This window comes from Pleurodeles waltl, chromosome 8 (genome assembly GCF_031143425.1).
Source record: "Pleurodeles waltl isolate 20211129_DDA chromosome 8, aPleWal1.hap1.20221129, whole genome shotgun sequence".
Classification (NCBI taxonomy): Eukaryota; Metazoa; Chordata; class Amphibia; order Caudata; family Salamandridae; genus Pleurodeles; species Pleurodeles waltl.
Window position 1 is genome coordinate 539,640,183 of NC_090447.1, and position 472,396 is coordinate 540,112,578.

The 472,396-nt window shown below is 45.2% G+C and overlaps 1 protein-coding gene across 3 annotated transcripts; it reads right to left on the reverse strand.

Moving 5' to 3' along the window:
* Window positions 1–20,155: 20,155 nt before the first annotated feature.
* On the reverse strand, window positions 20,156–416,762 carry LANCL3 (LanC like family member 3). 3 transcript variants are annotated; one of them, XM_069204602.1, is made up of 6 exons: window positions 415,906–416,642; window positions 359,786–359,909; window positions 357,559–357,756; window positions 288,566–288,773; window positions 130,212–130,474; window positions 20,156–21,869 (listed from the first exon to the last, which is right to left on the reverse strand). In XM_069204602.1, the coding sequence occupies exons 1-6, from the start codon at window positions 416,440–416,442 to the stop codon at window positions 21,040–21,042; spliced, it is 2,160 nt and encodes a 719-aa protein (XP_069060703.1). In that variant the 5' UTR covers window positions 416,443–416,642; the 3' UTR covers window positions 20,156–21,039. The 3 variants fall into 3 exon arrangements, with proteins under 3 accessions (XP_069060703.1, XP_069060705.1, XP_069060706.1); XM_069204605.1 differs by lacking the exons at window positions 20,156–21,869; window positions 130,212–130,474 and adding an exon at window positions 246,234–248,333 and having other exon boundaries at window positions 415,906–416,762; XM_069204604.1 differs by lacking the exons at window positions 288,566–288,773; window positions 357,559–357,756; window positions 359,786–359,909; window positions 415,906–416,642 and adding an exon at window positions 169,847–170,450.
* Between the last annotated feature and the right edge of the window lie 55,634 nt (window positions 416,763–472,396).

Sequence of the window (472,396 nt, forward strand, 5' to 3'; positions counted from 1 at the left end):
ACTTCGCACTTGTATAGCGCACTACTCACCCGTTAGGGTCTCAAGGCGCTGTACACATACCACTGTGGAACCCCTTCTGGCTTTTCGCTGTGAGGTGCCCACAGGGTGAAGCCAGGCATCCAAGCACTGTGAGGGCCGTTGTGGAGATTAAGCAAGCTATTGCCCAGAGTTACAGAGTGGTACGCATTAATTAGATTAGGCACCGAGGTGAGAATTATCTGGTCCAAGGGAATTGAGCCCAAGACCCGCTGAGGTGGCAATTGAACCCTGGTCCCAAGCCAGATCTCTGCATCAGGGTCTGCCGCTCTAACCATTGTGCCACACTTCTCCATGTTCTCACACTTGTTGACTATGTCTTTGGTACTAAACTTCAATCTATAGCTTCTCTTTAAGGGCTTTGATTTCTCTAAATCCACATCATATCTCTCAGCTACTTCAGCTAATCTTTCATAAGCCTGTCCTGCTCATTGAGTCATATCTTTGCACATGAATTGTAGTTTGTCTCCTGTGTCTGTTTCCAATTTGACTGTGTTTAACATTCCTAATGTCATTTCATTCAATTGCAATTTTAGTCTTGACACATCCACTGATATGCCTCTCTCTGGGGACTCTTCTGTTCTAGCATTGCAGTTTGTTGTACCTGTTGCACCTTCAGGACTCAAATTGTTTAACCAATTATTCAGCTACTGTGCAGTGAAACCTCGCAAGCTTATATTACTATTCTGTGCTACTTCGGCACTTAAAGGACCTACAGTCTCTGACTCGGGTATTAAGATTTGACATGTTCTTTGGTGTGTTAAAGGGTACTCCTCCTTGTGGAGTGCTGCAATTAACGTTCAGGATCTGATCTGGTCTGGGCTCAAAATAAGGTGAGGCGCTCTTAGGAAACCTTGCATGTGGGGTACATCATGTCTGACCTGTCACTGGGTATGGATCTGCAATTCATGTAGGGGTTAATGGTCTCACAAGAGAATCTGTTCTCTCCATTCCTGAGTTGTTTGAATATACTGTTTACTGTATACCAATTGATGATATCCCAGCGGATGTAAGTAGTATATCAGGAACGGTCGGACATTTAATGATTGTGCATTGCTTCCAGACGTACCTGGAGCATACGCGGGAACAACGTGACCTATAGTCACAGTAACTGTTAATGCATCTAGATGATTTGTCTGATTCAGAGGAATTGTCATTCCTGCACTCTGTATGGTTAGGAAAGTACTGAAACTTTGTCTTGTCTGACTCAAGGTAACACTTGGCTTTGACGGACCTGGACTAAACAGTTGCACAGGGTCATACTGAATAATATTTTGCACAGGCTATTTCCCTATGAGGTGACTGCAATGTGTGGATCACATTAGAATTTGGCACAATCTGATTTACAATAAGACTTAGCACAAGCTGAACTGTGGTAAAACTCTGAACTTGTTGAATCACTTCAGGAATTTGGGTCACTGAATTTGCAGGTGTACCTTGCACTATCTTGTTCGGGGTTTGTGCAACTGAAGCATTTGGCAGACTCAGGGTTACATTTTGGGCAGCCTCATTTCCCGCTCCTACCTCAACTGAATGGTACAGAGGCGGGTGACTCAACAAGGTCTGATTTATAAACTCATCATCTGACTCACTCTCATAAGTCACTGTCTTTTTATCCTCCATATCTGTTGTCTGCTCTGCCTTTCCTGTATTTTTCTTAGTCTTGAGTTTAGTGCTTTCTCCATCTTCACTAGAAATAGCTGGAAACATTCTGACTCTCTCAATTATATCTTCCCTCCATGTTTTCTGTTCTGATCCCATATAGCCTCTGCAAGTGTCTTGTTTGCTTTCTGCTTTCTGTTCTTATATTTGGTTGTCATTTTCTGGTGTGCTATGAGTTCCCAAATACTAAAGACTTAAAATTGTGCAGGTCTACGAGGCGATTTCATCTCAGAAAGCACTTGCCTCAGATTGTCTAGAATTCTAAGATTAAAAGTTCCATAATGGAGAAATGCTAAAGCATCTTCTTTCTTAGCAATCTTGCACCATTGTTCAAGCCACAAACATGCATGAAATCTTTTTATGGATGATACATAATGACCTGGAGTACCTTCGAGTGGGGTCTATATACCTTCTCTAACTGGGATAAATACATCTCCGCTTAATGCACTTTTCAACGCTTTAAAGAATTTCATTTTAATCAAATTCAGTAATTCATAATAACATGTCATTTGAATCAGGAAGTAACTTCAATCCCACAATCCTTTTCTCTCAATGTTCTCAATCAATAGCAATGCGGCACTGTCCACCAATACTAGTGCAGCTTCATACCAACTGACCGACATACCACCGTGGCACACGATGACGTCACACTCTCTTCTTTGAGCAATGCAATCACTTCATAATTGCCTCTCACACAATCGCCCACACGCACCTAATGCAAAAAATATTGCGAGCTAAAACCAACAACCTGTTGGCACACTACAGGATAGGAACTCAAACACTTCAAAGTTGTACAGAGATATGTTTTCTGTCTGCAGCTTCACAATTACACAACAAGTGAAACTTGACCAGCAAACCTCACCCCAGTTGATACAGGTCCTCCATGGGCCCCTCAGGAATCACTTGATACCAACCAAAGCTCACACTGATTCAAGGAGAACTACTGGCACTGTCAATGACATCTCATGACAAGAACCTCACTGCAGACAATAAATTAACCAAGTGTCTCCTACACTTGTGAGTTATCCAGGGATCTTAGGCCACGATGGACTCGTCAACAACAGCCGTGGATATTTTTAGCGACGAGCGCCACAATCAAATGAGTACTATGACTCTGCAAAACACTTCACACTTTATTGCAATCTTCAAGCCAAAAGCAATGCAAGCACAAAACTCTATTAATACTCACACATCGTCTTTCGCAGGAACAACGCTGGAAATTTGTCAGTCTTTGGAACAAACCATGGGACAGAATTCGGGGTGGGCAGATTTAGACTGGGCAATCGCATGGGACCAATCCTATCTCCCTAGCACTAGCACTAGCACTGTACTGAATGGTTCTCCCTCCTTGTGGGACAAACCATTCCTCTGCTACCAGATCTACTGGAGCATTTTCATCCTTCACAGAAATCAGTGCTCAATGAGAGCAACGGCTCTTTGGACTCTGCATAGTATGTTTTAGAACCAAACAACAAACTTTCAATATAAACCAATTAAATTACGCAGTATGACCAATGTGGCCATACAAGGTTTACTCCAGTTCTAATAAACATTATGGATGATCAATTCATCAAGTTCAATTTAGCTGGGCAAGGGGAAACACTACAGTTTAGCCAATTAGAGAACAACATGTGCAGGGCGGGACACATGTGGGCAAAAAACAAACAGAGGAAAAAGGACAAAAGTATTTGGAACAAGGTAATCTGGGGCGACAGGTTACTAACTAAGATGGGCAAAAAGTAGGTAAAAGGAGAAATCATCAGCATATCAGAGGCTCAGTCAAGAGTCATCTTCTTTTGCTAGGGAGAAATCTCCAAGTCTCAGAAAGGCATTTCTAAGGGGCAAAGGCAGAGAGGAAGATATCTTTCCAATGGGCTCAGCATACAGAGAAGAATGGCAAGGAAAGTTTGGTTGCATCTGCTCCAGTGAATCTGGGCAAATGGCCAGCTGATCATCAATACTTTAAAGTTCAGAAGGCAAGCTGATTCGTCAATGCAAAAGTTGATTTGACATTGAAGGAGCAACATCCAATAGAAATCGATCATATGACTCCAAATGAAAACATCCACATACTTTCCCAGGTTTGTCATGAGAACGTAGCCCATCAGTATACTTCCATGTGAGATTGAAACAAATGTTTAAGTTACCAGCCCACAGTCCAGGATCCTCTACATCCAAGGACAGTTTCTCACTACTCTCTATCTGTAAAACAATAGACCTCTATTACCAAATTAATCTTCTCATGGGAACGAAATCTGAAAAAAAGTACACGTCAGCAAGATGACTTGACATTTTCTGCACAGCCACGAAATACAGGGCCTAACAGGCCTTACTTAGGTTAATCGGAGCGAATTAAACAGCACATTAATGCATTCATATAAAACACATTTTAATATGCAAACTATAAATTCTGCATTATTAATTGTTCATTAGCCTTCATGTTACAGGAAATTTAAATGAAATTACTAATACATTTCAGTCAATATGACGCAGAACTGCATGCCTCTATTTGTGCACACATATTTAAAACATTTATTATAAGAAATTCAATATACAGACTTTGTTTAGACAATAAACTATAAAATAATGATAGTTTAACTCTTCAAACATTTAATTTAATCTCAATACCACCTATGTTTCAATAAGTAATCTAAGACAAATGCAAACTAACATAGCTCTTCAAATTTCTAAATTCCTGATTCAGGCACGGAATCTTGAACAGAGGAACCTCCTACAAAATAACTGTTTAATAAGGGTTATACATGAAAGGTGCTTAGTGAAGCACTGATAACTGCAAATTCTAAAAAGCGCTAGATAACATATATATTCTGAGATAATGACTATGCAATGTTGGTGTGGACCCTTTCAGAACCACCTTTTAAACTCCTTGAAACTGGAATATAAATTCTATGAAATGTCCTGGTTTGTGCATGGAATTGGCATTTTTTTTTTTTTTTTTTAAATGGGGTGTAACGTAATACTCCTCTCATGGTTTCGCAAGTGTTGATTGCTTCAGAATAAACTAATGCTGTTGTACACATTTATGCATAATTATATGAACTTATGGAAAACTTTCTTAACCACTTCTGTGCCGCAGGCGTAATGGTTACGCCTTGCGGCACAGTGCTCCTATCTTGTCGCGGGCGCTAGGCCTACCCACACAAGTGAGGTACCATTTTTGTCGGGAGACTTGGGGGAACGCTGGATGGAAATGTGTGGCTCCTCTCAGATTCCAGACCTTTCTATCACCAAAATGTGAGGGAAAAAAGTGTTTTTTAGACAAATTTTAAGGTTTGCAAAGGATTCTGGGTAACAGAACCTGGTGAGAGCCCCATCTTGGATTCCCCTAGGTGTCTAGTTTTCAAAAATGCACAGGTTTGGTAGGTTTTCCTAGGTGCCGGCTGAGCTAGAGGCCAAAATCTACAGCTAGGCACTTTGCAAGAAACACATCAGATTTCAATGTAAAAATGTGATGTGTCCATGTTGCGTTTCCTGTCGCAAGCATTAGGCCTACCCACGCATGTGAGGTACCTTTTTTATCGGGAGACTTGGGGGAACACAGATTAGCAAAACAAGTGTTATTGCCCCTTGTCTTTCTCTACATTTTTTCCTTCCAAATGTAAGAGAGTGTGTAAAAAAGAAATCTATTTGAGAAATGCCCTGAAATTCACATGCTAGTATGGGCACCCTGGAATTCAGAGATGTGCAAATAACCACTGCTTCTCAACACCTTATCTTGTGCCCAGTTTTGGAAATACAAAGGTTTTCTTGATACCTATTTCTAAATTTTTATATTTCACCAAATTAATTGCTGTTTGCCCGGTATACAATGAAAACCCGTTGCAAGGTGCAACTCCTTTATTGGCTCTGGGTACCTAGAGTTCTTGATGAACCTACAAGCCCTATATATCCCCGCAACCAGAAGAGTCCAGCAGACATAACGGTATATTGCTTTTGATAATATGACATTGCGGGAAAAAGTTACAGAGTAAACGTGGAGAAAAACGGCTGTTTTTTTCACCTCAATTTTTATATTTTTTTATTTCAGCTGTTATTTTCTGTAGGAAACCCTTGTAGGATCTACATAAATGACCCCTTGCTGAATTCAGAATTAGCCAAAAAAAGGCTTGGCACAGGAGGGGAAAAGGCCTGGCAGCGAAGGGGTTAATGAAGTGTGGAATTCCGAAAGAGCATTACAAATGCTGAATAATAGTTTGAATTGGTATTAATACAGCTAAATATAGTCATCTCCCACTGCTGTATGAATCTTGAACATCTTATCTCATTTTCACTTGGTCCAAACGAATGAATATGGCAATAGATACCTGTCCTTTTTAGAAACCTCGGTTATTGCCTTCTCACATTTAAATGAATAATCTTCTATGAAGAAACACAGTGAGGCCGGTAGATTTTCACTAATGTACAAATCCATTCTCCATATTCTGAGTAACACGGTTCTCTGTCATTGTTTTCTGTTTCTGTAAGTGTGCATATTCAGATTCCTGGAATTATGATCGAGGATCCTATATTCATCTAACAGTCAATTAGCCAGTATGGATCTAAGGTGTTTCGTTCCCATTGGAAATATTGTCAGACTTTTCATATGGTTTCAGCGGAATACTCTCATTTAGTCCAGTTCAATGGTGACCGACTTCTCATATGGAGATGCCTAAAGAAGACCCTTGCTCTTGTTTAGTACTTAGCTCAAAGAATCAGGGTGTCTGGCAATATGGGAAAGATAACGTATTTGTAGGCACTTGCCAGTCACCATGTGAATCAAGGCCCGTGGGTCATGATATTGGTAAGACTGTTGTAAACATAGGAGTTTTGGCTTAAATGCACTGGGTAATCTCTGCATGATTTATTGTACGTGTTAGCATTATATGTACATTTTGTATCAAATTGGCCTCGATGTCAGGTCACATTCGTGAAGGAAGAATTTATATATGACCTCCAAATTCCGTGACATTGTTTCCTCTCAAGGTTCTTGATCTTGGAAGCTTATGGTTACTAGTATAATTTGCTTTTTTCCTAAATCTTACTGTTTGGGATTTCTGATTGCCCTGATTTGCACTATTACTTTATGTCATTAAAAGGTTTTATGTTCATGTTGTATTTCTAATATCTCGGGTTTATTCCTTTTGCCTTAATTCAAACAATATTCAGACAGTATTTGCGTCCAAGGACTTGGTTCAGCAGCTCAGAAAACACCGGGCATCTCACAGCGGTTAAGAAAATAAATATTGATGTTCATTTTACTTTCGGCCAATCTGATTTCAAAACTAGCTGTGTGAAGTGCGTTAAATAGGAAAGGAGAACCCCAGGCTTCTTTGGCAGCTATTTATCAATCCATAAGTAGCTGATTTATTAATAGCTCTTCAAGCAGTAAGTTATGTTTTAAAATCATTAAAGCTGTAGAGGAGAAGCCTTTCTTCAATTCACCTCAGAATGGCCAGTATCCTGCTGGCATGACGCAACATGGTGTGTATTAGGAAAGGAAGCGGACCTACTGAAGTAGTCAAGTCAGCACTTGATAAAAAAGATTTTGTGCGTTTGTGGGTCTCCATGGTAATGTTGGGAATCGTTAATGCTACTTTCAGACCTACGCTGGGGGTATTAACTTATGTACCCAAAGACAGAATCACAATGTGTGTTATTTGTGATATTATCAAGGAGCCCCAGTCCCACGAGGCTGGGGTCCACCAAACCCACATTTGCTATAGGTGCCGATCTGGCTTGCAAGCTGGTTATAAATGTGATTCATGTGTTTGTTAGGACTTTTAGTCCTGCACCTTAATATATAAGGCAGACTTTTCAGAATGTAAGGCTTCAACCTCTTCATTAAGTTCCTTGAATACATCTGGACTCTTAGCTAGTGAAATGCCTAAGCGCTCTATACCTACTGGGCGGAAGCTGTCAAATCAAATCGGTATAGTGTTCTGAGACATAATCAGTGCTGTCTCAGGCCCCTAGTCCCTACTATGAAGATGGCACAGATCCATCAGACATCCAGTGCTTAATTTGTGCCAGTCCGCAAGCACTAGTCCCTGGTACTCAGTTTTAGGGACCAGGACTGAAGGCCTGATTTAGAGTTTGGGGGAGAGGTTACTCTGTGACAAACGTGACAGATATCCTGTCCGCCATATTATGATCCCATTGTAACCTATGGAGATTGTAATACGGCCAACGGGAAATCCAGCACATTTGTGATGGAGTAACCTGTACACCAAACTCTAAGGCCCTCTTTATGAACTTGGCGGTTATCACCGCCAACCGCCATGCTGACAGTGAACACAAGACCGCCAGTGGCAGTGGACTGCACACCGCCGAATAATGATGCCAAAAAGATAAACCTCCAAAAATCCTGCAACCTCCACCCACCACCAGTGCCAACAACGGCGGAAAGGCAGTACACCCCACCCTGCCACCACCATGCAGACAAATCCCTCGCCCACCAAATAATGATGCACAAATCATCTTGGCGGACCGTGAATGCGGAAACAACCATTGGTGGTACAGACCGCCACGGCCAGCAATGGGACCCACAAACAACAAATGCACACATTGGCAAGTTTGAAACCCACACACCTGACACACATCCACAACACTATAAAATACACACATACACACCCCACAAACCTTTGCAACGCCAATATCATGACAGATATTGACAACACAACACGAATACACTGAACTCAACATCACACAAGTTACACACCCAACCACACAACAGCACCCTCACCAATACACATACAACACACCACCCACAACACACACCATGGCATCCCCCTAAGCACCCCGCTTCAAAGACAGGGAGCTAAGGACGATGGTGAACGAAATACTCAGGGTCGAGCCACAACTAATCGGGGCACAGGTGCAGCAGACACCCGTGGCCAGAAAGATGGAGCTATGCAGAGGATAGTCAACAAGGTCAACGCAGTGGGAGACCATCCACGCACAAGGGACAGAATCCGGAACAGATTGAACGACCTGCGCGGGAAGGTTTGGTTTGTGGCATCCAGGCACAACATCTCTGTAAAGAAGACTGGTGGTGGCCCCCAACCTCCTCCCCTCGAATACACGGACTGGGAGAAGAAGGTCCTGGCTATGATGCACCCTGAGAGCTTTACCTGACTCACTGGAGAACTGGACTTGGATAAGTCAACTACAGTATCTTCATATTCACCACACCTGTAATGCATGTATCACGCCATCCCCTCACTACCACCAGGACCCCATCCACTACCCAGTCCACAACACCCACATCCAAGTCCCCTGCATGCCCACAATCCCACAAACAAATCTCCACCCAGCACAATGTGCACAGTCACCTACCCCTGCATGGAATCCCAGTGGCACTACAGCACCCACAATTCACCTCCACACCCCACAAAAAATGCACCAAAATGTACAGGAAGGGACCTTGCATGCCACTTCAGGGGAATATAGGCATAAAAAAGTGCAGAGCAGTGCAGCAATTGTTGAGAAAGTACATGACACCCACATGTCTATTCTCCCACACACAGGCACCACCACCCATGCCACCCAGACGGAGATGTCAAGGAGTGCCAGCCTTCCACCTGAAGGCGGAGGCCCTACTCAGGATAGTGCAGAGGGATGTCTGGACACAGAGGAAATCCCTGGCCCATCCCACAGTCCAGGGTTGTCACTCTCCAGAAGCCCCACCCAGTACACCACTGACACCCCTACCACACAGCCACCATCATCAGCTCTGGCCAAACGACCCCACACAAGTGTCTCCCGGCCACGGACTGGCTGCCCACATGTACGGAGGCCAGAGTCTCCACCCACCAACAGGCAGGATGATGAAGGGCCCAATGCCAGTGGGACTGCCAGACCTGTGCAGGGGACACAGGCACAGGGGGCTAGAGCCAGTGGGAGGGCATCAGTGGCCCAGGGGGTAGCCAAACAATGGATGCTGTAGCCCAGGAGGTGATATCTGAGGTCCTGGGAGCATACCACCATACCAAGGATAGGATGGGCCAGATCCTGGCCACCCTGGAGCAGAATCAGAGGCTGCAAATAGCACACCACTAGGAGGCCATGGAGCAATGGAAACAGCTTAATGCCACCATGGCATCCATTGCAGGGGTGCTGCAGCACCAGTACCACAGCCAGCCTGAGTCCTCCACCCATCTGCAAGCCCCTACCACTAGCCAGGACACTGCCCCGCCATCTACATCTACAGCATCCACTGGACTGGTGGCACTGCCAGAGGACTCACAGGAAACCAGCACCCCTACCCCTGCAGCCCAGCTGCACCTTCGCAAACATGCCCTCAGACCCAGATATCCCACTGAAACACCAGCCAAGACCAATCCCAGTGCCAGGAAGTGACTCTGCCCTGAACTGTCTCCCTTGTGTGCTACTGAGCTACCTTGTTGACATGCCTCTGCCATCACACCATCTTCCAATGGCCACATGGACTACACCCTAGTGCAACCAACAGTTGAGCATATGTACCTGAGTATGTTTTCACCATGTGCCCACTCCCTTTCACTGTCCCAAAACCTATGTGTATATTGCCATTGAATACATACACCTATGCACTCAAATTGTATGTCATTCATCAATACGAGAGATCAATTGTGAATGTGAATGCATTAGCAAGTTACTATCATAATCACACTTTTATTGCAGGAGGGTATCCAACACACTGTAGTGTTTGAAGTATGTCACACTGTACCTAATATTGGGTGCCCTGGCACATTCCTCTTCAGTCATGATTTAGCATTGTCATTGACAAAAGTCACCACAGTACTTATTAAATGGGACAGACTGTAACTTTGCAGTGAAGACATCAGCATAATTGAACAGTACCTTAGAGGCACTGGAAGTATAGCCGGATTAGCTGGGTCCTGGAGTTGAGATCTTCCCCCTCTTCTTCCTTACCATCACTCTCATCCCCTCTCTGAGGTTGTGGGACTGGTTGGACAGCACCCTCCTCTTCCAGAAGTGGGATAGCTTTCCTCATAGCCAAGTTGTGCAGCATGCAGCAGACCACCACTATCTTACACACTTTGTCAGGGACATAGCACAGGGATTCCCCCAGAAAGATAGAGGCAACAAAATATTGCCTTCAGGAGTCCTATAGTGCGCTCTATCACCCTCCTAGTACAACCATGGGCCTCATAATTCCTCTCTGCATCTGTCCTGGGATTCCTCATAGCTGTCAGGAGCCATTGCATGTTGGGGTAGCTAGAATCACCTGCAAAAGTGGACGAAAGAGGACTTGAGACAAACTGCCTTTCTTGCATACAGCCTGGCTGTCAGCTATGTAACTGATCCAGTGTCATACACACTCACCTATGAGCCAAGCTCTCTCGCCTTGTAGTTGTCCCATCATCAGAGGCACACTGCTGTTTCTCAGGACAAAAGAATCATGGACTGATCCTGTGAACCTGGCATTGACATGTGATATGTGCTGATCAGCACTACACACCAATTGTACATTCATGGAGTGATAGTTCTTACGATTCCTATACACCTGTTCATTCACTCTTGGGGGTATGAGAACTATGTGGTTTCCATCAATGGCACCTATCTCATGGGGGATATTAGCGAAGGCACAGAATCCAGATTTGATGGGGGTGAGTTCAGCCTTTTGGGGAAACTGGACATAAGTTTGCAAGTGTTGAACAAAGGCATCCAGGAATTTGGACAGGATGAGGCTGAACATTGGCTGTGAGACTCCTGCAGCCATGCCCACTGTCACCTAAAATGAGCCGGTGGCCAAAAAATGGAGTACAGATAGCACTTGCACAGTTGTAGGGATGGCATGCTGATTCCGATTGGCCGGCTTCAGAATAGGATCCATTAATGCACAGAGATAATGGATTGTAGCTCTATTGAGTCGGTAGGTGATAATGATGTGACGTTCATCCATAGTGGCCAGATCTACCAGAGGTCTGTAAACAGATGGGGCCCTCTCTCGCCACATGGGTCTGTACCTATGGGGGAGAAAAGAACACATTCTGAGTGTCAACATACACTTGCATCACATGATGTCACTACTTTTCAAAATGCGTCACATAGGTAACGCACACAAACGGAAAGAATGAGGTACACCATCAGGCAAATGCGTGCTGAGGTTTCTCTGTCATAATGGCATCACAGTGTAGACCCACTTCCAACCATGGGTACATGCGGGGATCATAGAATCATGTCAGCAAGCGACGAAGGGGAGAGAGAATGGGGCCATGGCTGACGCCCCCGGCCAGACTATGGAGATGTGGTGGAAGCAAAATAGCAGCCTCCTGCCATCCAGGTATGGTAGATTAGAAGTGACTTCATTTTGCTGGCCTTAGTCATCATGGCGTAAGGGGTGTTCACCGCCGTGCACCTAACCATTGGATTACATGGTTGTCAATGGGGAACCGTGGCCTATCATGATCGCCGTCAGTGGTACGGTGCACGGCGCTGCGTTATCTACCACCATATTGTCAGACAATTGACTCCTGAACACATGAAGGGTAGTTCTCCACTGCGCGTGCTGCTGTGTCCTGACTCTGGTCCCTGAGATGGCGTGTGTCACAGGGGAACAGGCCCCGGCCTTCATCGAGGAGGAGCTTGAGAAGCTGGTGGATGGGGTCCGACCCCTGTATGCGAAGTCGTATGGGCGACCAGAAGAGCAGGTGAGTTGCCATCTGTCATCCTTAGATGTGTCTGATTGTGGCGGATGTCTGTATGCATGTGTGTTTGATGTGTGACTGCCCAGCCGTAGGTTGTCTGGCACGTTCTGCCTGTAATTTGTTCAAATGCATGTCAACATTGTCCGTTCAATATGGAATGGCATGGCATTTGTATACGGGGCACCAACACTGAAATCTGTTTCTTTGCTCTGTGTGTCCCATGCAGGTCAGTGCCCATCAAAAGAAAGGCCTGTGTCAAGCCATCACCAAGGAAGTGCGGACCCTGGGGGGTCTTCAACCGGCGGCATTTGGATGGGCACTTGAAGGCAGCAAAGCAGCCACAAGGGGGTGAGTAGCAACAATGTTGTGATACCACTGTGATGGTTGAATTTGGCTGCTTTGGGATGTATGCATTGTAGTGCCAGGCACTTAGATAGGTGTGTCCCTGCAGTCCTGCCCCCCAAGTCCTTGGGATGGTGTAATAGCTAGTTTTGGCAGACTCTATAGGCCTATGAGGGGTCCCCTTTTTGTCATGTGGTATTCATTGTGGCCTTATGGACTTGTAAGTGCATTGGCTGGGCATGGTCTCTCATGGGTGTACTTCACACAGTGTATCAGGGTCGTGTTTCATGAGGGTTATGTGGTGTATTCCGGGGTCATGCCCACTAGTCAGGGGCACATTCATAACGTATGTTGTTTCTGCTGAGAGTACATGCCTGACCTGGGTGGGCGTGTGTGTGACCCAAAATGTACATATATTCAGGATTTGACATACTTCTTTCTCGCTTTTGTTTCCCCACCCCTATGCTCTTGTGTCCTTGTGTACATTAGCATCATCTGTTGAGGGAGCTGAGGCACCGGCGAGTGGGGATGCAGCAGCCCACGGTTCCAAGGAGTCAGAGTCGACCAAGGCCAAGGGGAACAGTGGGTTGGAAGGCAAGGGGAGTACCACGGGGAGGCAACTACCACTTGAGGTAGTGACTCTGATACCTCGTCCAATGGGAGCTCCCTGGTGCTGATGGACCCTATTGGCCCACCCAGTATTTGTCATCTTCCACCACCGCCATACCATCACTGCCCTCCCGGTTGCTCCCCACTGAATTGCCCGTGCCCGCTCACCCAGGAGGGTGGACGTCTCCTTCGCCCCAGGCACCTCCTCCCCTGCCCCAGTCAGCCTCCTGCCCTCACGGAGGAGGCTATGGACCTCCTGAGAACCATCTCTGTAGGGCAGACAACCACTGTCAATGCCATCCAGGGGCTAGCATCCCAGATGCAGCAATGCAATGCATACCTGAAGGCATTCACTGTGCCATGTCTGGCCTAGAGAGATCTTTTCAAGCTCTGGCCTCCTCTTTGACCACAGCAAGTGCCCCTGGTCTTTCCGTCCCCGCTCCCACCACCTCTACCCATTCCAGCACCCCACCCCCTTCACCCTTCCCAAGCACACATACAGACACCCATGCACACAGATCAACACACAAGAAGCACACAAACACAAACACCACACTTCCCACCACAGGCAGGCACACACCCAACATACCAAAGCACACACAACAACATCCACTTCCCACCTCCCCCTCCACCCTGTCTGTTACCTCACCATGCACACTCACACGCACTGCACCCTCAGTCACCACTGCTGCCCCCATTCATGCAGTCATCACAACATCTGACATCCAGACATGCACACCTGACACCACACCTGCACTCACCACGACTACGTTGACAGACACTTGCAGCACATTCACCAGACCTGCAGACACCGAGACAAATTCCATCTACACTGGCAGCCTGTCTTCTCCCACTGTGTCCACCCACCTCCCAAAACACTCAAACATTCACACACATCCACACCACACACATTCACAACACATAAGCTTACCATACAGGCACCTGCATCAACATCCGGCACACCTACACCTGGTACGAGAACTCCCTCAACCTCCTCTCCCAGACCTGCCTCCAAATCCCCTCCAACTGCACCTAAGAAGCTTTTCCTATCCTGTGTTGGACTGTTTGAACCCAGTGGCCCACCCCGTCTTGTCCCTAAACGTTCCCATGTCCTTGCCCAGTCCACTCCTTCCTTGTCTAAGTCCGCCCCAATCCGCCCTTCCCATTCCTGTGCCCCTTCCCCAGGGAGGAAGAGGCCCCGTGTTGTCCCAGGTCCCTCTGCCACCCCCCGGTCCAGGCCCACTCCCCCTTCTTCCAAGGGCAAGCCCAAACCCCCTCCACCTCCCAAACCTAAGCCCAAGACCCCCCCTTCCAGACCTAAGACCCCACCCCCTGCCCCTGTTCCCTGAGGTGCCTGGCTGCTCCATTGATGCCCCTTTCCGGTGGAGTACCCTTTGCACATGTGGAAGTCAAGTTCAGGCTATATTGGCCCTTCAGGGACTTAACGATAGACTAGCCAATTACCTTATTTGGACATTAGTTTTGGTATGTCAAATAAATTTAAAGTGGCCAGCAGTGCTGTTGGCACAACATAGTGACGTTGTTCAGCGTTTCACTGTGGGTGTGTGGTGTGCACATGTGTGTACATTGGTGCAGGTATTTGGTGGCTTGGTCTAGTAAGTAGATTTTGTTATGGTATGTATGACTTGGGATGTGGGAGGGGTTGGGGGTGCATTGCGTTGCAGGGTGGGTAGGGTGGGGGTGTAACTATGCCCTTTCTTCTGATGTGTACTAGGCTGTGGTACTTACCGTCATCGTCTTCGTCATCGGTCACAGCCCGGAACTGATGGTGTTTCATTATTTGGTGGGTGGGTAGGGCCATTCCGCCGGCTTGTGGGCGTCCTCCTCCAACGTCTTCGGGAAAACAAAGATGGCGGAGTGTGGATGGACCACTACTTGTTTCTCAAGGGCTTCATTATTTGGTGGTCCGGACCACCAGCCTGTTGGCGGTAGTTACTGCCACCGCCGGTAGTGCGGTGTTTACCACCATGTTCATAATGATCACATAAATCTTTAAATCAGGCCCTTATTTTTCAGCATCAGACTGTGACCCACAGCAAAAGAGAGACATGCAGGCAAAGCAGAAAGACGTCGGTGGAGAAGGATAGGAAACTGGTGACAAAGGGATGAGGGGTGATGAAAAAATGGCAAAGAGTGAGATAAAAATGTAGGAAGTGTAGGTGGTGGACAAAAGGAATGAGGCAAAATCTAAACTAAGCAGCTTTGGTTCTCAGCAACTACAGAATTCAGCATTGTCATAGTTGGCTGTCAAGAAAAACTGTAGCCCCTGCACAACAGCAACTGAAAACCTTTTCCTTCTCCAGTGAAAGTTAATGACTCAGTAGGCTAGGCCACAATTTCTTGCAGCTCATTTGCAGTTTAAACATAGCAATGTACAATCATTTCTACATTTGGTGTACTACCAATACAATTGTGCGTAAAAGACAATGATGAGTCTGGCCTTGTTTAACTGGTTCTCATGTTAAGAGCTCCAATGACCTGGAGCAGACTTCGCACAATGTAAAACTGCAAAAATAAATAAAAGAAAGGAATCAAACGTATTCACGACTTGAGCTGTTCTGCACTGTCAGTGACAACTGACATACATGATTTCAGATTCTCATGCCACCCACTAACCAAGAGAATTGGAATAAGTAATAGTGTTAATCTGAGCTCAGGCTGCATATGTAGTTGCTGTTATTCCTTTTACTGTTATTACTTTTTGAAGGCATTCTATGCCTGTGGAGAACTGTAGACGATACCACGACATATTAGCCTCATATTAGCCCCCCCCACTCGTTACAGTAATGCACAACAGCATCTGACTCACATGCACAAATATACACATTTTTACAAAGGTTCAGAAGTAAGCACAACGTACATTATGGATCACACTGCAGGTAAATATAAAATATGGTAAACGTATTTTGGGGAATTTTACAGTTAGACGTGTCTGTTTAAAACATACGGATTTAAAAATAATTTTTACTATTTCCTCCTTTTAATATCTGAACATAGGGAATGGTGGTGAGAAGTTCTAAAAACTGATCGTTATTTTCACAATGATGTTGTATTATACAACATCGTGATTGCTTGATATATTTCGTTCTGTTCACTGAGAGTTCTGCTCCATGCTGATTTCAAGGCAATCTAGAACTTTCAGATCAGTCTGTTTTGATTATAATATTCAGGCTGAATATATAATCCCCCTATTGTGGAACATGTCGACCCGCATCTTCTAGCAGTCCTGCCTCACTTGTGCATTTTCACTGTCAATTTTAGTACAAAAATAATGATTTTCTGGTCCAACGATCTTTATTCATCAGTCGTTTGTCGAGTGATTCGTTTTACGTTCGGGAATTTGCCCTTAAATCAAGGTAACAATATAATTTGAAAGGAAATGCACAATAAACAGCCAGATTTACACATTCCTCTTAATTCCTCCTAATTTCAGTTTCATACCGTTTTATTGGGCTGCGCAGAGGTAAATTAATTTGCCATGTACATTGACTTGGTGACAATTGGGGGCATATTTATACTCTGTATGTGCCGAATGTGCGTGAAATATTTTGACGCACATTCGGCGCAAACCTTGCCCCATATTTAAATTATGATGCCCGACCCCGCAGAAGTAAAAAAACCTCTGTGTGCGTCATTTTTGGATGCGGGAAACCACCTTGCGTTAATGACATGCAAGGAAGGCGTTCTCGTCCAAAAATGACTTTAAGGCCTGTGCGTCTTATTTATACTCCTGCGTCATTTTGACGCACAGGAGGGGGTGGGCCTTAAAAAAACGGCGCCCAACCTGATGTGCGCCGTTTTTTAACGCCTGGGTGAGGGCAAGTGTTAAAGGACCAGTGGGCTCACTTCCATGGTCTCAGACCATGGAAGCAGTGCAGAGGTGCCCTTCCCTGCCCCCAGGGACACCCCCTGCCACCCACGCCCACCCCAGGAGGACACCCATGGATGGGGGGACCCATCCCAGGTAAGTACAGGTAAGTTGAAGTAAGTATTATTTTTTTTACATTTTAAGTGGTATAGGGGGGCCTAATTTGGGCCCCCCTACATGCCACTGTGACCAATGGCCATGCCCAGGGGACAGAAGTCCCCTGGACATGGCCATTGGGCAAGGGGGATTGACTCCTGTCTTTGCTAAGACAGGAATCATTTCAATGGGGGTTGTGTGTCAAAAAATGGCGCAAGTCCGGTTTGAGCCATGATTTTTGACTCAAACCTGACTTGCACCATTTTTTGACGCACAACCCCCATTTTCCCATACGCCGGCACTGCCTGGTTTGAGTCATTTTTTTTTACTCTGACCAGCCCGCAGCGCCGGCTAACGTCAATCGTTAAATAAGGTGCCCGCATGGCGCGTAGGAATGGCGGCGCTGGTTTGCGTCAAAAAGTATAAATATGGGCCCTAGGCCCATATTTATACTTTTTTAGTGCCGCATTTGCGTCATTTTTTGACGCAAAATCGGCGCGAATTTACAAAATACAATTGTATTTTGTAAGTTTGCGCCGCTTTTGAGTAAAAAAGCAGCGCAAATGAGGCACTAAAAAAGTATAAATATGAGCCTTAATTGCCAATGAAGTTCCAACCCTATAAGTAAGCCTTCCCCAACGTATGTCGTTTACATTATTTATATATATTTTTTACTACCAGTTTTTTTTCTCAAGTAACAGAAACAGGCGCTCAACCAATACATGTCAAAAGGTGGTTTTCAAAACAACCCTACCCTGAAAACACACAAGCCGAGACTTACCAAGGGTTCAGTTTATCGTTTATACTTTGCACATTATCTGCGTTTTATCCGCAGGCTTTTATAATAGTTTGCAAATCAGCCCAGTGCCTTGTTACATATGCGGGCTGCCCCACAAACGTCAAAATAGCCAAATGTTTAATTATTACAGTAAGAAGGGGTTGGTGTACTGTAGGATGGCTCCAAGGTGCTCCTCACTGAAGCAGAAAAGCGAAGTAGTATATGAGAAAAGGGTGGCTGAGAGACCAGCAATGCCTAATTCACGCAGAAGGTTGTGTTTGGTGGGAACCCGAATTAATTTTTGGAGATCAGGACTTATTTTTTACCATCAGACTTTGAACCGAAGCAAGAGAGAAAGACAGACAGAACGGCGAAAAAGGAGAATGATGAGGAAGGTAGGAATACAGTGACAAATGGACAAAGTTTGGCTGAGAAAGAGACTGCAAAAGTGAGCTGTGGAGACGGGAAAAGTAGGGTGGTGATAGAAAGAAGCACAAGGCGAAATCAAGACTAGGGTGCCTAACATCGGCTGCATTTGGCAGTGCTCAAGGGGCTACCAAGGACAAGTTTGACCCCCACACATGTTTATTTATTCTTTATTTTCTTTATATATTTTTTAACAATTTAGCACTGGCAGTTAGGCAAGCAAAGTGACACAAAACGTTCCCATTAGCCAACACAGGAAAAAAACGACCAAAAACAGGCAGAGTACAAAGGAATTATAGAAAAATAGAGACCAGACTCTTGTTGCAGAAAGAAAAGTAATTTAATTCAAGTTTTTATATCTTGCCATTTTTAGTACTGTAATCTTAACGATTACTACAAATTAGTTGAGATATGTCACATACTCTTTCCAAGTCCATCTACTAAATTAAAAACTTTGGGGCATATTTACAAGCCCCTTGCGCCACCCTAGTGTCATTTTTTAATGCTAAGAAGGTGTTAAAAAGGCCCCCACCATGCGCCATATTATCCAAGAGGGGATAGGCATTCTCACACAGGGAGGCCCCAAAAAATGGCACATTGAAATTTACAAGATTTCACTATGCCATTTTTTTGTGTCATTTTTAACGGCTGCTCAGGGCAGGCGTTAAAGTGACGTTCTCATAGTGACCTATGGGCCTCCCTGTGCTTTGCTGGACTAGCACCACAGCACTAATCCAGCAAAGCGAAACAATAGCGTCTTAAATGATGATGCTATTCCGCTAACGTGCACCACGGTGTGCTTTATAGTAAATACAGAGCTATCATGGTGGCGTTAGGGGGACGCAAGGCAACGCAAGAAAAGTGGCGCATCAGTGCTTTTGTAATTTGACCCTATGCCCACACAGACTGCTGTGTCTTCATTCTATGAAGAGGAAATTACTCAAAGTGGTGGCCCGGATGCAAGGACATGTAAACAGTCGGAGGTCTGATTACCTGAAGAACTCCCATGCTATCATACAGCACCTTGTGTCAACAGACCTGAGAGTGTGCTGCTTCACAGCATTAATACTGATAGGAGTCAAGGGGTTCCATTGTAGCTGCAGCATCGATTTTTTTACTTGGCCGATTGGCATTATAGAAGAAGCTCCCATCACAGTTGATAATGACAGCCACCATCCATTTATTCTGAGGACAGATTGTACGAGTTCTTAGAGATGAAAGGGTTTCGAGGATTTTGGAAAACATTTAAAGGGCTTTTGCGGGTCAAGTGCAATCAGAGTTTTTTCAGACAGGAAGCCCTTTGACCACGGTATTTTCAGACAGGATGTAATGTTTTTGAAGTTTGGAAAATTATTTGCAACAGTTGCACTAAGTTTGAAGAGTTTTATCCATATTGACCACAACCAGATAACTGCTCATATTCTGGTAATTATTAGTTAAAAAAGATGGCCTGATGATACTAGCTATGTAATACAGGTTGGTTAGTGTTGGAATTAATTGGTTCTCTTTCCAAAATCAAGGAGGCCAGCGCAGACTATACAGTTAAGCTCTTTGTCAAGCCTGGCTACTCACACTTTCATGAGAATCTAAGTATATGAAACAGTTTCAAGTTACAGGCCGAAATGCAGAACAGTGCGCAACAAAATGTTCCTCAACACGCAATACTCACAATCATTTATTTTAATAGGGTGCAGACAGTGCATAATACACAGCACTGAACAAGGCGTCTATGTTGGCCTCAATATTTACCAGCATTGTGTTGTAGTGCCAACAAACAAGGTTAGTTATGCCATTTCATGTAACCCATAAGCCCTCAAGCACTGTGGATCAACAATATTAACACAATATTTACAGAGTAATAGGATTTGCTTGTAGTAATACTTAGTACTCACTCTTCAAGCTGTAAAACGGGTGTCATGCCACCATGTCAAGGTCAATAATTTCAACCTGCACATTTATCAACTCCACACTATAAACTACCACTATAGTGTCATGGTAAACTCACAATGGAAAGGGTAGATTTACTATTGTAACTCGACCTCTCCTTACCTTTATAATATCTTGGTTGATACTGTAGAACCTATAAAAGTGTAGTTCGATATTAAAACTTCAGTGTTGTGAGTCCCCACCATTCAAGCACTGAGGTCAACTTACTTTCATCAGAAGGAGAATTTTCATTTTTGTTGCAACCTTCATTGCTATTACTAAGGCAAAATATGACAGTAATTGCACCTCTTGCCATAAAAAGGATAACTGGATTAAATGCCAGACCAGCACCCAGTTGAGTGTGGTAAACCTGTCCCAAAAATGCAAAACAGAAAACGTACTGGTACCTGCACTGGGGTCGGTCACCATCTTTGTATGATCTGTGTAAACATTACCGCAGTTTCTGCTTTGCTTTATATCTGGCAAAATGGCAGCCTCTATAAAGATGCTGTTGTCTGGGCAACAACAACACCCAGACAGTACAGAACACAGGTAACCTCTGTGTTTTAATTATTGATGGCTGCAATGCCATCTGCAATGTGAGAACATGCCTATTCCTCGCTTCAGGCATTCGCAGCAACTTCTTTGTGGACATTCTCATTCTGGGACACACTAGTTTTGCTACTGGCTGGGGCATTACATCCATCATTGTTTAAGGACTTTGTGCCCCCTTTTTCTATTGAGTCTGAAGTATTCAGAGGCTTACACATGAAGCAAAGGAACTTGAAGCACGCCAACAAGCCCTCTGAGATGCTGGAAGAAAAAAGTTTCTTGCAAGGATGGCAAAACTGGTAGAACACAAGCATGAACAAAACAGAAAAGCAGTAACCTATCAGTAGCTGCAGGACTAGCAAAGGGGCACACACATATGTGTAGACATCAGTTTTAAAGATGTACCACAATAGCAGGAGAAAGGCGTTCTCAATAAACCGTAACATGTAATACACAGCCATTCTGTACCAGTTCTGGGATTTGTTAATCAAGTCTGGATCATTTAGTTTCAACTGAACAGCCGACCAGCAGAACATGTTAATGCCTGCATACAAGAATGTCAAAAGACACAGAACGATTGTAGTGCCCAACCTCGACAGAGCCTTTTCTAAGTTCTCAGGGAAAGGGGATTTGCTCTGCCAGTAGAGGATCCAGGGGTAGAAGAAGAAAACAACGAAGTTCACCAGCACCACTGGGAGAATCCAGATTTGCAGGACGGAGCTGAATAGGACCAGGACAGTGACTCTAGTGGCGATCTCCAGGCTCCTCCAGAGGAATACGCACAGGTAAGCCACAGGTCTCACGCTAATCTCGTAATCGTCATATTTGATCTTAATTGCCAGGATGTTGCAGCGTAGGGCCCCATAGACAATGGAAAGCAGAGAGATGGTCATGCAGACCCCTGCAAAGGAAAAAAACATTGTCAGTGCAGATGAACTTTGAACGTGCTGAAGCCTTTCTCATGCACACAATGAATGATTCGTCAGAGATGTAAACTGTACAAGAGATCAAACTGATATAGTCAATGTGAAAGGATCCTCAGATATTTTAGAGTATGGGGCCATAACTCAATGTCGGAGCTATAGCTGAGATACAGGAGACACAAGGTTAAAGCTCTTGCCCACCAGAGGCTGTGTTCTATGGGGACGCTTCACAAGAAAAGGTGTACTTAGGAATTGTGCCTAATCTCTATTTGTAGACCCTATTGATTGTGACAGATAGAAAAATTAATTGAGGCCCAGGGAGATTAATTGTGTAAAGTGTAAATGTAAATGTGTGACTACTTTCTCTAAATCTAACAACCTGGGGCCTGATTTAGAGTTTGGTGGATGGATGCTCCGTCACAAGTGTGACGGACATCCCACATGCAGTATTACGAGTGCACTAGGAAATAATGCACTCGTAATAAATTTAACAAACTAGACTGCATCTTATTGTCTTGATTTTTCCATGTCTGAGGCTCAGGAATAGCAAAGTAGCTTGTCCTTATTTATAAGTTACACTTTTAATCCTTTGCTATTTTCTTTCAAACCTAGTTCGTCACACACAGCTAGCTGATAAGAACTTAACGTGTGAACTGCCGATCCTGCCTGGTGATAGAGCTTGCTCACAAACAGAATGGCAGCTGGAGGATTACTTAGGTTATTACACCATTTTATTAATCATTTTAGTAGACAAAAACTGCATTATGAAGCACTTTTGACACCTATTGGACTACAAGCACCAGAATCCAACTCTTTGTTTGAAGAAAGCATAGAGGTAGAAAACTAGTGCCCAAAGGACCTTTGCTAACTGACACGCGCTCCACAAACCTATAATAAACATAGTGTGGGTACATATTGCATGTTTTATGGAATGCACATTTGGTTCTTCCCATTTTCCAGGTCCAGAAAGACTACTGGTCTCATTAGCCAAACACTAAGATGCCACTGTTAGTCCAAAGCTAACTTTAAATATTGTGACACTACATGCTGTAGGAAAAAAATATTACAGGAAAACAAAATAAGAACAAATTTTTTTTATAAATAACTGGCAAAAATTACAATTGAAACATGATTTACTCGCTGAGTAGATGGTGCCATATCAGTTCAATGTCTCCTCTTCAGCACAGTTAAAAAAAAACATTGCTGAATTTGAATTTGACAACACAATGAAATTCACAATACAATTCAAACCCATGTTCTACAAAAGTTTTTCACTACTGCTAATCTAACAGTCATAATGTGTAATTTTACATAGTGGGGGCATAACACATTGGTGAAATGTTAAATTGGCTCGGGTAGCAAAATATAAATAGTTTTTGAAATAACATGGCTACTAATCATAAATTATTTAAAAGCAAAATTAGTTGACATCAAAATACAAATTTACAAACAAAAAAACATTGCAGTGAAGAGCAGAAAGTCTAACAATTTGGCAAATACAAGGGACAGGATCAACAGAAACACAAAATGTGTGTGCAGAGCGATAATCTCTGCCCTTAAGTATACATAATGTATGCACATCATTTTATATATATATATATATATATATATATATATATATATATATATATATAACATTAACAATGTCTATGCCATATAGCTATTATCTTTCAGACAAATCACTGTGTATAAGATATTTCAAAACTAAATCAGACTTCATTTGAAATTCAATGTGAGGTAGATACTTAAAAGCTAAGGTTACTATTCCCGTCTTTCTTCCAATTTTGTTTTTAAAAAGTTTTAAATTGCAGATAAGAATTCAATGTACAGAGCTTTTCTCCATTCCGCAGGAGAAGTCTAAGTACTGTACAATTAGAGACTTGCACTTACATGATGTAATGATGTGATGCTTTATATGTTTCATTACTTTTTTCACATAATTCCTAACCTGTTTACAGATGACAAAGCTGTTGTTAATAAAAAATGTAAATTATGTTAAGAATTCCTGAAGAAGGCTTTAACATTTCGTTTCTGAAGAACCAAAATGCAGTGTCAACAGGGAATAGTCAAATCGTGTAACTATTTTGGATCAATGTTCATCAAAAAACCTATGCATTAAATGTTAGCCAGTTAATGTACTGGTATGGTTTTAAAGGTAAGAAGTAGGATATAATTGTAATAAGCATACATTTGATGGTTTTAAACTGTGGTACCACTGGGGAAGGTGTTACATAAATTACATATTATGATTTTTTGAATTTTTGTATCTAATAACTTTTATACTATTCAAATTTGGAACACCTTTAAGGTTGAAAAGAAATGCAGTTATTACTTTGATAAACACAAAATGTATACAATGGAACAACTAAACGAACTAGGTAGGGTTTATAGCTAGAGAGTTGGAAGGATCACAGAAAGTTTTTGAGTATGGTCTTAAGTGAAAATGACTACTGAGCATCAAGCAAAGTATCTTGTTTTAAAAAAAATATAAAGGGCTTCGAAATGTAAATGTACAGTGCCCAAATGCCATTAGGGGTCAACTCTTTCTTTGCACCACCACAAAAGGGAAGCATGTGTGTCTCCCCCATCCCAAACTAGCAGCACAGTGCCACAAGTGTTTCTCTAGCCCATGTCAGTGCCAGGACTGCAAGCCACCAGATGCTCACAGCAGTTCTAGAAGACTCCACTGCTTCCGCACAGTCTCTTTGCACTTCACTGTTCATAACAAGTGAAAAACAAAATAAAGAACCTTTACCACGGGGGTGATGAGCAGCAAGGGGAGTGCTTTGAGCAGTGTCAGGATTGGCCGCAGGGCAGGCTGGGAGCCTGTGTCTGCCTTCTGGAGCGACGAGGAACAGAGGAACAGCGCACGGAGGAGGAGGTAAGTGTTTTTGTTTTTATAAAATTTTTATTTGCACCCCTGTGCATGTGCAGCCCACCCCCTTCTTGTTGTCGTGAACAGCGACTGGCCTCTAGTTGGCGGTATACACCCTTGTCCAAGTAGGGACCACAATCCTAGTCAGGGTAAGTCACACACAATCCAAATTATCCTGTGCCCACACTCTGGTAGCTTGGCACTGAGCATCAAGCTTAATTTAGAAGGCAATGAGTAAAGTATTTTGTGCAATAAATCATACAGTAACACAGTGAAAACACCACAAAAATACACCACACAGGTTTAGAAAAATATGATATTTATCTAGTTGAAATAAGGTAAAATGATAAAGATTCAATGAGCACATGTTGAGATATCACTTTTGAAAGATTAAAAAGAGTCTTAAGTCTTAGAAATCAACAGTTGTCTCTTGATTACCCAAAGTACCTGGTTTGCATCAAAAATAACACACACACAGACTGCAGAGGAGGAGATACATGGAAAAATATGGTGTGCATCAGAATTTCCAATGCGGCACAGATGATGTATTGTTTCTTTCCACGCTGCAAGGGACTTTTCGTCATTTCTTGGCACACCGTATTGGTTCCTCACTGCGATGCGGGGATCTTTTTGACACCTAGAGGTGATGCGGGAAAATCCTGGATGTGCTGGAAGAAGCCACAACATTGCGTTGATCCTGTAGGGCGATGCCTTGAATTTTCTGTCGCACAGAAGGCTCTGCATTGATTTTCCACTCAGGGAATCAGCTGTGTTGTTCCGGTTCGGCTGGGTGTCGATCCGATAGGGCTGTGCATCAAATTTTCTGTTGCAAGGCAGTCACTGCGTCGAATCTTCACTTGGGAAGTTGGGCTGCGTCGTTCTGGTTCGGCTGTCTAGGTCATAAAAGGGCTGTGCTTCATTTCCAGCAGGCTGTGTATCGATTTTCCGCACACAAGGAGTTTCCTGAAGAGATAAGGGCCTGATTTATACTTTTTTAGCACTGCATTTGCATAATTTTTTTACACAAAAGCAGCGCAAACTTACAAAATACAATTATATTTTGTAGGTTTGCGCCGCTTTTGCGTAAGAAAATTAAGCAAATGCGGCGCTAAAAAAGTATAAATCAGGACCTAAGTCCTTTTGGCCCTAAGACTTCAGAAAACAAGAGGCAAGCTCAATCCAAGTCCTTGGAGAGCACTTCTCAGCAAAGTCAGAAGGCTGCAGGGCAACAGCAGGGCAGCATTCCTTCTCAGCAAAGCAGTCCAGATGAGTCCTTTGGACAGCTAGGCAGTTTCTCTTGATAGGTTGCAGGTTCAGGTCCAGAGGTGACTGATTTGGGGGGGGGGTCATAAACCCCGTTTAATACCCAAAAATGCCTTTGAAGTGGGGAAGACTTCAGAGAGTGATTTTGAAGTACACAAGTTCCCCTTTCAGTACAGGTCTGTCTACCAGGGTCCCAGTAGGGGGCTTGGTAGTCCATTGTGTGAGGGCAGGACACTAGCCTTTGAGATGTAAGTGTCAGGCCCTCCACCCTTCCAGCCCAGGAAGACCCATTCAGCATGCAGATGAGCGCAGGTGTGACTGAGTGCCCTGTGTTTGTGGCTGTCTGGGTGAAATGCACAATTAAGCTGTCAGCCAGCCCAGCCCAGATGTTGATTGGAAACAGACTGTAAGACACAGGTGGATTTTAAGTGCAGAGAAATGCTCACTTTTGGCATTTCTAAAATACTAATATACAATCCAACCTCACCAATAAGCAGGATTTTCCATTACCATCCTGACCATACTAAATATGACCTGGTTCCCCTTTTCTGATCAGTTTATGAGGGTAGCCCTGATGCTAGCCTATGAAAGGAGCAGGTCTCACAGTAGTGGAAAACAAATGTAGGCGTTTTCCACTACCAGGGCATATAACACACACAGGTACATGTCCTGCCTTTTCCCTACATAGCACCCTGCCCTATGGGTTACCTAGGGCCTACCATAGGGGTGACATATATCTAGAAAAAGGGGAGTTTAAGGCTTGGCAAGTACTTTTAAATGCCAAGTCGAAATGGCAGTGAAAACTACACACACAGGCCTTGCAATGGCAGGCCTGAGACATGGTTAAGGGGCTACCTATGTGGGTGGCACAATCAGTGCTGCAGGCCCACTAGTAGCATTCAATTTACATGCCCTGCGCACATGTAGTACACTTTACTAGGGACTTACAAGTAAATCAAATATGACATTTGGGAATGAACAAGTGTTATCATATTTAAGAGAGAGGGCATATGCACTTTAGCACTGGTTAGCAGTGGTTAAGTGCGCAGAGTGCTAAAACCAGCCAAAACAGTGCCAGAAAAGTGGAGGGAGGCAGGCAAAAAGTTGGGGGATGACCACCCTAACGCTGTCAGGTCTAACACTTCTGCTATAATCCAAAGGAAGAGAGCCCACCGTCCTTTCTCTGCTTGTTGTTATAAAATACTTGTATGCAGTAGCGTATCAAGGATGTTATTGAGTCTGTTGCAGTCAAGGAAATGGCCCATTTGACTGCTACTAGGGTAGTAAAATACAGCAATTATGTTGGTTCTATGGGCCACTCGTACGAGTTGCAGTTCTGTTTGCTATTGTATTATTTTGCGTTCCACAGTAATGAGTTATGAGTATAAGTACATCTGCTTGCATATTTATAAAGTATGATTAATCAAATGTGATCTACCTTTGGCCATTAACTACTAAGGGTGCTTTGGGGTTGATTATACTGCATGTGCATACAGTTCAGTTTACTTACCACCAGTTTATCGATAAGCGAAAAGATGACACCAGCACAAACAAAAAATGCTCAATAAAACAGTGTTATATCCCACATGCTGTGTGACATGCCCATCAAACTCTTCACTCAGAAATGCAGGTGTGGTCAAACGTATAAGACGACGATCCCATTAAGGTAAATGGGAACATACACATAAAAGTGGGCGACATCCTTAAATTAAAGGCCATAGCATTTTTCTTGTCAGGTGGGTGAATTAAGAAGTTAAAAAAGGTTGAAACCGCGAAATGTAGAAAAGTTGACAGATTTGCTGTCAAGCGTTAATTGCCCTTTTTTCACTATGCTCCCTGGTCTTCACCAGGCGGTACAGTCCTCCTTTGAAGTCGAAGTCCTGAGCAGGCACAATCTTTTACTTCAGTACATATTGATTCAGAACAATACCCATGCCGTTTCCAAAAAACTTCAAAGCCCATTGAATACTCTAAAGAATGATACTATTTCAAATAATGTTCACTGTCTAAAAACTCTCCATCTTTATATATATATATATATATATCTGTATATATATATATATATATATATATATATATATATATATATATATATATATATCTTTATATATATATATATATATATATATGTTATGTAGGATCACATACCATATCAGCAAAAAAAAAAACTTTCTTCAGACTAATCCAGCCATTAAAGTTGCACAAAAAAGGAGTACATTAAATACAATTTCAAAACATAAAAGGTACCAGAAAGTAGGAGGCAAATAAAACAGTATTACAATGTAGTATCTATTAAGAATCTTCAGAGCACTTAAAATGAAGTTTAATATTGCAGAAACAATGTCTAAGTTTCCCAAATACTGTAAACAAATCAAATCCTGCTCCTGTGATCTAAACCCAGAAGCTTTCAGCACTGGTCATAGGAATTTCCATCTCTGTGGAACATAGAGTGCAGAACAAGACAAAATGCTTTGTACAATGATGCGTGGAGCCATCACAGAGCACGGTGAAAGTGAGAGGAACGAAGGCCCATATTTATACTATTTTTGAACCGCATTTGCGTCATTTATTGACGCAAATGTGGTGCAAACTTACAAAGTATAAAAGTATTTTCTAAGTTTTTTGATGATGATGATGCTAATGAGCATTAAAAAAGTATAAATTTGGGCCCAGGTGCCTTGCACTGTGAAAGCTGCCAGAAAGTGTATAGGTTGCGGAAGAAACCTAGTAAGCAGAAATTTGTATCTCATTTACGAGGTACTGCAAATACAATGGAGGCTGTACTGGGGACTTAACAATAGGAACAGCCTGCTCTCTATATCTATTACTAGAGCGAGCCTGATTGAAATGGTCGTAATAGCGATCTTTAATGGTGGCAGGTGATACTTTTCTGAGGGAATCTGGATTGGAGAAATATTGTGGGTAGCCCATATTGGTAAAGCTAAGTTCGATATACTGGATCCATGGTGTGTCCAGAGACTTATCCAAGGATCCACCCTAAGGCTGTCAGGTCTAACAGTTTGTGTCCTAGTCTTTTGGCAAATCTAAAAACAGTTCCTTGTTTAGACAATTTGGGACCACATTTCATTATATAGGATTTTGTATGGTTAGTCCTGAAGCCTAGACGGTCCATGAAGTTTTTAAAAGCATCTATAAGAGTTTGAAGGCCATTTGCAGTTCTTGTTATTAAAACTGCATCATCTGCGTAGAATAATATGGGGGCTTGACATGAGCCAATCTTGGGGGTGTCATTTCCCTTACTACAAAGGAAGTCCTCTAGCCCATTCATATAAATTAAGAAGAGTAAGGGTGCTAAGTCACATCCTTGCCTTACTCCTGTCGTGGAGGAGAAATCCTCAGTTAAATCCCCCTGCTTGCTATATCGTACCTTTGCAGTAGTATGGGCACGAAGTCTATGGAGCAGGATGATTATACCGGCATCAATCCCTTGCTGTGCCTTAGTTGGGGATGTCATGTCCAAAAAGGCAAGATGGGCACAAGTTTTCTTTGCCTTTGTGTACTTTTGGACAACCAGGGATAGATTTAGGGATTGTTCTGTCATGTCTAGACTGGGTTGAAACCGAATTGGACATCTGAGAGCCCTTTAGTCTCGACTGCCTAAGTTTCCAGTTCGGCCAGAACTACCCTTCCCAAAATTTTGGGAAGCAGGGAGATTGGATGATAGCAAGCCGGGAAGCAGGGAGATTGGACGATAGCAAGTTGGTTGGCTCTTGTCCCCCTTTTAAAAAGGTCAAGTTCCGACTAGAGGGCCAACAATGGCACATCTAATTACATTTGTTAAAAGGGGAGCCCGGAATTGAAAGTGGGCTTTACAGAGATCAAGGGGAATTCTATCAGGCTGAGGGCCTTGTTTGAATGGCTACTCAAAATGGCTAGAGCAACGTCTGAAACCTCAATTCACCTGCTAAGGGTTAGAGTAATACCCAACTCTTAAGTATTTATGCAGTGCAGAACCAAGGTATTCATTGGGGCGTCTGAGGAGAAGATTTTAGAGAAATCATCCACCTAGTCTTTCGCTGGTATTGTCGCCTTGGGCAGCCGATGCTCAAATTGGGGTACATTTTCAAGCACAATTCTATAAGGCGTGCATTCCTGTGGAATATGTGGACGGGAACTGGTTAGTTTATCTTGGCTTGGGCAATAAGAGGACTCTGAATCCCTCTTATGAAGCTCCTGGTTTCAGAAGGGTTGCTGGTGCCCTTGGGCACAGTGGGATGGCTGGCTTCTTTGCACGTTTGAGGTAGCCAAAGCTTGTCTGGCACAGGATGATGAATGCAGACTCATATTTCCTTCCCTTTGATGTGTTGGCGAGGTTAGACTTGGGAGGCTGGGTACTTGTATTTGAGCTAATTGACTGGTCAGGGAGCTCGTGACGTTTTTGCATTAACTGAAGCAGACTATCCATCATCAGACTTTTTCTGGGCAATTGAATAAGATCTAGTTTTCCTTCCATGGCAGTTAATTTCAACATAACTGAGGCACAGAGCTGCAAAATGTTTTTAAAACAATTATCAAGCTGGTCCAGCCTGGCAGAACAATTTGAAATGAATGTTCTCATATCAGGTTTAGTAGTAAAAGGCTTTTTAACCAAATTTTTCCCCACACTTTTTTCCCATTTACACCTGGTTTACCTAGGAGCACAGATGTAGACTTCACATTGTTAAGGTTTATGGATTCAGTCCTAACTGCCTCTTGTCTCCTTCTTTTTGAGGGGGCACTGTCTGAATTTGACAATAGGTCGATACCCTCAGCTCCTTGGGAGTCTTGGGTAACACATGGGTTTTGCAGACCCAATTCCTGCAAAGACATTTTGGGCAAAAAGGGTGATTGGGCACAATTTGAGCAGCCTGGCACAGTCTGGCTTGGAAGCACTGCCAGCGTGTGTTCAATGGGGTGCCGGCATGTGTTCAATGGGGTCAGCCGCCACAGACTTTATGCTTACAGAAGTGTCATCTTTAAGAGCAGGCAGGACAGGTTTTTTCAACTTAGAATCCATACTGTCCTCCACTCGATCACTCTCTGATTCAATTGCCCCCATGACAGATGTTAGGTAACTAGTGATAGATTAAGTGCTGGTTCCCCACTTATTAGCACAAGCAGAAGCATGGCTCCCTTTACTTTTCTCCATTTCTCACCTGTGTACCTGCTGACAATTTGTGGAGGCTGCCTACACGGGCAGAGTCAAATTGTTTTAGGTTTATTTTCGGTTTCATTCACCATCGAGTTTGAGAACCGCAGAGGTCCCCCTGTCCTCAACACACATTGGTATTCAGACTAGAGGGCACCCAGAGGGGTTATGCTTTATGAGACAGCGGATAAAGTCTGCCAGCCATAAACCCCAAGGATGAAGGGGGGTGGCCCAGCCCAGCCTTGATCGGCAGCAGATGGGCACAGACGGGCCGACTCTTGGCCCAGGCTTCACCCAGGCATGAGTCCGGGCATGTCCCACGCCACGGTACTTGGGCATCACTTAAGTACTGGTAAAATGCCCCCAGGTGTGAAGGGAAAACCAGCCGTATCCAAGTGCAGACTGGGAGACGAAGTCCCACCCCAGCTTTAGCACCAGCACAGTCACTCTGAAAACAGCTCATCCCGCACCGTGGGGATTGGGTGCCACTTATGTACTGGTGAAATGCCCCCAGGAGTGAAGGAGAAACAAGCGGGATCTAAGTGCAGGCTGGGGGACAAAGTCCCACCCCATCTTTAGCACCAGCACAGCACAGTCACTCTGAGCTGCTGGATTCCGGTAAGTGTCCCGGGTCCAATCCTCCTTTGCCATTCCACCCCTGCACTTCTTGAGCCTCTCCTGCAAACTCAGACGGGAGGCTGTTTGAGGCTTCTCTTTGATGACAAGTTGACCTTCAAATCTCCTTGCAACATGCAGGACTACAGAGAAATACTCTCAAAACGTTTGATGTTATCCAAAATCTTCAAAGCACTGGTATAGACATGATCCTGCATTCTCCGCTCACCTTTCCCCCAGCTAGCAGTCAATTAAAATAGGACATGTTGGGACTAGATATGGGTCTCAATAACACATATTATTTAAGCTTAAAGATGTAGTTCAGCTTATTGTTTTTATTTGTACTACATAAATGGCCGATATAAATATCAATAGTTTTCTTTCTCAATGGTTTGTCACGTTTAAAACAATATGAATTCTATGACTGACGTGCTGCAGTATATCACTATTCTGCTGTTCTCTAGATGCCACCATATTTAACTTTAGGTTATAGTGAAAGGTGTCACCTACCTTGACCATGACTGAAACACTTGGCACACATTTTCTGATGCCATTTTAGAGGATAGCTGGCGAGCTCCTTTCTCATTCATTCTCTGTTTAATTTAACCTATTTTGAAACCCTTTCGTTGCTAGGCCTTTTCTCCCTAAGTGCTGAGCCCTTTTTTGGCTATTTGGGGTAGTTTGGTCTTAGACCTTCATAACCTTTTATTCACATAAGCTATCTATGCCACATTTGTGTCCTTTATTTCAATATCATGGGGATTATGAAGGTGAGCAGGGTTTGTGGATTCCCCTGGAAGGGACTGAGAAAATAGTCAAACTATAGCAACATTTTGAGTTTTTTGAGAAAAATAGGGAAAATGTGCTCCAGATAAAAGCGTCTGTGGGTAGCAAAAGCCCTTGCTCAAGGGGCCACTTCCCCCTCCCTGGTGTCTAGTTGATGGATCTCTGCTTGGGGATAGCCCTCCTGAGGATTCAGTAGGGAGGGGTACTGTTGGAATGGGGAGATCCTCCCCTTTCCATTGACACCTCTCCTGTCTGTCCTGTCTGTCTCAGTGCTAGGGGCACTGAGATAGTCCCCTGAGTGCAGAGGAAGTAAAAGTGAAATGAGCCAATCAGCTCATTTCACTTTAGTTATTAGTGAAATGATGTCAGTGCACCAAGCGCGCTGATTGTCTTTTCACTGACAATGAAGAAAGAGCCTCCAAAGCTGGGGAAGCTCTCCTCCAGCTTCCGAGGCTGTTTCTTTGTGCAGGAAATCCCTCTGGTGCCCGCACCAGAGGGATTTCCAGTGCCATGTGCGTGGAGGGCTGGGAGCTGTTCGACTCACATGAGCACTGCGCCACCTGACTTCTCCCAGTCATCCGACACACTCAAAAAGTTAATGTAAGTTTTCACTTTTTAAAAACAAATAGGAGCGGTAAAAGTAAAACATATTCTTGTTTTTTTTCACCATTCAAGAATGTAATGTCATGTTTCCAAAAAAATATAATTCCAAGAGGCACATTAAAGAAACAACATACTATATTTATTACCACATTTGAACCAGACTGCCCCCCACATATTCCAACCATCAACCGGGTTACCAAGTTTCACTGTTGGGAACACAACTCTCCTACTATTAACAGGACATGACTGGCAATCACGCATATCACTGGTGGGCTGGAGGCCGGTTTTGAAAGCCTAGGGCTGCTACTGGTGCCTGTCACTTTCCCCAGCTCCCCAAATCTAATTACAGCAGGCACACTGAAGCTTCAGGACTGTTAGAAATGGGGAATGTAGATGGCAGTGGTTTGCACCCTGTCCAAGTAGGGACCCTCACTCTAGTCAGGGTAAGGAAGCCACACAACTAAGATAACCCCTGCTCTCTCCCTTGGTAGCTTGGCATGGGCAGTAAGGCTTATCTCAAAGGCAATGTGTAAAGTATTTGTACACTCTCATACACACAGTAATACAGAGACAACACACCAAAGTACTCCACACCAGTTCAGAAAGATAGCCAATATTTATCTGAGTTAAACAAGAATAAAACGACAAAAATCCAACATACACAAGCAAAGATATCACTTTTAAAAAGATGCAAAGAGTTGTAATCCAGAGGAATCAATGGTTGCCTTTTTTTAAAATACACTACTTGGGATGCATCAAAAACAAAGACGATGCGGGCCGCATAGGAGGTGAGGCACCACAAAACAAAGTGATGTGCCGGTTCTTTAATGTACAGGGGAGGTGATGCGCCAGTTCCTTACTGACATGGGAGGTGATTCATAAATTCTCTCCTCACAGGAGAGCTGGTGCATCGGTCTCTTACTAGCAGGGAATCTTATGTGTTGGTTCCTTACTGGCAGGGGAGGTAATGTGTTGGTTCTCTCCCTGTAGGAGAGATGATGCATGGCCTTCTGGTCGTGCAGCCTCAGTTCCTTGCTGTGGTGTGGGGTTGATGCGAAAATGACACCCAGGCATAGTGTGTGGGAAAATCCAGACGCACAGGATGATAGAGCCACAATGAAACAGGCGCTGCATCGGTCCTACAGGTGCTGTGTCGATCCTTCCACCGCAAGGCAGGCGCAGTGACGATTCTTCTGCTACACGCCCAACGATGCGTTGATATTCAGTCATGGTGGTCCGATGCATGGATTTTCTTCATCAGGTCACCAGTTTCCACTTCTAAGGGCCCAGGTACTGGATTTTGCACACTTGGTGAGTCAGGACTCTCAGCAGAAGACTCCAGGCACTGGCAGATGAAGTCTTTGATGTCCCTGAGACTTCTCAGCAGGAGGCAAGCTCATTTCAAGCCCTTGGAGAGCCTTGAAAAGCAGGATGTAGAAAGCAAAGTCCATTCCTTTCACCCCAGGACAGAAGCAGCAAGCAGCAGTCCAGCACAACAAAGCAACAGGCAGAGAGACAGTTCCTCCTACAGCATCCATCTTTTCTTTCGGGCTGAATGCCCTCAGTCCAGAAGTGTTATGAAATTGTGGTCTGAGAGACCCAATACTCAAACTAATTTCTGCCTTTGAAGTAGGCAAACTTCAAATGAAAGTTTTTGTATTGCACAAGACCCTGTCGCTCTCTGTCCGGGCCACAGAGACACTCCAGAGGGTTGGAGACTGATTTGTGTAAGGACAGACACAGCCCTATTCAAGTGCAAGGGTCAGCTCCCCACACCACTCTAGCCCAGGAAGACCCATCAGGATATACAAGACACACCTCAGCTCCTTCTGTGTGACTGGCTAGAGTGAATTCACAAACAGCCCAACTTTCATCCTAGGCCAGACATGTATTCCACAAGCAGGCAGAGACACAGAATGGTTAGGCAAGAAAATGCCCACTTTCTAAAAGTGCCATTTTCAAACGTACGATTTAAAAACCAACTTCACCAAAAGATTCATTTTTAAATTGTTATTAGACCCCAAGCTCCATATTGCTATCTGCTGACAATGGGAAATTACACCTAAAACATATTTCAAGGCAAACCCTATGTTAACCTATGGGAGAGCTAGGCCTTGCAATCGTGAAAAACACATTTAGCAATATTTCACTATCAGGACATGTAAAACAGACCAATACATGTCCTACCCTTTAAATAGACTGCACCCTGCCCATTGGGCTGCATTGGGCCTACCTCAGGGGTAACATACATGTAGTACGTCGCCGGTCATATGAACAGGTTAAGCAAAAACTTAGAGCGATGCAGCTTTCATACATGTTCCTCTTCCCGGCACGGCTTAAAGTCCTTATGGCAGGAAAGGCGTATTTCTTTGAATCCCCCGAGGAGGCGTGGGACTGGCTGACCGAGGGGGGCGCTGGGGCTCGGAGGGGACCCCTTGGACCGATGGGGAGATCTTCCAGAGGAGGGCCCCCCCCTGACGGGACCTGAGAGGAGCCGGAGACGTACAAGGTCTCGGCGAGGGAGGCGAGGGGGCTCTGACAACCCCTTAGACGGAGAGGCGGCTCAGGACCCCAGTTCTCAGATGAAAGAGGTCCCTGCTGGGACCCCGGAGGCCCGAGACACGACATGGGCCGCAGATGACGACCGTCTGAGTCAGTCCCCGGCGCTCGGCTGACATGAGACACTCGGCCCACATCGGGGTGCACGGAGATTGGCTGGCGCCGCCTGGTGTTCCTACCCGCGGACCCAGGGAGAAGCCTAATTCGCATCTTATCGTCTCTTTGTTGCTGGTCACATATGGCTTGATTTCCGATTGTTGATTGCAGATGATCCGATTGAATGGAGGGGTCCACCACTCCACTCCAACGACAGTCCTTCTGACTGTGTTGTTTTGGTTGGGTAATTGGATGATAGATGCCTCCTGGGTAGAAGTATGGGGTGGGGGGCGGTTGGGGGGTGTGAAGCTTGAAATGGGGTTTTATAGAAGTGTTTTAATAAGTTTCCTTTGTTGTTTTAGTATTTTATTGTTAAATTTGAAACGGTTGTCCCTACACCTCCTGACAGATGCTCGACAATCTATGATATCCACGCAGCCCACGCCTGTCCCTCACTGACACAGGTCATCTCCTGGAGCGTGAACGGTCTGTTAGATAAGATCAAGAGGTCCACAGTATTTAATATTCTCCGCAGGTACTCCCCCTTGGTGGTCCTACTACAAGAAACCCATCTCCTTGGGTCTAGGTGCCCATGTTAGCACAAGGGGGATTTGATAGAGTCTTTCACGCGGGCTTCTCCAGAGGCCCTAAAGGGGTTGCCATTCTACTCCACCGTTCACTACCCATGGCGATTACAGCCATGCACTCCGACCCGCAGGGCAGATTTGTAGCATTCACGGGGTCGCTCCACGGTTTACCGTTCAATCTTGTATGTGCATATGCTCCCCCAGCTAGACTTGATACCTTCCTACTTGCACTCTGTCAGGTGGTGGCGGGACTCCCTCAGGGTACCACGCTAATAGGAGGGGACTTTAACGCTGTTCTTGATCCCAAATTGGACGCTCCGGTAGCGTTACTGCTAGCAGATCTGGCCGTGTTTCGCTCCTCGGTGACTGGACTGAGAGCCTTGGCTTATGCGAGGTTTGGAGAACCTGGCACCCTAGGAAGCGTCAATACACACACACGTCAGCCGCCCACCAGACGCATGCCAGAATAGATATTGTGTTTATGCCCGGCCTAAACATCGTTTACGTCACTGGGGCGGACATACTGCCGCGTGGAGTCTAAGACCACGTGCCAGTGCGGATCCGGCTGGGTGGTGTGGACCCCACCAGTCGCCCGGTGTGGTGTCTGAATGCTTGGTATCTGCAGGATAACGGCTACACTCTTGAGGTTAGAGATCATCTTGTTCAATACTTTGAACAGAACCCGGGATCGGTTCAGTCTCCAGGCATAGCGTGGGCTGCATGCAAAGCTACTCTTAGAGGACGTGCTAAATATCTCCTTCGCTCGCGCGAGTGCACTCGTAATTTGCGAGTGTCAGAACTGGAAGCTAGAGCGTTATGCCTGGAGAGCCAGCAAATGACCTCCGCGTCAGCCTCTAGCTTGAGGCAGCTCACCATTTTCAGAGATGAAATCAAACACCTAGTGTTAAAATCAGCAAAGCACATTTGGAGAGCATCAGCAGCCCGAGTGTATGGCTGGGGGGATAAAAATGGGAAGCTTTTGCACTGGCTGGCCACCCGAAATCATGGAGGACTCGGGCGCTCTCTCTAGGACACCCAATGAAATTGCACAGAGCTTTGCCTCCTATTATGCATGTCTATACGCGGAGCACCCCCAGCCTCCTGTTGAAAGAGAATCCCCTCTTCTAAACGATATCACTCTCCCCAGAGTCTCCCAAACGACAAGGGATAGCCTGGACGAGGCTATCAGCCTTGCGGAAATCACTGAGGCAATTGCCAACTTGGCGTCGGGTAAGACCCCAGGGCCAGATGGATTCCCAGCAGAGTTATACAGTAGATGTGCCGATATATTGGGTCCCCACCTGCTCAGTATGTATGAGGAAGCGGAGAGACAGGGCTGTTTCCCCTCTGGAATCGACCAGGCAACAATTTGTAGTGATCTCTCAGACCCAACACCCAGCGCGACATTGTTCGGCGTATCGGCCCATTTTGCTTTTAAACACTGAGATAAAAGTGCTGTCCTCAATTCTTGCCTCCAGGCTGAGAGAAGTAATGCCCTTGTTAATACACCCTGACCAATGCGGCTTCATGCCCTCGCGTAGCACTAGACATTGCATTAGATGTCTACACCTGGCCTTGACGCATCGCAGGACCCTGTCTCATTCCCCCTTGGCTCTACTCTTGCTCGACTTTGAAAAAGCCTTTGATACAGTAGACTGGTCCTACCTCGACTGCGTCCTGCAAGGGAACGGACTTGGGCCTAGATTCCGACTGCCCGGGTCCAAGTGAACGGAGTGGTCTCCGACCCGTTCCCCATTGGTCCTGGCACCCGACAGGGATGCCCGTTATCCCCCCTACTCTTCGTGCTAACAATAGAACCCCTGGCTAAGTTGCTACGAGAGGATCCCCTGATCGAAGGTTGGTCCTGGCCCGCTGGCCCTGAGGACCGCGTGGCGCTGTATGCGGACGATGCCCTTCTGTATATCTCTAACCCGGCCAAAAGCGGCCCTCGCATCCTGCAAATCCTGAGCCTCTTCTCGGAGGCCTCAGGACTGATTCTAAATCCTAGTAAATCTCTGTTGGTCTCCCTGCACCACTCCAGAGACTATTTTGACTGGCAACAAAATATCCCAGTTCGAAGAAACAGTTTTAAATATCTGGGAGTACAAGTCTCACTGCTCCCTGAGCTAACATGGGAGCTTAACGTTACACCACTTACTAGAAGAATTAAGAACGACCTCCAGCGTTGGAGGACCCTTCCCCTCAACTGGCTTGGAAGAATAGCACTCTACAAAATGATGATCCTACCCAGACTCCTCTATTTAATGCAAAATTTGCAGCACCCTATCCCCATGAGATGGTTCAGGGAGATGGACACGACGGCACGCCAATTCTTATGGAGCGGCACCCGCCCCAGACTAGCACTCAAAACTTGCCAAAGAGACGTTTACGATGGGGGTTGGGTATGTCGGATATCTATTATTGCCACCTCGCGATGCACCTGCTTGTGGTCAACGACTGGATGGCCGGTGGATGGACGGACCCGGCATTCCTATTGGAACTCCAGACACTAAGCTATCCACGGATCTTTGACGCCCTGTACGGTGGTCCGATCTCCTGAGACATCCCAGATGTGACCAGAGTGATATTGCTGGGATGGCGAGCAGCCCAGAAAGCGTTGGGATGGTGGGGGCCCCTCACCCACCAAACCCCGCTATGGCACAGGAAACACTTGACAGAGGTTGCTGGCCTGGAGGGATTCCAGGGGTGGGACAGCATAGGTATCTCCACTCTGGGCGATGATTGGGGGGGGGTCACACATGCTGTCCTTTGAGGAACTCCAGACACTCTTCTCATTAAATAGGACGCAGTTTCACAAATATCTTCAGCTTCGCCACACCCTACTAGTACACGCCCGAGCAGGGGACAATATACCTGAGCATAGCCCTATGGAGGCAAAGGTCCTGATGGGGAACCTGGGCAGAGGTGGAGTTTCCCAGATTTACCGCGCCCTGATTGCCAACACTGCCGGTTCCCGGGAGGGACTTCGCCAGAGATGGGAGGAATGGGTGGATCCCATGGAGGAGGAGGACTGGACTGAGGCACTGATGGCCCCATGATCTCTAACAATGGCTACTCGATTCCGACTGATTCAGACCCTCTACCTTCACACTGCATATCTTACACCCACTAAATTGCACAGAGCGGGCCTTTGGTCCACAGCCGACTGCCCCCGATGTATGAATCCAGAGGCCGACTTCTTCCACATGATATGGACATGTCCAGTCATAGCGACCTACTGGAGAGCGGTTGTTCGGGAGGTCCCTGGGGTCTTACAGGAAGAGATAGAGAGGGCTCCGTTGCCACTCCTACTGGGGATCATGGGAGATGTTGGAATACGAAGATCAGACCGAACTCTCTTGGGGGTGGCTTGCCTAGTGGCTAAGAGAGATATAGTGGCTGACTGGAAGGCCGGGGTCGCGCCGGCATTGACCAAATGGAGGCGATGGGTGGACTGGTGTGCGCAGCGGGAAAAACAGGTATATGCGGCTAGAGGTTGCCGAATAAATATAATAAGGTGTGGGGGAAGTGGGAAGCTGCGTCATGTACTTAATCTACGTTGCTGAGCGGCGCCGAGGTGGGGAGGATCGATGGGAGGTTCCCCCCCCTCCCATCCTCATTTGGCCTGATGTACTGAACCCAGAATGTTAACTATAAGTGCTGTGTACTAACAACATTTTACAGTGTCTTGACTGGGTCTATGGGACTGACCGTCCTCAGGTGCTCGTTGGCACCAAGTTGTATACATGTATCATGTTTCACTTTTCTGCAAAATCAATAAAATTTCTTTATAAAACAAAACATACATGTAGTAAAAGGGAAGGTTTGGGCCTGGCAAATGGACGCACTTGGCAGGTCAAACTAGTGGTTAAAACTGCACACACAGACACTGCAGTGGCAGGTCTGAGAGAGACATGTTTACAGGCTACTTATGTGGGTGGCACAATCAGTGCTACAGGACCACTAGTAGCATTTGACTTACAGGTCCTGGGCATCTCTAGTGCACTTCACTAGGGACTTACTAGCAAATCAGATATGCCAATCATGGGGAAACCAACCACCAATCCAACTTAGACAGAGAGCACTTGCACTGAGCACTGGTCAGAAGTGGTAAAGTGCCCAGAGTCCTAAAGCCAGCACAACCAAAGTTCAGCACAGGATCAAAAAGAGGAGGTCAGAAGCCAAAAAGACAGGGTAAACCCTGCAGGAAGGGCCATTTTCAACAAGAACAAAGAGATGGATGGAGGTAAAGGGGAAGCGATCAGAGGGGGAGAAGAAGAGGGAGAGTGGATGGATGAAACGAAATAGAGAGATATAGCTCCTACACCTAAATTCAATCAGTGCTTTGTGAAAATGAGGCCTTGGAAGGCAGAGTTACCCTGTGATTCCCTTGTGTATTCATTTCACAAGTGTGTTCTACCATCTTCCAAAAAAGAAAAAACGAGTCCATATTGTGGATGAAAGTTCTTGGCTTAGTGTAAATTTACAAACATTCCTGTAAATTGTTATAGTATATATGTAGGGAATCTCGTCACTATAATAATTCCTGCATGCCAGTGTCTGCCAAATACTTTGGAAAGGATAAATTTGTTTGCTCGCTTTGGTTAAGGAGAGTGATTAATCATTATTTCACTGGCCAGTTTCTCTCTCAGATCACCAATAGCTTACACATTTGCATATATGCTAAGTTCTGGAAGTGTGTTTCTTGGTTGATTTAAATGGACCCTCCGGTCAAATATCTTGTGAAAGATCTGAAAACAACTCGGATATCTTCAAATAAAAAGACAGTCTGGAATCCTTGCTGTTGGTGATTTGTGGTTATTAATGAGCAGAGATATATGGATGTGTTTTTTTTGCACTGGGTAGCTCATTGGAGGGCAAAATTAGATTCTAAAATATTCAGATTCTGAGTTGACTGTTTTCCAAGAAGTAAGCTAATTTTTAAAGCCATTGACTGGAGGAGTTAATATTGTGTCCTGTTATTAGGAAACACTTGTGTTGGATTGCAGGAGTTCAGAAAAAAACTTGTCCTGTTCATTAGGACTTAGCGTTATGGGACTCATGGAGCAGTGTGCATGGTCACAGTAAGCGGCACAGAGGACTTCCAAGGCTAAAGTAGGAAATAGGCATCTGTTAATGACCCTGTTAGACTTGGCAGCCTTGGGTGGCCTTCCCCCAACTGTTTGCCTGCCTCCCTTCATTTTTCTGACCTTGGTTTTGCTGGATTTAGGACTCTGCACACTTTAACACTGCTGACCAGTTTTGAAGTGATTGTGATCTCTCCTCAAAACATGGTAACATTGTCTCCTACCCAATTGGCATATTTAATTTACCTATAATTCCCTAGTAAAGTGCACAATATGTGCCCAGGGCCTGTAAATTAAATGCTACTAGTGGGTCTGCAGCACCAATGGTGCCATTCACCTAGTAGCCCCTTAACTATGTCTCAGGCCTGCCATTGCAAGGCTTGTATGTGCAATTTTACTGCCACCTCATTGTAGCATTTAAAACTCTTTGCCAAGCCTTAAACTCTTTTTATTTCATATGTCACCCCTATGTGACCCACAAGATAGGGTGCAGGGTATCTAAAAGGCAGGACATATACTTGTAAGTTTTACATGTCCTGGTAGTGTAAAACTTCCAAAGTAGTTGTTCACTATTTTGAAGCCTGCTCCTCTCATAGGCCAACATTGGGAACTCCATTATATACTTTTAAGTGGTAATTTCTAATCTGAAAGGAGTGGCATTGTCATGTTTGGTATGTTTGGAGTGGTAGTGAGAAATCGTGCTTACTGTTAAAGTGGGATTTAACATTACTAATTTAGAAATGCCGCTTTTAGAAAGTAGGCATTTCTCTGCTTTTACTGCTATCTGTACCTCACAGCCTGTTTCCAACCCACATCTGATCTGTGCTGAGTGATAGCCCCCCTTGTGCATTCCATCCAGACAGCCATAAAATACGGGACCCTCAGCTGCATCTGCATTCATCTGCATACTGATGGGTCCTCCTGGGCAGGAAGGGTGGAGGGGCTCTCACTTACACTTAATAGGATTTATAACCCCCACACATATCTCCTGGTAGACAGGACTGGGCTGAAAGGGGAACTGGTGCACTTCAAAACCACTCTTTAAAGTCTTCCCACTTCAAAGGCACATTTGGGTATAAGTAGTGGTTCTGTGACCTAAATTCAGAGACTTCTGGACCTACAACTGGACTCTGTCAGAAGGACTGCTGTGCTGCTCAAAGGACTCACTGGACTGCTTTTCTGGATAGGACGGCTGTTCTGCTTGTTGACCTGCTGCCTGCTGCTCCCGACTCGGCTGGAAGGACTCTGCTGGAAGGACTCTGCCTTCCCACCACACAAGACCTCCAAGGGCTTGTTAACTTTCCTCCCATTCCAAGTCTCAAGGGCATCAAAGACTTGGGCCATCTGCACCTAGACTCTACAAGCTATGAGTTTGCCCTGCCTCGGAAGTGGGCCTAAGGTGCGCTATCTTCTGTGGTGTTCATTGGAACTGCTGCAAAGCAATGGGAAGCCTTGCAAAGCCTCACCACGCAGCTGCCAGCCTCACCGGACTCAACGCTAGGCAGCATGAAGCTCGCAAAGTCTTGCCACACAGATGACAGCCCATCGGAACCAATGCACAGCGACTCCAAGCCCTGCAAAGCCTCGCTGCACAGCTTCTCGGAACTGATGACAAGAAGCCTTGCAAAGCAACGCTGCTCAAACTGTGCACCAGGATTTAAGGTAATGTGTTCAGCTGGCCCAAGTGGGTACCTGAAGCCGGCCCACACTCTATTGCAGTCGGCCTGAATGTGTGACTGTCTCTCAGTTCAACGTGACCAAATAACCACAGTAGACGCTTTAACACATCTATTCGCTATTTTTTCCCTAAATCTTTAAAATCAGATATATCAAGATCTACGTATCAGATTTCTAATATTTTGGTCTTGTTTTATTTATAAAATCACAATCTATTGTTCTAACCTGTTGTAGAGCCTTTTTGTAGTGTTTCCACTGTGTTGCTATACAAGTTATTGCACAAATACTTTACACATTGCCTTCTATGTTAAGCCTGCCTCAGGGGTGTTACAAAGGCCCCGCACCCTCTGCAGTGCGGGGGGCCCTGAGCTCCACGGAGTTCCCTCAGCACAGCACCTGGCCTGAGTGACTCCGGAGGAGGACCCCCTCTCCATGTTCTGTGGAGAGGGGCCCCTTTAAGTTTCATTACACCACTGGCCTGCCAGCTCTATGCCAAGCTACCGGAGGATGAGCACAGGATAATTTAGGTTGTGTTATGAATTACACTGACTAGGATTGTGGTCCCTAATTGGACAGGGTGCATTTCTCTGCCAACTAGAGACCCAGTTTCTAACAGACCCCTTTTAATTGACTGGACATAGAGGTGGCTAATTTCTGGTGCGTAGTCAAAGAGGTTAATTTCAGCATAACACTGGCTGACGAAGATCCATTAAAGAAGCCATGAGGTGAATGCTGTGACAATATATCTCAAAACCCAAGTAGACATCAAGCAAAGCAACATTGTAGACTGCCTAACACCAAATGGAAAAAACAAAGACCTGAACTCCAGCATTACAAGTAAATCCCCAATAACTACATGGAGAGTATGATCAACATAATAGGGCCTTATCATGACTTGACCACAAGGTTGCCCAAAACTACTTAAGACATGAAGTATGAACTCAATTAAATTTTGAAACACATAAGCCCTGAAGAAGCGGAAATACCACAAGAAACCTATTGGCGTCTGATGGTTAAAATACTACAGAGACTGACATACGTTTCTCAACCGGAAACGTCAAGAAAATATAGAAAGCTCTTTAAAATACTGATTGTGAATAAAGTTATTGAATTCTTTCACTGGGGTGCCCCTGAGAATATGATTTCAGTTATTCTAGAATACCTACTGGTAATTTTTAGAAATAGAAGCCCAGTTAAAGACTATTGTTTTTTTTTTCTCTACTCTGGATGAGACCCTTTAAACAATTATAGGTGCCAATGTCATATGACTGGGAAATGATGAAGCGTGCTTTCATTCGTGCTTACACATTCTCTGCCTTAGAAAGATATATTGTGGCACATGCTGCATGCTAGGGCCCACTAAGACTTCTCTGTTTAGCCAGCAAAAAAAGAGGGGGAGCAGTAATACTGAGTTTACCCCTGCTTGTTTTGGGCATCAACAAATAGTTTCCAATTCATAATGATTAATCTTCCTGTCACATCGCACTCAATGGTAAAAAGGTCTAAATGTGGAGAGCCTGTCCAGCCTCCAATAAGACACATGCTATGGTCAACCTGTTCAAAGATGTGGTTTCTGTGCCTAGATCAGAATAAGCCGGACCAGTTTCCAGTTTTGAACAAAAGTACCATACTAAAGTAGATTTGCTACTTAGCCAAGGCTTAGTTTTTTTTTTATTTTAAATTGGAGAACCAACATTCTCATCTTGAAGAAACTGGAAGAAACTCTTCAGGATTTATAGATTAAATGCATAATTTACAGGGAAAGTTTTTCTCTTGCTAAATTTCAAGTATTTAGAATCCTAATGAACTACTGGAATTTCGTTCCTGGACTTAAACAAAAGAGCTGAAGATCTATGGAAAACATTTGGTCATGGAGAGTAAGCCATTTGAAAAAAAAAAGTATTCTACTATAGTGAACCTCGATACCGCAGGCTGAAAATCCAACTTGCAAAAAAAAAAAACTCTGCAAAACCCATCTCATGATACAATTCAGCTAGAGAAGAAATGTTCTCAGCAGGCTCCTCTCTTTGAAGAATCCATGTTTCTTAAGGGGCTGGTAATACCAGGAGAAGGATCCTTATTTATGAGGTTTAGAAAGGTGCTAACATAATCATCCCACATGACACCCCACATCACAAGGAAGTAGAGAAGCCATCCTCTGATTCTGATTTTGTACGACCACTATGAGGTTTTGTGAAAATAGGAGATCCTGCTATACTTTCTAAGCATGCTCCTGTTCTGTGTGACACCATGACATTGGCATTAACAAAAGATAAGCAATCACAAATATTTTTTGTCATGGCTGACTGTAAGTGTGTAATATGCATGCAGTAGTGGATCCATTATTGTAATTCACAGGAAACATGAGCGGGCGATAGTCAAAGAGAAATCTGAAAATGTTCATTCACAGAAATTAAATCTGGTCCTCTTGAGACACCACCATGTATGCGTTGATATTGACAAATTGCTTTAAAGAGTACGGCACTAGATTAAAGACCAAAATATCAGATGAAAAACATGGAATCTAGGCATCCATGGTTTCATCTTGTTTTTTTACAACTGAAGCAACTCCAATCTTTGTAATAACGCTGGAGAAGGATAGGTATGTTACACTGCTTTGAAAGGCGTTGGATGTTGGAAAACATTCTTGAGCGTCTTAGAGAAAATCTACCATAGCTCATGCTAATCAATATTGTGCATTAAATTTCCAGTCAACTCTGACCCTACACCAATGCTGCCTCCCAGTTCCAGATCTGAGACAACTGGACAAGTGAGTGCTTCCAGTCCAATGAATAGTTTGATCACTGAAAAATGTCAATGATTACCACACAGTAGATGTTGTAAACTGATTGAAGATTGCCCGGTTTAATAGAAAAGCAAAGACATACATCAGTTCCAATGAAGAATGTCTGGGACTAGGGTATACCGTAGGGCTCATCCCTTTTTCCACATTTGTCCAAGGAGCGTTTAACACCACTACACAGTAAGTTAACAGAGAAATGATTGGATATTTAAAAATATGCTGGTGATAAGTGGTGTTTCTTTGCCGAAAACATCCGTGCTCCACCCTACCCAAGGTTAACATTCTGTCTATTACTTTGCATTCATTTCTATTTGTGGGAGTGGGAGGAATGTCAGATATATACAGTTACAATGAATTACAATTACTGTATATGCACTGAAGGCGATCTACAACTCTAGGAAGACAATATAGCCACTCTAGTAACAACCATTTTTGCTCATGCATGGGCTGCAAAAATATTCTATTCATTGGACGAAGAAATTGGTGTAAAAATGATTTGAGGCGAAGTCAGAAACCTTTGCTCACGGCAAAGGAGAGAGAAGTGTTCCATATTCGCCCAACTCCGCTATGTGAATTTTAAAATTTTCTGCCGCCTCCATGTTGTCCTGCGATTGGGACATCATGGAACAAACAAATCATGTCTGCCTGCAATCCTCTCCACAATCAACAGGTAAGCAATGCCGGGGCACTGCACAGAGCATGGGTGAAATGGTGGGAGGCAGGACTGGGATGACCAATTTAGGGAACTCCATGGAGTAATGGGGACGCTCCATGCTGGGAAACATCACAGGGGGAGGTAGGAGGGAAAAGTTTCTGATATTTGTTGGGAGTGACTGCGCTCAGAGTAGAGCGTGTCTGACAAGCAGGGCCAGCTGACCCCCTGCCTCGAGAAGCCTCTTGTAGTGGTGAGAACATTTTTCTGTTGTTAACAGTCACTAAATCAACTCTTTTAAATCTTTGGGAGTTTTATACCTTGTGAAGTTCACAAAGTTCAAGAAATTAATTTCAAAGGTGTGAGTTGAACTTGTTTCAGGCATTGCCTTTAAAAAAGCAACCACAGTGTCACGTAGGCTCTCATTATTTTAATGAGACTACTGGTTTTGGGTGGCAGAATCACTTGCACTGTGGGGGACTGAGTCTAACCCAATACAGGTGACAGCTGTCGGCCTAATCCGGATTTTGCTCCGGCTAACTAGCAGTGCCTCATCTCTACCCAAGAGCAGGAATGATTGGGCAGCCGAGCGCATGACACAATTGACTCCTCAGGGAAATCGTGGTCACTCAGATCGCATCCATTTCTCTCATTTACATCAGTCTCACATATACAAGGACAATAAGAGGCAGTATATGTTTCAATAAGGTTTTAATGAAGCAACTGCATCTTGGATAATAAAGCATGTACTGCAATAACTAGGACGATAAAGCATGAAAGGATTAAAATTGTGACAAGGAGAGTGAAGCATAAAAATAACGCAACCATATTGTCACTAGAATCGTTAAAATAATTCCTACCTAGGCTATGTTAGAGCACAGCATGTTAAGCCCTAGTTCTGCCCTTCAGGTTCCCCTGGAAAGACATCATCCCTCATACGTGAGCAAGCGGCCTGTAGTCTACATAAGCAGCTGTGACGAAGCACTCAGCAATCAGCAATCAGCATACAGTTGTGGTCATCTGGCTGGACTCTCCCTCTAACGTGCATGGGCCAGAGAAGTGTTTTTATAATAAAACAGCTGATGTTCTGAGAAAATGTCCCTATGTAAGGATGTGTATATTTCTATGAACACTAGAGACAAAGCGTTACCACGTTTACTGGCAACCTATCTTACTGCAGCCTTGAGAAAAGCACAGTGAAAAAAATGTCTTGTTTCAGAACGCAGTGCTGACCTAGGCAAATAACAGCTAGATAGAGAGAAAAAAAACAAGACCACAAATGTGGCTACTGTTAAAATAATAAATGAAGCTGAATAAAATATATCTAGGTTAAAGAACACAGCGACAGGCCTAGTTCGCTAAAATAACATGTATGGAGCTGTAACTAGAATGGCTACACAACAACAGGAGGTGGAACCCTGAAAGTTCTAGGTACGTTATATGGAATACATTTCCAGAAGCTTTGAGGCTGAAGCCAAGTTTATTGAAATTGCAGGCAGGTGTAAACTATTTTTGTTTGAATTACCTTTTCGATTTTCTTTGATGGTCCTTGGTTAGCATTGTTTTGGGAGGACCACTGTATGGATTAAAATAAGATATAGGAGTTCCTTAATTTTTTGTTTCCTGAGAACCCATGTAAGGTGCTAGTTGATCTTCACAAAGCAGTTGCACTCTGATCCTTGACTTTTTACCAGATGAAAGTGAGGCTGATCTTCCTCAACTGTGTCCAGTTCTTCCCCTGCACTGACACCTAGACTCCTGGTGGACCATTACTGGACACCTAAGAACTAAAGATACTGTGCAGTTTACTTTTGACTAATTGGTAGCACCACAAATAGGTTTTCTTTTTTGGCTATGAGATTTCTAGGACTAATTGTTGCAGAACTTGCCCCCTGCAGACACACCCCCAAGCATATCATAACACAGACGTTATTGCAGCAACCGTATGTCTGAGCGATAACTGATATATCTAGAATGGAAGCAAAACTACCAAAGGACAGAATATTACATCATGGTAATATCACTTATTATGTGATTTCTAGCACTTGCATTCCATTTTCTAAGCACTAGAAACCTTTCTGGGTTCGTATTTAGTCTTCTGAAGGTGCTTCTGTTTTTTTCCTGCGTGACTAATCTTACATTTATATTCAAATTTCCTGCCTGTGAAGCTAAAGATCACTTATTCTAGTCCTAAGCGAACATTACATTTATTGTGTGTGGTTACTGAGTCACAGCATTAGTTCCAAGCCTACAGTTATCTCTTGGAATATGCCTTGACTGCTCGGCCAACCTACCCTTGAAAAGTTAGGAGTTGAAAGTACTTGATTATCCATCTGGAGTGCAATAGTGCCCGTGGCCCTGGCACACTAATGGTAACTGAAAGTACGCACGGACTGCCAAAGATTTAAAAAAGACCTCGCACATAGGTTTGGGAATGGATGAATGTTTCAGTGTACACAGATGAATGAATTTATTGACGTGGGAGGCTATTCAGATCGTATGCTTTTATTAACTCTTTCCTGTTTAGTGTAACACCCTCTTTTGAGAAAATACCTAATTTTAGGTAATGTACTTTTTAATTAATATTTCACGAGATGGTTGTATAACCTCTTTCACATTTCACGTAAGTGCTGCTTTGTGAACCAGTTCCCAGGGAAACTGCCAGTGAGGGAATGAATCAAGGCTGAAAATTAACGATTAACGGAAGGCACTGTCCTTACTAAAAAGCCTCATAAGCCTGCCATTGGCGCAGAATACTCCTATTTCCAAACACGAATTTAGAGCTACCTATTCTATTGAATAGTCAGAAAACCTTCAATTACTTTTCAAGTATCTTAAATATCTATGGGTTAGGGAGACACACAAACCGCAAGCGTTCCTCATCTTCATTTGCAGTGATAAATATGTGTGGTCTAACTGAACCACTGCTCACAGTTTTCAAGCACTTAGGGCCTGATTTATGAAAAATACAATTATATTTTGCAAATTTGCGCCACTTTTACATCAAAAAATGACGCTAAGGCGGGCCAAACCTTTCATAAATCAGGCCCTTAGAGAGAAACACACTTCCACTGTCATCCTAGAAATGGGATGATTGTTAGCCACAGAGGATTTTATGTGATGTTCTGAGGGCCACCCCTACTCCTCAGAGAATAGTACTTCCCAAGCACTAATGACTACTGCATATATAAAACGTAACAAACAATTTAATTTTCATAGCATAATATAAACGTTAGATTGCATCCTGAAAAAACGCAGTCATCATAGGGACACTCTAATCCCCTACTCAGTGTATTGGTGGGGTAGACGCGATAGTTCTAGTACCATTACACCACTTGAGCTATCTGTGCATTGTTCAGGTATCAGCCTTTGTCTGACTATAGAGCTTGGGCGCAGAGCTTCCAAGTCAGATCGTCAGGGGCATATTTATAATGCCCTAGCGCCACCTTGCAGCACATTAACATTATTATTTTTGACATTAATATGGCCCAACGAGGCCAAAATTCCCACGCTGTATTAACAGAGTGGCCAGTGCATGCATTGTGCCACTCTGTAACCCTGTGAGCTACATTATGCCTGCGCCAGGCATAATGTATGCAAAGGGGGCGTTCCCCCGTTAGGGGAGCCAGAAAAATGGCGTAAGGAAATCTATGACATTTCCTTGCACAATTTGTTAGGACACTTTTAACGCCTGCTCAAGAGCAGGCGTTAAAAGGGGACTTCCATCCTTTAAAATGGTGCCCTATATACTCTGCAGAAGTAGCGCCAATATTTTGACGCTTCTCCTGCAGAGTACATCAATAGCGTCATGAGAAATTACACTATTGTCCCCTACCCTGCCCCATGATGCACAGTATTTTAAATACGGCGCACACATGGTGGCAGTAGGGGGGTGCTAAGGGGAGCAGGGAAAGTGTCGCTGCAGTCAGTGCAGCAACACTTTCCATAAATCTGCCGCTCAGTCTTTCACATAAGAAAATAGATTTTGGCAACACAATGTAATGTAGTGTTGAGTAGAATGTTCTAACTTAAACAGATGTTTAATATAGCCTTAGAGCCCACCGTAGTGGGCTATACCGGCCATTAAAGGCCTGCTCATAACACATGACCAAAAATTTTTGTGCCTACAAGAAGGTCCAAAAAGTGTGAAAACCCAAGACGGAACCATATGTACAGAAAAATTTATGAAAAAGCGAACCTAATGTATACACATCGAGTAGCTAATCTGAGCAGAGGAACGCAAGTTCTCAAGTAAAGTATAATCTAGCGAAAGGATGTAAAACCTTAGGCCCATATTTATATACGCAGGTTTGCGTTAAAAAGTATAGCGCCGGCTAGCGCCATTCCTAGACGCCTCTAAGCAGTGTAGCACCATTTTCTGGCACACAACCCCCATGGATATGGCTTCTGTCCTAGTAAAGACAGGCACCATGCCCACCACCCCAATGGCCATGCCATATACACTCACCCGGACTTACCTGGGATGGGTCCCCAATCCTTAGGTGTCCTCCTGGGGCCAGGGAAAGGTGCCTGTGGGCAATTTCCATGGTCTCTGACCATGGAATTCTGTCTACAGGTTCCCTTATGCCTGCCCATACCCAGGCATTAAATAATGGCGTTAAGATTATTTAAGGCCCCCATCCCCCCATGCTGAATTTTAGCACGGTGGGATAAGTATAGCGCAAAGGCCATATCGCCCTTTTCCGGACGGGAACATCTCATTGACCCAAGGTAGGTTTTACCCTCCAGAAAATGTCGTAAACTCCATTACTTTGGTGCTAGACATATCTAGTGCCAAAGTATAAATATGTAGTGAGGTTTGCGCTGAATTAGCATACACTAATTCAGCGCAAACTGAGTATAAATATGGGAATTAGTGTATTGTTTTCTACTAGATAATCCAGAACGGTGAAAATTGCTCTTTATACCTGCCGTACATCGTCACTGTAAGCCCTAATTGAATGAGATTTAGTTTCAGGATTTTAGCTCCGATTCACAGAGCTTTTTTCAGTAAGTATGGCATGCTCCTGGTAATTTAGGTGAAAATAATATTCAGATTGTAGGTGTTAGAAATGGGCTCTTTGGTTGGCAGTCAGGTTAACCCCTGTCCAAGCAAGGACCCTCACTCTAGTCAAGGTAAAGGAGAATCACCCTCAGTTAACCCCTGCTCACCCCCTTGGTAGCTTGGCACAAGCAGACAGACTTAGCTTCAGAGTCTAGTTTTAAAGTATTTCTACCAACACACACAGTAACTCAGTGAAAATACTACAAAATGACACAACACAGGTTTAGAAAAATAGGAAATATTTATCTAAGCAACACCAGACCAAAATGACAAAAACCCACCATACACAAGTCAAGCTATGAATTAAAAAGCAAAAAGAGTCTTAAATCCTTCAGAAAACTGTAATAGCACTGTTAGTGTTCAAAAGTACCTCTGTAGCATCAAAATAACACCGCACGGGCGAGTGTGTGTCAAAAAAGGGCAGCGATGCATCAATTTCTCACCCGCAAGCGAGACCGTGCATCGTTCCTCCTCCAGTCGGGTCGGCGTGCATTGTTTCGTCTCTCCGCAAGAGAGCGATGCGTCAATCCAGATAAGTACCTCGGGTCTGGGCAGGTTTTGCGCTGTTTTTCCGCACTCAGTGAGGTTTCCGTCAAAAATCCTGCCATGCTGTATCAGCAAAACCGCGCTATGTGGGTTGTGATGTTATCAGCCTCCATCAGCAGGTGTTGCGCATCGTTTCTCCAGCCCGTGCATCGATCTTCCATCTGCGATGCAAGTGGTGCGTAGATTTCAGCCACGAAGCCGACGGCACGTCGTTTCCCAGCCGTGTCAACATTTTCCCTGCACGGCGATCTGTGCATAGATTTTCAATCTTGGTCTCCCAGCTTCACCTGTCAAGGCCCCAGGAACTGGATAGGGCACCACTTGGCAGGAGTCTCAGCAGAGAGTCCAGGTGCTGGCAGGGGAAGTCTTGGATGGCCCTGAGACTTCCACAACAGGAGGCAAGCTCAGGACAAGCCCTTGGAGATTTCTTCACAAGCAGGAATGCACATCAACGTCCAGTCTTTGTCCCCTTCCACAGGCAGAAGCAGCAACTGCAGGATAGCTCCACAAAGCACAGGCAGGGCAGCACTTCTCCTCAGCTCTTCAGCTCTTCTCCAGGCAGAGGTTCCTCTTGATGTCCAGTAGTGATCTAATTTTTCAGGGGTTTGGGTGCTATTCTTATACCCATTTTGGCCTTTGAAGTAGGCCTACTTCAGAGGAAAGTCTCTCTTGTTTCTGAAATACTGCCTTGCCCAGGCCAGGCCCCAGACATACCAGAGGATTGGAGACTGCATTGTTTGAGGGCAGACACAGCCCTTTCAGGTGTAAGTGACCACTCCTCCCCTCCCTCCTAGTACAGATGGCTCATCAGGATATGCAGGCTACTCCCCAGCTCCCTTTGTGTCACTGTCTAGAGAGAGGTGCAAATAGCCCAACTGTCAAACTGAGCCAGACAGGGAATCCACAAACAGGCAGAGTCACAGAATGGTTTAAGCAAGAAAATGCCTACTTTCTAAAAGTGGCATTTTCAAACACACAATCTCAAAACCAACTTTACAAAGAGATGTATTTTTAAATTGTGAGTTCGGAGACCACAACCTCCGCATGTCTATCCGCTCCCAAAGGGAATCTACGCTTTAATCATGTTTAAAGGCAGCCCCCATGTTAATCTATGAGAGAGGTAGGCCTTGCAACAGTGAAAACCGAATTTGGCAGTATTTCACTGTCAGGACAAATAAAACACATTAGTATATGTCCCACCTTAAACATACACTGCACCCTGCCCATAGGGCTACCTAGGGCCTACATGTCCTCCTTACATGTAAGAAAAGGGAAGGTTTAGACCTGGCAAGTGGGTACGCTTGCCAAGTTGAATATGCAGTTTAAAACTGCAAACACAGACACTGCAGTGGCAGGTCTGAGCCATGTTTACAGGGCTAATAATCTGGGTGGCACAAGCAGTGCTGCAGACCCACTAGTCGCATTTAATCTACAGGCCCTGGGCACCTCTAGTGTACTGCACTAGGAACTTACTAGTAAATCAAATATGCCAATCATTGAAATTCAATTACACATACATTTTACATAGGAGCACTTGCACTTTAGCACTGTATAGCAGTAGTAAATTGTCCAGAATAACAAAGACAGCAAAAACAGAGTCCAGCACACATCAACAACCTGGGAAACAGAAGCAAAAAGTTAGGGGAGACCATGCCAAAGATGCCAAGTCTAACAGTAAGTAATTCAAAATTACTCTAGGAAGACATTGAGTTAGTCAGGCCCTTAAGTTGCTGCAGGCTTACGTTTACAGATTTCTTAACACTACTTTTTTGATAATGAAAAATTCCTAGAAAGGCACATAAATATTCAGAAATTGTGTAGCCCTAATCCAAGTGAAAAAACTGTAAAAGCCGCTATGTTATGGTTAGGGTAAATCTTTCCAATGCACCACTCCTTTCTTCTTTCCTTCTCTACAGGGAAGGATATCCACCCCCATTCATGCCCTCAAAAAATGATGTTGCTCATGCCTGATGAGGCTAGAAATGGCTGGCTGAGGGAGTCTGGGGTATTCAAGTCCATGCATATGGCGTGAAGAACGTTGTAACTGGAGCTCTTAGGAGTCACCCTTGGGCTGTGTCAGGAGTCAGGCAGAAAGATGGGGTTAGGCGATGCGTCTGTCTCGTTCTGTGTTAGGGCTTGTGAGCAGTCCTTGGTGGCACCAGTGTGGCTTGCGGCACATGAAAGTGCACACAGTTGCACACTGCTCAGAACCAAGCCCTCCCACTTTTAGTTGCATTTTTCCATGCTGCCCTCAGCTCAGGGATGTCCACCCATTACCTTTGGGCTTTATATTATAAAGGACCATGCATGAGTTAGTGAAGAAGATGGCCGCCGCGACGGATGCTCCTCGAGGAGCTCCTGAGGGACGGGATCACTCTTTTGTGTAAATCCCGATTTTTCCCCTGACCGGCGTCCGTTTCTCAGCTTCATCGCTCCCGACGGAGATCCCGAGAGCAGCGCTCCCGTCGGTGAGCCTGGTCTCCCGCGACGAGGGAATCAGCGCGCCCGACGGTCGAGCCCGGTCCCCCGCGGCGAGGGGCGCAGCGCTCCCGACGGAGAGCCCGGTCTCCCGCGACGGGGGGAACAGCGCTCCCGACGGAGAGCCCGGTCTCCCGCGACGGGGGGAACAGCGCTCCCGACGGTGAGCCCGGTCCCCGCGACGAGGCGAACAGCGCTCCCGGCGGTGAGCCCGGTCCCCGCGGCGAAGGGAGCAGTGCTCCAGACAGAGAACCCGGTCTCCCGCGACGAGGGGAACAGCGCTCCCGACGGTGAGCCCGGTCCCCGCGACGAGGCGAACAGCGCTCCCGACGGTGAGCCCTGTCCCCGCGGCGAAGGGAGCAGTGCTCCAGACAGTGAGCCCGGTCTCCCGCGACGAGGGGAACAGCGCTCCCGACGGTGAGCCCGGTCCCCGTGGGGAACAGCGCTCCCGACAGAGAGCCCGGTCTCCTGTGACAAGGGGAGCAGCGCTCCCGACGGAGAGCCCGGTCTCCTGCAGCGAAGAGAGCAGCGCCCCCGACATTGAGCCTGGTCCTCGTGCGCCGTTCCGAAGTTTCGGATCGCATCAGAGGAAACGTGAGGAAGCGTCCTCTCCTGGAGCAGTCGGTCATCCGGGATTGTGCCGGGACCCGACATTCGCACGCAGCCTCCATCCATCTGGCCGAGGTAGGCACCAGACACAGTTGAACATCGGGGAGTGATTCAGGTTCAGGCCTTTGTCCCTGGTACGGCCAGAGGGAGGGCTGGGTTTTCTGGGAAAGCCTCTCCGGATCTCCAGTCCTTTCAGTCCTGGGGTGGCACCCCTTTGCTTGGGGCCGTAGGTCCCTGGATCCAGCAGGGCACTGAAGCTGTTGCTGGCCCTGAGTCCTAGTGGTGTGGAAGACCCGCCGCGGGTCTCCGTGAGCCGCCGTTCAGGGGAGGGCGGAGGACTGCTCTGCATCTTCTCCTGGCAGCCAGAGAGGAAGGCTGCTCCTTCGGGCTTGTAATCTCGATATCGCCCTGGCGCTGTTTCCCTTCAACTTCGAGCTGCCTCTCCTTCCGGCCCTCTGTCAGCCCCTTGCCCTTTGGGGTGCCCCCCCCTGGGTATATGATTTTCACTGCTGATCCTGGCAGCTTTAACAAGATGGCCGCCACGACGGACGCACCTCGAGAAGCTCTTGAGGGTTGGGATCATTCTTTTTTTTATGTAAGTCTTGATTCTCCTCCTTCCCTCTGGTGACCATTTCTCACCATCTTTGCTCCCACTGGATGAGACTGATGCTGGACCTGATCTCCGCTCTCCCAGAGCCTTGTCTCCCTCCGCAGTTGATCTGTCTTTGCTCTTTGGCAGCTGAGGGCATCCTTTTCAGTGTCTTTGGTCCCGCCGGGTGAGTCAGACTGGTCTAAGTCTCCGCTCTCGCCCCGTCCTCTGAGGAGCTGTTTTCGCCAGCTCATGCTCGTGGGATCCTACCCGACCGCCTTATGTACTGAGACGGCAATTGGGCATTCTTCTGCGTCCCTGATCCCACTGCCGGGCTACGGGCGTTCTGCCCGCCCTGAACAGCCTGGGTCTAAGGCAGGACCGGACTCCCACCTCCCGGAGTCTCATCTCTGGCTCCAACGGTTAAGGAATCTCCTCCCCCGACTCTGACCCGCGAAGAGCCGCCTGACTACACCGCCCCTAAAGGCCCCCACCCTGGGCTGGTCTACTAAAGCCCCTTCCCTGGCCCAGCCTTGGAGGTGCCCCCATCTCCGGTCTTCACCCATGAGGAGCTGCCCATCAACCATCTGTGCCGACGCTGAAGACCCCTAACCTGGGGTAGCCCTCCTGTTGTCCTCATCCTCCTGATGTCGCCCCCCACAGGATACAACTCCTCTTCCATTTCCCCCTTCCTCAAACCCCATGGGCCCAACTCCTTCTCCATTTCCCCCCCTAATCACCTCTCCCCCTCCGCACTGAAAAACTTCAAACGCAAACTTTCCAGGCAATATCCGGAGCTGCTTCTCGTGGACACCTATTTTACTGCTCATAAAGGCCCGAAAAAGACTGATCTCATCTTCTTCACTAGACGCCCGGCTAAATGGAACACCCTCCTCACTACTCACCTCCACCCCTTCAAGTCTACTAATATCCCTTACGGTTGCAAACTCTCTATCTCCAGCTCCCCGGCTTTCCAGGGAAATCTCATCATCTCCATCTTCAGAAATGGAACCATCATGATTCAAGCAAATGACTCCAACCTCTGTGCCTTTGAATCCTTATTCCCTGCCCTTAAGTCCACACTCCCTCCCCCCCAATCCACCCCCAGCCCTTTGACACCCCTCCCCACCCCCATTACTCCCCTTACCACCACCCCTTGCACCCCCCCGGCTCCCAGTGCCGTCAACCCCACCCTGTCTGTCCCATCCATCCCCACTTTCCCCTCTCACCTTAATCAAGCCTCTTACTCCCGCAACCTCAATACCCCCAGTTACTACGCCCTCCCTGTCTCCTCCTCCTCTACTCCCCTGATCCTCCCCCACATCACCTCTCCTCTCCCCGAACCCCCCTTCGACTCCCCCCCCTCTATCGCCCCTCATTCCCACCCTCTCCCCCGGATCTCCTCTAGACCCAACTTGTTGACCTGTAGTAACTTTCTTACCAAGCCTGCCTCCCCTTTCCCACCTTACCCTTACTCCGACTCTAACTCCTCCCACTCCTCAACAGCCTCCCTTAACCTTCTGCCCAATGATCCTATATCCCATCGTAATCAATCCCCCCAGCCCCTTCCTAAGAAGAATTTTTCCTCCCACTCCTTCACCCCTAATTTCTCTCCCTCCACCAACATTAATTCACGGATCTCCAACCTTGAATCCCAACTAAAACTCATCACTCAAGGCATTAACAAACTAGCGAGAAGCCTTGACTCACTGTTCCCCCCTGTGCCGACCCAGTCACTCTTGCTTCTATCGGCCAACAACTCTTCCCAGTACACCCACTGGCCCTCTATTCCCCTTCCTCGTAACACCCCGAGACCTAGAAGAACCAGCCCTCCTCTATCCCATAAGGAAGCCACCATTCTCGCTCTCTCCTATAACCCCCCCCTCCCCACACCGCCCCCCCCCTCCAACATTCCAGTCATCACCGGTCTCAGGAGACAGCATATACAACCTCCCTCTCCCAGACTCCCTGCCCAACTCGTCATTATCCCCCCTCTCCCTTCCAATCCCGAGCCTAAGATCCATCCTCGCACCAACTGCATGCTCATCAACTGTAGATCAGCAGTCAAGCACGCTACGGATCTTGCTGACGCTATCCTCAGCCATAACATTGACATTGCCTTCATCACAGAGACCTGGCTAACTGAACTCTCTCAACCAATCCTGGACACCCTTGTCCCTCCCGGCTACTCTATCTACAACAAAGAGAGAAAGAACCGACGGGGGGGGGGGTATTGCCATCATTCACAAAAATACCATAGAAATTGATTTCAAAGAAACTCTCATTTTCAATTCCTGTGAACACTTGAACGCCTCCTTGAAGACCAACGCCAACTCTAAGGTGTCCTTCCACCTTCTCTACCACCCCCCGGGTAATACCCAACCTTTTGCGGATCACCTAGCTGACCTAATAACTCACTGCTCCCTCTCTGACCCCAACTTTATCATCTTGGGCGATCTCAACCTTCGCTGGAATGATGAGAACAATGCACTCATTCAATCCCTACATGACCTCCTTCACAGCAACAACCTTTCTCAACACTGCAAGGGCCAAACCCACAGCAAAGGTGCTATACTAGATGCGATCATAGCACATAAAGATTCCCTCAAGGTAGTTGACATCCTTCCTGTCGACTGGTCAGATCATCACATCATCCTTTTCCATCTCAACTTTATCCCCCAACCCACTCCCCATCCCCAAAAATCCTTTAGTTGGAAAAGAAATGTCAGCCAAATCCCCTTATCTACCCTTGAAGAAAAAATCACCTCTCTTCTTCCCCCCCCCTCGTCCATCCTCTCCACGACGGACTTAACCACCCACTACAATTCAACTATAACTACCATATTGGATCAGCTTGCCCCTCTAAAACTGAAAAAACTGCGAAATATCCCATCTAGAGCTTGGTTCAACAATGATCTCAACTCTGAGAGAAGACAACTCAGAGCCACGGAAAGACTTTGGAGATCTGACCCCTCCTCCACCCACTTAGATCAGCTCAGATGTGCACGGAGAAGGTACAAAAAACACATATATAATGAAAAAAGATCCTTCTTCCAGAATACCCTTGACAGAGCCAAAAACCGTCCGAAAGAGCTCTTTAACATCATTAAACAACAAACGACCAAACCTACTCCCAACCCCTTACCCACCACTGAGACCACCTGCGTTAACTTTGCCAACTTCTTCAACGATAAAATCACTGAGATTGAACGTTCTTTAGCAAGGGACTCTCCCCCCAACATTGTGCCCCTCCTCCCATCCACTGTCAATCTTACCCCCACTCTATACCCCTCTGACAACTCTTCCCCCCTAACCGAGATCACTCTCCCCATCCGGTCGCATCGGCCGGCCCCTGCCAACTGGAGTTCTTTCCAACCCCTCCTGGTATCGGACATCTCCAAACTCATGTCCTCCTCCAAAACCTCCTCCCACCTAGCTGACCCCCTCCCTTCCTCCTTGGCAAAAAAACTCCACCAGTCCCTCTCCCCTACTTGGACAATGATCATCAATGGCTCCCTTCAGACTGGCGTGTTCCCTGACTGCCTAAAACTAGGCCAAATCACGCCAATTTTGAAGAAACCAGGAGCAGACCCGAACAACCTCCACAACTACAGACCTGTCTCCAACCTTCCCTTCCTGGCCAAAATTCTCGAAAAATGTGCTCTCCAACAATTAACCCAACATATAGACTCCAACAGCCTCCTAAACCCTCTTCAATCTGGCTTCAGGAAAGGCTGCAGCACTGAATCCGCCATCCTCAACATTGTAGATGACCTCCTCATCTCTCTTGACTCTGACAGACCCTGCCTACTCATTCTCCTTGATCTTACAGCAGCCTTTGACACTGTCGACCATAAACTCCTTCTCGACTCCCTCCAAAAGAGAGTTGGCATTGAAGGCACTGTCCTCCGCTGGTTTTCCTCCTTCCTACAAAACCGTACACAACTAGTAAAGCTTCTAAACTCGACCTCGCCCACCTCCCCCATTACCAGAGGGGTCCCCCAGGGTTCTGTCCTCTCTCCAACCCTCTTCAACATCTACATGGACCCTCTTACCACTATCCTCACCCGAGCTAATATCCCCTTCCACCTCTATGCGGATGACACGCAACTCTATATTGAACTATCTTCCTTAGATGACATCCACCACCTGAACAATACCCTTAAAGAAGCCCTTTGCTGGCTCTCTCATAACCACCTCAAACTCAATCATGAAAAGACGGAAATACTCCTCCTCTCGAAATCTAACCAGCTTCCTCAACTGCAAGAATGGCTAAAATCTATTGACGCCCTTAATTGCACTCTCTCCCCATCTACCACGGTCAAATCCCTGGGAATCTCTCTGGACTCTAACCTGACCTTGCAGGACCATATTAAGTCAAACGCTAATAATGCCTTCCGCAGCCTTAAACTTCTTCACAAAATCAAATCCTTCATACCCCACGATGACCTCAAACAGGCCACTCAAGCACTGGCACTCTCAAGACTAGACTATGGGATCTCTATCCTCACTGGCACGGCCAAATCCCGACTCGCCCCTATGAGGTCCACTCTTCATGCAGCAGCTAGACTAGTGACAGGAACTAACAAATTTGACCATATCTCCCCAGCCCTGAAGAACCTGAAATGGCTCTCGATTGAGGCCCGCTGCCTGTTCCGCACTGCCTGCCTGACACACAAAGCCCTTCACACTGGAAAACCTGAATACCTCGCTAACAAGCTAGTGAAAGCTGGTCAAACCAGATCTCTGAGAAGCACAAACTCTCTCCTCCTCCTCCTTCCGAAACCCAACAAGCAAAAAACTCGATCATGCTCATTCTCTAACAACGCTCCGAGAATATGGAACTCCTTACCCATCCACATCAGATCTAACACCTCCCACCTGTCCTTTAAGAAACTACTGAAAGAATTCCTCCTAAACCACCCCTCTCAGTAATAAGGATCCCTCCCTCTCCACCCCCCCTTCCCCGAACTGCCACCCTTCTATCCGTGAGAACCCACTTGTACCCCCATTGTACAAAATGACTCTTGTCTTGTTGTGTTTCTTATGTTTATTCTTATGTTTATCATGTTTATTCTTATGTTTACTTCCTGTCATGCTGTAAAGCGCTCTGTTACCCTCTCGGTCTTGCTAGCGCTATAGAAAACTCTTAAAAAAAAAATAAAAAATAAAAAAAAAAAAAAAAAAAAATCAAGATTACATAGTAAGCACAAAGGACCCACAGTTGCCTTGGCTCAGAGTGAGCAACAGTAGATTGCTTTCTGAAAGGAGCCAAGGTCCATTGAACGGGTGGAAGAGAAGTACGAGTATATACATGCATCCACAAGTGTAGTGGAGGACCGCTGGGTCTCTAATTTAAAGATTATATCATTGGTGCTACGACAGCTTTATACTAGCCCTCAGGGAAATTAGTGGTGCAAAGATTTTGTGAAAAACAAAATGTAATTCCCTATGGAACAAATCATGCCATATTGGTGTACTGAAGGGGCTTACCCCTATTACTCAGTATTTTGTGAAAATGGGGAGAGAGAACACCCTGCTTTCTGTTGCAGCTGCAATAGGAAATTATGACACCTCGCTTAAGGAGGTCATCAAAGAAGAATTAGGAGATGGTAATTCCCAGCTACCAGCATCAATATTGCATAAAGATAAGGATTATTCTATAATGTCCCTAATCACCTATACAGCAATTCCTGGCTGGCGAGCCCCTCAAATGGTCCAGCTGCATCAATTGTTTACGGATTATACTCTCCAGGATATCATCGTGGAGATGGGGGCCTCTGTGACCCTGGACATCAAGCTGCTTACTCACTTTTGCACCACATTGAGAAAGTCACCAAAGAAAACCATGAATAGGTTTAGTAGTACCCTGGGTTCAAAAGCATAGATGCTCCTTGATCACTCTACAATTCTGGAATTAGTCTGTTAAATTTCATGTAGCCTTCCAGGAGATTACATACAGTTTTCAGAGGGCCTGATTTTGAACTCGGCAGACTAGTTACTCTGTCACAACGGTGACGGATATCCTGTCCACTGAAATGTGAATCACATTCTATCCTACCGGATTTAGATTTCAAGGGATGGGATATCCTTCATTGTTGTGATGGAATAACCTTCCACAGAGTTCTAAATCAGGCCCAGAGTCTCTGCAGTGCTTTGAAAAAATCTTTTTTGTATTTTAGCACATTTAGAAAGTACAAGTAAATTAGATCATGTACTCGTTACCCTATTGTCGATTCCAAGGACTGATGCGCTGTCTGAGGGAGATTGTAAAGAAAGTAACACCCAAGATTTTGATATAGATGAAAAGAATTCCTGAGAGTTCAGTATTAGTTGGGCCACTAGTAGCTCTGTCTTTATTGATACAAATATGAAATTTAATACCGTAGTACCGTACATCAGTTGGATGATAGGAGAGGAGGGGACAAGAAGTGCAAGAAAGAGAGAGGTGAAATCAAAATGTTCTTGTTAAGATATTTACTTAAGGAGCCCGAAGTTGAAAACGCTTATAAGGAGCTGGATATAGCCTGTCCGTCTTTCCCATATTTCAAATGGGGAGACAAAATGCTCCCTCTTCAAATAAGCGCAATATGAATCCTGCAACTTTTCTAAAAAATATGAAGACATCTCTATGAAGAAAGAAAAAGAAAATACGCAGAAATAATGGAAAACAGCACGGAAAATTCATTTTGGTGCCTTATTAGAGAATGTAACAAACAATGCAACAGCTGGTACTGACACTTCTGTTTGTTCTGAAATTGCTACAACTGTATCTTCCCTGTCTTCCCTAGAGGGCTCTCTTGCAAATACTCCATTAAGCCAACTAGACAAGAAAGCAGACCTAACTAATGGTGGACTCACTACCAAAGAAGCAAATCAGCAAATGTTCATGTTTTGCTCAGTCCCATGGAAAGGTCTGGGAAGTCGGTATACATCAACAATAAGGGAAAGTAATTCCTCTAATGATTCTTCACTTTTAGATTTTAATATTTTATTTGATGATCAAGCTAGGCCCATAAATAAATTATTTATGCTTAATTGTCTTTCAGAAAACAATACACTAAAGTTGTTGAAGAGCAGTGACATGTGGACAGTAGTGGTCTTAAATTCTTATTATAAGTACTTGGGTTATTGGTTGAGAGGGGTGGAAACTCCACTAATGCAACAACCACAATCCTTGTCAGGATGAATCACAAAAGTCACTAAATTAACATGTGCTTAACCCTCTGGTAGCTTGGCACATAAGCAGTAAGGCTTGACTTAAAGGCAATGTGCAGAGTATTTATGCAGCACACAAACAACAATAAAGTGAAAACACAACACAAGAAAAAAAGAGAAAAAAGAGAACCTTTCAATAAATAAAATGCAAAAACAAATTATATCCAACCAGTAGGACCAAAGTTATGATTTTTTAAGTTTTGAGTGAAAATGTAGATTTTCCAAGTATTTTATGATGGAAAGTCTTAATTTTATTAAAGACACGGAGGCGAGTATTATGCTTTATTTTCCTGCTTTATTTTAATAGCAGCCAAGAGGAAAACACCAATCCCAGAGGTTTGCGCAACAAGCAACCAATGGGAGGTAAGAACAATAACATTAACCAATCAGTACACAGTATTAGATAACCTATACCAATCCTGACTGCAGGCAGCCCTCTTTTCGATTGCGAGACAGTCAAGAAACAGATTTGAATAAAGGCACTATACAACAAATTAAACATATTGCCAGGATTAGAGCAAAAAAGTCTTGAATTCTGTCCAAGTTAGGAGAATAGGACGGCTTGACGGAACGATGGATGCAGGAATCTGAGATCAATGGAAGTTGTGGCGAACGAGTCCTGCGAGGAGAATCGGCATCCAATGAATTAGGTTGAAGAGGATGCTGGAGCGTTGGTATTAACTAGAGAGGGTGGGAGAGAACAATGTTAGTACAATAAGCTGTGGGATAATACTCGCCTCCGTGTCTTTAATAAAATTAAGACTTTCCATCATAAAATACTTGGAAAATCTACATTTTATGACAAGACCGGAGGCTCCTATTATGCTTGTTTAAAGCATGTTCACTACAATAGAAGTTGCTGAACTAACAGGTTTACAATAAAAAGTGCGAAAAGTAGAATCATTTGACCAATCTGCCGATCTTAGAATATCTTCCAATCGTGAACCAGCCCAAAAGGCTTTTGACGCCATGGCACCTCTAGCAGAATGGGCGCCAAATTTTGAAGTATCAATGCCCGCTAGGGACATCACCCATTTGACCCAACGCGCCAAGGTAGGGGAAGATACAGGTTTATAGGGTTTCCAAAAGGAAATTAAGAGTTGGGAAGCAGAAGATGTTCTAAGATCGGCCGTTTTCTGTTCATAGACCTTTAAACAGTTTCCCACACAAAGTTTTGGCTGGTTTGGAAAAAAGGGATAGAACACAGAAGTAATATTGATTTTGGTACGACGAGACACATTGAACAGAATACCAGTAGGAGTGAAGTGACGAGCCGAGATATCTAGGGCTTTGACATCTGACAAACGTTTGATAGAGACAAGACAAAGTAACATTGTTAACTTGGCTGAAAGCATTTTCAAAGATAAGGAGTCATTATCCTGCCAAGAGACAAACATTTGGAGGACTAGGTTCACATCCCATAACGTGGAGTATTTGGGAATTGGGGGATTGGAGAATTTTATTCCTTTTAAAAGACGACAAATAATAGGATGTTCTCCTACGGGTTTCCCGTTTATAAACGGGTGATGTAGGGATATCGCTGATCTATATAGGTTGATGGTTCTGTAAGATTTGCCGGCGCTAGCTTGAGAGGCAAGAAAATTAGCTATCAAAGTTAGATCCGCTGAAAAGGGATCACATGCTTTTCCCAAACACCAGCTAGACCAGATGGACCAAGCTGATTTGTAAGCCTTGGAAGTGCCTGGATCCCAGGAATTGTTGATGTAGGTTGAAGCCTCGAGTGAAATTCCTGGATAAGATGAGGAAGACCTGATACTTTCCAGGCGGATAGGAGAAGGGTTTTGTTGAGAATGAGGTCGTGGGGAAGACCTTGCGGATTGAGAAGAAGGGAGGGGAAGGAGGGCAGAAGGACAGGGAAGTCGACAGCTAATTCTAGGAGAGTGGGATACCACACTTGTGCTTTCCACAACGGGACTACTAAAACTACTGTGGCTTCTTGACGTCGGAGATGGGAGAGGACTCTGTTTATCATGATGAACGGAGGAATGCATAATGCGTTGCGTGATGCCACTGTTGAAGAAACGCATCGGTCGCTAGAGCGTGAGGGTCTGGTCTCCAGCTGAAGAAACGAGGAAGCTGTGTGTTCAGACGGGATGCGAACAGGTCTGTATGGAAGGGACCCCATTTGCGATGTATAGAATTGAAGACTGAAGAGTGAAGCTTCCAGTCGCTGTAATCGGAAAGATGACGAGAAAACCAGTCTGCAATTGAGTTGAGAGAACCTGGCAAGTATTCTGCTTGAACTGAAATTTTTCGGTGAAGGCAAAATTCCCAAAAGCTCTTTGCTAGTTCTGCTAGCGGTTTGGATTTGGTACCGCCAAGGTGATTGATGTATTTTACTGCTGTGAGGTTGTCCATACGAAGAAGTACGGAACAAGAGACTCTGTTCTTGGTGAAAGTTTTTATTGCAAAGGAGCCTGCAAGCATCTCTAAATAATTGATGTGCAATGAAGACTCCTGTCGAGACCATGTGCCTCCAGTCGATATCTGCCCACATCTTGCGCCCCAGCCTGTTAGGCTTGCATCGGATTCTAATACAAGATCTGGGACTGAGGCAAAGATGGTCCTGCCATTCCAGGCTTCGAGATGGTCGAGCCACCATTGAAGTTCTGTACGGGATTCGAGGTCGAGGGGGATGAAATCTGAATAAGCAAGACCTTTGCGTAGATGACGAATTTTTAATCTCTGAAGAGCCCGATAGTGAAGAGGGCCTGGAAAAATTGCCTGGATCGATGAAGAAAGAAGACCTACAAACCTTGCAAGAGACCTGAGGGAGAGAGAAGTCTGCTGTAAAGATAGGGTTATCTCTGATTTGATATTTTTTATTTTTGAGATCGGGAGTTGAAGAAGACCTTGAGAGGAATTGATCAGGAATCCTAGGAATTCCATTGTCTGTGACGGGGTAAACATCGATTTCTCTTTGTTGACTAGAAAGCCTAGATCCGAAAGAAGAGAGATTGCGTAAGAGAGTTGGGATCGAAGGGTAGAAATGTCTTGATGCATTAGAAGAATATCGTCTAAATAGATTATCATTCTGAAGCCTTGAGATCGAAGAAGGGCTACGATAGGTTTCATTAGCTTGGTGAAGCACCAGGGGGCTGATGAAAGACCGAAGGGTAGACAGGTAAATTGATAGGTGCGGTGATTCCAATGAAATTGGAGAAACTTTCTGTGAGAGTAATGTATGGGAACAGTTAGGTAGGCGTCTTTGAGATCTAGACGGACCATCCAGTCGTTGAGAAGGAGCGAATCTCTTAGATGGAGAATCGTTTCCATCTTGAAATGTCGGTAGACAACAAATTGATTGAATTGTCTGAGGTTGATGACTGGTCTGATTTTCTTGTTTTTTCTTATCACTAAAAACAGTGGGCTTATGAATCCTGAGGGAAGGGGACACTCTGGTTGAATAGCATGTTTTCGAAGAAGCTCTTGTATTTCTGTAGAAATGAGATTTTACATTTCTTTTGAAAATTTGAGGGGAAGAAGGGGGGAGGGTTGAAAGGGAGTTTCGTAAAATTCTATTAAATAACCTTTGATTGTGTTGAGAACCCAGGGGTCTGAGGTAATCTCCATCCATTTGTGGAGAAAACCTCCTATAGAAAGATGGCCAAAAGGTTGGCTTACCTGAATTGTTATAGGACCTGCGTTGATTCCTCCCTCTGAATCCTCTGGAACGCTGGGGGTAGAACTGTGGTCGAAAGTCTTGTTGCTGTTGCTGTTGGTAACTATAGGAGCCTCTGAAGCCTTGGTTTCCGAAGGACCGGCCGGTGGAGCGGCTTCTTCCTCTACCGTCCCTGGCAAAAACCTGTGAGTTAAAAACTTTTTTAAGTGACTGCTGGGCTTTGTTGATAGAAGCAAAGGTGGTGACGTATTTGCTTAATTCTTTAATGAAGTTATCTCCAAATAGTAAGCCATCAGCTTTAGCTCCTGGATCCTTTAATGCCAGATTTGCAAGCTTAGGATCTAGCTTGAGCAAAAGTCCTTTACGACGTTCGTGAGTCATGGCTGAGTTCGCATTACCCAGTAAACAGAATGCTCTCTGAGTCCAGAGTGACAGTTCTTCAGGATCAATTGATTCGTCATTGGTTCTAGCGGATTCAGCTAGGTCAAAAATGCGGGATAAGGGACCGACCAAATCAAGGACTTTGTCTTGACACAGAGCCCAGGCTCTGTCTACCCCTTTACGGGGATCTTTACCAAAATTGGAGAAGAAGGTTAGGAGGGACGGAGCTATGGCAGGGGTAGCGGTGATATGTAATGGGAGTGAGGGTCTGGGACATTCAGAACGTAGTTTTGATCGTACCTGTTTATCTAGAGGAAGGCGTAGTTTTGCTAGGATATAGTTTGCGACATGGTCAGAAGGTAACCATTCGGTGGAATTGGGATGGTGGATTAAACCAGGGTCAAACATGGGATTGCCATCAGAATCTAAAAGGGGGGCATGGGTTTGGTTAGTTGATGTTGTTTTAGATTTTTTAGGGGGAGGGCCAATCCAAAAATTGGAGGAGTTATCGTCCTCAATGTCCGAGGAGGAAGAATTGGTATCACCATCATCATCGGTGTCCTTAATGTCCTCAATCACAATTTTTTGGGTCTTAGACAAATTTTTTGTTTTGTTTTTACTTTTAGTACCCACATTTTTATTCCCCTCCGTAGTAGGAGGCCTTTGAGGAGCTTCGTCCTCTACCATGAGTGAGTTTGACTCACCATCCATAAGCGCAGACGAGGCGTTAGCCTGGTTTAAAGAAGCCTCCGAGGCTTTGCGCTTTCTGCTTTCCCCCGCAGAATGGGCCACTTGTGATTGGGATAAACAGGACGATACGGTGGAATGAATTTGTTTAGAAATTTTTCCCATAGAAGCAGAAACTGCTTTTTTAACTGAGGATTGAATGAAATTATTTAAAGTATAAGAAAAATCATCTTCAGAATCATCATTCGATTTGAAACATTCTGAGAAATCCATAGCTATGGAGAAGAAGAGAAAGAACTGGTAAAAAAGGAGTTAATTTGGGAGAACAAGCTTTAAATTTTGATGGGCGTGAGACTCACCAAACAAATGATAAAATAAACGTCAGCAAGACGAAGGGCGGCTCGCTAAGTGTCTTGAAAGCTGAGCGCCGGTTTCCTGGAGAGGAGAAGCTAATTAAAAGCAATAAAAGCTTTTAAAATGCGAGCGTTAGACCGGAATGCGGTTAGGAATGCGCTCGGAACGCGAAGACCGGGCTAATGAAGGTCGTGTCAGCCGGCGTTCAGAATAGAACGTTCACGGCGGCGCAAATCCAAAGACGAGGTAGGATTTCCCTTCACGCGCAAATGAAAGAATTAAAGAGCGGTTGGGGCTGCAAAGGCACGCGAATATCAGGTAAACATAGGTAACACAAAACGTTAATAAAATATGAACATAGAATAGTAAAACACATTGAAATGAGAGTAAATGTATGGAGCAACGAAAGATATACTTATCTTGACTGCGAGCAGCAAGAAAAGAGGGCTGCCTGCAGTCAGGATTGGTATAGGTTATCTAATACTGTGTACTGATTGGTTAATGTTATTGTTCTTACCTCCCATTGGTTGCTTGTTGCGCAAACCTCTGGGATTGGTGTTTTCCTCTTGGCTGCTATTAAAATAAAGCAGGAAAAGAAAGCATAATAGGAGCCTCCGGTCTTGTCATAAAATTAGCAATTAACAGATCAAAGCACCAACTGCGGGTATCTGGTTGCGCAAGACCAGGGCAGAGTCAAAAGTTAAGGACAACTGCAGGGGGGCCTGGTCTTGGCTTACCTTGGGACTTAGAAGGTTGACTTCAGCGGGGCAAGAGAGAAAGCTGTTTTGGAGGAGGAGTCGTCATTGCTGGGGATCGCTGGATAAGGTCTTGGTGAAGCTGTTGATGATGGCATGAAAAAGCTCTGAGCGGAAGAAATCAGATCCCCAGGCTAAGGAGGTTGTTGTCGTTGATGGGAGTCTGTCTTTGTTCAGGCAGGTGAAGATTTTTACCCTCAGATGTAAACAACTTTTTGGAAGTCAAAAACCACTAGTGGGACGAAGCAGCAAGTTGTAGTCAAAGAACACTCCACAAGGCCCGATACTGTCAAAAGGGGGTCCCAATGAACATGATTTGCTGCTGCTGAGGGAGCTACCTCTAGTCAGGGCAAGCAACTGGCAGGTAGGTCCTGGTCTTCTGTTGGTTCTTTTGGAACTTTTTGATGAACATTTTTCTAAGTCCGAACTTTTAGGGTTAGGCAGGAGCAGCACTCTAACACTACGTCCAAGGATCCAGGAACTGGGGGCCATCACTGGATGATTAGAACTTAATACAGCAGAGGCCAGTTGCATGGCTCAATGTGTCTGAGCTTGTTATGTCCCTGTAGCTCAAATAGCCGGCCAGCCAATCTTTCCTTGGAGTCACTTGGAGAAGTGTGGCTCAATGGTGGAGAAGTGTGGCTCAATGGTTAGAGCGGCAGACCCTGATGCAGAAATCTGGCCCGGGACCAGGGTTCAATTCCCGCCTCGGCAGGTCTTGGGCTCAATTTCCTCGGACCTGATAATTCTCGCATCGGGGCCTAATCTAATTCATGGGTCCCACTCTGTAAATCTGGGCAATAGCTTACTTAATCTCCACAACGGCCCCAACAGCGCTGGGATGCCTGGCTTCACCTTGGAGGTTGCCCAGGAGTGGGCACCTTACAGGGAAAAGCCAGGAGGGGTTCCACAGCGGTATGCGTACAGCGCCTTGAGACCCTAACGGGTGAGTAGTGCGCTATACAAGTACGAAGTTTACAGTTTACTCTGGTAGTCCTGTGTTTAAGGAGTTGATCCCTCTCCTTCAAGCAGCAAGGCAGGCCTCAAACAGCAGAGTAGTCCTCTGAAGAACATGGCAGGCCGCAAGCAGCAATGTATTCATTTGGTAGCAGCATAGCAGTCGTCTGAGGTACAAGGCAGGCCTTGAGGAGCAGGACAGTCCTCTGGAGTACAAGACAGTCCTTCGGAATTCTTCCACAGGTCCAGGAGTGTACTGAAGAGGTGGTTCAAGAGGTCCAATATCTCTACCTCATGCCAACCTTTGAAGTGGGAGTGACATCCTGGCTGTACCCGCGTGTGGGCCTGGAAAGTTCTTCCCTTCCCCTGCCAAGCCTCAAAGAAGTCTGGGGTGACAAAAGATGGGAGTCAGGTTCCTTTATGTGTCCACTGGAGGCAGCAAAACAGCTCCACCCCACCCATCACCACCTAGTCCCTTTTGTCCCACTGTCTGGAAGGAATGCACAAAAGCCAACTGCCAAGCTATTCACAGGCAGCAGGCACTAAATGGCAAGGACAAGAAAATACCAATTTTCTAAAAGTGTCATTTTCAGAATTGTGACGTAAAATTCAACCTTACCAATAAAGAGTATTTTAAATTACAATGCATTGAGTCCAAACTTGACATCCACTTCTGCTCCCAATCAAAACTTGGCATGTATTAAATTAATAAGGTAACCTAATGTTAGCCAATGGGAGAGATAGGCTTTACAGTGGTGAAAAACAAATTTAGGAGTTTTTCAGTTTTTCACTACCAGGGCATATAAATTTTGAAAACACCTGACCTACTTTTGATATGAAATGCACCGTGCCCTATGGAATGTGTACAGCCTACTTTAGGGGTGGCTTTAAGGAGAGAGCACCAGCACTTTAGCAGTTAGAAGTCGTATAGTAGACAGAGTCCTAATACCAATAAAACAAAACTCAGAAAAGAGGAAGGGCGAAGGCAAAAGGTTTGGGAGAACACCATACCAAGGATTACAGGTCTAACACTTATCTTGGATTGCACAATAGGGTACCATTCCTTTCTAGGATAGTTGCAAACCTCATTCTTGAAAACTGTTCTTACTTCCTGAGTAGAAGCATAGGTGTTATTCTTTTCTATTTGCCCAGAATCAGGGGGACCCTGGTTTGAACCCCTTAGTGAAGATCCACACTACAGTGATCTTAATTCAAACCTAAATATGAATCAAGAAGGGTTTTTTAAATGTGGACACACCACTATAGTTACCTTTGGGTTATCTAGTGGGTCTGCTTCAATTAGTAAACAGGAAATCTCATTTCCCCTTCCTTCAGAAGTGGAAGTCCTCTCTGAATGTAATTGGTTGGCAGGATACCTTGAAATAAGGAACAGCCAACTGTTAATAGCAATAATTGACAATTATAACACAGGACAAAATATCCTCTCCTGGAACATGGCAAGTAACAGAGTGACACAGCAAATATTAGCCCACTTGACCATCCTGAAGGCAGACATCATTTGCATTCAGGAGACATGGAACTCTACTGGTTTTCATTTTGATAATTATGTTCCCTACATTTTTTCCTGCAAATGATATGTGTACCATTGTTGAAAATTCCATCTAAGAGGGGAAATGTGGACAGAACTTGCTTAAATTAAATTAATTGTGACCTGCCATTTGTATTTGCACATGAATGTTGCACATCCTTTAGTAGAGCTTAGGTACAAAAATGTGTTGTGAATCAGTCAGTAGGTATTATAAGCTCAGCCTTCCAACCATCTGAGGTCAGTAAATTAGCTACCATAAATTGGATAATATTAATGTGAGAAATTGGAGTATTATTTGAGTAAGGAGAGAACTCACCTCACGAATGATCACAATCATTACCACGGTGAACCAAAACACTCACTAAAAAACCTGTGCTGGTAGCTTGTCACAAAATCATTGAGGTTTAACTTAGAGGCAATAAAGTACTCAAACAGCAATGAAGTGAAAAAACAACACAAGAAAATCTCAAACCACTTTAGAAAAATTGAGTAAATTTTAGTAAATAGAATAACACCAAAATGACAAAAATCCAAAACGTAGAACTGGAGGCACAAATATTTAAAACTTGAATTTAATATAGCACAGAACTGCATAAAGGATCAGCTGCAGTTATCTGTTTGCACTAGATGTGGTCAAGGTCAAAAGTTATGGTAGACGGCGATAGAACTCCCTCAGAAAGTCATGTAGAGGAAAAATGGTTGTTGACAATACATTGGCAGGGCAAGATGCAAGTTGAATCCAACAAACGGGCTTGGCAATGGCAGGTTGCTGAAGAGCAGGGTCACAGTGCAGTTGTCCAGAAAGGCAGGAAAGAGCGGTTGAAGTCCAAAGTCTGTGCCAGGAAAGGCCTTGCTGTTGACAGGATGAAGCTTTCTACAATCGGATTTTGAAATGTTTCTGAAAGTCAGATCTCCTTTAGTGAGGCAAACTACCAAACTAAAGCCGACCAGCAAGTCAACTTCAATGGTCCTGGTCTCTGACTGTTCTCTGGGCAGAAATTTGGCAAAAAGCTTTGAAGTCCCACTTTGCGGACAGGAGGTGTAAACTCTAACATTAGCCAACAGTCCAGGAAGGGCCTGGGGCACCAATTGGGGGGTAAGACTCAATCAGAAACTAGTAGCTGGGTCTAGGGTAGGTGCAGTTGATACTGGTCAGCTGGACAGTTGCAGGTTAAAGGCCTCTCAAAGCTGGTTGTGCCACTGTATATCAAAAAGTAGGTTGCCGAATTGAGTTGTGTAGTCACTTGTGGACTCCTGGGTTCAAGGTAAGCAGGTCCAGTCTTCCTTCAGGCTTCAGCCAGCAGAGCAGCTCTTCTTCTGATCTTCACAGGTCAAGGATTGTTCAGAGGAGGGTACTGGAATGCCACTTGTATGTCCATTGCCAGCCTGTGGGTGGGGAAAACTCCTGGTCACTCCCTAACCAATGGGGTACAAGTTTCCCGGGATGACCTTACCCACTTTTGCAACACTTTCTTTGTGTTTATTGTAAACTATCCCACAGTACCCCTCTCTAAATAACTCCAACGTGGCAGAACCCTTCTTCCCCCTGGTCAGAGCAACTTGCGCCCACCCAGAGGTGAGGCTAGGATAATGGGCAAACTCTCCCTTGTGGTCACTCAAAACCAGTTCTGGGGCAGCTCCCAGTTCCCATTGGGTTGGGAGCCAACCTGACTAGAAAGACAAAGAGAGACAGGCCAGGTGTGAGCTACATCTGCCAGTGACTTGGTGAAGGTCAGGAAGAGAGTGAGTACAGCCCATCAGGCCATCCTGCTCAAAAAGGAAAAACCCCACTCCACACTCAAGCCTTTTGTACACTCTCTGGGAGCAATCCACATCTCACCAGGAGCAATTTACCAGTCAGGCAACACTGGCAGAAAGGCACATTTCCCTTAGTCAGGAAAATGACAACTTTCTAAAAGTGTATTTCTCAAAATAGTAATATAAAATCAGACTACTGAATTACTACTAAAATGTGTCATTGGATCATCTTCAAGCAGCTACCCAAACTGACATCAAGCACTATAAGTTGTGATAGTGTAACACTGTGTTTATCTATGGTAGGGCCAGGCTTGCAACACTGATACATAACATTGTAGTTTTCTCACTGCCAGGCCATGTAAAACTTTAAAAAAAGCAAGTCCTACTTTTTAAAAACTTTGCACCTTGCCCTAAGGGCATTCAGGGCATGGCCTATAAATACAAAATGGAAGGTGTATGCTTGGCAAAGGGGTTTATTTTGCCAGGTCAAACTGGTGGTTTAAAAATGCCCTGATAGGTTGCAGGGGCAGTGCTTCCGTTTATTACATTTTTGCATTGTATTTTAAATGTAGAACCAAATACGTTTATTATTTCCTGAAACTCCAAATATTGATTATTATGAGTGCAGTATCACCTACAAAGGGAATTTTGGCAGCTGAAGGATTGTGACGGCCTTTTAGAAAAATGCAACTGCTTTCTGTATTTCGAGGTATCATTGGGGACACAATCGGAGATTATTTATTCCAAATTTGACATGAAAAAGTGCCTAAAAAGCAGAAATCAAATTTGCTTTGAACGGATATGTTTAGCTTTACTTGAGCAGTACTGCGTTGAATGCATATTTGATAACATTACACCCTTCCTCATGAAATGACGTTCAAGCCTTTTTTCAGTTTTCCTCTGAACATACACGGCCTATAACTTGTTGAAACGATTTCGAGTCAGAGGGTGGTTGTTCTACCGTTCTATATAGTTCAATGAAGCGCCCGACTAAACGTTGCTCCCACGGAGGTCCCTGTGCTGTCCTCTGTCAGCCTTTAATAACTTTCGTTCAGCCTTGCTGCTCAGCGAAAGTAACCAGCAGCAAAACATCTTCATTGACAGCAGACAGTTCACAGGGTTTATTGTTCTCCAAAAGACGTTACTTGCCAGCCTGTCATTTTGGACTCAAGATGTAAATACAGTCTTAGCAGTTTAGTAGCCAGCTGGTCGTGTCTGACAACGTATAGCATCTTAATAGATGAAAAACGCAAAACTGCTACCTAGCAATGCTGTAAAAGCTCTAAGCTTTCCACATCCCCCAGTCTGTGTAATAAAGTGAGTCCACACCAGATGAAGATATGTGGTAGGAGGTATTTATTACAGCCTCAACCAACAGCCAGCATATCAACTGTCATGCAGAGAACCCTGCATGACAGAACCTCAGAACAAGCTGGTTCCATGCCCAGTGTTCTGGCATGGAGCCATGTTACATCATTACACTTCTTCCTGTTTACACTAGAACAGAAATAACATGAGAACAAAAAACACATTTGAACAGAAAGAAAAAGAGGGTAGAAAGAACTACACAAAATCACGCAAATGTAAAGGAAACCTGCGTGTTCTGACACTCCTACGAGTATTATCAGACCTTAAATCAATGTCAGAGGGAAAACGATAAGAAGTATCATCTCTCCTGTCGGCCACACCACACCCCCCAAAATGTGCTACACGACTATGATTCCAGATGCGACCATCATCCGTCTTGACAGCATTTTTAAACAGCTTAATGATAGTTTTTGGAGAGGTATATTTTGACCAATTTTGACACCCAACAGGAGCTTTGACCTTTACTTTATCTCCAACCTCAAAATTTGTAACTTTCGCATTATTCCTTTTATCAACATAAATCTTCCTTTTGCTTTGCAGAGACACTTCTTTGTCTCTCCATTCCCCAATACCATTGTTTTTCAAACCCTTCCCAGCAACCATCCAGCCAGACACAAACAAGTATTTGGAGACCTTCCCCTGAGCAGTTCAAAAGGAGTCTTCCCCGTTGATGCATGAGGAGTGTACCTGTAAGCTGTTATACGACCCTGCAGTTCTTTTCTCCAATCTAAACAGTTTACCTTTGCTAATTGTATACTCTCCTTTAAAGTCCTGTTAAATCTCTCCAAAGCACCATTCGCCTCTGGATGATATAACGCAATTTTTTTATGTACAATTCCACATTTTACAAAATACTCCTCCATCTGAGCAGAACAGAACTGCGGACCATTGTCAGAAAGAATAGAGTTAGGAAAACTCTCGCGTTTGAACACAGATTCTAAAAAACTGATCACAGATTGAGAAGTGATCTCTCTCACCAAACTCACCTCCACCCATCGTGAATACAAATCCAGCAACACCAACAGGTAAGGAGTCTGATGTTCTCCATGCAATGGCCCCACAATATCGATAGCTAATTCATCCCATGGACTTTTTGGTAAACTTCTACAAACCATAGGTGAACATCTTGGTTTGAGTACCTTATCACTAGCTTGACAAGGTGTACACTCCCTAACAGTACGTTCCACCATCAAATATAATCCAGGCCACCAGAAATCCTGACGGATGCGCTCTTTGGTTTTAGAAATGCCCATATGCCCTTCATGAGCCATGTTCACGATGACTTCTCTCAAACTCAATGGGGGAATCATTCTTGTGCCCCTCATCAGAACACCATCAACAACGGCTAACTCATTCGCAACTAACGACCAAGGTTTAACCAGACTTCGAGACTTATGCTGATCCAAAAGAGACATCACAGAACACAATTCACTATCCTTTTGCAACTCATCCCTCCATTCATCTTCCTTCACAGCCCCCAGCGTAACATCACAAACTCTTATGCCACACTCAGCATCACATTGATCATTTTCATCCTGAGATTTATCATTCTCTACCACCTCCACCAATCTCGACAGACAGTCTGCCGTTACATTTGTCTTTCCCGGAATGTATTCAAACATGAAGTTATACTCCTGTAAGGAAATGACCCATCTCCTGATCCTCGAGGAAATCGAGTCCAAACCCTTCTTCTCAAAAATTTCTTTCAGGGGTTTATGATCAGACCTGACTACGAAAGAAGATCCCCACACAAATTTTCTGAACTTGTTTATGGCCCAGAATATTGCCAACGCTTCCTTCTCTATAACAGAATAACATATCTCTGCCCCTTTCAAGCATCTTGAAGCACAAGCTATTAGCACCTCTTGGCCCTTCCTGATCTGAAAAAGAAGAGCACCCAGCCCCTTTATACTCGCATCAGTAACAATGAAAGTGGGATTCCCAGGTACAAAAGCTTGTAAGTTTGGTGCATTCCTGAGATCATTTTTTACTTGTTTAAATTCTGTACCACACTCTTCCGTCCAAACAAACTCTGCATTCTTACACATCAACTTCCTTAGATTTACTGTCTTATCTGCAAAATTTCATATAAATTTGTTATAAAATTCTGCCATACCTAAGAATGAAGAAACCTCATCTTTTGTACACGGTTCTTTTAACATTTCGATAGTGTCCACCAAGTCCTTTTTAGGACTCAACCCCTGCCGTGAAATATGATGACCCAAATAGTCCAGTTCAGTGACTCCAAATTTACATTTGCTTCGCCTAAGAGATAACCCAGCATCAAGCATCCTTTTAAGCACAGCATGCACCCTCTCATCATGTTCTCTCACGTTTCTCCCACATATTAATACATCATCCTGGTAGCACTTTACGCCTGAAATGCCTTTAAAAAGATCTTCCATAATCCTCTGGAATACTGAGGCCGCAGAAACCAGCCCAAACGGCATACGCAAAAACTTGAAGGCCCCCATTGGCGTAATAAAAGCCGTTAATTCTTGACACTCTTTACTCAACGGAACCTGATGGTATGCTGATGCCATATCCAGAGTGGTAAAATAGCAAGCACCATCCAACGATGATACTAATTACTCAATATTGGGAAGTGGGAACTTGTCAACCACCACTTCTTTATTTAAGGCACGAAGATCCACACATAGACGGATTTCATTATTTGGTTTACGTGCCACAACAATGGGAGCTAACCACTCCGTTGCCTCTACAGGCTGTATAACACCAGTGGACAACAATTTATCTATCTCTTTTTGTACAGCGTCTTGGACACAAATGGGAATGCGTCTAACTTTTGCCACAACTGGTACTGCGCCCTGTTTCAACTTAATATGGTGATTGTACCCCTTTAAACACCCCAAGGTGTCACTGAACAATTCACCAAAAGCTCTCACAAACTTGTTTTTGTCACCCTCAATAGATTGTACCTGAACAGATGGATGTGCATTAGGATTGAGAATGACACCCAAGCGCGCTTGATGACTCCAGCTCAACAAATTATCACCCCTCTCAGCAACATAAATCCTAGCATCTGTGAACCTACCATTGTACTCAATGCAGTCATCAAAATAACCTAATAACTTAATTGGCAACCCACCATAACCCGTAGGTTTAATATTAGGTTTGAACAGTTTCTTCCTTCCTTAAAGATTCTTCATAAAAAAATCCTTTGAGAGAAACGTGATGTGAGAGCACGAATCAAATTTCATTTTGACTCTAACATCCCCCACCAAAACCCACTCAGAGGGATGTTCCACCTCACTCTCACTAACTTGAAAACTGACTTCCTTTATTTCTGATCTAGAATCTCTCCTATTCCTCATCCTACAATTTTTTCCAAAATGTCCTCTTTTTCCGCAAACATTACAAGTAATCCTATTAGCAGGACACTCACTTGCATTAGCCATGTGTCCAAATCTTCCACATCTGTAGCAATTTCCTTGAAAAGGTGTTGCAAACCTCCTATTCCCCTGTGTCTTTCCTGCACTATTTTCTATTACAACACCTTTCTCACGAACACCCTCATACTTTTTTTCCTTCTCATCTTTTTGTATGACTTGACACTCCACTTCTTGTGCTTTTACACTGACCTTGTCTTCTTTATGTGCTTTACTTAGTTCTCCAACACACTTTAACATATGCTCTACCCTTTTTGCAATACTAACAACCTCATCCAACGGTGGCTCGTCCTTTAGCCAGAGTTCTTCCCTCACTTTATCACTGCAACACCTCAGCACAAACTGATCTCTAATCCTTTCTTCTACCAACGCCCCAAATTTACAACTTGAAGCCAACTTCCGTAACGCCGTAATATATTCTTCAACACTCTCCTCTTTCCCTTGCTCCCGCAAACCAAAATGGTACCTTTCCATAATAGTACTAATCTTTGGCAAGTAATGTAAATCTAGTTGTCTTGCACATATTTCATATTCATTCAACCCCCTCTGATCAGCTTGCGACAATGTAGGTAGATTTTCCAACACCTCCTGTCCTTCACCCCCTAAACAATGTAACAAAAGTGCCTGCTTCCTTTCACCACTCAAATTCGTACCACACACCCTGGCATAATTCTCAAAAATCTTTTTCCATTTCTTCCACTTAATAACCGGTTCTCCTGGATCTGACAAGAAAAACGGCGGCGCCGTAACATTCTGCATACTCACAAGAGGTGTAAAACACTTCTTCCCCACAATATATTCCAAACCCTACTAGTTGCTAAAAGTACTTAAAGTCCAAAAGGTGTGCCAGTCACTGTATGTCCCAGCACAATGCCGCTATATCAAACACGGGTCTTCAGGTGTGTTTGTCACCGCAGAGACGACCTTTTCGGTTTAATTCATTTTACAACGCCCAATACTTGTATTCCACAAGTGCAATAAAGTTTCCAAAGAAATGTATATTCCCGTGACCACAAACCAATATAGTGATCCTTATCCAGTCTCCGTCTAAGTTTCAACTTCCAATAGACCGTCGATGTTCTTCTTCGATGTCCTCCAACAATTGCGCTGTAAAAAAAAAAAAAAAAAAAAAAAAAAATTCCTTCTTCCTCATCTAAGATGGCCTCCACGAAACATTTGGTCCGTTTTCTTCAGGCAGTTGGGCTTGCTTTCTCTTTGAGCAATCTCGGATCGTTTTCCTCACTCAAAATGGCCGCAACCAAACATCCAGTCTATTTTCTTCAGTCAATCTGTCTTGTTTTTCTCCTTTCACCACACTCAAGATGGCCGCCAACAATTCCCACAGCTTTCAGTCCTTTTCCAATTGCTCACTGACCTTCTGACGTCGTGAAGCATACAGAGACCACTTTGATCCTCAGTAAACGCTCAAACAGCTTTCCACAAAGCCCCTACAACCACAATTTCACACTTTTCTCCGCTAGAACATGCTGCAAGACGCTCGATCCTCTCCCAGCACGTCTCTGTAAGTTATCTCCGTTTTTCTCTTAAATAATCCAAGCTCTTCCTTCTTTGTTGTTGTTGAGGCTGTCCCTTCCTCTGTGTTCCTTTCTCTGCCCAAGCGTCGCCAGTGTAATAAAGTGAGTCCACACCAGATGAAGATATGTGGTAGGAGGTATTTATTACAGCCTCAACCAACAGCCAGCATATCAACTGTCATGCAGAGAACCCTGCATGACAGAACCTCAGAACAAGCTGGTTCCATGCCCAGTGTTCTGGCATGGAGCCATGTTACATCATTACAGTCTGCATGAACAGATCCCGAATGTAGACACAGAAAATGGAATAGTCCTTACCCCACCACTACTAAAACTGTAGATGCCACATTTAGGGGCATATTTATACTCTGTCTGCGCCGAAAGTGCGTCAAAATCTTTGACGCACATTCAGCGCAAACCTTGCCCCATATTTAAACTTTGACGCCTGAGCCCACGGACGTCAAAACCGCCGTGTGCGTCATTTTCTGGATGCGGCAGCCCGCCTTGCGTTAATCATATGCAAGGTAGGCGTTCCCGTCCAAAAAATGACTTAAACGGCTGTGCGTCGTATTTATGCTTTCGGGCAAAAATGCCGCACGGCCGGGAGTTGGATCCAGAAAATGACACACAGCCCGATTTGCATCAAAAATTAACGCCTGTGTCAGGGCAGGCGTTACAATAGGGCAAACACACCTGTATTTAATCAGAACACACAGAAGCAATAGCAGAGCAGCAGAGCAGCAAAAGGGAGACATGGAGGGGCTTTTCATCCAGTGTGTACGCAGACGCAGAGCCCAGAAACAACAACAGCAGCTTCCACAACACCAGCAGGGACCCCAAAGGCAGCGCAGAAGGCAGGGGAGGATATTTCACACCAGAACAACCCTTCATGGCCTCAGGGAACATGACATCATCCAGAGGTACAGGTTGAATTGGCAGGCCATTCAGCAGCTGCTGCGAAACATAGAGCCACAGTTGGCACCCACCTTGCTGACACCCCGCACCATCCCAACAGAAACCAAGCTGCTAGCTGTACTTCACATGCTGGCAAGTGGCTCCTTTCAAACAACTGGTGCCCTGGTTGCCAGAATATCACAGCCATAATTTTCTGCCTTCTTGCCCAAAGTACTGGATGCCATCATTGGACTCACACCTCCACATCCGCTTCCCAAGCACACTGCAGAAGCAGCAGGAGACAAAACAGGGGTTTTATCTCATTAGTGGCTTCCCACACGTCCTTTGTGCCATCGATTGCACACATGTACGCCTTGTGCCACCTGCTGCAACTGAACACCTCTACCGCAACAGGAAGCACACACATTCCATCAATGTGCAGGCCATTGTCGATCACCAAGGATTGATCGCCAACATTGTGGCAAAATATCCTGGGAGTGTCCATGACTCATTCATCTTCCGACACTCTACCATCAATCAGCACTTCCCGGATGGATGGTATGGCAATGGACTACTTGTTGGTAAGTACAGAAACCTACTTAGATACACACTGCACAGCAACCCTCTAGGACACACAACACATACACCACAACAGCAACATGTGGACAGGAACACACTGAGGTCGTGACATTGCTAGCCATGTTTCATAGGTCTGCATTGAACCTGTCACACATCTGATATTAGTGTACAGTCTAATGTTAAGACGTCAATGATCACAACGTTTGGAGTGGTTTGCCTACTGGTCACCTTGCCAAATGTAAGCGTATCACTGATGTTCAAATTAATCCATTGCATAAGTCTAAAGGTATGGGATGTCCACGTGTTACCAACACTGTCAAAATTAATCTGTGTATGGAACTATCATCTCAACCCCAGTGAAGACACAGGGACACCTGTATTACAAGTCACAATGCTAGAGAGTGCACACTGTACTGCAAATCCCAACCGGTCAGCAGCCAAACACTCGTTCAGCCAAGGAAACAACACAATGCAGATGGTATATCCTACAAGCCTAAGAAGGAACACTATAATACAAAAGAGTCACAGACAACACAAGACAACTACTGCCATGCAAGGTGATTTCAATGGGGCAAGCTACATCAACATGATCCCATTCATTTTCTTTTTCAGCTGATCAGGGTTATGGGGTCCAGCCATGGATAATGACACCATTTGGCAACCCAAGCACTGCAGCAGAGTGTGCCTGCAATGACGCACATAGGAGGACACGCAGCATAGTCGAGAGGGCCTTCGGCATCCTCAAGTCGAGATTCAGGTGCCTCGACATCACTGGTGGTAGCCTCCTATATTTCCCTGAAATGGTCTGTAAGATCATACTAACATGTGCCATCCTGCCCAACATTTACATAAGAAGGAACATTCCCCTCTTGGAACCAGAGCCACACATGCCTGAAGAGGATAAAGAGGAGGATGGTGGCCACCAACATGAGGGGGAACAACAAAACACGGCTGTTGGATTGCGTAGGCGCCAACATATCGTGAACAATTTCTTTTAAAAATAATCACCATCACCACTGTATTAACTAATGTAAATAAACACCAATAATAATCCCCATATCATGGTCTGGGTATTCATTTTTGGTCACCTTTACCTCTAACTATCAGAATAAGAGTGTAGCCTCATGGAGCATTGGGGATATACCGATCAGGACACAGAAAATCCAAGAGCAATTGTGATGCGTATCATACAACAGTCACATACACACACTGTAAATGACATATATCCTGTACATTTCACCTTTGAAGGGCAATAGCAGAGGACCACACCTATTTCACACATACATGTTGGCAACATGGTTCATCGCAGCATATCGCACACAACTAAGACACCATCACTCAATAAGGGGAAAACAAGCCTCATACATGAGGCAGTTGATGTGCTATTGCATTGGTAACAGGAATGTATGATCAGAGCCTTGACAGCAGTAAGTCCAACTGCACCGATCTTTGCAAGGACTATCTGTGACTAGAGTTCCATATAAGCAGAACATAGACAGCACAAGTGCCACACCTATGACAAGCATTGCGAACATGACATTCCATGTACATCTCAGCCCATTTCCTAACTCATGACACACCCATGCTCCTGGTCTCACCCCACCTGTTTGAAGAGGTCCCTGGAATGGTAATATGTGTACCCATATATTCCCTCCTCTACACACACAGACAAACAATACTAATCCTGTGTGCTACACCCTTTCCTATGTTATGCCATTGTCATAGTACTGCATGGACGTCAGGTCAATTAATACACTGGCTTGTAGTTTCTAAGCCCTGGTATCACCTGTAGATTGCTTCCCGTGTGAATGGTACTGTTGGCCATTCGAATTCAAATTTCACATACAGGACTTGTGAGAAACTGATGTAGCACACACCTGTAATCACCTCCATGCACACCGCTATTGTCATAGTACTGCATGGACGTCAGGTCAATTAATACACTGGCTTGTAGTTTCTAAGCCCTGGTATCACCTGTAGATTGCTTCCTGTGTGAATGGTACTGTTGGCCATTCGAATTCAAATTTCACATACAGGACTTGTGAGAAACTGTATCAGCACACACCTGTAATCACCTCCATGCACACCACCCATTAGAACATGCACTGCCCCTGCTGATGCCTGGAACAGCATAGAAGTTTCCATTTTGTCAAATACACCGTTATGCATTGCTACTAATGAAGCCGTGTAACACAGCCCTTGGATTTATGTATCACCTTCAAAAACACAGGACATACACAGTTTTCCATGTCAACTGTCTTGTTCTCCCTCCGACCAGTCTTAGTCAGACCACTGATTATGTACCTTGTGAAATTGCTGGATCCAGATTGACCCTGCATCCTGTCAGCCTGACTAGCACCTGTCTGTGCGTTACCCTAAAGGTTCCTTGTGGCTACACATGTACCACACTTGCGTTAGCAAACCTCTCCTTCCTCAGAGGGTATTTTGTCATGTGCTTCATCAATGCATACCCAAATAGATTATATAGCATCATCTGCTTGTTAAGTGTACCATATTAGTAAAATTGTCTTTGAATACCAAAATCATGGCCCATCCCTTGTCTGGGTCTCATGTATGCATGAACGACAAAGTGTGACAGTGTACCAGGCCTGTATGCAGGGATTGGGTATGGTGCCTCCGAGAACCAGCTACCTCTGATAATGTGCATGAAAAGTCCACACATATTAGGACCCTGACAGTTCACACGCTGAATCACATTGCTCACAACATATTGATGGCCTGTGCATGCTGAATAGCTGCTACATTAATCAACACAGAGGCTATGATATTCCCAGATGCAGTGGGAACTTCACAGGCCAACCTGTGTACAAATGTTGTAATGACACCTGCCGGAACATGACACCTGAGACATTATCTCACTCAGCACACCAAGGTTGCCCTGTTGACAGTCTCATTACACGTCTTCAGTGACACAGTGGGACCATCCCCATGTAGGTTCTCATGTCCTCATCCACTTTACTCACTTTGATCTCCGAAGGTTACTCAGTAGATACAGGAATAGCTGCCACTGACTAATGATGAGACCTGGACGTAACTGTGACAACATACACCCCTAAAAATATACAGGATCAACATTGGACCACACACATGAACCAGACACCTCTGTGCAATTGATCACTGGAAATATGTGGACGCGTGCTGCCTCGTCTGCTGGTCCACCACTGCCACTGGATAGTTGTGGGTCAGTCATATGACTACAACTGTGGCGTCATATTACATTTGTGGCTCATCTTTGGCTGTCTGGGCCAATGACATGGTACCCACTTCGTCTATGCATGTGCCTGACTCACTGTGGGTTCACTATCATGTGCCTAGGAAGCAGCTACCAAAATTCTAGGACATGGGATGGCCAACTTGTGGACCATTGACATGAACAAGCGTCTGCCATCTATCCGATGCATGCTTTGCCATTTGTGGTGTCTACGTTACCCAAAATCTTGGAAGTGCACACAACAGATGTTGCTACATGTATGACTAACACATGTCCTCTCTCATTTCCACAATGACTTGCATCTAAGGTTTGGACACATTGACTTCACATTCATAAAAGCATATTTGCAATAATGCATCTTGTGATGCACACACACTGGGTCGACTAATACATTAGTAGCCACTGCACACACATTGAGCCACAGACATTGAGGTATTGTACTCATGTGCGTCACCTTGCTATCCCCTCCTGATGCCAAACATGCCCAAATTGTGCAGTACATATATGTAGGCCACACATATGGCCATCTAGTGCGTCAGCCAAGCGTGAAAATCCTGTTAAGGGGTTAGCGGGGCATGGTCCGCAACAGTATGATGTCTCACATGTGAACATACACCATCAACACCAAAGTGGGTGTAATCAGCCTATCTCAGTTGTGTCCCAAATGTAACATTACAATAAAATGGAAAAAATACCCAAAACCAGTTCATGCCCTGAAATTTTGACGCATACGCGTCAAAAAATGACGCTTATGCCCAAAAAACTATGCATAATGCCCAGAAAATTGGCTAAGTGTTAAGACTATTTACAAATATATGGATGCGGCCTAATTTTTACTCCTGGACGTCGAAAAAAATGACGCACATACTGTATGCGTGAAAAAATATGACGCATAGCGATAAAAACGGCGGCCATTTTATGCAGGAAGTGATGTAATCGGATATCCTGTTTACAGATTCTGTACAGTGGGTGTACTTTCACTTTCACTTTGCAGTCTGTGATTCTTCTAGACTGTGTGGCTGTGTTCTGAGTGTTGTCCAGTGAAATTGTGCTTTTGTCTCCTGTGTGTTCCATTACTTGTTAGTTTGTGAAATAAATATTGTTGTTGTATACTGTCTGAGTGTGTTTTGTGTACAATTGTCCAGTATTGTATTGTATTTGTTGTTTGTGGGAGTCTGTTGTGGGTAGCGCTAGTTTGGGGATAGTTGGGCTCTTTTAGGTGTTAAGTTTACTTTTTTGTACTTCTACTTTCCCCCTTTTCTCCTTTGTCCTTCTTTATCCTCTCTTCCCCTTTTCGGTGCTAAGATGTTGGGTAGGCCACGTCTTGGCAGGATGGGTGAGGAGGAGCTTGGGGGGTTTATATGGCTGGTGTGCCATTTCCTCCCACTGATGATCGAGGCAGGGTGATACAGGGGTATCACACCGAGGCGCAACGAATCCTGTGGGGAAAGGTCCTGCATCACTTGCAGCGCGTGTATGGGAGCCAGAGGAATGACCACCAGCTAAAGCACCACTGGGCTGACCTCATCACCAGGGAGCAAGATCTGATGGACCACCTGGAAATAGTGATTGGTGGCCCTGTTGGTGAGTACAAATCATGTAAATGTGCACAATTAAAAGCTCTGTAGTGACATCAGATGATTTGCACAATTTCTGCCGGCTAAGTTGCTGATTGTGTGGAATGCTTCGGAAACATACAGGGTCATTGATGGACTATGTGAAGGACCACAATTGCTAGCTGTCAGGAAGCACGTGCTCTGCAAACTTACTGAATACTTTTGCTTAATGTAATTTGGTGCCGCCTTTGTGTCAGACAGCAGCACGAATTAGGAGCAAATCATGTCTATATAGGTCACATTTGGCAGTGAAGTATAGATTTTCTAAAAAATTGGCAAACTTTGTTGACACAATAGGTAGACTGACTTTATAAACACTACATGATGCAGAAATTGAATGCTGACTTCACGTCAATTGATGATAGCAATGTGGCCCAGAAATATGTCTCATGTGTGTCTGGTGAGTGTGTAAGGAAAGCGTTTTTGGAAGTTCTATGAATGTTAGGGATTATTGTGGTCCTTCATCATTTTGGATACATGTCAGATCTGGATTTGGAAACATAGGGAAAAGCTGTAAGGTGCCCTCAGCTAACACTGGTATTTGGTGTTTGGTGTTCCACCTTTCGTTTAGGGATGACAGGCCAAAGGTATGCCCATGGGTTCATATCTCTATGGTTGGTGCAAATCACCATAGCTGGGCCACATCAAATGAAGAAACTGTAGCAACATGAGGGCTTACCAAAGTCACTGCCCCTCTGTACATTGTACCTATGTGTCATAAATGTGTCATGGCCACATAGGCTGTTTGACTGGTAATGTAATCCTCAAGTAACCAGGCTTTGGATGTCTCTTTTGGATGCACATGATGAGACGAATACACACCATTATTATGTCTGCTCACTAATGACGGGGCATGTTTGCCACCACATGATAGTTAGGGCCACTGCATGTGTGTAGATATGTATGTGTAATTGTCACAGGAGACCCATGCTATGTACATGTTAGCCGTGCTATATCGGATGCAGCATCATCATGTCTGAGTGGATTTACTTACTTATGTCATTTTACACATAGTTAATGTCTTTGGAATTGTCGGTCAGTGCATAGATTTTGAGCACATTTCTTCCTTCCATGCCTTACAGGTGGACCGGCACCCTACACTGTGGGCCGAGGTGGCTTCATTTCAGGACCCCGACAACTCCAGTAAGTGTTGACATGTCTGTTATGTGTTGTGTTTGCTGGTGATGTGTGATGGACTCCTGTGTGTTGAACACATAGCAAGGTATGATGCGCTGGCCCATCATTTGTCTTGTTCCATGAGTGGGATTTAATTTTCTAAGCATTTTGGAGTTTGCCAATGCTTATCCTATTGTCTTATCTAGGGATTCTAGGTCATTCCTGTAGGCCCCGTAATGTGAACTGGGGTGAATCATGTGGATAACACTTGTATCAACAAGAGTCACACTGGAACTAATCTCAGATTTAGTCTGCCTGTCAGACCCACATTCTCCCAGAATGGGGCTGCAGAATGCTTACCCACAGACTTTTGCTTCCCTATTCACCAAAGTACTTAGGAAACTGTAGGGTGAACTTCCTAGCAGCATGTAGCTCCACATGTAGGGCTACAAGTATGTGGCACTTGAGTGCAATGGCCTAGGTGTGCATGCAAATCATGACCATGGGTGTTCTTGCAACTCTGTGTCTGATGTAAGTCATGCCTTACTGGAAGTATATGATGTGGACAAAGGTCTGCATTTCCAGACATGTTTGGCGCTGGGATTGGTCAAGGGTTTGCTGTCTCCTATTTGTTGATAGACCTTACCTGTGGTGTGTGTGTAGAGCCAAACACATGTCCTGCTTTCTATAGCTTCCTGGGTGTCCATGTTGTTTGAAATTGTTAGTTATTTATCCTCCCCCCCACCCTCAAACACAGGCATGGGTTTGTGAATAGTGTACCCAGGACTGATGATACAAGTATGTTACACAGACATGTCAATCAGTGAATGTTTGGTCGGAACCTAGTATACACACTCAGGTATAGCACATGAGTACTATACTAGCAAGTCCATTTACAACTTGCAGATCATGTGGCCCTTGATTTCCATCCCGTACACTGACATTTGTAGCCCTGGCATTGGTGCAGGATGTGCTGCATAATTGTTAGCTGACAACTGTCAGAACTCTGATGCCAAATTAATGCCAGTTGTTACCCATCTTGTAGGGTTTCGATGTGCTATGTGTGATACGACCTTTGTAGGCTGGCATGCCATGTACTTCCTCAGGGACATTCAATGATCTGTATGATGATATGAGCTGTTACAAGTACAGTAGATGTACTGTCTGATTTACTTCTTGTGCCATTTCACACAATACAGTTCCTAATGTAAATTTTTTGACTTTGTCTTCACAGCTGCGAACATGACACCCATCCAGGTCCGTGAGTTCCAGAGGCGGGCAATGCGTTACCAGCATATCCTGCTGGTAGAGTAGGGGTTCAGACGGATGGCCCGAAGATACCGGAACGAACGGGCCTCCGGAGCATGGAGGGCTTTCCCACAGGGTGGCCCTACTTTGCCCACCACAGCCACCACCAGCACAACCACCACTTCCACCCAGGTGGCACCACCCACAGCTGGGACTGTTGTCCCAACAACGTCTGCAGTTGCTCCAGGCCCTAGCAGTGGAACACCTTCACGGCAGCCCACAGGCATAGACTCTACACGCCGACACACGTCCTCAGCTGGTACCCGACCGCCCAAGCTGCTACAGCTGACCCTGCAGCTTTTCAGGAAATGGAACGCAAAATGGACCGTGTCCTATGGAAAATTAGTCACCTGCAGCGGGATGTTCGCCATATGAACAGGCGTGTGCGGTCCATAAAGCGGACCCTCCGGAGGGCCAACCTCTAGACTTTTAAAATGGACATGATTTCCTCCCCTCCCTCCTCTTTCCTTGTTCTTATACTTAGTGGGCTTAGGGGGCTTAGTGTTAGGTTAGTATAGGCTGTTAGTTTAGTTAGTGTTAGTGGGTGGGGGGTCCTGATTATTTCTATTTTTTCTTTTTGAGGTGTGGGTGGGTGGGCCGGGGCTATGTTGGGGTTCTTGTGTGTTTACAAAAAAAATATATATATATATAAAAAAATACAAAAAAATATATATTTGTTTAGTATAGGATAGTATGTGTTTAGGTTAGTATCTGTTGTCCTTCATGTGTCCCGTCTCATAAGGGGGGTTGATGTTTAGAACGTTTCGTCACATGTGATAAGTAAGTTTAGCCTAGGTTAGTTAGGGACAGTTGTGGGTAATGAGTCGTTAGGGTAGATTAGGGTAGGTAAGACTTTTCCCCAAGTTTCCTCTTCTGTTATTACCGTTTAATAAATATATAGTGAACCCTTTACAGTTTGTGTTAAATGCTTGTTGATCAGGGCCTTGGCATACGTGTACATGAATTTTATTCTATTACATTTGTGTCCTTTGCTACGAACAAATCCCAAATGAGCTGTTAGATTGGCAGCTACCCCAGAGCTACTTTGCAAAGATTCCACCATTCATCGCAACCACCAATCACAGTAAATATGGATCCCAACGTGTTTTTTTCAATAAGTATGTTTTCAAAGTCACAAACAGTGCTTCCAGATTTAGTATTGGGGGAACTGTTTTAGGTCTGACTGCAGTGTGATGTTTAAGGAAACCCTTATAAGGTGAGTGGTCGTAAGCACTCTTGTAGTATCGTCTTCACGACTCACAGACATCATTTGTGACACTGTTCAGCATGATTACTTATTTCGATGGAAACTCAGACACCTTCATTTATGCATTTTTTGGAGTGTTTGCTTAGATTTGTGGGCACTGTTATATGTGTTAGTATTGCATGGTGACAACATTTAGCTGCCAATATTTTATGACTTAGATATCCCTTGAGGAAGCATTATTCTGTCCAACACAGCATGATAGTGTATGTTTTCTCTCTTCATCAGATATTACCCTTAGGAAGGGCAGAGTATGATGCAATCCAGGCCACTGTGCAAAGTTATCTGACTACATAATTTCAGGACAGTTGTATTGACAAGCTATGTAATTTGACAGGAGGCACATTTCAGTTATCTACTGCACAGTTGATGTGTCACATTACACAGAGACAAATTTGTTGTGTAAGTGCTATTTATTGAAAAGTGCTGTAGTGCTATATGCACATTGTCCATGATTGTGAGTCCATTGTAGTGACATTTTCCATTGTGATCCTACACAAGTGGTAAAGGAAAATGCTTTTGACATGCTGGGGTGATGTGTCAGACAGTGCAGAGGGACAGGATTTGCCAATGAGTAAGTGAGAGACAATCACTGGGCAGGCTAACAAGATTAACAGTGGTTTGCAGAACAGTCATTGAGTACAGTTGTTGTAAGACTGGCATGTTACAAAGCGCTGGACCTTGGTAATAGTTGGCCATGTGGCAGGGACTAGTGCTTCCGGGTACTTTTCCGTGTGAAGGTGATCTGTTCCATGTCTTCTTCTTCTGATGTGTGTGTTGCCTCCTCTGTTCTTAGTGGTGGTGGTTGTGAAGGGGCAACACACACCTCAGTGTTAGAAGATGTGGAGTCAGACATCCCGGTCGCTGCTACCTGTGAAGGTCTTAAGGGCAGTACTGCTGCAAGGAGGATCTGCTGATTCTTAAGAATAGCAGCCACATCACGATGGTAGGCAGCCAGGTCGGCCCTGAAGGGTTCAATGTTGCATTTGTGCACGCGTTGACAGGAGTGCTGTTGTAGGTGTTGAGTCAACTGTATTACAGCTGTACTGATTTCCTTCAGCCTTTTTTCTACTTACTGCAAGATAGTTGTTCGCCCTTGCATAGCTGCTGCCTGATCTGCAGATGACATCATGCACGAACGCACCTCCTCTAGGCTGGCTGCCATAGTTTGCATTCCCACCCGCACCTCATTGGCCAGCTCCCGCTGTACTCCGAATACAGTTCTCTCAAAGCTGGTGCCTGTGTCGTCTGAGTCCTCAGCTGCATTGGAGCTGGCAGGTCTTACAATTGGGGTGGTGGGTGGGTCCTCTGTGATGGCTGCTTGTTCTGAGCTCCTCCTTGTGACTGAAGGTGGGGTCTGGAGGGTTCCAAGGACATCTTGGATGGTCTGCTGGGTGATGTTTGTCAGCTCGTCATCCATGTCATCAGGGTATTCCTGGACAGGCATATTCGCAGGAGATCCATCATCCTCTGCAATGACATAGGGTACAATTAGTGTGTCTGTGTTGTGGCATTAGTGATGCGACATGCCTGTCTTGTGATGAATTCACATTGTGATCTTGTTTCCTGTTCATTGCTCCAGTCTTTCAGATGGGCATTCTCCCAGGCCTATGGCCCACCTGCATGTCACATGTATTGTATTAAGTTATTAGACTTGTCGGTATCATCTCCTCTAGTGTTGTTTTAGGCCAAATAGTGAATTGCCACCTTGTTGTCCTACTCAAGCCTCCGTCTACCTCCATTCTCATGGTGCGGCCTTTCACTGGCTGTGGGTGCTCTGATGGCACTAGCAGCACACTTAACAATCGGGACCTGCCCCAGTCTCTAATCTTTCACATCCACTTTAATGTAGTTGACATATAGCGTATTCTATGCATAGCATTGTTATGGCACAATATGGATGTTAGCATTGGTAATGTGTACAGCTGATGTTGGGGAATGTGTGGAGATTGGATTGCCCTGATAGTCGTAGCAGTGTCATATTTCCTCCTCTGACTGTGCAGGTGTATGCCAGTGACCAGTTACATGTGTCCTCCCCATCAATGCTGTTGTCTGAGCAGTATGACATTTGGGATGTTGCACTGTGACCCAGGCACAGGATGGACCTTGGCATATGCAGCATGGGTGTGTCCTTAGTGCTGTGTAGCTCCTAATGTTGATGACATTGCCTGATGTTTGCGGCACCTATGGGCATTCACATTTGACAGGACTGGAGCCTTTGTCTTGTTTCAGGGGATTGTTGAAGTTGTCATCCTCAACCCTCTAATTTAGGTGTGTATGATCCTTGGGGAAGTTACTGCCATTGACTACTTGAGCAGCACACAGAGCAGAGGTGGTAGTGGCAACTGTTGTCACTGTTACTTTCCAGTTGTCGGTATGGCTAGAGGGTGTTAATTGGGCCCTAGTTAATGTAGGGGGTATAGTGGCTGACGTGTGATGGGATGTCAGTTTGACGTTGTGCTCTTCTCTCCTGGCTTTACCTTTGCTCCATCGTTGGCATGGCAGCATGCCCCCATGGGACTGTTGTTGGTGTAGTGTAATGGTGTGTCCCAGCTTCTCTCTGTGCAGGCCATGCCCCCATGCCATACCCCTTTACCCATGCCACTCCATGTATATGATGACTTCCATGCATTTTGTGGTCCGTATCCCCCCGCTAACAGTTGTCATTAGTGCATTTTAATTCCCCATGCAACTTACCCTGCATGTGCGTTGCCTCCTGGTAGTCTGCACTGTCCTGTCCTTGAATCCCTGTGACGATCTCCTCAGGGATGACGGCTGCGACCATCTCCTCCATGTGATCCAGGGCCTCCTGGTGTGCTGGCCATCTTTTCCTTGGTCCTGCGCTTTGCAGTCATGCCAGCGTTTCTTGCACTCAGTGACTGTTCTGCGTACTTCTGCCACACTGTTAATCTTGTCAACAATTTGTTGCCATATTGCTTCTCTCCTACTGATTGGCAACTTTGAGGTGACAAACAGTTTGTGCTGGTGTTCCGTCACCTCTTTAACCAGAATGTCCTGCTCCTCAGCACTGAAGCGACACTTTCTTTTCTTCTTAAAACTGTCCTGGGTCTTGTGTGGGTTCTCCTGACTGGTTCCTGGTCTGTTGTCATCTTCCTGGGGTCTGTACGGGCACCTGGGATCCATTTTGGCTCTCCTCTGCTGAAATGGCTGTGTTTGCGGGATTTTTGACGCTATTGCGTCAAAAAATGCCGCATATCCGGTGTGCGGTGTCGTAAATCGACCCACTGTCATTTCCGCCACATTAACGTCGTTTTGCTTTACGACTTGACGCTGCGGTGTACGTAAAAAAAAAAAGACTTACAACTGTGGTTTGCGTCGCCTGGCGTCAAAGTATAAATTTTACACCTGCACGGCGCACAGAAATGGCATTAGCCGGCGGTAATATTTTTGACGCAAAACTGCGCTGGTGCAGTTTTGCGTCAAAAGTACAAATTTGGGCCTAAGGCCCATATTTATACTTTTTTTAGTGCCACATTTGTGTCATTTGTGGACGCAAAAGCGGCGCAAACTTAAAAAATGCAATTGTATTTTGTAAGTTTGCACAGTTTTTGCGTCAAAAAATGACACAAATGCAGCACTAAAAAAGTATAAATATGGGCCTTAGTCCCATATTGCGCCCCATTTGCTTCACTTTTTGATGTAAAAGAAGCGCAAACTTACAAAATATAATAAAATTTTGTACGTTTGTGCTGCTTTTGCATCATAAGATGACACAAATGCAGCGCTAAAAAAGTATAAATCATGCCCTAAATGCCCTGTAAACAGGAATGTGCCAAAAAGTACACATGATACTTTACTTCATCAACTAATTACAGGATGAAAGAGTCCAAAATTATATTCTAAACACAAGCAGATAGTATGACTAAAATATTAAACACATTGTAGCCTAACACATTGTAGCCCACGTTTGTTTAGCTTACCACTCTCCCATCTTTTTTTTCTTTTCATATTTGAGTTGTTTTGCTTTTGCATTTGGAGGATGGTTTGGGGTGAAATTATTTTTGAGGTCTGGGTTTTGGCAGTATGCCTTTCAACTGCATGAGGTACTCAGTGCTGGAAATGGAAAAACATTAGTCCAGGATCCCATAAACAGGGAGTCAAGTGGTGAACGCTGCAAGAGGATGGGAGTGCAATCTGACAGTCAGTTTACATACCTACTTCTGAAAACTCTGTCCCAGTGAAATTGTCAGCAAGGACAAATGTGATAGTAAATGTGGTCTGGCTTACTTAATTCCTCACAACTAAGCTGGCTTTTAAAATATCTTGTGGGTTAAGGTACCAGCTGCGGAGGTCTTTCAGAACCCACCAATGACCAGGGTATAAAAACAGTACGAAATCTCAGGTCGTTAATGCATCTGCTGGAGAAATCTGTGGGCAATTTACTTCACAGGTATGACTTGTCATTAAGAAGAATAGGTGAATGTGCCACCTATAACGCTGAAGGTGTAAAATGCAGTTCCCAGATTTATATTTTTGTAACCAACTAAGTAAGGTAATCCTTTAGCTGCAGAAATATCTGTGTGACCTGCAGCCCAGGTCACAAGTTAAAGTCTTTCTAACATAACATCAAAGAGCTATATGCAAACAGCAAGGTTCCTTTTGGTTGTAATAAAGACAGGAGGAAGTGCTGAATGAATAATTATTAGTGTAATTACTCATATAGGCAGAAATATCTGTTCTTCTTAGAATCCATGCATATTTCTATGATAGAGAGCTTGGAAAACATGCCGCCCAGCTATAGTGTAGCTCAATCACTTGTGAAGTGACAAGCTGAATGTCTTTGGTTCCTCGATGGCACTGGTATGAGGTGTTACGACCCAGCTATCCTCCAGCCAGGAGGAGACTCAAACAATGGGAGTGAATAGGTCCATTAATTAAGGCCTTTGTGGTAAGAGACTTCACGTACCTCCTACAGGTTGCAGATCTGAACAAAGAACCGAAAAAATGCGGGTGCCACTGACTTTGTCCCAGTATTGACAAATTGCATCGGGACAAAGTCAGTACTTTTCAATGAGGTCAGCGCCAGGGCTTTAAGGTGGGTGAAAAAAGTAGAGGATCTCTAAAAAGGCCGTGGTCCAACCAGGAATCATTTCCGAAAGGCGCAGCTTATGTCATGAAGGGCATGGCTTAAAACAGGTAAACTAAAATCTAGTGCTTCCCAAAGTTTGCCCCTTGTCAAGCTGTCAGTTATTTTATTCAGACATAGCACACGACAACGAACATATGCCTAACACAAGCTAGAACTATTGGCTTTGCCAATGCTTATTATCTGTATAATATAAATGAGTAACAATGAATTTGTTGTATGGGAATTATTTTTAAATTAATTCTGAAAATATGAGGCTGTGAAATAAACACTGCTTAGATTTGTGGAAGGGGTAGTTGTAGTCACAATGTCAGTCACTCCTTTAATTCCCTTAACAACACTTTCTCTGCAATTCCTCAACTAGACACATCTTTGTGAAATCCTCCATATGTGTATCAAACCACATCTATTTCCTCTTTAGCACCCTCTTTTTATTCTCTCATGCATGAATTTCCATGTATCTCCTTAACCTCACCATCCCCAATACATGCAACCATTCGCTTGTAAGCACTGCCTTTTCTTTATTTTCTGTACATTGGCCCTGTCAATATTTTAACAACTGTGTACCTTCCTCACACACTTTCACATAGAATCACAGTTCCAATTGGCCAAAGTGACTATTGCTCTCTGCACTCTGCAGAGAGGCCAGGAACTGGATGAGCATATATTCTGAATACTTTTATGATCCACTGACAGGAACTCTGAGAAACTCACACTGACATCATCCTCAGCTCTTAAACTTTCAATCGAGCCCTGTCATAAGCATCCATCTACAGCCTAAACTCACCCTGACAGCTATATGCAACTCAGTTCACAGTATGCATTGTACAAGAGTAATATGCAACAATGTTCCAGGGGGTGACTCATGAATATATCTCTCCTCAATACCAGAAATTAACTAGGGTAGAAGGACCCTCCTATAAATGTTTGTTGGTGCCTTTTAACCAGAAGTTTGTTCCATTATAATAGTGTGAAACTAACGAGGACAACGTCCACTCCCAGAATGGGTAATTGATATACCCTAAGTTAGGGTAAGAGGTATTGTTTTCATCTGCATGAGCCTGTGTTCATGTGATACGTGTGTTTGTTGTGTGGTGTGCAGTGCATCTTCACCAGTGCTACACATAAGACGTTTAGTCTCTGCATGAGCATTATTGGATTGATGCTTTCTAGCATGACATGATTATTATAATCTTATATCTTTGTGGGTACAGCTTAAATACAAGGTAGGATTTACCTTATTATTACTCACTTTATAATGGTGAATAAGCCAGTCCTTTAAGGATCCTTGGTCCTAATGAATGCCCGTGACCTGGATTTGGCAATAGATGTGATCAGAAACATGTTGGTATAATAGAGATGGATTGAGCCATTAAGCTCATTGTGCCAACTGTGTGTTAGTTTTTAGATGTACCAGAGGCTCCCGAAAATAAAGATGATATCTTGGACACCTCTAGATATTTTTAGATTTTATTTTGGTCATTCATTGTCCAGTAGCACTTTATCTAAGAATGCCCTTTGTTTCTGGAAGTCGAGTCCACCCTGCTGGTACTATCCTACCAGGGTGGGGAGAGATTGTCTATGATGAAGCATGCCACAAAATGTGGATGAGGCCTCATCTTCCAATAAGACTGGTTTCTAGTTAGGAAGTGCTAAAAAGCAGTACTTCCTAGGGATAATTTCCTTAGTGAGCCGCCACACCTTTTGTGTTGTACTCAAGAGTGATATGCAACACAAAAAAATTACAGAAACACAACATCCTGATAAAAACTTAGGGAACGCAAGAGTAAAAAAAATTGTGAAATGTAAACAGGAACTGCATTGCTGATATGGATTACCTTAACGTTTTTCACAGTCATTTTTCAGCAATCGATCAGAGTTTTTGGCTGTCAATTTAGTTTTCAATTTCAGCCAGATCTAGACCCAGAGGGACTCAGCCCACTTCAAGTCCTGGTCGGTTCTGATCCGGCAGAATTCGTAATCCGCGTTTCCAACGGTGGAGGTACTACTTTATCGCTGTGTTCCTCTGCGCCTCCTTGTTCCCTCCCGCATGCCTCTCTCTAATGTGCTAATGTTGCTGACGCTAGCACATTAAAGCGAGACCTGTCGGCTTTGACATTCCTTTTTTAATATTTACTTTATAATTTGGGTTTTAAAAATAAACTTGAAGAGGTGTACAACAGACCCGCATGTTTTCCCTGTGTACTTTCAGATGTGTTGCTGATTGTTAACGTTTCATTCCCCTCATTATCGATCCCAGTAACTTCTCTTAGATGACATTAACAGCACGTAAAATGAGCAATATCCATGGATATAGCACATGAACACGTTTGTGTTGGCAGTAACTGACTATGCCAGCGATGTTTGCCTTATGATAGTAAGAGATCAGCAGTGCTTAAATGTATCAGCAGCATTTGAATTTGCTATATTTTCATTTCTTTAGGCAAAATGTTACTTACAGCATTTCTGCTGCCAGGAAAGAAAATGAATGATATTGTCAGTAGAGTGCTAACATCCAGAACCGTGCGATTTACTGCTGCCAAATTGAAATACCACTGTCAGTTTTTACTGTAACCACATTCAAAGGCCACCCGCAGAAATATGTTTATGTGATGCATCTATCAAAGCCAACAAATTACAAGCACATCAACAATCACACCAACAAACAAGTGTTTGCGTGATACCTCTCCCAATCCTTTTCTTGACTTATAAAATATATTCCTTGGCTGCCAGCTCACTGTCCTACTGGAACACCAGAGGCTTGACACTGGCCCCAGCAGCCCTAGTGGCACGGGGGCATGGGGTGGGGTTAGTGTGTGTGTGTGTGGGTGGTGAGGGGTAGACTGTAACCTTTCATTGGGCCCCCTAACCCTTCAGAGGGCCCCTCTTCCACCGAAGGTCAATGAATAGTTGTAAGATATATGAGGCTAAGGGCCTCTTAGCGCATTCTGCAGGAGGGACCCATCATTTTGCGTTACGCCACAGTGTAGCACCCTCCTTTCTCAACACCCTCTGCCACTGACATTTTCAAGGCAGCTGTGCGAGGGGACACGAAACTCATCCCCACCACCGCAACGGCCCATCTCTTTTCATCATAAGCCCATCTGTCTGTTATGCTGTGCTGTTCGCTCCCCAGCCTTCACTTAGGAGTAATATGATCCATGAAAACCACTGAAAAGTAGAAAAATTTAATAGATTGACATGTTAGTTTATTTTCCTCTACTAGGCCCTTGTGTTTATGAGGAAAGAGAGCTGGAGCAGGGCTGCTTCGGAGAGCTGACAGTGTGGTATTGGCCTTGTTGCCCACACCTGAAGGGAATAACAACATTTAATTAGTCTCCCCTCTTAAAGTGCCCTCTCCTGCGGCTTGGGCCCATATTGGCAGGGAGGCTAATTATCTGCTGCTATTGCCCAGAGGTGCGGGCAATATCGCTTTGTTCGATGAAATCAAGCTATCCTACATCGAGATGTTACTCCTACCCCTTTCAGTCATCCATAAAAATAATCAGTAATTATTGAAATTATTTTAGCCTTCAGATGTGTAGCATATGATGTCAACATTTGGTCGTAAGGAAATTCCCGTAGATTTTAATATGTATTGATCGTTGAAGCCTGTAAACCACTGACTCCTAAGGAATGTTTTCTTAATTGTGCCTGTGAACATGAACGCAGATTTATTTTTTTAAACTGATTTCATATTATCTGTTTTCTTCTTTTTTCTGTGCATAGTTGATGTATGAAGTTCTGACTTTAAACTCTAAACCTGACTACAATCTCATATTTAGGAAGGCTCAGTTACAATGATTTTGAGAGCCGAAACATTGCCTAACTTGAGTTCACTTACAAAACACTTTAGCTAACACATTCGCATAGTCACAATGTGCTGTTTTGCATGAAGGCATACTTTCTTTGTTCATAGTGGAAATCTGCTTAAAAAATGTACTATTCGAATAAAAAGTGTGAGTGGCATTTTCTGTGAGGTTTAGACATTGTAGATGTTTCCCCACAGAAATGATTACTCATTGAAAGATTTTAATAATACGATTACCCCTCGGAGTCCCATTGTTTCCCTCAAATATAGATAACAAGCGCATTCTTGATGGCTTGCTTCTTTCAAGCACATTTCCGGCGCTTAAAAGAAGTTGAATTACCTTTCACTTGTAAATGTAAAATATATTGTGCAAAGCAGGAAAATCCTGCGTAGTTTAGTTAGCATAAGTGCACATTACCTTTTCGCGTACTTTTTTCTCTACATACAAACATTTGTTCATGTGATGTGAAGAAATGCCTCTCCTTATACCCAATAAAAGTGTGAGAGATCCATTCACACCCTAAGTGCTCTAAGTTATGCTTATCGTTTTTTTTAATTGCAACTTTATGTGTGAGGCAGGGTAGGAAATGTATTAAAATATTTATAATTACCCAGAAATTGTGATGCTGCCATGATGCGGTAAGCTGTGGTCAGAAGGTACTGCCATGCTTTGCACCAAATACCCCATTTTACAGAAGAGACAGGGCATAACTGTGTAAAGCATGCTCTGTGTGGAGGGTGTAGCTGACGGCAATATTCTGTGCCCACTTACCTTGCAGAAGTGCCCAAGGAGAAGGACCACTGCCACTGCCAATAGGCTCTGAATAAAGAGAGGGGCCTTTTTCACATCATCTGCCAGGCTGTCTTTACTCCAGATGGCACTGAACATGTCATTTGGCAGTGAGGAAAAAAATCTGGCCCACCAACATAGATAGTCTTCACCCATACTGTCCATCTTGTCCCACTGCCCCCAGAATTACTGAGGCTTTGGCCTCAACTTGTCTTGCCACTAGTGCCCCTGGTTCGGCCCTCATAACCTGCAGAGCATGTCATTTGCCTATGCCCAGTGGCCTATGAACACAGGCATGGCTAAATCCAGTCCTTCTGCTTCCGCCTAGCCACTCAACAGGCTCTAAATGCAAAACATGAGCTTTAACTATCTCCTGAAAAGAGTTCTCCTGCCCCTATATCACACGGTGTACCATCTTCAGCTGTGACCAGGAGGCACAGCACGCAGTGTAGGTCCTTTGCCCATTCCTATAGGCTTTGATCAGAGGGAGTGTCCTTCATCACAACCTGTACCAGGGAGTTGTGACTCCAGAGGCTGATGGGCATGTCATTTGGCAATAACCAGGGAGCTCTGACCACAACAGTGGATGTTCTTCTCCAATGCTGTGCATCCAGCCCATTTTCCCCAGAATTCCCGATACTCGGGCCTAAGTCCAAGGCCTTTGCATTGTCCTGTGACTGGTCCCCCTGGTTTGCCCCCATTTCCTGCAAAACATGTCCTTCTGGTATGCACAGTGGGCTCTGGGCACTGGCATGGCCATATCTAGTCTTATTTTCCCAGAGACACTCAACAGATTCTGGGTGCAAAACATGGCCTTTAACTACCTCCTGCAATGAGTTCGCAGGCCCTTAGATCCCATGGTGCACAATCGTCATCTATTACCAGGAGGCTCTATGTGAAAAATGTGACCATTGATCAAGCATTTTACCCAACTTCCCAACCCCAAAGATCCGAGGCACTGACTTTGAACATCACCAGCAGGCACTGTAGTCGGTGCCTGGATTTTCACCTATAACTTACTAAACGTTCCTCAACCCAATTACTGAACTCTGGCCACATGGTATGATCTTTGCGCACATCTTGTGTCTTCCATTACCCACTGTGAGCAGATTGCAAGTACTCCCAGAAGGCACTGTGGCTTGCCTCCTTGGATCTGGATCATCCAGGGCATGACATCTGCCCATGCCCAATGAATCTGGACCCAAAGTTTGGTTTGTTGAGGGTGCAGGGTGTGCCATTTGGCTACCCCACGAGCCAATTACCTCTTCTCAAATAGCGACAGGCACATCCTTTGGTCACTCTCAGTAGCCTTATATATAGATCATGATCTTGGGCAATGTCTTAGTTTCCCTGTCTCCAACATGCAACACTTGACTTTTGACCATGCCCAGCCATCTCTTGCTACAGGGTATTGCCCTTGGACATGCCCTGCACCCAGGATGCCTTCATGCAGCATCCACTGGGCGCAGGCTATGGCCATTCAAATCAAGCACCAGCTGCAGGAATGGCCTTCATCAATGATGGCTCTGCCCTGTCGCTCTGCACCAAAATCCTGTAGGGCACCCGGTGGGTTTTTTGCTATTCTCCTCACCCATTCTTCCTATCCCAGGGCCTTTAAGATATGACCTTTGTCTTGAATGGATTATGGGTGCTTGGAACCTTTTCAACACATTGGCTAATGTTTCCATTTAGATTCCACTGTGCTCAGCTTTCTCTTATGGCCACCAGGCTCTGGGCCTAAAGCATATGTAGACATGGATCCATGTAAAGATACATGCGTGAGATATTATACAGCACCAATCTAGCCCAAAGGCTGCATACAGGGTCAAACGGAAAGAAACACTCAACAAGGGATTAAAGGGGTTGCTGGGTTCTAAGAACAGAAGTGAAAAGTTACTGTACCATGATATAGTGTTCTTTAAAGAGTTGCACCTTCAGTTCTTATCTAAATTAGAGCACGGTTGGAGACAACCCAATGGATATGTGGGAGTCATTCCTGACCCAGGGCGCATAGACTGAAACAGTCTCTTGTCTTGTTTTTCCTTTTTTTTGCATTTTTTCTACAGTCTGGTGGTGTTTGAGATGTGAGTGTGCTGAGACCCACCAGAGGCGGTGTGTTAGTCAGCCAGATAGGCAGGGAAGCTGGTTGTAATGGCTTGGTAGATGATGCAGCTCGGTTTGAGGATAGTGCATTTCGGCAAGGGGAGCCAATGGAGTGCTATCAGGGTGAGTCTGATGTGGTTATATTTCTTCAGACTCTTTTTGAGGCATGTTGCAGCATGTAGGATGCACTGAAGGGGAGCTGTTAGACATGACATCCTTGAAGTAAGTCCTGACCCCTTAAGTGGTGGTGCCCCTTCAGTCCTGCGTACCCCCTCAATGTTGGAACTTTGAAAATGTTTCACAAAAAAGTAGCCAGACAACTTATAAAAAAAACAGGAACTCCCAACCTGCCGACCTGCAGGAACTACCGTAGACTGAGGCGACCAGCGATGTACCTCAGACAGATCAGCAGGCAAGTAGATCCCATCTTCTGTTGGTTCTCAGGCCACTTTTAGGGTTAGTCAGGAGCAACTCTTGACATTCCTATTTTCTCCCACTCAAACGTTAGCACTTACTAAATGTAAGAAGGTAACTCAATGTTATCATATTGGAGAGATAGGCCTTGCAGTAGAGAAAAACTAATTTAGGAGTTTTTCACTACTGGGGCATGTAAAATTTAAAACACTTGTCCTACTTTTCAAATGCAATGCACCCTGCCCTGTGAGCTGTTTAAGGCCTACCTAAGGGGTGACATATTGTAAAAGGGAAGGCTTGAGCCTAGCAAAACATCTATTTTAGTCAGGTTTTTGTCAGGTTGAACCGACCATTTATAACTGTACTACAAGCAGCTGCGGCAGGCTTGAGACATGTTTTAAAGTGCCACTTAAGTGTATGGCACATGAGTGCTGTAGGCCCAATAGTAGCATTTAATTTACATGACCTGGGTACATGTAGTACCATATACTTGGGACCTATACGTAGCTTAAATATGCCAATCAAGTGTAAGCCAATTGTAGCATGTTTTAAGGCGCAGCAAATCCTATTCAACAGCACTTCTAACTTATGGCATTCGGTCTCATGGAGCATTAGTAGGCTACAGTCTGCAGCTTTGTCTCACTGGAAAATTTTGACTTCCCAAAATGTAACAAATTTGCCACTTTTAGAAAGTGGACATTCCTCTGCACTTACTGCTATGTGTGCCTTCTAGCCCTGGCTCAAGACTACCAGTTGGGGGTAATCAACACCCTTTTTGTGGGGACAGGCACTTCCCTATTCAAGTGAGTCAGCTACCCCCTCCACCCTTCCTGCCCAGGAATGCCCACCATAATGCAGATGAATGCAGATGAGTGCTCAGACACACCTAACCTTCCTGTGTTTGTGGCTTTCTAGAGGGAATGCACAAAGTGTAGCTGTCCCCCACCCCAGACGTGTGTTGGAGACAGACTGCAAGGCACACAGAGCAGTAAGAGCAGAGAAATACCCACTTTCTAAAAGTAGCATTTCTAAAATGGTAATGTTAAATCCGACTTTACCAGTAAAGAGGATTTATCATTACTACTCCAGTGATATGAAACATGCTATGGCTACTCCTTTCTGATCAGGAATTACATCTTAAAAGTATATTATGTAATTTCCAATGCTGGCCTATGAGAGGAGTAGGCCTCACAGTAGTGAAAAACAACTTTGGGAATTTTTACTAACAGGTCATGTAAAATGTAAAAGTAAATGTCCTGCCTTTTACTTACATAGCACCCTGCCCTACGGGCTACCTAGAGCCTACCTCAGGGGTGACTTATATGTAATAAAAGGGGAGTTTAAGGTTTTGCAAGGGATTTTAAATGCCAAGTCGAAGTGGCAGTGAAAATGCACACACAGACTCTGCAGTGGCAGGCCTGAAACATGTTTAAAGGGATATGTAAGTGGGCAACACAATCAGTGCTGTAGGCCCACTAGCAGCATTTAATTTACAGGCCCCGGGTATATAGTATACCACTTTATAAGGGACTTATAGGTAAATTAAATATGCCAGTCGTTTATACACCAATGTTAACATGTTGATGGGAAAAACTCATGCACTTTGGCACTGGTTAGCAGTGTTACAGTGCTCAGAGTCCTAAGGTCAACAAAAAGATACAACACAAATGTGAGGCAAACATGCAAAACATTTGGGGGAAGACCACCCTACGGATGACAGGTCTAACGAGATGGAAATTAGCTTTGCTGTTAATGGACACTACAGTGATCCCCTGCTTGTACTAAGCCCCTTTCCAAGGAACAAGCCGGTCTCTTCTCCGAAAGCTGGGGACAGGATAGTGCATAGTGTCCCATCGTAAAGGAATATAAGGATAAATCCCTCTTTCTCCTTCTCTTCTCCAATGAGAGGTTTCTTTAGTCCTTAAATCTGCCTATAATTTTTGAGCGTTAGGCATACATTTGAGGTTTCTGTTACACTAGATATCCAAGGACGTTGAACATAACCTCTTTGTCCGGGCATCTATATGCACTGTTAAATCAATTAAGGCTATCGATGTAATGAGTCAGTTAACTATTAAAAACAAGGTTCCTTTTAATTTTTCTTGTAACCATTGATAAAATGTGGATGAAGCTTTCTCATCTATCCAAGCCACCGCTGAAGCCAGTTGTTGAAAATAACTGCTATATGTGACGGGTTGTTTAATTCCTTATTTCAGCATTAATAACCCTGAAAGTGCAGCCTGCTTAGTCTGGGTTTCCCAAATACCACACTGGACTGAGTAAGAACCTGGCCCCACTTAGCAAGCCAATGGCTCTCCTTCAAGGCAGTGGCCCAAATCATGGAATCTTTAGTCAAAAAGGAGGGTACAAAAGTCACATTGGTGAAATTCAAAACAAAGGATCGCGGCTGTGCTAAAACAATGTAGTTGGGGCTGTGGTAAAAAAAGGCTGGAATATGAATACTTCAGCCCAAACTTCTCAGGGTTGCTAAAATAAAGAAATACCAGGAAATGCATTCCCTATTACTTTTGTTCCCATCATCTTGCTGCTCTCTCGTGCAGTATCACTCCTAGTAGGGATGGTGTTGGAGGTTCTATTAGAGTTAGAACTGGTAGCTTACATAGCAATCATCTGATTCAAAAGACTTAAGAAACAAGCCTATTCCAAGCATGCTGTATCTAAATATTCTTGGATTTTATTTACTACATGTGCCATTGTCTGAAGCAGGTTGTTGGACTGGTCCATGGGCTGGCAAACTGTCAGGTAGTCAGACCTGCCAAGAACCTCTGATGTCTCTAAATCCTTGCATGTTTAGACCCATCTGAGGTGTCTGATAGATGATACGACCATTGGAAGAACTCGTGTGGGTAACAGAGGTCCTGGATCCTCATTAAGAGAAGATTAATCTCAATCAGTGGAGCCTTCTGAAGGCTTTTACCACCAAATATTTGGCACATCAAGGGATAATGGACCATCTACAACATGAATGGAATACAACAGTTAGGAATAAATTCCAGCAACTACATGACATGTTGTCAGACATCTGCTTTATCTTGAAAATGTCTTAAATGTTGACCCTCCCACTAAATCTACAGAGGTGCTCAGGATAACTAGAGGATGTCAAGTGAAATTGCGTTGTGTGGCCAGGTGCAACATGAGCCCAATCTCCACTGCCCTGTTCCATAGTTTCCAGGTCTTTCAAATCCTGTGAGTAATGTTTGAAATGTTCAGAAATCCTGAAATACGCTTAAATATTTTCAGTACAGGACGTATGATCAGAAAGGGAAGAGCATGGTAGGAGGATAATGGAAAATGTGGCCATCCACCATATTGGATAAATATGGTGGTGAAGAACTCTTAGATCAAGAGTGCCCCCCTCCTTCCTTCCCTTTTATTTCCTCCCTTTTCATCGTGGGGGATAACATTCTGCTTCCCCCAGTTCACTCTCTGTACTTGCCCAAAACAAATCCACTTTTCTCTTTCCCTTTTTTTCATCCCGTGACACATACTGCACATTTTTCTTTTTTTAAAAAAAATATACTTTCCTCTCAATTAGATTTCTCACCACCTTTCACTTCATCCCCAGACTTTAACCTACCTTTGTGGTCATTTCATTGTGTCCTTTTCATGCCCGCTGCACTGTTTCCTTTCCTCTTCCTCCTCTCCCCTGTTGTACTCTTGGTACCATCAATACAAAATATAAGGCAATTCCAACTTTTTTTTAACTTTCTCCTTACTCTTTTTCCCAACCTATTTTTTATGGTTTGATTCTTGCAATTCATAATATTTTTGGAATTTTTGTTTAGCCTGTGGGCCTCACCATGGATACTCCACAGGACTCCTCAATTTGTCTGTTTTTGATACCTAATTACATTCTTTCTATATTCTTTCACACATTCCACCAAAAAATAATGCTGCATATTAAACTTTAGAAATAGGAGTCACCGAGAAGAGTAGAGGGACTGTGAGCTTGTATACCCCATCTATCAGATCTCCAAGAAAAAAAAACACAATATACTTAACTCTGTTTGCATCAGAGGCATTTGGTTGATATAAACACCACATTTAGGCATTAGCCAGATCATTGCACCTCACCCTACATCCTCACTCTGCTTAATAATCTCCATATGCCTAGCCATCAAATGCAGCTCTGAACACCTTCAAATGAGAAAGGTAGAGACCCACGACCTATGCCACAAGCAGTACCAGTTCTCTCTGTTTCTCCTGCATATTTATTCTTCACACAGTTGTCAGGAAACAGCAGGAAACAACCATCAGCACTGCTCCACACATGCCCTCTTCATGTATCATAACCAGAATCATGCTTCTACTCATGCCACTGTTTTCTGAGGTTCTTATAGGCAGTCTGGTCCCTTAAATTAGCTTGGGGAAGTCCTCATCTGAGTCAGTAACCACTTACACTCAGAAAACTAACTTGAACAGCACAAGGTCCATGCTATAATCCATTACAGGACAAGCCAGTATCTTGAAATTTCAGAACCTCTACTTATTTTACACATGCTCAACCTGCTCCTATAAATGGATGATAGAAGTCAACATTCATCTGTGGATTTCTGTGGCCTTCGACGTCTCCCTCATTAGCTGTTGTATCACCATCTTGGAAGTTTATATCTTCCTCGTATTGATCTCACCAAGACTCAGGTGGTCATTCCGACTTCAGTGGTCTTTTCCTCAAACCACCGAAGCCGTGGGAGCCAGAAGTCCGCCAGTGCTGGCGGTCTTCCGACTGCCATATTACGAGTACTAAAGGATTTCCGCCACAATTTGGGCAAAAATCCTCCAGTAGTTATGCTGGCGGTCAGAGGCGCAGAGGCGATTCCACTGCCAGCCCTGCCCCGCCAAAACGCCTGGTGGTGTCCTGATGGTGGGGCGCTGCCAAAGGTGGGACCCGTCCCCTCAGGGAGGAGCACCTCATCGGACGAGGTAAGTGTCCTCCACAAGGGAAGGGGGGTGGGGTGTGTGAATGGATGTGTGTGAGTGTGTGTATGCTTGTCATGAATGGGGTGGGTGGGAGGGGAGTGTTTGTGCGTGCATGTATGTCTGTGTGGAAATGTGGTGATGGTGATGCATTTGTGGGTGAATGTGAATGCTGGGTCGGGGTGCGTGTGTGCATGCATCTAGACAGGGGTGGGGGTTGTGGGTGTATATATGTTGAGAAAAGGAGGGGGTGGGGGATGGAGTGTATGCATGTCAGTGGGGGTGAATGTAGTGAGTGCGTGTGTGAGTGGGGGTGTTGTGCATGTATGTGAGTATGTGTGTATGGATTTGGGGGGGTTGCCTGTGTGTGTGCGCGTGAGTGTAAGGGTGTTGTGAGTGGGAGTGAGTGTGTGTCAGGGTGTGCATGTCTGTGGATGCGTGTATGCGGGGGGTAAGTACAGGAATCGGGGTTGGGGGTAAGTACGGAGAGCGGGGGGTCACTACTGGGAGCGGGTGAGGTGGGGGGTCACCACTGGGAGTAGGTTTTTTTGGGGGGGTTGGGGGATGTGGGGGTGGGAATGTTGTAAGGGAAGGGGGTGGGGGGCTCTTGGGTAGACGGGGGGTGGGGGAGTCATCTACTGGTGACAGGAATGCAAATTCCTGTTGCCTGTAGCCTTTCCACCAGGGATTTCATGGCTGTGCTACCGCCACAAAATCCCTGGCGGAAAGGGGACTTGTGATACCGCCAGCGGTATTGGGTGGACCACCGGGTCAGAGATGCTCATCTCCAGCCCAGCGGGTCCAACCGCCCTGGCGGAAGGGACGGGTAAGTGGTGGTTTGGCACAGGCCAAACTGCCACACTCGTAATCTGACGGTCTTCACCACTGGCCCGTCGCGGTGAAGAACGCCACCGTGGTCCTGGCGGTCAAAGACCACCAGGGCCGGAATGACCACCTCAGTCTCTGTCACTCTTGTCTTCTAAAGGTACTTTTCTGATTCAAAAGCCATCGTTTGTCAACAATGTTCAGCTGGCATACATCTTTTTCATGAATTTCATCAGGATTTGTTCAGACATTATTGTTTTGTTTGCCCCGAGGGATTACTGGACTCAGACGCCATCGCGGAAGGACGCCGCTACGCTGACTCTCGCGCCCGGAGGCACTTATTACACAACAACACTTCCTACTGCACGGGACGCTCTTTTGTTTGCCCAGAGGGGGGGGGAACGCGCACTATTGAACCCAGAAGCCTTTATGGCAGGACGGCGCTACGCTGACCTTCGCGCCCGAGGTGCTTATTACACAGCAACACTTCCTGCTGCACAAGACGCGCCTTGGCATGTTCCCGGGCAAAGACCAGGCCAAGATGGGCCTGTCTTATCCCGTCAGAGACCGTCAAAGGCTGAGCTGTGCCCATGCTCTTTCAAAGTATTTTTCTGCACCTGGTAAGCTTTTGGCTATTTTGTTGTGGGCATCTTCTATCCTCCCCTTGGGAAGTTTGGACAATATGGGAAAAAGAAAAGTTATTACTGGCTCTACTTCAACTTTGCAAACTGATCCTCAGTCCTCTATTGATAATTTCTTAATACAGGCTGTGGATTTGGTATCAAACGAAATCAAGCTGGCGGAGCGTAGTCTTGCCTTAGTGGCGGAGGACATTGAATCCATACCCCTTATTAAGCCATCAAGTCCCCCTGTTATATGTGACTTTGGTTCTGCTGGAAGTATATCGCAAGTTATCTCTCCAACGGTCGCTGTTACTCCAACTCCCTGTTTGGAGTCAGGTGGAGCTGTTACAGGTGATTCAGTGGTAGAAGAAGGTCTGAATGCAATTGATGGTTCTGGTGTCTTAGATGGCTCTTTGGACTCTGGCCCATTAGTGAAAAAGCAAAGGAGGGCCTTAAAATCTAAGCCAACTCGACCCTTGCAGCTTCCGAATTACGAAAAACCAAATGTTGATTCCTGGGCATTGATAAAGACTTGGTTTATTGACTTGTTGGACTCCAAGTAGCACCATATACATAGCCGATTAGCCTCATTAGAATCTAGCTTGGGCAATTTAATATCTGTGGCAGGGAAGGGACCCACTCAATTACAGTCAGTAGCAACTCTCAATGGTGTCTGATTGGTCCTCTTCTATGTTAGTGGCTCCATGCCCTAGTTATCCATCTGATGTAGTTGTTCAGAGCCTCTCTTCCAGCTTACCGAATGGCGGTAGAGATGATGGCCTAGTTAATCACTTAGCAACAATTTCTGTTAACCCCCGCCCACAGAACCCAATCCTTCAAACTTATAATAAGATGTTACATCTTGTTAGCCAATGTAGGCAACAGTTGGTAGAGCACCCTCAGTCTCAGCTCCCGGTCATCGATTTGCCCACAGTTTCATGTGCCTGTGTGGTTATCCTAGATAATGTGGCTAGGCTTCAAAGGAACATCAATGAAACTACTTCAGCTCCTAAAGACAAAGTTATTTTTTGGTTAAATACAAATGTATACCGTAAGTGGGATCTTTTCAAAGAGATTTTGTTTGTACGACGGGTGGAAGGTATAAGACCATTAAGGAGGCCATCTCATGGCGACTATGTGATTGGCGACTATGCGATTGTCAATTTTCACGATCCTGGTGATGCTAGGGAAGCACCAGAGCTGGCATGGTGAGATTTAAGCAGATCCGAATATTACTGTTGTTTTTTTTTTTTTATAAACATCTAGCCTTTGTTGGTGCTGCCGATATTACTGTAAACCAAATTCCTTTAAAATGCTTTTGCACCAAGTATAGGGAACCGTCCTCTCCCTACTCCTTTCCCACTACGTAATAAATATTAAGCTTTGAATGAGCTGGAAGATGTTGATTGACAACCATTTACAACTTCTATTAATGTCCCTTGTGGAGATGCTGGTGGGGATGTGCAGGTGTTTGGTGGGGAGGATCACTGTTATGCCGACTGAGTCTGAGACTAGTTCCTCTGCAAATTCACTTGGAAAGGTGATAATTTTGTCATCTGGATGGCAACCTCTCACTAGTAAAATACCATATTTGAAATTTCTTAGCTGGAATGTAGCTGGCTTGGCATCAGAACTAGAGGTTGAGGAATGGGGGTTGTTTGTTTCAAATTTTGATATTGTTTTTATGCAGGAAACGTGGGCTGTATCGGAATTCGTTCTTGGTGGGTACACTAGCTGCAGCAATTTTGCCACTATGGAACCCTTAGGTCATGCTAAAGGGGGTATGGTGACTTGGATCAAGGTTAATATTTGGTGTAAAATTCTCCTGGTAGCAACAGATATGGGGGGGGGGTGTTCAGGTGTTTGAGGTTAGCTGGGGTGCCAAGCTAAACATTTTTATAGTGAATTATTATAATAACGATTTTATATCTAATAATAATTCTACTTGTCAAGACCTTTCTAAAGTCATTACCTCTCTGGCTGATAGAGGCCAGGCTGAAGATGGGTATTTAATTTACTACTGACACAAGATTTTAATGCCAAATTGGGAGCTGTGGGCCAGATGTATCATCAAACCACTTTGCGATTCTCTAATAGCGATTTTTAAGAAATCGCTATTTCAGAAATGCAAAATGGTATGTATCATTTTGCGATTCGGTAATGGCGATTTCTTAAAAATCGCAAATGCTATTACCAAATCGCAAATTGCGATTCCAACCCCATTCGCACCTATGGGCCTTTAGGCCCATATTTGCGAATTATTTGCATTTACCAAATTTGTGAATTCCTAACTGGACTTCGCAATTTGAGAAATGCAAACCCCAGGGTGCTGGGGGCCTAAGGTCCCCTCTGCTGCACCCTAAAAAATTATTTTAGGGCATGTAAGGCACACATATGCTAAAGGGGCATGTGTGCGTTACATGTCAATTTTAAAATTAAATTTGCACATGGTTACCACCCAATTGAATTTGGTGGTAATAGCGATTCCTTAATGCCCAATTGCATTAAGGAAAAGCTTGTTACATGTGCCTAAGAAATAGCAAAAAAGGATTCCTTATTTGCGATTTCTTATTTAGAGAATCGCAATTTGCGATTCTCTAAACGGGGTCGCAATTTTAAGGAATCGCAATTTTAGCGATTCCTTAATATTGCATAGCGAATGCCTTTCATACATACTGAAATAAGTTTTTGCATTCGCAAAAAGCTTTGATACATCTGGCCCTATATCCCTACAAGTGGACTCCTCTTTGAACCCTGTCATTTGTGTAGTGGACCATGCCGGTTTGAACCCCAAGGGGCACCATTTATATGCCTTCCTTTTGTTACAAGATTTGGCCAGACCTGCCATCAGCTCAAACGTCATGGTGGCTCCAACCTTTATTGGTCAGGGGTGTAGCTCAAGCATCGACTATGTGTTTGTTTCTCGTAACCTCTTAGCTTTGATTTATGGGACTGAAGTGATACGTCTGTCTATAGTGACCATAACACCCTGGATATATTTGTTAAAGCTCTCTTGCAGGCTGGAACGAGGGAGGTTAGTTCCAATTAAACATTAGGGACTAAGGACAATGGAAGGAGGGTGGTCTGGCGTTCTGCAAATCAAGCGCTTATCAGAGATCAGGTGCTAAATGACTGTTTCAATTTGATAACATTGTGTCAAGCAGATAGCGGCGATGCTGCTAACTCTTTATTCGGTTTTTCTGAGCTTCTGTCTTGTATTAGGGAATTGATGCTTACACCCAAAAAGAAAGGTCCCTTAGCTGGTTGCTCATGGTTTGACAAATCATGCAGGATAGTAAATGCCTCTCTGTGTCAGGCCCTCACACAAAAATTACTAGAGATCAGGTTGTTGTATCTGCCTGTAGAAATGCATATACCTGGGCCTTGAAGAAGCAGAGGGCCGAAGTCAAGGAAGAGCAGTGGGAAACTGTAGTGGTTGCCTGCCAGAAAAAGGATACCCAGGCCATTTGGCGGGTGGTTTGGGCAGGTTCTGCTAATAGTAATTCATTTTTCCAGTATCTATGTGTCAGAATAGGCAAGGGCCAATATCGATCAGGTGAATTTACCTTTGAATCTTAGTCCCTCTTTTTCAGAGACGGAGGTCTTAAAGGCCATACATGATAGCCATCCCAACAAGGCACCCGGACCGGATGGGATTCTAAAGGATCTATTTTTAAAATATCCAGAGTTTTGGTTCCCCCTTCTAACTAATATTTTTAACATGGTGTGTAGAGTAGGGCCTCCAATGTCTTTGCGAACATCTGTAGTGGTACCAATGTTTAATAAGAGCAACATCTCGGACCCCAGGTGTTATAGACCAATATCGCTGTTAGACTCCTCTTCAACATTAATAGGGCAGATTGTGTTGGAACGCCTGATTTTTTGGCTGCAAGAGTACAAAATTCTGTCTCAAGCCCAATATGGTTTTCAGAAAGGCTTGGGCACAATAGAACAGTGTCTTAACCTCCACCTTCTTGTGGCTAAGTATAAATATGTGAAGGGTGCTGTTGATTATTAAGGACTGCCTCGCTAGTGATCTTGCTTGTTCAGTCCCATGACTGAGATATATTAAAGCCTCTATGGCTGCTGTGGGCTGCCCACATTTATTCGAGAATCCGCATTTAATATCTAAAAAGGATAAATCATGGGTTCGAGATTGCTTCCTTGAGCACAGCGGGGCAGCCTGAGAGACTAACAAAGTAATGAAGCTGGCAGTCAGGGAGTATTGTATGGCCCAAATGTCCCCGGGACCGGCACCTTACCTGTTGTATGTTCATAATTTGTATGAGGGAATGTTACTAACCCGCTTTAGGTTGGGGTCTCTTCGTTGGATGCTGTCCTTTCCCCGAGGGCAGTTTTCCTCTGGTGATATTTGTATTTGCCCTTGTGATGAACAATCCCCACAAACACTGTTGCATTTTGTGTTTTTTGTAAATTTTATGAGCTTTTAAAAAAACTGTATCTGGTACCACTGCTACGACAAAATAATTTTACTAATGGTAGGGCAGCTTTGCCCTTCCTTCAACAGCTGAATGATCATGATGTATACAGTTCTGTTGGTCATTTCCTAAAAGGTGCTGTGGCTTGGCGTAAGATGTTGCTGTTTTAGCTTCTTGATATTAAGATGATGTGTTCTGTTTTTAGTGGGATTTTATGTAGGTTTTTTATGGAAGGTTTTTTTATCAGTATATACGATCTGTTTTCATATATTGTATTGTAATGTGTTTCTTTTATGATCTATCTTTACATGATTGAATAAAGAGTATTTATTCAGACATTATTAAGTCACATAGTCCATCATCATAAAAACAACTTCAAACTTGGGATGACTAGGGGGTGCCTTACAAAGAAATGTATGTCTGGAGAAGCATTTTCCATCTGCTTTTATGAGGGGTCATGGGGCCCACATATTGTTTCTGTATGCAGTTTGCCATTATGCACATACCTGTTTGTTTATATGCTTCTCTAAAATAGGAGTGGAGATGTCAAGGCTCTGCTGTGATGCAGCAAGCCCCACACAGTTCCACCACTGTGCTAGTCTGTCTTTGACAGACCTTGACCAGTTTTGGGGGGGCTGGCACAGATTTTTCCCTTGCCAGGAGTAGATGGCGTGTAACCACCTTTGGCTCGATGTCAAGGTTTAGATTGTTTCTGTGCACTGAGGTCCATGCTCTAAGATTGCTTTAATTGTCATGGCAATAGAACCATAGTAGCAGGAAGTATGTTCTCCCACAAGTGCGCATATAGACAGCCTGATCGAAGTTTGGGAAAAAAGTAGAAGACAGAACATTTCACAGATTGCAGGATAAAGTATCCACCCTGCTCCTCATGTGGCTCAGCCCCGCCACATACTCTTGTTTGTCAAGTACGTATTTACCAATTTAAATGTTATTATGATTGACATGGTGCCAGCCAAAAGGGAAGCACAAAAAAAATAGTCTGGTATTCAGAAATGATCACAAGGGGATATCCTTTACAAAACAAGAAAAAACTGAGGGCATCCTTGGAAGAGACAAAATCTAAACACCTCCTTTAACTGAAACTCAGGATTTTCCAACTACTACAGTTGGTGGAAGAGACTCTAGTTTGACTATGGTCAACTTCTTCATAAAAAAGGTTTGAGGCCCAAAATCCAAGCAACTGACTTAAGGACTCTTCCCTCTTCAAAGAAGTAAAACATTTAATTCCAAACTCTTTCCTCAACCTATTGATATGTTCTTGTACTCTGGGAACACTCTATGTGTGTGGCTATATATGTTGCAATCTTCTGCTTAAGAGTTGAAATAAACTTTGAACACGAGTTTCTAGATTGCTGTTTCCAATTCCAATGTTTATGCCCCTTATTCAGATCTTGTTGCTGTGTTTTTGGTTTTCACTATCATCAGTCTTCTTGAATTTGGGGTTCCCGATATTGCTCAGTTTGTGAACATGGCCATCAATCAATCAATCAATCAATCACATTTATAAAGCGCGCTACTCACCCATAAGGGTCTCAAGGCGCTGGGGGGGAGGGGGTCAGTGCTCGAAGAGCCAGGTCTTGAGCTGCCTTCTGAAGGGGAGGTGTTCGGGTATGGCGCGAAGGTGACTGGGCAGGGAGTTCCAGGTCTTCGCTGCCAGAAAAGAGAAGGATTTTCCTCCGGCGGTGGTTTTGCGGATGCGGGGAACGGCTGCCAAGGCCTGACCGGTGGAGCGCAGAGTGCGCGGAGGGGTGTAGAAGGAATCGCGGGAGTTGATGAGTTTGGGTCCGAGGTTGTAGAGGGCTTTGTGTGCGTGGGTGAGGAGTCTGAAGGTGATCCTCTTGTTGACCGGGAGCCAGTGGAGTTTTCTCAGGTGTCCGGAGATGTGGTGGTGGCGAGGTATGTCCAGGATGAGTCGTGCTGCGGCGTTCTGGATCCGTTGAAGTTTCCTCTGCAGCTTGGTGGTGATGCCGGCGTACAGAGTGTTCCCGTAGTCCAGGCGGCTGGTGACGAGGGCGTGGGTGACGGTCTTCCTGGTGTCGATGGGGATCCAGCGGAAGATCTTGCGGAGCATGCGGAGGGTGTTGAACCATGCTGAGGTCACCGAGTTGACCTGTCTGGTCATCGAGAGGGAGGAGTCCAGGATGAAGCCGAGGTTGCGTGCGTGGTTGGTCGGTTGGGGAGTGCTGCCTAGGGCGGGGGGCCACCAGGAGTCGTCCCATGCGGAGGGGGTAGGGCCGAGGATGAGGACCTCCGTTTTATCTGTGTTCAGTTTCAGTCGGCTGTCTGTCATCCAGGTCGCTACTTCCTTCATGCCGTCGTGCAGTCTGGTCCTTGCTGATGTGGGGTTGGTGGTGAGGGATAAGATGAGCTGGGTGTCGTCGGCGTAGGATATGATGTCGAGTCTGTGTTTGCGTGCGATGTTTGCCAGGGGGGTCATGTAGACGTTGAATAGGGTGGGGCTGAGGGAGGATCCTTGGGGTACGCCGCAGATGATCTCCGTGGCTGCGGATCTGAAGGGGGGGAGGCGGACTCTCTGGGTCCTTCCGGAGAGGAAGGAGATGACCCATTCCAGGGCCTTGCCTCTGATGCCGGCGCTGCAGAGGCGGTCTATCAGGGTGCGGTGGCAGACCGTGTCGAAGGCTGCAGAGAGATCCAGGAGAATGAGGGCCACGGTTTCACCCTTGTCGGTCAGGGCTCGGATGTCGTCCGTGGCTGCGATGAGGGCGGTTTCGGTGCTGTGGTTGGCCCTGAATCCGAACTGAGTGGAGTCGAGGGAGTCGGAGGTTTCCAGGGCGGCGGTGAGTTGAGCGTTGACGATTTTCTCAATCACTTTGGCGGGGAACGGTAGGAGATAGGCCGGAAGTTTTTGAGTTCGGTGGGGTCTGCTGTAGGTTTCTTTAAGAGGGCGTTGAGTTCTGCGTGTTTCCAGCTTTCAGGGAAGGTAGCAGTGGTGAGGGAGGCGTTGATGACGTCTCGGAGGTGGGGTGCGATGATGTTGTCGGCCTTGTTGTAAATGTGGTGAGGACAGGGGTCGGAGGGTGATCCCGAGTGGATCGAGTTCATGACGCGGGTGGTTTCCTCGGTGGTGGTAGGGTTCCAGGCGAGGATGGTGGAGATGTCGTTTGCGGCTTCCGGGGGCGGGTTCATGTTGGTGGTCGTGAAGCTGTTGTAGATGTCGGCAATCTTACGGTGGAAGAAGGTCGCGAGGGAGTCGCAGAGGTCCTGTGAGGGAGGGATGGGGTTGGTTTCTGCGTCCGGGTTGGAGAGCTCTTTGACGATGCCAAATAGTTCCTTGCTGTTGTGGGCGTTGTTGTCAAGCCTGTTCTGGTAGGCTGTTTTTCGTGCGGTGCGGAGGCGTTGGTGGTGTTGGCGGGTGGTGTCCTTGAGAGCTGTCAGGTTTTCCTCTGTTGGGTTGAGGCGCCATGTCTTCTCGCGGAGGCGGCATTCTTTCTTGGAGTTTTTGAGTTCGGTGGTGAACCAGGAGTTTTTCTTGTGGTTGTTGGTGTTGGTTTGGGTCTTCAGAGGGGCCAGGAGGTTGGTGCAGTCGGAGATCCAGTTGGTGAGGTTGTTGGCGGCCTCGTTGGGGTTGCTGGTGCTGGTGGGTTGGTTCAGGGAGAGCGTTGCTGCGAGTTGTTCTGTGGTGATTCGGTTCCAGTATCTTTTTGGTGGTTGCCGGGTGTGGTGATGCACGGTGGTTTTCTTGAAGCTGAAGTGGACGCAGCTGTGGTCCGACCATGTGAGTTCGGTGGTGTGGCTGAAGGTGATGTGTTTGCTTGAGGAGAAGATGGGGTCGAGCGTGTGTCCGGCGTAGTGGGTGGGGGTGTTGACCAGTTGTTTCAGTCCCAGGTTGGCGAGGTTGTCTAGAACGGCGGTGGTGTTGTTGTCGGTGTGGTTCTCCAGGTGAAAGTTGAGGTCTCCTAGGAGGATGTAGTCGGTGGATGAGAGTGCGTGGGGGTTGACGAAGTCTGCGATGTCTTCGCTGAACTTGGTGCGGGGTCCTGGTGGTCTGTACATGAGGGTGCCTCTTAGGGTTGTCTTGGGGTCGATGTGGATCGCGAAGTGGAGGTGTTCGGCGTCGGGAAGTGAGTTGTCGGTGTGGGTCGAGATGCTGATGGAGCTTTTGTGTGCGATGGCGATGCCTTCTCCGGTGCGGTTGAAGCGGTCTCTCCGGATGATTTTGTAGCCGTCGGGGATGGCTATGGCGATGTCGGGTGCCGAGGAGGGGTTCATCCAGGTCTCGGTGAGGAAGGCGATGTCTGGGTTCGTTGAGTTGATGAGGTTCCACAGTTCGATGGCGTGCCTGTGGACGGAGCGGGTGTTGACCAGGATGCATTCGAGGTTGCTTCCGGGGGCGTCGTTCTTGGTGGTGGCGGTGTGGGTCCGTAGGCAGGTGAAGCGGCAGTTGCTGCAGGTGAAGGGTCCGTGGGTACGTTTGGGGGTGGCGCGGTAGCAGCCCGGCGCGCGGCCGGGGTTGAGGTTGGCGAGGGTGGCGGAGTCATAGGTCAAGCGGGGGGCGCGGGGGCCAGGGGTTCGGGCACTAGGCGCGGTCCAATCGCGGACGGGCGCAGACGGGTTTGCCTTAGGCGCGCCTTCGGCGCGCCAGCGGCGCGCCCGCTGCGCGCGGCCGCCATTTAAGGGGTAGGTGGGGAGGCGGGGTCAGCTGGGAGGCGGGAGGTGGGCGGGCAGGGGAGCTGGAAGCGGCAAAAAAGAGCGGCAAAAAAGAGCGGCAAAAAAGAGCGGCAAAAAACGGCGGGAAAAGTGCGGTAGGAGCGGCGGGAAAAGCGGCAAGACGGCGAAAAGGGAACAAGAGCCTACTAAAATCTACTAAAAAGGAGGGGCTGAGAGGGGAGGACGGCGCACGGCACTCGGGGGCACACGCACGGGATACAAGGAGAGAAAAGGGGAATTTCAGTCACTCGGGGGCACACGCATGGGATACAAGGAGAGAAAAGGGATTTCAGTCAGCACCAGCACAAGCTCAAGCACTCGGGGTACACGGGCAAGAAGGGGGGAGCACACTCACAGGAGAGGAAGGCAGTCAGGGACTGGAGGCGCTGCGTGAGCAGGGGAGCGACCTACCCGAGGGTCAAAACACAACCAATATGAATAGCATCTTGGGTAAAATCAGGTACCTTAAATAGGCTGTCCACACTCAGATAAAGTGATAACAGTTATCCCTAAGCTGGTGTCGCATAGCAGGATGCTGACTCCCCAATTTTGTGGTAATTTGCCAATCATATCTTCCTATGATGTAGAAATGTTCCTGGATGCTCCCATCAATATCAGCTTGAAGCAGTTAAAAAAAAGTGACAAAACCACTGATTACCATCAGTGAGGGTAGTGTAACGTAGAAGCCTCACCAATGTACCCCGCTCCGTGCAGTGAACATTATCCCAGTGTTAACTTTTATGTTTTGGATATATTTAATAATGTATGTATCTTCCTTAGAGTGAGTGGGATCAATATGGCTCTGCTTGTGCTTTTTTGTTGAAATTGGTATTAGCTGTGGACATTCAGCAGGAAGGGAAGGATATCACCCCATGTTTCTCCACCTGTAGATGTCTACATGGTGTCTCGAAGCTCCACTCTTTATTCTTCATCAACTCTCAATGTAAAGATTGCAGGTGTTCCTTATTTATGTTTCTCAGGCCCGCTCTTCATCTAGAGCCATTGAAACTTTTACAGAGATGCAAACAAGACCACAGCTATGATATCAAGTGGTTAGTGTCCTAGGATCAATTCAAGCATCCACATTGAACAGGCTTGCTCACCCTCTTTCACACTCCTGTTCAGAGGAATTCTCAAGTGGGTCATTAGGCAGGCAAAATCAGCAGAGTCTCTTTGCTCTCAGAGAGCTCAGCCGCAGCAGTCATTTTAGTGTCTGGTTTTGCTTTTGGGTGAACTGGAGTAGCATCTAGTCTTCGAAAGTTTGAAGATGTTTCAATGGAATCTAAAGACTGTAATTCAGGTCAGGTTTTCGCCTGCTCTTCCCTCATCCAAGCCCATGCTTCAGCTCACAAATGTGGCAATGAAAGTGTTATTTTATTCCCATGATGGGAACTTTGGTCCCTGGGCTTAGCAGAGGTACGTCTTGACAAGCCCGTGCTCTGGCCACAACCCCAAAAAGAAGAGTCAATCTTCCATTTCTCCATTCTTCTTTAACACTCCATGGCCCCTATTTAAGATTGGAGGAGGGAAGCTATAACCACGCTCATCCATGGTTCTGCCTCCTGCTTCCCAGCTGGCAATTATGAACCATGAGAAAAGGCCAGCAAAACATATGCCATAAGTGGCAGTACTCACCACCCAATTTTCAGATGGCCTAGCTGAAAGGAAGGATGGTTGTAGAATAGCAAGACGCCTGCCAATTATGAACTGGCAGTAGTCCCTAACTCGCATTCCAGAGGGCCTAATGAATCCCTTGAGATTTTCTGAACTCGAGATGGACAATATGGCCCCTATAACCCTGCACCTCAAAGCACATTGCAATCCTTAAGCTTAAAGTCCCTGCGATGCACAAATTAGTTTGTGTGAGGGGAATTCCAGGGTTTCCCCCGGAAACCTGGGATAAATGCTTAGTATGGGATCTTCCTGGTGGAAGCAGGTGAACAGGAAGTTTTCTGCACCACCCAACTTTGTTCGCCAATGCTATGTAGTGACTCATCCCATGTTGAGTGGAAATGCCTGGGATGTCCATGGCAGCAAAAGTACAGCAGTGAAAATGTTAAGCTTGAGGTAAGACAATGCCTCTGTCCACAAATCGAGGTTCTATGTGCCTGACTTTGATTAGCGCTACATGATATTAGCTGTCTTTTGGTCCCTTCTTTAAGTATGAGATATTTTGGCTAACGTATTAATTCAAACTTTATCTCTTTTGTTGACTTTAACAATTATATTAATATTTTTCTCAACAACCCTGTTGTCGGTTCATGGTTGCTGTGAATCATGCAGATGAGAATCTGTATATTGCATATTCCATGTCAAATTATGACTTCTTTTAGTATCTTTTGACGTAATACTCTGTTAGACACTCAAAAATTACTTTAATTATGTAAAAGAAGGTTCCTGCACTATTGGAGTAATCTATTAAATTCCAGATTTCAGGTGTCTGTTGTGTGTGCTTGAAATGGAATAGTATGGAAGAGTTTCTTCAACAGGCACAGATAATATTCACATCCGAATATCAGAGCGCGGTTTTGCTCTGAGCTGGCCACAAGTATGACACAAGGCAGTGCTCATTCAGCCACAAAAATGACAATAGTCATTTTAGTGGGAGAACCATGTTTCAGTCTGCATGCATATGCATATTGCATTGCAGATGTCATTGTAATCTTATCCTAATAAAACATGATTATGATAACAATGCTGCAAAATATAAATGCTAATGCCAAGGTTACCATTAAAGTTGCAGAAACAGTGCATGTAGAGCCATTTTGTGTGAATTCACAAAACGTTATTCCACATTCCGTGTGTCAGTTTTGCAAGAGGTAACATAACAAATAAAAAAAAAATCAACAGCGAACCATACCAAATACACTGATGAGAACAATGAAGGAGCTAAGATGATTCCACAATTTAATTTAGGCCTTTCCTAACTCTTCACCATCACATTAATTCTTACCCTCTACCTCAAAATTTCTTCAAGACCCCGTTCTGCTTTGTCAACATTTGCCTTTCCCTTCCTTGCACCGTGCCCTTTTTCCTCTAATTTTGTAATTCTCTCACATAATCTTACACTTTTATCCCAGTCTCTTTCTTACCATCTCTTATTCACTCCTCACTTGTCTGTCTACTTTCATCACATTTCCCTGCTCAAGTTGCCCATGTTTGATTTCTCTTTTGTAACCTTCAGTCACCTCCCTTTTTCAAGCGCCCCTTCATCTTCACAATATAAATTTTTAAATATTTTCCTGCTATCATTTTTCATCCAGAATATTGACTACCAAGTATTCATTGAATAGATAAATTTACTATTCTTCGCTCTACATCTATGTACCTTGACAATATGCCTATCTTCAAGGTGCATCGCTGTGGAGTTAAAAAGGAAATACTTATAGCTCACTACCTACCGTCATAACATTTTGGGATTCAATATTCATGATCCAATATAGTGACAGGTTCGATAATTTATCACGAAAAATTGCTACACACATCCCTTTTTCACTGCCATGTTTTTTATATTTGTCTCCCCTTTCTTCACGTTTTGTAGTACATCCCAAATTCTTTTGCTGATCCATTGATGAAATTGACTTCACCACTGTAAGAAATTGGGTTGTTGATTGACCAGGTTAAGCAGCAACCACAATCCTTGTTAGTTAATGTAAGGCATAAGCATACCCCAAATTAACCTGTGCTCAACCCCCTAGTAGCTTGTCACAGAGCAGTCAGGTTTAATTTAGCGCAACGTGTAAAGTATTTGTGAAACACTTCAAACAGTAACACAGTAAAAACACACCTCAAAAAAGCCCACAGCAGAGTGAGAAAAATAGAGCAGTTTAAAAAAAAAAACAAGACCAAAACTACAAACATCCAAGTAGTAAAACCAGAGATATTGAATTTTAAAGTTTTAAGTAAAATAGCTCCAAAAAGCACTAAAGGGGTATCTGGTTGCACCAGACCAAGACAAAGACACAAGTTCAGGCCCACCACAATGGAGCATGGGCTGCCTACAGGGACCCAGTTAAATCCACTGAACAAAGTACCTTAATTCCTGGTTGCAGAGCATTATGTGGATCCCCGTCAAAGATGCTTTGCGCAGTCGAGGCAATTCGTCGGTTCCGAGATGCAGTGAGGCTGAGGTGTGTGGTCCTGTTGTCTTGATGTTGACGATCCCGGCCTTGTGATGCAAAGACCGGGGTCGGGCATGCAATGGGGAGTCGAGGCGATACATTGATTCTGAAGAGCGGTGAAGCTGCAATGTGGAGGTTCAGCGTCGTCGTCGAGGCTCGAAGATGTGGGATGCTGCAGCGATGAAAATCTTTGGAGATGGAGCCAATCCATGCCGCAATGTCGATACATCTATTCTGCTCAGGGATGAATCTCTCATCTGAGGAGAAGCATCAGTTTTGCTCAGGGAAGCGTAGCTCAGCAGAGAGGATGCATCGGTTTTGCTAACAAACACCTTAGGCCCAATTCCAAGGGTCCAGGACTGGGGTCAGACTCACAAATGGCAGAGTACAGGTGCAGAAGCAGTTTGTTTGGAAGCCTATGATGTCCCTAAGATTTCAGATCAGGAGGCTAGCCAAGTATCCCTTAGAGTCACTCTGGGTTCTGGGTTCATGAAAAATGCAGGTCCAGTCTTACTCACCCAGACACGAGGGCAACAAACAGCAGGTCAGCAAAGCAGAAGCCTAGCAGAGTGCAGTCCAGCAGAGTGGCTGATCTTCAGTAAGACAGTAGCCCTCTTCCTGGCAGAGTATCCAGAGGTGCAGAAGTGTGATGAAGTGGTGGTGTCTGACGTCCAATATTTAAACTCAGCAGTGCCTTTGAAGTGGGGGAGACTTCTAAAGACACTAAAGGCGTGCTTTTGAAGTGCATTGATGTCCTGCCCTCCCTACCCTCACTGCCCTGGCTCCAGACTAACTACAGGGGGTATACAACCCTTCTTCTGGGGACAGGACACAGCCTAATCAGGTGTAAGTGAGAATGTACCAAGCTCTTCCCTCCCATCCAGCCAGTGATGGCCCATTGAGACACACCTAAGCTCCCAAAGTGTGTAGCTTTCTATGAGGACTACACAAAGAGCCCAACTGCCAACTACACCCAGTCCTGTGATCAGAGGCAGGCTGCAGGCACCAAATGACTAAGGCAAGAAAATGACAACTTTCTAAAAGTGGCATTTTCAGAATTGCAATTTAAAATGTGACTTCCCCATAAGTTAGGATTTTAAATTGTGCTTCCAGAGTCACCAAATTTGAAGGAATTATCTCTTCCCAATTGGAAATTGCACTTATAAAGGGTAATACGGCAACCCCAATGTTATCCTAAATGAGAGATAGGCCTTGCAGTAGTGAAAAATGAAGTTAAGAGTTTTTCACTACCAAGACATGTAAAGCTTCAAAGTATGTCTCCTGTTTTTTAAATACATGGCATACCCTCTGGCCTGTCCAGGGCCTACCCTTCGGGTGACTTATATGGCTTAAAAATAAAGGTATGGGCCTGGCAAAATGTGTATTTTGCCAGGTCGAAATGGCAGTTTAAAACTGCACACACAGGCTCCGGAATGGCAGGCTTGAGCCACGTTTAGAGGGCTATTTAGGTGGGTGGCACAATCAGTGCCATCTAGTAGTATTTAATTTAGAGGCCCTGGGCACATTTAGTGTGATCTGCTAGGGACCTATAGGTAATTTAGATATGCCAATTAGGGATAAGTAAGTATTACCCTGTTTAGAGGACACAGCAAAATCAATTTAGCACTGGTTAGTAGTGGTAAAGTGTGCAGAGTCTTAATACCAGTAAAAAGAGGTAAAAAAAATGGAGGAGAAAGGCAAAACGTTTGGGCGAAGACCCTCCTAAGGCTGACAAGTCTGACAACCACAATGTTCAGAAGTTTGTCATACTTATATTTTTTACTTTCCCATTCTGATTTATACATATATTTAGCTCTACCACCTGTAGTGTTTTTATCATTAAAATGTTGTTCCCCAGCAGAGAATTGGATGTAGCTGAACTGATGGTTCAACCAAAGTGTACCCCTGTCTATATTAGAGGGACCAGTAGTCACTGCCCTGCTATGGTGAGGCTGTTGGTTGTTCCAGCCTGCCCTCATGCATGCACCAAGTCTGCTCCATCTGCACAACAGTGAGAGGTGATAAATGACCATCTTACACAATTATGTGCCAACTCCAACAGATGGAATGATTCCATTACCTTTGTGGGTATGAATTGTGTCCTCCACAAGGACACCACTGCTTGGCACTAAATAGGTTTATTCATAGCAACAGGGTTAAGACCATCTCAGCTTCCCTGTTCCTTCAAACAGTCTCTTGTGTCTGACTTTGGGGACTCCCTGGGAGTTTGATATTTTTCTTTAGGACTACAATCTACAATTAGTCAAGAGACCCTGCCTTGAAATCTAAAACCAATGTGGATACCTGAGCAGTCCTGTTCATAGGTCTGTCAATTAATATTTCAAACCATTTAGAACATATGCACTGTGCCTTAAGAAAAGTGGCACTGCATCCAGTGCAGCACCACTTTTCTTGCGCCCCTTAGCGCCCCCTAATACCATCATATGTGAGCCGTAACTAAGGTATGGCGCACCATGTCCATAGTTAGGGGAACTAGCGTCAACATCTTTTATGCTTATTTGTAGCTTTGCAGGATTAGCATAAAAAATGTTGACGCTTATCCTTCAAAGCCAATTGAGGCCCATTGAAAACAATGGCATGCCTCCATTGCTCTGAGCAGGCGTTAAAAGTGCCAAAATAAATGACGCAAATAAATCTTTTCGATTTCTTTGCACCATTTTTTCGCCCCCCCCAATGGAGGAACGCCCCCTTTGCATACATTATGCCTGACGCAGGCATTATGTAGCGCAAAGGGTTACAAAGTGGCGCAATGCATGAGGTGCACCACTTTGTAAATTTGGTGCAGCCATTTTGGCCTTGTTGGGACACATGAGCGTAAAAAAAAAAATGATGCAAACCTGGCGCAAGGAGACACCAGGGGCTCTTAAATATGCCCCAATGTGTTTTCGATTCCCCCTTGTGGATTGAAAAATTCATATTGGTTCCATTGAGGTCATAGTCATGGGGGAATCTGGCTCACCAATTACCATTTCGGTAGAGCATACATTTCATAATTTGTGGGGTAATTTTGTTTTGCATATATCTGATGTACGTCCTAAAGGGTAGTGGTGAGAGTACATATTTTAAATATTTTCAATATGTTTCATATTTTTTATATTATATTTGTAAGATGAAATGTGTATTTATATTACTTTTATATATATTTATCTATAATTAATATATTTCAATTTTTCTATTTTGAATATGTACAAATATTTATATTTTTCTATGTTTAAGTGTTTTTTTAAGCTTAGGAATGTAATGATATATCCAACTACTCCAAAGTGTAACATTTTCTCTACTGCTGTGCAGACTGGAGTGGACATATTAAAATTCACCCCTCCAAAGTCTATGAATTTTCCTGCTTTTGCCTACACTGGAGTAGGAATATTGAAATTTGCCCGTCCAAAGCCCAACCCTTTCCTATTGCTGTTTAGATAGGAATGGGAATAGTAAATTTAACCTCGCCTAAATCCAACCCATTCCTTATTGCTGTTTAGATTGGGAGTAGTAAATCCAACTCATCCAAAGTCCAACATTTGTTCTAATGTTGCCTTTTTGGAATTTGTTTAATTATTCTTTGCTTTTCATTTAATGTGTATTACACACACATATATATATATATCTACATATATATAAATATATATATAGATATATATATAGATATATATCTATATATTTTATATATATATATATATACATATTCACATATATATATTTACATATGTATAGGTTTATTTTTTAATGTAATTTTTCTTAATTGTTTATTTTTAAAGCATATATATGTGTATCTATATAATTTTTTCAATCCACATTAATATGTAAAACTACTTTTAATAATAGTTTGTCGTTTCATATTTTAAATAAATTACAAATAATGTTATATATGCATATTTCAATATACATTTTTTTAAATATATTCTTCTGAACGATATGTTTGACACAATGTTTTGATAGGTTACTTACAAAGTATGTAAACTCAATATTTATGTTGGCCTCATTTTTGACACAATATTCTTGTGGCAAGATATTTTTGTTCCCGATAGTTTTAATACAAGTGTGACATGCCAAAAAATTCTGATTGCGCTGAAGTGGGTATACCTGGCCTGCTTAGGCCATCTGCTAATATCACTGGCAGGTCAAGTCCACCAAAGTCATCTACAGTCATCTTCCTCTCACACAAAAATCCACACCCTGTTGCCAAAAAATCCTCTGCACAGGGATTCCAGGTACCCAGCAGTGCTCAAGCACAGGGGCAGCACAGTTCCGTCAAAGGACCACCACTTTATCCCCAGATCTGTTGTGTCTGTGTCGATTTGGGATAGATGAGACACATAGGTTTTGTTGAAAACAGGAATATTTTTTAAATAATGACAAATGCTCTCACTGATGGTGTGTGTTTGACAGCTTCAACAATACAATAATTCACTCCAGCCTTAAAAATGTCCCAGGACTGCGTGCCTACATGGGGTAAAACACGGGTTAGCTGTCTGACGTACTTCTTCTCTTTGTTTGGCTAAAAGACACATTGTTCTTCAACATTTCAGAATCACATGAATAGTTTTCTGGGCTATGTACAAAAATATTCAAACATATACACCAATGATGATCACTCATTATATGATCTGTCTATCTATGTTCTTTTGGTCTGCTAATTAACAAATGCATGAATTGGCACAATTTTAATGCTTGAATCTGGGTGGTGGCATCACACACACCAATATGTTAAAAGTATTTTTAGGTTGTTGATGCAAAAAGCAATAATTCATAAGCTGGTGACTTTTAAAGTTGGGTTATATCTGAATTACAACTGGATGCAATCTGGATGCCATTTTAAAGAAAATTATGCTAAGAAGAATGCTATTAGAATTGTATTGGAAAGATGGTAGGAAGATCAACAGAACAGCCAGATACATGAAAGGCATGCTCTGCTGATCAAAGTCTAACAATAAGTGCTTATATGAAAGTTTTCTGAGGCAGAGTTGTGGTTTAGTTGGGTCACCATCAGTTCCGTGAACAGCCTGTTCATACTGTTCATCAAGGAGTCAAAGTCAACCACAGGTCTGGGCTGTGAACTTATCAGCCACCAGTATCAGCCAGATTCTAATAACAGACTTATGTCAATCATAATTTGATCATGTATCAGCTAAGCATGGCTTTGTCTGAAACACAACTGTTTTCATTTGCCCTTTGATGTACAGCTAGCCAATAATGATCCTTTGGTGTTCGGGTCCATCCAACATCTGCAATATGATTTATGATTTGCAGTGCAATAATATTTTGATCCCGAGAGCATTCTAGGAAAAGGTAGAAGAGACTTTTCAGAATGCGATTTCAGAGAAATCCCTTGGGGAAACCCTCAGAACTGATTACAATCGCAATTGCCCTATTCATTAAGCATATCAGCATTGCTTTAGGAGGGGAGACACTGCACTTATACAAGCATATGAGCACTTCTCCCTATCTCTATTGTGAAGCTGTACACTCAGGTAGAGAAATGTGTATGAGTGTTTTCCTTGATCTGAAGAGCATCTGTGAGAAAACATGAATGATATAATAATCCACCATACGTTATGGGTGGCACCATGCCAAATCTTTTGACAAAAGCTGGGTCTAGTAATGTAAATGTGAGGTTTTCTAAGATAAAGGGAATGGGAAATGTGTCACTGAAAGGCAAATTATCATGGTTGTGATATTGCTCCTACCCTACTTCTACCCCTCAAATAATTAATTGATTAATTAATGGGATGGTCGATGTTAGGTATTAGAGGAAGAGGGCACACAACCTTCAATTGTCAGGTGACATTATTGTAGATGGCTAATTGTTAAATAGATATTCTTGTGTAGCGCTGTTTAATCTTACAAAAGACAATTTATGTCTAACCCAACTCTTCCATTGGGAAGACACTATCACAGTGAAAAAAAATGGCAAGTAGGACCTCCATTGGAATCATTATTTTAAACAAAGATGGACATTTCATCTATATCATCTTGTTAGGCATAGCTATATGCCTAATTTAGAAGAGTCAAAATCTCAGGTGAAACATAATCAGATATGTGGTCCTCTTCATGATTATAGGCAATGTTTGACAGCTCCAATTTATCTACTAATCTATTACTTTTAATTCATGCTGATTTTTAAATCTTCTTTTTATTTTTAGAATTCTATACCTTATATATGTGGTTTAGTATAGCTTTTATTCCAGAGGAAGAAAGGTTTTTATTATATTTTAGGGTATTTAAACAGTTTTTTGGTATTATATTGCATGAAATCAGTAAACGTTTTGATAAGATTATTGGAATATCTGTGAAAGAGGAACTTGGATAAGATTAATCTGTCATCCTTTTTCTTTGGTAACATATGTTTTGATAAGATTATTGGAATATCTGTGAAAGAGGAATTTGGATAAGATTAATCTGTCATCCTTTTTCTTTGGTAACATATGTAAGATGTGTTTTACTTTTTTTCTGACTGCTTTGTTCTCTCGGAAATCTGATCTTAATTTGTACTTTTATGGCAACTGCCGAATAAAGTTCTTTGACTGACTGACAGCTCCAATTTATGTTGGATGAGTTGTGGTAAGTCTGGCATCCTCACACATATGTGCTGGTGCTGCACCCAGATTTAGGGCCCGATTACGAGTTGGGCAGTTGAACCGCCAGAACTCCAATATGATGGTGGTGAGGTGGCTGTCAAGGCGACGGCCTCACCTCTGTCATATTATGATGTTTCCACCAGGCTGACAGGAAGAAACCGTGATCTTACAATGTTTCTGCCGGTCAGCCCTGTGGAAACAGTGCGGCGATACTGGCCTCAGCTCCTTTAGGGAGCAGAGGCCAATGCCGTCGCACACAGCACCCTTGGAATGCGCACTCTCTGCCGTAGCACACAGTCTGCATTCTAAGATTGTTGGCAGGCCCTCAGTCTTACTGGCAAGAAATTTTAGCTATTAATCCCATTATACTGCCGTTTGACAATGCTGGTGAAGACAGCCTCTACCATCTCACCACTATGTCAGGCAATTCAATTGTGCATCTGTTGCACGCTGTTAGGTTCGCCATAATGCATTTTTTGAAACTTTTACAAGCTGCTCATCCAGAGGCTTTGTTGTGGACAAAAGGGTGGGATATTTATGCAATTAAAAAGTTATCTGTAATAGTTAATAAATAAATGCATACATTCAAGAAAATGTGGTTACCATTTAAGACACACATGAAAAGAAGCAGCTCTCCAGTGGTTGACCAGACCTATTTCCCAAATTTTGTAAGGCGTTCAACCCTATGAAAAATGTCATCCTATTCTGAAAACTTTAATGGTGATGATAATATGTAAATATATGTCAATGAACACTTTCCATCATACTTTCATTTGGGGCTGTCATTTCTGCAAAAGCATGTTACCGAACTCATTACACAAATGAGACTTTATTGGTTGCCTTGTCTCTTCTTTTTGGCATATTTGTATAGGTCCTTTTTGCTAAATCAGTTTTTTCTCACCCATGTCAACTCTCAGTGACCAGTTATTAATTATCTTTGCCCCCTTATATTTCATTCATGTCTTTGGATTTTTTATGATTTATTTTAAACTTGGGATTGTTTTAAATTGTCCAACTCTTTTGTCAGGGATAGGTCGAGATGGTCAGGGAAATATAACATCAACAAATGTGGCTGTTGTGTAGTGACCACTTATTGGTAGACCTTTAATATAGTGGTTGGCATTTATTTTCTGTGAGGGGGGGGTGTGCATATAAACAGAGGAGTGGAACCAGAGGAAGCTTGCTTTGCCCCACTTGAACCTTCTTACATTCTTAACTAAGGCTGTGGGTGTCTGGAAAGGGCATAATTTGGCTCATAGTGTCAGCTGTCTCCTAGTAACCTTCCAAAACTCATTTTATACATGCCTTTGCTTATCATCCTACCTAGTTTGTCCTCCTACTTAAGTTCATCTTGAACAACCAAATCACCAAGTTAAATCTATCTCTACACTTCCACTTGACTTGCAGGTGGCAATCTACGTATTGTCCTATAATTTGAAAACAGATGTTCACGTCTAACAAAATCAGAAAAGGAGGATTCTTTTTCCTAAGCCAGTTTTACTACCAGAGGTTTGTGATTAGACTCACTCCTATCTTGCACTTTCATGAATAGCCCTCTTTCCCAAGAATTACAGGATATCACAAAATAATGACTGACTTGCTTTCTTCACATAGTTATTTCTTACGGAGGAGTCTGACTTTATCCTCAAATTCTCAAACGTTAGCCAAAATAGACCAAGTAACACACAACACATGCCACCTCTGCTACTTATTTGATGTTACTATTTATGCCATTGACCAGTGGTATATAGTTATGTGGGATCTGTCAATTAATTATTAATTAAGGTTGTCTGGCACCTTACCTTACATTTAGGCCATATCCTCACCATAACATGTCATTAGGCACATTTGACACATTTTGTTGGTGGAGCACAATAGAAAGAGGACTAGACAGAAACAAAGACAGCAATCTAGATACATCTAGATACTATAGAAATCTGATTAAAAACTTGCACCTTGAAAATGTACTCAATAATAAGTCCCAATTTGATAATACTGCACTTTAATGTAGCCTTCAAGAATTGGAGTTAATAGTTTCTGCAATTTATGCCACTTTGGACAACTGGGCAGCAATAAGCATCAATAGATTTATAAATTAGGAAGGTGATAAGCAAACATTACTCAAGGGCATTCAGTACTTTCAAAGACGGGATAGGTAAATAGAAGTATGCATGCTATATCATACAGTAAATCCTACATACCCCTCGCCGCAGTTATGTCCCGCTGGAGCACGCATATGTACAACTGTAGAGTAAGTTGTGGAGCAGAGCCCAGGAAAGCTTGAATCACAGAGGCCCTACTGAATGCGGACCTATGAGTGTACAATTTCCCTTCAGCCTGACCAACTTCCTTCTCAACCTCATGTGAAAGTCCATCTTTGGGCAATTGCTTCTTCTTGGTGATGCTGACATAAGGCTCCTCCACACGGCCTGCACTGAAGTAAATATAAAAGACCTCCACACACCTGCAAACAAATCCAAATGGGGCATGTGGTAAGAATCAAATTAATAATGCAGAACAGCATTAATCATATTGTTACATGTTTAAAATAAGAGGCTGGCAAAGATGCATTTATGTTTTCAACTTCTGTGTGATGGCAATGAACTACGGATCTTGTTTTTCAACAGGACTGTTTACTATATGATACATCTAAAAACCATAACTGGTGAAACTGTATGCCTAGGGCAATGGACAAAAAATGTACATCCCTGAGTATGTTTCTATGTATATGTGTAGGCGAGCCAGAGAACCTTTCACAGCTATTGACTGAATTGTTTCTATGTGCTATAAAAGAAATCTTTGCACTTCTGCTGCCAGTGCTGCACTCTGCATCTATATTTGTGTATATGTATTTGAATGTGAGAAATCATATAATACATGTTCCATGTACGTATGGAAGATAGGGGTGGGTGAAAAATTCTGCTCTTCCAGCGGAGTTGGCAGAGTTTTGCCCACTCCACGTTCCGCATGGAGCACAGAGTTCCAACAAAATTTCACCAATTGCCGTGTAGTGGAGTTCTCTTGCTTGCGGCTCTTCAACATTAAGTTGAAGCACGGGTGAGAACTTGCATCACCTAGTATGATATTCGGGCAGTAGAATGCCTCCTGGCAAGATTTCTCAACGCAGGTGGTTGTGGCAGGTCACGATTGTTCACATTGAGAAAGCTGCCGCTCAAGTAGAAAATGTACTCAAGTGGCAGAAAGAAGCAGCACCCTCTGGCATGCCACCTGGTGCCATTCACACTTATTTTACAGTGCTGAAAAAGCTCCCAGCACTAAAAAGCACCGCGAGCAGCGTGGCATGTCTGATTTCCTCCAGCTCGCAGAACTCTGCGGAATCTCACAGAGTGTTTATGTAACTCCACAGAATTCTGCAGAGTGTAACTCTGAGACTTCTGCCCACTCTTAATGGAAGGTTATAATAGCAGGATTATACGACGGAACACCGAATTAAAAACAACTACTAACCTTAACAACGAGGTCGGAACACTGACCTCGTCCTTACTACTAATGATTTTACCACGAATGCCTTAACAACAATATTTCGTTGTAAAGGCATTCCTGATAAAACCATTACTAATAGGCACCATTCACCCTACATCCCACACCCCACCCCCCCAACCCCACCCCAAAACCTAAAACCCCCTGACCCCCACCCCCTCCCCAAAACCAAAAACGCCCCACCCCCCGAAACCCCACCCCAAAACCTAAAACCCCCTGACCCCCAACCCCCTCCCCAAAACCAAAAACGCCCCACCCCCCCAACCCCACCCCAAAACCTAAAACCCCCTGACCCCCCACCCCCTCCCCAAAACCAAAAACGCCCCACCCCCCCAACCCCACCCCAAAACCTAAAACCCCCTGACCCCCCACCCCCTCCCCAAAACCAAAAACGCCCCACCCCCCCAACCCCACCCCAAAAACTAAAACCCCCTGACTCCCCACCCCCTCCCCAAAACCAAAAACGCCCCATCCCCCAACCCCACCCCCAAACCTAAAACCCCCTGACCCCCCACACCCTCCCCAAAACCAAAAACGCCCCACCCCAAAACCTAAAACCCCCTGACACCCCACCCCCTCCCCAAAACCAAAAACGCCCCATCCCCCAAACCCCACCCCAAAACCTAAAACCCCCTGACCCCCACCCCCTCCCCAAAACCAAAAACGCCCCATCCCCCCAACCCCACCCCAAAACCTAAAACCCCCTGACCCCCCACCCCCTCCCCAAAACCAAAAACGCCCCATCCCCCAATCCCACCCCAAAACCTAAAACCCCCTGACCCCCCACCCCCTCCCCAAAACCTAAACCCACTACTTACCTTAGTCAACCCCTTGTCACCTGCGTCGTCCTCCTTCGCCAACTCCCTTCTTTGTACCTTAACCACGGATGTTCGTTGTTCAGAACATAAGTAGTTAATGCACAAAAAAACGAAGTCGTGGTTAAAGAAAGCGTTGTTGCGCTTTCGTTAACCACGACTTTCGTAATAAAAAAGTCGTAAAAAAGGATGTTTTCCTAATAGCAGTGCACATGTTATATCAGTTTTGTATGTGTGGGAAAACGTTGTGCTGTCGCTGTCTGTGTCACACCTGTATCCTGTTCCATGTGAGGAAAACTTACACTACCACTGTCTTAGCTAGACTTTTCCTTTGTGAAAGGAAAGCATGCATGATTCTCTCTATGCTATACCTGATGTTTGTAACTATGGGCAAATGTGTATGCATGTGTTGTGGAGTGTGTGTGGGTGTGTGTGGTGTGAGACGCCTGCACCCACAATGAGCTTGCTGCACCAGTGATGGAAGCAAGCACTAATGTTGTCTGTGCCATAAATGGTATAGATGTGAATGAAGCTTGCACTGTTATTAACCATGTTGTATGTATCATGTGTGTAATAGTGAAGGGTGCAAAGGCTAAAACGGTTGGCTTTGTCTGTGTTATTATATTTCAAATCCGTAGATGCAAGACATCGGATGAGCGGCCCAGCATAAGGTATCACTTCCAAAACCATGTCAGACATCTTCGTTCCTGTTCAGTTCCACCATGTATACAATTAAGGTATAATGCAGGAAAAGAAGACAAACTGCATTGGGGGCTTGTCTTCAGAAAATGAAATAACTGCTGACAGGTCCACCATAGTGTCATGGCCTGACAGGCCTGATGTCAAAGCTGTTGTGCAGTGCCCAACTATCTCTTCAATGAGACATTTATAAAAGAGATGAATATTATTATACATTTTTTTAGCTTTATGGTATGCCTGTTCTGCTTAGAAAGCAGGCATCATATGCAGCTGGCAACACTTTTCAAACCCCACGGAAAACATGTTCTATTTTGTTTTACATCTCATGAGGCCCTTGGCTCTTGTATCTAGTACCAGGTTTAGATCCCTTCTGTTGAATTTTTCTCATTTCTTAATATATTGTTCCTTCCACAGAGGCCATAAATTTACAAGAATATGGATAGTTTTTAGTACACTGCGTGAACACGAGCAAAAGAAGTTGTGTTTTTGAAAGCGATCCATAAAGTCTAGTTCTAAGTTAAAGGTGGCCAGATAAAGGTGTGGGATATCCCAATACGTGTGCCACTTACACAAATAAGAGGTCTTAATCCTTAATAATGTAGCAGAAATAGCAGTTATGTTAAGTGTATTACACGTATAGCAAGATTAATAACAAATGTCATAGAAAAAGTGAGCTTGCAGTTTCGTACACTTTCTCTTAAACACCTTCATAACCTAAAATTCCACCATCACCAGAAAACACTGCCCCCACCACAGAATTAAATCATACCATAATATAGCTATTGAACGTTACACACGTTAAACACTAAGGGCCTGATTTAAGAAAAGTGGTGCTGCTTCCAATGTAGTGCCACTTTTCTTGCGCCCATTAGCGCCCCCCTACCTCCATCATGTGTGCGCCTTATTTAATACACGGCACACCTTGGCGCAGGGTAGGGGCAATAGCGTTGACATTTTTGACGCTATTGATGTACTATGTAGGATTACCACCAAAATGTTGGCGCTAATCCTGCACAGCACATAGGGGCCATTTGAAAGCAATTGTGTGCCCCCTTTTAACGCCTGTTCTGTGCAGGCGTAGAAGTAGCCACAAAAAATGACGCAGTGGAATCTCATAGATTCCACTGTGCTATTTTTGCAGTCCTCTTAATGGGGGAACGCCCCACTTGCTTATATTATGCCTGGCGCAGGCATAATGTAAGCAAGGGGCTACAAAGTGGCGCAATGCATACATTGCGCCACTTTGTAAATATGGCGCAGCAAATTTGGCCTCGTTGGGCCACATTAGCATAAAAACAAATGATGCTAATGTGAAGCAAGGAGGCTCCAGGCCCTGTTAAATCTGGGCCTAAGGGTCTGCTTTACGAAGCCTTTTTGTGGTCACAAAGACAGCAATTCTCAACATTGTAGGCATAGTGACCGGAAACAAAAAAAACGCAAAGTACTAAGGGTAATCTGCGGAGTCACAAAAGCCTTTACGACTCCCAAAGTACATTTTGGGACTCACTGTGATTTCAAAGATGGAGACATAAAAGATGTGTCCCCTATTGGTGCCATATCTTAATGCAATGTATAAATGTTTTGTGGCATCTACTGCAGTTGCAAACCATTAATTGAATAATGACACCTGAAAGGGGTGCTATGTGACAGCTTTCACTTTCTGAATATGGGGTGCCAGCATCGGGTGGAAGCAGCTCTGCATGCCCCTCTGCCAGTCACAGAATGACCATTTCATTTTTAATCCCTAAAGGGCTGGGATAGAATAAAGTAGGTATTCTGTGAATATGAATGCTGTGATGGATGTCTTCCGTCACTCGGAGGCCCCAGTACCACATTTGCAGCCCACTAGGTGGCATTTCAAAAACATAATCCTACCTCATCAGTGGTAATCAGGCATGATTCTTTGAATTCTACTAAATGGTCATTTTTCACTACAGTAGATTTGAACATCAGCGCAAAATGAAGGTTGGGTCGCAAAGCAGTCAGAGTGCAAAAACACCAACTGCTGTGAGACCCAGCCTTCTTAGTACATTGGGTGCTTACTGTTCATGGACTCAATCTTGTGATTTAGCTGTAAGAAGATGCAGGCCCTCACACAGAGGTGGGCGGAAATTGGAGATGGCATGACAAAGGCACTTCCTCTGCCACCCCAGGTATGGCTAGCACACAGAATTTAAGCCTGTCTATTTCTCTCCCGAAACAGCCCTTCTGTCCCTGGTGGGAGCCACGTTAGAGGGAAAAGCGTGCCATGTCCCGTTGAGATTCTAGTGCACCCATGCTCAAGGGAAAGAAACTTTGATGCACTGCATGGTCCTGCACAGATCAGGGGACTGATGCACTCCCAAAGTAATCAATCTACTTAATGAGCGTGGTATAGATTTACTCTTCAGTACTAAAACATGTTTTCCTTTCAACTCACCTCAACCCATTCTTTGTTGTCTTGGTTCCTAATGGATCTCACTGATCCAGATTAGCCCTCACCCATAACAAGGTGTGGCCATGGACCCTGATGAGCACTGACATCTATTACTTATTTGAACTTGTATCAGCAGGTACTCGTTGAACCATTCCCAAACCTCTATGCATTCATATAATTAATGACCCAAAAAGATAAGAGGTATAACGTACATGTCATAGATTAGTTGAAAGAACTCATTGTGTTCGTGGCAGTACATAATTCCACCAGCATCTTTAAAGGGGATTTCATTGTCACATGCAACTTCACCATGAACTCTATGACATCATTCCGGGCCCCATGGACCGCTTTGTGGCGCAGACTGGTACCTGGAATGGTCAGACAATAAATATTTGTTCAGCATATGTGCCACCTAAGTTACATGGCGAAACGCTCCCTGCCCTGGGAAAAGTATAATTGGAAATGCCAGTTGGCATTTTGCTCCTGGGGGGGAGATATGAATGATACTATGGCATCAGAACGTGACAGGCTGAAAAGCACTAGAGCAGTTAATCTCAAAAGCCCGTTGAGATCATTCTGACTCCCTGGGACTTGTGGACCTATGGAGGGACCACAACCTCCAGGCACAACAGTTTACATACTTAGCGATTTCACACAGGTGCCTCTCCTGACTGGGTTACTTCTTTACACACATGACAGACGCGGGGAGATTCCACAGTGTGAGGCATCTGGTGTGTGGCATATCAGATCACTCCCCAGTGATAGTTATGCTAACAGGGAATATGAAGGCTAAGACCTTGCCTCATAGGATAGCAGCATGGCACTTCAAAGATGATACATTCCAAGAGAAAATTAGAGAGTGGACGGAACACTACTTCCAGGAAAATTTAGGATCAGTGGAATCATCTGGCACCCTGTGGGAGGCATTTTAAGTAAAGTGGTACTGAGGAGCCACACGCAAGCAGTAATTGGGGAGACCAACAAAGAGAAAATCAGGCGTATGACAGACTAGAGGGAGAGATCGCAGAGGGGAGGCAACAAAGACAATGGATATGGAGCTGACCCCAGAGCAATGCCACCGACTACAGCTCAAACAAGAACTTAAGGACCTGGCAGAAAACGCTGCCAGAAAACATGCAGTGTCAGAAAAAAGACACCTTTATGGCGTGGAAGACAAGGACAGCAGACTGATAGTGTGGTTAGAAAAAAGAGATGGGGGTCGAAATTGGGTGGCAGAAATACAGGATGAAGGGGGAAGGGCTAACACCTCGGAACAGGAAACAGTAGAGGCCTTCGCCTCCTATTATGAACAGATCTATGCCTTCAGAACGGTTCATACAGTAGAGGACTGTGCAGAACTCCTGGAAGACCTCTATCTTCCGGTCCTTTCGATGATAGATAGAGAGGCACTGGATCAGGACATAACTGTGGAGGAAGTGCAGGAAGCTATCGGGGGGTTGCAATCAGGTAAGGCGACATGTCCTAACAGCCTATCAGTCGAGTTATACAAGAGTGTTGCTATCATAGAAGCCCCTCACATGCTGGCAATGTTTCAGGAATCCGGAAAGGTGGCATCCCTCCCACTGAATCAAAGAGATGTCATAATTGTAGTAATGCACAAAAAGGGCAAGCCCCAAAATGGCTTGTGGCTCCTACCGGCAGATATCATTAATAAACTTAGAAGCTAAAGTGCTGGCGAAAATCCTGAGTAAAAGGCTCCAGTTGGTAATATCAAACTTGGTACATCCCGACAAGTCGAGCTTTATGCCGAACAGGAGCACCAAACTTAATCTTAGAAGACTATACTGTGTACTTCATGCAACAAAGGCACCAGACGCAGATGCAGCTATGGTATTGTCACTGGACGCGAGAATGGCCTTTGATAGTATAGAGTGGACATTCCTTTACGCAGTACTCACTGAACTGGGATTCAGCCCTGGGTTCTGCATGTGGGCACAGTTACTATATTATGAATCAAGGGCCAGAGTTAAAGTAAATGGGGTGGTTTCGCCTTTTTGCCTTGGTGATAGAACCATTAGCTGCCTGGATATGACAAGATCCGCTCATCTGGGAAATCCGGGTAGGACTCAGTTGGGAGGCCCGGATCTCCATATATGCAGATGATATTTTGCTATACGTCACAAAGCCAAGTCGCTCAATAGATAGGATACTACACATCCTACACACCTTTGGGCAATAGTCAGGAAACCAAATAAATTGGGACAAGTCCCAGGCCTTTTGGTTAACAGAGGGGGAGAAAAATCTTCCACCCGAATATGAGTTACCTTGACAAAGAACAGGTCCACATATCTGGGAATATATATCACATGGAGTCCTGAATCATTCCTTAAAGAAAACCTTTACCCACAATTAGACTGCCTTCGGGCAATGTATCGCACTAGCAGGCAGTTCTGTTATCCTTAATGGGCCACGCAGCCCTATTCAAAATGATGACCCTCCCTCAATTGTTATATGTTCTACAAAATACTCCATACCCAGTGACCAAAGATTTCTTTAATTAAATCAACAGTGAGTTGGGGGCCCTCTTATGGGATGGGGGTAGTTCACGTATTGCCCTGACTAAGCTTCAGAGAGGAGTCTTTGATGGGGGATTGGCAATATGATTTCCAAGTATACTATTGGGGGTACCAGTTCGCCACAGTGAATGGATGGGTATTTGCAGTGACGAACCAGCATACAGGGTAAATGCAACTTAAATGGGAGAAAGGGGCTATCCTGTAATACTGTATTCTAGGAGAAGAGAGCCTGGTCTTCCCCCAGACATTAGCCGTGGTTCGAGCCTGGAGAGAGGTAACAAAGTTATTAGGCTGGGAGAACATACCGAAGAGTACAATCCCACTTTGGGATAGCAACCAATTGGGTGAGCTGCGTAAACTAGGGGGTTGTAATAGATGGGATCTCATTGGCATAGAGCGACTGGGAGATATGTGGAGGAATAGGAGGATTATCTCATGTGAAGAATTCCGTACTGAGATTGATATGCAGACTCAGAGAGATATTGATATATACAGTTAAGGCATGCACTCCGACGATACTTAAAGGAAGGGGACACACTTCCAGATGTATCCCCATTAGAGGACAGATTGTTGATGGAACCACTCCCAGGCAAGGCAGTATCAGTGATCTATAAAAAGATATTGAATAATAGTCCGGATCCTCTTCGCAAACTTCAGGAGGCCTGGGAAGGAGACATAGGCCCCATAGAATACGAAGACAGGCAGGAGGCCCTGCTGAGCCCCCGTTTGGTGGCGATCTGAGCCAGTTTCACCTCATACAACTCAGACTCCTACATAGGTCATACTATTCCAGATCCCTCCTCCTACACCACATAGGCCGAAGTGACTAATTCATGCAACAGGGGATGCGGACAGGTGGGGACGACCTCACAACATATGTGGCTGTCCAGTCATTCAGGGCTTCTGGTCCCAGGTTGTATTGGAGATGTCCCGAGCAACGGGCCTAGAAGTGCCGCTAGAAGCAAGGTGGGTTATCCTAGATATCACGGGGAGGAAAAATGGCCCAGACAACAAACAATATGGCTGAAACTAGTGGCAGGGCTGGCCAAGAAAGATATAGCTGAAGTATGGGGGACAAGCAAACCTCCATCGGTTACTGACTGGAAACATAACATAGACTGGTGTCAACAGGCCGAGCAGGAGCTCTACAAAGGTAGGGGCAGTACTAGGAAATATGAGGAAAATCTGGACCCACTGGCTTAACTATAGAGGCTTCTAGGTGGGGGCTGGCTATAGGGCAAAAGCATAGAGTACACTGAAGCACTGATTGGTAACGAGGGTTCTGATAAGAGCAGGTTAGTCTTAGACGGAATACTGAATAATGGTTGCACTACCTGACCGATATGTCAAATTGAAACACTATCATTTGATCGAACAGCAAATTGTGATCCAGATAATAATGATGACAAGATATGTATTATGAGCATTTAAGTACTTTAATAAAAAGAGATTAAAAAAAAACTCTATGACATATGTTTCCACCAAAGCCTGCTTGCTCTATCCTTTCCTACAGCTACTTGATGTCCTATACATGATACAGCACAGACATAAGGACCCTCATTCCGTGCTGGCTGGTAATCTGTTTGCACCCAAATCAGGGAATTATCACTCAAGTCCAAACTAACATTTATGGGAATTTACTGCACAGACCTTGGGATTTTTCCCCCAGAGATATTACTAAGATAATTCTGATGAAATATTTTCATGTAAAAAGTACATTGTTTTGAGATTTGCATTTAGAAACAGGGAAACGTCAATTATTAGTGTGTTATCTCCTATTTCTGAGATGCCAAAGTAGTAATGTTGCAGGGAAAACCGAACTCAGTGGTATTAGTAATTCAGTCTGTGTGAAATTATACAGCAGCACTAAGAAAGTGTCGCTAAATGTAATTTTAGCACTCGTAAATATCAAAAATTCAGAAGCTTGAACATGAGTTATGAGAAACTGAATAGTGATCTGGACTACAGTATATTGAAAGCATGAAGGAAGAAGGAAATTAAATAACTGGATGACAAGAATTTAACAATGGTTAGCAAGTATACTGTTGGGCATACTTGTAAGTGCTCCTGGTGCAATACTGCCATGCAATTCTCATAAAAAAGTAGGAAATCGATGAAGGACACTGAGCAATATGAAAGAAAACTTTTAAATATAAATCAAGATATCATGAACTCCCAATACATCCAAAACCAAAGTCTGCAGACAAGAGAACTTTAACCTACCTGTGGTATTCTTCACCACAATAATTATAGCTATAAAACAATTCACTAAATATCAGATGATGAAAAAGCAGGAAAAATATTTTTTTTGATAGCAAAACTAGAAGATGTGTTGCAGTGTACTGACAAAATCAGAGATCCAGAAACTACGATCATAGTGGAAGATCAAAAAGTGAGCCTAACTATTTCTGAGGAATTCTATAAGACGTCATCTATGGAAAGCATGAGACCAAATCACAAATGCATTACAAATATGGCAAAAATGATCCATTAACACTCTTTCTGAAAGGCAAGTAACAAGTGTAAAAAATTCTAAAGGCAGTAAACTATCTGAAAAAAGGAAAAACTACAGACCCAGATGGAATCCTGCATGAGGTCAATAAAACACTAAAGCCTTCATTACAAGTTTGTCAGACTAGGGCAAGGTATATACCACACAGGTAAATACCCTTAAGTCAATTATATTTTGTAAGTTTGCGCCGCATTTGCGTAAGCAAATTACGCAAATGCGGCGCAAAAAAATGTAAATATGATCATAAGTTACTTACCACCAGTGGTAAATACCTTCGATTTCAGGCTTTTAGAGAGAAAATGAAGCATAAGATGCGGAATAAGTTGTTAGCAAACCAAGTTCAGCATGTTTTGCCTTTTTCTCCGGGTCTTTTACCCAAACTTTAGCAGCTTTCATCTATCAGGTCTGCACAGAAATCTAGTTCACATCAATAAACAAAGGTTTGTATGCTGCAAGGTGACCTAGGGCTCCATTTACATTATATATATTTGCTGGTATTACCTTTACTTCAGCTAATCAACAAGAACTAGATTTTATCATTGTCAAAGTAGAGTATCTTTAGGATGATTTAATTTTTGATATACCATTGAAAGACTGATTAAAGCACTGCATATAAAAATCCTGTTTTTTCTGGTCTGGTTTACAGTATAGGTGCCCATACTCATTAGTGCTACTGTTTTGCATATTGAACTGTTAGCAATTAAACGAAGGGCTGATAAAAAGATCCTCAGCTTTACTATGCACAATAACAACAATTTAAAAAAAAGTCAAGATGTGTCACACCATCATAAAAACAATGACTTGATTACACTGTAATATTTGTTGAAGCAAACATCTGAATTCAGGAAAATCTCTAGATATAAAATTAATTCAGCAAAAACAGAGATTTGGAGCGTCATTTGCAGTTTGGGGGACAGGGTCCTCCACCACAAATATGTCCACGAAACTGATCGTCTGCCTGTTCTATTGAGAGTCAGGCGGACCATTGTGTTTTCTGCCTCTGGTGGCCCACTGGCTCCCATCAGCGGAAACCTTACGCCAACAGACTTGGGGCTGTCAATATAAGTACACCAGACTGTCCTCCCTATTTAGCACATACAGTTTAATGCACTTTTGTTTTTTTCCAGAACATCCAGGAAAGGCTTGGTGGTGCCCAGCAGAAAAAAAGAAAAATGTACCCCACTACCTCAAAATAAAAATTCCACTGTGTCAGGGTCATTAGAATTTTGTTTTACAAAAACAAATTCTGGCTGTGGCAGTGTGTTTTTGTAAAACAAAAAAAGTTTGATGAGGGGCTTCGTGAAACACGGTGCATACTCATCAAGCTTTCAGTGTTTTGAGAGGGTCGGGGAGAGCTCTAAATACGGCGAGCAGTAGTCCAACAGCATCACTGAGGTAATGACCTCACCCACGCTGGAGGGCACCAAGAACCACACCAAATTCTAAATGAGGCCATAGGGGGCATATTTAAGAGCTCCTAGTGCCACCATATTTACAAGGTGGCATTAAGCCACTTTTTGTGGCTTAACGCCACCTTGTAAATACAGCCCCTTCACACGCAGCACTGTGCGTGGAAGGGGCGAGCAAAGGGTATTGCTGTGGGCATGCTACAGCAACACCCATTGCATTTTGATTCTGCCCCAGATTTATGAGTTTTCGTAAACCTGAGACAGCACCAAAAAATAACAGCACCCCAGGGGTGGCGTTAGCATGGCACACTGAGGAGAAATGCTTTAACTTCTCCATGTTTTTGCTCTTTCTGTGTGTGCTGCATTCTGCAGCACACATAAAAAGAGCAAATCACCATTTAAGATTGTTTTTGTGTAGGAAGGTGTCCCTTCCTGCACAAAAACAATCTACCCCTCAAAGCAGCCATCTTTGCACCATAGCACAAGGCTGGCTGTGTTGGCGCTTTTAGGAGACTGGCCTGGTTTGTAGTGGGTCCCTAAGGTACTTACACCTTATACCATGTCCAGTTATCCCTTATTTGTGAAATGTAGGCAGTGTTCTAGCAGCTTAGGCTGTCTAGGGGTAGCTGTAGCAGAGCTGCAAAGGCTGAACTAGGAGATATGCAAAGCTTCTGCAATACCACTATAATTACACAGTATTTATACACAATAAAATACAATACTCAGTGTTACCAAAAATAAAGGTACTTTATTTTAGTGACACAAGGCCAAAAATATCTTAGAGGCAATACTCCTTCTGGAGGTAAGTATTATACACAATATATACACTAGTAACCAAAATCAGGTAAGTAAACAGTCATAGAATAGTGCAAACAGTAGAAAATGCAATAGATTACAATAGGCCTAGGGGCAACACAAACCATATACTAAAACAGTGGAATGCGAATGTCGAATTCCCCCCTAGGCAACTGTAGTGTGTAGAAGGGTGCTGGGAGTGTAGGAAAACACCAAAGGTAAGTAAAGTACCCCACCCCAGAGCCCAGGAAAGCAGGAGTGAAGTACAGCAAGTTTCCTAAGAACACATTACAAGTCGTGATGAAGAATTATGCAAGAACCATCCAAGACTGCAAGCAACAAACGATAGATTCCTGGACCTGAAGATATGTGGAAAGAGGAGACCAAGTCCAGAAGTCGAAGAAGAGTCCAGGAAGAACAGGAGTGCCTGCCAACCTGGAAGAAGTTGCAAAAGTGGATTCTCTGGTTGGAAGAAAAGTACAGAAATGCACCAAAGAAGATACCTGCAAGTTCCTGCTTGGTGCAAGAGATGTCCCACGTCGAGTTGTTGGATGCAGGCTGTTTGTGTCACTGGATTCCGCCAGCAAGCCTTGGTTCAAGCAAGTAGCGGTTTGTGTCAAAGAGGAGCTGCCTGGACCCAGGACGGTCCAGGGGGCCTCAACTGGGACTGAGGAGACAGAGGGGGCTCTCAGCACTTCAGAGAGCCCTAAGAAGACCAGGCAGCGCCCACGGGAGTCCCAGAACATGGGGACAAAGGAGATGCAAAGTGCGGTCATCGCAGCGCTAAACTGGAGGATCCCGCGCTGACAGAGACCAACTCAGGGAGCTGTGTGTCACAGGATGGAGTGCTGGGGACCTGGACTATGGTGTGTACAAAGAACTTTTGGAAGAAGTGCACAGAGGCCCAAGGAGCTGCAGAAGACGCGGTGCACAGGGGTACTGTTGCAGCATGGGGAGGCAAGCTCTTACTTACCTCCACCAAATTTGGACAGCTGGACATTTGGACAGTCTGGGTCACTTCGGTCCACCACCTGTGTTCCAAGGATCATTCTAGTCGACAGGAGAGGAGTCCAAGAGTACAGGTTGTCGTTGCAGAGAAGTGCCTGCTGAAGCAGGGAAGTGACTCTGTCACTCCATGGAGATTCCTTCAGCTCTTCTGGTGCAGGGTGAAGACAGGCAGTCCTCAGTGAAACTGTTGCAAATGCTGGATGGAGCTGAAGTTGCAGGTCACAGGAGTCGTCCTGGATACTTTGTTTTAGTTACACCGGTTGCTGGAGCAGTCTGTGGTTGATCTGATGGTCAGAAGTTGAAGCAGAGGATGCAGAGGAGCCCTGAGGAATCTTGCAAACCGAATCCGAGGAAACACCCAGAGGAGGACCCTAAATAGCCCTGAGTGGGGGATTGCCTACCTACCCAGGTATGCACCTATCAGGAGAGGTCTCTGATGTCACCTGCTGGCACTGGCCACTCAGAGGTCTCCAGAGGGTCCCCACACCTTGGAATCCAAGATGGCTAATGCTAGGGACACGCTGGAGCCCTGGGCACCACCCCTGGGATTGGTCGCTCCCCTTTCCTTTGTCCAGTTTCACACCACAGCAGGGACTGGGGGTCCCTGAACCGATGTAGACTGGATTATGAAAGGAGGGTACCATTTGTGCCCTTCAAAGCATTTCCAGGAGGATACCCCTCCCATTTCTGTAACACATATTTCCAATGGGAGAGGGTGTAACACCCCTCTCCTAAAGGAAATGCATTGTTCAGCCTTCCTGGGATTGAGCTGCTCAAACCCCAGGAGGGCAGAACAGTGACTGTGAGGTGGCAGCAGCTGGGGCTGCAGTGGGAACCTCAGAGAGCTGGTTTGGCAGTACTGGGGGTCCATGGTGGAGCCCCCAGGGTGCATGGAATTGCCCCCCCAATACCAGATTTGAATTGGGGGTCAATTCCGTGATCTTAGACACCTCACATGGCCATATTCAGAGTTACCATTGTGAAGCTCTATGTATATTTATATTGACATATATGTAGTGCACGCTTATAATGGTGTCCCCGCACTCACGAAGTCTGGGGAATAGGCCCTGGACAACATGGGGACACCTTTGCTAGTGCAAGGGTGCCCTCACACACAGTAAATTTGCACCTAGACGTCAGTAAATTAAGGTTAGACATATAGGTGACTTATAAGTTTCTTAGTGCAGTGAAAATGGCTGTGAAATAGTGTGTGCACTATTTCACTCAGGCTGCAGTGGCAGTCCTGAAGAAAGGTTTGTATGAGCTCCTTATGGGTGGCAAAAGAAATGCTGCAGCCCATAAGGATCTCCTGGAACCCCAATGCCCTGGGTACCTAGGTACCATATACTAGGAACTTACAAAGGGGTGGGGGATCCAGTGTGCCAATCAGAATTGAAATATGGAGTCACTAAACTGTAGTGAGAAATTTGGTAAGTAGAGAGAGCATAAGCACTGGAGTTCTGGTTAGCAGAACTTCAGTGACACCGTCAAGCATATTGACAACACATATAGGCCACAAACTATGAGCACTGGGGTCCTGGCTAGCAGGATCCCAGTGAGACAGGCAAAACACACTGACAAACAGGCAGAAATTGGGGATAACATGCCAAGAACGATGGTACTTTCCTACAGCACTCGGCTGCAAATTTAGCGTTGGTGCAGGGGACAACACAGGGGTGAGCTGTATTCAAATAAATACGGCACATCCCTGCGCTCTGAAAATGAGGGAAGACTGCGCTGGCAATTTTGGAACAGCGTTGCGTTCCGTCATTTTCTGTTAAATATGGGCCTAGGTCTTTTAATCTCAACTGTTTACAGAGATTTCATTAGGAATCCATTAACTATTTAGAAGTTTAAATTCCCATAGATCTCACAAAAGACTTTCAGCTAAGTCACAGACATGGCAGAAAGGAATGTTATATTCTGATGAATCTAAATCAACATTTATTACATGTGGGAGAAAGGGACTCTTTTGACATGTTAGCTCCCTACTTTTTGCCTGCAAAATGATGTGGTTTCAAACTGTAAGTCCCCTAGGCCCTGCTAAACAGGTTCCAAGGGACAGATCTATTTCCCCAAAACAGTACTATGTGTGGCACTTCAGCCACCCTTGTATGTCCCTAGTAAATGGTACCCACGGTACCCAGGGCATGAGTACTGAGGTTGGGCCCCCAGAGCTGAAGCACCAATTGTGCCACTCTGTGAGGTCCCACACCAGCCTCATGTAGACTTCCACTGCAAGTGCATGACAAGGTGTATTTAAAAGTTGCAAACTCAACATGGCACTCATTAAGAGTGCCATGACCACTAAGACTGCATGTAATATAGGGAAGTCACCACTCTGGCAGGCCTTCAAGGCAGGGTGCACTATAATGCATGTGAGGGAATGTGTGTGCATGAGCCAATATGTCCCTACTGTGTCTTTGCAAAACCTTAAGACATAGGAAGTGTACAGGGAAGCCATAGCAAATACATGTGCTGGACACTGGTCATTACGAGTTCCCCAACTACATGATGGCTTCTATGAATACTGGGTTCTTTGGTATCAAACAACTCACAACATCAAACCCACGCTGATGCCAGTGTTGGATTTATTATAAAATATACCCAGAGTGCACTTTAGAGGAGACCCCTGCAAAACCTAGCAGCACTGGCATGGTTGCAGACTAGTCTTAGCCAGCCTAGAGAGAGGTCTGGACTCTTGGGGTGAGAGCCTCTGCTTTCAGTAGCCAGTACACAAAGCCTTGCCTGGCTGGAGGTTTTACACCTCCTCCCTCAGGCAGACACCCTCCACCAGCAGTCAGCCTCAAAGGCTTTATCACCTTTGAAATCTCGGCCTCTGCTGCTACCAGCAGATGGCTGCCCAATGGTTCCCCCCCACCTTTTCAGTGGGGAAACCAGCAGGAAAACTTACCCAGAGTAGGAGGAGTCCCCCCCTCAGCCTGCACCACCCCTCGAGTGTGCCAGACAAGGTGACCACTCCATTTCATTTTCTTCCATCTTGAAAGGTAGTAAAATAGCCAATGAGGGTGAGGTGTGTGTACCCTTCCCACAGAAGTGGTCACTTAGTGGGTGTAGCCACCCTTAGGTAGGTGGCCCGTTGACCACTACCAGGTAGTCGCCATAATGCCCACTAAATGTAGTATTTAGTGGGCATCCCTAGACCTACAGATCAGATTTGATGGACACAAGAAGATCAGGAACAAAGAAGACCCAAGGCACAAGAACAGAAGTCCTGCTGCAAGAAGAAAAAGGTGCTGAACCCAGCCTGCTGCTCCTCTGTCGTCTGGAAACCTGAAGGACTCTAAAAAACCTCAGAGCACCTCCAGCCTTCTGCAAATCACCAACAACCTCCCTCAAAGTCAAGGTATCACTCTCCTGCAACATGCAAGCAGGGAACCAATGAAGTCCAATTCACTGACCGGCTCCTGACCAATGAACCAGACCCAGCAGCCTGACCAAAATCATCCCAACATACCTGAAGGACAAACTCTACCAGTGTGCCAAGTTTGGTGGCATTGCAACTTTTAGGGCCTGAGATGTCCCGTTGCCGGGGGTACTGGACCAGCAACATTGGACACCCAGATGCAAAGTCCACTCTGGACTCTCAGAAGCCCAGAAGCAAGCACAAGTCAAGAACCACCCCCCAGAGTGGCCCTTCTGACCTGCAATCTATCCTCCAAGTGACCTGCTCCTGGCTCCCAGGACTTCCCGACGCACAACTCTTGGCTGACCTTTCTGCACTGCATCTGGCCTCCCTGGTCTCTGCATTGGAAAACCAGCTGTGCTTCAGGGGTCCCTAACCCCTTGCGACCTCTACAGTCAAAGTGGACCCACTGGACTTACTGTTAAGTCCAACTGTGCATGTGTTTCCAAGTGGTCCCTGTCTCTGTATTGCACCAGCTCCAAGCCTTTCAGTCGCTGTCCCACTTGAACCAGGAACTGCCCAAACTTCTCTGGCTGGCCCACAGGACATCTTGATGACCTCAACCTAAAAACAGAAGATGACACTTGTGAAAGCATTGGCTGATTTTATATGCAATTTTAAAGTTTTTCCTATTCATTTCTGTGGTGTGTAATTCAGCACAAAAAACATATATTTTCTAAACTTTGAAAAATCATAACAAAAGAAGTACTAACCAAATATTGATGATCTTGGTCTTAAACATTTATAAAAATCTGAAGTGTTTTTGTAAATTGGTCTTGAGTCATTTTTCCGAGTGTGTGTCCAAATTTATTAATACTGTGAGTACAGAAAATGCTTAGCACATCTCCAAGATAAGCCTAACTGCTTGTCCACACTACCACAAAAACAGAGCATTAGGTGGTCTACTTTTTACCTCTAGATACCAAGGTGGGGTTGCTTGGACTCTTTGCACAGACATGTTGTTTTTGTACACTGCATAGAGAGCGAGCCTCTTGCACACACCCACTCAGAGAGCCAGTCAGACACTCACCCACCCACTCACTGACCCACTGACATTCATACACCCACACAGAGAGGCACTCAGATGCTCACACTCACAGCCCCACTCAGACACTCAGACACCCACTCACAAACCCACTCACCACTCAGACACTCAGACACCCACTCAGAAACCCACTCATACACTGATACAGCCACTCACAGATGCACTCATAAACATGTGAACTCAAAACCAACACTCAGACTCATACACCCACTCACAGACACACTCACATCTGTATGCACCCACTCACAGACCCACTCATACACCTGTGCACAAACTCACAGACCCACTGATACTCATAAACTCACTCCAAGGCCCACTCAGACACTCACACACCCACTCACAGCCTCACACAGTCACACACCCACTCATTCATGAACCCACTCATAAACCCACTGTCACTCATACACCCACACACACATCCACTAACAGCTGCACTCAGACACTCATACACCTACTCACAGACCCACGTATACACCTATGCACCCACTCACAGACCCACTCATATACTTGTGCACTCAATCACAGACCCTTTGATACTCATACACCCACTCAAAGACCTACTCAGCCACACACACACACTCACAAGCCCCACTCAGTAACTCATACACCTACTCATAGACACACTTATACACCTATGCACTCACTCACAGACCCACTGATACTCATACACCCAGTTAAAGACCCACTTAGACACTCACACACCCACTCACAGACCACACAGAGACTCATGCACCCACTCACAGACCACTGATATTCATACACTCACTCAGAGACCCACTCACTCACAAACCCACTGAGAGACTCCTGCACTCACTCACAGACCCACTGATATCATACACTCACTCAAAGACCCACTCAGACACTCACACACCCACTTACAGCCCCACTCAGAGACTCATACACCGACTCACAGACCCACTCATACACTTATGAACCCACTCACACACTCACTCACACACTCAGGCACCCATTCACAAACCCACTGGTACTCATACACCCATTTAAAGACCCACTCAGACACTCACATACTGACTCACAGCCCCAATCAGACACTCATACACCCACTCATACACTTGTGCACTCACTCACAGACCCACTCATACACTTCTTGTGCACTTACTCACAGACCCATTGATACTCATGAACCCACTCAAAGACCCACACAGACACTCACACGCCCACTCTTAGAGCCACTCAGACACTCATGTACCCACTCAGAGACCCACTGACACTCATTCACCCACTCAGAGACCCATTCAGACACTCATACACCCAGCAGCGGCTAGTATTTTTTTAAACAGTGGGGCGGGTTGCAGCGGGATGCAGAAAAGACTCACCCATGGTGACTGGCTCTTATCCACTGAGTCCTGGTTATGAGCAGGAAGTTGGTTCTCGACATCCTGTCGTGCCAACAACCAATCCTGGAGCTGCTCTTATGCTGTTTGCAAAAAGAACAGATTATGGACAGAATGCTGAACAATGCAAACATTCACCCCCAGTCACAGAGATCTGGGATGAATCACTCGTTTTTTTACCCACCACCCCAATCCAGTTTGGGCCCAGCCATATGCAAATCAGTCTTGACCCTGCTCCCCATGGGAACAGTACAGCCCAAACTGCCAGACTGCCTGGACCAGAAAAAAGCGCCTTGGAAGGGTTTTGGGGTATCACACCTCATCAGCCAGTCTAGCTTGACTCCAGTGGTGCAGTGAGCACGGGACCCACGTCTGGGCATACCTTTCCCACTTAGTGTGACAAAAGCAAAAAGAAAAGATGATGGATGAAATGCTGAACAATGCAAACATTCAGGCCCAGTCAGAGAGATCGGGGTTTAATTCATTGTTTTTTTGCCCATCATGCCACCTCAGTTTGGAACCAGCCATATGCAAACAAGTCTTCACCCTGCTCCCCATGGGAACAATCCACCCCAAACTGCCAGGTCAGGTCCTCCCTGGACCGGAAACAAACATCCTGGGGCTGATTTGGGGTATCATCCTTCATCAGCCTGGCTAGCTTGAATCTACTGGTGCAGTGAGCATGGGTGATACCCCAAAACCAGTCCCAGGATTTATTAAGAACTCTTATTCATGAGTTACCGTGCAGGAGTCTGAAGCTAAAGATTTAAATTTTACAAGAATTAGATCCATGTAAAGTAAGAAAGTATAGTAATTTATAAGAACGTTCAGTAGCATGTCAATCAAAGAAAGTGTGCCATAGCCCTTTTCATCACTTTAGAATGTTGGCAGTTCACCACTCTAAAATATGAAATTTAGTTAGGAGACTTTACTATGTGAAGACTCCAGCTTTATATTTAGGAGAAATTATTAGAGTACTTCTGCATGGTACAGTAGGAGAGGTAGAAAAAGTTTGGGAGGATGTGCAGTTTTGTTTCTTTGATTCTGAAGAAGATTCTAGGGAGAATGAGGAATTTGCAGGTACAGGTATTGAAGAACAGAGCACAGGTATTAGTACTGAGAATTTTAAACAAGAGATTATAAAGTTTAACACAGCTTGTCCTGAAGACTCACTCACTACAAAAGTCAAACACGAAATGTAGATGTGTTTTTCAAAACTGAAGAGGAAAACAGAGAAAAGTGGCAAGTCTTTGTTGCTTATTTATTTGTAGAGGAGCGGTTTGACTTGTCCATGCAGCAAGATATATATATATGTACGTACTGCTATGATAAGTTAGAGGATCATAAAACACCAGCTAGAGCAGTACATAACAGGTTGGAACTTATGACTATTCCAGAACAACTGCAAGACTTACATGTATGTGAATTAATCCTTATATAATCTCTACGTCCATTTCAAGCAATTATACAATTGAAACCAAAAACAGGTAAATTACATTCAACAGAGTTACAGAAGGAAGAGTAGTATATTTGCCATTAGACTTTATAAAGAATATTGAAACTGTAAGAGTAGACAAAGACACTGATGAGCTACTTATTATTCTAGTAAATGGTGTGTCAACTAAGAAAAAAACAATTTGGCAAGAGCTGGTTGATGTTAATAAAGAAAACCAAGCAACATTATACCTGGTACAAAATAATGTTCATTATAAAAATGTTGATGTTGAACATGATGTACCAACTGTTGAAGATGCCAGTTTGCCAACAAGTGGACAAATAGAAAAAGTGTATAGATCCTGATCAGAATAAATTTATGAGCTCTACAGCATCCATCCGTTACATTCCAAAGAAGTCATTGGTGATGCTATTGAGCTGTTTCAAATTAAACAAGCAAAGGGATCTCCCAGGAGTGTGTGGAGAAAAAAGTTTAGAGGCTCGCTGTTTTCCCCAGTTGTTTCCCACTGGAGTAGGTGGTCGCTGTGATGACTGGTTCATAACAATACCAGCAGCTGAATACCGATCAACATGGTTATATTCAGAGGATCCAAGATTCAGACAGTGTATCTCATACTTATTTCACATTATATTTGAGAGTGACTTGTCTGGACTTTCGTATGCAGTAAATCATTTGCTAAAAACAGGAGCTAATCTTCAAAATCTCTCTGTGAGAGATTTTGTTAACAAACTTCATGAAAAGGATGAAAACATCAACTTCATTACTTTAACAGCATGCCAACATGACACCAACGAATATTGGTTCAGTTGTCATGGAGAAGTGAAATGTATGCTGCGAAACCTGGGTGCACCAACTGGGTTTCTGACACTCAGTTGTGCTGAGTATGTGTGGGATGACCTGGTTCAATTCTTGAGAGACGCAAACTCAAACCTAAAATACATCAATGTAAGGAAAGCTGGATAACTTTGCTCATTAAATCCTGCTAATGTTGTAGATATTTCAATTACAGGTTCCCAGCTATGTTGGCTTTTATCTGCAACAAAAGCAATATTTCTCTTGGAAAAGTAACTGATTTCTTTTGGCAGAAAGAGTACCAAGCAAGAGGTGCTCCTCATAATCACATGCTCCTGTGGATAAAAGATGCACTCACATTTGGAGCGGACACTGATAAGTCTATACTGTCTTTCACAGAACAGTAGGTGATGTACAATACCATAACACACTGGTGAAAGAGGTTTCAGAGAACAAGTTTTGCGTTACCACATAGATGTGGGAAGTACTGCCGTCATAAATACAGATTCAAAGGAAGCTTTTACACAAGATGTAGATTTGGATTTCCGCAACCTGTCGTTTCTAAAGGAAGAGTGAACAGCTTCTTGTCTTCAGTCAGACATACACTGACACAGATATCACCAAAGAACACATATAACCTGAAAAAGAACAGTTCCTTAATGACTATAACCGTGTGATTTAAAAAATGTGGAATGCTAATATGACATACAGTTTGTTGCAGACTACTCTATCGCTGTGGCTCAGTATGTAAAGTCATATATTACAAAATCTGAAAAGACAGAGATGGAGCTGTGGGAGATTTCTGCAGAGAAAAAACTTAGCAAGAAATTGTACTATTTCAGCTTGAAAGTGCTTTCCCATAGGGAAATGGGATCCTTTAAAGCCTGTGACAGGTTGAGTAGGGCAAGTTTGTTCTCAAAATCAAAAGGAATTGTCTGGGTAAGTCTTGGTCTAGCTTTTACACGAAACAGTTTTAAAGTCTTTCCCAGAAATTCAGTACCTGACAGAGTTTGAACCACAAAGTACAGACATCAAATATGTTGGTTACAATCTATCCAAGAAGAAGGACACATCTAGAAGACAAGTGTCTTCATGAAACTCTTCCAAACTACAGATATAGAAACCATGTAAGGGAAGTGTGGGCAGGGGCGGAGGGTACAGCACTGAAACAGGAGGAGGTGTTGGCGCTGCGCCAGTTCCCGCTGTCTACCTGCTAGAAGGGGCTGATGTTGGGGCTGCGGAGCGTGGGCGGGGACCCAGTGGAGGGAGGTTTGGACTAGTACGAATGAGTATCTATTAAAGAAGAGATGCACTGCATAGGAGGACTGAGTGTGGGAATTGGCGAGATCCGCTATAGCGCTGGGAGGCGGGAAGGCAGTATTTACTGGACTTGACACTTGGCCCAGCCCCTCTACCGGCATGCCGGTCTGTTGCAGTATGATCCACAACCTGATCGGGAAGTGATTACATGTGAAATAATTGTATAGATGTCCGCAACCAGCAGTTGTTACTGTTGTTTTTGTTCTAAGGTTAGTTTATATAAAGTTCATAGTATCTGCCCCATAGCAAAGACACCCAAGTTGTAAACTTGTGATGGGAGCAATGGTGCACCAGCGAGTGCTGCCAAGCGGCATGCTCACTAATAGACGTTAAGTAGGCTATTAACTTCTTAGGCTGCACCTGCGAAACAGATTGATAACGGTAGAGTACACCAAACGAGAAAACACTGCTGGATGTAAATCGCAGGTAACGCAGTGAATGAACTACACATCTGAGCAATTGCAGGTTTATGCTGAATAGTATATTACACCATTGCATTACTGTCTTTCCAACCAATACTCAATGCTATTGCCGCTGCACACTGCACTATGTTAAAATGATACTGCTACAAAAACATGATGTAATGTAATGATAAAATGTTAATAAACAGATTTATGAAAAAAAAATAGAAACCCTGCAAGTGAAAACATAGGAAAGGGGAAATAAGCAGTACATGGATGTGATGATTGTTTAGTCAAACATACAAAAGAAAATCTAATTAACCTCTGAAAACTTAGGGCCTGATTACGATATTGGCAGATGGAATACTCCATCACAAACGTGATGGGTATTCCGTCTGCCGTATTATGATCTCCATAGGAATAAATGGGATTGTAATACAGCGGATGGTATATACGTCATATTTGTGATAGAGTATCCCCATCCGCCAAGATCATAATCAGGCCCTTAGTTGCCAAACTCCTTACAAAATAGTTTTTCTATTTAGCTCTTCTTCACCTTTTCAAGCCTTGGCATAGTGAATAGGAATTACTTGAAGACTATGATTGCTACGAAGATTGTTTTAACACTGTAAAAGATACTACTCAGTGTTCCATTTTTACAAACCATTTTCAAATGTTAAATAATGAGATGTAACAAAAAGAAATGATTGCTGCTGAGGTAGCTAAGGATAATTCTCAAAGCAGCCAAAGTTTAGCACCACTAAGTCAGGATCCTCTTGGACAACCTATTATTGAAATTGAAGCTGGATTAGCTATGAATGAAGTGGAAACTGAAATGTATCAAGCAAGACAGGAATCTGTAGATCTAGAACAGTTAATTGCACAACTCAACAATAAACAAAACAACATTTAAATTGAAGTAAAAGACAAAATAGAACATGGATTTCTTCATGAGAAGAAAGAATTCAATTGCTCACCAATCAAGCCAATTCTTTTATATGTCAGTGGTCCAACTGGTACTGGGAAAAAAAGCTTTTTAATTAAAATTCTTTCCACTTACCTACACAAGACTACAGAATCATATTTATCATGTGTAGTAACAGCACCAACTGGATTATCTGCACACAATATTAAAGGAATAACGTTACATAGATTACTTGTGCTACTGGTAGAGCATGACAATAAACTGGAATACCAGAAGTTATCTGGTAAAGATTGTCATGAGGTGGCAAGAGTTTTGAAGACATTGAAGCTGTTAATTAATGATGAGGTAATCATGGTTTCAAATCTAATGCTTGCTTTTGTTCACTGAGAATATGGAAACATTCTAAAGGACATTAGAGTACGAGTTCTGACAGAGGAGGCAACACATATGTTGGAAAGTAGACTTATGAAACTGGTTTCCTGGAAGAACACAGCAGCAGAGCTAATGTATAATTTTTATAAAGAAGGGAAATCCATAATTTCTTTAATGCTTACACTTCAAGAGAGTGCTGAATTTAATGAACAATTACTAAAACTAGAGAATGAAGAAATGTTGGAGATTACTGCTATTGACAAAATGGAACAAGAAGGAGTAATTACTCAGTGGAAAATTACAAGATAAATTGAACTCTTTGGAAGAATCTGTATCCAGGACTGTTGAACTAGAGAAGTGTTTATGTGTCTGCAAAAAGTGTAGAGCAATTTAAGTGTTGAAGAAGGATTAGTAAATTGTGTGAAGGGTAAAGTTATTGCTTTCAATAAATTCCCTAACCGTGATGAGGTTGAATTCTTAGCTACTGACCCACCCTATCACTTACCCATTCAGCTAGTCATGCATTCATTCACTCACCCCTACAACCACTCATACACTCATATATAACCTACCTATACACTCAGGGGGTCATTCCGACCCTGGCGGTTGACTACCGCCAGGGCCAGGGACCGCGGATGCACCGCCAACAGGCTGGCAGTGCATCCATGGGCATTCTGACCGCGGCGGTACAGCCGCGGTCAGAAACGGGAAACCGGCGGTGTCCCGCCGGTTTCCCGCTGCCCTGGGGAATCCTCCATGGCGGCGCTGCAGGCAGCGCCGTCATGGGGATTCCGACCCCCTTACCGCCAGCCTGGTTCTGGGAGTTTTGACCGCCAGAACCTGGCTGGCGGTAACGGATGTCGTTGTCGGATGGCATGGGCACTGCAGGGGCCCCCTAACAGGGCCCCACCAAGATTTTCAGTGTCTGCCAAGCAGACACTGAAAATCGCGACGGGTGCAACTGCAACCGTCGCACCCCTTCCACTCCGCCGGCTCCATTCGGAGCCGGCATCCTCATGGAAGGGGGTTTCCCGCTGGGCTGGCGGGCAACCTTCTGGCGGTCGCCCGCCAGCCCAGCGGGAAACTCGGAATTACCGCGGCGGTCTTTTGACCGCGCAGCGGTATTCTGACGGCGGGACTTTGGCGGGCGGCGATGACCGCCTCAGTGACTTACCCATATAAGCACTCACTCACCCTTTCACTCACCCATACAGTCGCTCACACACTTTGTACTACAAACATATATTTCCTTTTTTAAACTGGAAGAGGTGGTTCTAAGAAGAACCATTTTTAAACATTTTTGGGGGATTTTCTAACAATTTTTGGGGTGTTTTCTTTGTTATTTGAGAAAAAAAATGGAAAATCTCTTGGAACAGCAAGCACACAAAAACACAAAATGTGCTAGAACTCAAAAATAAATTCACAGGTATATGCATTCATAGTTTGCACCACAGTAGGCACATCTTGTTCACCTACACTAAGAACATTTGTACATATTGGGAAAAAAATACCAATTTTCCCAAACTCTGGAATGGTAGTTGGAACACTTGAAACTTATCCTCCTGCAGTCGATGTCCCTGGTTCTTGATTTGTTCCACTAGAACTTCCTTGCTGGGTTTTCAGCCTCTGTATCTCAGCTCTCGTCAAACGGGTATGATGGATAGTGCTCAAATGCTTATACATACTAGATGTCCGGCATGAATACTTTCTTTCACTGCCACGTGACAGCACCTTTTTGCAGATTGTGCATGTAACTTTGCATGCATTAACCTTTTTTTACCCTCGTGGGATGGAAAATACTCCTCAATAATGCTCTACTTTCTCTTCTTAGGAGCCAGTTCCTCTTCCTCCAAAACATAGTTGGATTTATGAAGTATCTTCTGTAGTGCGCTAAGACATTATGACAATACCAACCATAACTTACTTTTAAGATTTGCTTTTGCCAGTGAATTTATATATATATTTATATATATATATATATATATATACACACACACACACACATAGGTATGTATTCACTTGAAAAAACAAAAGTTACAAGGACGTTATAGTTAGGCTCACATTTTAAATGTACCAAACCTTAGCCGTAGCAGTTATTTCAAGTAACTATCACTCGTGCCCTAAGGTAACTATAACTCGCACCCCGCGATGCACAGTTAATTCATCAATAATTTTACTGCAAATGTTACAGTGATATTATCAATGATGTTATAGACGATGTCATGAGTGCTGTAATATCTGGGGCAATTAGCAGTGCATGGTGAGGGCACAAGTTATAGTTACCTTAGGGCACGAGTCATAGTTACTTGAAATAACTCTAATTATACCTGCTAAATTTGTATGATTTTGTACATTTGAAATGTGAGCCTAACTATAACATCCCTTTTACCTTAAGTTTTTTAAGTGAATTTATATGTTTTTTTTAAATTCTATTTCCTAACTATAACATCTCTATAACCGTTTACTTTTCATTGAATTCCTATGGTGTTTTTTTTAATGCTAAGTAATTTGAATTACTTTACGATAATACAGCCTTCGGCTATGCGTGGTGGGGGTTGACCAGGCCCTGAGGTCAACCCCAGGCCCTGAGGTCAACCCCCTATAACCACCCAACCCTGCCCGACGCACGGCATTTGGCCATGCGTAGCAGGGGTTTTCCTCAGGGCCTACCCCCTATAATCACCCAACCACACCAAACCCCATCCCACACATGTCCTTTGACTGTGCGGGGTGAGGGTTGGCCTACCTCCCATAACCACCCAACCCCAAGTTACGCACAGCTTTTGGCCATGTGTGGAGGTGGGCTGCAGACTGAACAAAGTGGGAGGGGCTTTTAGGCCATTTTACATGCTCGTAATATCATAAAATAAGTTATTGCGCTCACAAGAACAAGGGTACAATCGAGGAGTACACATAACTTTTCAAGGTGGAACCGCAGTGAAAACACGCTTGCTTTGTCTTGGCCATGCCATTTCTACTTTACAGAAGGAAGTGCTTCTTAGTTTAGTGGTTAAACAATCATATTCCTATGCATCAAGAACAGGTCTCCAAAATTGGTAGGAGACACACTCGGGGGCTTTTTAGTAACCTGTTCATCACCCGAGGAAAAGAGTGGGAAGTTGTTGCATCCCACTAATGTATATGGGGCTGGGCTTGTAGGTCATTTTACATGCATGTAGTATCACTACATAAGATATTGCAGTCAAAAGAGCAACGATGCAAGCACTTCCATTAAGGATTTCATTTAACTTTTCAAGGTGAAACTGCAGAGAAAAACACACCTCCTTTGCCCTGGCCATGCTCAAGACGTTAGGATGATTTGTACTTTGCAGAGTAAGTGCTTCTTTGTTTGGTGGAGATGCAATCATATTCCTGTTTATCAAGAACGCGTCTCCAAAATTGGGACCATGAAATGAGCCTCACATTGCTCCTGCAGGCAGGGAGCTGCTAAATATGTAGCTCCCTGCATGCAGGAGCAATATTTTATCTGTTTCCCTCCTGGCATGGCAGCACACAGGGAAACAGATGAAAAATCTGCTTCCAGCAAGCGGGAGCAGTTTTCACACTCCCACATGCTGGGAGCAGAGTTAGTATATGTTTTTGCTTGGAGGTAGCTCCTTTGTTATGCATGGGCTGCCCCAGGGAAGTGGCGGGTGGTCCCCAGTGGTGTATATGGCCCGGGAGGGGGGGCACATGGCCCCCTCCATGTTTTCATCAATTTTTAAGGCCCTGAGGAGGTGGTGGTCCCTGGGACTGGGGGGTCAGTGTGGAACTCCCTGTTTATTTTTCAAATATAGCCCCAGGGAGGTGATGGTCCCCCAGGCCTTGGGGTTCCACACAGCTCCCCCGTTTATTTTTCAAGTATAGCCCCAGGAAGGTGGTGCTCCCTGGGGGCTGTATATATTGCCCAGGAGGAGGGCATGTGGACCCCTCCCATGTTTTCACAAATATATTATTATATATTATAGTCATGGGGAGGTGGTGGACCCCTTGGCTGGGGGGTCCATCCAACCCCACTGTTTATTTTTCAAATATAGCCCTGTGGAGGAGGTGGTCCCCGAAACCACTGGGGTCCATGTGGCCCCCTGAATCATTTCATTGCCGAAGCCCCGGGGAGGTGGTGGTCCCTGGGCCCAGGGGTTCTGTGTGGCTGCAACCATATTCTTATATTGGCAAAACCCTGGGAGGTGGTGGTCCCTGGGGCCGTATATAGCCCAGGAGGAGGGCAAGTGGGCCCCCTCCATGTTTTCACAAATATTTATGGCCCTGGGGAGGTGGTGGACCCTGGGGCAGGGAAGTCCATGTGGCCCCTCATTTATTTTTCAAATATAGCCCGGGGAGGTGGTGGTCCCCGAGGCCTGGGGGCGTCCGCGTTGTCCCTGCCTGTTTATTTGTCAAATATAGCCCCAGGGAGATGGTGGCCCCCCAGGCCCGGGGTCCCGTGTGGCCCCCCCAACATTCTTATATTGGCAAAACCTTGGGAGGTGGTGGTCCCTGGGGATGGAGGGGGTCCATGTGCCCCCCCTGATATTTTGTTGTTGAGCCCCAGGGAGGTGGGCCCCATGCTCCCCCCTCATTAGTCATAAAAATATGCATGCCCTCTTGGAGGCAAAATGAAAAGAAAGTGTGGGAGGCCCTGCTTGTTTTTTTTTAAATTCCTGGTGAAATTTGAAGATATTTGCGCATTTCCCTGTGAATTAAAAAAAAAATGCTCTTTTGCCCTGGGGGGGTCCCATTTGTTTTTAAGACTCACATGAAGGTGGGACTCAAAATGGCTGCCAACACTTCCTGGTTGAAGTGTTGACACCCAATCAGATCTCTGCACGAGATCAGGATGATTTCCAAAGTGTTTGCGCCTCTAGATATACAAATTTGGTTTTCCTTCAATATCTCCAAAATAATCAATGAATTTACACCAAATACAACAAAGCATGATCTACGGCCAAAAGCTACCTTTCTGCCAAATTTGGTGTAATTCCGTTCAGCGGTTCGGGCTGCAGGCATGACTAAAGAGTCTATGGGAATTAACATAGAAGTGCACAATTTTTCACCCCCCCCTTTTCTCGGCCCCCACTTGACGGATGAATTTCCATGCACAACAAGACCCTTGGGCACACTTTTTTGGAAAATCTCATTAAGATTCATCAAACGGTGCAAAAGACATAGCTTTTTCAATGGAAACTAGGTCCCAACTATAATTACCTTATAGTCTAGGATAAATAGCGGACCCTCAGACCCAGTTCTTCAGTATACTTCTGGACCTGTGGAAGACTCAGAAGGACTGCTTTGTTGCTCTTCTGTAAGAAGGACTGCTACACTGCTGCCCTGCCACTCTGCTGACCTGCTGCTCTGCTGCTCTGCTGCCCTGCTGCCTGAGTGAAAAGGACTGAACCTGCAACTTGAACCCAGGACCACCAGAGTGACTCCAAGGGCTAATTGGCTGTCCTCCTGATCAGAGCCTCCGGGACATAACATGCTCCACCCACCTTGAGATTTGCACCTGTACTCTGCTTGCTGTGACTCCTGCCCCCAAGTGCTGCCTCCCCAGTCCTGGACCCTTGGATGTAGGTCTGAATTCGTTCTACCAGCCCAGCTGTGGTCCCCATCGGAACCAATTTGAAGCCCAGCAAAGTTTTGTTGCACTGTTGATAGCCTCATTGGTATTGACGCCGCACAACGCAAAGCACCACAAAGCATTTCCACACAGCTGCCAGCTCACCGGAACCAATCCAGGGCTTCTCAATAGCCCTTAAAAGCCTTGCTACACGGCTTCATAGGAACCAATGGCAGACAACACGTAGCCTCGCAAAGCAATGGCACTCACACCAAACCGCAATGACATAAGGTACTTTATTCGGGCTGGCCTAAGTTGATCCCTGTATTAGGCCCACATTCCTTTGTAGTCAGCCTGAACATTTGACTTTGTCCCAGTATAGTGAAACCAGATAATCGGAGCTGGCACCTTGTGCTTTTCAGCACTATTTTTTACCTAAATATTTGAAGTTGCATATCTCCAGTTCTACTGATTGGATTTTTGTAGTTTTGGTCTCAAATAATCTATTACATTTTACTCCTTTTTTCTAACCTGGTGTGTGATTTTTTTTGTATATTGGTTCACATTATCACTGTTTGAAGTGCTGCATACATACTTTACACATTGGCCCTAAGTTAAGCCTTACTGTTTTTGTGGCAAGCAACCAGAGGGTTGTGCACAGGTTAATTTGGGGTTTGTTTGTGTTTCACCTTGACAAGATTTGTGGTTGCTGCATCAGTTGCCCGCTACCCTCAACCAGTAACCCAATTTCTTACATTGGTGTTCAGCTGTAAGATTCTGTACTTCAGTTTGTGCAGTGCCATAGAGTGATTTTGAGTAACACTAAAATCCCAAATAAATAATTTGATACAATTTCTAGTATTTTTTTTAATGTTCCTTGATTGGCCTTTTTGCTGTTTCTAAACCTACCACAATTCTATCTGACTGTATGTGCCTGTGGCCACACCTACAAGGATGGACTTTGAACTTGCCAAACTGGATAACTACATTGTGGTTGAGTTCAAAGTGTTCTGTGAGGAAATGGGTCTACTGCCCAAAAGGAACACTAGGAAGCTGGAGCTCCAGAAGGCTCTTAGAGCTTGGGTGAAGTTTATCAATCACTGACAGCAGCAGAGAATGACCAGGAAGAGGAGGGTGATGTGGAGGAGCATGTGGAAGACCTGGGCACAGGTCTTGAAGTGCAGCACACAGGGGAGGGGGATAACTTGTCTCCTGAATTGGAACTCCCTCCCATAACGGAAAGCAGTGTGTCCTCCCAAGGTCTGTCCCCAGAGGAGCTGGTGGACAGGAAGGCTGAAAGGGGGGTTTAGGCGGCAGATGGCCAAACATAAGATGGAGGAAAAGGAACTAGCCCGGAAGGCTGAGCAAAATAAACTGACCACGAAGGCTGAAAGACCTTTGAAGGAAAGGAGAATGGCCCATCAGCTAAATCTCAGAGAGCTGGGCATCAGAGCTAGGCAAGCAGAGTCCACAAGTAATGGTGGCAGCATATTCACAGTGCCCTCTTGAGAGAAGAGGATGCACATTCCCAATGATCTGGCCCCACACTTCGTTGTGGGGTAGGGGGACATCAATAAGTGGTTTGATGCCTATGAGTTTGCTTTGGAGATGTATAGAGTCCCTAAAACGTTTTGGGGGCCAGTCTCTAGAGGTGCATAACTAGTGAAAGGAGGAATTAACTGTTTGCGTAGAAAATGGGGACAGATGAGGTACTCCCAACTCATGAAGGACACCTTTAACAGGAAGTATGGCCTCACACAGAAAAGTACATGCAGACCTTTCAAGACAGTCATAAGCTGCCCCATCAGCTCTGGCTGGATTGTGTGGATTCCCTTAGCAAGTTCATGGATGGTTGGGTGAAGGGCAGTGATTTGAAATATTACCAAGGGCTGTACAATTTGATGGCAAAAGAGCACATATCCAGTTTTTGTTTTCCAGAGATGCACCAACAAGATTGATAGTAAACACACTGACCCCAGGAAGCTTGCTAAGGAGGTGGACAGCTAGCTCAGCACCAAGGTCAACAAGAACTATCTGGGGGGGATCACCACAAGGGTGGACAGGGTGTCCACCAGAAGAAGGAGGGGGAGATACAATGAAAAACAAGGAGTTCTCTAAAGGTCTCCAAAATTGTTCCATGGTGCAGGCTCCCAATCCCCACCTGACCACAAGAAGGATAGGATCCCTGGTCATAAGTCCTCAGGGAAGTTTACGCGCAAGTCGTATGAGTTCCATCAGGTTTGGCAATTCAAGGGTGATGCCAAGTGTCCCAAGAGGGCACAGCCCCCTTGGATGGGCTGGCTAGCAAAGGGCTTGGGGAGGAGATTGCACTGATTATTATGCGGGGAAGTGCAGAGATTACTCTAGTGTCCCTGGGTGACAGACGGATGGTTTCAAAGGTCCCAATGCCTAGCAACACTAAAATGTACAGGCAGTGAGTCACTATCAATGGAAGGCGGGTGAAGGCTCTGAGAGACACTGCAGCCAGCATGACAACGGTCAAGTGCCATTTGATGTCCTCAGAGCAGGCAGTCCCTAATGTATTTCACCAGATTATAAGAGCTGAAACCATGAGATTCACTATCCAGTGGTTCTGGTTCCATTTGAATGGACGGGTGGAGTTTAGGTTCCTAGAGGGCAGCTGTAAGTCCATACATGCCTGTGGATTGTCAGCCCGGTAACAACATGGAGCACACCATTTGGAAAGAGGTGGAGCTCAGGTCCAACCTAAAGATGTTGAAGTTGTCTGACCACACGGTCCATGGCCACTTGAGAGAGTATTCAGGAGGACCTGGAGCCAGGAAAAATGGCCTAGGTAACTGCTAAGAAGAGGAGGGGTAAGTGACGAGGGAAACCCCCTCAAAAAACTCCCACATTCCAGGAGGAGGCTGAGCCTGAGGGCAAAGCCCCAGAACCTACAAAGGAGGACACTGCTGCCTTGGGAAACCTACCTGATCTGACCAATTGGCGGACAGAAAGAAGACATACCAGGCAGGAGTTCTGCAGAGTGCAGAAGGAGTGCCCCGTTCTAGAAGGCCTACGGTGGTAAGCTGAGACCCAGGCAGCTGGCGACAACTCTAGTGATCACCTGATTTACTGGGAGACTAGTCTCCTGTACAGGAGGTCTAAGGTTCCGTGTCTGGTGCAACCCATGTGTTGATGGTCCCCAGAGCTACAGGGCCTTCCTACTGGAGCTGGCTCATGATATGCCCCTGGCAGGTCACCTGGGGGTAAAACAAGACCTTTGGCAGGTGTGTCACCCACTTTTATTGGGCCTACATGAAGTGTGACCTCAGATGCATTCTGCAGGTCATGTGCCACCTGCCAAGCCAGTGGGGAGTCAGGAGGGAACTGCTAGGCTCCCTTAGTTCCCTTCTAGTCATTTGCACCCCCTTTGAAAGGGTTGGCATCAACATTATTGGGTCTCTTGTCCTCAACACAGCCCTAGGCAATAGGTTCATCCAGGTCTTGGTGTACCATGACACTTCGTACCAGAGGATCTACTTCTGAGGACAGTGACTGCACTGGCAGTTGCCAGGGCAATGCTGGGGATATTTATCCATGTGGGGTTTCCTCAGAATTTAGTATCTGACCATGGCACCAACTTCATGTCAGCATGCATAAAGTCCATGTGGGACAAGTGTAGGATAACCTACAGGTTCTACACCCTATCATCCCCAGACTAATAAGTTTGTTGAAAGTTTCAACATGACCCTTAAGGTCATGATTGTGGGCCTGTCAGAGCGCAGGAGGTGGAATTGGGATGTCCTCTTGCCATGCCTGTTGTTTGCTAACAGGGCGGTACCTCAGAAGATGGTTGGATCCGACCCCCTTTGAACTTCTGTATGGTCACCCTGTCAGAGGGCCTCTCAGCCTTATAAAAGAGGTTTAGGAGCAAGCTCACAAGAAAGCCTCTCAGAGTGTGTTCAGTTACATGCTAGCCCTCCCCACCCAGATTAATTGCTTCTAGAAGAAGGGGAAAGAGAACCTGGAAGCCAGCCAGGAGGTCATGAAGCTCTGGTATGACCAGAAGCCCACCCTGATAGAGTTTCAGCCTGGCCAAAAAATGAAGGTGATAGAGTTATAGAGCCCTACAAGACCGATGGTGTGGGTCCTATGAGGTAAAGGAGTGCAGGGGGGTTGTCACCTACCTGGTGGATCTAAAGACCCCTAGGATCCCTTTACTGGTCCTACATGTCAATAGCCTCAAAGTCCACTTTGAGTGGTCCGAAATTACAATGCTCCTGGTGATGGATGATGGAGTGGAGAAGAAAAGTAAACCTCTCCTCGACCTTCTTTCTTCCAAGGAGCATGATGGGTCAGCGGAGGGTGTCAGCCTCTCCCCTACTCTGACCCTATAGCAACAGAGGGACTGCCGTCAGTTGTTGGGGCAGTTTGCCTCCCTCTTCTACCTAACACCAGGACTCACTACATGGTGTACCTTTGATATCGACACTGGGGACAGTATGCCTGTGAAGAATAACATCTACGGGCTATCTGACAAGGTGAGAGCCATCATAAAGGAGGAATTCTCCAAGATGCCGGAGTTAGGAGTAATTGAGCCCTGAAGCAGTCCTTGGTCCAGCCCAGTGGTGTTGGCCCCCAAGGCTGCCCCTCCAGGTTCTACTCTCGAACTCCAGTTCTGTGTGGATTACCCAGTGCTCAAGTCAGCCACTAAGCATGTTTGATCTGACGTCTGGGTCTTGACAGATTGCCTTTACTGAGGGGTCGAAGAGATTTCTGCGTTCTCTACCCAGAAGGCCACTTACAGTTATGGGTGATGCCCATCTGGTTGAAGAGCACCCCTGCCACCTTCTACAGGTTGGTCAATCAGGTCCTGGCTGGGTTGGAGAACTTCAGTGCCACCTACCTAGACAACATTGCGGTCTTCAGTGTCAGCTGGGAGGATAGCCTGTGCACTGAAGAAAAGTGCTTCAGGCTCAGGAGAGAGCAGGCCTGACTATCAAGGCTAGTAAGTGCCAGCCAGGGCAGGGTTCCGTGGTCTACTTGAATCACCAATTTGGAGGGGGCAAGGTACAGCCTCTCTAGGCTGTTTCAAAGCCAAACAACTTTGGCTTGGGAATACCCCAAGGCCCAGACCAGAGAGAAGAGGGCTTTCCAGGTCCTCACTGGGCACTGTAATCATTGTTGCTCCCTTGACAGAGCTGACTTCTAAGAAGCAGCCCAGTCAGGTGATCTGGATGGAGGCATGCCAGAACGCTTTTGGCACCCTGAAGAAGGCTATGTGCACTGCACCCATGCTCAAGGCCCCTGATTTCTCACAAGAGTTCATCATGCAGGCAGATGCCTCGGAGCATGGCATAGGGGTTGTGTTCTCACAGCCTTTATTAGCAGTAGGTTCCATACAGAGAACAAAGGTGAGTGCAATAGAGAGGGGAGCATCTGCAGTGGTCTGGGCACTGGAGAAGTTGGGACCCTACCTGTTTGGGGCTCACTTTCAGATTCATACAGACCACAGACCCCTCAATTGGCTAATGCAGATTAGGAGTGAGAATCTCAAACTGTTGAAGTTATCAATCTCCTTACCAGGAATGGACTTTACAGTGGAGGATCGCCCTGGACTTGACCAGGCCAGTGCTAGTAGTCTCTCCTTGTTCTTCCGTTCTTCCACCTTAACTGTGATAACTCCCATGAGTTCAGCTGGGGGGGGAGCATGTTGGACCCAACATCCTTGGCATGGTTTTCCCTCAACGTGTCACCTTTAGTCCTCCTGTTTTTGCCGGCCTTAGGACTCTGCACACTTTACCACTACTAACCAGTGCTAAAGTATTTGTGCTCTTACCTAAAACATGTTAACATTGGCCTACACCCAATTAGCACATTTAATTGACTTGTAAGTGCCTATTAAGGTGGTAATACATGTGCCCAGGGCCTCTAAATGAGATACTACTAATGGGCATGCAGTACTGATAGTTCTACACAATTAAGTAGGCTTTTAAACATGTCTCAGATCTGTCATTGCAGCCTGTGCGTGCAGTTTTAAACTGCTGTTTGAACCTGGCAAACTAAACCTATTGCCAGACACAAACCTTCCTTTTTAATACATATACGTTTACCCCTAGGGTAGGCCCTACACATCCCATAGTGTATTTTAAAAAAAATGACATGTTTGTTAAGGTTTTACGTGTCCTGGTAGTGCCAAACCCCTAAATTCATTTTTCACTACTGCAAGGTCTACTTCTCAAATAGGATAACGCTGGGTTACCTTATTACATGTAGTAAGTAAACTATCACCTACCACACTTCCACATTACAAAGACTGCCTCGGCACACTCACAAAGGGCTTCACACTAGTCTTTTTTTTCCCCAGAAAAGCTGTGACCAGGGCAGGGAGGAAGAAAATCTCAAACACTTCTGGGGGTGGTACCCTCTAGAAACTTTTCCTACTTCAAAGCTGGCACCAAAGATAAAGAGTGAACCCTCAGACTCAACTCTTCAGTACACCTCAGGACATGTGGAAGACTCAGTACTGCTCTGCTGCAAGAAGGGCTGCTACTCTGCTGCCCTGCTACTCTGCTGCCCTGCTGCCTGAATGAAAAGGGTTGAATCTGCATCTTGAACCCAGGACCACCAGAGTGACTCCAAGGGCAAGTTGGCTGACCCCCTGATCAGAGCCTCAGGGATAGAAAAGGCTCCAACAACTTGAATCCTGCACCTTGTCTGTTATGAGTCCTATCTCTCAGGTGATGCCACCACAGTCCTAGACCTTTGGATGTGAGTCTGAAAGTGTTCTACCAGTGCAGCGGTGGACCGCATTGGAACCAACCTGAAGTCCGCACCTCTGCCAGCCTTGTCAGAATCAACACTGAGTGATGCAAAGCCACACAAAGCCTCGCCGCACCACTGGAATAGACTTAGAGCGATGCAAAGCCTCACCACTCAGTTTCATTAGAACCGCCGCCGGACAATACGAAGCTTTGCAAAGCAACTCTGTGCAGACCGCACACCAATGACATAAGGCACTTTGTTCAGCTGGCCTAACCTGGTCTCTGTATGTGGCCCATGCTGCATTGTGGGTGTTCTGATCTTGTGACCTTGTCCTGGTCCAGCGTGACCAGGTAAAGTGGTGATTTAAGCACTAGTTTCCCGTAAATTTTTGAAACTGCATATTCCTGGTTCAACTGATTGGATTTTTTGTTGTTTTGGCCTCAAATAATGTATTACATTTTACTCTGCTTTTCTAAGTTAGTACAGGATTTTTCTTGTGCAGTGTTTTCAATTTATTACTGTTTGAAATGCACATAAATACTTTACACATTACCTCTTAGTTAAGTCTGACTACTTTTCTGTCTAGCTACCAAAGAGTTGAACACAGGTTATATTTCACCCTGACAAGAATTGTGGTTGCTGCTTCAGTAGGGTTTTCAAAAGAGTAACCCAATTTCCTACATACATCTATATATACTCACTGAAAAAGACAAAGCTTTAAAGTGGAGCTATATGTAACGAATGTAGTAAGATTTTAACTTCCATTAAAAAAATACTTAGAAAGTCACTGAAAATGTATTACTTTTTAAAATAAAAAAACCCTGAAATGTGCCAGTTATAAGTAAGTTATATAAGTAAAGCGTACACCGCCCCAGATTTCGGGTGTCATCTGTAATGTATTATGTGAGGTCATAAGCAGTGCATCACAGTGGTGCCCAATGACAAGCAAACCCCACATCACACACTTTTGGTCATGTGCATCGGAGGGTTGGCTGCAGGGTGTAGCCTGTAACCAGGCTCGGCACCCAACACCCCCATGAGCGGCTAACGGCTCACAGCCCCCCAACCCACATTTTTTTTTTAACTTTTTTTTTGGTTCTGCTGGGATCCTCCTGGATTTCAGGTGACCACATGGGAGGCAGCACAGCCTCCTGTGGGAGTCAAGCAGGACCTCGACGAATTCAATTTTTGTTCTTGATGTTTGGCCCTGGGGTTCATGATATCCTTACTCTGGAGTCTTTTGTAATTTTTGTAATGTTTTTCAGGAGTTGAGGGCTCCTGTAATGGCGGTCAAAATATTTTTCTTCATGTTGCAGCCACCAAACACAGCACTCTCTTCTCTTGTTGGAGTGCCGCAGCTACAGATATCGCTCTTTTTTAGACATTTATTTCTGAAAATCGACTGAACAGGTTTATATCAAATCTCTAAAAGCACAACTTCTGAATGAAAACCTAGCTTTCTAACAACGGTGGTGTATTCCTGTTTAGCAATTTTCTCTGTATTGCTGCTCAAATGTTCCTATTGAATTTGCATGGGGAAAAACGTTCTGGAACCCCGCTTTTCCTCTGCCACCCTCGAGGGTTCACCCTACAACCTTACAGGAAGGCTCTGAGGATGAGTGTATGTTAATGTAATCCCTGTTGCCAATATATCATTCTTCGCGTTTTGTTCTCACTGTAAAGTACACCCTGCATGCCAACCCGCCCAAACCAAATGGCAAATAATCGATCTGATCGGGTCCAACCATCTGTCAAGCGTAAAGGAGCAATATCATCTCAAGAGCAGCCTCGCATAAATAGAAAATACTCTTGCTGATGAACACAAAGAGATCAAGTACTGCATACACCATCCTCAAACACCCAGCATGCCGGCCTAGGCTGCCCTCATTTGTGCGCAGGGATCGACGACTCTCACAATGAAAACATAACACCTGCGATGTTGTGCGCCCGCTCTTACAGCCACGCGCACCTGTCTCTGAAACCCAGTGCCCAGGCACCAGCCCCTCATCTGGCACTGAAAAATGGCATTTCGTGTTTTCCTCACTCTTGGAAACCTCCCAAAATAGACACAGGCCAGCGCACTGCAGGCTGCAGTGGAAGATATAGCCCACTCGTATCCCCGTATCCCAGTTGTCAGTGATGTGATTGAGAAATTGTGGGTTGGCGATGCGAGACTCTAGTACTCAGGGGTCTGTCGTGCACACTGGACACATACACAGGCATTCGGCCAGCAGAAGATGGGCGTGCAGCGCATATCCATCCACACTCGCACACCAAGCAGCCTCGTAAGAGTCATATGGAAGAAGCGCCCCTCTGCCATTTATAACAACGCCACTCCAACTACCCGTTTCACCGAGACCAAAGCAATAGGCGCAATGGAAATCCCTCCGAGGCCGGACTGCGAGGAGACCCCGGCTGAGTGCGGCCAACATCATCGGTGTGTAGGTTGCTGAGCCCGGCCTAGCTGAGCCCAGATGATGCTAGCACTTTGAAGGTCCATTTAGCCAATGGTGTGGAGGTGGCCTTGCGCGCCCTGGAGTGACTGTATAAGGCACTGTTCCGTGTGTGGCAGTTTTCAGAGCATGTTTTCCCATGCAACAAATACACAAGATGCATTTGTGCTGGGGCGTCTCTAACAGGAGTACATTAAGCCCCCTCCTCCCAAGCCTTGAGCGCACAGGAGGGTAAGTCTGGTCCATCCACAGCCCCTCTCACCCAACACCGTCACTCCTTCCCGTCCTCCCCCTCCCACCATTGTGCGCTCTTACCTGACAAGGGGTCCGAGCTGCACCATGTGGAGCAACAGAACCAGCGGCCGGTCGCGGCTGAGGTCCCTGTGGATGAAGACCAGGCTGAGCTGCACCAGCAGACACGGCAGCAGCGCCAGCGTTAGGGTGAGAGCCTGCCACACGCGGTCCCCCTCCGTGCGGTAGGTGCTGCTCAGGTACATGGCCGACACCATTTCGGTAACGAACAGGAAGACGGAGAGCAGCACAGAGAAGGGGAATTTCATTGTCCCTGTTTTCCTCCAGTGAGGGTAGGTGATGGCTGCGCAGAGGCGGCGGCAGCAGCCGGGACCAGGGGAGCCGCTATCTGTCTGCCGCAGGCAGCCTGGGAGCGGATCCGCCCATCGCCCGCTGCAGCCTGGACCCTTCTGCCGTCGGCACCAGCCTATCGGGCCGCTCTGTCAGCCAGCTGCCTAACACTCCAGAGTCTGGCCGTCGCAACATGGAAGGGAGTGGTGCTACCTTTAACGGGTGGTCGGGGGCTCCACCGGAGGGGCACTGGCTGCAGGGCTGGTGCAATTATGTGCCGAGATGATGGAGCAATGTTTCGCTTCGGCGGTCCGCTCCCCCTCCCCCGCTTACACACGCTCCTACCACCTCCTTCCCTGCACACTTTGACACTTCCACTCCCAAAAACGGACACTTACTTGAGATAATTGTTCTTTTTTTAAGTGCTCGGTAAGATGAACCGCTTAAAATAGAACACCGTGTCTTCGTTTAAATAGAGGAGTAGCTGTTAGCTGAGAGAAAGATATTAGGATATTTCAGAAAACAGCTCGGTGGGATAATGCTGCACAGCAGCCTGAAAGTCACACATTTTCACTTCGAGGCGAATTCTGCAGTTCGTTTATCACAGGTACACCAAAAGAGGTTCGCCAAGACAAATGATACAAGGTGGCAGCTATATTTTACAGTGCTTGCACACCATCAGTGGTATATGAACAATAATTCATACAGGGCATATGTTCTAACAATACAAGTGTGGCCATTAACCAAGTTAGTTCATATTTCTTGACCTGAGCTGCACCCTCAGGGCAGCAGTGGGCGTGGGGGACACTGGACGGTCAAATTTACTATTCTAACTCCAATCCTAGAGTATTTGGGGAAAGAGCAACTTTCCCACAAATATTCCAAAGGTTTATTTACTATTTTAACTTCAATTCTGGAATATTTTGTGGAAGCTTATAAATTCCCCAAGTATTTTTATGGAGGGCTAAAAAGTAGTCATTTTGAATTGCAGATAGTGCTGTCCTGAGGGCACAGCTCATGGCTAAAAGACTAGGAATACCAAGTGATATCACGGTGCATTATATCACTGTGCGTGACATCACTGCAGTCAAATCATGGCAGGTGACATCACAGGAAGTGACATCAGCTCTTAAGACCTCACACAAACGCTTAACAGGTCCATCATGCATACGTTTTGAGCCCATTTCAAAATTTAACAAGTGAAACCTGATCAATACTTAAGCATGTGCCTTGAGTTCCCTGTCTGAAGGAATTAACAACCTAAATGCAGATGAAGTTTGTTGTCTGACTAACTATAGTAGACAATCCACTATGTGCTACAAACTAGGCATCCTAAACCTTACACCAAGAGCAAAGCACAGTTCATGTATTGCAATAAAATACTAGAAATGCACCTGTGAATATCAAATCTGTAGACTTTATTAACCTACCAAGCATGTCATCATTACGTACACTGACAATTTTAGCACACTTTGACCTTAATAAAAAAAAGCAAGTTGCACACTGCACTTGGTATTCTGAGTATAGCAAACAGTATTACCTATGAAAGAGACAGTTGTAACTGGTATTCTGCACATATATTAATTAAGATATTGCAGAGCATGCTATATTGCCAAAGGAAGTTTAACTGTAAGAAATGAGTAATTAGTGAGGGCCCATGAGATTTAGGAACACTGCTGAAGAAAGAGATGCAATATCATGGCCATTTCGTAATGGTGACATCACCAAGTCCATTGAGCTGAACCCCTTCTGCAGTCATTTGAAGTCACTGGTGTTTATTGCCCTCAAAACAGGTTGCAGTTGTTCTGGAATCTCTTTCTCACCACTGTCAATATAGTCTCTGGAAACGTCTGATATGAGTTTATAATTAATAGAACAGGTTTGCAGTTTCTCCTCACTATCATGCCATGGGCTCTCAATATTGGAAGACCACCTCTCTGACTGATAACATCTATCTTATTTTCATCTGGCAATGTGATTCTCTACTGCTGATTAGCATTCCTTTAAATAAGCCACTTTCATTGGCTTGTTAAGCTTCTTTTCTGTGCCTCCCTGGAAACTATTTAAGCTTCTCAAATGCCCTTACCACATGATTGATGATCTGGTAGTGTTACTGTGTGCCTTTGCAGTGCTTCTGATAGGGTCCCAGATTGGTGAACAGTGTCCGTCAGCACTGGCTAGAGACAGGAAAACATCTGCTGATGGTCAGGATTTTAATTAGCCCATTGAGAGCAGAATGATGTTTGGCATCATGAGACATGCTTAAGCTTGACCGAAAAATATGTTTGTGAAGGGATGGGTCTGACTCTCACATTGTTCAACTGCCTTTTTGCTAGAGGCAATACACCAAATTGAAATTACTCGCCTGATTATGAGAATTGTAATTTCTAGCTCTTTTGCACATTCAGAGGGTTCTCGTTGATTTTTGGGAGACTGGTGGCACACAGCATAAACGTTTACAAAATATGACCCAAGGAGCTTAAGACCTAGCCTAGTATACTTTGTCTGATACACTGAGGTTATTCAGGTGGCATAGGCAGTGTCATTTTACAATGTGTTGGTTGTTTAACCAGAGCCTCTCCAAAACACAGAGTTTCTCCCAAGCATTATATTGCCACCATCACTGCACATTCCAAACCAATTTTCTGCAAGAAACGTATTGCAAAGTCAATGTTTTGTAGGGCATTTAAAAAGTGAGGCTTTAATAGATAAGGCATCCCCACAAGTCAAGGAAAAAAGGTGAGGAGTTCTTTTCCACTGACAGCCCACCCTGGAATCAGTACCACCAGAATGCCCGCACAAAGAATGGACTACACATTTCACAGTAAGTGGTATCAGCTCCACATCAAAATAAGTGTAAGCCATCCAATGTCAAGGATGAGAAGTAAATGGTGATAATGTTAACGCACAAGAAAAAGGCACAGGCAGTTCCAGTCCCAATTAGCACTTTCAATAAAATATTGGCCTTCACAAGGAAATATTATGAATAGAAAAACTACACTACTGTGGAGATGTTGGAACAGTGAGAGATGTTGCAAACAATGGCTAATAATCAAAATCTATGCTAGACTCTGCTTGCTAATGAGAACTTTGACTATCCTAGATATCTTACACTGCCAACACCGTACACTGGGAAAGGCTACTTTTTATACTGCCACCAACTTGTGAGCTCACCTATTCACTGTAACCCCATCCTGAAGGAGCCATTCCTTTGTAAGTAAACATGATCTTTCATCTCATACATAACATAACTTTAAATTTCATCATCCTGCCTAAGCAAAGCTACTCTGTGTTATGATACAGTGCATCACAAACACTGCAGCATTGCTGCAATAGGTGGGGGCGAGAGGGGCAAAGAACTATACCCAGGCACGATAATAACTTGCAAACTTTCACACAGCCATATCCAGCCCTCCAGAATTTCCAGAGCTATAAAACAGAAGAACTATCCCCTTTTAAAGGAATACAGCTCTTCAACATTTAGGGGGTCATTATGACCCTGGCGGACGGCGGAGAAGCAGCGGTAAGACCACCAACAGGCTGGCGGTCTAAATTTATGCAATTATGACCATGGCGGTTACCGCCATGGTCATCCGCCGCTTCTCCGTTCCGCCCGCCAGGGCGGAGACGACCGCTGGGCTGGAGACCTGGGGCTCCAGCTCGGCGGTCGGCACTATACCGCCGGTGGTATTTGGACCCGGCTGACCGCCATGGATTTCATGCGGTTTGGATCCGCCATGAAATCCATGGCGGTAAGCACTATCAGTGCCAGGGAATTCCTTCCCTGGCACTGATAGGGGTCTCCATCCACCCCCAACCCCCACCCGACTCCCTCCCCTACACCCCCCACCACCCCTGCCACCCCCCAAAGGTGGCAGGACCCCCCTCCCCACCCCGACCCCCAACATCACATCACTCATTCACACACGACATGCACGCAGGCACCAGCAACACACATACACGCACACACACCGACATACATGCCAACATCCACACACACAGTCAGACACGCAGACCCACATTCAAACATACACGCACACATTCATACAGCCATACCTACAGACATAGACGCACTCATTCCCAAACACACAACACCCCCGCAAGCATACACGCACTCACACACCCCCTCTAGATACACACATGCACACCACCATGCACGCACACAACACACAACAACCCCCCACCCCCCTCCCCTAACGGACGATCGACTTACCTGGTCCGTCGATCCTCCGGGAGGGGACGGGATCCATGGGGGCTGCTCCGCCGACACCACACCGTCAACAGAACACCGCCACACCGATGTGATTCGGGGGGCGGTGTTCTGTTGACCTGGCGGTGGAGGTGGAGCAACCTCCACTTCCCCGCCGTCCGCCAGTATGGCTTTTGGCGGCTCTCCATCCGAAAAAGGACGGAGCGCTGCCAACAGTCATAATACGCCGAGCGGAAAACCGCCACCACTGGCGGTCTTCAGCACGGCGGTCCCTCGGCGGTCTTGACAAAAGACCACTGAGGTCAAAATGACCCCCTTAGTGTTTGGAAGCTGGTAAATAAAGTACATACTTTCCGAGGTTCGCAAATCTTTTTTTGTTGTGGTGTGAGGGACTGAGATACTTCTGCACAAAACTGAAATATGTGGGTCAAGTAGGAACAAGCAGGATTATGCAAAACAGCCCTTATTTGAGGAGAAAAATACACAGCTACAGCATGGATGAGAGAAAAAAAGTGAATCCAATTTCTACAAGTTGGCAAATAGGTGCACATCAGTCTGTGCAGATGACCAAATGTGAAAACTTTCACAATACAGCAATAAGTGGAAGCTGAACTGAGGCTCCGCTGTAAGTGGTGAGACTGGGCAGATAACAGTTTTGCGTGGTTTAATAGACTATACTGTTGCTCCATGTATAATAAGAATCCAGGCCATATACAAGGTGCCATGATAATTGACTTTCATGTGGGTTCTGCCTGCTACCCACGTTCCAAACACATGTGCCAAGAATTAAAGACAAGACTTTAAACGGTGATGTAGAACAGGAGAATTAAGGAGATTACCATCTAGTGGCTGAACTGTACAGTGTAAAAGCAGAAAACATGGGGTCTATCCTGGTTTTCCCACTTGACCAAATTTCGTTATCCCATGAGTGGATCTCTCTCTTGTCTTCAATTTAGTGGACTCTAATATTGCTCTATTTTTAAGAAGAATCTAGGCCACATATAAGGCACACAGATCAAATGACATGCATGTGGCTTCTGCCTGACACCCTTGTTCTAACCTCATACACCACAAATTAAAAACAAAGCATTAACCTTTGATGTAAAACAGGAGAAATAAAGAGATGTTCAGCTAATGTCAGAATTTTACATTGTAGGAGGCTGGCCAGGTTTGTAGTTGGTTCCTTGGGTACTTACACCTTACACCAGGTCCAGTTATTCCTTGTTAGTGAATGTAGTAGTGTTCTAGCAGCTTAGGCTGATAGAGGTAGCTATAACAGAGCCATTTAGGCTGAACTAGGAGGCATGCAAAGCTCATGCAATACCACTTATAGTTACACAGTACTTATACACAAGTAAAGATAATACTCAATATTACCAAAAATAACGGTATTTATTTGGGTGACACAGTACCAAAAATATCTTAGAGACAATACTCCTTCTGGAGGTAAGTATTATACACAATATATACACTAGACACCAAAAGTAGACAAGTAAATAGTCATAGAACAATGCAAACAGTAGGAAATCCTATAGAATGTGATGGGAGAAAATAGGTCTGGGGCAATACAAACCATATACTAAAAAAGTGGAATGTGAATCACGAATTCCTCCCTAGACAAGTGTAGGGTGAGCAGAATCACTGGGAGAGTAAGAATACAGTAAAGTTAAGTAAATGACCGCACCCCAGAGCCCAGAAAGGCAGGAGTAAAGTACTGCAAGTTTCCTTAGGACACGCTACACCTCGTTTTGGGGATTTTGCAGCAGCCAACCAAGTCTGCAAAAAACAACTGCTGAATTATTGGACCTGAAGACCTGCAAAGGAAGGGGACCAAGTCCAGAAGTCAAAAGAAGTTCCAGGAAGGACAGGAGCCCCTGCCAACCCAGAAGAGGGTGCAAAAGAAGAGTCCCGGTTAATAGAAGACTGCAGAAATGCACCCTAGCAAGATGCCAGCGGGTTCCTGCTTTATGAAAAAGATGTCCCACGGCGTGAAGATTGTTGCAGATGAGATTTCGTGTTGGAAGGTGCCAACAAGCCTTGGCTATGACAAAATTGTGTTTTTCATCAAAATGTCACTGGATGGACCCAGAAGGGATCTGGGGGCCTCAACTCTGTGTGAGGAGGAACAGGGGGCTCTCAGCACTTTAGAGAGCCCTCAGGATGCCAGCCAGCACCCCTAGGAGCCCCAGGATCTGGGTTGAATGGAGGTGTGAAATGTGGTTGATGCAGCACAACAAAAGAAGGTCCCACGCCGCCGGAGAACAATTCAGCAAGTTGAGCATTGCAGGGTGGAGTGCTGGGGACCTGGGCCAGGCTGCGCATGAAGGAATTTTGCGAAGAGTGCACAAAGGCCTCAGCATGTGAAGAAGACACAATACACAGGGAAACCTTTGTTCTCGGGAAGGCAAGGTCTTACCTCCTCCAAATTGCATCAGCAGAACCTCAGGAAAGTCTAAGTTGGTGATGTCCACTCTCTGTGTCCTTAGGAGCGCCCTCGTCACCGTGAGGAGTCCCAGGGTACCGGTTACCGCCTTGGAAGGTGCCTGCTTGAAGCAGGGGAGTGACTCTATCACTCCATGGGAGATTTCTTCAGTCCTTCTGGTGCAGGATGAAGACAGGGAGTCCCCAGAGCGTGCACACCATTGAAACTGTTGCAGTTGCTGACTTGGAGCTGAGGTTGCTGAAGAAAAGTGTCTCTCGAAGACACGTTGTTGCAGTTACAGCGTTTCTTGGAGCAGGCTGCAGTTGATCCAAAGTCAGAAGAGTCTGAAGTTGTTGCAGAGGATTCCTGAAGGAAACTTGCAAGCAGAATCTGAAGAGAACCCACAGGAGGGACCCTAAATAGCCCTGAGAAGGGGATTGGCTACCATATCAGGTGTGGACCTATCAGGAGGGGTCTCTGACGTCACCTGCTGGCACTGGCCACTCAGAGCCCTCCAGAGTGCCCCCACACCTTGCAAAGCAAGATGGCTGAAGTCTGGAACACACTGGAGGAGCACTGGGCACCACACCTGGAGTGGTGATGGACAAGGGATTGGTCACTCCCCTTTCCTTTGTCCAGTTTCCCACCAGAGCAAGGGAGAAGGTGTCCCTGAACCGGTGTAGATTGGTTTATGCAAGGAAGGCACCATCTGTGCCCTTCAAAGCATTTCCAGAGGCTGGGGGAGGCTACCCCTCCCCACCATGTAACACCTATTTCCAAAGGGAGAGGGTGTAACACCCTGCTCTCAGAGGAAATGCTTTGTTCTGCCTTCCTGGGACTGGGCTGCCCAGACCCCAGAAGGGCAGAACCCTGTCTGTGAGGTGGCAGCAGCCTGTGTAAAGGTTTGTCTGAGCTCCCAATGGGTGACAAAAGAAATGCTGCAGCCCAAATGGATCTCCTGGAACCCCAATGCCCTGGGTACCTAGGTACCATATACTAGGGACTTATAACGGGGGTTCAGTATGCCAATTGAAATTGGTAAATGAAGTAACTGGCCTACAGTGAGACATTTAAAAGCAGAGAGAGCATAAGCACTGAGGTTCTGGTTAGCAGAGCCTCAGTGTCACAGTTAGGCACTACACAGGCATAGATATAAGGCCACAAACTATGAGCACTGGGCCCTGGCTAGCAGGATCCCAGTGAGACAAGAAAAACATACTGACATATATGTTTTTATCTATGAGCACTGGGGTCCTGGCTAGCAGGATCCCAGTGACACAGTAAAAACACACTGACACACACTCACAAACAGGCCAAAAGTGGGGGTAGCCATGCTAGAAAGAGGCTACTTTCCTACATACATGAAAGCAGAAAACCTGGAATAAATCCTGACTTCGTCGATTGACCAAATTGTGTGATTCTATTCAAATATTTCTCCTGTGTTTGAGGTAATAGACTATAATGTTGCTCCATGTTCATTAAGAATGTAGGTTAAGTATGTGCTCACAACAATTGACTTGCCTCTTAGTTCATTGTTGTCAGGGTAAAAATTTCTAAATTCACACTAAATGAAGGCTATCAATTTTAGTAAATGCCTGTCAATGCAGTGATATAATCTGAAATACTATGGTGAAACGTTTCTACATTTTAACAAAGTACATTTTCAAAATTTTAAAGAGACTTTAAATATTTTGTTGCATAAATTACACTCCAGTTTCACGGCTCAGCTCTTGCACAGGCTACCCATGTTGATTTGTTCGCTCTGCCGCTTTTTAAATAGCTATGGTTTGGGAGCAGGCTGGGGCCTTGTAGACTATAATGGTAGCCTTGGGCTGAGCCTTTTTGGAGTCAGAACTGTTTTCCTGGAACTGGGCTACATGCCAATCAGTTGCTGTATTACAAGGGTAGCATTTTCTCCAAAGATAAGACAGAGTATATCATTGGCAATGGGATGGGGTAGAGACAGGCTGGGGTAGTTGTACTTATCAAGGGCTGGAAAGAAGATCTGGATACAGCCAACTCTTCTCTGCCAGAAGTCTCCATCGGGCTTCGTTCTTCCTTCTCCTTTCTGTCCATTTGCAGGGTGTGCTTTGGCACTAATGGAAGGCAAGGGACAGATGGGATAAGACATGTGCAGGGGCTCAGGAGTAAAAAGACCAACCTTCTGGCTGCTTATATTTGTAAATGGAGTGCAACAAAGGTTGATCTACTGGCTTCCGGGCATGCTGCATTCTGGAAGAATTTCTGGTAAGACAGTTTGCTACATTCTTCCTGCTGATTTTGTCCTGGTTTCTGGTGCTGGGAATGACTAGAAAAATCAAACAGCAGATGTAAGGCAGGCATGTAATCGTTTCCCTGCCTTGCTACTGCCCTGTGTGTGATCCTTACAGCCGTGCTCAAATTGGAAAATCTTTACTCCGGGAGCCCATAAATTGCAGGTCAAGGTGTGGCAAAAAAAGGGGTGGGGTCATGAGGGGCAGAGTTATGAAAAGCTGTCTGACAGTCAACTCATATATTTTTTTTTTTTAAATGCCACAAAGAAATTAACAACAAGGAGAAATGTGACAGTAAATATGCTCATGCTTAACTAGTTGTAAATTCTTCAGCTTAAATACCTTATGGGGTTAAAGGATTTGATGCAGAGAGCTTTGAGTGGCAGGGAATAACAATAATGGTAAGATAACTCTGTTGGTTAATGCACTTGCTGGAGAGAGCTGTGCTTCGTCTAGTCTTAGTTTTGACTCATAAAGTAGAATTAAGGATGTGTCTCCCGCAAAGCACATCATGTAACATGCAGATGACTGTTTTTTATTTTATGTAGATAGGTAAGTGGCTATTGACACATAGATCCTTTCATTCCACGCAGTTCATAAACTGCATAGTTCTAATATAGCACACTGACATATGAAATGGCATCAAGGACATGCATGCAAACCGCAAGACATTCATGTTTTTTCTCAAACTGTTTTTATTATAAGGCTGATAAAATGTTCCTTTGATCAGTACTAATACTAACGTCTTACTAATACATACAACCCCAAGAACTGCAATATGTTTTAAAGCCTGACATTCTGTTTCTCCAGGCCATGCACTGTGAACATATAATCCCTACCAGTAAAGATGATCTATGCATCCTACATCTTGACATGCTTTTTGTCTTTTGTAACACCCTGTACATTGAATTCCACACTTGTATGATCTACTGTCAATGTATAATGTGGTGTGTGTGATGTAAAACATCTGACACCCTACATTGAGATGAGTAGCGCAATAAAATAATTAAATTAAAACATTGGTATGTGCTATTTAAATTGTTATTCATGTAAATGCTCATACAGACGATACAGCTAACATTCTTACAATCCATTCATATATCGTATATACAGGGATTGAACAAAGTCATAAACTTGCCTCCAAATCGTAGTCTCTCTTAAGTGATAAGCTGTGTGCCTCTGTTTTCGCTCCATTGCATTGGCATCTAGGTGTTAAACTCCATATAGCTCCCAGTAAGGGTCATACTCGAACAAAAATGAGGGCTGATGGCCCTTTAAATTTGGCCTTTGTTTTGAGCCCAGCTGGAATTTAAAGTAAGAAAGCCCCCTTGCTGCCTTTATGTTGCTGCTCCGAACAGAAAGCAGACAACGTGTGGGCACTGTCAAAGTGTGTCCCTGTGTTGACAACTGACACTGGAACAAATTACCCATATTTCAATGGCGCAGACCGATCTCTGATCCCCGTCAGTAATAACTGTCAGCGCTAGGATCCAGCTGAATCCCCCTTAATTCCCGCACTACCTTACAGCAGCCCAGCTTCTTGGCAGAGTGGGGCAGCTTCCACCCAGTGAAAATAGTGGGTGTAAGCTGTCCGCCAGCATGTACCTCCCAACTTGTGCCTGAAAACCTCTGTTAAGACACCCAGGCTTACATAAGGAGCCCTGGAAATTTGTGTACATGCAGTTCCCCTTTCAGAAAGCAAGTACATTTTGGGAAGAGTTATCACTAAGGGCATTAGAAATTTGTAATTGATAATATAGTTATACATTATTAGCCCAATGTAAGAAACAACATCATTTAAATGTCAAAACTTAAAAAATGTAAAGTCCTGCACTCTACATTGAACTGTAAAAAATATCAAACAAGTGAGCTTGAGTGACTAAAAATTGAAAAAAAAACATTATTTGCCCTTCTCCTTAGTTGATGAATTGTAGGCTTCTTTCAGTTGCTTTGTCTTGCTCTACATCCGTCTTAAAATGAGTCATCGGCCAGCAAGCATGCTAAAAGTGGGAATACAAGGGGTTCCTAAAAACGAAGGCACCAGGTACTCAGTCTGCGATGGAATATTGACCCACTGGACCAATAGAACCAATACGATGGTCCCTTGGGGATAACATGTTGGTTTACTTCCAGTCCTGGTCCTGCAGGAGTACCGTAGGACCCAGAACATAAATTAAAAAAGTAGTGTTTACTATGAAGGGGTTGTCCTATACTTTCAGCCCAAAGTTGTTCTCACAGGCCCAAAGAACAAAGGTGTCTTACAGGTTTTAGTGTAATTTTTGCAGTTTTAGGTTTCTCATTACAGCAGTACTTAAGCCCAGGACAGCTGTATCTGTGATAGACAAAGAAACAGCATCTCATTGGCTAATATAATTTGTTTCATACATAGGCAGGAAAGTCCACCACCCAACCATCCCCCCGCCCCCAATGTGCCCCACGCCATTTCTTTATTATTATTATTTTTTTTGGGTACTGCTGTACTCCCGTGTTACAGCCACCAATCGTCAATCCCCCGGTGCTGTGAGAGCATGCGGGTGTCAGTTTGTGAAGCTCTCATTGGTCTTGCACTAGTAGTCTCACCTGGGGCCACACTGACTACTGCAGCATACTGTAAATGTTTTTTTTGTCATTTTGGCCCAGTAATGCCAGGAGGTCAAAGTAGCCCTGACCTGCCCTCTTATATTTTTATTTTAACTTAAGGACTTGGGGACAGAGTGCTTGTTTCTTGTAAAGGTGCCCACAACATTTCTTTTAATGTTGCTGCCAGACAATCATATTATTGCCAGAACAAACAGACTGATGGGAAAAAAAGGCCTTCTCAGCCATTCAGAATACTTTATTTTCCTGCGGGTCAATCATCCAGATGTCACTATATATTGAACCTTAATTTCTCAAAAATGGATTTACACCAAATCTTAAAAACACCCTTTCGGGATAAGGACTTAGGCCCAGATTTATACTTGCTTTGCGATTAATTAGGAACTTGGGGCCTGATGTGCAAAGCCATTTTGCATTTCTTAACGGCCCAATCGGTAAAAGCAGGTGCAAAGTACACTCAGAAAATGGCCCGATAATGTGGGAAGAGGTGCATAAAAAAGTGTGGTGAGTCTTCACAAGTATGTTATTCATCATTAATGGGCTTATTATCTCATACTGGCACATTAATGGTTGGGAGAAACTATTCAGTACTGGTAATTCCGACTGCAGAGTTATCTCCACGCATTTCGTGCGCCACTCGTGATTGGCCCACTGTACAGAAAAATGGACCACCCGGTACTTCCACCAAAATCTTATTATCGCTCAGCCTATGGGGGAGCAGTTGAAATGTGGAAGTTTCACCATTTGAGAGTCCTAATGACTCCAGGTCAGCTCACCATCCTCAGGGGTTTCCACCCTCTGACAGTAGACGATTGCTGGCTGCTTTTTGATTCTTGAGGACCATGGGGGTGATTCTAATTCTGGCGGGCGGCGGAGGCCGCCCGCCAGAATTCCGCCCCCATAATACCGCTCCGCGGTCAGAAGACCGCGGAGGGTATTATGAGTTTTTCCCTGGGCTGGTGGGCGGTCTCCAAAAGACCGCCCGCCAGCCCAGGGAAAAACTCCCTTCCCACGAGGATGCCGGCTCGTAATCGAGCCGGCGGAGTGGGAAGGTGCGACGGGTGCAGTAGCACCCGTCGCGTATTTCAGTGTCTGCAAGGCAGACACTGAAATACCTTGCGGGGCCCTCTTACGGGGGCCCCTGCCGTGCCCATGCCATTGGCATGGGCACGGCAGGGGCCCCCAGGGGCCCCGCGACCCCCCCTACCGCCATCCTGTTCATGGCGGCTTTCCCGCCATGAACAGGATGGCGGTAGGGGGGGTCAGAATCCCCCATGGCGGCGCAGCAAGCTGCGCCGCCATGGGGGATTCTGAGGGCAGCGGTAAACTGGCGGGAGACCGCCGGTTTACCCTTTCTGACCGCGGCCAAAGCGCCGCGGTCAGAATGCCCTGCGGGGCACCGCCGGCCTGTCGGCGGTGCTCCCGCCGACCCTCGCCCCGGCGGTCAAAGACCGCCGGGGTTAGAATCAGCCCCCATGTGTCTTTGAGCCCACAGGAAAAAAAGGGCACTCACTAATTTCTTCTTGGTCCAGAAATTATGAAGGCCATGCAGGTGTTGGATACTTATATGAGAGGCAAGGTGAAAGTGGCTCAAAAACCAGTAAAAGGTGGTGGAGAGAAAAGAATTTGCTTGCCTGACAGTCGTAGCTCATTACACTTGAAGACGTTAATTTGTTGATTCAGCTCTATTCTTTTCAGTGTTGAGGGAAAATAGGTAATTTAGGTGCTGTCTCCACATTTCTGGACATCTTGAGCTGCATGGGGCCTTTCATGTAGGCTGGTCAGTCAGAACTAGCACGGCTGGCATGCAGAGCTTCAGCAAAGCCAAAAGGTTTGTTCTGCGCTAAGAGGAAAAAGACAGAATGTAGCTCAGTGCTCCCAAAGCACAAAACCTGAGTGTACTCTGGGCTGTTCAATGTTAGTGTTTTTCCCTGGGCTAGAGTAGAGTTTAAGTTTATATGCTCAGTCCTTGGCGGGACAGGTTATATGGCTAGACTGCTGCCAGTTAATGATAGTGTATCCCTCCAGTTTGGACAATTCAACCCACAACATTGACCTGAGATTCCTTCCACAGAGGGGCATTCAAAACTAACCAGGACATTGTGTACTTGTGAAGGAATGTCCAATAAATGTTCAGAACGATGGAGAAGATTTCCTACTTATATATCATCGTGCTATCAGTTAGGCAGCAATCTGCTGCTGATCAGACTTAGGCCCATATTTATACTTTTTCAGCGCCGCATTTGCGTCATTTTTTGACACAAAAGCAGCACAAACTTGCAAAATACAATTGTATTTTGTAAGTTTGCGCCGTTTTTGTGTCAAAAAGCGGCGTAAATCTAGCGCTAAAAAAGTATAAATATGGGCCTTAATGCGTCCTTCGGCCCATATTTATACTTTTTTAGCGCCGCATTTGCACCGTTTTTTTATGCAAAAACAGCGCAAACTTACAAAGTACAATTGTATTTTGCAAGTTTGCGCAGTTTTTGCGTAAAAAAATGACGCAAATGCGGCGCTAAGAAAGTATAAATATGGGCCCTAGTGTTCAAAGTTCTAGCCAAACAGGTTGGATAGAGTTTCCCTTCTCAAAAATCTTTCTGGGAAGGGCATATTTTGCCTTCTTTCCAGAACTCATTGTGGCACCCACTGCATTTGAGCTGGTGGCCATGTACAACCTCAGGGGCTTCTCTGGGGAGAATTCTTGAGTATTCCTGCCAGACTGGTCCTGGAAACAAAGAAAGCTAGGGAGGGAGAAATGAGGGATGGGTTTCCCATGCCCTCTGTTGGTAGTACTCATCCTTCATATTGCAAACTTGTTTCTCATAAATATGTTGATATTGTTAGCGCTGAGTTTTTAATGAAATCATTAATGAATATTCATGAAATTTGAGTGTTGAATTTGCATAGAAAATGAAATAATGGAGGGAAAAATAATGCATGCAGTTGAAGGTGTGACTATTTGAGTGGCCGCCTATGATCACAAAGTGTACTTATTAATGGCTTATTAAGATGAAATGATGCTTGATGCTTATGTTTGATTAATGTAGTAATATGTCATATTAAGGGTTATGCACTATGTATTAGCTTTATTAATTGTAAGCCTTAACTTAACGAGGTCTCGGCCTAGTTGCCCGGCCTCATGTCAAGCTGCATTTCTTAGGCGTTTTATAAAATGGCTGTCTAGAGAATTAAAATTGTGATTTTCCACTGTACTCTCCATGTGCTTGTAGTTAAAAATCTTTCTCATGAGAACTGCATGCTCGGATATGATGTACTTGCTAATGCAACATTGTTAATGGAATGCGTGTGAGACTAACTTTCACAGGAGAAAACAAACACCATTCTGACTGGACTATAAGCTGCAACAATATTGTTACCTGACAAGCCGAATGATGGAAGCTGGACAAGAGGAGCCAATCACTGACATGTGACCTATGTAGTAGTAGAAATGTAGATTTGAAGTTTTAGTTTTATTGGACAAAGTGTGAACATGCGACACTGTGACCAATTAGGATGTGGGAATAAGTTTTAGGAAATCTAACTTTGCCAGACTGCAAGGAGAGAAGACAGACCATTTGCCCATTTTCTCTCTTGCCATTAAGACTGCCATTACTTTCTTAGCCATCTTGAGAAGAGGTGTGCTTAACTTTACTGCTTAAAGAAACTTTGGGGGTCATTCCAACCCTGGCGGTCGGTGATAAAGCGGCGGCCAACCCGCCAACAGGCAGGCGGTCCAAAAAATGCAATTCTGACCCTGGTGGGAACCGCCAACACAGCCCGCCACTTTAACACACCGACCGCCACGGCGGGACCGACAAACAGCGCGGCGGTCCCCGCCAACAGGCAGGCGGCAGACAATGTACCGCCCACCCTATCACAACTCACCAATCTGCCACCTTTTCCGGGGCGGGAGCCCCGCCGATAAAAACACGGCGGAAACAGACTACGAACGGGAAAACGCTCACCTCCACACACTCCACAAGGAATCTGGACAGCATGGAACCCAAATTAAACATACTACCAGCTCTTGTCTACCTGCTCATCTACCACGAGTACGAACGCCGGCGCAGACGACAACGGTGAGTACTGCACCTACGACACAGGGGAGGGGGGAGGAGGAAAGGTTACGGGCACACACATACGCGATACACCCACCCCCCCAACCCCCCCCCAATACCTACACACCAATGCAGAGCAACAAGTCAGAGTGACACCCCCCAAACCCCCCGGAAGAATGCAAAGACATAACTAAAATGAAGTAACAAATTTATGTATAAAATAGGTTAATTGAAGTCATGGTAAATATGCCATATGAAATATACAAAAGAAATAATGAACATAGTGCAAAGTATGAACATGGTCAATCAGTCCTGCACAGTCCGTTAAATATCCATAGTCCGTGGGCCAATGTGTACAAACACATGGGCAAAGCCCACACAGGAGACCGGATACCATTGGAGAGAACACTGCAGGGGCATCAGATGATAAAACAACAGGCACCTCAGGGGGAAGGGAAAGGGGGGCACCTCAGCCACATGAGTCCACAACGCCAGATCCACGAGGGGCCTCCATGCCCACTGTACCATCCTGGGGAGTGCAAAGCCACAGTCCATCAGATGGATAACCGACTCCACTGGTATTGGAGGAGGCATGGTGCCCAGAGTGCTTCGTGAACACCTGCTCGACACAGAACCGGCACTGTCAATGGACCAGCGGTGCTTGAGACGGTGGTGCCCAGCGGAGCGGTGCTTGAGACGGCGGTGCCCAGCGGAGCGGTGCTTGAGATGAAGGGCCCAGCGGAGCGGTGCTTGAGACGGCGGGGCCCAGCGGAACGGTGCTTGACAGGAAGGGCCCAGCGGAGCGGTGCTTGAGATGAAGGGCCCAGCGGAGCGGTGCTTGAGACGGCGTGCCCAGCGGAGCGGTGCTTGAGATGAAGGGCCCAGCGGAGCGGTGCTTGAGATGAAGGGCCCAGCGGAGCGGTGCTTGAGACGGCGGTGCCCAGCGGAGCGGTGCTTGAGATGAAGGGCCCAGCGGAGCGGTGCTTGAGATGAAGGGCCCAGCGGAGCGGTGCTTGACAGGAAGGGCCCAGCAGAGCGGTGCTTGAGACAGCGGTGCCCAGCGGAGCGGTGCTTGAGATGAAGGGCCCAGCGGAGCGGTGCTTGACAGGAAGGGCCCAGCGGAGCGGTGCTTGACATGAAGGGCCCAGCGGAGCGGTGCTTGAGATGAAGGGCCCAGCGGAGCGGTGCTTGAGACGGCGGGGCCCTGTTCAGCGGTGCCTGTCTTGGCGGGGCCCTGTTCAGCGGTGCTCCTCACGGCGGGGCCCTGTTCAGCGGTGCCTGTCTTGGCGGGGCCCTGTTCAGCGGTGCCTGTCTTGGCGGGGCCCTGTTCAGCGGTGCTCTTCACGGCGGGGCCCTGTTCAGCGGTGCCTGTCTTGGCGGGGCCCTGTTCAGCGGTGCTCTTCACGGCGGGGCCCTGTTCAGCGGTGCCTGTCTTGGCGGGGCCCTGTTCAGCGGTGCTTGTCCTGTCTTTCAAGGGACCCAGACCTGGCCAAGACTCCCCGCTTAGTCGCCCTCCGACCTTGCGGTAGCGGGGCCCTCCTGTGATGGAGTCTTGGGCCCGTGGGTGTCGTCCGTCCCACCCGGTATGGGGCTGGTGGGGCCCTCCTGGTGCGCTCGCCTGCTGCATGTCTTCTCCGCCCTGCTGCCCTCCTTCGCTGCAGCTCTCTGGCCCTTGCCTCCCTTAGATGATGTGGCAGGTGACGGGGCAAGGCCACTCTCCTTGGTAGCAGCCGTCTCAGGCTTTTCGCGCCGGCCCTTAATTTTTCTTGTCCTCTTCCCAGGGGGTGGGCTGGCTGTCCCCTTGCTGCTGGCCGATGTTCCTTCCCTAGGAGCTGGTGGACTCCAATAGCCCTGCACTATGGTGATACTAGATGCAGGGCTGGTGGTGGCTGAGGTGCTCTTTGGACTCTTACCAGATGGAGGGGGTGGGTCAGGTGGTGCAAAGAGGTTAGTTTTGGAGAGGAAAAGTTTTTTAGGAGCAATGGGAAGGGTAGGTGCAGTGGGTATGGGAGTGGAGGAAGAGGATGTGGTTGTAGGAGAGTCAAGTGTGCTGTCTTTGGGTGCAGGTGCTTGGGCTGGAGGCTGTTGTGAGGTGGATGGCTGTTGGGTGGGTGGGTGGCTGCGTTTCTGTGGTTTGGAAGAGGGGGTGACAGACACAGTGGGAGAAGACACAGGGGACGTGTAAATGGCAGTGGGGGTGGTGACTGCACGTGTGCTGACTGTAATGGAGGGTGTGCTGGTGATGGAAGTACTGGCTGATGGTGGTGTGCATGCAGGTGTGAGTGGAGACGTCACAGGGAGGGAGGAGGGAGACGAGGAGGAGGGGGACACAGAGGTGGTAGTGACTGTTGGCATGTCTGCATCTGGATGTTGTTTGTGTGAATGCTTGTGGGATCTGTGGTGCTTATGTCTGGATGAGCTGCCCTTGGGTGTTGAGGTGTGTGCAGGCTGGTCTGATGGTGTGGATGGGATAGGCAGAGGAACCGGAGACTGGGACTGGGTGGAGGGAGTTAGAAGAGGGAGGCTGGAAACAGGGACAATGGCTGCCGTCAGTGCTGAGGCCAGAGCGTTGAACGATCGCTGATGGGCAGCCTGACCCGAATGAATGCCCTCCAGGTATGCATTGCTCCGATGCACCTCCCTTTCTACACCCTGGATGGCATTCAAAAGGGTAGACTGCCCAACAATGAGCGTCCGCAGGAGGTCAATGACCTCCTCACTGAGGGCAGCAGGGGTAACTGGGGCAGGGCCTGAGGTGCCTGGGGCGAAGGAGATGCCCGCCTTCCTGGGTGAGCGGGCACGGAGCGAAGGCCGAGGGGCTGCTGGGAGGGCAGGGCTGGTGCACTGGGTGGCGGCTGTACCTGTTGTGGCGGTGGGCACGGATGTTGCCGCCACCGCAAGGGAGCTCTCTTCCGAGGACGTGTCGGTGTCGCTGACGTCTCCACGGGTCCCCGTTGTGGAGCTCCCCTCGCCCTCCGTCTCACTGGTGAACTCTGAGTCGGTTGCATGGCCCTCCGGGGCCATGTGAGATGCAGCTCCCTCGTGCGCCGATGCCACTTCTCCTCCGCCTGATGATGCTAATGCACACATGCACAGGAAGAAAAAGAAAATGGGTGGGGGGGAGAAATGAAGACAGGTTGAGTGCATGCATTGGCAACACCGTTGGCGGAGAGGACAGACACAGAAGCCCCCTGCACTACGCTGCGCAATCGGGGTACACTACTCAGTTCTTGTGACTAGGCCTACAGGTCTATGGACGACAAATGCACACATGGGTGATGCAGGACCATGGATAGCTGTACTTGGCACCCTACAGAGGTGGGGGGCGGGGGCACAGGGCCATGCCTAACGGAGGGTACTAGGCTACAGAAAGCGCCCTGGCCTTGAGTTACCCACAGTCCTCCTCCCCAACCCAGACACCTCAACTGCGCGCAAAGATAGCAGAATGTGCTGATACTCACCCCCTTGTGTCTGCTGTGATGTCCTCACGCGCCCATCCAAATCGGGGTAGGGACATCAGGGGGGTCAATTGGCGGCTGGCACCCCTCCTACGTTGGGAGGCCATCCCCAGCAGAGACTCGGCGGTCTTTCTGGTCCCGCGGCGGATGTCCTCCCACCTCTTTCGGCAGTGGGTGCCCCGTCTGTTGTGGACCCCCAGGGCCCGGACGTCCTTGGCGATGGCACGCCAAATCTCGATCTTCTGATGGGCGCTGACCTATGTGACATGTACAGGGTGGTAAAGGAAATCGCATCAGTTTTCTGCCTGGTCAATGTGAGCGGGCCCCCCCCTCCCCAACCTTGCCATGTGGCACATGCTCTCATCTTTCGTGCGTTGCACTCCTCATTCGCTCCCCTCCCCACCATCTTACATACACCCCACTCAACACAGGCATAGCCCATTCAACGTGCACCCTGTGTACTAACCTGTTGGTCTGGAGGACAGTAGAGTGGCGCATACTGGGGGAGGACCCCATCAACAAGTTTCTCCAATTCTTCGGCAGTGAAGGCAGGGGCCCTTTCCCCAGTCGCAGCAGCCATTGTATCTCCCAGACCGAGGTCACAGCAGCACTTGCAGTATAGGTCCTCTCCTGTGGATGATCAGGTCTCGAGTGATTAATCAGATAGAAAATGGCGGTCACGCCCGCGGCGGTGCGTACCGCGCCCGCCGGCGCACATCGTCATTGGCTCCTGAGAGCCATAGGGTTCAATGTTAACCAATGCTGCTTTGCGCCGCGGTCCTCGACCGCCTACCGCCACGGTGTGCCACGCCAGCGCAGTGACCTCACATCCCACTGTCACACTTCACAGGTCAGGCAGCCGCCATTTCAAGGGCCCACATGGCATGATTTCAACTGCGTCACACAGGCCTAGGCCTTGCATAGCCACTCATACAAGCCGTGCCATGCATAGCGATTCGTGTACTGTGCAAGCTGTGTGAACTAACCTGTGGGTTGCTTGACTCTGTGCTCCATGTTGTCCTTCCTAGGCACCGTCCGCTGGGACTTGCGAGGAGAAGGATGAATCCTCCCGTGTACCGACCGCTGGTGGACCTGGCGACAATGGAAGAACGACATATCATATTTACATACCGGCTCGACAGAGCAACTATACATGAACTATGTGCCCAGCTGGAGCCAGACATGATGTCCCCCATCCGCCAACCCACGGGGATTCCCCCTCTGGTGCAGGTTCTGTCAGTACTCCATTTTTTGGCAAGTGGGTCTTTTCAGACAACAGTGGCCATATCATCTGGGATGTCTCAGCCTATGTTTTCAAAGGTTTTGTCCAGGGTGTTGTCTGCCCTGATGAAATACATGCGGAGCTACATTATTTTCCCTGAGGTGGGCGAATTGACTACAGTGAAGGGTGATTTCTATGCCCTTGGACATATCCCCAACATCATTGGTGCCATTGATGAGACCCATGTGGCTTTGGTTCCCCCCAGTGGAAGTGAGCAGGTGTACAGGAACAGAAAAAGTTATCATTCGATGAATGTCCAGGTGGTCTGTTTGGCTGACCAGTACATCTTCCATGTAAATGCCAAGTTCCCTGGGTCAGTGCATGACGCGTATGTCATGCGAAATAGCAGCATCCCTTATGTGATGGAACAGCTACAGAGACACCGTGTGTGGTTATTGGGTGACTCTGGTTACCCCAACCTCTCCTGGCTATTGACCCCAGTGAGGAATCTCAGGACCAGGGCAGAGGAACGGTACAATGAGGCCCATGGGCGAACTAGGAGGATCATAGAAAGGACTTTCGGACTCCTAAAAGCCAGGTTTAGGTGCCTACATATGACTGGTGGATCCCTAATGTACTCACCAAAGAAGGTGTGCCAGATCATCGTGGCCTGCTGTATGCTTCACAATCTTGCTTTGCGACGCCAGGTGCCTTTTGTGCAGGAGGATGGTCCAGATGGTGGTGTTGTTGCAGCTGTGGAGCCTGTGGAGAGTGAAGAGGAGGAAGACGACGGGGATGACACGGACAACAGGGATACAGTCATACAACAATACTTTCAGTAGCACACAGGTAAGAAACAGCCACCCCAATTTACATTTACTTAAGGCCTCCTGCGTCTCTACTGTCTGTGTTTCCCCCCAGTTCCTTTAAAGTTAATTGTGACTTTCCCTTCCCTTTTCAGAGCTGTATGACCGACTGCGTGACTACTGCTTTGTTTGCCCATGGACTAAAGCTTATTGACATTGGTATGTTGTCATCACAATGTTACTGAACATAATTGCACCGTTATGTGTAATACATTTGTGAAAAATAGAAGCAGACTCCTGTTATTTTAAGTGCAATGAGTGATTTATTTCAAGTGCTACATATAGGTAAATGATTGGGAAGCGGGGATGGGTGGGGATGGAGTAAGTCCAGTTCTCAGTCGCACAGGTGCATTGTCCATATGCCTGTGGAAGGATGGAGCAAGGGCAATTCAAGGTTGGACAGGGTGACTATGTGGGACAGTGGGATGACATCAGGGGGTATCATATGCTGGCGGGGGTCTTGCAATCCTACTCTGTCTTCTTGTGAGATCTCAGGTTCCGCTTGCGGGGTGGTTCTTCTTCAGCAGGAGGTGGGGTTCTGGTGGACTGTCGTTGTGTGGGGTCCTCCTGTCCACTAGCGCCGGCGGATGTTGTAGCCTGTTCCTGGTCCTGGCTAGTGACAGGGGCCCTTTGTGGTGCCACATGGTCCCGCAATGTGGTGACTATCTGGTTAAGGGCCAGGACGATGGTCCCCATTGCGGAACCGATGTTCCTCAGTTCCTCTCTGAACCCCATGTACCGTTCCTCCAGCTGTGCCTGGATCTCCTGGAACCTGGCCAGTACCGTCGCCATCGTCTCCTGGGAGTGGTGGTATGCTCCCATGATGGTGGAGAGGGCCTCTTGGAGAGTGGGTTCCCTGGGCCTGTCCCCCCCCTGTCGCACAGCAGCCCTCCCAGTTCCCCTGTGTTCCTGGGCCTCTGTCCCCTGGACGGTGTGCCCACTACCACTGCCCCCAGGTCCCTGTGGTTGTTGGGGTGGTGGGTCAACCTGGGTGCCCTGTAGTGGCAGACACACCGCTGATTGACGTGTCCTGGAGACAAAGGCATGGGCCCACTGGGTGGGAGCTGTGCTGGTGTTCCCAGAGGGGGTTGGGTCTGGTGAAGCCTGTGGCTGTCTGTGGGGAACCGACTGTCCAGAGGTCCCCGATGGGCCAGGCTGGTCGTCTGGGTCCAGGGAGACAGAGCTGCTGTCATCGCTGGGGGCCTCATCTGGGGGTGGGATGGACATCTCTGGACCCTCCGTGGCGGTGTGGTGGCGTTCGGGTCCTGCAGGGGTATTAAGGTATGGTTATAGCTTCTGTGTGTGGCATTTCGTGTGATGGGTGGGTGTCCGTGTACCAAAGTGCAGGCATTCCCTTGTGGGGGCTTTTGTGAGGGTGGCTTGTGGGGGTGATGTGTGTCTGCAGTGGGCATGCTTTGGTGATGCGTGTCCATGCTTTGTGGTCGCATGCAGGGCTTGGTGTTTGGATGGGTGGGTTGTGATGGTGAGCCTTTTGCAAGCAGTTGGTGTGATGGGGGTGGGGGCGAGGGTGGGGGTATGATTTGGCATGCAGGTGGGGTGGGGGTGGGAAGTAGTAGTTCAGATTTGACTTACCAGAGTCCATTCCTCCAGCTACTCCTGCGAGGCCCTCAGGATGCAGGATGTGCAAGACTTCCTCCTCCCATGCTGTAAATTCTGGGGGAGTAGGTGGGGGTCCGCCGCCAGTCTTCTGCACCGCAATGTTGTGCCTTGATACCATGGAACGCACCTTCCCCCGTAGGTCGTTCCATCTCTTCCTGATGTCATCCCGATTGCGTGGATGCTGTCCCACCGCGTTGACCCTGTCCACTATCCTTTGCCAGAGCTCCATCTTCCTAGCTATTGTGGTGTGCTGCACCTGTGCCCCGAATAGCTGGGGCTCTACATGTACTATTTCCTCCACCATGACCCGGAGTTCTGCGTCAGAGAACCTGGGGTGTCTTTGGGGTGCCATGGGGTGGTGTGGATGAGGTGAGGGGTGGTGTATGTGTTGTGGAGTGTAATGTGTGTGGTGGTGTATGGTGTTTTGTGTGTGGTAATTGTGTGGGTGATGTTGTGATTTGCCTTGGTGTGATGGTCTACTCTAAGCAGTGCTGTCTCTCTCTGTCCTTGATTCGCAATTGTTGTCGTAGGGGTTTGTGGGTGATGTGGGTGTGTGTTTTATTCTGTATTGGGTGTGTGGGAGTGGTGTGTATATGTATCTCAGGTGTGTGTGTTTCAAATTGACCAATGTGGGGATGTTTTGTAAAGGTGTGTGTATTTCGACCGCGGCGGTGTGTACCGCCAATAGAATACCGCGGATGAAAGACCGCCGCGTGGATTCGTGGGTCGTAATGGCATGGGCGTATTTCTGTTGGCGTGACGGTGGAGGTTTGGTCATCGCCATTTTTTCGCTGACCTTTGGTGTGGCGGACTTTTGTTGGTGTCGGGCTTTTGGCGGTTTGCCAGTTGCGGGTCAGAATGACCGTGGCGGTTTACCGCGGCGGTGTTATGGCGGCCTTCTGACCGGCGGTAAGCGCCTTTTATCGCCGAGGTCAGAATGACCCCCTTTGTCTTTTCTGAACTTTGTTGCTGAACCCTGATGTCTAGCTAGTCTAACTGATGTCCTGATGACGAAGACTGCCACAGCTCGCTGAGCTAAACTGAGGAGACGTATACTATGATTTCAACTGTTATGTCTATTTGCTTTTGTTTCTAGGTACCAACTGCTAATTTTGATAGAGCCATAGTTAGATGTTTTCCAAATTTGTGTTGACTAAATTGTTTTGAATGAAGCCCAAACATGCTATCCTAATTTGGTGTTAGTTAGGGTTCTCACTGATGAAGTTCACTATATGAAATAACAACTGATGTCTTTTCTTTGCTGAAATTAAATGTATGTAATATCATTTTGCGCAGTTATTCTTGTTAATAATTTGCACCATAACCTTAGAATGTGTAGTAGCTCAAGCTTTGATTAGATTGCGATTCTTTCGCCACTTCGGTCAGCCATTGCTGTTTGTGTAGGTTTATCAATTGATTTTGAGATTAACCTATGTGACATTAGCATTGCTAATATAGGGAAATAAATATTCAAACTTTTACATAAAGGTGTGGTTATTCATGACTGCAAGGTCATGGTGAGTGACAATTACTGACTCTTATTGATTACTAATGTTACTGATTGTTATTGATTATTGATCTGCATGTACACGATATATGGTGGGAAAACCTCGAAGCGAGTCAAAAGGTTCATCGACCTATTCGCATCTCCTTGTAAGTTTATTTATTAAGGTCTGATGTGCTAACAATGTCCAGAATCAGCTTAGGTTAACTCTAACTGCACTGAAAGCGATTCCAACCTAGCTCCCGTGCTAACAAAATCCTGATGTTCATGATCATTATTAGAAAACAGCAGGCCATGTTTGACCTAATGGGTCTAAGTAGTGAAGGGCAGTTTGAATTCTATGGGGTCAAATTAGGCCAAAATTAGTTTGAAATTCCTCATGTCCCCATCTAAAGGGGACATGGCCTGACAGTTCAGACTAATTTGAGTATGGTTGGCCGATCTACAGTGGTACAATATGCAAAAAAGATGGACTGGAATGCAGCCAGTGGCTGAGATTAACACAAGCATACCACCAATCACTTTTTTGTCCTTCTTGGTCAAATAAATAGACAAACAATGGGAGTTTTTTAACTTGCTTGAGATTTAAGCTCTTGTCCAATCAGGACTTCTTTTACAAGTTGAAGCTGACATGGGTGTTTTATGTGACATGACTTTCATTTTACTGCTATATTGCAAATTCACTATGTCTTTATAGCGTTTATCTAATTTACTTCTTTAAATGTGTTTTATAACTCAGAACAGTCTATTGAGGGATATGTTTGTTACAGCTGCTATACCTCTTCTACCCCCACAGTGTTGGCCGTTGAACATACAGAAGTGCCAAAATGTAACCAACAGGAGTGACTCTGAATGTGCAGGTATGCAAGTGTGTTTTCAACATAAGTCATAACGCGCTCAGTTAAAGTGTTTCCTGTGTAGTGCTTCACAATGGTTTAAAGTGGGGACATGCTTGCACTTCAGCACTGAAAACTATTGTATTGGAATACTTCTGTGAGTGTAAAGTTATGATTTTTAGGAGTTCACAAATTGGGAATGTCAGGGCACTATTTTGTCAATGAGGAATTCTATACGCAGTACACTTAAGAATTGAAATTGCACATGACGTTCAGATTTTTTCTTTATTAGGAAAACTTATTTTCTGGTGGAGAAATTATTTCCCCTTCACCCCAGGTATTCTGTGCCTCTTCCAACTAGGGGACCTTCTCTGGGCCTTTGGTAAAGCAAATCTCTGACCATTTCTATCATGAGAAACAGGCAGCAGATAGTTTGTGAAAGCTCACATACTAATGTGTACATTGGCATTCATAGACTCTCAAAGTTAACTGAGGGTCAGATTTACAAACATTTTGAGCTGTGTTTGCATCACAAGAGTTGGGCAACCAGTAAAAAAGTGGTTATGTACTTTCAAGCGCAAAACATTTTTTTGCGCTGAAAACTGCCTATAAGCAACGCAAAGCAGTACAAAGCTCTGATTTGCATTACTTAGTGTCAAGGAGGCATTGCATGGGTGCTCCCATGCAACCATCCATGCTTTTTGACACAAATTATATTTACCAAAAATTTGAGACAGGGTTTTGTGTAAAAAATAATGCCACTTGAAAGTAGGCGTTTAGAGGAGAAATGTTGTAATTTCTCCTTTCTTTTCCAACGTTGCATGTGTCTCTGCAGATAATGTGCTCTTCTACTTTCTCACAGAACTCAGCGCAGCATTTTTGCTGCTGCACTGCATGAGATTTTAGTAAAACTGTCCCTTTGCTTTCATTCCTCTCCCTCATGTGGTTTACTACTATGAAATTATATTTTCAGTTACTACTCATATCTACGCAGTAGCAAATCCATTTAAGTCTGCTAGGTATCAATTTATGGATACCCACCTGATTTAAATGCTGCCATTGTTGGTCACGAATGTACATTCAGAGCCAAAAACAGTTCGGTGACTCAGCTTACAGTAGGCAGTGAAGTTTCTGTGGTGTTGCTCTGTAGACCAGGGAGTGTATTGCTTCTAAGAGGCAGTGGCATTTGGCTCAAGAAGTGGAAAAGCCATTGACATCTATTAGTGTATAACAGCAGCTTTTTGTCTGATTGCTAAAGAACACAGGAATCAACATATCACAGGTGTAAAGTCATGGTTTCTAAGTAAAAGCTAAAACTTTTTGTGGCCCTCATTCTGAAGCATGAATCACAGCACTGAAGATGTCACAAACACTGCATATTATAATAACCGGTTCGAATTTCCAATGACTTCAATACCCATGAACAGATGTCTTCACTCAGTACAAGCCACCTTCATGGCAAAGAGTTCTCTTTCAAGTGCTGCTTAGTTCTATTTAGAGTCTGGCAAAGCATGAGACACATAAAACAGAGCATGTTCTTGTCCCTCAACTTCTTGTTTGTGTAACAGAACTGCTCCACTGCTCTTTCAGAGACATCTCTTTCCATGATAAACTTCTTTAAAATACCAGGATGATAATCTTGATGCATAGGAAACATTTGTTTAAAGGTACGAAGAAAGGTTTTAAGTTGAGTGTCCATGCAAAAGTTTTCTTAACATTAACCTTTTCCAAAACAAAAGTAATGTCATTGGTTGTCTCAGCAAAATTCCTGTTAAATTGACAATGAAAGTTTGTGAATCCGAGCAAAGTCCTGGTTTCATTAACATTAGAAGGTGAGGGCCAATCAAGTTTAGCTGAGACCTTCTTGAATCTATAGAAAAGCCAGAAGCATTCAACCTAAACACAAGACACTCAGGGCCATATTTATACTTTTTGACGCAAAACTGCGCTAACGCAGTTTTGCGTCAAAAAAATTAGCGCCGGCTAACGCCATTCTGAAGCGCTATGCGGGCGCCGTATTTATTCAATGATGTTAGCCGGCGTTAGCCGGCGGCGCTGCCTGGTGTGCATGAAAAAAAATGACGTACACCAGGCAGCGCCGGCGTAGGGGAATATGGAGCTTGGGCACCAAAAAATGGGGCAAGTCAGGCTGAGGCAAATTTTTCGCCTCAACCCGATTTGCGCCATTTTTTTTTACTCCCAACCCCCATTGAAATGACTCCTGTCTTAGCAAAGACAGGAGTCATGCCCCCTTGCCCAATGGCCATGCCCAGGGGACTTATGTCCCCTGGGCTTGGTCATTGGGCATAGTGGCATGTAGGGGGGCACAAATCAGGCCCCCCTATGCCACAAAAAAAAAAAAATTATTACTTACCTGAACTTACCTTATGTTCCCTGGGATGGGTCCCTCCATCCTTAGGCGTCCTCCTGGGGTGGGCAAGGGTGACAGGGGGTGTCCCTGGGGGCATGTGAGGGCACCTCTGGGCTCCTTCCGAGCCCACAGGTCCCTTAACGCCTGCCCTGACCAGGCGGTAAAAAACGACGCAAAAGCGGCTGGACGTCATTTTTTTTGACCCGCCCACTCCCGGGCGTGAGTTTTGCCCGGGAGTGTAAATACGGCGCACATGCCTCGGAGTCAATTTTTTAGACGGGAACGCCTACCTTGCATATCATTAACGCAAAGTAGGTGTCCACGCTAAAAAATGACGCAAACTCCATGGACTTTAGCGCTAGACGCGTCTAACGCCAAAGTATAAATATGGAGTTAGTTTTGCGTCGGAATTGCGTAAAAAAAAACTACGCAATTCCGGCGCAAACAGAGTATAAATATGGCCCTCAGGCCCATATTTAGACTTTTTTAGCGCCTCATTTGCGCCACTTTTTGACGCAAAAGCGGCGCAAACTTACAAAATACAATTGTATTTTGTAAGTTTGCGCTGCTTTTGCATCAGGTCGGCATTGGGTACACTAAGCTTTCCAGAAAGGAACCAATTTGAAAAAGTCAACTATTTTGCCGACGATACCCCACGACCAGGTGGACGCAGCCACAATTTATATATACATGTCAAGTCAGGAGGCACTTCAAGCCAAAAGGTGAGATTCTTTTTATAATATACCAGTAAGTTAGTAGTGGGAAAATAAATGTTCTTGCTGGCAGAGTTGGTTTACTGAGACACTCTTTGAATAATAAAGTTCTTGTACTAAAACAGAATTCTGTATCTGTCCCTAGAAACAACACATCCTCATGACTACCAGCACAACTCTTCCTATCATTCCCATAATATCCAGCAAGTTTCCATCACGCCCCCCTCAAGAAAATCTTCAGCTGGCTATAGGGCCAACTAAAGAACAAGGAGAAAAGCTAAGAGTCCATATTGTCCCTGCAACCCAAAAGGAACGGCTCCTCTTCTCAGGTAAGAGCATTCCATTGATCCTGACAACACCCTGGAGCCTACAGGGGAGGATGTTGCCACCCTGGGGAACCTACCTGAGCTGGCCAACTGGCAGCAGGAAGGGAGTCCTATCAGGTAGCAGTTCTGCAAGGTGCAGATGGAGTGCCCTACTCTTGAGGACCTACAGCTGCAGACCGAGACCCAGGCAGCTGGTGACGCCTCTGGTGATTGCCTGATATACCGGAAGCATAGTCTCCTGTATAGCGAGCCTAAGGTTCCTGAGCCTGCAACAACACATGTTTTGATGGCCCCCCAGTGATAAACGGGAAGTCTTACTGGAGCAGGCTCATGATGTACCCTAGCAGGTCATTGGGGCAAGACAAGACATTCACAGGCTGGTTACCCATTTTTCAAATGAGGAGCCTCAGATGCTTTCTGCAAATCCTGTCCTATCTGCTAGGCTGGTGCCAAGTCAGGAAGGAAGCACAAGGGTCCCTTGTAACCTTTTCCTATCATTAGCTCCCTCTTTGAAAGTGTAGGCATTGACATTGTTGGGCCTCTGGACCCCAAGACAGCCATGGGTAAAAGGTTCATCCTGATCTAGGTGGACCATGCCACTTGATACCTGGAGGTTATTCCTCTGAGGACGGTGACTGTGTCCACAGTGGCCAGGGCAATGATGGGGATATTTACCCGTGTGGGGTTTCCCAAGGAGATGGTGTCATACTGTGGTACAAACCTCATGTCAGGTTACATGAAGGCCATGTGGAAGGAGTGTGGGGTAACCTACAAGTTCTCCACTCTTTACCACCCCCAAACTAATGGGCTTGTTGAGAGGTTTAGCAAGACCCTCAAAGGCATGATCATGGGCCTGTCGGAGCCCTTGAGGCAGAAGTGGGACATCCTCTTGCCATGCCTGTTGTTTGAGTACCGGGATGTGCCCCAGATGGGATTTTGCTTCAGCCCCTTTGAGCTTCTGGATGGGAACCCATTGCGAGGACCTCTCAGTCTGGTAAAGGAGTGGTGGGAGCAAGCTCCCAGAAAGGCCTCCCCAAGGTGTGGTCAGCTGCGTGCTGGCACTCCATACCCAGATGTAGTAGTTCTGGAAGCAAGCTTAGGGGAATCTAGAAGGCAGCCAGGAGGTCATTAAACAGTGGTTCGACCAAGAGGCCACTCTGGTCGAGTTTCAGCCTGACCAAAGAGTGTGGGTAATGGAGCTCTTAGAGCCCAGGGCCCTGCAAGATGACATGGTCTGGGCCCTATGAGGTAAAACAGTACGAGAGTGAGGTCACCTACCTGGTGAACCTCAAGGCTCCTAGGAACCCTTTAACGGTTTTGCATGTCAACCACCTCAAGCCTTACTTTGAGAGGTTTGAGTTAACCATGCTCCTGGTCGTCACAGATGACAGGGTGGAAGAGGAGTGAACCTCTACCCAACCTCCTTTCTTCCAAGGAGCAGGAAGGATCCTTGGTGGTATCAACCTCCCCTACACGGACCCCCTATGCTGACCCTAGAGCAACAGAGAGACTGCCACCAGTTGTTCTGCAGTTTGCCTCTTTAGTCTCCCTTACCTCAGGACTCACTACATGGTGTGCTCATTTTATTGAGACTGATGATAAATACTGTATTAGAGATTATTGAGCCCTCAAACAGCCCTTGGTCAAACAGGTTTTGGGCTTGTTTTATTTATTAAATAGAGTTCTGTTTTTCTAACTTGGTGTGGGGGCTTTTTTGTGTGGTGTTTTCACTTTATTACTGTTTGAAGTGTTGTACAAATACTTAACATATTGCCTCTAAGTTAAGCCTGACTGCTCTCTGCCAAGGTACCAGAGGGTTGAGCACTGGTTACTTTAGGATTGGCTTGTGACTTACCCTGACAAGGATTGTGGTTGCCACTTGACCAGGGTGCATACCCCAGTCAATCAAAACCCCAGTTTCTTACAGGCATTGATTAGTCTACCATAGCTTTTTGGATGGAGTTGGGTCATGTTGACCTGGCCATTTCTGCAAGGTCACTCCAGATTTTGTTGCCTTCCTCTTCCTTCATTGGCTGAACTTGTTTATATTGGCATTAGGACTCTGTTCACTTTACCCTTGCTAACCAGTGCTAAAGTGCTTGTGTGCTCTTCCTAAAGCATGGTAGAACTAGACTACACTTAATTGGCATATTTCATTTATGTGTAAGTCCCTAGTTAATGGTACTAGATGTTGACTGACTTCCTGTGTGAGCTACAGGGACATCAAATGCTTCCAGAGACCTCCCCACAACTGCCCAGCTGACCAGCTGAAAATGGACCTGCCTGAGCCCTGCTGCTAGCCTCTGCTGCAGTGAGTCCTCATTTCCAAGAGCTACACCCCTGGTGCTGGACTCTTGGCTGGTATCAGTGAGAGGTCCACCTAATGAAAAAGGTGAAAATCCTGAAGTTTTGGCTCCTCACGATCACAAATGGGCCTGTTCATGGCAAGAGTCTTCTGCCCTTTATGACCACCAAAGCGAAGTTCCAGCGAGACCTCCTCTTTGCGCCAACAGGAACCGTCTGCAACAACTGGCAATGCGAGACCTGAACTTTGCTACAGCAGTGACCACCCATAACGATGCACCACTGCAAAGCTCTAGTGATGAATGGAACTCACGCTACAGTGAGGACCGTCTGCAATTCTCGACATGCTCTTTGCTCTGAAAGTTTCCTACTCGCGTCCCCTCCAACACAAACGGAATTCTTCTCACCAAACTTAAGAAGGAAACTTTTCAGTGGGACTACCCTGGTCCCTATATCAAGCCCATGCTCAATCGTGGTGGGTCTGAACCTGTGACTTTCCCCTGTCCAGCACAACTAGATATCTGCGAGTGGCGCTTTCTGCTTCTTGGTGCTACTTTCACTGAAGAAAAAAATTGAGTTCTACTAATTGGATTTTTTTTACTCTGCAATGTTATTTATAGAAATGTACTCTATTTTTCTAAATTGGTTTGGGATTTTTCTTGTGTTGTGTGTTTACTTTATTACTGTCTGTGTGCTGCATAGATACTTTGCCTCTAATTTATGCCTGACTGCTTTGTGCCAAGCTACTACCGGGTTAAGCACAGATTAATCTAGTGACTTTTGTGGTTCACACTGACAAAGATTGTGGTTGTTACCTCAGTGAGACTTCCATCCCCCCTTAACCAACAACCCAGTTTCTTACAGAACCACTGAAGAGTTTTCTATTATTTCCCCTGACCTGGCTTCTAGTTGTACCACTAAATATCGATCATGTTGTTTGGCTGTTCTCTCAGTGTTAGATAGTGTGGCTCCTTTTAAATCCAGGCAAGCTAAATCAAATCTTTAATCTTCTCTTTTGTTTAATGATAACCTTTGAGCTCCAAAAAAAAGTTCTATGCAGGCAGATCTACTCTGGAGCTATTCTTATGATGGCTCTTTGGAAGCAACCAAGTACACAAGGAGTATGGGTTGTTTAAGTGGGTACCAAGTATAGGGAAGTTGCCCTGGCCCCTCTATGTGTCCCGAGCTTGGCCAGTGATCAGTAGGTGACCCTTTGAGTCATTACCCTCCATAGGTGTCCCACCATTTGTTTTTAATCTCACCAACAGTCACCACGAATAAAGGTGCAATATAACACAGGTGACTGATTAGACGTTTTTATATTTTCTGTAGTACAACTGGATCCCACTTCTATCCAGATAATCTTTATCTCTGTACACCCTCTGAGTTCTTTTAACAGCGGGGTTGAGTCCGTCCAGATAGTACTATCCTACCTGGATGGGGCTAGGTGGTCAAATGATGAAGCATGACACTATATGGTGTGTGAGACCACCTAGTCCGTAAGGAGAAATTCCCCTCCGGACAGCCACATTTAGCACACAAAAAAAGTTCTGAAGCTCGGTACACACAGAGGGTCCAGGGTAACTTCCCTGTACTTGGTACCCACTTAAACACCCCATACTTCTTGTGTACTTGGTTGTGTATCTTGGGGAGACAGTGTGGGGTCTAGGTCCTTTCTCTCCCCTCCTCTCCCTTCGTGTTAAGAAGATTCTTTGAAGCTATTTATAAGACAACTTTCCAGAAATACAAATCAGCATTAAAAAATACAAATTGAATCATTTCTTTAATAGACTTCTAAAGTCTGTTAATAAACCTAAAGAAGTCTTCACAATCATGAAGGAAATCATCTCCAGCAACAGTAATCTGTTTAAAAACCTTTCTCACTACACTTCTGTAAAGAACTTGCTAGACTCTTCATTTGTAAAATTGAAAACATCAGGTCATACATAGCAAACAATTTAATTAATGACATTTCTACTGTTACTCCTAACACTTCTTGATGTGAGTATTGGTCACATTTTCAACTATTAGACCACATGGAACAAACTCAGAGAAGCCACCTACCTCCCCTCGACTCCGAACCTCAGAGCACCATCTGCGGCATCCCTCATTGCTTGTCCCTCAGCCACATCCTCTTCGAAACCTACATGACACCTCTAGCTGACACCGTCAGAACCCACAACTTAAACATCCTATCCTCTGCTTATGACACCCAGCTCATCATCTCGCTCCCAGCAACACCCACTGTACCTAAAAAACCCTGAAATGTTCCACTTGTGGTACTCAATGTGAACTGTCATTCATGCACCTGCTATGAGCTGCTCATGACCTCCCACATTCAAATTCAAATAAAAAAATTAATTATTTATTGGGTTATAAAAACCCTTACATTCCTCCAGTCGTTGGTTGATTCAAACACAGATACGTATAAATTTTTCTAAAAGTAAAAAGCGTGTTATGCCATACACATTAGCCTTCACCAATCCTTGAAGAACATGTCACCCAAAGTAATAAACATTTACAGTGACATAAAAAGATCGTGAAAGAGGCTTGATAACATTAAAAACAGTAAAGTGTGTATGTAAAAAGTCTACCCTCATTCTGAACAATACATTGCATTTGTTTTGGCGACAAACACTACCTGAGCTGAATGAATGACTAGCCCTCATTGAACTGATGAAATGCAAGGCTAGTCTAGCAGCGTTATGTACAGTAAAGTGGATTGGCATTGACTGCAAGAGGTTATGCACCTGCCAAAGCTAATTAGATATCTACCAAATGTAGTAGAACAAGAGTAACCCTGATATTCTATAAAATGCATTCTGCAGCAAACACAGAAAGAGGAAAAAGCCCCAGAGGATTGTTTTTGTGCAGTAAGGTGTCCCTTTCTGCACAAAAACAATCCTGCCTACAACGCAAACACCCAGCATCAGTGCAGTGTGAAAGGACAGGAATGTGCTATATTGCTTAAATACGGCGCATTCCTGTACCTTTCCCTTTGGCGCACAAGGTGACTTCTTGTGCTGCCCAGCGCCAATGGTCCATATATAGGGGTCTATGGGGGTCATTCCAATGTTGGCGGGCGGCGGAGGCCGCCCGCCAGAATTCCCCCCTCCGAAATACCGCGCCGCGGTCAAAAGACCGCGGCGGGTATTACAAGTTTTCCCCTGGGCTGGCGGGCGGTTGCTGAAAAACCGCCCGCCAGCCCAGGGGGAAAACGACCTTCCCACGAGGATGCCGGCTCGTAATCGAGCCGGCGGAGTGGGAAGGTGCGACGGGTGCAGTGGCACCCGTCGCGTATTTCAGTGTCTGCAAGGCAGACACTGAAATACTTTGCGGGGCCCTCTTACGGGGGCCCCTGCTGTGCCCATGCCATTGGCATGGGCACGGCAGGGGCCCCCAGGGGCCCCGCGACCCCCCCCTACCGCCATCCTGTTCATGGCGGCTTTCCCGCCATGAACAGGATGGCGGTAGGGGGGGTCGGAATCCTCATGGCTGCGGAGCGCGCTCCGCAGCCATGGAGGATTCACACGAGCAGCGGAAAGTCGGCGGGAGGCCGCTGACTTTCCGCTTCTGACCGCGGCTGAACCGCCGCGGTCAGAATGCTCGTTGGAGCACCGCCAGCCTGTTGGCGGTGCTCCCGTGGTCGGTGGCCGCCAGGGTCAGAATGACCCTCTATGTGTCTACCCAGGCTAGTGGTGCATCAGTTCCTCACTAGATCAGTAAGTTAGACTTGAGTAATACATAAACAAATTAATTAACAGCTCCTGATGTATGGTGACAACAGAATAGACAATCGTGGCCCTTGGTGTGACAACAGCAAAGTACAATTCACCCAAGGCAGATTTGACTACTACCCTTACTTTATAGGAAAATCAATAGGAAAGTGCGAGGTATTTGGTATCCAAATATATTAATCAGCTGGGTAACGGGCAGTCAGATATGTGCTTGTCTACAATCGACCTCTGCAGTGTAGTGTAGTGTAGTGACTGCCCTCTCCAGAAATTTTATTAAGCTGGCAGTAACTGTGGGTCAGTACCCTGCAAGCAGACTGACATTGCTTCCTCCAAAGTCCTTATTCCAAGCCGGATGATCCCAGGACATAAAAACGGTCTTCTTACGGTCATTACAAACGAGCATATACAAATGATATGTGAAAGAGATTCAGGGTACTGCCCACACCCTCGAATGTGAAAATCTCCATGGTGTGCTTGTTTAAGGGGTATGAGTAGGAACCTAAATCAAATATAATTTGCTGTTAATTGTTTCATGTGCAGATCAAGGCAAGGCTCTCTGGTTTGGTTTTCTGAAATGAAGGCAAATTGAGGTCAGCTCTGGCGAGCTGTTTAAAAGATTCAATGTTTTCCATTTCGAATAAGCTCGTTAGGCTTGCTTTACCCAAATTTAAACTGTGCATAATCTATATGCCTGTCCCAGAACCCATTTAACTGCAGTTCACCTAAAAAAAGTTTTCAAATGTAGGTTACCATTGTCTTTGTGGATTTTAGAAAATTCTTGATGGTCTTTCCTGATACATGCTTTCATGGATCCTTCTGGTTCCCTTCTCAAACAATAACAACACTTGACAAGTTGGGCATCAGCAGACGTAGGAAGGTTGGCCAGTCCAAACTCCATCTCAAGTTGACTAACAGGTGTACTCTTGGGTAGTCCAAAACCCTTCCGAATTGCCTCTGATTGTGTTTGTACCAAGTCGGGTGTAGTGTAATGTCCTAGATTGAAGTGCCATAAATGATAGCTGATTCCAGCTTGGCTCTAAAAATCTACAGCACATTCGTTCCAGTTGGACTGTGCAGCCTTCTTACTTATTGACCTCAGTTGGTGCCGCAAAAATTGTGCTCAAGTTCTCATAGCTTTCACTTGATTATTAAACATTCGTTTTAAGTCAATCCAAATTCCAAGATAATGATAAGCTGGTGTCTTCCACAACTTTTGGTATACCAGACAAAGTCGGATTTTACAGAGCTAAGGACCAGATGTAGCAAGCAGTTTTGCCCATTCTGTGTCTATGGGAAAATGTGTTCGTACATATGGCCCTAAATCTCTTTAACATTGTCTTTGCCATCGTCAGTTTCAAATCATTTGCTATGTTATACTCTGGAAGGCAGTGAAGAGCCCTTTGAAGCCCAGGTTCAGTTACATCAAGGAGTTGTGCGTTGTCAGCACACTGAAGCAGTGGGAGATGGCTTTGCAATTTCAGAGGAAAAACTCTGTGACTTAAGAGCACTTTTTGAAGTCGGCTGTGTACAGATTAAAAAGAACCAGTACCAGGATACAGCCTTCTTTCAAGCCCTGATTAGTGCTTATTTTTTTTGACAAAGTGGATCTATTACCAAGTTATATTCTGACCCAGGTATCTGTGTGCAGACGTCTGATGGCAGTAAATAAGAGTTTCTGGAATTTTCCAGTCTTTCAGCTTCCACCAAATGGTGCTCTGATTAACTTTATCGAATGCTACACTACAATCCAATAAACAGACATAAAACGGAGACTTCTAGGCAATCGCTTTTTTAGCAGCAGGATGACAATACTTACCTTAGCCAAGGTTTCAGTGCCTTTTCTAAACTCTGTTTAACAGAATTGTAACACTTTAAGACAATGAATCCAAATTTCTACATCAGCCATCAAAAATTTGGCAAACACTTTGGCTTCAATATTTAACAAGGCTGTTGTTCGGTCATTTTCAGTTTTTTCAGTCACACCCTTTTCATGAGTGGGATGTAAAATTTAACTTTGCCAATTCTCTAGGAACAGTGTTGGAGCTTAAAACATAATTTTACAATTTTATATGGCATCACCAAATGTTTTGATGCTGTGTTTAATACTGCTAACGGGACTTCTTTGGGACGTGGGGCCTTTTTGCTTTTCATAGCAGCCATGGTTTTGGTAATGTCCGATTTATCCCAATTAATCCTAAACCCTGGGTTGTGCTAACCTTGGTTGATATTTTTCCCAGCTGACTGGCTCCTGGTCCTTCTATATCACATCATCCTTTAAAGTGACTCTGCGGGTTTGCACATCCATGCCACAGGCCAGAGACATATCGATCATTTCCTCAGCATGGTTCAGTTGTGTTAGATAAATAAGTCACAACACAACCTAAATAATTCTGTGCTTACCCTCCAGTAGCTCAGCATACAGTAACTCATACAGTAACACCGTGAAAACACCACAAAAAGTTTAGAAAAGCAGATATTTTTTACCTGAACAAAACAAGACCAAAGTAACATAGGACCAATATACACAGGTCAAGATATCACTTTTTAGAGGTTTAAGTGAGTCTTAATCCATAGAAATCAATGGATGTATCTCTTTAGCACAAAGTACTTGGCATGCGTCAAAAATAAAGTGATGCGTCAGTTCTGTACTGCGCAGAGGAGATGAGGCGCAGGAAAGCAAAGGAATGCATTAATTTTTAGGATGCGCCAGAGGTGAAGCATTGATTCTTTCCTCGCAGGAAAGGTGATGCGTCAATTTCCGGACACGCAACCTTGGTTCCTTACTGAGGTGCAGGGTTGTTGACAAATTTAGCCCAGAGATGATGCGTGGAAAATCCAGATGCGCTGCGATAATGGAACCGCAGTGAAACAGGCACTGTGTCGATTCTGCAGGCGCTGGGTCGATTTTGCAGCCGCAGGACATGCGTTGCGTCCAGATTTCAACCGTGACGCATTGAGGTGTGGATTTTTACCTTTGGTGAAGTCTATTTCCTAGTGCAAAATGCATCCTTGTGTTGATTCTGGACGCAAGGGGACATTTTTGCAGTAAGAAATAGTACTAAATGCGGATTTCTGCATAAAATTCCTGGGTAATTCTGTGTGATTACACTGCATGGAATTACATAACTTACGCCCACCCCTAGTTGTGATTGCGTCGTACCACTTGTTGTTTTTTTTGCTTGGTCTCTAGTTTTCAGAAATAATAAGACTTGTGAGGGTTCCTTGGGTTCCAATGGACCATGGGTCTGTATATTGCAGTTATCCCTGGAGGGGGGCGGGGGAGAAATTGGGTGCTTTTAGTAATCATTTTAACATTGGTATGGAATTCTGTGGTACATGTGGTTGGAATGTTGAGGATGGAATCAGAATGCAGTGGAATTCTATGGGTGGCTGTTGGTCAAGGATGGCTCGTGAAACGGCTGTAAGCTGGTGCCACTCCTTTCCTGTCTTGTACTTACTCTCCAAATAAATATAACTTGGGTTAGACTTCCCAGTACCGGCCTTCATTCATTCCTCGCTTAACAATGGCAACGAGGATGGGATGGAGCGACGCTTAGCAGCCTATTGAGGAGGTTCCAGTTCAATTTCTGTGGTTCATGCTGATTGCTGTTGCTGTGCCATTTCGTGCTGCCTAGTGTCCATCTCCTGTTAGATTTTTGAGTTAGTGTGGTGTTCCGGATGCTGGTGGACATGTCGTACATGACCAGGATTATCAACAGCCGGTAGGCCTTGTCTGTACATCTTGCTCTGGCATGTGACGCCTTCTACAGCGGCCATCTTCCTTCAGGTTTGCTGATATATTCTTTAGGTGTGCATGTCTGTGTGTGACCAGTTTTATCTGCAACTGGCAGGCCTTCACTGTGCGTCATGCAATGAACTGTGACGCCTTTTACAGCAGCCATTCTCCTTCAGGTTTGCTGGTGCATGCTTTTGGTACACATGTCCTTGGGCAACCAGTGTTACCAGAAGAGGGCAGGCCTTCATTGTTCATCACGCAGTGACATGTGACAGCTTCCACAGCGGCCATCTTCCTTCTGGGTTGCTGGTTGCTATTACATAATCATGTGGCGTGTAACGCATCGAGTTTTGGGTGGCCATTTGCATTGAGCTTCATCGGTGCCGGCGGCAGACTTTTGGATTCAGCATTTGTTCCAGTGCTGTCTCCGAATGAGTCGGAATTACAGGAATTTATGGCAGTGTAATTCAGTGATTGGCACACCATGTGTATTTTTGTGCTGGTCATTGGTTATTAGGTGATGGGCACACCTTAGCTGTAAAGCTGTCTACACTACTACTTTGAATGTATCATTTATTTGTGCAATTTTTTATGTTTGGGTAATACATTTTCTGTTATAATTGTGATGCCCATTCGTTCTGCGGTGATGGGCACAAATTAATGGAAATGTGCACACAACGTCTTTGTATGTATCATTTAATTTTGTGCTATTTGTATCCTTTAGAAATTATTTTTTGTTATTATATTTCTTGGGATTTATTTTCCTATTAATATTCTTTATTCTTCATATCGGGCATTGAGACATTGTAGTGGTGTGTTATGGCTAGCATTCAACCACTACCGTTTTTTTTTGCCTGAACCTGGAAATCCTTCTATACAACGGAAGCTATGGTTTGATATGTTTGAAGCTTATGTGGAAGTTTTGGAGGAAGGTTAATGCTCTCCTGAAAGGCAATTATCCATACTCAAGCATAGATTAGGACCTATAGGGCTGGAAGAATTTAAGAAATTACCTCATTAGAAAATACAAGTAATGAAGACGTGTATCATAGAGCTAATAAACAAATGCACAAGAGGTATAGAAGGAAAATTAATGTGTTATGGAAATATTTAAATTTTATTCCACAGCACACAAAGAGGAGGAAATTAAGAGAGAATTAGCTGTGACTTTTGATTTTGAGCATATGTTGTATGACCATGTTCTGAGAGATTAGATATGAATGAAAATTAAATCTAAAAAAAAGGCAGAAGTTATGGTCATGTGGTGAAAAGATATTGGAAGCAACAGTGGATTTTGCAAGAAGTATAGAGATTTCCGAAAAATGCATAAAAGCTGTAAGGAATGAGAATGAGAGTTTAGTGACCATTAGGGTAGTGGTGACCAACGCAAAGGATGGGCAAGACAAAAGAAAGATTTTTGAAGTAAGGAAAGCTAGAGGTAATATCAAAGGTTGCCATGTTAGAGATGTGGATCAAATGACTAGTTAGCCAATTCTAAAGTGTCCAGCTTTAAGCAAAATATGTGGTACCTGCAAAAAGAAGGAGCTTTTCAGCAGAGTTTGCAAAAGTACTGGAATGAAGGTTAATTATATTGCTGAGAATGTAGTAGAAGAGGGGTTGAGTATGCAAGGGGTGGTTTTAAGTGTGCAGGATAAATTCACATACCGAGAGGAGGCACCTGTGAGTTTGCCTCGCTGTAATTTATGCATTGATGTCATTCAAGTGGAAGCCATGGTGGGCTCATGTGCTTGGTACGCCATTATGAACAAGGACAAATTTGACAGTTTGTGTCTGGGAAGGGAATTACATAAATCTGACGTGAGTCGAGGTAGTTATACCTGTCATAGGATTTCTATGGTGGGGTTTGTATGCACAGATCTGGAATTTGACTCTAGGAAATGTCATGGCAAGGTGTATGTTGCTGACAAAGGTGAAATTAGTTTTGGTTGGCCACATATTATGGAAATGGGTATTAAATTAGATACAAGGTGAAATCCACCAGTGTGTACTGTGCATGAAACAATGTATTCTGGACAAGCAGCAAATCTGACAGATGTGGAGTATGAAGAATTAAAGAAATAATTTTCTAATGTATTTTGTGGAACCTTCGGTAAACATAAGGGTTTTAAGCATAAACCTATTCTTCCTGAAATTGTAATTCCATTAAAACAAAAATTGAGGAATGTACCTTTGAATTATAGTCAGAAAATAAAGGAAATGCTTCATGACATATGATAAAGACATAATAGAACCCATTGAAAGCTCGGATTGGGTTTCTCCAGTTGTGATTTCACTCATCTAATGGGGATCTGGGACTATGGGCCTTATTACGACCTTGACGGCGGAGTTTCCTCCATCACAAATGTGACGGATATCCTGCCCGCCGTACTACGATCTCCATTGAATATAATGAGATCATAATACGGCGGGCGGTATATCCCCCACATTTGTGATGGAGGAGACCCCTCCGTCAAGGTCGTAATAAGGCCCTATATGTGGACTTGGTATGTTTGAATGAAGCTATTTGGGTGGATACATTTCCACTACGGAACCTGCAGGGTTAATGTTGTCAGTTGGTGATGCTACAATTTTTTCTACAATAGCTATTAACATATCAACAGATTGAACTGGATGGCAAATCAAAGCACTGTACAGCTATCATAACTCCAGAAGGAATTTTCCAATATAAGAGGATGCCTTTTGGTCTTGCTAGTGCTTCTGCTGTATTTCAAAGAGAAATGTCCATGATTTTGTAGAAGTAAAGGGAGTGAGAATACTTCAGGATGATATTTTAATATTTGGGAAGGATAAAGTTGAGCATGATAAAAATTTGAGGCAAATGTTATCTGCACTTAGGGATAATGGATTAACAGTAAAAAGTGTGATATGTAATTTTGGGAATATTCAAGTCAAATACCTGGGTCATGTGATATTGAGTGAAGTTATTTGTCCAGAAATTAATCATATTGAAGCAATTTTTAATGCTCCTGAGTAAACATGTAGAGAACAATTGAAGTATTTTTTGGAATTAATAGAATTGTACTCTCGTTTTGTAGAAAATGATGCTACCAAAGTGGAGCATTTACTTAATTGCTAAAAAAATTGTGAAATGTGTTGGTCCCACAAACAAGTGGAATCTTCTGCTGCTATCAAGAATTAAATATTACATGCTCCTTGTTTAAAATTGTTTGTAATGGGCTGGACTGTGTAATTTCATGTGCTGGCAGTGTCTGTGGAGTTGGTGTTGTTTTATCACAAAGGAAGAATGGTTGTGAAAGAATTGTGGTGTATGCTTCACGTATGTTAACGCAGGCAGAAAGGAATTGTTCAGTTATCGAACAAGAAATATTAGCAGCTACATAGGCTGTAGTACAAAATAGATTATGGCCCTCATTACAACCCTGGCGGTCGGTGTTAAAGCAGCGGTAATGCCGCCAACAGGCCAGCGGAAACAAAAATGGAATCACGACCATGGGGGAAACCGCCAACATAGACAGCCACTTTAACACTCCGACCACCACGGCGGTAGAAACAAACACCACGGCGGTCACTGGCAACAGACAGGCGGAAGACAAAGTACCGCCCACTGTATTACAACACGCCTATCTGCCACCTTTTCCGGGGCGGAACCAACGCTATCAAAAGCACTGCGGAAACAGTACACAGAAGGGAAACCACTCACCTCTCGACACCCAACGAGGAACCAGGAGCCCGAGTTACAGGTCCTGCCCATGCTGGTCTTCCTCCTTCTGTATCAGGAGCAGGACAGACGCCGCTGACGACCACAGTGAGTACTGCACCTACAACACAGGGGAGGGAAAAGAGAGTGACACACACATGCAACACGCAATACCCCCACCCCAACCCTCACCCACAACACCATACACACAAATACATGCAGCAACATTACATATACACCCCCTCACCCCCTGGAAGAACGCAAGGACAAAAGGAAATGATTGTAATCAATAAAAATCAGAAATCAGTATATACAAATATGTACACCAACTACACAAGTCCGGATAGTGTTCCAATCATTGTCCCTGGACCAGTGGTCCCAAAATGCATGGGCGAAGCCCACACAAGATACCTGACTCGAAAAGGAGAGAACACTGCAGGGGCATCAGATCGAAATTAAACAGGCACCTCAGGGGGTGGGGGAGGGGGGGCACCTCAGCCGGATAAACGCACAATGCCACTGCTGCACGAGGGGGCTCCATGCCCATTGCTGTATCCTGGCAAGTTCAAAGCCACAGTCTCTCAAGTCTTTCCAGTGGGTGGTTTGCCCACTGCTTAATCCTGGGGAGTGCAAAGCCACAGTCTCTTGAGCCTTTCCAGTGGGTGGTTTGCCCACTGCTGTATCCGGGGGAGTGCAAAGCCACAGTCCCTCAAGTCTTTCCAGTGGGTGGTTTGCCCACTGCTGTATCCTGGGGAGTGAAAAGCCACAGTCTCTCAAGTCTTTCCAGTGGGTGGTTTGCCCACTGCTTTATCCTGGGGAGTGCAAAGCCACAGTCTCTCAAGTCTTTCCAGTGGGTGGTTTGCCCACTGCTGTATCCTGGGGAGTGCAAAGTCACAGTCTCTCAAGTCTTTCCAGTGGGTGGTTTGCCCACTGCTTTATCCTGGGGAGTGCAAAGCCACAGTCTCTCAAGTGGATAACAGTCTCCAATGGTTCTGGAAGGGGCTTTGTGCCCAGAGTGCTTCATCGTGCCAAGGACTGAGGTAGTGGATGTATCTCTCCACTGGTTCTGGAGGGGGCTTGGTGCCCAGAGTGCTTCATCCTGTCAAGGATAGGGGAGTGGATGTATCTCTTCACTGGTTCTGGAGGGGGCTTTGTGCCCAGAGCGCTTCATCCTGCCGAGGATAGGGGGTGTGGATGTATCTCTCCACTGGTTCTGGAGGGGCTTGGTGCCCAGAGTGCTTCACATGCAGTGTGGCTGGTCCCATTACCTCACATGGGTGTGTGTGCCATGAGATTTCCTAGGAACAGGTAGCATGATACGCCATTGAGGCAGAGACATACCCCACCCTGCTGCGGTTTCGTCTGCGACCTGCAGGTGCGAACAGTGATGAGAGTCATGCCTCATGTAAGGTGGGCAGGGTCCAGGAAGTCTCCTCCAGCCGCGGACGGCTGCCCACTGGGGATGGTAGCCATGTCAGATGTGTTGGCACTGTCTGAGCACGTCGCGGGGCTGGTGGTGGTGCTTGCGGCAGTGTCTGTGGCGGAGGTGCTGGCGGTGGTGCATGTGTCAGCACCTGTTGAGGTACACAGCAGGACGTCTCCTGCAGCCTCGGATGGCTGCCCACTGGGTAAGATGCTGGGGACTGTTGTTGAGGCTGCAAATGTGCAGGTGGCGGTGCAGGTGGCGGTGCTGGTGGCGGTGCTGGTGGCGGTGCAGGTGGCGGTGTCCGCCGCCGTACAGGTTGGTGTAGTGGTTGACAGAAGGGGTGATTCTAGTCCCTCAGTCGGAGCCACCGTGCCCTGTCCTGACCTGCTCTTCGGCTTGTGTCCCTTCCCCACCTTTGATGTTGCCGCAGGTGTCTTGCCACTGTCCCCTTTTGGTTTGGAGGAGCCCTTGGTTGCTGGTAGGTGCGGCTTCTCCATCCAGGATGTGGGCACCTTCTTCACCTTGGCAGGTGGCGGAATGTCTTTGGCCTCGCTAGGTGGCACACTGGCAGCCAGGGGAAAGACGGGGGGTGGTGTAGGGAAGAGGTCAATGTTAGCCAGGAAAAGTTTTTTAGACACACTGGGACGGGAAGATGGAGGGGGTTTGGGAGTGGAGGAAGAGGTAGTGGTTGTAGGATGTCTACGTTTGCTGAATTTGGGTGAAGGTGCATGGGCCGGAGGCTGTTGTGAGGTGGATGGCTGTTGGGTGGGTGTGTGCCTGCGTTTGTGTACTTTGGGAGGAGGGCTCACAGACACACTGGGAGAGCACATCGGGGATGTGTGAATGGCAGTGGGGGTGGTGATTGCACGTGAGCGGTGTGTTGTGATGGGCGTGCTGGTGATGGAGGTAGTGGCTGAGAATGTAGTGCATGCAGGTGTGAGTGGAGACGAGACAGGGAGGGAGGAGGAGGACGTGGAGGAGGGGGACACAGTGGAGGCAGTGGATGTTGCTGTGTCTGCATGGGGATGGTGCTTGTGTGAGTGCTTGTGGGATGTGTGGTGCTTATGTTTGCCATGTCCACTCTTGTGTGTTGATGAGTGTGCATGCTGGTCTGATGGTGTGCTTGGGATAGGCTGAGGTACAGGGGATTGGGTCTGGGTGGAGGAAGTTGGCGGGGGGACGCTGGCCACAGGGACAATGGCTGCCATCAGTGCTGAGGCCAGAGCCTGAAATGCTCTCTGTTGGACTGCCTGCCCAGAATGAATGCCCTCCAGGTATGCATTTGTTTGTTGCAAATGCCTCTCAGCACCCTGGATGGCATTCAAAATGGTAGATTGCCCAACAGTGAGGGATCTCAGGAGGTTAATAGCCTCCTCACTGAGGGCGCTGCAGGGCCGACGGGGGCATGGCCTGAGGTGTCTGGGGCGAAGGAGATGCCCACCCTCCTGGGTGAGCGGGCATGGGACACACGCTGAGGGAATGCTGGGACGGTGGTGCTGGTAGGTGGGGTGGCGGCTGTACCTGTTGATGCGGTGGGCACAGAGGTGCCCACCACCGCAAGGGAGCTCCCATCAGAGGAGAAGTCGCTGGTGTATGCTCCTGTCCCCGTCGTGGAGCTCCCCTCGCCCTCCGTCCCACTGGTGGCTTCAGACTCCGTTGCTTCACCCTCCAGGGCCATGTGGGATGCATCTCCCTCCTCCTCCGGTGCCACTGCTCCTCTGCCTGATGATGCTAAAGCACGCAAGAACAGGGTGACAAAACAAAAAGGGGGGGAAGACAGAAGAAACACATATTCAGTGCATGCAACACCACTACCGTTGGCGGACACAACACAGGGAGCAGCCCTATGCACTAAGCCATGCACTAACAGTTCTTAGGAAATTCACATGCCCATGGGGGACGATGCCTACGCTCAATTGCTGCCCACCTGGAAGACACAGGAGCCTTAGTAGGTGTAGATGGCTATTACCAGTAGTGGGGTTGGGGTGCCACAGAGCCTGCCGAACAAGGGACCTAGCCTACCAAGTTCGCCCTGGCCTAGGGGAACCCACAGCCCACTACCCCCACCCAGACACCTCGTAAAGCACACTGAGTCAGCTGAATTAGAGTGTACTCACCCCCTTGTGGCTGCTGTGATGCCCTCAAGTGCCCATCCAACTCCGGATAGGCCACCGCCAGGGTCCGGTACATCAGGGGGGTCATGGTGCGACGGGAACCCCTTCCACGTTGGGAGGCCATCCCCAGCTGGGCCTCCGCCGTATTCTTGCTCCAGCGGTGCATGTCCTCCCATCTTTTACGGCAGTGGGTGCTCCGTCTATGGTAGACCCCCAGGTTCCGGACGTCCTTGGCGATTGCACACCAAATACCCTTCTTCTGGTGGGCGCTGACCTAGAGGAAAAGTGAAGTTAGAATGGATGTTTCTATCCCGTACATTTCATCTCACGCATTGCCAAACACCTCCCACCCTTGCCCAGACATACATACACACACACACAATCCTGACATGCTGGCCTGTCTCCCTCCCCACCCTCTTCCATCCACGACACTCCATACAATCATGTGCCATCCACCAGGCTCACAGTGTGCTCATCTGTTTGTCTGGAGGACCGTACAGTTGCGTGTACTGGGGAAGGACCCCATCCACCAGTTTCTCCAACTCCTCAAAGTGAAGGCAGGGGCCCTTTCACCAGACACTGTGACCATTGTCGCTTCCAGACACAGGTCACAGCAGCACTTGCAGGGTAGGTCCTCTCCTGTTGAAGGTCAGGTATCAAGTGAGGGAACAGTTAGAAAATAGCGGCCACACCCACAGCGGTGCGTATCATCACCACCGGCGTACATCATCATTGGCTCCTGGGACCCATAGGGCCCAATGTTAACCAATGCTGAATTGCGCCTCGTTCTTCCACCGCCTACTGCGACGGTGTACTACGCCAGCGCAGTTACCTCATTTGCCCTTGTCCCGCCTTACAGGTCAGGCAGCCGCCATTTCAGGGGACAACATAGCAGGGGAAAAAACGGTGTCACACCTATTTAGGCCTGGAATACGGACAGATAAAGTCACATTGCAAATTTCCAACGTTTTAGCAAATAACACATTGTGATACCTAAGTGTTGGATGACCCTCTGCTCACTGTTCTCCTCCATAGGTCACGTCTGCTGGGGCAGGTGATGAGATGGCGGCATCCTCTGGTGGACAGACCCCTGGTGGACCTGTCGACAATGGAAGAGAGACACATCATTATCACTTACAGACTTGATCGTGCAACAATCCTGGAACTCTGTGCCCAGTTGGAGCCAGACCTGATGTCAGCTATCTGCCAACCCACAGGGATCCCCCCTCTTGTGCAGGTTCTGTCTGTACTCCATTTCCTGGCCAGTGGATCTTTTCAAACAACAGTGGCCATGGCATCAGGGATGTCCCAGCCAATGTTCTCTAACGTGTTGTCTGCCCTGCTGAAACACATGCGCAGCTACATCGTGTTCCCTCAGGTGGAGGATTTGCCCACAGTGAAAGGTGACTTCTATGCCCTGGGACATATCCCCAACATCATTGGTGCCATTGATGGTACACTTGTGGCATTTGTCCCCCCCCCCTGCAGGAAAAACAGGTGTGCAGAAACTGGAAAAGCTACCATTCAATGAATGTGCAGATGGTGTGTTTGGCAGACCAGTACATCTCCCATGTGAATGCCAAGTATCCTGGCTCTGTGCATGATGCTTACATTTTGAGGAATAGCAGCATCCCTTATGTGATGGGGCAACTCCAGAGGCACCGTGTGTGGCTAATAGGTGAGCCCAAGGTCCCAACACAGTTGACACAGGTGTCGGGGTATGGGGTTGTCCTTAAGGGTTAGTGTCTGTCTAACAGTTGTCCCTCGACATTTGCAGGTGACTCTGGTTACCCCCACCTGTCATGGCTACTGACCCCAGTGAGGAATCCCAGGACAAGGGCAGAGGAACGCTAAAATGAGGCACATGGGCGAACAAGGAGGATTATAGAACGCACCTTAGGCCTCCTGAAGGCCAGATTCTGGTGCCTCCATCTTACCGGTGGCTCCCTATACTACTCACCGAAGAAGGTGTGCCTGATAATCGGGCCTGCTGTATGTTGCACAACATGGCTTTGCGACACCAGGTGCCTTTTCTGCAGGAGGATGGGCCAGATGGTGGTCTTGTGGCAGCTGTGGAGCCTGTGGACAGTGAAGAAGAGGAGGCAGAAGAAGAAGATGTAGACAACCGAAACAACATCATCATGCAATACTTCCAGTGAGACACAGGTAAGAAGATGGAACTGCTTCCCACATCTCATACTATTGTTGGAGCTAGCATACGTCTGCCATTTTCTCTCAGTGTATGGACCTTGACTTGTTACTTTGCCTTTCCATTTCACAGATCTGGGTCCCACTTTGTGCCCTCTGCTATGTTTACTGCTGGCCTACAGCTGTGTTACATTGGTATGTGAACAGGTACATTGACATTGCTATATTCCAGAGGTTTTGCAATTACACATTTGTGAAAGCACAGACTGACTCCAGATTGTTTTGTGATTCAAGGGTGTTTATTTCTGTGCAAATAAGTGGAGGGGGTTGTGAAATGGGCTGGGGTGATGGTGGAGGAATGTCCATGGCAGAATCCAGTCTATTTGTTTCACAGGTGCATTGTCCAATGGGGCATAGGAAGTGGAGCAATGGCAGTTTAAGCTGGACAGGGTGTCAAAGTGGGACAGAAGGGTGACATTCAGGGGGGTCTAATTTCCTGGCGGGGCCTTGGCAATGTGCCCTGTCTTGTTCCTAGATCTCAGGGACCGTTTGCGGGCTGGTTCTCCTTCTGCAGGGGGTGGGGTGCTGTTCATGTGGCGGTGCCTCCTGTCCACTAGCGCCGGCGGAGGTGGAGGGCTGTTCATCATCCAGGCTAGTGTCAGGGGCCCGTTGATGTGCTACTGTGTCCCTCTTGGTGTTGACAAGGTCTGCCAGCACCCCTGCAATGGTGACCAGGGTGGTGTTAATGGACTTAAAGTCCTCCCTGATCCCCAGGTAGTGTTCCTCCTGCAGCTGCTGGGTCTCCTGAAACTTGGCCAGTACCGTGCCCATGGTCTCCTGGGAATGGTGGTAAGCTCCCATGATGTTGGAGAGTGCCCCGTGTATAGTGGGTTCCCTGGGACTGTCCTCCCCCTGTCGCACAGGAGTCCTCCCAGCTTCCCTGTTATCCTGTGCCTCTGTCTCCCGAACCGTGTCCCCACTGCCACTGCCCCCAGGTCCCTGATCGTCCTGTGTTTGTGGGGTTGCCTGGGGTCCCTGTAGTGGTGGACACACTGCTGATTGATGTGTCCTGGGGTCAGAGGGATGGGCCCGCTGGGTGGGTGCTGTGGCGGTGTTTCCTGAGGGGGGAGGTTCAGTGGTGGCATGTGACTGTGTCAGGGGAACCGACTGTCCCGAGGTCCATGACGGACCGGGGTAGTCATCTTGATCCAGGCGTGCAGAGCTGCTGTCATCACTGTGGGCCTCTTCTGTGGGGGGACTGGATTTGTCTGGCACCTCCTGTTCGGTGACGTTGGGTATGGGTCCTGTTGGGGTGTGAATGCATAATCTTAGTATCTGTGTGTGCTATCTTGTGCAATGGGTGAGTTAACCTCTACTCCTGTGCTTGCATTATTGCCATGGCCCTTGTGTGATTGGTGATTTTGGGGCATGAGTGAGTCTCTCTACTGGATATGCTTTGGTGATGGGTGTCCATGCATTGGTGTTACATGCAGGGCTTCGTTTTGGGATGTGTAAGTTGTGGTAGTAGGGTATCTGTGGGGTGTTGGGGTGATGGGTGTGAGGGTGAGGGTGGGAGTATGTGATGGCATGCAGGTAGGGTGGGGATATAATAGTAAAGCTTTGCCATACCAGAGTCCAGTCCTCCTGCTACTCCTGCGAGGCCCTCAGGATGCAGTATTGCCAAGACTAGCTCCTCCCAGGTTGATAGTTGTGGGGGAGGAGGTGGGGGTCCACCGCCAGTCTTCAGTACAGCAATCTGGTGTCTGGATACCACGGAACGTACCTTCCCCCATAGGTCGTTCCACCTCTTTATGATGTCATCCCGTGTTCTTGGATGCTGTCCCACTGCATTGACCCTGTTGACGATTCTCCGCCATAGCTCCATCTTCCTAGCAATGGATGCCTGCTGCACCTGTGATCCGAATAGCTGTGGCTCTACCCGGATGATTTCTTCCACCATGACCCGGAGCTCCTCCTCTGAAAACCTGGGGTGTCTTTGAGGTGCCATGATGGTGTGTGGGTGATGTGTGAGGTGCTGTCTGTTGTGATGTGTGAGGGGATGTATTGGTGTGTGTTGTTTGAGGTGCGTGGATGTTGTATAAGTGATGGTGTCTGTGGGTGCTGGTGTTGTGTTAGCTAATCTCTCTCTCTGGTCTTCTTTCAAAATTCTGGTTGTAAGGGTTTGTGGGTGATGTGGGTGTGTGCTTTATATTGGATTGGGTGTGTGGGTGTGGTGTGTGTATGTGTATCAGGTGTGTGTATTTTAAATTGTCCAGTGTGGTTGTGTTTTGTAAATGTGTGTGTATTTTGAGCACGGCAGTGTGTACCACCAACGGATTACCGCGGTTGAATGACCGCTGCGTTGATTCGTGAGTCATGATAGTGTGGGGGTATTCTTGTTGGCGTGACGGTGTGGGTTTTGGTATCGCCAGTTTATCACTGACCTTTGGTGTGGCGGACTTGTGTGGGTGTCTGTATTGTGGCGGATTCCGAGCTGTGAGTCGTAATACCTGTAGCGGAATTCTGCCGCCGCAACTGTATGTTGGCGGTCTTCAGCACGGCGGAAAGCGGGATTAACCGCCTGTGTTGTAATGAGGGCCTATATGTATAGAGTAGGAATTTCAAAATTTGCACTGATCACAAACCGTTACTAAACATCTTCAAACCAGGTGGTGGGAAAGGTCTGACAGCAAGATTGGAGCAGTTGGTGTCCAAGTTGTAAATGTTTCATTAACAAATTGTGTATGTTTCAGGAAGGGAAAACAATGTAGCTGATGGGCTGTGACGTCTACCGTTGGATGTGAAGAATGAATCTGAATGTGGTGAGTGTGAATGTGAAGTAGGTAAAATTATGTAATATGAGTATGGGAGTGAACTGTCTTAAATGTTATGGATGCAGGAAATGGAGAAGGATATGGAACGGAAGATGATCAAAAAACTATTTCTGAAGGCTGGCCTAATGAGTGTCGATTGTGAAGGGAGAGAAAGTGAAGGATGAATTAACTATCTGCAATGATATTGTTCTGAGGGGTGACAAAATCGTACACCCAATGAGGAGCGAGGAATAATTGTAAAATTAGGTCATGTTGGTCATGGAAGAATGTCCAGCACTAGGAGGAAAATAAAATAAAATGTTTAGGATGCTATGATGGACCGATGGAGTAAGAACTGTGTTGCATGTAATGTTACTACTGATGTAGTAATAGGTTTTCTTGAAAACGTTTTTTAAAGTGAAGGCATTCCAGACGTTTTAGTTCCTATTAATGGTGTATAATTGACATAGAAGAGTATGTAGTTCTTTTTAAGGAACTGTAGAATCAAGCATGTTAAAGTGTTTTTTTACCACCCGAAAGCAGTGGCTAAGTCAAATGGTTTCACGGGGTCATAAAGGAGGTCATTCAGTTGGCTTTGATTTCCATTTTACCATAGAAGAAGTCTCTTCAAAAAATGTTGTTATCCTGTAGAATTACTCCTCATTCAGTAACATGTAGGATCCCTTTGAATTGTTAAGGGGGAAAGAAGCCTTCTAATTTTCATTTTTTTATTGCTAAAAGTGAAGAATGAGGTGATGTTCAGAACGTAAGTGGATCCTGAAATGAGAAGGAAAGTAGAATCATATCAGATACAAACTAGGAGAAAACAGAATATACATACCAGAATGTTGGACAGTATGGATAACATGTGAGGATAAAAAAACAGGTTTTGTTGAGAATGGTGTGCCCCGTTGGTTGGAACCTTTGAAGGTTCTCAAGGTTTTAGAAAGCACTCTTAAGCTAGAAGATTGAAAAGTGTGGAATGTACATTGCATAAACCTCTGTTGTAGGACTGGAATTGGCAACAGTGTGGAAAGTTGTGTCTGTTGGGTGGATATATGATGGGTGGTGATATGTGCCAAGGAGGAGGGTGTAAGGAAGTGGAGTCTATGGTTGGTGTGAGAAGAATTGGTGTGCATGATGGTGGGGTGAATGTGTCGGTTGAGAAGGTCCAAGAAGGACAGGATTTCAAATTATTTTGAAGTGCAAGAGAGAAGAAATTGCCAGGTTGTCTCAATGGTTATATGGTTGGATGAATTATTGAAGGAGAAGATTAAATGATTATCACTACAATGTTATCACTTCAAATATTGCATTTTTTGTTTGTATATGGTTGGATGAATTCTTGCGGGAGAAGAGTAAATAATTATCAGTATAACCTTATTACTGTATACATTGAATTTAGATGTCATTAATTTCCTGGTTCACCTAGGTTGGGTTGCATTGACTTCATTTTTTGTATTCTAGATATGTTTTTGTTTCTGTTGTTGTTGTGGAGGGCAGATGTATGGAACATGGTTGGAATGTTGAGGGTGGAATCGGTATGTGGCAGAACTCTGCCGGTCCTTTCCTATTGTGTACTTATTCTCCAAATAAACAAAAGTTGTGGAAAACGTACTAGTACTGACCTTTATTCATGCCTCGCTTAACACATTCTAGCTAAGAAAATGTAGTGGATTAGCAGGGCTTCTAGTTGGTAAGTTTTCCTGGGTGCCAGATGATTCTAAGCCCAAATGTTGCACCGTTCACCCATGGAAAATGAAAGTAAATTGGGATTGATGTGGTTTAGACTTATTGGTAAGCAGAGAGGAGGTGAACTCTCCATTCTGCCTCCCCAAAGGGTCAGAATGACTGGTGTCCAGCGGGTGGGGGCACAGTCTAATGTCTGAACAGACCAACCTCCCAACCAATTCTTTTTTTATACCATTCCATGGTGTCTAGTGGGCTTCTTGCCACCCTGGGTATTAAGATTGGAAGGAAACCCCCATCTACCCACAGGGCGGCAGGAAAGCTAGTGGGTAGATTTGTTGTTTAACACCTTTTCTGCTACTTGGGGTGTAGAATTATTATTAAAGGGCCTAGCGCAATGCCAGGATAGGCTGGCCACCCAAGGCCATGTTTTAAAAGCATCATTTGGTGGTCTAGTCTAATGAGTGCTCTCATAACATGCATGTACACACCAAAACAAAGTGGTGTTCAGACACTCTCCTGACAAATATATATGTCATGTCATGTTAGCTCCTCACCAAACCTCCCATTCGCCATCTGAAGAAATGAACCAGGAAGTGGCAAATGCAAGGGAATGGGCTAAGACTGAAATAACATACAGCTTTTTGCAGGGGCACAGACACACATTACTGTGCCCCAGCAAATAGCCAGAAATAGTTTAGATTTTGTTCTTGGACAATGAAAAATCCAAAATGCTTCTGACCTATTTATAAGCATAAACATACTATTATATGCCCCAGCAAGAAGCTAGATGCAGTTTGGATTTTTTCTTGAACTAAGAGAACACCATAATGACATCTGGCTCCTTCCAGGCATAGATACACAGCTTCTTCCTCTCACAATACTTCTCTGTCTATTAAAAAGCATTGTGAGAGGAAGAAGCCATGTGGAAGCGCCCCACCAAGAAGCCAATGCTGTTCCTCAAACTTTCTTGTTAACCAGAATTTTTCTCAGGCTAAGGAAAAATCCAAATATGAACAGACTCCTTGCTGGCGCACAAACACAGATGGCATATGTATGGCCTGGTGTGCATCGCTCCTGCACCATGGTGCAAGAGTGACGCAAACTGTAAGTGAGATTTATGAAGCCACAAAATGCTACTTTGCGTAGACCTGCGTGGCTTCATAAATCTTGAGTTTTGTAACGCAGCACAAATTAGTGTGTTACATTACTCTGAGCCAGGGAGGGATTTTCACAGATGTTGCATGGATGTTCCCCTGCAACATCAATGGATGTTGATGCATTCCCAGATTTACAACAAATTGTACATCTAGGAATGTGCCAAAAAGGTACGCCTCCCAAGGAGAGGCGTAACAGGACAAAATATGTTTATTTCTCCTTGTTTTTCACTCTTTCTATGTGTGCTGCATTCTGCAGTATGCAGAGAAAGATAAAAAAGCCTCTCAGGATTGTTTATGTGCAGGAAGGTGTTCCTTCCTGCACAAAAACAATCTCACATGCAAAGCAGGCACCCTTGCACCATGGTGCAAGGGTGCCTGCATTGGTGCTAGACTGCCAAAAGGGCTCTAGCGCAGGGGTGAAGGACAGGAATGCACTGTATTGGATAATACGGCTCATTTGTGCCCTTTCTCTGTGATGCAGCGCAGCATAACAAGGAGACTTGCAGCTCTGCCCTGGGCCACAGTTTGGTGCCAAGGCAAGGAGCCAGCGCAGTTTATGTTTTTTCTTAATCTAAAAAAAAAAAATCAAAACAGCATTTAGCTCCTTACTAGGGCATTGGCATTTATTTTTGTGTACCAGCAAGAAGCCAAACACTGTTTGGATTTTTTCTTTGCCAAAGAAAGATTCTATGGTGTCTCTGTCTCCTTTCTGGAACAAAGACATGCAGTTTTGTGCTCTCCAATGAGCCAGAATCATTTCGGATTTTTCTTAGTTTAAGAAAATATCCGAGCTGCATCTGTTGCCTTAACGGGCTCGCCCCAGCAAGGACATACTGAAACAGTTTCTGGCTCTTCGGTCTTCTGGTTTTACCAAAGAAAGTCACTGTTGAAAGACAAAATAGTGAATATGAATGGGGGGAAACAGAATTGCAGAAAGGCTTTTACCTGTAACGTTTTGCACAGAAGCTTTATTCACAAACATGATATACCTTTACATTTGCAAACGTTTCCTGCCAAAGAGATTTGTAGTGTGTACAAAAGCCCACGATATCCAGAGACAATAATTCATGTATAAAAAGTGCGATGAATGAAAAATATGCATGTTTGAAAAGTACCCATGAATTTGAGTTTTAAGAATAGAGGTCACTTGTACCACTCCAAGCTCTGGATTACCAATAATGCCAGGTGATTTTCCGTTTTTGGGGGGGCATCAACGTACAAGTCGAAGCGAAACATGCAGAGAAAACGAAATAGTTAATAGTATGTCCTGCCATCCTGTGTTCCTGTACTTCTCCTGATTAAAATAATACCTCTAAAAAGGGTGGGCCTATCACAGAACAGGAAAGGCCCAAGAATGTAAGTGAAAAGTGCAAGAAAGAAGCTTGGAATTAGCTTGAGTTTTTGGGATATGGGTGTTTGAAGTATTGTATCTGGGGTCCGCCAACACCTGGGAAAGCCTCACAATTTCAGACATTTAGACAACCAGGGGGGTCCTGGGTGGTGCAGCTTTCAAGCATGTCTCCAATTGTAGATAGAATGCCCTGAAAATGTCAAATTGTTAGTTAAAAAAGAAAATTTCCAAACATTTCTGTTAAAGTTTCCCAATTTATGGAGGTCAGCAAAAGATCCATCACACAAAAGTTCCCACATTTCTACCGAAAAAAACATTACCTTGCATGTTGGAGTAGGTAGGTTGTCCAAATTCAAGTGTAGGTTTATTAGACAAGGCATGTAAGCTACAGACAGGCCTAATTTGAATCCTAAGCACTCCCTTGCTACAAAGGACAATTAATGATAGAATTAATGATACAACATTATAACATTGGAATACAAAGCAACTGAAAGGAAGATACTATTACAAAAGACGACACCACACATCTAGAAGTGGTTTAAACTTTGTCAACAGTAGACCATAGGAAACAAAGATGTAGAGGATATGGGACTACCCTCCAAGAGAATCACACAGCCCATAACTCAAAATTCATGTACCATAATGGTGCATGCACATTGGAGCAAGAGAAACGTTTCTCATCCTCCTGAAAAGACAGTTCCCAGACTCATCTCTGTCAACTCAGATTCATTCCTTTGTGAGAAATAGGAACAAGAATCACACCTAAACACTCCACTACTTCCCAAATCATTGCCCACATCTCTCTTTCATAAAGCCACTCTAATCGGTTTCCATATTCTTCCATTATCAGTTTTCATTCCATTGAGAAAGAGTTTGATTATTCTCCTGGCTTTTGTGTATTTCGACCATGTCTCCATTTCTGTACTAACATTTATCTTCATGCAATCGCCATTCTTGATACGCATACCCTTTGACTTATAAGACTCATAATATGCTTCCTTACTTTTTGACTGTAAATTCCTCTCCTTTCTCCAGTCACCTTGACATCAACATTCACCCAAGCTTTGTGCTACTTTATACACCTCATAACCAACTTAGAATTGGGTTTCCTACTTCCAAAAGCTCAAAAAGAGTTTTTCCATTACCTGATGTGGGAGCATACTAAAAGCTGTCAATTGATCCTTCAGCTCTTTATTTGCAACTAATTGCCCACACAAGAAGTAAACCCTCACTGAAAAACATCTTGAAACATTCAATGACTCAGTCTCAGGGTAATGCAATGCAAATTTTCAGTGCTAATTCCTAATTTTCTTTAAAAAATCCCCAATCCCTTTCTAACAAAACTTGACTTTGATATCAGTAACGATGCAGTTTGGGCATTGTTCTCTGTAAAACACCTCCTCTAAGAACTTTAGAACACCATCTGTATCAATATCACTCGCACACTTCACCACCTGCCACCACCTTGAAAATAAATCTTCATTACTATTAAGTATGGTGTGTTACTATAACCTGCTAGAGGTCCCGCAATGTCCAAGGCAGCCTCATCCCATGGTCTACTTGGAAGGTTATGACACTACAGACGTGGTTTCCTAATATATAACACCTTATCACTGCACCTCACTCCATGTAATCTCAAACAGCCCGCTCCTCCTGTAAATTAAATCTAGGCCACAAAAAGCTTCAACCTTTGCTTCAACTTCCTAATGCCTAATTGTCCACATGTAACAATTCAATCAATATTTCTCTTACAGGCCCTGGGAAACATTTTGGTCCCCTCTGACAATTCTCTTTCCTCCATGAAAAATGGGTGTAGCTCCTCTGTTAGAGCTTTCTATGCTAATGAGTGGTCACACTTATCTGGTCACAGTTTGAGACCAGTACTTTTGTGACCAGTAAAGAATTTAACAAATCAGTCCATTTACAAATAGGTGGATTCGCTAAATCCCAGAGTGGGTCTCAATCTCACCTACTGAATGAAAATAAATAATATAGGTTGCAAACTGATGGCCATCACCATTACAGTGGCCAACTAAGGTCAGCATACCACCATATCTATGATTGTCCTACAGTAAAGTAAACGTTTTTTTTAAATGCAGCTCATTTTCCTTACAGTAAAGGCTGCTGCACTTATTATAAAAATATTTTTTGTAAAATGTGTGTTGCTTCCTTGTACCACTGCCTACTCCTCAACAATGGTTTTACAATCATAAAGGCGAAATAGTCTCAGGGGAACTAATTCCTTTTGGTGAATGGGCTACCACACCAACTAAGGTCAGTAAAAATTCAAAATTTTGCAACTTGATTTTGGTAGTAAAACACTGACACATCTCACACTGAATAGCTATTTGGAAAAAACACCCACACTACACCCCTTCGAAATATTGATATAGTATAGAGTCACAAAGCTATTTTAGGAAATGTTATGTTTGTAAAAATGTCTGACTCCTAAAATGGATTTAGTACACAACAAAAATACATGTTTGCTATTGCAAACAGCAATTTGGACTCTTTGTGCTATTGAAAACATTTATTACAACTGGCCCTTACTTCTTTACAAGACTTCCAGCCTTGCTTCAAGCATGCCATAATCTCCTTGAGGACGAGGTATTTTTCTAATTCTACTTTCTATTCTGCTTCTGTCACTACAACTTTGGTTATCACATACATCTTTTCCATGGATCATCATTCATTCTAAACTCTACCTTGCTCTTCAACTTCCAACCACCAGCATCATCAGGCACTTGGATCAAACAGCTTTCTCTAATCTTGTGTGCATCCATAGGAGTTCTAAACAAAGCGAGCTCTTGTGAATTTTCATGTAAACCAACCTGATGGTAAGCTGATTCCAAATGCACCATGGTAAAAAACTTTGCACCTGCTTTGTTCCCATTAAAGTCGCCATAATCTCAGAAATGTAATGGAAAGGGACCTTGTCCACAACCACAGATTTAAGGGCTCTTAAGTCGACACATTTGCAAATGTAGTAATTTGACTTCTTTGTCACCGTTATCAGTGCTAAATACTCTGTCCCCTCCACAGGTTCTATTACTTCAGCTTAGTGTAGCTTCTGAAAATCCTGCCTGATAGCATCATACACATTCAAAGGCAATTTCTTCACCCTGGATACTACTGATACTACATCTTTCTTCAATCTAACGATATGCACATAAGAGTTTAGACATCCCAACTCATTTCTAAAAAACCTTCAACAAACTATCCTTCAAACAAGGACTTTTCATCTCCCATCTGACCTATTTGCACTTGGGGATTGGAGTTAGAAACCAAAAACACCCCAAATCCTTTTGGTGTTGCCACTCTAAGATGTTATCATGTCATACTTTTCCTATTGTCATTCTTCCTTTGAATTCAATTGCCACTTGGAAGTAACCATTCATTTTTCTCAGTTGTCCACCACAGCCTGATGGCAAAACATCCATGCTTTGTAAATCAACTTTCCTCTCGAAAAACCTCTTACACCTTAGCTGAAAAATTATATTTAATGGGAACCGGAATCAAACATTAGCTTTAAAGGCACATCATCCATTCTCACATGCAGTATGATTTCCTCCCATACCTCTCTCACTACATTAACTTTCTTCCCTTGAGTGTTCTCCTACAACACGTCTATTAGTGGCCCCTTCTTTCAAAACTTAACACGCATTGCTTTCAATGCAGGGCACTCTTTAAAATACATCACATGGCCAATCATTTTTTTGTTTGAATCTTTTCATTGCATTTCTCTAAATTTTTCAAAAGTATATTTACTGGTGCATTAAACAATTTACACAGCTACTCATAGACAAATGCAAAGGTGTACATTTCACAGCATAAGAGACATAGCAAAATAACAGTAGCAGAGTGTAGATTGCAGTTGAATGTAGAGTGTATGAATCTTCAGTGGGAATTACTGTCAGGTCCTGAAATAGAGAAAGTCTCTGTTCCAATTGGAGCAGGTTCGCAGTTGTTACGCTCCAGTAAACATCATGAGTATCACACAGTGACAGAACCAAGCTTATAATTGCAGTAAACAACAACAACACTAGCCAATAGTAAGGAAAAAAAGGAAAATGGGACAATAATCAACATATAATCAACATATCGCTCAGGCGGGCCACGAGGGCTTAGTGTCATTCCATGCGAGGAATTGCAGTAACAGGCTTTCCATGACAGGCGCTTGGGGGGGTGTCATGGCGACCCTGGTGTTTAGTTGGGTCCTGGGATGACGTGCATGTGGGAATGATACAGTGTGTTGTGGGTCGCCTCTGTTAGTGCGTGCTCCAGACGCATCTTCCCCACCATCACGGTGCCCTCCAGATGCAGCGCGTGTTATAACCCAGGGGCGGTAGGTATTTCTGTGTGTAGGTCTGCTAGCGACTATTGGGTATTTGCGGAAACCCAGATTGTCCTCCCGGTGGAGAGCTATGATCTCTGCTGGCACCCAAACAGTCATGGATTGCAGCCATGCCTCATAGCGTAGTGGGTTGGGTAACTTCCATCTGCAGGTTATGAGCCTCTTTGGCAATATGAGTCCCAGGTCAGGAATTTAGTAGGTGACCCTGTATTTGTTATCCCTGCGGAACAGTGCCAGTATGCAGGCGTCCCACATGGATAGGACATTTCTACCCCTACAGTGGGTTAGCTGACTCCTCACCTCTCACCGATATTGCCGCAAGTGAGAGCATTTCCAAAGCATGTGTAATAGGTCTGTGTCTATTAGGTGACAGTGAGGACAATTGGGGTCTGCGCGACAGAAGTACTGATTAATTTGACGAGTGTAAGGTAAGCTCCATTGATTATGCAATTCTGAATCAGGCGGAACCAGGCATTCTGGGGAATATGGACAAGTCCTTCTAACAAAGAAAAACATTCTTTGTTTGTGTTGGGGCACCCACGCTCGGCTTCCCAGTGGCCTCGAAGGGATGTGAGGGGTGACAAGGAATGTTGACATAGAGATTCAGCCAACCATTGCACCCAGTGTCTACCCTTGCCAAACAGATGCAGGTATTGCAGAGTCAGGTGCATTGGTGGCTCCTGGGTCAGATCTCCCCCATACTCACCTCAGTGAGCCAACAAGGAAGTTATAAAGGAGACAATTGCCAGGGGGTAGTCCGGTATCATCCATTAGGGCTGTGTGCTTGAACAGTTTCCTGTCACTAAATAGATCCCCTAACGTGTGTATTCTCGCAGCATGCCAGTTTGTAAATTCTGCCACAGAGGTGGTCCAGTGTTCACCCGGGGTTCCCAGGAGGGCTACCACCAGACCATAAGAATTTGTCTCCTTTGTAAGATATACACAGCAGTGAAAGCAGTATGTAGAAGCAAGGGTTGGGGCAAAGATGGCCTGGTGCAGGGGTAGAATAGGCGTAGGATACTGAAAAGGTTCCAGGCGGGGGGGTCACTGTGGCCATATGGGCCAACTGGAAGGCGGTGAACCACCCATTGGAACTGGGATGCCAGGTAATACTGCTCCAGATTGGGGACGGCTTGCCTGCCACAGTCAGTCGGTCGATAGAGCTTAGTGAGCGCCACTCTACATCAGGAGGTGTTCCAGATGAAGTCTCTCATGGTGTGCTCGAATAAGTGGAAAAAGGGAGTAGAGACATATAAAGGAAGATTGGCGAAGTAGTACTGAAGATGAGAAAGGATGACCATCTTGAGTAAAGCCACTCATCCCGCCAACAACAAGGGCAGCATCTTTTAGAATGCCAGGCTGGAGGGGGCAGCTAGGGTCAAGCCTGGGTTAGATGTGGTAGAGGCCAGTGGAAAAAGACACAACTTAGCCCAATTAACTCACAGAAAGGGTGGCATAAGTATTAAGGGTGTTGGCTATACCGGTAGGGAGCAGGGAGACATCCCTAAGGTAGATGAGCAGGTCATCTGCATACAGGGACACTGAGTGTACGCTGTCTCCTAATGGTATGCTCCAGTCATGTCCCTGCACATGCAAAGCAGTCAATAGCAGTTCCATGGCCAGGGCATATAGGAGGGAGGAAAGAGGACATCCTTGCAGAGTGCCTCTGCCTATTGCAATGGGGTCAGATGTGAGGGAACTCAATTTAATTGTGGTCAATGGTAGAGTGTGCAACAGTTGCACTAGCTTGAGGAAGCGAGGGCCAAGCTAGCTTGAAGCCATAAACAACTTCTTATACTAACCTGGTGTACCTATCTAACTAAAGTTTATTCTTCCACACTGAGGAGACCCAGGGAAACACAGATGTGGGTCAAGCATGGGCAGGGATATGTACAAATGAGAGGGAGACTGGAGTGAATCATCATTTTTCGGAATCTGATGCTGAAAAATTGATAAACACTATGGCCCTCAATATGACATTGGCGGTAAGTACCGCTTACCGCCATGCGGACTGCCGCCAACATACCGCCGCCGTGGCGGATCACCGCTACCCATATTATGACACACACATAGCAATCCGTCACTATACAGCCACACACACAAGTCCGCCAGCCCAAAGGTCGGTGATAAACTGGCGGTAGCAAAACCCACACCGTTACGCCAACAGAACTACACCCACAACATTATGACCCGCGAATCACCACGGCGGACATTTAATGGCAGTATACCATTGGCGGTACATGCCGACACGCTTAAAATACACACACACATACAAAACAGCACTACATTGGACAATTCAAACTACACACACCTGACACCCAATCACACACCACACCCACACCACTATAAAACACACACCCACATTACCCACAACCCTTTTCGACTACAAACAAGTGCCACAAGAGAGATAGCAAGGCCACAGACAAGACAACAGCCACACACCACCATCACCTATACACCATCCATGCACCTTACATCACACACCCCAACACATCACCCTACACACCCTCACCCACACCATGCACACTACACCCATGGCACCACAACGACACCCCAGGTTCTCAGAGGAGGAGCTAAGGGTCATGGTGGAGGAAATCATCTGGGTAGAGCCACAACTATTCGGATCACAGGTGCAGCAGACATCCATTGCAAGGAAGATGGAGCTCTGGCGGAGAATCGTGGACACGGTCAACGCGGTGGGACAGCACCCCAGAACAAGGGATGACATCAGGAAGAAGTGGAACAACCTATGGGGGAAGGTGCATTACATGGCAGCAAGACACCAACTAGCTGAACAGGACTGGCAGTGGACCCCCACCTCCTCCACCACGACTAAAAACATGGGAGGAGCAAGTCTTGGCAAACATGCATCCTGAGGGCCTGGCAGGAGTAGGGGGAGGACTGGACTCTGGTAAGTCAAATCTCTATTACTATCACCTCCCCTACCTGCATGCCATCACATACCCTACCTTTACCCTCACTCCCATCACTCCACCACCTTCCACACACCCTACCATCAGAACCCACCCATCCCAATACCAAGCCCTGTATGCAACACCAATGCATGGACACCCATCACAGACCTGCATGGACACCTATCACTAAAGCATGCACACTAGAGGGAAACAGCTAGCCCACCAAATAACAACTCACACAAGGCAAAGCTGCCAGGGCAAAAACAATCTTAGAGGGCAACACACCCATGCACAAGATGTCACACGCAGAAACAATAACACTGCATTTACATCCCCACAGGTCCTCCACCCAACGTCACCGGAGAGGAGGTGCCAGCAACATCCAGTCACCCCCCCAAGAAGAGGCCCACAGTGATGACAGCAGCTCTGGACGCCTGGATCGGGATGACCAACCTGGCCCATCAGGCATCTACATACAGTCGGTTACCCAGGCACAGTCCCATACCACCAAAGAGCCTCCCCCTCAGGAAACACCAGCACAGTACCCACCCAGCGGGCCCATACCTCTGTCCCCGGGACACGTCAATAAGCAGTGTGTCCACCACTACAGGGACCTCAGGCCACCCCACAAACACAGGACGATCAGGGACCTGGGCTCAGTGGCAGTGGGCACACGGTTCAGGGGACAGAGGCACAGGACAACAGGGAAGCTGGGAGGACTGCTGTGTGACAGGGGGAGGACAGGCCCAGGGAACTAACTCTCCAGGAGGCACTCACCAAGATCCTGGGAGCATACCACCATTCCCAGGAGATGATGGGCCAGGTACTGGACAAAATGCAGGAGAACCAGCGGCTGCAGGAGGGACAGTACCTGGGGATCAGGGAGGACTTGAAGGACATAAACACCACCCTGGTCACCATTGCAGGGGTGCTGGCAGACATGGCCAACACTATGAGGGAGGCAGTGGCACACTACCGGGCCCCTACCACTAGCCAAACTGATGAACAGCCCTCCACCTCTGCTGCTGATAGTGGACAGGAGGCCCTGCCACAGGACCAACAGGCCACCAGCACCCCTCCCCCTGCAGAAGGAGAACCATCTCACAAACGTTCCCTGCGATCCAGGCAGAAGCCAGAGACTATTGCCAAGACCCCGCTAGGAAATAAGACTCTCCTGAATGTCACCCTTGGGTCCCACTCTGTCACTCTGTCCAGTTTGAACTGCCAATGCTCCCCTTCCTAAGCCCCCTCGACAATGCACCTGTTATCCACATAGACTGGACTCTATCCTGGACTTTCCTCCACCATCAACCAGGCCCATTGCACATCTTCTCTACTTATTAGCACTCATAAACACCTTTTGAAAAAAATGCAAGTATGGAGTATGTCAAATGATTTAACTATGTATTCATTTAATAAGGTATAAACACTGCAATACAACTGTAGAGTAATGTATACATAGGAATGACCTGTAGTTGGCTGCAGTCAACACACCAGGAGCGATAGTGGGGCACAAATATCTGCAAATAGAGATGCCAAAGGGTACAGTGAGTGGGTATAGAGGTGGGAAAATCAGCCAGCCAGTGACAATGTCAAACACAAAACTGTCAATTATAAGTGAAGTTACACTGTCTTACCTGTGTGTCATTGGAAGTATTGACGAATTATTGCACTTCTGTTTGTCCTCATCCTCATCCTCTCCCTCCTCATCTTCACTGTCCACAGGGTCCACTGCTGCCACACGCCCATCTCCAGCCGCATGCTCCTGCAGAAAAGGCACCTGGCGACGTAAGGCAAGGTTGTGCAACATATAGCATGCCAAGATGATCTGGCAGACGTTCTTGGGTGAGTAGCACAGGGAACCACCTGTGACATGGAGGCAACGGAACCAAGCCTTCAGGAGGCCAAATGTCCTCTCTATATTTCTTCTTGTTCGCCCATGTGCCTCATTGTAACGTTTCTCTGCCCTTGTCATGAGATTTCTCACAGGGTCAGTAGCCATGAGAGGTGACTCTGGTTGGGGTAACCAGAGTCACCTGCAAATATCGAGGGACAACTGTTAGCCACACATGAACCCTTAGGGCCCACACCATACCCATACAACAACATCCTCTGGAGATGAGCCATCACATTTGGGATGCTGATATTCCTCAGGATAAAGGCATAATGCACTGACCCAGGATACTTTGCATTAACATGGGACATGTACTGGTCTGCCAGGCACACTATCTGCACATTCATTGAGTGAAAGCTCTTTCGATTTCTGAACACCTGTTCATTTCTCCAAGGGGGACAAATGCAATATGTGTACAATCAATATCCCCACTAATGTTCGGGATATGTCCCATTACATAGAAATCAGCTTTCACTGTGGCCAAATCCTCCACCTGGGGGAAAACAATATAGCTGCGCAAGTGCTTAATCAGGGCAGACAACACTCTGGTCAGCAGTATTGAGAACATTGGCTGTGAGATTCCTGCTGCCATGCCCACTGTCACCTGGAAGGAGTCAGTTGCCAGGAAACGGAGCACTGATAGCACTTGCAAAAGAGGGGGGATCCCAGTGGGGTGACGGATATCAGATATCAGGTCAGGCTCCAATTGGGCACACAGCTCTGTGATTGTGGCCCTGTCCAGTCTATAGGTGAGGATAATGTGCCTGTCCTCCATTGTTGCCAAGTCCACCAGGGGTCTGTACATGGGGGATGTCTCCATTTCCTATTCATCCGCAGCGGTTGCAATCTATGGTGCAAAACGGGGAGCAGCTGGTCAGTATCTCATATTTCCAAACACTACACTTCATTGCATGTTATGATTGTAACAGTATATTGTTGGATATGCCCAAATGGTGCTTATGTGTACTGTGACGCAGTTAGGTGCCATGGCCTGCCCCCGGCCCCCCCCCGAAATGGCATCTGTCTGTCCTGTATGGAGATGTGGAAATGAGATAATTCCGCTGACGTTTTGCGCCATTGCAGGAGGGGGTCGAGAATCGCTGTGCAACTCCTCATTGGTTATCATTGGTCCCTATGGGTTACAGTGGCAAATGGTGATGTACGCCGGCGGTGACGGTGCGCACCGCCGCAGACGTGACCGCCATTTTCTTTCTGTTCACTCACTTGCTACCTGACCTTCAACTGGAGAGGACCTACACTGCATGTGCTGCTGTGACCTGTGTCTGGAATCGAACATGGCTGGTGTCACTGGGGAAAGGGCCCCTGCCTTCACCGCGGCAGAGTTGGAGAGACTGGTGGCTGGGGTCCTACCCCAGTACCAAATGCTGTATGGGCCTCCTGACCAACAGGCAAGTACACTGTGAGCACGATGCATGGGGCATGAATTAATGGAGTGCTGTATGTGAAGGCCTCGTGTGGGGGGGTTGGCGGAAGGGCCCTGGGCAGCGTGCTGCATGTATGTGTGGCCATGTCTGTGCGTAAGGGGATGTGAAGGGCTATGGTGGGCCATGAGTGTAACAGGCAGGAAGGTCGGACTAATATCTTTCCCTGTGTCCATTTCCCTGCAGGTCAGTGCTCATCAGAAAAAGGGTATATGGCGTGCCATTGCGAAGGAAGTGCGGACCCTGGGGGTCTACGGCAGGCGGAGCACCCACTATCGGAAACAGTGGGGAGACCTGAGGCGCTGGGCATGGAAGACGGTGGAGGCCCAGCTGGGGATGGCCTCCCAACGAGGAAGGGGTGCCCATCGAACCCTGACCCCCCTGATGGCCTGCATACTGGCGGTGGCCTATCCGGAGCTGGATGGGCGCTTGGGGTCATCACAGCAGGCACAAGGGAGTGAGCACAGTGCCCCAATATACTACTTGCACGTGGTGGGGTGTTATCCGGGTCAGGGATGTGGGCCTGTGTGTGCCCCTAGGCCAGGCTGGACATTGCAGGGTAGGTCCCATGTTGGGCAGGGTCTGATGTAAACTTCTTACAACCAAGCTATTAGGCATCCACTAATGGGCAGGGGTCTGTGGGTCTCAGGTATGCTGCAATTGGTGGTAGGTGGCCATGTCCACGGGCTGGTGACTAGCATTGTGACTGGTAGTGCATTGCCTAGTGTGTAGGACTATTCCCTGTGTGTGTGTGTCGTGTACGCCAACAGTGGTGTTGTTGGCGCCATTGACCAAGTGTACCCTTTGTCTCTCCCCACTTTTTGTTTTTTCACCCTGTCCTTATGTACATTGGCATCATCTGGTGGAGGGAGCTGCATCCCACAGGGCCCAGGAGGCCAAATCCACCAACGTTGAGGGTGAGGGGAGCATCACGGCGGAGACTGGAGTGGACAGTTCGCATGGTGACACCTCCTCCGATAGAAGCTCCCTGGTGGTGGCGGACACCTCTGTGGCCCCCCCAACTACTGGTACAGCTGCCACCCCCGTACCAGCACCACCCTCCGGGCAGCCCCTCAGCGAGTTTCCCGTGCCGGCTCACCCAGGTGGGTGGGCATCTCCTTCCCTTTAGGCACCTCAGGCCCTGCCCCAGGCTATTGACCTCCTGCGATCCATCTCTGTTGGGCATTCACACTGGCATGGCGGCCCAACAGAGATTAATCCAGGCTCTGGCCTCCTCTCTGTTGGCAGCCATTGTCCCTATTTATAGACTCCCCCCTCCAACTTCCTCTACCCAATCCCATTCCCCTCAACCCCAACCTATCCCAAGCACATAGGCAGACCAGCATGCACACACAAGACAACACACATGAGTGGTTCAGGCAAACACAAGTACCACACATCATCCCACAGGCACTCACACAAACACCATCCATATGCAGACATACCAAAATCCACTGCATTCACTGTGTCCCCCTCCGCCTCCTCGTCCAACTCCCTCCCAGTAGCGTCTCCACTCACACCTGCATGCACTACATCCTCATCCACTCCCACCATTACCCTCACGCCTATCACTACATGCCCCTCACTGGCAGTCACCACACCCACATCCATGCACATGTCCCCTGTGTCCTCTCCCACTGTGTCTGTGCCCCTCTTCCCAAGGTATACAACTGCAAGCACTCAGACACCCAACAGCCATTCACCGCACAACAGCACCAGCCCATGCACCTGCATCCAAACACAGCAGACACCTTCTACAACCACTTCCTCTTCCTCCACTCCCAAACCTTCACCCTCTTCCCGCCCCAATGTCCCTAAGAAGCTTTTCCTCTCCAGCGTTGACCTCATCTCTACTACTCCCCCCCCAGTCCTTCATGTTGGGCCAGGCAAGCACCTCAGCCACCCAGTCCACGGCCACAGTAGTGTCGACACCTACTCCAGGTGGGAGAGGATACCGGGCACCAGGCAGCCACACTGAAAGGGAGCCTGCACCAGGTGTTGCAAAGGAAGGCTAAGGAGGCACCAACCAGCTGTGTCAAAGAAAGACAAGGACGCATTCCCAGCTGCTTCAAGGAAGGGCAAGGAGGCACCCCAGCTGCTTCAAGGAAGGGCAAGGAGGCACCTCCAGCTGCTACAGGGAAGGGCAAGGAGGCACCCTCAGCTACTACCAGGAAGGGCAAGGAGCAATTTCCAGGTGCTGACAGGAAGGGCAAGGGGCCTGCACCAGCAGGCAGGAAGGCCAGGAGGCCTGGTGCTGGGATTCATTTGGAGCCCCCACCACCAACCATGGTGGTTCAGCCATCTGAGGCTGCTGGGGAAGGGCTGGAGCCTCCCCCCACCACTGGCAGCACTGCCCCCAGCACCGCCACCAGCACCAAAACTGCCAGCAGCATCAGCCCCAGCGGGCAGCTGTCCGAGGCTGCAGGGGAAAGGCTAGAGCCTTCCCCGACCACTACCAGCACCGCCACCAGCACCACTGCCAGCGGCATCAGCCCCAGTGAGCAGCCGTCCGAGGCTGCAGGGGAAGGGCTGGAGCCTCCCCTACACCACTGCCAGCACCGGCAGCAGCAGCCCCAGTGGGCAGCCGACCGAGGCTTCAGGGGAAGGGCTGGAGCCTCCCCTCCACCACTGCCAGCACTGCCACCAGCACCACTGCCAGCAGCAGCAGCCCCAGTGCGCAGCCGTCCGAGGCTGCAGGGGAAGGGCTAGAGGCTCCCCCCACCACTGCCAGCACCGCCACCATCACCACTGCCAGCAGCAGCATCCCCAGTGGAAATCCGCCAGAGGCTGCAGGGGAAGGGCTGGAGCCTTCTCCCACCACTTCCAGCACCACCACCAGCACCACTACCACCATTAAGCAGCCATCACCGCCGGCGGACAGTGTGCAGTCCTGCATCTGTGGGCTGTTGTGCGGCCCGGCCCCTGCAAATCCTGTGGATCTGACACCCAGGTGAGAGACTGTGACCTTGCACTCCCCAAGATCTGCATCACAGGGCACAATGCCCCCTCCAGAACCAATGGAAGAAGCCATCCACTCAACCCATCCTCCACAGGATGAAGCTCACTGGGCATTATGCCCCCTCCAGAACCAGTGGAGAAGCCATCCACTCATCCCATCCGCCACAGGATGAAGCTCACTGGGCACAATGCCCCCTGCAGAACCAATGGAAGTAGCCACCCTCTAGAGAGACTGTGGCCCTGCACTCCCCAGGACCAAGCAGTGGGCAAACCACCCACTTGAGAGACTGGCCTTGCACTCCCCAGGACCAAGCAGTGGGCAAACCACCCACTTGAGAGACTGGGGCCTTACACTACCCAGGACAGCGCACAGGGCATGTTGCCCCCTCCAGGACCAGTGGTGTTATACCATCTTCCGGCTGAGGTGCCCCCCATTTCCTGTCCCCCTGAGGTGCCTGTGTATTTTCATCCTGATGCCCCTGCAGTGTTCTCTCCGTGTTGTTGCAGGAGTGAGGTGGGGCCTTGGCCTATGTGTTTTAGCCCTGTGGCCCACGGACCCTGAGGACTGTTCAGTGTCCCTACATTTGTAAATATGTATATACGTTTGGATTTTGATGCACTTATTCATAGTATTTTATCGTATTACACTATCTTTCTTCAAATCATTTTGTCCTTGCATTATTCCTGAGGGGTACGGGGTAGATATGTTATGTTGCTGCTTCTGGTTGTGTGTATGGTGTTGGAGGTGGGGATGTGTGTGTTGCGTGTGTCACTCTCTCCCCCCCCCGTGTGCTAGGTGGAAGTACTCACAGTGGTCGTCTTCGCCGGTGTTGGTGTTCATAATGTAGCAGAAGGTAGACGAGCATGGGAAAAATTTGGAACTCGGGCTCTATAGCGTCATGGTTGTTCCCTGAGTCTCCACAGGTGAGTCTGTTTCTGCCAGGCTTTTGATGTCGTTGGTACCGCTCCGGAAAAGGTGGCAGATAGGCCGGTCATAATAGAATGGGTGGTACATTGTCTTCTGAGTGGCTGTTGGCGGTTACCGCCGTGGTTCTTGTTGATTCAACCTTGGCGGTTGGTGTGTAAAAGTGGCTGTCTGTCTGAGCAGTTCCGCCGTGGTCATGATTCCATTTTTGTTACCGCTGGCCTGTTGATGGTATTATCGCCACCTGATCACCAACCGCCAGGGTTGTAATGAGGGCCTATGTTCAGTGTGTTTTCCTGGCCTGCAAATTAGGTCGCGGAAGTTCTTATAGACAGGGATAGAAAACTGAGGATATGTAGATCATGAAAACAAATGATTATGGTAAGTTTTCATAAAGTCTAAGGGTGACACCTACAACCAAAAGACAGGTACTCTAAACTTACATTTTGATTTCAGTTACTTTCTAAATTTCCTGAACACAGTGCACCCAGTTCATTGCCTATTGGCACCTGTAAACCATAGAAAATCCATAGATTTCTGATATTCCATTACTGAAAAGGCCAAAGGAAACACAGATGTGGGTCGGATCTTGTCAGGGATTTGTTCCTGAGAGAGGGAAACTGGGACGAATTACATATTTAGGAATCAAAAGTGGTACAAATCTGACAAAAATGCTTAGTGCATTCTCCTGGCCAGCAAATCAGGGCAGGGAGGTCTGCTACCAAGTGAAAGAAACCTTAGGTTGTGTAGAACACAAAAATATAAGGTTGCGTTAGGTTTCCATACGTCCCAGGAGTGGTACCTGAGACCAAAAGATGGGTACCCAAAACCAGCACTTCCCAAATGTTCTTCATCCAGTTCACCCCCTGTAGGCTTGCACCAGTATATTCCTTAGGGAGTACAGAATCAGAAAATCTACTGTTTTTATACCTTTCATATAGTCCTGATTGTGATGTCTCCAGAATGTATCTTTGTACATTTTACAAATGCAACATAATATTAAGCAACTCTTTAAAAAACTAAGATTGCTCCACAATTTTCATTATAACTAAAAGCTACAATGCTATATATATTGATGAGGGGTTTACACCAACACAGTCCTGAATGTGATGAGAAATATGTGCTCATTGTGTATGTTGTTGTATACATGTAGTTCTTTGTACTGTTGTACCTCAAGTACAAATCCTAGGCTAGACATTGATGGTTTCACCATTACACCATAACGTTAGACTGTACGAAGAGCAGCCAGATTTGGTGGCACTGATGACATCACTGGCGGGTGACTCTAGCTAAATCTGGTACTGTGTTTTTTCTGTCCCTAATGCGGCATAGAACTGAAATGTGTCATACAGCACATTTAATGCATGATGGGCAATGGATCTGTGCCTGAGTTGTGACCCCTATGACCCCTTTACCACCACATTGCACCAACTGAGCACCATATTATTCATGCTCCATAATTGTAGGTCAGTGAATGTTCATCAAGTGTTCATAACAGACACAACCTTAACATTATCTTTCTCATAGATCCTGGATGATTAGCAATTTTGTATTAGGAATCACTGAACTCCTGGTCCTCCTTCTACTCCCCTGATATTTAATTATAATCTTTTATAATTTGATAATCCAGAGAAAGGTATAGTATTTGCCCCCTATAATACCTTTAGTTATAAATGTAGGTGGAACTCCCACCATGAGGGACAAAGTCAGGGAACAATGTTGCAAGGCATGTGAAGATGTTTTAACTATCACTCCCCTGTGGCAGTGATAGATACAGCAATAGCATTGGGAAAGGCACGCAGCCACCTCACACCTTACTGCAGAGAAAACTACATGACACTTCTTACCTGGAAATCTCCACAGAGAAGCATAGTACATACCTCTTTTGCCTGAGTGAAGGAGCGCAACAATGACCATCCTCCAAATAGAGGGATTACCATTTATCTGGTCGGACACCAGTCAAAACCTGGGGAGGAAGGAAAAGATGAGCCCACTCTCACCAGCATCCAATAGTATACAGGGGTGGAAACATGGAGGTGGAGCTACTGTGAAGATTTCCTCTAAGAACAGCTCATTCATGTCAGTCCACAAGACAGCATTTGTCAGACAAAAGGACCCCCAAATTCCACTTTCTTCTTTGGATGCAAATGTGTCTCAGAGGAAAGTGGAGCAGACAGGGAAACTGCAAGGTAAAAGGGAGGTGGAGGGAGAAGACAATGGGCAGACAGTGTCTTGGTCTTCTTTTATAGAATTCTCCTTAACACTGTTGTATTCAATAAAATGATTTTTGGCTTGACACCCATATTTTAGCAGAGGATAAACAGCCTAATCTAGACCTACAACAAGCATCTAAGCATTGTAGTAAGACTAACAGGAATTCACAAATGTAGAAAGGGAAATAAGGAGAGACTTTTTCAAAGCTGGGCACTGGCATTTTGGATTACTGTTCTGGCCTGCAATGGGTGTTCTACAATCTTTTGTGGTGACTAGAATGTGTGCACAGTTGTACATTCCTTTTGAAGAACATATGTGAGTCATCAAGGAGCCTCTGGATACACAATGAACAGTAACAGTAAGAAAAAAAAGATGCTGTATTATTATTCAGGACGTAAAGGACAGAATATGTTTGATACCCTTTCTCTTTATACACCCCTGGCAAGGAAAGAAATGGATGAGTTCCAAGTAGCAACGCAACAATTGAAGAAGTTTTTCAAAGAAAAATCTGGTTATTAAATTTTCCTAATGATGCTGTTCAATCATTTGTTACAGCATTGAGAGTCTTAACAAAATACTGTGAATTTAAAGGCTTTACTTCACAACTTGTCAGCGATCAGTTAGTGAATAGATGTAGCAATAGAAATATCCAAGGAAGATTGTTAACATGTAAAAACTCAACATTAGATAAGGCTTTAGATGTAGTACACCATAAGGAAAAATCTAAAGAAAATGCCCAGCAATTACAAATCTGTTTCTCAGGTCAAACATTTTGCTTGCATGCTGGTATTTCCTCTACCATACATGAAGAAGTAAATCAAACGCAAATACACTGTCCCTCTCGGTCCAACCATTGTCAAATATGTTAAATAAATGAAAGGTAAATCACTTATAAATCCAGAGGGCAAAGTAAATCTAAAGTACCCATCAAACAGAGTTACAACAATCCAGTTGTGAGTTTTATGGGTGGGTCAACTGCCAGTTTCTCAAACGTCCTGATACAGGACAAGTTTGTTGCAAGTGTAGCAATGCTGTATCAGCATCTCACTCTGTGGCAACTGTTGAGGCAATCTTGTGTGGAATGGCTTTCAGGATGCACGACTGGCAGAGCACTTGTCAGGCGGGATGAAAATCAATAGGTGACTGCATTCTGCCTACAAACGTACCTCATGGTGGCCGACCCACCAGTACATTCTCCCAGGTGGTCAGTCTTTTTCCTGCAGGGGCTAGAGGGTACCTTCAGCACATCCATGCTGTGTCTTCTTGGTTTTCCCAGAATCTTCATTGAGGATTTCTTCTGGGATACAATAACTGCCCAAAACAAGATGGCAGTCTCCTCATGAGTTTACATTGGGTAGTTCCCAATCCAAGATAGTGATGTTCATTTCCTGTGACATAATTCCTGTTCTCTAGTATAAAAAACCCACTGCTCTATTACTCCTTGCGTCGCAGCACTTCTTCACTCCTGTTGGTTTGGTTCCTCACTCCAGAATTTCTATGAGTTCTTTTATCTGGTGGTTCCAATGGTTGGATTCTCTTGTCCTCTCCTGCCTTCAGAGGTTCGTTTCATTTGGATGCCTTTCTTCATCTCGGAGCTTTGCTGCCATCTAGGAGTTTTTTTTTGCCTTAGGGCCTTTTCCTCCATTCAGAGGTCATTCTGGAAGGCACCATCTGCTTAGGCATGCACAAGTGTCAAAGGTATCGCGGCTACTGGAAGGGGTCACCCTAACCTCTAGCAGACAAAGACTTTTAAAACATGGGGTTTCTGAGCAATGCACAGTCAGAGGAGGTCTCTCACTAGAGGTACTTCTAAGAGATCTGACTAGAAAGTCTGGATGCCTTAGCAAAGTTTGTAGAGGTGGGAAATATAGAAGTATGTTCTGTTGTAGCTGATAGTAACCAGCCTTAATTGATAACATGGATCATACAATGGATGAAGTAGTTTTAGTGCTAGATGTTGAAAGCAACAGTGCAGTTTTAACAGTTAAATTATGTATAGATCCACTTATCAATGTTTTAATAGATAGCAATCGAGCTGATATTTTGGTGGATTCAGGTGCAAGAATTACTAATATTTCTGTCAACATTATGAAAATTTGTGGAAACATAACGTTTTAATTCCTCCTGATGTTACAACTGTGGCATTGAGTGAAGTACAACTAATTTAATAGGATTCTTTTGGGGTGATCTCTTCTTCAAAGAATGATGTATTACCTACAGAGTATATGTGGAAAAAAGGAGTTAGTGTATTTGGATAGTGGAATGAGGCAGATTTCAACATGATACATAGACCAGAGGAGAAGGTATACATTTTATTAGTAGAAGAAAATGTAATTCAGTCTTGGCATAACAGTACCAAAAATGTCTTCTGTAATGAATTAGGTGCCATCCGGGGTATAAACATGTAATCAAAGTCAAAAGTGATCAAACTCCTATGAAAACATCACAACGTACCACTTCTCAGTGTTCACACAGATATGTAAAGGAAGATTGATGGAATGTTAAAGCAAGGCATCATACAGACTGTGAATGGTATCATACAGCCTTTGAATGCACAACTGTAGCTTTCACCACCAGTTTTAGCACACAAGAAAACTGAGGATCTTATAGTGTGCAGAGATCTCAGAAGTCTTAATGATGTAATATGGGTAGAGTTTTCCCTTTCCTCAAATCAGAGACCTCTTCCATGTTGCTGGATGAACTTCATGGACCACCAAAATGGACATTAAGGTAGCATATCACCAGATAATGGAGGAACCCAAGTCAAGACACTATACCCCTTTCAGAATCCACAAAGGTACATATATACGGTCATATTCCCTTTGGGTTGTTGTCAGCTGCATCAACTTTTCAAAGGGGTATTTCTCAGATGCTAGAGCAAGTAACCAATGCTCTTATTTCCCAAGATGACATTTTGCTTTTTGGTGGCAAGATTCAACAACATGACCAAATTGTTGAGAGTTTCAGAAATGTTACTGTAAAGAGTTGTCATATTAAGTGATTCTCTAGGGTGCAAAAAATAAAATATTTAGTCCATGACTTGTCTGGTGACAGAGTCAAACATAGACAGGACTAGTAGATGGAAGAGTCAAAGCTCCATCTTCCAACAATAAATATCAACTACAATTGTATTAAAAATCTGTGAACTGATCTGCAAATGTAAGGGATTTTTAGCCGGTTACTAAAAAATAAATGCTAAGGTTGAATGGAACTAAAGATGTGAGGCAGTTCTCCCTTAAGTTAATAAGAAAACCACTTATCACATCTTGGGTGACCCCAGTCCATATGGTTTAGATGCTGGTCTGAGCCAGGTTAAATGTTGCACAGAATACATCATAGGCTTTGCGTCAAGAACTTTAGGTCCAACAGAATGCTGTTACTCGATGACTGAGAAGGAGATGTTGGCATGTGTGTGGAGCATTGAAAAATTCAAAGTATATGTATAGGGAATTGCTATTTGTAATCAAATCGAAACATCGGCTCTTGTAGACATTTTATCAGGAGTCAAAGTTAAGTGGACCACAGCCAGACTAGCTAGACTTGCAACAAAACCTTTGAAGTACAATTTTAATATAGAATACATCCCAGGTCTCCATAATGTATGAGCAAACTATCCAGACTACCAGCAGAGGGAAGGTATGAGGAATCTGCAGTTGATATTGAAGAATGCATTGTTGCAACTTGTGAATTAAATGAATCAATTTGTGGCGGTGAAGAGCAATGGAGGTTGGGAATAGGTTGCAATCTACTTTGGTCTAAATTATTTAGTAAAAGGGTGGCCTAGTGAGAGTGTTGTGCCCCAGAATGGGCAACATTTCTGGGAAGGGAATGAATTATCATAAAAAAGGGACATTGTTCCATGGAGAAATACGTGTTCCTTCAGTTCTAAGGTTTTTTTTAATTCTATTTCCAAATTATAACATCCCTGTAACCTTTGTGTTTTTTCTACGAGTGAGTGAGTGCGTGTGTGAGTGGCTCAATGGATGAGTGAGTGATTGTGTGAGTACTTGTTTGGGTCTGTGAATGGGTATGTGAGTGGTTGTGTGGGTGCATGAGTGGGTGTATGAGATGTTGTATGGGATATGAGTGATTCTGTGAATTATGTCATCAGTGATGTCATTTGAGATGTCGTCAGTGATGTCACTGACCATGTCATGAGAGATGTAATATGTAAGGTCATAAGCAGTGCATTGCGGGGACGTAAGTTATAGTTAGCTCAGGTAACTATAACCGCTAAACATCTCTAGTTTTGTAGGAGTGAAATGTGAGCCTAAATATAACGTCCCTATAACCTTTGTTTTTTAAGTGAATATATATATATATATATATATATATATATATATATATATACACACAAATATATATAGTCAAGGTACATATATGGAGTTAGGTGTAGAAAACCTCTACTTAGTCACCTTTCAATATTTTGGCCTCAATATTCTGGTCACAATAATAAGTGTCATCAAGATTCCGGTCTCAATACTCCAGGGGTACAATCTGGTGGCCTTTGATGGTATGTGATATAGACAGATTTGTGAGGGAATGTTCACAATGCTGCACCAGTAATAAGTGACTGGTGAATGTGACACCAGCAGAAATGTGTGTGTGCCCCTGAGTGAGCCTGGCAAAAAGTTGCATTCGATGTTTTGGGCCCCTTTCAGATTCTACCCATACAATAACATTATGTATGGAATCTTGTTGATCATTTGAAGAGATGGGCAGAAGACAAGTTATTGCGTGAACCTACTATTGGTGCAGTAATTCGTTTTTTTTGCGGATTTTTTGTCAAGGAGGGGGTACCGGAGTGCATCCTTATGGATAATGAAGTTCAGTTAATTTCATGTATGATTGTTTTAGAGAAGGGTAGGGTGAGACATCTTAGGACTGCCTTGCATCAACCACAGAGCAATGATATGGTCAAAAGATGTAATCCTGTTTTAGTGGAGTGTGTGCAAAATGCTGTTAGATGCAACAAAGATGTCACTTTGGCTGTACGAGTTACTATAAGCCTATAGGACCACCACACACATTTCACTGGGAGATCACCTTTTGAGTTCATGTGTGGGAAAGTTGCAGCATCAGTGCTACAACCCAATTGGTTGCACGTTATGTCCATAAAGAATTCACTTTTCCTAAAGATTGGGAAAGAGCTAAGATTGTTAATGACACATGTAGTAAAACCACTGTTAGGGTAGTAAATTGAGGTACCCTCAGATTAATATAGGAGAAGTGATAGGGGGTCAGAGAGCCCATTTTTGCTCAAAAAGAGTTATCGAAAATTCATGACTCAGTAAGTGTATTGAAAGTGCATGACAATGCTGAGTTGGTTGAACGAGGGAAGTGGCAGCACTGTTGGAGGCATGCAATGGCTAAAAGACATCATTCATGACTTGATCAGAACCAAATAATTCATACACCATCCAGTTGTGTCCCCCTGTTCATCGTGCACATAGGCATCCTTGAGATCCACTACGACATTGGGTCAATGTGTTTCCTCATCTCGTACCATGTGATGATCTTCTGGAGACTCCAGAAGATCATTTAGTACTCAGTTCATCTTTCATCTTGATGATTCAGAGACTAGATTGTTATTCTTATGCTTTTATTAAAATCACAAGTGGTTCGGATGCTTACTTGTTCCATGTAAGTATCATTGATGATTTATTTGGTTTGTTTTTTGTGCTGACTTTAATTTTGCAAAGGAGGGGGAGGTAAAGTGACTAGAATTTGTGGACAGTCAAGCATTGATTTGGTAGAGCATCTTGAGGTCTCATGGAAGCCCTGGGTAAGCAATTAGTGCCAGTTGGTAGTCTGCTTGAGGCGGAATTATTCCTCTTCCTGTTGTGCTTTAATAAAGCTGGAAGTCAGTATCCTTCATGTGTGCTGCGAAAGTAACTTCACTCAGTTACTGGAAAATGGTGTTGGTTGAAATATTCTACCTTTACATTTTTTCCTGCTCCGCATTGGGTGTGCAACAAAAGAACAATAGCAATTTAATTAATAACAGCTATTGATTATCTCTTCATAAACTAAACTTACGTCAACATTGAACTGCAATGGGCTCGATTGGGTTTTAAATTATTTTAAACAGTTTTTCGGTGAAATATAACAATTCACAGGCTAGCATCACTGAGCCTGATACATTATGTAAAGTGAAAAATAAAACTGGCATGAAGGGATTGCCTGACATCATCAAATAACTATATTTGCTCATGTGACTTTACTTGACAGTTTCTGGAACCTTATCTTCATAGGATGAGAGAAAATGTCATAGTACTAGGATACATGGAAAAAACAGCAAGGAGAAAAAGGCTTTGGCATTTTAGCACCTTGTCTTTATAACTTTCAGCATCTAATTTATGTGATCACAATATTTCACTAGAGCTGTATTGAGATCCTTGCTCAGATCCATAGAATTACCTTGCCTCTTCCTCTCTTTAAGAAAGTCAGTGCAATTTGCATTGTCTTTGATCCAAAAGGAACTGATCTCGGTTCACAATTATTTAAAATATCCATAGACATGGTCCATATTCCAAACATGTCATGTGTCGGTGTCTTACCCTGGAATGCATATACCTATAATAACACACTACCTTAACTTGCTGTACGGTAACATTAAGCCAAGTTTCTGGTGACATCCAAATAGCAACTCTGGAAAGGAAAAGAGCAAGACAAAAGACAGCCAACACTGTGATATTCTGTTAAGAAACATAGATAGTGTCTATTGTGCAAAGACGGTGAAAAGAGGAAATTCCGCCTGATCGGGCTGCAATAGGTCAACCAAAAAACACACAGTTCCTGAGAGGCCTTCATAAAGACTGTAGATGGTCTCTAGTTTGCAGGAGCCAGCCTTGAACTCCTCTGAAAATAAAAACTCAGCAAACCTATGAAAAATTAAACACAACCAATGTTATTACTGTGATTTTCTACATATCATTATCATGTGTTATATATAAGTGCTGGATTTGATTTTAGTTTCATTAAGCTAATAACAAAAGTAAACGTCAATTTCAATTAATTAACCAAAACAATGTTTATAAATAAAAAGCTAGAGATAATGAACTCTGACTCATTGTAGACAATACTCTACATGACATCGTCAAAGAGAAAAACGTACGTACTGGTAACACAACATGGGTCTTTATTATTAAATTCAGAAACACTGATATATCTCTGCCTATGTCCAGCATCTCAGATCACTTTTTTCTTTGCCAAAAAGGCGTTTTTAATATAGCACAAGATTTGTGTTGCTTTCATAGATGTGTATTTAAAGTTAGTTGCTGGATGTTTCCACGACCCGTTACAGGTGGAAGGAGTTTTAAGCACTGATCTAAGACCCCACAACACAGAAAGGTTCTGTATTAAGTTTTCAGAATGACGGAAGGACATGTTTAAACTATAAGGTGTTGTGCACTTTTGTGTGCCTCTGATAAAACGCTGTTTCTAGGAGATTTTCATGCATGTTGTCCACTTAATAGTGCAAGAAATGCATTATAAATTAAATGTGTGACGCACATAAAGAAAAGTAAGCATTACAAAATCAGACAAACATCCAAGGCACATTTATATATCTTGACTAGCCTTAAATGCAGAACTCGCTACAAGAATGTTACAAGGAATCCTACTAACTTTGTTTACGTTTTAAAACCACACAATCCCATATGACAGTCTATACACCTCCCCCCTGCACACCTTGGTTTTTACTAGAAATTATTCAATAGTTATCTTTAATTCCATACAAAGGTACAGAATGATGCCGTAATGTATAGCCATTTTTGCCAGCTGTGCCTTCCCTTACAGGTCATTTTGCAGGCCTGTCATGATAGAGGAATAGAGGAGAAATTATCCTTCAGGCACTGTGACTGTTCAAGACCCCACTCTCATGCTGCAATATGAACTTACTGAGTTTGAGGCAAGACTGTTTTGTTTATTAATGATGAAACCGCTAACACAGCTATACAAGTAGATGGCATCAGATCTCAGAACTGTTATGTGTTCTCCTCTTCCTTGAATGGGGAATACTTTTTTACCTTAGAAATGAGGGGGGGGTGCCAAGATTGTGGATTACATTTTCTTAACAGCAGCTATTGCCGCTGAATAATTAATACTATAGACACCTTGACATAACCTTCATCCCTCACGTTGTCGTTCCTGGCGGGGCACTTACCTGTGCGGTGGAGCTGGAGGAGACCTGGTGAGGGCCTTGAGATGTCCCTACACCCAACAACACGACTGCTGGGGGCAGCAGCCTAGGTCAAGCATTAGGAGTGCCCTGACCCCGAGGTGGCCTTCTGGTGCGGCGTGCAGTAAGGGGCCCTGACACGGGCCGACAGAGAAGCGACACCAGCTCTGCGGACGGGGTCAGGAACTGGCCTCAGCGCCCCTGTCGACTGTTATCCTGAAGAGTGATGGATGAGACTGGAGCACGGCCACCTCGAGAGTGGCCCATTGAGGGCCCGGGCCTAGTACTGTACCTTCCCCCTGACTGGGCAGAGGTGAGAGAAGACTGCCAACTGCACGGGCCTGTAGGGCCTCTCCGATGATTAGCACTGCCCGCAGATAAGAGGCTGAGATGCCTCTATCCCAACCCAACATGACGGGGCTGTGCTACGAGGACCCACAGCAGGACCCACAGACAGTTGGTAAGAGGGTTGCTCCACTGAGAGAGGGGATAAAAATCAATAGGCCAGAACTGATAATTAGACACTGCCCTGTCAACGATCTCGTGGGGCCAGGGAGTAATGGCACTGATCAGGGTGACCCATACACTCTAGAGTGTTACCAGATATGGGTAAAGATAATGGGACAAAACTGGCACAGACTAATCGAATTAACCAGTAAACTGTTACTCGCCCGGAAGCACTGGTGGTGCTGCTCCAAACTGAAGTCCAGCCTGCACGCACACCGATTCAAGGGCTCACTGCGGCGGCGATAGTAGTGTGATACAGGGCTCATGAGTTGCACTGGAGGGGAAAATGGATGCGATGGCAATGGATATTAACCATCAGGGACTAGACCTCCAGAAAGTCGCATATTGCACTACTGCAGTGAAAGATGGTGTGGCTACACTCAAGGCAGAAGTTAGGAGGCTGTCAGCTGAGGTGGATAGATTAAAATGCAGTGCCACACTGACTGATGACCACCTGGAGGACACAGAGGGCCAATCGAGGTGAAATAACCACCACTTAGTTGGGCTCCCAGAATCTGTGGAGGGCTCCTCGGCAGAGCTCTTTCTGGAGCAATGGATCACCCAAACCCTCAAGCCCCCAAGACTGTCAAATTGGTAATAACTGAAAATACAGGGAAGGAGATACAGGGGAATAAACAGTGGTGGGATGTTAGGGAGGAACCCGTCACCTTCTAGCCTGCTGAGCACCGACATGAAGCTTGAGGATTGAGGGCGCCACAGTGACTCGCCTGTCCAAACACCTTCACACAACCTACAATAGCAAGTTAAGGGGTTGAAATGAAGGTGGGTATGTAGCTGTGACTGAGGAAATTCGGACTGATGCTACAGCTGGGAGCTAATATAAATATTCTGCCCAAGGGAGGGGGGATACCCCAAGGGGTAATGTTCATTGTTAAACCAGTCATGTTTGTTCTTATGGCTACTGTGCAATAGGTGCTCATGTGTCGTGGATATTCCCATTAATGATACAGGGGCCCGATGGGAGGGCACTGCAAACTGGATTGAATAATTATGCCTGGATGTGGCACTGAATCAAAATTCCTTACATGGAAAGTCCAAGGTTAAACCGACCCGAGAAACGTAGACGGGTCCTTGCCTATCTTAGATGCTACAGAGTGTTAATTGCATTCCCATGTGTGGGGTGACAGCGTTACTGCACTTCGCCGGCAACTCTGTGCAACCTCATACTCAGGTTTTGCATGTGGAGCACTTATGAGGGTGGCCAACAGCAAACTGTTCAGGCGACTGGGAGTGTACCTTGACCCAGATGGATGTTACGTGATTCTGCATGGTTCCTTAGATGCTCATGACTGCTGTCTCATCAAGGTCTATGCACCAAGTGTAGATAATGTCTCTTTTTTGGGAAGTGTTAGTAAAGTTGCAGGGGTTTCTGCCAGCAGGGATCCTAATGGCAGGGGACTGCAGCTATGTCCTGGATGGGGAATTGGACTGGTTCTCTGTATGACAGGGCACCAAACCTCACATGACAGAAGGCCTCAGACAGATGATGTGGTCACTGGGTTTGGTAGATATTTGGAGTGTGCCACACCCACAGTTGCATACAAACTCCTGTTATACACCTGCAGCTGACACTCACAGTAGATTGGACTATTGTTTCACAGAGGGAGAGTCCACATATCGCTGTTAGACATGACATATTTGGCCTGTTACATGTCAGCCAATTTACCACGACTTCAGACATACTCTTTGACCAGAGAGAGACCCATAGTGACCTGATTCTGCGGATTAGGGAGCCAACGGGCCAAGTAATGTGCACCCAGCAGCCAGTCAACAAAATCATGGCTAGCCATCTCTGTGAAGTTTATGACTCCTCTTTGGGAAGTCTCGCCAGCCGAGGTGTCGGCTTACATGGACTTGACAGGGCAGCTGCGCCCGATGAACCTGATCAGGCTGACTTAGAGGACCCCCTTACTAAACAGAAAGTTTTATAGGCCAAAGACTCCCTTAAAACTGCTAAGCCCCCGGGAGAAGATGCCTAGCTGCTGAACTGTATAAGGCATTACCGGAAACTATGACAGCAAAATGCTCCTGGTCTACACTTAAGCTATGGACCGTGGAATATTGCCTACCTTCGTGCGTGAAGCTCATATTGTACTGATACCTAAAACTGGAAAAGATCTGTTGGATGCAGCCTCCTATTGGCCCTTGTCACTACTGAATGTGGATCAAAAGAATCTAGGGCAAATTCTGGCAAAACGTTTACTATGCCACTTACCTAAACTGGCCCACTCAGGCCAGTCTGGATTCATACCCCGCAGGAACACCCTTTGCAATTTGCGATGACTGGCGCATGTAATACATGCACCCTGCCTAGATGTAGATCAATAAGCTCTCGGGTTTCTAAATATAGTAAAGGCATTTGATTCAGTCTGCTGGGTGTACATCAAATACATTGCCTAGGTGCGGCAACTTTACACACAACCACTAGCGAGAGTTTGCACTGGGCAGTGGTGTTGGAAGAGATCCAGCTAAAGCAAGGCACCAGGCAGGGGTGCCTCTGTCCCACTTACTGTTCGCCCTGGTGATGGAGCCGGCAGCGTGCAGATTACATCAGGTACTACGTGGCTGGAGAATACAAGTGGGTCAAATGACCCATGTTGTATTCCTATACACGGATGACGCTATGGTATATTTACCGCAAACTGACATCTTCACCCTAATCCTGCTAAATGTTATGACGAAATTTGGCGAGAAATCTGGCCTATATGTGAATCAGTCAAAGTCTGCCTTGTTCCCATTGGGACAACTGAGAAATCTGGAGGCAGCACAGCTCCCTGTTTTGGGAATTCCCTGGAGTGACAAAAGTGTCTGATATTTAGGTATGCACATTACAAATGGAATGCAACAGAGCCACTCCCTGATTATGGGATGGGTGCTTACGAATCTCAGACCTCTAATGTCTTTTGGAACTCTCTTAATCTCTCCTCAAAAGGAAAGATTGCATTAAATAAAATGGTCGCCCTGCCACAATGCTTCTACATATTGCAGGTCACTTTGCATGTGATCCCTCAAACGGTGTTCAGGGAACTAGATTGGCTCCTAATAGAACTGCTATGGGCGGGGAGATGCTGCAGAGTTGGACTCACCACGTTACGATTGGAGTGGGACAGGGGAGGAATGGAGGTTTCTGACCTAGAATTGTATTATTTTGCATCCTAACTGCAACACGGGGTGTATTGGTTTGATGCTGACTATACCTGGGAAAGATCTCTCCTAGCTGGCACTATGGATACCGAATACTTGGGAGTACTTCTGCTGTATGGTGCAAGAGCGGCAAGGAGTTTGCCACATGTAGTGACCCTTGTATGCCAAATCTGGGAACGAGTGGTAAGAGGACTGTTATGTAGGGCACCAATCACGACGGACCTAGAAATTTGGCATATCAGACCATTTGTACAAATCGCCAAAATCATATCTATAGCTGGTTGGCGGGAGGAGAGCTGTGCAACCTTGGAAGATCTATACCCAGCAGGACGGTACATTACTGTACCAGAACCAATCGACACATTTGGGGTAGGGGTTCAGTTCCGACAAATATACCAAAATAGCAACCACAGCTAGAGAAATATGGCCCGGATTCCCAGATGTCCCACCCAAACTATGGTGGAGCTATTGTCACTGGCGGGCGGTAAGAGACTTATTACGAATACCTAGCGCACACTGCAGGTGGACAAACCCAAGGGTTCCCTTAGAGTGGAAGACATGTGGCAGTGACTGACACCCTATAACAGCGGCAGAATGGACTAGGATACTTTAGGGGGTGCCGGAGGTCTCGACAAATGCGTACTTCAAACTGGCTCAATACAATGTGATACACCTAACATACCTTACACCCAAGCAATTACATATAATATATCCTACGAAAAGTGCAGGCTACCCGTGATGTCAATGTACACCAGCAGACCTCCTACACATGATATGGGCCTGTCCTTTCATTAAAAGCTACTGGGACACCATCCTAGCCCACTTACACAGGGCAATTGGACAACCACAAGACCAAGATCCCAAGCGATATTTAGTGGGACTAATCCCAGACAGGAAAAACAGGAAGCTGAGCAGGAAATTTACACTTGACCTTGGGGAAAAAATGGATAGCCATTAGATGGGTTAGCCCGACACCTCCGCAAACAAAGGATTGGCTGAGGGATACGAAGGAATGGGCCAGTGCAGAAGAGGCGAATATGAAAAAAGTTAGACAAGATGCTAAATTAGCAGATGATCACTAGCATGAAAAGCTATGATACAAGACCTTACGGAAGAGGACCACAATACCCCCATTGAAACACCAGGTGGCTATAGACAGGGACCCTGGAGGAGCAGAGTCCGAAAATCATTTAAAGAGGACAAATAGAGCGCCCAGCTGAGGGGGGACATAGAAGGGATGGACCATCGATCAGGGAGCAGTGAGTTATTAGATAAGAAACCAGTTGTTTTCAACACCCTACTGATGCTACCTGAAAAAATGAACTTGCACGGGGGAAAAGGGAGGGTGAGGAAGACTATTCGTAATTGTTATACTGGTTATCATTGACTGTACCGTTAACTGAACGTAAAGCAAAGCTGTGGAATTTCACAAATAATTCACATTACAGCAATGTTTAATAATATATATACTACGTAGTGCTCCTGTACAAAGCAGAACTGTAAATAAAATAAACATATATGAAAAAAAAAACGTAGAGACAGGTGTTCATGCTTATGTCGAGCCCCGCATGAAATTTCTGATTCGGGCAATGCCTAGTTGCAGTTGCCTCAGTTGCTTTCTTTACACTGATAGGGATAAACACTACTTTACCAGTGCTGAGCCCTTTTTTGGCCTAAATTTGTGCCCAGGGTTTGCGGATTCCCCTGGAGTGGACTGGGAAAATAGGTAAAATATAGCACACTTTTGAGTTTTTGTGAAAAATAAGGAAAAAGTGATCCAGTTTTTCCCTAAAAATTGCACCCGTGAATTGGTTATTGTACTAAAGTCACCATCTTCCCAGCTTTCAGGAATATTCAGAGATTTATCAAAAAAACTAATTTGAGCTTATTTGCCCTATTATTTTGTGTTTTCAACCCTCTTCCAGTTTGAGGTGGAAACCACTTTGAAACCCATGGGTGATCCAGAAAAACTATACATTTCTGAAAACTAGAAAAAAAAATCAGCAAGGGGTCATATGTGTAGAGGGAAAAAAACTTTTGGAATTAAGAAATATTGAAAATGAATAGCAAAAAATGGGCATTGTGTGACAACATTTTCATCTGCAACTTTTTGTCACAATGGCTGATTGACAAAAGCAATATACCATTATGCCGGCTAAACAGTTCTGATTGTGGGGGTATATAGATAGGGTTTATAGATTCTCCAAGAACCAAAGGTACCCGGAGCCAACAACAGAGTTGCATCGTACAATGGTTTTTCTTTGAGAACCAAGTATAGACCAATTCTTATAGCAAAATAGGCAGAGGGGAAAATGGGTATCAAGGAAACTGATGTATTTCTGAATTGGGCACAAGATATAGAGTTTAGGAGCAGTGGTTATTGCTACATATCTGAATTTGTGGATAACCATACAAGCATATGATTTGGAGGGTATTTTTCAAATTGTCGTTTTTCTTATACACTGGCTTGCATTTGAAAGGCATAAATGCAGAGAAATCCAGTTAATAATAACAAATGTTTTACTATTCTAAGCTCCTACAAGACTCTAGATAAAAATGGTACCTCACTTGTATGGGTAAAACTGACTGTCTTTTAACAATGTGGGTAGCTCTAGATTTTTGATCCTAGTTCAGCTGGCACCTATGGAAACTTAGCCAACCTGTACATTTTTTTAAACTAGACACCTAGGGGCATCTACAGTCTGCAGACGTGTGTGGCTCGTCCCATGTTTTGTTACCCAGAGTCCTTTGCAAACCTCAAACATTTGCTAAAAAAACACATTTTCCTCAAATTTCTGTGATGAAAAGTTCTGGAAACTGCGAGGAGACACAAATGTCCTTCCACTTGGCATTCCCCCAAGTCTCCCGATAAAAATGGTACCTCACTTGTGTGGGTAAACCTAGTGCTCGTGACAGGAACCAACTCAAAACACAACATGTATGCAGCGCATTTTTCCACCGAAAACTGACCCCCTTTTTCTAATGTGCGTAGCTCAAAATTTTGGATCCTAGCTCAGCAGGCTCCTAGAGAAATCTATCCAACATTTTTGAAAGCTAGACACCTAGGGGTATCCAGGGTGGGCTGACTAGCGTGGCTCTCACCACTTTTTTTTTACCCAGAATCCCTTGCAAACTTCAAACTTTGACAAACATAAACACATTTTCTTTATATTTCCGTGATGAAAAGTTCTGGAAACTGTTGGGAGTTACAAACTTCCTTCCACCCAGCATTCCCCCAAGTCTCCTGATGAAAATGGTACCTCACTTGTGGGTAGACCTAGTACCCACAACGGGAATTTTGTGGATTCCTGCAGATTCCGGAAGCCTCCATCACAGAAATGAAGGGACAGTGTGTGATTTCAGGCAAAGTTGGAGGTTTGCAGGGCATTGTGGGTAAGAATACGGTGTAGGGTGCATGTGAAGCACACCACCCTGGACTTCCCCAGATGTCTACATTACGGAAGTGACTGGGTCTGGTATGTTTTCGTAGGCAGCAGCCTACCCAAGCCCGAAAAGTGCAGCCAATATTGGGAGTTAGCTAAGCTCTGCTGGCCCATATGTAAAATCAACACCCAAAAGAGTCAAATGTCCTTTTGCTTGACATTAGGATGAGATGCTTTAGTCAGCAAGTGGGGGCATAAAGACTGTTCTCATTTTTTTGGGGTGGGGGGCATTGGCAAACCCCTACTGGGCAGCCCCCATCCCTAAACTAATTTAATAAAATATTTTCTGTGGTGCTTTAAGCCCCCTGAGGGTCAGATCAGGGGCTATTTCCCCCATCTGCCCCCAGGGAGGGCAAAAAGACTGAATCTTATAAAAAAATTACAAGAGGAGCAAAACCCCTAGCCCAAGGGCCCACCCCGCCCCTCCCCTGGTGACTATTGGAGTGGATCCGTGCTTGGGGATCGCCATCCTTGGGAAAGATACCATTGGAAAGGAGATATTCTCCCCTTTCCAACGATATCCCTGCCATCTGCGTCAATTCTCAGGGGTATGAGGTAGCCCCATGAGCATTGATGCAAAGAAGGAGAAATCAGCGCCTTTCACTTTCATTTTAAGAGAAATCACGTCAGCGGCCATGTGTGTTGATTGTCATTTCCCTGCAAACAAAAAAACAGCTTTGGGAGATGAGGATGCTGTTTCCCAGCTCCTGAGGCTGTTTCGTGCAGCAGGAAATCTCTCTGGTGCCGCACATGAGGGATTTCCACTGATGTGTGCGTGTATGGCAGGGAGCCATCAGATGCATATAAGCATCCGATGGCTCCCGTCCGTCCGAATTACGCAACAAGTTAATATGGCATACCTCTGTTATACTGGAACGTGCAAAAAAGTACTTGGTGGAATTCTTTATTTAATGTCAGCCACTGGTAATTTGCTTGGGCCACATTCCTGTCCATCGTTATTTTGCACACCATGACCACGTCACTTTGGACCCAGCCATATGCAAATCAGATTTGACCCTGCTCCAATAGGAACAGCCCTGCCTGAACTGCCAGGCCAGGTCCTCCTTGAACAGGAATACAAGAAACCCAAAACTGGATTCACCCTGAATGGGGTTCTTCAGTCAGGTAAAGCTTAGTTCCAATGGCACAGTGAGCACAGAACCCATGTCTGGGCATATGCATCGTACTTAAGGCTTTGCACTGAAGTATAAAAAAAAGGTATGAATGGAGTGCTTTAATTAACCTCAGCCACTGGTAGTTACTCAGACCGCATCCCAGTCTATTGTTATTTTGCACAGCATGCCACTTAAGTTAGGAACCAGCCACATGCAAACCCATCTTACTTCTGTTCCAATAGGACCAGTCCAGCCCAAATCACAGGCCGTGTCCTCCCTCAACCGGAACACAAGCAACATCATCACTGGTTTTGCCCTGCTTGGGGCTCTTCAGTTGTATGCAGCTTAGTTCCAGTGCCCCAGTGAGCATGGGACCTACGTCTGGGCATAGCTGTCGCACTTAGAGCGTCGTACTGAAGTATACAAAAACGTGATGGGTGGAATGCTTGAATTAAGCCCTGACACAGTTAATTACTTGGGACCACATCCCAGTCCTTCATTATGTTGCACACCATGCTACCTCAGTTTCAACCCAGCCATATGCAAATTGTTCTTGTCCCTGCTCCAATAGAAGCATTTCATTCCGCAATGCCAGGCCAAGTCCTCCATGAACGGGAACATAAGTGACACATGGCAGGGATAAATGCCTTTGTCATGTAGGAAAAAATATATATTTTTAATATATCCATAAGTCATTCCTAAAGTGTGTCTTGTAAGTCCACAGGGCAGGGTACTAATATATAAAAATCTTGAGATTGAGATTAGCATGATCTCATGGTTAAGTAAAACCCAAAAGCTATTTCACTTTTTAGGCCCTAGCTAGCCTTTTCCTTGACTAAGGTTAGGAGAGATTCAAAGTTTAATTCCATATCTCCAGTTTTGAAAAGACTTGTAAAAAGTTTTGCTTTTTTTTCCTGCTTAATTTTTAAAATCTGATGTAGAGGTGAAATCAGAATCTTGATAGCTTAAGCAGATCTGCCTGAGCCATAACTGTCTTAAAACCAATTTTGCCACTCACCTCACCTTTGGGAATACACATCTTCAGCTGGGAGAGTTAACTTCTCTGGATCAGAGGACAGTGCCTTGCCTTTGAGTCCAGGAAGAGCCAATGGGTGGGTGTTTACTGCTGACCACTTACTAGGGACAAGCTATCTGGGAGTAGGCAGGAATAGTTGTGAGAATAAAGGGCATATTTAGTACAGTTTCTTGACTTGGAGATGTCAGAGCGGGCTTATGTTCATTCACAGGACCCTCCCAGACAATTACGCTCCAGTGACAGAATGAGGGGAAATCAGTTTTGACCAGGCCTGGTGAAGACAGTTAATCAGAACAGGGGAGTAACTTTGAAGTTGAAGAAAGATCTGACTGATAGCAACTTAGTTTTCTCATCTTAAAGCGGAGACTCCCCGTTAATTTTATGGTAATGCAAAGTGAAAGTGCTGTAAATGGAGATGGGGAAACTATGAAAAAATAGTTAAGGCTGCTATGTAGAATTTCTCCAATCACTGACTAGCACACAAGAGAAAACTGACACTGTATTCGCCACTTCGTCAAAACATTCCAAGAACTCAGAAGACTCCATGAAAAGAAGAAATCCCTGCTAGAAGAAGGCTTCTGACCTCTGATTCCTCCTGGAAGAACAGAGCTCACACAAGGACTGAAATACTTCTAACTAATGCTGGCACCCAGGGACTGAAAACTGCTCTCCAGGGGTTGTGGTTGGCATCCTGTTTGTGTGGTTTAGGGGGTGCATAAAACAGAGATACTTCTGAATCTGACAGGGTCCAGCTGATTAAAGAGGACTTGACCCTGCTGGAGACCTGACTGGAGAGTGATCGGTTACCAGAAGCCTGCCTTGAAGATGTAGGTGCTGCAGGACAGACCAGAAGAAACTTTTCCAGAAGCTGGAAATTGAGTCTGAAGGTAAAACGTTTAACCACCATGACTCACTTGGTAAATCTGACGTTCGCTCCATTGTGGTCAGCCTGAAATTGGGCCTAGGTCCCGGTCCACCACAAACGGTTGTTTTTCTATGGGGTTACCTTTTTCTATCCACTTTTTGCCTCAAAACTGTAAAAGTGAATATCTCTGGTTTCTCATGGGACTATTTTGATGATCTTGGTATTTCTGTTTATTACATCTTTCTCTGTTTTTCTAAATTAGTGTAGGAATTGTATTTCATTGAGTTTTTTACATTACAATTATTGGCACTGCTTCAACTTAAGACACACTTTTCTGAGGATTGCCTGTGACTTGAATCATGCCTACCAGGGGTTGACTGGAGATTCTCTCACACGTGTGTTTTCAAATCATCAGGGTGGATTTATTAAGTTGGTATGGGTACACTATGTGCCAAATTAATAATCCAATTTCTGACTTTAGATTTTTAAATTTCAGGCAAAACAGTGGGAAGCCAAGTGATATAATCTTCCCTGTGAGGATATGTTTGAGATAATGGCACATTTGACGAGAGACTGCAAGCAAATTAGCAATTAAATGCATATTGATTAATTACACCTTAGATAGCTCATATGGAATACATGGATCAGGATGAATCTGAATATAAAGCTTGGCATAAGGAAGGGAAGGAGGAACTGTATTAAATACTGAGTCTTTGAATTTATCAACAAATTGGGCTACATGTGCAAGGAGACATGATTCAACTCACGTTCCAAAAAACTAGATAGCCCACTCATGAAGATCCGTATTGTCAAAGTTCCATCAAATTGGAATAAAAAATGAAGCTATCCATTCATTGCTTTCAAGAAGGTTTCATTTATTGGTAGTAACGAATCTTAGGTGTCATAGTATTCCATGTAGAAATCTTGAGCAAGGGGAACCCAAAAGTTAATGTTGGCCTTATACAAGTCTATTGGGTTGCTGTCTGGGCCAGGAGCTTTATTGGCCGGACTATGCTGGGTGGCTGTGATGACAATTTCCAAGGGGAAGTTGGATTGGGCAGGTGGCATCTCACTAGGGGCCTTACCCTTCAGGGCATAAATGCTCTGGAAGTGACTTACCCAATCCTTTGGAGCAATATTATACTCCAGGGCTTGCTCTGGTGCGTCGGCCAGAGAGTAGTTGTTGACCAGATTCCAGAAAGCCCTATAAACCTTCAAATTACAGGCTTCCACCAGTTTATCCCAGTGCATATTTCTTACTTCAACTTTCCTCTTCTTCAATGCCAGTGAGTAATGTCTTCTGCAACTGGCTATTTTCCCTAAGGCTTGATGCAATTTTCTTCTTAGCAACCTACAGGTTTTATCAAACGAGGAAGCCATACACTGATCATTGGCCCTAGCCTTCTCTGTGAGGATCACTCTGATGACATTTCCCAGGGCCACAAATCAGTCAAGAACCAAACAGCTGTCAGACCACAGAGAGAGACAATTAAAGATATTGATCTGGTTGTCTGCCACTAATTTGGAAAAAACACTAATTTGACATCTGCATGTCTCCATCCTAGTCTACTCAAATTATTCTTTACTTTTATAAGACGTTACCCACCAAAGTGCCCCGTTGGGCCAACACAGGATAATTGACTGATATATGTAAAGCATTGTGGTTACTAAAAATGTTGGGAATAACCCCACCTTCGACCACACTAGTAGACCTGTCTTTGGAGACAAAAACATAATCAATAATGGAACACTGTCCTCTCCCAGTGAATGTGGGAAGATTGAATACATCCTGATCAAGAACATCAAGAGCATTACACAAGTGATTACTAACTAAAATAGGAAAGAGAAGTAAACCTCTGGCATCCCTATGCCTACTAAAAGGTTTACGAAATCAGTCCAAGGGCTGGTACTCAATAAGAGACAAGGGGGCATATTCATACTCAGTTTGCGCTGAATTAGCATCAAAATAAATGATGCTAATTCAGTGCAAACTTAACTCCATATTTATATTTTGGCGCTAGACCCGTCTAGCACCAAAGTTATGGAGTTAACGTCATTTTCTGGACGTAGAAACCTGCAGAAAATGACGATATGGCCTTAAAGCCATATTTAGCACCCGTGCTAAAATCAAGCACCGGGGGACGGGGGCCTTAAATAAAAGGTGCTAAACTTGCTTAGTGCCAATGTTTAACACCTGGGTATGGGCAGGCGTTAGGGGACCTGTGGGCGTGTTTCCGTGGTCAGAGACCATGGAAAGAGACCACAAGTGTCCTTCTCTGGCCCCAGGGACACTCCCACCCACACCAGGGGGACACCACAGGATGGGAGACCCATCCCAGGTAATTCTCAGTAAGTACTTTTTTTTTCCCTCTCGGGGGCCCTAACTTGGGGCCCCTGCATGGCACTGGCCATTGGCGTGGTGGGCATGACTCCTGTCTTTACTAAGACAGGAGCCATGTCCATGGGGGTTGTGCGCCAGGAAATGGCGTTACTCTGCTTAGAGGCATTTTTTAGCCTCTAAACAGTGTAGCGCCATAATTCGGCGCACAACCTCCGGTTCCCGCTACGCCTTCCCACCCGGTTAGCGTCATTTATAATGACGCTGGCGCTAACCGGGCATTACCGCCGGCTACCGCCATTCCATAAATATGGCGCCCAGCCGGCATCAAGGAATGGCGCTAGCCGGCGGTATACTTTTACACGCAAGACTGCTCTAACGCAGTTTGTGTGTAAAAGTATAAATATGGGCCAAGGTATCCCTCAGCTTGGCATAAAAAATCTCCTGCTACCAATAGGTTAAAACTTCCCCCAAGACAGAGAGCACTAGAGGTCATTAAATCAATACAGGAGGACAGAATGTCAAAATTCCTATTACTTTTGGCCGAAAAATCGCAGTTATAAAAACGAACCACATATAACACCACTTTCAAGGGCCATTTCAAGTAAAAAGCCTGGATAAGTCTACTGTTGCTATCAATACGTGGTATGGTGCAGCCCAAGGAGATGTTTAACCAGGCTAATAAAATGGCACTAGCCCACCCTAAAGAAGACTAAAGGGCATGTTGAGCAAAACTTACACAAGGCATTCTCCGTAGCCCAGATCTCCTGCAGCAAGATAATTTCAAACTGCTGGACCAAGTACAGCTGGGCCTGGGACCCCACCTCGGCTTTAATCCCTGCTATTTTCCAGCTAAGCACCCTAAGGCAGTGTGTCCAATCAGCACTTTGATAGGGAACTGGTTCCCTTGTTCACTCCCCCAGGAAGGTCTAGATAAGGGCACAGAAGTAGGAGTGATCTCCTGGGGCGCTAGTGGAGGCTCCATTTTGCTTTGCAGGGGGACAGGAGGCAAGGTGACTGATGGCAGAATGGTACAGTCAATCCACTTCAGAGAGGGTGGAGAGTGGCGCAAACCAATTTGAAACTGTGAGCCCCAAGCTCTGCACCCCATTGGTTTGAGGCCAGTCATAAATAAGGCTAATGGCTTAAGTCCTACTGTTATATCTGACCTGTCCTGGTTTTTGCTTCTCAAAATCTGGTCACCCTAAGTTTCTCCATTTGTGGTCTTGTGGGCTTTCTATAAAAACGAATGGCTCCTTTTTCTCATCAATTGCTTTTCACTTTACATATGATAAAAGCCTTCCTGGCTTATCCAAAGAGTAGCTCTCGATCTACTGGTTGCGATCCAGCTGCCTTTAAATAGCTCTTCTGTGTACAGCACAGCCAAGTACATTAGAAGCTATTGCTTGGTTGAATTATACCCAAATTGAAAAGTGTGTATTCGAGACAAAAATGAGTGTATTTCCAGAACTCATAACCTGAAGTGTTTGGAGAAAAGTACTTGCATTTCTAAAATATATTTAATGCTGATATTTGAGTGATATTGTGGCGTGGGAAATACTTATTATTAATGCATTTACCCTAGTGCCAGGAGGATTGCAGCTATGGATGGTATATGTTACACACGGAGAGGCATTCAAATTGAGAAAGCCGTGTTTTACATTTCTAGGCGCGCTCCATATTCTGCGAACTCTTGGCCCGTGCATTGTGTTGCAGCACTGCCACATCAGGGCACCTTGAACCGTTATTTAGATGTACACTCGCGGGATTCCCTTTCGGCGCTGTGTCTACAACCACGAGCAAGTGGGAGCTATTTTTAGGTGTAAGCACGACAAAGTCACATGGAGTGCAGTATTTTTAAAATTCAATAATGCCTTAGGGAGGTATTTATCATCACTTTTGGAGCTAAGGGGTGGGGCAGCGGAGGAACTTGGGGGGAGGAGGGGAGGGATCCTTCGCGCACCTGACCACAAACAGACGAAAAATATTCTGAATACTATATTCTATATGCGCTGGACAGGACGCCCACCCGGCGTTTAAAAGCTCACTGACAATGAGACCTGAGTCGTTGGCCCGGGAGTGAGAGGGAAGAGCTGACGCCGGCGGAATACTTCAGCAAGACCAGCTGAGTCAGACGCGCAAGCCATCAAGAAGTCGATATTTGCTGTGCATGAGGTGGCCGTCATCGGAACCCGTTCTATTCTGAGATTTTTAATAAACAGGATCATTTGCATTGACCTGAATCCAAAACATCACTGGTTCTCTGTCCAATGCAACAAGACAGCTCGCGAGCAGGAGGTGGGTCACAAAACGATGACTCAGAATACGGTTCATTTCAATTAGGGCTTTAAAACAAACAACCCACCCAAGTGGACTCTGCTGTGTGACTTCATAATGATAACGTCAGCACGAGCCGAGACTTTTTTTTAATTAAAAATACCCACATTTTGTCTTGCGTTTGTCCATTTTTACAATAACCAGAAACATTGCGCCTGCTACATTACATTCTAACCATTATTAATACTATGTCGTTTGTCCGGTTGTGTAATAAACTTTAGAGTCTTTTGCAGCCAAGGTGCTCAGCATCAGAGGCCTGTCACTGCTTATTTAGTAGACTTTGTTAGGGGGGAAGCGGAAGAGGAGGGAATTCCCATCTGTTACTTTTCCAGTTCACATTGACCCTGTATTGACCAGTGTACCCATCAGTGTAAGGGACGGAGTTACTCCATGTGTTTGTTCATCTAGTATGGAAACCACTATGCAATCCCAAGCTCTAGTAAAGTCGACTGATCGCAACCCTCTTTTTGCCTTTTAGAGCAGCAGTGACCCTTCTGCTTCTACCCATTTTTAAATACTCTCAGCCATACATTACTACTAGGATCACTGGTACCCTTCTACTGCCTTTCAGCTAATATCAGTGCCAGGTCTATAACCCTACTGGTTACTGGCTTTACCTGATTCCTACCATAAAGTCCCAATAGAAACCGTTCGGGGGAGTGGGTATGTATTCCTGTCTGTCATAGCCTGTATCACTCGGCCCACTTCATCCCAATACCACTCCAATTCTGGAAAATTTGAGATCATGTAGTAACATGCTGCACCAGGGTGGGCGAATCTAGGGCATTTGACTGGATTGTCAGAGAAAATTCTATTAATCCTCTTTGCCACTGAACATGCCCTGTAAAAGTATTATCAATGGATCAGTCAGAATCTTGCATGCCTAGATATTATGGGGATGCTTTGTAATACTCTGTTCCACTCTTCCTCTGTAACATCTCTCCGTAAGTCTATTGCCCACACTACCCCAAAGTAATCTTTTGGGTTTTTGGTCTGGTGTACTAGTGCTTGGTACATTAAAGTTATTGCCTTCATTTTTCCAATCTTGGTGCATGCTATCTGCAGCCCCTTATGCTCAGCTGGCTCCATAGTCCCCGTCTTCTATAGGTTTTATGCTGCCCCCTAAATGCCCTCTGTAAAAGAAAGTGTCCCCCTGAAATCCCATATTCTTCTTGTATGTCATTAAAGTGTTTCAGGGTTCCACCCTCGTGTAGGTCGGCTGTGGTCTCTACACCTTGTTCTATCTATCTTCTAGTTATCCCCAACCAGCCTGAATCTGCTGACTGAGCATGCTCTCAAGGTTCGCAGCATAGGACATTTTTTGCATTCGTTTTAAGCACTACTCTCTTTCAGCAATGGAAGAAAACCTGTATTGATTTATCTTCCCATCTAGCTCTTCGCTGAGGTTTAAGAAGTACTGCTAGTGTCTCTATGAGGGACAGTATGTCAGGTTTTCCATTCTCCCTGTCTCCCAGACTTTCATTCACCTACCTTGTGACCCACTGCAGCTGTGCTGCTGATAGAGATAAACTTTTACTAATACATCAGTGGTATAGAAGTTAGCATATGGCGACTTACAAGCCTTCATTTAAAAGCCTAACGGGAAAATTAACATGGAGATGTAAAAAGTGTGTGTTTAATTTATAGTGGCCACCATTCGTATATTTGACATCACGTCTAACATGAAAGACATTGTGCATTTATATTTGAGTGAATTATTAATTAGAATTAACATGGAAAGTATTATGTTTAGGAGGAAACAGTAGAAATGAAGTATATTATGAGTGTTAAATGAATATGAATTAATCATACTTATCTTGAGTTAAATGCTTTATTAACGTGAGTTACATGTGTGCAGAAAAATAAATACACATTTAAATTGTGTTCTAATATGTCGTAAATAATCTTTGCAATAAAATAATTTGCTATATACATATGATTAAATTGGAAGGTGTGCAATAGGAGTTATGAGTATTAATTGAGTTAATGTGTATTTAGGCGTTCTTAGCTTGACTAGGCCTGAAAGATTCATTCAGCAGTAGAGGAAAATTACTTGTTTATTCTATTCCTTCTGACCTGATTTTTCCCTAGGTTGCTGATGTGATGTTAAATGTCCTAGTGTATTCATTGAGAAGAACATGTTTCAATGATAATTATGTAATAATAATTGTTCTAGCTGGCGAACAAGAGGAAACTTATAATTCCCATGTGAGAAATGCTTAGTTCATTTTGTGTGTTGTGAGAAAGAATTCTGAAGTACCAGCAACTAGAAAATGTATTATTTTATTGGAACTGTATGAAATCATTGAAATGACAATGCGCATTTTCTGAGAAAATCCGGAATAGTTGCAAACTTGATGGTGCCAGCAACAACATGGAATGACGACTCTTGTGCGTAAGATGAGACCACCTGAAGGACCAATCAAGAAGCCCATGGATATTTCTAATCAGTGAGGAACTTGGAAACTTTAGGTCAGTCTACTCCTGTCTCGAGTCTACTACGTCTGTCACAATCAGCTGATGCATGGCAAAGGTTGTTGCTGTCATTTTCACCTCCTGCCCCTCTCAAAGTCTTCTGCCGTAGTTAATCTTTGTATTATGAGTTTCTTCTATTCTTAATTGACCCATTTGTTTATGCTGTTCATGACTACTATGTCCAACTAATTCGGAACTGCTAACTTGCCCTATGTGCAACCCATGTTCGGCACTGTCCTGATGCTGCTGTCTACTGATGTCGGGAGAACTTTCTATCTGATGAAGTATTCCTGACTGCTGTCCCTTGAGGAGAGGTATAATTAAATGTCGTTTGTTAGTTCTTATCAGCTTAGATAATTACACCAGCACATTTTTACAGTGAGTTGCACTAGTTAGATGAATTTTCCAAAATATATTTTGTCTTTCTTTTGCCTGCATGTGTTAGCCTGTTCCCTGTGCATGCCATTGATTTGTGATTGATGAATCTGACTAATACGCTCTTCGCCAAGTCCAAAGATCTAGTCGACCTCTAGTGGTGGGAATAGTGATGATGTCTCACCAGAGTGCTTGCTGTTTCTGAACCCGAAGCGGGAAGAAGACATCCGTGAGCGCGTCTGCAGTTCTTGGTAGCAGAGAACCGGCTAAGTCTTGTGAGGAGGAGAGTCAGAATTTGCCCACATTGTCAGATGTTATTGGTGTAGTGCAGCGGTTGATAAAATTCCAGCGTTGTGTTACAAGTGTACAGTATGTGTTTTGAGTAGGGTTTGCACTTACAATGTTTTTGGCTAAATCGCAGCAAAGTGTGGTGGAGGAAGTGAGTAGGGAGTTTGCGTTCTCCAGGTAATAGAGTAGGGAGTTTGCGTACACTAAGTAAGAGAGTGGGGACTTGGTATACTCCAAGTGAATGTAGTGCTTTGTGCTAAAAATTGCCCACCTGGTTGTTGTTTTTGACGGGTCCTGCGAGGCCTAAGACTCCGCAGTATTGTACAAGTGTATGGAAACACTTAGACCATTTATTGTCTGCAGTGAGGTGTTGGTCGATTGAGTGCTGTCAACAATACCTGTAGATCTCCTTGAGTGTGTGAGTTGTTGGTTCATACTAGGTGAATCCTGAGTGCACAACGAGAATCCATATCAACCGGAGTGAGATGTGCGGGTCAGATCTTACTTGTGCATGTGAGAAATCCATAGCCGGAAGAGTAGCTGTTTGTGCGAAAGTCCACAGTCGAAAGTTCAGCAGAGCTTTCAAGGCTTTGAGGCCTACCTGTAATGAACAGACCGGTTTGGTTTCTGTGCTCGCAATATTCTCCTTTAGATGTTTTAAATGAGAGGTGCATGAGACGGCTCTGAAGTGAGTCACAGCTGCCGAGTGAATTTAGTGTGCCGTCATTTGGTCTGCGCTGGGATAGGTCGGTCGGTGAGAAACACTGCGCACACATTGGTGGACAAGAATGCGCTTCTATAGGTTGGGAACAGATTGCGAAAAGAATTGTGGGATTGAAAATTACTTCCTGGTTTTGTAGAATTGGTGTTTATGAATTAGATCTGTGTAAAAATGAGGTTTTTCAAAGCTTTATGGAGTGCGTTGAGAGGAGATGTTTTTATTCCAGTTAGCGAGGGTGAACCTACTCCACCTTAGTGTACACCAGCATTTGAAGTAATGGAGGAAAGATGAGTTTCAGTATTTCTTTAGGTAAATCATTGGTGCACAATAACTGAGGAGGAGGGTACCTTAGCTTTTCCTTGCTATGGAACTTTTAATTTACAAATATTAGAGAATTTGAAGAGCATTTTATACAAATCAAAAGCTCTTCCAGTTTAAAGCACTTGCCGTTTGGGAATTAGTTGAGAGACAGAAAGAGGCTCAGAAATTCAAAAGAAGAATGAGAAAGGCAGAAAAGACGTTGGCAGAAGCTAGATGGGATGAGGAGCAGGGAATGTGAAGAGCAGATACATTACATGCAGTGAGGTTATTCCCAGCAAATACCCAGGAAGGTGATGGAAGTGTTAAATCTAAGGCTAAAAGGAAATATGAAGAAGATCCAGAACAGAAGGTAGGTGAAAAAAAAGGTAACCGATTCTGAGGATGAATTTATAACTCAATTGTTGTAGAATCGTTCTCCACAGCACAATGCAGTAGAATCAGTAAAAAATAATGTAGTCCCGAATATGGCCACAGGCCCAGTTCAACAAAGCCAGCTTCAGATCACTTCAAATGTGCCTACTGCTAATGTTGCACAGGTACCAGTGGTTTATCTGACATACTAATTGTTAATACATCCCAGAATGTCACAGTTCCAGTTATGCCACAGCCAATTAAGAATGCAGGGATGACTCAGTATGAGTCACCACCTAACGTACAGACACAGCACAGATTGTGAACCAGAGACAGATAACGCCTATGTATTCCCCAGTGACGACACCGCAGAATGTTGCCCTGAATTAGTCAAATCAGGCTCTTGGTACAGAATTAACTGGGGACGGTAAAGGATTAATGTTCCCGCCAAGTTAAACGAATTTGTCAGGACCAGATGCACTGACAGCTCCTGTGACAATAGGTCCAGCTGTCCCGTTGTATGGCCAGAGTAATAATGAGAGTGGTCTTCAGATTCAAAATCTGGTAACAGCAATGAATTTGCCTTTTGGAACTAATTCAGGAACGGAGAGACTGAGCACTACAGTGCCAGCCATGACCTCTATGAATTATTTTGGTCTTAACCAGACATGTGATAAAGTAGGTCCGCTGATGGATGTGACATGTCCCCCATGCTCTACAGGCTCATCTGTATTAGCTCAGGAGCAGGCTATAAGAACATCCTGTATTCATCCACAGCCCATATCTCGAGGTAGCAACATTAGTTTACAAGGGTTATCAGTACAACAATTAACTGAATGGTTAGACAGTTTAAATGAAGGATTAGGTTTGAAAAACGCCCCAGAGGGAGAATGGACATTGAACATGGCGAGATTAAAATTGGAATTAAATGAAATGATTGAGGGAACACTTCAATTAGACCGGTTGGATTCTTACAATGAAACCAAGTTGCGCTTTATGTGCAAGGATGTTACTCTTCAAGCAGGACAGGTTTATGAAAAATTAACTAATTTAGCTGAAAAGTATGAAATCGAGAGGAATAAATCCAAACAGTTAAAGAGAAGTTACAGATTAGAATTTGATTTGAGAGACATTGCAAAAATGAGATCGCCTGGAATGAAAATTCATATTAAAGAACTAATCCAGAACATTGACACATGGGGGGCATTAGATAAATGGGAAGGCAGATGTGCAAAGGGAAGAGATCAGAAGAAAAAGCTGACTGCATCTTTAAATGATGTACAGAAGGTTGAGGGAGCTGTAAAAATGATGCCAATGAGAGAGGTTCCAGAAGGGAATTTTGTTGATGCTCCATGGAGCAGAAGTGACATTTTTTTTATTTACAAATGATTACCCAAAGTTGATGGAGGAACCAGTTGAATGGTACCAGCAAATGGAAAGGTTTGTCAAGTTTGCAAAGTACCTGTGGGAAGATTTGAACACTTTATTGAGATTGTGGTTCCACCGGGTTTGTAGGTTGCGAAGTGTTGATTGGCCAACGCATGAGCCGCCAAGGGATGCAGTAACATGTGTATCATCTGAGGAGGTGATAAAAAGTTACTGCAAAGTGATTGCATTTTTGAAAACTAGAATTTCCCGCAAAGATACTGATTGGCAAATAATTGACAGGATGTCTCAGGAGACAAAGGAGATTGTTCATGGATATTATGAGAGATTGTTAAAAGCATTCAAGGAATAGAGTGGCACAGAAATTATTGAACTAAGGGATATGATTAGTTTTGTGTTCAGATTTGTTCAAGGATTGAAGCCAGAAACTATAACATAATTCGGAATCAATCAAGGAAAACCGATTGATGAATTATTGCATTACGCAAAATACTGTAGTGATGAAATTGAGTTGAAGCAGAAAAAACTAAGGGAAAAGGCAATGGTGATGCAAATTAAATCTGCCAAAGCAGCAGGTATGCAGGGATCGCAAGGAATGGTGAACGCAGGAGGAATGCAGGGAACACAGCAGCAGGGCAATATGGTGCCTCAGTTCAGAGATAGAGGTTGTGGAATTCAAGTGGACCCAAATGTTAATGTGACTGCTGTTTAAAACATGAAGAAAATGCTTCCTTGTCATGCATGCAGCAACATCAGACATTGGAAATGGGAGTGTCCCAATAGTAATGTAAATAACTTGGTGCAGGTGGTGGTGTTGCGCAGATGGTTGACAACAGTCAATTTCAAAATCAAAGAGTTTGAAGTCCTCAAAATCAAAACATGAATGTTCCTACTGGAGCAGTACAAGTTCCCCAGCAACAAGTACAATTTCCCCAACAGCAGATTCTACACGCTCTGATGGCACAGCAACAGGTAATGGTTCCTTGGTAGAACACGAACCAAAGAGCAAATACAAATGTAAACCAGTTAATCACACAATACCCATTGATTGATTTCAGTGATAATGAAGCAAGTGAAGAATATATGAGTGAAAGTTCAGAGGAGGAAGAATGTGTGTTGGCTGCCTCACTGGAGGTAGATCAGGGTAGTCCTTATATGAATGGGTCATAATGTTTCATTTCTGTTTGATACTGGAGAGACTCGTTCTACAGTCAGATCTGCAGAAGTCCCAAATGTGCCCCTTTCAGGAAGGAAAGCTCTGGTTGTAGGAGTAGCAAACCAGCATTTGGTGAACCCAATTACAGTGCCCATTCCACTCAAATTAGGAACCTTTGAGGATTTGCACCAAGTCGTAGTCTGCGATTCCAGTCCTGTGAGTCTGTTAGGAAGACAATTACTAAGTAAATTGAAATGTTCCATCACTTGTACACATGAAGGGATAGCAATTCTAACAAATAGCGATGATGAAACTTCCAGTCAAACTGATGAGATGTATTCTCTCATTACATTGTTTCCTGCCATGACAGTTAAAGACCTACCCGATGAATTACAAGACATGGTAATGTTGAGAGTTTGGGATCTCTCTAGAAAGGATATTTGACTTATTCGAGGTGTTGAACCAGTTAAAGTGACTGTAAAGCCCAATGCAGTTTTTCCCAGAAGGTCACAGTATAAACATGACTCCAGAAGTGATTGAGGGAATTACTCCATTAATTACAGACTTTGTTGAGCAGGGAGTTCTAACAGAAGTGATGGGTAGCCCATGTAACTCTCCAGTTATGGGATTGTGAAAGCTAAGTGGGAAATACCGTATAGTTCAGGATTTGAGAAAGGTGAATTAAATTCTGGTATCCTGTAGTCCCCTGGTGCCAAATCCAGCAGTACTTTTATTCCAGATGCCATGTGAAGCAGAAGGGTTTTCTGTTATTGACATGTTACAAGCTTTCTTTTCTTTACCCTTACATGAGGATAGTCAATTCCTTTTCTCATTCAGATTCAGCAACCATGTGTATTTGTGGTGCCGTACTCCACAGGGGTTTTCAGAATCACTGTCCATTTTTAATCAGATTTTGAAAAGGAACTTAGAGTCCTCCATCATGCCATTTCAGTCTGCCCTAGTGCAATACATTAATGACCTGATGGTTGCATCTAATACGCCAGAGAAGCTAGGAGACAAGATAACAGAGCGTTATTGAATCATTTGGCTGAAAACGGATATAAGTTTCTACTACCAAATTACAGTATTGTCAGAAGGAAGTAAAGTATTTGGATCACAAGTTGAGGAAGGCGCAAGGAAGCTGTCCCAAGAGAGAGTTGCAGCTAATATGCAGATTAATCCCCCAATTACACAGAGAGATGCCAGAATTTTTTTGGGAACGGTGAACTACTGTTGACAATGGAGGCCACATTTTTCAGTAATTTCCAAGAAGCTAATGAACAAAGAAGTTACAGACCAAGTGCCCTTTAGTGAAGAATGTATGAAAGCTTTCATTGAGTTGAGAGAGAGTTTGTGCAGAGCTCTGGCCTTGGGAATGCCTGATTACAAGAAAAGCTTTTCACTGTTTGGTCAGGAACGTGATGGTTGTGCTCTCTCTGTTTTGACACAGTTGCAGGGGGGAACAAACAGACCTGTGGCATATTTTTCCACCACATTGGATCCTGTAGCTGCAGCTTTGCCTGGTAGTTTAAAGGCAGCTGCTGGTGTAAGCATAGGTCAATGCAAAGGCATTGTGATGGGAAACAGTTTAACGGTTTATGCCCCAAATTAAATTTAGGTTCTTTTGACAAGAACTAAAAGCCAATACTTGACCAGTGCCCTTCTTACCAGTTATGAGTTATTGATTCTTGGATCCACTAATGTAATTGTCAAGAGGTGTGCTGTGCTGAACCCAGCTACATTATTGCCTGTTAATGTTAACAATTCAAATAATGCTAATGAAGTGGAACATGACTGCCTCGATGTCATTGAACTGTGCACCAAACCCAGACCTGATATTCAGGATTACTCCTTAAGAGGAGACTGATCAAGTTGTATTTGTTGATGGCTCCTGTTTAAAAGACAACAAAGGCACTCTGACGGCTGGTTATGCAGTTTGCACCATCTCAGGAGTGGTTGAAGCTCAATGGCTTCAAGGAGTCGTTTCTGCTCAAGTAGCTGTTAAGTTACTGTCAAGTTGCTCTTAAAAGCGCATGCTGCATATCTGGGCAGCTCAAAGTGACAACATTCACAGATAGTCAATACGGATTTATTGTGGTCCATGATTTCAGGCAGTTATGGCACCAGAGAGGCTTTATGACCTCATCAAGATCGCCCATTCTAAATGGTGAACACATTTATACTTTCTTAAATGCTTTGAAGTTACATGAGGAGATTGCAGTTGTGAAGTGCACAGCCCATCAAAAGTCAAACAATTATGTATCATTGGGTAATGCCAATGCTGACAAAATTGCCAGATATTGTGAACTCCATTGCATCACCTTCAATGAAGAGTGGGGTGGTGGAATTGACACTGGTGAGACAAATTAAAGTTTCTTGATGTCAGTAGTTGATACCTGGGATGAAATTAAGAGATTGCAGGAAGAGGCAACAGAGGAAGAACACAGAGATTGAGCAAAAGCAGATTGTTTTCTAAGGGAGGAACATGATGTCTGGATTTCAAATGAAGGGAACGTTATGTTGCCAGATTGTTTGTTGAACTCGATGGAGAGATATTATCATGGTCAGGTTCATCTCAGCAGAGACGCAATGATTCATACATTCAAACAGAGATGGTACAACCCCAGATTTAGACTGATTGCAGAAGCAGTGTCACATATGTGTTACATGTCAACAAATGAATGTAGGGAAACACACAGCGGTTAATTTGAGCCACATAGGCAGATCGGGAGGTCCATTTAACAGAATGCAACTTCATTTTATTGAGATGCTTGCCTGCAATGGGTGGAAGTATGTACTGGTTGTTGTGTGCGTGTTTTCCCACTGGATAGAGGCCTATCTAACATGTAGGAATGACAATCTTACTGTAACTAAGTTGCTGCTCAGTGAACTGATACTGAGGTTTGGGTTCCCGACTTCTTTGGAATCAGATCAAGGAACTCATTTTAATAATGAGATCATAAAATTGTTGTGTGCAGCACTGAACATTGAGCGAAAATTACACTGCAGTTACAGACCAAAGCAACTGGATTGGTGGAACAAATGAATGGAACACTGAAAGCTCGATTGGAAAAGGTTTGTGCATCTACAGTGTTGAAATGGCCTGATGCATTGCCACTTGTCCTGATCAGCATGCGTAGCACCCCTGACGGAAGACAGGACTATCTCTCCACGAGATGGGGTGTGCAATGAGGTTACCAGCAGTACCTGCAAATGCACTTGTGAACATAACAGATGTCTTAGGCCCTCATTACAACCCTGGCGGTCGGTGTAAAAGTGGCGGTAATACTGCCAACAGGCTGGCGGTAATTACCGCCAAAATATGACTATGGGGGTGAGAACTCAGATAGACAGCCACTTTACCACACCGACTGCCAGGGTGGAAACAACAGCCACCACAGCGTTAACTGCCTACAGCCAGGCGGAAGTCAATGTTCCGCCCACCATATTAGGACACAGGAAACCGCCACCTTTTCCGGGGCGGTGCCAACGACATCAAAAGCCTGGAGGATACACTGCACACAAGGGAAAGGACTCACCATTGGAGATACAATGAACAACCACGCCGCCATGGAGTTCGAGCTGCATGTCTTCCCCATGCTCTTCTATGTGCTGCTCCACCACAAACACCAACGACGGCGAAGACGATGGCGGTGAGTACAGCTGCCTAGCACAAAAGGGAGGGGGGAGAAAAAAGAGAGTGACTCACACACACACACAACACACACCCCCATCCCCAACACCATACACACAATCAGATGCAGTACCAAAACATATTTACCCTGTACCTCGGAAGAATAATGCAAGGACAAGAGGAATTTACTAAAGTGAGTGTAATAAGATCAACACAGTATTAATAATAAATATGTAATGTAACATATATATATATACAATTGTACAGTTCAAGGGACACTGCCCAGTCCTCAGTGTGCGTGGGCCACAGGGCCACAGGCCAAAGTTCAAGGCCCCACTTGTCACCTGCATCAACACGGAAAGACCACTGCAGGGGCATAATTTGGAAAATAGGGAGATGGAACAAGGCCAGTGGTTCTGGAGGGGGCAACATGCCCTGTGCTTGGTCCCCGGGAGTGCAAGGCCACAGTCTCTCAAGTGGGTGACTAGTCCACATGCTCTGGAGGGGGAAACATGCTCTTTGCTTGGTCCTGGGGAGTGCAAGGCCACAGTCTCTCAAGTGGGTGACTTGCTCACATGCTCTGGAGGGGGCATTGTGCCCTGTGCTCTTGATCCTGGGAAGGCTGGGGTTGGTGAGTGTCTTACCCACTGGTTTTGGAGGGGGTATTGTGCCCTGTGCTCTTTCTCCTGGGGAGTGCAAGGTCACAGTCGCTCAGGTGGGTGTCATACCCATTAGATTTGCAGGGGGCAAGCCGCACAGCAGCCCATGGAGGCAGGACTACATACCGTCCGCCGGCGGTGATGGCTGCTCAGTGGTGTTAGTTGTGCTGCTGCTGGGGGAGGCTTCAGCCCATCCCCTGCAGCCTCATACGGCTGGCCACTGGTGGTGGTTGTGCTGCTGCTGCTGGTGGGGGGAGGCTCCAACCCCATCCCCTGCAGCCTTGGACGGCTGCACAACCATGGTTGGTGGTGGGGGCTGTAAAAAAACTGTAAACTTCGCACTTGTATAGCGCACTACTTGAGAGAGGATGGAAGACGGAGTGGTTGTTGGAGGTGTCTGTCTGCTGATTTTGGGTGCAGGTGCATGGGCTGGATGCTGGTGTGAGGTGGATGGCTGTTGGGTGTCTGAGTCCTTGTGTCTGTGTACCTTAGGAGGGGGGACAGACACAGAGGGAGAGGACACAGGGGAGGTGTGCATGGCTGTTGTAGCGGTGTCTGCCAGTGAGGTGTATGTTCTGCTAGGTGTGGTTGTGATGCTGGTAGTGGATGAGGATGTAGTGCATGCAGGTGTGAGTGTAGACGGAATTGGGAGGGAGGTGGAGGAGGAGGAGGAGGGGAAGACAGTGGAAATTGTGGATGTTGGTATGTCTGCATCTGGATGGTGTTTGTGTGAGTGCCTGTGGGATGATGTGTGGTGCTTGTGTTTGCCTGTGCCACTCTTGTGTGTTGTCTTGTGTGCATGCTCGTCTGGCTGTGTGCTTGGGATAGGTTGGGGTTGAGGAGAATGGTACTGGGAAGAGGAAATTGGAGGGGGGAGGGTGGAAGAAGGGACAATGGCTGCCATCAGAGAGGAGGCCAGAGCCTGGATCGATCTCAGTTGGGCCGCCAAGCCAGTGTGAATGCCCTCCAGAAATGCATTAGTCTGTTGCATCTGGGCTGCCAGCCCCTGGATGGCATTCACAATGGTTGACTGCCCTGCAGAGATGGATCTCAGAAGGTCAATAGCCTCCTCACTCAGGGCAGCAGGGCTCACTGGGGCAGGGCCTGAGGTGCCTGGGCGAAGGAGATGCCCACCCTCATGGGTGAGCGGGCATGGGCAACTCACAGAGGGGCTTCTGGGAGGGCGGTGCTGGTATGGCTGTAGCTGGGGTGGTCACAGAAGTGTCGGCCACCACCAGGGAGCTTCCATCGGAGGAGGTATGTGTGTCTGAACTGTCCCCTCCAGTCTCCGCCATGGTGCTCCCCTTGCCCTCCGTCCAACTGGTGCCCTCACCGTCGGTGGACTCTGCCTCCTGGGTCCTGTGGGATGCAGCTCCCTCCATAGCCAGTGCCTCTGCTCCTCCGCCAGATAATGCTAATGTACATAAGGACAGGGTGACAAAAAAAAAGGTGAGGAAGAGACAAAGGATACACTTGATTAATGACTGCACCAACACCACCGTTGGCGTACACACCTCCCTCACACACAGGGAACAGCCCTACGCACTATGCATTGCACTACCAGTTATATTGCTAGCACCAAGGCAAGGGGAGGGGCACACACCGCCAAATGCAGCACACCTGGGACCCACGCAGCCCTGACCAGTTGTGGATGCTTACAAACTAGGTAGCAGGATTATCACTTCAGGAGCCTTGCCACCAGGGGACTTACTCTGCAATGTCAGGCCTGGCCTAGGGGTACCCACTGACACACATCCCCTATCCGGATACCACCTTACCATGCATACACTGTAATGATGGGAACTGTACTCAGACCCTTGTGGCTGCTGTGATGCCCTAATGCGCCCATCCAGCTCAGGATAGGCCACTGCCAGTATGCGGGCCATCAGGGGGGTCAGGGTTCGACGAGCACCCCTTCCTCGTTGGGAGGCCATCCCCAGCTGGGCCTCCACCATCTTCCGTGCCCAGCATCTCAGGTCCTCCCATCGTATTCGGCAGTAGGTGTTCCACCTGCCGTAGACCCCCAGGGTCCACACATCCTTGGCGATGACACGCCATATACCCTTCGTTTGATGGGCCCTGACCTGCAGAGGAAATACACACAGGAAAATAGTGTCAGTCAGACAGTCCTGCCTGTTACACTTTTGGCCCACCATACCCCTTCACATCACCATTTACACACACATGGCCCAGCACCAAGCCAATAAGCCGCCCAGAGGACATCCACCCACCCCCCTACACGAGGCCTTCACACACACCACTCCATGCATTAATGCCACATGCATCGTGCCCACAGTGTACTCACCTGTTGGTCGGGAGGCCCGTAGAGCAGTCCATACTGAGCTAGGACCCCATCCACCAGTCGCTCCAACTACACTGAGGTGAAGGCAGGGGCTCTTTTCCCAGTCACACAGGCCATGATTGGTTCCAGACACAGGTCACTGCAGCACATGCAGTGTAGGTCCTCTCCTGTTGAAGGTCAGGTAGCAAGTGAGTGGTGAGATAGAAAATGGCGGTCACGTCCGCGGCGGTGCATACTGTCACCGCCGGCGTACATCACCATTGGCCACTGTAACCCTTAGGGCCCAATGTTAACCAATGAGGAGTTGCACGGCGGTTCCCACCTCCTGCAACGGCGCACAACGTCAGCGGGATTACCTCACTTCCACCTGTCCCTCCACACAGGACAGGCGGATGCCATTTTAGAGGGGGGGAGGCCCTGGATAATAACTGCATCACTGTTAAAATTTAGACATACAGGACAATTCTCACTGACCCATTTCAAATTGGCAGCATGCATTGTACTGTTGTAGCCCCATTGTTCAGTGTGTGACTGGCTCCTCACTCTTTTGTCCCTTAGATTGCTACCGCTGTGGATGAATAGGAGATGGAGACATACTCCATGTACAGACCCCTGGTGGACTTGGAAACAATGGAGGACAGGCACATCATCCTCACCTATAGACTTGACAGGGCCACAATCACAGAGCTATGTGCCAATTGGAGCTTGACCTGATATCTGCTATCCGTCACCCTACTGGGATCCGCCCTCTTGTGTAAGTTCTATCAGTGCTCCATTTCCTGGCAACTGGTTCTTTCCAAGTGGCAGTGGGCTTGGCAGCAGGAATGTCATAGCCAATGTTCTCAATAGTGCTGACAAGAGTGTTGCCCTGATAAAACACATGTGCAGCTACACTGTTTTCCCCCAGGTGGAGGATTTGGCCACAGTGAAGGCTGACTTGTATGCAATGGGACATATCCACAACATAATTGGGGCTATTGATGGAACACATATTGCATTTGTCCCGCCTGTCAAAATGAACAGGTGTTCAGAAATTGTAAGAGTTTCTCCATGAATGTACAGATGGTATGCTTGGAGGACCAGAACATCTCACATGACAATAGTAAGTATCCTGGGTCGGTGCATGATGCCTTTATCCTGAGGAATAGTAGCATCCCAAATGTGATGGCCCAACTACAGAGGCACGGGTGTGGCTAATAGGTGAACCCTGATTCTGACCCAGTATATGTTGGTGTTTGGGTATGGTGTGGGCCATATGGGATAGTGTGTGGCTAAATGTTGTCCCTCGATATTTGCAGGTGACTCTGGTTACCCCAACCTATCATGGCTACTGACCCCTGTGAGGAATGCCAGGACAAGGGTAGAAGAAAGTTACAATGAGGCCCATGGGCGAACCAGAAGAATAATAGAAAGAACCTTTGGCCTCCTGAAGGCCAGGTTTCAGTGCCTCCATCTAACAGGTGGATTCGTGTGCTACTCACCCAAGAAGGTCTGCCATAGTGGCATGCTGCATGTTGCACAACCTTGCCCTGAGACGCCATGTGCCTTTTCTGCAGGAGGAGGAGGCTGGACATGCCCGTGTGGCAGCAGTGGATCCTGTGGAGAGTGAGGATGAGGAGGCAGAGGATGAGGATGAGGATAACAGAACAGCGGTGATACGACAATACTTCCAATGACACACAGGTAAGACAGTGTTATTTCACATTTCGTTGTCATTATTTAGAATTTTTTTGGCACTGGCATGCTGTTATTTCCCACTTCTATGCCCACTTACTGTACACTTTGGCAATTCATTTTACAGATGTTGGTGCCCCACTATTGCCCACTATTGATCATGGTGTGATCACTGCAGCCAACTACCGGTCTTTCCTATGTGCTCATTTACTGTACAGTTGAATTGCAATGGTTGTACCTGTTTAAATGTAAACATACTTGAAAAATGTGACATACTCCATACTTGTAATTTTTTCCAAGGGTGTTTATTGAAGTGCTAAGAAAAAGAGGGGCAAGTGCAATAGGATGGGTGATGATGGAGTAAAGTTCAGGGTATTGTTCCAGTCTATTTGTAGCAGAGATACATTGTCCAAGGGGACATAGGAACGGGAGCAATGGCAGTTCAAGGAGAACAAGGTGGCAGAGTGGGACACAAGGGTGACAATCAGGAGGGTCTCATTTCCTGGGGGGGTCTTGGCAATAGTCTCTGGCTTCTGCCTGGATTGCAGGGACCGTTTAAGGTGGTTCTCCTTCTGCAGGGGGAGGGGTGCTGGTGGCCTGTTGGTCCTGTCGCGGGGCCTCCTGTCCACTAGCGGCAGCGGAGGTGGAAGGCAGTTCAGATGTCTGGCTAGTGGCAGGGTCCCGCTGCCTCCCTCATAATATCGTCCATGTCTGCCAGCACCTCTGCTATGGAGACCAGGGTGGTGTTGATGGCCTGCAAGTCCTCCCTGATCCCCTGGTACTGTCCCTCCTGCAGCTGCCTGTTCTCCTGCACATTGTCCAGGAACTGGCCCATCGTGTCCTGGGAATGTTGATATGCTCCCAGGATCTCGGTGAGAGCCCTTCTGGAGAGTCGGTTCCCTGGGCCTGTCCTCCCCCTGGCACACAGCAGTCCTCCCAGTTTCCCTGTTGTCCTATGTCTCTGTCCCCTGAATTGTGTGCCCACTGTCACTGACCCCAGGTCCCTGATTGTCTTGGCTTTAAGGTGTGCCCTGGGGTCCCTGTAGAGGTGGACACACTGCTGATTGAAGTGTCCTGGGGACAGAGGTATGGGTACGCTGGGTGGGTGGTGTTTCCAGATGGGGAGGCTCAGAGGTGGTGTGTGACTGTGCTTGGAAAACCGACTGTACAGAGGTCCCTGATGGGCCAGGTTGGTCATCCAGATCCAGGCAACCAGAGTTGCTGTCATCACTGTGGGCCTCTTCATTTAGGGGACTGGATATTGCTGGAACCTCCTCTCCGGTGACATTGGCTGGGATACCTGTGGGGATGTAAATGATGTGTTATTGTTTCTGTGTGTGACATATTGTGCATCAGTGGGTTGCCCTATTTGGTTGTATTTGCCCTGGCAGCTTTCACTTGTGTAAGTTGGTATGTGGTGGGCTAGCTGATTCTCTCTAGTGTGCATGATTTGGTGATAGGTGTCCATGCAGGGCTGTGAGTGGTGTCCTTGCATTGGTAGAGCATGCAGGGCTTGGCACTGGGATAAGTGAGATGTGATGGTGGGGTGTGTGGGAAGTGGTGGAGTGATGGGAGTGAGGATGAGGGTTGTGGTATGTGATGGAATGCAGGTAGGTGGGGGGTGATAATAGTATAGAGTTGACTTACCAGAGTCCAGTCCTCCTCCTACTCTGACCAAGCCCTCAGGATGCATGATTGCCAAGACTTGCTCCTCCCATGTTGTTAGTTGTGGGGGAGGAGGAGGGGGTCCACCACCAGTCCTTTGTACAGCGAGTTGGCCTCTTGCTGCAATGGAACGCACCTTACCCCGTAGGTCGTTCCACCTCTTCCTGATATCATCCCTTGTTCTGGGGAGCTGTCTCACAGCGTTGACCCTGTCCACGGTCCTCCGCCATAGCTCCATCTTCCTTGCAATGCACATTTGCTGCACCTGTGCTCCAAATAGCTATGGCTCTACCCTGATGATTTCCTCCACCATGACCCTTAGCACCGCCTCTGAGAACAGGGGGTGTCTTTGTGGTGCCATGGGTGTTGTGTGAGGTGTCTAGGAGAGGGTGTGTAGGGTAATGTGTTGGGGTGTGTGATGTGGGGTGCGTGAGTGGTGTATAGGTGTGAGTGGTGTGTGGCTCTGGTTTTGTCTGTGGTCGTGGTGTCTGTCTCGTGCCAATGGTTTGTAGTCATAAAAGGTTGGGGGTAATGTGGGTGTGTGTTTTATAGTGGTGTGGGTGTCAGGTGTGTGTAGTTTCAATTGTCCAATGTGGTGTTGTTTTGTTTGTGTGTGTGTATTTTGAGCGCGGCGGTGTGTACCGCCAATGGTTTACCACCATTAAATGTCCGCTGTGGTGATTCGTGGCTCATAATGTGGTGGGCAATGTTCTGTTGGCGTAACGGTGGGGGTTTGGATACCGCCAGTTTATCACTGACCTTTGGTGTGGCGGACTTGTTTCTGTGGCTGAATCGTGTCGGATTGATGTGTGTGTGTCATAATATGGTGAATGGATATCCTCCACGGCGGGGGTATGTTGGTGGCAGTCAGCATGGCGGTAAGTGGGATTTACTGCCAATGTCATAACGAGGGCCTTAGTGCTGAATTATTGCAAAGGTCTGGCTGATGTAGTTTGTCTCATTAGGTTGAAGCAGCAAAAGTTCAAACAGCTCAAGAACAGAGTCACAGCTTGAAAGCTGGAGATTGGATTCTTATAAAAAACACGTAAGGAAGACTTGCCTAGAGCCAAGGTGGAAAGGACCGTTTCAAGTTGTCTTGGTGACGACAACAGCTGTGAAGTATGCTGGTCTTCCAAACTGGATTCATGCAAATCACACATGCAAAGTTCAATGTCTTCTTGAAGACACAGAGTCTGATCCTGCAAGAGGGAATGCTGATTAAGAAGAAGTTCAGCTCGACCAAGCTGTGAGGATTGGACAAGTGGCTGAAGGAGAAATTGTGCAGAATTGTGAAAGTGCAAGCCGCCTGAATGCAGACAAAAGTGCAGGAGAGCAAATACAAAGCCAACTGACTCCTGCCAGCACAGCAAACATTGTGAATCCATTTGCACCCAAAAAGAGAATTGTGAAAGGAGATAAATTGGCTGCAGCTGCATATGAACTGGTTGCTGATAAATTCCTATAAATAACAGAAACAGTTGAAGAGTCAAATCAAAGTGAACATGAAGGTGGTGCAGTAAGGAGAACAAAAAGGAAAAGAGTGCCAAACCACAGATACTCTTCACCTGAATGGATTTATCTTGTCAGAAATGAATGGGAGAACAAGTTTATGGTCTTTTGTTTTGACCGTTAGAATTCAGTTAAACATTCTGGAACTCGAAATCACATTTGAACTGAGTTTTGAAATAAACTTGCAAATTGATCAACAAAGACATTACACTCTGGAAGTGATCATAAGTTATCATCAGACTATGGCCCTCATTACAACATTGTGCGGCCGCCAATGCGGCCGCACTTCTGCGGTGGCCATTTCGACATCCCCGCTCGGCTGGCGGGCGGAAACCGAGTTTCCGCCTGCTGGCCCAGCAGGGATGTCGGCCGCAACATGGGAGCCGGCTCCAAATGGAGCCGGCAGTGTTGCGGTGGTGCGACGGGTGCAGTTGCACCCGTCGCGCTTTTTACTGTCTTATGTGCAGACAGTGAAAAGCTTCATGGGGCTGTGCAAGGGGGCCCGCGACTCCCCTTTCCGCCAGCCTTTCCATGGCGGTTCATACCGCCAGGATTAAATCCGCCAGGACTAACGTGGCGGAAAACCGCTGGTCCCGGCGGTGCGACCACAGTGCTTCCACTGCGGTCGTAATACCTGAGTCTGCACCGCCAGCCTGTTGGCGGTGCAACCTCCGAAACAGCCCTGGTGATCTTTGACTGCCAGGGTTGTAATGAGGGCCTGTGTTTTATTGAAAGCAAACATTTGAATTATTTTGACAACTTTTAGCTGAACTTGCAGAATTGTTTTACTTTTAAGATCTAGAGCTGCTGTAAATAGTGCAAAATTACTTGGAAAAGCTGTTTTGGATTTGATTTTGTTCACTTTTGCTTTTATATTTTTCTTTTTCTATTCCCTCTCTGATTCTACAGAAGCCATGAACCCAGAACAAGATAAACACAGTAAATGTAAATATGTGTGCATTGGGTGGGTTATAGTATGCATGATTGCATGCATTTTATTGATTGAAGGAATGAGTGTTTCAATGAAAGGAGAGATGCAAAGCACAGCAACTCCAGTGCAGAGAATGACATCTAAGCAAGGTAAGTTTTATAAGGATGAGGGATTACTTCATTTAGATTACACAAAGGGAGATTTATCTTCCAATGTTTAATAAAGCTTGCTGTATGAGTATGTGGACACAATGAATGTGCATGATTGTTATGTGTGTACTCAAATTCCTTTGTCAATACAAGAAGAGATCACTTATCACAGCTTACCACTGACTTATGGAATTAGTTGCAGCTTATTATTAACACACTTGTACACCCAAGAGTACATTCCGAATTTCTATTCTAACTATGACTTAGGGCCCGATTACGAGTCCGGCGGTCCTGGGACCACTAGACTGGTGGTGGCGGTCGGACTACCACAGTGGTCCTGGGACCACTAGACTGGTGGTGGCGGTCGGACCACCACAGCTGTGGCAGCCTGACCATCACATTGGAGGGCAGACCCGGCAATCTACCGCCGTCCCCACCAAGATCCTATATCCTAACGGGCTGACGGCGGTGCAGGTTGTAATCAGCCAGAGCGGCGCTGAACTCAGCACCACCCTGCTGATTACAACCTTGTTCTCTGCCAGCCTTTTCCTGGTGGTTCTACCATCATTAAAAAGCTGGTGGAAAACAAGTACAGGGGGCCACATGGGGACCCCTGCACTGCCCTTGCGCCATGGCATGGGCAGTGCAGGGGTTTCCCTGCCCAGTAACCTTGACATGCACACTGTCTGCTGCGCAGAGAGTGCGCATTTCAAGTGTGCTTCTGCCCTCTGCACAGGGCAGCATTGCCGCTGGCTCTATTTTGAGCCGGCGGCAATACTGCTGCACTTTTCCCACTGGGCTGACTGGTGGAAACCTTGGTTTTCATCTTTCAGCCCAGTGGGAAAGTTGTAGTGGGTCCAGCGGGGAGGCCGCCAGCACAGTGGCTACCTCCTCGTCAGGAGTTTGGCAGATGGATGTTTCCTTTCTCCAAACTCATAATTAGCCCCTTACTTTTCTCTTTTGTTCCCATTAATCATCATTTGAGCAGCATTGCAAAGGCTAAGAAAATAGATATAGAGGGTGGGTTCTTTGAAACTACATTAACCTATGGCACAGCATATGTGCACAGGAATTCTTTAACATGTCTTCTTACACAGGTAGAAAAAGAGTTCATTAATCAAGTTGAAGGCAGAAGAAAAACAATGAAAGACAAGATAGACAAGGGTATAGTTTTGAGAAAGAAATCAGTTTACAACACACCAGATACAGAAGGATGCTTAGCTTTAGATTGGCAACACGTAGGGAAGCTTTGTATATATAGGCCACAAACAAAAGCTGACAAGAAGATTGTAGGAACAAGTGAATGCAGACGTGTTTTTGTTTAAGACTGTATGGGATTTTATGCTAAATGGACAAGACTGAGCGTGGTGTATATTACATTTGTGGAAAGAATGCTTATTACAAGTTTCCGAAAGGTTGGTATGGCATATGCTATTTAGGAGTTATTTCTGAAAATCTATCAAGTGGACAACATTGACAATCCACAAGGGATTGATAGACTTAAAATGAGATTTAAAAGAGGAGTGAGTAGTTCAGAGATTACTGGATATATCTTTGGAGCTTTTATTCCATCAGTGGGTGTGATCTTCAATGACATAAAGGTAAGGAAATTATCAACAATTGTAGATAAGATGTCAACTGATTTTTTAGGTGCGATGCTCCTATTGCATACCAAAATGGTTGCGGTAAGATCTATGAATTTGCAGAGTAGTCCTACGTTAGACAACCTTTTAGCAAAGAAAGGCGGAGTCTGTCGGGTTTTAAAGTCACATCATTGCTGCACTTGCATATCAGATAACAGTAAGGAGAGAAGGGACTACTTATTTAATCTGACAAGTCTGAGACATGACATGAACGATCTGAAACAGACAAATGTTTGGGAGACAATAGGTGAAGGATTCTATAAGGTAGGATCTTGGTTTGGAAACTTGGGAAATGGATTTGTAAGAATGATTCTGAAACCTTTATTGATTGTGACAGTGTGCCTTATTTGTGCACTGCAAAAGACAATGAGTAAAGAATAAACAGAGGAGGGAAGAAATGGAGATGGAGAATATGAGAAATAGATTTTTTAAGACAATGAAGAGAATTGATAATTATTGCAGGCCTAAACCTATGCATTATCAGACTAAAAGGTTTTGATTTGTCTCATTGTAAATGAGAAAAGTTTTTTTCTGACAGCACAGATTGTCGTCAGAGGGACTGATAGAGATCAAATTTTACTAATACATCAGTGGCACAGAAGTTAGCATATGGGGATTTACAAGCCCTAGATTAAAAGCCTACCAGAGAAATTAACATGGAGATGTAAAAAGTGCATGTTTAACTTATGGTGGACAATGTGGCCGCCATTCGTATATTTGATATCACGTTTAACATAAAAGATATTGTGCATTTATATTTGAGTGAATTATTAATTAGAATTAACATGGAAAGTATTATCTTTAAGAAGAAACAGTAGAAATGAAATATATTATGAGTATTAAATGAATAGGAGTAAACCATACTTATCTTGAGCTAAATGATTTATTATAGTGAGTTACATGTGTGCAGAAAAATACATGTGCGTTTTAAATTATTGTGTTCTATTATGTTGTAAATAATCTTTGCAATGAAATACTTTGATTAATACGTATGATTAAATTGTAAGGTGTGCAATAGGAGTTATGTGTATTAATTGAATCAATGTGTATTTAAGCTTTCTTAGCTTGACTAGCCCTGAGAGATTCATTTTTTCAGCAGTAGAGGGAAATTACTTGTTCATTCTGTTCCCTCTGGTCTGAATTATTCCCTAGGTTGCTGACGTGATGTTGAATATCCTATTGTTTTGAAGACGAAGAACATGTTTCGATGATAATTATGTAACAATGTTTGTTCTAGCTGTTGACCAAGACAGGAAACTTATAATTCTCATGTGAGAAATGCTTAGTTCATTTTGTGTGTCGAGAGAAAGAATTCTGAAGTAACAAACAACTAGAAAATGTATTATTTTGTCAGAACTTTATAAAATCATTGAAATGACAATGTGCTTTTTCTTAGAAAATCCGGAATAGTTGCAAAGTTGATGGTGCAGGCGACAACCATTGGACGCCGAATCTTGTGCGTAGGTTGAGCCACCTGCAGGACCAATCAAGAGACCCATGGACATTTCTAGTCAGTGAGAAACTTTGAAACGTTAAATCAGTCTACTCCTGTCTCAACTCTACTACATCTGTCAGAATCTGCTGATGCCTGGCAAAGAATGTTGCTGTCATTTTCACCTCCTGCCCCTTTCAAAGTCTTCTGCCATAGTTAATCTTTGTGGTTCTTCTAGCCTTAATTGCCCCATTTGTTTATGCTGTTCAGTACTAATATGCCCAACTAATTCTGAACTGCTGGCTTGCCCTATGTGCAGCCCGTGTTCTCCACTATCCTGATGCTGCTGTCTACTGATGTCGGAGACAGTGAATGTTCTATCTGATGAAGTACACCTGTTTGCTGTCCCATGAGAAGAAATATAATTAAATGTAGTGTCTTATTTCTTATTTGCTTTGATAATTACACCAGCATATTTTTACAGTGAGTTGCCATACTTAGATGATTTTTCCCAAATAATTTTTGTCTTTGTTTTGCTTTTGACCACGTGTTAGCCTGTTCCTACACATGCAAGTCCAAATTCATGTCAGAGATAGGGTGGCCCAGCCAGAAATTGATTGTTAAGATTATATTTTGATGATTTTCTGATGTCGTCATCATCTACTTCGAAATCTGAATTTAATGTTCACACTGTGGTTTTGTTAATCTGTTATTCTTTAGGAGTTTTTAACCATGTTACTGTATAGTCAATGACATTATTTTTAATGTTTTGGCCAGCCAATGGTTTTCATGTATGTTTATACCTTAGTTTTGTGTACCATTTATGTGACATTGATTTGGGGATTGTAATAAAGCTTTGAAACTTATTCAGTTCGGAGTTTGATTTAGTATTAAATGGTTTGTAGTGTTCAGAATTGTTTATGATTTTTATGTCACTGGTTTGTGATTGAATGAATCTGACTACTACACTCTTCACCAAGTCAAAAGATCTAGGCGACCTCTAGTTTCTGAACCCGAGATGGGAAGAAGACCTCTGTGAGCGCGCCAGCACTGCCAAGTAATATAACTTAATACCTGCAGCTGCCAGGCCCCTTTTTCTGTGTCGGTAGCCACAACTTATCAGCACAAGTCATCTACACGCCGCACCCATATAAGATCCACTATTATGGAATCTGTTTCCTTGAACATTTGCTTTGTTGTCCTTAGTGGGAGCATGGCAAACAGGTTCAACAAGGACGGTAAGGACACCATTTTTCTAGGGCTATCCTTCTAATCACAAAGAGCATTAATATTTTCCAGAATGCCACACTAACTTTCATAGCCCTAATGGCTGGTCTAATATTTCCTTCTACTGTGTTTCAGTTCTATAGATTTGGACTCCTAGGTAGTTCATAGTGGTATTTTTCCATGATAGACCTTCTGACATCGTCGGAATCACGGCATGCAAACAGACTTACTTCTGTGCTCTGTAGATGTACTTCGAGTTCCCTGTGAGTCTGTACAGCAGAAGAAACACATAGGCACTGCCGGCAACACCGTGGCAGATTCCTGGGCCTTTCTTCAACAGTCCCTTCTGCCAGGTCAGCTCTCCACAGCGGATGCAGGTGTCCAGGTAGGAGGGTTTCTTGGAAAGCAGGTATGCCTTGGCAAAAAGATATGCAATTCCTATAGAAATACATATAAACAACAACAATGTTATGTTAACTACAGTGCTGACAACAGAGATTTTTAGTAGGCTTGAGCAGCACTGACACGTGCCGGGATTCACTATGAAGTGCAAGATCTTAAAAAAAGCCTCTCACTGACTCACCAAAATAAATGGAAAATTCATTTTCTCAACAACGGTAGGTAAAAATGTGTTTTTCTGAAATTAGGTATACTTCTTTTGTGATTGTTAGCACTAATGCCAATGGCATAGAATTAAAAAAAATATTATAACCGAACGATTTTTCTTTTTTTTTTTTTACTGTGCACATGTGATGTGTGTGTCCATAAAATAAGTGAGGCAGATTGAGATTCATGGTGATGGAAGGTGAAGAAAGCATTCTAATGAGGTCATTATCTATCTACACATGATCCGCAGTTCAGAAAGTAATCCTATGAGCGCAGTTCTCCGCGCGGATATATTTACAAACTACACCTGGGCATATATTTCTACCTTAATGCTGTTCACAACTTTGGGTGGAGATTTACACCTAGTTGAAGGAGTGCTATTCCCCACCCCATTACTTAAGTCGGTGGGGACACATACAACACAAAATATCTCTGTAAATGTATTACCAGTAACTTTACAAGTGCATTTTAGGTGTAAATCCACCTAATGTAGCTCTGCATAGTATAGACAGAGATCTCCACCTATGCTACGTAGAACTATGAATTACAAACAGCAGGGGAACAGGCACCATTTTGAATAATTGTTTTTGCTGTAACAAATGCAATGTTACACTTGGTTTATGTATCTTGAGAGTGACTCTCCTTATTGCTCAAGAATTTATTCCTCACCCAAAACCACTACTTACGTATTATTGGTACTAATTTGTTTCAAACGTTGTAATGATGATGAGGCATAGTAAATAGTGCCCCTGGTGGAAACATTGATAAATACAAGGACTCGTGAGGCTACGAAAAGTTATGGGAACAGAGACTATGAAAACCTACACAGTTCTGCAGGGAGCTAGCCAGCACAAAATACTATATTATGCACAAATGCAATACACACTAAATATTTAGTTAATTCTGTGGTCTGAAGTGCATTGAGGGGATTTATTGTTTATGTGCAGGAAGGTATTCCTTCCTGCATGTAAACAATCATTCAAAAATGACGATTTGGTATTTGTATGTGTGCTGCATTCTGCAGCACTCATAGAAGTGTCAAATCGACCATTGTAGGGATTCCTTCCGGCATATAAACAATCAATCTCCTCAACAAAGACAGCCTTGCACTATGGTGCAAGGATGCCGGTGTTGGCGCTGACAGCTAAATTTCACACTGGTGCTGGGGGAAACACAGGGGTGCACCACATTTTAGTAAATATGGCTCATTCCTGTGATTCTAAAGTGATGCAGCGCTGCGCTGCCAATTTTGGCACAGCCCCGTGCTCAGCCACTTTTGAGTAACTCTGGCCCTAAATATCAAAACCTGCCTTTCAAATTTTAGAGTTTCTTAGGATGGATTGCACAGCATTCTTTTGAATAGCTGGCTGCAGTTCTTCTTTATCAGAGCTCTGCCAACTAAGCATCATATGTGCTCTTGGTGAAGGACACCTTCTGCATGACGCTTGGAATCAACTCTCTGATTGAGAGTGGCTGTCTCGGCCATCTGGCATTACATCTGACAATAATTCAGGTGCGAAGACCTCTTAATCAGTGGTCAAATCTCAAGGTTTAAATACTGTTTGGCCACTGATTTCATCTTATATGTACAAAATAAAACAGGGTTTAGACAGAAAAGGCTTCCGTACACTACCTAACATGGCTCAAAATGTGTCAGCTCTACTCACATGTTGACAGTAAGCCTCCCTCTTTGTAAACAACAAGCTTACACTGTAATAAGCCTTCGAAATCCTAATCCACACTCACAAAGCCCTCCACAACACCGGACCGGCCTATCTCAATGAACAAATCAACTTGCACAATCCGACTCGACAGCTCTGCTCCGCCGACCTCGCCCTTGCAACAGTCCCCCGCATCCAACGCACCATCTCCAGCTGCAGATCCTTCTCCCACCTTGTCGCCAAAACCTGGAACTCCCTCCCCACCAACCTACGCAAGACCCAGGACCTCCTAACTTTCAGAAAGCACCTTAAAACATGGCTCTACGAACAGTAACTCCCCCCCTAACCCCAGCGCCTTGAGACCCTGATGGGTGAGTAGCGTGCTTAAGAAATGTGATTAATTGATTGAATCAGCCATATTGTAATGGCTGCACACATTAACATAACCAAAAACATGTCAGCCTACAGGATTGTTGGCCATAAAGATAGCAGCATTTTTGTGCGTGCTCAAAGGACTTTTCGCTTTCTAATAAAGATAAAGGAAAGGCTACCCATAGTTAGGGAATTAAAACTGACTGCCTAAATGAGAGCGGTCATAGTGTTCACAACAATGGCTATATTAAATATTGAGGCTTGGTCATGCCCAACTACAGACTGATACTATATAATATGGGACATTGCCATTATCCAGAGAGAATAACAGCAAAATAAAGAAAACTGCTGCCACGTCGACCTTAAAAAGCTGGTGCATGCACGTTTACAAAAAACTGATACCTTGTGTTGCATTTAATCAATACTGCACACTATTCTAAATCTTCCGATGCCTAAATTCTTCAGTCTTTCGTTTGCAGCGCATTATTCCATGAACAAATTGTAATTAAAAAGCATCATGTATTAACATCTGACTCACTAAAGTGACTGTATACGTGACAGTACTTAAATAATCAGTATTTTTAACTGCTAACTGACTCAGTAAAGTGATAGTGTTGGTAGAGTGCTAACTTGGCTCAATATCAAAAGGAGATCGGAAAATGAGGGTAATTATCCTAATAGCTGACTCAATAAAGTGACTGTGCAGGTGCAGAACTTGTGTAATCAGCATATTTGACCACTAATTAACTCAGTAAAATGAGAGTGCAGGTAAAGTGCTAGCTTCCCTCTATATCAAAAGGTGATCGGAAAGTGTCTGTGCATGCCTAATAAAGAGCAAAATAACCCAACCCTCTGGGGTTTCTTATACTGCAAGGTCTCCCCGTATTTCCTTATACCACTGTATTTTATTCACCCGGATATAGTACCAGAGTTTGCTTATGCAGATTTTCCTCATCTTGCATTACCATTCCCAAAATGTGGGATTCATTGGTGATTTCCACTAGCGCGTAATGATATACTGAGCCTCCAATGTAGAGGTATAGATAAATTATGCCCACCTTTTCCCAAACTGTGTCGGAATGGCAAGACCTACTAAATCTTTATCCGATATCCGAAAGCTACCTTAAATGACCAAAACATGGTGCTCCCAGTACCTTATTTCTTTACATCTGGGACATTTCTTTTGGTGGTTTTAAAGATTTTATTAAGCCTCTTGTGGGTATAATAAAGCATCCAGATATTAAAAAATATATTTCTATGAAAATGTGGCCCTTCAACAATGAAAACACATACTCAAAATATATCTACCAGGTGTCCCTATCAATCTCAATCTCTGTATTCTCCCACCATTTCATACATATATTTACGATAAGATGAGCATTATCTTGTCAAATATCTTTATACCATTATCTTAGGGCATTGTTCACTGTTTCAAACCCGAACAATTTTCTAACCAACTCAGATGCTTGGTAAGGAGAGACTACTAAGAACAGAGACCATCTGTCTATAAGTAAAGCCAAGACAGATGTCATACGGAACATTGCTAGGACAAATCTCTGCTTCCGACTTAGGGGTTCATTACGACATTGGCAGTCACACCACGGGACCGCCAATGCCACAAGGAGGATACCATGGTCATGTCGTCAATGTCCCCCCAAGTCATATTACAATATTCCCAACGGGCTACCTTAAGGTTGCCAAGGCCAATACCGTATTACTACAGCACCCTCAAAATGCGCACTGGCTGCAAAGTAGGCATTGCGCATTCAGATGGTGCTGGGATTGCCTCCGGCACTGGCTTTCTGCCAGCCTTTCCTTGGCGGGGTGATGGCCATGGAAAGGCTGGCGGAAAGCTGAGTCGTTTTTTTTAGGGTTCAGGGCAGGTGAGGGGTCAGGGTAGATTACTTTTTTGGGGCAGGGTGGGGGGGTTGGGAAAGTTGTTTTTTTAGGGCTCAGGGCGGGAGGGAGGGTTGGGGTACTTTAGTTTATAGGGGTGGAGGTGGGGGTTTAGTATAGTATTTTTTTTTAGGGCTCAGGGCAGGGGGGGTTTCAGGGTAGTTTAGGTATTAGGGGTGGGGTAGTTTTGGGCCTCAGGGCAGGTGGGGGGTGTTGCATGACATAACCACGCATGCCGTTTCGCATGCGTTTCCACACAAGCCTTTACTAGGCATGCTGTTACAACAAAATTTGTTGTAAAGGCTTGCGTGGTGAAGGCATGCACAGAACGATGCAGTCGTGGTTCCAACCGCATTGTTAAGCATGCGTTTTTCCGGCATGCGTGGTTCCATCATACAGCCCTCAACACTCGCTCCCTCATCAAGCATGCAATAAAAGTTTGGGACCTCATCAACTCCATTGCCCTGACGTCGCCTTCTTCATGGTGACCTGGATCACCACCTTTTCAGCACCGAACATCACCACTGCCATCCCTGACGGCTACAAAATCAAACATCAAGACCGCGTTAACTGACCAAGAGGAGAAGTTGCCAATGTTAACAAAAACTCACTCTGCCTCACGTGCAGCGTCGATGTCCTGACCCCCTTCACCGAACACCTGCATTTTCAGATCCAGACAAATCCAAACACCACCCTCTGTGACATCCTCATCTACAGACATCCAAGTCCTCGCCCACCTTTCAGTGAATTCCTGGCCGACTTCATCGCTCCCCACAGACTACATACTCCTTGGTGACCTCAATTTCAACCTTGACAACCACAGCAACCCAGCACCTTAACCCTCATGGACAACCTTGTCACCCGCGGGCTCAAGCAACTGCTCAACCTCCCCAAACACTTGGCAGGACACAACCTCAACACTGTCTTCTCTGCCAGAAACCACATCTCCTTCTCACACACCTCCAAACTCCACTGGACCGTTCATCACTGCGTCCACTTCTCCTTCACCAACGTAATCGTACGGCACCACGGCCTCCGCCCCCCTTGCAGGAGCTGGACCAAGGTCACCAAAGCCCAGCTCACCGCCGCTCTCTGCCACTCCCCACTGTCGGACACATCGGACACCAATGCCTCGGCACACAACCTCAACCAATGGATCACCGACTGCACCAACATCCTAGCTCCCCTAAGGAAACCTGCCGGCAATCAACACCAAAGGAGACTCAACTGATTCCCCCTGACCTCCAAGAATCCAAGGGGGCATGCAGAAGACTACAGAGGAAGTGAAAAAGCAGTAAAAGCCCAAAAGGCCACAAAGCCTTCAAAGACACCATCAAATCACACCACCGGCTCATCAGATCAGCTAGAAAATTGGCCATTTAGGAGTAAATCAACACCAACGCACACAACAGCAATGAACTTATCACTATAGTCAAGGAATTTGCATAACCCAGCTCAGACACCACAGACATCCCACCCTCCCAAGATCTCTGCAACAATCTCGCTACCTTTTTCCACCAAGAAATACAGGACATCTACAAAGAATATGCAAGCAAATGCCACCCGTCCCACCAGCACCACCACAGACTCCAACCACCAACCAATCGTGAATCATTGGATCCTCCTCACCCCAGAAGACACCCTGACGCTCATGAATACCATGCACTCTGGGGCACCCTTGAACCGATGCCCCCACCACATCTTTAATCAAGCTAGCGCCACCATCGCATCCAAACCATGCCATACAATCACCCGCTCCACAGAGACCACCACCTTTCCAGATGCCTGGTAACACGCAGAGATACATTTTCTACTGAAGAAGCCCTCCGCAGACCCAACTGAGTGAAAAACTACAGCCCGATCTCACTACTCCCTTTCCAGCCAAGGTAATTGAAAAAGCAATCAACGCACAGCTCACCGACTTCATCAAGACCAACCACATCCTTGACCCCTCCAAATCCGGATTCAGGAGCAACCATAGTACTGAAACTGCACTCCAAGCAGCCATGGATGACATCCGCACTCTGCTGGACTACGGCTAAACAGCAGTCCCCATCATCCTTGACCTCTCCGCCGACTTCAACACCGTCACCCACATCACCTTCTGCACTAGACTACACAATGCTGGCATCCACTGCAAAGTCCTGGAGTGGATCCACTCCTTCCTCACCGGCGGAATGCAACTTTCACCTCAAAGCCAACGGAAACTAGATGTGGAGTTCCCCAGGGCTCCTCCCTGAACCCCAACCTCTTTAATGTCCACATGACCCCGTTCACCGAGATCGTCAGACACCATGGGCTCACCATCGTCTCATATGCCGACGACATACAGCTCATTCTCTCCCTCACCAATGAACCATCAACAGCCAAAAATAATTTTTAAAATGGAAAGAAGGCAGTCACCAACTAAATGAGAAACAGCTGCCTTAAGCTCAACTCAGACAAGGCAGAGATCCTCATTCTGGGCCCCACCACTACTGCCTAGGACAACTCCTGGTGGCCCAGTGCCCTGGGAACTGCCCCATCTCCTACCGACCAGGCATGCAACTTCGGCATCATTCTCGACACGTCACTGTCCATAACCCACTAAGTCAACGCTGTCTCATCATCATGCTACCACCATTGATGCAAGAAGGACAGTCACCCAGGACACTCGTCAGCAGTAACCTTGACTAAGGCAACGCACTCTATGCCAGAATAAACAAGAAACTCCAAACTAGACTCCAGAGAATACAGAACGCTGCGGCCAGATTGATCCTGGACATCCCCGCCACAGCCACATCTCCGCCCACCTGATTGACCTACACTGGATCCCCATTAACAAACGCATCACTTTCGCGCTCCTAACACATGCGTACAAGGCCCTCCAGAACATCGGAACAGCCTACCTCAACCACTACCTCTCTTTCTACACACCCTCCAGGCAACTTCGCTCTGCTAAACTGGCCCTCGCCACCATCCACAGGATCCGGAAGAACGCGGCTGGAGAAAGATCCTTCTCCTACCTCACCGCGTAGACCTGGAACACAATGTCGCTCCACCTCAGGCAGTCCCCCTCACTGGCTCATTTCAGGAACAACCTCAAGACCTGGCTCTTCGACTCACCCAGAGCCCCTAGCTAGCACCTTGAGACCCCCTGGGTGATAAGTCTTGCTTTATAAATGCTGATTGATTGATTGATTGTTTCAATCCTCTCTCAGTCTTTGGCAGTTGTAATATCTTTAGGCTATCCCTGGGAGATTTATTTCTTAATATAAATGATGTCAAACTACTCTCCAATTTGTTAAAAAATCCCGCCTCTACTTTGCAAGGGACATTCATAAAAAGAAACATTATGAGAGGTAAAATCAACATTTGAGATAGGTACAGATATCCAAACTGCCAAAAGAGAATTAATTTATGAAAATAGAAAGACAACATTTAAGCAGCACAATTTTGGACTGAATCGGAGTAAAATATCCCTTAATTTCTTTTCTTGTACGAATTGTAATTAACCCTTACGTGCGGGAGTAACACGTCTGCACCAGTATTAAACAGAAGTGATTCAGTCTTGGTTACATGGATTTTGTATCCTCCCAACCTAGTGAATCTCCGAATTGCTTGAAATGATGAATCAATATTGTCCCTATGAAGAGACGGGTACACAGCAATGTCATCCGCATATCATTTAATTTTGCCAGCATCTAACAGTGGGGGGTGAATTCCCTTATGCAAACAAATGTATTGGGCCAAGGGTTCTATAAATAAACCAAATACAATGGGCAATAATGGACAGCCCTGGCAGGTTCCTCTGCTGAGAAATACAGATCCTGCACTTTGGTTATTTATTAAAACTTTGGCCAGGGTATTTTCACACAATCTGGTGATTGACCTTGTGGGCTGTATTAGAAAAATCAATTTCCACAAAATTTTAAATACAAAATCCCAGCTCACATGGTGAAAAGACTTTTCCGCATCCAATAGGACCACATCCACAGGAATAATATTGGTTGTAACAAGATCAATAAACTTGGCAAAGTAGTATAGGTTTGTTGGTTCGGCACAACCATATCACACATAAATGGGGCAATTATATCAGTCCAAAAATAGATCCTTGGAGAAGAGGCATCAACTGGTGCATGTCCATGAAGAATGCCATTTTTCTCAATGAAGGTGGTGGTATTGGATGTGGGAAAAAATTAGGGGCCCATTGTAATATGGTTGAATCAAGCACCTGATAATTGCATTACTATACTAAGGTATATATTTGCTCTATAGGCAAACCAGAGTTACAGGCCACTGAGCTGGATATGTTTTAGCATTGCTTAATTTGTAAAAAAATATATAAGTGCCAGTAACCCAACATTCTTTTAAGGACGGTGATGCTCACTTCCATCACTGGTGATGCCACTAGCACCACTGACTTTGCCTTTTTCTATATCCTCTACCTCTGCACTGCCTTCTATTCTCTTGATTGTGGCTCTAGTGTCTATCCTCTGTCTACTCTGGCTGTATGACACCACATCAAGAATAACAACATTAAAAGACAGAAATATCAACAAAACAATATCAGTCACAAGAATATTGCCATTCGATACTTAAAATAAACAGAAATATTGACTGCAAAAATACTGCTGTTAAAATATCTAAACTAAGCAAATAAAGTATAAAATACCCATTGAAAACAAAAATAAGGAAATGCACAATATCATGAGCATTTTAAATATAAAGAACGCTAGCCAATATCAAAAACATAATTAGTGACAACCAAATTTTCTTTGACAATAAATAAAAAAAATGCTAAAATTGAACTACTGATTTAAAATGCTGTGAATGACTAACTTTTACACATTTATATATTTTAAAATATTAATTTAACATACAGGGAGTGCAGAATTATTAGGCAAGTTGTATTTTTGAGGATTAATTTTATTATTGAACAACAACCATGTTCTCAATGAACCCAAAAAACTCATTAATATCAAAGCTGAATATTTTTGGAAGTAGTTTTTAGTTTGTTTTTAGTTTTAGCTATGTTAGGGGGATATCTGTGTGTGCAGGTGACTATTACTGTGCATAATTATTAGGCAACTTAACAAAAAACAAATATATACCCATTTCAATTATTTATTATTACCAGTGAAACCAATATAACATCTCAACATTCACAAATATACATGTCTGACATTCAAAAACAAAACAAAAACAAATCAGTGACCAATATAGCCACCTTTCTTTGCAAGGACACTCAAAAGCCTGCCATCCATGGATTCTGTCAGTGTTTTGATCTGTTCACGATCAACATTGCGTGCAGCAGCAACCACAGCCTCCCACACACTGTTCAGAGAGGTGTACTGTTTTCCCTCCTTGTAAATCTCACATTTGATGATGGACCACAGGTTCTCAATGGGGTTCAGATCAGGTGAACAAGGAGGCCATGTCATTAGATTTCCTTCTTTTATACCCTTTCTTGCCAGCCACGCTGTGGAGTACTTGGACGCGTGTGATGGAGCATTGTCCTGCATGAAAATCATGTTTTTCTTGAAGGATGCAGACTTCTTCCTGTACCACTGCTTGAAGAAGGTGTCTACCAGGAACTGGCAGTAGGACTGGGAGTTGAGCTTGACTCCATCCTCAACCCGAAAAGGCCCCACAAGCTCATCTTTGATGATACCAGCCCAAACCAGTACTCCACCTCCACCTTGCTGGCGTCTGAGTCGGACTGGAGCTCTCTGCCCTTTACCAATCCAGCCACGGGCCCATCCATCTGGCCCATCAAGACTCACTCTCATTTCATCAGTCCATAAAACCTTAGAAAATCAGTCTTGAGATATTTCTTGGCCCAGTCTTGACGTTTCAGCTTGTGTGTCTTGTTCAGTGGTGGTCGTCTTTCAGCCTTTCTTACCTTGGCCATGTCTCTGAGTATTGCACACCTTGTGCTTTTGGGCACTCCAGTGATGTTGCAACTCTGAAATATGGCCAAACTGGTGGCAAGTGGCATCGTGGCAGCTGCACGCTTGACTTTTCTCAGTTCATGGGCAGTTATTTTGCGCCTTGGTTTTTCCACACGCTTCTTGCGACCCTGTTGACTATTTTGAATGAAACGCTTGATTGTTCGATGATCACGCTTCAGAAGCTTTGCAATTTTAAGAGTGCTGCATCCCTCTGCAAGATATCTCACTATTTTTGAATTTTCTGAGCCTGTCAAGTCCTTCTTTTGACCCATTTTGCCAAAGGAAAGGAAGTTGCCTAATAATTATGCACACCTGATATAGGGTGGTGATGTCATTAGACCACACCCCTTCTCATTACAGAGATGCACATCACCTAATATGCTTAATTGGTAGTAGGCTTTCGAGCCTATACAGCTTGGAGTAAGACAACATGCATAAAGAGGATGATGTGGTCAAAATACTCATTTGCCTAATAATTCTGCACTCCCTGTATAAAAACAAAATAAAATATTAGTAAACATTAAACAAAACATATCAAAGTAGTAGTAAACTAAATGAACAACAAATATTCAACCAAAATTAAATTAAAATTATAAAATTATAACAATCAATACAACACCTATAAAAATATGTATTTATTGAAATAATAAATTATGTTAATAAAGTTGAATAAATATAGCTTCCAAAATATATATATATATATATATATATATATATATATATATATATATATATAAAACCTCCAACACTCCCTTAGATATCAGGAGAACCAGGACACCTCCAATGTGAAAATTCAATTTATTTCAGCACAAACATCCAACGCGTTTCGGCAACAGCCTTACTCATGGATAAATCATTGCTGGAGTGCTCCAAATAAATAACCCAAGTCAATCATAAACATAAAAAACAGAAATAGATGTCCTACTGTTTTATGGATAGTGAGCCTGAGAAAGTAACCTTGAACCCAGTACATTGAGGAACTGTGGCAACTGACTATATACAATTGTTTCCAATTGTATAGATGAGCTAAGATGGATGCATTTCTCGTGATGGACTTTGGAATATGTCCCTATGTTGCAGTTCCATGCCAAACGATGAACTTTGATTGGATAGTGAATTCTTCTGATTGATGTCATGCAGCTGATGTACAAATCTTCTGCTAGTTTGGACTTTAATATACTGTTCCCCATTTGGACCAGCTGCATTCTTCTTTCTGCATCACCTTGGAGACTGAGGTACAGACGTATCTGCCATTACCTTTCATTTTCAATGCTTTGCTGAGACTTAGAATTTTTCTTCTGACCCAAGAAGAAGACTCTTGGCCAACCTTCTGAAATGCTGGCACCTCCCTTTTTACCTACTTTTTGAAAATTTGGTTAATCATATTTTGCCAGAGATGTCGTTTTTTCAAATTCTTTTTGTCCTCTAGTTTCTTTTTATTCTTGGTCCTCATGTATTTTATCCCATCACCTGCTAACCTGAACCTTGCCAAATTTGTAGGGATTTCCTTTGTCCTAGGTAGCTAAATTAGATGGCTCTTTAATAGTCTTCATGCTTAAAAGAACTGAGTGCCACTTGTTTTCAAATCATAACATAATTCTGTGGATGTTTTATTCCTGCTAGTGTTTAGTCCTTTTGGTGTTAGTTTGCCTAAACCTTTTATACCCCATGGGACAACCCATGGTAATTCTGTATTTTTATAGTCTTGTTCTGAGAATCATTTACATAAATGTGAGCAAGAGTCTGTAATAAAATCCGAAACTATATTCTGACTGGAGTTTTCCTTGTGTAGCCACATGGGTCATATTGTCATTTTGAATTGCTTTTTAGGTTTTGATGCCTACCTTTTCTACCCCTTTATGCTGGGTGAAAAGACCCACCCACCTCATTAAAAGAACAGTAGGAAATGTATCAAAGGTAATACTTCTCTGATGGAGACCTTGTAGTCAAAACCAAGTATGCTGGCCCTATTGCAAAATCCATTCAGATACTTATGCTTTACTACACTTTTAGAAGAGGTGGAATAACTGCATACTTTATCATGTATCTCTGTGCAAAACAGATTTTTATTTTGCTCATATACAGTTACATACAATGATACAGCCAATCTCATGTAACCTTATATATAAACCTTTGATGTAAAAAACAGAAAGAGAAAAAATTATATGGTGAACATAAGCATGATGTCATTTGCTACTTGTTATACAGGTGTCTAAACTGTGGTCTAAACAGGCCTCATTGATGCAGTAAACAACCAGGAAAACTAGCTGAAAAGGATAATTACTCCATCCACAAGCTGTCCCTGCCTGCGCTGAGTTCCAACGTTCTGCAGAGGTATAGTTGGTGGAGACTTTGTCACGAGAACCAAAGTCAGTCGGACGTTTGTGAGAGAGTTATTTGAGGACGTTGTTACAGTCTACTTTGGTATGGGTGGAATAAACAGCACTTTATTTGAAAAAACATTTTTGAAAGAGATCGTGTCCCACTGATTTTCCCATGAAATGTCTTATGAACCCTGCCAAGCATTAAGTGCAGTCCACAGCAGTCTCAGAGCTATTGATTTAATCAGTATGTTACTTTATTCTTTGTTCAAATTAAATCCAACTGAAGATCCAAGGAAGCCATCATTGACAAAAGTACCCTGATTACATGGTTTAAATGCAAGGGCTATTAGATAGACAGCAACACTTGCCTGGGAAATCATTTTATCGCAGAACCTTCACACATGCACTATCAATAAGAAAACAGTGCTCACTGACTGAAGAACTTTTGTGACAGGGATTAAGGGCCTTATACAGAGTTTGGAGCATATGTGGGGAAGTACCCTGTCTGCCAAACTTCCAGTTTGCCTGTTTTATTTAGTGTTGTGGACAGTCGTGTTTCTGTTGCAGGAAACCCAGCAGCAGAAAACTTTAACCAGCAGCCAGATGGATATTGTGACATCAGACAAAGGAGCTCAGACAGTTCCCTCTATTGAGGGCAGATGTTCTGATGTACTTTATTCCTGTTAGGGGCAACCTGGAAAAGCACATCGGTGCTGGACAGGAAGACACAGAAATGACTCCCAGGCAAGTCAGGGACATTTCTTTTTTGTTTAAAAAACACAGCTTTGGGAGTTTGTGTCTTTAACCCCTTCGCAGCTAAGGAGGTAACGGTTACGTCCTTGGCTGCGGCGCTGAGGCTCCAAGGACGTATCCGTTACGTCCTGGGACCGGTTCATGGGGGAAGTGCTAGCGCTCCCCCCATGAGCCTCGCCTCAGCACCCCCACTGCAGGGATGGAAGGAGAATCGCTTCCCCTTCCACCCCTGCCCCCTCTGCCCCTGTGGTGTCTGATGACGTCAGTGTACGATCGCGCGCTGACCTCATCAGAGGCCTGCCCCTCGATCGGAGGAGAAATGATTTTGCATTTCTCCTCTGATCACGTGGAGGGGCCGAGAGAGGCATGAAAGGAGAGTAAAGGCCTTTCCTCTCCCTTCATGTCTCTCTCAGCATTTCTGCTGCCCACTAGACACCTCATTGCCTCACTAGACACCTCATTGACATGAGGGGAGGGGCCCGTTGGGCAAGGGCCGCTCCCCAAGGGGCCAAATTATTTTTAGGCCATTTCTGCTCCCCCCTGGGGGCAGAAACCCCCTAGACACCAGGGATACATTTTTTTTGTTTATTTTTTTTTTTTTATATGTGGGGAGCGATCCCTTAGGCAACAGTCGCTCCCCAGGGGGCAAAATTACTTATACGCCATTCCTGCGCCCCTTGCTGGCAGATCAGCCTATTTTTGTTAGGCCAAACTGCCCCAAGGGAGGAAGAAACCACTAGGCACCAGGGATTTTTTTTTACACCATTTTCACGCAAGGGGAGCAACCCCTTAGGCAAGGATCGCTCCCCTGGGGGGCAAATTTATTTTTGGCCATTTCTGCTCAGCCTATTTCTCTTAGGCCGAACTGCCCCCGGGGGGACAGAAACCACATATGCTCCAGGGGTTGGCGTGTGTTTTGTTTGGGGGGCAGCCCCTTGGGCAAGGGTCGCTCTCCATGGGGGCACATTAATGTTGGCCATATCTGCCCCCCCTTGGGGGATGATCTGCCTATTTTTGGAAGGCCCATCTGCCCCCAAGGGGGGCAGAAAGCCCACCAGAGACCAGGGAAGATTTGTTTTCCAAAATAAGAGGGTGGGGGTATGGCCATACCCCCACCCCAAATAAATTGGACCAAAGTTGTTCTGCCCACTAGTGGGCAGATGGAACAATTACCCCCGATTCACATCCGGGGGGGGGCCAGAAAGTCTACTAGATGCCAGGGAATTTAAAAAAAAAAAAAAAATAGTGGGGTGGTGGCTACCAACCACTATGAGCCTTGTTATGCCCCCACCCCAACTGAAGGGGGGGTAACAGTTTTTCAGCTCTTCCACGCACACTGAAACATCTTATCCCACAGCAAGCTAGAGTACATTTGATTATTTTGGGTTTTGGTTTTATACTTGGGCCATGAGAGCATAGCTAACTCTCAAAATTGTCCCATTTGTACTGGTGAGTGCTGCACTTTTTGGACTTTGGGAAGCTGCAATGTAGAAAAATCAACAAGACCTAGACACATCTGAAAACTAAACATCTGGGTGATTCCAGGGTGGTGTGCTTCACATGCACCCGCACCATTTTCTTACCCACAATGCCCTGCAAACCTCCAACTTTGCTGAAAATCACACATTTTTCCCACATTTTGTGATGGAACCTTCCGGAATCTGCAGGACTCCACAAAATTCCTACCATCCAGCATTGTCTCATGTATACCGCTAAAAATTCTGCTGCACTTGTCAGCCTAAAAATGTTATTTTTTTCAAACTGCCCTTTTTGACCCGCTTTGGTTCCCCCTCAATTTCAACATGTTGTTGGCTCTTCCCTGTCACAGGCACTTGGCCTTCCTACAGAAGTGAGGTACCAATCATACCGGGAGACTGAGGGGAACGATGGGTGGTAGGAAATTTGTCCCGGTGTGGTGATCCCACACAGAAATGTGGGAAAATGTGATTTTTGAGGCTCAATTTGAGGTTTGCTGAGATTTCTTGGTAAGGAAACATTAGGGGATCCATGCAAGTCACATTTCCCTGGACTCCCTCGGGTGTCTAGTTTTCAGAAATATCTGGGTTTGGTAGGTTTCCCTAGTTGGCTACTGAGCCCAGGACTAGAAACGCAGGTGCCCCCTTCCCCGCAAAAACAGGTAGTTTTGTATTCGATAATTTTGATGTGTCCAGATATTGTGTTTTGGGGCATTTCCTTTCACAGGCACTAAGCCTACCCACACAAGTGAGGTACCACTTTTATCGGGAGACTTGGGGAGCGCTGGGTGGAAGGAAATTTGTGGCTCCTCTCAGATTCCAGAACTTTCTGTCACCGAAATGTGAGGAGAAAATGTTTTTTGGCCACATTTTGAGGTTTGCTAAGGATTCTGGGTAACAGAACCTGGTGAGAACCCCACAAGTCACCCCAGCTTGGATTTCCCTAGGTGTCTAGTTTCCAAAAATGCGCAGGTTTAGTAGGTTTCCCTAGGTGCCGGCTGAGCTAGAGGCCAAAATCCAAAGCTAGGCTCTTTGCAAAAAACAGGTCTGTTTTCTTTGGGAAAATGTAATGTGTCCACGTTGTGTTTTGGGGCATTTCCTGTCGCGGATGCTAGGCCAACCCACACAAGTGAGGTACCATTTTTATCGGGAGACTTGGAGGAACGCTGGGTGGAAGGAAATTTGTGGCTCCTATCAGACACCAGAACTTTCTGTCACAGAAATGTGAGGAAAAAGTGTTTTTTTGGCCAAATGTTGAGGTTTGCAAAGGATTCTGGGGAACACAACCTGGTGAGAGCCCCACAAGTCACCCCATCCTGGATTCCCCTAGGTGTGTAGTTTTACAAAATGCGCAGGTTTGGTAGGTTTCCCTTGGTGCCGGCTGAGCTAGAGGCCAAAATCCACAGCTAGGCACTTTGCAAAAAACAGGTCTGTTTTCTTTGGAAAATGTGATGTGTCCACGTTGTGTTATGGGGCATTTCCTGTCGCGGCGCTAGGCCTACCCACACAAGTTGGGTACCATTTTTATTGGGAGACTTGGGGGAATGCTGGGTGGAAGGAAATTTGTGGCTCCTCTCAGATTCCAGAACTTATTGTCACCAAAATGTGAGGCAAATTTTTTTTTTTTTGGTCACATTTTGAGGTTTGCAAAGGATTCTGGGTAACAGAACATGGTGAGAGCCCCACAATTCACCCCTGCTTGGATTCCCCTAGGTGTCTAGTTTTCAAAAATGTGCAGGTTTGGTAGGTTTCTCTAGGTGCCGGCTGAGCTAGACGCCAAAATCCACAGCTAGGCACATTGCAAAAAACAGGTCTGTTTTCTCTGGGAAAATGTGATGTGTCCATGTTGTGTTTTGGGGTATTTCCTGTCGCGGGCGCTAGGCCTACCCACACAAGTGAGGTACCATTTTTATCGGGAGACTTAGGGGAATGCTGGGTGGAAGGAAATTTGTGGCTCCTCTCAGATTCCAGAACTTTCTGTCACCGAAATGTGGGGAAAAGGTGTTTTTTTGGCCAAATCTTGAGGTTTGCAAAGGATTCTGGGTAACAAAACCTGGTCAGAGCCCCACAAGTCACCCCATCTTGGATTCCCCTAGGTGTCTAGTTTTCAAAAATTAAGTCAATGTTTGGTACCCAAGATAGAAAAGACAAAACTCATCCAAGGTTTCTTCAGCTGTGGAAAATGTAAAGCTTGCAAATACAGCGAAAACTGTAAAGAAATACATTTTCCAGGGGTAAAAAGACCCTTTTATATTAAGAAACATGTAACATATCATTCAGATTATTGTGTTTATGCTTTGAAGTGTCCTTACAATAAATTTGATATAGGGAGTACTATACACATGGCAAAAAAGAGAATATTAGAACATATGAGAGCAATTAAAAATGAGGATAAATCGTATCCAGTAGCTAGGCATTTTAAAGATTATCAAGACAAGAATACAAATAAATTACAATTCATGGTCCTGGATAGGGTCGTGATTAATATACGAGAAGGAAATAGAACATTAGAATTAAGGAAATTGGAATCCCGATTAATCATTGGTTGTAATACCATGGAACCAGAAGGATTGAACGAGGATGAGGAATTAGCTGTTCATTTGATGTATTAAAATGATAACTTGTTTGAAATGAGATATTATAGCCACTTTGAGTAAATGCACAATGTGGAACTCAAACTTAAATTTAGGATAATGTTCATATTATATTTTGATGTATGTTTTTAATTAATGTTGTCTCATGTGTGGATTCTAATAGAGGATTTTTGTTTTGTTTTATAGAAATAGATAACGATGGTCGCTGTAAAGCAAAGGAGCTATTATATCATATAAAGGTCATTTGGAAGATGAGAAGGCGGGACAGTAAATGGTGTTTTTCTTTCCTTTAATATTATTTAATTTTTTGTATATGCTGTATATGGATATGAAAAGATGTATATGCAATAGGTTTGCTGAAATGCCCACTTGGGATTGTTATGAATTAGATGGATATTGTAATGAGGACAAAAAATCATAATGGCATTTTAAATAGTATGCGGTATTTGGGTGTTTATGTATAATTGCGAACATGTTAGATGTTAAAGTGATAAAGCACACCATATATGATAATAGATTGGATAAAATTGACAATATGAAAGTTTAAAATGGACAGCAAATACAATAGAAAATGTATTTATTATATATTAAAAAAGCAGTTGCTATGATAAAATAATAGTCTGTAGTGTAAGGTACATATCTATTGGTTAAATGAGAGAAAAACATGTTTAAAGATGGCCGCCGTAAATAATGAGGAGAATGCTTTGTGCCCATCGTTTGTGTTGTTGAAATGTTTCTGGTGTTAAATGGAAATGAAAATATGGACAAGTGTGACCCGTAAACAAGGGAGCTGTGACTAGAGGAACAAAGTAAGGAATATATATATATATATACAACTATTAGACCACAGGACATAACTCAAATAAAATACTGGAAAGGAGTCCATAATGGGATACACACCCAGCTAGCACTGTCATAGCCTATTGGTATGGCATTGGCTGTCATGGGGTTTGCAAAACCTTATTGTTGGGGAAGTTGTCAAGCCTTCATCAATGTTAAAAAAAAGGTCGCAAAACATAAAGGGCCAGATTTATCATTGTATTAAATTGCAATTACCTAATTGTGATTCCCGGCGAGTGGAGTTTCATTTTGCATTTTCTAATTGGTCGCAAAGCGACCTACTTCATTAATATTCATGAGGTTGGTCACAATTTGCGAACCATTAGGAAACGCTAAAATCACAGGGATGGTGGCCTGCCTGGCTCTGCAGACCACCATGTCTGTGATTGCTTTTAAATAAAGCATTCTTTTTTTTTTTAAATGCAACCCGTTTCCCTTAAAAGAAAACTGACTGCATTTAAAAAAGAAAAATTAAATGTTATCTTTTCATTTTTTAAGAGTAGGCAGTGGTCCATAGGACCACTCTTACAAAATGTTTTTGCATGCATTCACAAAGGGGAAGGGGTCCCTTGAGGACCCATTCCCATTTGCGAATGGGTTACGACCTCACTTGAAGTAGGTGGTGAAATGTGAATGTTTTGCAACAGCATTTCGGTCACAAAACATTCCTGCACACCACTGCTATTCAGTTTTAGGGAGGGGCACCCTTGACACGCCCCTTCCTAACACTGAGTCAGTATTTAGTTGCTATTCCAATTTGCAATTCAGTAACAAGTTACTGAATCGCAAATTGGAACTCATACATACCAAAATGCATTTTTGTGATCGCAAATGGCCCAACTGGGGCGTTTACGACCGCAAAAATGCATGATACATCTGACCCAAAATACTTTTTTGGTCTCAGAAAGGACACAATACTGTAGTAGTCCCTTGTGAAAGGGCAGAATGTTGCCACTCACAATGAAGTTAGCCAGTAACTGGAGTGGGCTGACCCATTTGCTCAGGCTGCACGCTATAGTTAGCGGAATTCACATGTGAATGAATGACACAACAACAGAATAATAATGGTTGAAGAGGGAGATGGCTGGCTGAAAACACCTATAAGTAAGTATATTAGATATGTAATTTACGTTAAATCAACACCAGACCTATAAAGGAGACACATGGAAGGCAGGAATCATGAGAAGATAATAGTTGTGAGGGTTCAAAGGTGTGAAAGCAGCTTTAGGATACATATAAGGATGGGGTAGTACTTTGCAAGGCAGCACGAGAAAATTTAAATACATATGGGAGGGAAGTGAGAGAAAGGGAAGGATGGGAGAGGTTAAAAGACAAGAAATAGTGAGAGGTACATTATGAAAAGTGCAAGAAAATGAGGCACACATTGAAAAAAGTAATTTTAATTGGGGCCAGATAGCCAGAGGGAACAAAATCAGAGTCCGACAAGAGCTTCCACGAGGAGGAAATTGTATTTCACATTAAAAATGACATGACATAGCTGTGCAACTCTGCTTTTTTGTACAATAAAAGCACTCAAACATGTAATATACCTATGATTATGTATTACACACATATGTGTACACCATGCCAGTGAAATCACATGTCGCTCAATAATGTTATTTTGAGTAACTGTACTAATAAGTGGGCATTTACACATTTGATACTACAAAGGCCAAAAACTATGTATGGTGAAATACAAAAAATGCACATTAAAAACACTAGTGCATAAGCAGATTCACAGAGTGCAAAATAGCTATTTATTTCTATTATTGCAGGGCATCATGACGCACTCAAGGCTTTGCTTCTTGCAAGTCACTGGCCCACCTCCATACTCAGCAAAAGTAATAAATAGCATATTATGCTGCACAGTTGCATATATGCTTTATATTACTTATTTTGGGGTATATTTATGAAAACTGGTGCCACACCTAGTTCAGCGCCACTTTTCTAGTGCTCCTTAGCACCCTTCTAACGCCATGTGTGCGCCGTATTTAATATACTGCGCACCATGGGAGTAATAGGGGAACTAGGGTCATACTTTTTTATGCTAGTTCGGCACCTCTGAGGATTTGCGAAATCCTGCAAAGCACCCAGAGGCCCATCATAACTTTTAGCAGGCGCTAAAAGTGTTGAAAAAACGATGCAAAGAAATCTCTTAGATTTCTTTGTGGCATTTTTTTGCCCCCCCCACCCCCCACCCATGAAGGAACGCCCCCTTTGCATACATTATGCCTGGCACAGGCATAATGTAGCGCACAGGGTTACAAAGTGGTGCAATGCATGCATGCAAAATGTATTCTAGTTTTCTTGCACTTGCAATGCTTGCAAATACTTCTTTGTTCTCTGCAACTCCGTAATCCTGTTTAATTGTTTCTACCCCATGAACAATTATTTAACGTTCGTGGATTGTTTTGAAGCCACAACTTTTTCTAGTAATAAGGGCAAAAAGTGCTGCTAGTTCAAAGACCGGTGCTCCTTTCCTTTGGTGTTCTTAACAGTCTGGTGTCCCATTAAGCCACTTTGTGCCAACACATCTATATAGTTAATTAGAATTAATACTCAAATTACTGGTGAATCTAAATGAGCAGTCAAATGATCACCAGAAATCAAAAAGCTGCAGCTAAGTGTTCTGTGCTGTGTGTATCATAAACACAGTGGCGGCCGGCAGCTTTAGGAGGGAGGGGAGCGGGCGGGAAGCACACACACACACATTCTTTCACACACAGACAAGCACACACGCACGCACATCCATTAACAACACTCGTACCATTTTCATTTTAAAACATCACACACACTCATTCTTTCACACACGCATGCACGCACATCCATTAACACTCATAACATTCAAACATGCACGCATGCACCAAACATTCATTTTAAAAGATCACACACACTCATTCTTTCACACGCATGCACATCCATGAACAACACTCATAACACTCAAACATGCACGCGCGCACCAAACATTCAATTTAAAACATCACACACACACACACAACACTTACCTTCAGCCTCCAGGTCCCAGGAGGGTTGGGACTGCTGCCATCCCTCATTGGCTGACCAGCCAATGAGGGAAGGCAGCAGTCCCAACCTCATCACAGAGTGGGATGGGGTCAGTGAGACTGCTGACCCCACCCCACTCTGTGACGAAGTGTCACTGATTGACACTTGCCCTGGGCGCTTCAAGGCTTAAACCTGAAGCGCCCAGGGCGAGTGTCAGTGGGTGACGCTTTCCTCATCACCCAGGGGAGGGCCACGAGGCACCTTTGCTGAGCTGAGGAGGTCACGCCCATAGGAGCTGTGACCTCCTCAGCCCAGCAAAGCTCAGCTCAGGCAGCCAGGAGTCTGCGCAAATCGCGCATGGCTCACTCCTGGCTGTCTGAGCTGAAAATGAAGAGTGTCTGTCAGGCTGGCCTTTGTTCAGCCTGACAGACACTCTTCATGAGGGGCAAAAGGTGGGGGGGCGTGGCCCCGCCGCCCTTAAGTATGGGCCGCCACTGCATAAACGCCTGGAAAAAGGAATGCAGTGATTGAAAAAAAGAATTCAATAAGCGAATGTTAAAAGTCTGTGAAATCACTGCATTTTGAAACAATAATGATTTCCATTTGGATAATCTCCTTTTGTAATGGCAAAAACAAGCTCTCAATAAGTGGAATGGGATGCTACCAAGAAGAATTTCGAGTACATGTAAAGAATTGGTTGGAACCGTTCCCACCCCCATTTTTTACGGCAAACATGAAATAAGACAGACTGGTCTGATTATGAAGTTTTGGGCTCTGGGTGAAAATCCTAAATCAGCCAACAAACCCTGCATTAAAGAGCAAACAATATTAGAATCTCTGTGTGCCCTGAACTGTGCATGCAATGAGTGGGAAGAGAGAAAAAACACAATCTTGTGAAAGAAATTGTGAGAAGATGTAAATTGTTTTTGACATAAAGTACTTAACCATTTTCATCATTTTTCGTTAAAAATGTTTTTAAAAACTCAGATGATTGTCAACCTTTCACATCCTGCCTGGTCCACAAAAAGGCTCAATTTATTGTATTTATGAATACAATTTATTCATTCCAATGACCGCACCTTCCTTTCCGTGGACATTTATGTATTTATGTAGAGCTTTACTATGCACGAGAAACCGCCTAAATCACTTCGGGGAGCTAAAGTGAACAAAAAAATAATCAATTTAAAGAAAATGAAAACATGAGCGGCAGAGTGCAGTCATATACATATGGTTAACATAGATCAAGCATTTTTCGATCGCTCCAAACGAATTTTAAACAAACGTTCATCTCTGCTCACTGCCAGTTATCATTCCATCCTCATCCCAACTGAATAAAGCAAGACACACTTACACTTTCACCTCCCTGGGCTCGGACATCAGCAGGGTTTTCAAGGAATGAGCTCTGGAACTCTTGTAAACACTGTAAACTCACTCTCAGCAAAAGCTGTAGTCACTAAGTTGCTACTTGACTTGCACTTTAACAGATGCACCTGTTGATTTTATCAACTGGATTTACATGTTTGCTGGTCCCAAGGTCTGCCCAGTGGGAGCTAGTGTTTCCAGGGCGTCACCAAGAGACTAGCAGAGGGCTCGGGTGGTGTTAAAAAGAGACAAACTGACGCTGGCGGCTATTTGTCTCGGACTGACCAGCCTCTTTATTTATGACACTACCTCAAGGAAAAACTTTGTACAAATCAGCCAAAAATGGGCATCATTGTGTCTTAACTGCATTAGTGTGGATGACTGAAACCACCAGGGTCTCTTCTTCTCTGCACACCAGCAATGCCATGAAACCATGTATTCCTGGATTTCTTCAAGTCTGTAGGCAGAGGAGGAGAAGGGGAAGCTGTGGGCTTTGGGTCACGGAGGGATCAAAATAAACAAGAATCACAAGAGGCTCACATGTAGGGTTGTACAGCAGTTAGTTATGTTGCTCCCCAAGGCTGGGCTGAGCTGAGCTGCAAAAGAAAAATAGTGCACGAACATAAGACACATGGCCCGGAAGTGAAAGCCTACAAGTAAAAGGGTCAGTCCCATGGGCATGAGCAGCACACCAAAAGGAGGGACAAATGTAAGCAACTGCCCATAGAAAAGCAAGGACTTTTGTAGGCCACGCAAAGGAACTACTTACAAGAGTGGGGTGTATCTATGCCCATAGATGAGATACAGCAAGCCTCGTAGAGGCAGCGCATGCGCTGCCTAGGTGACACCTAAAAAGGGGTAGATGAGTTCTGAATACACTCATTAGTAGGAATGCATATTGTGGTCACTTTTTCTGAGAGTGTCTAAGGAATAAGTACTGTATTGAGTAGATGGTTAATTCCTATTTTTCCCCAAAAAAGTTACGATCTCACAAGACTCTTGCAGGATCACAAACAGTAGAAACAAGTAGGTGATCTTTGAATAGACTGTAATATGCACATTTACTAATGTAGGAAGCTGTATTACAGGGATGGTGTTTGTAAGTGTACTATTTATGCCAATTTGCATTGTAAGAATTGTGAGTAGGGTGTAGTCTCTTTTCTCACCCTACTATGCACATCCATTATTAGAGAGACCCATGTTAGCAGAGAGGACATTCCCTGGACAGAGCATACAATGTACACCTGTTATCCAAGAGAGAGGTCTCAGCGGAGAGACTAGTCTCTCTTCGCACACCCTACTACGCGCACCCATCATCTAAGACAGAGTTGTGACAGAAGAGGCCAATCTATGCACACAGTTTAATACGCACACCTGTCATCTGAGACAGAGGTCTGACAGAAGAGGCTAGTCCTTGTATACACCCTACTAAGCACCCCAGGCAACTGAGACAGTAGTCTCACTGGGAGGTCAGTCTTTCTCAATACAGTCTACTACCCACCCCGTCTTCTGAGAGAGAGGTCTGGAAGGAGAGGGTAGTTCATGTATTCATCCTACAATTCACAGCCAGCATCTGAGACAGACGTGTGATAGAAGAGACAGTCCATGCACACCCTTAAACGTACACCTGCGATCTGAGAGAGAGGACTTAGTGGAGAGGCAGTGTCTCTCCATACACCCATATCCACCATCTGAGAGAGAGGTCTGGAAGGAGAGAGCAGTCTATGTACACTGCATACTACGCACTCGGTTATCTGAGAAAGAGCTGTGGAAAGAGAGAGCATTTCAAACAAACACCCTACTATGCACATCTTTCATATAAGAGAGAGGTCTGAAGGAACAGGCCAGTCTCTCTTCACACCCTACTACACACATGCATCATGTAAGGGAAGGGTCTCACGGGCAAGGCTAGTCCCACCGCACACACTACTATGTACAGGGCAGATATATCCAAGTTGTCGTGGACATAAGTGTTAGCACAGAAGACAAAGTTTCCCTACATACTAATGTATATATCTGTCAAGCTTGGGACAGCTGTGAGTGGACAGGGAAATCCCTTCCCACACACTATTATACATGGTTATTACCCTGTGGAGAGGTGTCAGTAGGGAGGCTAGTACTTGTTATACTTAGTATGGAATAATGAGGTCTTACATGTGAGGTGAGTACCATTGTACCCTACTATGCATACTACTGAGCCTGGGAAAGGTGTGAATTGAGAGGCAGTGTCTCTTTACACCCTACTCTTCACACAAGTTATCTTCATGCAAGGTTTCAGTGGAGAGGGTAGTCTAGTAGTGGGGATTGTAAGATATGAGTATTATAATAAAGGAAAATGTAAATTCTTTCTCCAAGGTATTTGCATGATCTCACAAGAGTTTTGCAGGATTGTAAAAAAAAGGAGGTAACGAAAATCTGGTGCATTTAAATTACACCTATTACAACAGAATATTTTCAGTGGAAATGCAAATTCCATTATAAAAGTACACTCCTGCAAGACGCACCAGAGCGTAAAGCAGCAAACACTGCCCCCTCAGAGAAGACAGTACACCTGTCTCTCTGTCTCTCTCTTGAGAGAAAAAGAGAGAGAGAGAGGCCCACAAGACTCAAGCATGCTATGAGAGCATCATGGATCTCGCAAGTGTCTTGCAAGAGTCATTAACAAGAATAAAACGGGTACATAGTACAAATAACATATATAATAAAAGTATAGAGTAGCTCTGAAAAGAGGTTTCAAGCAAAGTACCCGGGCAGGCACACTGTCTACAGGTTGGAAAGATATGGATTCCCTTGAGGAGTTATCACGGTCTGCACTACAGGCTAACTGAGCCCGAGCAAGGCGTTCAGGGTGCATAGCTCTCAAACGTCGCTACATCCCACTGGAACTCATGGAATATTGTTTTTTTCTGGCTGTCGCTGCTGAACTATTTTTGGCATATGTTACAAATTAAATATTTGGCAGACACTTTTTTTCTCACCAGGCCTCATCTGAAAGAATTGCTGCAACAGGGACCCCCGGGGTGGCTGAGGTAGCTGACTTGCAGGAACAGCAGTAGGGTTCTCATCTGAATCAGATGATGACATTCTGATCACAGAAAATCACCAAAGTCAGAGAGGTAGCCAAAAAAGTGTAATCAGAGAAAAATCCAATAGGCAAATGATGCAATCATTCTTTGCTAAAAACAGACAGCCTTATGAACCAATCACAATGCTTCCTTGAGATGTTTTTCCTATCCCAGGTATCTCGCAGGTGTCTCGCAAGAGGGCAGCAAGATTGTAAAATACAGAGAACTTTCTTAATATCTGAAATGCAACAATATATCTCAAATGCAACAATACAATAACTGTTTCTGTACTTTAAACAACACTTGTCATGTCTTACTTTCTTCAAAATGACGAAAATACACTGTTATGAACTTAATTCCAAATGTATGATCTCGCAAATAGATCACGAGAGCCGGACAGGAAGTACACCCCATCGTAGTGCACGCAATGGATTGTGTGCTCAGCTCCTGCGATCGTCTTGCTAGAGCCATACGTTTGTAAACAAAATCATTAATGCAATATACATCCTGTACTGACTTTATTATTAAACATGAGCATTCAATATTAACTGACCAGGTGAAAAAGAACTCTGAACAACAGATCAGAACAAAATGATTAACTCTGTGATCTCTTGAGCCTCTCACGAGAGCCATCACACACCTTAAAAATAGATGTACATAGTGAAAAAACATAGGGCCTCGTTTAGATCTGGGTGGAGGGAATACTCCATCACAAATGTGAAGGATATCTGGTCCGCCGTATTACGATCCCCATAAGACATAATGCGATCATAATACGTCAGAAGGTATATCCGTCACAGTAGTGACGGGGTATTCCTTCCGCCCAGATCTAAATCAGGCCCATAGTTTACAGTATAGGAAGAACTGAACAGTGTCTTTTTGAAATATAAATATGAAGTTTATGTAAAAATACGTACAAAGACTATGAAAACTAAGCTGGTAATATTTCTGTATATGTGAGTTACAAAAACTAAGAAGTTGAAAATTCTCAGCGCAAACATTATTTGAGTACTTAGTGTCTATATTTTTATTTTAGAAAACCCTAGAAATTCATTGAAAAGAACAAGGGGCAAAGTAACAGTATAGTTAGGTGTAATAAAAATATGAGTTTTTAATTAAAGAAATCTTAGAAATTTACTGAAAAAAAGGTGTACAGAAATGTTATTGTTAGGTGAATTTCTCAGTGACAATGTTAACGTTTAAAAAAAAAAAACACAGAAATTCACCAGTTATGCTTAGGAGCACTAATTATAACTTGCACACCGGCATGCACTGCTTAAGACAATATAAGGCATCACTCGTGACATGTTCTATGACATCATTCATCTCTCAAATGACATCATTGATGACATCACTGATGGCATCATCTAAGCATAATTTTTCACATATTTCTGTATAAATTGCTATGATTTTACACGTGGGATAGTTCACATTAACAATCAATCACACATATATAGGAAACTCTCATTCAATATGGTATTCAATCTGAATATTATTCATAGAAAGACAAAATAGTGACTGCCAATTCCAAATCTAATGTCTGAATGTGGACAGCTTTAACCTGTATCAAACCTCTGACACAAACCAAACCTAAATTAAGAAATGAAGTTGATATCAGTAGAGAACTGAGTACTGCAAACAGTGTTTACTCTATGGACAGAGTTAATTCGTTATCACACTGTTTGCAAACCGTGGAAATCTCATGAGAAATACACCAAAAAGTATTCAGAAGAATCTAATAAAAAAATTGTGTATTTATGCAACAGTGGTAAAAAAAGACACAATTTAATAAAAATAACAAAGATCTGAAATTGCTAATGATCATACTAACTGAACCCTTCATATTGTGGTTAAGACTTTAAAGATAGCCCTTCTTTTGAAGCAAAACAAGCATACATAGGTTAGTACCAGGTGCACACACTCTTCATGTGTCGTATAAATTATCAAGCTAACACGATTCTCTTAACTCAAGGCTCCTTATACAAGTTAATATCTATTACGTAGAATCCTTCTCCTGTTGGAAACTTGCAGAATGAAAACATTGTGAGGAGTATAATGAATATATCTCAACTGTCAACTGCACAGAGTTACTGTTGATTGCAAACATTTATACCATGTCAATACCTCTACTCAGTTGTTGTGGATTAAGAACACATGTTTTTTTATATACGTGTATATATTCCCGGTGACAGTTGCCACTGGATAGTCATAGCTAGGACCGTGTTTCCATTGGAAAAACATTTTTGGGTTTCACTCATGCATCTCAGCTCCTTCCTGGAAAGTTTTGTGTTGATACGTCAAGGGGGGGGGGGGCAGAAAAAGGGCTGTTCCTAACTTTTTCCATAGGAATATTAGACACAGAGATAGCCAAAATGGCTGAATGGAATTAAATTTGGTAGAAAGCTAACTCTTGGTCGAGAAAGTGTTCTTTTTGTGATTTGGTATCAATCAGCTCAGTATTTTTTAAGGAATTAACCATCAAAAACGTTGTATATGTCACACTGTGGAGGATCCGCAGAACAGACAAATCTCTAAATAGGATCTGATTGCCTGCCACCACATCATGAAAGATCACCCCTGTGGCCAAAAATGGCAATAAAAAATGGTAGTCTCCTTCCTGCCTTTTACAATAAAACCTGTCAGGGTGGGTTAGGGCCCAGTATATTATTATTTTAGGAGGAGGGGCGTGACTCCCCTCCCTGAGCCTTCATGAGGCCCCGGGACCCCACTACCCAGGCATGATATTCATAAAATAGGGAGGGTGGTGTGCAGCTCTTAGAGGCCCTGGGCATCCAATCCTCTGCGGTCGATGTACTGTAATTAAGGGGAGGGGGTGCATAGCTCTCTACCTGCACTGTCAACTGGTTTTGATGACCACACCTCCCAGGGCCACTACTTTAACATTAAGGGGAGGGGCCATAAAACAGGCTTGGGACCCCAGGGCCAATAATTCAAATAAGGGGAGACAGGCATGCGGACCCCATCCAAAGCCAATGACCAAACTCGGGGACCCCATACCCCAAGGCCTGATAAGTTACAGTTTCCAGGGACTCTATGCCCAGGACACTGGGTCCCTGTCTAGGAGAGTGTGGGCTTACCCTGCACACACTCTCCTGGGCAAGGAACACAATTTTGCCCCCATCCAACAAGAGCAGTGAAAGGTTCTGCTCTCGCCCAGGTGGGAGCAAGGTCACTCACCCAGCTCCTGCTAGCACACAGTATAGTGCTGGCCGGGGAGCCAGCTGGGACTATGGGGGCCCTGGAACTCTCCCTGCATCCTTCATTGAAAATTAAGGATGTGGGGCACCTAAACAATTAAAAAAAAAAGAATAAAAGAACAGTAAAAGAGCAGCAGAAGCTGCTCATTTTTAATTCCCTGCTCTGGTAAGGAGTGCCCCATAATGCCATAGGGGATTTTTAAATAATTTATTTTTTGGCTGATGGTGCCCTTTGAAGGGGCAGGGGCACCAACAAATGATTGTTTAATGTTGTGAGGGGCTGCGGGGAGCGCGGCAATCCCCTAACAACATTTAAAAAAACAAAATAAGTCTTCTGGGTCATTGAAACCTTAGGCCAGGAGAGCTTAGCATATTTATTTAAAGCACTCCGAGCTGGATGTTATTCCGCTGGAACGCAGAGACCTGTAGTTGTTGGTTTGATAGCTACACTTTGTGGCCTGCAAAAAGTTTAAAAAGACTCCAACACATGTTAATATATATATTTTTTTAGAGGGCTTTATTAAAAATATTGTCACACTATCATTAAGCGTTGCAATTTGTGAATTAATGAAATATACATTTCAGTATGGTTATTAGTGACATTTTGACAAAGCCAATACGCCTGTTTTATATGTGTTAATGTGCTAACTTCTTTAGAAAGCCAATAGGCGCTGTCACTATTATATTGTTTTCTGAGCCTTTGACAAAGCCAGTAGGTCTGCAGAACTTAAAATTACTCTTTTTAAATTGTTGTATAATATGGCTAGTCATGGGGGATGGGAGGGAGTTGGATGCAGGGCTTGGGGTATGGTTTGGGAGCCCAGCTTCATACCACACATGGTGATAAACATCCTACTTTACATAAAAAACGTAGAAATTCACAGAAAAAAACAAATGTTAAAGTGACAGTTACAGTTCGGCTAAAGGGATGTTACAGTTAGGTAAAAATGTCGGTTAAAGCATAGTGTTTCAAAGGAACAAAACTACTGAAATTCACCAGCGATAGTTATCTCAAGTAACTGTAACTCATGCCCTAAAGTAATTTTAACTTGTGGCTTCACCATGCACTGCTAATTACCGCACAAATTACATCACTTATGACATGTTCTACAACATCATTTGTAACAATACTGCAATATCCGAAATTACATAATTCACAACAAAACTAAGCATAGTGGGATGGGGAAACCTACTTTCATTCTACATTCAACATGAGACTGATAAACAGCTTTCCAGCAGAAATTCAGTAGTCATGTTATTGAGTTAGTAGGCTCTGCTGAACAATCCCCAGCAAAAGTTACTTACTCCCTTGGGCCTGGATCTTAACCATTATAACAGCTCATGGAGAACCACAGCTGCAACTACTAAGTGTCTGACAAGGCCTGATGCATTGAAGGCCCTATACAAGTAAGGTTCCATCTTCTGTGTGCACCTTTCATGAAATAAAGGCAGAAACTGTAAGGTGGACTAAATGTCAAGCAGACTTATCAACTATCCCTCTAATCCCACATTATGCAAACCCTCTAGGCAATAGCCAAAGACCCCTTCATTTCCCCAAACATCTGGCCAACATCCCACAGCAGCACCCATATACAACAGAGAACCATATTCCTATTTTCTCCTCCACTCCAGAGACTCACCTAGACCCATATACATCCACTTTCCACTTTGGCAGGGTTCAGAGCAGCACTGACACCAACCAACAACCACATCACCTATCTACCCCATCACATATGGAACTACTAACCACCAGACTCTGCACAAACCCTGGGTGCCATGCAGAAGTCTGGTGAGACCCCCTGACATCAGGCTCCCTTCGGCCCCACAATATGAGATGCTAGCCACAGGAACCCTATCCTCACAGTGAATGCTTGCAAATCATTCTATCAATTTGTGCACCAGGTATCACAAATGAGAAACCTCCACTGTCTACAGCATACTTGTGAGGGTCTAGGTTATGAACTATCAGCTTGGAGGGTCTTAGTCAGGGACCCTCTAATGTGCAGATCACACCACTACAACTGCTGACCTTGCCCCAAACCTCTCACACATAATGGTGTTGGCCAGGGTCTCTCAGCAATTATCATCTTGTTTAGGGTCCCTATGATGAAGGAACTTTGTCAAAAGCCATCATACCTCCCTTTATCACTTTGATCCCTTAGTTATAAGTCTTCACTAGAATGAATCCAGTGTGAGGGTCTTGATAAAGGCTCCTCCGATAGAAGGGTGTTAATTCATGTACCTTACCTCTAAGAGTATCGGTCAAGAACCAGAGTATACTAGAAAGTTGGTTAGGGTCCCTTAGCTGTAAGCGTTTTGGCAAAGCCCTTTGATATCAGATATTTAGTCATGAATCCTGAGCTGTGAGGGTATTTTAGGGTCCCTTAGATGGTTTGGTCTTGGCCAAATTCCCTCAATGTGATGGTGTCAGACAGGGCCTCTCAGATAGGAGGTTCTTAGTGAGAGCACCTCAAACATAAGGGTGTTGTCCTCTGCATTGCAAATGACCTTAGGTCCCTCAAATATCAGGTTCATTGGGCTCCTCATCTGCCACTTACCATTCACCACTTTTCAAATTAAAGGTGAGACCCTCCTTAGTTTTAGTCAAGACCTCTTAAGTGAGGGGAATTTGATCTCTCCCTTATGTGTGTGAATACTTCAGCATCAGCCACAGACCGTCAGATATAAGGGCACTTGCCAGCACCCTCCTCACACATAAGTGAGCTAATGAGTGTCCATTAGTTGTGAGGGCCTTGGTTAAAGCTACTCCTATGTGGGGGTCTAGGTCAGTTCCCCCTCCCACCACATCCCTTGACTTGACTTCACCAGTTATGGCCTGTTAGATAAGAGTATTTTGGATCAAGGTTCCTTCAAGATCAGGATTTTGGTCAGGGCAGATCACATCTGACTAAAACGGCAGATACTTTCCAAATGATAGCTGTGCATATCCTTGCTAGCCTTTCTGAGCCATTTATAAATGTAACTCACTTTGCAAATGTAAAGATTATTTTGTTAATACCTATAAACTTTAAAAGATAGTTTTGTTTTTACTTCAAATCAGGTAACTGTACACTTGAAGGTGAAAGTTGGGATCCCTCAACGGTCATGGTCTTATCTTATGCTAGGGTCTGTGTTAGAAATGGGGTCTATGGTTGACAGTCAGGTTACCCCCTGTTCAAGCAAGGACCCTCACTCTAGTCAGGGTAAAAGAGAATCACCCTCAACTAACCCCTGCTTACCCCCTTGGTAGCTTGGCAGAGCAGTAGGCTTAACTTCAGAGTGATAGGTGTAAAGTATTTGTACCAACACACACAGTAACTTAATGAAAACACTACAAAATGACACAACACAGATTTAGAAAAATAGGAAATATTTCTCTAAACAAAACAAGACCAAAACGACAAAAATCCACCATACACAAGTCAAGTTATCAATTAAAAATCAAAAAGAGTCTTTAAGTAGTTTTAAAAACACACTAGCGCTGCTAGAGTGAAAATGTACCTGGTGTGCGTCAAAAATAACCCCGCACGGGCAGGTGTGCGTCAAAAATAACTCCGCACAGTGGTACTTGAGTAAAAAATCCAGCTGCACGATGATCCGAAAATCCTGCAGCGCAGGTTGTGACCTCCCAGCCTCCGGCAGCGATGCTGCGTGACGTTTCTCCTGCTCCGTGCGTCGATTTTTCAGTCGCGTTTCCTGCGAGCGTCGTTTCTCAGCTGCGGAGCCGGCCGTGCGTCGTTTTTTCAGCCGCAGATCGGATTTGCTTCAATCTTTTCCCTGCATGGCGCTCTGTGCGTCGATATTCTTGTCTTTAGGCTGCCAGCTTCTCCTTTCAGGGTCCCAGGAACTGGATGGGCACCACAGGGCAGAGTAGGAGTCTCTCCAGAGACTCCAAGTGCTGGCATAGAGAAGTCTTTGCTGTCCCTGAGACTTCAAACAACAGGAGGCAAGCTCTAGATCAAGCCCTTGGAGATTTCTTCTCAAGATGGAAGGCACACAAAGTCCAGTCTTTGCCCTCTTACTCTGGCAGAAGCAGCAACTGCAGGATAGCTCCACAAAGCACAGTCACAGGCAGGGCAGCTCTTCTACCTCAGCTATTCAGCTCTTCTCCAGGCAGAGGTTCCTCTTGGTTTCAGAAGTGTTTCTAAAGTCTGTAGATTTGGGTGCCCTTCTTATACCCATTTTAGTCTTTGAAGTCACCTTTCTTCAAAGGGGACTCACACCTACTTGTGAAATCCTGCCTTGCCCAGGCAAGGCCTCAGACACACACCAGGGGGTTGGAGTCTGCATTGTCAGAGGAAGGAACAGTCCTTTCAGATGAGAGTGACCACTCCACCCCTCCCTCCTAGCAGAGATGGCTAATTAGGAAATGTAGGCTACACCCCAGCCCCCTTTGTGTCACTGTCTAGTGTGAGGTGAAAAACAACCCAACTGTCAAACTGACCCAGACAGGGAATCCACAAACAAGGCAGAGTCACAGAATGGTTTAAGCAAGAAAATGCTCACTTTCTAAAAGTGTCATTTTCAAACACACAATCTCAAAACCAACTTTACTAAAAGATGTATTTTTAAATTGTGAGTTCAGGGACCCCAAACTCCACATGTCCATCTACTCTCTAGAGGAATCTACACTTTAATCATATTTAAAGGTAGCCCCCATATTATCCTATGAGAGAGACAGGCCTTGCAACAGTTAAAAACGAAATTGGCAGTATTTCACTGTCAGGACATATAAACCACATTACTATATGTCCTACCTTATCCATACACTGCACCCTGCCCTTGGGGCTACCTAGGGCCTACCTTAGGGGTGCCTTACATGTAAGAAAAGGGAAGGTTTAGGCCTGGCAAGTGGGTACACTTGCCAAGTCGAATTTACAGTGCACATTTACACACACAGACACTGCAGTGGCAGGTCTGAGACATGATTACAGGGTTACTTGTGTGGGTGGCACAACCAGTGCTGCAGGCCCACTAGTAACATTTGATTTACAGGCCCTGCGCACCTCTAGTGCACTTTACTAGGGACTTAACAGTAAAACAAATATTCCAATAATGGAGAACCAATTACATACACATTTTAAACAGGAGCACTTGCACTTTAGCACTGGTTAGCAGTGGTAAAGTGCCCAGAGTAATAAAAACAGCAACATCAGAGTCCAGCACACATCAATAACCTGGGGAACAGAGGCAAAAAGTTAAGGGAGACCACGCCAAGGATGAAAAGTCTAACAGTCTGTCTGAGTATCATTTAGATTAAATAGGGTCTTCCTGGCTACTTGAACTTCAGGTGCCTAGGTTTGGACTATTCTGATGTGAAGGCGTCTGTCGAGGTTCTATAGCTGTGAAAGTCTTGAATACAGCCCCTCAGTCTTGATGACCTCTCTTGATCAGGGACACTTCCCTGACCAAGATCTTGACCAGTTCCTTTCAAGAAGAGTATTTGTGTGAGTGTCAGATGCTCCAAACTAGAGTTGCTTATTAGCTATGCATATCCATACTGCTCATTAAGAGGCAACCGTATATGTCCACTTATTTTTTAGAAGAGAACACTCAATTTGTTAACCATAAAAGTGGGTATTTCCTAACTGTTTTAGTCTGATGTTAGTAAACAGGTAGCTAAAATTACCATGCCCTGAAATGCAACACCAGTCTGTCCTGTTAAAGCAACATTTGAAAGGATTTTGTCCTATGTCATTTTGGTCAACTACTTTAGACTGACTCATAATCAGTAGCTGAAAATGCAGGCCACTGAATCAATCTGCTGATGGCATGCTGCAGAGGAGAGGCTAAGTAAAAGTGAAAGTGAGAAACAAAATCTGATTATGGAGCCTGGCGAGAGTTTGCAGGAGAACTCTTCCATGAAAAGCAGACATGCCTACTTCATGCCAAATTCACATAGACATTGCCCACCCAAGTTCAAAGTAGTTATGGGATTTTAGTGCAGGACAGCGCCGCAAGTCACTGTGCTTCGCTGCTCCACGTCAAAGGGCAGGAATGCACCGTATCTATGGTATACAGTGTATTCCTGTCAATTCCCACTGCACTGGCACTCTTTTGCCTGCCAAGTGCCAATGCAGGCACCCTTGCACTATGGTGCAAGGGTGTCTGCGTTGCATGTAGGATTGTTTTTGTGCAGGAAAAGGCACCTTCGTGCACAAAAATAATCCTGAGAGGCATTTCTCTCTTTCTATATGTGTTGCAGAATGCATCATACATAGAAAGAGGAAAAACAAGGAGAAATAGTGATGTTTTTCCTCACTGCACCTCCTCTGGGAAGGCGTAAGGTTTTGGTGCATATCAACGTTTACAAAGTCTTGTAAATCTGGGGATGAATCTGAATCCATGGGTGTTCTGTGGGAACACCCAATGCAACAGCCGTGGAATGCCTCCCTAGTGCAGAGTAAGGCAACGCAGGGATTTGCGTTGCCTTGCCTAACTCCATATTTATAAGGCCATTCAAAGCCATGCAAAGGGGAAGCGGTCTTTTCAATACAGGCAGAGCCACATGTGCCATTACTATGCAAGCTGAACCATGCTTGCCTGAACCACGCATGTGCCTTAACCAAGCATATACATGGTTAAGGCACCATGCATATGTGTGGTTAAGGCACATGTGTGGCCTGAGAAACAGTGGGGAGAACAGGAAGGAAGCTGGGAATGTAGGGCAAGGGCCGGAATTGGTGGGGGGTTGCAGTAGTTTTAAGGGCAGGGGGGACAGAAAGTTCAGGGCGGTGGGGAAGGGGCAGTTTTGAGGTGCACACACTCTCCTGGGCAAGGAACACAATTTTGCCCCCATCCAACAAGAGCAGTGAAAGGTTCTGCGCTCGCCCAGGTGGGAGCAAGGTCACTCACCCAGCTCCTGCTAGCACACAGTATAGTGCTGGCCGGGGAGCCAGCTGGGACTATGGGGGCCCTGGAACTCTCCCTGCATCCTTCATTGAAAATTAAGGATGTGGGGCACCTAAACAATTTTTAAAAAAAGAATAAAAGAACAGTAAAAGAGCAGCAGAAGCTGCTCATTTTTAATTCCCTGCTCTGGTAAGGAGTGCCCCATAATGCCATAGGGGATTTTTAAATAATTTATTTTTTGGCTGATGGTGCCCTTTGAAGGGGCTGGGGCACCAACAAATGATTGTTTAATGTTGTGAGGGGCTGCGGGAAGCGCAGCAATCCCCTAACAACATTTAAAAAAACAAAATAAGTCTTCTGGGTCATTGAAACCTTAGGCCAGGAGAGCTTAGCATATTTATTTAAAGCACTCCGAGCTGGATGTTATTCCGCTGGAACGCAGAGACCTGTAGTTGTTGGTTTGATAGCTACACTTTGTGGCCTGCAAAAAGTTTAAAAAGACTCCAACACATGCTAATCTATATATTTTTTTAGAGGGCTTTATTAAAAATATTGTCACACTATCATTAAGCGTTGCAATTTGTGAATTAATGAAATATACATTTCAGTATGGTTATTAGTGACATTTTGACAAAGCCAATAGGCCTGTTTTATATGTGTTAATGTGCTAACTTCTTTAGAAAGCCAATAGGCGCTGCCACTATTATATTGTTTTCTGAGCCTTTGACAAAGCCAGTAGGTCTGCGGAACTTAAAATTACTCTTTTTAAATTGTTGTATAATATGGCTAGTCATGGGGGATGGGAGGGAGTTGGATGCAGGGCTTGGGGTATGGTTTGGGAGCCCAGCTTCATACCACACATGGTGATAAACATCCTACTTTACATAAAAAACGTAGAAATTCACAGAAAAAAACAAATGTTAAAGTGACAGTTACAGTTCGGCTAAAGGGATGTTACAGTTAGGTAAAAATGTCGGTTAAAGCATAGTGTTTCAAAGGAACAAAACTACTGAAATTCACCAGCGATAGTTATCTCAAGTAACTGTAACTCATGCCCTAAAGTAATTTTAACTTGTGGCTTCACCATGCACTGCTAATTACCGCACAAATTACATCACTTATGACATGTTCTACAACATCATTTGTAACAATACTGCAATATCCGAAATTACATAATTCACAACAAAACTAAGCATAGTGGGATGGGGAAACCTACTTTCATTCTACATTCAACATGAGACTGATAAACAGCTTTCCAGCAGAAATTCAGTAGTCATCTTATTGAGTTAGTAGGCTCTGCTGAACAATCCCCAGCAAAAGTTACTTACTCCCTTGGGCCTGGATCTTAACCATTATAACAGCTCATGGAGAACCACAGCTGCAACTACTAAGTGTCTGACAAGGCCTGATGCATTGAAGGCCCTATACAAGTAAGGTTCCATCTTCTGTGTGCACCTTTCATGAAATAAAGGCAGAAACTGTAAGGTGGACTAAATGTCAAGCAGACTTATCAACTATCCCTCTAATCCCACATTATGCAAACCCTCTAGGCAATAGCCAAAGACCCCTTCATTTCCCCAAACATCTGGCCAACATCCCACAGCAGCACCCATATACAACAGAGAACCATATTCCTATTTTCTCCTCCACTCCAGAGACTCACCTAGACCCATATACATCCACTTTCCACTTTGGCAGGGTTCAGAGCAGCACTGACACCAACCAACAACCACATCACCTATCTACCCCATCACATATGGAACTACTAACCACCAGACTCTGCACAAACCCTGGGTGCCATGCAGAAGTCTGGTGAGACCCCCTGACATCAGGCTCCCTTCGGCCCCACAATATGAGATGCTAGCCACAGGAACCCTATCCTCACAGTGAATGCTTGCAAATCATTCTATCAATTTGTGCACCAGGTATCACAAATGAGAAACCTCCACTGTCTACAGCATACTTGTGAGGGTCTAGGTTATGAACTATCAGCTTGGAGGGTCTTAGTCAGGGACCCTCTAATGTGCAGATCACACCACTACAACTGCTGACCTTGCCCCAAACCTCTCACACATAATGGTGTTGGCCAGGGTCTCTCAGCAATTATCATCTTGTTTAGGGTCCCTATGATGAAGGAACTTTGTCAAAAGCCATCATACCTCCCTTTATCACTTTGATCCCTTAGTTATAAGTCTTCACTAGAATGAATCCAGTGTGAGGGTCTTGATAAAGGCTCCTCCGATAGAAGGGTGTTAATTCATGTACCTTACCTCTAAGAGTATCGGTCAAGAACCAGAGTATACTAGAAAGTTGGTTAGGGTCCCTTAGCTGTAAGCGTTTTGGCAAAGCCCTTTGATATCAGATATTTAGTCATGAATCCTGAGCTGTGAGGGTATTTTAGGGTCCCTTAGATGGTTTGGTCTTGGCCAAATTCCCTCAATGTGATGATGTCAGACAGGGCCTCTCAGACAGGAGGTTCTTAGTGAGAGCACCTCAAACATAAGGGTGTTGTCCTCTGCATTGCAAATGACCTTAGGTCCCTCAAATATCAGGTTCATTGGGCTCCTCATCTGCCACTTACCATTCACCACTTTTCAAATTAAAGGTGAGACCCTCCTTAGTTTTAGTCAAGACCTCTTAAGTGAGGGGAATTTGATCTCTCCCTTATGTGTGTGAATACTTCAGCATCAGCCACAGACCGTCAGATATAAGGGCACTTGCCAGCACCCTCCTCACACATAAGTGAGCTAATGAGTGTCCATTAGTTGTGAGGGCCTTGGTTAAAGCTACTCCTATGTGGGGGTCTAGGTCAGTTCCCCCTCCCACCACATCCCTTGACTTGACTTCACCAGTTATGGCCTGTTAGATAAGAGTATTTTGGATCAGGGTTCCTTCAAGATCAGGATTTTGGTCAGGGCAGATCACATCTGACTAAAACGGCAGATACTTTCCAAATGATAGCTGTGCATATCCTTGCTAGCCTTTCTGAGCCATTTATAAATGTAACTCACTTTGCAAATGTAAAGATTATTTTGTTAATACCTATAAACTTTAAAAGATAGTTTTGTTTTTACTTCAAATCAGGTAACTGTACACTTGAAGGTGAAAGTTGGGATCCCTCAACGGTCATGGTCTTATCTTATGCTAGGGTCTGTGTTAGAAATGGGGTCTATGGTTGACAGTCAGGTTACCCCCTGTTCAAGCAAGGACCCTCACTCTAGTCAGGGTAAAAGAGAATCACCCTCAACTAACCCCTGCTTACCCCCTTGGTAGCTTGGCAGAGCAGTAGGCTTAACTTCAGAGTGATAGGTGTAAAGTATTTGTACCAACACACACAGTAACTTAATGAAAACACTACAAAATGACACAACACAGGTTTAGAAAAATAGGAAATATTTCTCTAAACAAAACAAGACCAAAACGACAAAAATCCACCATACACAAGTCAAGTTATCAATTAAAAATCAAAAAGAGTCTTTAAGTAGTTTTAAAAACACACTAGCGCTGCTAGAGTGAAAATGTACCTGGTGTGCGTCAAAAATAACCCCGCACGGGCAGGTGTGCGTCAAAAATAACTCCGCGCGGTGGTACTTGAGTAAAAAATCCAGCTGCACGATGATCCGAAAATCCTGCAGCGCAGGTTGTGACCTCCCAGCCTCCGGCAGCGATGCTGCGCGTCGTTTCTCCTGCTCCGTGCGTCGATTTTTCGGTCCCGTTTCCTGCGAGCGTCGTTTTTTCAGCCGCAGATCGGATTTGCATCAATCTTTTCCCCGCACGGCGCTCTGTGCGTCGATATTCTTGTCTTTAGGCTGCCAGCTTCTCCTTTCAGGGTCCCAGGAACTGGATGGGCACCACAGGGCAGAGTAGGAGTCTCTCCAGAGACTCCAGGTGCTGGCATAGAGAAGTCTTTGCTGTCCCTGAGACTTCAAACAACAGGAGGCAAGCTCTAGATCAAGCCCTTGGAGATTTCTTCTCAAGATGGAAGGCACACAAAGTCCAGTCTTTGCCCTCTTACTCTGGCAGAAGCAGCAACTGCAGGATAGCTCCACAAAGCACAGTCACAGGCAGGGCAGCTCTTCTACCTCAGCTATTCAGCTCTTCTCCAGGCAGAGGTTCCTCTTGGTTCCAGAAGTGTTTCTAAAGTCTGTAGATTTGGGTGCCCTTCTTATACCCATTTTAGTCTTTGAAGTCACCTTTCTTCAAAGGGGACTCACACCTACTTGTGAAATCCTGCCTTGCCCAGGCAAGGCCTCAGACACACACCAGGGGGTTGGAGTCTGCATTGTCAGAGGAAGGAACAGTCCTTTCAGATGAGAGTGACTACTCCACCCCTCCCTCCTAGCAGAGATGGCTAATTAGGAAATGCAGGCTACACCCCAGCCCCCTTTGTGTCACTGTCTAGTGTGAGGTGAAAAACAACCCAACTGTCAAACTGACCCAGACAGGGAATCCACAAACAAGGCAGAGTCACAGAATGGTTTAAGCAAGAAAATGCTCACTTTCTAAAAGTGTCATTTTCAAACACACAATCTCAAAACCAACTTTACTAAAAGATGTATTTTTAAATTGTGAGTTCAGGGACCCCAAACTCCACATGTCCATCTACTCTCTAGAGGAATCTACACTTTAATCATATTTAAAGGTAGCCCCCATATTATCCTATGAGAGAGACAGGCCTTGCAACAGTTAAAAACGAAATTGGCAGTATTTCACTGTCAGGACATATAATCCACATTACTATGGGGGTTATTCTAACTTTGGAGGAGGTGTTAATCCGTCCCAAAAGTGACGGAAAAGTGACGGATTTACCACCAGCCATATTACGAGTCCATTATATCCTATAGAACTCGTAATACGGCTGGTGGTATATCCGTCACTTTACCGTCACTTTTGGGACGGATTAACACTCCTCCAAAGTTAGAATAACCCCCTATATGTCCTACCTTATCCATACACTGCACCCTGCCCTTGGGGCTACCTAGGGCCTACCTTAGGGGTGCCTTACATGTAAGAAAAGGGAAGGTTTAGGCCTGGCAAGTGGGCACACTTGCCAAGTCGAATTTACAGTGCACATTTACACACACAGACACTGCAGTGGCAGGTCTGAGACATGATTACAGGGTTACTTGTGTGGGTGGCACAACCAGTGCTGCAGGCCCACTAGTAACATTTGATTTACAGGCCCTGCGCACCTCTAGTGCACTTTACTAGGGACTTAACAGTAAAACAAATATTCCAATCATGGAGAACCAATTACATACACATTTTAAACAGGAGCACTTGCACTTTAGCACTGGTTAGCAGTGGTAAAGTGCCCAGAGTAATAAAAACAGCAAAATCAGAGTCCAGCACACATCAATAACCTAGGGGACAGAGGCAAAAAGTTAAGGGAGACCACGCCAAGGATGAAAAGTCTAACAGTCTGTCTGAGTATCATTTAGATTAAATAGGGTCTTCCTGGCTACTTGAACTTCAGGTGCCTAGGTTTGGACTATTCTGATGTGAAGGCGTCTGTCGAGGTTCTATAGCTGTGAAAGTCTTGAATACAGCCCCTACAGAAAGTTCAGGGCGGTGGGGAAGGGGCAGTTTTGGGGTGTGGTTTTAGGACTCAGAGGGGAGTTTTTGGCAGGGGCCAGTTTTAGAGCTCTGGGCGGAGGAACTGTTGGGTAAGAGGACACAGGGAAGGGAAAGGGGCAATTTTTTTGGGCTGTTTTAGGGCTCCGGGAAGAGGTGGTAGGGGTTGTTTTTTGGCAGAAGGTCGGTTTTAGGGCTAAGGGCGGGGAAGGGTGGGGTAGTTTTCAGTGCAGGGTGGGGTCATAGGGCTCAGGGCTGGGGAAGAATGGTCAGTTTCAGGGGTGGTTTTAGGGCTCAGGGTGGAGTGGTTAGGGTTTGGCAGGGGGTCAGTTTTAGGGCTCAGGGCGGGGAGGGTGGGGTAGTTTTCAGTGCAGGGTGGGGTCGGAGGGCTCAGGGTTGGGGAAAGGGCCATTTTCTGAGGTGGTTTTCGGGCTCAGGACAGGGGCGGGTTTAGGTTGTTTTTTGGCAGGGTGTCAGTTTTAAGGCTCGGGGGAGGGTGGGGTAGTTTTCAGTGCAGCGTGCAGTTGAAGGGCTCAGGGTGGGGGGGAGGAAGGGGCAGTTTTCAGGAGTGGTTTTAGGGCTCAGGGTGGGGGAGTCAGGGTTATTTTTTGGCAGGGGGGTCAGTTTTAGGGGTCAGGGCGGGGTAGTTTTCAGGACAGGGTGGGGTCGGAGGGCTCAGGGCGGGGCGGAAGGGGCACTTCTCATGGGTGGGGAGGTCGGTTTTAGGGCTCAGGGTGGGGGAGCTGGGGTCGGGGAAATTATTGGCAGAATGCAGGGTTATAGGCCTCGGATGGGAGGGGAAGGGGTAGTTTTAAGGGCTGGGGTGGCTTGCAGGGCTGGAGTATTGGGGGTTAGGGTGCAGGGCAGGGGGGCTGGGTGTCTAATATACCACTCATTCTCCTTTAGAAAACATGCTTTTACAAGGAAATTAGTTGTAAAGGCATGCGTGATAAAGATGCAGTCGTGGATCAGACCGCGTTGTTGAAGCATGCGTGGTTATATTATACAACCAATGCAAAGAGTCTTCGCATGGCTTCATAAATATGATACAGTGGTTGGCGCATCCGTTAGGTCACAAAAAGTGAGGCAACAGCGGCACAAGGCCCTCGTAAATATGGGCCTAAGTCTGCAAATTTCTTGACTTGTGAATACAAATTCACTTTTGCAATCCACAAAATGTGTATTTGCCCTTTTAAATTGAACTACTCACTCAACGATATACCATTACAGTGTAATCTTATGTGGAGTAAAACTGCTCTTGTGGCACTTAGTGGGCATCCTAGGCAGGGAATGCCATAGAAATTTGATGAAATTCCACAAACATGGCAGTGAAGCACAGAAAAGGTTGGAGTTTTACATAAGGGTTACTATACCCTTTCAAGGGTGCAATGGGTTAGGAAGGGAACACCATCAAATTTGGAAAAAACAAGTTAGACTGAAATTCCATGGTCTAGGGGCCCTCACTACAAGGATTAGCATTTTATTGTTAGTGGACTCTTACCAAACCAAGGAAGACTGAGACTTCTTACTAAAGGCTTGGAGCGTTATTCCCACATTACACTTCACATTACTCATAGGAGGCACCCATTCAATGAGACCCTCTGGATTAGCCCTTAGCATAATGCATCCATCAACAATGTTAGAATCAAATGGGACAAGCATTTTAATGTTAGTAGTCTGCAGCTAAACCCTAAGGCTGAGAAATAAACTACAGACAAATAGTGCAAGACAACAGCACCAAAATGGTTGCAATTCTCTAAAACCCACTCACAGAACTGCAAACTAGTGTCCAGTGTATTTAAAGCCAGACTTTCAAAATCAGATGAGCATCTTCTTGGCCCTGGAAATGGAGTGTTTAGTGCCCTAAGGGTTATGAAAGGTGTAGAATAGTCCAAGGTCCTCTGCAGCCCTTCATCATGGATTGATGCATTCCTTGCCTTCCATATTCAGTAAGACCACCTGTATAATTTAGAGTACATACATAATTTTGGATCCCCAAATAATGCAGTCTCAGGCATTACTCCAAACTGCTGACATGAAAAAATAGGAGACTTATGTTGTTCACTAATTATTGGTGAGGCAAAGGAAGAGTTAGGTTTTTTGAAAGTTGTACTCTTTGAGTGATTTAACTCAACTTGAAAGCAGTGGGGAAGATAAGTGGGAAGAATGATTGTGAAGGTATGTCAGGTGTATCTTCCTGCAACTGTTACTGTATATACAGTTAATCTTAGTTGTTCTCACCATTTGTACATATTGTGCTTTTTAATAAGTTGTTGAAATTTTTCCATTGAAAAAAAACAGATACCATTACTTTAGCTTTTAATACAGGATTACCCTTAGTTCAGATTAATAGGGTTACTCACAATTACACTGGTTTCCTTTAGATTTTTAAATTAATTTCCAATAGTTACTTTTTTGGTTCTTAAATTTTGTATCTTTTTTTTTTAAAATGTTGTATTTTAGTTTTTGCTCTGACCCTTAAAAATCCTTAAATCCTATCTCAGTAATGCTGTAATACCCTACATGCTTATATGTATTCACACCAAAGGTATAACATTGGTGCACTCCAGGAACTCCAAATTAATCTTTATTTTAAGCACAAAACAGCAAAACAAACCAACGCGGTGCAACCAACTCGGTCTCGCTCACTGTTGTTTTTATATATATTCAAACAATTTCTTCTCTTCCTATTGTTGAATTTTATCTTTCAGGTATCAAATTGTGGAGCATATTGATATGATGTATTGTTCAATTATTAATAAAAAAAAGAGTGCATTCTGTAACGTAATTTGTCAGACGCTTATTGACACCTTAGTGGCCTGGTACTTGTGGTTCTTAGTGTTTGTTCTAATTGAGCTCCTGCCAAATGTTCGTAATTATGTTTCAAGAAATATTTGTCTCTTTCTTGCTTATGGTCAAGGGTTTATTAGCTCCATTGTTCCTAATGCTTTAGTGACCTGGTATTTCTGAGTGTTCGTTCTAATTGAGCTCCTAGCAAAACCTTTATTATTATACTTCCGGACAGATTTGGCTCTTTCTTGTTTATGGGCATGCGTTTCTTAATGCTATTGCTCAAGATATTACTTCCAGTGGCACTATTTTTGAAAACTGCTTATTAGAGTCTTTTAATTGCAGACTCTTATTATTGTTTACACCAATTGTTTAATTGAATATGCCTTAATGGCCTAGTAATTGTAACTCAAATTGAGATTCACACATGAATCTTTGTTTGGTAGCAATAGGCTGACTGTTTCTATGTTTTATGGCTTTCATAATTTGACCAATTCTGAATGCCTTGCAAGGAGGTAGTGCGTGGCGAAACACGTGACACACATCTGAAGAAAATTATCCTCTGGTTGCGGTATGTTGACAACCTCCTTATTGTGTGGCATGGTACACAAGCAGATTTCATGTCATATTTTAACAATCTAGATGACAATAATTTTGCTTTAAAGTTTACATATATAAGAAGAAAAGAATAAGGGAACTTTTTAGATATAGCAGTGTACATCAAGGACGAGAAAATTGAAACCACTCTATTTAGAAAATCCATCTCTACAAATAGTGTGCTAAAGGTTAATTAAAGGTATGCCGTATGGTGAATTTTTCTTCATGAAACATCCTTAGCAAAGATGTGACGAAGCAATACAGTGCTTCCAAAGAAAGAACTATCACTGGTGAGACATGTGATATGGGTTGGAACAAGTAAAACAAAAGACTAGGGTGCAAACCCTTGTCAGTAAACAAGACCAAAACCTAGATACTTCAGATACCAATGAAATAAAACCTATCCTAGAACACAGCAAGGAAAGCCAGGAGATCAGAAACATCGTTCAAAAACATTGGTCTTTGATCAATCAAGATCTGGATATTAGATTTAGATTTAGACAAGCCCCCAGAGTCATGATCAGAAGAGGCAGTAGCTAAAAGTCAAACTAGTAAAGGAGCACTTCACTCAGTAAAAAACAACTAACTGTCTCACAAACTCAACAGTAGGGTTTACTAATTGTCGTACCTGCAAGGCGTTCAGAATTGGCAAAAATATGATTGTCATAAAAGATGGAAACAATCAGCCTATTACTATCAAACAAAGGATCACTTGCAAATCTCATTTTGTAGTAGTTAAACAGGAATGCAAATGTAACTAAAATATGTAGGCAGCAAAACATGTGCTTTTAAGAAACAGATCCTTGAGCCTGTGAGAGCTGTACAGAATCAAGATACATCCTATGTCATAGCTAAACATTACATGAGGAACCATGAAAACGATTGGTAAATCATGGCATTTTATGGTATTGACATAATCTAAAAAAACAAGAGAGGTGGGAATAGGATATGACAACTACAACAACAAGAATCCAAATACATCATTAGACTGAGGACTAAAATACCCTTTGATATCAATATTGATGAAGAAATTCACATACATTTAAAAACTCTTGAGGTATATATATATATATGTGTGTGTATTTTATCCAGCATGATGGACCAAATTATGTAGCAAGGTTATCTAAATTATGGGTCAAAGCTTAAAAATTATACAGCACATTTTCTGGCAATATATTTCGTATCTATCTGGGATAGAAACAACATTCTAGTTAAAAGCCGCAAATTTTGAAAATTGTATGGCAAATTATGTGGCATACACTAAAAATCTAATTATACCTCAAACACTGCAGCCACAGAAACTATTGAGGTATGCTGTCTTTCGTGTAATTTTGTTTATTGCTTGCTTATGCTATATGCATAGTGAAATGAAGCGGAGTAGATGAGTTAAAGTTAAACAACGGTTTATTATGCAAAGACTATCACTTCAGCCACCTCTCTTGCTCCTCTCCTCATCAACCCTTGCTTCCTCTTGTAATCTCTATACTACATTCTAATCTCTATGGATACTTCATACCTGGTTCTATATGACATCACGTTAGCGGTATTCCATTCTATGGGATGGAGCAGCAGAGGTACCATTAGCACAACACATTAATAGATATAAGCAGACGCCACACATGGGGGCATAGTTAAGAAAAGTGGCTGTGCACACAGTGCAGTTCCACTTTTCTTGCACCCCTTAGTGCCCCCCCAATGCCAACATGTGTGCGCCGTATTATAAATACAGCTTACGATGGCGGTAGTTAGAGGACTGGCATCAAAATTTATGACGCTAGTCCAGTGCTTTGCAGGATTAGCGTAAAAAATGTTGACGCTAATCCTGCAAAGCACCCAGAGGCCCATTGTATGAAATGGAAGCCTCCTTTTAATGCCTGCTCTGAGCAGGTGTTAAAAGTGCTGAAAAAAATGGCGCAAGGAAATCTCTTAGATTTCCTTGCGCCATTGTTTTGGCCCCACAAACAGGAGAATGCCCCCTTTTCATACATTATGCCTGGTGCAGGCATATTGTACCACAAAGGGTTACATAGAGGAGCAACGCATGCATTTTGCCACTTTGTAAATATAGCACAGCATTTATTTGGCCTTCTAATGACACATTAGCATACAAAAATGACACTAATGTGACATTGGAATGGTGCAAGGGGCTCCTAAATATGCTCCATAGGTTTCTCCCATCGAAGAATCTTCAAGTAGAAAATGTAGAGAGGGAGACTGTAAAACTGGATACGTGCTGCGGCTGCATAATGTCAAAACTTTAGAAATCGTATACCTTAGAATATATTTTGTGTGACTTTTGTACATGAGGGCATAACACACATCTAATTTTCACACAGGTGAGCGCCAAGTGTAATTCAGATATGTGAAATTTTACATGCATTATGCATTGAAAGAATTTGGAATTTCACCCACTCATGGTTAAGATTAGAGAAGAGGTGGCTTAAGCTAAAATATCCTTAACCCACATGACATTGTCAACCCAAATCATCATATTCGATATGCTGTTAGATGTATTTTAAGGCCTGGTTAGTTTTAAAACAGGTTTTTATTTTCAGAATCCATGCTACATGATTTTTTTTTGCAATAGGACATTTGCTTCTCACAAGGATATAGTGATTCAACCAGATCTTTCCCATTTGGATAAAAAGAGGAAAACAAGCTCATTGATGCTAATATTGGGCCTGTGGATTTTCCACTATTCAGAAAATCCATAGTTGCAACACAAGGTCTCTCAGTCATACACTTTGAAAACGACTAGTCATAGTTAGCAAAGACATGGACCCAATAATTTTTAGTGTTCTAAAAAATAGTAATTAGCATAACTGTATCTTTTTCTAGTATTTCTAAATTTGTTTAGAATTGGTCCCAACGTTTCTCAATCATTTCAAATACCAATAAATTACATTTTCATTACCAAAATGTTTTATTTGACTTTGCTAGCTGGCCAACTACAATGATACTGGGAATTTTCCCATCACCCCAGAGTACTGCTGTGAGGATAGTAAGCATTGTTTGAAAATGTAACATCATCTGCTTGACTTTTCTGGGAAATAATATTGCTGCACTCTATGCTAGGATTTTTAAATCTGAAGAATGTTTTCAAGGTATTAAAGGTGATCTATCCTCTTATATTTCACCCTCTGGTCCCCACTGTGGTGACCACCATCTCTGCTAAGAAGACATAAGCATGATCACGTCAATTGTAAATCCTGCAAAAGGTAAAAGCAACATAGGGGCCCATTACAAGTTTGGACTGACAAGGAAAAATCTTGAAATAAAACATTCCCGTCGGTCTGCCGACAGGAACAGTGCTACGGGATAGCACACGGCTCCCTTAAACGAGCCGAGTGCTACCTCGTAGCACGAAGAGGGCCGACCAGCACCCTCAGAATGGGCACTGTCTGCAAAGCAGACAGTGGCCCTCATTCTGACCCTGGCGGTCGGTGATAAAGCGGCGGCCAACCCGCCAACAGGCCGGCGGTCCAAAATATGCAATTCTGACCCTGGCGGGAACCGCCAACACAGCCCGACGCATTAACACTCCGCCCGCCACGGTGGAACAAACAAACAGCGCGGCGGTCCCCGCCAACAGCCAGGCAGCAGACAATGACCCGCCCACCCTATCACGACCCACCAATCCGCCACCTTTTCCGGGGCGGGAGCACCGCCGATAAAAACACGGCGGAAACAGACTACGAACGGGAAAACGCTCACCTCCACATACTCCACGCGAGATTCCGGCAGTATGGAACCCGAGTTGCAGGTCATCCCCGCACTCCTATACCTGCTCCTGTACCAGGAGCACGCCCGGCGGCGCGGAAGACATCGGTGAGTACTGCACCTACGACACAGGGGAGGGAAAAGATTACCGGCACACAACCACCCACCCACACCCACTACAACACACACATCAATGCATTCCCACAGATCACTGTCACAACCCACAAACCCCCCCCTTCCGAAATAATGCAAAGACCAAAAGAAGAGATCTCAAACGGGCAGATATATTGAAAAATGGACAGCAGTAATCCAAATAAATAAATAAACTATGTACAAAATATATACAGCTACTAAATGTAGTCCAACCACTGTCCGTGGACCACAGGGGTCCTGAGCAAAGGGGCAAGGCCCAGTCCCACGACAAGAACTCCACGGAGAGAACACTGCAGGGGCATCAGAAAGAAAAAAGGACAGGCACCTCAGGGGGAAGGGGGGGCACCTCAGCCACTTGAGTACACGACGCCAGATCCACGAGGGGACTCCATGACCACTGGCCCATCCTGGGGAGAGCAAAGCCACAGTCCAAACAGTCCATACAGTGGGTGGCCTGCCCACTGGGCCATCCTGGGGAGAGCAAAGCCACAGTCCAAACAGTCCATACAGTGGGTGGCCTGCCCACTGGGCCATCCTGGGGAGAGCAAAGCCACAGTCCAAACAGTCCATACAGTGGGTGGCCTGCCCACTGGGCCATCCTGGGGAGAGCAAAGCCACAGTCCAAACAGTCCATAACAGACTCCACTGCCACTGGAGGAGGCATGTTGGCCAGAGGACATCCTGCAGCCCTGCCCGAGACAGATCCTGCCCTGCCACGTCTGCCAAAGGGCCAGCGGTTACTGCCTGGAAGGGCCAAGTTCAGCGGTTCTTGCCTTGAAGGGCCCAGTTCAGCGGTTCTTGAGACGGCGGTCCCCAGCGGAGCGGTGCTGGAGGCGGCGGGGACAAGTTCAGCGGTTCTTGCCTTGAAGGGCCCAGTTCAGCGGTTCTTGAGACGGCGGTCCCCAGCGGAGCGGTGCTGGAGACGGCGGGCCCAGTTCAGCGGTTCTTGCCTTGAAGGGCCCAGTTCAGCGGTTCTTGAGACGGCGGTCCCCAGCGGAGCGGTGCTGGAGACGGCGGCCATTCTATGGCCAACTGCTCATTGCCTGGTGGTGCCCTCCTGGGCAGCGGGGATGGTGCTCCTTCAATGCCCACCTGGGCTGTGGGTGGTGGGGCCCTCCTGGCCAGCTGGGCTGGGTCCTCCCTGGGCAGCGGCTATGGGGGTGGTGGGCTCTCCCGGGGCAGCTGTGCCGGTTCCTCCCGGGGCAGCGGCTATGGGGGTTGCGGGCTCCTCCTGGGCAGCTGTGACGGGTCCTCCATGGGCAGCAGGCCTGCTGCCTGACTTCTCCGCCTTGCTGCCCTTGCCCTCCTTAGTCGGGAGTCTGTGGCCCTTTCCTCCCTTTGGAGCTGTGGCTGTTGACGGTGGCTGGCTAGTGTCCTGGGGGGATATCGGATCCGGGCTCCGGCGGCGGCCCTTCCGCCTTCAGCTCCTCTTCCCAGGGGGTGGGCTGGCTGTCCCCTTGCTGCTGGGCGAAGATCCAGACCTGCGGGCTGGTGGGCTCCAATAACCCTGCACCCTTGTCAAGGGGGCTGCAGGGCTGGTGGTGGCTGAGGTGCTCTTTTTACCCCGACGAGAAGGAGGGGGGGGGCTCAGGGTCAGGAAAGAAGGTAGCAGTAGAGAGATAGATTTTCTTGGGACAATGGAGAGTGGTAGGTACAGTGGGTATGGGAGTGGAGGGAGAGGATGTGGTTGTAGGCGAGACAAGTTTGCTGTCTTTGGGTGCAGGTGCAGGAGCGGGAGGCTGTCGTGAGGTGGATGGCTGTTGGGTGGGTGGGTGGCTGCGTTTGTGTGGTGTGGAAGAGGGGGTGACAGACACAGTGGGAGAGGACACAGGGGACGTGTAAATGGCAGTGGGGGTGGTGACTGCACGTGTGCGGACTGTAGTGGAGGGTATGCTGGTGATGGAAACACTGGCTGATGGTGAGGTGAATGAAGGTGTGAGTGTAGACGTCACAGGGAGGGAGGAGGGAGACGAGGAGGTGGGGGTCACAGAGGTGGTAGTGACTGTTGGCATGTCTGCATCGGAATGTTGCTTGTGTGAATGTCTGCGTGATCTGTGGTGCTTATGTTTGGATGAGCTGCTCTTGGGTGTTGAGGTGTGTGCAGGCTGGTCTGATGGTGTGGGTGGGACAGGCAGAGGAACAGGAGACTGGGAGGAGGGAGTTAGTAGAGGGAGGCAGGAGACAGGGACAATGGCTGCCGTCAGTGCTGAGGCCAGAGCCTGGAACGATCGCTGATGGGCAGCCTGACCCGAATGAATGCCCTCCAGGTACGCATTGCTGCAATGAACCTCCCTCTCCACCCCCTGGATGGCATTCAAAAGGGTAGTCTGCCCAACAATGAGCGTTCGGAGGAGGTCAATGACCTCCTCACTGAGGGCAGCGGGGGTAACAGGGGCAGGGCCTGAGGTGCCTGGGGCGAAGGAGATGCCCGGCTTCCTGGCAGAGCGGGCACGGGGCGAACGCTGAGGGGCTGCTGGGAGGGCGGAGATGGTGCGCTGGGTGGCGGCTGTGCCTGTAATGGCGGGGGGCACGGATGGTGCCACCCCCGCACGGGAGCTCCCTTCCGAGGACGTGTCCGTGTCGCTGCAGGGTCCAGTCGTCCCCGTTGTGGAGCTCCCCTCGCCCTCCGTCTCACTGGTCCAGTCAGACTCTGTGGCATGGCCCTCCTGGGCCATGTCAGATGCAGCTCCCTCCTGCCCCAATGCCACTTCTCCTCCGCCTGATGATGCTGATGCACACAAGCACAGAAAGACAAACAAAAAGGGGGGGGTGGAGAGAGAAATAAAGAGATTTTGAGTACATGGATCACCGGTACAGTTAGCGGACATGACAGACACAGATGCCCCCTGCACTAAGTTGCGCACTTGGGGTCCGCTACGCATTCCGTGGAACATGCCCTACACGCCTAGAGTTGACAACTGCACCCATGGATGACACGGCCCAGGGATGGCTGTACTGACACACTACTGAGGGTGGTGGCTGGGGACACAGGGGCTTACGGGGGTGCCCAGCCTACAGATATCGCCCTGGCCTAGGGGGACCCACAGCCCTCCTCCCCCACCCAGACACCTCCACTGCGCGACAACAGAGTAGATAATGCTTGTACTCACCCCCTTGTGTCTGCTGTGCTGCCCTCACGCGCCCATCCAAATCAGGGTAGGCCACCGCCAGGATCCGGAACATCAGGGGGGTCAGTTGACGGCAGGCACCCCGCCTACGTTGGGAGGCCATCCCCAGCAGAGACTCGGCGGTCTTCTTGGTCCCGCGGCGGATGTCCTCCCACCTCTTGCGGCAGTGGGTGCCCCGTCGATGGTGGAACCCCAGGGTCCGGACTTCCTTGGCGATGGCACGCCAAATCCCAATCTTCTCATGGGCGCGGACCTATGTGACACGTACAGGGAGGGAGAAATACCACGTTCAAGTTTGTCTGCATTTTCGTTGCCAGTGGCCCAACGCCCCCCATCCCCGCCAGGCCCAACATGCCCCCCATCCCCGCAAGGCCCCCCGCCAGGCCCCGCGCCAGGCCCAACATGCCCCCCATCCCCGCCAGGCCCCCCGCCAGGCCCAACATGCCCCCCATCCCCGCCAGGCCCCCCGCCAGGCCCCCCGCCAGGCCCCCCGCCAGGCCCAACATGCCCCCCATCCCCGCCAGGCCCCCCGCCAGGCCCCCCGCCAGCCTCAACATGCCCCCCATCCCCGCCAGGCCCCCCGCCAGGCCCCCAAGCCAGCCAGTGGCCCCAAATCCATATTGAATTAAACTCACTTGTTGGTCTGGAGGACCGTAGAGTAGCGCATACTGGGGGAGGACCCCATCCACAAGTTTCTCCAACTCTTCTCCAGTGAAGGCAGGGGCCCTTTCCCCAGGCGCAGCAGCCATTGTCCCTTCCATACCGAGGTCACAGCAACACTTGCAGTATAGGTCCTCTCCTGTGAAAGTTCAAGTCGCGAGTGAATAAGTAGATAGAAAATGGCGGTCACGCCCGCGGCGGTGCGTACCGCGGCGGTGCGTACCGCCGGCGCCCCTCGCCATTGGCTCCTGAAACCCATAGGCTTCAATGTTAATCAATGCGGCTTCGCGCCGCGGTCTTCGACCGCCGACCGCCGCGGTGTGCCACGCCAGCGCATTGACCTCACATCCCATTGTCACACTTCACAGGTCAGGCAGCCGCCATTTCGAGGGTCCACATGGCTCAATTTCAACTGCGTCACACAGGCCTAGGCCTTGCATAGCCACTCAGACACGCCATTCACTGCATAGAGAATCGTTTACTGTGCAAGCTGTGAGTACGTACCTGTGGGTTGCTTGACTCTGTGCTCCATGTTGTCCTTCCTAGGCACCGTCCGCTGGGTTTGGCGAGGAGACGGATGAATCCTCGCGTGTACCAACCGCTGGTGGACCTGTCGACAATGGAAGAACGCCACATTATCCTGACCTACCGGCTTGACCGTGCCACTATACATGAACTGTGTGCCCAGCTGGAGCCCGACCTGATGTTCCCCATCCGCCAACCGACAGGGATTCCCCCTCTGGTGCAGGTCCTGTCAGTACTCCATTTCTTGGCAAGTGGGTCATTTCAGACAACAGTGGGAATTGCTTCTGGGATGTCTCAGCCCATGTTTTCGAAGGTGTTATCCAGAGTGTTGTCTGCCCTAATGAAATACGTGAGGAGCTACATCATTTTCCCTGAGGTGGGCGAATTGGCTACAGTGAAGGGTGATTTCTACGCCCTTGGACATATTCCCAACGTCATTGGTGCCATTGATGGGACCCATGTGGCTTTGGTTCCCCCAAGAGACAGGGAGCAGGTGTACAGGAACAGAAAAAGTTACCATTCCATGAACATCCAGGTGGTGTGTTTGGCTGACCAGTACATCTCGCATGTAAATGCCAAATTCCCAGGGTCAGTGCATGACGCCTACATCCTGAGGAATAGCAGCATCCCTTACGTGATGGAACAGCTAGAGAGACACCGTGTATGGCTATTGGGGGACTCTGGGTACCCCAACCTGTCGTGGCTACTGACCCCAGTAAGGAATCCCCGGACCAGGGCAGAGGAACGGTACAATGAGGCCCATGGGCGTACTAGGAGGGTGATCGAACGCACCTTTGGCCTCCTAAAGGCCAGGTTTAGGTGCCTGCATATGACAGGTGGATCCCTAATGTACTCACCTAAGAAGGTGTGTCACATCATCGTGGCCTGCTGCATGCTTCACAACCTGGCTTTGCGCCGCCAGGTGCCTTTCCTGCAGGAGGATGGTCGAGACGGTGGTGTTGTGGCAGCTGTGGAACCTGTGGAGAGTGACGAGGAGGAAGACGACGGGGCTGAAACAGACAACAGGGACAGAATCATTGAACAGTACTTCCAATAGGACACAGGTAACAATTCAAACATAATTCAGTAAATGTGAACTACTCTCCTGCATCTCTGCTGCCTGTCTATTTGCCCCAGTGTATGATGACTGAGTTGTGGCTTTTCCCTCCCTATTTCAGATCTGGGGTCCCCACTACGAGTCCTGTGCTTCGTTTCCCCATGGACTACAGCTTTGTGGCAGCTGTTTGTTGACTTCACTATGTACAAGGACATATTTGCACTGTCATGTCAATTACAATATTTTGAAATCACAGCCAGACTCCAGATAGTTTTGTGCAAAATAGGTGTTTATTTCAGTGCTCAAAATGGGATGGGTGGTTTCAAGTGGGTGGGGGCTATGGTGAAGGAATGTCCATGGCAGAGTCCAGAGTAACAGTCACACAGGTGCATTGTCCAGAGGCCTGTGGAGAGATGGAGCATGGGCAGTTCAAGGATGGACAGGGTGACAATGTGGGACAGTGGGATGACATCAGGTGGTATCCTTTGCTGGCGGGGGTCTTGACATCCTACTCTGCCTTCTTGCGAGATCTCAGGGCCCTCTTGCGGGGTGGTTCTTCTCCTGCAGGAGGTGGGGGTCTGGTGGGCTGCTGTTGTGCGGGGGCCTCCTGTCCACTAGCGCCGGCGGAGGTGGTTGGCTGTTCTTGGTCCAGGCTAGTGGCAGGGGCCCTTTGTTTTTTATTGAGTGTCCGTCCTGGTGTTGATGAGGTCCTGCAGCAGCCCTACCATGGTAACCAGGGTGGAGGTGAGGGCTCTGATGTCCTCCCTGTACCCCCGATAGTGTTCCTCCTGCTGTACCTGGATCTCCTGGAACCGGGCCAGTACCGTCGCCATCGTCTCCTGGGAGCGGTTGTATGCTCCCATGATGGTGGTGAGGGCCTCGTGGAGAGTGGGTTCCCTGGGCCCGTCCCCCCCTGTCGCACAGCTGCCCTCCGAGTTGACCTGTTTCCCTGGGCCTCTGCCCCCTGGCCGGTGTGCCCACAACCACTGCCCCCAGGTCCCTGTTGTTGTTGGGGTGGTGGGTTATCCTGGGTGCCCTGTAGTGGTAGACACACCGCAGATTGACGCGCCCTGGAAACAGAGGCATGGGCCCGCTGGGTGGGAGCTGTGCTGGTGTTCCCAGAGGGGTTTGGGTCTGTAGTGGCCTGTGCCTGTGTGAGGGGAACCGACTGTCCAGAGGTCCCCGATGGTCCGGGCTGGTCATCAGTGTCCAGGTCGACAGAGCTGCTGTCATCGCTGACGGCCTCTTGGGTGGGGGGTGTGGAGAATTCTGGGCCCTCCGTGGCGGTGTGTTGACGGTCGTGTCCTGCAGGGGTATAGAGGTATGGTTATAGTTTCAATGTGTGGCATATGGGTGTATCTGTGGGTTCCCGTGTCCCCAAGTGCTGGCATTCGTGTGTGGGGGCTTTGGTGAGGGTGGCTTGTGGGGGGGATGTGTATATGCATTGGGCATGCTTTGGTGATGGGTGTCCATGCTTAGTGGACGCATGCAGGCCTAGGTTTTGGGATGTGTGGGTTGTGATGGTGAGACATTGGCAGGGAATAGGTGTGCTGGGGGTGGGGGTGAGGATGGTGGTGGGGGTGAGGGTGGGGGTGAGGATGGGGGTGGGGGTGAGGGTGGGGTTCGAGGATGGGGGTGAGGGTTGGGGTATGATTTGGCATGCAGGTGGGGGGGAAGCAGTAGTGAAGCTTCAACTTACCAGTATCCATTCCTCCGCCGACTCCTGCGAGGCCGTCAGGATGCAGGATGTTCAAGACTTCCTCCTCCCATGTTGTAAATTGTGGGGGTTGAGGTGGGGGTCCTCCACCAGTCTTCTGCACGGCGATGTTGTGCCTGGATACCATGGAACGCACCTTCCCCCGTAGGTCGTTCCATCGCTTCCTGATGTCTTCCCGATTTCTGGGGTGCTGTCCCACAGCGTTGACCCTGTCGACAATCCTCTGCCATAGCTCCGTCCTCCGGGCAATGCTGGTGTATTGGACCTGTGTGCCGAAGAGCTGGGGCTCTACCCGAACGATTTCCTCCACCATGACCCTGAGTTCTTCGTCTGAGAAGCGGGGGTGTCTTTGGGGTGCCATGGAGTGGTGTGTATGATGTGTGGGGTGGAGTATGTGTAGTTAAGTGTGTTGAGTGTGGTGGTGTGTGTTGTTTTGTGTGTGGATATTGTGTGGGTGATGGTGTAGTGTGCCTCTGTGTGATGGTATTCTGTGATCGCTGATGTGTCTCTCAGTGCTTCTTTCTGAATTTTTGGTCGTAGGGGTTTGTGGGTGATGTGGGTGTGTGTTTTATATTGTATTGTGTGTGTGGGAGTGGTGTGTGTATGTGTATCAGGTGTGTGGAATTCAAATCGTCCAATGTGGCTGAGTTTTGTTCGTTTGTGTGTATTCTGGAAAACCGCGTTTGAAAGACCGCCGCGTGGATTGGTGGGTCGTAATGGCATGGGCGTATTTCTGTTGGCGTGACGGTGGAGGTTTGGTCACCTCCACTTTTCCGCCGACCGCTGGTCTGGCGGTCTGTTGTGGCTGTCGGATTTTCGGAGGTTTGGCTGCTGCGGGTCAGAATGACCGTGGCGGGTTACCGCGACCGCGGCGGAATTATGGAGGATTTCTGACCGGCGGTAGGCGCCTTTTACCGCCGAGGTCAGAATGACCACCAGTGTGTGTTACAATGGTGCTGGGCAGGGGTGCCTCTGCACTGCCAATGCTATGGGAATGGGCAGTGCAGGGTCCCCCCGGGGCCCTCTGCACTTGTTCTCTGTAGGAAGTTGGCTCTGTATGTACTATTTCAAAGTAAGAAATAGCATGCACAGAGTCCAAGGGTTCCCCTTAGAGGTAAGATAGTGGCAAAAAGAGATAATTCTAATGCTCTATTTTGTGGTAGTGTGGTCGAGCAGTAGGCTTATCAAAGGAGTAGTGTTAAGCATTTGTTGTACACACACAGGCAATAAATGAGGAACACACACTCAAAGACAATTCCAGGCCAATAGGTTTTTGTATAGAAAAATATATTTTCTTAGTTTATTTTAAGAACCACAGGTTCAAGATTTACATGTAATGCTTCGAATGAAAGGTATTGCAGGTAGGTACTTTAGGAACTTTGAATTAGCAAAATAGCATATACAGTTTTCACATAAATCACATATAGCTATTTTAAAAATAGACACAGTGCAATTTTCAACAGTTCCTGGGGGGAGTAAGAGTTTGTTAGTTTTTGCAGGTAAGTAAACCACCTACGGGGTTCAAGTTTGGGTCCAAGGTAGCCCACCGTTGGGGGTTCAGAGCAACCCCAAAGTTACTACACCAGCAGCTCAGGGCCGGTCAGGTGCAGTGGTCAAAGTGGTGCCCAAAACGCATAGGCTCCAATGGAGAAGGGGGTGCCCCGGTTCCAGTCTGCCAGCAGGTAAGTACCTGCGTCTTCGGAGGGCAGACCAGGGGGGTTTTGTAGGGCACCGGGGGGGACACAAGTCCACACAGAAAGTACACCCTCAGCGGCACGGGGCGGCCGGGTGCAGTGTGCAAACAAGCATTGGGTTTGTAATAGAAAGCAATGGGAGACCAAGGGGTCTCTTCAGCGATGCAGGCAGGCAAGGGGGGGGCTCCTCGGGGTAGCCACCACCTGGGCAAGGGAGAGGGCCACCTGGGGGTCGCTCCTGCAGTGGAGGTCGGATCCTTCAAGTCCTGGGGGCTGCGGGTGCAGTGTCCCTACCAGGCGTTGGGTTCTTAGAAGCAGGCAGTCGCGGTCAGGGGGAGCCTCGGGATTCCCTTTGCAGGCGTCGCTGTGGGGGGTCAGGGGGGTTAACTCTGGCTACTCACGGTCTCGCAGTCGCCGGGGAGTCCTCCCTGAAGTGATTGTTCTCCATAAGTCGAGCCGGGGGCGTCGGGTGCAGAGTGTCGAGTCTCACGCTTCCGGCGGGAAACGCAAGTTGTTTCAAAGTTGCTTCTTTGTAGCAAAGTCGCAGTCTTGGGTGAACAGAGCCGCTGTCCTCAGGAGTTCTTGGTCCTTCTAGATGCAGGGCAGTCCTCTGAGGCTTTAAAGGTCGCTGGTCCCTGGGGAGAGTGTCACTGGAGCAGTGTCTTTAGAAGGGGGGAGACAGGCCGGTAGAGCTGGGGCCAAAGCAGTTGGTGTCTCCGTCTTCTCTGCAGGGTTTTTCAGCTTAGCAGTCCTCTTCTTCTTAGGTTGCAGGAATCTGAGTTCCTAGGTTCTGGGGAGCCCTTAAATACTAAATTTAAGGGTGTGTTTAGGTCTGGGGGGTTAGTAGCCAATGGCTACTAGCCCTGAGGGTGGGTACACCCTCTTTGTGCCTCCTCCCAAGGGGGGGGGGCACATTCCTATCCCTATTGGGGGAATCCTCCATCTGCAAGATGGAGGATTTCTAAAAGTCAGAGTCACCTCAGCTCAGGACACCTTAGGGGCTTCCTGACTGGCCAGTGACTCCTCCTTGTTTTTCTCATTATCTCCTCCGGCCTTGCCGCCAAAAGTGGGGCCGTGGCCGGAGGGGGCGGGCAACTCCACTAGCTGGAGTGCCCTGGGGTGCTGTAACAAAGGGGGTGAGCCTTTGAGGCTCACCGCCAGGTGTTACAGTTCCTGCAGGGGGAGGTGTGAAGCACCTCCACCCAGTACAGGCTTTGTTACTAGCCACAGAGTGACAAAGGCACTCTCCCCATGTGGCCAGCAACATGTCTGGAGTGTGGCAGGCTGCTAAAACCAGTCAGCCTACACGGGTAGTCGGTTAAGGTTTCAGGGGGCACCTCTAAGGTGCCCTCTGGGGTGTATGTTACAATAAAATGTACCCTGGCATCAGTGTGCATTTATTGTGCTGAGAAGTTTGACACCAAACTTCCCAGTTTTCAGTGTAGCCATCATGGTGCTGTGGAGTTCGTTTTTGACAGACTCCCAGACCATATACTCTTATGGCTACCCTGCACTTACAATATCTAAGGTTTTGCTTAGACACTGTAGGGGCATAGTGCTCATGCACTTATGCCATCACCTATGGTATAGTGCACCCTGCCTTAGGGCTGTAAGGCCTGCTAGAGGGGTGACTTATCTATACATCATAGGTGTGAGGTTGACATGGCACCCTGAGGGGAGTGCCATGTCGACTTAGTCTTTTTATCCCCACTAGCACACACAAGCTGGCAAGCAGTGTGTCTGTGCTGAGTGAGGGGACCCCAGGGTGGCATAAGATATGCTGCAGCCCTTAGAGACCTTCCCTGGCATCAGGGCCCTTGGTACCAGGGGTACCAGTTACAAGGGACTTACCTGGATGCCAGGGTGTGCCAATTGTGGAAACAAAAGTACAGGTTAGGGAAAGAACACTGGTGCTGGGGCCTGGTTAGCAGGCCTCAGCACACTTTCAAATCAAAACTTAGCATCAGCAAAGGCAAAACGTCAGGGGGTAACCATGCCAAGGAGGCATTTCCTTACACAACCCCCCCCCCCAACGAAAGAGGATGAGACTAACCTTTCCCAAGAGAGTCTTCATTTTCTAAGTGGAAGAACCTGGAAAGGCCATCTGCATTGGCATGGGCAGTCCCAGGTCTGTGTTCCACTATAAAGTCCATTCCCTGTAGGGAGATGGACCACCTCAACAGTTTTGGATTTTCACCTTTCATTTGCATTAGCCATCTGAGAGGTCTGTGGTCAGTTTGAACTACAAAGTGAGTACCAAAGAGGTATGGTCTCAGCTTCTTCAGGGACCAAACCACAGCAAAGGCCTCCCTCTCAATGGCACTCCAACGCTGCTCCCTGGGGAGTAACCTCCTGCTAATGAAAGCAACAGGCTGGTCAAGGCCATCCTCATTTGTTTGGGACAAAACTGCCCCTATCCCATGTTCAGAGGCATCTGTCTGCACAATGAACTGCTTGGAGTAATCTGGAGCTTTTAGAACTGGTGCTGTGCACATTGCTTGTTTCAGGGTGTCAAAGGCCTGTTGGCATTCTACAGTCCAGTTTACTTTCTTGGGCATTTTCTTGGAGGTGAGTTCTGTGAGGGCTGTCACTATGGATCCATATCCCTTCACAAACCTCCTGTAATACCCAGTCAAGCCAAGGAATGCCCTGACTTGAGTCTGGGTTTTTGGAGCTGCCCAGTCCAGAATAGTCTGGATCTTAGGCTGGAGTGGCTGAACTTGGCCTCCACCTACAAGGTGACCCAAGTAAACCACAGTTCCCTGCCCTATCTGGCATTTGGATGCCTTGATAGAGAGGCCTGCTGATTGCAGGGCCTTCAAAACCTTCTTCAGGTGGACCAGGTGATCCTGCCAGCTGGAGCTAAAGACAGCAATATCGTCAAGATAAGCTGCACTAAAGGATTCCATGCCAGCAAGGACTTGATTCACCAACCTTTGGAAGGTGGCAGGGGCATTCTTTAAACCAAAGGGCATAACAGTAAACTGATAATGCCCATCAGGTGTGGAGAATGCTGTCTTTTCTTTTGCTCCTGGTGCCATTCTGATTTTCCAGTACCCTGCTGTCAAGTCAAAGGTACTCAAGTATTTGGCAGCACCTAGTTTGTCTATGAGTTCATCTGCCCTTGGAATGGGATGGGCATCTGTTTTGGTGACAGAATTAAGTCCTCTGTAGTCCACACAAAACCTCATCTCTCTCTTTCCATCTTTGGTGTGAGGTTTGGGGACTAAGACCACTGGGCTAGCCCAGGGGCTGTCAGAGTGCTCAGTGACTCCCAATTCCAGCATCTTGTGGACTTCCACTTTGATGCTTTCCTTAACTTGGTCAGACTGTCTGATTATTTTGTTTTTGACAGGCATGCTGTCTCCTGTGTCCACATCATGGGTACACAGGTGTGTCTGACCAGGGGTTAGGGAAAAGAGCTCAGCAAACTGTTGTAGGACCTTCCTGCAGTCAGATTGCTGTTGGCCAGAGAGGGTTTCTGAATAGATCACTCCATCAACTGAGCCATCTTTAGGGTCTGTGGAGAGGAGATCAGGGAGAGGTTCACTCTCAGCTTCCTGGTCCTCATCTGTTACCATTAACAGATTCACATCAGCCCTGTCATGGAAGAGCTTAAGGCGGTTCACATGGATCACCCTCTTGGGGTCCTGCTAGTGCCTAGGTCCACCAGGTAGGTGACCTGACTCTTCTTTTCTAGCACTGGGTAAGGGCCACTCCATCTGTCCTGAAGTGCCCTGGGAGCCACAGGCTCCAAAACCCAGACTTTCTGCCCTGGTTGAAATTCAACCATTGCAGCCTTTTGGTCATACCAAAACTTCTGGAGCTGTTGGCTGGCCTCAAGGTTTGTGCTTGCCTTTTCCATGTACTCTGCCATCCTTGAACGTAGGCCAAGTACATAGTCCACTATATCTTGCTTAGGCTCATGAAGAGGTCTCTCCCAGCCTTCTTTCACAAGAGCTAGTGGTCCCCTTACAGGGTGGCCAAACAGAAGTTCAAAGGGTGAGAACCCTACTTCCTTCTGAGGCACCTCTCTGTAAGCGAAAAGCAGACATGGCAAGAGGACATCCCATCTCCTTTTGAGTTGTTCAGGGAGCCCCATGATCATGCCTTTTAATGTCTTGTTGAATCTCTCAACAAGGCCATTAGTTTGTGGATGGTATGGTGTAGTGAATTTGTAAGTCACTCCACACTCATTCCACATGTGTTTCAGGTATGCTGACATGAAGTTGGTAACTCTGTCAGACACCACCTCCTTAGGAAACCCCACTCTGGTAAAAATACCAATGAGGGCCTTGGCTACTGCAGGGGCAGTAGTCGACCTAAGGGGAATTGCTTCAGGGTATCTAGTAGCATGATCCACTACTACTAGTATGTACATGTTCCCTGAGGCTGTGGGGGTTCAAGTGGACCCACTATGTCCACACCAACTCTTTCAAAGGGGACCGCCACCACTGGAAGTGGAATGAGGGGGGCCTTTGGGTGTCCACCTGTCTTACCACTGGCTTGACAGGTGGTACAGGAGACACAAAACTCCTTGACCTTCTGGGACATGTTGGGCCAATAGAAGTGGTTGACTAGTCTCTCCTATGTCTTGGTTTGTCCCAAATGCCCAGCAAGAGGAATATCATGGGCTAAGGTCAATATGATCTCCCTAAACTCCTGAGGCACTACCACTCTCCTAGTGGCACCAGGTTTGGGATCTCTTGCCTCAGTGTAAAGGAGTCCATCTTCCCAATAGACCCTATGTGTTCCAGTTTTCTTGCCATTGGACTCTTCAGCAGCTTGCTGCCTAAGGCCTTCAAGAGAGGGACAGGTTTCTTGCCCCTTACACAACTGCTCCCTTGAGGGTCCCCCTGGGCCTAAGAGCTCAACCTGATAAGGTTCTAACTCCAGAGGCTCAGTTCCCTCAGAGGGCAGAACTTCTTACTGGGAAGAGAGGTTCTCTTTTTGTTGTTGTGTTGCAGCTGGTTTCCCAGTTGTCTTTCCTTTCCTCTTGGTAGGCTGGGCCCTTTTTCCAAGCTCCAACTCTACTTTTTCACCCTGAGCCTTGCACTGTGCCCTTATCTTGACACACACCAGTTCAGGGATACCCAGCATGGCTGCATGGGTTTTCAATTCTACCTTAGCCCATGCTGAGGACTCCAGGTAATTTCCAAGCAAATAGTCTACTGGGATATTTGAGGAGACCACTACCTGTTTCAGGCCATTGACCCCTCCCCACTCTAAAGTTACCATAGCCATGGGATGTACTTTAGTCTGATTGTCAGCGTTGGTGACTGGATAAGTTTGTCCAGCCAGGTATTGACCAGGGGAAACCAGTTTCTCTGTCACCATGGTGACACTGGCACCTGTATCCCTCAGGCCTTCTACACTTGTCCCATTAATTAAGAGCTGCTGCCTGTATTTTTGCATGTTGGGAGGCCAGGCAGCCAGTGTGGCTAAATCCACCCCACCCTCAGAGATTAATGTAGCTTCAGTGTGACACCTGATTTGCTCTGGGCACACTGTTGATCCCACTTGGAGACTAGCCATTCCAGTGTTAGCTGGAGTGGAGTTAGAAGTGGTACTTTTCTTGGGACAGGCCTTGTCTCCAGTTTGGTGTCCAGGCTGATTACAGCTACGACACCAGGCCTTTTTGGGATCAAAGTTTTTACCCTTGTACCCAAAATTGTTTTGTGAAGAGGCTCTGGGCCCACCCTCCTGTGCAGGTTTTTGGGGGCCTGTAGAAGACTCTTTACTATTTTTACCTTTGGATGTCTCAACACTCTTCCCCTGGGGAGGCTTTGTGACCCCTTTCTTTTGGTCACCCCCTGTGGAAGTCTTGGTCACCCTAGTCTTGACCCAATGGTCCGCCTTCTTTCCCAATTCTTGGGGAGAAATTGGTCCTAGGTCTACCAGATGCTGATGCAGTTTATCATTTGAACAATTACTTAATAGGTGTTCTTTCACAAATAAATTGTACAGCCCATCATAATCATTTACACCGCTGCCTTGAATCCAACCATCCAGTGTTTTCACTGAGTAGTCCACAAAATCAGCCCAGGTCTGGCTCGAGGATTTTTGAGCCCCCCTGAACCTAATTCTATACTCCTCAGTGGAGAATCCAAAGCCCTCAATCAGGGTAGCCTTCATGAGGTCATAGGATTCTGCATCTTTTCCAGAGAGTATGAGGAGTCTATCCCTACACTTTCCAGTGAACATTTCCCAAAGGAGAGCACCCCAGTGAGATCTGTTTACTTTTCTGGTTGCACAAGCCCTCCCAAAAGCTGTGAACCATTTGGTGATGTCATCACCCTCTTCATATTTAGTTAAAATCCCTTTTGGGATTTTCAACATGTCAGGAGAATCTCTGACCCTATTTATGTTGCTGCCACCATGGATGGGACCAAAACCCATCTCTTGTCTTTCCCTTTCTATGGCTAGGAGCTGTCTCTCTAAAGCCAATCTTTTGACCATCCTGGCTAGCAGGAGGTCATCTTCACTGAGGCTATCCTCAGTGATTATAGAGGTGTTGGACCCTCCTGTGAGGGAAGCAGCATCTCTGACTATCACAGTTGGAGTCAGGGCTTGAGGGGCCCTGATCTCCCTAATTAGGACTGGAGGGGGGGAATTCTCCTCCAAGTCACTAACTTCATCCTCTGGGAGGTCATCCTCAGAGGGGTTGGCTTTTTCAAACCCTGCCAGCAGCTCCTGGAGTGGTACTTTGGAAGGGCTTATGCCAACTGGTATTTTCTTTATTTTGCAGAGAGACCTTAGCTCCCTCATTTTAAGATGGAGGTAAGGTGTGAGGTCGAGTTCCAACACATTCTCTTCTGCATTAGACATTATGGGGGTCATTCTGACCCTGACGGGCGGCGGAGGCCGCCCGCCAGAGTTCCCCCCTCCGAAATACCGCTCCGCGGTCGAAAGACCGCGGAGGGTATTCTAAGTTTTTCCCTGGGCTGGCGGGCGGTTGCCAAAAGACCGCCCGCCAGCCCAGGGAAAAACTCCCTTCCCACGAGGATGCCGGCTCGTAATCGAGCCAGCGGAGTGGGAAGGTGCGACGGGTGCTGTTGCACCCGTCGCGTATTAAACTGTCTGCCAAGCAGACAGTGAAATACTTGTAGGGGCCCTCTTACGGGGGCCCCTGCAGTGCCCATGCCAGTGGCATGGGCACTGCAGGGGCCCCCAGGGGCCCCGCGACCCCCCCTACCGCCATCCGGTTCCCGGCGGGCGGACCGCCGGGAACTGGATGGCGGCAGGGGGGGTCGGAATCCCCTCGGCGGCGCAGATAGCTGCGCCGCCTTGGAGGATTCCAAAGGGTGGCGGTACACTGGCGGGAGACCGCCAGTGTTGCCGGTCCGACCGCGGCTTTACCGCCGCGGTCGGAATGCCCTTGGGAGCACCGCCGGCCTGTCGGCGTTGCTCCCGCGGTCCTCCAACCCGGCGGTCATTGACCGCCAGGGTTGGAATGACCCCCCATGTTTCTAAAAGTTGGAATACTTTTTAAGAATCTAAAACTATCTCTAGACTTTAATTCAAACTTTCACAAAACTTTTAAACTCTAAAAGAAATGCTAACAGGGACTAACACAAGGCCCTAGCAGGACTTTTAAAAATTTAGAAAATAACTCAAATTTCAAAAATCAGTTTCTAATGACAATTGTTGGAATTTAGTTGTGTGATCAGGTATTGGCTGAGTAGTCCAGCAAATGCAAAGTCTTGTACCCCACCGCTGATCCACCAATGTAGGAAGTTGGCTCAGTATGTACTATTTCAAAGTAAGAAATAGCATGCACAGAGTCCAAGGGTTCCCCTTAGAGGTAAGATAGTGGCAAAAAGAGATCATTCTAATGCTCTATTTTGTGGTAATGTGGTCGAGCAGTAGGCTTATCAAAGGAGTAGTGTTAAGCATTTGTTGTACACACACAGGCAATAAATGAGGAACACACACTCAAAGACAATTCCAGGCCAATAGGTTTTTGTATAGAAAAATATCTTTTAAGTTATTACACCAGCAGCTCAGGGCCGGTCAGGTGCAGAGGTCAAAGTGGTGCCCAAAACGCACAGGCTTCAATGGAGAAGGGGGTGCCCCGGTTCCAGTCTGCCAGCAGGTAAGTACCCGCGTCTTCGGAGGGCAGACCAGGGGGGTTTTGTAGGGCACCGGGGGGGACACAAGTCCACACAGAAAGTACACCCTCAGCGGCACGGGGCGGCCGGGTGCAGTGTGCAAACAAGCGTCGGGTTTGTAATAGAAAGCAATGGGAGACCAAGGGGTCTCTTCAGCGATGCAGGCAGGCAAGGGGGGGCTCCTCGGGGTAGCCACCACCTGGGCAAGGGAGAGGGCCACCTGGGGGTCGCTCCTGCACTGGAGGTCGGATCCTTCAAGTCCTGGGGGCTGCGGGTGCAGTGTCCCTACCAGGCGTTGGGTTCTTAGAAGCAGGCAGTCGCGGTCAGGGGGAGCCTCGGAATTCCCTCTGCAGGCGTCGCTGTGGGGGCTCAGGGGGGTCAACTCTGGCTACTCACGGTCTCGCAGTCGCCGGGGAGTCCTCCCTGAAGTGATTGTTCTCCACAAGTCGAGCCGGGGGCGTCGGGTGCAGAGTGTCGAGTCTCACGCTTCCGGCGGGAAACGCAAGTTGTTTCAAAGTTACTTCTTTGTAGCAAAGTCGCAGTCTTGGGTGAACAGAGCCGCTGTCCTCGGGAGTTCTTGGTCCTTCTAGATGCAGGGCAGTCATCTGAGGCTTCAGAGGTTGCTGGTCCCTGGGGAGAGCGTCGCTGGAGCAGTGTCTTTAGAAGGGGGGAGACAGGCCGGTAGAGCTGGGGCCAAAGCAGTTGGTGTCTCCGTCTTCTCTGCAGGGTTTTTCAGCTTAGCAGTCCTCTTCTTCTTAGGTTGCAGGAATCTGAGTTCCTAGGTTCTGGGGAACCCTTAAATACTAAATTTAAGGGTGTGTTTAGGTCTGGGGGGTTAGTAGCCAATGGCTACTAGCCCTGAGGGTGGGTACACCCTCTTTGTGCCTCCTCCCAAGGGGAGGGGGGCACATTCCTATCCCTATTGGGGGAATCCTCCATCTGCAAGATGGAGGATTTCTAAAAGTCAGAGTCACCTCAGCTCAGGACACCTTAGGGTCTGTCCTGACTGGGCAGTGACTCCTCCTTGTTTTTCTCATTATCTCCTCCGGCCTTACTGCCAAAAGTGGGGCCGTGGCCGGAGGGGGCGGGCAACTCCACTAGCTGGAGTGCCCTGGGGTGCTGTAACAAAGGGGGTGAGCCTTTGAGGCTCACCGCCAGGTGTTACAGTTCCTGCAGGGGGAGGTGTGAAGCACCTCCACCCAGTACAGGCTTTGTTACTAGCCACAGAGTGACAAAGGCACTCTCCCCATGTGGCCAGCAACATGTCTGGAGTGTGGCAGGCTGCTAAAACCAGTCAGACTACACGGGTAGTCGGTTAAGGTTTCAGGGGGCACCTCTAAGGTGCCCTCTGGGGTGTATGTTACAATAAAATGTACCCTGGCATCAGTGTGCATTTATTGTGCTGAGAAGTTTGACACCAAACTTCCCAGTTTTCAGTGTAGCCATCATGGTGCTGTGGAGTTCGTTTTTGACAGACTCCAAGACCATATACTCTTATGGCTACCCTGCACTTACAATGTCTAAGGTTTTGCTTAGACACTGTAGGGGCATAGTGCACATGCACTTATGCCCTCATCTATGGTATAGTGCGCCCTGCCTTAGGGCTGTAAGGCCTGCTAGAGGGGTGACTTATCTATACTTCATAGGCAGTGTGAGGTTGGCATGGCACTCTGAGGGGAGTGCCATGTCGACTTAGTCTTTTTATCCCCACTAGCACACACAAGCTGGCAAGCAGTGTGTCTGTGCTGAGTGAGGGGACCCCAGGGTGGCATACGATATGCTGCAGCCCTTAGAGACCTTCCCTGGCATCAGGGCCCTTGGTACCAGGGGTACCAGTTACAAGGGACTTACCTGGATGCCAGGGTGTGCCAATTGTGGAAACAAAAGTACAGGTTAGGGAAAGAACACTGGTGCTGGGGCCTGGTTAGCAGGCCTCAGCACACTTTCAAATCAAAACTTAGCATCAGCAAAGGCAAAAAGTCAGGGGGTAACCATGCCAAGGAGGCATTTCCTTACATTCTCCACCAGCCTTTTCATGATGGGAAAACCACCACGGAAAGGCTGGTGGAGAACAAGGTTGTAATCAGCAGGGCGGTGCTGATTTCAGCGCTGCCCTGGCTGATTAAACCAAGGATGCCGTCACCCTGTCGGGATCATGGATCGTGGCGGAGATGGCAAGCGGTTTGTGGTCCGACAGTCAAACTTGTAATGTGATGGTCGGACTGCAATAGCCGCGGCGGTCCAACTGGGACCGCAAGGCTGGCGATCTTGTGACCGCCAGCCTCGTAATGATGCCCATAATGTTTCCAATATAAGCGGTTGTTTTTTCTTCTAAAATTTGGCTTCCAGCTGCTACCAAGCACCATGAAGTAGAAGACACTTTACTATGAGGCATAAAATGATTTTGAAATATCCATTGTGTCCCACTGTCGTATCTTAAGCTTTCTCACTTGTAACTGTGGTGTCACTTAGAATTTGATGTAGAGGTAGCCCCTCCATATATTAATAGTGTTCCAGCCCACTAAGCTTGTGGGTTTCTAGTCCCATTCAGAGAAGGGAACCGCTGGTTTCTTCAAACAAAGCGTCTGCCTGCTTGTGTGGCAAAAAACCTTCACCTGATGGTATACCTGCCACTGGTCAACAGGTCACAATGAAAGTGACCATACCCTATTTAGGGCGTTTCACTTCCCAAGACTCCCTCATGCAGCCCAGGTAGAAAAACATTGAAACGCCTCTAACGCACCCCAAAAATAGTGCATGTTTGAGACATTACTTTTTTGCTTTCTTGGGATCTGTTGCTGGAGCCCAAAAAATGCTAAGTAAGCAGCATTAACAGTAAGATTCACCTTCAGATTTTAATGAGGCCCTGAGTCATAATTGGAGACTTATGTAAAATGGTGTAGTGGGCAGAGTACCATATCACATACATACAAAATGTGCTTGTGCCACATTTGTGTATGTACTTGGGAAGGAACAGCGTTGAAAGGTGGACCCAAGGTTTGAAATAGCTGGTCTGTCTTTCAATGCAGGGAGGGAATGTGTCTTGACATTGCTTAAGTGTAGAACGTGCTCTTGTGAGATCCATACTGTAGAAGGGGCTGCGTGAGCTTCTGCAACCCCTTAATTAATCCCACAGTGCCTCTGGGCACAAAAGGCAGACCCAAATGCTGCAACACCTTTAGGGCACTTTCTGAAATAGCACCTGGTGTGCATCTAGTCCCAATCTTGGAAAGGCTGAGGGAGCATAGAGCGGTGCTAACTATTTCTATATCTTAATGACTTATTCATCAACAAAGGCGTTTTGGTGGTAGGAACGAGATACAAATATAGGTCCATAGTTCACTGTACTCTGAATATGGGAGGAAAATTAGCACTTATAATGGGCATTTGTTCTTTAATTTGAGCATGTTAAAGCAGAACTTGCCTTGTTGATTGGTCAAGATAAGATAATGTGGTTTTGGTCTCTGTCTCTCGCTCTTCCACACTCTCATCTTTTGACCCATTCTAAGACTCCAAAGAGGAAGCACACAAAAGTGATTTTACCTGGGGCCCCATGACACCAGTGCACAAGCTCATTCTCTCTCTCAATCATTTCGCCCAGTTCGGGAGGCCAGTTGCAGTTCTGCTCCTGGTTAACTAAGAAGTCCACACTCTGCCACGCCAGCTCTCGGTCTGCTGGCTGGAGGTACTCTTGGTAGGAGAGTAGCATTTGCAGGATGGATGAAAGGCCATGAGCCGCACCTACAATTAGGAAGAACAATTTCATTTACAGAAGTATTTTTTTTTATTTGCTAGAACTATTTTAATATAAAACTTTTAAGTCACTTTTTAGAAGCCACAGAGCCAAGAAGAATGATGAAACCACACACAACAAATGAATAAGAGTGGCCAATCTCAAGGAATAGTATTATTGACTATAGTGACTTCAGGATTATTAGCTATTATGTTTCAATTTCATTCTTACACAAAGATTTCTCCAACCTGTGAGCCTGTGTAATAACACATAAATACCTTGTTGTAAAATTTTAATCATGGAGATTCACCATATAACCAGTTGCAACTTATGGGGACTCCTGGGGCGGCTTTCGGGGGGGGGGGAGGGGATATGGGGGCGGTTGTGGGGGAGGGAGGAACTAACAATAAAATATTTTTTTTTCAAAAAGCTTACCTCTGCTCCAGTGTCAAGCCACTCCTCTTCTCGCCTTCGTCCAGATGCTGCAGGTGCAGGCTCCCAGCCTGCCCTTTGGCCAATCCTGACGCTGCTCAAAGCAGTGTCAGGATTGGCTGGGAGAGTCCAGCCAGGGTGCTCCCAGGCAGACTGGGAGCCTGCGGAGGCTCTCTCAAGACCGGCAACTGTGTTGCCGGGCTTGAGAGAGCCTACTGCACATGTATGTTTGGCCGGCCCGAGACGGCCGGCCAAACATACATGCGCAGTGAGGGGGATTGCTGTGCACTCCCCCTCAGTGCACGTCACCCCTGTAGCCCCACCCCTTTCAAAGAAAAGGATAATAAGCATAGTTTATAGTCCTTTTCTTTGGAAGGTCTTTGCAGGTGCCGCAGCTGGCGGGGGAGGACAATATTTCGCTGCCCTTATGGAGGAGCCGCCCGTGCCTATAACTACATACAAAATCTGAAATCGACATCTATTGTCATGAAAAAAAACAATTTGCTGGTAAAATGGTATTGTACATCAAACAATACCTTAAAACACGACTCACAATAATTGGAGAAGCAGGATATGTACATACAATAACTAGGAGGAGTTGTTGCTCAGATAAGTGTTTTGGTGATGTTTTCTTGGACAGTAACAGGTCCATTTAGATTAATTTAGTAGTACACCAACTGAATCAAAAACAACCACTGGATCCCAACTAATGTTGCTGAAAGAACTGGGGGGAACAAATTCCAAACAATCCCTACAAAAACTTAAGCAGCCATGCATCTGCATACAGCCCATGTTAATCGAGCATTGGTAGTGGCCAACTACTTGTGACCACACTGCCTTAGAATAATGAATACTGCATTGCGGTGTTGTGCAAGACGGCACTCTTTAGAACTGGAGACCCACCTAAACTACCGTATTTATCGGCATATAACACGCACTTTTTCTCCCTGAAAATAAGGGGCAAATGATGTGTGCGTGTTATACGCCGATATAATGTTAAGGACCCATAGTACATTCCGAAATTTAAGTTTATGAGGTGCGTGTTATACGCCGGTGCGTGTTATACGCCGATAAATACGGTACATATTATGTCGAAATTGTGAGTAGGGATTGTCTGATATGTCTACATATTGAGGGCAGTAATTTGTACTGCTGTGGTATATAAAATTTATGGGACATTCCTTTTGTATTTATTTTGAATATATATATAATAATATATAACATTGTTAATTCCGCACACCACTGCACTTGAGCACTGTGCCGTCTGCACCATTCTTTTTCTGTATGGTAAGTAACACCTTCTTTGAAAATGAATTCTGCAATCTGGTTGAAATGTGGAAAAAGAGTGCTATATCAAGTTCATACCAAAAAGAGTCCCACAGAACCGTTGATTGTTTCTTGCTTATTATCCTGGCTCCGTATTTGGGCTTAAGGGTTAGGTCCTGTGTTTTCTATTTTCACAGTTAACATTTAGTCATTCAGCAACATTCCTTTGATATAAGAAGTCCCCACTTAAAAAATCCAGTGTTTGCCGGTGCTTAAGGTGGATCTCTTTGAAAAGGAGTCAGTCATAGCTTATGTTTCATATGCTGGATTTCTACTCACCAAGATATTCTGTTCCGTAGTAAGAGTACATGAGAGGAAATGGCTTCCTCTTTTTCTTTGAATACTGTTTCCCAGATTCTATGATAGCATGACATATCGATTTAATTTGTGCAGGGGTCAGTATCTAAAAAACAAGTAGAAGATAGTGTTTACTAAATGTAGTAAGTTCAATGATTCATGCAGTAAATACATTAATACCAAAACTCACAACATATAGCTTTATAAAAAGAACATTTTCAAAAGGAAGTACAAGTCACATTAAGATTATGAAGTAGTGGAAGGCAGGTTTGTAGTCTTAAAAGAGAATATAACACGTTAACAAAGCACTATGATTATTACTTCTAATTTAGGTTTATATAATGTAGGTCAAAATTATGAGTCTTGATTGGATGCAGTTGAAGGGCATTGAGGATCTAAACCAGGCTTCTTCAATGAGTAGCTTGTGAGCTACCGGTAGCTCTCCAGCTACCTGTAAGTAGCTCACCTAAATCAGACACTTTTGCTTGGCTGAATTGATTTATGTATACCAAAATTTAAAAGCATGTATTTGAAACGAAAATGTGTGTATTTTCAGAACTCATAAACTTGTGTTTGGAGAAACATGTTTGAATATCCAAAATATATTTAAAGCTGATATTTGGGTGAAACATCAAGTAGTGTAGGGGAGGCTTATCCCAATTGTTATTAACCTGATTCCATGGACATTGCAGCTATGTCTGTAATGTTATTCCCATGGAGAGGCATTCCGCATTGCCAAAGATGTTTTTTCTTCCTGCTGGCAACCGTTCTTGACGCGCTAAAGTGATCACTGCTAGTAGTCTTTGCATATGGTGGACACTAAAGTAACCTAGCCTGATCTGGTAACTATTAGATTGCTAATAATATTAGTAGCTCTGGAGGATTTTCAATTAATATAAGTAGCTTGGATTACAGAAAATGTTGGCGACCCTTGATCTAAACCTTTCACAATAAACTGTGCAGCTACTGTAACACGTTTACAAAAGTGGGGTGTCAAGGTGCTTCATGAAAAGGAGTCTTCGCATCGATTTCCGTCTAGGTGAAAGTATACATCCTAGTGGGGAATCGGTGTCCTGCGCGTGCTTTGGAAAAGGACAAAAGGGCAAGGTGATTTTGTTCAGGAGTTGTGCTCCCCCATATGGAATGCTTAACGTTGTATACGTCAATAACCCACGTAAACACTTTGCAAACGTCACTATAGCTCTTAAAATTCTACAGGCCCCATCTCATTATGGGGACTTTAGAAGGGTAAGAGCTATTGCGGCTTTTCCAAAGGGGTTACGTGTGAGTAGACCCAGTTTCCACATGCACTCATGGGTGATAGATAAATGAGTAAGTGCAAATGGTGAGACAATATCTGCCTCTGAGCCCTCCCTAGCAGTAACATGATTCTGAAGTTACTTGAATACCCTATCTCTTGTAGATGGCTTTTAACAACTGGTGTACTCAACAGATCCAGGCTGTTTATTGCAGTGGAATGCTGGAAGCTCCTTTCAAAATAATGGAGTTGCAGTCTGCTATAAATTCTAGCATGGGACTGCTACTATCAACATTCCAAAGCTGCAACCTACAGGCTCTGCATCGCCTTTCAGGGAAGTGAAATGTGCATAGGCGGTGGTAGTGGTGAAGATATCCGTGGCCTCTTGTCTCCTACTGTCACTCACATGCACTTGAAGAAGGAGTTGCAGGATTGGAGCCCTTCACAACCCTTTCTTCTCTGTCTGTCCTGGCATATAGCTGGAGCACAGACCTTTGGCCGAGGGTGAGGCAGGGCCTGTGTTCGAGTAATCCTTGCTCTTTCCATGGCTCCCACTGTCAGTAAATGCCTGTTGTTGATGTGGACATGAGAAATGGGAATGATTTACACCCAGTTTATCTCCTGAGATTTTTTTCCCTAAATTTTGGAACATTCTAACTTCACATTGTAGAATTAAGTAACTTCCCTACAGTCCCTCACAGTGAGCTAAATTAGCCAACAAAGTCCGCCTTCTTGTTATGGGTCCTTTCCTTTACCGACCCCTATATGGAGGAGCAGGTTTCATTGAGCAGAATACAATGCTGCAGTGGGCTACAATGGTGTAATGGAAAATACTGAAAAGCTAATACAAATCTAAAGTCTGAGTCAGTCTCTTTTACCCTAACAGTTAAAGCTTAGGACAAAATCTGGTCTACAGTATAATACAGTAAGGCATCTCTGTCTAGCTTTTCCTCCGTCCTTGAAGTTAACCAAGCAATATCTGTGCTGTAATTACAAGTATTCTCTACTAACCAGGACTGGATGGGTATAGGCACAGTGTTGCAGAGAATGCCAACAGTTGTTTGAAACCTCCACTGGTGGCTGGCTGTTCGTATGCTAATGTCAGACAGTGACCACGCACCTATCCCTGTTGTTGGAAAGACAACTCGTTAATGGTTTTTAAGCCAGTTATATTCCTAACATGCTTTTTCTGAAATGTTTTCTATGTGTATCCCAACTGCAATCTGAGCTTTTTTTAAATTTCTGTGTAAAATAATAAAATATGACAACCTGATTTGCTCATGTCCACACAAATTTTGTTAAGTTGGGAAGCCCGTATTAAATATGGTGCAGGGAAGCAGAAGACAGAGATGCTAATTTAAGAATTAATGGCTTAATTTGCCATACTAACAGCAGCCAGGTTATCAAATTTGCAGAAGTCCACAAGTGCAGCAAAGTGATTTTTGACAGAGACTCCACAAGCAGGACAGGAGCTAGCTACTCTAGGGGAATATGGATAATCAAAATAGATTCCCAAAGTGGGCCTCCTGTTCCATGACCCATACACATAAAGCTCCTGACATGGAAAACTTTTTAATAGGGTTAAGTGCTGTATCACTATGATTTTGCTGGCTGTCCCTCGCCACACGAACTCCGGCACAAGTGGCATCCTGCGGCCTGTAGTGTCTTGCATGATTTAGAATGGAACCTTTCTGGCATCCCAAGGACTTTGTGTATGACAAAATCACTACAATAGAATGTATGAGAGTTTGCTTTAGAATGTTGGAGCTCACAGATACTCAGAGAGCAATAAAGACGAGTGATTAATAGCTCCATGTGTGGCCTAGTCATTCAGATGGTACCAGGCTGGGGAAGATGCTACACGGACCACTCTAAATTAGGAGGCCCGTCCTATGGCATTTCCACCAATGGCAGAGATGCTGCTGGTTCTCCCATTAGGGACACTTCTATCAAAATGGGACACGGAACATCAAGTAGAGTGGATGGGATGGTTACCATTTTGCACCCTAGAATCTAATCATGCTTTTCCGACTTGTCTGAATACGAAATCACTTTTCATACCAGTGTCTAATTGACTAATCAACCCAAAATCCAACCCAAATCAAGATGCTTAGAAACAGAGGAAACCCAAGTATTAACCACAAAAAAGAGAACCATTGCCATGCGCACACAGAATGTTATTGTAAAACACAAAAGTACAAGTAGAGATGCAGGCTTGAGTTTGTTTGGGTGTATAAGCCAAACCACATTCAATTTTGAACCACGTTATACCGCGCATATGGGAGTGTTTTTGTGATATTACAACAGGTAGAGTGGCATAAGGCTCTCACCTTCTCTAAATGATATATAACTGTAGCAAAGCCAATCAATTCATTGGAATTTCGTTTGATGAATATATCAGCATTGGTCAAGAACTACAAACTCTCTGATATGTACATATATTCTCCTTTTACGAGCTTCTATAAAAAAAAACAAATGTTGACAAATAATTTGCACGATTATGCCACAAAAATAAAAACGAGAATAACAAAATTAAATTCTTACACCTGAACTTTGAAAAAAATTAATACCACCGCAGAAAAGCAGAAATATTGATAAAACAGTACAGGTGCTTCATAGCAAGCAGATGTACTTAGAAGAAGTACCCCTTTACATTGTAATGCACATCAGTGTAATTTATGATTCTTATTGGCACAAAAAAGAGATACTATTGACTTTGAAAACTGTAAACTGAATACATAGTTTTAAAGCACAAGTATGTCTAGAAAAAATACAAAGAATAAAGAATGGAAAGAAAACAAAAAAGCATTAGCGAAGTGAAGTGTTAGCCCACCAGTCGTGGTCCTGAAGCAGGTCCAGACAGGCCTTTTATTCCATCTGGCATTTCCGAGTGGGCTGGAGCCATTGAAGGTCGGTTTTGAAAGCCTAGGACCGCTGTTAGTGCCGCTGGCGCTTTCCACAGCTTCTTTGTTAACCGGAAGAAGCATGGGAAGGCTTCAAGAGGGAGGGGCATGGAATCTGCAATCTAGGTCCCTAATACCGTTGAGACAGAGTTCATGTGTTTCTATTCACCATCACTGCTCCAAATCCTCTTATGTCTTGAAGATAATCAGGATTTGGCTTTCCAGACGTGGTGATTGGGCTTCCTCCTATCTGGCCCCTAACTACTGGAATTCTATTTGTCTCAATCTTAATAGAAAACACAACCATTTTCTCTTCTGTGTCTGTTTAGGTTTAGCACCAGGCCAGCTCCACTGGTACTTGTGAGTGTATTTACATAACACTTACTACCCATAACGAGGCACTAAAGCACTTTTTTTGGTGAGTAGCATGCTACTCTGGAAACCAAGATTAGTAGTCAGTAGGTTAGTACATTTTTTTATTCTTGTGCATTAGTTGTGCTCCTGATTTCTTGTGTGTTTAGTAAAGTTTAGGCAGGGATAGATTGATTGGAACGGATTTGGCAAGAGAAAGTAGCTAGTTGTTTTTGTAAGTAATGGTAAGTAAGTGTTGGTTGGGTGGCATGGCAAACAAGCATTGGCAAAGCCAATAGGCCTCACCTATGTAAGAGCCATTGCCTTTGCCAATATGTTTTAGCCATGTTGTACACCAGCATAGCTGCTGTTCAACATGCCTAAAAGTTAGTGGGGTAGTGAGGGTGGGGTAAAGGACAGTGATATAGAGTGGAGTGTTGTACAGTGGAGTAGAGTGGAGTGTTATGGACTGACATGGAGCGGAGAAGAGTAGAGCTGGGTGTCATGGAGAGGAGTGGAGTGTTGTAAAGTTTTGTGGAGTGTTGTAGAGGAATCAGAGTATTGTACAGAGGAAGGGCGTAGAGTGGAGTAGAGTCGAGTAGAGTGTCAGAGTGGAGTAGAGTGTCATAGAGTAGTGTGGCATAGAGTGGTGAGGAGAGGTGTAGAGCAGAGTGGAGTGGTGTAGATGGTGTTGCATAGAGTGGCACAGAGCAGAGTGGGTTGTCGTAGAGTGGAGTGGCATAGAGGGAGTAGTGTAGGAGAGTGGAGTAGAATGTTGTAGAATCGAGTGACATAGAGCAGAGTGAAGTGGCATAGTGTCATAGAGTGGAGTGGTATAGAGTGAAGTGGAGTGGAGTAGAATGGAGTAGTGGAGTTGAGTAGAGTGAAGTAGTGTGTTGTAGAATAGAGTAGAGTAAAGTGGCATGGAAGGAGTTGTATAGAGCGTTGTAAAGTGGAGTAGTGTTAAAGAGTGACATGAGGTTGAGTAGAGTGTTGAAGAGTGGAGTGGCATAAAGTGGAGTAGATTGTCATAGAGTGGAGTAGAGTTTAATGGAGTAGAGCTTCAGAGTGGAGTATCGTAGAGTGTAGTATCATAGAGTAGAGGGGAGTAGAGTGGTTTAGAGTGAAGTGCTGCAAAGTATAGTGGTGCAGAGTAGACTAGCTTAGAGTCCAGTGGCATAGAGTACATTGGTTTTGAGTAAAGTAGTATAGAATGCATTGGCATAGAGTGCATTGAGGCAGAGTAGAGTTGAGTACAGTTCAGTGCCATAGAGTAGAATGTTGCATAGTAGATTTCAGTGGTGTAGAGTGTACTGGCATTTACTGCAGTGGCAAAGAGTAGATTGTTTCTTTAACATCTTCATTTAAAGTTTTCACAGTTACATTCATTATGGTATGAGTAGAGTACAATAGACATCAATACACAATGCCAGTTGGTACCAATATTCCATACAATAGAAAAAAAGAAGGAGCATAAAGCCAAAGCCCAGCCACCCCATCTTCAGCCAATGACAATCAGCCTGGGACTAAAATTCAAATGGGGGGTTGTGGTCTGAGGAGGCTTGGTGTGGTGATGTCATAACATGTAGGTCTGCCCTGCATATCAGGTTAGGTACCAAGGTGGGGGTCGCCATCATAGTGCGATCCCACTTCATGTATAGCTGAAAGGGAAGCCAGATGTTTGCGAACTTGTCCATTCAGACAAATACCAGTACTGTGAGTTTCTCCGAGGCATAACTATTCCATAATATAGCCCACCATACATAAAGGTGAGGTAATCAGCTTTTTCTAGAATGTGGCAAGAGCGAGACATGCTGCTGTTAGAAAATTCATAATTAGCTTTCTGGCTGGTGTAGTTAAGGGACAAAATGCTATTCAGGCCTGGATAATCAAGGAGGAAAATTAAGGGGTCCATACGGGGTTAACACCCAAGATGGTGTGGATGTGGGCTAGTATAGTTGTACACTACTCTTGTATATGACCAGAAGACCACCACATGTGGGAGAAGGTCCCCGCCTCCTCAATTCAATTCAAACATGTGTCTGGGCCCTCAAACATTGTGCATAGGCATGTCAGTGAAAGATACCATCTGGTAGGTAGCTTGTAAGCATTCTGTTTATGTGAAGAGCTTAAGGAGGATTTTGCTGCTTGGCCCCATATATGCTCCCAAGTATCCAACGGAATTTCGTAACCTATGTCAGCTCTGAATGTCAAACTTTAGCTGTGTGTTGGACTAGTGCCTAAGTTTGAGGCTACCCTCTGTAGTACTGTTATGCCCTTACGTAGTGGTTCCCAAACATTTTTGACTCGTGGCTCCCTTGACCAATTGGCTGTTGCCCACTATTACATTACTTTCTTATGGCGGGGGGATGTAAGCCTGGCCTCAGTAGTATTTTCATTTTAATATCTGAAAATAATTGGGATTAGGGTATGGAGAACTGTGCGTGCAATGCAAGGATATGCCTACTCTCTCTTTTTGCAATATTTGTGCGTCTTTGGGCCATGCAGTGACTGCATTTGGTCACTGTTCTTGCATGTTCAGTATGGAGCTGAACACATCCAGCCAAAACCAACCAGGGGCACAACGGTGCTGTGACGCACAGTTCGGGAACTACTGCTTTCACGGTCCACGACCATTTCATGAACACGTCCGCTGGTTTCACTTTCCCTAGTCTTCTTATGCCTTGCTTGTCCCTTTTTATACCCACTCACATCAACCCGCTCCCTGTTACATTTCCTCAATAAGCACTACTATTCAGCATGTGCGTATTCACTGAACTGTAAGCTCTCATCTTCACTTTTGCCTCAATCACCACATACCGTACTTTAACTCACCTTCTTTCATTCTTAGAAACAATAGTCTAAGTGCAACCCCGGTATTTCACCAACATCTACCTCAAAAATCTTCTGTATTCTTCTGTGCGATTGTCTTGCAATGGTTTGTTGCCTCTTCAGTACAAGTTTTATGTATGACGGACATCTGGGAATGGTATCTTTCAGTTGCACAAGAAACAGCAGTAATTATTTCATGCCCATTTTGCAATTGATTATACTCTAATGGGCACAGTATTAGTGCCCTTTTCAGGTTTAAAAGCTTGCAGGCGGCTACATCTAACAAAATGAATCTAGCAACCGAAATAGGGTTTATGCAGTCATTGTGGAAAGTGGCAACTCTACACAAAGATGTCCGCTATTTTAGAAGAGAATACTTTATGTCGCGTCAGTGGCCCCGGATCCGAATTTGGAAGTCGTTTGAAGTAAAAATGTATGTATTTTCACGTGTTAATCACTCAGCGCTCCTAGCCGTGCTCGACGAGCTCAGACAGCGCTACTACACTGGGTAACTGTCGAATCAGAAGCTCCGTTTGAACTTGGTATCTGTCTGCAGACACAGAACAGAAACAGAACTTGTCAAGTTTCTCAGGTTCTTTTATGACTTAAAAAGTCTTGTTTTCATTTGCACTTCTATTATATTAGCATATAACTCTCCGCCTTTTGGCGGCTGCCATTCCCTTTTCACTCATTAATTCTACTGACAATTAAAATGCCTCTACATGCTTCCGTGGGGTCCCTTTCTTTTTCAGGTATATATTGCCCTCCAAAGAGTGATCTTTCTCTATTCTCTTTAGTCACCCCAACTCACTCCTTAAATCAAAATGGGTTTAGCAGAATGGAAGATTGTCTGCTTTATTGCATTCTGTTCACCGGTGTGTTACTAAGAGGCAGCAAGTGCGCCACCTAGTGGGAGACAGATGCAGCGCACCCGGCCTGTACTGCAGAGGCTTTCACAATGGAGTGCTCAGCAAAACTGCAACGTGGCACCCCTGGCTGTGTTTGTGGCGCACCGGGGTGCTGCAGCGCAGAGTTTGGGAACTACTAGTTTAACAGATTGGAAGTTTGCCTGGTTTATTGCATCCTGTTCACCGTTGTGTCACTAAGAGACAGCAAGTGCACCACCTAGTGGAAGCCAGATGCAGCACACCACGCCTGCACTGCAGAGGTCTTCATAATGGAGTGCTCAGCAAAACTGCGACCGTGGCACTCATGGCTGGATCTGGCGGAGCATCTGGGTACCGCGGCGCACAGTTTGGAAACTACTTCCCTTACGAATGACTTTATCAGCAAATAATTGTTCTAAAACAGTTTTGTCTCGGCTGCCCTTATCCTTAACATCCCTCATACCTGCCGAGTGTAATAACTGCGCTAACCAATACGTGTCTTCCCTTTATAAACCCCATAATGTCTGTATCTCCTCTCGGAGGCATAGTTCTCCATCAGAATACAGGTTACCCAGTGTGGGGGTAGTCCCCCCATTCCACTGAGCAAAACCTAGGTCAACCATTCCCAGCGGAAAATCAGGCTTCTGGGGATTAGGAGTCATTGGTGATGGGAAAGATGGAAAGGCCTTTTTTCCTGAGTTATTTGTTGCCAGTATTCTAGCAGGGTATGAGTGACCTTGAATGGGTGGTGTGTAGAAGGCTGCGCCCTCTGCGGAAGTCATAGTACACCAGAAAGTGGGATTGGGGGGGGAAGTGTTTGACATGCACCTATTAGAGATGGATTATGCTAAAGCTTCTACACAAAGCCAGGCGAAGCTGTGCCGCCATGAAATAGGATCAAATATTTGCAAACCCCAAACCTCCATCTACCATGGATATATACAGTGTGGACCTCTGAACCCTAAGGGTTTGTTCCCTCCAGACGAAAGCCAGCAATCACTCAATCAAAAAAATTTGTATAGCGCGCAACTCACCCGTGAGGGTCTCAAGGTGCTGGTGGGGGGGGTGATCACTGTTCGAATAGCCATGTCTTGAGGGTTTTTTTGAAGAGCAGGAGGTCTTGGGTCTTGCGGAGGTTGGTGGGGAGGGAGTTCCAGGCCTTAGGGGCGAGATATGAGAAGGATCTGCCTCCTGTGGTGGTGTGTTGGATGCAGGGGACTGTGGCGAGTGCGAGGTTGGCTGATCGGAGGTGGCTGTGGGGGTGTGGAAGTTTATTCTCTCGTTGAGGTAGGATGGGCCGGTGTTGTGGAGGGATTTGTGTGCGTGGATGAGGATTTTGAAGGTGATCCTTTTGTCTATGGGGAGCCAGAGAAGGGATTTGAGGTGTGGTGAGCTGTGTTCTTGGCGGGGGAGGTCCATGATGAGGCGTGCGGCTGTGTTCTGGATTCTCTGGAGTTTGCGCTTGAGTTTGAGTGTCGTGCCGGCGTAGAGGGCGTTGCCGTAGTCTAGCCTGCTGCTGATTAGTGCGTGAGTGACGGTCTTTCTGGTCTCTGTGGGAATCCATTTGAAGGTTTTTTTCAGCATGTGCAGTGTGTTGAAACAGGAGGAGGTGACGGCATTGATTTTTTGTGTCATAGAGAGGGAGGGGTCGAGGATGATGCCAAGGTTGCGTGCGTGGTTTGCGGGGGTGGGTGCAGGGCCTAGGGCGGTGGGCCACCAGGAGGTGTCCCATATGGATTTGTGGGGGCCGAAAATTATGATCTCGGTTTTGTTGGACTTGAGGTGGTTAGCTGTCATCCAGGCGGAGGTGTCAAGGAGTGCAGCGTGGAGGTTGGTTTTGGCAGTAGTGGGGTTGTGGGTGAGGGAGAAGATGAGTTGGGTGTCGTCTGCGTAGGAGAGGATGGTGATACCGTGTAGTTGGAGGATGTTGGCTAGTGGGATCATGTAGATGTTGAAGAGTGTGGGGCTGAGGGAGGATCCTTGGGGGACTCCGCAGATGATTTCAGTGACAGTGGATTGGAAGGGTGGGAGGCGGACTTTTTGGGTTCTATCGGTGAGGAAGGAGGAGATCCAGCCTAGGGCTTTGTGTCGAATCCCATATTTGTGGAGGCGAGTACGGAGTGTTTGGTGGCAGACAGTGTCAAGGCTGTGGAGAGGTCCAGGAGAATGAGTGCAACGGTCTCGCCCCTGTCGTCTTTGGTTCTCATGTTGTCAGTGTATGCGATGAGGGCGGTTTCCGTGCTATGGTTCTTGCGGAACCCAGATTGGGAGATGGTCGTTCACTAGTTTTTGAGCGACCTTGGTGGGGAAAGGGAGGAGGGAGATGGGGCGGTAGTTAGAGAGGTTGTCTGGGTCAGCTTTGTTTTTTTTAGCAGTGCAGTGACTTCTGCGTGCTTCCAGGGGTCTGGGAAGGTGGTGGTGTTGAATGAGCTGATGATTATGTCTCGAAGTATGGGGGCAGTGGTTGGGCTGGCTTTGTTGTAGATCCGATGGAGGTAGGGGTCGAAGGGTGATCCAGAGTGGATGGAATTCATTGTTTTTTCTGTTTCTTCGTCGGTGGTTGGGGCCCAGGTGGTAAGTAGGCTGGGGGGGGGGATGGGAGGGGGGTCTGTGTTGGACGGGTGGGGGGGGTGTGTGGTGGGTGTGTGTGGTATGAAGCTGTTGTGTATGTCCAAGATTTTGCAGTGGAAGTGGTTTGAGAGGGAGTTGCAGAGGGTCTGTGTGTGTGTGGGGTCTAGGTTGCTGGCTTTGGGTTTGGAGAGCTCTTTGATGACGGTAAAGAGTTCTTTGCTGTTTTGGGAGTTGTTGTCTATGCGTTCCTTGTAGTGTGCTCTTTTGGTGGTGCGTATGAGTTGGTGGTGGTTGCGAGTGGAGGTTTTGAGGGTGGAGAAGTTTGTGGTGGAGGGTTCTTGTGGATCTGTTCAAAATCGCTGTAGCTTTACCACCCATAATCGCTGTAGGCATTTAAGCGATGGTGACTGTGCCAGACAGAAAAGTAATGTTAAGAAACTCATTTTCACAGCAGTCATCCTGCCTAGCCAGGAGGCTTCCAGCCTACCCCAGTAGTATAGGTCCTTATATAAAGTGTCAAGGAGGGATGGTACGTTATGCTGATAGTGTTGTAAGCGAGTTGAAAATATACACTCCCAAATATGTGATGGTAGATTGGGTGCACAAGAAACCTTTATTCGAGAGTACAGTGTGTATGTGGGTGCCAGAAATGGACACCCCCAGGCCGCTGGATTTCGTGTAATTCACTGAGAAGCCCAAGGCTTCCTTAAAGCATGCTAATGTAGATTTTCCTAGTTTATGACGGAAAGTCTTAATTTTATTAAAGACACGGAGGCGAGTATTATGCGTTTCTTCTCTTGCTTTATTTATACAGCAGCAGTCAAGAAGAACTACAAATCCCATGAGGCTAAAACAGACAGCCAATGGGATTGAAAAAGTAGTATGAGAATATGACAACCAATAGGAACGACCCCATACCATAGTGATGTCAACTGACTGCAAGCAGCCCTCTTTTCTTGCGAATAGTCAATCATTGAAAAATAATGGGAATAGAGAACAAAGGATAAACAATGCTATGAGGAAAGCAAAAACGTCAGAACAAAAGTCAAGTATCCTGTGAAGGAAGGGATGATTCATTAAATCCGAGGGATACGATTCCAGGCTTGAAGTGAGTGGGAGCTCCACATGATGCGAGGAGGTCCAATTAGGATGCTGGCTGCGTAGCTGAAACTGGCGCTGGAAAAAAGGGAGGGAGACAAAACCAAAGTTAATCCAGAGGTGGGATAATACTCGCCTCTGTGTCTTTAATAAAATTAAGACTTTCCGTCATAAACTAGGAAAATCTACATTTTATGTCAAGCCCGGAGGCTCCTATTATGCGAGTTTAAAGCATATTAATTACATTTAACGAAACACTATCAACAGGTTTGCAATAAAAAACTCAAAAGGTATTATCATTGGACCAGTCTGCAGACTTGAGAATATCCTCCAAACGGGAACCTGCCCAGAAGGCCTTGGAAGCCATAGCCCCTCTGGCAGAATGAGCTCCAAATCTGGAAGTATCTATGCCCGCTAAAGACATGATCAATCTAACCCAACGCGCTAGAGTGGTTGATGAAACCGGGTTATGAGGTTTCCTAAAAGAAATAAGAAGTTGGTAAGAGGATGTTCTCAACTCTGCAGTTCTTTGCTCATAAACTTTGAGACATTGGCCTACACATAACTTCGGATGTTGAGGGAAATAAGGATAGAAAACTGACGATAAGTTGGTCTTGGTACGTCGAACAACCGAGAACAACACCCCCGAAGGAGTGAATTGGCGGTTGGAGACGTCCAATGCTTTGACATCCGAAAGACGTTTAATAGAGATTAAACATAATAACATTGTAAGTTTGGCAGATAACATTTTTAGTGATAAGATTGAGTTGTCTGGTAAAGAGTTCAAATATTTTAGAACAACATTAACATCCCACAAATTACTGTACTTCGGTAGAGGAGGTTTGGAAAATTTTACTCCCTTTAGTAATCTGCATACCAGCGGGTGCTCGCCGACCGGTTTCCCATTGACGTGTGTATGGTTAGAGGAAATAGCTGATCTGTAAAGGTTGATAGTACGGAAAGCCTTGCATTTGCTGGCTTCTGCGGCCAAGAAATGGACTATAAATATTATATCTGTTGAAAAGGGATTAATGTGCCTTCCCAAACACCAGCCGTCCCATAAAGACCAGGCTGCCTTGTATGCTTTCTTGGTGCCAGGGGCCCAGGAATTTGCGATGTATTGAGAAGCTTCTGACGAAATGAGAGGGAAAGGTTGGGAATTCCCGAAATCTTCCAGGCGGATAGAATAAGGAGATTGTCCGTAATGAGGGGGTGAGGACGATGGAGAGGATCTAGAAGTAAGTCTGGGAAGAGCTGGATGACGTCTGGCTTGTGCTAGGACTCTGTTGATCATGATAAAAGGGGGGAAGGCGTAATTGAGCGCATGAGACCAATCTTGCAAGAAAGCATCTGATGCTAAGGCTAATGGATCTGGGCGCCAACTGTAAAATCGAGGAAGCTGTGTGCTGAGACGGGATGCAAAAAGGTCTATGGAGAGCGGACCCCATAAGGACTGTATCCTGTGGAAAACTTAAGGATGAAGTTTCCAATCGCTGGAATCTCGAAGATGACGAGAATGCCAGTCTGCCACTGAATTGAGGACTCCTGGAAGGTATTCTGCATGAACCGAAAGATGGTTTGAAAGGCAAAATTCCCAAAAACTCTTGGCCAAATCCACCAGAGGTTTGGACCTTGTACCTCCGAGATGGTTTATGTACCTGACTGCAGAAATATTGTCCATTCTGAGAAGGATTGCACAATGTACCTTGTGTTTTGCTAGGCTTTTGATTGCAAAGGAGCCGGCAAGCATCTCTAAACAATTGATGTGCAATTTGGACTCCTCGATAGACCATGTACCCCCAGTCGAGATGGGACCACACCGGGCCCCCCAGCCTAGATGGCTTGCATCGGATTCTAACACAAGATCTGGGGCTGACGGAAAGATACTTTTCCCGTTCCAAGCATCTAAATGGTCTATCCACCACTGAAGCTCTGTGCGAGATTCGAGATCTAAGGGCACGAGGTCGGAATAAGACAGCCCTTTCCTCAAGTGTTGGATCTTTAGCCTTTGGAGTGAGCGGTAATGGAGGGGACCTGGAAATATCGCTTGGATGGAAGAGGAAAGCAGACCTACTATTCGAGCTAAGGTTCTGAGAGAGATGAGAGAAGAGCGAAGAATCTGAAGAATTTCCGACTTTATGGATTTTATTTTCGTTGTAGGAAGAAGAAGAGTAGCCGAAATGGAATTGACTTGGGAGGGGGTTAGGTGAGATTTCTCTCTGTTTATTATGAAACCGAGGTCCTCTAAGAGAGAGCAAGTGATCTGCAAATGGAGTAGCAGAGTTTGGGGAGACTGATTCAAGATGAGGATATCGTCTAAGTAGATTAGGAGCCTTATGCCCTGAGCCCTTAGATGAGCCACAACGGGCTTGAGAAGCTTGGTGAAACACCAAGGGGCAGACGATAGACCGAAGGGTAGAGAGGTAAAGTGATACGTTTGATCTAACCATAGGAACTGCAGGAATTTTCTGGAATCTGGATGTACAGGAACCACTAGGTAAGCGTCCTGAAGGTCCAGTCTGACTATCCAGTCGTATTGGAGAAGTATATCTCTGAGATGAAGAATTGTCTCCATTTTGAAATGTCGGTATACTACAAACCGATTGAAATGTTTTAGGTTGATGACCGGACGCATCTTTTTGTTTTTCTTTTGAACTAGGAAAATTGGGCTGGTAAATCCCAAGGGATGAGGGCGAGTGATTGAAATCGCTTGTTTTTGTAAGAGAGAGCTTACCTCTGCAGATATCAACTCGTTCATTTCTGCAGAGAAATGGGGAAGAGGGAGAAAATATGTTTGCACCGGAGTAGAGTAAACCTCTATGTTGTAACCCTGTACCGTGTTTAGAACCCACACATCTGCTGTAATTGTTAACCAATTTGAAAGAAAATGGAAAATACGACCCCCTGTTGGAAGGAGACCAACTTGAGGGCTTACCTCTAGGGTTGGAGGCTCTAGTACGTCTGAAGGACCTGGCACAATAACCTCTGCCACGTTGGGGGTAGAACTGAGGTCTGAAGTCCTGTTGGTAGAAATTATAGTACGCTGTGGAGCCTTGATTGGAAAAACCACGGCCGGTAAAGCGGCCCCTGCCTCTACCGGCCCTGGCAAAAACCCGTTGGTTGAACATCTTCCTCATGGATTGTTGGGCTTTATCTAGGGAGGTAAAAGTGGCTACATACTTGCCGAGGTCCTTTATGAAGGAATCCCCGAACAGCTGTCCCTCAGTATGGATCTGAGGATGTACAGTCGCTAAATTAATTAATTTAGGGTCCAATTTGATCAGGGGGCCTTTACGTCTCTCGTGAATAAAAGCGGAATTAGCATTCCCTAAAAGGCAAAAACAACGTTGAACCCACAAGGAAAGCTCTTCTGGGTCTAAAAAGGTACCCTCGAGTCTGGCGCCTCCACCATGTCAAAAATTCTTGTTAATGGGCCAATTACATCGAGGAGTTTGTCCTGGCAGGACAACCACGCTTTGTCTACCCCTTTGCGAGGGTCCTTGCCTTGCTTGGTAAAGAAGGTTAACACCTGCTGGTCAATGGCAGGAGTAGTAGTTGCCTTGTGCGGAAGCACAGGACGTGGACATTCCGATTTCAGTTTGGCTCTGGTTTGTTTATCAAGGGGAGAGAATAATTTTTGAGCCACATAACCACCAACATGTTCAGCTGGGAACCATTCTGTGGAATTGGGATGTAGAATGTGGGAGGGATCGAACATAGGGAAGCTTTCTGCATCCAAGAGGGGGGGGGACCGAGGAAACTTTGGGTTTCTTTGGAGGGGAAGGCTTAAAAGAATCATCATCGTCTTTATCAGAAACGTGGTAGTCTGAATCCGCGTCTGGCATGTCCTCATCAGTATCTGGAGCAGAGGCCGTGGGAATAGAAGGGGGTATATTATGTTGTTTGGATTTTCTTTTTAAAGAGGGTCTGGAAGCCATATTATTATACTCCTTGGCAGGAGCCGTGGGAGGAACCGCGTCCTCTGTCATGTGTGAGTTAAACTCACTCTCCTTTTGAGTCAAACCCGAGGGATTGACAGGCAGGCGTTGACTGCATTCCCCCGCAGTCTGCTCCGAAGATTTAGACAATAAATTAGAAAAATTTGATTCCAAGTTTTTTGATAGTTTTTGAATGGATGACGCCATTGCCTGTTTAACAGAAGTTTTGATAAAATTACGCAGTTCATTTCTTATTTCCTCTACACTGGAAACACTGTGTTCCATTGGTGAGGAATTAGGTTCCATTATAAAGGCAAAAAATATTATTTAACTGTAAGGCAAAAAATCTCAATCAAAATAGAAAGGAATATGTGGAAATAGTCAATAGGGTTAAAAAACCCAGGCAACCGGGGGTTAATGGAAGAGTAAACCGACTTGGAGCAGAAAACTCCTCCTACTCTTGGGCGGGGCCGAGGAACAAGTTGCACGGGCTGCCAGAAGCTGGGGAATAGCTGAAGGCGTCGGAGGAAGCAGTCCAGGTAAGAGCGGCAAATGATGAGGATATTCCTCGCGTCAGGGAAAAACCCGGGTAACGGTTGTTTCCCAGACGCGAGGGAAGCGCATTTAGAATGTCGCGCACGAGGCGCGCAGAGAACCGTTGTGTTTCTCGGCCCGGGAGCAACCGACGTTGCTACCCGGGAACCGGGAAGGGTACGCGAGCGCAAGGGAAACGCGCTGAAATCAATGCGGCAACATGCCGGCAAACAAATATAATAGCGGAACACAATTGCATGAATAATTATAGCTACACATGTTAAAATAAAGTAACGTCATGAGAGGAAAAATTATTTGAACTTATCTTGACTGCAGCAGCAAGAAAAGAGGGCTGCTTGCAGTCAAGTGACATCACAATGGTATGGGGTCGTTCCTATTGGTTGTCATATTCTCATACTACTTTTTCAATCCCATTGGCTGTCTGTTTTAGCCTCATGGGATTTGTAGTTCTTCTTGACTGCTGCTGTATAAATAAAGCAAGAGAAGAAACGCATAATAGGAGCCTCCGGTCTTGACATAAAATTCTTCCTTGTAAGCCGGAATAGATGTGGAGGTCTCTGTTAAAAAAACAGCACATTATCAGAATATAGGGCCAGTTTTGTTTCCTTGTCCTCTGCCTTCATACCCTTAATATGTGGATTAGTTTGCACTCTCTGGACAAAGGGCTCCATAATCAGGGCAAAAATCAGTTGGGAGAGCGAACAGCCGAAATTGGTGCCTTGCATGATTGGGAGAAGGGAGGACTGCTCCCCATTTACTTCCAGCTTAGTCGTTGGAAAAGAAGTCAGGATCATGCATTTCATATTAGGACCCATATGGATTCTATTCCGAAGTTTTCTGAGAGAATGCCAGTCTACCCAACTAAAAGTGTTTTCAGCATCAAGGGAGGCAAGGACCACTGGGGTCCTGGTCCTCTCTGCCACTTCAGTAAGAGAGGCGGTCAGTCTGGTTTTATCCCTGGCATGACAATACATAAGAAACCCAGTTTGTCGCAGTGCAATGAGAGTATTTTAGAGCGAGTGCAGTCTGAAGACCATGATGGTTGCCAACATTTTTACATCAGTGTTCTGTAATGCTGTGGGTCACTAAGAAGAGCGTAGAGGGAGGGCTCCGTTTATGGTTTCAGTAGTAAGGAAATTTGGAACTCTAGCATTGCGTCAGTAACTATGCCAAGTTTGATAATATTACTATATAGCGCCATAGGGCTAGCTAAGAGACTGACAAACACCTTGTAGAAAGAGGCCAGGAAGCCATCTGGACCCAGTGCCTTTCAGCCCTTGTAGCTGACAAATCGCCTCCCTTACCTCTTCAGCCATGACCTTAGTTTCAAGCAGCAATAAGGTCTCCAGTCCCACATGGCAAGTGTAAATGTCTAACCAATATCTTGCAAATTACCTGAGAGATCATCACTTTAAATTTTTTTTACATAGTGCGCTAAGAAGCTAGCCAAAATATCTGTAGTGGTCGTATGGGTGGACCGGCTTTCGTTGCCAATGCTGTGAATGTGCTTCCTGGTGCAAACCTGTTTAAGTTTGTATTCTAATATTCTGTCAGCTTTGTCCCCTTTTTCATAGCATATGCGCTTCAGGAACAATATATTTTTTGTGGTGTCTCGCTTTAAATGATGTTCCAAATTCCCCTCACTTTGCAAAGCTGCCTTTTAGTGCGGAAGGAAATATCTTGGTTATGAAGAGTTTCTAAGCGACCCAATTCCTACTCTAAGTCGGCCTACTTTTGTCTGGTTCAACTTTCATGAGAAGAGTTATAGGAGATAAGCTCTCCCCAGATGACCGCTTTGGCAGAATCCCAAAGTATGCTCTGCCCCATCTCCTCATTGTCTTGGAAGTAGTGTTCGATCGCATCTTTTATGCAGTCTCCTAAGGCAGGGTCTCGAAATGCCACCTCATTAAGAAGCCAAGGTCCACGAGAAGGAGAGTAGGGCAAGACTGTATCAAGGTTCAACCAGACTGCTGAGTAATCAGGCAGGAATTTAGCACCAATATCAGTGGAGATCATCTGAGAGCGAAGGGCTGTCGAAGTAAAAAAGTAATCAATGGGTGTGTATGACCTGTGGACATTGGAGTAAAAGGTGAACTTTCTGTCTCCATGTTGTAGCTGCCTCCAGATGTCTTCTAGGTTAAAGTCTGTTATGCCTGAGGTAAGAGAGGTCGGTGGGCGTATCTGGCCAGGATGAAGGGGAGACCTGTCAAATTCTGGGTGGAGGATAGAGTTAAAGTAATTCCCCATGATAATGTGACCCTTGGGTAAGTGGCCAGTTTTGGGCATTGTGGTTGGTAAAAGCAGTCTTTCTCTTCACGGGGTCATAGATGGAATGTAGTGTGATCCTGATTCTGCCCTGGATGCTAACCAGTCTCCCCCCCCTGTCCAGGTGCTTGGATTCTAATTCAGAGGGCAGTCTGCACCTCAATAGGATGGCAACCCCCTTTGTCTCAAAAGTAGGGACCGAGTGGAACTGTGAGGGGAACCAGTACGAGGGAATTCTGAGAACATCTTTATGGTCTCCTGGAGGAGGGCTATTTCCACTACCTTGGCTTTCAGCCACTGAAGTAAGGCCCCTATTTACAGGGGAGTTAAAAGCTTGGACACTGTAGGTGACGATTGTTATGTTCATCATGAGGGGGACGAGGTCTGCTGTGATAACGGAAACTCTACTAAAAAGTGAAGCTCAGGAGCAGAGAACCGCATGCTCCTTGGGGTTGTGGTTCACCGTCAAGAGAGCAGTGGGTGAAAACCAAGCACTGGTTGGCATACTGCATGTACTGGCTAAGGGGTGAAAGATGGTACAGTGAATGATTAACAATCTGCAAATAAGTGCACATCAACAAGAAAATAAAACTAAAAGAACTCTTATACATAGAAGAGAGTAGTGCAGAGTAAATTGATGCAGAAAGCAGTGGCACAGAGTACAGTGGTGAAGAGTAGAATAGAGTGGCATAGAGTGCACTGATGTAGAGCACAATGGCTTAGAGTACAATAGAGTACAATGGTGTAGCATACAGTGGAGTAGAGTGCAGTGGCGTAGAATGTTGCAAAGTAGAGTATAGTGGCATAGAGTGCAATGGTGCAGAGTACTTGGCCTAGAGTGCAGTGGCATAGAGTGCATTGGTTTTGAGTAGAGTGTTGTTGAGTAGGAGTGGGCAATAAATTCAGCTCCACCAAAGGAGTTGGCAGAATTTTGGCCACTCTGCGTTATGCTTGTAATGTGGAGTTCTGGCCAACTTCTGACAACCGCTGTGTGGCAGAGTTTTTTTCTCACTTGTGGCTCGCCAATGTTAAGCTGGCAAGCATGATCGAGAATTGGCACCCCCTAGCACGAATTTCGGGCACTAGGATGGTGCCTGTCAAGATGTACTCACTGTGAACGGTGGTAGGAGGTCAAGACCGTTCACAGTGAGAAAGCTGCTGCTCAGCAGCAGCACCCTCTGTAGTGGCCTGTGGTGCTGTTCGTGCTGATTTTCCGGTGCCGAACGAGATCCCGGCACTAAAAACCAGCACAAGCAGCGCAACGTGCCGATTTCGACCCGCTCGCTGACGTCCACTGAATCTCATGCCGTTTTCATATAATTCTGAGAGTTACCACACCCCTAGTGTTGAATGCATTGGCGTAGAGTGCAGTGGTTTAGAGTAGAGTGGTGTGGAGCACAGTGGTGTGGAGTAGAGTGGTGCACAGTAGAGCAGAGTGGGGCAGAGTAAAGTGCCATGGCATAGAGTGGAGTGGTGCAGAATGGAGCAGAGTGTGCATAGTGCAGTTGCATAGAGTGCAGCAGCATAGAGTAGACTGTTTCAGAGTAGAGTGAAGTGTTATCCAGTGGAGTGGTGCAGGGTAGAGGGCAGTGGCATGGAGTAGCGGCAGAGAGTGCATTGACATAGAATGCAGTGTTGCAAAGTAGAGTAGCATAGAGTGGAGTGCTGAAAAGTGGAATGGTACAGAACAGGGTGGAGTAGCCTAAGCTGGAGTGGTGTTGAGTGTCGAGTTGAACAGTACAGTGGTGCATAGCAGAGTGTGGTAGAGTACACTGGCACAGAGTAGAGTGGTGCAGAGTAGAGAGGCTTAGAGTGAAATGGCATAGAGTGAAGTGTCACAGACTGCAGTGGTTCACAGTATATAGGAGTGGTGAAGAGTGTAGTGGTGCAGAGTGTAGTGGCATAGAGTTCATTGGCATACAGTGCATTAAAGTGGAGTAGGGTAGTGCAGAGTAGAGTGCAGCGACAGAGAGTAATGTGGAGTCGCGGAGAGTGCGGTGTTGCAGAGTAGAGTGGCATAGTAGTAGTATTTTATTGTATAGTTAGTTAAAACTTTACAAGATGAATCTTGTTAGTTCAAAATCAACTGATCGGTTAGAGCAGGGTGTGAGAATACATTGTATGAAGATTAAAAAAGGCTGTTGAGCCCACAGGGAGTCAATTAGGGTCTTTAAAAGAATAAAATGTGTCTCATTGATACAAAAAAACAAATATTTTAAAAGTTGACATAAAAGTAAGCTGTGGACATGTTGAAGTAAGCCACTAGGGTCTTTAAAAGAATAAAGGGCATCTCATTGGTACAAATCAAGACAAATAATTTAAGAATTGACATATGAGCAAGCTGTGGACACACTGAAATGAACCACCAGGCTCCAGCGGGGAATGGTTGAAGGCTTTAAAGACTAAAGTGCAAGGTAGGCATTCGATACTGGTCAAAAGCTTAGTAGCTAAAGTGGAAGAGTGATCATTGTTAGTCAGGGGCTTAATACCTAGGGTGAAGCAAGCAGTCACTTTTGCTCAAAAAACTAGTTATCAGAGGAAGAGAAGCGATCAGTATGGTCGCATTAGAGTCCTGAGCACGTGTGGAAAGTGCAAAGTGAAAGGCAGCCATAAATTGTTCCACAAATACATCAGGAGGATGGTTCTACCTGGCGTTCGTTTTTAGCACCAGAGCACCTGTAGAGGAGCAGCAGTGCAAAAACAGCAACAAGTTGGCCCCAGATAACTTCAGATGTTGACTAACGACTAGGATAAAAGGTTCTGTGTACCGTTAATTTACAGAGCCAAAGTGGGTGGAAGGTGCAGAGAACAAAAGACAGCCAAGGAGTAACTAAAAAGTGCTGTGGATGTGTGGTGGCTGACACGTGATCGATTTAGGGCCAACGGTGATGTTAACGGCCTCCAATGTTTTGATATTAAGGCCCCCATTATGGCCATCAGGCTGCTTGTCCGACCTGAACCCTGCCGGCCCTAATTTGAGCTCCCTGCTGGGCTGGTGGGTGGAAACAGTGTTTCCACCCGCCGGCCAAGCATAGAACAGGGTCTTAAAATTGAAGCTGGCTCCAAATGGAGTCTGCGGCAATGTGGCGGTGCAGCAGCACCCCTTGCGCATTCCACTGCTAGTAATTTGGGCTGTGGAATGCATAACGGGGCTGTGCATGTGGGCCCCTGCCCTGCCCATGCCAAGTGCATGGACAGTGCAGGGTCCCCAGGGGCCCCCTGACTCCCCCATTCTGCCTGCCTTTCCATGGCAGTGTAAACCACCATGGACAGGCTGGTGGATGGGGATTCGTAATCCCTGCTGCCCTGGTGGATTACAACCGCTGGAACTGCCAAGCTACAGGCTGGCGGCAACCTGGCGGTGTCGGCGGTGGGACCGTGGCAGCTCCACCACAGTCATAGTGTGGCAGTCGGACTGCCACGACCATGGCGTTCCGAATGCCACTGTGACCCTGGCGGTGTGGTGACCACCAGAGTCATAATCAGGCCCTAAGTGTGGAAAGCTCCTGGTTCGGGTTGGCAGTTACAGCCTGTGCAGAATGCAGAAACAGCAATGGGGTGTCCCAGGAGTACTTCGGATGGCTAGAGGCAAATGTACAGAGATGTGAGCGATTTTAGGGAACTAACTCAAGGCCACCGATAATGTAAACAGACATATTGCGTCCTCCTAGAGGAATTTGACCGTTTTAATGTTTATATGATATTCCCTGGTTTCAGGCTGGCAATTACAGCCTGACCGCAAGTTCAGACTTCCAAGTAAACAAAGTCTCTGCAAAGCATGTCTTTTCTTAACTTCAGTAGCGAGGGGTAGATACATAGTATGGAGTGATGGTTTCCTCATCCAAACCATTAAAATGACACATTACACCCTGAGTTGCAGTGTTTTGCCATGCCAGGAGATGACCCCGCAAGTTCCATTTCCCCAGTCTGAATGCCACAAGTTTGGGTTTTAGCAGGAGTGGATAGGTGCAGGTGATATATTTCTGCTGGTTCCATGGGGCTTAGGAGTTGATTACTGCCCAGGTGTGTGAACGCTTGCTCAGCGCTGCCATGTCATCCAGCCTTAACAGCTTTTTTGTGGTGATTCCTGAGAGCTTTTTGATCGCTGATTGTGGTAGATTTTTTTCCCAAAGCTTCTGTGAGTGAGAGGTCATTTCGTTTATCGTGATGATAGTATTTGAACTAGGAGCCAAAGCTATTTAAATCCAGCCAAAGTAAGCCTGGCGGGGCGAGTCAGCCTGTGGCAGAAATTGAGGAATTTGCTGTTTCTGGCCAGGTTTACTGTGTTATTGAACTCAAGCCTTATTTGTGCTGGCGATGCTCACTGACAAACACAGAGTGGCTTTGTAGATTCAAGTGATGGTCTTGTCCAGCAATGTGACCTCTGAGCCTTGGATGATTTCACTTCCGTACGTCAATGCTGGAGTAACCTTTGCTCTCATCACCTGGAGTAAGGGATCTAAGCACGGTCCCTTGATATTCTGGTCATGAGGGAGAGCATTAGGTTTGTGCCTTTATCTTTTAGTGAAAGCAGGTGAGATTTAAATGTCTCTTGATTGTCCAGGAAAATGCCCAGATATTTGTCCTCAGTGCTGTGCACAAGCCATTCCCCACTGAGATGCCACTTTCCACAACCTGATCTTTTCTTTCAGAAGGTAACCGTCATAGTTTTCTTGTGGTTTATTTCCAGACTGTTCCTGACGTTATAGTTGTACAGGCAGGTAAATTGCCTTTTGAACTGTGATTTTGGTTTGACTTTACAGCGCAAGGTCATCTGCGTAAAGCAGGTGTGTCATGCAGTGGCCTCCCAAATTGGTGGGAAAGCAGGTGTGTCATGCAGTGGCCTCCCAATTTAGGATTAAAGCAGGTGTGTCACACAATGGTCTCCCAATTTGGGAGAATGGTGTAGAGTTCAGTGGTATAGAGTGCAACGATGCAGAGTAGAGTGGTGTTGAGTGCAGTGGTGTAGAGTAGAATGGCATAGAGTGCATTGGTGTAGAGTGCAGTGGCTTAGAGTGGTGCAGAGTAAAGTGATGTAGAGTGCAGTGGTGTAGAGGTCTAGAGTAAAGTGGTGGAGAGTGCAGTGGCATCCCGTAGAGTGTTGCAGAGTAGAGTATGGAGGCATACAGTGCAGAGGCGTGACGTGTATTTGCTTTGAGTGAAGTGGTATAGAATGCATTGGCATTGGGTGCAGTGGCGTAGAGTGCAGTGGCACAGAATAGAGTGGTGTGCAGTAGGGTGGATTTCAATGCAGTAGAGTGGAGTGGTGTACAGTGGAATGGGGCAGGGTGGAATAGAGTGGCATATAGTGCAGAAGTGTAGATTGTTTCATAGTAGAGTGCAGTGGCAGAGTGCAGTAACAGACTGCAGTGGTGCCGAGCAGATTGGAGTGGTTTAGAGTAGATTGGCACAGAGTGCAGTGGCATAGAGTGTAGTTGTGTACAGTGCATTGGTGTAGAGTGCAGTAGAGTGGCCTACAGTACAGTGATGCACAGTACAGTACAGTGACGGAGAGTGCAGTGTTGAAGAGAAGAGTGGCATAGAGTTCAGTGACGGAGAGTGCAGTATTGGAGAGTAGAGTGGCATAGACTGAAGTGACATAGAGTGAAGTGATGCAGCGTGCAGTGGCATAGAGTATAATGGTGTAGAGTGCATTGGCATAGAGTGGTGTAGAGTAGAGCGGCTCAGAATAGAGTGCAGTACCCGAGAGTGCAAAGTTGCAGAGTAGACCTCATGTAGAATGACGTAGAGTGCAGTGGTGTATAGTAGAGTGGTGTAGACTACATTGGCTTGGAGTGCCGTTCTATAGAGTGATGCGGAGTAGAGTGATGTAGACACCAGTGGCATAGATTACAGTGGCACAGAGAAGAATAGAGTGGCATAGAATGCAATGACATACGGTACAATGGCAAAGATGCAGTGGTGTCTGTTGTAGTGGCCTAAAGTGCTGCAGAGTAGAGTATAATGGTGTACAGTGTAGTGATACAAAGTGGATTGGTGTAGAGAGCATTGGTTTTGGGTAAAGTGGTGAAGTGTAGTGTGCATTGGTACAGAGTGTAGTGATGCAAAGTAGAGTGCAGTGGAGCAAAGTAGAATACAGTGGTGCAGAATCGAGTGGAGGGGCGCACAGTGGGGTGGCACTTGGTGGAGTGGTGCTGACAGCAGTGGTACTTAGTACAGGGGAGTAGGGAAGATTGTTTCAGAGTAGAGTAGAATGGTGCACAGTAGAGTACAGTGGCGAAGAGTGCAGAGTAGAGGAGTGGCATAAATTGGATTGGCTTAATGTGCACTGGCATAGAGTGAAGTGGTAACGAGTAGGGCACACTGGCATAGAGTGTAGTGGCATAGAGTGCAGTGTTGCAGAGTAGAGTGGCACAGAGTGGAGATGCACAGAGTGGAGTAGAGTGCAGTTGTACATAGTAGAGTAGAGTTGGGTAGAGTGCATTGACATAGAAAAGAGTGGTATAGAGTATTGAGGCATGGAGTGAAGTGGTGTAGAGTGGAGTGGGTCAGAGTAGAGTGCAGGGACGCTGTGTGGGTGGCGTGGAGTGGTGAAGAGTAGACTGCAGTGGTGTGGAGTGGTGCAGTGTAGAGTGGAGTGGGGTACAGTAAAGCATGAATGGTGTGGTAGCGTACTGCCATTACAGACAACACATCTTCAATTGAAATGGCCATTATATCTGCACAGACACCCAGTTTTAATGATAAAAGCATACAGTGCACAAATGACAATGTGTAGAAATGTTAACACCTTGTGTATTGATTTGTATTTATCGTATTAAAACATTTGTTCCCACCACAATACAGAATTACCAAAATGACCAAAAAAGTGCTGTATTTGTGCTTTTTTTATTCTGATATATTCTGAAATATCTGCACAGTTAATTTACAGACATTTATATTTTGTTGCATGCTACAAAAAAAATAGCACTGTACAGCCTTCCTCAAGCACATCCCCAGTAGCCTGCATGATTGTCACATAAATCCTTTCACTTCTAAGTCAGAAAAGGAAAAACCAAGCTCCCTGGAAAACAGAGCCAAATAGTTTACCTCTGTCTTTGAAAGCACAGCAAATGTGACAAGATAAGAACAAGATTTAAAGGCCTGTTTTCAGAAATCGAGCACTGGTGGAAGAATACAAAAAATAGGGTCTGGGCAAAGGAAGGGTCGAACTCAAGCTGGGCCTAAAACAACTAGAGCCAACAAATTGAAAGCAAGCAAATGAGAGTTACAGACTACAAAGCCAATGGTAAGCATACGCCCCTTGTCTGGTAGGTTTCAACCAAAAAAGGAGGAGTAAAAGATTGAGAAGGATGTTTTGGGAGTTCATAGTAGTGAGAAGTTTCAGGATGATTCAAAGGGAATAGGGATGGGAAGGAGGGAAGGGTTTCTTTTTAACAGCAAAATGTAAATAATTGATGCTTGGTAAAGGTTTATTTGCTTGCTAAAACCCCTCTATATTAATACCCATATGTACATTAAAGGGCACTAACTAGATGGTGTGCTGTCCATATTTATCAAGTGGTACTTTTTATGCTTTCAAGAAACTATATTAAACCTAAATATGCATTAATATACACATTGCCTTTTTGTAGTTATTAGTGGCAGGCATGACCCTCTAACGATGTATGTGCATGGGAATAGCAATTTTGACATTGCCTGATAAATGTCCTCTGGTGCAAGATACAATTTTCCCTTATATACATGTTTCTGCTTATAACCGGAGGCATAGTTCAAAGTACATTCCATGCTTTACAAAACTATGGCATCATCATCGTAAGTGACAGTGCGCCTCTGGTTGTGCAACACAGAAGTCTTAATTTTACTAATTACACTTCCCTAAAAAAACAAAATAAGAACTACGAGCTGGTCCAGCTTACTTTAATGACCATAAACAGGCTATATTTTCAGATAATTTAGGTCCTTAACGCACATGTTGCGCTGATCTTTGTGTATCCTGCAAGTCTCAGGGTGTAATAGTAGTAAGGTAGATCAATATAGTTAATGCAGGTACTGAAGAGAGACCCGTAATCTGCTGTTCAAGTGCTTGAATAATCATAAAATAATTAGAGAATTTGGGCCATATTATGGCCTGGTTTGCATTGCTCTTCCACGTGTGGTGCAAGAGCAACGCAAATCGTAAGTGAAGTGGCGCTTCATGGCTTCATAAATGTCAAGTAATGTAACGCAGAACAAATTGCTGCACTACATTTCTCTGCGCCAGAGAGGCGATTCCATGGGTGTTGCGTGGGTGTTCCCATGCAACATCCATGGACTTTGATGCCTTCCCAGATTTACAAGAATTGTAAACCTGGCAATGCCCCTGTAGGGTTGGGCTCAGTGGTACAGAGGACACAGACTCAGAATTCAGAGCCCTAGCAGGGCGTATACGTGGTTTATTTGTAATAGGATACTTTTTGTAATAATCAAGGTGGCACGTCTTCTAGAGTTTTCTTCGTGAGGTTCTCTGTTATATGTGATGGCGGTCTTGTAAGAGTCCTTTAATGATCTTCCTTTCTTCTTTTTAGGTGGCGTTCTTCTAACGGCCTCTTCTGGTTCTCACGGTTTCTCGGAAGAACAAGAGAACAGGCTCAGGTAAGTGGGGCAGTAGTTTATACTCTTTATTGGTTTGTTAGTACTGGGGAGTGTAGGTGGCAGGAATTATAGGAGGTGTTGCTTAGTTGGGGGGGGGGGGGTTTGTGGAAGTAGCAGGCTATTATTGTGATTTAATCAGGCTTGTGATAGGCTGGGAGTTTGGTCTTGTGATTCCCCAATCCCTAGTAGCCCAGGATAGCCTTTCCTTATACCCTCCCTGCCCTCCCCAGACCCCCTTTTCCTCCCTCCAACTCCCCTTCCTTTCCCCTTTTAGTAGTAGCGTCCCTGAATAAGGTTCGTACCTTGTATAGCCACGACCCTCCTGGGTCGTGGCAGGACGTCTCACTTCTTCTCGGCGGTTCTTTACCGCTAACGCCAGGGCGGTGTTCCGTCTCCGCAGTGGGCTCTTGGCTGCTGGCCTTCGTCTCCTCTCGTTCTGGTTCTTCGTTCTTCTCCTCCTCCGGGTCCGACGCGCTGCTTGCTTCCTGCTTCTCCCGTTCTGCGCGCCGCTCGTCCGTAGCATCCTCTTTTAGTGGAGACGCCGCAACCCGGAAGTCCGGGCCTATTGCCGTCTCCACCCCCACGCGTCTCCATGACGACTCGTAAGGGTAGCGGAGGAGGTGTGCGGCAGCCGGCATGTTTGTTCGACGGTAGGCGAGGTGAACGGCACCCGCCTACAGCCCCAAAAAGAAACACCTCCACAGGAGAGGCGTAACGAGGAGAAATATTTTACTTTTCCTAGTTTTTTCCTCTTTCTACAGAGGAAAAAACATCTCAGGATTGTTGTGCAAGAAGCTGTGTCCCTTCCTGCACATAAAACAATTCTGCATTCAATGCATAAGTATGGGCCTTAGTTCGCATTCTACATAGCACTGCATGTAAAGTGCATGTCACAGGTTTGAAACCTACTTATATGGCATAGTGAGTCAATGGACTGTTGGACACATATAGGTCACAAACTTTTATAATTGTAAAATATCTTAATGACATATGTGCGTTCCTCAAACAGCTGCGTTAAACAATGCAAGGCATTCATTTGAATCATTGTTGGTCCTAAACCAATCTTTTATGCTAAGAGTGCTCTCAGGGCAATAGAAAGTGCCAAAATACACTTTTTGTTGTATGTTGAAGATAATTATCAGTGTAATACAGATTGGCCTTCATAATTTACATACATGAAAGCACAAATATATACACATTCTATGTGCAGAGCTTTATAAACTAACCTGCTTGAATATTTGCGTTTTCCTCTTGCCCAAATTGTGAAGTGACAAGGCTGGGTTAATCTATTCCCCTGATGGGTTGCTAGGCCTGGTGATGTGTGACGGGGTACCGCTGGGGTCCCCTTGACTTCAAAACATCTACTTCTTGCCAGCATCGCTGACAAAAGCAATTACTAATTGTCCGTGATGTGAGGAATTTGGAGCAAGGTGTACTAGTGGGAAGGTTGTAAATATTGTCCAGTCCCACTAAACCTGTAGACGTCTTCTCACACAGCACAGAGCAGATGTGGAAGGTGTCCGTCTGCAACACCTGCGCGTGCCGTTTTGTGTCCCGGGCTCTCAGTTACTCAGGGTTGCACGGGCGTTTGCAAGATGCAGCGCAATTTCACATTGCCTTTGCAGGCCTTCAAAATAGTTAATAAATTGACCTATGTTTAGGGTCACATTGCATCGCAAGAACTCCCACGCAACACATTATTAACCCCTTCGCTGCCAGGCCTTTTCCCCCTCCGGTGACAGGCCTTTTTTTGGCTATTTGGGGCAGGGCGCATTTAGGCCCTCATAACTTTTTGTCCACATAAGCTACCCACGCCAAATATGCGTCTTTTGTTTCCAACATCCTAGGAATTCTAGAGGTACCCAGACTTTGTGGGTTCCCCTGAAGGAGACCAAGAAATTAGCCAAAATACAGTGAAAATTTCGTTTTTTTAAGAAAAAGTGGAAAAAAGGGCTGCAGAAGAAGGTTTGTGTTTTTTCCCCTGAAATTGGCATCAACAAAGGGTTTGCAGTGCTAAAATCACCAGCTTCCCAGCTTTCAGGAACAGGCAGACTTGAATCAGAAAACCCAATTTTTCAACACGATTTTGGCATTTTATTGGGACATAACCCATTTTTACGATTTATTGTGCTTTCAGCCTCCTTCCAGTCAGTGACAGAAATGGGTGTGAAACCAATGCTGGATCCCAGAAACCTTAACATTTCTGAAAAGTAGACAAAGTTCTGGATACAGCAATGGCTAATTTGTGTACATCCTACAAGGGTTTCCTACAGAAAATAACAACTGAAATAAAAAAAGATTGAAATTGAGGTGAAAAAAACAGCCATTTTTCTCTACGTTTTACTCTGTAACTTTTTCCTGTGGTTATTTGCACTTCTCTGAATTCTGGGGTTATCATACCAGCATGTGAATTACAGGGCATTTCTCAAATAGACGTCTTTTTTACACACTGTCTTATATTTGGAAGGAAAAAACTTAGAGAAAGACAAGGGGCAATAACACTTGTTTTGCTATTATATGTTCCCCCAAGTCTCGAGATAAAAATGGTACCTCACCTGTGTGGGTAGGCCTAGTGCCCGCGCTAGGAATTGCCCCAAAACACAAAGTGGACACATCACATTTTCTCAAAGAAAACAGAGGTGTTTTTTGCAAAGTGCCTACCTGTGGATTTGGGCCACTAGCTCAGCCGTCACCTAGGGAAACCTACCAAACCTGTGCATTTTTTAAAACTAGAGACCTAGGGGAATCCAAGACCGGGGGACTTGTCAGGCTCCCACCAGGTGCTGTTACCCAGAATCCTTTGCAAACCTCAAAATGTGGCTAAAAAACCCTTTTTCCTCACATTTCGGTGACAGAAAGTTCTGGAATCTGAGAGGAGCCACAAATTTCCTTCCACCCAGCGTTCCCCCAAGTCTCCCGATAAAAATGGTACCTCACTTGTGTGGGTAGGCATAGTGCCCGCGACAGGAAATCCCCCAAAACACAAAGTGGACACATCACATTTTCTCAAAGAAAACAGGTGTTTTTTGCAAAGTGCCTACCTGTGGATGTTGGGCTCTAGATCAGCCGCCACCTAGGGAAACCTACCAAACCTGTGCATTGTTTAAAGCTAGAGACCTAGGGGAATCCAAGATGGGGTGACTTGTGAGGCTCTCACCAGGTTCTGTTACCCAGAATCCTTTGCAAACCTCAAAATGTTGCTAAAAAACACTTTTTCCTCACATTTCGGTGACAGAAAGTTCTGGAATCTGAGAGGAGCCACAAATTTCCTTCCACCCAGCGTTCCCCCAAGTCTCCCGATATAAATGGTACCTCACTTGTGTGGGTAGGCCTAGTGCCCGCGACAGGAAATGCCCCAAAACACAAAGTGGACACATCACATTTTCTCAATGAAAACAGAGGTGTTTTTTGCAAAGTGCCTACCTGTGGATTTTGGCCTCTAGCTCAGCCGCCACCTAGGGAAACCTACCAAACCTATGCATTTTTGAAAACTAGAGACCTAGGTGAATCCAAGACGTGGTGACTTGTCGGGCTCTCACCAGGTTCTGTTACCCAGAATCCTTTGCAAACCTCAAAATGTGGCTAAAAAATCACTTTTTCCTCACATTTCGGTGACAGAAAGTTCTGGAATCTGAGAGAAGCCACAAATTTCCTTCCACCCAGCGTTCCCCCAAGTCTCCTGATAAAAATGGTCCCTCACTTGTGTGGGTAGGCCTAGTGCCCACAACAGGAAATGCCCCAAAACACAAATTGGGCACATCACATTTTCTCAAAGAAAACAGAGGTGTTTTTTTGCAAAGTGCCTGCCTGTGGATTTTGGCCTCTAGCTCAGCCGCCACCTAGGGAAGCCTACCAAACCTGTGCATTTTTTAAAACTAGAGACCTAGGGGAATCCAAGATGGGGTGATTTGTCGGGCTCTCACCAGGTTCTGTTACCCAGAATCCTTTGCAAACCTCAAAATGTGGCTAAAAAAAACACTTTTTCCTCACATTTCGGTGACAGAAAGTTCTGGAATCTGAGAGAAGCCACAAATTTCCTTCCACCCAGCGTTCCCCCAAGTCTCCCGATCAAAATGGTACCTCACTTGTGTGGGTAGGCCTTGTGCTCGCAACAGGAAATGCCCCAAAACACTGTCTGGACACATCAAAATTATCAAATAGAAAACTACCTGTTTTTGTGGGGGGCACCTGCGTTTTTGGTCCTGGGCTCATCAGCCATCTAGGGAAACCTACCAAACCCAGACATTTCTGAAAACTATACACCCGATGGAGTCAAGGGAGGTGTGACTTGCGTGGATCCCCCAATATTTTCTTACCCAGAATCCTCAGCAAACCTCAAATTTAGCTAAAAAAATCTCATTTTTCCCACATTTCTGTGTGGGATCACTGCACCGGGACAAATTTCCTACCCAACGTTCCCCTCAGTCTCCCGGTAAAAATGATACCTCACTTGTGTAGGTGGGCCAAGTGTTTGTGACAGGGAAGAGCCAAAAACACATCGAAATTGAGGGGAAACCAAAGTGGGTCCAAAAGGGCAGTTTGAGAAAAAAACATTTTTAGGCTGACAGGTGCAGCAGAAATTTTATCGGTATAGATGAGACAATGCTGGGTGGTAGGAATTTTGTGGATTACTGCAGATTCCGGAAGGTTCCATCACAAAAATGTGGGAAAAATGTGTGCTTTCCAGCAAAGTTGCAGGTTTGCAGGGCATTGTGGGTAAGGAAATGGTGCGGTGCATGTGAAGCACACCACCCTGGAATCAACTAGATGTTTAGTTTTCAGATGTGTCTAGGTCTTGTGGATTTTTCTACATGGCAGCGTCCCAAAGTATAAAAAGTGCAGCACTCACCATTCCAAGTGGGACGATTTTGAGAGATACCAAGCTCTCATGGCCCAAATGTATAACAAAAAACAAAAATAATCAAATGTCCTCTTGCTTGCCATGGGATAAGATGTTTTAGTGTGCGGGGGAGAGCTGAAAGACTGTTAGCCCCTTCAGTTCGGGCGGGGGCATAACCAGGCCCAAACTGGTTGGTAGCCACCACCCCACCATTTTCTTTTCTTTTTTTTATTCCCTGGCATCTAGTAGACTTTCTGTCCCCCCGGGGTGTGGATCGGGGGTAATTGCCCAATCTGCCCACTGGTGGGCAGAACAACTTTGGCCCCATTTATTTGGGGTGCGGATATGGCCATACCCCCAACCTCTTATTTTGAAAAAAAAATCTTCCCTGGTCTCTGGTGGGCATTCGGCCCCCCTTGGGGGCAGATTGGCCTTCCAAAATAGGCCAATCTGCCCCCAAGGGGGGCAGTTATGGCCAACAGTAATATGCCCCCATGGGGAGAGACCCTTGCCCAAGGGGCTGCCCCTCCAAACAAAACACACACACACACACACCAATCCATGGTGTCTAGAGGTTTCTGCCCCCTTTGGGGGCAGATTGGCCTAACAAAAATAGGCTGATCTGCCCCCAAGGGGGGCAGAAATGGCCTAAATACAATTTGCCCCCCAGGGGAGCAACCCTTGTCTAAGGGGTGGCTCCCCATACATAAAAACTTAAAGTAAATACAAATATATATATATATCCCTGGTGTCTAGAGGTTTCTGCCCCCCGGGGGCAGATCGGCCTAATTATATTAGGCCGATCTGCCTCCAGGTGGGGCAGATCGGCCTAATAAGATAAGGCCAATCTGCCCCCGGTGGGGCAGAAATGGCCTAGAAATTATTTGCCCCCGATGAGCAGCCCTTCTTCAAGGGGTCGGTCCCCTTACTTGAAATAGCCCACACAAAAAAATATTCCCTGTGTCTAGTGGTTTCTGCCCCCCCTGGGGGCAGATCGCAAGGCCGATCTGCCCCCAGGGGATGTAGAAATGGCCTAATAATGATTTGCCCCCCCCCCCGGATCGACCCTTGCCCAAGGGGGTCGCTCCCCAAACATAAACAAATTTAAAAAAAAAAGAAAAAAAAAAAAAGAAATTATCCCTGGTGTCTAGTGGATTTCACCTAATAATATCAGGCCGATCTGCCCCCAGGAGGGGAGCAGAAATGGCCTAGAAATAATTTGCCCCCTGAGGAGCAGCCCTTGCCCAAGGGGCCGCTCACCTTACTTGAAATAGCCCACAAAAAAAAGATTCCCTGGTGTCTAGTGGTTTCTGCCCCCCCGGGGGCAGATCGCAAGGCCGAAATGGCCTAATAATAATCCCCCCCCCCCGGAGCGACCCTTGCCCAAGGGGTCGCTCCCCAAACATAAAAAAAAAAAAGAAAAAAAACAACAAAAAAAATTTCCCTGGTGTCTAGTGGTTTTCTGTTCCCCCCGGGGGCAGATCGGCCTAATAATATTAGGCCGATCTGCCCCCAGGGTGGGCAGCAATGGCCTAGAAATAATTTGGCCCCCGAGGAGCAGCCCTTGCCCAAGGGGCTGCTCCCCTTACTTCAAATAGCCCACAAAAAAATATATTCCCTGGTGTCTAGTGGTTTCTGCAAGGCCGATCTGCCCCCCGGGTGGGGGGCAGAAATGGCCTAGTAATAATTTGCCCCCCCGGGAGCGACCTTTGCCCAAGGGGTCGCTCCCCAAACATAAAAAAAAAACAAAAAAAAACAATAAATAACATTTTCTCTGGTGTCTAGTGGATATCTGCCCGCCGGGGGCAGAAATGCCAAGAAATAAATTGGCCCGAGGAGCGGCCCTTGCCCAAGGGGCCGCTCACCTTATCAGTAAATGTAAAAAAATCCCTGGTGTCTAGTGGCATTTCTGCTGCCCGATCGCATCGCGGAAGGGGAAGGGATTCCCCTTCCATCTCTGCCCAGGGGAGGGGGGTGCACAGCTATCTGGGGGAGCGCTAACGCTCCCCCGGGGGCCCATAGCCGGACGAGACCACCTCGTCCTAGGCACAGAAGAGGTTAAATAAGTGTCTCAGAGCAGATTTGTGAAAAGATTGCACTACCCTTGCATCACCCAAAGTGATGCAAGAGCAACGCAAGCCTTAAGTGAGAGACACTATGGGCCAGATGTATGAAAAAATACCTTTGCGAATCGCAAATAGCGATTTTTAAGAAATTGCTATTTCTGAGTCGCAAAATGCAATGTAACAAAATTGCGATTCGGAAATAGCGATTTCTTAAAAATCGCTAATGCAATTTGCGAGGCCCAAATACCGAATCGCAAAAAAAATTGCGATTCGGTATTTGAAAATAGTAAATTGCGAAAATGCACACCTGGCACAGCCTGATGACATCACAAGCAGGAAGTGAGTTAGCCCAGGCTGTTTCCAGGTGCCACACCCAAAGGAGCAGTGAGAGAGACACAGCCCAGCCCCAGGGAGCAAGTCTGTGAGCAAGCCAGGACTTTACATCACCATGGCCAATGCTGCTAATGGGAAGGAGAAGGGAGAGCGGAAGAGGAAACTGAAGTTCAGTGAGCAGGAAATGGAGGTGCACACTGAGGAGGTGGTGAGGAGCCATGACCGGCTTTTTGGGAACAGCTCACTCCAGGTCCCAGAGAGTGAGAAGCGCAAACTCTGGGCGGACATACAGACCAAAATCTGCGCAGTGGGGGTTGCGCAGCGCTCAGTGGAGGAGATTAGAAAGAGGTGGTACGACCTGCGTTCCCGTGCCCAGGAGAGGGTGGCCAGCAGACTACAGGAGGCAAGGAGCACAGGAGGCGGACCATCCACCCAGACACCCTCCACCCCATGGAATACCTGGTGGAGTCGACACTGCTCCCAGAAGCTGTCAGTGGGGTCACTGACATAGACATGTCCGGCACACCAAGCACCAGTAAAGGTAAGTGCAATAATGAAATGTAACCCCATATATGTATGTACAAATTCCCCTTAGGAATTAGCAATTAGTGCAAAGCATTGTGATAAGTAGTCCATTCCACATCTTAGAAGCAGCACAACAATGCCTTATGGGAGTGGTAGTCCACAACCCAGAGCAGAAAGTAGCACATAGAATGTAATTTAGTAGAGCGACACCCAGAAGAACACAATACCCACTACATAGTGATATGATGTAACTGTACATTTATTACCATTGTGCAACATTTGGTGATCCATACATAAATGACATGCTGCGCATTGTCGTTGCAGATGGCCCAGGCCCAATAGCATCAGCATGTGCCATAGTGGGGGATGCTGAAACACAGCATCCATCAGACTCCAACACCAGCGAGTCAGTGAGTATTGCGCCAATCAGACGCAGGGCAAGGGTTGTACCTCTCCCAGATTTGAGCCAGGACTCGGATGACATGCGGGATGAAGGCCACATTCCATCCCCAGAAACCAGATCCACCGTAAGGCAGCAGTCCCTGCCCCAGCGTCACTCAACACCCCGCAGGAGGCCTCAGGATGCAGGCACACAGCACATGGAAGTAGATGAGGGCCCATCATTCTTCGGTGGCCTGGAATCATCTATGCTTAAAGTGCAGAACATGAGGGCAATGCACAGGCAGATGCAGGCACACAATGCCAACAGGGGGGGCTGCATAAGCAGTTGGAGTGCCTTAATACAAACATTTGCAAGCTGCATGAGGGACAGATTACAGCTGCGGAGAACACCAGGGAACTGACCAATGCAGTGAAGGAACTCTGTACAGAGATCAGGCATGAGAGAGTCAGCCACCGCAGGCATGAAAGGCATTTCATGGGGATGTTTAGTGGATTTTGTAGATCTGTCAATCGCCTTGTGACATCTACTGCCCTCATATCACGGCGTGCTGTGGCCGCACAGGTGGAGGCAGCACACAGCAGTCGGGATGTAGCCAGAGACTGGTCCAGATTACAAACGTTCTGGATACTATGCTGGCTAACCGCAGTGCTACACCCAGTGAACTTGGACTAGGGGATACTGAGGAGTCATCTAGCCTCAGCAGCCTTGCAGTGCCCACGACAGATCCTAGGCGTCGCAGTGCTAGGCACAGCACTGCCACTGAGGCAGATACAAGAGGTGCCGGCGAGGCCACTGCACACTCGAGTGGAATGCGTGGCCGTAAAAAGTGACTTTGATGGCCACAGGGGACTGACTGCAAATGTTGATTTACAGTGAACTATGAAGACAATAGTGAGACACTGTAAATAGTTATTTTATGACACGTGTTTATTTTTTTTTCCTAGTGACACTTATGTTACCTGAAGTTAAGGTAATAAAGGTGCTAACTACCAGAACACGTTAATGAGGTTGTGTTCTTATTACTTACATCTGAAATGGTTGTGCGTGATCTCAGCACGCCTTTGCCTGCCCTCTGCTGCACTGGTCCTGTCTGCTGGCTGTAGGGGTGGTATGGGATCCTCATCCTCATCTGAGTCTGGATCTGATATTTCCACAGGTATGCCCCTGGTGGTAGCTATATTGTGCAGGAACGTACATGTGGCCACTATTCTACAGGTCGTGTCCGGGCTGTACTGTAGTGCCCCTCCACTTCTGTGGATGCACCGGAAGCGACTCTTCAGCAGGCCAAAGGTGCGCTCCACCACATTGTGGGTTGCCCTGTGTGCTGAATTGTATCTCTGTTCTGCTGGTGTTGTAGGATTTAGGTAGGGCGTCATCATGTAGGTGCGCACTGCGTAGGCACTGTCTCCTGGAAGGAACAGAGGGTATAATGAGTAGCTGAGCCATCTGACGTCACAATGCCATCAATGCACCAGTGTTCAGAGGGACAATACCTAGTAGATATCCTTCACCAAACTCCGCAGCTAGCAGTCTTGTGTGAATCCCGCTGTGGCGAAGATGTACGAATCATGTGTGCTCCCTGGGTACCTGGCCACGAGATCAGTTATGATGTAGGAGGCATTGCATATCACCTGTATATTCATGGAATGTTGGTATTTACGGTTGCAGTACACATACTCTGTGGCCGATGGTGGACAGATTGCTGCATGTGTCCCATCTATGGCACCTAGGATGTGGGGGAACTGTGCTATCTGGTAGAAATCTATTTTTGTCTGCTGTATTTCCTGTGAGGTGTGGGGGAATCTGATGTACTGGTGTATCCTACTCAGCATGGCGTTAAGAAATGCATTGAAAAATCTAAAGAGGGCATTCTGTGATACTCCTTCAGCTGCTGCATGACCCCTTGATAGCTCCCTGAGGCAAGTAGATGCAGGGAGCATAATACCTGCACATGGGTGGGTATGCTATTAGTCCTATGTGTTGTGCGCTGCAGTATGGGTTGTAGCTCTGCTTTCAGGTCAAGTATCATGGCTGAATTCAACCTGTACTTCTCATATATTTCCTCCTCAGTCTGGTCAAAAAGGGTAATGCGCACTCTGAAAATGCGCTCCTGTCTCCGCCTCCCTCTCTTCAAACCTGCCAGGATTCTCATTCTCCTCGCCATGACGTAGAGTGCAGCTATTGTGGAAAAGAGTCTGAGGCATTCTGGGCCTCTTTATATAGGTTGCACCTGGTTACCACCGTGGTAATTTGCATGTGCAAAAGGCCATTCTGAGAACATTGAGACATGGTTTTGCGTGTCGCATTTTGCGTCTTGCAATTTCCGACGTGAAATACCAAATCTGAATTTGCGATTCGCTATTCCGACTCACAATTTGCTAAATTCTAATAGCGATTTGGTATTTCATGTCGCAAATTGCGAGACGCAAAATGTGCCACGCAAAACCATGTTGCTTCGCAAAAAATTTTAAATTTTGCGATTCCTTGTTTTTGCCCTGCGAATGCCTTTCATGCATCGCAGGCCACGTTTTTGCATCCACAAACGGGCAAATTCTGCGATTTGTTTGCAAATGCAAAATCCTTTGATACATCTGGCCCGATGTCACAAAGAGCCACCTTCCGTGGCTCAGTGTGGCATAGTTAATCTGGAGTAACGCAAGGCATCACAAGTCATTGTCTTGCATAACTCTGTCCTGGAAATGTGTTCCATTGGTGCAGCGTTGGCATTCCCACGCATCCACCCATGGATTTTAGGTCATTGCCAGATTTATTACAGGTAGTAAACCTGGGAATGTGTCAAAAAGGAACTCCATCTGATGGGAGGGGGAACGAGGAGAAATAACTAAATTTTTCCTTGTTTTTTTCCCTCTTTCTAGGTAGAAAGAGGAAAACGTCTCTAAGTGTTGGTTTTGTGCAGTAAAATGTCCCTTCATGCACAAAAGCAATCCTGCCTGCAACGCAGACTACCCTGCACCATGGTGGAAGGGTTCCTGTGTTAGCGCTAGGCTGCTCTGTGTGCACCAGCGCAGAGAGAGAGAGCAGACATGCGCCGTATCTTTGTAGATATGGCGCATTACTGTCCTTTCCATGTGACAAGAGTAGCAAGTTGTCTTACTTCACTGGCTTCGTCACATCTTCGTAAATCTGGGCCTCAGTGTCTACAGTGTCTACAGGCTGTAATGGGACATAGGATGATCCGTCAGGGCCATTGGCAACTAGGTTCAGGCATGACAATAACAGCTCGAAGCAGAATCCAGCCAGTTCCCGTTCTCTGCCAGCACTGCACATATGTCAGGTGGATATTATTGATCGGGGACAGGCGACTATCATTAAGTCATTAAGTGGAAAAAGAAAAAGGTAAAAATCAAGCTAAAATAATGAAAACCAGCATTTTTTGTCATGAGTACTAAAGCAGGGATTCTTAAAGGTGCAGTAAATACTAAATTCTGTGACTGTTCATCCCAGGGTAAATGCGTCTCTTGTCAGGTCTTACCTTGCTGAACGGAGGTTGCGGATCTGTTATACCAGGTACTAGACACTGCTGCTCTCAGTTGCTTATCTCTGGGAGCAGACACAGCCTCTCCTTTCATTTGCTGATCAGTGTACAGGAACTGTACCAGAGACACACACACAATGACTCAAAACGCAAACATGTGACATCTATAAGTCACCAAGGTCACTGAAAGTCAGGTACTGCTGTTTTATCTTCTCCATATACCAGTAGGTTCTCAAAAGAGATAAAAGGGATAGCGGAAACATGTCACATAGAATTTAAAAGCTGCAGCAAAACAGTACAAACACATCAAATCACAGTGTGTCCAAAGGAGCCTGCGAATGTAGCCCAGAATCTTTGTACTGGTGCCTTTACAAATCCATTTGCACAATCTGTCCTGCTTATTATAGCATCTTCCCCAGCCTGGTACCCGCAGAATAACTAGGCCACACACTGAGCTGTTAATCACTTCTTTATTTCTCTGTGTGTACCTGTGGACTCGAACATTCTAAACCAAACGCTCATAGATTCTGTTCTGACAATTAGGTCACACGGAGTCCTTGGGCAGTCAGAAAGGTTCTGCTCTGAATCATGCAAGACACTACATCTCCCCCTCTGTTAAACGAAATATGGCAAATGTTTAGAAAATCATGAGACAGTTACAAATATCTACATATATAGAGAAACATGTAGAAATAAATCTCTACAATTAATCTTGGCGCTTTAATCTGTCGACCCAATCTGGTTACTGGAAGTTGTAGACGGTTATCTTAAATGTCAGAAGCTGACAATGATGGTATGAAATCAGCTCGTCTTTGAGTGTTCAAAATCAGTTTTTCTTTTACCCTCTTGAGTTGAAGACTAATGAAACACATGGGAGTTGATGCAGCCCAAGTGTACACTTTTGTCTGTGACGACATAAGCTGCGAAAACAGAGACAGTTCAATGCAGTTTTCTTCGGGCATTATATTTATTGAAAAAACACTATAAAAAATGAAAGGTATTGAGGATCCATTTATTTTCATTGTAATCTTTGGACAGTGTTTGTACGATTTTGTTATTTTGACATGTCGACTTTTCTTTGACTGACTTTTCTCCTCACAGGCAACCAGTTCAACAGGTGCACATTCTTCTGAGGTAAGCATTGACATGGCACAATCACTTTCTTCGCTTTCACTTATTATTGAGGCTGAAGAACGGTTTGATGGTGATTTAGATGACGATAAACTTTGTTTAGTAACTATTTGCCTCAACTGATGTCGCCTCTAGGCCTTGTGGGCGTGTGTTGAATGTTGCTTCTGGAACATTCTGGTGGCCATTTTGTCATCACTTTGTGACACACTTACTTTTTCTTTCTCTCTGCACATCGTCATAAAATGGTTCTCTTTACCACAGCCCCTGCACATCTGACCAATGGCGAGACACTTTCCTTCATGTGGAAATTCAAATCCACACCCGAAGAACAGCTTTTTTTTGTAATGTAGACATCAGTTTATGTCCTTCAGTCTTTTGTTTCAAATTAATTTTCATACTCATGACTGACTCACTCTGGGTGCCTTCAGCCTTCATGTCAGCAGCTTGTCTCTCAGCATGCTTCTCAGCTCTTTCAGCCATCAACACTCGCTCCAGACTAAGAGTTTCACAATTCATTGTCTCAATGAATTGGACAAGCATCCGTTGATCACTGTAAGCATCATGGCTTCTTCATCATTAAATTAATTGATCTTACATTGTTTGATGAGTGTGTTGAGTCTTTCCACAAATTCAATGATTGTTTCGCCAACTCTTTGAAGTTCTCCACTGAAAACATATCATTTATGATCGAGTTTGGTACTTGATCAAACTTGAGATTCAACACATTCTTAATCTAACGGTGTGTGACCTCTTTGTCAGTTCTTGGCTTTTTCTTTATGACTTCTTTCACACCACCACCAGAAAGATTTTTGAGATATTTGATAATCTTCCTGTTATCAGTTTCTTCAAGAGCATCAACGAAATCTTCAAATGTCTCTATCCATGCAGTCCATCTATCATCTATATTTTGCTTTCTGGCAGTGTCGAATAGTGGTGGTGGTTGCAGGAAGGTGCTATAAACCAATATTCAACTTAATGACGTTGAGAGTGGCTCTTTCCCTGGCCTCTCTGCTAAAAATCAGGATCTGTCCCATTCATGCCCGACCCTGCAATGGGCCAGCCTCGGGGTCGTCCTTGATGAGCTCCATCGGCAGAATGGCCTTTTGCCACATTTCTTGCCACTGGAAATATGGGCTGCTCCTTTAGCACAGCCCAAGGCACTTCTCTTGGGGCCACTCTGGTGACTGCTGTGACACAATGGCTCTCTTTAGCGGGCTCAGTAAGTTATTTACTTTATTCTTTTTACACTTCAGTTTATATAGTCTCACACCTGGTTGATTCGCCTTTACCACTTCTGTTTGCAACGTTATTCGATAAATGCTAATTGTCCCTAACTGTGCTTTAGAAACCTGGTTGAATCCACCCTTATAGTTTAAACTCCATATTTTGTATAACTTTATTTGGCATAGCAACACAGTACCTTTTAGTATGGTCTTGGTCGTAACTTCTTGACCAACAATGCATAGACTTTTCCGTGAAGCTCTCTTTCTCTTCACACCCTACACACCAGCTGCAGTTGTAATTTGACTCACATTTGCCAACCATCAACTCGGCACTTTGACAAAGTCACACCTGGCACGCACAAGCAGTTTGCCTGGACCACACCAAACTCTCCAGGCACACCAAACTCTCCAAGACAGCACTTTCTTCTTTGGTTTACTAATCCCCTATCTGGTTGCCAGTTGTAGGGTCTTCCCCAGCCTGGTACCCGCTGGAAAACTAGAAAAAAAACCAGAGTTGTTAATCACACACCTTTATTCCTCTGCATGTTCCTGTGGACTCCAACATTCTAAACCAAAAGCTCATAGATTCTGTTCTAACGATTATGTCACACAGTAGTAGGACTCCTTGGGGAGTCAGAAAGGTTCCATTCTAAATCATTCATGACATAGTTTAAATGCACCAGGTTCTTACAGGCACAGGCACTTCCTATTGTAGGAGACAAAAAGTGGACAAAACTTGTTTATCTTGCTACAAGATTGCTGTCTTGGGTTTTTATCACTCAATAAAATATGTAGTATAAACAAGCAATGGCAGAGCCAATAGGTCTTGGTCCAATTTGCCAACTATGCAGCCAGCCTGAATGGATAGAAAGGGCTACATCTGAAAGGTAGTCCCTCATTCAGTTCCATGCAGGAACTACAGTGGAGGTGGAAAGATACACCCCAAAACCCAATAGCATTAGGTAAGAGATGATTAATTCACTGGGCTGAGCCAAGATATGACAAAAAAAATATAACACCAATTGTTTAAAAAAAATGGTAAAAAAACGCAATGGTTGAAAGGGCAAACTCACAGTGCCCACTCTATGTATATTCTTAGCAAGAGGTCACTTGGCAGCTGCACTGTCAAACCTCAAGCCTAATAAAGGACATAAAACACTATAGAAACAAGTTGCTTAGACTGTCATAAACATGAAAGGCTAGATTAGCGTGTGCAGAAAAAAGACTTTCTGTAAAGGGCTACAAGTGCTATCTCCACGAGAAAAGTCTTCAAAATACTGCACTTTCCATTTAAAGTAAAGGAATATTTTCATAATAGTTACATACACATGTACTGTGCTGTGAAGGGTGATAACTGAAATACACAGTGGCATCAGAGAAGACACTAAATTACATATTATACATATTTACATGAGGAATGGCAAACAGTAGGATTATCAGGAATAGATAAGTGGGGAGTTAGTTGTGTTGACTTTCTATCCAGAGAAGATGACCTTTGAGAGGTATACTGAACACTTGACAAAGGGAGTAGTGCGCTGTTCACTTTATTACGGAGGGTGATCAAACTGACATCCCCGGGTACATAGAGAGTTCAGCATCGCAGCCACCGGCAACTGTTCAATCCCGGGACCTACAAACTATTACATTGGCGGCTGTCGGGTGAGCTTGAGGGTGCCTGTGGTCGCTGCTGGCTTCTCAGTCAGCACCATACAGGGTGTCTTTGCTCCTGCCTGGCGGGAGCAGCTGTTTTCAACTGCTCCTGCCAGAAGGGAGCACAGTAGAGCTCGCTGCCCGGGAAAGTGCGGGTAGGTTATGCCCACACTCTCCCGGGCAGGAAATCACAGTGTCCCAGGGGTATGCTCCCAAAGACACCTTTTTGTATCTTGTCTTGGGGGTTGGGGTCCCTGGGGCAGATACCACCAGGGGTCATTTTTTGGCCCGTGGATGGGGTCCCAAGGCCCACGGTGGGGGGCTGCATGCCCCCTTCTCTTTATAATAACTTGTGGCCCGTGAGATGGAATCTCCCCCCTCCACACACCAGAAAAAATATTTTTGCCTTATATTTTGGCCCCCGGCGGGCAGTTGCTCTGGGACCCCACCCCTATCGATAAACTGCCCCTTATATCAATTTTAAAATCTAGATTCGGGAATAGGGACTCTGAACCCGGAATCCTGCAATGGCTGCTGCAACATTTTCTAAGATGTTGTGGCCAGCCAATCAGAGCAAGATGGCCCAAGAATTAAAATAGCCCCCTGGGCCAATCAGAAGGCTCTATTATTTTAAAGTGGGTTTGAGGGACTCTCGCAAGAGTCCCTCAAACTCAACTGTCCAGATATAGAAATATTTGTTAGACTCAATATCTCAAAAACTACTTACACTAATTCACCAAAAGTACACTTTCTGGACCAGAACGTAGCTTCCTGTCAAATTTAGTGTAATTCCTTTCAGCAGTTTTTACGATAGTGCTTCTTAACAAATTCTATGCAAAATGAATAGAGATTTCTCAGTCCCTCCTTGACAGATCACCCAAAACTCTCCATGCGCAAACTCGGCAAAAAAGGGAAACTTTTTGAAAGGTTTTAAGGAGATTCATCATACAACACCAATGTTATTAGCAAAACAAAGAAGGCATTTTCTATGGAAATGCTGCCCTTACTATAACTACCAGTAGTGACTGCCACTGAGTAAAATAAATATTATATATATATATATATATATATATATATATATATATATATATATATATATATATGTATATATATATATATATATATATATATTTATATATATCCAGTTGGTGTAATATATATATATAGGTATATTTTAGTTAGGACCTTGTTTCCATAGAAAAAGCGTGTTTTGACTTGCCCATATCTTTGGTGCCGTTTGACGAATTTCATGAAATTTTCCCAAAAAAAGTGTCAAGTTGGGACCTGTTGTGCATGGAAAGTTTTGGGATGACTTGCCTTGGGGTGGCCGAGAAACAATGGGGGTAAAAAAAATGCTTTTCCAGTGTTAATTCCCATAGACATTTCAGACTGACCTGGCATATTTGGTGTAAATCGGTTAAGTAGTTTTTGACATATTAAAGGAAACCCAAATTTGTATATCTGGGCGGAGCCTAATCACAGATCTTATGGTGAGATATGATTGGATGTCAGCAATTCAACCAGAAAGTGATGGCAGCCATCTTGGGGCCAATCTACATGATAGCACCCAAAGAAAAGCATTGTAGTGAAAGGCAGCTTTTGAGGGTCACAAAAAGGAGAACATTTAAAGGTTGATAACAGATTTTAGTTACAATATAAAACATTTGTTGCAAAGGTGATATTATCCTGTGAAAAAAGTCTTTTGCTGGAATTTCATGAATCATGTTTGAAAGAAAACAGTTTTCTTATGTTTTTTACAAAAGGTGCCCCAGAAGCTACAATTAGAACATATTTTCTGTAAATTCACACTATCTTTTTCAGCCATATGAGTATGAAGTCTGACAATCTCAGTAAAACAAGTACTTCCAACAAGAGCAACCTGGCAGTTGATTCCCTTGTGTTCTACTGCAGTCCCGGGCGCAAGAAAAGTGATGCTGCATTGGAAGTAGCCCCCCTTCCCTTAAATCAAGCCCTTAATTTTTTTGTTTTTTTGCAGTTTTATATAGCGCATATTTGACCCGAAGGTACTGGAGTACTTTATATGGTCGTCAGTTACATTACACAAGAACACTTTCCTTTTGGGCTTTAGGCGTGGGGAGATTAAGTGATTTGCCCATAATCAAATGATGTAGGGCTGATGCTGAAAGTCAAACTTGGTTCCCCTTTTGCAAAGTCTGCAACTCTAGCAGTAACACCACACTTTCTCCACTTTCTCAAGTGCAACATATAATCAAGTGATCAACTGGATTAAAAAACAGCAAGATAGCAAATAGTTTAAAAGTGCTTTGTCACTATTTGAGAACTCAAATAATATTCCCTCATTTTAGTTTTTTTGAGAACTAACCATAATTTCTATGAGAATAAGACCCTCTCATTTTTGGAATTTTTAAAGGAAATGCTTTAGGTATTATAGTTTTGATAATATCAAGATGACGCCAGGTGTGCCGCACATTTGTAATAAATACAAATATACACACTTTTGTAATAAATATAAATATAGAATGTCAGAAATCTAGTTATTCATTATAGAACTGTGGGGAGGCAGATGTTAGGAACACAGATGCTAATGCATTTTTCTCATCCTTCACAGGATTCGAAAACTCTCCACTTAGGTCGAGGGATCTTTTGACCCAGTGAGGAGTGTGGTTAACCGTACACAATCATTTCAAACCCAGCAACATATTTAAACACCATGACAAAGTGGTCATGGAAGAAAACTCCAATCAATAAAAGTTTCAAAGCTTTATTTTATAACCACAAAGCCAAAGTCATGTACAATGTGCACAAAATCAAATTGCAAAGACAAACAAAAAACCATGGGTCGACCAAATCTATGAAACAAGTTTAATCTACTCAATATTAACACCATTAGACATTCAAGAAGAATAATGCATATTGTTAATGAAATGATTCGAGAAGCAGAGATTTTCTTTAAATCAGACTGTGAAGATATTTGCCACATCCTTTCACAACACTCATCAACATTGAAAGATACATGCATGCACCAAACATTCATTTAAAAAACACACACACACTTACCTTCAGCCTCGGAGGTCCCAGGAGGGATGGGACCACTGCCTTCCTTCACTGGCTGACATTAGGTCAGCCAATGAGGGAAGGCAGCAGTCCCAACTTCGTCACAGAGTGGGATGGGGTCAGTGAGACTGCTGACCCCACCCCACTCTGTGACAAGGTGTCACTGGTTGACACTCGCCATGGACGCTTCAGGGCTTAAACCTGAAGCACCCAGGTCAGAATCAATGGGTTACGCTTCCCCTTGTCACCAAGGGGAAGGGCCTTGATGCACCTTTGCTGAGCCGAGGAGGTCACTCCCATAGGAGCTGTGACCTCTTCAGACCAGTAAAGTTCAGCTCAGGAAGCCAGGAGTCTGCGCAAATTGCGCATGTGTCGCTCCTGGCTGCCTGAGCTGAACATGAAGAGTGTCTGTCAGGCTGACCTTTGCTCAGCCTGGCAGGCACTCTTCATGAGGGCCAAAAGGTGGGGGGGCATGGCTCCTCCGCCCTAAAGGATGGGCCGCGGCAGATTGCTAATAACCCAAAATGTAATATTGCCCCTGACATGACTGTGATATCACTGGTGCGCTCACTTATTTCATCAGTTATTTTCATTTAACTACAGTCCTTTGATATACTCACGTTTAAAACATTACTGAACCAATTCACACTGAATGTTTGCTTTGGTATATGATGGTAGCTGTGTAACCATATGGTGTGTATGTTGGCAAGTTATAGCAAGTTTGTTCGTTTTTATGGTGACTGTGTGGCCCTATGATTATTGCTGTGCGGCAGTTTGATGGTGGATGTAGGGCTGTTTGACCATGGCTATAAGGTCATCAGATGTTGGTGTATGCTGTTTGTATGATCGTAGATTGTGGTGAATGTGGGTGTGTGATGCTGGCGGTATGATGGTAACTGTGCTGGCACATGTTGGCGAGTGTGTGAGTGTAATGTGTGCTGGTGAATGTGGGGGTGTTTGTTCAGAGATAAACGGGACTGGGTTGTTGATTCAGTTGTCATGCAAAACAGTGGCTGTATGTTTATACGATGGTGAGTGAATGACTATATGAAGTAGGCGTACAGCCACATGATGGCAGGTGTGCAAGAATATGATAGCAAGAATGTGAGTTTTTTTTATCATTGCTTTGTGGTTTTGTGTTGGTAGGTGTATGATTGCGAGTGTGAGTCAATATTATTAGCTGTGTGGTTTTATACAACAAAGTGGGTGTATAATGGTGGGTGTATGTTTGTATAATGGTGGATGTGTTCTCTTTTGATGGGTGTGCTGATGTATGTTATTTCTTGTGTGGTGGCATATAATGGTGGAGATGAGGCTATATGATACTGTGTGTGTTTGCATATGATACTGGTTGTGTGATTGTTGGTGGCTGTTTATGTGTATGCGTGTGTGAGATGGCTGGCATGTGGTCATGAGATGGTGAGTGCATATCAAGTTGGTTTATGGTTGTTTATAGTGCAAATGGGCTGAGTATATGGTTGTTTGAGGATGGGTGAGTATAAACATTTCACAGGACTGAAGCTTGGTCAAGACATACTTGCAAAGACCTCAATAACAGTTTCCTTGATTAAACATTTTCACATCTATGACATCATTGGTGATGTCACAGGTGATGCTTTTTGTGAAGTGCTTAGTGATATAATTGTGCATAATGATGTTGGTAGCAATATCATCAGTGATGTCATCTCAGATGTCTTGTGTGAGATGATGAGCAGTACAGTGAATTTCAGATGCATTTTTTGTAAAGGAACATTTCATGAGTTATTTGCAATGTTCCAACATTTTGTGGCTATATGTGGTAGATGTGGGGTAGGTGTGATGATGAACTGAACACCCCTGTATGATGTTGGAGCCAACCCCCAGCTGTGTTTCAGCCTTGCGCAGCAGAGTTGACTGACAGGATCTGGTGACAGGGCCTGCACCGAACACACCTTACAGCTAACACCTGCGGTATATAGCCTTCAGCCAAGTGAAGTATGTTTTTCCTCCTGGCAATCTACCACCTATACGGCCAACCACTGCTGTACATGCACTTTGCATATTAAGTCCTATTCTGGTATCTCAAATTTCATTCAAATCTGTCTAAAAGCACCAACATTTTTAACAATTGCAAGCTTTTTTGACTTCTCTTCATCTTTGACTCCCACTACCCCTGTCAGATCTACGTTACACTTAAGATCCCTTCACAGGGCTTACCATCTTTGTTGCCCGACAAATTTCATGGAGATTTGTCAAACAGTGTGAAATTATCAGAGAACGTTCATTTTTGTTACACTAGTAGATCAGAGCAGAACTTGGCATACCAGCAGATAACTAAGCATGTAAATGCTGAATTATGTGTGAATTTGCTAAATAATGCCAACCTTATCAGCAAATCAATAATGCATTTAAACTTGTCTTCTTATAACCCTCCCCCCACCAACTTGTCAGATGTGAGTGAAACCTGGAATCTCTGCCTGTCTGATGCCTAAGAAAGCAAGTTCATTAATCAATGCTAAAGTGATCAGAAAATTAAAACTTTTTTGCCAACCCTTTAACTTTGCCCAAACCTTTGATGGAACTGGATGAAAGTAGACATACCAGAAGAAAACTAAACACACTTGATGTCTGCTGCCTTTTAATAAGATCTGTCAAACAGTGCCAATGTTATTAGCAAAGGACATTTTTAGCACCTATCTTTTAACTGTGACTCCCCCCTGATGAATCTGCTTGTATTGCTTTAACACACTTGACGATTAAGCATTGATCCACACACTGGAAACACTCTTGAGTTTATCTGGCAAAGTCCGGCAATGGTTCACCTACCACCTTGCCATCTTCCATCAACTCACCTAGATGGGAACTTCAAGATCCAAGAGAGTCACCATTTCCCACAGAGTGTGCTAGGGTATATATCCTGTACCTTATCATCTTCAGTCTCTACATGGAATTTGTTTTCCAATCCATACCTATCTATAGCAGTATCAACATCCATCAATACACTAATATTAAAAAACATAATATCCAGCAACTCGAAAACCTGGCTCAGCCTTATCCAAAATTGGATGTCAAACACCTACCTAAATTTCAACCCAACAAACGCAGAATTCCCCCTGTTTCCCAACAGCACTGCACAACCTCCGATCTGGCTTGCCTATCCACCAAGAATCTTAACACCACAGTGGCACTCCCATAGTGACATGCAGTGAAAAATCTCTTGGATTCTGCCTTGACACTGACCGCTCCTTTCGCAAGCATATCGCCAAGAAAACTAAGGCAGCATCATATCCACTCTCCCTTATGAAAAAGTTAAATTCTATCTACTCAAAATCAACTTTAAGATGATGGTGCAATCCTTGATCCCTTCTCATCTGGAAGGAGGCAATGCAATGCTAAGCGGCCTTGCTAAAAAATAACCAGGTTGCCCTGAACCGTGTCCTTTATGATGGTTATTTTCTCATCAAAGGCTTGAAGAAGTTTGACACATCAACAGTGAAAAAACTGCATGCCCACCACCACACGCCACCAACCAGTATCACCTTTAAGAACAGCTGCATCACCAATAAAATGCCTATATGACTACCAGCAACAGCATATTTGGATAAGAAAGTAACCATCTTCAGGCAGACAATGAACGAACACAAACCGGGACATCATCATACAGTAAAAGAAAAAATGCAAGAAGCAAAAGACTAGAATCCAGGCCTTTTCTGGACAGTTGCATCCTGTATCTGGAACAACATACTCATCGACATCAGAATGGCCCTTACCCTCCTACAATTCAGAAAGGATTTGAAGACCCATCTCTTCTAAGTGGTACCTCTCTATACAACAGGAACCTACATTTAACCCACCTCCCTGTAAATGGTTATGAATGGTATCCTAGGGCCTACACCCTTTTCGTTTTTTTAGTCTACTGTAGGGAAGGTAACAGAAGGAGGGGAAGCATGAACTAAAAGGCTTGCCTCACTGGTTACAATTTTTGCAATCGCTCTTTCCTAAGTTCGATTGTACATCAAACTTTTTTACATTCTAACCCATATTGGCCTCAGTGTTAACAACTGGGACACTATGCCACTAAAACTGAATACTTTTTGGTTAGCAGCAAGTAGAATGTTAAAGAATGTTAAAAGAAAAGCTGCCTTACATGTTTCCATATCCCTAGAACATATACACTGCCATTATTCTGCACTTGAAAGAGGCCTGTATCCTATTTATGTGCTTTTGGCACAAGACAGAGCAGCAAGTCACCTTCCTGTGATGCCCTGCGTCAAAGCGAAAGTGCAGGAATGCGCCGTACCTATGGCCTATGGAACATTCCTGTCCTCCCCCCCTACGCTGGCGCCCTTTCGGCAGCCTAGCGACAACGCAGACACCCATGCACCATGGTGAGAGGGTGTCTGTGTTGTAGGCAGGATTTTTTTGGTGCAGGAAGAGGCACCTTCCTGCACAAAAACAATCCTGGGAGGCTTTTTCCTCTTTCTATGTGTGCTGCAGAACGCAGTGCACATAGAAAGAGTTAAATACGAGGAGAAATAAAGGTATTTCTCATTGTTGCGCTTCTCATAGGGATGTGTAAGGCTTTGGCGTATCCCCAGGTTTACAAGGTCTTGTAAATCCAGGGATGCGTCAAAATCCATGAGTGCTGGGTGGGAACACCCACCGCAATGCCCATGGAACACCTCCCTCATTCAGAGTAAGGCAACGCAGATATTTGCGCTGCCTTGCCTATCTCCATCCATATCTATGAGGTCATTCAAAGCCCTGCAAAAAGGCTTTGCGTGGCCTCACAGTTACGATTTGAAGGTATGCACTACTATTGCATCACAAAAAGTGATGCAACTGCGGCGCAAGGGGCTCGTAAATATGCCCTTAAGTGACCAGAACCGTAGCTGGAACACCCAAAAGATCGGAGTGAGGGCTGATGTCTAGTCGTAACAAACTAACATAGAAATTAGTTTCAGTGTTAGTGGCATAGAAAATGAAGGTGTGTCTCGGACTTGCCTTCTAGAGTGTTTTTGGAGCCAGGTCTTTAAAAACACACTTAAAAGCATGCACTGATCCATTGAAGAATCATTAGTAATATAAGGTGGCAGGTCAGGGAAAAAGCTGTCTTATTAAATTATAGCTGCACAGTCGCTGATAGCGTTTACATACATTATTTCGAAACGCAATAACTAATGCAGGTCACCTCTAACGAAGAAGAAGAGGTTCCTTATGCTTGCGGTGCATACAATAACTGTTGCTAAAACGGGCTTCAGTGTGATCATCAGTTTCACAGTTACTTCGCTGTGCACACAAGTCCCATCTCACTTAAAAAGCTCTTGTGCTAAATTCAAAAAGAAGCTCAGCAGCGGGATCTACACATGAAAGGCATTGTGTAATCGTCATAACCTATTTTGTAAAGAAATAACTTTTTTCTAACACCTGAACCAGATTGTGCCTTCGGAGACTACTACTCTGATCTCCAAAGCCTTGAAATTGAGAAGCTGATTGACGAGATCCAGCAAAAAGTTTAGTAGGGTTGTTGTGGGACACTATTGCAAATATAAAGTACAAGAGGCACTCATTATAACATTAAAAATAATAGTACTCATAAGTCAGTATACATAGGTAATGTTTTGTCATATATTTCTGAAAATTAATAGGATTATTTCCAACATAATCCCCAATTACAGTATCACTGTCCAAATCCAAATAGTAGAATTAATTGATCTGTTGTTCCAAGATTGCTATGATCCAAAGTCCAAGTCCAGATTTCTCTAATCAAAGTTCAATCATATTCTTCAAAAGATGATATAACTTATTATTTAAACTTTAGCAGTACAATACACCCACACGTAGTTGTTGTGGGACACCTCTTTGAGCCACACATTAAGAGGCTAACGTTCTGGGGGTGATTACAAACAAAAACTCTTCTTCAGTCTATGGAACAACAATTTAAGGATCCCAGACAGCCTTCACAGCTACCCACAGCAACTTAGGTGTAGTAACTGCAATGACTTACAGAATATTACCAACAGGAAATCCAGAATATGGGTAGCAGGACAGATCAATGACTGAACACATCTGGACATTGACGATTACTTAAAAGAAACCCAGAGTTGGCCGTGCGCTCGCCGGGTGGTGAGATGCCTAGACTCCTGAAGTGCCACTTCCCCCAAGAAAGCCCCAAGTGAACCAGGCCTAGACTTTCTGTTTTCAAAGCATCAACCTAAGACTTCCTAGGGAATGAAGGGGGGTATACTGACAGAGTCAGAGGTCAGGACACAAATGGCAGAATTCAAGCAGGAAAGTCTGCAAATCTCAGGAGAAGCACAAACCATCCCTTGTGAGGCCAATATAGAAGAACCATGATGACTTATGACCGTTTTTGCCACACCCTGTGGCTAGAAAGGAAGAAAAGTATTCAAGAGACCAAGGTGCTGCCAATGCCCCTAATGCCTTCACCAGCAAGTCCTGAAAGTTGGCAAGAAAGCATGGCGCTAACATGGCATACCCAGTGCCAAACAAGTAAACCCCTGAACAGACAAATATCTGGCAAATGCACAGGCACAACCTGTGACAAATTCCAGGAGAAGTTGTCTGGGATGATCCACCTCACTGCTCTACACCCTTCTCAGAAAGGACTGGCCTCTCATCCCAATCAATAATCTCAACCTCCAGAAGGGGAAGGCTCTGTACCCATATGTCCCTTTGGGAGCTGGGGTGCAATCCGGATAGTATGGTGTATATCTGAAATAAGACAGAGATGTCCCTCTAATCTCCTCATGATGGCCTGCTGTTTCCTCAAGTTGGAGAACTGCTAGACTCTGACGAATTCCAACAATCCTGAGCATCCGTGTCCTAGAATGTAGCCGCAAAGGCACTGACAATTGTGTCTGGGGGGTCATGGTCCACATGGAAACATACTGGTTGGTTATAAAGAGAAAATAGCTACTACTCTTTTAACTTTTGACTGTACAAGCACTAAAAAACCACTATCCGCCACATCTTGATTTCATCCAAGACTGGGGTCAACACATGCTTATAGCCTCGATTGTCTCTAAATATTGCCCGGAAAGGAATTTAAGGGTTATTTTTCTCCACAAAGATATTTATTTCCCAGTCACTGATCTTAAAAAAAAACTGTACTGGTATTGCTTGTGTGCATTCACTGTGGTGGCTGATATAATGACTTGCCACGCGGGGTCTATTTGGAGATCCCCGCTGGGCCTGCGGGCGGAAACCTGGTTCCAAATGGAGCTGGCGGTGTTGCGGCGGTGAGTTGCACCCGTTGCGCTTTTCACTGTCTGCTATGCAGACAGTGAAAAGCTCCATGGGGCCATGGCAGGGGGTCCCTGCAGTCCCCATGCCAGTGGCATGGGCAGTGCAGGGGCCCCCAGGGGCCCTGCGAATCCCCTTTCTGCCAGCCTTTTCATGGCGGTTCATACCGCCATGAAAAGGCTGGCGGGAGGGGGACTCGTAAGCCCCTGGGCAGCGCTGCAAGCAGCGCTGCTCTGGGGGGATTACAACCGCCTGGACAAAAGTGGCGGGAAACCGCCAGTACCGGCGGTGCGACCGCGGCGCTTCCACCGCGGTTGTAATGCCCGAGTTTGTACTGCCAGCCTGTTGGCGGTACAAACTCCAAAACAGCCCTGGCGGTCTTTGACCACCAGGGTTGTAATGAGGGCCTAAGTGTGCTCAGGGATCTACCTCCAGATGTAGGTCCAAATTTACTAAAACATCATGTAAAGCAACGCAGAAGAACAACTTGCTGCACTGTGCTGCTCTATGTGACAGGGAGACGGCAGGAATGCGCCATTTATATTAAGTTATGACACATTCCTCCTCTCTCCCTGCACTTGAGCACTGAGTGATGATAATTCCACTGCAAGCACCCTTGCACTATGGCGCAAGGGTACCCGAGTTACAGGCAGCTTTGTTTATGTGCAGGAAGGGACACCTTCCTACACAAAACAATCCTCCGTGTCATTGTCCCCTGCAGCACACATAGAAAGAGGAAATAACAAGAATAAATAAACATATTTCTCCTTGTTATGCCTCTGCTGGGAAGGCATACCATTTTGACACAATCCCAGATTTACTATCCTTAGTAAATCTGAAATGCTCCAAAATCCATGGGTGGATGCATTGAAATACCTATACTTTACCCATGGAAAGTGTTCCTAACACAGAGTAACGCAAGTCAGAGACTTGCCTTGCATTACTCTAGATTTGCTAAGCCACATAGAGCCACGCAAGGGCAACGCAATACCTTTGTAAATCTGGGACTTCGTCTTTCCTTCTAAGAATTGGACTTCATAGGTGTTTGCAAATGTTTTTAGCAGGTCTATTTCTAACCTGAAGATGATGTTTAAACATAGTGGTAAAGCAATGTGAGCAAGCGCTATCTGTACTTAAAATCACAAAATTCAAAAATTAAGTTAAAAATCATTTGTGCCCGTTTTTGCACATTATGCCCAGGTCAATCAAATCCGACGTGAGGTGACACAGATCCACACAGCCACACAAATCCAAATCGAAGTCTTCATCGGACCTGACGCAGAGCAACGCAAAGCCTTGTCGCACACCTGAAAGCTCACTTAGAGACTGAAAGAAAAGCAGTGATTAGGTACAACTTCTGTGTTTTTTGTGAGAAAGATTCTCTAGCTAACAAAATGGTAATTAAAACTGTAGAAGTTATGGGAAGGTTATTTCATTATCTGCCCCATTAAAAGTATTATATTGTACAGTATCATTCATGTCTCTAGGGAACATTATGGACAGGAACCACAAATGTCTGAGAGACATTCAATAAGAGGTGGCTAGTTCCTTCAAGCTATACCAAAACTAGTGTAGCAAAACAACAACACAGGAAACATGATAAATTCCTTTAAATAGGCAAACAAATATAAGACTAATTGTCAACCTCAGCAACACCGGATGTCTTTGTTTTCATGATTTCCTTCATTAAACCTGCTAAAGTGAGTACCTCTGTAAATTTCAAGCAAGTAACTGCACTGTAGTTTTACATACGTTCATACTAGAGAGCAGGCGAGATGAATCAGCCCATACGTAGAGAATGGCAGTGCTAGATACATCTGTGACTGCGCCACATTACCAAGGACTCAATGAACACAGATACTGTATTGCAATATTTACATGTGAGCATTTCAAAGACAATAAGGAAAGATGTGAATCAAGGCAGAAGACTTTCATCACTTGCCAGAGGCATTGCTCTAAGAGGAAGCCAAAACCAGAATGAGCCTTGAGCCTACATTCTTTTTCTCTAACATTGCACGTGATTTGCTCTGCATAGCGGTTAAAAATTAAATAGATACAAACCAAAGTATACAAAAGGTGGTGGACGGAATGCTTGAATCAATCGCAAACGCTGGTAATTACTCTGGCCGCATGTCAGTCCTTTGTTGTTTTGCACCCCACGTCACTTCAGTTTGGACCCCGTCTTATATGCAAACCAGTGTTGACGCTGTCCCAATGGGAAAAGACCAGCCTGAACTGCCAGGCTAGGTCATCCCAGAACTGGAAAACATAGAACCCAAAACCAGTTTCGCCCTAACTGGAGCTCATCAGTTGGAAGCAGCTTGGAATCGGGTAACAGGCACCTTAGTGAGAAGGTGTGTTTCTTCTTTAGCTGTTTGTCTCTCCCATCCCTTCATAATGGATGAGACCCCCTCCTTCTGTTGTATTTATTTAACAAATAGAATGGGGTCTGTTTTGGTAAATCTGAAAAAAAGCTTTGGAACATTGTTTCCAAAAAAAAACCCACCCTCTTCGTCCTTTGATTTGAATCAAATTCTGCAAAAGCACAATTATTTGTTAAACCTAGGCATGATGGAGTAACCAAACAAACACTAGAAAGTCTTATCAAAATAAAATGTCAGTTAATGTAGAGTATAACAGAACTGGAAACCGAAAGGACGTAAACAATGCAGTTGGGATCAAGGGGTTCCACATGGAGCAAATTAGCAGGCACAGGGGTGACATACTGTGGACACCTGTTTCCTGTAACAGGTGGCTCTTCAAACAGTCGTAATATGCAAAGGAAAAAGAAAGACTGTGTTGGGCATCAAGAAAGAAAGAATAAATCACGGACTAGAGAAGCGCAGACACTGGCTGACAGCCGGTAAATAAGATTTATGAATTGCCATCTTTCTCCCCTACCTCCATGCCCAACTTGTGTTTCAGCACCATGGCCGCGCACAGGTAGCCGCTGCGGCCCACGAAGAGCTCGTCGGAGCCGCAGTCCAGGAAGGTGGGCTGGGCGCACACGCGCCACAGCTCGCGGAACTTGCTCAGCGCCTCCTCGAAGTCGGGCAGCGCCAGAGCCCGGTAGACCAGCGCGGCCACCGCGTAGACCCCGGCGCCGCCCAGCAGGAAGGCGGCGCGCGCCTGGCGGTCGGGCTCGGAGTCCGCTAGCCGCAGGCAGGGCTCCAGCAGGCTGCGGGCCCGGCTCAGGTAGCTCTGCCTCTGGGCGGCGAACAGCGGGCACTCGGAAACGTGGAAGAGCATGTAGGCCACCCCAGCCGGGCCGCTGTAGAGGCCGCCCTCCGCGCCGGTGCCGGGAGCCGGCAGCTGCCGCAGGATGCTTTCGATCGTGTCCGTGACCAGAGGCACCCCAAACTCTCCCTGCCCTCTACCCGGCGCGCTTCCCGTTTGGTAGTCAATGAAACGGTTCTGGAAGCAGCGCTTGCTCTCCATGCCGAAAGACGCTCCTGCAGGGCGAGGACGGAACGAAACAAAAGGCGACCAGACGAGGAGGTGTCTCCAACGAAAGTCACTGTAGTGTCAGATAGGAGGCAGGGGGCACCTAACGATGCGCTGGTGGTGGTGAACTGGTGGTGCCAAGGGGTGCAGGGAAACGAATGTGGACTACTGCATCCACCTGCAACAGGCTCTCTGCAAATAATTCTGATGCAGTACACAGTGAACAGATATGCAGCCCTCCATCCCACCCACCCCTTCAACAACCTTATGCAAAGCAAGAAGGGTTCTAAAAAGCCTTTGATTTGCCCATGAATGCATGTGGGGGGTGACAAAGGAGGGGTTTGGTCATTTCCGGATGTCTCAAGGTCTCATTAGTATACAAGGGTGTGATTTGAAGGTTGTGAACCCGCTGTCCGTGTTTTTTTTTTTTAACACCTCAATAAAACGGCACATGGCGGTATCTGCGGTGGAAATCTCACAATCTTACTAAGCCCAGTACAAAGACTCCCTGCTGGCCAGCCTCAAGTTTGGTCTGCAAAACAAAATTCTTTAACTGGCGGACGCATCATATATAGCGCCCTCTTGGCAAAGCTCCGTGTCTTCAGTGATTCGCTTCACCAAAGGCTCTGCTTATGACACAGAGACCCCCACCACTCTGCCTGGTAGTGAGCGCTACATTTGGCCAGCGGTTCTATGCCAGGGAAGCAGAGACCAGCTAACCTGGTGGACCACGTGCCAAGCTCTAAATGACACCCTCAATGTCTTGCACGGCCTGACTGACAATTCCAATAAGGGCAAACCCAGCCATGTGCTAAATTCACCTTTGTGTACACCAGTAGGGCCTGGGTAGAGTCAAATGTGAGGTACAGCTCTGAAAGGGCAGTATGGTTTAAGCAGACCAGATACACTTCTGGAAGGCTGGTGGAGCTGGGGTAATGTCAGTCACAGGGAAACTTCCATTGTTAATGCCCATATGGTACCTGCTGACAGTGTGGGGAGCCAGCACTATATTTGTTCTATGTGTGCAAGGGAAGCCTGCACTACTGATATCTTTAGGGCACCTGCTTTTATGTGGGTGGGAAGGGAGTGCTGGCGGGTTCAGCATGCACTGCTGCTGACTGGTGCGTCTTTTTTTTGTGTATGCTGGGTTAGGAAAATAATTTTCACAAATCTATTATGTCATTGTTTGATCAGAGGACATAATAAAATGTCCACTATAAAATCAAATATTTGATGCTCTTTAAAACAAACAGAGGATACTTGTCATCTTTCAATGCTGTGAAATATAATCTTGGCTTTAATCCCCACACCTTCTCACCACCCCTGATTAAAAGCTACTAAACTTTGTCTCAAAGTGAAGGCTTCAAAATAGCATCTAGCTGAGCAGTCTACTCCCTTGCCCACTTCTCATGTGTGCTCCTGCAGCAGTGGGCAGTCCATTCCGGGCCGTTAGTATCCTCAAAATGCTTCTTCTCCCTCCTAAAATCACATTACCCCCATGCTAGCAGCTTCTGTCCTGGGACCATTCCCTGGCACATGCAACTTCCTTGCCGAAGTTTACACATGCAGGCACAGCTGGAAACTGCAGCACCAGCTCTGGGTTCCTTGACAGCTTATTTCAGTCAATTGCGCCACTGATGATTAGGATCTCTTCTTTCCTCAGTTGCACCAAGATGGCAGCCACAGCCTGCCGTCTACACGAGCACCATCTCTAAAGGCTACGTGAGGAAGACCAACGCTGCAGCATGCTTTCACCACACAAAACACACCCGGGTCCCCTCTAAGTCATTCAGAGCTCCACCAGTCAACTCTGAGGGAAGCAAGGTGTGCTCAATAAGGCAAGCTAGTGTTGAGCTCGGACAAGGCACATCTACTCCATTACCTGCCGGGCCATGCTCTACGGATGGTTGTATGATGGAACCACGCATGCAGCAACCACGTGTGCCTGAACAACGCGGTTGGAAGAACAACAGCGTTATTTCCACGCATGCCTTTACAACGATTTTTCGTTGTAAAGGCATGTGTGGAAACGGCAGGTGTGGTTGCCGCATGCCACACCCCCACCCTAAAAACAGAAGTACCCCAACCCCACATTAAAAACGACCCCAATAACTCCCCACCCACCCTGAGCCCTAAAACCGATGCCCAACTCCAAAAATAAAACAACCCAACCCCTAAAAACAAAATTACCCCGACCCCCACCACCCCTGCCCCCAAAAACAGAAGTACCCTGACCCCCCACCTTTAAAAACTGCCCAATACCCCCACCCAAAGCCCTAAAGCCGACCCCCACCCCCAAAAATAAAACAACCCAACCCGTAAAAACAAAATTACCTTGACCCCCACCACCCCACCCCTAAAAACAGAAGGACCTCGACCCCCCACCTTTAAAAACTATCCCAATACCCCCCACTCACAGCCCTAAAACAGACCCCCTACCCCAAAAATAAACAACCCAACCTCTAAAAACAAAATCACCCGCCCCTAAAAACCAGAACCCCTGCCTGCCCTGAATACAAAATTATCCCAACCCCACCCCTAAAAACCCACCCCGTCCTAAATGCAAAATTAACCACAACCCCCACCCCTAAAAACCCACCCCCCACCCACCCTAAATACAAAATTACCCCAACCCCTAACCCTGCGCCTAAAAACCTGACCCCCTCACCTGCCCTGAATACAAAATTACCCCAACCCCCCACCCCTACCCTAAAATCCCGACCCGACCTGCCCTGAATACAAAATTACCCCAACCCCTAAAAACTTGACCCCCACCTGCCCTTAATAAAAAATTACCCCAACCCCTCACCCCCTAAAAACCTGCCCCAATTACAAAATTGCCCCGACCCCCCCAAACCCACCCTGAATAACCTGTCCTCCTCCCGCTCTAAAACATAATTACCCCAACCCCCAATACAAAATTATCCTGACCCCCCCACCCCGCCTCTAAAAACCCAACCACTCCACCTGCCCTAAATACACAATTACACCAACCCCAGTTCCTAAAAACCCAGCCCACCCTCCTAAAAACAAAAACATCCCAACCCCCACACCCCTGCCCTAAAAACCATAGTACCGACCCCCTAACTCCCCCTTAAAAACAAACAAAATGACCTAACCACCCCAACCCCTTCACCCCCCACTCAGACTCCTAAACACTACCCCCACCCCTGCCTCAGCCCCACTTAACTGACCACGTCCTCTCCCAATGGATCTTCCTTTTTATCTGCCTTAACCACGCACGTGCGTTGTTCAGCACATGCGTGGTTAAGGCAGAGAAAAAGGCCTGCGTTGTTCAGGCAAGCGTTGTTCCGCTTACGTGAACAACGCAGGCGTGGTTCTGGATTCATTGTTCCGGATCTTTCCCTCTATGGACAGATTCGAAAGAGTAGTTGTAAGTCACCGGCATGGTTATAAAAAGTGGTGTTCCAAAAACAATCTTCTTAAATGTTGAAAATCATAGCTGCAATGCCACCCTAGGATGGCATTTAAAGACCACCAGTTATATGTGCAGGTGAACAGAATAACTATAGGAGTTTTCCACAAAAGGAAGGAGTCCTTCTAAGACAGTGCTAGGTTTTGCATATTAAATACTCATTCATTTTATCCATCCTAATATCTTGATTGAAGTTGTCAAAGGCTGAAGAAAGAAATAATATCAGTCCTCAGTCACCCCCATTATCTGCAATTTTTCATGGAAAATTCCAAGCCAGTGGTAACCGCTAAATTATTACTACGGTATGGTCAACACCTCACATGGTCATCCAGGATGTTATAACTCTCAAAGGTGTGTTCTCACAGATTAAAGGTACTGGGCAATTTTGAAACTATCCCGCAATCGGATATATCCACAGGATCTCCAAGAAACTTTTCAAAACTTTTCCAAAAAGTTTCATGACTACTTTCTTTCAGGAGATATTATCCCTGAGACTAAAGACTGGTTGATGGCATTGGTTAAGGTCGCAATCACCCCTGGAAGCTGTGGGAGGAATTTAAAAGTATTTGCTCAGTAGATATCAGATGGACAATCTTTTTTTGTGACCTTAGAAACCAAAACAGTTATGTGCTATGATGAGATTAGTGAAAAAATATCTAATACGAATTTTTCACATGCAATTCAAACAGCAAAACGGTAAAAAAAAAAAAAAAAAAAAACTATGTCTTTATCTCTAGCTCTCTGGGTTTATTTTCTAGAGGGGAAACATTTTGCGATCCTATTATACAGAGCTTGCGAGGAAGATGTATTTGTTTGGCAGAGTCCCTGATTATGAACTTTTTATATTTACATAGGCTGCTTCTTCTGCCATTTTGGATGTTGTAATCCTTTATCATAAAATACTTCTTTCTCTAAATATTGAAATCTTTGGTTTACCTGCAGAGCCTTTGAGGTAGTATTTGTAATACAGTCATAATTAAGGGGGGGCCCTGAATCTTCAGGGGTCCTCTTGATCCAATTCTCGTAGAATGCATTTGGAAAACTTATCAATATCAGGCAGGGTTTTCTTTCGGTGTTGACTTTATTAGCAGTGGGAAATGACTGAAGGGTGGTTACATCCACAGCATTCGACTGGCACCATTTAACTTACCTGCTGTTTCTGATTTTGTTACTAAATTTGTCAACTTGATCATATGATGACCTGACCAGGAGGCAGGCATATTTATTGTCCTATCCACTGATCTAATGATTAACCATAAGGGATTCCCTGCTACACTGGTTTCCCGTTGGGCTATTTGATTCATTTGAAGCTCTGACACATTGCACACAAACTGTTAATAAAGTCATTTGCATGATCAGTCATATCTATTGCCAAAGCTAAAGCTAAATCTAGGAAACCTCCACGAGAGGCCTTATCTTCTCCAAAAGTTCTGTAAATCAGCAATACGTGTGAAAGAGTTCTATGCAACTACTGTGCTTGGTTATCTATGAATATCATCTTTCCCCTGATTGCTCTAGTATTCAGAGGGAGAGGGAATTGCTGCCTTCTCTCATATGAGGATCCCACAGACCATTCCTTCTTGTCTCAGTTGCTGAAGTGTGAAACTGCTGAGTGACAGCAGAGGTATTGCCAGGCTGCTCATGGTAAGATATTGGAGCTACTGAGAGAAAGAAGAGTGCAACAAAAAGGTGAGTGCTTCTGAGGCCCTGGACACACTAGAAAAGACAGTGGGATGAGACCGTCTCTAGTTGGTGGTGCCAACAAATTAAAGAGAATGGCACCTTCCTGTGGTAGAGTTTAGATATTTCTGAGTCTCAAGAGAGAAACACATTATTACTGCAGATTTTGTATCTCTCAAAGCCTCCTGGTATTTGAAGGGTCTGGATTAACCATGGACCTCACCACTCCAATATTTGTCAATGGCTGTGGCATAATAGTCCCTGATTCTTACCGCAAAAAAACAAGGATTCTGAACACCAACTAGGGCATTGTTCCCAGATCACGTGCTCAGGCATGGATCATGGAGCTACACCACTTAGCTTTCCTTTGAGACTGGACCCTTTTAGCCTATTCAGTGCTTAGGATTCTGAGGCCCTGTTATCAGATCGACATTCCTCTTTTATTCTCCTCTGTCCCTGCTTTGGAATTACACATCCACTGTGATACATCCTGGGATCTCAGCGAGCACACATGGACCTCCCAATGTCTATGCTTAGGTTTCTTCTGTAATATGAGTAGCTCTGTCTAGTGGCTCACGTTCCCTCTGCTGGGTATAGGACCAGGGTGCGGCCCTTCACTACACCACGGCTCCGATTATGTGGCCCTGCCATGACATTCCATCACCTCAAAGACATGATGGCTGCTCATTTGGCCCTCCTAACTGCAACTTCTACCAACTTTTCAGTCATTTTTTTCTGAGGCGGGAGCAAGGGAAAGGTTTCGGGTTCCTTTCTGCCTCCCTTGGCGAAAGGAATGTTCAGTGACCATGGGCTTGCCACAGCCAGTGGAATGTTGTTCAGTCTCCATTCGTCTTTCAAGGAATCAGGCTAATTTTCTCATATATTTTTGATTGACCTGAGGGAGTTTCCGGCTCTTCAGCTCAGGCCACATCCCTCTTACAGTGATTTTTTAAGACATCTTTGTAAATGCTATATATGTAATCAAAGTAATGGCAGTTCAATTGACAAATATGCATCAAAAATCTTTGGAAGATCTGTGTTTCCCTTATTCATTCGTAATATGTTTTCCTGCCCTAGCCCGAAGGGAGCCCCCAATATTCATGTTTATCATGGTTTCAGCAACTTGACCTCTGGAGTTCATTTTGCAGCATAAAATGTCAGATGTACAACCTGATTGCGAATCGGTAATCGGACGCAAATAGGCTGGGGACAGGTAAAAGGTAAATTAGAAATGTATCGAAGTGGTTTTCATATCCACTCACAATAAAAAGTGAGGTGAAAAGAATCTCTCTGACTATATATTTGGCAACAGGAATTTGGGATTGCCTCTTAGTAATTACCAATTTGAGTTATTTTTTAATGCACTATTGATTCGCTAAATCCGAACGGTCGCAAAGCAAGTTTTTGTACTCACAAATTACCATCAAGGAGGAGCTGGTGGCAATCAGGTGCTAACTATAAAAAAAGGGTGAACATTTAAAACATTTTCACAGTGGCTGCTGTTTGCTAAGTCGAGGAGGATGAGGCTGTTCGCCTCGCACCAACACAAGCAAAGACAGAAGCACATTTTCAGAGACAGGGGGACTGTGTTTCAACAGACTGAGGATAAGATATATAGCAAGTATAGGCTCAACTGCACTGTTATTTTAGACTTAGTAGCTGAGTTAGACCTTGTGTAGTGTAGGGGCACACACACAGGAGTGTTTCTATACCAACCCACATTCATGTCCTTTGCTACTTGCACCTTTTAGTTTCTAGAAGCTATCAAGGAGTTGCTGCTACAGAGGGAGGGGTTTCCTCAAGTTCTCCTTTGTAGTTCTCTCACAATTATTTAGATGCAATGCTGGTAAACATTCATAGATATATTTTCTCGCACCCACAAGACTGCTGCAACCCATTTTGTTTTTTGAGTGGCAAATTTCCCACAGGTTACAGGCTGTGCCCCTGGGACACTTTTTAAGTTGCCCTCATAGTGCAACAGAGTTTTTGTTTTTCAGTCGGAAGAGCCAGCATTCTGTAAACATTCAGATAGCTTGCAATGCAGACTCTAATTATTGATCTGTTTTTGCACAGTGACCTATACAACCAGATTGCAAGAGGAGACTTTGGAGAGGATTATATTTTAGGTATTTCTACATTTCACATTTATTTTAATTGTATTTTTACTTTGTGTTAGGTGGCAGTGCTCATGCACTACACCCATGGATCTTGACCCAGTATCTTAATGCAAGTACACAGAGTGAACATTGTTATAATATTAGCCACTAGTGGGCAAGGGCAGTTATCAAGCATACATTTGGGCTTCTTAAGGCAAGTTTTTGCTACCTTCATAAGAGTGGGGGAGCCTTTCAGTATTCACCTCCAGTGGCATGCAAGATTGTGGCAGTGTGTGCGATGCTGAACAATATAGCAACATGCAAGGGACTTCTAGACTGTGGAGGACAGTGTTAATGAAGAGGAAGACCAGACTAGCCCCCACCAGGCACATCCCAAGATACTAGCAAAGCAGCAGATGGAAGGGAGAGACTCAGTTACTTTACCAGCAAATATTTCTAAAGGTAGTGTCGTTCAAGTAAACCATGCAATGTATAATAAGGTAGCCACAGCCAGAATGAAGAAAAGTAATTTTTTATTTCCATTTTCGTCACAGGAAATATGAAGTGTCACAAAAGGGACTATGTGAACTATTATTTTTCACAACATGATTGAAAGCACATTACTGTAACAGAATAAATACCTCTTTTGGATTTCACAAAACATCAATTCAGTGCCTCCTTTTTTGTTTGCTGGGAGTGGTCCTCTAAGTGAGTAGACAACATATATCTTCTAAATCAGAAGCCTTTGTGTGTGTACACCCATATCTTAAAGCATCAGAGATAGATGTACTTTTGCAGTTAGAAGCCTTCTCACTCTCTGAGCAAGTGTAGTCGTACTACTAGAATGTGTTTGTAGAAATTCAAGACATGATGTAGTCTACCCTAAAGTCTACATCTTTGCAACAATGGGACATTTCTTGTTGAATATGTATGTTGCATTGACTAAGTATCCCTGCTGCAGTTGCCAAACTTTCTACACTTTTTCTAAAATGTTGCATTTTAATCCCATGGGGCTCTATACTTTTTTCCACGTAAGGTATCCACACCAAATTTGCATAATTTTTTTCAAACATCCTGGGGATTGTAAAGGCATCTAGGATTTGTCGATTCCCCTGGGGGCAACAGAGTAAATAGGCAAAAAATTGCAAAGTTTTGAGTTTTTTGAGAAAAATAGGGAAAAGTGCTCTAGATAAAAGTGCCTATTTTTTCCCTATAAATGGCATCCACGAGCGGTTTGCTATACTAAAGTCACTAACTTCCCAGGTTTCAGGGACACACAGAGCTGAATCAAAAAACGTAATTTTGTACCACAGTTTTGGCAGTTTTCTAAGGTAGCCTATTTTCCCTATTTTTTGGGCTCTCAATTTATTTCCAGTTTGAGGTAGGAATCAGTGTGAAACCCATGGGTGATCCAGAAAAGTTATTGATTTCTGAAAGGTAGACAAAATTCCAAATTCAGCAAGGGGTCATATGTGTAGATTCCTCAAGGATTAACCAAGGAAAATAATTGTTGAAATAAAAAAATATTGAAAATTTGTGTCTGTAAAGTTTTGTCAAGATGACCAATATACAAAAGCTATATGCCATTAAGTCCTCTAGACCCTTCTGGTTGTGGGGATATATAGGGTTTGTAGATTCTACAAGAACCCAAGGTAGCCACAGCCAACAACTAAACTCCACCATACAATGTTTTTTCATTGAGTACCGAGTATCGACCAATTCTTATAGCGAAATAGGCAGAGTGAAAAGTGGGTATCAAGGAAACATAAGTGTTACTGAAATGGGCACAATAGATGGAGCTTGGGAGCAGGGGTAATTTCCACATCTCTGAATTTGTGGGCATCCATAGTAGAGTATAATTTGGAGTGCATTTTTCAAAATCTCATTTTTGTTATACACTGGCTTACATTGAAAGGCACAAATGCAGTGAAAACCAGTTGGTAATAACAAATGTTCTACTACTCTATGCCCCATTTAGTCTCCTGATAAAAATAGTATATCACTGTAGGAAAGTACCACCTTGCCTGGCATGTTACCCCCATATTTCACTGTATATATGTTGTTTTAGTGCATGTGTCACTGGGACCCTGCCAGCCAGGGCCCCAGTGCTCATAAGTGTGCCCTGTATGTGTTCCCTGTGAGATGACTGACTGTCTCACTGAGGCTCTGCTAAGCAGAACCTCAGTGGTTATGCTCTCTCTGCTTTCCAAATTGTCACTAACAGGCTAGTGACCAATTTCACCAATTCACATTGGCATACTGGAACACCCTTATAATTCCCTAGTATATGGTACTGAGGTACCCAGGGTATAGGGGTTCCAGGCGATCCCTATGGGCTGCAGCATTTCTTGTGCCACCCATAGGGAGCTCTGACAATTCTTACACAGGCCTGCCACTGCAGCCTGAGTGAAATAACGTCCACGTTATTTCACAGCCCTTTACCACTGTACTTAAGTAACTTATAAGTCACCTATATGTCTAACTTTCACCTGGTGAAGGTTTGGTGCTAAGTTACTTAGTGTGTGGGCACCCTGGCACTAGCCAAGGTGCCCCCACTTTGTTCAGGGCAAATTCCCCGGACTTTGTGAGTGCGGGGACACCATTACACGCGTGCACTATACATAGGTCACTACCTATGTATAGCGTCACAATGGTAACTCCGAACATGGCCATGTAACATGTCTAAGATCATGGAATTGTCACCCCAATGCCATTCTGGCATTGGGGAGACAATTCCATGATCCCCCGGGTCTCTAGCATGACCCAGGTACTGCCAAACTGCCTTTCCCGGGGTTTCACTGCAGCTGCTGCTGCTGCCAACCCCTCAGACAGGTTTCTGCCCTCCTGGGGTCCAGCCAGGCCTGGCCCAGGAAGGCAGAACAAAGGACTTCCTCAGAGAGAGGGTGTTACACCCTCTCCCTTTGGAAAAAGGTGTCAGGGCTGGGGAGGAGTAGCCTCCCCCAGCCTCTGGAAAAGCTTTGATGGGCACAGATGATGCCCATCTCTGCATAAGCCAGTCTACATCGGTTCAGGGATCCCCCAGCCCTGCTCTGGCGCGAAACTGGACAAAGGAAAGGGGAGTGACCACTCCCCTGACCTGCACCACCCAGGGGAGGTGCCCAGAGCTCCTCCAGTGTGCTCCAGACGGCTGCCATCTTGGAAACAGAGGTGCTGCTGGCATACTGGACTGCTCTGAGTGGCCAGAGCCAGCAGGTGACGTCAGAGACTCCTTCTTATAGGCTCGTACCTGTGTTGCTAGCCTATCCTCCTTCCTAGGTAGCCAAACCTCCTTTTCTGGCTATTTAGGGTCTCTGCTTTGGGGAATTCTTTAGATAACGAATGCAAGAGCTCATCAGAGTTCCTCTGCATCTCTCTCTTCACCTTCTGCCAAAGGATCGACCACTGACCGCTCAGGACGCCTCCAAAACCGCAACAAAGTAGCAAAGACGACTACTGCAACCTTGTATCGCTGAGCCTGCCGCCTTCTCAACTGTTTTCCTGGTGGTGCATGCTCTGGGGGTAGCCTGCCTCCTTCTTGCACCAGGAGCTCTGAAGAAATCTCCTGTGGGTCGACAGAATCTTCCCCCTGCAACCGCAGGCAACAAAAGACTGCATCACCGGTCCTCTGGGTCCCCTCTCAGCACAACGAGTGTGGTCCCTGGAACTCAGCAACTCTGTCCAAGTGACTCCCACAGTCCAGTGACTCTTCAGTCCAAGTTTGGTGGAGGTAAGTCCTTGCCGCCCCACGCTAGACTGCATTGCTGGGTACCACGTGATTTGCAGCTGCTCCAGCTCATGTGCACTCTTCCAGGATTTCCTTCGTGCACAGCCAAGCCTGGGTCCCCGACACTCTAACCTGCAGTGCACAACCTCCTGAGTTGTCCTCCGGTGTCGTGGGACTCCCTTTTGTGTCTTTGGGTGAGCTCTGGTTCACTCCTCTTCTAAGTACCTGTTCTGGTACTTCTGCAGGTGCTGCCTGCTTCTGTGAGGGCTCCCTGACTTGCTTGGCGCACCCTCTGTCTCCTCATCCAAGTGGCGACATCCTGGTCCCTCCTGGGCCACAGCAGCATCCAAAAACCCTAACCGCAACCCTTGCAGCTAGCAAGGCTTGTTTGCGGTCTTTCTGCGTGGGAACACCTCTGCAAGCTTCTTCACGACGTGGGACATCCATCCTCCAAAGGGGAAGTTTCTAGCCCTCTTCGTTCTTGCAGAATCCACAGCTTTTACCATCCAGTGGCAGCTCCTTTGCACCGACAGCTGGCATTTCCTGGGCATCTGCCCACTCTCGACTTTGTCGCGACTCTTGGACTTGGTCCCCCTGTTCCACAGGTACTCTCGTCTGTCAATCCACTTTGGTTGAATTGCTGGTGTTGGTCTTCCTTGCAGAATTCCCCTATCACGACTTCTGTGCTCTCTGGGCAATATAGGGGCACTTTACACCTACTTTTCAGGGTCTTGGGGTGGGCTATTTTTCTAACCCTCACTGTTTTCTTACAGCCCCAGCGACCCTCTACAAGCTCACATAGGTTTGGGGTCCATTCGTGGTTCGCATTCCACTTTTGGAGTATATGGTTTGTGTTGCCCCTATACCTATGTGCTCCTATTGCAATCTACTGTAACTTTACATTGCTATTACTGCATATTTTTGGTATTGTGTACATATATCTTGTGTATATTTGGCATCCACATACTGAGGGTACTCATTGAGATACTTTTGGCATATTGTCATAAAAATAAAGTACCTTTATTTTTAGTATATCTGTGTACTGTGTTTTCTTATGATATTGTGCATATGACACCAGTGGTATAGTAGGAGCTTTGCATGTCTCCTAGTTCAGCCTAAGCTCTGCTATAGATACCTTCTATCAGCCTAAGCTGCTAGAAACACCTCTTCTACACTTATAAAGGATAACTGGACCTGGTACAGAGTGTAAGTACCCCTTGGTACCCACTACAAGCCAGGCCAGCCTCCTACAATCACTTGTGTGGGTAGACCTAGTGCCTGCAACAGGAAACAGTCCAAAACACAACATGGACGCATCACGTGTTTCCACCGAAAACTGACCCTTTTTTTAAACGTGGGTAGCTCTAGATTTTGGACCCAGTCAACCTGTACATTTATTTAAAACTAGACACCTAGGGGTATCCAGGGTAGGCTTACGTGCGTGCCTCTTACAACGTTTTTTACCCAGAATCTCTTGCAAACCTTAAACTTTGACTAAAAACACCTTTTCCTCACATTTCTGTGATGGGAAGTCCTGGAATCTGCAGGGAGCCACAAACTTCATTCCACCCAGCATTTCCCCAAGGCTCACGATAAAAATGGCACCTCACTTGTGTCGGTAAACCTAGGGCCCACGACAGGGAAGGGCCCAAAAGATATTGTGGCGATCTCAAAATTATCTATCAAAGAATAACTTGGTTTAGCAAGGGGGCACCTCTGTTTTTGGTCCTGGGCTCGGCGGCCATCTAGGGAAACCTACCAAACCCAGACATTTCTGAAAAGTAGACACCCAGCAAAGTCCAGGGATGTGTCTTGCATGGATCCCCCAAAGATTTGCAAAATCCCCTGCAAACCTCAAATTCAGCTAAAAAGTCGCATTTTCCCCCACATTTCTATATGGGAAAGTTGTGGGAAGACCAGGCTGGCACATATTTGCTACCACTCAGCGTTCCCGCAGGTCTCCCGATAAAAATGCTAACTCACTTGTGTGGGTGGGACAAGTGCCCGTGACAGGGAAGGGCCCAAAACATATTTTGGCAATAATGATATATATGGTTGGTGTACTAATTAGTTTTGGTGTCAGCAACCAGGTACAGAAACATATAAAACCCAGACATTTCTGGGAGTACACATCAAGAAAAGTCTAGGGAGGTGTCGCTTGTGTGGATCCCCAAAGATATCTTACCCAGAATACCTTGCAAAGGTGAAAAGTTGACTAAAAACCCAACACTATTGTTCCTTGCATTTCAGTGATGTAAACTACAGGAATTTGCAGGGAGACAGAAACTTCCTACCACCCAGCGTACACCCACTTGTCCTGAGAATAACGCTATCTCACTTGTGTGCCTGGGCCTAGTGTCCGTGACAGGAATGGATCACACGAAGATCAACAGTAGTCCTTGCATGAGGACCACTGTTGACCTTGGTGTGATCCATTCCCGATGCAGGACATTTGTTTGACTTATTACACTTAATCTGGTTCCAGTGGGCAATCAGGGTGGTCCTTGTGTAGTATACATAAGTTCATAGGACACACTGTGACAATGTGGCATAAATTCTGTGCACCAGTATGTGGAGTGTGGGGACTATAATGCATTTGTCAATCGGCGAACAGAACACCTGCCACATTCTAACAGCGGATAGAGGTGTCAAGCAAACCATGAGGAAGTCCATGATTTCCTGAAGTAGAGGAACTAAAATTCTGTGGCTGCTTGCCTAGCAAAGTAGTAGTCCATGTTCGGTAGGTTAAATACAACATGTTAATCTCTTCTATTTTGCTGTGTCTCCTCCACAATACAATCTCAGTGACTTCCTTGTTTCACTTAAATTCTCAATATTAATAATCATAACAGACAGACCTTCATCCATGCTTCTTGCAAGCATTTTGATTGCACCAAATTGTTTTATTTGATGTTGAAATTGCTTTTTCAATTTTCACAAATTTTAATTTAGATTATGTGGTGCCTGTGTTCAGCAGGTCTGGTTAGAAACCGTAGTGGGAGTGGTAAGAATCTGACTCCTGAGTCTCTGTATAAAAGAGTTTGATCAATGTCATGTAGCTGCCCTGAGATTTCTCCTAGATCTAGGTGTGTCTCTTCTTGTAAGCAAAGTTGTTTCAGGCAACTTTGATGTAATTTCCACTGCATCAACCATCACATTGTTCTTTGACTCCTACATCATGTCTTTCTCTGTATATAAAATGTCACATAAGTATAACTATGTATGTCATTTTCAATGACACAACAGCCTGTGTTGAATTGTAAGCCTCTACAGCTTATGATGCACTAATTTATTTTCCCACAGATTCAGGACACAAGTGTTTTACGTTATTGTTTTTAGGTAGGTAATTGCACAGTATCAATGTTTAAATGTATCTGTTTTTAATATAATGGAAACACAGTTATAATTTTATTAAAAAGCTCATATATTTGTATTGTGTACATTTAAAAAAAAAAAAACACTAATGTGTGTGGTGATGAAGTTTAAAGGTATCAATATTAGTGACTCCAGATATAGCCTCCATAGTGATGGTGCTTTCGATGGCCTCTTTTATTGCTGTTGCTGGTGGACGGGTTGAAGGTGCCCACCCAGTACCAACAGAATTCTTCCTCTTACTAGCAAGTGAAGGTCATACTACTGTTTACGAATTTCAGGAATAATGCAAGTTGTTATACAAAGAGATCGCTATAAACTATTCAGTGTATTTAGGAAGCGAATCCCAAGATATCACTAATAGGATATATGTATGTGATAGTACACTTCATTTACTGGAATGCAAAAAGCAATTTCTTAAGAACCCCAATGTATGATTCGGTAAAACAGTTAATAGCTATTCTTCTTGCAATACATAGCTCCACTTGCTTAATAACTTTCCATATTCCTAATAAATTATAATATCAAAGTCTACATCCCCTATTTTCATCTGAATTAGGCACCTATATAGTGATTTTTATGTGTGTATTTGTATAAAGTCAATATTGTTTCTGAACTTCATCTAGCATGTGACAGAAATGCATAGTGTAAAAAAAAAAAAAGGATACGAAAAACGAAAACATTATTTGGCTATTTTTTACATTTGTATTTTGGGAGCAATTGGTATCAGTGTCTTAAAACCTGATGTGGGATTTGGACTCCTATTTCTTTCAACATTTGTAGCATCCACGATGGTAACAGAAAAAAAAAACGAAAACAAAAAATAAATGGCGATTTGTGATTTCAAATAGGAGTACAGAAATCTTAAGTGCACACAATAATGTATTATGTAATCATGTTATTATTTGTTCACAGTACAATTTAGCACGTTACATAGACGCCTTAGAAATAACTGCTGTTGTGCTTCAAAGAACAAACAGCAAAACGTCCAGTTACTATGGCAATGAAATGTTCCTTCATGTCGAGGGAAATAACATTGAGTAGATAGGAATTTACGATACACTTTTGCCAAGACACTTAGAATACATTGTAGCAGTTAATGCAACTGAAATATTAATCTATTCACGAAACATGAATTTGACAATTAATATTGAATTTGTTTCAAATATCCTGGCGTTTCCTTTTACATTTACACACGTTAAGAACATCAGATAGATCTAAGTGACTATGGGCCTCATGTAGCTCACACTGCAAATTAAATTGCCTCTGGGTGAGTCACTGCTGCATCAAAAAGAAGATAATTAGAAAAGAACAGAAGGTGTTACACAAAAGTATTTCTTATTCGAAGGGTTTTCAGAATCATAGGTCAGTTGCAAGGCCTTCGAGCTGGAAAGCAATGTGTCTATTTACAGTGAACCAGCATGAAACAGTTACAGCTGCCTCTGCTGGCTGCTGGTGCTCTAAAATTTCAGAAGATCGAATAAGCACAGGGAACCTGTAGCAACAGCAATAAGCAATACAATATGAAATATAGACAACTATATAGGTGGGTTACTGTGAATAGCGGGAATGTCAAATAAATAATAAGAGCAATGCTCAAGTTGTCTATAATCTCACTCAGAACCCAAGGTTCAAAACATCCCCTTTATTGTTAGCCGTATGCAATGTTGTTATGCTTGCTCTCTTTTCACCCACCCCTCACTCCCATCAGCTGTGCATGGGTAGAAAAGTCACAGGGAAGGCAATGCAAATCACGACCATACCTGCATCAGTCCCCTCTACTGTCCGCACCTGGTGTCCTGCCACCCTCCACCACCACAATCAGCACTACCCACCCTTTCAAATATAAAATTAGTACTTGAGAGTCCTGCTCTCAGCTCCACATCGCTCTCTTTAGAAAATAAATCTTTTAATCAATCCCCACTCAAATGCAAAAATAACCAAGCATTTACAAAGCAATAGGTCTCGTATTTATTTGAGTTGGGGCTCTTGGCATTGTAAATACATAACTGGACTTGTTTGCCACATAAATTGGTCAACCCCGCTGCATATTTTGGTCTTTTGCCATATAATTCCAGTGGCCCTGCAAATAACTTAAGAACAAGTAGGCCTGTTGGAATATATTTTAAACCAGGCCCTTAAACCACAAACTACTCGCACATACAAAAGTTGAAGCCACAAAAGAGCTTAAAAATACACTGAATAGTGGGATAGGTTATTATTTTTGGGGTCACCACTAACCTAGTGTAAGGACCCAGAAATGACAGAAAGAGCATGCCGTGGTGAATGTTTTGAAAGTGGTCCCATTGTCCTAGGACCACCACAGGCTGAGTTATGAGCATAATGTTTTGTAAAAGGAATGCCCTGCAAAACATTATGAAGTGAGTTTCTGAGTCCTGCGAAAATTGTAGTATGTTGACTGCAATGCTCAGAACAGCCCCTAGAGGGCTCCACAATAAAAATAGCATTTGTAAGAAACATGGTCATGTAATCATATAGTTAGTCTTTCAAGGACATAACCACATGAAAAGAAATGGCAGAAAGAAATGCAGGGCAACTATATATGTAATCTCTGGAAGATGTAGCTCACATTTTCAGGGCTAGCAGGCCTACTACAATGATATTACAAACAAGGCCCTTAAAACACAAACTACCCTCAACTGTAAAACAAAAGTACCAGTCATGAGAGAGTATAAAAAAACACTGAATGGTGGGAGGGGTTATTATTTTGGTATTACACTAACCTAGTGTGGGTCCCAGAGACTATCTAGACAGAAATAGTTTGTTGTGGTGAATGTTTTTAAGGTGGCCCCATTATTGTAGGACCACCACAGGCTGAGTTATGAGCAAAAATGTTTTGCAAAAAAAAAATGCCCTGCAAAGCATTTTGAGGTGAGCTTCCGAGTGCTGCAAATATTGTAGTATGTTGACTGTAGTACTCAGAACAGCCCCTAGAGGACACCACAAAAAATAGCATTTGTAATAAACATGGCCAAGTAGCCATATAGTTAGTCCCTAGAGGGAATAACCACATGAAAACAGAGTGATAGAAAATAATGCAGTGCCACCATATATCTAGCCCCTGGAAGGTTTATTGTATTACACATATTCAGGGATAGCAGGCTTACGCAAAGATATTACAAACAAGACCCTTAAAACACAAACTACTCTCAGCTGTAAAACAAAAGTTCCAGCCATGAGAGAGCTTAAACAGACACGGATGGTGGGAGGGGGTTATTATTTTGGGGTCCCACTAACCTAATGTGGGGACCCAGACATGAACAAGACAGAGTGTGTCATGCTGAACGATTTGATGTTAGTCCCATTTTCCTAAGACCACCACAGGCTGAGTTATGGGCAAAAAACATTTGAAAAATAATGCCCTACAAAGCATTATGTGGCGAGTTTCCCAGAGTGCAGTGAATATTGTAGCAATGTCTTTCCCACTGTGTCAGGAGAGCCGCTTTAATTATTTCTGTGTTTTTATTTAGGTAAAGCATTTACCAATCACAAAGGTTTTTTGAAAGTCATGGAGCAGGAAGGGGAGAGACAAAAGCAAAATTTAAATTACTCCAATTACGTAACAGTGTGAACAATATGACAAGCTCTCCAGTATCGCTGATCGAGTTTGCTTGGTTCGCACTCAAAGCGCATGAAGGGAAGAGACAAAAGAAAAAGAAGTTCACCCTCCCAACAGTATATCGACAATCATGCAATAATCCCTGTGATAGACTTAAGGGCATATTTATACTCCGTTTGCGCCGATTGTGCGTCAAAAAATTCGGCGCACACTCAGCGGAAACGTTGCCCCATATTTAAACCCTGACGCCCGAGCCCGCGGACGACAAAAATCCGCTGTGTGCGTCATTTTCTGGATGTGGCAACCCGCCCTGCGTTAATGATATGCAGGGTAGGCGTTCCCGTCCAAAAAACTACGCACACGGCCGTGCGTCGCATTTATGCTTCCGGGCAAAAATGACACTTTGCCGGGAGGCGGAGCAAAAAAATGACGCAAAGCCCGATGTGCGTCAAAATTTAACGTCTGGGTCAGGGCAGGCGTTAAAATGGGGCAAACACACCTGTATTTAATCAGAACACACAGAACAAACAGCAGAGCAGCAGAGCAGCAACAGGGAGACATGGAGGTGATTTTTATCCAGCGTGCACGTAGACGCAGAGCCCTGCAGCAACAACAGCAGCTACAACACCACCAGCAGGGACCCCAAAGGCAGCACAGAAGGCAGGAGAGGATATTCCGCCCAAGAACAACCCTGCATGGCCTCAGGGAACACGACATCATACAGAGGTACCGGTTGAACTGGCAGGCCATTCAGCAGCTGCTGCGCAACATTGAACAGCAGTTGGCCCCCACTTTAGTGACACCCCGCACTATCCCAACAGAAACAAAGCTGCTTGCCGTACTTCACCTGCTGGCAAGTGGCTCGTTTCAAACAACTGGTGCCCTGGTTGGCGGAATATCACAACCATCATTCTCCGCATTTCTGCCCAAAGTACTGGATGCCATCATTCGCCTGACACCCCTCCACATCTGCTTCCCTAACACACTGCAGAAGCAGCAGGAAACTAAACAGGGGTTCTACGCCATCAGTGGCTTCCCACACGTCCTTGGTGCAATCGACTGCACACACGTACGCCTTGTGCCACCTGCTGCAACTGAACACCTCTACCGCAACAGGAAGCACACACATTCAATCAACGTGCAGGCCATAGTCGATCACCAGGGATTGATCAGCAACATCGTGGCTAAATATCCTGGGAGTGTACACGACTCATTCATCTTCCGTCACAGCACCATCAACCAACACTTCCAGGATGGACGGTATGGCAATGGACTACTTGTTGGTAAGTACAGAAACCTACTTATATACACACTGCACAGCAACCCTCTAGGACACACAACACATACACCACAACAGCAACATCTAGACAGGAACACACTGAGGTCCTCACATCACTAGCTATGTTTCTTAACTCACCATTGAACCTGTCACACATTGGAATCTACTGTACAGCTTAACGTTAAGACATTAATGAGTGTGGTTGCCTAAATGTCACCTTGCAAATTGTAAGTGTCACAATAACCTTTACATTAATACACTGCATACGTTTCAAGGGATGGGATGTCCAGGGTACTTTGATATGAACGTGTTAACAACACTTTCAATATTAAATGTGCATGGAACTATCATCTCACCCTCAGTGAAGACACACGGACATCTGTATCACAAGTCCCAATGCTAGGGAGGGCACACTCTACTGCAAATCTCATAACATACTGCTGACAAACGTTTAGCAGACAAACACTTGCTCAGCCAAGGAAAAAACACAATGCAGATGGTATAGCCTACAAGTATAGGTTGTCACATTAGTACACAAAAGCGTCACAGACAACACAAGACAACTACTGCCATTAAAGGTCTTTTCAATAGTGCCAGCTACATCTACATGATCCCATCCTGTGTTTTTCTTTCAGCTGATCAGGGGTATGGCATCCAGCCATGGCTAATGACACCATTTGGGAACCCGACTACTGCTGCAGAGCGGGCATACAACAATGCCCATAAGAGGACACGCAGCATTGTCGAGCGCACCTTTGGGATCCTCAAGTCAAGGTTCCGCTGCCTTGACATCACTGGCGGTAGCCTACTATATTCCCCAGAGATGGTCTGTAGGATCATACTCACTTGTGCCATATTGCACAACATTTGTGTAAAAAGGATCATTCCCCTCCTGGAACCAGACCCATACATGCCTGAAGACGACGAAGAGGAGGATGCCGCCCTGCAACAGGAGGGGGAACAACCAAACACGGCTGCTGGAGTGCGTAGGCGCCAACAGATTGTAAATAATTCCTTTTCTTAATTATCACTATCACCACTTAATGCACAATTGTAAATAAACACAGATAACAAACACCACATCATGGTTTGGCCTATTCTTTTCTGCCCACCTTTAGTTTGAAATTGCTGAAGAAGAATGTCGTCTCATTGAGTAATAATGATATAACAATCATCACAAAAAAATATACACCACAAATGTAATGGCCACCATACAATGGTCAAATACACACACCATGTAAATGACAGACATCCTGTACAGTTCACCTTTGAAGGGCAATAGCTGAGGACCACACATATGAGTCACATACATGTAGGAAACATGGATCATTGCAGCAGATGGCACACAACTAAAACACCTTCACTCAACTAGGGGAAAACAGGCCTCATACATCAGGCAGTTCACATGCTAATGCTTCAGGAACAGGATTGTAGTACTAGACTCTTGCCAACAGTAATTCCAACTACTTACTATCATTGCAATGACTATCTGTCACTAGAGTTACACATAAGCAGAACATACACAGCACAAGTGCTACATCTATGACAAGCATCCAGCACATCACATCCCATCTACATGTCAGCCCTTTTCTAAAAACATTACACACACTTGCAGCTGCTCACACCCCACCTGTCTGAAGAGTTCCCTGGAATGCCGATTTGTGTACACTCAGATTCCCTCATCTACACACACACACTCACAAGAGTCATCCAGTGTGCCACACCCTTTACTATGCCGACCATTGTCATACTACCATCTCACTGCATGGAACACAGTTCATATAATACACTGCCTTGGAGTTTATAAGGCCTGGTATCACCTGTAGATTGATTCTTCTGTGAAAGGTACTGTAGGCTATTTATCAGCTAATCCCATCTGACAGGACTAGTGAGACACAGATGGAGGCCACACCTGTGATCCCCTCCATGCACACCACCCAAATGTACATGCCCCGTCCCTGCAGATGCCTCCTACTGCATACATGTTTGAATGTGAGCATTACATCATTAAGCTTTGACACAAATGTTGCCGTTTAAAACTTTATCTGGGTTCATGTGTCACCTTCAAAGCAACACAGGACATACACAGTGTGACATCTCAACTGTCTAATGCTCCCTCTGACCAGTCCTAGTCAGAACACGTGATCATGTGATTACTGAAAGAGCTTGCTCCTGATTGACCCAGCAGCCTGTCAGCCTGACTGGCACCTGTCCGTGGGTCACTCTACAGATACCTGGGGTCCTCCTATGGACCACACATGCTGTCCAAAACCTTTTGTACCTCAGGCACTAATTTGTCATTAGCCTCATCAATGTATACTCAAATACATAGTAGTGCATCATCTGAGTGTCATTTGCATCAGATTTGTGACAGTGCCCATGAATAGCCAAATCTTGGCCCTTCCGTTGTCTGACCTTCATTAATGCCTAAACTTAAAAGTGTGACAGTGGACCAGGACCATAGTGTATGATGGTGTAAATGGCCTCCATCAAAGCCAGCAACCTCAGATAATGTCCATGAAAAGGTTACACATATGAGGACCCTGACTGTTCAAAACACTGAGTAACACTTTTTCAAATGATAAAGATGAGTCGTGTGTTGAATACCAGCCATTTACTTCAGCACAGAGGCTATGATGTTTCATGATACATTACCATCCACAGAGGCCAACTGGAGTAGAAATGTGGCAATTACACATGCCAGATCCAGACACCTGAGACATTCTCTCACTCAGCACACCAAGGTTGCCCATTCGAAAGTCTCATTACACGTGTTCAGTGGCAGGGTGCGACCATCCATGTGAAGGTGACCATGTCCTCAATGGCTTCTCTCCATTTTTGCTACAAACAATGCCCAATTGAAACAAGATTAGCTGCCACTAACTCATGAGGAGACCTGGAAGTTACAGTGACAACATACACCCTGACAGTTGATAGTGGATCTACATTGGACCACACACATAAACATGTACCATCCAATCAACAAAATATTTGCAAGCAGCCGATCACAGTAGTGTCCCAGTTGTAACCTCGCAGGAAGAATGAAACATGCCACTAAACCAGGTAATGCATAAAGGGCCACATACATCAACAACCTATTTGTCATCAGCACATGAGGAACGTTGAGATTTAGCAAAATATATCAATGCAAAATGGTATGTCAGATTGCTCCAAAGAATCAATAGGGCAAATGTCAAATGGGCAAATGGGATTATTGAATGGCAAACAGTGAATCATACCCTATGGGCTTCCATGAGCCTGCTGCTGCAGGTTTAGCATTACTGAATTAGGGAAACCCTTGGATAAATTAGCTAGTCTGGAAGGGCAAACCCTAGGGTGCTGGGGGCCTAAGTCCACCTCTACCGCCGCCCAAATATACATGAAATATGCACATGTGAAGTACACACATGCATAAGGCGCATGTGTGGCCTACATGTCAAAAGTAAAACACATATAAAATACACAAACTCATAATTAGGACATGGTTACCCCCATAAAAAGTGTAGGTGACAATTGCACTACCTATTTGGCCTATATATAATTTTGATTACCGTGATAAATGTGGACACATTTTTGCTAAGGAATACATCCTGGTATCCCATTCATCATTTGAAATTAGCCATCAGCAATTACCCAAAATATGTGTACAATTATGAGTAATAACCATTCTGAGCAATCATTACTATTGCACTGTGAATACCTTCTATACATCCTATAAGTGACATATGCCATAGCTAACCCCAAATGTGTATCACTTAGCACCGTTTGGTCATGACAAAATTCTTTTCACAATTTGACAAATTAAAGACATATTTGTCATAATGCGTCATATTTCCACGCATACAGCTTGGGCTTCATAATTTTTGACGCATATGAGTGCACATAATGCTGAGTTAAAAAAATCTAATTAAAATAAATATATTAATAACCAGCATTACATGGCCACCATTTTTTTCTATAATGCGTCATATTTCCACGCATACAGCTTGGGCGTCATAATTTTTTGACGTACAGGAGTGCACATAATGCTGAGTAAAAAAAAAACAAATTAAAATAAATATATTAATAACCAGCATTACGTGGCCACCATTTTCTTTCTATAATGCGTCATATTTCCACGCATACAGCTTGGGCATCATCATTTTTTGACGTACAGGAGTGCACATAATGCTGAGTCAAAAAAATCAAATTAAAATAAATATATTAATAACCAGCATTACGTGGCCACCATTTATTTCTATAATGCGTCATATTTCCACGCATACAGCTTGGTCGTCATAATTTTTGACGCGCAGGAGTGCATATAATGCAGAGTCAAAATTAATTTTCATATTTGGTTATCATATTTGCCAGCGGCTTAAATTTCAACTCTAGAACTGTAAAATAAGCCTCAAACAAATATAAGGGAACAAGGATGAAAATATTTTTGACTCTGCATTATGTGCACTCTTATGCGTCAAAAAATATGACGCACAATCTGTATGCGTCAAAAAATGACGCATAACGGGAAAAAAATACGGCAGCCATTTTATGCAGGATGTGATGTAATAGGATATCCTGTTTACACAATCTGTACTGTGGGTGTACTTTCACTTTCACTTTGCAGTCTCAGATTATTCTAGACTGTGTGGCAAGTGTTGTCCTGTGTTTTAGTGCTTTTGTGTCCAGTGTACCTTCTTTATTGTGCTTTTGTCATCATTGTCTTGTTGTTGAATACTGTCTGAGTCTGTATTGTATTATTTTGTCAAGTCCAGTGTGTCTCTTATTGTCTGTGGGAGTCTGTTCTGGGTAATGTAATTTAGGGGTTAGTTGGGCTCTTCTTCCTAAGTTTTCTTTGTTTTTCACTACTCTACCTTTCCCCATTTCCCCCTTTTTCTCCAACTTTTTCCACTTTGTTAGTGCTGAGATGTCAGGTAGGCCACGGCTTGCCAGGATGGGTGAGGAGGAATTGGGGGGATTTATATGGCTTGTTTGCCATTTCCTCCCACTCATGCTGGAGGCTGGGGGTCGTGTGATACAGGGGTATCACACGGAGGCCCGTAAAGTCCAGTGGGGGAAGGTGCGCCATCACTTGGTCCGTGTCTATGGTAGCCTGAGGAATGACCATCAACTTAAGCACTGCTGGGCTGATCTGATATCCAGGGAGCAAGATCTGCTGGACCACCTGGGAATCAGGATTGGTGGCCATGTTGGTGAGTACACATCAATTACATGTGAACAATTGAAAGCTGTGTGGGGACATGTGATGATTGTTACCCAATCTGCTAGATAAGTAGCTGACTGTGTGTAATGCTAGGGAAACCTACTCGGTAATTGTTGCACAATGTGAAGGAAGACAAATGCTAGCAGTCAGGTAGCTCATGTTTTCTACACATACTGGTTGCCTGTAGCAGTATGTAATGTAGTGTTGCCTTTGTGTCAGACAAGCAACACGTTAATGACTCAATTTGAACTCTACAGGTCACAATAGCCAATGAAAAATGGATGTTGAAACATCATACCTACATATGTAGACGCCATACATAGACTGACATTTGTAAACCCAATATGATGCTATAAATGAGTGCTGCCTTCATGTCAATTGAAGTTAGCTATGTTGTCCACACATATGTCACATGTGTGTCTGGTTGGTGTGTGTTGAAAATGACCACATAGGCTGTTTGAGCTTGAGGGGTCATGCAGTCCTCAAGTAACCAGCTTTTGGATGTCTCGCTTGGATGCACATGATGAGATGAATGCACCCCTATATTGTTGGGCCATACTAATGGAGGTGCATCTTTGCCACCACATGACTGTCCAGGCCACTGCATGTATGTAGTAGGGTGTGTAACTGTAGCAGGAGACTCATCCAATGTAAATGTTGCTCAAGAATTATTCCATGCAGTATGAGCATGTGTGAAAGTGTTTCATTACTCATGTCATAATCTCACATTGTCTTTGTAATTGCAATTGTTTGTCAGTGCACGGATTCTGAGTATATTCTTCCTTCCATGCTTTACAGGTGGACCTGCACCGTACACTGTGGGAGAGGTGGCTCATTTTGCGGACCCCGACACCTACAGTGAGTGTTGCATGTGTGCTATTTTTATTGTTTGCTGGTGATGCATGATGGACTACTGTGTGTTCAACAGAATTCAAGGTTTGATGCGCTGCCCATTCATTAGTATTGTTCCATTAGTGGGATTTCAAATATCACTTCAGTTTTAGAAGACCTATGCTTATCCATCTCTCAGAATTTTGGGTCTGTAGGCCATTCCAGTCGGGCCCGCTATGGGGAATGGGATGAGTCATGTGGAATACACTGGTTAATGTAAGAGTTGCTCTGGGACTTGTCTCGGACTGAGTCTGCATTTCAGACTGACATTCTCCCAGATAGCTTCTGCAAAAGGCTTGTCTGAAATATGCAGCTTCCCTAGTTGAGGATGGACTGAGTACACTGTAGGTTGGATCTTCCGGGGGCATGTACTTCCACAAGTTGAACTAGAAGTGATTGGTGGACTAGAGTGTAATGGCCTAGGTGTTCATTCTACTCATGATCATGGGTGTTCTTGCTCCTCTGTGTGTGTGGTAAAATATGCCTCACTGGTAGTATGTGATGTTGGCCTAAGTCAGTACATTTTGACATGTGTGGACCTTGGATAGGACAAGGTTTAGCTGACTCCAATTTGTTGCTAGCCCTTCATTGGTGTTGTGTGTGGAGGCAAATACTTGTTGACCTTTCTATACACTCCTGGGTGTGCATTGAATATGGGATTGTTGGTTGTTCTTCCCACCCCACCCTCAAAGACTGCCATGTGTTTGGGAATAGGGTACCTAGGACTGTAGCAACCAGTATGTTACACATACTTGTGACCATTTGCTACTTTGTTTTGAACCTAGTGTACACACTCGGTTATGGCACATGAGCTCTATACTATCAAAAAACAATTACAAATGGCAGATATTGAGGGTTGTGATTGTTATCACATAGAGTGACATATGTAGTGAAGTCAGTAGGCGGAAGAGGTACAGCCATAATGTCAGCTGCATTACCCATTATTTGGATGACAAGTTTAGGCTGATGTCACCCATCATGTAGAGACATGGATATGCTAGGTGTGAGATGCCCTTTTGTATGAAGGCTTCCCATGTACTTCCTCTGAGACTTTCAATGATCTATGTTGTGAAAATAGCTGTTACAACTACAGTAAAAGTAATGTGCAATTGACCCATTGTGCTATCCCACCCAATGCATTTCCTATGGTAAATAGTTGCCCTTTCTCTTCACAGCTGCAAACATGAGTGCCGCACAGAGACATCAGTTTGAAAGGCGGGCAATGAGATACCGGCACATCCTGCAGGTGCAGTCGGGGTTCCGAAGGATGGCCCGAAAATACCAAGCGGATCGGGCCTCCGGAGCATGGTGGGCCTCACCACAGGGTGGCCAAACATTGCCCACTACAGCCACCACCACCACATCCACCAGTACTCCCCAAGTGGCCCCAGCAACGGCGGGGACAGTTGACCCTGCCTCTGCAGCACGACCTGGACCCAGCAATTTCAGAGCTGCAGGACAGTCCAGTGGGCTAACAACAACTCCCACACCGAGCACCTCTGCCAGCACACAGACAGCAGCAGCCCCTCCTATTGACCCTGCGGCATTCCTGGCTTTAGACAGGAAAATGGACACGTTTATTCATTAGGTGTACAAGCTGAGCCAGGATGTGGCCTACATTAAGAAGAGGGTTAGGTCCATCAGGCGGACCCTACGGAGGGCCAACCTCTAGGACTTTATTGATTGTTTTAAATGTATCCCTCCCCTCTCTCCTCTTTCCTTTTTGACATGATAGTTGGGTTTTGGGGATTAGTGTTAGGTTAGTGTAGGTTGTTAGCTTAGTTAGTGTTAGGGAGGAGGGTGGGGGGTCCTTATTCTTTCTATTTTTCATTTTTGTGTGGGTGGGTGGGGGTCAATGTAAAATTAAAAAATATATATATATATGATTGTTTAGGATAGTATAGTATGTGTGTAGGTTAGTATGTGTTGTCCTGCATGTGTCCTGTCTCATAATGGTGGGTGGGGGGTTGATGTTTAGATCGATTCGTTATATGTGTAGAGTAAGTTTAGCTTAGGTTAGTTAGGGACAGTTGTGAGTTAGGAGTAGTCAGGTTAGATTAGTGTAGGTATGACTTTTCCCTTAGTTGCCTCTGGTGTGAATACATAGGAATAAACATATAGTTAACCCTTTGCATTATGTGTTAACTGCTACTTGATCATGGCCTTGACATCAGTGTAGGTGATTTTTTTTTCTATGACATTTGTGTCCTATGCTACACACCAAAGAAAATAGAGGTTTAAAATGGCAGCTACCCCTGTGCTAACTTGGTAACTATGATAGACCCACCATTAGTAGTTTACATGGATCACAAAGTGTGCTTCCAGACTTGGTATTGTGGGTAATTTATTAGGTCGGACTGCAGTGTGATGTTCAGGGACATCTTTGTAGATGAGGTGTTGTTAACACTCGTCTTGTTGTCTTCATTGCTGACATAGATCATGTGTGCAAAAATCCAGCATGACTTCCCTTCATGGAAGTATACTCAGAAAGGGCGATTGGTGCAGTGTTTAGTTGTGTTTGCTTAGATTATGCTGCATAATTTCATGTTTTAGTATTGCATGGTGCCCACATTTATCAGCCACCATTAGTTGACTTGGATTGCTATAGATGGAGCATTATTCTGTCCAACACAGCATAATTGTGTGTGGTTTGTCCCTTCATCAGTTATTCTCCTCAGGATGGTCAGGCTATGATGCAATCCTGGCCACTGCACAGATGTATCAGACTACATGATGTCAGGACAGTTGTATTGACAAGCTACATGTTGTCACACAGGCACTTTAGAGTTATCTACTGCACAGTTGATGTGTCAAATAACACAGAGACATATTAGGTGTGCAAGTGCTATTTATTGATAGGTGCTGTAGTGCAAAATGTACATTGTCCATGTTTGCTGAGTCCATTCTGGTGCATTCTTACATGGTGATCCTACAGAAGGGGTGTGGATGATGCTCCTCACATGCTGGAGTGATGTAACAGACAGTGCAGAGGAACAGGATTTGCCGAATAGTAGGAGAGAGACATTCACTGGCAATGCTGACAAGTCATACAGTGATTAGCAGAACAGTCATTGAGTATAGTTGTAGCGAGACTGGCAATTGACAAAACGTAGGACCTTGGTCAAAGTAGGCCATGGTGCAGGGACTAGTGCTTCCGAGTACTCTTCCGTGAGAATGTGATCTGTTCCATGTCTTCTTCTTCTGATGTGTGTGTTGGCTGCTTTGTCCTTGTTGTTGTTGGTTGTGAAGGGGCAACACACACCTCAGTGTTAGAAGACGTGGAGTCAGACATCCCGGGGGCGGCTCCCTGTGAAGTTCTTAAGGGCAGTACTGCAGCAAGGAGGGCCTGCTGGTTTTTGAGAATAGCAGCCACATCACGATGGTAAGCAGCCAGGTCGGCCCTGAGGGAGTCATGATTGCATTCGTGCATGCAGTGGAATGTTTGGGGTGCGAGGTGTTGTGGCAACTCCCTTACTGCAGTGGTGAATTCCTTTATAGTTTCTTGTAGTCCTTGCAGTATGGATGTTAGGGCTTGCATAGCTGCTGCCTGATCTGCAGATGACATCAGGCACGAGCGCACCCCCTCAAGGCTGGCTGCCATATTTTGCATCCCCACCCGCACCTCCTTGGCCAGCTCCCGCTGTACACCAACTACAGTTCTTTCAAAGCTGGTGCCAGTGTCGTCAGAGTCCTCAGCTGTGTAGGAGCTGGCAGGTCTTGCAATTGGGGTGGTGGGTGGTTCTTCTGTGATGGCTGCTTGTTCTGTGCTCCTCCTTGTGACTGAAGGTGGGGTCTGGAGGGTTTCAAGGACCTTTGGATGGTCTCCTGGGGAATGTTTATGGGCTCGTCATCCATGTCATCAGGGAAATTAGGGACAGGCATATCGGCAGGAGATCCCTGTTCCTCTGCAATGAAACAGGGTACAATTAGTGTGTCTGTGTTGTGACAATTTTGCCGTAACATGCAAGCCTTTGGATGAATTTACTTTGTGATCTTGTTTGGTATTGGTATCTGCTGTCCTTCATATGGCCATTGTTATAGGCCTATGCCCCACCTGTGTGTCACATGTATGATATAGAGTTATCAGACTTGTCTGCCTAATCGCCTCTAGGTGTTGCTTTGTACCAATTAGGGAATAGCCATCTTTTTGTCCTACTCGACCCTCCGTGTAGATCTATTCTTGTGCTGAGACCTTTCACTGGCTGTGGGTGTTGTGATTGCCCTGGCACACTTGCCTCTCAGGACCTGCCCCAAAATCTGATTGTTCACATTGACCTAATTGTAATTGTTATGTGGCATATCCTATGCATGGCAATGTTACGATGTGATATGGATGTAGACATTGTTAATGTTTCCAGCTGATGTTGGGTAATGTGTGTTTAATTGAATTGCCCTGTTTATAGTATCAATGTCCTATTTGGTCCTCTGACTGTGCAGGTGTATTTCAGTGACCAGTTGCATGTGTCCCCTCCTCAATGTTGTTGTCTGAGCAGATTTTTCTGGAGATTGTTGCAGATGTCATACTCACCCCCTAATTTAGGTATGTATGTTCCATGGGGAGGTTACTGCCATTGGCTACTATAGCTGCACAGAGATCAGAGGTGTTAGTGTCAACTGTTGTTGCAGTTACATTGCAGTTGTTGTTTTGGCTACTGGATTACTGATAGGGACCTAGTTGATGTAGAAGATATTTTGACTGATGAGTGCCAGGATGTAAGTTTGACGTAGTGGCCTTCCCACCTGTAGAGGCTTTCCCTTAGCTCCATTGTTGTCATGACAGGATGCCCCCATGGGACTGTTGTTGGTGTTGTGTAATGTCGTGCCCCAGCTTCTGTCTGTGCAGGGCATGCCTCCCTGCCGTGCCCCTTTACCCATGCCACTCCATATATATGCTGACTTACATGCATTGTGTAGTAGATATTTCCCACCCCGGTTGCAGTTAACATTATTGCATTATAATTCCCCATGCGACTTACCCTGCATGTGCGTTGTCTCGTGGTATTCTGCGCTGTCCTGTCCTTGAATCCCTGTGACGATCTCCTCAGGGATGACGGCTGCGACCATCTCCTCCATGTGGTCCAGGGCCTCCTGGTGTGCTGGACTCCCCCCTCCAGTCTGCAGTGCTGCCTTCCTGTTCCTGGCCATTTTTTCCTTTGTCCTGTTTGCAGTCATGCCAGTGTTTCTTACACTCGGTGACTGTCCTGCGTACCTCAGCCACACTGTTGATCTTGTCAACAATTTGTTGCCATATGGCCTCTCTCCTACTGATTGGCAACTTAGAGGTGATGAACAGTTGGTGCTGGTGTTCCGTCACCTCTTTAACAAGGATTTCCTGCTCCTCTGCACTGAGGAGACACTTTCTTTTTTTTCTATATATGTCCTGGTTCCTGTATGGATCATCCTGGCTGTTTCCTGGTCTGCTGTCATCTTCCTGGGGTCTGTAGTGGCATCTGGGATCCATTTTGGCTCTCCTCTGCTGAAAGGGCAGTGTTTGCGGGTATTTTTGACGCTATTGCGTCAAAAAAAACGGCGCTTTCCGGGTTGCGTTGTCGTAAATCGACCCACAGTCATTTACGTCGCGTTAACGTTGTTTTCCTTTACGACTTGGCGCTGCGGTGTGCGTAAAAAAAAAATGACTCCCACCTGTTGGTTGCGCCGCCGTGCGTCAAAGTATAAATTCTACGCCCGCAAGGCGCATCGAAATGGCGTTAGCCGGCGGTAAAAAAAATTACGCAAAACTGCTCCGGCGCAGCTTTGTGTCAAAAAGTATAAATATGGCCCTTAGTCTGCAAGTTGTAACAAAAGAGCCTCAAGGCAGGATAAACATAAAGCATTTTCCAGTGACATCAAGGGATTGTTGTAAGGCAAGCCCAGGAACGAATGAAAGTGATAGGTGTGAGATGGGTATGTTTGAAGCCCACAGAATAGATTACAAGAGGTCTAAAAGCAGCGCTTGTGCGCTGCTATGCTACACCTAAAAATAATTTAGCCTCCTGCATACATTTCCATCACAATGTGCCTTTTTTTCCCCTCCCCGATCCCCATCTCTGCAGAAACCTTGCTGTCAGTTTCCCATGGAGACAAATGCCAGTACTTTGCTGGTAGGCTTTTGGAAAGCAGGGTTAGCGCAGGTTTTCAACAGCCTGCCAGAAATCAGAGGCATGCGGCTAATGGGGAATGTTGCAATTGAAGGAGAACAAGAGTGCTTTCCACTTTCTCACACCTCCCTCTCGTCTGTGGAGACGTAAAAGCGACTGATGAGGATGTGACAAGCATAGTCGCCATTATGCAGGTTTGTTCCGTCTCTGGACATGTGGGGCACCACAGGGGAAGCCAGCACATCCCCCTTATGATTTAATGAAAAATTTAAATACCTCATATAGCACTCTTGCTATGCTACTGCAGTTGACAGCCAGATTCAGAATCCAGTTTTCACACTAATGATTGTGAGAGCCAAACATACCAAAGAGATTTAAATATTATTTTAGTTTCGAACAAGGGGTATTGATTGAGGTTGACTATGGCATATACATTGTGTGGGTCATATGCATATGTCCGATGTACTGCCAGACAAGAACCATTATCTGCTGCTCCTGAAAACAAGTTGGGTGAAATCGTTAGGTCTGGTACATTCTATAAGTGAAAGTATTTGCTTTCATTATTATTGCGTTTAGTTGTTGATATATAGTTGGGTGAGTGAGTGTATAGATAGTGAGTTTAGGTTTATATTTCCGATGAACAGCAAACACAATAGCCATGCTATTTCTAGTTTAGGATTTCCTTCACAATATCCAGTTTTTTAACCTAATACAATATAGGAAGCTTTTGAATAAGTCAAACATGACAATGTACTTGAGGGCGAAGCTAGGTTTTTTGAAGAGGTGCCTGTACACACTGCCTTTGAATTCACAGTAGGTTTGCCACACCTTTCAAATGGAAATTAATGCCTGGCCTGCTTAGATTTATTTTGTCCATTCCCATCCCTTAACCTTTCAAATTACCACATGGCTAAGAAGTGCATAAGTGCCTGAAACTGTTTTGTCAGAAACCGACTGTAATCCTTTCACATTCTCCCCCAGGCTAGGACAAGCACACATTTACCACAGCCTCATTGGTACATAGTTGCAGAGAAAGTCTTCTGCAATCAAATTTAAAGCTCCTTAGCTTAAATGATAAAAACAAAGTACAATTCCAATATGCCAATTGAAATGGACCATTTTGAAAGACTGTGCTTTTCAAATGTCAGACTTCTCCAATGCTGTTGCAGGCCAAAGCACATGTCCGTGAAGATTCACACTGTTGGAAAGCCTGCTGGTAAATTTAATTGTTAAAAAATATAGACAGAACACTAAAGTGAGAAGCAGCAGAAGCGTCCAGATGCTGCAGCCTTCAAACCGGACGGCTTTGAAGAAACAGCTCTTTGCTTGTTAGCAGGGTCGGATTGGAAGCAAAATTAGACCTGGGCACCGAAAGAAGAAGAGGGCCCACATTTTGTGAATAATGATCTTCCATGAAACGATGCATAGTATCAGGAGTAATTTTGGGAGAAATCTCTGGTCAGTAGCATTGCCCAAGACAAGACACAACACTGGACACACCATTATTCCTCACCTTATCTTCAGACCGATATATTTCTCTACTTTCGGTGTCTGAATTTATTAGTCACCTATTGGTTCCTTAGTTTTTGCCCCTTCCCCCCCCCCCCCACCCAAGATCTTTGAATGTCCTGTATCATATCAGGCCATGACTCAGAGAACCATGCACATCCTTTGTGTCTGGAGGCTCCTGTTCACCCTCCAGGAACCAGGGGTCTTCCTCCTTTGGGTGTCACTCAGGCATCTCTCTGCAGGCAATGACTTTGGGGACTGAATAAAGATTTGTACTTGATGTCATTTGTATTGTGGGTAAAGACTTGTTTTGAATCTGACAAAAGCTGAAGGAATTCACTCCAAATGTCTTTGTTTCTCTTTGTCTATATACCTCTTTCTTACTTGCTGTGTGCACCTCTCTCATGCTTGTTATCACTTTTTTGTCCCTCTCTCTAGTTCTTCCCTTTTCTCTCATATTCTTTTTCTTTTCCTTTCCTTGGTGTCTCTTATTCTACTTATGTCCATCACTCAATCACTCATATTCTCCTCTCTTTTCCTATCTTTATCTTTGTCTAGAAAACCCCCTCTCTCTCCCACTCCTGTCTCCCCTGTGGTCTCTTTCTTCATTTATTATTATATCTCTTATGCCTTTATTCTTCCTGTTATTTTGTATCTCTCCTTGAAGTTTTATTTAATTTCTCTGTCTTGCAAACCTTCCATTTTCTCCTGTCAGCCTTTCAGATCTCTCGCCCCCTTTAATTCATTTGTACTATTTCTAATGTTGTGTTCTTAAGTGTCTCCTTTATTGCTTTGCTGCAGAGAGTAATGCAAAGTCCTCCTGTGCCTGCAGGCAGTGTTTAAACCAAAGAAGAATCCACAGGTGGAATTTCCTTTACCATTCCTCCCCTTTGAGGAAGGAAATTCCACTGGTGGATTGTAATAAACATTTAGCACTACCTCCTGGAATGCCAACAACCTCTAAACTAAGCCCTAGACTGAGGGAGAGACTAGTGCATGAGGTAGTAGTCATCCTTACTTCATTCTCACAGACTAGGAAATGTTTGACACTCTCTTCTACCTTCCTATCCTCTCCATCATTTCCTTCATCATTCACTTTTTTTCTGTAGTTTTATATAGCGCAAACCCTACCCAATTGTATTCGAGTTTTTAGCATGGACTTCAATTTCTGGTGATTAAGTTATTTACCTAGAATCAAAGCATGCTGAGCCAACTCCAAGACTGAAATCTGGTTCCCAAGTTCCAAAGTCGTCAGCTCTGGCCGTTAACACCACATCCTTTTCACTTTCACGTGTCCCTCTTCTCCACTTTCGCTTTCCAGCTTTCTCTCTCTCTTTAAATCATTTCTGACCCTTCTTTTCACTGTCTTTCATCACTTTTTCTCCCTAATCTCTCCCCCTCACTCGATCTGTCTGCATCTCTAGCATTCTTATTCTCTCTACTCTACTTTTCCTTTCTTCCTCACTTCATTTCCTTTTCCTATGTTTATGTCCTTCTTCTCCACTCTGCTATCTCACTTCTGACTCTCTCCCCATTGTTCTCTTCACTCAATCCATGTTCTTACTGTCCTGCCATGTCAGTTCTCTCTTCCCCTTTTCATTTTCTCACAATCATTTCATTTTTGTTTTTGCTCATTTTGATTGTTTGCGTTATTTGTTGTTCGTTTTGTTCAGTGGTGAACAGGAGCCCCTCACAGCTTTTAAGATGACAAGGTGGCAGCGGGCACCTGGGGCTCGTCTGTCTGCTGCTGGAGACAAAAGTAGAGCCTCTTAGATGACCACCATTTGTAATCTCTCTCCCTTTTTCATGTGGACCCCAGGTAGCGTTAGTGCTCGCTGTGCACTGTCGTGCTAGAGACTCGGCGGGAGGAGACGCACCACAGGCTGTGCCTGCTCAGTTTGGACATTTGTCCTACTACACAAGACGATGAACCAGCTATTCCCTATACTTGGTTACAATGAGCACCGATCTTCGCTTTGGGGCTGCAGCAGCTTTTAAAGTCAAGCGCCAGCGGCCAAGCTGGCCCAGGCAAATGTGATTTTATCAACAGCTGATAGAAATAGCCCACCTTTGCCTCAGACCGCTCGGGTAATGGCCGATTGCCCGCCCTGCCAATCCGACACAGTCACCGTCAGAAAAATAGAAAGGGGTCACCTACTGGCAAAATGATGTAGAGACTTTTTTTTTAATTACTAATTGAGATACCCAATCACGACGACTAACAGTCAAATTAACAGAATGAGATGTAAGAAAAACTTTTATGTGGAAAATTAAATCTGATAGGGTGTTATTTTGTTCTTTCCAGGTGCTGGAAAAAGGTGCGAAAGTCCTTTTATATGCAAATGTCCACTCTGGGGAACTAGTTTCAAGTTCCCTTGTACACTGAGCTGTTGTGCACCCTTGTGGAGTTACGATGACCCTGTTATTTAAGTAATGTTTCCAGATGTGGAAGAATTTCAGCTTCACCTCCTGGGCTCACCTGCCCTAAGCCAAGCATTTTGAATACTTGTGATTTTTGTTCTATATACGATCTTATATAAATGTATAGGTTTGCTGGGAAAAAAGTTAAAAGGTTAATTATGATTCAGCGAAGGCAAAACTTGAGAAACCCTGACATTTGCTGAATATGATCTGCAGTGCGCATTTAAGTGAATTTCTACTTTTTTGTATGATTTATTTAATTCACCTGTCATTTACTTATTCAGCGTTGTACCTTTAGCAGTGTAGATTGGACACATGACCTGCTATTAAGGCAGGTCCTACACCAACACTCCGTAGACAGCCATCCCCTGTTGCATTTATATGACCAAAGACCATACCAAGCAGGGTTGGCCGCAGGGCTTGATTTTCGGCCACACCTGCAGCCAGCACCTGTCTGTGAATCCTACCAGGATCTTTGCTCAACCTCAGCTTTTTTTTTTGTTGTTGTAAAAATCATACTTCTTTGACTAATGGTGATTTTTGCCTTTAAAGATACAAAGCAGGGGACACTTAGATGTGATATTCATGAAAACCACAATTTTACTGTAGCAAAGGGTTCCCATTTTCTACACCTGAGTGCAACCCACAGTCTCCTTTATCAGTGGCCCAAAATGTATTTTTTCCACAGAAGACATCTACAGAGATGTTGTCAGATGCGTAAACAGCGAGATACATGAAAGAACACACAATGATTTTCGGAGCCATCTGGATTAAATGGTTTTGCCATTATACAGAGTTCATAACATTGGTATGTGTTTACATTGCATTACTACCGTCTGCTCCAAAACCATAGAATGGTTCTTTAAATTACGTCAAGTTAATAGTCTAGGCGCTAATACAATAAAAGCACTGGATTAAGAAAAAATCCTTTACAAAATGTGTATTTTGCAAAACCCATACCTCCCCACCAAATTTATCACACCCATACGTGATACAACCTCTTTGCATCACTCCAACCTTGATGCTTAGTAGACAACTAGGTGACAGGAAACCTCAATCTCAGAAGTATGACAGCTGAATGGGGAAGGCAACAGACTGCTTGGCCAAACAGTAGCATTTTGTCTCGATGCGTACATCTAGGCAAAGCATAAATCTGGACAATGAGTGCATGCACAAATTCGCACCTTAATTTACTCACAAGCTAGACTATTGCCATATGTTCGTACAACCAGTACTTATAGTGCTGGTCTTACGTGTTTCTGGATTTTCTATTCAATGTCAGTAGAGCATAAAAGATTGGTTTTGGGCACCTGAAATGGTGCTTATTGTCTCTCAGGTTAACTACCACTCCAAATAGTTGCCTCCACTGGCTCCTCGCCCTAATAACTAATAACTAAAAGAAGGAGCTCACAGTCACAGTGGGAAGGGACTACACTGTCTGAAGTAAGGCGGCTGCCTGGCTTGGCCAAAGAACAGTTATATAGGCAGCTATGCCCTTCCACTATTATTTTAATGAGGAGCCCAACAGTGAGAAGGTAGCAGCCCGGGAAGTATTTAGGCTGGCTGCCGCATGAGTTGTAACTTTGAAGGTTCTTTCTGGGACTGGATAAAAGGAACACTAGCTTTCTGGTCGAAGCATCTAGAGTCATGGTAGAGCCCCATGGGTTAACCAGCATAAACCAAAAACAGATGTCAGCCAACCTAACTAAAATGTATTTGGATGATAGTCACCAATATATTAACAAGCTAAAGGAACATGTACAATACAAAGCAAGACTCCCAGATTACCATAAACATTTCCTTTTTAGGACAGAAGAAATTTCCATCTGTACTGTAAGGACTAGCAGCTAACTTTTAACCAGATGCAATCCTTGGATGCTTTAATGAGGACGTAACCACTTAACATAACTTATTCCGACACGACTAAAGGTCACTAAACTTAAATATGTCTTAATACTGGGATAAGGGGAAACCTAGCTTGCCTCCCTCAAACCAGGGAACAGTGTAGTAGGCTTAACACATCAAAACCCTTTCTTCTATCTGATCATACTCAATATGATTCAGAATACTTTAGTGTCAGAGAGTTTCCATCATATATTAGGCTTAAAAAGAGTGAATACGTTTGTTGATTTAGTTCTCTCCAAGATGAAGACTGTGCTCTTCGTGCTGATAGCGATTGAGTGCGCTCTACGGATAGTCACTTCCACATTCCAAGATATCCTGCCCATCAGAATTTCTTCAATTTGGCAGTGGCTGGCACATATTTCCAGTTCAGGGCCTTACATGAAACCAATTCTCAATGTTCTCACTACTGAAGATAATTTGTTCACAGGATTTAGTATTTATTATCACATTAACTGTGGAATTTTAAACATGCTGGAGTCTGAGAATGAGATAGGCTGGTATTCCAATGAAGAGCCTGAGCAGTCTATTCTGGATCGTTGAGATGTTGTTGGACAATTAGGACGGACTTTGCTTGTCTGCAGGATCTTGAAGGATAGATGTTTTCACTTTGTTTATTTGTGGAGCAAGGTTAAAAGTTATTTGTATCTCTGGGTGTTTGATTACTTGAGCACGAAGGAGGAGGAATTAGCTTCAGGGCCGACCCAAGGAAAGGAGAGAATTTTAGGAATACACTGCAGCATTTCTGATTTGTTAATCTTCTATTTAGATTAATCAATTTATACAAGAAAATCACTCAAGTTTGCATGCAGAAAAAATGCAGTCCATGTTAATGTGGAGTATGCTTATCACCAGCACAATGGGAGCTTGTGTTCCATATTCTCTGATCACAGCAACAATGTGGATTATGGAGATATGGATTATGCTAAAACGCAAAAGCCATAAAGTGGAGGCTCGTGGTACACAGCATGTTTTTGGCGGTCACTAAACTTTTCAAAAGTGATTGAGATCCGTTTCACAGAAATAGCTGGATCCACTTTGCCCCTTTGATGTGGATTACAAGTTACTTTATGCTTTGATGAAGGATTTTGTGATTGACATTAACATGCTTTTGATAGCACCATCTGAATCAGTAGTGAGGTTCTATACCAATTTTATCCGTTTTTTTAGGAGGCCATCTAATATAAATATATGGGGCAATTTAGTGCTTTAATTGGGTCTGAAGTTCACTTGTTCATCGACTAAGTTGTATAATTTAGTCAGGCATTTGGTTAGACAGTACTCTCAAGGAATTTTGCTAGGAATGATGTGTAAAATGGGTCTGTCATCGGATGGATCATGTGGGTCGGCAGAGAGGTCTATGAGAAGGATGTTAATTAGAGCCATTTGTGTTCAAACAAATAGCTGAATATGGATAAGTCCCTGAAAGCTGTGTTTAAGTATTTCCTTGAAGAACAATGGGTGAGGGTAGGGATCAGATGGCAACACTGCCCCAGACCAGAAGGGGACAGAAGCCAACAATCAAGACAGAAATAATGGGTTGCACTATTTTCAAGGCAAACATTTCAAACCTGGTCAGCACTAAAGGGCTAATGTGGTAGAACACAAGAATGTTTTTGAACACAAGCATGACAGTAGATTATGGGGATACCTTTCCTCATCAAACTCAAAAGTGACACTTGTCCCACCCCAGAAGTGAAGTCACTTCCATTACAGGGTATTGTGGTCCCCCTTAGAGCCAGACCGGGAACTGGTGTAGATGTAGGTAGGTAGGTAGTGACATCATGTGATCACGTGTCAATCACATGCCAGAGCCCTTGCCATAGCATCTAGGACTATGGGCTGTGTAAAATGGTGGACCTACAGGTGTGCGTATTGTTTCTGCACCAAGAGGACAAGTCTGGGCATGTTCTGGCCGTTACAGCCCTGTGACTGTTGTGTGCCTCCTCAGAGGGAGGAGCAGTGGAAATAGACAGTTGGAACCCACCCTCCCCAGTGTTGCCTAACCTAGCGGGATTGTACAAAGGTGGCTGTTTTTATATATAAAAAAAATAATAATCTTCAAGCACCACACGTACAGAAAGTATCAACGTGGATGTATATGGCCATAGAGCATGAACACAAATCATAGTTGTCTTAAGGAGGGCAACTGTGCGTGTAAGGGGCAGATAAGTGAGAACTGACTGCCCACGGGGGGATCTTCATGCCAATACGTACTTCCTAGAGGAGTTGCTACCCACCACCCCTATTATCTTGACTGCTTACGTCAAACAAACTTTCAACATCCATATCTGATTAGTGGATGTAAAGTAGAAGGTGACAGCCCCTCAGGTGACACACTGAATGCTTAAAGCATCCCTTTGTTATGAAAATGTAACCCTTAAAGCACAATATATTTCTGAGCCCACCCCTTCACAAAGCCTTTGCATAATTAGCATGTTGCAGCAAGTATAAAAGCCCCCATGTGAATCATACACATAGCCACATTCATAAGATTCATTTTTTGAGCTACATTTTGAAGTTCACGGAGAGTAAGGCTATCCCAGACCACCAAGGAGAAAAATATGAAGGGCAGAGTGCAAACTGGCGATGCAAACCAGCTTCTACTTAAGATAAATAACTATGGCCTGCTTATATATTTTCTAATGTAGTTTCAACCTGCAGCTGTCTCCAGCCCTTTCCCTTTGTCGCCCAGAGGGTAATGCTTGTGCTCTGTACTATGTTCAATATTATTTGAGGCATGTCTTTATGTTTTGCGCAAACTATGTTTAATTTGATAAAAGGGGGAGTACGGTTGGCAAAGGTTCTTATTTGTAGAGGCGCACAGAATTTTAAAAGCTAAAACATGCATCACGTGGCCTAAACAGAAGGGCTACATTTCTACTTAAAGCAAATACACAGAATGATGGTGTTCAGCAGCACAGAATTACAGAGCCTCAATAAAAAAGTAATTTTAAAGATGAGCCTTCTGCCCCCAACAACCCCCAAAGGCCCTACAATCATCAGGGAGGAAGCGATGACCCATGCGCTCCGTCCCCAGTTGTCCGCTACCTTAACGGGGTTGGGGGTGTCGAGCGCGAGGATTGCACTGCCATCCCCAGCACCGCAAGTGACCTATGCTCATGGGGGAGGGTGCGCCGATCCACGTGCTCGGCGCTCCTTCTCCGGTGGCCACTGCTTTGCAGGGACGCAGAGTGTGAAGCTTGTACACCCCCAGCCCTAACATCCCCCCCAAGGATGCTCGTGCCTTCCAGTCCCCAGACCTCAAAGCTCTTCTGAGCGGGGCAGGGTAGCATGCCTCGTGCTCGGCACCGCCAGCCCCGAGGGTCTCTACCCTTCATGGCTGGGGTGCGACAAGCATGTGGGTCACAGCCTCTGCCCCACTACCCAAGAACACCGCTGCATCGGGGACTGGAGGATGCCTAACGCAAGGTTTGCGCCCTTCTGCGCCCGCATGTCACAGCTCTTTGGGGTGGGGGTCCCAATCCTTGCACTTGGCACCCCCAGCTCGGGGGTCTTTGCCCTTCATGACTGGAGTGCCAAGTGTGTGGCTCACGGCCCCTGCTCCACCACACAAGGACGCCGCTGCGTCAGGGGCTGGAGGATGCAGACCATGAGGCTCATGCGTACAGGCTACAATCTTCACAGCTCTTGGGAACAGGGGTTGCGAGCCTCGTGCTCGGCACCCCCGCCCAGAGAGTCTCTGCTCTTCATGACAGGGGGGGGGCTTTGAGCGCTTGGCTCTCTGCCCCTACCACCACCACCTCAAGGATGACATAGGGGCTAGAGGGTACTGTGTGCAAGGCTGGCACCGTGTGCAAGAATCGCCCCCTTTGCCCCACCTCCCTGACCTCACAGCTGGTTAGGGCCTTCGGACCCAAGCATGAGGCTCATGTCCCCAGGCCCACTACATAGGCTTCATAAACCACTTCGGGGGGGGAGGGGGTGCGGAGGACACTGAGCACGAGGCTTGCATCCTCTGCCCTGTAGCCCCCCCTCCTTGCCACTTAGTCTTCAGTGGTGGGACAGTGAGCACCAGGCATGTGCCCCCTCCCCATATCCACTCACCTTGGGGGGGTCCAGATGTCCGGGGGGACGCTGAGCAGGGTGCTTGGGTCACCCATGCACACCCCTCCTCAGCCTACAATTGTTCAATAGAGGGGGAGGGGATGGTGAACGCACATGTGTGGTGGAGTAAAGCTGTCTGTCTGGTCCCCACCCTCGAGGCCCCGGGCTTAGTGAGAGCTCTGCCCCACACAGGTTAGAGCACATGAGGAGAGAGTGGAAACTGGGACTGGATCCGGTCCAGGTCTCCATCCATCCCCCCCCCCCCCCCCCCCCCCCCCCCCCCACACACACACACACACACACACACACACACACACACACACACACACACACACACCCTAACCTGCAAGGCTTTTAAACTATTATATTGCACTATTTGTGCCAATGCAACAATTATGAGTGTCTATTTATTTGCAAAGTAAAATGATGCTATGAAAGCTGTGAAACCATACAAAAATTGCAATACATTGGTAGTCCTCTACCTTATGTTGTGCAGTGGTGCCATCTTGTGGCCTTTTGATAAACAATGCATGGTGCTTAGAGAAACATGAGCAAGCTGTTTTATCACACTTTCAGACCATTGTTCTTAGTATAGAGTAATCTCAGGCGGTCCTGAGGGAGAATGACCTAAAGTTGTATTGTTCTGGGGCTATAAAAGGGGTACTGGGGCAGATAGTATCTTCAGGGAGAATTGTTAAATGAGTTTATTTCTTAATGTGCAAGTAAAAAATTCCTTTTGTATGTTTGAAGGATTTGCTAATATGTCTAATGCGCACAGTGAATCTGTTAAACAGAAAAAGTAAGTATGGCACAGGGTCTATACAGGATATTAATTTAAAATAGCCGCTGGAAGAGCCTTCATGAGGCTAGTGTGTTCATATGCTTAGCCACAATGTAAAATGTCAGGGTAATTATAGATCATTATCTTTATCTGCTTTACTTACCAACAATGTCTCCAGGAACGGTTGCTTTTGCAGTTTTGTGTTCTGATTTTTAACAGTATATTATGCACGACTAGTACATAATATAAAAATGAGTGGTTGGGCAGGCATTTATAAAAATGTGGCGCAAAATGAATTATGGTCTAAAGCCAATTCTGTCTCTTCTGTGCACAGGATCCCCAAAAGCTAATACAGACCTCAGAGGAAATGGCTGCCTTTCAGCAAGGTATAGCTATCTAGAGATTTATAGTTCAGAGAACCATGCCAACCTCAAAAACCTTGTCTTATTTATTATTTAGGTTATTTCTAATAATGTTTTCTGGTGTGTATGCTTTAATGGACAGGTGATCCTTTGAAAGCCACTCAGCTTGACAAGAAAGTGTGACAGAACGGAATGAAACGGCGCTGCCCTGTTTGCCAATCTGCAGGTCTCAATTGCAGGGTGTTAGTTTAAGGCCCCCTTGTCCCCCTCGGTGGAACTAGCAGTGCATGCTGCTAAGGGCAAACTAAATAAACTTGAAGGCAGGCACCAGAGGGCTAGGAGGTTCACTGTGTCAGAGGGCATGGATTCTGTCTGCTGGATCCCTGACCCTGAAAGGAATGGGGCACCTTTTGTTTGGTCAGTGGGCCTTGAAGCTACCTATATGCAAATCCCATGGCCTGGCCTCGAAAGGGGCGGAACAGTTGGTGATACTGCCTCACTGGTATAGAGGGCCCAAGGAGTATGCTTGGCTCTGCTTTCTTTGAAGTGCTCTAATATAGAAACAGCCTTTTTGCATAACAGGCAAGACCTGTCAAAAGGCATATCCATAAGTGACACCTGAATGTAACCAGAGAAGCCTGTGGATATCATCAATGCGTGCACTGGAGCAGCACACTAGTCCCCACTGCTCTGCCCAAGCAATAAGTAGTGTCCAGTCCCGATCTGATGACATTTTTATGTGTCTTGACCATTCTTAATAGTTTGTACCTGATTGGCGTGGGATTACTTCGGGACTGCCAGCAAGATCTTGGTGTCTATATCCCATAATGCTGGAGAGTACCTAAAAAGCAAACAGCTGGTGTTGACTAACAAAGTTTAGGCTGGCAGAGGAGAATGTGTGTTTTTTTTTATGCATTAAGCCGTTTTAACTCTTGGGGCTGGGGGACTTATGAAATGTGTTGGGATTAACTCTGCTGGTAGATGCCTGAACTACAAGGCTCTCAGGCATAGGGTTATGTGCCAAAAAACAAGTTCACCTGGAACAGGTTTATGGCGTTGGGCTACCCGCCTATTCACTGACTGGCAAGAGCCAGCCTTAGCCCGGGTGTCCATTATAGTGTTAGTCAAGGCTTCCTTGAAAGGCAAAAAGGGCTTGGATGAAGTCTGCCCAGGTTGCAAAACGTCTGCAAGAACATTAGTCTTTACTTCACCCTAAGGCAAGTGTAAATCCAGATATGCAGCTGTGCACCTCATGACCACAGCAAAGGAGGCTGTCTCCCCTATTTAGGGCAGAGGGTGAGAACCCAGCACAGTAGCATGGGAGGTGTCCAATCCACTGGCCTCTTGTAAGACCAAGTAGAAACTGTCAGCACCATATTGTCTATTAATGGCACTAGTTGTTGACTATGGTTGGAGTCTGATTTAAAAAGTTGTAGGAGCCATGAAAGGTCGGCCAGTGTATAGGCAATGTTTTGTCCGAGTAAGAATGAGCCAGGACCTGGCACGTTGAAAATGTTCCTTGACATGCCCTCAGTTGAGGTTGGGATGAACTTGGTTTGCAGTCGGACAGAACAATAGGAGCAACATCAACCTCCGGCATCGGGCCAGCCCTGACACACCAGTAACCTGTATGGATCTTGGCACTAGCTTTAAAATCTGCTTCAAAACAGGCTCAAGAGGACAGATCTGCCAGTGGTAATCCGACTGGAGCCCAAAGTGGCTCAAGAGGGCACCAGAATGGTTCCAAAGCTTCACAACATGGTTAATTTGAAAGCCTCAATCTGTTGTGTTGCCCACTTCCCCAGAAATTCAGGGTGGATTGGGATCACATAAGAAATTGGTACATCAGCAGGGCACTGGGAGTAAGGCTTGGGGGAAGGGTACCTTAACGTCCTCATGACTTTTTACGTAGAGAGTGGCGAGACTGGGACAGATCCTGCTGGGCCATTTCTGCTTCCTTTTGATTTGAAGACTGGGACTGCAATGATGATAGGTCGCAGAAATGGTCCAGAGAGCAGGAAGGTGTCTGTGCCCCCGACTTTGAGTGGGAACTGGACTTACGCAACTTGCTGAACATTGGAAGCACTGACAGTTTGGCTTGGCATTTCTAGACCGCCTTTGGATTCATAAGGACACACTCCTCACACAATCTGAAGTTGCAGCCTGAACCTAAACACAGATACACCTTGTGGAAATCTGTCAGACATCTGTTTGCAACAGTCCATACATGTCTGAAACAATGTAGCCTCGGGAGGGGGCATGTTCGTTTGCCCAGTAGAAAAAGAACATTTTAGAAATTCTCACAAAACAGATGAGAAAAAATAAGCTATTTCCTGATCTGCATATTAAGGCAGGGAAAGAAAAGAACTGATATCAGCACGCAGGGATGGCACCGATCTGAGCTTCTGACTGTCACTTCCAGAGCTTAACAAAGTAGTTCCAGATATGCATGACGCCACCAACCCATGCACAGGGATTATGTGGTAAATATCTTCTGGATCCAGTCTGGCGACTGGCTATTTCCTAGGTGAGAAATCTGAGCTTAGAAGTATCTGCCAGAAAAGCTGATCAACTGATTCTGTCAATCGCAGAAGTCCACACAATTCACTGGAAGGTCTTCTGTTATTCTGGCTAAAGCTTTTCCGGTCATCAACAATTTCTGGTGAGCTCTTCCTTGTTGTATCATAGTCTGGTTATTGAGGTCTTAGTCTGTCAGAAGTATGAGCGACCCTTTCCCCTAGCCACGTTGCTGCAGACATTAGGAAGCACCAAGCAGAAAAATGCCCCCGAGAAGGGGGAGGGGGAGGTCCTGACGAGGAAAAAAACCTCCAATAGGACAGAGAAGCTATCTGAAAATGTTATAGTAGCTGGATGAAGACTGGATGGCTGAGGGACAATAAAGAGCTAGGCACAGGACTAGGACATGAACTGAGGCTGATCAAATAGAGCCGAAACTGTTGTGAAAAGCCGGGACCAGGAGTGAGGAAGCACAGCGATTACACCAGGAAATGTTGTGACGCAATGAGTGTCTGAAATCTCTGCCTTAAACAGGCCTGGGATAGGAAGATGAAATATAATTAAGAAAACCCTCCACCAGGGTTTTGGAAAATATAATAACTAAAATGGGGTCAGACGTTTTGGATTAGGATATACATTATATTCCCAGAAACATCACAGAGGAATTCTGAGAAGGAGAAGGGCCAACAACATAGCTCTAGGAGGACTGCAAGCTCCCACTACAGCCCAGAACACCCCTAAGGAGGCATGCACCAGTGGACCGCATGTGAAGTAAGCTCGGGGGAAAGCAGTGCTTGTCAACTGGCACCCCTAGAAGGTTCCGGTCACTTGTGCTGCAAGGAGGCAGCGTGTCTCACTCATCTGAGGCCAGCCGGCTAGTCATGAACCACGCAAGCGGTGCAACAGTTACTGACAGAAGTAAAGGCAGCAGGACTTCTCCTGAAGGATGAAACTTGCCCCTTACAGCTAGTATTGTTTAATAAAAGCCTGTCATTGTGTTGCTTTATTTTGAGTCAATATTCATTTACTGACAGTTTGAGCAAGTGAACTCAATCCAGTGTTAAATTTCTTAGGGACTTTTATAAAGCTGTTGAGAGGGTCATACAAGTAAGCCAAAACCCACAATCCTATGAGGAGACACAGCCTTTAACATCATCTTTGTGAAAATGCTTTAAAGTAAACAAATGTGTGAAGAAAGCACCTAGAACCAGTAGTTATTTTTTTCTACTATGAAACTCAAGATGATTTTGTGGTCTGGTCAGTTAGAGCTATAAAACAGACACCTTTCAGATTAACAGTACATGGCAAGTCTAGTGTGGCAGATGTCATTCAAGGTTTATAGATCAACATATTTTGTGCGGGTCTCACTTTGCCATTTATATTCAGTCAGGTGATGGTGAGACATGAGTCTCCATGCCATCGTACTCCGTCTGATCTGGCAACCGTTATCCACCTCTCCACTTATGATGGAATGCTGTTGAAGTCAGTCGGAATGCATGGCTTGCTCTCTTTCCAATAATTTCAAAACTACTGGCATGATTTTCTTCTACTCGAGAAAAACCATCTGCCATGCCCCGGTATGGGCAAAAGGGAGAGATGGCATTATCCTCTGCTGTTGCTCAGAGGGCTGCTGGAAATTACCCTGAAATGCAACATTTATGCTTTGTTCAACCTCATCATGCTAGTCAGTGTTGTTGTGTTTGCAGCTTCTCGTCCATGTGGGTGCAGTAGAACCGTAGTACTTTGTGTGGTTCCACAACTCCTGGGGCTCAGAAGATACTGTCTGAAGCCCACAGCTGCGAGCTGGAAATTTCTCAGCTGATTCTGTTTCCTCTAGTCGTCCTCGATGCGGTCCCTCTCCAACTCCAAAATGGCAATCACCAGCCTCAGGGTTTGGAACTGCCTTTCAAGGCAACTCTGCAGCTAGTCTACTTCAGGTTTTTCTTATCTTTTCTTTTCCCTTCCCATCATGGCTGTTGCTCCTGTGGTTTCTTCCTGACAGACAAGTTACTTACCTTCGGTAACACCTTATCTGACATAGGCAATATCTAGTTGCAGATTCCTTTTCTTAAAATTTCCCCCAAGAGTCCGTCTGGATTTGGAGATTTTTCTTTAACAGTACCCCTGCGCGCCATTAGGTGGCGTTCATCGGCTCCACCTCCTTCATTGTCCTCACCGCACACAGCTTTGGACATCCTATTTAGGCACAACCCCAATACGCTGAAGTCAGTTTTTTTCACAACATTCCATGCCAGAAGTGTAGAGCCATGAAGAACGCTGACCTCAGGTGAGTCAAAACTAAGGCCCTGAAAAAGGAGTTCCTGTCACTAGAAATCAGTTTGCAGAGCAGCGAGGATGGGTGGGTCGGTAAGGAATCTGCAACTAGATATTGTCTCTAACAGATAAGGGGTTACTGAAGTAAGTTATTTGCCCATCTGATAGAGACATCTGATTGCATATTCCTCACCTTAGAATAGATGCCCAAGCAATACCATCCCCGAAGGTGGGACTGCAAACCAATATCATACTAGGACAAATGCAGGACCGAACAGGCAAAGTACCTGTCCCTTCGGACCCGACTGTCCTGGTAGTAATGTTTGGTGAACGTGTGCAAGGATCCCCTGGTTGCCGTCTGACAAATGACAAGGATTGGAACCCCACATGCTACCTGTGTGGTCGCAGTTGTAGCTCTGGTAGAATGAGCACACAATCCTTCACAGGGTTGCTTCTAGGCCAATGTGTAACATACTTTAATGCAGAGTATGGCCCATCGGGGTGATTCTCTTCTGCACTGCCTGACCTTTCTTCACACCCACGTAACTAACAAAGAGCTGATCATCCACTCGGAACCCTTTGGTACGATCAAGGTAGAAAGCCAACGCTCTTTTTGGGTCCAGGTGGTAGAGTCATTTCTCTTCCTTAGAAGAATGTGGGGGGTGTTAAAAAGTAGGCAGGGTGATGCATTGGCCTACATGAAAGGGCGTAGCCACTTTTGGCAGAAAAGAAGCACTAGTGCGAAACACCACTGTCAGGATAGAAGGAAAGGTAGGGAGGCTTACATGACAATGCCTGCAGCTCACTCAACCTGCAGGCAGATGTAATGGCCACAAGAAAGCTGTTTTCAGGGAGAGAAGCCAGAGAGAAAAATTTTGCAGAGGCTCAAAAGGATCACACTTTAGGAATGTCAGAACCAAATTCAAATCCCATTGGGGCATAATGAATGGGGATGGAGAAAATATATGATTAAGACCTTTAAGGAACCTATTAACAATAGGAGACTTAATCAAAGAAGGCAACTTCAGAAAAACAGAGATAGCAGATAAACAACTTTTGAGAGTACCAACAGTAGAGCTCTGCTGGGACAGAGAAATAAAAATAAACAGAATCTCAGAAGAATCTCAGAGAGAGGGCAGAAAGAGGGTCAACAGACTTGTCTGTGTACCATGCCACAAATGTATTCCAATGACAGGCTTATAATTGGTTTTGTGGTGTGGGGACACATCGCTGCCAAGATTACATTACAGTCTTCGGGCAGAAGGCAAAAAGCTGTCAACTGTTGCTGTTCAATCACCACACAAGAAGGCGGAGGATGGACATGTTCAGATGGAGAACCCTCCCATGCTGCTGTGACAGAAGATCCTCCCAAAGAGGCAGTCTGATTGGAGGATCGATGGCCATGCTCAGTAGCTCAGGATACCAAACTCTCCGTGCCCAGTCCGTAGCCACAAGAATGACTTGGGCTCGATTGTTCTTTATCTCCATAAGAATTCTGAGCAGAAGTGGTATAGGGAAAGAGGCATACAGGAGGCCAGAGTTCCACTAGAGACGTGTCAGCGAGCAATTGCTGCCTTGGAAACTCCAACACGTAATACTGCTGACATTGCACATTGCGTGCGGATACAAACACATCTAACCAAGGCTCCCTCCACTACTGAAAGCGATCTTGCGCCATCTCCGGAGGAAGATGCCATTCATGCTCGACTAAGCATTGTCAGCTAATTTCAGCCCACTACGGCATTCAGAGAACACACGAGGTGTTGAACCACCAGGGAAGTGCCCTCCTGTTCCAGCCATGTCCAGAGGGGCAAAGTCTCCTGACAAAGAATCCACGAGCCAACTGGCCCTGCTTGTTGCAGTACCACATGGAGGTGGTGTTATCCATGCACACCTGTACTACCTTCCCCTTGAGAAAGGGAAGAAGTGCTTTCAATGCTAGCCTGATCACCCGAAGCTCCAACAGGTTGATGTGAAGACCGAACTCTGCCGGAGACCAGATGCCTCTGATCTTCACCTCTTCTAGATGGCTGCCCCAGCACAGGTGACGCATCAGTCACTACTATCAGATATGGTTGGTGAAAGAAGAGGAATCTGCCTCTGACCCAATTGCAGTTCGTTACACACCACTGCAGATCTCTCAGAGTTCCCTCCGCGATCTGGAGCATGTCAGAGTCCCCTGATGCTGCGTCCCCTGAAACTTCAGCTCCCTTTGCAGAGCCCACATATGCTATCTGGCATGATTCACCAACAGGATGCAGGAGACCATGAGGCCCAGCAGCTTCAGTCACTCTCACCGAAATCCAGGATAGCGGCTGAAATATCTGTATCATAGCATGAATAACGGACTCGCCGCTTAAGAGGATAAAAAAACTGCACTGTGTCGAGAACAGCTCTGATGAAAGGCAGCATCCGAGAGGGAGTCGTGTGTGACTTTGGCACATTTATAGTGAACCCCAGCAAATGTAGGAGGTCCGCTGTAGTCTGGAGGTGGGAGACGACAGCATGGGGTGAACCTGCCTTCAACAGCCAGCCGTCGACGTAGGGGAAGACTGAATTCCCTGACCTTCACAAATGAGATGCGACTACTGCCATACCCTGGTGAACACCATAGTGCTCGTGGTCTACTGTGAACCGCAAGTAACATCGGTGGGCAGGCAGGATGGGGATATGGAAATAACAGTCCTGCAAGTCCAATGCTACAATTTTTCTTGGTCCAGGGCGGATAAAACCTGAGCCAGAGTGAGCATTTTCAACTTCTCCTTTGTGAGGAAGAGATTGATAGACCAGAGGTCTAGGATAGGGCGGAGGCCCTTGTTCTTTTTGGGTGCTAGAAAGAAGCCAGAATAGCAACCACAAACTATTTCTGGCACAGTAACCTGCTCTATGGCTCCCTTGGCCAAGACGGCCATAACATCCTCCTGGAAAAGTATCAACTGATCCTCCGTCATCCAATCATAGGATGGTGACATGGATGGAGGGATAGTCTCAAAGGGTAGGAAGTAGTCTTTTCGGACTATCTGCAAAACCCGTCTGACATGATGGATTCCCAGCAGAGCAGGTGATGACAGATCATGCCTCCTATTGGTAGGGATGAGTTAGACTAGGAATGTTAGGTGGCAGCTGCAGAGGAGGTAAGAGGGGGTGGCGGGAGACTGGCTAGACTGCTGGCTCCATAATCCATGAGGGCGGTGAATCTCTCATTCCCAGTCTGGCAGAGGAGGGGCAGCACACGTGGCACAGTGGCTGGACAGGAGTAGATATGGTAGGGTAGCCACAAAAAGATAGGAAAGCAGACTGAGGGGCCACAGTGAGGCCCAAGGGCAAAGCCGTAGCACAAGAATCCTTGAAGCACTCAAGTTCAGAGTCTGCATTCTCTCCAAAGAGATAGATGCTATCAAAGGGCATGTTTCTTAAGATTGGCTTGGACATCTCCTGAACAGCGAGACGTCCTCAACTAGGCGTGGTGCCTAAAGGCCACTGTTGATGCAATCGATCTGCCCAGTGAGTCGGTCGTGCCCAGTCCACATTGGATTGTGAACTTTGCTGCATCTTTCCCAGCAGCAACTGCTTGTGAGAGTACAGACTGAGCTTCCTCTGGCAGCACTTGTGCAACCGTATCCCATAGGGTGTGGGAATAACAGCCCAAAAGGCATGCGTTGTTCATGGACCGCAATGCCAGGCTGGCGGAAGAAAACATCTTCTTCCCAAGTGTGTCCAGCCTCTTTGATTCCCTGTCCGGGGTGTGGAAGGGCATGCACCCTGGGGAGTGGAGACCTGGATGACCAATCTCTTGGGTGGGGGGGGGGTGTTGTGTGAGGAAACTCAGGTCGCCTAGAGCAGGGTGATGGTGTCCTGTTCACAGGAACCCTTTTGCTGGGTTTGGACTAGATACCACCAGCACCACCATAGAGTATGAAGAACACCCCTCCTTAGCCACGGTGGGAGGAGAAAGCATGCCAGTATCTGGGGAGGTGTGCACTCCACTGGCTTCACCCAAGCCTGCACGCCAGTCCAAAGGGTCTTGGAGCTGGTATTCTAAAGGGTCCAGCAACCTCTCCCATGCCTCGCTATACCCTAGCCCATAAGAAACAGACTCAGGATCTGACATAGGAGGCACAGTTCTTGTTGGTGTCGTATGACGCCCATGCTGCTCCGTGTCAGAGTCGGCAATGAGGAAGGGGGACAACACTGCCCGAGAGCACAAACTGCACCGGAAGCGTTGCCATTGGGAAAGGTTGAGATGGTACGGCCGATGCAAACCCGGATTCAAGCATGGATTCATGGGTGCCTCTCGAAGCCAAGATCTAAGGTGCCAACACAGAACCAAAAGGGGCCTCTTCTGACTCTACGGGGCCCAAAGACGCTCCAGCAGTGTTGGACTGCCCAAAATGGAGGCACATGGCCTCAAAACTCTTAACTGGGTAGGGGTTACTCTGGCTCCCAGAAACTCGGGGAGACGTGGAGTTTTCTTGAGCATATTCAGGACAGACTAGGTTCACTTGCCTGGCCAAGATGAGATGGTTGTCAATTAGTATTCTGAGGTTCTTTGAGTGGACTAGTAGGAGGAGTGTGGTTCAGAGTCCATCAGGCTACCAGATAGAGTGCCAGAGCAAGGTGTCTTTACCAAAGATTACTACTCCCATCTGGTCTGTATCCAGCTTGAGGCAGTTGATTTTCATACATCTGGCAACTTCGATCATGCAGGCGGAGAAACTGGTCAGAGTGTTTGACGTCTTACCAGGGAGGGAGAGTATGAGCTGGGTGTCATCAGCATAGGATACATTGTTGATTCAGTGGGCATAGATGATGCTGTTGAGTGGGATCTTGTAGGCACTGACCAGAGTGGGGCTGAGTGATGATACTTGTGAACAGTGCTAGAAATAGGAATAAATATAACCTGGGAAACTATAAATTGCGGGGCCAAAGTGTGCCAACAGAAAAGGAGCTAGTGCAACGAGAGGTGGAGTTTGAACCGACAGTCAACTTCTACATTTATTACAAAAAACTCTAATGCAAAGAAATTGGCAACAAGGACATGTGTGACAGTAAATCTGTTCTAGCTTACTTAATTGGCCTCAATTGCATTTTAAAATATGTTACAGGATATAGGGCCCTATTACGTATTTGGTGATGAGAACACCCGTCTGCCAAACTCCTGATGGGGTGGTCGCAGCCTTGCTAGCGAACTCCCCGCCAGCCCCATTAAGAATTTCCTAGTGGCAGCAGTATAGTCGCAGGCTCATAACAGAGCCGGTGGCAATGCTGCCGCACGCAGGGGCACCAGCACCCTCGAAATGCACACCGTCTGCAAAGCAGGTGGTGAGCATTTCAAAGGTCCTAGGTAGGGGACCCCTGCACTGCCCAAGCTACAGGAATGCGCAGTGCAGGGCCCCCCCTGTAGCCCCCGCCCTTGTTCTCTGCCAGCCTTTTCATAGCGGTGAAACTGTCATGAAAATGCGTGCGGAGAACAAGGTTGTAATCAGCAGGTAGGCGCTGAGTTAAGCACCCCTCTGGCTGATTTCAACCTGCACCTCCGTCAGCCCATCAGGATCAAAGATCCTGGCTGGGACGGCAGGAGGTTGGTTGGTCTGCCCGGCAACCTCGTAATGTGGCGGTCAGACTGTCACAACCGTGGCAGGCCGACAACCATCACGGCCACCAATGACCACCAATGTCGTAATCAGGCCCAAGGACACCTGCTGCAGAAATCTTTGTGTGCTCAAAATTGTTGAAAGAATTGTAATAGCGTTAAGATAACTCCAGTGGTTAAGCTTCTCTGGGGGATTTGTATTTTGTTAAGTCACATTCTGACTCAAAGTAGTATAGAGGGTTAATGTGCCTGCTGCAAAAAAACATAATGTAAAAATGCCGATCACAGATTTGTATTTTATGTAGCTAGCTAAAAGGGCTACTGCTTTAGACACGGATTATTTTGTTACTTCCAGCTCATAAGTTGAAATCCTAATACTGAACAGTGATCTGTTTACTGGCATCAATGACCTGCATGGAAATTTAGTTCCTTCTTGTTTTTTGCTCAACTTGGTGTTATTCTACAATTGCAAAATAAGGGTTTCTTTGGTAAGTAATAAAGTCTTGTTAGCAAAGCCGCAACCACTGTTTTAACATGTTATACCTAGACCTTGCGTTTCTCCTGACCATTCAATCTAAACATGTCATCTATAAGTATGGGTGATATCCGATTCTTGACTCTTACAACCATCATTGTCTTGTGTAATATTTCTGGTACATGGATTTACACACCTGTAGGATTTACTGTGTCTGTTTGTAATGTAAAGCACTGCAACAACCTACACTGGGATGAGCAGGACACGCCATACTTTCTCTCCCATGACTGTCCTCCTCTCGGCCCTACACCTGTCTCCATTCTCTTTTTTCTGCCCATGTCTGCTTCATTAAACACTCCTCCTCCCATCCCTCTCAGCTGGCCACCCCTAGGCAGGAATATAGGGGAGCAAGAGCCTAAGGGGTGTAAGAATTATCTGGGTCTACATACGGGGCTACAACTAAGATGGAAACAACTGTTCCTTCAATTTAAACTTCTCATAATACATGTTTAACACCAGAATAATCTGCAGCCTCTCGATGTGGAATACAATTGTGACTGCTGGAGGAACGGTGGTACTTTGACCAACAGATTCTGACAAGAAGGGCCTGGAGGCATACCGAAGGAAGACCAGTCCATGTGAAAGCGAATCAAATGACAGGGAGGATGGAAGGTGGGGGCTGCGTAAAGTAGTATAATAGTGGGAGGTAGAGGAATCGTGGACAAGGAGATATGCAGACTTTTACAATTATTTGCACACCACGTTATAGGTTGGTTTTCCTAAACAACTCTTACATAATATAAGACCAAAGTCACATAATTATAGCATTTTATTTTTTAAAAGTCACACAAGGTTTCTCCTTTTAAAAATAGTTTAATTTAAAATACCAAAAACTCAGGTAACATCTTCTGTACACAAAGAAGCCAAAAAAAGTTAATTTAATGTAAACAAAACAATTTTCAAAGTATTCATTTTGTAATCATTATGCTGCAAGCAGTGCAGTCAAAATTGTCCCCCGGGGCAATAATATGGTCCATGTCGAACTGCAACTTTTATGAGGCTGTGAGTGGTCAGCACATTTTTCTTGGGTTAATACCAAACACAACACGTTTTCACTAAATCAGAACACGAAGTAGGCAATTTCTAAAATGTGTATTTCTTTAATGACCGTCAACCCAATGCTAGGGAGTGGAGATTGAACTCAGTCACGAGTCACTCTTACTTTTGACTAATTTTCAAGGTTAATTATTCAAATAAAAACAGCTAGCATTCCTGAATAACAATTCAAACATCTTTGTGTCACCAAAAGGCAAAGTAACCTGTCAAATGACGGATGATTCGTTCTCTGTGTTCCTTCGAGCACTGTTGCAGCAAAAAAAAATGACGCAAACAACGTTATCTCATGCCTGTTCTTGCTGGAGCATATAACATTTGTTAAACACAGGTCACACTACATGGCAGATGACCTACAGTCTAACTGAAACCGCGTAAACGGAAAATGTTGCTTCTCCCAACTGCAATAAAGCTGCTGCGTCACATTTAGTCGGCACGGTTACAACTATTGCACAGATGCATTTTAATGTGGTTTCTCTGAACGTAGAATTTTTGTGCGAGTTGCATGTGGTAAGAGTTGCGTACATTGAGGCAGGCACATTCCACAAAAGATTGTTAAAGCGGGCTGGCTGTCATTAGGCACTTAAAACTATATGTTGGCGCAGGAGATTCAATCGTGTTCAAACATGTTTTAACAAGCATTTCCCGTTTTTTTTTGTTGCAAAACTGTTTATCTCACTTTTGGGTGAGGTGGTGGTGGGAGGGGTGTGCTGGGAAGGCGACGGTTTGGGATGTAAGCTTTGACTACCAGTCATTTGTGGGGCCTTTGAGGATACGCTTTAATTATGAAGTCTCTACTTCATCCAGTCACTGTGGCATAATTCATGAAAGAGATTAATACATTGCCACCAATGCCCTCATTCCGAGTGTCCTTTTAATTCTGATGGGGACGGTAACAGGAATTACCTATGCCAATGGAATTCCCATGTATGGGGTATCACTGCTGGCATCAATTCCTTCCCGTGGAGACTCCATCTAATAAAAGTATTTGGAGCCTCAGGGTGATATCCCAGAAGAAATTGAGGAATAACCAGTGAGATTCGGAAAAAATGATCCAACGCCCTCTAACTCTTCATTTCTTAGGGAACCTTATGGTTCCTGCTGGTAATGGTTCATACGTGGTCGGAGGCATAGGTGCAGCTGCTCCACATATTTCAGTCTGTCCCTGAAATGTTCGCAAGTTGCCCTGACATGTGTTATCACAGTACATGGCCAAGGGCACAGGCTATAGAGTAGAAGGTGAATCTGCTAATGCTTTTGGCATTATTACATCCTTTCAGGGCTAAAGGTTGGAGGTGCTGTGGGATCCACCCTTTCTCTAGAACAACCAGAGTCGTGTCTCATATTTAGGATATAGGACTGATATAAATGTACATAAAATTCATTAAAATATAAATAATGTACATAGTGGGTATCTTGAAAATGTGGAATGGGCCTGGCCTTTGTGGATGGCTGGAAACTCTTGTCCCACAGAAATAATTCCATGCTTCACAGGATACCATGACGTGACTATGGCAGAGAAGGGATCACTTCTTCATTTCCCGGAGTCATAAGGCATGTTCAAACTGCTTCAA

Excerpts from the sequence above, each read along its gene's own strand:
- LANCL3 (XM_069204602.1), bottom strand. The coding sequence starts at position 416,442 with ATGGAGAGCAAGCGCTGCTTCCAGAACCGTTTCATTGACTACCAAACG. Across the intron at positions 359,910-415,905 it reads AACACAAGTTGGGCATGGAG|ATACTGACCCCTGCACAAAT; the intron begins GTAGGGGAGAAA and ends CTTGTTTTTTAG. Across the intron at positions 21,870-130,211 it reads GGACATAACTGCGGCGAGGG|GGGTCTGCATGACCATCTCT; the intron begins GTATGTAGGATT and ends TTTCCTTTGCAG.